Source organism: Pan paniscus, chromosome 10, assembly GCF_029289425.2.
Source record: "Pan paniscus chromosome 10, NHGRI_mPanPan1-v2.0_pri, whole genome shotgun sequence".
NCBI lineage: Eukaryota > Metazoa > Chordata > Mammalia > Primates > Hominidae > Pan > Pan paniscus.
In genome coordinates, this window is record NC_073259.2 from 120,018,310 (window position 1) to 120,507,500 (window position 489,191).

Genomic DNA, 489,191 nt, shown 5'->3' on the forward strand with positions numbered 1-489,191 from the left:
ACTACAGACCGTATCTTTTATGAACACAGATGAAAAAATTGTCAACAAAATATTAGCAAATTGAACCAATGTGTATAAAGAATTATACACCACAACCAAGTGCGATTTATTGCAGGTATACAAGGCTGGTTCATCATTCAAAAATCAATTAAAATAATCCATTATGTCAATGGACTAAAGAAGAAAAATCATATAATAATACCAGTAGATGCAGAAAAAGAATTTGACAAAATCGACACATATTCATAGTAAAACCTCTCAGCAAACTAGGAATAGAGGGGAGCTTGATTTTAAAAAAAAATCAACTTGATAAAAAAATCTACCTACAAAAAACCTATAGCTAACATTATACTTAATGGTGAGAAACTGCATGCATTCCTACTAAGATTGGGAATAAGGTAAGTAAGGATGACCCTTTCAACACTTCTATTCAACTTCGTACTGGAAGTCCTAGCTAACACCATAAAACAATAAAAAGGAAATAAAAGGCAAACAGATTGAGATTGAAGAAACAAAACTGTCTTTGCCTACAGATGACACAATTATCTATGTAGAAAAATCCCAAAGAATAGGCAAAAACAAAAAACGAACCACCCTTCTGGAACTAAGATGTGATTACAGCAAGGTTACAGGTTACAAAGTTAATATAAAAAATCAATCACTTTCCTACATGCTAGCAATAAACAAGTGGAATTTGAAATTGTAACCATAATGCCATTTACATTAGAACCTCCAAAGGGAGAAGTACTTAGATATAAGTCTAATGAAATATGTGCAAGACCTATATGAGGAAAACTGCAAAACCCTGCTGAAAGAAATCAAAGGAGGTCTAAATACATGGAGACATATTTCCTGTTTATGGATAGGAAGACTCAATATTGTTAACATGTTAGTTCTTCCCAACTTGATCTACAGATTCAAGACAATCCCAATCTAAAGCCCAGCAAATTATTTTGCGAATACAAACTGAATCTAAAGTTTACATGGAAATCACAAACCAACACAATACTGAAGAAGCACAAAGTTGAAGGACTGACACAATCTGACTTCAAAATTTACTATAAGGTTATAGTAATTAAGACAGTGTGATCTTGGTGTAAGAGTGGACAAATGGATCAATGAAATAGAATAGAGAATCCAGGAACAGACTCACAAAAATACAGTCAATCAACTGATTGCTGACAAAGGAGCAAAGGAAATTCAATGGAGAAAATATAGCCTTTTCAACAAATGGTGCTGCAACAATTAGACATCCACATTACAAAAAAAAAAAAAAAAAAAAAAAAGGAATCTAGACACAGAACTTACTCCTTACACAAAAATTAACTCGGAATTAATCATATACTAAAATGTAAAACGCAAAGCTGTACAACTTCCAGGCTGTAGTACAGTGGTGCCATTTTGGCTCACTACAACAACCTCTGCCTCCCAGGCTCAAGCGATCCTCCCACCTCAGCCTCCTGAGTAGCTGGGACCACAAGTGCTCACCACCACACCCAGCTAATTTTTTGTATTTTTGGTAGAGATGGGCTTTTGCCATGTTGCCCAGGCTGGTCTTGAACTCCTGAGCGCAAGCAATACACCTGCCTCAGCTTCCCAAAGTGCAGGGATTACAGGCGTGAGCCATGGTGCCCGGCCAATGATGACTTCTTAGAGACAATACCAAAAAAGCATGATCCATGAAAGAAAAAAATGATAAGTTGGACTTCAATAACATTTTAAAAATCTGCTCTGTCAAAGACACTGTTAAGAGAATGAAAGGACAAGCAATAGACTGAGAGAAAATATTTCAAAAATACATATATGATAAAAAGATTTGTACCTAAATATACAAAGAACTCTTAAAACTCAAAAAGAAAACAATCCAATTTAAAAAGGGGCAAAAGATCTGACCAGACACCTTACCAAAGATATACAGATGGCAAATAAGCACATAAAAAGATTCTCAATATCATATGACATTAGGGAATTGCAAAACGAGGCCAGGTGCAGTGGCTCACACCTGTAATCCCAGCACTTTGGGAGGCCGAGGCGGGCAGATCAGGAGGTCATGAGATTGAGATCATCCTGGCTAACATGGCGAAACCACGTCTCTACTAAAAATACAAAAAATTAGCCAGGCATGGTAGCACATGCCTGTAGTCCCAGCTACTCGGGAGGCTGAGGCAGGAGAATCACTTGAACCAGGGAGGCAGAGGTTGCAGTGAGCCAAGATTGTGCACTGCACTCCAGCCTGGGTGACAGAGCGAGACTCTGTCTCAAAAAACAGACGAACAACAACAAAAAAACCCCAATAAAAACACAAAACACTGACAATACCAAAAGCTAGCTAGAATGTGGAGCATCAGGAACTGTAATCCACTGAACAATGGTATAGCCACTTTGGAAGATAGTTTGGCAGTTTCTTACAACGTTACATATGGGCTTACCATATGATCCAGCAATCATGCCCCTAGGTATTTACTCAAACACTTATGTACACACAAAACCTGTATACAAATGCTGATAGCAGCTTTATTCATAATGGCCAAACACAGGAAAATGTCCTTCAATTGGCAAGATTTGCCTTCATAAGTGAGTGAATAAACATACTGTGGTACATCCAGAGTGAAATATAATTCAGTGATGAAAAGAAATGATCTATAAGGTCACAAAAAGACATAGAGGAATCTTACATGGATATTGTAAAGTAAAAGAACAGTCTGAAAAGGTCACATACTGTATGCTAAATATATGTCACTTGGAAAACACAAAACTATAGAGAAAGCAAAAAGATCAGTGGTTGCCAGGGGTTTGGAGAGAAAGAGGGAGAGATAAATAGGTGGAACACAAGGGATTTTTAGGGCAGTGAAACTGTTCTGTACAACATGGCAATGGTGGCTACATGACATTATACATTTGTCAAAACTCATACAACTATATAACACAAAAAATGAGCCCTAATGTAAACTATGGACTTTAGTTTATAATAATGTATCAGTATTGGCTCATCAATTGTAACAAACATACCATACTAATTAAAGATGCTAATGGAGAAATCCTGTGTGGAGGTAGACGAGGTACATGGGAACACTGTAATATCAGCTGGATTTATCTTTTCTTTTTTTTTTTCAAGACAGAGTATCGCTCTGTCTCAAAGAGCAACATGGTGAAACCCCATCTGATGCCCTAGATATGAGTACATCTGAGAGATTTATTCCCTAGACCCTGGAACATTTAAAACAACTTGGCGCTCTAATCTCTTTTTCCTTTCCATGCTACTTATATATTACAGGAAAGGTCTACTCATACTTCCTTCCAGGACTTGCTGGGTTTTTTTTTTTTTTTTCAAGCCGATCCCTGGTGTTTTATACTCAGGATCTCATAGCTGATTCCCCTTATGCTAATGGACATATATCATATCAAATAGGGAAGTGCCCATATCTCAGATACAGAGGGAATTTTAGACCAAGGATCAAAATCAGTCTATTTAAATGAGGTAAATGTCCATGCAGAAGAATCACAATCAAAGAATGCCACACTTGCATTCTTCTCCTTCATCACTATCTTGTCCCCACAATATGGCTTTCCAAAGGAGATTTGGTGCTCAAGTTTATTAAACAGTCAGTCTTCTCTGTGGCTATGCAAAAACTAATGGAATCAGTGGAAGCTTCAGTTGCTGAAGCCCATATCTATAGTAATAAATTTATGCATAATACAAAGGTTCTGGCCATGACACGTGTAGGCCATATAGTCATGTTTCATATCCAAGCTGTGGCCAAGCTCATGAGCTATGAGAGCTGCAAAGTGGGGTATATCTTCATGAAAGAAAGATTCAACACTCATTGTATTCTTAGCTCTACAGATACAACTGAGAAATGCATAGCCCTGGTACTTTCCAGGATTTTGACCAATGGTCCAAATATGAGCAACAACATGTTTCACCTTTCTGAAGGGGTGCCAACTGGTCTCTCCGCAGTTAAAATTTTGAAACGTTTTCTGCAGATTCAGGGGCATTTGCACTAGCCTTCTCTCTGTCCGTATCTCCAACTAGTCCATATATCTAACCAGTAAGTATTATTTAGCTCCTTATTGTATCACTTGGCCAGCGTGTGAACATCTGTTTTTTTTAGTCTCTATTTCTCTTAAATCTTATTGTCCCTGTGACTTCAAAAGTTTAGTCTTAGTATTCTAGAGTGGGGTGATCCCTATTGTTCAAGTCCTAGAACAGAACTGAACATATGAGACTAAGATGTGGTGTGTCTAAAGGTCCCACTGTCACTTTTTTGATAGTAGTTCTCCTTGTTTCTTATGAGTTTCCAAAACTCTTCACAGAATGGAAACCCAGGATTTTCTGTGTTCAACTTTAGAGACAGTAATAGCAATGGCAAGACCTGAGCAAGTTGTTGCATGCCCCCTGCCCCCACTTCCCCTGCAACCATGGAGTAGACAGCTTTGAAATGACACATATAAATAATAATCTAGAATTTATTTTTTCTAGAAGAGACTTAGACAAATCCAATATCCATCAAGGTAACACGAGTCTATCTCTGAGATGGAAAGTGTCTTCCTCTCCCTGAATAGAGACTTTAAGGATCACTAGTGAATCTGGGAATAACTGGAGAGATACTCCCAATTCATCTAGAATGACTACTAACAATGGCACTATATTTCCTTTGAGTTCTGCAGTTTAGGGCATAGTTAGAAAAGATTTAAGATGTCCTTTCCCAACATTCTTTCCAATCCATTAGCGTAGAATAACTCCAGTTCCTGGATGTTCCAGTATTGTAGTTTCAAAAAATGGTAGAAGTACTGGCAGGAAAAGTCAGGGTGGATTCCAGTGAATTTAAGCCCCTGCTATAGAATCTCTTCTGTGAGCATAATAATGGTGTCTGGGTATCTGCATCACGCCGAGCCTCCTGCTTTAGTTGGTGGAATTTGTGCTGCGTCCAGCCATATACTCCACAGTTGAGTAGACCCTGAGATGTTGCCGTTAGAGCCTGGAGGAGATGAAGGGGTGATGCAGCCCATGCTTCAGGTTTTCAGGGATCCAGGGAATAATTCTCACTCCCCTTATTCATAAAGCATTGTTATATTTTCTCAATCTCAAACATGAAGATCTGACATCAGTTTTTTATATTTTTCTAGTTCATCCTGAACTCACTGTCTACACTACACTGTTACGGATGACTGAGAGTTGCTCATACTTCTTAGTATATACATAGGGACAATGAAATAGCTTCAGTGCCCCCCCTTATTGCCTCATTTTCCAGGGTACCCTTGAGAAAACTGTCTCATCAGAATAGTCAGATAGCCCAAAAATCTTCTTAAATCCAATAAAGAAAAAAAAAGAGAGATGATCATTCCATCCCCTCCTCACCATTCACCAAGAATAGCTCATTTGTCCCATTCAGTTTACTCTGGATGGGAGAGAACCATGTCACTATCAATGTTTCATAAGAACATACCTGGCAGATCTTGTTTATTTTTGCTGCCCATTCCTTAAAAACACATCAGTAAAATGAAGTTGACCAGAGATATATACGCTCTGGAATGCATGGAGGTACTTTTACAACATCATCTACCTCGACTTTGAGAAAATTTTCACATTCTTCATAACTGAGTGTAAATAATACATTTTCTCTTTTGCAATGTAGAAGTACCCGGAGGGAAAAAATCATCCTTACCGAGTAAAGGTAGTATAAGAAAATAGGATAAGCGGGTGTAAGAACAGAGAAACTGAATGTTGAAGGTGTTACCTGGAGAACATAAAGGGCCATGTGAAGCTTGGTGTCCTGTGGCTTAGTCAGCTTTATGATCATTAGAATGACAGCTGTGAATACACAAAGTGTAAACCTTCTTGTCAGCCCTGACTGGCTAAAGTATCAGGTTCCTCCACACACGTCTGAGCATTATCAGAATGGAAACAATAGGCATAATAAAATCCATCAGTGACGTTAACTTGTTATGCAAAGCAATGAGTCTTAGGCCTCCAATTTCTAGTCTTTATTGATGAAACTTTGTAGATTATTAGTGTAGTAATGGTAGCAGGATATACTACAGGAAGGTAATAATTTATACTTCCTATCAATTCAGATTTTCCCAAGCTCTTTCATAAAAATTATACAATCTGGGCAGGCGCAGTGGCTCATGCCTACAATCCCAGCACTTTGGGAGGCCAAGGTGGGCAGATCACCTGAGGTCAGGAGGTTGAGACCAGCCTGGCCAACATGGCGAAACCCTGTCTCTATTAAAAATACAAAAATTAGCTGGGCATGGTGGCATGCGCCTGTAATCCCAGCTACTCGGGAGGCTGAGGCAGGAGAATTGCTTGAACCTGGGAGGCAGAGGTTGTAGTGAGCTGAGATTGCACCACTGCACTCCAGCCTGGGCAACAGAGTGAGACTCTGTCTCAAAAAAAAAAAAAAAATTATCTAACCTGATCCTCACTATAACCTTATGTAGTAGGAAGGGCAGGTGTTAATATCTCCAAGTCTGTCACAATGTTTTCTCCTCTTATATCATGGTGCATCTCATGTCTAATTATCTCAATTTCTAAAACATAAGAAGCAAAAGGAGTTAAGGAGGGTAGTAAAAACTGGAAATATGGGTAGGGCCCATACAAATTTTGTAAACTGAATAGGAATTTGCAGCCATCCTTCTTTTTTTTTTTTTTTTTTTGAGATGGAGTCTCGCCCTGTCACCCAGGCTGGAGTGCAGTGGTGCAATCTTGGCTCCCTGCAAGCTCCACCTCCCAGGTTCACACCATTCTCCTGCCTCAGCCTCCCAAGTAGCTGGGACTACAGGCGCCTACCACCACGCCCGGCTAATTTTTTTTTTTTGTATTTTTAGTAGAGACGGGGTTTCACCATGTTAGCCAGGATGGTCTCTATCTCCTGACCTCGTGATCCACCTGCCTCGGCCTCCCAAAGTGCTGGGATTACAGGTGTGAGCCACTGTGCCCGACCTCAGCCATCCTTCTTAGTGAGACCACTTTGCTTGACCAGAACCTAATAACTGCCCTCTTCACTGCCCATCTCTTCTTGTTAAGTACCTACCTGGGCCCCAGCAGCAAAAGAAGGCCACTGGGTAGAAGCGCACCCGTTGGTCCACAATGTGAATCACTGCCCACTGTTCACTCCCCAGAAAGCCAGTTGACTTCACAAACTTCTTATACAATGTCTGGGCTCGGATAAGTAAGACCTAAATATGAGTACAGCAGTGAGCAGTTTGCTTAAAGCTTAGTAAAATGCCCCAGGTCTATCCTCCTATCATTTTAAAAAGATTATTCTCTTAGAATCTCACAACAGGAACGACCCCATTCTCTTGTCTTTACTTTCTGAGATCAGGCTTTTTTTAAGAGAAAATTACCTTCAGAGTGAACTTTTACTAGGCTAGGGAACTGGACAGATAACTAGCCAAACTTGTGTATCACGTTTAACACATGAACCTTACATCAACCTCTGGGCATTTCCCCCCACTGAGGCTAATCACAGTTTACCCAGGAAGTTAAAAGTAAGCTCTAACTAGTTCCTCTTAAAACACTTTATTAGAGATTTTGTTAGAAAGTGTTCTATGCTTAACACTTCAGCACCATGGCTGAGCTTAAATTCTCAACTCTAAGCAACAGAAGTTTTAGAAAGTCACTTTGCACCCGGTGCGGTGGCTCACACCTATAATCCCAACACTTTGGGAGGCTGAGGCAGGCAGATCACAAGGTCAGGAGTTCAAGACAGCCTGACCAGCATGGTGAAACCTGTGTCTACTAAAAATACAAAAATTAGCCAGTCGTGGTGGCATGTGCCTTTAATTCCAGCTACTCAGGAGGCTGAGGCAGGAGAATTGCTTGAACCTGGGAGGCAGAGGTTGTAGTGAGCTGAGATGTGCCATTGCACTCCAGCCTGGGCAACAGACCGAGACACCGTCTCAAAAAAAAAGAAAGAAAAAAAGAAAGAAAGTCACTTCTTGCCTTTAGATGGAAAACAAATTGCTTTTTCCCTACTGTCAGCTGTCTGAATAAGGTTTAGCTCATGAAACAAATATAAATCAGTTCAAAAGTCCAATGTGTTTTTTTGCAAAAATTAAATTAGATAACACTCTTGGTAACAAATCTGAATCTTTTCCCTAATCCAGATCTACTCTCTAAATTAATAACCTCATTACTTAATCAAGTTCAGCCATGTACATAGTCTCTTTTCCCTACATAAGCATCAAAAGGAGACTTGAGTTTGAGAAAACTTAACGTCTAAAAGAATCAGTTCACCATCTGTTGATTTATTTATTTTTTTAGAGATGGAGTCTTGCTCTGTTGCCCGGGCTGGAGTGCAGTGGCACGATCTCAGCTCACTGCAACCTCCACCTCCCGGGTTCAAGCAATTCTCCTGCCTCAGCCTCCCAAGCAGCTGGGACTACAGGTGCATGCCGCCATGCCCAGCTAATTTTTTTTGTATTTTAGTAGAGACGGGGTTTCACTGTGTTGCCCAGGCTGGTCTCAAACTCCTGAGCTCAGGCAATCTGCCTGCCTCGGCCTCCCAAAGTGCTAGGATTACAGGCATGAGCCACCATGCCCGGCCGCCATCTGCTGATTTTTAAAGAATCTAGAATGCTAATTCTGAATATACACTGAAACCTGGGCTATTCTAAAGAAGCAATCAGGAATCCTCAGGGTGCCAGGATTTGGGACCTGTCTCTCTTGTTAGTCAGTTCCAAACGTAAACCATCAAACCCATTTTAATATGAACTAGTTATTGTGTACTCTTTACAACCTGTTGATTTGAACTGAGCCATCTCGTGTGTGTGTGTGTGTGTGTGTGTGTGTGTGTGTGTGTGTGTGTGTGTGTGTTTTGAGACAGAGTATCCTCTGTTGCCCAGGCTGGAGGGGCACGATCTCAGCTTACTGTGACCTCTGTCTCCTGGGTTCAAGCGATTCTCATGCCTCTGCCTCCTGAGTAGCTGGGACTATATGCACATGCCACCATGCCTGGCTAATTTTTGTATTTTTAGTAGAGACGGGGTTTAGCCATGTTGGCCAGACTAGTTTCGAATTCCTGGCCTCAAGTGATCTACCCGCCTTGGCCTCTCAAAGTGCTGGGATTACAGGTATGAGCCATTGCGCCCAGCCAAACCGAGCCATCTCTATAACTTATGTTTGAATTGCCAAAGGAAATTCCCCATAACTGTATCTAGTTCACAGGTGCTAGTGGGACACATTTGATCTACAGGTAGATACCTTGTAATTCTTGAACTGAAATATAAAAAGAGGAGAAAATGATACTGAAAAATAGATATGGGAAATACAAAGGCATATTTGCTCATTTACTGCTTTTGTATGAGGCAGTTATGTAACTTACTATCCCCTGGCTAATTATTCTAATTGTATATCATCCTGATGATATCAAATGAGTATCTGAAAACTTCATGAGCCACTTAGCACTTTAGCCCCAGTTAGACATAGCATAAATGCAAATTTATGGCCAAATGAAGAATTTAAAAAAGAAAATTATTTTATTATTTGGAAAATTAAATCAAAGCATATGTTCTATGTTTCCGAGTGTCATCCTAACTATGTAAAGGATATATTTGGCACATATGAGTTTTCTGGCCATAGGGGATTGATGAAGCCTATACTAGTTGTAGAGTGAGCATAATTTTCACCTAATAAATACAAGCTCTTTTCTCTCTCTTATCATTTGATTTGGGGAAGTGCAAAAGTCTGAGGCAGTAATTATATTGTCAAGATCTCCTAGCTACTTTCTTAGTTCTAGGACCACAAGAAGTGCCTCTCCGCCCCATCTTTCCCAGGTCCTGGGAATACTGGCCCATCCCCTTCATTTCCTCATCTCTCCACAAAGGAAGGTAGGGTGGTACCATACCATAATGGTAAGGAGGCTGAGTACAAAGCTGCCCAGGAAAATGGCGATACCATAAAAATAAAGTGTGCTACAGACAGATGTGTTGGCAGAAGGTGGGAGTTCAGCCACGGCTGATGGTGGTGAGTGCATCAAGATACACCTAGGAAGAAAATCAATAAACAGGAGTACTACTACAGATGTAAGAAAAGAGCTGCTCAACAAGAGTTAATAAGCATGTTATTTTACTTATCATTTTGCTAACTCTTGCTCATAAAACCTTGTCTCTCCCCCACAGACACATTATCTTGTAGTCATTTTGTGTTACACTTTTACTTATATATTTTCAGCCTTTACTACATCTTGTTCCTTAGCCCATTTCTAATATTAGCACTTTGGTCAGAATTATGTGGAAAGTCTTTTTCCAGCTCTATTTATAGAAACAAATAGGTGTAGTCTGCCATGAAAATTATACATTTAGTTCTTACTTACTTGTGGCTCTGACTGAAGTTTTGGAAACATTCACTAGTATTGCCCAGACAGAATACAGGTGTCATCAATAGCAGAGGTATCAGGCTGGGAGGGAAAAAAAGTATCACCCTAATATCCACTCTTTTTCATGCCCTTCCTCCTTTGAAGAATATTATCCTGCTCTTCCCTCAACTCTATCATCCCACCAATCTCCACAAATAACACATTTAATTTCTTCAAGAAAAATACCTCAAATACCTTAGGTATTCCTTCTTTTCCAGTTCCTAGGGAAGTACAATGCAGTAGGGAATTAATTTTATACCTAGGTTAATGAACGCTACCATAGTTTCACAGAGAATCTCTGGGAGCTGTATGGTCAGATAAAAATGCAAGCGGGTCAGAGTGAAAGGAAAATCTACTAAGGAGTTCTGTGTGCAGTCTGTTTTACTTTCTATGGTGACCAGGGATAATCTCATTCTCATCAGCCCCTTCTTGGGAGCTTTTCCAAAGTGTAGCTTTAAATAGCCAGCTATTTATCCTTCTAAATATAGCCAGCTCCCTGTAAGAGGAAAAGATCCAGGAACAAAAGTCACAAAGTCTAAAACCAACTCTGATATGGCCACCACTTTAGGTGAGATCCAAACCCTTTCTGGACTCTGTAATCCTAAGAGTCTTACCCAATGTTATAAAGTAGATGATATCCTGAAGGCCATCTATTACAACTCTTTATGATACAGGAAAAGGAATAAGTGATCCAAAGACTCAAAGAAATTTGTTCAAGGTTAGTTACATAGAGTTGATGGTAGATTTGGAGCTAAAACCCAAATCTATAACATCAAGCTACTTCCCTATTCAATGTGGAAAAATGGAACCAATGAACACATATTTGTTGTTTCTAAGTTAGGCTCTGTGAGGACTTAGGACTGACAATGGAAATAAAGGGCACTGTCCTATTTGTTCCCACCTGAACACCAGAATAATGAGAGTCTACACCTCGCTAAGAAGTAAAGAAAAAATTTTACCTTGAGAAAACAAAGGCCATTTGACCAACTCGACAAGTATAATCTATCACCTATGAAAATAATAAATGTGAGAAATGTCTTAAGACATTGTCAATCATATAATAATAAATACCAGATCATCAGTTAACACTCAATAGAACAAAAAGATTTCCAAAAGCCAGTTTGCTTCTGTCAAGCAATATTTGCTATAAAATTCATCAAATAGATAGTTCCTTATTAGCACTGTATATAATAGAATTTTATCTCTATTACTATATTCTAAAAAGTACAACAACAACAACAACAAAGCCACAAAGAAAGCCTGCAGGAAGTAGCCTAATATGGACTTTGGGTACTCAAACAAATTCTTTTAAAAAGAAAGGCATATATGAAATCATATAGTAACCCTCTATCTTCTAATAACAGTTCAGCTCTTTTCTCTTAGACCCAGAGATGTGTGGACTTCTTCAGACTTTATGAGTGGAATGAAACCCTTCTTATAAGACGACCAGTAAAAAGTGTAATAGTCCAGGATTAGTATAATAGGGCAGGGTCAAATATGCCCTTTGGATATAAGACTGTTAGACACTACACGATAGAACATTTTCAAAATCTTGACTTGTGTTAGACACTGTAAAACAACTTACAGAATAGTTTTTCCTACCCTCTAGGACTTTATGATGTAAGACTTTGAACAGAACATCTTAAAGAAATAATAGAATTAAAAATAAGCTTTTTTCTAATTTAAGATAGAAAACATATTATATTTGGAATGGCATTGTTAGGGATCAATAAGCATTAAGTGAGTAATTAATCAATAATCAGATATTGGTAATTAATTTGCCCCAAACAGTTTGGAGCAGGAATAGGACAGCTAGCGTTGACTTTAGGAAAATAAATAAAATTGTTTTTTGTGACCCCTCCCACTCACTTCCCTTCTTCACTTTTTATTCTTTCCTCTGTCAGGTGGTTATCCAGTGTTTAACTCCTATTTTTACCTGGGTACCAATGAATCTCTGATAAAAAGCTTATTGCTGGCTGGGTGCAGTGGCTCATGCCTGTAATCCTAGCACCATGGGAGGCCGAGACAGGTGGATCACGAGGTCAAGTGATTGAGACCATCTGGGCCAACATAGTGAAACCCTGTCTCTACTAAAAATACAAAAATTAGCTGGGTGTGGTGCCATGCACCTGTAGTCCCAGCTACTCAGGAGGCTGAGGCAAGAGAATTGCTTGAACCCGGGAGGTGGAGGTTGCAGTGACCAGAGATCATGCCACTGCACTCCAGCCTGGTGACAGAATGAGAATCCGTCTCAAAAAAAAAAAAAAAAAAGTTTATGGCAGAAGTCTTGCTAGAGTATTTCAAAGAGAACTCAGGCCTAACACAGTGGCTCACATCTGTAATCCCAGCACTTTGGGAGGCCAAGGCAGAAGGATCACTTGAGCCCAGGAGTTCAAGACTAGCCTAGGCAACATAGTATGACCCCCTACTCCGCCCATCTCTACAAAACTACAATTAAAAAAAAAAAAAGAAAAAATTAGCCAGGCATGGTGGCACACATCTGCGGTCCCAGCAACTTGGGAGGCTGAGATGGGAGGATCACTTGGGCCCAGGAGATTGAGGCAGCAGTGAACTGTGATCATATTACTGCACTCCAGCGTGAGTGACAGAGTGAAACCTTGTATCAAAAAAATAAAAAGAAAAGAAAACCCAAAGAAGAAAAAGTATCTTCAAAGCTCTTTGTGTGTGTGTGTGTGTTTGTGTGTGTGTGTGTATGTAGCTACTACAACAGCAGACTAATAGGTAGTGGAGTTAATATCTTAGGCTATGGTTGGGCATGGTGGCTTATGTCTGTAGTCCCAGCACTTTGGGAAGCTGATGTGGGTGGATCACCTGAGGTCAGGAGTTCAAGACCAGCTTGGCCAACATGGCAAAACCCTGTCTCTACTAAAAATACAAAAATTAGCCGGGTGTGGTGGCATGCACCTGTAGTCCCAGCTCCTCAGGAGGCTGAAGCAGGAGGATCGCTTGAACCTGGGAGGCGGAGGTTGCAGTGAGTCAAGATTGCACCACTGCACTCCAGCCTGGGCAACAGAGTGAGACTCTGTCTCAAAAAATATATATATATATGTATATTTTCCCTTCTTCATATATATATATATACATATAAAATACTTTTTCCTCTTTGGGTTTTCTTTTTATTTTTTTGAGACAGGGTTTCACTCTGTTACTCAGGCTGGAGTGCAGTGGTATGATCACAGCTCATTGTGGCCTCAATCTCCTGCCCCCCACATATATATATATACACACACACACACACACACACAGACACACACATATATACACACATATATATGTGTGTATATATATATATATATATCTCTTCGGCTAAAGCTTTTCTTCTTGAAACCAGTGATAGAGTATGGGTTATAAAGAGAGTACAGGATATGCATTTGTATGCATAGAAAGCAGTAGGATACCATATTTGAGAGCTAATCTTATGTCCTTCCCATTTTTCTTTCAAATATTTTTTTGTTCTGCTGCCAGGAGCTTAAGCCTCAGAAAATTATTGCCCCATGTTTTCTCCATTCTTGGCTTCTGGTCTAATCATGGCAACTTCTTTAGGGAATGACTTATGGCTGAATAAGTCTCACAAGCTACAGTTAGTCTACTGGCTTTTCAGTGAATGAATGAATAAATAAAAACTTGAAATGCTATCCCTGTAAGGCTGCTGGACTTTTTAGACATTCATTTACCTAAAGGGAAAGATACTGAATAATTATTTCTTTACAGTATCTTTCAGTTACAGAATACTAAAGGATATATAGCCACGGGTCCTTACTAACTTGTAGGGAGCTAAGAAACTAAGCGAGTTTAAAATATGGAAGAGTAGGCCGGGCGCGGTGGCTCATGCCTGTAATCCCAGCACTTTGGGGGGCTGAGGAGGGCAAATCACGAGGTCAGAAGATCCAGACCATCCTGGCCAACATGATGAAACCCCATCTCTACTATAAATACAAAAATTAGCTGGGTGTGGTGGCATGTGCCTGTAATCCTAGCTACTTGGGGGGCTGAGACAGGAGAATCACTTGAACCAGGGAGTCGGAGGCTGCAGTGAGCCGAGATTGTGCCACTGCACTTCAGCCTGGTGACAGAGCGAGATTCCATCTCAAAAAAAAAAAAAAAAAAAAGAGTAATTATTAGTATGGAATACCCAGAGGTAAACTAAAGAAAAGGTGCCAGAGTATAATCCTGTGTTGCACAATACAGAAGCTGCACGTGGCTAATTAAATTAAAATTAATTAAAATTAAATAAAATTTAAAATTCAATTCCTCAATCACACTAGCCACATTATAAGTTTTCGGTATCCACATATAGCTAGTAGCTACTGAACTAGACTGTGAATTAAATATTTTTATTACTGAAAAAAGTTGAACAGCTCTTATATAGACAATGATATCTTGTTCAGGATACTGCTTAAGGGCCTCTTCATGTTACTTTTTCAGTTATTTCCTCAGTGTCCTTTCTCCTTAAAGCGAGAAAGAGTAAGAGACAGAAATTTTAAAAGCATTCTCTGCCCCTGCCCTTCTTCAAACATGAACGTCTAGAACAACATAAAAAAGTAAGAAGAGTACCTCCTTAAGAAGTCAATCAGATGAAGAGTTCATAGAATCATAGCATCTTGGGGGTGGAAGGGACATTAAAGATCACATAGACTAACATTTCATTTTATTTTATTTTTATTTTTATTTTTTTAGACAAGAGTTTTGCTCTCGTTGCCCAGGCTGGAGTGCAATGGTGCAATCTTGGCTCACCGCAACCTCTGCCTCCTGGGTTCAAGCAATTCTCCTGCCTCAGCCTCCCAAATAGCTGGGATTACAGGCATGCGCCACCATGCCTGGCTAATTTTGTATTTTTAGTAGAGACGGGGTTTCTCCATATTAGTCAGGCTGGTCTCGAACTCCTGACCTCAGGTGATCCACCCATCTTGGCTTTCCAGAGTGCTAGGATTACAGGTGTGAGCCACCACGCCCGGCTAACACTTCATTTTGTTTGCTTGTTTTTGTTTTTGTTTTGTTTTGTTTTTTTGAGACGGAGTCTCTCTCTGTCGCCCAGGCTGGAGTGCAGTGTGGCATGATCTCGGCTCACTGCAAGCTCCGCCTCCCAGGTTCACGCCATTCTCCTGCCTCAGCCTCCTGAGTAGCTGGGACTACAGGCGCCTGCCACCACGTCTGGCTAATTTTTTGTATTTTTAGTAGAGATGGAGTTTCACCGTGTTAGCCCGAATGGTCTCAATCTCCTGACCTCGTGATCTGCCCGCCTTGGCCTCCCTAAGTGCTGAGATTATAGGCATAAGCCACTGCGCCCGGCCAACACTTCATTTTACAATGAAAAATTGGAGGTGCAAGAAAGGGAGATGATTTGTCTAAGGTCACAACAGGAGATAAATAACAGAACTGGGTCTCCCAGGGTTGGCATGGAGTCAAGAAGAATTTCCCTTGCTGAGTCAAACCAGGCAGGAATGCCAGCACTGTAAATAATACTCCTATAATCAAACCTGTATGTGTGTGTGTGTGTGTGTGTGTGGGTGTGGGTGTGTGTATGTGTGTGTGAGAGAGAGAAGGGAGAAGAGGAAGTGATGTCAAAAGAATGGAAACAGTGGGAACACGTTTTTTCTTCAATTAACCTCCATAAATGCACCTAGCTAGTGCTAAATGCTTACACCGTTTATCAGGGATATACAGGGATTGTTTTTACACACTTTTTTTTTTTTTTTTGAGACAGGGTCTGTCTCTGTCACCCAGGCTGGGGTACAGTGGCTCAAGTGATCCTCCTGCTTCAGCCCCCGGAGTAGCTAGGACTCCAGGCATGTGCTACAATGCCCGGCTAATTTTTTTGGTATTTTTTGTAGAGATGGGCTTTCACCACTTGCCCAGACTGGCCTCGAATTCCTGGGCATAAGCAATCTGCCCCCCTCAGCCTCCCTAACTGCTGGGATTACAGGTAGGAGTCACCACACCCGGCCTAGCATACTATTATTAACTATCAGCCCTGAATAAAACTTACCAGTGGAGATGTGCTCTGTCCACTCTGGGTGTGTTTCATCCTCAGCGCTGTGTACAAATACCAGATGTAATTGACGGTGTAGAGAAATGAGGAAATGTAGAATATCTAGGTTAAAATCAAAACAACCCATCATAACTATCTCACTCTGACACGGTGAAGTTCTTTGAACATACTTCATTATTTTCTATTATGAGAATCCTACCTACTAGTCTATTAGTAATGTACCATCTAGTGTCCATACCAGGCAAAACCATACCAAGTCTGAAATTCTTTTTTGTGTGTGTATGTGACAGAGTTTTCGCTATTGTTGCCTAAGCTGGAGTGCAATGGCACAATCTCGGCTCACTGCAACCTCTGCCTCCCAGGTTCAAGCGATTCTCCTGCCTCAGCCTCCCGAATAGCTGGGATTACAGGCACGTGCCACTACGCCCCGCTAATTTTATTGTATTTTTGGTAGAGATCGGGTTTCACCATGTTGGCCAGGCTGGTCTCGAACTCCTGACCTCAGGTGATCCACCTGCCTTGGCCTCCCTAAGTGCTGGGATTACAGGTGTGAGCAATCGCACCTGGCCCCAAGTCTGAAACTCTAACAGGCCTACCTAAAACATGCCCTGCTTCCTTATTTTATCCTTTGGACTGTTCAAAAGAACCACAGCATTATCCACCTCTACCTGCCCCATAGTCCCACTTTTACGAAGATATCATATAATCTTTTTCTATTTTATTTTTTAATTGAAAAGGCAATAAGGATTTCTACTTCTAGTAATGACAGGCTAAGCTATTTGAATCAACTTTCCATTCAAAAGAACTAAACATGCTGAATAAGATATTTTTTTAAAAATCCTTAGAAGAACCTAAGAACTGAGATGATATCAAGGAACTAGTAGGATAAAATCTAAGAGAAGGAATTTCTACTTCCAGCTTTGATGAGATAACAGGAATAGAATTTACCCTCCAGCCTTAAACAACTAAAAATTGAATAAAATATATGAAAATATCCAGTTTTCAAACAGTAGGCAACAAGCGGAAGAGAACAGCAATCCCTGAAAAAAGAAAAGCAAGGCGAGTCCATCAAGTACCCCAGCTCACCAGCTGGTAAGAGTGAGTATAGGAGGGCTGGGCACAGTGGCTCACCCTGTAATCTCAGCACTTTGTGAGGCCGTGGTGGGCAGATCATGAGGTCGAGATCGAGATCATCCTGGCCAACATGGTGAAACCCCATCTCTACTATAAATACAAAAATTAGAGTGAGTACAGGAGGGGGAATCCAAACAGACCACTGTCTTGGTGAGCTGAGCGACAGAATTCAGTTTGGGAGGCCAAGGCAGCTAAAATTTGTGAAGTACAGTATCGGAGCAGAGGAAGCTATATGGTAAGACAATGCTCAGGAGAGCTGCAGAGGTCACCCCAAGTCTTTGGTTAAGTATTAATCAGTGTATATGGAAGAGAAAACCATGAAAACCAGAGAAAGAATCCTCAGAAAAGAGTAGGTGGGACAATCCCTAAAGCTCACACAGGGCCAGGAATAGTTTGTTTGCTTTCTCATCAATCAGAGTGGAAGAATACACAGGGCATAATCATAAGAAGAGTATTGCTTCTGTAATGGGACCAAATTAGCTGTACATAAAAGGCTGCCCTCACAAGGCTTAAAAGCAAGCCTAATTAGTGGGGGTGGTGGTGTATGCCTGTAATCCCAGCTACCCTGGAGCCTGAGGCAGGCAAATCACTTGAGCCCTGGAGATGGAGGTTGCACTGAGACAAGATCGCGCCACTGCACTCCAGCCTGGACGACAGAGTGAGACTCCATCTAAAAAAAAAAAAAGCAAGCCTTTAAAAAACAGGCAAACCTTGAAAAGGTCAGGAGTTCGAGACCAGCCTGGCCAATATGGTGAAACCCCCATCTCTACTAAAAATACAAAAATTAGCCAGGCATGGTGGTGTGTGCCTGTAGTCCCAGCTACTCGGGAGGCTGAGGCAGGAGAATCGCTTGAACCCAGGAGGTGAAGGTTGCAGTAAGCCAAGATCGAGCCATTGCACTCCAGCCTGGGCAACAGAGCTAGACTCCATCTCAAAAAAAAAAAAAAGAAAAAGAAGAAATAGGTAATTTCATTTACGCCCAGTAGAGGGAACCGGGATGTCATTGTATCTGTTAGATTTTTTTTCAGCCCTCATAGCAGATACATAAGCATTCTAAATTTGACCCTTCTTGAAGTTTTCAGGTTTAAAATTTTGTAACACCTTAAGTGATATTGTTAAAAACCTCAAGAACTGTAATTAATGTTAACATTCTTCAATAGCAAAGATAAATGATTATTAATTTATCATCTTAACTACTTTGTATTATTTTGAGAGACTCAGGACTCATCTTTATTTTGTTAAACTCCCAGAGACACAAATATTCATTGAATGACTACCTTGCATAAAGAAGAATCTATGATAGGGAAGACAAATGAGAATCTTCTGCTTAATCTCATACAGATAGTCCCTAACTTTATAATTGTACAACTTATAATTTTTCAACTTTATTATGGTATAAAAGAGATATGCATTCAGTAGAAACTGTACTTCTTTATGTACCCATACACCCATTCTGTTTTTCACTTTCAGGACAGTATTCAATAAATTACATGAGATATTCAACACTTTATTATAAAATAGGCTTTGTGTTTTGCCCAACTGTAGGCTAATGTAAGTGTTCTGAGCATGTTTAAGTTAGGCTAGGCAAAGCTATGATGTTTTAATTCCACAATCTGTTTCTTTAAATTTTCAACCATCTCCTAAACTGAAGCTTTATGTTTAGAACAATGTTTTCCTCTAGTATAACTTGATTCTGTACTCCTGGATTTTCTTGATTTGTCAAAATTGTTCCATGTAACCAGACAATTTCACATGCTTTTACTTTTTCTAAAATCCATACATTCCCCTTGCCAAGACCAGCTTGGTCATGGAGACCCTAACCCAGTGGTGCTAGAGGAATTAAAGACACACACACAGAAATATAGTGTGGAGCGGGATCAGGGGGCTGACAGCCTTCAGAGCTGAGAGCCCTGAACAGAGTTTGACTCACATATTTATTGACAGCAAGCCAGTAATAAGCATTAGTTCTATAGATTATAGATTAACTAAAAGTATTCCTTACAGGAAACAAACGGATGGGCCGAAACAAAGAGATGGGCTCTGGCTAGTTATCTGCAGCAGGAACATGTCCTTAAGGCGCAGATCACTCAGGATATTATTGTTTGTGGTTTAGGAACATCTTTAAGTGGTTTTCCACCCTGGGTGGGCCAGGTGTTCCTTGCCCTCATTCCAGTAAACCCACAACCTTCAGCTTGGGCGTCATGGCCATCACAAACATGTCACAGTGCTGCAGAGATTTTGTTTATGGCCAGTTTGGGATTTGGGGGCCTGTTCCCAACACCCCTGCTTAAGATACTAGTTTTCTTGTTTACTTCTCCTATAAAACTGTGTACACTCTCATAATCTTGAACACATACTCTTCCAGTATCTGATTAAAACCCATTTATGCCTAGTGTTCCATTATTGGAATGCTAAGCATGTAGAAGTTACATCCTACTGCTCAAGGTCATCCCCAAGGTCTGATTTTTCACACGTCTGCAATTCAAAAAAGCTGCAACCTCCAGCATAAATGGGTTAAAGTCAAGTACCTTTTCATCAGATTTGACTCCCAGGTCATCTAAATGAACTTTCCATAAAAAGAAAAAAAAATCATATTACAGGTTTTTCTCTAAATTCTTGATAACTGGCCTAAAAAAACCAAAGATTTTACATTTAATCAAAATAATTTCCTGTGTTTCATACTGTTATATTGGGTTTTTAATTAAAGTGTTAAAAAATTTATATCTACATAAATTTCTGTACTTGCTTTTAAAGACTTTTTTTTTTTTTTTTTTTTGCTTTTAAAGACTTTTGATGGTCACTGTGGTTAAATAAATGATTATTATTTCATAGTGACATGTGATCCTGTTTTGAGCAAGTGTTTTAAACCTTTTAACATCTTTGACAGGCTTCCCCAGAATCAGACTCTAAATTAAGTCTTTTCTGACTTCAAACTAACTTTGGGTTATTCCATTTGGCCTCAGAACTTCTCAAAAGTTTATAAAAGAGAAATATTAAACAAAATCAGGCTTACTTGAGATGTCAAATTATATGGAAAACATTGTGAAAAGGTAAGTGATGTTAGATCTACTTTCAGTTACTTTTATGGGCATGTTATTGATATAGATGTTCCAAAATTGTACAAAACTCTTAAAATCTAATATGGTATCAGTCATAATTCTGATTACTATTTTATACCACAAAAATAACCACATTTAATTGTGAATGTCTGGTTATGGTAAACTTTCACCAGATTTTACATGGTTATTCAAAGGTTGTATCATCCTCAGCTATTGTTTTCATTCTTCCCTACAGGTATCTGCAATCAGATTCATGAAAAAGACTCTAACAAGTACTCTTAAATACAAATTTCTAATAACTTCAATATTAATGGACTAAATACAAATTTTCCAAAACTCCAATGCAAAAATTAATAAATCTGCAAAACTGCTAATCAAGATAAAACCAACAAATTAGTTACATGAGATTAAATAACATAAAAGTAATGTTTTTATGACTTTTATTTAAAAGTTTATTTGGAATTAAAGTATTTGGCTGGTAAAACAAATACATTTTTTAAAACCTTGTTGTTTTTTGTTTCCTGTTGGGACTCAGGAAAAAGAAAAAACACTGTTGGTTCTTTACTTAAATGTTTTGTTTTCCAAATTTTAAAAACTGGTCGGGCCAAGGATCACTCATCTGATTTGGGAGATCCAGCCTAGCAGGTACAAGGTAAAAAACATCCTTTTCTCAGAGGTTAATTTACATATAAGTACTGAGTTCAGCTAGAAGCCTTGAAACTTATATTCCTCCCTGCTCAGCCACCTTGCTGCTCCTGTTGAGGGAGGGCTACCGTGCCCATCCAGGAAAGAAATAGTTCAAGTCTTCTGAGAAACGTAGGAGTTCAGAGTAAGGTGAGATGAGAAGACAGACTCACAGATAGAATTTGAATAGGTTGGGGGAAGAGGGTTGGGCATTCTAAACAAAGGGCTAGAATAGGAAAAGGGGCAGAGACAGGAATAAGGATGTCTAGTTTCCCACAGGAACTTAGTGCTTCATACAGTGCCAATCAATAGTAGGTCCTCAGTAAATATTTTGATCAATAGTAGGTAGTCAGTAAATATTTTGTTGGATGGCTAAAAGATATTCAGGCCACCTGCATACCTAGAGCATCTCAAACTTGGTACATAAAACAAGTGGCAGTATCTTGGGGAATAATCAAAGCACCAAAACAAAAATGGCAACAATTTTACCAGATTTACTAGTAAGTAAACTAAAACTTTTAAAAATTTAAAACAAATATACTCATGCATATATTTATTTTAATTTTATACATCATATGTGATTATATGGCAGGGGGGCTTTGTAAATTGCAAAGTTCCAATAAATTCTTTTTAAAAAATGGCTGGGCATGGTAGCTCACATCTGTGATTCCAATACTTTGGTAGTCCTAGCCAAGAGGATCACTTGAGGCTAGGAGTTTGAGACCAGCCTGGACAACATAGCAAGACCTCATCTCTACAAAAAATAAAATAAAATAAAATTAGCTGGGCATGGTGGTGCACACCTGCAGTCCCAGCTACTCAGAGCTACTCAGGAGGCTGAGGTGGTGGGGTGGCGGGGGTGGCGGGGGTTGCTTGAGCTTAGGAGTTAGAGGTTGCAGTGAACTATGATTGCGCCACTGTGCTCCAACCTGGGCAATAGGGCAAGGCCCTCTCCCCCGACCTCCACCCCCAAAAAAGAAAGAAAACAAAAACAAAAACAAAATCTTTTCCTCTTAAGCTATCTACAGTTTACACTAATTTGATAAAATATGCTTTTATAAAGAAAAGTAAAATCATTTACTTTTTCTCCCTACTTGATCCCTTCAAAACTAAAAAACTACCCATAAGTATTCTTATTCTTATAACAATATAGTTGATTCCACAAGTTCAATAAAAATATGCTATTTTTATAATGGAATACAATTTAAAACATTGCTTATATATATTAGCAAGGTTTTGACTAGAATGTCATATTTAAATTGTTCATAGATACTATGGACAAAGTCTAAAGTCTGCCTTCATTTGGCTTCCTAGACTTAAGAACTTTTTAAATCTGAAATTACAGTGTGGTCAGTTGCTATTCCTGCTGCACTTATATTAATGATCAGGTAATATTTGATAAAACTAAACTATTTTACAAACAATTTAGTCTTACTCTATTATCTTTGGTAAAAATCGCAATTATGGTAAAGAAAAAACTTATGTTTCTAAGAAAATCTGTAATACACCTGTTATTAGACTGTGGCCCTGAGGATTGTTTTCAAGTTTTTATTATGTACCTATAGAATGGACTAGATCCTAAAATCTTCTAGGTACCTCCAATCCAACCTTCTTCCATAAAATTACTAAAACCAGGAAATGCTGTTCCTAAAACCCTGTAAACTAAAACCAAATAGGTCAGGGTGATGGCTCATGCCTGTAATCCCAGCACTTTGGAAGACCGAGGCGGGTGGATCACCTGAGGTCAGGAGTTCAAGATCAGCCTGGTCAACATGGTGAAACCCTGTCTCTACTAAAAGTATAAAAATTAGCTGGGCGTGGTAGTGCACACCTGTAGTCCCTGCTACTCAAGAGGCTGAGGCAGGAGAATCACTTGAACCTGGAAGGCAGAGGTTTCAGTGAGCCAAGATCGCACCACTGCACTCCAGCCTGGGTGACAACAGTGAGACTCCCTCTCAAAAACAAAACAAAACAAAAAAACCCCCAAAAAACCTAAAACTAAAGAAATTTTAAGAGATGGGTCTTGTGCCCGGGGTATGGGCAACACAGAAAGTTCACTGGACTGCCCAATGCCATAACCAGAGACATTAAAAACTACAAACCAAGATGAGAAATTGATGCCTTTATGCTGTGGACATCTTTCCCCAGAAACATTGGAATAAGACTCCCCATCATAATGAGACTCTTGCCTCTTAATTTTTCCTTGCTTATGCCTACCTCTTTCACTTGGCAGAACATTGGTGTAATTAAAATTTCACAATCAGTAGCCACTGCAGATCACTTGACAAGACCTGATCTTAAAAAAAAAAAAAAAAATCCTTTAGAACAGGATAGAGAGCCCAGAAATAAGGCTGCACATCTACAACTATCTGATCTTCGACGAAGCTGACAAAAACAAGCAATGGGGAAAGGACTCCCTATTCAGTAAATGGTGCTGGGATAACTGGCTAGCCGTATGCAGAAGATTGAAACTGTACCCTTTCCTTACACCATATATAAAAATTAACTCAAGATGGATTAAAGACTTAAATGTAAAACCCAAAACTATAAAAATCCTGGAAGACAACCTAAGTAATACCATTCTGAACATGGAAACAGACAAAGATTTCATGACAAAGACGTCAAAAGCAATTGCAAAAAATGCAAAAATTGCCAAATGGGATCTAATTAAACTAAAGAGCTTCTGCACAGCAAGAGAAATTACCAACAGAGTAAACAGACAACCTACAGAAAGAAAGAAAATTCTTGCAAACTATGCATCTGACAAAGGTCTAATATCTAGCATCTATAAGGAACTTAAAAATCAACTTATAAGAAAAAAGCCTCATTAAAAAGTGCACAAAGGACATGAACAGATACTTTTCAAAAGAAGACATACATGCAGCCAACAAGCATATGAAAAAAAGCTCAACATCACTGATCACTAGACAAACGCAAATCAAAATCACAATAAGATATTATCTCACACCAGTCAGAATGGTGTGGTTACACCACAGATGCTGGTGAGGTTGTAGAGAAAAGGAAATGCTTATACACTGTTGGTAGGAGTGTAAATTAGTTCAACCATTGTGGAAAACAGTGTGGTGATTCCTCAAAGATCTAAAGACAGAAATACCATTCGACTCAGCAATCCCATTACTGGGTATGTGCCCAAAGGAATATAAATCATTTTATCATAAAGACACATGCACACATACGTTTGCTGCAGCACTATTCACAATAGCAAAGACACAGAATCAACCTAAATGTCCATCAGTGGTAGACTGGATAAAGTAAATGTGGTACATATATACCATGGAATACCATACAGTCATAAAAAAGGACAAGATCATGTCCTTTTCAGGAACATTGATGGAGCTAGTGGCCATGATCCTTAGCAAATTAACATAGAAACAGGAAACCAAATACCACATGTTCTCATAAGTGGGAGCTAAATGATGGGAATACATGGACACATAGAGGGAAACAACACACACTGGGGCTTATCAGAGAATGGAGGGTGGAAGGAGGGAGAGGATCAGGAAAAATAACTAATGGATACTAGGCTTAAAACCTGGGTGATGAATGAATCTGTACAACAAACCCCCATGACACAAGTTTACCTATATAACAAACCTGCCCATGTACCCCTGAACTTAAAATAAGAGTTAAAAAAAAAGGAAAAAAAAATCCTTTAGCCTACCTAGTAGGTGATGTTAGCAACATCCCAATACAACTTTTTGTTCAGCTTGCACTAAGTTTTCAAACTGACTTAGTGGCTGGGCACGGTGGCTTGGCCAGGTGCGGTGGCTCATGCCTGTAATCCCAGCACTTTTGAGAGGCTGAGGTGGGTGGACCATGAGGTCAGGAGATCGAGACCATGTTGGCCAACATGGTGAAACCCCATTTCTACTAAAAATACAAAAATTAGCTGGGTGTGGTGGCATGCGCCTGTAATCCCAGCTACTTGGGACGCTGAGGCAGGAGAATCACTTGAACCTGGAAGATGGAGATTGCAGTGAGCCAAGATTGAGCCACTGCACTCCAGCCTGGTGACAGAGCGAGATTCCATCTCAAAACAAAACAAAACAAAAAACACACACACACAACTGACTTGCTGACTTGGCTCTCTCTGCTTCAAATCAACCCAGTCATAAAATGCTAAGTAATAAGATTGCTATCTACTAGCTGAACAACAACAATAACAAAAAGTCTAAGATATTACTAATACTACATGGTGTGGATAGATAAATTCCTCTGGAAAAGCTGAGACCCATATACACATAATTTAAAAGCAGGCCACATAAATACAAGAGGTCTGTGATGGTTAATACTGAGTGTCAACTTGATTGGATTGAATGATGCAAAGTATTGTTCCTGGGTGTGTCTGTGAGGGTGTTGCCAAAGGAGATTAACATTTGAGTCAGTGGACTGTGAAAGGCACACCCACCCTTAATCTGGGTGGGCACAATCTAATCAGCTGCCAGTGCGGCCAGAATGAAAAACAGGCAGAAGAACCTGAAAAGACTAGCCTGGCTTAGCCTCCCAGCCTACATCTTTCTCCCGTACTGGATGCTTCCTCTTCTTGAATGTCAGACTCCAAGTTCTTCAGCTTTGGGACTCAGACTGGCTTCCTTGCTCCTCAGCTTGCAGACAGCCTATTGTGGGACTTTGTGATCATGTGAGTTAATACTCCTTAATAAACTCCCCTTTATATATACATCTATCCTATTAGTTCTGTCCCTCTAGAGAACCCTAATACAAGGTCTCACCTAATTCCCCATGGTCATTTGATTTATTCAACTGGTTGCCTTTAATCCTAGGTTCATGGCTCAAAACTATTATGTGAAATGAGATTATCATATTACTATGAACTTTACTTTGTATTTTTTTAACTGTGTACCTATTACTTCCCAAATTTCTACAAGAGTACAACTCCTAACAAAATAATGCTGGCCCAACACTTTGTGATGATAACAACACTTACAAAATAGCAAAATTAAACTTAACAATAGACTCCACCTGGTAGACTTACCCTGTGAGCCACTCCCTCCAAACTTCCCTTGTTGCTCAAATGTGACTAAAAGAGTTTGACACTAACTCCTAGTCACCAATGACTCCCTTCGACATGGGACCAGACCAACAACCTGAGACAAATCCATCCTGACACCAAGAAACAATCAAACATAATTTTCAATCAAACAACCAGGATGACTGATCAGCAATGCTTTCAGAAAAAGATCTTGATCAAAGGGGAGAAATGCGAAAATTGTCAGAATCAAAATGGAGTCACTCGGGTCAAATCCCTGACAAATGGAGCCAGGGAAGGCCAAGAACAGAGGTTCTCATGCACGTATGCCTGATAATAAGAACCATCACAAAAGATCCTGCAAAAATCACAACATTGCACATAGGCCACTTCAACCTTACACACACAAAAAGTACTTATGCAAGGATATCTGCCTAACAACTGCCTGTCTAACCTTGGACTGATGCCACGCTTGTTAATCCTTGTATCCAAAGATAACAATTACGTAATCCTCCTTATTTTTCCTTTAAAAACCCTTGTTTTCCTTTACCTCCCTGAATATGCCCATCATATTCCCATTGCAGTGCTTACTTCTGAATAAATTCTATTTCTTTTAGAGTCTCTCTCTCTGTTATTTAGGCTGACAACCTCAATAGCTTACTTAGTTCACTCTTCTACAAGAACACATTTAAAACTATCACAAACATGTGGTTGTCTAATTCTCTGTAAAATGATCTTGACTAGATGGCAGCTCAAGATTATCATAGAAAATAGTTTCCAATAAAGCATAAAAATACTATCATATTTTCATTTAATTACACATCAGTATTAACCCTAGTTTAATGTTTAAAAAACCAAAAATAAAAAATAATTACATGCCAATAAAGCTGAAAAAATCTATTTTTTGCTATTGATTAGCAAAAATTTAATCTCCTTTGATATCTGAACCATTAGAAGATCCTAAAAAATCACAATAATAATGTTACATAAACCCATAGCCACTGTAAAATTTAGGCCTTAGAGTTAGGCAAACTAAGTCCAAAAGGTCAGTGAGGGAGTGAGACTACATTAACAAGCAAAGATCATAAAATTTAATTCTATATGGGAGAATATGTTTTCTATTGCCAGGCAGATGCAGACCCTGTTTTCTATTGCCAGGCAGATGCAGAAAGTAATCGATCAGTAAGGATGTGCAGGAATGAGAGGATTGCAAGTGAATCCTCTGTTTGAGGAAGTAGGGAGAGATTCTATATTACCTTGAAAAATAAACAGAACAATAATAGTTTATACTAATCAAGGGCACTTTACATTTGTTATCTAATTTCTTCTTCACAACAACTCTTAAGAACCTTGTCATTATTCTTATTTTACAAGATAAAACTAAGACTTAGAGAAGTTCACTTGCTTAAAAAGTCACAGAGCTAACAGCTGTGAAAGCTGTTGGCAGCTGTTGAACCCAGGTCCGATCGACTGCAAACTACAGCTTTAATTCTAAGCCTTAAACTTCATGTCATTTGCAACCCAAACTGGTGTCTCTAACATATCTGACTAGCACATTCTTCCAGGAAATAAAACGGTTCACTAAGAAAATATAGCTGATGGCACTTCAACTTGTATCAAAGTATACAGAAGAATAGCCAAGATTAAATGGAAAGGCTGACTGGGACAGTGTCTGGCATTGTTTTTTCTGTATCTTGTTTTTCCATAGCAGTTTTCCTGGTAAACGTAGATCAGTCAGGGTGGTGGGAAAAATTGTAGAAAGATGCAAACCTTCTTGGAAGGCCAGAAGGTTTTACAAAAGCTTTGGAAAAAGATTTGGCTGAAGGTAGCCAGATTCTCTTATCCAGTGCCTGAAAGATTAGGTTAGATAACAAGGAGATGTAAAGAAACTGATCTAGATAAGTTAGTTTACATAGGCCTCGGAACCTGGCTTTTAATCATCTGCCCACAAATGTGTTGACTCAAGGCCTTTGTCATTAAATCTACACTGAATAAATGCCCGCAGCACTGGCTTGTCAGGGCTGCAGCTGCTGACTCTTTACAGTACCCTCCTTGGTGTCTGTGGGTGGCCCGGTCCCGTAGCCCACTCTTTCACTAGATCCCTGTGTCTGAGTGCATTTGTTCATCCACTGTTCAGCCAGGGTCTGCGGGTTGGACCTGGCAGGTAAACAGAAATCTTAGTGCAACAACCCTCTCAGATGCTTTTGGAGAAAGCATGGAATTTGCTCCTGATCCAAAAATTCTACAGGACAATCATATATATCCAAATTAATCCTCTCAGTGCAGAGCTAGTCATCTAAGGGAATAAAAAAATCTGAGGTTTGACCATGGATCAGATTCCATCTTTCAGAGGCAGATGCTGTAGTGCAGACAAAGCCTTCTGATCCAAATGTTATCCTGCATTGCAACATCTTTTTACTGGTTGGCTGAGTTCACAAAAGAAATAGTACTTGGAAAACAGCACATCTCAGCCTATTAATCAAAAACTGAAATTACAGTCATGCACTGCATAACAACATTTCGGTCAACAGCAGACCGCATATAAGACAGTGGCCACATAAGATTATAATACTGTATTTTTTACCACACCTTTTCTATGTTTAGATATGCAAATGCTTACCATTGTGTTACAATGGCCTATAGTATTCAGTACAGTAACATGTTGTTTAGGTTTATAGCCTAGGAGCTGTAGGCTATACCATATAGCTTAGGTGTATAGTAGGCTATATCATCTAGGTTTGTGTAAATGCACTCTATGATGTTCACACAATGATGAAATTGCCTAATGATGCATTTTCAGAATGTATTGCTGTTGTTAAACGATGCATGACTGTATTTCTGATGGCTTAGTTCAAAAATTCACTTTGCTTCTCAGGTAAGTTCCAGAATTAAAAACTAGCTATGGGCAAATGATTGATTTCTTCTGTTCCAGTTCAGTGAAGTGGCATAAGCGTGCTCCAGCTGTACTGATCCAGTTTGCTCTGATCAGCTATGGGTTTCCTATAAAACTCTTTTCATTATGTGAATCAAACAGGAACTCAATAACTGCAGCCACATAATAAGGTTATAATATAAGAAGTGAACAAATCTCATTCTAATTTGTATCCCATGTGTACCCCAGTGGAAGATGGAAAGCTCAAAACAAAAATATTCATGTGTCCTGAAGATTTAGCATCCTAAACCTGGAAAGCACATTAAAAAGCCATTTAGTGTAATAATTTCCAAATGCCAGTTCAGAAATTAATGCTGATCCCTGACATTGCTCTAAGAACTAACAAACAGAAGAATAGCATCAACATCAAAAAATAGGACCCCTCCCTCTCCCCCTCCCCCTCCCCCTCCATCTCCCCCTCCCCCTCCCTCTCCCCTTTGCATGGTCCTCCTCTCCCCTTTGCACGGTCTCCCTCTGATGCCGAGCCGAGGCTGGACTATACTGCCGCCATCTCGGCTCACTGCAGCCTCCCTGCCTGATTCTCCTGCCTCAGCCTGCCGAGTGCCTGGGATTACAGGTGCGCGCCGCCACACCTGACTGGTTTTCGTATTTTTTGGTGGAGACGGGGTTTCGCCGTGTTGGCTGGGCTGGTCTCCAGCTCCTGACCGCGAGTGGTCTGCCAGCCTCGGCCTCCTGAAGTGCTGGGATTGCAGATGGAGTCTCGCTCACTCAGTGCTCAATGATGCCCAGGCTGGAGTGCAGTGGCGTGATCTCGGATCGCTACAACCTCCACCTCCCAGCCACCTGCCTTGGCCTCCCAAAGTCCCAAGATTGCAGCCTCTGCCCAGCTGCCACCCCGTATAGGAAGTGAGGAGCGTCTCTGCCTGGCTGCCCATCGTCTGGGATGTGAGGAGCCCCTCTGCCTGGCCGCCCAGTCCGGGAAGTGAGGAGCGCCTCTTCCCGGCCACCACCCCGTCTAGGAAGTGAGGAGCGTCTCTGCCTGGCCACCCATTGTCTGGGATGTGAGGAGCCCCTCTGCCCGGCCGCCCAGTCTGGGAAGTGAGGAGTGCCTCTTCCTGGCCGTCATCCCATCTAGGAAGTGAGGAGCATCTCTGCCTGGCTGCCCATCATCTGGGATGTGGGGAGCGCCTCTGCCCCGCCGCCCCGTCCGAGATGTGAAGAGTGCCTCTGCCCGGCCACGATCCCGTCTGGGAACTGAGGAGTGTCTCTGCCCTGCCACCACCCCGTCTGGGAGGTGAGGAGCATCTCTGACTGGCCGCCCTGTCTGAGAAGTGAGGAGCCCCTCCGCCCGGCAGCCGCCCCATCTGGGAAGTGGGGAGCCCCTCCGCCCGGCAGCCGCCCCGTCTGGGAAGTGAGGAGCGTCTCCGCCCGGCAGCCGCCCCGTCCAGGAGGTGGGGGGCAGCGCCCCCCTGGCCAGCCGCCCCGTCCGAGAGGTGGGGGGCAGCCCCCGCCCAGCCAGCCGCCCCGTCTGGGAAGTGAGGAGCCCCTCTGCCTGGCCGCCGCCCCGTCCGGGAGGTGGGGGGGCCCCTCTGCCCGGCAGCCCCGTCTGGGAAGTGAGGAGCCCCTCTGCCCGGCCACCACCCCGTCTGGGAGGTGTACCCAACAGCTCATTGAGAACGGGCCATGATGACAATGGCGGTTTTGTTGAATAGAAAAGGGGGAAATGTGGGGAAAAGAAAGAGAGATCAGATTGTTATTGTGTCTGTGTAGAAAGAAGTAGACATAGGAGACTCCATTTTGTTCTGTACTAGGAAAAATTCTTCTGCCTTGGGATGCTGTTAATCTATAACCTTACCCCCAACCCCGTGCTCTCTGAAACATGTGCTGTGTCCACTAAGGGTTAAATGGATTAAGGGCGGTGCAAGATGTGCTTTGTTTAACAGATGCTTGAAGGCAGCATGCTGGTTAAGAGTCATCATCACTCCCTAATCTCAACTACCCAGGGACACAAACACTGCGGAAGGCGGCAGGGCCCTCTGCCTAGGAAAACCAGAGACCTTTGTTCACATGTTTATCTGCTGACCTTCCCTCCACTATTGTCCTATGACCCTGCCAAATCCCCCTCTCTGAGAAACACCCAAGAATGATCAATAAATACTAAAAAAAAAAAAAAAAAAAAAAAAAATAGGAGGCCCACTCAGAGACCCCATCCGAAGGTCACCAACATCAAAGACCAAAGGTAGATAAATTCCACAAAGATGGGAAGAAACCAGCACAAAAAGGCTGAAAATTCCAAAAACCAAAACACCTCTTCTCCTCCAAAGGATCACAACTCCTTGCCAGCAAGGGAACAAAACTGGATGGAGAATGAGTTTGATGAATTGACAGAAGTAGGCTTCAGAAGGTGGGTAATAACAAACTCCTCTGAGTTAAAGAAGCACATTCTAACCCAATGCAAGGAAGCTAAGAACCTTGAAAAAAGGTTAGACAAATTGCTAACTAGAATAACCAGTTTAGAGAAGAACATAAATGACCTGATAGAGCTGAAAAACACAGCACAAGAACTTCGTGAAACATACACAAGTATCAATAGCTGAATCAATCAAGTGGAAGAAAGGATATCAGAGATTGAAGATCAACTGAATGAAATAAAGTGAGAAGACAAGATTGGAGAAAAAAGAATGAAAAAGAATGAACAAAGCCTCCAAGAAATATGGGACTATGTGAAAAGACCAAATCTACGTTTGATTGGTGTACCTGAAAGTGATGGGGAAAATGGAACCAAGATGGAAAATACTCTTCAGGATATTATCCAGGAGAACTTCCCCAACCTAGCAAGACAGGCCAACATTCAAATTCAGGAAATACAGAGACCACCACAAAGATACTCCTCGAGAAGAGCAACCCCAAGACACAAAATCATCAGATTCACCAAGGTTGAAATGAAAGAAAAAATGTTAAGGGCAGCCAGAGAGAAAGGTCAGGTTACCCACAAAGGGAAGCCCATCAGACTAACAGTAGATCTCTCTGCAGAAACCCTACAAGCTAGAAGAGAGTGGAGGCCAATATTCAACATTCTTAAAGAAAAGAATTTTCAACCCAGAATTTCATATCCAGCCAAATTAAGCTTCATAAACAAAGGATAAATAAAATCCTTTACAGACAAGCAAATCCTGAGAGATTTTGTCACCACCAGGCCTGCCTTACAAGAGCTCTTGAAGGAAGCACTAAACATGGAAAGGAACAACTGGTACCAGCCACTGCAAAAACGTACCAAATTGTAGACCATCGACACTACGAAGAAACTGCATCAACTAATGGGTAAAATAACCAGCTAGCGTCATAATGACAGGATCAAATTCACACATGATAATATTAACCTTAAATGCAAATGGGCTAAATGCCCCAATTAAAAGACACAGACCGGCAAATTGGATAAAGAGTCAAGACCCATTGGTGTACTGTATTCAGGAGACCCATCTCACGTGCAAAGACACACATAGGCTCAAAATAAAGGGATGGAGGAATATTTACCAAGCAAATGCAAAGCCAAAAAAAATAAAGCAGGGGTTGCAATCCTAGTCTCTGATAAAACAGACTTTAAACCAAACCAACAAAGATCAAAAGAGATAAAGAAGGGCATTACATAATGGTAAAGGGATCAATGCAACAAGAAGAGCTAACTATCCTAAATATATATGCACCCAATACAGGAGCACCCAGACTCATAAAGCAAGTTCTTAGAGACCTACAAAGAGATTTAGACTGCCACACAATAATGTGAGACTTTAATACCCCACTGTCAATATTAGATCAACGAGACAGAAAATTAACAAGGATATTCAGGACTTGAACTCAGCTCTAGAACAAGCGGACCTAATAGACATCCACAGAACTCTCTGCCCTAAATCAACAGAATATACATTCTTCTCAGCACCACATTGCATTTATTCTAAAATTGACCATATAATTGGAAATAAAACACTCCTCCACAAATGCAAAAGAACGGAAATCGTAACAAATAGTCTCTCAGACAACAGTGCAATCAAATTAGAACTCAGGATTAAGAAACTCACTCAGAATCGGCCGGGCACAGTGGCTCATGCCTGTAATCCCAACACTTTGGGAGGCTGAGGCGGGCAGATCACAAGGTCAGGAGATCGAGACCACCCTGGCTGACATGGTGAAACTCCATCTCTACTAAAAATACAAAAAAAATTAGCTGGGGGTGGTGGCGGGCCCCTGTAGTACCAGCTACTCGGAAGGCTGAGGCAGGAGAATGACGTGAACCCGGGAGGCAGAGCTTGCAGTGAGCCGAGATTGCACCACTGTACTCCAGCCTGGGCGACAGAGCAAGACTCCGTCTCAAAAAAAAAAAAAGAAACTCTCTCAAACCACACAACTACATGGAAACTGAACAACCTGCTCCTGAATGACTACTGGGTAAATAACGAAATTAAGGAAGCAATACGTAAGTTCTTTGAAACCAATGAGAACAAAGACACAACGTACCAGAATCTTTGGGACACAGCCAAAGCAGTGTTTAGAGGGAAATTTATAGCACTAAATGCCCACAGGAGGAAGCAGGAAAAATTTAAATCAACACCCTAATATCACAATGAAAAGAACTAGAGAAGCAAGAGCAAACAAATTCAAAAGCTAGCAGAACACAAGAAATAACTAAGATCAGAGCAAAACTGACGGAGATAGAGACAGGAAAAACCCTTCAAAAAAATCAATGAATACAGGACCTGGTTTTTTGAAAAGATTAATAAAATAGATAGACCACTAGCCAGACTAACAAAGAAGAAGAGAAGAATCAAATAGACACAGTAAAAAATGATAAAGGGGATATCACCACTGATCCCACAGAAATACAAACTACCATCAGAGAATACTATAAACACCTCTACGCAAATAAACTAGAAAACCTAGAAGAAATGGATAAATTCTTGGACACATACACCCTCCCAAGACTAAACCAGGAAGAAGCTGAATCCCTGAATAGACCAATAACAAGTTCTGAAATTGAGGCAGTAATTAATAGCCTACCAACCAGAAAAAGTCCAGGACCAGACAGATTCACAGACAAATTCTACCAGAGGTACAAAGGGGAGCTGGTACCATTTCTTCTGAAACTATTTCAAACAACAGAAAAAGAGAGAATCCTCCCTAACTCATTTTATGAGGCCAGCATCATCCTGATACCAAAAACCTGGCAGAGACACAACAAAAAAAGAAAAATTCAGGACAATATCCCTGATGAACATCGATGCGAAAATCCTCAACAAAATATGTCAAACTGAATCCAGCAGCACATTAAAAAGATTATCCACCATGATCAAGTTGGCTTCATCCCTGGGATGCAAGGCTGGATCAACAAATGCAAATCAATAAACGTAACCCATCACATAAACAGAACCAATGGCAAACACCACATGATTAATAGATGCAGAAAAGGACTTTGACAAAATTCTACACCCCTTCATGCTAAAAACTCTCAATAAACTAGGTATTGATGGAACATATCTCAAAATAATAAGAGCTATTTATGACAAACCCACAGCCAATATCATACTGAATGGGCAAAAACTGGAAGCATTCCCTTTGAAAACTGGCACAAGACAAGGATGCCCTCTCTCACCACTCCTATTCAACATAGTATTGGAAGTTCTGGTCAGGGCAATCAGGCAAGAGAAAGAAATAAAGCATATTCAAATAGGAAAAGAGGAGGTCTAATTGTCTCTGTTTGCAGATGACATGATTGTATATTTAGAAAACCCCATTGTCTCAGCCCAAAATCTCCTTAAGCTGATAAGCAACTTAAGCAAAGTCTCAGGATACAAAATCAATGTGCAAAAATCACAAGCATTCCTATACACCAATAGCAGACAGAGAGCCAAAGCATGAGTGAACTCCCATTCACAATTGCTACAAAAGGAATTAAATACCTAGGAATACAACTTCCAAGGGATGTGAAGGACCTCTTCAAGAAGAACTACAAACTGCTGCTGAAGGAAATAAGAGAGGACACAAATAAATGGAAAAACATTCCATGTTCATGGATAGGAAGAATCAATATCATGAAAATGGCCATACTGACCAAAGTAATTATAGACTCAATGCTATCCCCATCAAGCTACCACTGACTTTCTTCACAAAATTAGAAAAAACTACTTTAAATTTCATATGGAACCAAAAAAGGCCCACATAGCCAAGACAATCCTAAGCAAAAAGAACAAAGCTGGAGGCATCATGCCACCTGACTTCAAACTATACTACAAAGCTACAGTAACAAAAACAGCATGGTACTGGTACCAAAACAGATATATAGATCAATGGAACAGAACAGAGGCCTCAGAAATAACACCACACATCTACAACCATCTGATCTTTGACAAACCTGACAAAAACAAGCAATGGGGAAAGGATTGCCTATTTAATAAATGGCGTTGGAAAAACTGGCTAGCCATGTGCAGAAAACTGAAACTGGACCCCTTCCTTACACCTTATACAAAAATTAACTCAAGATGGATTAAAGACTTAAACATAAGACTTAAAACCATAAAAACCCTAGAAGAAAACCTAGGCAATACCATTCAGGACATAGGCATGGGCAAAGACATCATGACTAAAACACCAAAATCAATGGCAACAAAAGCCAAAATTGACAAATGGGATCTAATTAAACTAAAGAGCTTCTGCACAGCAAAAGAAACTATCATCAGAGTGAACAGGCAGCCTATAGAATGGGAGAAAATTTTTGCAATCTATCCATCTGACAAAGGGCTAATAGCCACGATCTACAAAGAACTTAAACAAATTTATAAGAACAAAATAACTCCATCAAAAAGTGGGCAAAGGATATGAACAGACACTTCTCAAAAGAAGACATTATGCAGCCAACAAACATATGAAAAAAAGCTCATCATCACTGGTCATTAGAGAAATGCAAATCAAAACCACAATGAGATACCATCTCACCCCAGTTAGAATGGGGATCATTAAAAAGTCAGGAAACAACAGATACTGGAGAGGATGTGGAGAAATAGGAACAGAAATAGAAATGCTTTTACACTGTTGGTGGGAGTGTAAATTAGTTCAACCATTGTGGAAGACGGTGTGGCAATTCCTCAAGGACCTAGAACCAGAAATACCATTTGACCCAGCAATCCCATTACTGGGTATATACCCAAAGGATTAGAAATCATTCTACTATAAAGACATATGCCCATGTATGTTTATTGTGGCACTATTCACAATAGCAAAGGCTTGGAACCAACCCAAATGCCCATCAATGATAGACTGGATAAAGAAAATGTGGCTCATATACACTATGGAATACTATGCAGCTATAAAAAGGGATGAGTTTATGTCCTTTGCAGGGACATGGATGAAGCTGGAAACCATCATTCCCAGCAACTAACACAAGAACAGAAAACCAAACACCACATGTTCTCACTCATAAGTGGGACAATGAGAACACATGGACACAGGGAGGGGAACATCACACACCAGGGCCTGTCAGGGGGTTGGGGGCTAGGGGAGGGATAGCATTAGGAGAAATACCTAATGGAGATGATGGGTAGATGGGTGCAGCAAACCACCATGGCACATGTATACCTATGTAACAAACCTGCACGTCCTGCACACATATGCCAGAACTTAAAGTATTTTTTTTAAAAAAAGAAATGCTGTGGAAAATAGAGGCAATGAAATTAGTTTTTCATATGATTAAATTTACTAATTTAAAGAACCACCAATTCTTCTGATATTATTTTTTTGCCAAGTTTTTTGTCTCAAATGTTATTTCTTTTATGAAAGTAGATGGTAGTTATGGTAGTTGTTTTTAAATGTTCTTCAGTTAGCAAAATATAAACTCGGCAACATTAAAACAACTCCCGTTTTTTTTTTCTTTTTAGTTTTTCTCATTTCTAAAATTCTGAAGTCTGGGACCCACTGAACTACTTCTCTACTATATCACCTGAATTTCAGGTTAAAAAAAAAAAAAAAAGTAAAGGCTGGGTGCGGTGGCTCATGCCTGTAATCCCCGCACTTTGGGAGGCTGAGGTGGGCGGATCACAAGGTCAAGAGATCAAGACCATCCTGGCCAACATGGTGAAACCCCATCTCTACTAAAAATACAAAAATTAGCTGGGCTTGGTAGTGGCGCATGCCTGTAGTCCCAGCTACTTGGGAGGCTGAGGCAGGAGAATCACTTGAACCCGGGAGATGGAGGTTGCAGTGAGCTGAGATCACACCAATGCACTCCAGCCTGGCAACAGACAGAGACTCCATCTCAAAAAAAAAAAAAAGTAAATCAGTTTCACACAGATGACATTATGAACATTTGTGATAAGGAAACACCAAAGTGACTCTAAGAATTTATTCTCATCAACAATCCTCAAGGTTTCTACACGAACCAAATTTTTTTTCCTGCTACTTCTTAAGCCCATTCTCTTAATTCTGCTCCAGTGAAAATGATTAATTAATAACTGCTAACCGTATTCCAAAGTGTGGCAACAGTTTACAATAAGGACAAAGATTTATTTTCTTTTCTTTTGAGGCAGGGTCTTGCTATGTTACCCAGGCTGAAGTGTAGTAGTGTGATCGCAACTCACTGCAGCCGCGACCTCCTAGGTGCAAGCGATCCTCTCACTTCAGCCTCCTGAGTAGCTGGGACCACAGGTGCGCACCACCATGCCCAGCTAATTAAAAAAATTTTTTTTGTAGAGACAGGGCTCTCAATATGTCACCCAGGCTGGTCTCGAACTCCTGGACTCAAGCGATCCTCCCACCTCAGCCTCTCAAAGTGCTGAGATTACAGGCATGAAGCCACCATGCCCAGGTAAAGAGCAAAGAGTTTTTCTAAAAGGTTTTTTCTGTTCAAAGACTAGAACTAGAAATCTAGATTCAGAAACCTGAATATATTGTTTGTTTAAATCAGGTGACTGGTTTTCTTTCTTTACTGTGACTCTCCAAAAGTCTAGGACCTCTTCATCTGCTTGTATAAATAAGGGAAGGCCCCAGCTCCTCCTACCCCCATTTTTTTTTCCTCAAGAGCCAGCTAGAGAGTAATTTTGAAAAGCAGAGATATTTTATCTAAACTGATCAAATTATAGAAGTAGGAGAAAGGAAAGAAAGGTGAACTTTTACTTTTCAGTTGTATATCCCTCTTTGATATTTTAACTTACATAGTGAACAACACACCAAATTTTTTAATACAGAAAAAATAAAAATCATCCATTTATAAGGAGAGTACATATTTCTGTCTTGGTCTCCAGATCTTTAAAGAGTATTAAACTAGCTACCAGAATGCTCCATTAACATGGAAAGAGAGGAAAGAGTCAGGTTTGGGTTTTTCATTGGAATAACAAATAAGCAATTACAACATCTAATTCCCAGCCCTAAAGTGGAAGGAAATAGGAAGTATTTTTAAACAGTTCTTACTAACTGGGTGCAAAGGTGAAAATTAGGCCATAAAGATACATTTAAGGAGGCCAGGTGCAGTGGCTCACACCTGTAATCCCATCACTTTGGAAGGCCCAAGCAGTGAATCACTTGAGGTCAGGCGTTCAGGACCAGCCTGGCAAACATGGCGAAACCCCGTCTCCCCTAAAAAAAAAAATACAAAAATTAGCCTTAGCCAGGCATGGTGGCGTATGCCTGTAGTCCCAGGTACTCTGGAGGCTGAGGCAGGAAACTCACTTGAACTTGGGAGGCGGAGGTTGCAATGAGCTGAGATCATGCCACTGCACTCCAGCCTGGGTGAAGGAGTGAGACTTTGTCTCAATAAATAAATAAATAAACAACAACAAAAAATTAAGATAAAGATCCATTTAAAACATTCTCATCCTCATTTGTCTAAGAAGAAATTTGAGGCCAGGCACGGTGGCTCATGCCTGTAATCCCAGCACTTTGGGAAGCTGAGGCGGGCTGATCACCTGAGGTCAGGAGTTTGAGACCAGTCTGGCCAACGTGGCGAAACCCTGTCTCCACTAAAAGTACAAAAATTAGCCGGGTGTGATGGTGTGCACCTGCAATCCCAGCTACTTGGGAGGCTGAGGCAGAAGAATTGCTTGAACCTAGAAGGCAGAGGTTGCAGTGAGCAGAGATTGCACCACTGCACTCCAGCCTGGGCAACAGAGCAAGACTCCATCTCAAAAAAAAAAACAAAGAAGAAATTTAGCTGTGGTACCAGACTTAAGGTGATCTCGTCAACTACTTAAAAACTACTATAGGAAATTCTGATTCTGTAAAACTGATGCCTGAGTGTACTGTCAACTTAGATAGGTCAATAGTAATAGGAAAATCAGAAAATTAATACAGTCTAGACAAGAAAATGTTTTCCTAAGGTTTGTGGAAAATTATATTTAAGCCAAACTTGGAATAGTTTCAGGATTTGGAACTACTCAGTTTTTAAAAGAGAATTGCCAGTTTCTTAACATCATAACTCGTAAAAGAGGTGTTAGACCACATAAAATGGGGCTATGGTTTGGTACTGACCCAGATCTCCTGACCTGTTGTTCAGGGCACTTCTTACTATTTCTCTTCTGATGGCTTATACAGTTGGAGTATATTTTCTCTTCTCATAGCCTCTCTTGGGCTTGCAAACTAAGAGTGCTCCAGCTGTACTGAGCCATTTCTCCTCCATGACCAGCTCTAAGTTTCCTACATCTAGTCAAAAGATCTAGGACATTTCCAAACCAATTTTGGGAGAAAGAGGCTCTAATGCCTTAACAGACCAGCTTGGTCAGCCTATCTTGTCAGACAGAAGCTTATTCCTAATCAAACAGATCTCTCCATAGGAAACTGTCTGAAGCCTTTCCAAACTATGCAATAAACTGGATCCACTTTCAAGCCTAGGAAGAAACAATCACTATTGGTATAGTACTTAGTTTAATGATCTTGATTCCCTTGCTCAGAGAAATCCATAAAAACACCATACACTCATAGAGAACCTTTAATTTTACAAAACATGTGTGCAGACATCTTATTTAACACTTTAAATCTGATGTAGATTAGAATGGCAATGATTTTCATTTTTAGAAAAAAACTAGATAAATATAAAAACAACTTCCTCGAAGTCATACAGATTCTTAATAACAAAACTAAAATGAGAATCTAGGTCTCCTAAGTCTAGCTGTAGTACTTTCTTTACCATTGCTCTCCTAAAGTTGAATAAATGGACAAGCTGCACTATTTCATTTGAATTGTGGACCTCAATTTAAAGAAGGGAGCCAAGTAAAATAGTGTATTTTTTTCCTCCAACCTGGCAGGCTTATCAGAAGAAAAGACAATAAGGAATACTGAAACTTTTACTTAAGTCTGGAAGCACCTGGATTTTTTTTTCTAAAGAATAATTTAGATATATATTATAAGTTGTTTAAATAATATGATATCTGAGGCCTCTCAATTTCCCTGAATATCCAAAAGTTGAAATATTTTTAGCATATTATCTGTCCCTGAGTTTTAGTATAAAATTTGCACCTAACAACTATAATAATAAACACTTGATATCACAGTAATGACACAATGATACAAGCCCTAATGATCCCTACATAGGTGGGGAAAAAAATACACTTTACAAAAACAAACTGGGACTTCCACTTCTGGCCAAGATGGAGTGACAGAACTGTATTTACTCTCCTAGCAAGCAAACAAAAATTAGATAAAACATCTGAAACAATGGTTTTCAAGACACCAGACATCAGACAACAAAGGGCAATAATCTCAGGGAGAAGAGAAATGAATAAAGTGAACTCTTTAACTGCCCTATCTTACCTCCTAGAAAAAGTTTTTATGCCACAGCACAGGAAATGGAAACTGAGGGAGGCCTTGTGAACTCCCTGCATTGAGGAGACAGAACTGAGAGTCCAAGGAGACCAAGGTAGCTAGAATTCATTGGAAAGGGTGCTGAAGAAAAACAAACAAACAAACAAAAGGCTTCACAGAGAACCTCATAGATTTGCAGAGGATTTGCAAGATCTACTGACTGGCGCATGTGTCTAAATAAACGTCTCAAAGCTGAAGAAAGAACCATTGAAAAGATTAGATAGAACAGTATCTAGAGTCCACATGGTGCCAACAATAGTGCCTGTTCTCACCACCAAGACTAGAAAAACTGATAATTCAACAAGGTATATAGGGTAGAGTACTCAGGAAGGTCTTGCCTCATTAGTGAGAAATAATTATCCTGAGAATGAGCATCATTCCATACCCACCTAACAAATTATAAAAGCAAGACCTGAATGATTCAAACTATTTCCAAGTAATTTAACTGCATCCAAGAATACAATTCAAGAATAGTTATGGTAATACAGAAATATCTAGCACCCAAGAAGATAAAATTTGAAATGTCTGGCATTCAGTAGAAGATTATCAGTCATACAAAGAAAAAGGAAAACATGACCTATACTAAGGAGAATACTAAATCAACTGAAACCTACCCAGGACTGAAACAGATATTAGAACTAGAAGTAAAGGACAATAAAATAGTCATCATAACTACATTCTATCTTTTCAGTAAGTTGAGACATTGGAGAAATATTTTTTAAAAACATCTATATTAGGCCAAGTGCAGTGGCTCATGCCTGTAATCCCAGCTTTGGGAGGCTGAGGCAGGTGGATCACCTGAGGTCAGGAGTTCTAGACTAGCCTGACCAATATGGTGAAACCCCGTCTCTACTAAAAATTCAAAAATTAGCCGGGGGTGGTGGCGGGCACCTGTAATCGCAGCTACTCAGGAGGCTGAGACAGGAGAATCGCTTCAACTCGGGAGGCGGAGGTTGCAGTGAGCCCACGTCGTGCCACTGCACTCCAACCTGGGCAACAGAGCGAGACTCTATCTCAAAAAAAAAAAAAAAAAAAGAAAGAAAAGAAAAGAAAAAAAAGAAAATGGCCAGGCGCGGTGGCTCACGCCTGTAATCCCAGCACTTTGGGAGGCCACGGCAGGTGGATCACCTGGGGTCGGGAGCTCAAGACCAGCCTGACCAACATGGAGAAATCCCGTCTCTACTAAAAATATAAAATTAGCCGGGCATGGTGGTGCATGCCTGTAATCCCAGCTAATCGGGAGGCTGAGGCAGGAGAATCGTTTGAACCTGGGAGGTGGAGGTTGTGGTGAGCTAAGATTGCACCATTGCACTCCAGGCTGGGCAACAAGAGCGACGCTCCATCTCAAAAAAAAAAAAAAAAAAAAAATCTACATTAAACTGCTAGAGGCAAAAACTACAGTGCAACTATAATGGATGAGTTTTTTTGTTTTTGTTTTTGTTTTTGAGACACACTCTGTTGCCCAGGCTGGAGCGCAGTGGAGCGATCTCGGCTCACAACAATCTCCGTCTCCTGGGTTCCAGTGATTCTCCTGCCTCAGCCTCCCGAATAGGTGGGACTACCTGGGCACACCACAGGTGTGCACCATCATACCCGGCTAATTTTTCTGTTGTTTTTTTTTTGAGATGGAGTCTCGCTCTTTCGCCCAGGCGGGACTGCAATGGTGCTATCTTGGCTCACTGCAAGCTCCGCCTCCCGGGTTCACGCCATTCTCCTGCCTCAGCCTCCCGAGTAGCTGGGACTACAAGTGCCCGCCACTGTGCCTGGCTAAATTTTTTTGTATTTTAGTAGAGACGGGGTTTCTCCATGTTGGCTAGGCTGGTCTCAAACTGCTGACCTCAAGTGATCCACCCACCTCAGCCTCCCAAAGTGCGGGGATTACAGGCGTGAGCCACTGCGCCTGGCCTGAGATTTTTTTTTAATCTCTAAATGAGATTAAGGACAGATAAGACATTGCAGAAGAAAAATTAATGAACTTCAAAGTGTAGCAATAGAAAATATCCAAATGGTAGGCTGGATGTGGTGGCTCATGCCTGTAATCCTAGCACTTTGGGAGGCCAGGGCAGGCAGATCACTTGAGGTCAGGAGTTCAAGACCAGCCTGTCCAACATGGTGAAACCCCATCTCTATAAAAATAGAAAAATTAGCTGGGCTTGTAATCCTAGATACTTGGGAGGTGCCTGTAATTCTAGATACTTGGGAGGCTGAGGCATAAGAATCACTTGAACCTGGGAGGCAGAGGTTGCAGTAAGCCAAGATCATGCCATGCCACTACCCTACACCCTGGGTGACAGAGCATGACTCCATCTCCAAAAAAAAAAAGAAAAGAAAAGAAAAGAAAATCTCCAAAATGGAAAACATGGGGGGAAAAAAGCATGCAAAACTGCAAAGACTATTGGTGAACTGTGAGAAATCCTAATACCTGGGTAATAAAAGGCCTGAAAGCAGTTTAGGTGGTAGGAATGAGAAAAATATTTCTTCAAATATTTGAAGAAATAGTGGCCCCAAGCTTTCCAAATCTTATGAAGACAATAAACCAATAGATTCAAAAACCCAATGAATCAAAAGAACAAGAAATATAAAGAAAATAGCATTAAGGCACTTCATAATCAAATGGGTTTTTGTTTTTGTTTTTTTTTTTTTGAGACGGAGTCTTGCTCTGTCACCCAGGCTGGAGTGCAATGGTGTGATCTCAGCTCACTGCAACCTCTGCCTTCTGGGTTTACACCATTCTCCTGCCTCAGCCTCCTGAGTAGCTGGGACTACAGGCACCTGCCACCATGCCCAGCTAATTTTTTTTGTATTTTTTAGTGGAGATGGGGTTTCACCGTGTTAGCCAGGATGGTCTCAATCTGCTGACCTCGTGATCCGCCCGCCCACCTCGGCCTCCCAAAGTGCTGGGATTACAGGCGTGAGCCACCACGCCCAGCCCAAATGGTTCATTTTTTAAGAAAAAAACATAAAAGCAACCAGAGAAAAAAACGACATGTTACGTACAGAGGAATAACGATAAGAATAATATCAGATTTCTTGTTGAAAACAATGCAAGCAAAAAGTGTAGTAACATGTTTAGAATACTGAACTTCTGTCAACCTCGAATTCTATACCTAGCAAATATACTTTCAAAAACAAAGGTGCAGTAAAAACATTTTCAGACACATGAAACCAGACTCACCCTACAAGAAATGTTAAAGGGTGACCTTTAGGCAGATGAAATATAATATTGATTGGAAATCAGGGATCTACACAAAAAAATGAAGAGCACCAGAAATGGTAAATATAAAGTATGTTTTTTTCTTACTACTTAAATACCATTAATAATAAACTATTTAGGCAAAAATAATAACAATGGATTGTGGGTTTTAAAACATGGAAAAGAAAAATGCATGACAACAATAGCATAAAGATTGGGAGAAGAGAAATGAAAGTACACTATTGTAAGATTCTTATCCTATATGTGAAGTGGCATAATATCACTTAAAGTTTAACTGCAATGTTAAAATGTACGCTGTAAACCCTGTAACACAACCAGTAACTTAAAAAAAAAACTAAAAAATTTTAGTTAATAAGCCAACAAAAAAGACAATATGTAATAACAAAATGTAGTAGATTAATCTAAAAAAGGCAGAATTGAAGGAAAAGGGAACAAAAAACAGATGTAACAAATAGAAAACAAACAGCAAAATGTTAGATTCAAGTGTAATTATATAATCAAATTAAATGTAAGGTATTAAAGATTGTCAGACTGGAATAGTAAGACCTAACTAAATATTTACCACAAGAAGTGTACTTTATATATAAAACACAAACAAATTAAAATTAAAAAAATAGGTGGGCTCAGTGGCTCATGCCTGTAATCCCAGCACTTTGAAAGGCTCACTTGTGTAAGGATTGCTTGAGGCCAGGAATCTGAGACAAGCTTGGGCAACACAGTGAAACCCCATCTCTACAAAAAAAATATTTTAATTAGCCAGGTATGGTGGTTTTTGTAGTCCTACCAACTTAAGGAAGCTGAGGTTGGAGGATTGCTTGAGCCCAGGAGTTTGAGGTCATGTGAGCTATTATCATGCCACTACACTCCAGCCTAGGTGACAGAGTGACACCCTATCTGTGAAAAAAAAAAAAACCCACCAAAAACAAAAAAACAAAACCCAACTCTTCCTCTGAAGCAGGCTAGAGAAAAAATAAAGATATTAAAATATATACCATGGCAACAGTAATCAAAAGAAAGCTGAAATGGCTATATAAGTAACAGAAAATGTAGACTTCAAAATGAAGAAGGCCATTTCATAATAATGGTGTCACTTAATCAAGAGGTCATAAAAATACTAACTGTTCATGTACCTAATAAAAGAGATTCAAAATACATGAAGCAAAATAGAACTACAAAGAGAAATATACAAATCCACAATTATAGTCAGAGATATCAATACTCCTCACTCACTAATGAATAAAATAAATAGGAAATTAGCAAAGATTTAGTAAACTTAAACAATACTATCAACCAACTTGACAGAATTGATATTTATAGAATATTCCAGCCAACAACAGCAGAATGTAATTTTTTTTCCAAATGCATACAGAACATCTACCAAGATGGAACATATTCTAGACCATAAAATAAGTCTTGCCGGGTGTGGTGGCTCATGCCTATAATCCCAGCACTTTGGGAAGCCAAGACGGGCAAATCACTTGAGATCAGGAGTTCAAGACCACCCTGGCCAAAATGGTGAAACCCCGTCTCTACTAAAAATACAAAAATTAGCCAGGTGTGGTGGCGTGTGCCTGTAATCCCAGCTACTCGGGAGGCTGAGGCAGAATTGCTGCAACCCAGGAGGAGGAGGTTGCAGTGAGCTGAGATCGCTCCATTGCACTGTAGCCTGGGTGACAAGAGCAAGACTCTGTCTCAAAAAGAAACAAAACAAAAAAAACACGCCAAGGCAGATGGATCACGAAGTCAGGAGATCGAGTTCATCCTGGCCAACATGGTGAAACCCCATCTCTACTAAAAATACAAAAATTAGCCAGGTGTGGTGGCACGCTCCTGTAGTCCCAGCTACTCAGGAGGCTGAGGCAGGAGAATTGCTTGAACCCAGGAGGTGGAGGCTGCAGTGAGCTGAGATTGCACCACTGCACTCCAGTCTGGCCGACAGGGTGGGACTCTGTCTCAAAAAAATAAAAAATAAATTAAAAAACAAGTCAATAATTTCAAAAGCACTCAAATCACACAATGAAATTAAATTACATTATCAATAACAGCATGATCCACAGAAAATCCCCAAATATTTGGAAACTAAATTATACACTTCTAAATAACTAAACAATTCATGGATTAAAGATCAAAAGAACAATTAGAAAGTATTTTAACTAAAGAAAAATTTTAAAACAACATATTAGAATTTACAGGATATACCAGCTACCATGGCACATGCCCATATTCCAGCTACTCAGGAGGTTCACTTGAGTCCAGGAGTGTGAGTCCAGCCTAGGCAACATAAACAAGACTCCATCTCTAAAAATATACGTAAGTAAAGAGAATTTACGAGATGCTACTAAAGCAGTAATTAGGTAGCAATTTGTAGCATTAAATGCTTATATTAGAAATATCTCAAATCAATGACATCAACTTCCATTTTAAGAAAGAGCAAATTAAACCCATAGTAAAAATACAGGAAATAATGAAGATCAAAGTGGAAATCAAGGCCAGAAGTGGTGGCTCCCACCTGTAATCCCAGCACTTTGGGAGGCCGAGGCTGGAGATCACTTGAGTCCAGGAGTTTGAGACCAGCCTGGCCAACATATAAAATTAGCCGGGTGTGGTGGCACACACCTGCAATCCCAGCTACTTGGGTGGCTGAGGCAGGAGAATCACTTGAACCCAGGAGGTGGAGGTTGCAGATCGTGGCCTGCACTCCAAGCTGGGCAACAAAAGCGAGACTTTGTCAAAAAAAACCAAAAAACCAAAAAAACAAAAAATCCTACAGTATATAAAAATAATACATCACAACTAAGTGGGGTTTATCTCAGGCCTACAGAGTTGTTTCAACATTCAAAAGTAAATCAATTTAAATCATCGTATTAAAATACTAAAAAAATAAAAACCAGTGATCATCTAAATAGGTACAGAAAATAGCATTTGGAAAAATACAACATCCATTCTCAATTTTAAAAACAGAGAAAAAAAAAAAAACTCTCACCAAACTAGAAAAATTTCCTCAACTTGATTAAGGATATTTATGAAAAATCTATGGCTAGCATTATACTTAAGGTGAAAGATGGAATGCTTTCCTTCTAAAATCAGGAAAAAGACAAGACTGTCCACTTTCACCACTTTTATTCAACATTGTACTGGAGGTTCTAGTCACTGCAATCAGGCAGGGGAAAGAAAGAAATAGGCCAGGAGCAGTGGCTCATGCCTGTAATTCTAACACTTTGGGAGGCCGGGGTGGGCGGATCATTTGAGGTTTGAGGTCAGGAGTTCGAGACCAGCCTGGCCAACATGGTAAAATCCTGTCTCTACTAAAAATACAAAAAAACAAAAATTAGCTGGGCGTGGTGGTGCACGCCTATAATCCCACCTACTAGGGAGGCTGAGGTGGGAGAATCACTTGAACCCAGAAGAAGGTTGCAGTGAGCCGAGATCGCACCACTGCACTCCAGCCTAGGCGACAGAGTGAGACTCTGTCTCAAAAAAAAAAAAAAAAAGAAAAGAAATAAAAGGCATCCAGAACTGGAAAGGAAAAAGTAACATTTTTATTTGTAGACAACATGATCATCCATGTAGAAAAGCCAATGATGTCTACAAAAGAGCTATTCAAACTAATGAACGACTTTAGCAAGGTTGCAGGATACAAGACCAATATATAAAAAAGTATTTTATTTCTATATACTAATAATAAACAATTGGAATTTTAAATTTAAAAAATGTTATTTCAATAGCATAAAAAATATCAAATTCTTAGAGATAAATATGACAAAGGATGTGATAGACCTATATACTTGAAAACTACAAAATATTGCAGAGAGATACTGAAGAAGACCTAAGCAATTTGCCAAACATACCTTGTTCATGGGTCAGAAGACTAAATATTGTAAAGATGTCACATCTCTCCAAACTGATATACAGATTCAATACAATCCCAATTAAAATCTCAGCAGACATTTCTGTAGGAACTGACAAGCGATATCTGTTTTTTTGAGACAGAGTCTTGCTCTCCTACCCAGGCTGGAGTGCAGTGGCACGATCAGGGTTCACTGTAGCCTCAACCTCCCGGGCTTATGCAATCCTCCCACCTCAGTCAGCCTCTTGAGTAGCTGGGACCACAGGCATGTGCCTGCAAGCCCAGCTTATATATACAAACATTTTTTTTTTGTAGAGACAGGGTCTCCCTAGGTTATTCAGTCTGATCTTGAACTCGTGGGCTCAAGCAGTCCTCCTGCCTCAGCCTCCCAAAGTACTGGGATTACAGGCATGAGCCACAGCCCCTGGCTAACAAGCATATTCTAGAATTCATATGAAAAAGGTAAAGAACATAGAAGAGCCAAATCAACTCTGATAAGAAGAACACAATTGGAGAGCTAATACTGCCTAATTTCAAGAAACGGTTTACAGCTAAAATAATCAAAATACCATGTTAGGGACTTCTGGTTTCAGTTCCAATGAGCAAAGAGCTTAGAAGTCACCACTCCTATCCTTATAGCAAGAAAAAAGCCAAATAGACTTGCCTTCCAGAGAAACTACTTCATCAGAGACTTATCTGACATGGGGGAAGGACAATTAGTCAACTTCGGCTCCTCTAGCCTTCTTGTCTGATGTAAAGGGATACTTTAAAAAAAAAAACACTGAGAAAAAGTTCTGAAGGTCACAGCCCAAGAGCTCAGGCCCACAAAAATAAATGCTTAAGATTTAATTATAAGATTATAGAATGCTTCCCCTCTCCAACACCTTACCATCACGTCAAAGGGGCTTCAGTGTAATTATAACTGAGAGAGGTTCAAACCATCAACTCCATTTAAGAAGTTTTTTTGTTTTGTTTTGTTTTTGTTTTTGTTTTTGAGATGGAGTCTTGCTCTGTCACCTAGGCTGGAGTGCTGGAGTGCAGTGGTGCGATCTTGGCTCACTGCAACCTCTGCCTCCTGGGTTCAAGGGATTCTCCTGTCTCAGCCTCCTGAGTAGCTGGGATTACAGGCGCACGCCACAACGCCCAGCTAATTTTGTACTTTTAGTAGAGATAGGGTTTCACCATGTTGGTCAGGATGGTCTCGAACTCCTGACCTTGTAATCTACCCGAGAAACCCACAGACAATGGGGTAAGGGAGGGAACCCAGTAAATTGTAGGAAACTGAGGCCTCTGGCACCAAAAGCTATGGCATACATTAAATACAGCCCAGCTCCTGGTCATATAAACATAAAACCTGAGGCAGGAGAATCGCTTGAAACCGGAAGGCGGAGGTTGCAGTGAGCTGAGATTGCGCCACTGCACTCTAGCCTGGGCAACAAGAGCAAAATTGTCTTAAACAAAACAAAGCAAAACAAAACAAAACATAAAACCTTACATTAAAAATCTAATTACCTCAGTTCCTATTACCTAATACCTCACAACTTTCAACAAAAAATTACAGGGCACATAAAGGCAAGAAAAACAAACACAGTCTGACAAGACAAGCATTAGACCAGTTTCAGCTATGAATCAGATTTTGAAATTATTAGATAAGGAATCTAAAACAATAACAATTAATATGTGAAGGGCTCTGATGGAAAAAACAGACAACGTGTAAGAACAGATAGTTAATGTAAAAATGGAAACTCTTAAAAAGAATCAAAAGGAAACATTAAACGTCAAAAATACTGTAATAGACATAAAGAAAGGGCACATCAATTAACTGAATATAGCCATGAATGTAATCATCAGTAAGCTTTATAATATGTAAATAGAAACTTCCCAAAATAAAATGCAAAGAAAAAAAGAATTAGGAACAGAATGTCAAAAGGAACAGAATAACAGTGGAACAGTTATAAAAGGTGTAACATAGGTATAATGGAATTACCAGAGGGAGAAGAAAGAGCAAAAGAAACATAAGAAATATCTGAAGTAATAATGACTCAGGATTTTTCAAAATTAACGACAGACACCAAATCACATATGCAGGAAGCTTACAGAACATCAAGCAAGATAAAAACCAAAAAATCTGCACCTAGAAATATCATATTCAAACTGCAGAAAACCAAAGACAAAGAGAAAAATCTAGAAAGAAACCAGTTTTAAAACCACTTTTTTTTAGAGAAACAAGGATAAGAATTATACTGTACTTCTTGTCAAACTACATAAACAAGAAGAAAGTACAGTGAAATATTTAAACTATTGAAAGAAAGAACCACTAACCTAGAATTCTGTTTCCAGTATCCAGTAAAATTATTCTATAAAAATGAAGGAGAGACGGTTGCACATTGTTAATGTGCTAAATGCCACTGAATTGTACACTTTAAAACGGTTAGTTTTATGTTATGTGAATTTCACCCTAATAAAATAAGTGAAGGAGAAATTCAGACAAACAAAAACTATCACCAAGTAGACCTATTTTCCTAGAAAAGTTAAAGAAGTTCTTCAGAAAGAATGAAAATTGTGTATGTCAGTAAATTCGGATCTACATAAAGAAAAAAAATCAGAGAAGGAATAAATAAAGCTCAAATAAAATATTTCATTTTTCTTAGCTGATATAATAGTAATAGAAAAAATGTATTGAGTGATTATATCATAAGGGTAAGTAAAATAAACAACAGCAATATTATAAGAGACAGGAAAGAACAATTAGGAATACTCTGTTACAAGGTACCTGCACTACCCATGAAACAATATAGTATTATTTGAAAGTAAACTTAGATTAGTAAATGTGTAAGACAAACTCTTGGGGAGTAACTAAAAACTATACTTAAAAATTAAGTATAATTGATATGCTAAGAAAAGAGAGAAGACAGAATAATTTTTAAAATGCTCAAAACCAGAAAAAGAAAAAAAGAGGAAGATAAAGAACAGATACAACAAATAGGAAACAGATATTAATCCAACTATATCAATAATTGCTTTCAATATGATCTAAACAAACCCATAAAAACATAGTGACTGTTAGAGTAGATTAAAAAAAAAAAAAGGCCCAGCTGGCGCGGTGGCTCACGCCTGTAATCCCAGCACTTTGGGAGGCCGAGGCAGGCAGATCACGAGGTCAGGAGTTCGAGACCAGCCTGACCAACATGGTAAAACCCTGTCTCTACTAAAAATACAAAAAGTTAGCCAGGCATGGTGGTGCATGCCTGTAATCCCAGCTACTCAGGAGGCTGAGGCAGGAGAATCGCTTGAACCCGGGAGGTGGAGGTTGCAGTGAGCCAAGATCACAGCACTGCACTTCTGGGCGACAGAGTGAGACTTCATTTCAAAAAAAAGAAAAAAAAAAGGCCCATCTATATGTTGTCTACAAAAAACTCACTTTAATATAAAGTAACAGATAAAGAGGATGTACAGAGATATACCACGTGTTATGGACTGAATGTTTGTGTCCCTCAAAATTCATATGTTGAAATCCTAACCCCAAAGGTGAGGCATTTAGAAGGTGGGGCCTTTGGGAGGCAATTAGCTCCTAAGGGTGGAGGCTTCACAAATGAGATTAGTGCCCTTATAAAAAGACATGAGAGGGCTTGCTCTCTGTCTCTTGTCTCCACTATGTTTGGATACAACAAGAAAATAGCCATCTGCAAACCAGGAAGTGGGCTCTTACCAGACACCAGATCTGCTGATTATCTTAATCTTGGACCTTCCAGCCTCCAGAACTGTGAGAAATAAATGTCTGTTGTTTAAGTCACACATTGTATGGTTATAGCTGCCTGAACTAAGACACCATGCAGACACTAATATAGTCAACTCATCTTTGATAAAGGATCAAAAGCAATTCACTGGAAAAAGTGTAGTCTTTTCACCAAATAGTGTTAGACTTGTAGACATCCATATGCAAAAATAAGACCTTATACCTGTCACAAAACTTAACTCAAAATGGATCACAGATCTAAATGTAAAACACAAAAGTTCTATAAAATGTCTAGAAGATAACATAGGAGAAAATCTAGATGACCTTGGGTCACCTAGATCCATGATCCATGAAAGAAAAAATGGATGAGTGGAACTTCATTGGAAAATAGGTATTCAAATGAATACATGTACACATGTTCATAGAAGCACTATTTACACTAGCCAAAAGGTGAAAACAACCCTCACGTTTATGAATGGATGAATAAATTGTGTATACATATTATATATATATATATACACAATAGAATATTATTTATACAAGGGAATGAAGTACTGATATATCCTACAATGTGGATGAAACTTCAAAACATTGTGCTAAGTGAAAGAAGCCAGACACAAAATGTTACACATATCGTATGATTCCATTTATAGTAAATACCTAGAATATAGAAACAGAAGGAAAACAGAAAGCAGACTGGTGGGGGATGAAGAGTAATCTCTTAATGGGTACAGGGTTTCCTTTTAGTGTATTGAAAATGTTTTGGAACTACATAAAGCTGGTGGTTGAACAACACTGTGAATATGCTAAATGCTGCTCAATTGTTCACTTAAAAAGCTGTTACATAAATTTTGCCTCATTCAAAAAAATTTTGAAATCTGTTCTGCAGAAGACTCTGTTAAAAGAATGAAGAGACAAGCCACAGACTGGAAGAAAACATTTCCAAAATACATTGACTGAGGAACTGTATCCACAATACACAAATAACTCATAAACTCAACAATAAGAAAACAAAATATTTGGATATGTCACCAAAGAAGACAGGTAGCAAATGAGCATATAAAAAAATGTTCAACATTATATGTCATTAGAGAGCTGAAAATTACAACAAGACACCAATACATACCTACTAGAATGGCAAAAATCCAAAACACTGAAACCAAGTGCTGTTGAGGATGCCAAGCAGTAGAAACTCTCATTTATTGCTGGTGGGAATGAAAGCGGGTACAGCCACTTTGGAAGACAGTCTGGCAATTTCTTACAAAGCCAAACATAGGCTTACTATATAATCCAGCAATCATCCTCCTAGTTATTTCCTCAGTTGAACTGAAAACTTATGTCCACACAAAAACCTGCATACTAATGTTTATAGAAGCATTATTTATAATTGCCCCAAACTAGAAGCAACCAAGATGTCCTATAATGGTGAAAGAATTTTTAAAAACTGTGATAAACCCATACAACAAATAAAAAGAAATGAGCTATTAAGACACTAAAAGACCTGGAAGAACCTTAAATACATATTGCTAAGTGAAAAGAAGTCAATCTGACAAGATTATATACTGTATGATTCCAATTATATGACATTCTAAAAAGGCAAAACTATAGAAACCATAAAAATATCAATGAGTTGCCAAGGAAAGGAAGAGTGTGCGAAAGATGAATATATGAATAAAAAATTTTAGGACCGTGAAACTATTCTGGATGATACTATAATGGTGGACACATGACAGTATGAATTTATCAAAAGCCACGGAACTGCACAACACAAAGACTGAAACTTAGAGTAAACTACTGACTTTAGTGAATAATAATGTACCAATATGGGTTCATTAATTGTAATAAATGTACCACACTAAGGCAAAATGATTATAGGGGAAACTTTGGGAACTAGGGAGGGTATGGTAGGTACCAGGGAACTCTGTAGTATTTGCCCGATTTTTCTGTAAATCTAAAACTGTTCTAAAAATAAAGTCTATTTTTAAAACCAGCACGATATTTACATAGAGATAAAAAATATATCAGCCTGGCGCAGTGGCTCATGCCTGTAATCTCAGCACTTTGGAAGGCTGAGGTGGGCAGATTGCATGAGCTCAGGGGTTTGAGACCAGCCTGGGCAACATGGTGAAACCTCCTCTCCACAAAAAATACAAAAATTAACTGGGCGTGGTAGTGTGTGCCTGTAGTTCCAGCTACTCTGGAGGCTGCAGTGGTAGGATCACTTGAGCCCAGCAGGTTGAGGCTGCAGTGAGCAGTGGTTGTGCCACTGCTGGGTAACAGAGCGAGACACTGTCTCAAAAAAAAAAAAAAAAAAAAAAGAAACTTATCAAATTGTATACTTTAAATGTTTGCTATTATACCTCAATTAAGCTGTTTAAAAAATAAACAAATAGAGTAACATCACAGAAAATGATGGAGTACAGAACTCCAAAAATCTATCCTTCCACTAACGCAACAATTAAGCTGGATAAAAACCAGTCAAAACCAACTTTTTTTGAGCTCTAGAATCTAATCAAAAATTTACAAAACCCAGGGGAATGCTTAGTGAAGGAAGGCATGGTAAATTTTGGTAAGAGAGTGTTATGGCATTTTAATTTACCTGCCTTACCACCCCCAACTCCCTAATTCGATGACAACTTTGGGGACAGCAGTCTGCATTCCTGTTGCAGGTTGTTAGTGCCACAGGGATCAATATGGACCTTATTCTCAAATAATTGCAGCTACATGTTTTGGTGTGTCTGGTCCTTCCCTGCAGGATCAACATAGGGGCTTGCTTTTATTTCATCCACTTGGAATTTTCTCAGAGCAGGAGTGGCCTCAAAGACAGCATATGTCAAAAGTACTTAGAGGCAAATACATTAGCCACAGCCTTCTGGGGCAAGGGACAACAGAAAGGTCAAACAGCAGAGAGAACCAAAAGCCTGGGAAAGAGGCTGGGGAAGGAAATACATGGGGAAATAAGAACTCTGAAAGAAATCCTGTATTCAGTATTCATAATAGCCAAGATATGCAATCAACCTAAGTGTCCATCAATAGATGAATGGATAAAGAAAATATGTTATATATACATAATGGAATACTATTCAGCCTTTAAAAGGAAGAAAATCTTGTCATTTGTAACTACAGGATAAACTTGGAGTATATTATCCTAACTGAAATAAGCCAGGCACAGAAAGACAAATACTGCATAATTTCACTTATGTGTGAAATTATAAAAAGTTGAATTCATAAAAGTAGATAGTACAATGGTGATTACCAAGAACTAGGAGGTGGGGAGGAGGCATACTGGGGATACATTGGTCAAAGTATATAAAATTTCAGTTAGATAGGAGAAAAAAGTTCAGGACATCTATTGTACAACATGGTGACTACAGTTAATAATATTATATACTTGAAAATTGCCAACAGAGTAGATTTTAGATGTTCTCACCACAAAAAAAATGTTAAGTATGTGAGGTAATGGATATGTTGACTAGCATGATTTAGCCATTCCAAAATATATACATATATTAAAACATTATGTTTTACATCATAAATGCATACCTTTTTTTTTTTTGAGACGGAGTCTTGCTCTGTTGCCCAGACTGGAGTGCAGTGGTGTGATCTCGGCTCACTGAAACCTCTGCCTCCCGGGTTCAAGCAATTCTCCTGCCTCAGCCTCCTGAGTAGCTGAAACTACAGGCGCATGCCACTACGCCCAGCTAATTTTTTGTATTTTAGTAGAGACGGGGTTTTACCGTGTTGTCCAGGCTGGTTGCGGACTCCTGAGCTCAGGCAATCTGCCCTCGTTGGCCTCCCAAAGTGCTGGGATTACAGGTATGAGCCACCGTGCCTGGCCAATGCATACAATTTTTATTTGTCAATATAGAAAATCAATCAATCAATCAATCAGAAAAGTACATGCAGATACTGGGGAATCTAGAAGGCCACATGGATGTCCAGAGCAGGACACATACTCAGAAAAAAATCTACATTTGCAACTCCTATGGACATTCAGGCTTCATGCAAGTAGGAAGCAAAGGCTAAGAAAGAGGTGTAAATGACATAGCTAAGCACTGAAACAATGCTCCAATACAGAACCAATCTGCAAAGACCATGAAAGGTTTTTCTTTGTTTGTTTTTGTATGAGGAATCTAAGGAAATTTCTGGCCAATCACAAGCTCACCACTAAGGTAATGGAAAGATACTTCAGTGACTACATTAGGCAAAGAATACAGTCTTTAAAAATAATAGTTTAGGCTGGGCACAGTGACTCATGCCTGTAATCCCACTTTGGGATTACACTTTGGGAGGCTGAGGTGGGAAGACCACTTGAGCACAGGAGTTCAAGACTAGCCTGGGCAACATAGCGAGACCTTGTCTATCTCTCTAAAAAAAAAAATTAGCTGGGGCCAGGCACGGTGGCTCATGCCTGTAATCCCAGCACTGAGAGGCTAAGGCAGGCAGATCACCTGGGGTCAGGAGTCTGAGACCAGCCTGACCAATATGGTGAAACCCCATCTCTACTAAAAATACAAAAATTAGCTGGGCATGGTGGCGTATGCCTGTAATCCCAGCCACTTGGGAGGCTGAGGCAGGAGAATCGCTTGAGCCTGGGAGGCGGAGGTTGCAGTGAGCTGAGATCATGCCACTGCACTCCAGCCTGGGCAACAGAGCAAGACTCTATCTAAAAAAAAAAACACAAAAAAATTAGCTGGGCATGGTGGCATGCACTACGTGGGGGTCTGAGGTGGGAGGATTGCTTGAGCCCAGGATGTCGAAGCTGCAATGAGCTGTGACTGAACCACTGCACTCCAGCCTGGGAGACAGAGCAAGACCCTGTCTCAAACAATAATAATAGTAATAATAATAATAGTTTAGAAATAGAAAATTGGAACAGACCTATAACTAGTAAGGAGATTTAATCAGTAATCAAAAAATTTCCCCAAACACAAAGCCTAGAACCAAATGGCTTTACTGGTAAATTCTATCAAACACTTAGAGAATAACTACCACCAAAACCTGTCAAGTTATTCCAAAAAGTCGAATAGGATGCAATGCTTCCCAACTCATTCTATGAGGCCAGCAAAACCCTGATACCAAAGCCAGACAATGACACTACAAGAAAAGAACAGACCAATATCCCTGATGAATACTGTTGCAAAAATCCTCAACAAAATAGTAGCAAACAAAATTCAACCGCACATTAAAATGATTATACACCATGATGAAATAGGAGCTGTTCCTGGAATGCAACGATGGTTCAACATACAAAAATCAATTAATATTATCACATTAATAGAATTAAGGAAAAAACTATATGACTATTTCAATTAATGCAGAAAAGCATTTGACAAAATTCAATACCTTTTCATGATTAAAAAAAAGCCCACCCAAAAAAACTCCCAAACTAGGAACAGAAGAAAACTATCTCAGCAAAATAAAGGCCAGTACATATACACACTGGAGTACTATTCAGCCATAAAAAAAATGAGATCTGTCATTTGCAACAACATAGATGGAACTGGAGATCATTATATTAAGTGAAAGAAGCCAGGCACAGAAAGGCAACCATCGTATATTTGCAGTTATTTGTGGAATCTAAAAATCAAAACAATTGAACTCATGGACATAAAGAGTAGGAGGATGGTACCAGAAGCTGGGAGAGGTGGTGGAAAAGTAGGAAGGAGGTGGAGATGGTCAATGGGTACAAAAAATATATATAGTTAGAAAGAATAAATAAGACCTACTATTTGATAGCACAAGGTGACTATAGTCAACAATAACTTAATTGTACATTTTAAAAGAACTAAAACAGTATAACTATTGCTTATAACACAAAGGAAAAAGGGTGACTATAGTGAACAATAACTTAATTGTACATTTTAAAAGAATTAAAACAGTATAACTGTATTGCTTATAGCACAAAGGAAAAATGGTTGAAGGGATGGATAATCCCATTCTCCATGATGTGATTATTTTACATTGCATGCCTGTATCAAAACATTTCATGTACCCCCATAAATATATATACCTACTATGTACCCACAAAATTAAAAAAAAATTTTTTAATGTTACCAATTTATAGTCTTCCTCCACCAAAGGTATATAACAATTCCCATTTTATTATACATTTACCAATATTAAATCATTTCATAAACGAAAAAGCAAAAACAAAATCAAAAAACATAATAAAGTCCATATATGAAAAGCCCAGAGATAACATCATACTCAATGATGAAAGACAAAGCTTTTCTTCTAAGTTCAGAACAAGGTGAGGATGCCTGCTTTTACCACTTCTATTCAACATAGTTTTGGAAGTCCTAGCTAGAGCAATTAAGCAAGAAGAAATAAAAGATAATGAAATCGAAAAGGAAGATATAAAATCATTTTTGTTTGCAGATAACACGATCTTATATGTAGAAAACTCTAAAGATTACACACACACACACACACACACGCAACTGTTCAAACAAATAATAGAATTCAGCCAAGTAGCCAGATACAAAATCAACATGCAAAAATCAGCTGCACTTCTATGTATTAACAATGAACAATCCAAAAAAGAAATTATGAAAATAATTCCATTTACAATATCATTAAACACAATAAAATACTTAGGAATAAACTTAACCAAGGACGGAAAAGACTTGTATACTAAAAAGTATAAAACATTGCTAAAAGAAATTAGAGAAGACACAAATAAATGGAAAGATACCCATGTTCATGGATTGGAAGACTTACTATTATAGTTTTTTGTTTTTTTGAGACAAGGTCTCGCTCTGTCACCCAGGCTGGTGTCGTGGCGGAATCATGGCTCACGGCAGCCTCAACCTCCTGGGCTCAAGCAATTCTCCCATCCCAGCCTCCAGAGCCTCCAGAGTAGCTGGAATTATAGGCGCACACCACCACACCCAGCTAATTTTTGTATTTTTTGTAGAGACGAGGTTTCGCCATGTTGCCCAGGCTGGTCTCAAACTCCTGGGCTCATGCGATCTGCCTGCTTCAGCTTCCCAAAGCGCTGGGATTGTAGGCATGAGCCACCACACCTGGCTGAAACACTTACTGTTGTTAAGATGTTCAATACTACCCTAAGTGACCTACAGATTCAATGCAATCCCTATCAAAATCCCAACAACTTTTTTTTTTTGCAGAAATAAAATATACCATACTAAAATTCATATGGAATCTCAAGGGACCCTGAATAGCTAAAACAATCTTGAAAAAGAAGAGGTCAGGCATGATGGCTCACGCCTGTATTCCCAGCACTTTGGGAGGTTGAGGTAGGAGGATCACTTGAGCCCAGAGGTTTGAGACCAGCCTGAGCAACACGGCAAGATCCTCTCTCTACAAAAAAAAATTTAAAAATTAGCCAGCTGTGGTGATGTGCACCTGTGGTCCTAGCTACTCAGAAGGCTGAGACAGGAGTATTACTTAAGCCCAGAAGGTTGAGGCTGCAGTGAGCCATGATCATGCCACTGCACTTCAGACTGGGCGACAGAGCAAGACCCTGTCTCAAAAAGAAAAAAGAATAAAAAGTTGGAAGACTCACACTTTCCAGTTTCATATAGACTGAATGGATCAGAATTAAAAGCCCAGAAATAAATCCTACATATATAATCAAATGATTTTTACAAGGGTGCCAAGATCATTTAATGGGGAAAGGACATTCTTTTCAACAAATGGGGCCAGGCATGGTGGCTCACGCCTATAATCCCAGCACTATGGAAGTCTAAGGCGGGAGGACTGCTTGAGCCCAGGAGTTCAAGACTAGTGTGAGCAACATAGGAGACCCCATCTCTACCAAAAATACAAAAATTATCCAGGTGTGGTGGCATGCACCTGTAGTCCCAACTACTTGGGAGGCTGAGGTGGGAGGATTAATTGAGCCCAGAAGGTCGAGGCTACAGTGAGCCATGATCATGTCACTGCACTCCAGCCTGGGTAACAGAGCAAGACTCTGTCTCAAATAAATAAATAAATGGTACCAGGAAAACTGAACATCCACAAGCACAAGAATGAAGTTGGACCCTTACTTTACACCACATATGAAAATCTACAAATAGATCAAAGACTTAAATGTAAGACTAAAACTATAAAACTCTTAAAAGAAAATATAGTGTAAAAGCTTCATAATGTTGGATTTGAAAATGATTTCTTGGGTAAGACATCAAAAACACAAGCAACAAAAGAAAAAATGAATTGTAACAAAATTTATAGAACTTATGTGCATCAGAGGACACAATTAACAGAATAAAAAGGCAGCCTACAGAATGGGAGACAATATTTGCACATTGTATGTCTGACAGGGGGTTAAATATAAAGAACTCTTACAGCTCAGTAACAAAAAAGCAAGCAATCTGATTAAAAAATGGGGAAGGGGCTGGGCATGGCGGCTCACACCTGTAATCCCAGCACTTTGGTAGGCTGAGGCAGGCGGATTGCTTGAAGTCAGGAGTTCAAGACCAGCCTGGCCAACATGGTGAAACCTCATCTCTACTAAAACTACAAAAATTAGCCAGGTATGGTGGCGCACACCTGTAATCCCAAATACTCAGGAGTCTGAGGCAGGAGAATCACTAGAACCCGGGAGGTGGAGGTTGCAGTGAGCCGAGATAGCACCACTGCACTCCAGCCTGGGTGAGAAAGTGAGACTTTGTGCCCCCTCAAAAAAAAAAGGGGGGGAAAGGACTTGAAGAGACATTTCTTCAGAAGATATATAAATGGCCAATAAGCACATGAAAAGCTGCCCAACATTACTAATGATTAGAGAAATGTAAATCAAAAGCACAATGAGATACCACTTTATACCCATTAGGATGGCTATTACTTAAAAAACAAAAAAACAGCAACAAATGTTGGCATGAATGTGGAAACCAGGGCACTGTGCACTGTGCACTGCTGTTATGGAAAACATGGTGTTTCCTCAAAAAATCAAACACAGAATTTCCATCTGATCCAGTAATTCTACTCCTGAGTATATGTACAAAAGAACTGAAAGTAGGGGATCAAACGTATTTGTACATCAATGTTAATAGTAGCGTTATTCACAACATCTAAAAGGTGGAAGCAACCCAAGTGTCCATTGACAGATAAATGGATAAACCAAATGTGGTCTATCCATACAATACAATGGAATATTACTCAGCCTTAAAAACGAAGGAAATTCTGACACATGCTACAACAAGATAAACCTTAAAGACATGCTAAGTGAAATAAGCCGGACACAAAAGGACAAATATTATATGATTCCGCTGATACGAGGTACCTAGAGTAGTTGAATTCATAGAGACAGAAAGTAGAACAGTGGTTACCAGGAGCTGGTACTAGGGAGAAATGGGCAGTTATTGTTTAATGGTACACAGCTTGAGATGATGAAAAAGTTCTGGAGATGGACTGTGGTTATAGTTGTATAACAAGGTGAATGTTTAATATCACTGAAGTGTATACTTAAAAGAAGTAAGATTGTAAATTTTATGTTACATTTTTATCATACTTAAAAATTTTTTAATAGTAAATTTTACGTTATGTATAGTTTACCACAATCTTAAAAAACAAAACAAACAAGGCTGGGCACGGTGGCTCACACCTGAAATCCCAGCACTTTGGGAGGGTGAGGCGGGTGGATCACGAGGTCAGGAGATTGAGACTATCCTGGCTAACATGGTGAAACCCCATCTCCAGTAAAATACAAAAAAAAAAAAAAATTAGCCGGGCATAGTGGCGCATGCCTGTAGTCCCAGCTACTCAGGAGGCTGAGGCAGGGGAATCGCTTGAACCTGGGAGGCAGAGGTTGCAGCGAGCCGAGACTGTGCCACTGCACTCCAGCCTGGTGACAGAGTGAGACTCCATCTCAAAAAACGAACAGGCCGGGCGCGGTGGCTCACGCCTGAAATCCCAGCACTTTGGGAGGCCGAGGTGGGTGGATCACAGGGTCAGGAGTTCAAGACCAGCCTGGCCAACATAGTGAAACCCCGTCTCTACTAAAAAATACAAAAAATAAGCCAGGTGTGGTGGCGGGCGCCTGTAATCCCAGCTACTCGGGAGGCTGAGGCAGGAGAATCACTTGAACCTGGGAGGTGGAGGTTGCAGTGAGCCAAGATTATGCCATTGCACTCCAGCCTGGGCAATAGTGTGAGACTCTGTCTCAAAAACAAAAACAAAACAAAAACAAAAACAAAAACAAAAAACAAACTAGTGTGTTTAAGCCCTCTCCAGCTCATCCCTGATTACAAGTAAGAATCCTAGGAAAAATATAAAAAACAACCACTTGAAGACTCTGAAAAGTAAACAAAAACTGGTAGATTGTGGAAAGAAGTCAAACTTGGAGAAGTAAAGCAAACAGAAGAAGTGAGTTTCCCAAACTTTTTCCTCTCTTTTCTCTTAGTTTTGCTCAAGCATGTACCTCAGTCATGATGCTGCTCAATGAAGGCACCTACTCTAATAGAAATCTATTTTAGGCAACAGAGATCAGAAAAGGGCCCCCTTTAGGCAGGAAAGTATGGAGGGAATTCTAGAAGAAAGGCAGCCAGGAAAAGGGATGCTTTAATTCTGTGTATTAATCCAAACAAGTCTCAGCCTAACCTGTCTACTATGCGTGTGCATGACAGTCTCAAACCAGCGTAGCCAAGGCTTATAGAACTAAATTGAGATTTGAACCATTGTCCACAGATGATGAGACCAAATTTACATTCTAAACCTAATCAGGGTGCCTGCTAGATAAAATATTAACAATCTCTAGAGAGTTACAAAAGGACCCAGAGTCTATGCAACATAGTATTCATGACATCTAAGTTGCAATCCTAAATTACCTGACATACAAAGAACAGGAAAATGTGACCCATTCTCATGGGAAAAGATAATCAACAGACACCAGCCTAGAAATGAGCCAGACATTGGAAATATCCAACAAAGATTTTTAAAAGCAGCTATTATACTACATAGCTCAAAGAGGTAAAGGAAAACATATCTGAAATGATTTGGAGGGTGATGGAAACAGGAATGCTTGTTATCTTGATTGTAGTGATGATTTCACAGGGGAATACATATGTAAAAACTGATCAAGCTGTACACCATAAATATGTATAGTTTACTATAGATACAGCTCAATAAAGTTGTAAAAAAATAAAGTAACAGGCCGGGTGCAGTGGTTCACGCCTGTAATCCCAGCACTTTGGGAGGCCAAGACGGGCAGATCACGAGGTCAGGAGATCGAGACCATCCTGGTTAACATGGTGAAACCCCGTCTCTACTAAAAATACAAAAAATTAGCCAGGCGTGGTGGCAGGCGCCTGTAGTCCCAGCTACTTGAGAGGCTGAGGCAGGAGAACGGTGTGAACCCGGGAGGTGGAGCTTGCAGTGAGCCGAGATCATGCCACTGCACTCCAGCATCGGCGACAGAGCGAGACTCCGCCTCAAAAAAAAAAAAAAAGTAACATTAACCACATCTGTACCAAGCACAAAGTAAATATTATTAATGAACATTTTACAGATTAGGAGATTGAAGTTCAGAAAGATTAGGTACTGGCGAAACATTACAAAGTTAATCAGGTCCAGGATTCTAATACAGACTTTTCTGATCAAAGACTATAATTACCTGAATAAACAATACAGCCTTAATTCTATTTAATTCATGAGGTTATTAGCAGGACTGAGCAAAGTATGACTCTAAAACATTTTAAACTCATATGAGATCGGTAACATTAGTGCACAGATTTTATACCACCAATTACATATTATTAATTTCTTACTAAATTGAAAGAAATTTCCCCTCTAGTAACAAATTCCAAAGGAAATATCTAGCAGTGAGCATAGGCTGCATTTAAACCTTTACTTTTTTCACACTGCGTGTCTCAGAAATATAGAAGCAGTATTACATACTGATGGCACTATGTGGATTAATCCATTGGTAAAATTCATAAAAGATATACAATCCATATATGATTATCTGTAGTATTTTCAAAATCCAGTGTTTATTTCACTCCTGTAACACAAAACCATCCAATCATTTCAAATGATGTTATAGAAAAGTATTTAATTACCTGGAAATACGGTCACAATATGATAAATAATAAAAACAGGTTATAAAAAGTATTCATTGGCTGGGCACGGTGGCTCACACCTGTAATCCCAGCACTTTGGGAGGCTGAGACTGGCAGATCATGAGGTCAAGAGATCGAGACCATCCTGGCCAACATGGTGAAACCCCGTCTCTACTAAAAGTACAAAAATTAGCTGGGCCTGGTGGCACGCGCCTGTAGTCCCAGCTACTCAGGAGGCTGAGGCAGGAGAATTGCTTGAACCTAGGAGGCGGAGGTTGCAGTAAGCCAAGATCGCGCCACTGCACTCCAGTCTGGCGAGAGAGCGAGACTCTGTCTCAAAAACAAAAAAACAAAAAAACAATGGCTGGGTGCGGTGGCTCATGCCTGTAATCCTAGCACTTTGAGAGGCCGAGGCGGGTGGATCATGAGGTCAGGAGATCGAGGCCATCCTGGCTAACACGGTGAAACCCCATCTCTACTAAAAATACAAAAAAAATTAGTCGGGCGCGGTGGTGGGCGCCTGTAGTCCCAGCTACTCGGGAGGCTGAGGCAGGAGAATGGCATGAACCTGGGAGGCAGAGCTTGCAGTGAGCCGAGATCGCACCACTGTACTCCAGCCTGGTGACAGACCAAGTCTCTGTCTCAGAAAAAAAAAAAAAAAAAAAAAATTAAAGAGTAAAGATAACATTATTTTTTTGCTTCTCTGAATTTTCAAAATATTCTATAATAGTGTTTTTAATATGAAAAAAGATAAAAGCTATTGTTTCAAAATGTAACAACAAACAAATAGGTCTCCACTTCCCAAGGTGAATCATCTTTGTTTCTATCTAGATCTGAGTGTGCCTTTCTTGCAAGGTGCAGTGACAGTCTTGTAGCACTCACCTGTCCAACTGCTTGTAGGTTATAGCAGATGATGTCCTTATTTGCTACTGAAGCTCCATAGAGAAGTGTCTCCGTGAGCCAGCAAAGTCCCAGGAGCAGGTCACAGAAGCTCAGATAAAAAAGTGGTCTTATCTGTCAAAGTAATAAAATCCTCATTTCATATGTGATGTAGCTAGGAGAATGTTAACAATGTAACAGTTCTTACATTTTATGTTTCTAGTAGGAAACTGACATCATTTTTCTGGGGCCTCTGCCATTGGTTGATTGCGGGGAAAGTAAGGGAAGACTACAGATAGGAAGGAATCTATAACCACTATAACCACAGTTATCCCAACTGTTCTGGAATCAGAGTACTCATGGATAGATTAGTACTGAACCTTCTTACTCACAGGGACACTCCTTTCTTAGGTATAGGGTTAAAAAAAGAGTGGAAAGATGAGAAATTTTGTGGTGGAGATGTACCACAAGGAGACAATTGAGAGTGCTTTAGTGGCACAGGCAACATCTTCTACTTTTTTTTTTTTTTTTTGAGACAGAGTTTCGCTCTGTCGCCCAGGCTAGAGTGCAGTGGCACGATCTCGGCTCACTGCAAGCTCTGCCTCCCGGGTTCACACCATTCTCCTGCCTCAGCCTCTCAAGTAGCTGGGACTACAGGCGCCCAGCACCACGCCTGGCTAATTTTTTGTATTTTTAGTAGAGATGGGGTTTCACCATGTTAGCCAGGATGGTCTCGATCTCCTGACCTTGTGATCCACCCGCCTCGGCCTCCCAAAGTGCTGGGATTACAGACATGAGCCAAACATCTTCTAAATATAAGAAATGAGGTATTCTGCTAAGTGTTTAGGGATGTGGCTGAGGACTTAAAGAAAATGAAAACATGTTTACAGTAATAAAAAGTCAGGGTAAAAAGTCAGTAATACTGAAAAATGTCAGAATGAACTGTATGTGTTGCCTTTCAGTTTCTGACCACACTGGTGAAATTTGTCTCTTCTTATTCTTCTCCTTTTGGCATCCCCATTCCCACTTATCTAAAAATAGTTTTGGTCCTATGGAGAAAATTATAAACCATTTATTGAGGGACTCCTAAAGATTAAATGCAATCTCAATGAAATCTCAACCTATTTTCCTGTGGAACTTGACAAGCTGACTCTGAATCTGACGTAGAAGTACAAAATATCACCCTGTGAGCCACAATCCAAGGGAGTAACGGTGGGGTGTTTGCCATCTTAGGGAGAAGCTCTCATCCATGGCACACCTGGCATGGGTGAACTCCTTCAATGTGCCACACCTGCAGCTGGTGGACGATGGCCTCACGGACCTCCACAGCAGTCCCACAAGACCCGCAAGGCCCCCCCACTGCTCTCTTAACCTGGCAGCTGCTGCCTTATAAAAGTACAGTTGTGAATTTGACTCCACGAAGTATTATGCACTGTGTGGCTCTCGTGGGGTCTCAGGTTGTGGTCTGACACACACTGCGGTCATTCCCCTGGGTTTAGTGAAATGCTGTATGCAGGTGGACCCCCAAAAGTAGAAGGGCATATTTAATGGATTCTCAGTTACACTTAAGGAGGATGGTGTTCATTGTTTGGCTAAAGGACAGGCTCTGACTTTCATTGGCCACTCCATGCAGGTGTTCTGCAAGTTTGGCTTTTATGAAGTCTTTAAAGTCTTGTATAGCAACATACTCCCAGAGCATGTTATCTCTGGTGCACATCACCGTATTTGGCTGCCTCTGCCAGTGCTGAATTCTTTGCTGTAATTGCCCTATGGAAGCTGCTAAGGTTCAAATTCAAACCCAACCAGGTTAGACCAAGACTTTGAGGGATGCAGCTCCCAAGATGTATAAGGAAGAAGGCCTAAAAACATTCTACAAAGGGGTTGCTCCTCTCTGGATGAGACAGATAGCATATGCCATGATGAAGTTTGCCTGCTTTTAAGGTACTGTTGAAGCATTGTACAAATTCGTGGTTCGGAAGCCCTGTGGTGAATGTTCAAAGACAGAGGAGCTGGTTGTAACATTTGTAGCAGGTTACATACCTGGAGTGTTTTGTGCAATTGTTTCTCACCCTGATGATTCTGTGGTATCTGTGTTGAATAAAGAAAAAGGTAGCAGTGCTTCTCAAGTCCTCCAGAGACTTGGATTTAAAGGTGTATGGAAGGGAATGTTTGTCTGTATCATTATGACTGGTACTCTGACTGCACTACAGTAGTTTATCTACGATTCTGTGAAGGTCTACTTCAGCCTCCCTTGCCCTCCCCCAAGATGCCAGAATCTCTGAAGAAGCAGCTTGGGTTAACTCAGCGACAGATCAAAGCAAATGTGGACTGAAACTGCTTGTTGATCAGTGTTGAAGAACGTACAAAAGGAACTTTCATATATTTGACAGTGTAGGAAATTGTCTATTCCTGATATAATTACTAGAGTACTTTCGCTTAAGTCAAGAGTTTCAAATTTACTATCGAAATAAACCCAACTCTTCAGGAAAAAAAGAAAGAAATATAAAATATTAAGATAACCAAGACACTCTTGAAAAAAAAAGAAGAACTTGCCCCACCTCGTCTTAAGACGAGGGATCTGGCCAGCAGCCCGCAATGCAACGGGGCTCTTTCTTTGTTCCCAGGCGGATCGGCAGGTCGAGAAATAAAAGACACACACAAAATAGTGAAAGCTGGGTCCAGGGTGTCACCACCTTCTGGTCCTGTGATGCCGCCAATGCACTGGATATACCAGCATTTATTATTAAGTTTAGTGAGGGCGGGGGTAGGTTAGTGAGGGATTTAGGGGGTCATTTGATTATGAGGTGAGATGATCACATGGGGATGAAGTAATTCTTTAACGTAACATCGGTATGCATAAGTACAGTATACAGAGATAAGAATTTACAATATAGTGTGTGTGTCAGCAATTTCTAACAGAGCCTTAAAACAGAAACACAGTCTATCCATAACCTATGTTTAGTAAGATACTAATCAGCAGTAATATTTGCAGCAAAAGCTGGTTGCAAACAATCAACAGAAACAGGACGTGAAACAACCGGTTAGACCACAAATTCTCAGAAGGGAGTATGCCTTAACCCTAAAGAGACCCAGAAAAGCCGTGGCAAGATAAGGGCGTTTATAACCCTATCTTACCCATATGAACAGGCGCCCCTCATGTGTCTATTTATAGGCTCTCCACAAGGGTTGCATTCCATTCCCAGAGCTATGAACATCTGCTTTTCTGGGATAGTAATCTTGGTGATGTGAAACCTCCCTGACTGCACGTCCGTTTATAGGCTCTCTGCAGGGAGAAGCACATCACGCACTGTTGGCTCATTCTGGCAGCCCAACCTTGCATTGTCTTTACAAAATCCTGCATGCAATTTTGTATTTACAATAATCAGGAGCATTTCATCTTTTATTCCATAGCAATAGTTTCAGGAGGTCTCCCTACAAAAACTAACATAGACCTAGAGTGAAGATACTGTGGTACTAGTACAGGGATGGACAAATAGGTGAATAAAATGAAAATAGCCCAAATTAAACCCAGCAATATATATATAGATCTCTGATGTATGACATAAGTGGCTTTTTCAATCAGTGGAAAAGAGACAGTCTTTTCAAAATATGAAGCTAGAACAATTGGGTATCCATACAGGAAAAAAAAATGAAATTAGGCCCCTACTTTGTATCTCACACTACACTCAAAAAATCAGTTCTAGGACGGGCATGGTGGCTCACGTCTGTAATCTCTGCACTTTGGGAGGTGGGCAGATCACCTGAGGTCAGGAGCTCAAAACCAGCCTGGCCAACATGGTGAAACCCCATCTCTACTAAAAATACAAAAATTAGCTGGGCATGGTGGCGGGCGCCTGTAATTCCAGCTACTCAGGAGGCTGAGGCAGGAGAATCATTTGAACCCAGGAGGCGGAGGTTGCAGTGAGCCGAGATCACGCCACTGCACTCCAGCCTGAGCGACAGAGTGAGACTCCATCTAATCAGTTCTAGGCCAGGCTCAGTGACTATATGACTATAATCCTAACATTTTGGGAGGCCGAGGCAGGAGGACTGCTTAAGCCCAGGAGTTCAAGACCAGACTGGGAAACATGGTGAGACTCCATCTCTACAAATAAAATAAAAAATAAAAAAATTAGCTGGGCATGGTGACACACACTTGTGGTCTCAGCTACTTGGGAGTCTGAGGCAGGAGGATCACTTGAGCCCAGGAGGTCAAGGCTGCAGTGAGCCGTGATTGCATCACTGCACTTCAGCCAGGGAAACAGAACAAGACCCTGTCTCAAAAAAAAAAAAAAAAAAAAAAAATCTATTCCAAGTAGTTTAAAGACCTAAATGTGAAAGGGCAAAAACTGTAAACCTTTTTTTTACATTCTATAGGAGAATGTCTTCAATTTTTGTTTAGGGAAAATTGTCCTAAACAAAACACAAAAAGTTCTAAAAGAAATAATGAAAAAAATCAACCACATTAAAATGAAAAATTGAGTCTGTGTCAAGACACCATAAAGAAAGTAAAAAGACATACCACAAAATAGAAGATATTTGTAACACATATAACTGACAAACTGTGTTTTAAAAAAATTAAGTAGTAAGAAAAACTCAACAGAAAAACAGGCAAAAATATTTAACAAAAGAGGAAATCCAAATGGCCATAAACATATGCAAATATGCCCTACTTTATTAGTAATAAAGGAAATGAAAAATTAAAACCACAATAAGAAAATAATTACACACCCATGGCAAAAATTTTAAGTCTGATAACAGCAAGTATTAACGGGAACAAAAAGCAACAGGACCCTTTATACACTGCTGGCACAACCAGTTGGAAAAGAGTTTGACATTAATTTAGGGGCAGTGGAAATCCTATGACAATTCTGATATTGGGCAAATATACTAGATAAGCTTATGCATTTGCGCACCAGAAAACATGTACAAGAATGCTTATAGCAGCATAATGTACAAGAATGCTTATACAATAATGCTTATGTACAAGAAAACATGTACAAGAATGCTTATAGCAGCATAAGCAGGTAAATAAATTTTAGTATATTCATACTACAGAATACCAGACATCAATGAAAATGAAATGAACTCATGCTCTATACAACGTGGATACATCTCACAAATAATATTGAGGGATAAAAGCAATTCATAAAACAATATGTACAAAAATACATATAGCATTATTCCAATTATATCAAGTTCAAAAACAAGCAAAACCAAATTGTTTAAACATACATACATTTCTGGTAAACCGTACATAAGAGTAAAAAAATGCTTATCACAAAAATCTGGATACTGATTATCTCTAGAGGTGAGAGGGAGAGCTGTGATTGGGAAGAACCTCAATAGGTATATGTCTGGAGGTACAGGTAATGTTCCATTTCTTGTCACTAGTGTTTGTTTATAATCATTCTTTAAACAGTACATACATGTTTCATGCATTCTAGTTCATGTCTGATATATCTCACAATAAAAAAATACATTTACAAATTTTAAAGTCCTGGCCAAGCATTGTGGCTCAAGTCTGTAATCCCAGCACTTTGTGAGGCTGAGGCGGGAAGACTGAATGAAGCCAGGAGTTCCAGGCCAGCCTTGGCAACATAACGAGACCCCTGTCTCTACAAAATTAAAAATTAAAAAAAATAGCTGGCTATAGTGGCGTGCACCTGTAGTCCCAGCTATTCAGGAAGCTGAGGTGGCAGGATTGCTTGGGCCTAGCAGTTTGAGGCTACAGTAGGCTATGATCCTGTACTATGGCCTGAGTGGCACAGCAAAATACTGTTATCTAAAAAAAAAAAAAAAAAAAAAAAAACAGAACAGATATTACCTAATATGAGAACTAATCTCCCCACATGTACAAAACAGAATTTTTCTCATCTCTTTCTCCCAAGCCCACCTATACAAGAGGATTTTTCTCATATATTTCTCCCAAACCAGAAAAAGAGGTAAGATGCTAATTAATATCTTGTTAATAGGGTTAGATGGTCAAGTTGCCTTGGCTAACAGAAACATAAAAAAGTGAAATAATATGTAATAAAACATTTAAAAGTATAAAGTATTTAATAAATATCAGCTATTATGTTAATCACATATGGCCTTTTCTCTGGGTAAGCTTGCTAAAATTCCAGCTGGATGGCACAGTCATAGATTCTACTGGCTTATGACCTATCATAAGTTTATAACTGTTAAGAGATTTAAAAATGTGAAATGGTGAAGTCAAGAAATATATAAAGACAAATCTCTAAATTTAAAATGTTTTATTTGGGAAGCAAGAATTGCATTTCAGGGCATACACACAGACTGTGTGGTCTTGGACATGTCTGAAGAACAAAGAGATGACTAGGAGTTTTATTAGAAAGGGAAATAGTACATGTTGTTTTGAAAGCAAGCTCACTGGCACCAAAGAAAGTTTTGGGAGTCGGCAAACTCTGATTAGTGAGTGACCGTGGTATGTAAAACTAGTCCTAAGAGTCAGGGCAAGTCATTTTGGCAACTACAAGATCAAACTGGTCTCAGGGTTACATTGGACTATTTTAGTAGCTGGGCTTGTGAAAATATTAATTATTGGAGCAGGTGCTATGTGCTCTGAGAGCTTGTTCCCCTTGGCTTCTCGACTCCAATTTAGTTGGGTATGACAAGAATGATCCAATATGTATAATCAACTTTCACATAAATAATCCCTGGAGAAGAAAAGCAGCCATGCAGCTTTTGTGAGCAATAACATTCTGATCATTAATTCAAGAAATAGCCCTATGAGGCTGGGCGCAGTGGCTCATGCCTGTAATCCCCAGCACTTTGGGAGGCCGAGGCGAGCAGATCACCTGAGGTCAGGAGTTTGAGACCAGCCTGACCAATATGGTGAAACCCTGTCTCTACTAAAAATACAAAAAAATTAGCCAGGCATGGTGGCATATGCCTGTAGTCCCAGCTACTTGGGAGGCTGAGGCAGGAGAATCACTTGAATCCAGGAGATGGAGGTTGCAGTGAGCTGAGATCACACCACTGCACTCCAGCCTGAATGACAAAGCGAGACTCTCAGGAAAGGCAAAGGGGGAAAGGGGGAAAGGAAAGGAAAGGACCCTATGTATAGGGAGATGTTAAAACATATCAGAAGTCTTTGGCAGGGCAAAGGAGGACAAAACGAGGTGAGGTTTGCTTGCACTCAATTCTAATAACAGGAGATAAAGTTCAATCAATTATACAACAAAAATTAACTGAGTACCTATTATTGAAATCAAGAAAGATTCTACCCCTCCTATGTATAACAAGGCATTATTTTGAAGGAAATACAAAGAAATGTATAATATAGGTCATGCTCTTAAGAAAAATACAACCAGCCTAGTGCCTGGTAATAAAGAAAACCCAAAAAAGCATAAGATATGATCCTAAACATGAAAGCAAAAACTCTTAAAAAAAAAAAAAAACCACATATATATACATTTGTATTTGTCCTTTTTTTTTACTTAGAAATTCAACTTTATTTACAAATGTTCTTCTATTTACAAAGAGGCCATTCTAGCTCTTTAAAAATATTGTAACTTGGCCGGGCGCGGTGCCTCACGCCTGTAATCCCAGCACTTTGGGAGGCCAAGGCGGGTGGATCACGAGGTCAGGAGTTCAACACCAGCTTGACCAACATGGTGAAACCCCATTTCTACTAAAAATACAAAAATTAGCTGGGCATGCTGGCGCATGCCTGTAATCCCAGCTACTCGGGAGGCTGAGCCAGAATTGCTTGAACCGAGACCCTGGTGACAGAGGTTGCAGTGAGCTGAGACTGCACCACTGCACTCCAGCTTGGGCTACAGAGCGAGACTCCATCTCAAAAATAAAATAAAATAAATTATATATACATATATATATACACATGTATATAGTAACTAATAATTTTCACAAAAACCATTTACATTGTTTCAAACTTTCTGCTTAAAACTGTATTATGAGATGAGCAAACAATCCCACAAGATAATTTGAGACATAAAAAAATAAATAAAAGACAACCTAACCAGCATGAATGTCCTATTGACAAACACAATGAAGAATTAAGAATCACAACCCACAGTGTGCCACTTCACCAAGAAATGGAACTGTAAAGATTTTGGGGGAGGTAAATGCTTCACAACAGTCTTCTTGTGTAGTATAGTTTAATTGTGACTGTTTAGGACTGCTCTTGCAGGCTAATATTTATGCTGCTTTTTTTTTGTTTAAAGTCATCACTGTAGAAAGGGTAGACTTTTGTAGATTTTTCTAACAATGAAAATATGTAGACACTGGTCTGGTCTCATCATTTAGTCCAATTAATAAAATAATAAATGCATTAAAAAAGTAAAACAAAATCATCATGTGACTAACACAATTCTTCTTGATATATCAGAGAGTATTACTCCTCAATAGTGTCTATAAATTTGAATTATTCATAGATGAAACAATATACAAACAAAATAATTAACCAAGGAGTTCAAAATAAAATTACTCAAATTACCTATTTATCATTTTACGTGTAGCAATTACTTTTTTAAAATCCTTTAAATTTTATCTAGAGATAAGCATTCACATCATGGCTAAGTCCCAAAGAACTTCAAGACTTTTTAAAAAAATTCATCCCTCAGAAATGAGAGATAGAAAACTATCTTTAAAAACAGAAACAACAGTCTTATGCACTCTTTTAACAATCTCAGCACAGAGCAAGCTACTATTAACAGTAAGCAAATATTCCAGTCCTGGAGAGTTACTGCCTCTCATGATCTGATTTTTTTTTCTTTTTTGAAATAGGGTCTCACTTTGTCACCCAGGCTGGAGTGCAGTGGCCCGATCTTGGCTTACTGCAGTCTTACTTACTTACTTCCTGAGCCTCCCAGGCTCAAGTGATCCTCCCATCTCAGCCTTTATTCCAATAATGACCTAAATAATAACTTCTGCTAGCATCTCTTCTGAGTCTCCATTTCCTCTCCTGATATTCATCCAAATAATAAAAGTAACACAATTGCAATTGAGTTTACTATTATCAATGGCATTCTCATCACAGTTGTTACAGATTGAATACAGTTCATTAGCTGAGATTTAATTTCTGGCTCCTCCCCGAATCCACCAATTCTCTGGTCTATTCTCCAGCCAATGTTCTTGAGGAATCTCTCTTTGTGCAGCATGGCGATGGCACTGACACAGAGCAGGGCTGCCTGCAGCAGTGAGTACAAGGTAAAGGCCATGACCATCCAAGCTCCCGTGAGGTCCAACTGATTCCTCTCTGCTGCCACAAGGGACTTGGCGCCACCACGGCTGGTGCTTTCCTCTCTATCTGTCTTTAATTTAAACCACGGGCAGAATAACCAAGAGCTCTCCCTACTCAAGAGCATCTCTATTTTGTTTTAATTATAATTAGTAAGAAAAAAGAGTCACGTCCTAGGCCAAATTAGACCTTAACACCTTATATCTTTATAAAGTCCCAACCTACTGTTATGCCAGAAAGTCACCTTGGACAGTAGTTTTCAAACAAGAACAATTTTGCCCCAATCCCACCCTCACAGGGACATTCAGCAATTTTTTTATTTTTAAGAGATGGGGTCCTGCTCTGTCACCCAGGCTGGAGTGCAGTGATATGATCATAGCTCACTGCAGCCTTGAACTCCTGTGCTCAAGCAATCCCCACCTCAGCCTCCTGGGTAGCTAGAACTATAGGCACCTGCCACTACACCTGGACCATTTGGCATTGTTTGAAGAAATTTTTGGTTGTCACAACTGAAGAACAGAGGGTTTACTACTAGTATCCAGCTGGTAAAGGCTGCCAAACGTCCTAATGTACAGGACTACAAATAATTATCTAGCCCCAAATTTCAATAAAGCTGAGGTTGAGAAACCCTGCTTTCAGAGATAAAGCTTAGCTCTCTCTGTGTGTAAGTCATACTTTATTAACTTAATCACATCTGAACTCAAATTCCAGCAAAGGAAATAAACATTAGGAAAATCTGAATCACAAGATGTTTGACTTAAAATTACTTTGGCAGGCAATGACAATACAGTAGCAAGACTTTTACTTTCCAGTTTGACTTACACAGTCACAATCTACCACTGAAACTTCAAAATCCATTTTCATTGGACATTATATTTTGGTGGTTTAAAAGTGTATGGGGGAGAGGCTCTGGAACAAGACAAGGCTGCATTCAAATTCCAGCTCCAACACTTACTAGCTGTAAGAACTTAGGAAAGTCCCCTAACCTTACCAGGATTCAGTTTCCTTGTCTGCAATATCAGACTAATAATATCCATCTCAAAGTTTTTTAAGGATTAAATGAAAAATACACTGAAAGCACTGAGCAAATCTATCTAGAATAAATACTAAAAATTTTGTTTAGTTTGGAGAGCAATTATAGTTAAGAGTATTGACTTTAAAAAATCCTTGCTCTTGGCCAGGCATGGTGGCTCACACCTATAATCCCAGCACTTTGGGAGGTCCAGGCAGGTGGATCGGGAGATCAGGAGTTCAAGATCAACCAGGCCAAGATGGTGAAACCCTGGCTGAGGCAGGAGAATTGCTTGAACCCAGGAGGCAAAGGTTGCAGTGAGCCGAGATTGCACCATCACACTCCAGCCTGGGCAACAAGAGTGAAACTCTGTCTCAAAAAAAAAAAAAAAAAAAAAAATTAGCTGGATGCGGTGGCAGTCACCTGTAATCCCAGCTACTTGGGAGGCTGAGGCAGGAGAATCACTTGAACCTGGGCGGCAGACATTGTAGTGAGCCAAGATCGTGCCACTGCACTCCAGCCTCGGCGACACAGTGAGACTCCATCTCAAAAAAAAAAAAAAAGAAAAAAAGAAAAAAGAAAAAAACCCCTGCTCTTCTATTTACTGTGTAACTTGAACAAATTATTTCCTGACTTTGAACCACAATTTCCTCTTTTGTGAAATGGGCCTAATACTATCCCTCTTATAGATTGATGAGGACCAATGAGATAAAGTATGTAAAGCACTCAGCATAGTTAGAAAATAGTAAGTGTTCAACATACAGAAGTTATTGTTATTATTAAAGTGGGCCCAATAAAACCCAATGGCATTTTCCACATATAAAAGCTCTCCCATACATGTCCTGACCTATGCTTTGTCTAATTGTGTGCTATTTGGTCTGGTTAGAGAATAGTTGTTATATTTCTCTTAAAATCTGTTTACTAAGCTAGAAAATACATCACTCTCCCTAGTACTCTGTTAATCAGGAAGGTTTTTAATTTGATCTTTTTGGTATGAATAGTTTAAATGTATTTTTACTCTGTTTTCACCATAAAATTGCAATTGCCTAGAAGGCCAGAGAAGCAAAATAAGTATGTTTCGTATAGCAAAGTTTTTAAACTATCTCCTAGTCCCAGTAGCAATTTTACTAAAGTATCAAAATCAGAGAACTCACCTCTAGGCAAGCTCCTGCTATGCTTAGAGTGAATATTGGATTCAGACAACATTCTGTTTCCTTAGCCTTAGCAATTAATGCATACCAAAGAAATCCACATTTAATAGTTAATCTCGGGGCTCGGCGCAGTGGCTCACGCCTGTAATCCCAGCACTTTGGGAGGCCAAGGCAGGCGGATCATGAGATCAGGAGATCGAGACTATCCTGGCTAACACGGTGAAACCCTGTCTCTACCAAAAATACAAAAAATTAGCCGGACGTGGTGGCGGGTGCCTGTAGTCCCAGCTACTCGGGAGGCTGAGGCAGGAGAATGGCGTGAACTCGGGAGGTGGAGCTTGCAGTGAGCCGAGATCGCACCACTGCACTCCAGCCTGGGTGACAGAGCAAGACTCCGTCTCAAAAAATATATATATATATATTTAATCTCTCAGAATTCAAAGTTATAGCTAAAATAACTACCTAGAAGAAAAGGGAGCCCTATTGACCATGCCAAAAATATCTCGTTGTATCATCATGACAAATTTAAAAGTAATTCATAGAATTATTTCACCACTTACAGGTAACATCTGTTATTTGTTTCAGAGACTAGGTCAATAAAAAGTTCAAATCCAACACAAAGAGAAATCACTCACCTCTGGAGATTTCTGTATATTCTGGAATACAGCATAGGCAATAAGTGAACTTGAACCTATAATACTGAGAGATTTAGAAGATGATTGATCATTTAAGCAGGACAATGGAGTGCCATCATTTTTGTTATTAATTTTGGGGTTTTTTTAACAGTTTTATTGGCATAATTGATATAAAATAAACTGCATTAAAAAAATTTTTAGACACAGGGTCTTGCTATGTCAGCCAGGCTGGAGTGCAGTGGTGTCATTATAGCTCAACGTAACCTTGAACTCCTGGGCCCTGGTGATCCTCCTGTCTCAGCCTCCTGAGTAGTTAGGACTATAGGTGTGCATCACCACAACTGGCTAATTATTTTATTTTTTGTAGTGATAGGGTCTTGCTATGTTGCCCAGGCTAGTCTCAAACTCCTGGCCTCATGTGATCTTCCCACTTTGGCCTCTCAAGCACTGAGATTACAGGTGTGAGCCACCATGCCCAGCCCTGCACATATTTTTTTTTTTTTTAGAGGCAGGGTCTCCTTCCATCACCCAGGCTAGAGTACAGTCGTACAATCACAGCTCACTGCAGCCTCCAACTCCTGGGCTAAAGTGATCCTCCCACCTTAGCCTCCTGAGTAGCTGGAACTACGGGCATCTGCTACCATGCCCAGCTAATGTTTTAAAATTTTTTGTAGAGACAGGGTCTCGCTATGTTGCCCAGGCTGGTCTCAAACTCCTGGGCTCAGGCCATCCTCCTGCCTTGGCCTCCCAAAATGCTGGGATTACAGGCATGGGCCACCATATCCAGCCAATATTTTTAAACAAATATAGAATGCTTCACAAATTTGCACGTTCTCCTTATCCAGAGGCCATGCCAATCTTTTTTTTTTTTAATTTTTTTTGAGATAGGGTCTTGCTCTGTCAACCAGGCTGGAATGCAGTGGCACAATCACAGCTCCTCCTGAGTAGCTGGAACTACAGACACATACCACCATGTCCAGCTATTTTTATGGGGTTTTTTTGTTTGTTTTGTTTTGTTTTATTTTGCTTTTTTGTAGGGACAGGGTTTCACCATGTTGCCCAGGATGGTCTCAAACTCCTGAGCTCAAGCGATCTGCCCACCTCAGCCTCCCAAAGTGTTGGGATTACAGTTATGAGCTCAGCCCTGCCAATTTTCTCTATGTCATTCCAATTTTTAGTATAGGTGCTGCTTAAGTAAGCACTTTGCTATTGATTTTGCAACTGATCCTGCTGACCAGGTTGTCCACTGATGTTCAGATGTTATCCTTTAATCAATTTTTTGTTGTTATTGTTGTTAATGTTGTCATTTTATTAGTAAGAAAATATCAACATGATAAAGAATATCATTTCTCTTTAACTAAAGAGTAAAAGCAAATCCCCAAGGGGGAAATGTGGAAAACTACAGAATTGACGAATTTTGCTTATACTAGTTTAGTTATATGAGATTAAATAAACATACCTCAGAGTAGCCATGACAAATTGTATCCACTGTATTGCAGGAAGAACCTAAGCAAAATAAGGAAAAAGGAATAAAATTAAACCTTTTACATTGAATATTCAACCTAAGTTCATTATTAACTATCTGTACAGCATGAATTTTTCTTCAAAGCCTAATCTCAAAACATACTATAAGCTTGAGAATGAGTTAAAAGGCTGAACAGGCCCCTGGAAAGACAAGGTGCTCCTTTTTTCCTCTCTTGTTTCTATTTCACTGGGAAATAGTATGATTTTTTAAAAATAGAGATGTGGATTGAAAAATGACTAAATGAAAAAGGGAAACTAGCCAGGCACTGAGGCTCATACCTGTAATCCCGACACTTTGAGAGGCTGAGGTAAGAGGATCACTTGAGGCCAGGAGTTTAAGAAAAAAGAAATCTGGGAGAGAAAACTAATAAAAGGAAGAACAAAATGTAGAGTGGGTAGAAAAAGTTAAATGTTGAGAGAGAATACAGAGATGTGTGGAAAGAATAGGTAACAGAAGAGACAAATACTAGAGTTCACTGATAGGTAGAAAGAGGAAAGATAGACTAGTAAAACAGAGAAACTGAAGAAAAGTTAGTAGTATGAAAAGAGATTGTGAGTGAAAAATGCAGAACAGGAAAGAAGAAAGGGAGAACACAAAGGAAGACAGGGAGAGCTTCTGACCTTACCAAGTCCCAACTGTCCTCCAGAATGCTAGCGTCTAGTGGAAAGGTCATAGGGACTTCAGTCCCAGCTACCCTTGAGCAGCCGATCCTTCCTAGTCAGGTTCTGAATCCTGAAGCAGTGAACAGGTGGCTCCACCCCTACCCCAGCTGGGCTCCTCCTATACTGAATCCTGCTCTGTACCTTGAGGGCAAGGAGAGAGGTAGTGACAAGTGGAGGAGAAAGCCAAGCAGAAAGAACAAAAACAGAAAGACCAGGTAACAGGGAAACAAAGTGGTAAGTGGCATTAGGAATTAAAAGGAGCAAGAGGCAGGAGTAATAAAAAGCAGACAGATACAGAAGGGGCAGGATTGAGAAAAAAAGATGAGTCATAGTGAAAAGATAAATAGAGCTGCAATAGAGAAATGGAACTAAAAAAAGGGGTGGGTGGAGAAATAAATGGGATAGAAAGGAGGTCTCCCTAAAATTTGCCCTTGTTTAGAGACAGAAGCCTGTGATGGAAAAGAGAGATTGCATATTCACTCAGTTAATAAAGTTTTAGTAATACTAGTGAAAAGCTGAGGTGGTTATTAATGTTTGTCATAAATTACATTATTCATTAATACACTGATGCTTAAATATCAACTTTGTGCAAAGCAGTGTGTTATGGAAGATATAAAAAGAAATAAGATATAGACCCAGCCTTCTGACAGCTTATAATATAGTAGGAAAAATGGCCTGAATACCAAAAATTCAAATGATCTGCGCACAGCAAGAATATACCTACACAGAGTAGCATTCAAAGAGGATTTGGAAGAACTGATAAAATTTGGACAGACTGGAGGAAAAAAGAGAGCAGAAGAAAGACCATTCATTTATGTAATTTATCTTTCATCTAGCCATAATTTCATATAGTCTACAAATCCTTATTGATAACAAATTAAATCACTTGCATTGCTAGAGTAATTTAAATACATGACTAATTTATTCATATCAGGTTAAAATTACAGTCCAAAACAAAACAAAACAAAAAACAGCCAGATGCAATGTCATGCACCTGTGGTCCTGGCTACTTGGGAGGTGGAGGCAGAAGGGTCTCTTGAGGCCAGGAGTTTGAGGCTGCAGTGTGCTATGACTGTTCCTGTGAATAGCCATTGCACTCCAACCTGGGCAGCATAGCAAAACACCATTTCTAAAACAAAATAAAACACGGCCAGTGTGCTGGCCCACGCCTGTAATCCCAGCACTTTGGGAGGCCAAGTCAGGTGGATCACTTGAGGTCAGGAATTTGAGACCACCCTGGCCAACATGGCAAAATCTTTCTCTACTAAAAATACAAATATAAGCTAGGCGGGGTGGCATGCGCCTGTAATCCCAGCTACTCCGGAGGCTGATGCATGAGAATCACTTGAACCCAGGATGCGGAGGTTGCAATGAGCCGAGATCATGACACTGCACTCCAGCCTGGATGACAGAGCGAGACTCCATCTCAAAATAAATAAATAAATAAAAATAAAACAAAACAGAAACCAAACCAACCAAACAAAAAGATTATAGTCTATAGCGGAAGACCAGACATTGTTAAATAGAGGTTAAGTTCTGATCACTTTGCTTAAATTGTTAGGTAAATAAATAAAAATACCAGGAAATTTCTAGATCAGAAATCCCCAGCATAACGTCTTAGGAAGCATTTTAAGGCCTCTACTCATACATCTTACCTAATAAAGGTGAGGAGACTACTGACAGTTTCACCAAGTAATAAGAAAATGCTTTTAGACAAAGGACTGTTGTTTCAGTCAAGAACAAATCTCATGTTGCTCAGAGAACAGCCATGCCAAATTAGTCTGCTGCTCTTGTTAGGATAATCAATGATGAATAACTTTTCTCTTTGGCGTTCTCTTCTAAAACATCTATACCATCTACCAACATTTGGGAATTTACTTTTCAGTTTTTCTATCAAAATTAATCCCCTGCTTGCTGTATATTCAGCACTTTGTCCCTTTGAAGTATCTTTGGAAACATAATCTTGCCATCTTCCTTTTCTAAAAGGGCTAGTCCAAGCTCAAATGATGAAGTAGGTGATATTTATTTTCAGTTTTCCTTTATCTCTTTTTAGCAAAAAGCTCCTTGCATGCCTGTGGTCCCAGCTACTCAGCAGGCTGCGGCAGGAGGATCTCTTGAGGCTGAGGTCCAGGCTGCAGTGAGCTGTGTTTGCATCACTGCACTCACGCTCCAGCCTGAGCGACAGAGTGAAACCCTGTGTTAAAAAGAAAAAAAGGGCTGGGCGCGGTGGCTCACACCTGTAATCCCAACACTTTCGGAGGCCTAGGCGTGTGGATCACAAGGTCAGGAGTTGGAGACCAGCCTGGCCAAGATGGTGAAACCCCGCCTCTACTAAAAATACAAAAATTAGCTGGGTATGGTGGCAGGCGCCTGTAATCCCAGCTACTCGGGAGGCTGAGACAGAGAATTGCTTGAACACGGGAGGCGGAAGTTGTAGTGAGCCAAGATCATGCCACCGCACTCCAGCCTGGATGACAGAGCAAGACTCCACCTCAAAAAAAAAAAAAAAAAAAAAAAAACAAAAAAAAACCTCCTTAGCAAGTTCAAACCTATCCCAGTTCTTAACTTATTGGGCTACTATATATTACATATCAATTCAAGTTAACACATATTCATAAAATTGCTATCATGAGCAAGTTACTCAAAGTCAAGAAAGACACTTGCCTTTGTAAAATATTTTTATTTAACCAAAAAGTTTTCTAAAAATAACATTTAAAGATTTCTAGGGCCAGGCACAGTGGAGTATGCCTGTAATCCCAGCACTTTGGGAGGCCAAGGTGGGTGGATCACCTGAGGTCAGGAATTTGAGACCAGCCTGACCAACATGGTGAAATCCTCTCTCTACTAAATACAAATAAATACATAGCCAGGCATGGTGGTGGGTGCCTGTAATGCCAGCTATTCAGGAGGCTGAGGCAGGAGAATTGCTTGAACCCAGGAGGCGGAGGTTGCAGTGAGCCAAGATCGCACCATTGCACTCCAGCCTGGGCAACAAGAGTGAAACTCCATCTCAAAAAAAAAAAAAAAAAAGATTTCTAGTAATAACAGTTACCAATTATGAAGTGCTTTTGAATTGTATCTTAGTAAAATTACTGCCAATAAAATGAAGTTTGGAACAAAAGCAAGGAAGGAAATGCCCAGTGCTAGAATTCATGGTGTAATGATTAATGGATGTTTCTGTCTGACTAAAAAGGATAATACTCACAATATAAAGTATAAAACAAACATTGTAAGAAGGAACTGAAGATAAAGATTGTAAGAGAGCACCTGACTACTCTAAATAAATCCACCACTCCTGGCCTGAACAAATTACACTCCAGAATTTTGATAAAACTTGCCAGTTAACCCAATAAACCATTTGAGAAAAATTTGAGAGTTCATGTAAAAATGGGAAACTTGCTAGAAACCTGGTAATAACTAAATTAAAGGCAAAAAGATGTGAAATCTGCAAACCAAACCATATGTCAAGGATCTTAGTATTGATCCCAAATAAGATTCTAGAATGAATTGTCCAAAAGATGTGTTTGCAAACAATTAGAAAAAAAAAAGTAACTGCTAAATCAGCATGGGTTTACTTAAAAAAAAAAAAAGGCTGGGTGCAGTGGGTCACGCCGGTAATCCCAGCACTTTGGGAGGCCAAGGCAGGTGGATCATTTGAGGTCAGGAGTTCAAGATGAGCCTGGCCAAGATGGTGAAACCCCATCTCTACTAAAAATACAAAAAAAAAAAAAAAAAAAAAAAATTAGCCAGGTGTGGTGGCAGACGTCTGTAATCCCAGCTACTCAGGAGGCTGAGGTAGGAAAATCACTTGAACGCAGGAGGTGGAGGTTGCAGTGAGCTGAGATCAGGCCTCTGAACTCCAGCCTGAGTGACCAAGTGACTCTGTCTCAAAAAAAAAAAAAAAAAAAAAAAAACCTACTTCTAAACTAACCATGACTAGAAAGTCACTGCTGATCAATTCTACTAACTAGGTATAACCGAAGTTATTTATACTGAGAAGTGAATAATTTTAGAAGTTTAAATGTTTTATAAAGAAATTTTAAAACTCTTAATAGCTCCATATAGACTACAGAACAGAAAATTCTTAGTTTGACTTCAAGACTCCCTCCTATCTGGGCTTAAAACTGTTTTACTATCTCCTGTTTGGAGAACTCCCTCCAACCAAGCCAGTCATTCTCCCAAAGCATCATGTTCATTCCCGTATCTGCTCCTTTTCCACTTGTTCTCTATCTAAAATGTTCCTCCTTCCAAGGCTTAACTCTATTTCCACCAATTACATAAAGCCTTGTTTCACCACCTCAGTTCATAGTTTTCCCTTCTTCTAATTTCTATCACTTGTCTTGTAGCTCATAGTGTTACGAGGTCTTTGGGGTGTCCATTTTCTGGCCGGAAACCTCTGTGGCCACAGTGCCTTTGCCCAAGTTCTTGTCCTGCATCCAGGAAAAGAATGAGGTACGTGGACAACGAAGGGTGAACAAGACAAAGATGAGCTTTATTGAGTGTTACAACAGCTCAGAGGAGACCTCCAGTGGGTAGTTCCTCTCTGTAGGCAGGTCGTCCATCAGGTATTCAGTTCTCAGTAGAGAGGAGGCCCTGGAGACGATGGCTCCTCTCTGCAACTGATCGTCCTGATGTCTGCAGCTCTCAGAAGAGAGGAGGCCCTGGAGAGGGTGGCTCTTCTCTGCCCGCAGGTTGTCTCTGCAGCTGTCAGCAGGGAGGGTAGGTCCTTTCTGCAACTGGCTGTTCCATCATCTCCAACTATCAGCAGAGAGGGTAGCTCCTCTCTTAGGCTTGTTGACCCATAGGTCTCTGCCCTCTTGGTCCTCTGGCAGTCCTCTGCCCTACTCTGGCTGAGCTCAGGGTTTTTATGGACCTCCGAGGGGAGGAAGTACATGCCGATTGGTCCATGGGCAGGCCAGAAGATGCACCACGAGTCCCTACTCCAGTCTGCAGGACTGGCAGCCTGGACCCCTGTCTTCAGGCCCTCCCTGACCTGAAGGTGGGGTCTTACTGGGGACTCACCCACTTCTACCCTGGAATCAATCTGCCTCCCATTGCCATGCTTGGCCCCAAGCCCGCTCTGAGATTGGAGCAGGCCCCGGGAGTAGAGAGAGTCCAGGCGGTGGGAGCAGACACTCCTGAGCCTGCAGGGATTGCAGTAGGGTGTCTTGCTGGTCCCCCAAGGGTGCAGGTTGCAGAGATGCCCAGGTCCTGCACCTGGGAGGGCAGCCACAATGGCACCAGGGGCTCCTGCCTCAACTCAGAAGGGGCGGGGCTCCCACAGGCTCCATGGAGTGTGCAGCCCCAGTCACGCCTCCCTGCTGCAGCTGGCTGCCATCAATAGGGCAAACTCAAAATTTTTCTTAACTTCCCCAGACACATTCACACATACACACACACAAACACACACACACTTTCTTTCAAAATTTATATCCAATCAAACTGGTTGTCCATGATTGGATCCTGTTATCACTGTTGACTATTTATACACATACATTTTGGATACATACAATGGTTAATTACAGCAGTTAAGTCCCTTACAATGCATTGTATATGTTCTCTTACATGCATTTGTTCATCAAATCTTGTGAATTCTACCCTTTAAAAGTTTGTCAATTCCATCCATACTTCTTCAGCCCTATTATGTCCTACTGCATGACCTTAACCTCTTCCAACTAGACTATTGCCATACCCCATTAATTGGCTTTAGTCCCGTCTTCTCAATTCCAATCCATTTCCTTCATTCCTGAGTAATGTTGTTTTTGTTTTGAGACAGTCTTCTCTGTTGCCCAGACTGGAGTGCAGTGGCAGCAATCAGGGCTGACTGCAGCCTCGACCCCTCAGGTCCAAGTGATCCTGCTGCCTCAGCCTCCCAAGTACCTGGGACCACAGGCATGCACTACCACACATGGCTAATTTTTCTACTTATTGTAGAGACGAGGTTTCATTACGTTGCCCAGGCTGACCTGGGTGCTGTTTCTACACACAAATCTAACCTCACTCTCCTAGTTAAAACTTCTGGTGACTCCAAACCCTTTAGCTTGGTGAGACCCTTTCGAATCCGCCCCATGGAAGCTCAGTAATAATCAATCAAAATAAAAAAGAGCGGCAGCAGCTGCTGCGCCAGTTCGCCTTTACACAGATTCATCTCAACCAGTTCCCCAACATGCCTGTGCATAATTTTCCCATTGTTAGAAATGCCCTGTTTCTCTTTGCCTCATGCACGCCCCCTCTTATTTCAAGGTCCCGCTCAAAAGTCACCTCCTGTCTACAACTTCCTCTGATGCTCCTGAGCAGGGATGGCTGAATCTCTGTCTCTTTACAATAAGAAAATACGGTCTTTTTTTTTCTTTTTTGAGACTGAGTCTCGCTCTGTCACCTAGGCTGAAGTGCAATGGCGAAATCTCGGCTCACCCCAACTTCCGCCTCCTGGGTTCATGCAATTCTCCTGCCTCAGCCTCTTGAGTAGCTGGGATTACAGGCACGGGCCACCACACTCGCCTGATTTTTGTATTTTTAGTAGAGACGGGGTTTCACCATGTTGGCCAGGCTGGTCTCGAACTCCTGACCTCAGGTAATCCACCTGCCTCGGCCTCCCAAAGTGCTGGGATTACAGACGTGAGTCAACGCGCCCAGCCGGAATAATATTTTACAGCAATTACACTGCACTGTTTAGATCATTATTCCTATGCCGCCTCCTGCCCCAACAAAGTGCGTGCCTTCAGCACAGAACGGTCTTGTTTCTGCTTATTCCGTAGCCCCGCAGGCGAAGCCAGAGTCTGGCACAAGCCAGGGACCGAGTGACTACCTACGGAACAGAATGATTAGAATTGCGTCTGGGGTTCCTGGAGGGTGGGCCTTGGCTGGGCGGATCCCAGGAGCCTGGCGTCTCCCAGGGGAGGCGCTCACCTCAGATCGGGCCTAAGAGGGCCCTGCCTGCCACACTGACCGCCAAGCCTGGCCAAGAAGCTCAGGGAAGCCGCGGAGCCACTGCCCGCCTGGGTCAGGGCGGTGACGGAGCCTGACTGAGAATAACGGCTGAACTTGACTAATAGACTGACCGAGGGTTGGAGCGGGTCCCAACCAACTGCCTGACGGCCCAAAGGCAGGAAGAAACGATGGTAGGCCTTGTCATCTTCGAAGGAGAGGAAGGACAGGAAACGAATTGCTATAGCGTCCCCATGCGCACTTGGCGCTTCTCCTCAAGCGGAGCAGGAACGGAACTGGGCGGACCCGCCGGGAGACTCGGCGAGTGCGCGCGCGCAGGAGCCCATTTTCCCGCCCGCAACGTGGCCCCGCCCTTTTACCCAGGCCCTACGCGAGCTTCGCCGAGTACGCGTGCGCAGCAGCTTCCCCGCCCTCGCCCCGCCCCTCACGTGGCCCCACCCTCTCACCCTAGACAGATGGGAGCCTCCTGGGGTGTCCACGTGAGCGCGCGTGAGTCCGCCCCCCCCAGTCACGTGACCGCTGACTCGGGGCGTTCTCCACTACCGCTTACCTACCTCCCTCTGCCGGAACCCGGCGATATGGCTGCCGCTGTGCCCCGCGCCGCGTCTCTCTCCCCGCTGCTTCCCCTTCTCCTGGGCTTCCTGCTCCTCTCCGCTCCGCATGGCGGCAGCGGCCTGCACACCAAGGGCGCCCTTCCCCTGGATACGGTCACTTTCTACAAGGTAACCGGGGCGGGGGACGTCGCGCGCAGGTGCCGCCGGGGCGCCCGGAAGAGCGCGCGCCCGTGGGGAGACGCTGGATTCCGGGAGCTGACGGGAGGTGGTCTGTAGCAACGGTCCCAGAGCTTCCCGGCGTCCTACAGGCCTAGTGGACTCTGAGCGGAGGAATGTTATGACCACCGGGCATGCACGCTTCAGGGCCCCGGCTCACCCTTACTTTTGCAGCATTTATACTTGCATCCTCCCTTGCAAAGATGCAGCGGAGGGAACTGGGTGCCCCTTCCCTTCACCTGTGGGGAGAGGGCGGTGCCTGGCGAGATCCAACCCTCGAGTCCCAAGTGGGAGAACCGGAGGGCGGTGCGAGGTCGACGCCACCGGGCTCCCGGCTGTGGAAGCTGGGAGGGGTTGGCGGGGGGAAATGCAGGCGCGTTAGCCTGCGTGTCCGCGCCCCTCTTCCCAGGGTTGGATTGCAGCCTGCTTTGCAGTGTGCAAACAATGATCAGATATCATACATCTTGAATAGTGCAAGCGTGAAGAATAAGCTTCAGTTCAGCCACCCTGTAAAGCAGGGGTCCCCAACCACCAGGCCCGTCGGTGGCCTGTTAGAAACCGGGCCGCACAGCAGGAGGTGAGCGGCAGGCGAGCGAGCACTACAGCCTGAGCTCCGCCTCCTGTTACATCAGCTGCGGCATTACATTCTCATAGGAGCACGACCTTTATTGTGAACTACGCATGTGAGGGATCCAGGTTGTGTGCTTCTTATCAGAATCTAATGCCTGATGATCTGAGGCGAAACAGGTTCATGTCGAAACCACCCAGCCCCCCCCCACTCCCCACCCCCGTGGAAAAGTTGTCTTCCATGAAACCAGTCCTTGGTGCCAAAAAGGTTGGGGATAGCTGTTGTAGGAAACATCTTGGGGTTGGCAACAAAATCAGTAAAATTGGGTCAAGGCATGGAAGAATTTGCCACTACCTCCGCCTTTCCCCCCTTCCATTTTTGCAGAATTAGGGATCCTGGCCTGGGTAAATGGACGGTTGGAAATGGTGGCTGAATGCAACACCGCAGTCCCAGTCCCCTCCTCTTGCACCTGTCTTCACCCACGAGCAGCTTTTAACTTCCTCTAGGAGATGGGCAAGCTTAGTGTTGCGAGAGAGCCAGTCATTTCATTTTCAGGTTTTGTACTCATTGTGGGGAAGTGAAACCAAGAAGTAGTTGTCTCCAGTGGTTGAAGTCTCCTATTTTCAAGCGTTCCCTGTCGTGGATTTGGCACTTGCAGCTCATTCAAGGCAAAGTTTCAAGAATTTTAAAGTGTAGGCCGGGCTTAGTGGCTCACGCCTGTAATCCCAGCACTTTGGGAGGCCGAGGCGGGTAGATCACCTGAGGTCAGGAGTTTGAGACCAGCCTGACCAACAAGGTGAAACCCCGTCCCTACTAAAAATACAAAAATTAGCTGGGCGTGGTGGCGGACACCTGTAGTCCCTGCTCCTCAGGAGGCTTAGACAGGAGAATTGCTTGAACCCAGGAGGCGGAGGTTGCGGTGAGCCAAGATCACGCCACTGCACTCCAGCCTGGGTGACAGAGCAAATACTCCGTCTCAAAAAAAAAAAAAAAAAAAAAAAAGTGTGGGCTGGGTGCGGTGGCTCATGCTTGTAATCCCGGCACTTTGGGAGGCTGAGGCAGGTAGATCACCTGAGGTCAGGAGTTGGAGACCAGCCTGGCCAACATGGTGAAACCCTGTCTCTACTAAAAATACAAAAATTAGCTGGGCGTGGTGGCGGGTGCCTGTAATCCCAGCTACTCGGGAGGCTGAGGCAGGAGAATTGCTTGAACCTGGGAGGTGGAGGTTGCAGTAAGCCGTCATCATGCCATGACACTCCAGCCTGGGCAACAAGAGCAAAACTCTGTCTCAAAAAAAAAAAAAAAAAAAAATGGTGTAGGTGTGGCTGATTGGTTGTCAGGCATGCTCAGACACACCCTACAGCACCCTATGCTTTGGGGGCCTTTACTGGCAAAATGACACCCCTACCCCACCCTGCTCCATGGGAATCAGATAATATCACAGAACAAGTGTGACCCAAAGGGAAACTTTGCGCCATAAAGCTAACAGTGTTTTCTACTATTACCACCCTAGTCTAGGTCAACATTACAATAGCCTCTTCTCTGGTCTCCCTGCTTCCACTCTTGAGACTCCACACAGTAGCCTAAGTTCTATATGACCTGACTCCTGGCTTCCCTCTCATCTCCCAACCATTCTCCTCCTGTCTTTTGAATATTCCTTGCTCTTTACTGCCTTAGGATATGTTGCACTAGTTGTTCCTTGTGACTGAAATATTCTCTGCCCAAACTTTGAAAGGCTAGTTAGTTACTTCTCATCATTCGGGCTTAGGTTAACTGTTTCCTCCTTAAAGTTCTTCCCTGATTTATCTTCCCCCCAGTCTAAAGTGCCAGTCACATTAATCTGTTTTATTTCTCCATACAGCACTCATCACTGATTTTTTAAAAATCTATTTTGCCATCTTTCTCTCTCACTGGAATATTATGTGCTCATGAAGAAGCTCCTTGTCTATTTTGTTCCTGATCGTCTGCGCTGCATAACAGATTACCTGTCTCATAGAAGGTGCACAATAACTATTTTGTTGTGTGAATGAACAAACGTTTTCTCCAGTCTCTTCAAATCTTCTCTTCCATCACCACTGAACCAAAAGGAAATGTACTGGTGTTCTGTCTGGCAGCCTTGTTCCATGCTTTGCCTTTCAGTGATTTCCAGTATCTTTTTTGTTGTTGTTTCTTTCCCTTCACCATCACTAGAATGTTAGCTTCATGAGCTAAGAGATGCCATTTTGTTCCCTGCTGTGTTCACTTAGTATGGTGCCTGGCACATGATAGGCCTTTAGTAACTTTTTACTCAATGAACGAATGAATGAATAATGAACTTATCTATACTTTAAAGAAGTGAGTTGCCTGATTATAGGTAATGGTAGAGCTGATTCCCACTAGCCCATTGGACACCAAGGGCTGGTAGGAAGTAGATGAGGAAAATAGACTTCTAAAGCTATCATTAAGAGATAACAGACCACTTCGGGAGGCCGAGGCGGGTGGATCACAAGTTCAGGAGATCGAGGTCATCCTGGCTAACACGGTGAAACCCTGTCTCTACTAAAAATACAAAAAAATTAGCCGGACATGGTGGCGGGCACCTGTAGTCCCAGCTACTTGGGAGGCTGAGGCAGGAGAATGGCGTGAACACGGGAGGCGGAGCTGCAGAGAGCTGAGATGGCACCACTGCACTCCAGCCCGGGCAACAGAGGGAGACTCTGCCTAAAAAAAATAAAATAAAATAACAGACTAAGATAACAAGAGAAAATTCTTTATGCAAATGTTTGCCATTCAAAACCATTCTGCCTTACCCTTGAAACTAAGAATGGTGAAAGTAGAAGGTGGAGATCTCTGAATTCTATTTTAATGTTAGACCACTGTATAATTATTAATATTATTCCATAATACAAGTGCAGGCCCTTGAAAGTAGGTATCCCGTGTTTTGCTTTTTAAACATTCTCCCCTTCCCCAACATGTAGCATCTGCTACAAAGCCTGTCAGAGTATTGTTCATTCATCAGATATTTTCAGAACATCTGCCACATTCCAGGCACTGTTGGGCACTAGGGATACAGCAGAAAACAGGTCAGACAAGGTCCTTATTCTCATAAATGTATTCTAGTGGAAAGGATGGAAAACAAGCAAATAAGGATTTCAGAGAGTGAGTAATGCACTGAAGAAAATACAGCAGGGTAATGATAGCAGGGTATGATGAAAATGAAGCCATATTAGATGGTCTGATTGGAGGAGTCCCCAGTAGCAGGGGACATTTGAACTGAGCCTTGAATGATAAAGAGATAACCATGAAAAGAACTGGGGAAAGGACATTCCAGCCAGCAGAGAGCAAATGAAAAAGCTCTTGAGTGGGAATAAGTTTCATGTGCTGAAGTGAAATAAGGCCAGTTGGGCCAGAGGGATGTGATCTCATTTGTATTTTAAGTCTTTCCTGCTTTTAGGCCCCCAGAGCTCAGGCTTTTTGGCATTTAAAGATGACTTGTTCTGTTGTCTTCTCCTCCCTCCTTTGTGTCCCTAAACAGTGTTAAATATTTTTAAAAAGCAAGAGGACATCAGTACACTGTAAAGGACAAAGACTAACAAGAACATTGTATCTTTTTTTTTTCTTTTTTTTTTTTTTTTTTGAGATGGAGTTTCATTCTTTTCGCCCAGGCTGGAGTGCAGTGGCGCGATCTCGGCTCACTGCAACCTCCGCCTCCCAGGTTCAAGCAATTCTCCTGCCTCAGCCTCCCGAGTAGATGGGATTACAGGCGCCCACCACAACGCCCAGCTAATTTTTGTATTTTTAGTAGAGATAGGGTTTCACCACGTTGGCCAGGCTGGTCTTCAACTCCTGACCTCAGGTGATCCACCCATCTCAGCCTCCCAGAGTGCTGGGATTACAGGCATGAACCACTGTGCCCAGCCCAGAACATTGTATCTTTGCCTTCAGCCAGAATTATGTCAGCTTGACATAATTTTTTTTTCTTTTTAGAGAGAGAGAGAGAGAGATGGGGTCTCACTCTGTTACACAGGTTGGATTGCAGTGGTGCAATCATAGCTCACTGTAACCTCTAACTCCTAGGCACAAGTGATTTTCCACCTCAGCCTTCTGAGTAGTTTAGCTGGGAATACAGGTGTGTGCCACCATGACTGGCTAATTTTTTTTTTTTTAAGCCAGCTATGTTGCCCAGGCTGGTCTTGAACTTCTAGCCTCACGTGATCCTCCCACTTCAGCCCCGCAAAGTGTTGAGATTACAGGTGTGAGCCACCATGCTCAGCCTTGACATGATTATTTACAGTGATTGCCTGTGATGAAAAAACTTGATAGGGATCACTTAGATTAGGAAAACAAAAAGTTGATGGAAGTGAGGAAGGCAGTGTTACCCTAAGGTGGCTTGTTAGATAAAACTTGTGCATTGGGAGAAACCATCAAAAGAAGTCCTTGGCTTCTTCAGTAAGTTAAATGTAGACTTAGCATATGACCGCCACAGTTCCACTTGTATATATACCCAAAAGAGTGGAATACAGGTGTTCAAACAAAACGTGTTATGTGAATGTTCATAGCAGCACTATTGACAGTAGCCAAAAGGTGGAAACAACCCAAACATTCAGCTGATGAGTGAATAAACAAAAATGTGATCTATCGTACAGTGTAATATTTATTTGGCCATAAAAAGTAACAGTGTACCAATACATGGTACAACATGGACAAACCTTGAAAACATGCTAAGTGAAAAAAGCCAGACACAAAAGGGCACATATTGTACATTTCCATCAGAATAGACAAATCTATAGAGACAGAAAATAGATTAGTGGTTGCTGGGGCTGGGAGGAGGAAGACTGGGGAGTGACTGCGTAATGAGTATAGGGTTTCCTTTTGGGATGATGAAAATGTTCTGGCACTAGATAGTAACCTCTATGGTTGCACATTCTTAATGCACTGAATCATGCAGAATGTACACTTTTAAATGGTTACAATGGCAAATATTATGTGAATTTTACTGCAATTAAAAGTCTTGGCCCTGACAGTTTAAAACCCAGAGATCTAGCCAGAGGGAAGTGTAGTCTAGGGAGAACACATTGTCCCAAGCCTGGCCTCTCACTAGCTTATCTGCCCTGAAATTGCTGGGTTCAAACTCTGGCCTATCTAGCCAAAGCGTCCTCCATGATGCCAACTCCTTTGTAGGTAGTTTTGTTTATTTTTGTCAGATTTCTTGTTCAGGGTTTACTGAGAAAGGCCTCCTGGGATGATGAGCATGACAGGGGCTGATGTAGTATGCAGAGGGTCTCCTTCACCTAACTGAAAGGAACCCTGAAGGAGAAGGCCTTAGTATGTCTGCAGCCTTCTTTATTCTGGACAGGGTTGTGTATATCTTTGATTAGTGTGAACAGGTACTAATGGGGTGCCATGCATGTTGCTGGCACTCACTAAATTGTTAAATGAGTCAGTGGGTGAATGAATAAATATTAGTTTGTGAGAGCTTGCCTCCCTTGTGGGCTTGTTTCCACTCTATTTCTTAAACAGGGGCCCCTTGGGAAGGGGAGTTAGCCCCAAAAGTCCCTGGAACACCCACTTGCTCAGCTCTATACGCCCTCAGGTCATTCCCAAAAGCAAGTTCGTCTTGGTGAAGTTCGACACCCAGTACCCCTACGGTGAGAAGCAGGATGAGTTCAAGCGTCTTGCTGAAAACTCGGCTTCCAGCGATGATCTCTTGGTGGCAGAGGTGGGGATCTCAGGTATGGACAAGTCCAGGACGGCTGGGGGGGCAGAGAGGGAGGAAGCTAGAAATCGTTTCCCTACTTGGAACAGGAATACCCAGCATCTTTCCTTCTGAGCCACTCTCAAGGATTGTAAGTAAACAGGTTCATGGCCTCTAAAGGAATCTGCTGCCCACAGTAGGCTTAACCTGAGCAGATTCTGGGACCATGGAATCTCAGCTCAGCTGTACAGGTGCCTGAAGGGAAGGGAACCCCTCTTCCTTCACATTCCACCCCTCTCTGACATTAAACTGTGAGAACTTTGAGCTCTCCTTGCAGGGAACACTGGGCAGAGGGGGTGCTATGTCCCCTAGGGGACAGCATAGTCAGTTCTTCTGTCTTCATTTCAGTTTCTGTACCAAAACTGTTGGGTTTTGGCGTTAGCTCAAATGCACTGATGCCACCACTAATCCAAGGGCACCTCTCAACCACAGCGACAGCTTTAATAGTCACCAGCATTTAGTGGCTGACAGGGTAAAGATCTGCACCCCCATTGCATTTTAAATCTTCACTTGAACTCTGCCTGAGAAGCAATATGTATTATCTCCATGTTATACTTCAGGAAAAAAAAAACTGAAGCTCAAAGATTAAAGGACTGTGGGTGATAGAGTGGCTCATCCAGAGCTCCACCTAAGTGTTTAGTCCCAGGCAGGGGCTTACTTATTTCACTTCCCTCCCAGCTTGGATGCCTCCATTCCATAGTAAGCTGGGAACTTAGTAGAGCGTCTGGTCCTGGGTAGAGATAGCTGGCACACCTCTCCAGGACAGTCAGTCAGATTTGACTCAACTTCAGGTAACTCCCTTGGTGCTTTTATTAGAATAATAATAATAGTTAACATTTATCAGATGTTTACTGTGTGCCAGGCCACTGTGCTGAGTGTTTTACATGTGTTTCATCTTTGCAAGAGCTCTGTGAAGGAAGTCCCATGTGGTACTATTACCTCCACTTTTTCAAATGAAGAAATGGATGCTTAGAGTAACTTGCTCAAGATTGTGGAATTGTTAAGTGGCAGAACTAGGTTTGGAACCCTAGGCATCCAGTACTACCACTACTAGTAGTTGGTCTTAACCGTTTCTCGGTAAAGTGTAAGAAACCAGTTGTCACAGCATCAGTCCTTGGGGCTGCTACTGCTCGTTAGGAAGGATGTTGCAGATACTAACAGCAGCTACCACATATTAAGCATATAACCCTGCCAAGTATCACGCACATATTCCCTCATCCAGTCCTCCCAACAGCCCCCATGTGGCAGGGACTGTGTTCCTTCCCTACCACATGCTCCCCTTTCTCACCCAGCTCCAGCCAGACTGGTCTTTGTAATCCTGAAATTTCCTGAGCTTAGCCCTGCCTCAGAGCTTTTGCACTTGCAGTCCTTTCTGCCTGAGACACTCTTCCCAAATCTTCACGTAGCTTGCTCCAGGACATTCAGGTCCTTTAGCTGATGTCACCTTCACAGGGAGGCCTGCCATGACCACCTGAAGTGGGCTTTCTTACCCACTTTGTCACATCGCGCTGTTTTGTTTTCCCTGTGGCATTCATCACCTGTGTTTATGTGTTTGTTATGTCTCTTCTCTCCCTTAGAAGAATATGAGCTTAATAGTCTTTTTTTTTTTTTTTTTTTTTTTTTTTGAGACAAAGTCTCACTCTGTTGCCCAAGCTGGAATGCGGTGGTGGGATCTCGGATCACTGCAACCTCCACCTCCTGGGTTCAAGCGATTCTTCTGCCTCAGCCTCTCGAGTAGCTGGGACTACAGGCACGCGCCACCATGCCCTGCTAATTTTTTTGTATTTTTAGCGGAGACGGCGGTTTCACTATGTTGGCCAGGCTGGTCTTGAACTCCTGACCTCGTGATCTGCCCGCCTCGGCCTCCCAAAGTGCTGGGATTACAGGCATGAGCCACCGCACCCGGCCGAGCTTAATACTCTTAATCACAGCCAGACCCCCAGCACCTAGAACAGCATCTGACACATAGTGGGCATATAATAAATATTCAGAAGAATCTCCATTTTTTCAGATGAAGAACAGTTCAGAGAGTTTAAATGATTTGCCTAGTGCTGCATGGCTAGGAAGTGGCAGAGGAGGAATTCAAACACAGGTCTGTATGGTTGCTCCTCACTTTGAACCATGACACGGCCAAGAAAATTCTTCTTTCCCTCAGTTCAGCTAGGTCCCATAGCAATTTTCTGCCCTGAGTTCCTTATGGTCTTGCTTTTTGTGTCTGGTTTCTGCTCACAGATTATGGTGACAAGCTGAACATGGAGCTGAGTGAGAAATACAAGCTGGACAAAGAGAGCTACCCAGTCTTCTACCTCTTCCGGGATGGGGACTTTGAGAACCCAGTCCCATACACTGGGGCAGTTAAGGTTGGAGCCATCCAGCGCTGGCTGAAGGGGCAAGGGGTCTACCTAGGTATGCCTGGTTGCCTGCCTGTATACGACGCCCTGGCCGGGGAGTTCATCAGGGCCTCTGGTGTGGAGGCCCGCCAGGCCCTCTTGAAGCAGGGGCAAGATAACCTCTCAAGTGTGAAGGAGACTCAGAAGAAGTGGGCCGAGCAATACCTGAAGATCATGGGGAAGATCTTAGACCAAGGGGAGGACTTCCCAGCATCAGAGATGACACGGATCGCCAGGCTGATTGAGAAGAACAAGATGAGTGACGGGAAGAAGGAGGAGCTCCAGAAGAGCTTAAACATCCTGACTGCCTTCCAGAAGAAGGGGGCCGAGAAAGAGGAGCTGTAAAAAGGCTGTCTGTGATTTTCCAGGGTTTGGTGGGGGTAGGGAGGGGAGAGTTAACCTGCTGGCTGTGAGTCCCTTGTGGAATATAAGGGGGTAGTGGGAAAAGTGGTACTAACCCACGATTCTGAGCCGTGAGTATGCCTGGACATTGATGCTGACATGACCATGCTTGGGATGTCTCTAGCTGGTCTGGGGATAGCTGGAGCACTCACTCAGGTGGCTGGTGAAATGACACCTCAGAAGGAATGAGTGCTATAGAGAGGAGAGAGGAGTGTACGGCCCAGGTCTTTGACAGGTGTAATTCTCATTCAATTAAAGTTTCAGTGTTTTGGTTAAGTGGACCTGAAGCCATTCTGTTGTCTTTTCAAATTATACTTTCATCTATGACCTGCTTTCCTCTTTGAATCTAAGCTGGTATAGACTCCACTTTCCCAGGGTAACAAACTATCCTCATAACACTGTGGAAACTGGCATACCTTTGTTATTTTCCAGTGATATTCAGACTGACATGGATTGACTGTCAATGGTAAAGTTTGTCTATTTTCCAGTCCTTAAAACTCAATAGCAGTATTGATGAATATATTGAACCAACATTGATGGACCATGGTGTAATTATTTTCCATGCTTTGTGAGGTACACATAGCAAATTCTTAGTTTTACTGATATATTCTGTGACTTGGATTTACACAGCTAAATGATATAGTCCGATTTGAAAATTAAAAAATATTTTCCATCTAAATCACTATCACTAAATAAATACTAACTTCTAGAAAGCAGAATAAAGAGCACTTGTGCCAACATTCACATCTTTTCTTCAGACTCAGAAGCAGTTATCTGCAAAAGTGAGCTTCATGACAGCTCTACTTTCATATTTAACCATTTGAAAATGTCATGAGACCACAGCTCCTGAAATATATCTAATTGCACCCACACAAAGAATGGAGTTGGCAAATAAGACCTTGAATTATTTTCCTCCATTTTATCCAGGTTGGTATATATTTAGGTCCTGGAAACAAAAAATAGAGGAAATTCCATATGTTGAATTGGATGGGACAAAAAATTGTGGTAGCTTAGGCTAACAATTCAAACCAAGTAGGTAAAAAGTGTTTAAACCTAAACATCCACCTGCTGACAGCTTATGTACTCTACATATAATGAAAGAATATAATAATATTTACTATAATAATTTCTACATTTTTACTTCAGTTCTCACTGAAACTTCTGGAAGATCTTTTTGGATACTTCTAACTGGTAAATTTGCTTTGGCTGTTCTAGTGTGTTCCGTGTAAACGGGATCACTTCCAAAGAGCAAAGTATTCACTGTTTTATGGAAATTAGAATGAGACAACAAATGGCAGGTAGGGAAAGGACTCTAATATTAAATGCATCCAGAGTCCCTGAATGAAGACTAATCTTGATTTTCAATTGTAAGAAGCAGGAAGGTGACAGTACCTCCATGGGCACGGCACTGGATGGGTTCTGGCTGGATATGGTTATTTACAACCCCAGGGCCTTGAGTTGAAGAAACCTGAGCTATTGGGCGGAACTACATTATCATATGTCAGAGGCCCTTTGTTACCCAATAGTTGTTTTCATTAAAGGTGAGCCCTCTTTCTAGAGTCTTAAGTGATTTGCATATATCACATAAAATACAGTCTTCCCTGACCCAAGTCAAATGGATTCCTTTACCTCTTAGAATTTACTAATATTGTGGCTCAAGTGCTGCTATTCAGATTCTAATGAAGACTATGGACTGGATTCCCAGAATCAATCAAATATTTATAGTTATTTTTTTAAGAGATGGGCATCTTGCTTTGTTGCGCAGGCTAGACTTGAATTCCTGGGCTAAAGCGATCCTCCCGCCTCAGCCTCCTGAGTAGCTGGGGAGTACAGGTGCATGCCGCTGCACCTTGTTAAGTATTTCAATTTTAAGGGAATTTCCTGATAACCTGAAGCAAAGCAGACACTGGATCCAACATGAATTGTGTTTAAGGAACTTGCAAGTTATCTCAAATGGTGCGAAGGGTAATTTACAAATAGTTCTTGGTAATTGGCACCACAAAAAATGTTGGAGTTGGAATATATTAGCAGAGATTATACATAGGGAACTAATCTGGGAATATGAACACGGCCAACAAGACTTAAGAAGGTGAGGGAGATGGTGAGGGGGATCTGGATTTTAGCTCATTTCCTCAATGCTTAAGGGAGTTTGAATCGTTTGCAGGAGAGTTCGATAATTTTAATATTAAACAGTAGTCTTACCTGCAACAACTACTTTTCTCATTTGTAAAATAGTCCAGTATCTGGGCGGGTGCGGTGGCTCATGCCTGTGATCCCACACTTTGGGAGGCCAAGGCGGGCATATCACTTGAGGTCAGGAGTTTGAGACCAGCCTGGCCAACATGGTGAAACCCCGTCTCTACTAAAAATACAAAAATTAGCCGGCCGTGGTGGCAGATGCCTGTAATCCCAGCTACTCAGGAGGCTGAGGCAGGAGAATCGCTGGAACTCGGGAGGCGGAGGTTGCAGTGAGCCAGGATCGCGCCATTGCACTCCAGCCTGGGGGACAAGAGTGAGACTGTCTCAAAAAAAAAAAAAAAAAAAAAAAAGTATCTGAGGCCTAAATTAACTGGGCTATATGGAAGCTGGAGGTTGCAGAAAAGCTCTGCACTCCTGAAGCATAAACTGCCTTAGGAACCCCACAAATAATTTGTATAAGCATTTGGTTCATGGTAGCTTACCCTCCAGTCATACTGTAAAATACATGTCTGCACCAAGACAGGAACAGCATCTAAAAAAACAGGGCACATAAAAAAGCATAAACCTGAGCCCATCTCTCGAGAAAATTAAGAATGGCAGTGAGGTATATCCAAGTACCTATCTTTTGCTAAAGAAAAACCTTGGGAGGCCGAGGTGGGCAGATCACGAGGTCAGGAGTTCGAGACCATCCTGGCCAACATGGTGAAACCCCGTCTCTACTAAAAATACAAAAATTAGCTGGGTGTGGTGCCACACGCCTGTAATCCCAGCTACTCGGGAGGCTGAGGCAGGAGAATAAGTTGAACCCAGGAGGCGGAGACTGGTGAACCAAGATCGTGCCACTGCACTCCAGCCTGGCGACAGAGCGAGACTCCGTCTCAAAAAAATAAAAGAAAAACCTTGGGATGGAGTTAATTCATAACTGAAGAAACAGGCAAAAACTGACTCTTTGGGGCTCATACAAGACAATATCACAGGACAGAAAGTAAAAAAGAGAAAAAGTTCCTACTTCCACTGTGTTGTCAATGTACCTGAATAAGTTCCGAATCCCAGCTTGTGGGTTCGAGTACCCTTGGATAAATCATGTCATCAGCCTGCCTGAAATCCTCTGGTAACTTCCCACTAAATTTAGAATAAAATCTCATTCCTTCCCCGGACTACGAAGTCCTGATGGCTCTCATCCCTACTCAACTTTCTATCTCAATCCTACCCCTTTCATTAAGTCCCAGCCACTTGAACATTTTTTCACTTCCTGGAACCGGCTCAGCAGTTTCCTGCCTTGGGGCATTTGCATGTGTGTTACTTTTTTCCTGACAGTTCATCATTCAGATCAGAGGTCACCACTTAGGAGGTCCTCCTGTGACCCATTCTGAAGTGACCCTCTAGACACACTCAATTCACATACTGTGATTTACATTATTAAGCAGGATGTAATTACAAACTAATATTTTTATTGCCTTTTCCCCACCTCACAGCCACTAACTAGGATATATGTTACTCACTTACTAACTAGGACACAGGGTCTCACCAGAGCCTAAACTGGAATCTGCTATATGCTAATTTAAGTGTTCAATACATATATGTTGAATTAATAACTGCAAGTATAGAAGGTACTAACTTTTGAGTCAAAAGGACTAGCTGACTTCAAATAAAAATTCTAAATTCTCAAATATTAAAAATATGTTGGGATATAGCCCTAAATTCACAACTGAGATGAATTACACCATTCAGAAGGTTGTGGCTTCTAAGAATCTGAACAAAAAGGAACCAGGCAGAAATGCCAACTTAAAATGAAAATGTTTATGTAAATTAACCCATCCAGTTTAAAGTAGATTTGCTATGCTTCACTTACTTAAGGAAGAATATATACTTCCCATATTAATAAATCACATCAAATAAGTAGGAAGTTTCAATAACAAGCCTGTAGATACATTGAAACCCCTTTTTATATTAAAAGTTAAAATGAAAGACAAATCCAGATTGAACATAGTGATTGCAAAATATAATGCAATTTTCAACAATTAAAATTATGAAAATATACAAAATTGATGGGCAACACAACTAGGCATTTGTACATTTTCCATTATGTGGAGAACACTACAAGTTTCTCTACCTTTTATCTACATCAGATAAATGATTTAAACCAAATGTTTGCTTTGGAGAGTCTTAACTTAGGATCTCAGTAGTATAAAAAGCAATAATTTTTCAGTCTGTAAACAGTAGTCGTGATTTTTCTCCTTTCCTTTTTTAAATATCAGTTTACCACACAAAAACAAACAAAACAAAAAAACCCATACAAATCAAAAACAGCAGCAGCAGCAATGGGTTATTTGGGAATTCTCTTCAAATACCAATGGCATACGATTGCTGGGAGAGGGTGCTTTTTACTCATGTAAGAATATATATATATATATATATTTTTTTAACTGTACACAATTTATAGTGCATGAGGGTTTCCAAAAGAACAGATTGATAAGAGATATTGGCCATTTCTGCATAATTTCATTCTTTATACAATTATCTCAAAATGTGAAAGCTGGATCTAATTGAAATGCTACATTTAGTAGGAAAATCAGCAAATAACAAAGGAAGCATAACCTCAACATAACATTATTTGTCATTAAAGCCAGTAGAGGTCCCAGATATCTTTAGGCAAGAGACTGGTTAGGAAGACCACTAGAGTCACACACTGTCCCTGAGGACCAAGGCCAGCCCACTGAACATACATATGCTAGATTGATCATGGTCAGTCGATAGACTTTTTCAAAGAGCATTTCTACAGTACAGTACTTTTTTGGATATTCAGAGAGACATCATTTCAAGAACACACGCCATACACATGTACCCCACCCTCCCCAGCAGACACACGCAAAGTTCCATCTTAAACAGGCCATAGTTTTATGAAAGAATATGTTGTCATTACATGAAATTCAGAATTAACCACAATTTTCCATTCATCTTGTTCAAGACAGTTCTTCCTTTTGGGATAGGGTATATGACCAGCTGTTGCTACTCATATCAAAAATAAATTTTTGAAATTAGTTGATGGACTAGGATTTCCAACAAGCCTTATTTTGAACAGGTAATGTAGTAATTGTTTAAAATTTCCTTGGAAGTTTAAGCACTGTATCAAATTGTGAATCTAAGAAAGTCAAAATGAAGGGACAAAATGCAATTACTTTGCGTACACAGATATTCCCAGCTCTCTTGGTTGCTTTTAAAAGAAAAAAGTACCACATTTCACTGGAGCAGTGCAGGTTGGAAAGCACCTTTAAGGTCTTCAAGACCAATCCTCCATTGGATGCTTAATTTCCTCATCAAATTCATTTCTTTGCTCTTACAGAATTAAACTTGAACTATATTTAGGTAACAGACCAAAAACAGAAGCAGGGATTTAAACAGAAAAATATTATCAAAGAAACTGCATAAATTGTAGGACATTTTCAAGAGCAATTTTTACCTCTTCTATCAGACCAACCACTGATAGAAGAAGCTAGAGTCTTGGGGACATCCAGGTGAACAAAGTAAACACCATCCTGTTATAATTCTCTAAGTTTGAAGAAAGTAGTCCAAACCTCAAACCCACTGAATAACATTTCTTTTGCCAGCCTAAAACTTAAAGCCTAAGGCTAAATCCATAATATTACATTCCTTCCTTCCCAAACCCCCCACTTAAAACATTAAAGTATTAAATCTTAATTTTCAAGTCATATATATGTGTGTGTGTATATATATATATATATATACGACTCACAAAACCAATGCAATAAGTATCATACTTGCCTGCATAAATTATGTGCACCTCTCTTCTTTGAAACAGTCATTTCTATCTTTCCCAAATGTATGAAAGACAGAAAGCTAGTCCTCAGCGGGCTTAATAAGTGGTCTGCACTGCTTTCCCCTCTAAACAGCTATAAATTAACAGAGCCTTCCTTGCCTTCTTACCTGAGATTTTTAACTCTCACAGAAGCTAGGATGGGGATGTCTTAACTATCAGACAAAAACTAGCCAAAAACTAAGTGCCTGTGGTCATCCAAGTGGTGCCCTTCTATTACGGGTGCATATGCCAGATCTCATCTAAGGTCCTTTGTGTACCTGCCTTGGGTTCTGTGGGAGCCAAGTAGCTGAGAAAGCCTCAAAACAAACTTACTGCTGTGAAAAGGGGGTCTGTTCCCAGGCATGGTCTCCCCTCCACTTCTTGTGGCTCAAGGACCAGACCAAAAACTCTCAATGTTATTTATAATGGAAGGGCTATTCAGTTGCTATGAGGTTGATGCTTTATGCTTAATTTCTATTGCTGTTTTTATAGACCCCCCACTCCCCTGAAAAGATGTTTCTGGTGATGGGAAGAAGAAAAGTAGGGTTCTCTTGTTGCTGCCATATGCATATGAACATGTATAAAAAGTGGTCAAACCCAGATGAGGGTCCCGCTTCTGGTTTATATACAATAATTTAATCAGTTGTATATATTTAACACATAAAAAAATTCACGATCAAAGTCCTTCATGCATTTTATGAGGAAGTTCTGGATTAAAATCATGGTCAACCAGATGTTGCTTTTGCCTGGGAAGATGGTGTCATATTCTGTTGCAGAGTCATCAGTGCCCGTGATAGATACTTCCTTAAATTTTTAGTTTCTTTGTGGTCTCGAGTCTTTTTTTCAGCAGCTCCCCCATTTCCAGAAGTGAGTGCAGATAACTGCTCTGCACCTTCCCTTGCACAGTCTTTGAAAATTTTCTCTCTTCCTATAAAGGAGGAGACAAGAATAATTAGTCTTGTTTAAAAACCATCCCCCCAGATTCTAGTTCTCAGATAAAAGTTAAAGCTGCCATTACCTTTGGTCTCATTGCAAGCTCCCTCAGAACACAGTGGGTCATTTTCAATTGCATAAAATGCAAAGAAGGCAAAAGGTCATCACGAATGGGTATTTTTCCATGTGATTCTTCATGGAAACCCTATTGCTTTAGCATCATTACTCTTTCAAGTACCCTTTGTTGTAAGTTATATAAGGTAGAAAAACTGGGCCAGGCACGGTGGCTCACGCCTGTAATTCCAACACTTTGGGATGCCCAGGCAGGTGGATCACTTGAGCCCAGGAGTTTGAAACCAGCCTGGTCAACATGGTGAAACCCCATCTCTACTAAAAATACAAAACTTAGCCAGGCATGGTGTCACACACCTGTAATCCCAGCTACTTGGGAAGCTGAGGCACGAGAATTGCTTGAACTCGAGAGGTAGAGGTAGTAGTGAGCTGAGATCGTGCCACCACACACCAGCCTGGGCGACAGAGTAAAGCTGTCTCAAAAAAAAAAAAAAAAAAAGAAGAAGAAGAAAAACTGAGATTTCTGATCACTACTTTTTAATCAATAAAAACAGAAAATTATGACTAGTTTGGACATAAAATCCCTACTATTTTGTTATAACCTGTGCAAAGTGGAAATTTTGAGATTTCTGATTGTTTTCATCAGAAAAAAGTAGAAATTTATTACTAATTTGTACATCATCATAGCCACTTTTAATAATGGCCTCAACTTTACCAACTCCATCATTTCCAGTTACAATATTAACAAGTCTCCTCCATATTGACAAAGCCCCTGAGTTCAAGAGACCAACTATATATTCTTCAATATGAGTTATTATTTGCTGGCAAATGTTTGCTGTAGTAGAGATCACAAAAAACAAAAGGGAAGGGGTGAGTTCTCACAGAGAAAGGAGGTTGGCTGAAGACTGATTAGGTTTACATGAAGTTGAGTGCTGCAGAGCCCAGAACTGTAGAAGAAACAGGGAACATACTTTCTGACCCAACAATACTAGTACTTCAGACCTAATTTTCCTTAGAAATACAAATGTGCATAGAAAGGTGTGCACAAATACATTTCACTTGGTAACATATGTAAAAGCAAATATAAAGAAACAACCTAAAATGTCCAACAGCAGTGGTGCATTTATATTCTGCAGCTGTTTAATGAACAAGATTGATCCACAGGCATTAGCTTGAACAGATCTCTTGAATATAAAACTGAATTTAAAAAAATTTTTTTTTTTTTTTTTTTTTTTTTTTAAAAGAGGCAGGACTCACTAAGTTACCCAGGCTGGTCTTGAACTCCTGAGCTCAAATAATCCTCCAGCCTTGGGCCTCCCAAAGTGCTGAGATTACAGCCATGAGCCACTACACCTGGCCGAATTTACATTTTTTAAAGTACAAAATAATACAATAATACTGGATATTTTCTCTATGAATATAAATACACACAAAAAGGTCCTAACACACAGCCAGTTTCACTGGGATACCCCATAGGAAGGAAGAAAGGGAATCAGGACTAGAGGTCACAGTCCAGAGGCCTTATTCACAGTGTTTCAAATTTAGAAAGGGAGGAAAGAAAGCAGAGGAGCCTAATGGAAACTGAATTGAAGAGATTTTTACCTTTAAAAGACAATTAGCCAAAACTATATGCATCAGGTATTTGGTACTGCTCAGTAACTATATGAAACATGACTTTAACAATATAAGGCCGATTATTGCTTTGTTTAATCATTGCCATAATCCTATGAAGTAGGCATTATTATCATTTCCATTTACAGATAAAGAGATTGAAGCCTAGAGAGGTTAGGTAACTTTCCCAAGGTCAAAAGACAAGAACAGAAGCTAGGGCTTAAAAAATCCAGAGAGTATGGCCAAGTTAAGGATAACCTCTAGAACTCTGAAAACAAGAACTCTTGCTCATCATTCCAGGATGCAGACAGATCTTTTAACATAAACAACCACTTGATAGTCACAACAGGGCTATTGTGCCTATCACCTTCATATCTAACAGTACTTCCCGTATACCATAAGCTCTGGCCCTGCCAACTGTGTCACACTGCGCCACAGAATTCACTTTCCTGCCCCTGTGCTTTTATCTGTGCCTCCTTCTGCTTGGGATCCTTTTCCTACATTTCTTTCTACCTGGTGAAAACCAATTAATCTTCCTCAAATGTCCCCACTCTTCATTAAAGAAAGCAGACATGTTCATTTTGAAAGGAGGTACTTTTTCACTCACTGGGTTCAATATGAACATGTCTGCTTTTTTTTTTCTTGCTTTTTTTTTTTTTTTTTGAGACGGAGTCTCATTCTGTCACCCAGGCTGGAGTGCAGTGGCGCGATCTCGGCTCACTGCAAGCTCTGCCTCTGGGGTTCACAACATTCCCCTGCCTCAGCCTCCCGAGTAGCTGGGACTAGAGGCGCCCACTACCACGCCCGGCTAATTTTTTTGTATTTTTTTAGTAGAGACAGGGTTTCACCGTGTTAGCCAGGATGGTCTCCATCTCCTGACTTCGTGATCTGCCTGCCTCCGCCTCCCAAAGTGCTGGGATTACAGGCGTGAGCCACTGTGCCCAGCCCATGTCTGCTTTTTTTAATCAATCTTTGGTAATGTGAACTGCTCTGAGCCCTTTCCCACAGTAAGCACTCTGTTCAAAGTCTAACGTTTTTAAGCTTTACAAAAGAGGGGCTTACAATCTCTTAAGGCTGGTGTGCTAAGGAAAATTCTATTCATTCCCTTCCCTATGAAGGTCTGGGGCTATGATGATGGCTGCCCTCAGGTTACTGGATAAATTCCCTCATCAGCAGTTTAGCTCAGCAGTTTAGCTCAGACAAACTCCCGGAGGGAAGCATTTTCTTAAGATCAGTTTCATCACTGGAGCAACAGGCTAGAAACAGACGACTCCACCACTGTCCTTCTGGCCCCTACCAAAATCCTAAACCTACTCCAGGCCGGTGAATTAACATTTACAAAAAAGAATCGTCATTTTAAGGGCAAAGGCTTTATAAGGATTTTGCTAACTAATAGAATTTGAAAAGACCTAAAATAATATCAGAAGACATTTGATGGTGGTACCTTTGATTCCATACTTGGTTTCATTCCCTTTTTGGTTGGCTTGCTCTAGCCTAATTATTACTGACATAATTACTTCTCATGTCCAGCATTTCTCCTTTCTCAGGTGATAACTGGGTGGCAAGGAAGACAGCTAACTCAGCAGCAGGTAAATTCTATTCAAGAAGATTGTCCCTGGATTTCAAAATATGGCTGGTTCCATGTTGCTCAAAATGCTGGCATTAGTTTTCATAGTAAAAGAACAACCCCAAAAATGTATAGAAAGGAGGACGTATGGGGAGAAATGAAGAGGGGAAAAAACCTACCACCAACAACACAACAAGAAACTACTGCCAAGCACCTTCTAGTCACAAGTTTTATAAAGAGGAAATGACAAATTGAACTTTAACTTGTCCTTGTGATAAAGATGAGAGAGAGAGACAGAGTGTTTGTGTGTGTGTAGAAAACATTGCCGATTGCCTACAATCTCTTACCGGTGAGAGAGAAGTGTCTTCTAAAATAAGTTCTTCAAGTTTAAGTGCAATTAGATGTGTTTCAAGCCCTTTAATATGATCCACAACATTGGAAATTAAAGTCTGAAGCCCAGTAACATAGTCTTGGAAACTGGTAAAGACAGGTGGCTGGGAAAAAGATTAAAAAAGAGTTGAAACATTATCAAACATATTACCCATATCTACATCACAAAAGCTACTGAAAGATGTGAGGGAATTTAAATAGTGGCATTTCAAACCAGTGGTTTCAAGTGAATGAATGGTACTAAAATAACCAGCTAGACATTTGGAGATACAAAATAACACAGTAATATTAAAATAAATTTCGGATAAATACTTAAATTAAAAAAAATCCATCAAAGCACTGGAAGAAAATTAGGTAACAACTTCTGCAATCATGACACTGACAGCTGAAAAACCCTTTCTAAACACCACACAAAGCTAAAAACCATTAAAGATTATCCTTGTTTTTAAAAATATTACTACATTGACAAAAAAAAAATCACTCAACTTAAAAGACAAATAACAAACTGAAAAAAAAAAACTGCATCACCTATGACAGGGGATTAGTAACATTATTATGTTAAGAACCCAGTAGCTCAACACATATAAATAGGAAAAATATTACTACCACAATAAGAAACTTGGACAAAGAATAGAAGATATATCAAAGAAATCCAAGAAACATGTGATACAACTAAAAAACCTAGCCAATCAATTAATAAAGCTAGCTTTTCACTCAAGAAGTATTCTTGGACAGTTCAATATCAATAAAATTTTAAAAATCAGTATTAGAAAAAGGAGATACCAATATTCACCTACCAGATGGTTAAAGATACATACTCAACACTGTTGGGGATGAGTACAAATGTATATATGCATATACATTTATTAACTGTATAAATGTATATATACAGTTAATTTCAGATCTAAGAGCTATCCTAAAGAAACTATATTATAGGCCAGGTGTGGTGGCTCACGCCTGTAATGCCAGCACTTTGGGAGGCTGAGGCGGGTGGATCACTTGAGGTCAGGAGTTCAAGACCAGACTGGCCAACATGGTAAAACCCCATCTCTACTAAAAATACGGCCAGGTGCAGTGGCTCACGCCTGTAATCCCAGCACTTTGGGAGGCTGAGGCAGGCGGATCACTTGAGGTCAGGAGTTCAAGACCAGCCTGGCCAACATGGTGAAATCCCATCTCTACTAAAAATACAAAAATTAGCCGTGCATGGTGGCAGGCGCCTGTAATCCCAGCTACTCCGGAGGCTGAGGCAGGAGAATTGTTTGAACCTGGGAGGCGTAAGTTGCAGTGAGCCGATACCGCGCCACTGGACTCCAGCCTGGGTAACAGAGCGAGACTCCGTCTCAAAAACAACAACAACAACAACAACAACAACAACAACAAAATTAGCTGGGCATGGTGGCACACGCCTGTAGTCCCAGCTACTCGGAAGCCTGAGGGAGAAGAATCGCTTGAACTCAGGAGGCGGCGGCTGCAGTGAGCTGAGATCCGCCACCACTGCACTCCAGCCTGGGCGACAGTGAGACTCTGTCTCAAAAAAAAAAAAAAAAAGAAAAGAAAAGAAATTATATTATAAATGTATCTTTGTGAATCTGTCTGTATCAATAGCAGCATATTTATAATATTCAAAAATTAGAACCAACAATTCATCAATATAATTATAGCATATTAATATAACAGTATAATATATAACCATTAAAAGTAATGAGATATATCTATATTTACTGACATGAAAAAATGTCCAAGATACCCTGTTATATGAAAACAAAAAGGCAAGTTACAGAACCTTCTGGATAGCAGGTTTGTTTACCATGAAAATTTTCCCAGTGGTTACTACTGACTGGTAAGTATATGAATGATCTTCACTTTATTCACACCTTTATGGGTTACTCTGATATCAGAAAAACCATTCTCATTTTTAGAAACCAGAAAGACAACAAAAAACACTACAAAAGACAATTCCCAAAAAGCTATCTGACATGTTCTAGGGCTGAAAGCTTTCATTAGAAGGAGAGCAACAAAGCCAATCTGACCTATACTTTCAAACTTTGCCCTCCTTTTTTTTTTCCTTTTTGTTCTTTTCCTTTTTGTCTTGCTATGTTGCCCAGCCTGGTCTTGAACTCCTGGGCTCAAGCTGTTCTCTCACCTCTGCCTCCTTAAGTGCTGGGATTACAAGCATGAACGACCAGTGCCCAGCCTCGAACTTTGTACTCTTGATCAGTTAAATCATCTTTGTCTCTGTTCTTGTTCTTGTTTAATTCTCCTGAATTGAGTGAAGGAGAGAAGCACCCTCATTCATATCTAAATACCCTTTGTTTGTGAATGAATAGTAACACTCAGCAGAGCATCCAATCTAAAGAACTCCTGTATTTAACTGAATTGTTCAGAAAGTCAATTTACAACTGAAACATCAACTTTCTTTTTTTTTTTTTTTTTGAGACAGGGTCTTGCTTTGTCATCCAGCCTTGTACAGTGGTGCGATCACCCCTCATAGCAGCCTCAATTTCCCAGGCTCTGGTGATCCTCCTGCTTCAGCCTCCTGAGTAGCTAAGACTGACTACGGGCATGTGCCACCATGCCCAACTAATTTTAAAAAATTTTTTTGTTAAGACAGGGTCTCATTATGCTGCCCAGATTGGTCTCAAAACTCCCGGGCTCAAGCAATCTCCCCACCTTGGCCTCCCCAAATGCTGGGATTATAGGTGTGAACCGCAGCACCCAGCCAACATTTTCAAATGATAATGATTATTATAATGCTATAGCGAACAAAAGACCCCCATTGATAGTAACAGCATAAACTCAAACCTTAATAAAACAGCACATCATGAGCTGTAATGAGCACTAAATTATTTTCCTGTGAAATGGAAAAAAATTATGTTACTGTTTTTCACATTCAAAAATTAAATCAATAAAGATGGGGAGAGCCCTAAAACTGAATACAAATGGAAATAAACTTTATATGATATTAATAAAAAGTAATCTCAGTTTTTAATTCCAGTTTACAGAGTATCTTAACTGTCTATACTCACTGGAACGTATTCTAAGGACAAAAAGAATTGCAAAACATTTGAACTTTAATGAGTTTGTTATTGGAACTAGTAGTGGAACTGACGTATGAATCCCCAAAACTATTTAGTATTTACTGTGAAACAACAAATAAATATATTGATGATATTTGGATGCAGGGTTCTCACTCTGAGAAAAGGAAGCTACAAAAAGGGAATGAGGGAAAGAGTGGAAAGAACTCTTGAAACTGAGAGTATCACTAAAATGCTGGCTTGAAAGTATCACTAAAAATTCTTTATGTAGGCCAGGCATGGTGACTCATGCCTGTAATCCCAGCACTTTGAGAGGCCGAGGCAGGTGGATCACCTGAGGTCAGGAGTTAGAGACCAGCCTGGGCAACATGGCAAAACCTCATCTCTACTAAAAATACAAAAATTAACTGGGAGAGCGGCATCTGCCTGTAATCCCACCTACTCAGGAGGCCGAGGGAGGAGAATCGCTTGAAACTGGAAAGTGGAGGTTGTAGTGATTGCGCCACTGCACTCCAGCCTGGGCAACAGAGCAAGACTCCATCTCAAAAAAAAAAAAAAAGTACGTAAAACCATGTGTGTGCGTGTGTGTGTGTGTGCGCGCGCGCGTGTGCATAAAAACGCTGTCTAGGTCTCGTCATAGAAATAAACTAGAAGCAGTGAACCCCAATAGCAATGAGCACACTAACACCTAGATCTTGGTTTTGAAATTCATTCCCCAGAAAGGAACCAGTGCTCTTGAAAAAATGTCTGATTTCAGTTCAGTGAAAAAATACCAAGTATGTGGAGCATTTACGCTGTTCCAGAAAGCGCCCTAAAACTGATGAGGACATGTTAAAGGACAGAAACCAGCTTAAAGGAGCTAGCCAAATTTGGCATAATTTGGGCTTCCAAATGAAAATCATGATAATGGCTTATAATAAAGTGAACTTTTTAAAAAAGAGTCCATGGTGATACTCAGATAGTGACATTTTAAAAAATACATATATATATATATATATATTCAAATTGGAATATATTCAAATATGTATGAATGGGTTGGGACATCTCTTATTTTACAAAATAATAGCAGCTGATAAATGATAAAAGACAGAATTTTTAAAAATCATCATTTGGGACACGTCAATGTAATAACTAATTCAGGCGCTGAACTAACAATGAATGCTAAAACCAGTGGGTGAAGGGCCATTGGGAAATAGGATATTCATAGACTCAAGCATTATCCTATAGCTTACTTATTACGAGGGAAAAAGGCACCTTTATAAAGAAATCTGGTAGATATGTCCTTAATCATATATGAAATCTGAAATCACCAATAATGGGACACAACAACATTAATCACATTAGTGTCCCATTATTGGTGATTTCAGATTTCATTATTTAATAATGGGACACAACAACATTAGTGACTCCTGATTTAACTCACTAAAAAGGACAACATGTCTATATTTAACTTCAATATAAGCAATCAGCTTACATTTAGCAATCAGCTAAATCCAGATTGTGGGACATTCTACCAAAAAGCAAGCTAGTGTCTTCAACAATAAAAACAAAGTAAAAGGTTAAGGAAGCGTTCTAGATTAAAGAAGGGTAAACACACATGACAACTAAAGGTCATGTCAGATCCCTGATGGCATTCTAGTATTTTGAAAAAGGTATAAAAGACATAATTGAGATAAGTGGAAAACTTTGAATACTGATTTTTTTTTCCTGAGACGGAGTCTTGCTCTGTCATCCAGACTGGAGTGCAGTGGTGCTATCTTGGCTCACTGCAACCTCTGCCTCTCGGGTTCAAGCAATTCTCATACCTCAGTCTCCCAAGTAGCTGGGATTACAGGTGCTCACCACCATGCCCGACTAATTTTTGTATTTTTAGTAGAGATGGGGTTTCACCATGTTGGTCAGGCTGATCTTGAACTCCTGACCTCAAGTGATCTGCCCGTCTTGGCCTCCCAAAGTGCTGGGATTACAGGTGTGAGCCACCACATCCGGCCTGAATATGGACTTTATTAGATAATATCATTGTATCAATGCTAAATTTCTTGAGTTTGAAATTTTCTTGAGTATTATGGTTTTGCAGAGACCTGTCCTTGTTCTATCCTGATGTGTTACATGTCACAAGTCTGTACTTTCCTTTTACATGGTTCAACAAATGAGAGATAAAACAAATGAGATAAATGGTTAAAAATTGATAATCCAGGTAAAGATCTTTATGGGTGTCATATTAATCTTTCAATTTTTCTGTAGGTGTATAATTTAATTTTTTTTTAAGTTAGGGGAGAAAAACAATGCATATGCAGGGATGTCCAATCTTCTGGCTTCCCTGGGCCACACTGGAAGAAGAATTGTCTTGGGCCACACATAAAATACACTAATGTTGGCCAGGCGCAGTGGCTCACGCCTGTAATCTCAGCACTTTGGGAGGCCGAGGTGGGCAGATCACTTAAGGTCAGGAGTTTGAGACCAGCCTGGCCAACAGGGAGAAACCCCGTCTGTACTAAAATACAAAAATTAGCCGGGTGTGGTGGCAGGCGCCTGTAATCCCAGCTACTCGGGAAGCTGAGGCAGGAGAATCACTCAAACCCAGGGGGCAGAGGTTGCAGTGAGCCAAGATAGTGCCACTGAACTCCAGCCTGGGCTATAGAGCGAGATTCCATCTCAAACAAAAACAAAACAAAACAAAAAAAAACACTAACAATAGCTGATGAGCTTAAAAAAAAAACTCAAAAAATCTCATAACGTTTTAAGAAAGTTTACGGGTTTGCGACGCATTCAAAGTCATCGTGGGCCATGGGTTGGAGAAGCTTGGCATATAGGATCCTAAGGACTCAACATGGAGGAAAACAGTGAAAAGAAAAAGTAGCATGTGGTCAGATTGTTCCTTGTATATCACTTGTGTTACTGTTATTACCATGATGATGCTGGTTTCTTTTTTCTTCTTTTTCTTTTTCTGTAAATTTAGTTTGTATGGTCGTAGGACACTCTCACAGTAACTGGATACCCAAAGGATAACAGAAATAGTCTGAAAGGAAAAATTGCAAATTCACCAATAAGGATTACACTAAAAATATCTATCAGGAAATTAGAGGCAATGGATTCAATAAATTCTAACGCAGTTCTTCTATGTAAATCCCTTCAATTTCTCATGTGAATCTCCACTCTACTTTCTGCAATCACTCTACTGATCCAGGCCTTCATCATCTCCTGCTCAGAATACTACAATGGCCTAACTCTTCAGCATTTCTTCTGGCTCTCCTAGCTCAAAATCCATCCTCCACTTCACTCCAATTTTCTGTCACTTCCCTGAAGAAGTGGGGACTGATTAACATCCTTTTCACTCAGAGAAGAGTCCAAATTCCTAGGCATGGAATCCAAAGGTTCTTTACAATATGCCTCTCCCCTCACATCTCTCCAAGCAGGTAAGATACCACCTTACCTGCAAATCTTAACTTACATATGTATGGCAAAATCTACCCAGTTGATCAGTACATATCCTGCACTGTATCAAATTAGCTGTTTATATGTCTTCTCCTATACTACAGTGTGTGCATGTACATATATGTCCGCTTATTACTCATTCACTTAATAAAAATCTCTTAGGCACTTACAGTTTGCCAATCACCAGAACAGTGTACACTCCCCACACAGAGTAGTAAGGGGAGAACAGTCAACAAATATGTGACAGAAATAAAAGAAAAGATAATAGATTATGAGTGTTTGCAATCTTCCTTCTCTTCTCTCTGGCAAAAAAAGAGGAGGGAGTTTTGCTGTATCAGTTGCTGGACACTATCACAATGCATAATATCTTAGCAATTAATAAATGACAACAAATAAAAGAAGCTGGAGGAATTAAACTACATAATAAAGAGTGAGTCAGAAAGGAGAATGAAAACAGCTAGATTTGAGGTGAATCTGGGGAAGTTTAGAGATGAGCACAGCAAATTTCAAGAAGTTTTACCTAAGTATTATGAATGAAATCATCTTAGAATTCTTGGAAGAAATTGGTTTAGAAAATGATTTAAATTGCTTTTCAATTAACAAAAACAGGGATGGAGGGTTAAGTTGCAGGTATAAGGTGCCTATTACCTGTTCACTGTTGAAAAATGAATCCTGTAGACCATTAAGAACAACAATGTCTTTTAGGAAGAGAACAAAAACTTACCTCAACAAAGAAAACTAGATTTTCTAAAAGAGTAGGATGTGTTTTCAAGTTACCGTCTTTAACTTCTAAGAGGTCACCTTTACATTTACTGAAGACATCTGAAAACAAAAAACATTTTAGTTTTATTCAGCTTTTGTTTCAATGCTATTTTAAGGAACACAACACACAAAGAATAAGCAAATAAAAATTTAATTTAGAAAGCTATTTGTTTTTCATTTTCCATAATGAACCAAACTCCAAAGGACAGACTATCCATTTTAAGTTCTTTAAAAAGCCATGCTGTTGCTCTATAGTCTTCAAAATATAAAAGGTAGCCTTAAAAATTATACATTCTAGGGTCTAAACACCAGCGAAGCCTTTTCAGATAGGCCATCAGCACAATAAGACTAAGACTCTAAGTGAATGATTCAGAGGACTTATGCCATTATGGACTGAAAGACCAAAAAAGTACATTGTAGAAATGCATCTTCATAACAGATAATAAATTTTATTATCATAATCTTAATCATTTTCAGACATTCTTCACCTGGACAATAAAATATAAGACCGAGCCAGGTTTGGTGGTGCACGCCAGTAGTCCCAGCTACTCAGGAGGCTGAGGTAGAAGGATTGCTTCAGCCAAGGAGTTAGAGTCCATCCTGAGCAACATAACAAGACCTCATTTCTTGGGGGGGGAAAAAAAAAATCATTTAGGGTCCTAAAAAGACACTTTTTTTTTTTTTTTTGAGATGGAGTCTTGCTCTGTCGCCCAGGCTGAAGTGTAGTGGCGCTATCTCAGCTCACTGCAAGCTCCAACTCCCAGGTTCATGCCATTCTCCTGCCTCAGCCTCCCGAGTAGCTGGGACTACAGGAGCCCGCCACCACACCCGGCTAATTTTTTTGTATTTTTAGTACAGACAGGGTTTCACCGTGTTAGCCAGTATGGTCTCGATCTCCTGACCTCGTGATCTGCCCGCCTCAGCCTCCGAAAGTGCTGGGATTACAGGCCGTGAGTCACCATGCCCGGCCAGAAAGACTCTTATAGATACAAGATGCATATATGTGCCCTTTAACAATTCTATTAAATTATTGGGAATTTAACAATTTAATAATTCTATTAAATTCTTGGGAATTTAATCCCAAGGAAGGACTCAAATAATACCCTAACAATTTGTCCCAAGATATTCATTTCAGCATCAGTAGAAGAAATAACTCATATACATAATATGTCACCAATTGCGAGAACATAAAAAATGTTAATACAATACTATAGAATATTATGCAGTCTTGAAAATAAATGGGGTATATATAACTGACATGGAAAGGTATCCAAAATAACAAAAAAATTAAAGTCAAAAAAGCATGGATTACACCATTTCCTATGTTTAAAGATTACTTTTTATCTGTATTTTCATTCACACACATATGTGTTTAGGTGGCATCTAGGAGTATTGACTCCAAAGTGTTAAAACTACTTACTTATCTCTGGGTGATTGGGCTTGGGAATAGGGGAAAGAACTTCCAAGCTATTGCCATACAACCAGATACAAATAGAGGAATCTACAGTAGGAAAACTTACCTTTTAACTGGTCTAGTAAAGACTTAAAACTATTTTCTATTCGTTCCTGAATCTCCATTGTATCCTCTAAAATTGAAAAACAAAAAATGAAAAACTTTCAATTCTATTTTTAGTAAGATAAAGAAGCAAGATAAATACCTGCAAGAAGTTCATGGGCAAGGACATTTTCTTTTCTCTACAGACCCTTATGCATTTTTCATTATTTTGAGACAAAAAGAAAATGATAATGAAAGGAAAAGGAAGAATAAAAAGAAAGGCACTAATTACCTTTTTGCCAAAGGTACTACCTAAAATTCCTTAAGAGAGCTTAAAATCTATGTGCTTCAAACACTCTAAATGGTAGGATCTACTAACCTTATGATTTAAAAAATAAATAAATAAAAGGAAAAGGTCTATGGAGTATTTGTGATTTTCACTGAGAGCTTACAAAAAAAATCTCTTCTCTACAAAGTTTAGTGCTTCTTTTTTTTTTTTTTTTTTTCTTTTTTTGAGACAAAGTCTCGCTCTATCATCCAGGCTGGAGTGCAGTGGTGCCATCTCGGCTCACTGCAACCTCTGCTTCCCTGGTTCAAGCGATTCTCCTGCCTCAACCTCTGGAGTAGATAAGACTACAGGCGCCCGCCACCTTGCCTCGCTAATTTCTGTATTTTTAGTAGACACGGGCTTTTGCCATGTTGGCCAGGCTGGTCTCGAATTCCTGACCTCAGGTGATCCGCCTGCCTTGGCCACCCAAAGTGCTGGGATTACAGGCGTGAGCCACTGCGCCCAGCCTACTGCTTCATTTTTAAAATCCAACAGCCTTTCAACAAATGAAGAATTTCTTCAACTTTTGAACCTAACAAGTGATTTTAAATATGGAATGGACTTAAGCTTCTAAAACATTACTTTGTAACCTACGACTGTACCCTCTCATACACTACACACCACACATTTGCAGAACAGCTTCCAGCTTCCATGTACTCTAAAATTTTCCAGATGTGAGGTTATAGACATTTTATTACGTGTACTACATTTTCTATGACAAAGACCCTATAAACACACAGTGTACACTTACCTAAACCACTGGTATCCAGCTCATAAATATCATTGACAAGATAAAAACAGCTTATCTGGCACTGAGAACAGCCAGAATTAAAGAATCCACCCATTCTGGTAGGTACAGGACCAAGGAAAGGATACTGGAAAAAAGGGAGAAAAACAATGCTCTTTTAAATCCATCTAAATGCATACAAAATAAGAAAATCAGGTAACTAGTAGATAAAAACCTGTCTCAGCGGTTCAGCTAAAAGCCACTAATCAGCAAACTAATAAATGAATCATTACAGTAAAAACAGAACATTTATATTAATTTGTTGCTAGCTATTAAAAACTTAACACCACAAAAAGTTATTTTGCTTTCTCCCTCACTAGTCTGGATATTGAGGAAGCCTCTGCAATTCCCTCTGAGTCTAAAATATTCCTCTTTCTCCTGCAGAAGCCATAAACTGGGACAAAACAATTCCTTACTACTCACCCACCCCAAACTCCTGTTTATAAAACAGTCATAAATATAATTATTGCAACTTTGATGGTAAATACGTATTGATGGTACCTGAATATCCTTCTCAATAAATCGCTTTCCTGTCTCCAGGGTTGCCTCCAGCTGTTGAAGGAGCAAACGAAGAATATCAATCCGGGAGGATACCCCATTCTCGGCAGTCTTCTCCGAGTTCTTTGGCTCCACAGGGTGGTTGAGACTTGGAAGTCCACTTATCAGCCTCAATGTTAAGGATCGGATTCTTAACCACAAGGTCTCCTCCTCTAAGGAAAGTTTCTTATGTTCTTCAGAAACGTCCCTTAAACAGAAACATCCCCAAATTATCTAACTTATTCAATATTCAATCCATTGCTTTCAATTTTTTTTTTTTTTTTTTTTTTGAGACAGAGTCTTGCTCTGTCGTCTAGGCTGGAGTGCAGTGGCACTATCTCTGCTCACTGCAAGCTCTGCCTCCCGGGTTCATGCCATTCTCCTGCCTCAGCCTCCCAAGTAGCTGGGACTACAGGCGCCTGCCACCACGCCCGGCTAATTTTTTTTTTGTATTTTTAGTAGAGACGGGGTTTCACCGTGTTAGCCAGGATGGTCTTGATCTCCTGACCTCGTGATCTGCCTGCCTTGGCCTCCCAAAATGCTGGGATTACAGGCGTCAGCTACCGCGCCTGGCCTCAAATCATTTAAAGTTAACTTTCACCAGTTAAGATGGCTTTGAATGATTCCAGCTTTCATTTACTAGCTGAATGACCTAAGACAAGCCAAAATGTTCTCAAACCCCATTTCACTATCAATAAAATGGGAATGATAACCTATTTAACAGGTCATTTTTAGCTGGGCACGGTGCCTCACGCCTGTTATCCCAGCACTTTGGAAGGCCGAGGTGGGCAGATCACGAGGTCAGGAGATCGAGATCATCCTGACTAATACGGTGAAACCCCGTCTCTACTAAAAATACAAAAAATTAGCCAGGCGTGGTGGTGGGCGCCTGTAGTCCCAGCTACTCGGGAGGCTGAGACAGGAGAATGGCATGAACCAGGGAGGCGGAGCTTGCAGTGAGCCAAGATTGCACCACTGCACTCCAGCCTGGGCGACAGAGCAAGACTCCATCTCAAAACAAAACAAAACAAAACAAAAAAAACAGGTCATTTTCCTTATAAGTGACACTTTGTTCTCTGATTATAAAAATAAAACATGAGGACAGGTGTGGTGGCTCACACCTGTAATCCCAGCACTTTGGGAAGCTGAGGTGAGAGACTGCTTGAGGCCAGGAGTTGGAGAACAGCCTGGTAAACATAGCAAGACCCAGTCTCTAAAAAAAAACAAAAAATACAAAAAATTGGCTAGACGTGGTGGCACACACCTGTAGTCCCAGCTACTAGGGAGGCTGAGATTGGAGGATTGCTTGAGCCCAGGAGTTCAAGGCTGCAGTGAGATATGGTCACGCCACTGTACTCCAGCCTGGGTAAGATCCTGTCTCTAATAAAAATAATACACAACATAAAAAATTCAAATGATAGAAAAATGTAAAACGTAGAAAAGGTGCCCTGACAACCAATACCCACAGTATTATCAAGTTTGGTATAGATCTTTTTAGACTTTTGTAATGTGGATGTATAAAAGTCTAACTAAAAATAGTGGCTGTGGCCGGGTGCAGTGGCTAACGCCTGTAATCCCAGCACTTCGGGAGGCCGAGGCAGGCAGATCATGAGGTCAGGAGATCGAGACCATCCTGGCTAACACAGTAAAATCCCATCTCTATTAAAAATACAAAAAAAATTAGCCGGCCGTGGTGGCACACGCTTGCAGTCCCAGCTGAGGCTAAGGCAGGAGAATTGCTTGAACCCGGGAGGCGGAGGTTGCAGTGAGCCGAGATTGCGCCACCGCACTCCAGCCTGGACGACAGAGTGAGACTCCATCACAAAAAAAAAAAAAAAATAGGGGCTGGTTGCGATAGCTCACACCTATAATCACAGCACTTTGAGTGGCCCAGATGGGGGGATCGACTGAGGTCATGAGTTTGAGATCAGCCTGGCCAACATGGCAAAACCCCGTCTCTACTAAAAATACAAAAATTAGCCGGGCGTGGTGGCAGGGGCCTGTAATCCCAGCTACTTGGGAGGCTGAGGCAGGAGAATCCCTTGAACCCAGGAGGTGGGGGTTGCAGTGAGCCGAGATCATGGGACTGCACTCTAGCCTGGGCGACAGAGACAGACTAGGTCTCAAAAATAAAAAGTAACTAAAAATAATACTTACACAACTTAACAATTTTAAACAAATTGGTTACAGTATGCAACAGAGGCTCCATCTAAAAAAAAAAGTAACTAAAAATAGTATGTATGCAACTTAAGTTTAAACAAATTGGTTACAGTAATTACATTATTTTGCAAACTTCATCTTTTTATGACAGTATGTGTAGAAAAGAGTTAACATAGCAGGCCTGCAGCTATTATCGTTAGAAAGGCCTACTTGCAAGGTTGGCCCTTGGCTGATGTCTGGGAACTTTGCACTCCAACTGTTCCCTAAAATGGTAAGAGTGGCTCGCTGTGCCTAGATTGTTTATATAAACCATGTTGTTTATGGTGAATACCTGCTTTCTTTCCACTCAGGATAGACAGAGTGTACCCACATAACAATGAAACCTTAAGCACCAAGTCTCTACTGGGTTTCCCTGGGCAGGAACATTCCACCTGTGTTACTGCATTTTTCCCTGCTGGAGAAAGGAGCATACTCAGTGTTTCCCCTCAGAGGAGGGAGAAAGCACCGGAAGTCTGAGTTCTCCAGACTGTGCCTGTTCCTTTTTCCCTTCCGGATTCTGTCATGTGTCCTTTCACTGTAATAAACCTTAGCCGTTGAGTGCAACTATATGCTCAGCCCTGTGAATCCTTCTGGGACTCAACAATCCTAAATCACTGAATGTGGCCTTGGCAACCCACAAATCACAGAATTTTCAGAACTACCTCATATACACTTCTTAGCATGTTTCTGCATTTATTTCCTTAGGTTCTACTTTCCTAGAAGCAGATCTGCCAAATTAAATGGTATGTGGCATTTTAAATCTTGATACATATCACTACAACTCCCTATAGGAAGATTGAATAAAATTTATCCCTGTGTAAATGCATAAGTATTTACCACACAGCCTTGCTGACGACAAGTATTCATCTTTTTTGCTAGAAACAAAATCTTTATTGCTGTAAGATGTGTTTCTTTGCCCAATTTCTTATTTTCTTATTGACTTATTAAGAGTTCTCTCTATATATGAAGGATACTTGTATGAAGAAATTTACTACAAACCTTTAGAACTTAACAAATTTATCATTTCTATTTACAGAAGTTAAATCCTTTATGTTTCCAGATTTGGTATAATACTAGGAAAGGCTTTCCTCACCTATTTAAAAATATTTTCTATATTTTCTTCTAGAATTTCTAAGGAATCTAGAATTTAGCATACAGTCTTCAATCGATCTGGAATTCTCATACATGCTGTGAAGTAGATCTAACTTTTAGATTAACCAGCAGTCCCAGCATAGGGGTGAGCTACACTTTCTTCATTTGGCTTACCTATATTTTCTGATCCCTACAACAAACACATGTTATTTTATATTTGTGTAAAGTGAAGTTTGTTTTTTTAAATTTTAGATTCATCCTAATTCTTTTTTTTTTTTTTTTTTGAGATGGAGTTTTGCTCTTGTTGCCCAGGCTGGAGTGTAATGGTGCGATCTCAGCTCACTGCAACCTCCGCTCCCTGGGTTCAAACAATTCTCCTGCCTCAGCTTCCCGAATAGCTGGGATTACAGGCACATGCCACCACGCCCAGGTAATTTTTGTATTTTTAGTAGAGATAGGGTTTCACCATGTTGGCCAGGATGGTCTCGAACTCCAGACCTCAAGTGATCCACCGGCCTCGGCCTCCCAAAGTGCTGCAATTACAGGCCTGAGCCACCATGCCCAGCCTAACCTAATTCTTTAAAAATAAATTGCTTCACCCAGGAGTTCGAAGCTGCAGTGAGCTATGATCTTGGTCTCTTTAAAAAAACAAAAAACAAACAAAAACTTTAAAAATTGCTTGGGGTTAAATTCCAGTTACCTGTCTTTTGGATCCCAGCTGAAAAAAACATTTAAGTCTCTGTTGTCTCGCAAATCTTCCCATGGAATGTCATCTTCTTCTGGCCTAAGGTTCATTGACTTTATACTTTCTGCTAAACTGGTTGATCTGTGATAAAGAAAAATCCACATATTATTTTAATAGTAAAATAGCCAGAAAATATTATTAATCAGGACTTCCTGTTTTACTAGACAGGAAGGGAAAGAGGAAGGAAGGGCTCATAATAAGGTGAAATAGAACCAAGCGCAGATCAAACTGGCTTGCTACATGGCAAGAAAAAGGCTTCTGGAAGCCCACACAAAACAAAGGGGATCAGCATTAATTCCTGAAATCTCTTGATTTGTAGGGGAGGCGGAACCTTCGTAAGCACAATATGGACCAGGTATTGATGACCATGACCTAAATGGCTTCTGTAATGGTCTCAAGATGTTGCTGGCAGTACTCTATCATTCCCCATGACATGTACCAAGTTCTGTTTCCCCACTGTCTCTCTCCCTTTTTTCCCCCTATTTTACCTTAAGCCTGCTAATAACACCCATGAGCCCATTCCTTTATAGCTCTCATGCAATACTTACATATTTGCTTCAAGTAGAAGGTCTAACAGCATCCGTTCAGTACGGACTTGTGCAAAATGAAGAGAATTATTCAGCCTGTTCCTAAAAGCGATAAACTCTGGGATCTTCTCAAATGCACCATATTTGTAAGCTTGAATAATATATTCTGAGGTCTGAGAAGGAAAGACATCACCTTGGTATAAATAGTTCACAAGTCAGGCAATGTAAGCAAACCTTGCCAGCCAAAACAAAACACTCAAACTAAAATTAAGTTTTAAATCTAATCTTTAAAGGTCTTGGTCACCAAGTAGAATATTAGCTTTTTAAAATGTTTTTCTTCCTTCTTATACTTTAGACAAATGTCTCCTTTACTAATATTACTAATTGTAATAACCAGCTTCTGCCACCATCACATAAGCCTTCTCTTGGCAGTCATGTCTTTCAATTCAATAGGAACTGAGGTTTTGTTTTGCCACATCAGTCAAAAATTTGGTTAGTGCCATTCTGGAAGGGATGTTACTCCATGTTTTTCTGCATCTAAGATAAACTGTGTTTCATACAAAGGTTCCAAAAGCACCAGAATAATAGAACCACCTGCCCCCCCAACCCAAATAAAAACCACTCTCCTTCAGAAAAAGACAGGCTGCTCCTTGGTTTTGCTTATTTCTGAATACTGTATTAGAAACACAGGGCATATGAGCATTACGTCAGGATAGAAGTAAGACACCAAACAAAAGACCTATCAAAATTCATGTCATAATCTATTCTGAGGACAAAGACTTCAAGAACCAAGTTTCTTGTCCATCTACATTACGTAAGACCTCTGCTGGAAATTTCCTTAAACAAGTATGTGAAGGGAACATTCACCACATGTGCTTTAATTGTAGCTTAATACATATACAGAGATCAAACATTACAGAACAGAGGCAAGATAAAGAATTCTAAGCAGAAATTCTGGCACAATAGAAGAAAATCTCAGGGAAGAACATTTCATGGGTGTGGGTCTATGCCATCAGGATCAGAAGACAGGAGATTTCCCCTTTGGGCCAAGGAAACTATCATGCTCAAAGCTGATGTCTGCCCCCAAAAAAGATCCTTTCTAGAAAAAACAGTCTTTTTACACAGCCTCAGTTAATCAGCTCTGCCCCCATCTCCATTACATCTGAATAATTTGCCCAGTAGGAAAATAGGCCAATAGTCAACAACATACCCTCTGATATACAGCCTTGCAGGGTTCATTTCAGGCCGCGGGATTGCGCCACGGGCGCTAATTCAACTGCATTCGATGCGGCTTTTAAACCCCCATGGGACACCTCGGCGAGCTGTTTGCCTGCAGTATCTGGAGAAATTAAAGACGGACGGACACAAGAAAATTAAAAAGATTACTTGTGATCCTGCAGGTTTCAAGAAGGACTACCTGAAAAAGCTCGAGTATACCTTCTAGCTTGATTAAAGGACAGTGATACACCCTATCAAGAGGAGGCCAGGATACTCTAAACACATATGCCTATCCTATGGCCCCTTGGCTTAGAAAACACAGCAAGGTTTACTACTATTAGCCCTTGTAATAGGAACTTACAGCTGGGGAAAAAAAAACAGCTGGTTAGGAACACATGATTCAGCAATTAATCAAAAAGAAAATATGACTTTAGTAATTCCAATCAAAGTTATAATTACAGTTCCAAAGTATGCTATGATTTAAGGAGGGAACCCAGCCTTACCAAGTGTAGAGGCAGCTTTAATTTCTAAGTGGTCCGTGGAACACCACTTTATTTAAAAAAAAAAAAAAAAAAAAAAAAAGGCAATAGCTTTTCAAAGAGAAAAATAAGGGGCAACAAAGAGAGTATAGTCTTTAACAAACTAAGAAGGTAGTCACAGTTCTCTGGCTTATCTTTTTTAGATAGTCCTTCTGTAACACTGCAGTAAAGTACCACTGCAGAGCTAGACAAGGGCCTGGGATGCAACCACTAGGACCAAGGCTGTGGAAGTAGTACTACGTGAAGAAACAACCCCCTACTGGAACTGCAGGCAAAACTGAAAGCCACAGGCACTTTAAAGACTTTTGAATATCAAAGTATGTTGTCCGTACCTATTTTCTACTCATTTATGCACCAATGAGGCTATTTAGATCCCGAATGGATTCCTGAAATGAACCCTGGTCACTGTAAAAATTAGTGAAATATATGGACATAAAACCCCTGAATAATGACCTTTGTGAATACCTAGAGATTTTATTTTCTTTTATTTACTTTTTTTTTTTTTGAGACAGAGTCTCACTCTATCATCCAAGAGTGACAGCTGGAGTGCAGTGGTATGATCTCAGCTCACTGCAACCTCCACCTCCCAGATTCAAGCAAGTCTCCTGACTCAGCCTCCCAAGTAGCTGGAATTACAGGCGCTCGCCAACACACCCAGATAATTTTTGTATAAAATAGAGATTTTAAAGGGAAATTTTAAAGAAGTAAAAACACGTAAGTGACTTTTAAAGATATGAAAATCTAGTGCTTATTTTCATATTTTTAAAAATCTATTCCAAAGTAAGATGACAACAGAAAATAACCTTTCTAGAAAGAAAATCCCTATGCAGACCTTCCAAATACAACTTTCAATCCCATAGCACAAAACATTACTAAGCAAAACACTAGATTTTCCATTTAAGTAAAAGTGTCCTGTCAAAGAGCTAGGTGGGAATTGAAATGCATCAGTCACCCAAGGAAAAAGCATCCGGGGATCCCAAAAACTACCAAGAATAAAAGATGCATAGTATAGAGCTCTGGATTTGAAGAGAGATATTTCTGATACTCTAAGCACAAGGTTGAACACACACAGTAAGACACTACAATCATAATCTTTCTTAGCCTTAGATTTCTTTAGGAAACAGTTCACACCACAGTCTCTATCTGGCACTCAACATTAAGGTCAAGCTACATGTTCCTAGCTGTACCATATTTTTCTTTTTTGGTGGGGGGACAGAGTCTCTCTCGTCACCCAGGCTGGAGTATAATGGTACAATCAGCTCACTGCAACCTCCACCTCCCGGGTCAAGCAATTCTCCTGCCTCAGCCTGCCGAGTAGCTGGGATTACAGGCACCTACCACCATGCCCGGCTAATTTTTGTATTTTTAGTAGAGATGGGGTTTCACCGCGTTGGCCAGGCTGGTCTGGAACTCCTGACCTCAGGTGATCCACCCACCTCGGCCTCCCAGTGCTTGGATTACAAGCGTGAGCCACTGTGCCCAGCCTGTACTGTATTTTTCTTTTGCCTCTAGGACTCTTCAAGATTATCTCCTGTCAGCAGATTTAATAAGCTCTATCTTCTTAGCGGTAATCAAAATATATTTCAAGTGTCCTAGTCTCTGATCAATAAAATGCTATAATTTTATCAGGTTCAACATCACATACATTCAGATGAATTAGTCACTTTTGCCACACACAACCATCAGCAAAACATCAAACAAAGATACAAAAAAAACTCTGAGGATGACACATCCCCTCAAATTGCTCCTAGGGGTCTCCTTTGCCTATATTGCAACACTTTTGTAATTTTATTTTTAGATTTTCTTTCAAAACAACTCTTCAGACACAATATTTCTGGGAAAAAATTAAAGCCTAATTCTGATGTATATAAAGTAATGTGTCTTTATTGACCACATCTTCATGAGTAATACAGTTCTTCTAGAATGCTGGATGATTGAAAGCTAGAGGAAAACCAGCCACCGGGCTGGAATTAATCCCTGATTTACTCCCACTACCTCAAAGCTATTTGAGAAACAAACCTTTGAAAAGGAATCTTCAGTAAATCAAATGTTTCTTTCATCTCTCTTATAAATACAGAAATGAGGCCATAAATAATGAGATGAGGAAACCAATCCTTTTGATTTTTTTTTTTGAGTTAGTGAAACCTCTTGAAAACAGGAGGGCAAGTACAGATACTTGAACACACAATGAAAATTCATAGGTTTATAGCTCATCCATGCTAGATTTTAGAAACCCAACATCCTAGAGATGACCTTCTGACCTCTAAGCCAGGCCAGCACACCTTCTGAGTAACATGCTCAGATGCTGATACTCATTTTCCTCTCTCCCTGATCAGATGCTGTGCCACAAAATGAGGTCTGAACGGAGATACCAATCACTGCAGAGGTAAGGGGGCCACTTTGGGGAGGGGATACAGGACTAAGAACCAACTAATGGTACACAGCTCATTATCTAAGCACAAGAGGCTGCTTTCCACCTGCTTAGAGCTGTCCTTTGCTACTCCAGCCCTCTAGGCCATTCCCTAAAACTTGTCAGAATGTAATTATCATAAACTGAGAACAAACCTATATCCCATGTTCAGAAATGCTTCTATTTAATACAATACACCCTTAAAGAATTAGATGGAAGATAGATTAGTCATCCTGTTACAGTAAAACAAAAGGGTTTAAAAAAAATCCTCACGAGTGTTTGCCAAGAAGAACCCCAGAAACTAGCTTCCTTGCTAGTTCCTTAATTGCTGGTAGACCATGAGAATGGAAAGCTATGGGCAGATAGCTGGCACAGCCAACTTCAGGCGATGAGGCTTAGAAGTCTGTGAAAACCAAGTAGGCAGTGACCACCCTGGAGACATTCCTTTTCTTCACATTCATTGTTGGGCAGTTTTTTATAATTGGTCAACTGAGTACAGACCGTATGGTTTTCCTACAAAAACTTCTGCTTAACCAACAAGTAGAGCCCAAGTCTGCTTGCAGTGAAAAATATGGTGCAAATCCCATCCTTTCATTATGGCACAGAGAAGCTCTATTTATTGCTACTTTAAAAAACATATTATTCACCTAGGTTTCTCGGAATGCCTTTTAATTTTCTAAGAAAATACAAGTACATTCACCTTTGGCAAAGAGCACAATGGACATACATTTCAGAGTTAAATAAAAGTAACAGAGAGCAGCTGCTATTGCAGGATGTTACACGGCATCCCAGGCTATGAACGCTTATGGACTGTTTCTTATACCCTTGGAAAAGTCTCTTAGAGATTAAAAGCCAGGTCTAAGAGGACTAACACTTCCTAGTCAGTAAATACCAGTTTTTAAATGCAACTTTCCAAGGATTCTATTAAACACGCCCATTCTAACAAACACAAATAACTCTCTACCTCTCCCTACCAGCCTTGGACAGTAAGCTTTGGTCTAAGGGCACTTGCTAGTTCAGCATGGTGCACCTTAACATGGGTACTTGTGACATGAGGTGACGTGCTCCTCAATAGTGTGCAGTCAGCAGGCAAGATCACAGTTAAAAAATAGTTTTTCACTTACATCTTTCTGGTTGGAGTGAAAAAACCTGAGTGCGAAGTTACAGGATTGGGACGCAGCAGCATACTGACCTAGAGATTCAGCATATCGGGTCAAAAGATAACTAGATCAGAAGGAAAGAAGGAAAAAAAAAGACATGTTATACTTACTTACCTAGCTCAAGTAACAAATATTATGCTTCAAATTACTTGGCAAAAAAATAGCTAGGCATAAGAAAACACTAAAACATACTCCCACAGAAATGATCTAATTCACCAGTTAAAATTAAAAAAAAAAAAAAAAAGCCAAAAGTTAACTCAGTTTTGTGGGAGACCTAAAGTTCTGTACTAGGCTTTCTTACACTCTGATGATTAATGACACATAAAAGTTCTAACAGAACATAATGCTGTCTTCCTAAAACAGCACCACAGACAACAGAGAAAATGCCATTAAGTGATACTAGCATAATAATAAAGAGTAGTCTAAATACAAGTTCAAAATACAAATTCAAACTTTGTTGAGGTCAATAAATAAATTACATGTGTCAACTTCAACTGCAAAGCGGAAATGAACACTTCAAAATAATGTGTGCTAAGAATAAGGGTTCAAAGTATATAGGTGTTTGCTATCTCTGGGGAAAACTCTCTTACATTTCTAAATTGTGCAAATTTTCAAATTACCACAAAATGCTGGGAGATATAAAAATCTTTCTGGTTTGCAATGGATCATAACAGGTTATTATTTAATCAGAAAGGCTTAATGTCACAATCAACTTTAAAATCTAAGTTAGAGTCCTGTGTACCCCACACTGGTATAGCTGGCTGCTCATTATTCAGAGTATATACTACCAACCCAATGGTATCATGCTGGATATGCTTAGCATCGAGGCTGGAGTAAAGATCCACCACTGGTTCAAATGCACCCAGCGTACAGTAGATTCGAACAAGCAGCAATTTGAACTGAGCATTGGAAGGGCTATGGGTTAATCCCTCTTCCAGCAAAGTCAGGGCCTGCCACACAGCGGTCTCATCACCTAGAACCAAAATACAGCATTATCCACTGATCTTGACAGCAAATGAAAGCTTCCCAAAAACAAAAAACAAAACCTTATTGACATCATCACCCCCCCCCATAAATGAAGTTAAATGACAGAGAACAAATTTTAGATATACACCTGTAACCAAAACAGAGAATTTCGCCTCAACAGAGAGTCCTTCAATAGTTAAGTCTATTCTTAAACATGCCCACAGCAAAAACGATGCAGATTTTAAGTGGCCAGGTCTTGTGGGGGGAAGTTATAGAATCTCACAGAATCTCAGATTCTGGGAAGAGATGGACTTTGAAGGAAAACTGGAGCTCAGCACCTTGCCCCTGCAGGATTTCCTCTATAAAACCCCAGACAGATGTTATCTATAGACATCATTTTTCTTCCATATGTAACTCTACTAACAGAATGGCAAATAGGATGTTTGAAAATATTTACTCATTAATAATCAAACTAAAATGATACTTTTTTTGGGTCTACGAAATTTCAAAAGGTACATGTATCTCTAGTCTTCAAGATTAAGTTACTTATTCTTTAGGATCCATCTAAAGAAAATACTATGAAATACAGATAAAGGTTTATATACAAAAATAGTTATAGTACTATCTAGTGATGTAATGATGGGAGGATGAGTAGGTAAACTATGGTAACTTCGACACATGGAAATGTCATATAACTACTTGACATTAATGAAGAGTTTTTAATTACAAAGGAAAATGTTTGTGCAATAATGTTCAGTAAAACACACACACAGAAAATTCAAGTTAGTACAAAGAGTTGATCTCAACTCTTAAAATATGCACAAAGAGAGAGAGAAGAAGAAAACAAACAAAAATGTTAGCTGGACATGGTGGCTCATGCCTATACTCCCAGCACTTTGGGAAGCTGAGGTGGGAGGATCACTTGAGCCCACAAGTTTGAGACCAGCCTGAACAACATAGCTAGACCTCGTCTCTACTAAAAACATTTTTGAAAAAATTAGCCAGATGTGGTGGTGCACACTGCCAATGGTTCCAGCTACTCAGGAGGGCTGAGGTTGGGAGGATTGCTTCAGCCTAGGAGGTTGAGGCTGCAGTGAGCTGTGATCATGCCACTGCACTCCAACCTTGGCAGCAGAGTGCAACTTTGTCTCAAGAATAGAAAAGGAAAAAAAAAAAGAAAAAAAAAATGCAAAAGTGATAAGAGTGCTTTTGAGGTCCAAAAAAGTGAGATTTTAAGTAAACTGCTTTCCAAAATTTATACAAGCTACTTTTACAGTCAGTAACAACAGCAAAAATGAAAGCACCATGCAGTAAGATTTTAAGGTAATATTCTATATGCTGTTTTCCAAAAGAAAAGAAAGATAGGCCGGGCATAGTAGTTCATGCCTGTAATCCCAGCAGTTTGGGAGGACAAGGCAGGGAGATGGCTTGAGCCCAGGACTTTGAAACCAGCCTGGGAAACATGGCAAAACCCCAACTATACAAAAAATACAAAAACTGGTGGGCACAGTGGCTCACACCTGTAATCCCAGCACTCTGGGAGGCCAGGGAAGCGGATCACCTCAGGTCAGGAATTCGAGACCAGCCTGGCCAACATGGTAAAACCTCTTCTCTACTAAAAATACAAAAATTAGCCGGGCGTGGTGGCGGGTGCCTATAATTCCAGCTACTCAGGAGGCTGAGGCAGAAGAATTGCTTGAACCCAGGAGACAGAGGTTGCAGTGAGCCGAGATTGCACCACTGCACTCCAGCCTGGGACGGAGTTAAGATTCCATCTCAAAATAAAAATAAAATTTAATAATAAACAAAAAATAAATTTAAAAAAATTTAAAATTAACTAAATAAATAATACAAAAACTAGCCAGGCATGGTGGCATGTGCCTATACTCCCAGTTACCCAGGAGGCTGAAGTGGGAGGATCCCTTGAGCCCAGGAGGTTGAGGCTACAGAGAGCTACTATGGTGCCACTGCACTCTAGCCTGGATGACAGTGTGAAACCCTGTCTCAAAATAAAAAAATAGCCTTTCAGAAAAAATATTTGAGAGCACCAACTTCCTAAAACACTCAATCCTTTTGAATTCAAATCAATCTCTTTAAATGCCCTCATCAACTTTCTATTGATTTCTAAGTTCTGCCAGGTGCACCTTGAACAATGATTATGACTGTGACTGGAGTACTTCAACATCCCTTTCGCTGACTTCAAGAAGCCCTGCATCTTCACAAGATCTACAATTTCATTTTGCAAATGATTCCCATGTATTTGTCTGCACTGCAGGATTTTCGACAATTTACCTTTTTTCTCTCTGCCCTCCATTTCTCTCACCTATAAAACTGTGACAATAACTGTATTGTTAAAATGTTTAAATCGGCTGGGTGTGGTGGCTCACGCCTGAAATCCCAGCACTTTGGGAGGCTGAGGCGGGCGGATCACGAGGTCAGGAGTTCAAGACCAACCTGACCAACATGGTAAAACCCCGTCTCTACTAAAAATACAAAAATTAGCCAGGCGTGGTGGTGCGCGCCTGTAATCCCAGCTAGTCAGGAGGCTGAGGCAGGAGAATCGCTTGAACTTGGGACGCAGAGGTTGCAGTGAGCCAAGATCGCACCAATGCACTCCAGCCCTGGCAACAGAGCGAGACTCCATCTCAAAAAAGTAAAATAAGATAAAATAAAATAAAATAAAATAAAATAGTTTAATTTGTGTAAAGTACTTTCACATGCCTAATAATCAACTGTCAGTTGTTACTATTATCATATGGCCACATATCTTGCTCAAAATATTAATATAAGAGACTAGCAAAGCCATAGTCACTATTGGTGAGAACAGATGTTAGGCATCAGTAAGAAAGGCTATCTGTGTGGGGATCAAATTACTACATGATCAGTTCATTAATGTTTTCATGTTAAAATGACTTTTGCTGCCCTATGCAGCCTCATGAATCTAGGGGCTCAAATAACAAGTTCTCTGATGACAAGGATTTCACTCTCATCCCTGGTACAATATAGTGTCAGAAGTATTACTGGCCAGGTGCAGTAGCTCATGCCTGTAATCCCAGCATTTTGGGAGGCCAAGGCAGACAGATCACCTGAGGTCAGGAGTTTGAGACCAGCCTGACTAACATGGTGAAACCCCATCCCTACTAAAAATACAAAAATTAGGCCGGGCGCAGTGGCTCACGCCTATAATCCCAGCACTTTGGGAGGCCGAGGTGGGTGGATCACGAGGTCAAGAGATCGAGACCATCCTGGCCAACATGGTGAAACCCTGTCTCTCCTAAAAATACAAAAAATTAGCCGGGTGTGGTGGTGGGCACCTGTAGTCCCAGCTACCTGGGAGGCTGAGGCAGGAGAATCACTTGAACCTGGGAGGCGGAGGTTGCAGTGAGCCAAGATTGTGCCATTGCACTCCAGTCTGGCGACAGAGCGAGACTTTGTCTCAAAAAAAAACCACAAAAATTAGCTAGGCATAGTGGCACGTGCCTGTAATCACAGCTACTCGGGCAGCTGAGACAGGAGAATCGCTTGAACCTGGAAGGAGGATGTTGCAGTGAGCCACGATTGTGCCATTACACTCCAGCCTGGGCAATAGAGCGAGACTCCATCTCAAAACAAACTAAAAAAAAAAAAACACTACCATATGGTTACATACAATGTCCTACAGAAGTTCAGAGGAGCATAAAATCCCCAGTGGGGAAGGAGTTAAAATCAAGACAGGCTTTGTTAAAGGCACCATTTGAGTAAAACTTAGATGAGGGAGGTAAGAAAGTTATTTCAAAGAGAGGCAACATGATGTTAAGTGATAGTAGCAAAAAAATTTTAAAGTAGATTCAAGACCATAAATACCTAAGAATCTGGAGATGTGGGCACAGGCCAGATTATAAACAGCATTATAAACTATCCCAAAACACTTGACTTTTATCCTCAGGAAAACAGGGTACCTCTGAAGGATTTTTTTTCTTTTTAAATTTTTTAGAGACAGAGTCCTGCTCTGTCACCCAGGCTGGAGTGTAATGGTGTGATCATAGCTCACTGCAGCCTTGAACTACTGGGCTCAAGCCTTGGCTTCCTGAGGTCTGAAGGATTTTAAGAATGGCATGATAAGGCTGGGTGCAGTGGCTCACGCCTGAATCCCAGCACTTTGGGAGGCCGCAGCGGGTGGATCACCTGAGGTCAGGAGTTCGAGACCAGCCTGGCCAACAAGGCAAAACCTTGTCTCTACTAAAAACACAAAAACTGGTCAGGCGCAGTGGCTCACACCTGTAATCCTAGCACTTTGGGAGGCCGAGGCGGGCAGATCACGAGGTCAGGTAATCGAGACCATCCTGGCTAACACGGTGAAACCCCATCTCTACTAAAAATACAAAAAATTAGCCAGGCATGGTGGCGGGCACCTGTAGTCCCAGCTACTCGTAGTCCCAGCTACTCGGGAGGCTGAGGCAGGAGAATGGCGTGAACCTGGGAGGAGGAGCTTGCAGTGAGCTGAGATTGCACCACTGTACTCCAGTCTGGGCGACAGAGCGAGACTCCATCTCACAAAAAAAAAAAAAAAACTAGCTGGGCTTGGTGGCATGTGCCTGTAAACCCATCTACTCTGAGGCTAAGGCATGAGAATCGCTTGAACCCAGGAGGCGGAGGTTGCAGTGAGCTGAGATCACGCCACTGCACTCGAGCCTGGGCAACAAGAACAAGACTCCATCTCAAAAAAAAACAAAACTGAGTGCTCTGTGAAATGATCCATGAGGGCAGGGGTTGTGCTTATCTTGCTTACCACTGTCTCTTCAGCCCTTTGTTTCTTCTATAGTTCAATTCTCATGAATAATATGCCATAAGCACCTAAAGTTATTTATTCTCCAAAACTGCTAATAAGAGAAAATGTCTATTAGGGGGTGGGACCTAAAGAAAAGGCAATCCCAATACCATTTGCTGAATCATCCTTCTCTTCCTCAATCACTCATGATGCTTCCTTTACCATGTCTTACATTTTTATCTTAAATGAGACAAACTATATTCCAGAAAGAATGCATTTTTCTGTATATAAAAATTTTTGAAGTGAATAAAAGATATTCTGTTCCATAGGCCTGTGCATGTATTTTTTAGTCAGTTTCACTGTATTTTAATTTTTGTAGCTTTGTCATAGTATTTTTTAAATAGTCATTACTTATTATTCACAAACACTTAAAAACAGAACAGATATCCATTCATTTAACATTATCCTGGTTACAAGGGGATAAACTGGAGACAGGTTTTTTTTTTTTTTTTGAGACGGAGTCTTGCTCTGTTGCCCAGGCTGAAGTGCAGTGGCATGATCTCAGCTCACTGCAACCTCCGCCTCCCAAGCTCAAGCAATTCTCCTGCCTCAGCCTCCCAAGTAGCTGGGACTACAGGCATGCGCCCAAATGCCCAGCTAATTTTTATATTTTTAGTAGAGATGAAGTTTTTTGCATTTTGGCCAGGCTAATCTCGAACTCCTGACCTCAGGTGATCCACCCGCCTCAGCCTCCCAAAGTGCTAGGATTACAGGCATGAGCCATCGCACCTGGCCAAGACAGGTTTTTCTGGAAGCACCCTAGAAATATCAAGAAAAGCAGAACCTAAAAGCATAAATAAAATTTGTGGATTGTAAAATTAGTCTAATGAAAGAATGCAGTACTAATAATCAATAAAAGCAAAAAGTAAAGTTGAACTGAAATCACTGCTACTTACCTGTTTCCCTCCATACATCAATAAGCGCATGGACAGCAAGGAGACAGTAATAGTCAGAAAATTGCAATTCTGTTTTCAAACAGGTTTTCCCTATGGGGGAAAAAAATCATATCTATTTTAACATTTGTTCAACTATTACTGACCCCAAAGGAGTTTTTAAAAGCAGGAAAGTGACAGGAGGGAGAGGAGGAAAAGTAAAAGAAAATTAAGAATAAGATAAGTACCAGGAGAAAAATATAAGCCACGATTCAAAGGGTTCAAAAGAAGGTGAGACCACACTCAGCTGGAACAGAAGGTAGGGTTCCAGAGCAGAGGTGGTATCCATGATGGTCCCAAAGGGAGAGAAGGAAGATTTGAAGGAGGTTGAGGTGAAGAAAAGAACATAAGCCAAGTGCCATGTATAACTAAATTCACAATATGCTCCTGACTTCATCTAATTCTTTAGACTACAGATAAATACTGACATCTTATAGTCAGACAATTATATGTCTATCACATATATCTAGCAAAGGCCACACCTATCTGAAGATCATCTATTTCTAAACTAAATATTTATCTTACAATTTACAATATTCTTTTTGTTCACTTACAGTCTATATATTAAGAATATTTAGGCCTACAAGCAGAAAATGTGATAATTATCATAAACTATGCAATCTATATGAGCCCCAATCTAATAAAAAGTTAGCTCATCAGATCAAGAAGAATACAGACAACTGAAAGCCAATCAGAATTATTTAAAACTCCAGGCTTAAGAAAGGCTTTACATCATATTACTTAGATGGTCTTCCCAGACAAAATAGTCTCCTTACAAAACTCATTAAAACAGGGTGCTACAGGTGCTTAAAAAACTGCCTTCTAAGTCTTAGTGTAGATCAGGGAACTACTGCACATTTTGAATGGTTGCTCACCAAATTCCAGTCCATGCTGGTACCTTAACATCAATTCTCTGACCACACTCAATTTCTGATTTTTATCCATGGTGTGGTACAAGCCAAGTAACCTCGTCAGCTGCACCACACACAAATGTTGCTGCAGAGCTCTGATGTCAGCAGGCAGTGCCAGCTTATCCTCTGTTGGTGTCGACAAAGGAACAACTCCAAGTAACTGATTAATAAACTGCAAAGTGGGGAAAAAAGGAGCAAAGGTCTCAAAACACAACTAGTCTTCAGTAGGCCATAATTAACAGAAATTGAATGGTCTAGAAAAAGACATCAAGAAAAAAAAAAACTAAAATTCCTTTCATAAACCATTTTCTATCTACCAAAATAGCTAAAACAAAAAAAATTTGTGACAGCACACAACACTGGTGAAGCTCCAATGAAATTGGCACACTCATTCATTACTGGCCAAAAGTATTTGTCAATACCACGTACTACAGGCAGTGAAAGATTTTTATACTTCTGAAAATGTTCCATAACTTACAGCATATTAACATAATATATATTACAGCAATGAAAACATTAGGAAGACTATAGAAAAGAGCAGATTACCAAAAAATTTAAAAAAATTTAATCTGTAATTATGCTGATAAATTCTGAAAGGAAAGGTTATACATGGAAAGATACTGTTTACCTTATGTCAGTGACCCTACATTTTTCTTAATTGAACTTATAATTATAGATTCATACTCAGCTATGAGAAATGAGATCCCATGTACCATTCATCCAGTTTTCTCCGAATGGTTACATCTTGCCTTAAAATGTTTTTCATCCTTTAAATTTGGATAAAAATTTAAAAATAAAACCCACATACCAGTTCTAGTTATGTATTTATTAAATACACGCTTATTTCCTCTCACTTCTAAAATCCTATTAAGATGCCAGTAAGGAATAAAAAAAGAAGAGGCTGGGCGCAGTGGCTCAGGCCTGTAATCCTAGCACTTTGGAAGTCCAAGGTGGGCACATCACTTCAGGCCAGGAGTTCAAGACCAGCTGGGCCAACATGCTGAAACCCCATCTCTACTAAAAATACACAAAAAAATTAGCCAGGCATGGTGGCGCGCACCTGTAATCCCCGCTACTCAGGATGCTGAGGCAGGAGAATCGCTTGAACCTGGGAGGCAGAGGTTGCTGTGAGCCAAGACTGTTCTACTGCACTCCAGCCTGGGCAACAGAGTGAGACTCCATCTCAAAAAAAAAAAAAAAAAAGTTATAAAAGAAAAAATAGGCCGAGTGCAGTGTGCGGTGGCTCACGCCTATAATCCCAGCACTTTGGGAGGCCAAGGAGGGTGGATTGCCTGAGGTCAGGGGTTCGAGACCTCCCTGGCCAACACAGTGAAACCCTGTCTCTACTAAAAATACAAAAAATTAGCTGGGTGTGGTGGTGGGTGCCTGTAATCCCAACTACTCAGGAGGGTGAGGCAGGAGAATCGCTTGAACCCAGGAGGCGGTGGTTGCAGTGAGCCGAGATCGCACCACTGTACTCCAGCCTGGGCAACAAGAGTGAAACTCCGTATTAAAAAAAAAAAAGAATAAATCCACACAGATCAAGAATATGTGAAGAGGCCGGGAGCAGTGGCTCACACCTATATTCCCAACAGAGATGGGAGAATCACTTGTGCTCAAGAGTTCAAGATCAGCCTAGGCACATAGTGAGACCTCATCTCTACTCAAAAAACAAACAAACAAACAAACAAAACACATAGCCAGGCATGGTAGTGCACGCCTGTAGTCCCAGCTACTCAAGAGGCTGAGGCGGGAGGATGACTTGAGCCCAGGAGTTTGAGCCTGCAGTGAGCCGTCATCGCGCCATTACACTCCAGCCTGGGTGACACAGCCAGACCCTGTCTCAAAAAAAAAGAAGAAAAGAATAATACATGAAGAAATGAGAGATGACAGCAAATAAAAATCATGAAGATTTCAAAAGATACAAGAACAGGTGGTTAAGTAGTAACTTACGTTGCCAAGAACACTGAAATCTAACAGTACGCAATGAGGCAGACCCCAATAAGCAGGAAGCGCACTCTAGTCACAGAATCTTGGAAGACTCAGAGACTAAGGGCACCAGGTGTCCCTAAAGGCTAAGTGCTGATGGGACTAAAATAGAATATATTAATTTCTAAGAAGTTAGGCTCCTCCAAAAGTTCACAGATGGAATTTCTAAGTGTGAGTAGAACAGCCTGGGTTTTACAGCCATAAGGCACTGAACCAGAGACACAGAGTCAGAGACAGCAGTCATAGCTGAAAACAGGGGAATAAAGTAAAATTTGCTTATTCAGTGATAATTTCAGGCTCCCACCCTATACTCCCAACCATATCACAGAATGCTATCCGACAAATATGTAAGTTCCTAAACAGATAGTAGCAAACAGGCATTTTGGAATGGAAAGCATTTCTTACATTGGTGAAGAGAAGGGTAGAGAGAACAAAATCTCATGTTTTATCCTAAGTGTATTGGGGGAAATTGATTTGTTATAAACAACTAATCACCTTACACAGAAGGGCACCAATAGGTTAAGACTATAACTATAAAAATAAATTATTAAATAAGAAAATAATTTAGAAATATGGAGGAAAATAACAAAAAATTTAGTTGAAAGTGATTTGCATCTGTTGAGCTGGAACAAAAGGAGTGACTACTGCCTCTCAATATAAGCCTTGCGATACTATTTGACTTTTTCAATTTTATACAGTACATGTATTTCTTCTTCCTTTTTTGGGAGGGGGTCTCACTATGTTGTCCAGGCTGGACTCGAATTCCTGGGCTCAAGCAATCCTCCTGCTTCAGCCTCCTGAGTAGCTGTGACTATAGGTGTGTGCCACTGCACCCAGCTTCAGTATATGTAATTTTTTGATACAAATAAAAAAAAATTAAAACAAAATCCTACTCATCCTGCAGTTTAACATCTGTAATGAATTTGCTTCAATTTACCTATAATTCTATTAATTTTAATCATTATGATCAGATATATATATTTCATAATTTTAACAAACTGCAGCACTGATTTTCATGTTTTTGTTGTTGTTGTTTTTGAGACGGAGTCTCACTCTGTTGCCCAGGCTGGAGTGCTGTAGTACAATCTCGGCTCACTGCAACCTCTGCCTCCCGGGTTCAAGCAATTCTCTTGCTTCAGCCATTCGAGTAGCTGGGACTACAGTACAGGCATGCACCACCACACCTGGCTAATTTTTGTATTTTTAGTAGACACGGGGTTTTGCCATGTTGGCCAGGCTGGTCTCGAACTCCTGAACTCAAGTTGCCCTTCTCATCCTCCCCAAAGTGCTGGGATTGCAGACATAAGCCACCATGCCCAGCCATTATTTTCATGTTTTTGATTAAATGCTTCTATAGTTTCTACTGCCAGTTCTTCTATTCTTGCAAGCCATTTTATATATTAGTTAGGTTTATTGTGGCCTTCTTTAGTGAATTCTAAAGAAAAATCTTCCTGACAAGGTTTTGTTACAAAATAATCTGCTCATTATTTTAGTCTGTACAGTTTTACTGCTGTGCAAAAAATTTCTTTAAAAACTAGAATCGTTGAGGCTGGGTGCAGTGGCTTCCGCCTGTAATCCCAGCACTTTGGGAGGCCGAGGCTGGTGGATCACTTGAGGTCGGGAGTTCGAGACCAGCCTCACCAACATGGAGAAACTCAGTCTCTACTAAAAATACAGAATTAGCTGGGCATGGTGGTGCATGCCTGTAATCCCAGCTACTTGGGCAGCTTAGGCAGGAGAATTGCTTGAACCCAGGAGGCAGAGGTTGCAGTGAGCCGAAATCACGCCATTGCACTCTAGCCTGGGCAAGAAGAGCGAAACTCGTCTCAAAAAATAAAATAAAATAAAAAAATAAAAACTAGAATCAGCCAGGCATGGTGGCTCACGGCTCACACCTGTAATCCCAGCAATTTGGGAGGCCAAGGCAGGTGGATCACCTGAGGCCAAGAGTTCAAGACCAGCCTGGCCAACATGGTGAAACCCCATCACTACTAAAAATACAAAAATTAGGCTGGGCACAGTGGCTCAGGCCTGTAATCCCAGCACTTTGGGAGGCCAAGGCGGGCATATCACTTGAGGCCAGGAGTTCAAGGCCAGCCTGGCCAAAATGGTGAAACCCCATCTCTACTAAAAATACAAAAAAAATTAGCCAGGCATGGTGGCGGGCACCTGTAATCCCAGTTAGTCAGGAGGCTGAGGCAGGTTCTCTCTTGAACCCGAGAGGCAGAGGTTACAGTGAGTGGAGATTGCGCCACTGCACTCCAGCCTGGGCAACAAGAACGAAACTGTCTCAAAAAAAAAAAAAAAAAAAAAAAAATTAGCCAGGGGTGGTGATGGACGTCTGTAATCCCAGCTACTGGGGAGGCTGAGGCAGGAGAATCACTTGAGCCCGGGAGGTGGAGGTTGCAGTGAGCCAAGATTGTGCCATTGCACTCCAGCCAGGGCGACAGAGCAAGACTCTATCTCAAAAAAAAAAAAAAAAAAAAAAAAAAAAACTAGAATCATTTTATTGTTTAGCTAAAACCCCAAAGCAAACGAAACAAAAGATTAGAACATCACCCAGGGCGAGCCACTTCAGGATAACTGAACTCACTGGCTCACTCTTAGGGGCTAGTCAGACTTTAGAAAGATTTGGTTCATAATTCATTAGGACAATTCTCAGATTGACTTGGACAGTTCGTAATCCTCTGACAAACATACTTGCTGACTGGCAGGATATTTAGCTACTGAAGTTATCCTACAGTCAAAAAGTGGCAGCAAAATTACCTCTCTCAAGTAAAATTTACATAGACTAGGACTATAAACTCAATGTAATAGCTTTAAATCCTTATTCTCACAGAACAGTGACTAGAGCTTATCACTGCTAGCATTCCAGTAAGGGTCATCTGAATAGACGATTCTTACTATGTGGGATCACATGAGATGACCTAAGATTCTCAAACATACCAATGAAGTAGAGCTGTACAGAAAAGGTTACTGGTACTAGATTCATGGTAGCAAACCTTCATAAATCTCATCTAAAAGTAGCAAAGTGTTCCTCTAATGCACCCCCACCATTTGATGCTTCAACTAGCAAGACAATAAGCACTGTAAGACAAGATCAGTTATTCCTTATCTTAGGGCTTAGCACACAATATGCTCGACACTTACTGAATGAATCCCTCCCACGTGGTTTATCTACATTCTACTTCAATCCCTCCAGTAACATGAAGCTCGCACACAGTATTTGAGAGAATTCTCACTACTAAGAAAGATCTTTTTCTCAGTGAGCCAAATTCTGAGCTCCCTGTAGAACTTGCTGGTCCCTGTTTTCCTCCCTCTTCTAAAGACAGCTTTTCAAATAAGTGAACGGCAATATCACTCTGACCTTGACAGACCAAACCTCTCCTCCACTCAACCATTTTTCCCTCTTATATGCTTTTAAATCCTCCTATAACCCATAACTCTCCTTTCTGGATGTGTTACAATTTATCCAGAAACTTCTAGGCTTGGCCTGAGCCCTATAACCACAGCAACTCAAACAGAGCTTTACTAAACCAACGTGAATGGCAGCAGTCATTTCAGAACCCCAGAGACCACTGGTTACTTATCAGTTGGGGAATGCACTGCTCTATCTGCCCAAATGTGTAACCCCAAGTCTGCCAAAGTACTGAACCTTCATGGACTACAAATGTGGTCACTAAAAAAATACTCTAATTATATCCACTGTGCTCCCAGTGCACTTCATTCATTCCACATTGGGACAATAGAAGGCTTTCTGGGAGAACGGATGATGGCAGCCCCGTTATAGAAAGACTTCCAATCTTCCCAGCCTGACCAACATGGTAAAACCCCATCTCTACTAAAAATACAAAAATCATCCAGGCATAGTAGCACACCAGTAATCCCAGCTACTTGGGAGGCTGAGGCAGGAGAATCCCTTGAACCAGGAGGCAGAGGTTGCAGAGAGCAGAGATCGCACCAACACACTCCAGCCTGGGCGACAGAGCGAGAGCAAGACTCCGTCTCAAAAAAAAAGAAACAAAGAAACAAGACATTAAAAGGAGAGCCCACTAGACTTTAAAATGTAAACTTTGTGCTGCAGAATTTCATGAAAAAGATGAAAGAGCAAACTACAGACTGGGAGAATACATTTGAAACCACATATCTGACAAAGAACTTGTATCTAAGATATATAAAAAACTCTGCAAACTCAACAGTAGGGAACACTTGTTCTATTTTATAGAATAAAGCCACGCACAGTGGCTCACACCTGTACTACCAGCAATTTGAAAGGCTGAGGCGGGTGGATCACTTGAGGTCGGGAGTTTGAGACCAGCCTGGCAAACATGGCAAAACCCTGTCTCTAACTAAAAATACAAAAATTAGCCAGGCCTGGTGGCATGTGCCTGTAGTCCCATCTACTCAGGAGGCTGAGGCACGAGGATCACTGGAACCCAGGAGGTGGAGGTTGCAATGAGCCTGGGCCACAGAGCGAGACCCTGTCTCAAAAAAAAGAAAAAGAAAAAAAATTAAATAAACGGAATCATACTATGTGTAACTTCTGAGATTGGCTTATTTCACTCCGCATAAATTCCTGGAGAGTCAATCATGTGGTTGCTGTGATCTCAGATCACTGCAACCTCCGCCTTCTGGGATCAAGCAATTCTCCTGCCTCAGCCTCCCAAGTAGCTGGGTCTACACGTGCTCACCACCACACCCAGCTAATTTTTTGTATTTTTAGTAGAGACAAGGTTTCACCATTATTGGCCAGGCTGGTCTTAAACTCCTGACCTCAGGTGATCCACCCGCCTCAGCCTCCCAAAGTGCTGGGATTACAGGTGTAAGCCACCACACCCAGCCTCTTTTTTTCTTTTTTTAAGAGACAGAGTCTCACTCTGTCGCTCAGGCTGGAGTGCAGCAGCATGATTACAGCTCACTGCAGCCTCGAACTCCTGGGCTCAAGCGATCCTGCCGCCTCAGTCTCCCAAGTAGCTGGGGACTACAGGCACGTGCCACCGTACCTGGCTGTACTTCACATTCAAAAAATGACAAAATTATAAAGATGGAAAACATAATAGCTGCCCATAGATAGAGATGGGAGAGGGGGACGTGGCTATTGTTATTAAAGGGTAGCATGTGGGATTCTGGTGGTGGTGGGACTGTTCTGTATCTTGACTACGGTAATAGTCACACACACCCATATGTGCCACCTACTGCACTAAATCCATACACAACACCCAAACACACAAAAATCAGTGCATGCAAAACTGGCAAAAACTGAGTAAGTTCAACAGATGAGAGCAGTGTCAATTTCCTAATTATATTACACTATAATTGTGCAAGATGTTGCCATTGGGACAAACAGATAAAGGATATATGAGATGTGTTATTTCTTCCAATTACATGTAAATCGAGATGTGTTATTTCTTCCAATTACATGTAAATCCATAATTATCTCAAAATAAGACAGTCAAAAAAAGGAGAATCCACCATCTGTTAGGGCTTTACTCCCATTGTGACTTAACCAGAAATTATGCCTTCAATGTTGTAACACATAGAGTACTTAGCTTGACAGGGCAGTTATCATTGTATCTCATGATTATCAATTCTGTACATTTTAGAAAAGAAACCCAAACATTTAACCTCTGTGTTTCAACAAATAGAGGCACCCAACAAACTTCTAAACTGTATAGTACTTACTTTTGTACACTGTGTAGCAGGTAAGAGGTCAACAAACACCTTAAGGTCTGTAAAACAACAAGGTTTATCGCCAAACTTTTTAAAATACTGGAACATTAATTCTTCTGGATCACCTGGGGGACGGGGAACAAAATCACTTTATTACTCATGAACAGAAGCAATTTCTATTTAAGTGAGAATTAATTTGAAAACATTCATTTCAATTAAAACAAAATTTTGCTTGCGACTGGTCCCAAGATAGTGGGTTATCTCAATTACTTGTTCAGTTACAGACTGAACTCATTGTTCTACTCTTTCCCCCTTTTCACCACTGCACCTGACTAGTCTTTAAAAGATAAAAAAATAGGCTGGATGCAGTAGCTCACACCTGTAATCCCACACTTTGGAAGACTAAGGCAGGCAATCCCTTGAAGTCAGGAGTTCAAGACCAGCCTGGCAACATGGTGAAACCCCATCTCTACTAAAAGTACAAAAATTAGCTGGGCGTGGCAGCACATGCTTGTAATCCCCAACTGCTTGAGAGGATAAGGCAAAGGATCGCTTGAACCGAGAAGGTGGACGTTGCAGTGAGCCAAGATCATGCCACTGCACTCCATCCTGAGCAACAGAGCAAGACTCCATTCAAAAATTAAATTAAATTAAGTTAAAGATTATAAAATAGGCTGGGTGCCGTGGCTCATGCCTGTAATCGCAGCACTTTGGGAGGCCAAGGCAGGAGGATCACCTGAGGTCAAGAGTTCGAGACCAGCCTGGCCAACATGGAGAAACTCGTCTTGACTCAAAAATACAAAATTAGCTGGACGGGGTGGTGTGCACCTGTAATCCCAGCTACTTGGGAGGCTGAGGCAGGAGAACTGCTTGAACCTGGGAGGCGGAAGTTGCAGTGAGCCGAGACTGCGCCACTGCACTCCAGCCTGGGCGACAGAGAGAGACTCCATCTCAAAAAACAAAACAAAACTGTAAGCTAGGCCGGGTGCAGTGGCTCATGTCTGTAATCCCAGCACTTCGGGAGGCCAAGGTAGGGAGATCACTTGAGTCCAGGAGTTTGAGACCAGCCTGGGCAACATGGCAAAACCCCATCTCTACTGAAAATACAAAAATTAGCCAGGTGTGGTGGCGCTCGCCTGTAATCCCAGCTACCTGGGAGGCTGAGGCAGGAGAATCACTTGAACCCAGGAGGCAGAGGTTGCAGTGAGTGGAGACTACACCACTATACTCCAGCATGGGCAACAGAGGGAGACACTGTCTCAAAAATAATAATAATAAAATAAAAATCTGTAAGCAAATTCTTAGTATGAGCAAAGAATTACTGCTTTCTTTTAGGGAGGTGGTAGTTTTTCCAGCAAAATTGTGAACTAGTACAATGACGATATCCTTTACTTATTGAGCAATAAGATCATAAAGAATCATTTTATAAAAAGATCTAAGGGCTTCATCAAATTTCCTGAAGGATTCTCTCAATGCTTTACTATCCACATCATTCTTTTCTGCTATCTTGTCATTATCCTAGTAAATTTTCTCTTCAGTTATAAATTGCTAATTCCACCAAATATTCTTTTGTCAATAGTTTTGTGAGTGCTTCAAGCAGATTTTCAAGAAACCTTTCATCCACTTCATGAAACTTTTCCCAAACTGGCAATTTTACTTTGAAGTTGATTTTGACTTTATTGTTTTTGACCGTTTTTAATTTTTTTTAATTTTTTGTTGTTTTGAGACAGAGTCTCGCTGTGTCGCCCAGGCTGAAGCTGGAGTGCAGTGGCGCGATCTTGGCTAACTGCAACCTCCATCTCTTGGTTCAAGCGATTCTTGTGTCTCAGCCTGCCGAGTAGCTGAGACACAGGTGCACGACACCACACTCAGATAATTTTTTGTTTTTGTTTGTTTTTGAGACAGAGTCTCACTCTGTCACCCAGGCTAGAGTGCAGCGGCATGATCTCAGCTCATCACAACCTGTACCTCCCAGGTTCAAGCAATTCTCCTGCCTCAGCCTCCCAAGTAGCTGTAACTACAGGCGTGCGCCACCATGCCTGGCTAATTTTTGTATTTTTAGTAGAGACGGTGTTTCACCATGTTGGCCAGGCTGGTCTTGAACACCTGACCTCAGGTGATCCGCCCGCCTCGGCCTCCCAAAGTGCTGGGATTATAGGCATGAGCCACCACATCCACCCAATTTTTTGTATTTTTAGCAGAAACGGGGTTACGGCCATGTTGGCCAGGCTGGTCTTGAACACCTGACCTCAGGTGATCCGCCCGCCTCGGCCTCCCAAAGTGCTGGGATTATAGGCATGAGCCACCACATCCACCCAATTTTTTGTATTTTTAGCAGAAACGGGGTTACGGCCATGTTGGCCAGGCTGGTCTTGAACTCCTGAGCTCAAGTGTTCCGCCCACCTCAGCCTCCCAAAGTGCTAGGATTACAGGTGTGAGCCAATGCGCCCAGCCAGGTTTTTTTATTTTTTTAAATTAAATTTTTGAGACAGGTTCTGGCTGTGTCGCTCAGGCTGGAGTGAAGGCACGATCTCAGATCACTATAACCTCTGCCTCCTGGACTCAAGAGACTCTCCTGCCTCAGCCTCCTAAGTAGCTGGGACTACAGATGTGCGTCATTATGCCCAGCTAATTTTTTTGTATTTTTTGTAGATGGGGTTTCACCATGTTGCCCCAGCTGATCTCCAACTCCTGAGCTCAAGCAATCCACCCACAACAGCCTCCCAAAGTGCTGGGATTACAGGCGTGAGACACCGCAACCAGCTGATTTTGACTTTATTGTTGGGTCAGCAACAGAATGCCTGACAAAGACTCTGACGGAACAGGGAGATAAGTTAATGTTAAGCCAAGGTGAATATATGATAAAGGACTAATTTTATAAGTGATCCATTCATTAGCAAATATTTTCAGGCTATGAAGACATCTGCTTCCCAAACATGACTCTGTCCAGTGTAGATCTCAACTAATGAATATAGCACTTGGGTATTAAGGGCATTCTCCAGGCTTCCCAGATATCATGGTTTCTTACCCAGTTTGTACTCATCGTTACAACCTTGACTTCGTAAACGCCTAATCAGCTCCAATTTAGCTAGATGTGGTCCTCGGAGATGGCGAGAACTTTTAGATTCTTCCATTATCCGATCTTCTATAAACTTCACAGCTTCTTCTGCAGAATAATGTACTTCTCCTTCTAAAGAGCTGAGGAAAAGCACATGAAAAAGGAATTTTATTGCCTCTATTGTCCTTCCCGAAGCTTAAAGTCAAGCCAAACTCATTTAAAAAGAGAAAAACGACTTTGATAATATAAAATAATAGAAAAAGGAATAAAAGAGAACTATGAACATATTCTAACAGATAACATGTTATAAGATTACTCTCAATTTTGGCATTTGATTACTGCAGCATAACTTACCTTTTTAAAAAAAGAATGCATAATTTTGTATATATGAAATACTGCCTGGCTGGGCGTGGTGGCTCACGCCTGTAATCCCAGCACTTTGGAAGCCTGAGGTGGTCGGATCACTTGAGGTCAGGAGTTCGAGACCAGCCTGGCCAACATGGTGAAACCCCGTCTCTACTAAAAGTATAAAAAACTAGTCGGGCGTGGTGGCATGCACCTGTAGTCCCAGCTACTCAGGAGGCTGAGGCAGGAGAATCACTTGAACCCAGGAGGGAGAGGTTGCAGTGAGCTGAGATCATGCCACTGCACTCCAGCCTAGGTGACAGAGAGAGACTCCATCTCAAAAAAAAAAAAAAAAAAAAGAAAAGAAAAAAAAATTGCCTAATAAAAATATAAGGCTGGGTGTGGTGGCTCACACCTAAAATCCCAGCACTTTGGGATGCTGAGGTGGGAGGACTGCTTGGGCCCATGAGTTTGAGACCAGCCTAGGCAATGCATGGAGACCCCATCTCTACAAAAAATTTAAAGCAGCCAATTGTGGTGGCACACACCTGTAGTCTCAGCTACTTGGGAGGCTGATGTGGGATGATCACTTGAGCCTGAGAGGCAGAGATTACAGTGGGAGGCAAGATTACACCACTGCACTCCAGACTGGGTGACAGAGCAAGACCCCATCTCAAAAAAAAAAAAAAGGCCAGGCACGGTGGCTCACACCTGTAATCCTAGCATTTTGGGAGGCCAAGGCGGGTGGATCACTTGAGCTCACGAGTTCAAGATCAGCCTGGGCAACATGGTAAAACCCCATCTCTACAAAAAATACAAAAATTAGCCAGGCGTGGTGGCTCATGCCTGTAGTCCCAAGCTGCTTTTGGGGCTGAGGCAAAAGGATCACTTGAGCCTAGGAGGCAGAGGTTGCAGTGAGCCAAGATCACATAACTGCACTCCAGCCTAGGTGACAGAGTGAGACCCTGTCTCAAAAAAAACAAAAATTAAAAATTAAATACACACACACACACACACACACACATATATTTTTGAGATGGGGTCTTGTACATTTTATTGCTTTAAGAATGAAAGCTGAGAAAAATTAGGTAACCTAGTTAATATTACGAAGCAAGCATCAGCTCATAACTGTCATCTTGAATTTTACTTCTGTATTAATTTTTTAAAAGATCCCATTTATTCACTTTTTTTTTGAGAGGGAGTCTTGCTCTGTCGCCCAGGCTGGAGTGCAGTGGCACGATCTCGGCTCACTGCAAGCTCCGCCTCCCGGGTTCACGCCATTCTCCCTCCTCAGCCTCCAGAGTAGCTGGGACTACAGGCGCCCGCCACCACGCCCAGCTAATTTTTTGTATTTTTAGTAGAGATGGGGTTTCACCATTCACAGGATGGTCTTGATCTCCTGACCTTGTGATCCGCCCACCTCCGCCTCCCGAAGTGCTGGGGTAACAGGCGTGAGCCACTGTGCCCGGCCCCATTTATTCATTTAACTCTAGATGCCTATAAAAAGGAAAAAAAATTTATTGTAGTACTGCCTACAATAGCCAATAACAAAAGGACAAAGGAAAAAAAAAAGAGATCTTCAAAAATCCAAGTATCATCAATAGGGAAAATGCTAAATGAATTATGGTACATCTGGAGTACTCTTAAGCCACTGGGGGGAAAAAAAATGAAAGAGATCTACATGTACCAGAAATGAAAGATGTTCAAGATATATTTCAAGGCTGAAAATAACAGGTTGCAAATCGTGTCTAATACAATCCCATTTTTATGTTAAATATAAGAATAATTAAGCCGGGCACAATGGCTCACACCTGTAATCCCAGCACTTTGGGAGGCTGAGATGCTGAGGTGGGTGGATCACCTGAGGTCAGGAGTTCGAGACCAGCCTGGCCAACACGGTGAAACCCCGTCTCTACCAAAAATACAAAAAGTAGCTGAGCATGGCGGTGGGCACCTATAGTCCCAGCTATTCGGGAAGCTGAAGCAGGAGAATCGCTTGATTCTGGGAGGCAGAGGTTGCAGTGAGCCAAGATCGTGCCATTGCACTCCAGCCTGGGTGACAAGAGCCAAATTCCATCTCAAAAAAAAAAAAGGAGAAAAAGAAAAAGAATAATTATCTTAGCATAAAGATGGAAATAAATCTCACGGAAAGGCACCAAACTATTAACAAGAGTTATTTTTGGAATGGTAGGATAAGTGGAAATTAGCACACCACATATTTTGGCACTAACATGATTTTTAGAATGAACTTGTGTATTTTATACTTTAAAAAATATGAAAAAATGTCTTACTTTGAAAGGAATACTTTATTGAGACAGAAAAAGAGAATTCAATTGGCTTATAATGAAATCCTTTCACTACACTATATTAAAAAGTGCTGTTATAATTCAGGAAAGAAGACAACTTACTGTTCACCTTCAGCAGGAGGAGTCCAGGCCTCTTCGATCAGTCGAAAGACAGAATCGAAATAAGTCAGATAGAACTGCCAGTCATCTGAGCTAAAATCAGATTGAATGATGCACACAGGATTAAACCCAAGTTGTGACAGATCTTCCTTAGGAACCATGATATTCAATTTATTTTGTAAGTTATATTTTAGTATGTAGTAGGTTGGCTTACCCCCACCCACTCCATGTTTCCTTTGCAAATCTAAAAGGGCATTTTCCAGAGGCATTTTCAAAGTAATACTACTTTGTATTTGTAAAGAGTAGTAAACTACTCTTTCCTTCAATAAAATGACCAGGTCTAGAAAACTAATATTCATAACAGAAAAGTCCCCACATAAGCACTTCCGAAATAGAGGGAAGGGGAGAGAAGTGTTGTAGCAAAGAATGAAGCCTCTCTCTTTTAGGGGAATACTGAATTTGAGAAATTAATGATTTTCAGTGTTCATTCTTAAGCCCTAACTAGAATTCAGCACCATGGTGGCACAAGTATCTTTTTTTTTTTTTTGAGATGGAGTCTCACTGTTGTCACCCAGGCTGGAGTGCAGTGGCACGATCTCAGCTCAATGCAACCTCTGCCTCCCAGGTTCAAGCGATTCTTGTGCCTCAGCTTCCCGAGGGGCTGGGACTACAGGCATGCACCACCACAACTAGCTAATTTTTGTATTTTCAGTAAAGACAGGGTTTCGTCATGTTGGCCAGGCTGGTCTCAAACTCCTGACCTCAAGTGATCTGCCCACCTTGGCCTCTCAAAGTGCTGGGATCATAGGCATGAGCCACCATGCCCAGCCTACAAGTACCATTATAATACTCTACTGAAAGATGAAGCCTCCTTAAAAACTTTTAGAAACATGCAGGACACAACTACTAGAAGAAGACTTTATGCCCAGAAACTTCAAAACACAGACACCAAGAAAATCAATAGTGAGGTCTTAAAGCCTCACTACAGTCAAATGGTACAAAAGAAAGCTTTTACTCACTTTTTTAGTAAGAGGCGCCGGGAAAGGGCATTGCACTCTGGCCACCTGCTCAGCTTCTTGTACATAGCCATGCATTTATTTTCCCGACTCTGAATCTCACTTGTCAACTTCTCTAAAATCAAAAGTTATAAAAGTTGGTAAGCTGGTTTCATTTCTGCTCAATAACCAGAATAGAGTCCAACCTTACCAGAAGGAAAATGTCACATTTTCTTTTCTTTTTTTTTGAGATGGAGTTTCACTCTTGTCACCCAGGCTGGAGTGCAATGGCACGATCTTGGCTCACTGCAACCTCCACCTCCTGGATTCAAGCGATTCTCCTGTCTCAGCCTCCCAAGTAGCTGGGATTACAGGCATCTGCCACCACGCCTGGCTAATTTTTGTATTTTTAGTAGAGACAGGATTTCACCATGTTGGCCAAGCTGGTCTTAAACTCCTGACCTCAGGTGATCCACCCATCCCAGCCTCCCAGAGTGCTGGGATTACAGCTGTGAGCTACCGGGCCCGGCCTAAATGTCACATTTTCTTATTCACTCTCTTAGAAAATGGGACCACTATTACATACAAACTACTACTATCTTATTAAAGATTATTTTACTTCAAAGAAAAAAGTACATTACTGACAGTAAATTTTTATAATCATTTTCTTTGTAAAAGGATAGGTTTCACAATGTATTGGGTTGAACATCTATTAATAGTACATGGGATATACTTATAAAATCCCAACAACATCTAGGGACTAGTAAATTTAGTCCATAGACAAGCTGCCCATCCATACAGTTCCAAAACATCAAAGAGGACTGAGCTGACATGAGCTAAGAAAGATGAGATGTTGGAAGAAGACAAAAAAGAGTGGAGAGGAATCAAATCTTTCCAAACAACTGAAAACAAAAAAACTAGGATGATAGTTCTGACCAAATTAGATTTGCCCAACTGTTTAGCAGATTAAGGATACCAAAAATTACATTATGAATTTCCTGTTGAGAATCTAACTTTTTACTATCCATAGAGCTATAATGTAGTTTTAAAAAAAAAAAAAGGCCAGGCCTGACAGGTCACACCTGTAGTAATCCCAGCACTTTGGGAGGCTGAAGCAGGCAGATCGCTTGAGACCAGGAGTTCGAGACCAGCCTGGGCAACATAGTGAGACCCCACCTCTAGAAAAAATATAAAAATTAGCCAGGTTTGATGGCATACGCCTGGAGTCCTAACTATTTAGGAGGCTGTGGTGAGAGGATAACTTAAACCCAGGAGATCAAGGCTGCAGTGAGCTGTGATGATGCCACTGCATTCTAGCCTGGCTAACAGAGCAAGGCCCTGTCCCAAAAACAACAACAACAACAACAACAAAAAAGAAGTTTCTTGTGAGTAGCCTAAATATCCATCAAAAACTGGTTAAGTAAATTTCTACATTCACACTGTGGAACACTGGACAGTTATTAAAGGAGTGAGGTAGTGAACTTTATCTCTAGGAAATACTATTTAGTTAAAATAATAATAATAATAATAATAATAATAATAATAATAATAAAATAATGGAGGCCAGGCGTGGTGGCTCACACCTGTAATCCCAGCACTTTGGGAGGCAGAGGCAGGCAGATCACTTGAGGTTAGGAGTTTGAGACCAGCCTGGCCAACATGGTGAAACCCCGTCTCTACTAAAAATACAAAAATTAGCTGGGCGTGGTGGTGTGTGCCTGTAGTCCCAGCTACTCAGGAGGCTGAGGCAGGAGAATCACTTGAACCCAGGAGGCGGAGGTTGCAGTGAGCCGAGATCGCACCACTGCACTCTAGCCTGGCCACAGAGTGAGACTCTGTCTCCAAAAAAAAAAAAAAAAAGAAAGAAAGAAATAATGGAGCCCAGTGTGGTGGTGTGTGCCCGTCATCCTAGCTACTTGGGAGGCTGAGATGGGAGAATCACTTGAGCCCAGGAGTTCAAGTCCAGCCTGGGCAAAACAGTGAGACCTCATCTCTTTAAAATAAATAAATAAATAATAAAAATAAATTATGGGTATAAGAGTATGCACAGCAGAGGTCACAAACTCAAATGCCTTCATAAGACAGACATACAAATAAGGAAGGAATGTTTGTGGTATCTACAGAGTACAAATCCTGACTAGAGGGGCATTAATTAATTTAAAATTTTTAAAGAAAAAATTTTTTTAAATAAAAACATTGTGCTAACTGAATAAGATTATTCTATGAGCCAGGTATATTATGTTTTCATTCGTGTTTAAAAAAAAAAAAGTGGGGAAGATGAATCTTTACAAGAATATAAAGTGTAACTGGAGGAAAACCTAGGGGAAGATGGCTAGAGATCTGGAGTATAACCTTTCACACTCCTTGAAGTTTCTGAATCTGTTATTTTCAAGTAAAAACATTTTTAAAAATAAATTTACAACATACAGAAAAGTCTGGAAGAATATAACAAAATGATCAAAAGTGTTTATGTCTTTATATCCTTATGTGGAAATTTTCTACAATAAACATTTTTCATGTTTAAATAGGAAAAAAAAAAAGCTTTAAGAAAATGTTTAAAAATTACCTCCTAATTTCCCTCTGATGACATCCAAGGCCTCCTGGTACTTTCCCAAACGTTCCAGGATCATATAATAAAGTTCAACCTTACAGAAAAAAAACAAGAAGTGCAACCTCTGAAACTTTTCAATAATAAAAAGACAGTCATTTATAGGTTTTTAAAAAGTTATTTAATAGAGCATGTCTTCAAATGAGATGAAACTGACAGTACGAAGTAGGTAACAGGATCTTCTCCATCTATATCTCTCCCGTCTATACACATCTCAGCCTAGAGTACTTGCTGGAAACAGGTCAGTGATTAGACCTACGCTGAGGGCTTCAGATTTACCCAAAGGCCAAAAGTGAGGACCCAGCTATCAAACTGGAACAAAACAACAGTTCATAGTATTATAACATAATATTGTAGCACTAGCAAAAAAATGAAAACACAAAAGTAAGGCTTAAAATACTCACTTCAGCCTCAGCTTCTATCTTGTCCTCTTTCACCATTTTTTCAACCATTCTCTCAGCAAGGGGCAGAAACATTGTTTTTGAGAGGTTTTCATCCTGTGCCGATATAGACTGAAAGAAGAAAAATAATGTTTCATTCTAATTCTCCCCTGCTTGCACTATTGATATTAACATTACTGTTAATTGGGCACATAATTATCAATCCACCATGTCAAATATCAGACCTAATATGAATTCCCTGCCAAGGAGGTACATTACGGAGCGGTTTGTTTTACAAAAGATTTCTTTGCTAAAGATTCATTATCCTATGTGTTCTTGAAATACTGAGCTTCCACAATACAACCTAGCATTTAAGTCGGTTATTTATACATTTTTCTAGAAGAATGTAAAGAGGGAGCATGCCTATGCTGTTTATTATTTATGAGTATTATCAGGTATTTGAAGAGGAAAGCCTTCCAGGTATCTTTGAGATGTTCACATACTAGAAGAGAAATGCCAATTCCTTTCATTACACAGTTTACTAGTAGCTAGTTACCTTAAATTGGTAACAACAATTAACACATGAAATTAATAAAGTTAATAACACCAGATTCTGCTCACAGCTCACTTAACCCTTGTAAACAACCTTTCAAGGTAGATATTATGCTTATTTTACAAAGAAACTAAGGTTAGGCCAGGCGTGGTGGCTCATGACTGTAAACTTAACACTCCAGGAGGCTGGGGCAGGTGGATCCCTTGAGGCCAGAAATTTTGAGACCAGCCTGGCCAACATGGCGAAACCCCCGTCTCTACTGAAAAATAATTTAAAAAATTAGCTAGGTGTGTGTGGTGGTGCATGCTTGTAATCCTAGCTACTTGGGAGGCTGAGACATGAGAATCGCTTGAACCTAGGAGGTGCAGTAAGCTGAGGTCATGCCACTGCACTCCAGCTTGGACAACAGAAAAAAAAAAAAACTAAGGTTAATAAATTCCCCAGACAGCTTTACCAGACATGTGGTAAAGCTAATGTATGAAGGCAGACCTGTCTGACCCCATAACATCTGTTCTTAAACACTACTTTTAAATCCTTCCTCCCCATCCTCTCCTATACAGAATCTCACTTTGATCCCTGGGAGAAAAGTGTCTCCTTTCTGCAAAAGAGCAAACTGAGGCTCAGAAAGGAGAAGTGATAAAAGAAGGCCACCCAGTTCAATGAGCCATTAACTAACCAGCAATATTGTCTTAAAAGCAAACCTCAAGTTGTAATATCAAACATTTCAAGGCTCATGCTTGATCAAGCAACCCAGCAATAGATTAGAGATTCAGGGGAAATACAGTCCATGCTACCCACAAATAAACTGATATACCAACTCATAAAGAATACTCAAGGGCCGGGCGCGGTGGCTCATGCCTGTAATCTCAGCACATTGGGAGGCCGAGGTGGGCAGATCACGAGGTCAGGAGATCGAGACCATCCTGGCTAACATGGTGAAACCCCATCTCTACTAAAAATACAAAAAATTAGCCGGGCATGGTAGCAGATGCTTGTAGTCCCAGCTACTCAGGAGGCTGAGGCAGGAGAATGGCGTAAACCTGGGAGGTGGGGCTTGCAGTGAGCTGCGATCGGGTCACTGCACTCCAGCCTGGGTTAGAGCGAGACTCTGTCTCAAAAAAAAAAAAAAAAACCCAAAAAACTCAAAACCCCTAACTTAAGTCAATTGACAACACAAAGTCCCTGTTTGACATGCTGCAACACATTACACAAAATGTTCACAGTCAGATACAGAGGCTCATGCCTGTAATCCCAGCACTTTGGGAGGCTGAGGCAGAAGGATTGCTTGAGGCCAGGAGTTCAAGACCAGCCTGGTCAAAAGAGTGAGACCCTGTCTCTACAACATTTTTTTGAGACAGAGTCTCACTCTATCACCAGGCTAGAGTGCAGTGACATGATCTCGGCTCACTGAAACCTCCGCCTCCCGGGTTCAAGCGACCCTCCTGCCTCAGCCTCCAGAGTAGCTGGGATTACAGGCACATGCCACCATGCCCAGCTAATTTTTATATTTTTAGTAGAGATGGGGTTTCACCATGTTGGTCAGGATGGTCTCGATTTCCTGACCTCGTGATCCACCCACCTCGGCCTCCCAAAGTGCTGGGATTACAGGCGTGAGCCACCACACCTGACCAAAAAATAAATTTTTTAAAATTAGCCAGGCAAGGTGGTATGCACCTGTAGTCCCAGCTACTTGGGAGGTTGAGGTAGAGGGATTGCTTGAGCCTAGGAGGTCAAGGCAGCAGTGAGCTATGATTGCACCACTGCACTCCTGCCTGGGTGACAGCGTGACCCTGTCTCAAACAAAAAAAACCAGTTCAGAAGACACACTGAGGACAATAACTATATAAAAAATAAAACCAAACCTCAATCCCATTCTGAATGCCATACTCACTTGCATAATTAAGCTCATCACAGACCAAAAGTAGTAGGGATTTTTGGGGACAATCTTATATAGAGCCATGCCAGCCTAAAAGAGAACCATAAATATTTTATTTAGAAAACACCATACAGAAGGGGATTAATGATCTAGATACACGACAAAAAGTTTCTTGGGAGAACAGCAATATATTACACATATATCCCAGTTAGTGTAAATTCCTAGTGACTTGATGGCTTTAGCAACAGCAGTAATCACAAAGGTCAATTTTCATGTTATGAGTGATACTTTACTTTTTGAACCAGAATTTACTAAAATTAAAGTCCAACATTTCCAGAATACGCTGCAATCCAATATAGTTCTAGGAGACTACAAAGCAAACACAAAATTTGGCTTGTAAGTGTACATCAATAAACTTTACTTAAGATACCATACTAACCAGTTATTAGCAAAAACAAATAAACATGCCCAGAGAATATACTTAAACTTCAATATCAGAAAAGATTACCATGCCATAATTCAAAAATTCTTCTTAGCTTAGGAAAATAATATGGTTCCTTGAAGATTCCAATAATTAGAACTGAAATCTTTCATTATGAAATGTATAATATGCAAATACTTAAAAGGAAGAACATGCTTTTAAAAAAGAATAGACCTATTCAAGCATAATTGAGACTCTATCCATAATTAGCCACCTAGTAATTGATGCTAAAAACTCCATCAGGTAATTTTCATATGTTTTTTCATCTTTTGCCTACTGCCAATCTAATTCAAAAATTACATGGAGGTCCTATGAAGCAGAAGAAACTATCTATTCCTGACAAAGATTCAAAGATCGTGTCCCTGTCCCAAAGGCATTTAAAAGCGGGGGAGAAAACAAATACATAAATGACTGAAATGTATTTAGCAATAAAAATAAATGTCCTGGGCCAGGTGCAATGGCTCATGCCTGTAATCCCATCACTTTGGGAGGCCGAGGCTGGCAGATCATCTGAGGTCAGGAGTTCGAGACTAGCTGAGCCAACATGGAGAAACCTCACCTCTACTAAAAATACAAAAATTAGCTAGGCGTGCCAGCAGGGACCTGTAATCCAAGCTACTTGGGAGGCTAAGACAGAATCGCTTGAACCCGGGAGGCAGAGGTTGCAGTGAGCAGAGATCGTGCCACTGCACTCTAGCCTGGGCAACAGAGTAAGACTTTGTCTCCAAAAAATAAATAAATAAAAATAAAAAATAAATGTCCTAGGCCAGACATGATGATTCATGACTGTAATCCCAACACTTTGGGAGGTTGAGACAGGAGGATCATTTGAGCCCAAGGAGATTGAGACCAGCCTGGGCAACATTGTAAAACCTTACACACACACACATATATGTATGTTAACCAGGGTGGTGGCAAGCACCTGTGGTCCCAGCTACTGGCGAGAGGCTGAGGTGGGAAGATCACCTAAGCCCAGGGAGGTCAAGGCTACAGTGAGCTATGATCACACTACTGCACTCCAGCCTGGGCAACAAATTAAAATCAAATCTGTCTCAAAATCAAAATAATAAAACTAAATATAAAAATAAATGTCCTATATAAAACACCATCCTAGGGTATTTCCAAGGAAGGCAAAAATTGTTCATTTTCTTACCTCTTCTTTCTTTAAGGGAAAGTAGAGAGGAGAACATTATCATTAAAGCCCCTCCAAAGTAGCCATCTTTCAGATGACTTTGAAGGTCAAACATAACATGGTGGCAGGGGGCGGGGGGTGGGGGGTGCGGGGTGTGGTAACGATACATATAAAACTACAAATATTTGAGGTGAATGGGTAAATGAATCAATGCGAAGTAGGAGAAAAATGAGTCTGAACAAAATACATTCAAGAAAGTAAAGGGATGTATGCTGATAGAACAAGTAGGATGTCTGGCTAAAACAATTAAGAGTAGCAGGAAAAGCGTTGAAAGGTAGACCAAGGTACTTTTGTTGTAAGGTATTAAAAAAGGAGCCTATACAGAATAGAGAAGTGATATTTATAAATCTATACTCTTCTAGGAATAGTATCTCAGCAGTACTGTGAAGAGACAAAATAGGAAGAAAGAAAAGGTGAGGTGATGAGGCACAAAACCAGGATGGGGTAGATCAAATAGAAAAGAAACCTGGAAAGATACAGCAGAGGCTGGGCACCGTGGCTCACGCCTGTAATCCCAACACTTTGAGAGGCCAAGGCAGGAAGATCACCTGAGGTCAGGAGTTCGAGACCAACTTGGCCAATAAAGTTAAGGTAAAAGATAAAAGTAATGGTGAAACCCCATCTCTACTAAAAATATGAAAATTAACTGGGCGTGGTGGTGGGTGCCTGTAATCTCAGCTGCTCAGGGAGCTGAGGCAGGAGAATCGCTTGAACCCAGGAGGTGGAGGTTGCAGTGGGCTGGAATTGCACCACTGCAATTCAGCTGGTGCTGAATTGCAGTCCAGCCTGGGCGACAAGAGTGAAACCCCATCTCAAAGAAAAAAAAAAGATACAGCAGCGGCAGAATAAACATGATCTAGAGACGACAAGGACATACAGGATAGGAGAGTCTAAGATGGCTTGAGGCATCTGCTTCTAACACTGGGGTATATATACTCCACAGGTATAAAATGAAAAATGTTAGGAAATTCCATTGATCCCTGGGAAGGCTTTACAATCAAAAGAAAAAATAATAATTTTGTCTTTGAGTTAGAAAACCGACTGGGTACAGTGGCTCATGCCTGTAATCCCTGCACTTTGGGAAGCCAAGGCAGGAGGACTGCTTGAGCCCAGCAATTCAAGACCAGCCTGGGAAACATAGCGAAATCCCAACTCTACAAAAAATGAATAAATGCTTAAAAATAAATAAAAGTTAGGAAATTCATTTTACTTGAGAATATGGGAAAACATTTTTACAATGACATACAGAGATAAAAATATGTAACATTAGAATATGAATTAATATAAAATGCAAGGCAAAAATTTCATGTCCATACCCTATGATCTTGCAGGCTCTGATAATCTGCTGAAACAAAATTTTTGATGACAGACAAGTTTAAAAACATGGATCTAAGTTGGTGATTCAGAATGAGAATGTCATTTACAGGAAAAGAAAAGCCTTATCACCATATGAATAACTAGCTACTCTTCATTTATGGTGGTTTCAAAATCACCAGCCAGAGATGTTATTTGGGGCAGCAGAAGCTCTTAAGTTTCCCTCCCTCCTACCTCCACGAGTTTATACAAATCATTTATTTGCTTAACAAATTATTGTGCAGATGCTATTCTAGGCAATGGAAAATCAACAATGAACAAATCAAACAAAAACCTTCATCCATATGAAACATGACATTAAATTTGTGAAATACCTATTACCTCAGACTGACATTCCACACTCAAAATAAACATACTTAAGCTAAGAAATTGTAACTTCCTTAAGCAGCAACAATGACAGTATAAAAATTAGCCAGGCGCGGGCGGGGCACAGTGGCTCACGCCTGTAATCCCAGCACTTTGGGAGGCCGAGGTGGGCAGATCATGAGGTCAAGAGATCGAGACCAGCCTGGCCAGCATGGTGAAACCCCATCTCTACTATAAATACAAAAAATTAGCTAGGCTTAGTGGCGCGTGCCTGTAGTCCCAGCTACTCGGGAGGCTGAGACAGGAGGATCTCCTCTTGAACCTGGGAGGTGGAGGTTGCAGTGAGCCAAGATCACACCACTGCACTCCAGCCTGGAGACAGAGCGAGACTGCATATCAAATAAATAAATAAATAAATAAAAATTAGCCAGGTGCAGTGGCTCACGCCTGTAATCCCAATATTTTGGGAGGCTGAGGCGGGTAGATCACTTGAGGTCAGGAGTTCGAGACCAGCCCGGCCAACATGGTGAAACCCCATCTCTATTAAAAATACAAAAATTAGGTGGGTGCAGTGGCTCACGCCTGTAATCCCAGCACTTTGGGAGGCTGAGGCAGGTGGGTCAAGAGGTGAGGAGTTCGAGACCAGCCTGACCAACATGGTGAAACCCCATCTCTACTAAAAATATAAAAATTAGCTAGGCATGGTGGTGTGCACCTGTAATCCCAGCTATTCAGGAGGCTGAGGCAGGAGAATCGCTTGAACCCAGGAGGCGGAGGTTGCAGTGAGCCAAGATCACACCACTGCACTCCAGCCTGGGCGACAGAGCAAGACTACATCATAAAAAAAAAAAAAAATTAGCCAAGTGTGGTGGCAGGCACCTGCAATCCCAGCTACTCGGGAGGCAGAGGCAGGAGAATCTCTTGAACCTGGGAGGCAGAGTTTGCAGTAAGCTGAGATCACGCCACAGCACTCCAGCCTGGGTGACAGAGAGAGTCTGTCTATCTCAAAAAAAGAAAAAGAAAAAAGAAAGAAAAGAAGTATATCTTTTTTGAGGACAACATGAGAAGAATGGGAAGAGAAGGTCATTTTACAACCTGCTTGTCTCAATTAACATATACTAGAAACATCTTTATATGTCAACCATATAAAGACACCCAGTATTATTTGGAGAGATGTGGGAATGTATTTTATGTACCATAGGGATGAACTATAACTTCTTTTACTCTATCCTTATGAATGAATATTTAATATATTTTGCTTAAAACATAATCTTACAAATAAAAATGATATTAAGGATTTATATGTATATATGTTAGCATTGCCAATTTAAAAAAATATACCCATTTTATGGCTGGGCACAGTGGCTCACGCCTGTAATCCCAGCATTTTGGGAGGCAGAGGCGAGCGGATCATGAGGTCAGGAGTTCGAGACCAGCCTGGCCAACATGGTGAAACCCATCTCTACTAAAAATACAAAAATTAGCTGGGTGTGGTGACATGTGCCTGTAGTCCCAGTACTCGAGAGGCTGAGGCAGAAGAATCGCTTGAACCCGGGAGGTGGAGGTTGCAGTGAGACGAGATCATACCACTGGATTCCACCCTGGGTGACAGAGTGAGACTGTCTCAAAAAAAAAAAAAAAAAAAAAAAAAAAATATATATATATATATATATATATACACACACACACACACCCCCATAACCATTTTACATTTTTAAAAATTATAATGTCTAAATACCTTTCAGTAAATAAATTAATAAAATGTTATTAAATAATTACATTGGGACCCCTCAAAAAATTTCTCCAGCTGGGCGCACTGGCTCACATCTGTAATCCCAGCATTTTGGGAGCCCAAGGTGGGTGGATCACTTGAGGTGAGGAATTCGAGACCAGCCTGGCCAACATGGTAAAACCTCGCCTCTACTAAAAACACAAAAATTAGCCAGGTGTGGTGGTGTGTACCTGTAATCCCAGCTACTCGGGAGGCTGAGGCAGGAGAATCGCTTCAACCTGGGAGGCCAGGTTGCAGTGAGCCGAGATCGTGCCACTGCACTCCAGCCTGGGCGACAGAGCAAGACTCCATCACAAAAAAGAAAAAAGAAGAAAAAAACTTCTCCTATGTTAAAACTTGCATAAACTTAAAATATAGAGACTGATTTTAAGAAAGAGTTTATATTAATATAGTATCTGCCACCCTGCCCAAATTATCTATTGTTATAACTTGATATTTAATGTAAAGAATAAGATAAAAATCCAAAAAATTTTGCCTTCAGAAGATATTATACCCACAAAGAAAGCATTTCTAAAAAAGTACTAGCTTGGGCTGGGTGTGGTGGCTCATGCCTGTAATCCCACCACTTTGAGAGGCCGAGGAGGGCAGATCACCTGAGGTCGGGAGTTTGAGACCAGCCTGACCAACATGGAGAAACTCTGTCTCTATTAAAAATAAAAAATTAGCCAGGAGTGGTGGCGCAAGCATGTAATCCCAACTACTCAGGAGGCTGAGGCAGGAGAATAGCTTGAACCCAGGAGGCAGAGGTTGCAGTGAGCCAAGATCGCACCATTGCACTCCAGCCTGGGCAACAACAGCAAAACTCCATCTCCAAAAAAAAAAAAAAAAATACTAGCTTAACATCAGAGCCATTTATGGAATTAATAATGCTGATTACATTTCTCTGAGATGTTAGCTTTACCCGCAACCTAATTCAAATGTGTTCAAATGAGGCTCCTTCAGATGTATGTAAAGAATATCTACAATATGGTAGCTGCCAAATAAGCTGCCTCAAACCAAAAAACAAAAAACAAAAAATAAATTTAAAAAGAAACATCCCAGGCAACAAGGATTTTCCCCCTGGTGGATTTAAAAATCTTAGCAGGCTATCAACAGTTTAAATTTACAAATTAGATGTAAACTTTAAAGTTACTCTTTCCATAGTTGTTCATTTTTTGCTCTGGTATATCTGCTCATTTTCTGAAAATTTAACAGCAATCTGATGCAGTAGGACAATCTGAAGCTGAATTACCAAAACCAAACAAAACATAACATCAGGCCACAAAAGAACAATCAACTTATTCCCAAATAAAACATTTAAAGATCTTGAATAATAGTTCAACTTTAAACACATAAGGAAAACAACTGACTGACCTCCACACAGAAAAATCCATAAATTCAATTCTACACACACACATACCCAGTGCAGTTAAATCACAAGAAAGAGACTTTTGCCTCTAATAGTAAATCCCATAGCCCAGTAGGTTTGGGGATCAAATTACCTGTTGCATTTTCTTGTATTCACCCACTCTGGCATAGGCCATGAAGAGGTGAGAGTGATACTCCTCACTATTGGGAACTTTCTTCACAGCTGCCTCATAAAGTTTTGTAACTAACTCCGCTAAGATAAAGAGAAATAAGATTTAAGTTATACTTCAAGAACATTCTAATGGCATTTAATGTTCTTCCTATTTGGCAGAAATAGATGTCTCCTATCATTATAGAAGAAGTATCTGCTTTGCCTCATCCAATCATCATTCATCTCTTGGTTAGGTGGTGTTTAAATGAAGCATGGAACAGGTCAAGCCTTCTCATAGCATTTACAACATATAAGACCTTATAGGATCTGGCCTCTGTCTCCTCTTTCCCTCAGCACTTTATCATGTAGCCACAAACTATTTGTAGTTCCACCAGATTCTCTGGGATGTATCATACATACCTCTATGCCTCTAAACTCTTCGCTCTGCCTGAATTCTCCTTTCCTCTCTTTTATCTTAGTGAACATCAGCCAAGACCCAATTCAAATGTAAGCTGAACTGTAAGACTTTCTCTGAACGCCATCTCTGCTTCTCCACTGCAATTTGACCACTGCCTCCCTCTGCCATCTTGGAATCTTATATAAGTAAGTATATTGTAGTTTTTTTTTTTTTTTTTGGAGATAGGTTCTCACTCTGTCGCCCAGGCTGGAGTGCAATGGCACAATCACGGCTCACTGCAGCCTCGACCTTTCAAGCTCAGGTAATTCTCTGACCTCAGCCTCCCAAGTAGCTGTTCTGCAGGCACACACCACCACAACTGGCTTATTTTTTATATAGACAGTGTTTCGCCATGTTGCCCAGGCTGTACTATAGCATTTATTAACACATAATGTAGTATACTGTCTAGTGATCTATTTCCCCTTATAGACAATGAGTGACATGACAACAGAAAGTGCTTTTTTTTTTTTTTTGGAGACAGAGTTTTGCTCATTACCCAGGCTGGAGTGCAATGGTGCGATCTCGGCTCACTGAAACCTCTGCCTCCTGGGTTCGAGTGATTCTCCTGCCTCAGCCTCCCAAGTAACTGGGATTACAGGCATGCATCACCACACCCGGCTAATTTTGCATTTTTAGTAGAGACGGGGTTTCTCCATGTTGGTCAGGCTAGTCTCGAACTCCCGACCTCAGGTGATCCGCCCACCTCAGCCTCCCAAAGTGCTGGGATTACAGGCGTGAGCCACTGCGCCCGGCTGCAAGTGCATTTTTTATCTTTGACTCTGATAGAATACCAGTCATAGAGAAACATGCCACCAATATTTGTGGAGTAAATGATTTTTTTTAAAACACTGGAGAAGAATCCATATCCCTAAATCAACACAATCTGTAAATACTCAGATATAATACCTCAACTCTTAGGTTTTATCTTTTGTAAAAATTAAAAACAAAATTGAAGCTGAGCACAGTGCCTCGTGCCTATAATCCCAGCACTTTGGGAGGCTGAGGCAGGCGGATTGCTTGAGCCTAAGAGTTCAAAACTAGCCTGGACAACACAGCAAAATCCTGTCTCAAAAGAAATTGGCAAAAATGATTAAGGTTACAAATACCAAATGTTACAATCTGAGCTATTTGAATGAATGAAGAGAGAAAGAATACCAAGTGTTGACAAGCATGTAAGCAATCAGAACTCAAAAACTGCTATTCTATTTATAAAAGAAGTTGACATTATCTTGCTTTAAGCTAAACATACACTTACCCCATGACTTGAAAATTCTACTCCTAGATATTGTAATGTAACCCAGTGAAATATTTTGTGGTAGTGAAAATGGATTAACTATAGCCACTTGGCTATTAGATGAACAATGCAAGTCATAGAATATACATAGTACAGATGCACTAACAAAAGTTTAAAATTAAGCAAAACTAATAATGTATTACTAAGAGAAATAAATGTAATAAACATTTAAAGAGAAGCAAGAGAATAAAAAATATTCAGGATAGCGAGTAACTCTTGGTAGGTAAAAGGAGAATTAAGATTGATTGAGGAGGCCAGGCGCACTTGGCTCACGGCTGTAATCCCAGCTCTTTGGGAGGCCAAGGCAAGTGGATCACTTGAGGTAAGGAGTTTGAGACCAGCCCGGCCAACATGGTGAAACCCGTCTCTACTAAAAATACAAAAATTAGCTGGGGATGGTGGTGCATGCCTGTAATCCCAGCTACCTGGGAAGCCGAGGCAGGAGAGGATGCATGAACTCAGAAGGTGGAAGTTTCGATTCTCCTGCCTCAGCTTCCCAAGTAGCTGGGATTACAGGCGTGCACCACCACACCCAGTTAATTTTTGTATTTTTAGTAGAGACAAGGTTTCCCTATGTCGGCCGGGCTGGTCTCTAACTCCTGACCTCAAATGATCTGCCAGCCTCGGCCATCCAAAGTGCTGGGATTACAAGTTTTAGCCACTACGCCTGGCAACGCTCCATTTCTTAAATTAGGTGGTAGGTTCATGAGTTTTCATTATTACACATCAAATTTACTTATATGTTACATAAACAAGATTATTGTATAATATGTACTATGAAAAATATGTATGATTTCACAATAAAACATTTAAGAAATTAACAATAAAAACCTTTATTTCAGAAGAAACAATGGACTACTTAGGATATGCTCTGAAGTAATCTGCCAGGGGAAAGGGTAAAAATAAAATAAAATGGGCCATGTGTTAATTGCTGAAGGTGGATAATGAGAACAATGGGGTTTATTATTCTATTCTATTTTTGTCTGCTTGAAATTTTCCATATTAAAAAGTGAAAATAAGGGTGAAGCCTCCATTTAGCAAATCAAAATATCACAAATGAAGTCACTTTAATCCTCATTCCAATTCAAGGATCCTAATGCATGTAAACTATCCTTTCTATCTACAGTTCTCGCAAACCCTGGCTAATGCGTTATTCTACCTACTGTATCCATTCAAATCATGAGTGAGGAATCAGACAAGGGCAAACAGACAGTCAGAAATATCCAAAATTTTCAGCTCAAGTTTAAAAACAATGAAAAGAAAGAAACATACGTCGGTGCATCTCCCGGTAAAGGATAGTCAGTGCCTGCAGTGAGTTGTCATCTGTGGGTTCAAGGGCTGCTACCTCCTGTGCAAGAGTAAAGGCTTCCTCTTGCTTTCCAGTTCTCTGTAAACCAATTGCCTTTAAAACCTGATAGCAACAAAAGAAAAATCAGTTTTTAAAAAGACAGAAAAGGAAATATGAACCAAAGAAAGCCAATCTGAAAGAACAAGTATTAAGTTATGCCTAGGTTGCTGATATACTAGTTTCAGGCTGGGTGCGGCGGCTCACATCTGTAATCCCGGCACTTTGGGAGGCCAAGACAGGCACATCACTTGAGCCCAGGAGTTCAAGACCAGCCTGGGCAACGTGGTGAGACTCCATCTCTACAAAAAATAATAAAAAATTAGCTGGGTATGGTGGTGTGCACCCAGCTACTTGACAGGTTGAGATGGGAGGACTCCTCGAGCCCGGGAGGTTGATCACGTCACAGCACTCCAGCGTGGGTGACAGAAGGAGATCCTGTCTCGAAAAAAAAAAAAAAAGTGAACAATAGGACTGGCATGGTGCACTCATGCGTATAACACTTTCGGAGACTAAGGCAGGAGGATCACTTGAGCCCAGAACTTTGAGACCAGCCTAGGCAACACAGTGAGACCTCATCTCTAGAAAAAATTTGAAGGAAAAAAATAGGCCAGGTGCAATGGCTCACGAATGTAACCCCAGCACTTTGGAAGGCCGAGGCGGGAGGATTGCTTGAGCCCACAAATTCAAGACTAGCCTAGGTAGGCAACGTGGTGAGATCCCATTTTTACAAAAAGTTTAAATATTAGCCAGGTGTGGTGGTGCACATCTGTGGTCCCAGCTACTCGAGAGGCTGAGGTAGGAGGATCGCTTGAGCCCGGGGGGTCAAAGCTGCAGTGAGCTGTGATCATGCCACTGCAGTCCAGCCTAGGCAACAGGGTGAGAGAGACCTTATCTCCAAAAAAAAAAAAAAAGCCAGGCATGGTGGTACACCCTGTAGTCCCAGCTATGCAGGAGGCTGAGATGAGAGGATCATTTGAGCCTAGAAGGCCAAGGCTGCAGTGAGTCATGATTGTGCTATTGCACTCCAGGCTGGGTGATAGAGACCTTGTCTCAAAAAAAGAAGTGCACAATATTGCTTAAAAGGATTCTGTGAAAATAAATTAGGTAAGTAATATGCAAAGAAATAAACAGCTAGCTTTTACTGAAATATCACTGCCAGGCACAGTGGCTCACGCCTATAATCCTAGCACTTTGGGAGGCCGAGGCAGGCGGATCAGGAGGTCAGGAGATTGAGACCATCCTGGCTAACATGGTGAAACCCCGTCTCTACTAAAAATACAAAAAAATTAGCCGGGCGTGGTAGGACGCGCCTGTAGTCCCAGCTACTCAGGAGGCTGAGGCAGGAGAATCGCTTGAACCCAGGAGGCAGAGGTTGCAGTGAGCCAATATCGTGCCACTGCACTCTAGCCTGGGCAACACAGCAAGACTCCATCTCAAAAAAAACGAAAAAAGAAATACCACTTGTGGCATGTAAGTGACTATGGAAATAACTGACCTATAAAGTACCGAGAAAAAAACACAAATAGTCAGTTGGGCGCAGTGGCTCATGCCTGTAACCCCAGCACTCTGGGAGGCTGAGGTAGGAGGATCACCTGAGGTCGGGAGTTTGAGACCAGCCTGACCAACATGGGGAAACCCCATCTCTACTAAAAAATATACAAAATTAGCTGGGTGTGGTGGCGCATGCCTGTAATCTCAACTACGCAGGAGGCTAAAGCAGGAGAATCACTTGAATCTGGGAGGCAGAGGTTGCGGTACCTGAGATCAAGCCACTGCACTCCAGCCTGGGCAACAAGAGTGAAACTCCATCTCAAAAACAAAAGACACTAATAGTCACTAAAGAGATTTAACATCCTTTCTCCCCCCCCTTTTTTTTTTTTTTTGAGACGGAGTCTCACTCTGTCACCTGGGCTAGAGTGCAATGGGTGCGATCTCCGCTCACTGCAACCTCCACCTCCTGGGTTCAAGTGATTCTGCGGCCTCAGCCTACTAAGTAGCTGGGATTACAGGCGCATGCCACCACGCCAGGCTAATTTTTGTATTTTTAGTAGAGACAGGGTTTCACCATGTTGGTCAGGCTGGTCTCGAACTCCTGACATCGTGATCCGCTTGCCTTCGGCCTCCCAAAGTACTGGGATTACAGGCTTGAGCCACCATGCCCGGCCCTCCTTTCTCTTTAAGGTAAGGAATTACAAATATAACCCACCACAGGTAAGTAACTGAAGGGCAAATGAAGTTACCTTAGCACAATGAAGATCCTTATGTTTCTTCAACAGTTTATCTGCTTGCTGAATTGCCATTTTATTATTACCATTGTCAAGATAATCTATGAAAAAACAAATTATGTGACAGTTATTATATTCCTTCAATAACAAATATAAAAAATGCACCAACTGGTATGAGATGTTTTGGAAAATATCTTAATTTGCTATATAAAACATCATGGAGGCCGGGCGTGGTGGCTTACGCCTGTAATCCCAGCACTCTGGGAGCCCGAGGCAGGTGGATCACTTGAGGCCAGGAGTTCGAGACCAGCCTGGGCAACATGGATAAACCCCAACTCTACTAAAACTACAAAAATTAGCCAGGCAGTGGTGATGCACACCTGTAGCCCCAGGTACTCGGGAGGCTGAGGCACGAGAATCACTTGAACCTGGGAGGCAGAGGTTGCAGTGACCTGAGATCATGCCACTGCACTCCAGCCTGGGCAAAACAGTGACACCCTGTCTCAGAAAAAAGTAATAACACAAAATAATAATAATAAAACAAAATAATAAAAACATCATGGGCACAGTCCAGTGGCTCACACCTGTAATCCCAGTACTTTGGGAGGCCAAGGTGGGTGAATCACTTGAGCCCAGGAATTCGAGACCAGCTCTGACAACTTAGTGAGACCCTGTCTCTAGAAGAAATATAAAAATTAGCCAGGCATGTTGCCATGCACCTGTAATCCCAGCTACTCAGGAGGCTGAGGTGGGGTGATCATTTGAGCCTGGGAAGTTGAGGCTACAGTGTGAGCCACGGTCGTGCCACTGCACTCCAGTTTGGGCAACTGAGGGAGACCCTGATTCAAAAAAACTTTTTTTTTAATTTAAAATTTTTTTTCAACAAATAAAAACATTATGGATCTAATTTTAACTATAAATGGCTAGGACGGTCAAGAATACAAACTTATCCCAGCACTTTGGGAGGCTGAGGTGGGTGGATCACGAAGTCAGGAGATCGAGACCATCCTGGCTAACATGGTGGAAACCCTGTCTCTACTAAAAAATACAAAAAATTAGCCAGGCGTGGTGGCGGGCTCCTGCAGTCCCAGCTACTCGGGAGGCTGAGACAGGAGAATGGCGTGAACCCAGGAGGCGGAGCTTACAGTGAGCCAAGATGGCGCCACTGCACTCCAGCCTAGGTGACAGAGGGAGACTCTGTCTCAAAAAAAAAAAAAAAAAAAAGAATACAAACTTACGTCCCTATAGTCATCTCTCATCTACAAGTAATATAATCACACTATGTAGTCCTTAGTGAAGATTCAAGACTATACATATTTAGATGAGATAACATTAATATTTTTATCCATGGATAAGTACTGAGTTTAGTCACCAAAATCTTAAAATCTTTTAAAAATTAAAATAAAAACCAAAAAAGAAACCTTTCTAGTATTCAGGCCTCAAATCTACCAAGTGGACTATGTTCCTTCAATGAAATATATTTAATGAGTACTGACTTTGCCACAGAGTTAAGTCTAATTTGCTGAAGAAAAAAATAAGAGAAAGTTTTACCCATAAGATTGGGAGGTAGGGAATGAATTTCAATAATAGCAGGAGTAGGCAAGGATGTAGGGAAAATAGTACTTTTTTGTGTGTGTGTGAGACAGGGTCTTGCTCAGTCGCCCAAGCTGGAGTGCAATGGCACAATCTTGACTCACTGCAACCTCTGCCTCTTGAGTTCAAGCAATTCTCCTGCCTCAGCCTCCCGAGTAGCTGGGATTACAGGTGTGCACCACCATGCCCAGCTAAATTTGGTATTTTTACTAGAGACGAGGTTTCACTATGTTGGCCAGGCTAGTCTCGAACTCCTGACCTCAAGTGATCTGCCCGCCTCAGCCTCCCAAAGTGAAGGGAGTACATGTGTGAAAGGAGTGTGCCACCATGCCCAGCTGATACATTTCAAATTTTAAGGAATATGGAGACCCACCATAAAATTGTGTTAGGCTGAGTGTGGTGGCTCATGCCTGCAATCCCAGCACTTACGAAGGCTGAAGCGGGAGGATAACTTGAGGCCAGAAGTACGAGACCAGCCCAGGCAACACAGCAAGACACCATCTCTAGAAAAAATTTAAAAATTTGGCCAGGCGCGGTGGTTCACACCTGTAATCCCAGCACTTTGGGAGGCCGAGGCGGGCGGATCACGAGGTCAGGAGATCGAGACCATCCTGGCTAACGCGGTGAAACCCCATCTCTACTAAAAATACAAAAAATTAGCCGGGCATGGTGGCGGGTGCCTGTAGTCCCAGCTACTTGTGAGGCTGAGGCAGGAGAATGGCGTGAACCCAGGAGGTGGAGCTTGCAGTGAGCTGAGATCGCGCCACTGCACTCCAGCCTAAGTGACAGAGTGAGACTCCGTCTAAAAAAAAAAAAGAATTAAAAAAATTTGTCAGGTACGGTGGCGCATGCCTATAGTCCCAGCTACTTGGGAGGTCTGCTTGAGCTTGGGAGGTAGAGGTGCAGTGAGCTATGATTGCACTACTGCACTCCAGCCTGGGTGGCAGAGCAAGACCTTGTCTCAAAACAAAAACAAAAACAAACAAACAAACAAAAAAAAAACAAGAAATGAACTATCAAGCACAAAAGACAGAGAGAAAGAAAAAAAAAGACATGGAGGAAGCCTTATATTCATATTGCTAAGGGAAAAAAACCCAATCTGAAAAGGCTATATACTATATATCTCCTACATGGCATTCTGGAAAAGGTGAAAAACTATACAGATAGTAAAATCATCAGTGGTTGACAGAGGATGGAGGTTGGGATGGATAGGTGGAGCACAGGGGATTTTTAGGGCACTGAAACATTCTATATAATACTGTAATGGTGGATATAGGTCTTCATACATTTGTCAAACCCAGAGAATACACAACACAAAGAATGAAGCCTAAACTATTTACGGATTTTAATTAACAATTATGTATCATGTTGGCTCAGCAATGGTAACAAACGTATATGAATCCAAGTTGTTAATAATAAGGGAAACCATGGGGATGGGGAGAGGGAGTATTTGGGAACTCTGTACTTTCTACTCATTTTTCTGTAAACCATAAAGCAGTTTTATGCTCTAAAAACAGTCTATTAATTCTTTTAAAAAGTCTAACAAAAGCAAAGATTCATTTCTAGAGAAGAAAAATGAGAAGTGTTATAAATGGGAAACAGTACAGTAGCTGTCAATTCTAAATATACAATGATGACTGAACACAGGCCAGTTCACAATCCTCTACCACTACCAGGTTCCTCTTTGCTCATCAAGGTTCCATATCAGCAAAGGCACAGACAACTTAAAATAATCTATGACCCTGGTGGCTCGGAGTGTCCCACAGAACAGAAATAAACTGTCATTTTACTATACTAAATTTTTCTGCAATTAACACTTAACTAAAACTTAGTCTCATGAATGCATGAGTTCAATGCACTTAATGCACTTAATATTGATGAGCACCAATAATGCTAGGTAAAAAGATAAGAAGCCTTACTCTGTAGGAAATCACAATTTAGAGAGGAAGGCCAAAGACCTAATATTCTGGAGAGGCATTGGAGAATCACAGATATCTAAAAGCACATAATCTTGGCCTAAATACCTAAACATCTAATACCAGTTTTCTTAAATCCTTAGCTGAGCTGACAGGCCATCATTTGTCCTTATAAACTATCTGACAAAGATAAACCAGCTCAATAAACGACACCCTCTCTTCCTCATAACTTGATGCTGATCTCATTCTGAGTCAGTTCTAAGTCATTGCTGACTCAGTGGTCCTGCAAGGTTCCAGGTTCATAGAACCTATCTTGAAGCCTTCTCAAAGGGTAAACATCTTTGATAAGACCCATCTCTGAAGGTCTGCCCATAAATGGATCAGACCAGAGGTTAGGACTATAAGGGTATTTTTCCCTTCCCCTCTGTAGTTGACGAGGTTCTAATATAATGTACCTACTTGCCCATGCCCTCTTGTCTGGAAATGGTTTCCAGTGCCCCTGCTGAAGGGGTAGGACTAGATGACCATGTCTAGACCATGTAACTGCAGCCCACCCCAGGTTGGACATTTGATCCAAGCTGGGTAAATCAGGTTTCTTCCTGGTACTCTCTAACTATAAAACTGAAAGCCAGAGTCAGTAAGTTACAAGGAACCTCAGGTGGAAAATCTTAAAAATTTTAAGTCTGAGTTTACCAGTGGCAGCTCCAGAATTTCTATTTTGAAGGCACTTTCGGGGATGCAAGTTGATTGATGTGCAGCAAAGAAAAAGAGTTGTCTCGGCCGGGCGTGGTGGCTCACGGCTGTAATCCCAGCACTTTGGGAAGCTGAGGCGGGTGGATCACGAGGTCAGGAGATCGAGACCATCCTGGCTAACACGGTGAAACCCCATCTCTACTAAAAATACAAAAAATTAGCCGGGCGTGGTGGCGGGCGCCTGTAGTCCCAGCTACTCGGGAGGCTGAGGTAGGAGAATGGCGTGAACCCTGGAGGCGGAGGTTTCAGTGAGCCAAGATTGCGCCACTGCACTCCAGCCTGGGCGACAGAGCGAGACTCCGTCTCAAAAAAAAAAAAAAAAAAAAAGAGTTGTCTCTTGACTCTTTATTCACACAGCATTTATATAAAAATGAAAAATGTCAATTACCTTTATTGGAAAATCTAGAGAAATTAAGCTTACGGGGTGAGGCTAATGAACCCTCCCTTCTCCAGCCACAGCTTGGTGTGGCTACAAAAGTCAACATGTTGGGTTCTGGGTAAGTTGATGAGTAAGCAGGAAAAAACATTATGAAGAACCAAGCAGGCCCGGCGGCTCACGCCTGTAATTCCAGCACTTTGGGAGGCAGAGGCGGACAGATCTCTTGAGGTCAGGAGTTCAAGACCAACCTGGCCAACACGGTGAAACCCCGTCTCTACCAAAAAAAGTACAAAAATTAGCTGGGCTTGGTGGCACACGCCTGTAATCCCAGCTACTTGGGAGGCTGAGGCCTAAGAATCACTTGAACCCGGGAGGTGGAGGTTGCAATGAGCTGAGATTGTGCCACTGCACTCCAGCCTGGCGACAGAGCAAGACTCCATCTCAAAAAAAAAAAAAAAAAAAAAAAAACCAAGCAGAGAAATGAATAGACACAGAGAAAAGCAGAGATGAGCAACTGAAAAAGAAGCTTCAGGTCCTGACAACTTTCTCATTTCCATCAGGTCCTGGGGCACTACACTCTTGCCTTGGCTCCCACAAGGATTTACAGTAACCGTCTTTACTTGCGCTGGTATCAAAGAGATTGTTTCTTCACCTGAAAGAGTTTAAAACACTTTACCACATTCAGCCAGGTATCAGGCTCCCATTTCCTGGACCTAGGAGAGTGTGATTAATTAGCTGCTAAGTCTCTTGGGAAAGTTTATTTTCATTTTACATTACTAAATCTGTAATATAAGTTAAGTAGTCCTTGGAGAAAACAAGCCAATAAAAACGATATCCTAAATCTGTCTTCTTAGTAAGTCTTTTTAAAAAGCTACTCAAGGGGAATTGTAGTTTGGCCATGAGGAATGGTGCTGTTCCCTTAATAACAGGAGTCAGCCAAAATCAGCCATCCACAGATCAGGCAATGGAAACAATAAGATGTATTGGTTAAAGCAGTATTTTCCAAAGCACGGGTGAGTGCCATTCCAAATGAAATGTTTTTAGTCCTTGCAGACAGCCCTAGATAATACTCACAGTGAAAAAGTCAATCTCTTTCTTTCTTTTTTTTGAGACTCGCTCTGTTGCCCAGGCTAGAGTGCAGTTGCGCGTTCCCAGCTCACTGCAACCTCCGCCTCCAAGGTTCAACTGGGATTGTGCTAAGATTACAGGCGTGAGCCACCACGCCTGGCCCTAATCTCTTTTCTAATACTTCCTTTACATTAAGGAGAAAGTGTCAGTTTGGTGCTAGCCTACTATTTCTCTAAAAATTGCTAGTATCTTTTTTTTTTTTTTTGGAGACAGAGTCTCACTCTGTCGCCAGGCTGGAGTGCAGTGGCATGATCTCAATTCACTGCAACCTCCACCTCCTAGATTAAAGCAATTCTCCTGCCTCAGCCTCCTGAGTAGCTGGGACTACAGGCGCGCACCACCACACCCAGCTAATTTTTTTTGTACTTTTAGTAGAGACGGGGTTTCACCATGTTGGCCAGGATGGTCTCAATCTCTTGACCTCGTGATCCGTCCGCCTCGGCCTCCCAAAGTGCTGGGATTATAGGCATGAGCTGTCGCCCTCGGCCTTTTTTTTTTTTTCCAGAAGGAAGGAATAGGTCCTGAAGTTTCACAAGTATCAGAATCTGGTTAATAACATTGTTTAGTTTTCATTGTACTTTACTTTTACAGTTTTATTTTCCTAGAGCAAGTGATACAAGTTTTCCACTCATAGCAATAATATAATTATAAAATAAATTTAATTTTAAAAGTCACCTTGGAGAAAAATATTAAGTGATAGCACAGATAATACTATAATGCAGCTAAAATAATGAGATTAGGTAAAAGAACGATAGAAATTTGGGAAGAACTGGGATAAATCATTGGCAAGACACTATCAAAATTTGTTGAATGAACGCACAAGCTGCACTCCTGAGGTAACACTTCCCAAAGAAGCTACTAGTCCTTGGAGATGCAGGCAGCAGCAGGCCTGGACACATGCAGGCCTGCTGTCCACATGCCCTGGAGAAGAGGTCCTGGGATTTGTTCATCCAATCTTACTGAGGGATGGATACTGACAGTAGGAAAAGTATCGATTTTGCAAATAAAAAGGAAAGTTTTTCATCTGCATGTTCTTGCAGCTGCCATGAATGGTCTCCTTAGCAGCTGAAATAGTATGCTCAGTTTCCACTTCCTACAAGAATTTCAGAGACTATTAAAGATATTGCCCCAACTTATAAAAACGCTAAATACAAGAGAGCTCCATCTTTAAACACAATATCCTTTACTTAAAAATTCTAAAAGTTGGAGAATAGGAGCCTTGCTTTTACCATGAATACAAATTACAGAAGACACATTCCTTCACTCAGCAAGCCTTTGTTAAATACCTACCATGTGCAAGATTGCAAGGGACAAGGATGAACCTAAAAATGAATAATGCCTCCTAACTGACCGACCCATTCTACATTTGCCTCCTATTTATTTATGACAGAGTCTTGCTCTGTCACCAGGCTGGAGTGCAGTGGCACGATCTCGGCTCACTGCAACCTCTGCCTCCCAGGTTCAAGTGATTCTCCTGCCTCAGCCTCCTGAGTAGCTGGGACTACAGGCGCGTACCACCAGGCCTGGCTAATTTTTTTGTATTTTAGTAGAGACAGGGTTTCACCATGTTGGCCAGGATGGTCTCGATCTCCTGACCTCGTGATCCTCCTGCCTCAGCCTCCCAAAGTGCTGCGATTACAGGCGTGAGCCACCACACCTGGCCTTGCTTCCCTTTTAGTTTAAAGGTTTATTTCCCACACAGTATTCAGAGCTATCTTTTTTACATGCACACCTTATCACTCTACTCCTCTGGTTAAATCCTTTTAATGTCATCCACTGTCCTTTTCTTTCTTTTCACAGGTATTGATTCCATTGTCTTTTTTTTTGAGATGGAGTCTTGCTCTGTCGCCCAGGCTGGAGTGCAGTGGCTCGATCTTGGCTCGCTGCATGCTCCGCCTCCCGGGCTCACGCCATTCTCCTACCTCAGCCTCTGGAGTAGCTGGGACTACAGGCGCCCGCCATCACGCCCGGAGAATTTTTTGTATTTTTAGTGGAGACAGGGTTTCACCGTGTTACCAGGATAGTCTCGATCTCCTGACCTCGTCATCCACCTGCCTTGGCCTCCCAAAGTGCTGGGATTACAGGCGTGAGCCACCGCACCCGGCCTGATTCCACTGTCTTTAAAACAAATTTCAATATCCTTAAAATGGATTACAAAGCTGAGTCGCTGCCCACCCCAGCCTCATCTCACTTCCTCACTCATTTCTTCATTCCAACTGCACAAGCCTTTGCTTACATCCTCAAATGGACCAAGCTCCTTTTCTCAGGGTCTTCACCACCCTCTCCCCATCTCTTTGCCTAACCCTGGTTCTCTTTTCATGTCCAAAGTAAAACATCATTTCCACAGGAAACCTTTTCTTGACCTGAACCCAACAGTCCAAATGCCCCTATTGTATGCTCTCATGGCAAACTGTCCTATTCCTTCAAATCCCTTAACATAACTGTAATGGTGATGTGTACTGTCATTTCAAGGAGATAAGCTCCTTGAAAGCAGAAACTATGTCTGTGCTGTTTAGTACTCATTTCCTGCATCTATATTGTGCCTAACACATATCAGGCCCTCAATAAATGTTGAATGAAGGAATGCATAAATGAACAAATTGTATGGGGGAAAAAAGGGCAGTCTGCTAGAAAAATGAAAGATATATATATAAGATAATACAGGCCGGGTGCGGTGGCTCATGCCTGTAATCCCAACAGTTTGGGAGGCCGAGGAAGGTGGATTGCTTGAGGTCAGGAGTTCAAGACCTGCCTGATCAACATGGTGAAATCCCATCTCTACTAACAATACAAAAATTAGCCAGGTGTGGTGGCAGGTGCTTGTAATCCCAGCTACTTGGGAGGCTGAGGCAGGAGAATCACTTGAATCCAGGAGGCGGAGGTTGCAGCGAGTGGAGATCGCGCCATTGCACTCCAGCCCAGGTGACAGAGTGAGACTGCATCTTAAAAAATCTATCAAAAAAAAAAAGATAATACAAAGTGATCACAACAGGAAGTTCAAAGAACCAGTGATTAGTGATGGCTACCAGCTATTAAATTTTTTCCAAATCTTTCCAACTTTTTTTTTTTTTTTTGAGACAGAGTCTAGCTTTGTCACCCAGGCTGCAGTACAGTGGTGCAATCCCGGCTCACTGCATCCTCCACCTCCTGGGTTCAAGCTATTCTCCTGCCTCAGCCTCCCGAGTAGCTAGGATTACAGGCGTGCATCACCATGCCCAGCTAATTTTTTTGTATTTTTAGTAGAGATGGGTTTTCACCACGTTGGCCAGGCTGGTCTGAAACTCCTGGACTCAAGTGATCCACCCAGGAGGCGGAGGTTGCAGCAAGCTGAGATCGCACCATTGCACTCCAGCCTGGGTGACAAGAGTGAAACTCCATCTCAAAAAAATAAAATAAAATAAAAATTTAAAAAACTAGCCAGGCATGGTGGCATGTGCCTGCAGTGCCAGCTACTCCAGAGGCTGAGGCGGGAGGATCACTTGAGCTCAGGAGGTCGAAGCTGCAGTGAGCCATGTTCACATCACTGCACTGCAGCCTGGACAACACAGCAAGACCTTGTCTCCAAAAACAGAAAAAAAAAGAAATGTACTAATCTCTTCGTCTTGCCCTATGTTTCAACAACTACCCTCTAATCTATGTATTCATCTAAGAATATTTTTGTGCACTAAAACCTTCATTTTCAGTTTAAAAGTCTAGGTCAGGGTTTTTTGTTGTTGTTGTTTGTTTGAATTATTCAGCTAAGACAGCAGAAGAGTTTTTTGTTTATTTGTTTTGACATAGAATCTTGCTCTGTTGCCCAGGCTGGAGTACAGTGGCACAATCTCAGCTCACTGCAGCTTGAAGTTCCTGGGTTCAAGCATGCACCATCACACTAGCTGCCCCTCCGCCCCCCGCAATGGAGTCTCGCACTGGAGCCCAGGCTGGAGTGCAATAGCGCGATCTCGGCTCACTGCAACCTCCGCCTCCTGGGTTCACGCGATTCTCTTGCCTCAGCCTTCCGAGTAGCTGGGATTACAGATGCACACTACCACACCCGGCTAATTTTTCGTATATTTTTAGTAGAGACGGAGTTTCACTATGTCGGTGAGACTCGTCTCAAACTCTTGACCTCATGATCTGCCGGCCTCGGCTTCCCAAAGTGTTAGGATTACAGGCGTGAGCCACTGCACTCAGCCCTATTTTTTATTTTTTTGAGATGAAGTCTCGCTCTGTCCCCCAGGCTGGAGTACAGTAGCACAATCTCAGCTCACTGCAGCCTCCGCCTCCCGGGTTCAAGTGATTCTTCTGCCTCAGCCTCCTGAGTAGCTGGGGTTACAGGCGCCTGCCACCACACCTGGCTAATTTTTGTATTTTTAGTAGAGATGGGGTTTTGCCATTTTGGCCAGGCTAGTCTCGAACTCCTGGCCTCAAGCAACCCACCCACCTCGGCCTCCCAAAATGCTGGGATTACAAGCATGAGCCACCTCACCCAGCCAAACCACTGTGCCCAGCTTTGTATGCTTGTTAACACTTGGCCAAAACTGAACACAAAAATAGTCCAGAATGTCACAGGTCCAGGGCAAAAGACCAACAGGGACTGTTTTGGTTATGAGCAAGGTTTTGGTATGGCAGAGGTGGTCTCAGCCATCCAATGGTGATGGAAGTTCTAGATTCATTGAGAGAAGTTCTAGTAAGTCCGGGCTTTTTAAATGGTCATATTTTCAGAATGGAAAAAAATAGGTTGTGCCAAGTGACTTTTCTACAGAAAGGCAAGATAGTCTTCACTCACCAAGGTACCCTGTCACTTCTGAGGCAAAATAGGACCAGACTCACAAAGCTACCACACTGTCCAAGGGGAGGTCAGAATAAATACCACTTTTGATTGAGGACCTGCAAGTTTTCATTTATGAACTAGAGCAGTGGTCCCCAACCTTTTTGGCACTAGGGACCGATTTCATGAAAGACAATTTTTCCACAGATGGCAGGGAGGGATGGTTTCGGGATAAAACTATTCCACCTCAGATATGAGGCATTAGTTAGAGTCTCATAAGGAGCGCCAACCTCGATTCCTCACATGCACAGTTCACAACAGGGTTTGTGTTCCTACTCCTAAGAGCTGATCTGACAGGAGGCGGGGCTCAGGCAGTAATGCTCTCCCCCACAACACCCTGCTGCTCACCTCCTGCTGTGCGGCCCATTTCCTAACAGGCCACAGACCAGTATCATACACCATCCTGGGGTCAGGAACTCCTAAACTATGAACTATAGTGGAATAATTACCTGAGCCAGGCACCCAAGAGAAATGTCCTAACTCAGCAAAGAAGTGACTGTCACCCGGGAGACACACTGGAAAATATCTTACACCTGATCCAGGCTAATCCAAGACTGCAGGTCAGTACGACATATTAAAACAAGGGATCTCATGCCTGTGTATGTGTGTATATTCTAAAGACTATGCACACATTTTTTTCTACTTTGAACTTTCTCTATTTCTATTATGCAATTTGCTGATCTAGCAATTCCCATATTCTATACAAATTTATTAAGTGCCATACCTGACCATCAATTCCACTTCCAATTATCTAAAAATATGAGCGTGAAATTAAAAACAAAAAAGAAAAAAAAGAAAGAAAAATAAATAAATAAAAGTATGGGGTAGAGGAGGCTGCATAACAAAACAGAGTCAAATATTTATTATCTCCCTCCATCCCTTCCCTTCCCTAATCCATAACCACTGAAAATGTTTTAAAATTAAGAATAATGGGGCCAGGCGCAGTGGCTCACACCTGTAATCCCAGCACTTTGGGAGGCTGAGGCAAGTGGACCACATGATCAGAAGTTCAAGACCAACCTGGCCAATGTGGTGAAATCCTGTCTCTACTAAAAATACAAAAAATTAACCTGGCGTGGTGGCGGGCGCCTGTATTCCCAGCTACTCTGGAGGCTGAGGCAGGAGAATGGCGTGAACCCGGAAGGTGGAGCTTGCAGTGAGCGGAGATCACGCCACTGCACCCCAGCCTGCGGGACAGAGTGAGACTCCATCTCAAAAAAAAAAAAAACAACAACAACAAAAATTAGCCGGGCATGATGGTGCATGCCTGTAACCCAGCTACTCAGGAGGCTGAGGCAGAGAACTGTTTGAATCCAGGAGGCGGAGGTTGCGGTGAGCCAAGATCGCGCCACTGCATTCCAGCCTGGGTGACAGAGCAAGACTCCTTCTTAAAAAAAAAATAATAATAATGGGCAGGGCGCAGTGGCTCACGCCTGTAACCCCAGCACTTTGGGAGGCCAAGGCAGGCAGATTGCTTGAGCTCAGGAGTTCGAGACCAGCCTGAACAACATGGTGAAATGCTGTCTCTACAAAAAATACAAAAATTAGCCAGGCGTGGTGGTGCCCGCCTGCAGTCCCAGTACTCAGGAGGCTGAGGTGGATGGATGACTTGAGCCTGGGAAGTGGAGGTTACAGTGAGCCAAGACACTCCAGCCTGGGTGACAGAGCCAGATCCTGTCTCAAAAAAATAATGAAAGAAGGCACTGGGGCTTACCAAGTCACACAAGAGTACAAAATCTGCTGGGAACTACGTAGCAAAAGAGAATAATTTTAGCAAAAGGAGACCAAATAATCAAGTATGGGTTCCAGTAAGGTCATGGGTGGAGGTTTTCAAAAACGAAAAATGCAATACCCAAACTTATTAGTAATGTGAGATGCACTGGAAAGATGTTTCAAATCTATGCACACAGAAAAGCTATTCCAACCCTAGACACCACCAGTAAAATTTCAACCCACCACAATTTATCACCACATAGCCCTGTCCACATATACCCTCAATGAATTCCAGCAAGAGCTGAGGCCCCAAGCAAGGTTTCCAACACAATTGTAAAATAAATCCTGAAACCTTGGCAGTACAAATACTGTTGTACAAAGACAGTGATGCTACTGAATCTGAACTTGGTGAACAGCTGAGATCTCAGTGAGAATGTCTATGTTCAAATCCCAGCTCTACAACTTGGTAGCTACAACCTTGAGCAAGTTAATCTCTAGGCTTCAGTTTGATCACAATAATCTTACCTACCTAATAGGGCAGTCAGCCCACCAGTAAACACTAATTAATGCTGATAGTTGTTGAATTTTTGGCTGGTGGGCAAGTACCACCACAGATGAGTTTGTTCATTTGTCAGAATGTCTGAATTCAAGGAACCATGGTTGTTTGGGGGTACTAATGTATTTAAACAACAAAAGTGGGGAGTTCAAAAGTCAAATGTGCTTAAGTGCTGAATTCACGGACAGTCTGTACCGTTCTTTTCCTAGTCCTGCCAGTTTATACTAATCGCCTTAGAATTACTGAAGAAAGCCTCTTCTAATCCTCTTCCCATGTACATGTTACAAAAGCTACATAATTCTGACTTCAGTTTTGAGAATATAACTTGTTAATATATCCTGATGTTTAGTGATGTGAAATGGACATGGTGTTTCCCATTGGACAGTCAAAACACTATTAATTCTAAATAACTATGGGACCAAAGAAATTCTCTTTGGTCCTCAAGAACAATTTTAAAAATCAAATTATTCTCGAAAGTATTGAGTCTTTTTAGTTTAAAAAAAAAAAGTCTGCAGGCAGCTGCTGCACAAAGCTGTAATGAGTCACAAACTATGAACCCTGGATTCAGTTCTCACCTTCCATCACCCACCTTGTATATGTATCTCTGCCCTCTGAAAATATACACTGGAGGGCAAGGGCATGAGAATATGCAGCCCCGGGGAAATAGGAAATCAGAGTCCTTTCTCTGCCACTTACCATCTGTGTGACCTCAGGCAAATCAGTGTCTTCAGCTCAAAGTGAGGTAGTTTCTAGCACAGTGGTTAAGAAGGTGAGCCTGGGCCAGGCACAGTGGCTCACACCTGTAATCCCAGCACTCTGGGAGGCTGAGGCAGGACTGCTTGAGCTCAGGAGTTTTAGACTAGACTGGGCAACATGACGAAACCCATTCTCTACAATATATACAAAAATTAGCCGGCATGGTGGTGGGCACCTGTAATCCCAGCTACTCAGGAGACTGAGGCAGGAGAATCACTTGAACCCAGGAGGCGGAGGCTGGTTGCAGTGCACTGTGATTGTGCAACTGCACTCTAGCCTGGATGACAGAACGAGACTGTCTCCAAAAAAAAAAAAAAAAAAAGGTGAGCCTGGAGCCAGGCATGGTGGCTCACACCTATAATCCCAGCACTTTGGGAGGCTGAGTAGGTCAAGAGTTCCAGTCCAGCCTGGCCAACATGGTAAACTCCTGTCTCTACTAAAAACATGGAAGTTGGCTGGGCCTGGTGGCGTGCAACTGTAATCTCAGCTACTCAGGAGGCTGAGGCAGGAGAATCGCTTGAACCTGGGAGGCAGAGGGTGCAGTGAACTGAGATTGTGCCACTGTACTCCAACCTGGACGACAGAGTGAGACTCATCTCAAAAGAAAAAAAGGTGAGCCTGAAACAGTCCACAGGGGTTCAAATTCTAGCTCCAAGAAATACTGAGTGGCCTCAGACAAATTACACAACATCAATAAAGCCTCAGTTTCCTCATCTGTTTTTTGTTGTTGTTGTTGTTAAAGGGTTCAGGGGCAGGAAAAAACAGTAGCCACCTTTTGAGAATGGGTGAAGATTATATGAGATAACCCATATAAAAGGCCAAGGCCAGTGACTGTCATAATGAGTCATCTATAAACCTTAGCTATAGGATTGTTGCTAAAATCAAATGAGATGTGAGAGTAAAAAAAAAAAATCACACAAATTATGAAATAAAAGCCGGACTAACTGTGGCCAGAAACAAAGTTAACCACCGCCCCCCGCTCCCAAAACGATTCCCGCCTTGGAGAGAAGCCTCCAATTTAGTAACATCCACATGAGGTCTATAAATACGATGTCTACTTTTGTAAAAACCACTGACCTTGAAGCTTCCTCACCATTAAGTGAGATAGACCAAGACCATAAAACCATCTAAGAGGAAAGGAAATGCAAAAAGGACCAATCCAATTACACATTTCGGTTACTGGAAAAGGGTTTCTCCCAAACTCAAATCTGTGATTTTTCACTACCAGGGTAAATGGACGAGATGACATCAAGGTCTTCAAGTCTGCGGGTTGAGGTAAGAGTTGTGGAGAGGGATCTGCTTAGCACAGGGAAGGAAAGCTGCAGAGAAAACCACAGAGAAGCTGCAGAAAGGAGAAGCCCTCCAGTAGCTCTGCATGCCCCTCTGACACGAGCTATCACAATCTCTTCACCGCTATTTTAGGCCCAAGACCCCCTCCCCCCGCCTCCCACGTGTGACCAGAGCAGCTGCTTCTCCACCCAACAGCTCTGGATTGGGAGCCTGGAATCTCGGGCCTGCTTCTGACTCGATCTGGGTGACCTTGCGTCAGCCCCTTCCCCACTCCGGACCTCAGTTTCTCCTATGCACCGAAGCCCACCTAGTCAGACAACCCTCTAGGCCCAATTCCCGTAAATAAAAAAAAATCTCTGGTAGGGAATCTTCCCTCAGGCAGGGCGTCCCACCCTCGTGCCGGAGCCGGCTTCCACCTTCGGGGAGATCTCCGGTCTCCCTAGGGGCGGCGGTAACGATGCAGCCTGCGGGTAGCGCAGGTGTCTGCAGAACCACGCGTCCCACGGGGCCTGCCAAGCAGGCCAGCTCTGCCGACCAGCTGCTGCCCAGACCGCGCCACTACCACCCCAAGGCTGAGGAAGGTTGGGCCGGCGCCTACGCGAGGCCCGCGGCTGCGGCCTAGTGGCCCGCGCGGCCCGCCCCCTGCGCCTGCCCGGCCCGCGCGCCGGCCCTCAGCACCCCTCCTGGGCTTTCGCCCCAGCCTCGGCAGCCCTCGGCGCGTCGGGCTGGCGAGCGGGCTGGTCCAAGACACTCACCGTAAATGGGCCGGAGGCGCCTGTCGTTAGGGTCCTGCACATGGCCCCGCGTCGCCATGATGACAAGCGCAGAACCACAGTGCGCACGCGCGGGGCAGGACCCCGGGAAAGGGCTATTAAAGGGCCAGCGTCGATCTCGCTTGTCTATCACGATAGTCGCGGTGCTGCGACTGAACGCGCCTGCGCGGAAAGGGAAGCATCCACCCTTGCCGATTGCCACCTCTTTAAACGCTGTTCCTTCACTTAGCAGGTGGGATCAAGCTGGCAAGAGGAGGCAGCTGTTGCTGTTAAAATCTTCCGAGTCACTGACTGGGAAGTTAGGAGAGGAGGGGAGAAAGCGCTCAAAGTTAGGGTTCGGCTGCTCCTGTTTATCCTATTTATTCTCCGTCCTGAAGAACCAGCTAGACTTGGCTGTGATTAATCGCAGAGGAACCAGAAACTCCCGGGGGAGAGAGACCCAGGGGAAAGTTGGGGAAGCGGGGCTGATCAACAGCAAAAATCTGCCAAAAAAGTTCGAGAGAGCCGGGCGCTGTGGCTCAGCCTGTAATCCCAGCACTTTGGGAGGCCGAGGCGGGCGGATCACAAGGTCAGGAGATCGAGACCATCCTGGCTAACACGGTGAAACCCCATCTCTACTAAAAATACAAAAAAAGTTAGCGGGGCGTAGTGGCGGGCGCCTGTAGTCCCAGCTACTCGTGAGGCTGAGGCAGGAGAATGGCGTGAACCTAGGAGGCGGAGCTTGCAGTAAGCCGAGATCGCGCCACTGCACCCCAGCCTGGGCGACAGAGCGAGACTCCATCTCAAAAAAAAAAGTTCGAGAGCCCTCCACCACCTGTTCCTGGACCAAACTGAGCGTCAGGCTGCTGTTTCTCCTGGTTCAGTAAGGAGGTGCAGATGAACTGGAGAGGAAGCGAGTTTTTATTTCTGCAACCAGTTACAGGGAGAAGGCCTGGAAATTATCACCAGACCAACTTAAAATTACAAAGCTTTCCAGAGCTTATATACCTTCTAAGCTATATGTCTACGTGTAAATGTGCATTCATCTAAAGACATAAGTGATTAACTCGCCGGGCGCGGTGGCTCATGCCTGTAATCCCAGCACTTTGGGAGGCCAAGGCAGGCGGATCACGAGGTCAGGAGATCGAGACCACGGTGAAACCCCATCTCTACTAAAAATACAAAAAATTAGCTGGGCGCAGTGGCAGGCGCCTGTAGTCCCAGCTACTAGGGAGGCTGAGGCAGGAGAATGGCGTGAACCCGGAAGGCGGAGCTTGCAGTGAGCCGAGATCCCGCCACTGCACTCCAGCCTGGGCGAGGGAGGCTCCGTCTCAAAAAAAAAATAAATAATAATAATAATAATAATAATAATTGATTAACTCACTTTAGTCTATAACTAAGGTTTGAATCCTGAAGACCTTCCTTTGAAGCCTCAGTAAATTTACTTAATCTAAATGGCAATAGGTGCTGAGGTGATTATCCTTATCTTGCCTCCTACTAAATCACGGAGGTTTGGGGAGTTACTTCAGACCCCCAATAAAATTTGTTTAATCCTAAATGGGTCCTGTTAGGAATTCTTTCGTTATTTTGTCATGCTTTAAGGCCAAGGAAAGGCCTAGGCAAAACTCTTGGTGGGCTTTTGTTACATTCCATCCTTTGTATAAAGGTACTGGCTTTTTTTTTTAGCTTTTAATATGTAACTGAACCACTCAGTTAGTACTGAAACAGTTGTTATGGAGGCCTGTGTTAGTGAGACCTGGCCTGCCACACACCCTTCTCCCAGGACTCAGCCAACAAAGAAGCATCCTAGATGAATACTTACTCGGTATCTGCCTAGAGTATTTAAATGCAAGGTCTTTACATTTATTCTCTCATTTAATTTTCATAACTGTCATCGTATTTCCCTGGGAGGTAGATCTTATTATTACCTCTCTTTTTACAGATAGATTTATTCATACAACACTGAGTTATTGAGTGCCTATTATTTGACATACTCTTGTTTTAGGCACAGAGGATACATCAATAAATAAAATAGACAGAGACTTAATGGAGTTTTTATTGGTAGTGAGGGAGACAGACAATAAATAAGTAGATAGCCTATTACATGGTGATAAATGCTACTGAGAAAAATAAAGCAGGAAAGGGGGGCAGTGAGAGAGGGAGGTAATTTTAAATAGTGTGGTAAGGCTGGCTTGGTGGCTCACCCCGGTAATCCCACCACTTTGGCAGGCCAAAGTGGGTGGATCACATGAGGTCAGGAGTTCAAGACAAGCCTGGCCAACATGATAAAACCCCTGCTCTGCTAAAAATACAAATATTAGCTGGGTGTGGTAGTGTGAGCCTGTAACCCCGGCTACTCAGGAGGCTGAGGCAGGAGAATCACTTGAACCCGGTAGGCAAAGGTTGCAGTGAGCCAAGATCGTGCCATTGCACTCCAGCATGGGCAACAGAGCAAGACTCTTGCATAAATAAATAAATAGGCCGGGTGCAGTGGGTCGTGCCTGTAATCTCAGCACTTTGTGAGGCCGAGGCGGGTGGATCACCTGAGGTCAGGAGTTTGAGACCAGCCTGGGCAACGTGGCGAAACCCCATCTCCACTAAAAATACAAAAAATTAGTCAGGCGTGGTGGCACGTGCCTGTAATCCCAGCTACTCCCGAGGCTGAGGCTTGAACCCGGGAGGTGGAGGTTGCAGTGAGCCAAGATCATGTTGTTGCACTCTAGCCTGGGCAACAGAGCAAGACTCCGTCTCAAAAAAAAAAAAAAAAAAAAAAGGAAGGCATTTAAATACTCCAGAGGTCGGGAATGGTGACTCACGCCTGTAATCCTAGCACTTAGGAGGTCTAGGCGAGCGGATCACTTGAGGACATGAGTTCGAGACCAGCCTGGGCAACATGGCAAAACCCCATCTCTACTAAAAATACAAAAATTAGCTGAGCGGCCGGGCGCAGTGGCTCACGCCTGTAATCCCAGCACTTTGGGAGGCTAAGGTGGGCGGATCACGAGGTCAGGAGATCGAGACCATCCTGGCTAACACGGTGAAACCCTGTCTTTACTAAAAATACAAAAAAATAGCCAGACGTGGTGGCGGGCACTTGTAGTCCCAGCTACTCGGGAGGCTGAGGCAGGAGAATGGCGTGAACCCAGGAGACGGAGCTTGCAGTGAGCCGAGATTGTGCCACTGCACTCCAGCCTGCAACAGAGTGAGACTCCATCTCCAAAAAAAAAAAAAAAAAAATTAGCTGAGCAGGGTGGTGCGCACCTGTAATCCCAGCTACTCAGGGGGCTGAGGCACAAGAATCGCTTGAGCCCAGGAGGTGGAAGTTGCAGAGCCGAGATTGCAACACTGCACTCCAGCCTGGGCAACAGAGGGAGACTCTGTCTCAAAAAAATATATAAATAAATAAATACTCCCTGGATAAGGATCATTTGAGCCCAGGAGTTTGAGGCTGTAGTGAGCTATGATTGCACTACTGCACTCCGGCCTGGGTGACAGAGCGAGACCCTGACTCTCCAAAAACAAACAAACAGACTCCCGGGATGAAGTTATCAGGCAAAGTACAACAAAATATTTGAGACATACATACATATATTCACTGTTTATCTTAAATTCAAATTTAACTGGGTGTCCTGTATTTTTATTTGCTAAATCGGGCAACCCTGCGCTAGGGGAAACTCCATGCCCCCCAAATCATGCTAAGCAGCAACAATGAAGGGCAGATGTCTCAGGCAAGCTGACCCTAGGATCACTCAGAGATGGCGTGTGACCCTGCTGAGGTTGGGCTTGGACAGGGAAAAGGAGGGAGGAGAGCTGGGGTTCACCTTTGGTGCAAGTGAAAGAGATGATGAGTCACCTGAGATTTAAGAATTTCCCAGGAATGGAAAAATACAGCACCTTTAAGGGGAGCACATATGAGGCTACTAACCAAGGCTCGGGTTACTCAGCCATGTTCTTACGCTACCTTTGTTGGCCTGGCCCCAGAGGAATGCTGATAGACTTGGCACCCAGCTCCCTGAACTTGGCAAGACCAGGGCGTCATATGTACCTACCTAGCAGAGGCTTCTAGAGTCTTAGGTCACCATCCTTAGTGGGATATATTTCCCTCCACTCTGAAAGACTGTTTAGCATCCAACTAGGATTAATTGGTTGTTCTCTTTTCCCATTCCTACTGCTTGTCCTCAGAACCTAAGAATGAAGCAGTGACTCGCTAGGCTCTGGGCCTGTCCTTACCTGCCGCTGGGAGGCAGCTTGCACACCCTTTGGCAGGCCTGAATCTTTTCAGGTAACAAGATGACCTCTGAGGAACCCAAAAGCCCATCCTTGCTGTACAGTTCAGAACTTGGAGCTCTTAGCGATGACATTATGGAAAAGTGCTTGGTATACAGCAGGTGCTCATTAAGTAGTGGTTTCCATTTTCTCAACTTAGAGGAGGGTCATACACTCTTCATTTGGTAACATTTTCTCTGGTGAGAAACATTCTCCCTGGCCGGGTGTGGTGGCTCATACCTGTAATCTCAGCGCTTTGGGAGGCTGAGGCAGGTGGATCACTTGATGTCTGGAGTTTGAGACCAGCCTGGCCAACGTGGCAAAAACCCATCTCTACTAAAAAATACAAAAATTGGCCAGGTGTGGTGGCCCACACCTCTAATCCCAGCTACTTGGGAGGCTGAGGCAGGAGAATCGCTTGAACCCAGGAGGCAGAGGTTGCAGTGAGCCGAGATAACGCCACTGCACTCCAGCCTGGGCCACAGAGCAAGACTCTGTCCCCCTACCGCCAAAAAAAAAGAAGAAGAAGAAGAAGAAGCAGAAGGAGAAGGAGGAGAAGGAAAAGGAGAAGAGAAGGAGGAGGAGGAGGAGGAGGAGAGGAAGAGGAAGAGGAAGAAGAAATGTTTTCCCTAAAGGGCAGTGAGACACCTGGGTGCTTTGTGCCTGAATAGCTAAGGACACCAGGGAGGGGGACTGCATTACTTGAATATGGTGATGTGGGTGTCTCCACCCAATGATTCTTCTAGTTTTTCTCTTTTTTTTGCCAGGGGGGACGGAGTCTCACTCTTTCGCCCGGGGCCGGACTGCAGTGGCGCTATCTCGTCTCACTGCAAGCTCCGCCTCCCAGGTTCTCGAGTAGCTGAGACTACAGGCGCCCGCCACCACGCCCAGCTAATTTTTTGTATTTTTAGTAGAGACGGGGTTTCACAGTGTTAGCCAGGATGGTCTGGATCCTCCTGACCTCATGATCCGCCTGCCTCGGCCTCCCAAAGTGCTGGGATTACAGGCGTGAGCCACCGCGCCCAGCCTATGGTTTTATTTTTAACACGTAAATATTTGATCCATTTGGTATTTATTTCCATATGAATAATAAGGTAGTCTTTCGGCCAGGCGTGGTAGTTCACACTAATCCCAATACTTTGGGAGGCCAAGATGGGCAGATCACTTGAGGTCAGGAGTTCGGGACCAGCCTGGCCAACATGGTGAAACCCAGTCTGTACTGAAGATACAAAAATTAGCCGAGCGAGGTGGTACGTGCCTGTATTCCCAGCTACTCAGGAGGCTGAGGCAGGAGAATCACTTGAATCTAGGAGGAGGAAGTTGCAGTGAGCTGAGATCTCACCATTGCACTCCAGCCTGGGCGACAGAGCAAGACTCCCTCTCAAAATAAATTAAATAAATAAATAAATAAATAAATAAATAAATAAATAAATAAATAAATGTCAGGTGCAGTAGCTCATGCCTGTAATCCCAGCACTTTGGGAGGCCGAGGTGGGCAGATTGCCTGAGCTCAGGAGATCACAACTAGCCTGGGCAACCTGGTGAAACCCCATCTCTACTAAAAATACAAAAAATTAGCTGAGCGTGGTGGCATGCGCCTGTAGTCCCAGCTACTTGGGAGGCTGAGGCAGGAGAATTGCTTGAACCCAGGAGGCGGAGGTTGCAGTGAGCTGAGATCTCGCCACTGCACTCCAGCCTGAGCAACAGAGTGATACTCTGTCTCAAAACGAATAAATAAATAAGGTGAGATTTCAGTTTTATCTTTTTCAGTTGTATCTATCTATCTATAGTGGTCATATAAATATATATAGTAGCTGTATAAATATATAAAGGGAATATATATATATACATATATATACACATATATATATATTTTTGTTTTGTTTTGTTTTGTTTTTGCCGGGTGCGGTGGCTCGCAGGCTGGGCGCAGTGGGTCACACCTGTAATCCCAACAATTTGGGAGGCCAGGGTGGGCGGATCACTTGAGGTCAGGAGTTCAAGACCAGTCTGGCTAACATGCTGAAACTCCATCTGTACTAAAACCACAAAAATTAGCCGGGCATGGTGGCAGGCGCCTGTAATCCCAGATTACAAGAGAGGCAGGAGAATCACTTGAACCTTGGAAATGGAGGTTGCAGTGAGCTGAGATCGCGCCACTGACTCCAGCCTGCATGACAGAGTGAGACTCCATCTCAAAAAAATATATATATATAAAAAATGTATTTTATATATATATATATATATATTTTTTTTTTGGTAGAGACAGGGTCTTGAACACCTGGCTTCAAGCAATCCTCCCACCTCGGCCACTCAAAGCCAAGGGAGCCACCATGCCTGACCTCAACCCCTATTTATTGAATAGTCCATCTTTTTCACAAAGCACCCAATGCCATCATTATCATATATTAAATTTCCATATGCATTTCTGGCTAGTCATGGAACAGTCTCTAGTCTCTATTCAAGGGCAGGTCAACACCGGAGTCTGCAGAGTTGGCTGGATTATCTGATCTGAGTCTGGGCTTGCTCTGTACAGCCTCTGAACTACTCAACTCTTGGGAGAACATTGTCAGCTGCATTTGGGCTACTGGATGCTAAGAATGAGGCCCTTGATTTGGAATGAAGTCACCCTGAGAGGGTAGTGCTGCTTTGTGGCCAGTTCCCTGAGAAAGCGTATGAGATAAGGAATTAAAACCACCCAGGAAATTTTTTAAATAATTCTAAAATTTATATGAAAATAGTAATGACCTAGAATAGCCAAAATGGCAAGGCCAGTTGCAATGGCTCACATCTGTAATCCCAGTACTTTGGGAGGCCAAGGTAGGACGATTGCTTGAGTTCAAGACCAGCCTGGGCAACATAGCAAGACCCCCATCTCTACAAAACTAAAAAAATTAGCTGGAAGTAGTGGTGCACCCTTGTGGTCCCAGCTACTCTGGAGTGTGAGGTGGGAGGATTGCTTAATCCAGCCAGGAGTTTGAGGCTGCAGTGGGCTATGACCCTTTCTCAAAATAAATAAATAAATAAAGCCACATTCGTTAAGACTGTGGAGAAATAGCATAAGGATAAACAGGTAGATGTGTAGAACAGAGAGCCCAGAAATAGATTCTATACATATGGTCACTTGATTTATGACAAAGGCCCAAGTGAAATTCAGTGGAGAAAAGATTTTTTCTCCCAGTAAATGGAACCATAGGTTATGTTTTTATTTATTTATTTGGTCTGTTTGTGAGGCAAGGTCTCACTCTGTCACCCAGGAGGGAGTGCAGTCACACAATCACAGCTCACTGCAGCCTTGAACTCCTGGGCTAAAGCGATCCTCCTCCCTCAGTCTCCCGAGTAGCTGGGACTACAAACACACATCAGAATGCACAGCTAATTTTTTCACTTTTTTGTAGAGGCAGGGGTCTTGCTATGTTACTCAGGCTAGTCTTAAACTCCTGGGCTCAAGCAATCCTCCCACCTTTGCCTTCCAAAGTGCTGGGATTACATATATGTGTGAGCCACTGTGCCCGGCCTCACACCTTAGGCAGTGTTGGGGGAGAGAACTGAGTGAGGGCTTTTCCTGGGAAATCAGACTAAAACAAAGTGATCCTAACTCTCCTCCTCTAGACACTAGGAGGGTCTCTGCAGGTGTCTGTGGGTTGAAGCTGCCCGGGGAAGGCAGCGGTGGCCCCTGGGAACTCTGCCTGGCAACCAGGCAGCCTGGAAAATGTCCCAGCATGCTCTGAGGCCTCTGGTCCAATCCCAGTCCTCCTCATGAATATGTATGAGTCCCCAGTTATCAGCTGCGGCTCTGAGCCTCTTCCTCCCCGCTCAACCCCCCACCGCTCTCTTCCCCACACAAACATCCCTCACCCTTCCTCTTCTCCTTGATAACTGTCAACATCTCTTGCTCCTTGCTTCAGAACTGATGAAATAATGTGAACATTTCAGGGCCTGAGGACCTATCTAGAGTGTTTCAGGGCCTGGCACCTTGATTAGGAAACTGGCTTTTAGCAGTGGTTTCACAAATAATTCTCCAGTTAGAGATGAATATACTTGTGACTATGTGCCAATAATAATAATAATAATAAAATCAGATGAATGTCTAAAGCCCGCCTTGGAAGACCTAACTCCATCTAGAAAATAAAAGTGCGTGATGTCCTTCTGTGGCAGGCACTGTCCTTTGCTCTTGCTTCCCTAATAGCTCCCTCCCTGGTTACTCCCCTGTTATTCCCTGGTTACTTCCCCTCCCAGTGTGTCAATTATCTAAGCCTCTTTGAGTAATCAGATGGCCAGCTAATGAGTGAGTGCCTGAGTCACCCTGGGGCCACTGAAAAATAAAAAAAGATGGAATTCCAAAACTTGTAGGTAGAAATTAAAAGACTGCATTGTTTTGGTTTTTAAGCCAGAGCCAGTACAGTGGCTTACACCTGTAATCCCAGCACTTTAAGAGGCTGTGGTGTGAGGATCATTTGAGACCAGGAGGTCAAGGCTGCCGTGAGCTGTGATTGTATCACTGTATTCCAGCCTGGGTGAGACCTTGCCTCAAAAAAAATTTTTTTAATTAAAAAAAAAAAAAAGCCAGGGGCCAGGTGCGGTGGCTCATGCCTGTAATCCCAGCACTTTGGGAGGCCGAGGTGGGCAGACCGCGAGGTCAAGAGATCAAGACCATCCTGGCCAACATGGTGAAACCCCGTCTCTACTAAAAATACAAAAATTAGCTGGGCGTGGTGGCATGCGCCTGTAGTCCCAGCTATTCGGGAGGCTGAGGCAGGAGAATCACTTGAACCTGGAAGGAGGAGGTTGCCATGAGCCAAGATCACACCACTGCATTCCAGCCTGGTGACAGAGCAAGACTCCGTCTCAAAAAAAAAAGAAGCCAGGGCTAAATAAATATTAATGAATCATGAGAGCTAGAGATATTTATGTACACACGGATGACTGGAACTTTTAATAACCAAAAGCCAAATAAAGGCAAACTCTATAGCCCATTCCGGTAATTCTACTCCTGGGTGTATACCTAACAGAAATTAACATCATATCTAACCAAGAACAAGAATATTCATACTTGGCTGAAACTAGAAACAAGCCAAATGTTCATTAACTGTAGAATGGGCTAATAAATTGTGAAGTTGTGAAGATATTCACAATTTATTAAGAATACTACATGACAATGAAAAGGAATGAACTAAGGTTATATGCAATGACATGGGTGAATATAACATTCAAGATATTGCCTGAAAGAAGTCCGACACAAAATAGTATATATTGCATCATTCTATCTGTTCCTACGGAATAGAACAGGCAAAACTATTCTTTTTTTTTTTTTTTTGAGATGGAGTCTCGCTCTGTTGCCCAAACTGGGGTGCAGTGGTACAATCTCGGCTCACTGCAACCTCTGCCTTGCGGGTTCAAGCGATTCTTTGGCCTCAAAGTCACAAGTAGCTGAGACTACAGGCATGAGCCACCATGCCCGGCCAATTTTTGTATTTTCAGTACAGACGGGGTTTCAGCATGTTGGCTAGGCTGGTTTCGAACTCCTGACCTCGTGAGCTGCTGGCCTTGGCCTCCCAAAGTGCTGGGATAATAGGCATGAGCCACCGTGCCTGGCCGGGCATTTTCTATTTCTTGATCTGAGTGATGGTAACAGGGGTATATACAAATACAAAACTCCACTCCTAGGTGAAATTTCTCCTAGAGAAATGAAAACATACATCCATGCAGGGCTGGGTGCGGTGGCTCACGCCTGTAATCCCAGCACTTTGGGAGGCCGAGATGGGCGGATCACGAGGTCAGGAGATCGAGACCATCCTGACTAACACAGTAAAACCCTGTCTCTACTAAAAATACAAAAAAATTAGCCAGGCATGGTGGCAGGCGCCTGTAGTCGCAGCTACTCAGGAGACTGAGGCTGGAGAATGGTGTGAACCTGGGAGGCGGAGGTTGCAGTGAGCTGAGATTGCGCCACTGCACTCCAGCCTGGGTGACAGAGCGAGACTCTGTCTCAAGAAAAAAAAAAGGAAAACATACATCCATGCAAAATTTGTATACGGTTGTGTAGAACAGCATTCTTGGCTGGGCAAGGTGGCTGAAGCCTGTAATCCCAGCATTTTGGGAGGCCAAGGCAGGCAGATTGCTTGAGTCCAAGAGTTCGAGACCAGCCTGGGCAGCATGAGGAAACCCCATCTCTACAAAAGATACAAAAATTAGCTGGGTGTGCTGGCATGCACCTGTAGTTCCAGCTACTCAGGTGGCTGAGGTGGGAGAATTCCTTGATCCCAGGAAGCAGAGGTTTCAGTGAGCCGAGATTGTGCCGTCACTGCACTCCAGGCTGGATGATCAAGGCAGACCCTGTCTCAGGAAAAAAAAAAAAAAAATTGAAAGAAAAGGAAAGAAATGAAGTACTGATGAATGCTATAATATGGATGAACCTTGAAAACATCATGCTAAGTGAAATAAACCATCACAAAAGTCTCCATATTGTATGATTCCATTCATATGGAATGTCCCAAATAGGCAAATCTATGAAGAAAGAAAACTGATGGGTGATTGTCAGTCCGGGCATGGAGATGAGGGAAGTAACTGTTAATGGGCACAGTTTCTTTTGGGGATGATAAAAATGTCCAGGATCACCGGGCACAGTGGCTCACATAATCCTGGTACTTTGGGAGACCAAGGTGGGCGGATCACTTGAGGTCAGGAGTTTGAGACCAGCCTAGCCAATATGATGAAACCCTGTCTCTACTAAAAATACAAAAATTAGCTGGGCGTGGTGGCAGGTGCCTGTAGTCCCAGCTACTCGGGAGGCTAAGGCAGAAGAATCGCTTGAACCTGGGAGGCAGAGGTTGCAGTGAGCCGAGATTGCGCCACTGCACTCCAGCCTGGGCGACAGAATGAGACTCCATCTCAAAAAAAAAAAAAAAAAAAATTGTCCAGGAACTAGATTGCAGTGATAGTTGCACAAATCTGTGACTATACTAAAAAATCATTGTGAAGTCTACTTTTTTTCTTTTCTTTCTTTTTTTTGTTTTTTGTTTTTTGAGACAGAGTCTCAAACTCTGGGAGGCAAACTCTGCCTCCCAGGTTCAAGCGATTCTCCTGCCTCTGCCTCCCAAATAGCTGAGATTACAGGTGCCTGCCACCACACCTGGCTAATTTTTCTTTTGAGACGGAGTCTCGCTCTGTCACCCAGGCTGGAGTACAGTGGCGCAATCTCTGCTCACTGCAACCTCTACCTCCCGGGCTCAAGCGTTTCTGCTAATTCAGCCTCCCAAATCCCTGTATCTGGGATTACAGGCATACGCCACAATGCCCAGCTAATTTTTGTATTTCTAGTAGAGGCGGGGTTTCACCACGTTGGCCAGGCTGGTCTCGAACTCCTGACCTCAAGCGATTCACCTGCCTTGGCCTCCCAAAGTGCTGGGATTACAGGCATGAGCCATCGCGCCTGGCCAAAAACAATTTTTTTTTTTGGAGGTAAAAGTTTCTCTCTCTTATCCAGGCTGGAGTGCAGTGGTGTGACCATAGCTCACTGCAGCCTTAAGCTCCTGGGCTCCATTAATCTTCTCACCTCAGCCTTCCAAGCACCTGGGACTACAGGTGCGCACACTAACGCCCAGCTAATTTTTATTACTTTTAGTAGAGACGAGGTCTCCCTGTGTTGCCCAAGCTGATCTTGAACTCCTGGGCTCAAGGGATCCTCCTGCCTCAGCCTCCCAAAGTGCTGGGATTACAGGTGTGAGCTACCATGCCAGGTCCACTTTAAATGGATGAATTGTCTGATATGTGAATTATACCTTTGATAAAACTGTTACTGTTATTTAAAAAGTCCTTACACAATATACTTAAGATGTATGCACTTTATGGCGTGTACTTCTACCCCAGTCAAATTGAAAACAAAACAAAACAAAACAATAGTAGTTTCCTACCAGAGGTGTCTGAGAAGATGGGCAGAGAGGGAGAAGATATTTGGGATCGGGTGCTTGTTGGGATGCCAGGGAGCAAGGAACTAACTGCCAGAGTCGCCTCTTGGTGCACCCAAAAAAGTACCAGGAAGATGAACAGGAAGGGGCCTCAAAAGACAGAGGGAGCTGGCGAAGGGCTGAGAGAAGTGCAAAGGATGGAATGCTACAGGGTAGAAAGGAACCCAGTTTCATGAAAACCCAGTTTGATGAAAACAGATTTGGTTTTGGCCAAAAACAAAACAAAAAAACCACCTTTAAATGTTTACTGTAGGCTGGGCAAGATGGCTCACACCTGTAATCCCAGCACTTTGGGAGGCTGAGGTGGAACACCTGAGATCAGGAGTTCGAGACCAGCCTGACCAACATGGTGAAACCCCATCTGTACTAAAAATACAAAAATTAGCCGGGCATAGTGGTACATGCCTGTAATCCCAGCTACTTGGGAGGCTGAGGTGGGAAAATTGCTTGAACCCAGGAGGTGGAGGTTGCAGTGAGCCGAGATCATACCACTGCACTCCAGGTTGGGTGACAGAGCGAGATTCTGTTTCTTTTATTCCTTCTTTTTTTTTTTGAGACGGAGTTTCACTCTTGTTGCCTAGGCTGGAGTACAATGGCTTGATCTCGGCTCACCGCAAACACCGCCTCCCGGGTTTAAGTGATTCTCCCTCCTCAGCATCCCAAGTAGCTGGGATTACAGGCATGCACCACCACACCCGGCTTATTTTGTATTTTTAGTAGAGATGGGGTTTCTCCATGTTGGTCAGGCTGGTCTCGAACTCCCGACCTCAGGTGATCCACCAGCCTCAGCTTCCCAAAGTGCTGGGATTACAGGCATGAGCCACCACGCCCAGCCAAGATTCTGTTTCAAAAAAAAAAAAAAAAAAAAAAAAGAATTTATTGTAAAGCAGCACCTTGAGGTAATTCTGCAAGTAGAAACTGAGTGCCTTCCATGTGTCCGGGCTAGGCATGGGGCCAGGAATCTGTGACTCTAAGCAGCTGCTTGCTGGGAAGTAAAAGTGGGAGGAAGGGAACACGTTGGCAACTAGAACCACAAGGAAAAGCTGCATTCTGTCAGGGAAGATCCCTAGCCCTTGAGCGGGGCTGAGGCTGCGGGAGGCAGAAGACAGTTCAGAAAAGGGATGGGGGCGTGTTGGGGAATGGAGGAGTCATGTTGGCTTCTCAGACTGGGTAGTGACAGCTTTGGCTAGAGGAGAGGAATTTCCCTCCCCCAGCCTGGCAGGGCTCTGAGTAGGGCTGAGCTGGGAAGGGTAGGGCAACACCTCTCCCTTTGGGCTTTATCAAAATTCCACTGCAGTGAATGCTAAATCTGCCAGAGCCCAGAAGTGCCGTTTAGGCCATGACACCAGAAATCCAGATTCAGTTAATTTAGTGAGTTTTTAGGGATGAGGTTGAGGTACTAGGGAATTGGGATAGTGAGGAGGTTGACCTTGAGCAGACATTCAAATTTCTAACAAGCCGGCTGGGCGCAGCGGCTCATGCCTGTAATCCTAGCACTTTGGGAGGCCAAGGTGGGAGGATCATTTGAGATCAGGAGTTCAAGACCAGCCTGACCAACATGGCGAAACCCTGTCTCTACTAAAAATACAAAAAAATAGCCAGGCATGGTGGTGGGCACCTACAGTCCCAGCTACTCGGGAGCCTGAGGCAGGAGAATCGCTTGAACCCGGCAGGCGGAGGTTGCAGTGAGCCGAGATCGTGCCACTGCACTCCAGCCTGGGCGAGAGAGTGAGACTTTGTCTCAGAAAAATAAAAAATAAGTAAATAAATAAATAAAAATAAGTTTCTAACAAACCCTTTAAAGATTCTGGTACAAGGAGGTTGGGGGGAACTCCATCTAATCCTCTCATACAGGTGACTCCTGGTAAACCAAGAAGCAGCTCTTCCTCTAACCTAATCTAAATCCTTTCTGCTGCCACTGTAATCACCCCGCCTTGCCTGCCTTTTTTGGTCAGGAATAAAATACCCCTAAACTTTTTTTATTTCTGCTGTTGGATTTAGGCCAGTGAAAATAAGGCACCCCAGGGGTTAAGTGAAATTTGAGCTTATCATTATTTCAGTTCATTCCTTGCTACCCTGGACCTTGTTGTCTCCTCCCACTGTGAACTATGAATTTAGAGGAGCTTCTGGGTCACTCAGGCAACAGAAGACAGGACTGCCATTCTCCTGTTTATTTATTCAAAATGTGTTTATACCAAGTGGATGACTATACGGAGCAACTGAAACTCTCCTACACTACTGTTGGGAACGTTTAGTTGTGCAATCACTTCGGAAAACAGTTTGGTAGTTTCTTGTAAAGTTAAAACATAGACTTACCATATGATCCAGCAATCCCACTTCCAAGTATTTATCTGAGAGAAATAAAAACATATATCCCCAAAGACTTGCACAAGAATGGTTACTACTGCTTAAACTAGAATCAATTTTTTTTTTTTGAGGCGGAGTCTCGCTCTGTCACCCAGGCTGGAGTGCAGTGGTGACATATCAGCTGGCTGAAACCTCTGCCTCCCAGGCTCAAGCAATCTTCTCACCTTAGCCTCCCAAGTAGCTGGGACTACACGCATGAGCCACCATGCCTGGCTAAATTTTTGTATTTTTTGTAGAGACAGGGTTTTGTTACGTTGCCCAGGCTGGTCTGGAACTCCTGAGCTCAGGCGATCCACCCACCTTGACCTGCCGAAGTGCTGGGATTGTAGGCGTGAGCCACCATGCCTGGCCAAAAACTAGAACCAGCTCTAATGTTTGTCAGTATAAATTGTGGCATATCAAGGAATAGACTTGATATTATCAACAGCATGGATAAACCTCAAAAATATTACGCTGAGTTAAAACACCTTATTCATAAAAGAACACACTATATGGTTATCTTTTTTCTTTATATATACTTAATACATTAATATACTTAATTCATATTAATACACATTTTTTCTGATTGCTTTTTAACTGTTAATGATTGTGCTTTCTTTTGAACTCCAGTAAGTTTTGTTATTAAAATGTAACATACAATGTAAAGTGCTTAAGATATAGGTGTGTAGCTTAATAACTATTTACTAATTAATCCATCTGTGTTAATCACTTTGCTGATCAAGATATAAACATTTCTAGAAAATCTTTCTCATATCTCCTTACAGGCTATATACCCTCTGAATGGAACCAGTTACTTACTTCTCTCACTTTAGGTTAATTTTCCCTGGTTTTAAACTTTATATGTTTGGAATCACACAAATTATATTGCATATTTAAGCTAAATATTTTATCTTGTTATAAATATTGCTTTGAGACGGAGTTTTGATTTTGTTGCCCAGGCTGGAGTGCAGTGGCTCAATCTCGGCTCACTGCAACCTTCACCTCCTGGGTTCAAGCGATTCTCCTGTCTCAGCCTCCCAAGTAGCTGGGATCATAGGCGCCTGCCACCACGGCCAGCTAATTTTTGTATTTTTAGTAGAAACGGTGTTTCACCATGTTGGCCAGGCTGGTCTTGAACTCCTGACCTGAGGTGATCCACCAGCCTCTGCCTCCCAAAGTGTTGGCATTACAGGCGTGAGCCACCGCGCCCAGCCTGTTAGATGCTTTTCTTGCTTAGTACTATCTCATTAACATTTTGCAATTATATTATATTATATTATATTATATTATATTATATTATATTATATTATATCATATTATTTTTGAGACGGGGTCTTGCTCTGTCCCCCAGGCTGGAGTGCGGTAGCATGATCAGGGCTCACTCCAGCCCTGCCTCCTGGGCTCGAGGGATCCTTCCACCTCAGCCTCCCAAGGAGGTGGAACTACAGGTGCGTGCCACCACGCCTGGCTAATTTTTGTATTTTTTTTGTAGAGATATGGTTTCATTATATTGCCCAGGCTGGTCTCTAATTCCTGAGCTCAAGAGATCCACCCGCCTTGGCCTCCATATTTTGCAATTATAATCTGCAATGGAATCATAATTTTAAATTGCTGTATTGTTTGTAATATGTGCTTGGTTATACTTATATAATTATAAGTTGGTTTGTAATATGTGCTTGGTTATACTTATATAATTATTCTCTCCTTTATTATACATGAGGTAAGAGAAGCTCAGGGAATCCATTCAGGCAGCAAGTGGAGAAACTAGCTCTCAAACCTGCATCTCAGGCTCTCATTCTTCCACTGCAAAAAAGCAAAGTGCTCAAAAAATATGGTCACAGATCTGCAGAAGTCTTGCACAAGGGCATTATCATAGCAATAAGAATGACTAATAAGTATTAATGGCCCATGAGAAAAGAACAAATACCATTAATTATCTCAATATATTAGGCATATTAGTAATGTTTGTGCAGAATTATTCATGCAAATATTATTAGCCTGTGTCGGGGACAGTTGTTAAACTCAGCAACAGGCTCACGGCTCAGCTTCGTGCCTCTGGTTCCAGATGTGCAGGGGCCAGGGCTTCCAGGGACACGCCCCCGTGGGCCTCCAGGGAGCCAATCGACGCGCAGAAGGCGGGGCCCTGGGAGCGACAACGGTGTTATCCAATGGGCCGACAGCTGGAGCCGCCCCTGGCCAATGGGCGCGCTCCTCCGCGATGGGCGGAAGTGGTGAGGCAGCTCTGAGGGCCGTTGTTCAGTGCGGGGTCTGACAGAGGAGGCTCCGTGTCTGCAGCTAGTGTGTCAACTCAGCGTTTCTCCTCTCGTCCCTGGTGAGGTGTAGCGGCGGCACGCGGCTGGAGATCCCCTGTGGCCTCCAGTTTAGGAAGGGTCCAGCATCCCAAGGGAGGGGTGTGTGGGCGAGGGGTCTCTGGGCCCGGGGTCGCGGCTGTGAGGAGAGGATGCCCGCGCGGCGGCATCTCAGGCACCTGGAGGAGGCCGCGCTTTCTCCTCAGGGAACCGGCGCCTTGGCAGCCCCCGGCGACGCCGCCCCCTTCGCGGCCTAGGTTGGTCTGGTGAGCCGGGAAGCGGGCGTCGTTCGCAGCGCCGCTGTGACCACCGCGTCCCGGGCGGAGCTGGGCTCAGTGCCGGCCTGGGCCTAGAGTCCGAGCCTCGAGCTGCCGGCGTGGGGGGTCGCGAGTGGCCTAATGCGGCCTCGAGGCCGAAGGACCCGAGTCCGAGCTCGCACTCCGACCCGCTGGTGCTGTGGAAAACTCAGGTGGCCTTCCGCTTTCGTAGCCTCTAAAGTGGGGACCAAGACTTTCACCTCTTAGGATTGTAGTCGGGATTAAAAGATTTTCCCGGTAAGCGTTTGGCAACTGCTATTATTTGAGAAGCCGCTTACTTCTTCACTCCCCATCACCGACCTTCCTGGGGAAGGGGGCGATTGGAAACTGCCTTGGGGTATCTGGACCCGGCAGGGGAAGCTCCGCCGCCTCGGGCAGAGGGACGGTCCCCTCTGCGGACTAGAGAGATCTAGCTGACCCCCAACAGGCTCCTTATAAGCTTGAAGACTTTTCTGTGCCTCAACTCTTCCGTGCATTCGCCCGTTTCCTTGACCCTTTGAAGTATTGTCAGTCCTCTGCCTGAAGAATCTGAGGCCCAGAGAGGTTAAATCTGGCAGAACCAGCCAGACCTTGACCCCCAGAGGGGGACCCTGCAGGCTACCCCCAGTCTCCTTGCATCTAGAAAAGCAAGCACCTGCTACATCTGAGCTCTGGCCTTAGAGTTGGCCAGAGTGGGCTGGAATAGAGCACACCTGAAATCAGTCGGACAGCCTTCCTTAGTTGCCATTTCATATCAGAGTGAATACCTTTTTTTTTTTTTGAGATGGAGTCACCTTCTGTTGTTCAGGTTGGAGTGCAGTGGCGAGATCTCAGCTCACTGCAGCCTCCGCCTCCTGGGTTTAAGTGATTCTCTTGCCTCAGCCTCCTGAGTAGCTGGGATACAAGCGCCCGTCACCACGCCCAACTAATTTTTGTATTTTTAGTAGAGACTTGGTTTTGCCATGTTGGCCAGGCTGGTTTCGAACCCCAGACCTCCAGTGATCTGCCCACCTCGCCCTCCCAAAGTGCTGGGATTACAGGCGTGAGCTGCTGCGCCCACCCCAGAATGGGTGTCTTGAATTATGTCATTCCCTAGTTTAAAGCCCTTCAGTGGTTTACCATTGAGCTTGGAATCGAATCCAATATTCTTTCTGTCTGATATGACAAGACCTTCTTGAGTCATTCCCCGTTTTTATTATGCTCTTCCAGATCTGCCTTTACTTTCTCTTTCATTGCTTTTAGGCCTTTTGCCCTTCCCACTGCCTGGATGGATTTCCCCGCATTCCCATCCTCTATCTTTGTCTTTTCGTGGTTGGCTCTTGTACTTCAGTTCTTAATTTAAATGTCGTCTCCCCAGAAAGTTCTTCCCTGACCACTCTTATCTACCTAAAGTAGATTTGCCTCTATTCCGCCCCCATTTATTTGTCAGTATACTTTTCCATCACAATACTCAAGTTATATGTATTTTTTTGCTTATTGTTTTTCTCTACCACTAAATCGCTTTATCAGAGACTATATTTCCTTATTTTGTAAAGTATTTTTAGTGCCAGGGCACAGTGGCACACAGTATGGTCTTCTTTTTCTTTGAGACAGGGTCTCACTCTGTCACCCAGGCTGGAGTGCAGTGGTGTGATCACAACTCACTGTAGCCTCGACCTCCTGGGCTCAAGCCTCCCAAGTAGCTGGGACTACCTCAGCCTCCCACCCCAGCCTCCCAAGTAGCTGAGATTACAGGCATGTGCCACCATACCCACCTAATTTTTTGCTTTTTTTTTTTGTTTTTTTTGAGAGGGAGTCTCGCTCTGTCGCCCAGGCTGGAGTGCAGTGGCGTGATCTCGGCTCACTGCAAGCTCTTTTTAGTAGAGACTGGGTTTCACCATGTTAGGCAGGATGGTCTCAATCTCCTGACCTTGTGATCCACCTGTCTCGGCCTCCCAAAGTGCTGGGATTACAGGCATGAGCCACCGCACCCGGCTGCTTATTTTTTATAAAGGCAGGGTCTTACTATGTTTCCTGGCTGGCCTTGAACTCCTGAGCTCAAGTGATCCACCCACCCCAGCCTTCCAGAGTGCTGGGATTACAGGTGTGAGACACTGCACCTGGCCCACAGTATTGTCCTTTTTTTTTTTTAATTTTTATTTTTTGAGACAGAGGCTCACTCTGTTGCCCAGGCTGGGGTGCAGTGGTGTGATCCTGGCTTACTGCAACCTCCACCTCCCGGGTTCAAGCAATTCTGCTTCAGCCTCCCTAGTAGCTGGGACTACAGGCACCCGGCTAATTTTTTTATTTTTAGTAGAGAGGTGTTTCGCCATGCTGGCCAGGCTGGTCTTGAACTCCTGACCTCAAGTGATCCGCCCACCTCAGCCTCCCAAAGTGCTGGGATTACAGGCATGAGCCACTGGACCCAGCCCCAAAGTATTGTCTTAATTAAGCATGTTGAACAAATGACTAAATACATGTTTTGAAAAGTGGCAACTCGCTTGATAATGCCAAAACCTTTAAAGAACCCTACTGGGGGCAGGATTTAAGACCATTTTTGTATCATGGAAAGGAATAATCTAAACTAAACAATGGTAGTAAAGTTGCCAGTGCTTTGCTTTCTGCATTGACATCTTGTTTAAAAAGCAGGAGAAACTTTATAGTGAAGAAATTTGGCAGACACCATATCAACTATGTGATCATGGTTTACATCAATAGTAAAATAAGACTGTTGACATCATGTACCTTCTGATATAAGGCACTGAGATGAGCACAACATGATTTCTATGGTGTTCTTGCCAAAAATATATAACCTGAATTTAATCATGAGAAAATATCAGACAAACCCAAATTGAAGGACATTATATAAAATAACTAGCTGGCTGGGCACGGTGACTCATGCCTGTAATCCCAGCACTTTGGGAGGCCGAGGCTGGCTGGTGGATCATATGAGGTCAGGAGTTTGAGACCACCCTGGTCAACATGGTGAAACCCCATCTCTACTGAAAATACAAAAATTAGCTGGGCATGGTGGCGCACACCTGTGGTCCCAGCTACTCAGGAGGCTGAGGTCGAGGTTGCAGTGAGCCGAGATCGCACCACTGCACTCCAGCCTAGACAGCAGAGTGAGACTCTGTTTAAAAAAAAAAAAAAAAAAAAAGCCAGTATGCTTAACAAGGTCATGAAAGAGAAGGAAAGACTGAAGAACTCTCCCAAATCAAAGGAGATTAACTACAAGTAATAGCCAAATGCAGTGTGTGATCCTAGATTGAATGCTGAACCAGAAAAAGGGTGGGATGGTGATTTTTTTTTTTTTTTTTTTTTTTTTTTTGAGACAGGATCTCACTCTGTCACCCAGGCTAGGGTGCAGTGGTACAATCACTGCTCACTGCAGCTTTGACCTCCTGGGCTTAAGTGATCTTCCCATCTCAGCCTTCTGAGTAGTTGGGACCACAGGTGTGTGCCACCACGTCTGGCTAATTTTTAAATTGTTTGTAGAGAAGGGTTTCACCATGTTGCCCAGGCTGATCTTAAACTCCTGGGTTCAAGCGATCCTCTTCAGCTCAGCCTCCCAAAGTTCTGGGAGTACAGGCATGAGCCCCTGTGCCTGACTTGTTGGTGAAATTTGAATAAATTCTATAGATTAGTTACTAGTATTGTATTAGTGTTAATTTCCTCTATTTGATAATTTTACTATTGTTATGATGCTTTTAGGGTAATTGGATGAAGTCTGTAAGGGATGTTATTTTATTTTATTTTTATTTATTTATTTATTTTTGAGACGGAGTCTTACTCTGTCGCCAGGGTGGAGTGCAGTGGCACGATCTTGGCTCACTGCAACTTCTGACTCCCTGGTTGAAGCGATTCTCCTGCCTCAGCCTCGCGAGTAGCTGGGATTACAGGCATGTGCCACCACACCCAGCTAATTTTTGTATTTTTAGTAGAGATGGGGGTTTCACCATGTTGGCTAGGATGGTCTCGATCTCCTGACCTTGTGATCTGCCTGCCTCGGCCTCCCTAAGTCCTGGGATTACAGGTGTGAGCCACCACGCCTGGCCAGGATGTTGTTATTATTATTATTTTTGAGACAGGGTCTCACTCTGTCACCCAGGCTGGAGTGCAGTGGCATGATCATGGCTCTCTGCAGCCTTAAACTCCTAGGCTCAAGCATTCCTCTTGCACATTCCTCCTGCCTCGGCCTCTCGAGTAGCTGGGACTACAGGCACACATCACCATGCCTGGGTAATTTTTTTTTTTTGTATTTTTTGTAGACATGACGTTTCCCCATGTTGTGGCCAGGTTGGTCTTAAACTCCTGGGCTCAAGTGATCCGCCTGCCTCGGCCTCCCAAAGTACTGAGATTACAGGCATGAGCCACTGTACCCAGCCTAGTAAAAGTATTTTATTTTATTATTTTTATTTTTTAAAACTCCCTTATCCAATAAAATTATTTTAAATTGAAAATTTTAAAATAAGAAAATCCCAAGGGACTGGATATTGAATAAAATGCTTTAACATGCAGGTTTGGGTGACAGTTTCTGTATACTAGTTTTTTATTTTGTTTTTTTGCATGTCATCTTTAAAGCAGAAATGAAAGAGAAAGTTCATGTCTTCCTTTGTGGTTTTCAGGAAGAGCTAAAGATGGCTGAATTTCTAGATGACCAGGAAACTCGACTGTGTGACAACTGGTAAGACATTAAATCTAAGAAATGTTAGTGGAATGAGGACAGTCAAGCTTAATCACTATCATTTCCTGCTTTAAAAACTGTTAGTGAAGACTGGCACAGTCTTGAGTTAAGCTTTCTATTTTGGTGTTTATAACCCACATGAATTACAAGAAAGAGCATCTCTTTCCTGATGAAATGAAACCGGTCGTAAAGTTAATAATCAGCTGGTTCCTGTTGGGGTTTTCCTAAGAACTTATCTTGGTATCTTGGTGCTATACAAGTGCTGTTACTGTAAGCTGACAAAAAAAGCAAAGCAGAACTGTCTGCTATGTTTATTACTTTATTTTCCTTCACTGGGTACTTCTTTCACAATATGCTATGTTTACCTTAGCAAACTGTGGTAGAAAGAGATGTGGAATAAGGAAAATAGTTTGACTCATTGGTGGAATATTTGAGCCAAATAACATTTTTGTCATCATCATTGTCTTTTTCTTTCTTCTCAGCCTAACTTTGGCAGAATTAGAATATAATTAGAGCAACAGCTGGTTACAATATTCTTTACCTGCTTGGAATTAAGATTTCATCTCATTGTAGGTGTCTTGCCATATTGTAGAGTATTTCTGCTATGCCACTATCACTTTCTACCATTTCATAAACTATTTTAGTTTTGTTTGGGTTTTATATGTATAGCTACTGAAACAGAGTAATCAGTGAAACAAATAATCAAAAGAAAACATGATTTTGTAAGAAAACAGACACATTGGTTTTTAGCATTAGTTAAGATACACCTATTTTATCAGTCCACTCCAATTAGGAGGAATCTCAAGCCTAGGACAAAATATAAATAACTATGCTAAGAGAGTTAAAGGGTGAGTTAATGGAAAGCTAGTGAAAAACAATGCTATTCAAAGCCAAAGAAATTAAAGAAAAAAGCAGATTAGCATAGAAGGCTGACTAAACCTGTAAATAATTAATTTCTGGCTGTTTGTGTTTAGTGTTTGGAAAGTTCTTGGGAATTTTTCTGGAAGCTTTGGTTTGCCTTTCAGCTATTTCTATCTAAATGAAATTTCACCTCTAATTTGCTAGCCCTTCCTTGAGACTTTTAGCAGTTTTATCTGGATACGGAATTGTGTGCTCATTTATCTCACTTAAAACATCTTCATTTTATCCGAAGGTAGGAAGTAAGCATATTAGTATTTCGTCTGGTTGGAATGTTTGGTAGGAATATGTTGGCAGTTAAATTTTAAAAGAAAAAAACCCAGCAGGCAACTGTTTTATATAATTGTTGCAAATATCTTTTTTATTTCAGCATTTCCTAAGAGGTGAATATGTGCAATAGTAAATGCTTTGTGGTCTTACTTGACAGCTGCTTTTGATTCTTGTTGCTTCATATTATGATGGTGTGGTCCTTAATATTTTTTGTTTTAATTCTAAAGTTTTAGGGGCCTTGTGTATGTAGTATGTCAACAAGTTATCCTGAACAGCCTTGTAAAGTAAATGCTAGACATTTAGTGTCTCCATATTTACCATTAAAATAAAAATTATTGTCAATATTATGAAAAAGGAACCCAGGTTTTCTACACCCTAAGCAGTAATTACTGGCTTTAATTTTCATGGCATTTGTACATACATGATTTACAATCACAATATAACATTTCTTCTTTCACTTTGTTGGTATACTATATGTAACTTAGCTATTCCTTTCTTGCTTAGGTATTTTTAATGACTTTCATTTTTTACCATTCTATGATACTGTAATGAAAATATTCATACATAATCCCAAGAGTAGGATTATTGTGTTACAGAGTATATAATTTTATGGTCCTAGAAATGAATTTTCAGACTGTTTTTAGGCAGTTTATGTACCTAAACTGGTACCAGTTTAATACCAGTAATGTATTAAAGTATTCATTTCACAACATCTTTAAAAAGTTGGGATGTATTATTTTAACTAAATTAATTCAAAATGAGTAGTTTCCTTAGAAAGCTAAAAATTTGAGAGAAATATGGGAAGTTAAATCTGTCAGTAATTTTCCTCTTTATCCATTTGAGTTTTCTTCCCATCTCTCACAGTTGATTGTTCTGTCACCTTCCAGTGCTGCTTTGAGAGCTGCCTTGGGGTCCCTAGCTTGATAATTCCACCACTGGATGAAAATGAATTTGCACTTCCTTGGTGTCTTGGTCTTTCAGTTTGGAAGAATGACTATAGCTGGAGGCACATCATTTATCCTACTTCAAAATGTTTCTTAGACAATGTCTGAATATTAAAGGTTATTAAAAGAGAAATAAGCTATTTATAATTTAGTATGGGAGAGAGTTCTTCTAGTATTCAGCTTCAGAGGCAAAATATGGTATTAAATAATGTGTTTTATGACTATCTGTATTGATCCTGTTCAGTATTTTATTTTTCTGAATTATTGTTATACGTACCTTCTTTAATGTAGTTTTTAGCTGGTGAAATTGGAATTTTACAATGGTCCTATCCAAATAAGTAAAAGTAAGGCCTTTGAATAGAATGTACCTTTAGTTCGAGTACATGTATAATCTTTTCATGTTTAAATGGTCTTACTCTTTCATGTAACATTATCACTTTACCTCCTTAATTTGTATAGCTTAGATATGATCTTTGAACCACTAAACTAAGTGAGAAAGGCAAAAATGAAGTGGAGAGACCAGACTGGTGGAGGAAAGGGTTCAGGATTTCATTTTTGTACAGCTTTACAGTGAAGTTTCTACCAACCCAGCCAGAAAGCATGTTCCTGTAGTCAGGAAGCATCCAGCCTGCTTTGAAAGGCATGTGAGGCATACAGGAGACAATTTCCCCTTCCCCTTTGACTATCCGAAAGCTGGAGTCTTCTCTTTTTGGTTTGACTTTTCATGGAATAAAATCCAATGAAATTAAACTACTTAAAAGTGAGGGAAAATCAGTGGTAGGGTGTTTTTTCACTTGTTTTTGTTGTTGTTTTGGTTTGTTTTCTGTTTTAAAATAATCCTGGAGCGTATCACTCTGCTTTGGGACATGGATGGTTTTGGAATAGCCTAGCTCCACTCTTTTTGGCATCTGACTTCATGTTGTGATCAGCTCTGACTTTGAGAAAGTAAGGCTGAGCTTTTAGATGTAGTAGTGCATAGCACCGGTAACTCAGAATGTTGCACAGAAGAGCCTTCAGGATTTAGTTTTTTTTTTTTTTGATACGGAATCTTGCTGTCCCCGAGGCTGGAGTGCAATGGCATGATCTCAGCTTTCTGCAACCTCCGCCTCCCGGGTTCAAGTGATTCTCCTGCCTCAGCCTCCCGAGTAATTGGGATTACAGGTACCCGCCACCACACCTGGTTAATTTTTTATATTTTTGGTAGAAGCGGGGTTTCACCATGTTGGCTAGGCTGGTCTTGAACTCCTAACTTCAAGTGATCTGTTTGCCTCAGCCTCCCAATGTGCTGGCATTACTGCACCTGGAAAGGATTTAATTTTTTTTTTTTTTTTTTTTTGAGACAGAGTTTTGCTCTTGTTGCCCAGGCTGGAGTGCAATGGCACGATCTAGGCTCACTGCATCTTCCGCCTCCCGGGTTCAAGCAATTCTCCTGCCTCAGCCTCCTGAGTAGCTGAGATTACAGGCATGTGCCGCCACACCTGGCTAATTTTGTATTTTTAGTAGAGACGAGGTTTCACCATGTTGGCCAGGCTGATCTCGAACTCCTGACCTCAGGTGATCTGCCCGCCTCAGCCTCTCAAAGTGCTGGGATTACAGGCGTGAGCCACGGCGCCCGGCCAGTTTTTTTTTTTTTTTTTTTTTATAGCAACCTCTGCCTCCTGGGTTCAAGCGATTCTCCTGCCTCAGCCTCCCGAGTAGCTGGGATTACAGGTGCCCGCCATCATGCCTGGCTAATTTTTATATTTTTAGTACAGATGGGGTTTCACCATGTTGGCCAGGTTGGTCTCGAACGCCTGACCTCAGGTGATCCGCCTGCCTCGGCTTCCCAAAGTGCTGAGATTACAGGCATGAGCCACTGTGCCCGGCCAGGATTTAGTTCTTGAAAAGCAGGAATGGTAATAGTCATGAGTTTGTAGGGTAGGTATTCACTAAAGATAAATAATGGAGACTAAAGATTGGACAGGACAGATTTCCATGTGATGCCACTGTGCAAGAAAAGGCATAGATTAGTCAGTAATGCTTGCCTTTTTCTTTGGTCTATTTCCGTAGCAAAAAAGAAATTCCTGTGTTTAACTTTACCATCCATGAGATCCACTGTCAAAGGAACATTGGTATGTGTCCTACCTGTAAGGAACCATTTCCCAAATCTGACATGGAGACTCACATGGCTGCAGAACACTGTCAGGTGAGCCACCAAGTACTCAAATGTTTATACATGTGTTATACTTGCTGTTGTTCGTAAATGTATTCTGTTTGCTATTGTGCAATAGCAAATGAGCATATTGTCCCAAAGCTAATTTATTGATTCTCACTTCTTACTCTAGGTGACCTGCAAATGTAACAAGAAGTTGGAGAAGAGGCTGTTAAAGAAGCATGAGGTTAGTCCATAGAGTGAGTTACCGTGGGCCCAGTCCTGCTGAGATTACAGACCCACATGCAGAGCAGGAAGCCAGTCTGGTTGAGTGTTAGTTCTCCACGAGCTCACATGCATACTGTTTCTCAAAGCCTGTTTGAGGCCTTGACTATGTAACTGCTGCCAGATTCGGCTACCTGGCTGTTGGAACTCCCTTGTGTATGTTGAGACTCGCGAAGTATCTCCCTTTGGAACTGAGTCTATTATTTCTGCTGGGGTTTGGTTATTGGCAGCCTCACTGAATATGAAGCCAGCCCTAGAGTTGCCAGTATGGGATAACCTCTTTAGCACACAGCCTGCCTTACAAGCTGTCATTTCATTTAAAATTCTTTTTTGTTTGTTTGTTTTTTGAGACGGAATCTTGTTCTGTTGCCCAGGCTGGAGTGCAGTGGTGTGATCTCGGCTTACTGCAACCTCTGCCTCCCAGGTTCAAGCAATTCTCCTGCCTCGGCCTCCTGAGTAGCTGGGATTACAGGCGCCCACCACCACTCCCAGCTAATTATTAGTAGAGATGGGATTTCACCATGTTGGCCTGACCTTGTGATCTGCCTGTCTTCAGCCTCCCAAAGTGCTGGGATTACAGGTGTGAACCACATCTGGCTTCATTTTAAAATCTTGAACACCTGGATAACATGCTATTTAACCTAAGAAATTCCTCAGCATTTGGTGAGAGAGAATAGAGTATCATTTGCTCGCTAGTTGAGATAAAACTGGCCGAAGGTTTTTGTTTTTGTTTTTTTAATACAGAGAGGGTCGGCTGGGCATGGTGGCTCATGCCTGTAATCCCAGCACTTTGAGAGGCAGAGGTGCGCAGATCACTTGAGGTCAGAGTTTGAGACCAGCCTGGCCAACATGGTGAAACCCTGTCTCTGTTAAAAATACAACAATTAGCTGGGCGTGGAGGTGTGTGCTACTTGGGAGGCTGAGGCACGAGAATCGCTTGAATCTGGAAGGCAGAGGTTGCAGTGAGCCGAGGTCGCGCCACTGCACTCCAGCCTGGACGACAGGGTGAGACTACATCTCAAAAAAAAAAACCCAAAAAATAGAGACAGGTGTTGTCTCTATTGCTGTGTTGCACAGGTTGGTCTTGAACTCCTGGGCTCAAGTGGTCCTCCTGCCTCAGCCTCCCAAAGTGCTAGGATTACAGGCATGAGCCACTGTACTCAGCCCAAAGTTTTTTTTTTTTTTTGAGATGGAGTCTTGTTCCCGTCTTGCAGGCTGGAGTGCGGTGGTGCAATCTTGGCTCACTGCAACCTCCACCTCCCAGGTTCAAGCGATTCTCCTTCCTCAGCCTCCTGAGTAGCTGGGATTATAGGCGTGCTCTACCATGCCTGGCTAATTTTTTTTGTATTTTTAGTAGAGACAGGATTTTGCCATGTTGGCCAGGGTGATCTGGAACTCCTGACCTCAGGTGATCCACCCGCCTTGGCCCCTCAAGGTGCTAGGATTAAAGGCGTGAGCCACCATGCCCGGTCATTTTTCTTTTTTTTAATTAAAAACCTTTTTTAAGAGACACAGTCTCACTCTGTCACCCAGGCTAGCATGCAATGGCATGATCATAACTCACTGCAGCCTCGAATTCTCGGGCTCAAATGATCTACCTGCATAGGTGGTACTACAGGTATAGGCCTCTATGCCTGACTAATTTTATTTATTTTTGTTTTTCATAGAGTTGGGGTCTTGTTATGTTGCCCAGGCTAGTCTCGAACTCTTGGCCTCAAGTGATCCTCCCTTCTTGGCTTTCCCAAATGTCGAGATTACAGGCGTGAGCTATGGCACCTGGCCAAAACTGGCCAACGTTGAATGAGTATGTTAATTCACCAATTTAAAAATCCAGCCGGGCGCGATGGCTGATGCCTGTAATCCCAGCACTTTGGGAGGCTGAGGCGGGTGGATCACAGGGTCAGGAGTTCGAGACCAGCCTGGCCAATATGGTGAAACCCCGTCTCTACTAAAAATACAAAAATTAGCTGGGCATGGATATGCACATCTGAAATCCCAGCTACTCGGAAGGCTGAGGCAGGAGAATTGCTTGAACCTGGGAGGTGGAGGTTGCAGTGAGCCGAGATCGTGCCATTGCACTCCAGCCTGGGTGACAGGGTGAGACTCCATCTAAAACAAACAAAAAAAAACTGGCTCACCTTGTTTTGAAGTGTTGACATAAACAGTCAAAAGCACCACTCTATCTTTTATAATGCAAGTGAAATCAGTGCTGTGCCCCTTCAAGAAGCCACGTGACAGTTTGTTCAGTTGAGCACAAGTTCCTTGCAGGAACAGTTGCTGGCAGAAGGGCTGTGTCTACAGCCCATGTGGAACCAAGGACAGTTTTCCCATTCAGTAGGGAGCATCCCTCAGCCTTGATCTTCATTTCTTGGCCGGGCGCAGTGGCTCACGCCTGTAATCCCAGCACTTTGGGAGGCTGAGGCGGGCGGATCACGAGGTCAGAAGATTTGAGACCATCCTGGCTAATACGGTGAAACCCCGTCTCTACTAAAAATACATAAAATTAGCTGGGCGTGGTGGCGGGCGCCTATAGTCCCAGCTACTTGGGAGGCTGAGGCAGGAGAATGGCGTGAACCCGGGAGGCGGAGCTTGCAGTAAGCCGAGGTTGCGCTACTGCACTTCAGTCAGGGCGACGGAGCGAGACTCCGTCTAAAAAAATAAATAAATAAAAATCCAAACAGCTGTTTATATGGTAGTTATAGAAGAGTGGATATACATATGTAAAAATTCACCAAGGTATATACTTAAAGATTTGTGCATTTCATTCTGTGTGCCTCAAACTGTAACAACTTGATTTTATTAATTTATAATTAAATTACCCTTAAAGGTAATTCACAGCGGGCTACAGTGACTCATGCCTGTATCCTAGGACTTTGGGAGGCCAAGGCGAGAGGATTGCTTAAACCAAGGAGTTCAAGACCAGTCTAGGCAATATCGTGAGACCCCTATCTCTACAAAAAACTAAAAAATTAGCTGGGAATGGTGGTCCGTTCCTGTAGTCCCAGTTGCTCGAGGGGCGGAGGTACGATATTGTTTGAGCCTGGAGGTTGAGGCTGCAGTGAGCCCTGTTTGTGCCACTGCATTCCAGCCTAGGCGACAAAGTAAGACCCTGTTTCAAAAAAATAAAAATAAAAATAAAAAGGTAGGCCAGGCGCAGTGACTCAGCCTGTAATCCCAGCACTTTCGGAGGCGGAGGAGGGTGGGTCACTTGAGGTCAGAAGTTCAAGACCAGCCTGGTCAACATGGTGAAACCCCATCTCTACTAAAAATACAGAAATTAGCCAGGCATGGTGCCGCATGCCTGTAATTCCAGCTACTCGGGAGGCTGAGGCAGGATAATTGCTTGAACCTGTGAGGCAGAGGTTGCAGTGAGCCAAGATCACGCCACTGCACTCCAGCCTGGGCAACAGAGTGAGACTGTCTCAAAAAAAAACAAAAACAAAAACAAAAAATGCTGGGCGTGGTGGCTCACGCCTGTAATCCCAGCACTTCGGGAGGCTGAGGCAGGCAGATCACATGAGGTCAAGAGTTCAAGACCAGACTGGCCAAAGTGGTGAAACCCCATCTCTACTAAAAATACAAAAATTAGCCAGGTGTGGTGGTAGGCTTCTGTAATCCCAGCTACTTGGGAGGCTGAGGCAGGAGAATTGCTTGAACCCAGGAGGCAGAGGTTGCACTGAGTCGAAATCATGCCATTGTACTCCAGCCTGGGCAACAGAAGCGAACTCCGTCTCAAAAAAAAAAAAAAAAATTAAACTAAAGTTCTATTCTAAATGCTACTCCAACATTTTCAGCACTGTTTGTATATACATGAACTACCTCTTGCAGGAAACACAATAAATTGATAAAAAGGCCTTAGGTAGCTGAGGAACAGGGGAGAAGAGACATGATTTTTACATATATCCTTTTTGGGCTTTAAAATTGTATACCAGCTGTGCACAGTGGCTCACGCCTGTAATCCCAGCACTTTGGAAGGCCAAGGTAGGAGGACTGCTTGAGCCTAGGAGTTTTGAGATCAACCTGGTCAACATAAGGAGACCCTTGTCTCTACAAAATAAAAAATAAAACAAAAAACCTAGCTAGGCATGATGGCGTATACCTGTGGTCCCAGCTACTTGGGAGGCTGGGGTGGGAGGATCGCTTGAACCCAGGAGGTCAAGGCTGCAGTAAGCCATGATCGTACCACTACACTCCAGCCTGGGTGACACTGAGATCCTGTCTCAAAAAAAAGAAAAGAAAAATTAAAATTAAAAAATAAAATTTGATACCATGTAGATATAATGCCAATTCAGAAAGTTTTTTTTCAAAAGCTTTTTTTTTTGTTTTCCACTCTGTCACCTAGGCTGGAGTGCAGTGGTGTGATCCCAGCTCACTGCAACCTCCGCCTCCCGGGTTCAAGCAATTCTCCTGCCTCAGCCTCCCGAGTAGCTGGGAGTACAGGTGAATGCCACCACACCCTGCTAATTTTTGTATTTTTGGTAGAGTGGGGTTTCACCATGTTGGTCAGGCTGGTCTTGAACTCCTAACTTCAGGTGATCTGCCTGCCTTGGCCTCCCAAAGTGCTGGGATTACAGGCGTGGGCCACTGCCCGGGTCCCAAAGTTCTTTTATTAGATAAATAACATGGATTTGCTAGGAGTAGTGGCTCATACCATTTGAGGCTGGGAGTTTGAGACCAACTTGGCTAACGTGGTGAAACCCCTTCGGTGCTAAAAATACAAAAAAATTAGCTGGGTGTGGTGGCACGCACCTGTGGTCCCAAGCAACTCAGGAAGCTGAGGCACAAGAATTGCTTGAACCCGAGAGGTGAAGGTTGTAGTGAGCCGAGATTGCACCATGCACTCCATGCACACCACTCTGTCGCTGGGCGACAGCAAGACTTTCTCAAAAAATAATAATAATAAATGAAAAAGCCTGTGCTAAATACAAATATGAAGGTTAGAGAAACCTGTGTCTTTCTAAAGTGCAGTTTCTTTTCCTCATTATTAGGTACTTAAGACTGAATTGGAGGCCGGGCGCGGTGGCTCAAGCCTGTAATCCCAGCACTTTGGGAGGCCGAGGCGGGCGGATCACGAGGTCAGAAGTTCAAGACCAGCCTGGCCAACATAGTGAAACCCCGTCTCTACTAAAAATACAAAAAATTAAGCGGGTGTGGTGGTGTGTTCCTGAAATCCCAGCTACTCAGGAGGCTGAGGCAGGAGAATCGTGTGAACCTGGGAGGCAGAGGTTGCAATGAGCCGAGATTGCGCCATTGCACTCCAGCCTGGGCGACAGTGCGAGACACTGTCTCAAAAAAAAAAAAAAAAAGACTGAATTGGAATAGTTGGTAGGGGACAGGGACATTGGAGCTTTGACAAACATCTGACTTGCTATGATTCTTGTTATTTGCTCCTGGGCTTCTCTGGCTGGTTTTAGATTACTAAGTAATGTGTGCACAAAACAATATGACAGGGTGGCTGAGTAGTGGGCTCCCTCTAATATTTTATTTTCCTTTATAGAACATTGTGGCAGGAACAAAAGGGGAAGCTGTGACTCTTAAATAATTAAATACATTAAAAAAGGGTAGGAGAATCAAGGGTTGGAAGAGAAGATTGCAGTAGATACTCTTGGCTTTCCTTGCCCTATACTAAAACACACCTCTCCTAGATATGCATATTAACTGCCTCATTCCTCTGTTTTGTAGGAGACTGAGTGCCCTTTGCGGCTTGCTGTCTGCCAGCACTGTGATTTAGAACTTTCCATTCTCAAACTGAAGGAACATGAAGATTATTGTGGTGCCCGGACGGAACTATGTGGCAACTGTGGTCGCAATGTCCTTGTGAAAGATCTGAAGACTCACCCTGAAGTTTGTGGGAGAGAGGGGGAGGAAAAGAGAAATGAGGTTGCCATACCTCCTAATGCATATGATGAATCTTGGGGTCAGGATGGAATCTGGATTGCATCCCAACTCCTCAGACAAATTGAGGCTCTGGACCCACCCATGAGGCTGCCGCGAAGGCCCCTGAGAGCCTTTGAATCAGATGTTTTCCACAATAGAACTACCAACCAAAGGAACATTACGGCCCAGGTTTCAATTCAGAATAATCTGTGTGAGTTGTGCTTGGGATTAGGGAACTAGAATGGTATCAAAATCCCAAGGCAAATGGGAACAGGGCTTTGGGGCCACATAGATCTTGATTATAGAAACCTGACTGTAGCTGAGTAACACTGGGAAGAATACCTCACTTTCCTATAAAATGGAAATAACCTCCATTGGATTATAGTTAGGGTTCATAATGGTGAGTATGATGACAGTGTTGTAAATAGCCAACACTTATACAGATTGAGTATCCCTTATCCAAAATACTTGGGGCCAGAAGTGGTTTGGCTTTTGAAGTATTTGCATTATATATACTGGATGAGCATCTCAAATCTGAGAATCTGAAATCCAAAATGTTCCAGTGAGCATTTTCTTTGAGAGCCATATTGATGCCCAAAAAGTTTCAAATTTTGGATTTTTGGATTGGTATGCTCAACCTGTATCTTATTTCCCTTAGGCATTTGCAAAGTGCTTTATATGTATTAACTCATTTAATTCTCTCATTATTTGAAGGTAGGTAAATTTGAAGGTAGAACTGAGATTTGAATTCAGATAATCTGACCTCGTGCTTTAAACCATTCTACTGTAATTCAGAAAATAAGTATAAAATGTTTAGCACAGTGCCTGTCTCATAATTATGGCTCAGTAATATTGCTTAATAATACAGTTAGAATAATAATGGAGCCTTTTCACATGGCAGACTTTAATGTTCAAAGCTAGGAGACCCAGAGGGTGAAGAGAGCTAGTTGAACATGGTCATTTTTTTCCTACCCGGATGCCTGTAAACCTTGACTATTTGCTAGGCATGGACTTGAGTTGAGGGTGGTAACATTTCTAATGTATCCTGAATGTTGGTTGGTTTTTTTTTTTTTTTTTTTCAGTTGAAGAACAAGAGAGGCAGGAAAGGAATAGAGGCCAACAGCCCCCCAAAGAGGGTGGTGAAGAGAGTGCAAACTTGGACTTCATGTTGGCCCTAAGTCTGCAAAATGAAGGCCAAGCCTCCAGTGTGGCAGAGCAGGACTTCTGGAGGGCCGTATGTGAGGCCGACCAGTCTCATGGCGGTCCCAGGTCTCTGAGTGACATAAAGGGTAGGCTTGCTTATTCTGCACTAGCCTCTTTCTCTACAGTTTTTGTAAGTCTTAGGTTATACAATTCTTATACAATTGAAAGATTTTAATGAAATAGAATTTGCCTTACTCTTTTTTGTTTCTTTTTTCTTTTCTTTTTTGGGACAGTCTCGCCCTGTCACCCAGGCTGGAGTGCAATGTAATGATCTCAGCTCACTGCAACCTCTGCCTTCTGGGTTCAAGTGATTCTCATGCCTCTGCCTCCCAAGTAGCTGGGATTACAGGTGAATGCTTGAACCCAGGAGACAGAGGTTGCAGTCAGCTAAGATTGTGCCACTGCACTCCAGCCTGGTGACAGAGTGACACCTTGTCTCAAAAAAAAAGGCTCTAAAGGACATTATTGTACAAGTAGAGAACTTACATTAAAGTTGCTGAGAGTGACATCCATATTGTTTACATAGGAGAAAGCAGTGCCCTTGTTCTTCAAAGGCACATGATGAAGTACTTAGGAATAAAATGTTATGTGTTCAAACTTATTCTCAAATAGTTCGGGGGAAAAATACATAAAAGTAATGTGAGGAAATATTAAGCTTTGTGAATATAGATGAGGAGTATATGGGCATTTGCTGTACTATTCTGAACTTTTTTTTTTTTTTTTTTTTTGGAGATGGAGTTTTGCTCTTGTTGCCCAGGTTGGAGTGCAATGGCACGATCTCGGCTCACTGCAACCTCTGCCTCCTGGGCTCAAGTGATTCTCCTGCCTCAACCTCCTGTAAGCTGGGATTACAGGCATGTGCCATCACGCCTGGCTAATTTTTTTTTTTTTTGAGACAGAGTCTTCCTCTGTCGCCCAGGCTGGAGTGCAGTGGCACGATCTCGGCTCACTGCAAGCTCCGCCTCCCGGGTTCACGCCATTCACCTACCTCAGTCTCCCGAGTAGCTGGGACTATAGGCGCCCACCACTACACCCGGCCAATTTTTTGTATTTTTAGTAAAGACGGGGTTTCACTGTATTAGCCAGGATTGTCTCGATCTCCTGACCTCGTGATCCGCCCGCCTCGGCCTCCCAAAGTGCTGGGATTACAGGCATTAGCCACTGCGCCCAGCATAGTTCCCTCTTTAACATGTCTTTAAACATGTTAAATATACTTATTTTTCTTTTGTGTCCAAAAATAGCAAAAACTGTTTCTTTGCTATGTTGTTTCTGCGTCTCCTGTTCATGGAGGCTTGCTACGTGTGTGTGTGAACACCAAGTTTTCTAGCATGTTCCTCTGAGAATTTATAAATGCTTCTGGCAGGCACATAGAGATACTACCATTAGGGGTAACTTTAAGCTTTTGGCCTGGACTTTTTTTTTTTTTTTCTTGAGACAGAGTCTCCCTCTGTTGCCCAGGCTGGAGTGCCATGGCGCGATCTTGGCTCATTGCAACCTCCGCCTCTGGGGTTCAAGTGATTTCTCCTGCCTCAGCCTCCAGGGTAGCTGGGATTACAGGCTTGTACCACCATGCCCACCTAATTTTTGTATTTTTAGTAGAGACAGGGTTTTACCATGTCGCTCAGGTTGGTCTGGAACTCCTGACCTCAGGTAATCCACCCACCTTGGCCTCCCAAAGTGCTGGGATTATAGGCATGAGACACCATGCCCGGCTGGCTTGGACTTTTAAAAAGCATAAACATAGCTGAGCATCATGTCTCATTCCTGTAATCCCAACACTTTGGGAGGCTGAGACGGGAGGTTCATTTGAGCCAAGGAGTTCAAGACCATCCTGGGCAACAGAGTCAGACTTCATTTCTACACAATATAAACAAAAACTAGCTAGGCATGGTGGCACACACCTGTAGTCTCAGCTACTGGGTAGGCTGAGGTGGGAGGATCTCTTGAGCCTGGGAGATCAAGGCTGCAGTGAACCAAGATTGCACAACTGCACTCCAATCTAGGCAACAGAAAAAAAATCACAAATGCGAATTTATGTAAAAATAGAAACATAAAAAACAGAAGCACAGACTGTGACCCCAAACCTATGTAAGGGGCCAAGCTCTAGTTACTCTACTTGGTAGAGACTTTTCTTTTACCCAGAACTAAAATCTAGATGGGTAGAAGGGTAAATTTCCCTACATCCCGCCATTGTTCACCCTCCCATTTGTTTAGCAGTTTTCCTGAGGATGTTGTGTCTGGGAATCTTGGGTTTAAAATGTATCGATTTGTTCACTTCAGTTACTTTTAGGCAGCATTTTTTGGTACTGGGAGGAGTATTTAGGATATTGTTTGCCAGTTTATCCGTAAAATAAGGATAATGTAGGATCTACTTCGTAAGTTTTTTCTGAGGATTGAAATAGTGTGTGGAAAACACTTAAGATTATTGCCTATGGTTATTACACATTTAAATCGCTTCCTTAGAGTAGTGAGTAGCAGGTAAACTACTGCTATACTGCTACTCAGGAAATTGGGGTCAAGTACATTTCTTGTTTTGTCATGGAAGTTTTGGCCTAGAGTTTATCTCTTGGATGGGTTCCCTCTGAGAATATACAGCCCCACAAATTGCTATCTATAAGAAACATTAAAGAAAGCCAAACTTCTATATAAGACCCCATAAAGAGGATAAAAAGTTAAATTCAAGTTTGTTTTTGTTCATCCTGAGTCTCATTGTGTGGCCTAATACCTAGGTGCAGCTGACGAGATCATGTTGCCTTGTGAATTTTGTGAGGAGCTCTACCCAGAGGAACTGCTGATTGACCATCAGGTGTGTTATGAATTACTTGAGGACTTTTAGTAGGATTGTATGCAGGCCATAATTGGTGTTACAGGCCACATGAGGCCTTGAACAAATCATTTTAATACAATGCCCATGGTAGGAATAGCAAGTGTTCTTTTCCATGATGTGAGTGGCATACAGATATGAAAACTTAGCCTTGTTCCTTCTTAGAAAAAGTGACGGCATCCTTTGTAGGGACATGGATGAAATTGGAAATCATCATTCTCAGTAAACTATCGCAAGGACAAAAAACCAAACACTGCATGTTCTCACTCATAGATGGCAACTGAACAATGAGAACACATGGACACAGGAAGGGAACATCACACTCTGGGGACTGTTGTGGGGTTGGAGGAGCGGGGAGGGATAGCATTAGGAGATATACCTAATGCTAAATGACAAGTTAATGGGTGCAGCACACCAGCATGGCACATGTATACATATGTAACTAACTTGCACATTGTGCACATGTACCCTAAAACTTAAAGTATAATAACAATAAAAAGAAGAAGAAGAAGAAGAAAAAAACGATAGTGAAATAACAGCAAAAAAAAAAAAAAAGTGATGGCAGTGATGTATGCCTGTAGTCCCAGCTACTCAGGAGGCTGAGGTGGGAGGATTGCTTGAGCCCATGAGTTTAAGGCCAGCCTGGGCAACATAGTGAGACTCCAGCTCTACCAAAAAAAAAGGGGGGGGCAGGGAATGATGCTCATTTCAGCAGACCTGGAAATCTCATGCTAGCAGCCCTTTCACATGGTAGTGACTGGTGCACATATATCTCCACTACCCGTTTTGTGATCTGGTCTCATCTCATGCCACATTTTGATTTATTGGAGCTGTATTGAAGTCCTTGCATTTTTCTAGAAAGGTCAAGGGTGTTTTCTGCACATTACTTTATCTACCTGAAAGGTGTCTGGCCTTCTGCCCCTGTCTCCTTAACACATCCAACAACACAGACCCCTTACTTGTAGAGTTGGTTCAGATGTGACTTTATGGAAGCCATCCTGATAGGTACTATGAAGGCTAGGTCAGGAACCACACCTGTGTGCTTCTAAAAGTCTGTGCCCACCTCTCTTATAGTTTGTCACTTTATGATGTGGTCTTCTGATCTCCTGTTGGTCTGCACCACTAGGCTGAGTTCCCTGAGGGCAGGTTCTGGGTTTTCCCAGTTTCGGAATCTCTAAATACTTGGTATCTGAAAAGGTGTCAGTTATTTGAATGATTGACTATTCTTGAGCCATTTAGGAATGATGAGCAAATAGCTTTATGTGTTTGAGGATTACCTGATGGAGGGAACTTCTGTTTTTTTTGTTTTTTTTTTTTTTGAGATGGAGTCTCACTCTGTCGCCTAGGCTGGAGCGCAGTGACGCGATCGGGGCTCACTGCAACCTCTGCCTCCGGGGTTCCGGCTGTTCTCCTGCCTTAGCCTCCAGGGTAGCTGGGACTACAGGCACACACCACCATGCCTGGCTAATTTTGTATTTTTCGTAGAGACAGGGTTTCACCATGTTGGCTAGGCTGGTCTCAAACTCCTAACCTCGTGACCTGCCCACTTCAGCCTCCCAAAGTGCTGAGATTACAGGCGTGAGCCACCACGTCTGGCCTGGAGGGAACTTCTTGTTCCCTCAATACTCTGATTTGGTTTGGCCTAGTCTGGCATTTCCACAACTACCAAATAGTGCCTGTGCTCTGGATGGTGGAACATACTTTCCCCCATAAATGAAATAATATATTATTTGAATACATGTAGTTTTTGTTTTGGGAGTACCATAGAAAATCCATTAACAAAGATAATAAAGAATATTTGTGCCTCTCTTTTACTGTATGGGTGTGGTGGGAAGAACCTTGAATCTTTTCAAATTAATTTAAAAAGAATGAACACACTTAAAAAAAAACATAAAAATATTTAAAAGTAAAATGAGTGTTCTATGTGTATTCCTCTTTTTTGTTCCTCTTTCCAATATTAAGCATTTAAAAAAAATTTTTTTTTTTTTTTTTTGAGACGGAGTCTCGCTCTGTGACCCAGGCTGGAGTGCAGTGGTGCGATCTCGGCTCACTGCAACCTCTGCCTCTCAGGTTCAAGCAATTCTCTGCCTCAGCCTCCCAGGTAGCTGGGATTATAGCCAAGTGCCACCACGCCCGGCTAATTTTTGTATTTTTAGTAGAGATGGGGTTTCACTGTCTTGGCCAGGCTGGTCTTGAACTGCTGACCTCGTGATCCACCTGCCTCGGCCTCCCAAAGTGCTGGGATTACAGGCGTGAGCCACCGCGCCCGGCCAAGCATTGTTAAAATTATATGACTTATTCTAGAAAATATTTTAGGAATGTAGTTTTTTTCTTAACCTCTGATTCTTGTTTTTAACCTATATTTTTTGAATGACAGACAAGCTGTAACCCTTCACGTGCCTTACCTTCACTCAATACTGGCAGCTCTTCCCCCAGAGGGGTGGAGGAACCTGATGTCATCTTCCAGAACTTCTTGCAACAGGCTGCAAGTAACCAGTTAGACTCTTTGATGGGCCTGAGCAATTCACACCCTGTGGAGGAGAGCATCATTATCCCATGTGAATTCTGTGGGGTACAGCTGGAAGAGGAGGTGCTGTTCCATCACCAGGTAAGGGTCCCTGGAGTCCCTGTCCATGTGGCTCTGTGCGTGAACCTGAGGCTTCCAGAGCTGAGAACACTTCCTTAGCCTTTAAGTTGCATTCCATCCTGACAAGGAATGCACACACTTGGCTTCTGGCCATGTCATCTTTGTGAGCTGTCTGTGGTAACCAATACCGCAGGCTTTCAGACCTTCCCTCCCTTCGGGCAACTGAAGCCATCTTGTTACTAGCTGAGGACCAAAGAGCCAGGACTCTATTTGAGCAGGTGTGGAAGGAAGCCTTGTCAGAGAGTTTAGATGACAGTCTCCCTGCTTTTCACCAGGTGGGTTCTTCCCATTGTGGTGGCATTTGAGACTTGCATTCTAGGAGACCTGAGGGTCTACTTCTGGTTTTGTCCTGTGGATGACCCTCACTGGGGCCATCTGTAAGTGAGGGAGTTGGACTAGACAATATGAAGTCATTTTTCAGCATTTACAGTATAGGATTCCAATCTATTAGTGGAAAATATGTTTTCTGCCCAATTGTATATGTTACAGGGAGTGAGAGTCAACACTGCAGCTACCATTTCTGTAGTTGATGCCATGTAGCTGTTACTAGAACATTGTACATTTCATTTCTGTAATAAAGACTCCTGCTTTTCAGAGGCCAGGCATGGTGGCTTATGCCTGTGATCCCAGCACTTTGGGAGGCTGAGGCGGTCAGATCACTTGAGGTCAAAAGTTTGAGACTAGCCTGGCCAACATGGTGAAACCCCATCTCTACTAAAGATACAAAAATTAGCTGGATGTGGTGGCGGGCACCTGTAATCCCAGCTACTCGGGAGGCTGAGGCATGAGAATCACTTGAATCTGGGAGGCGGAGGTTGCAGTGAGCCGAGATCACACCACTGCACTCCAGCCTGGGTGACAGAGCGAGACTCTGTCTCAAAAAAAAAGAGAAAGAAAATAAAAAAAAGACTTTTGCTTTGGGATCAAACAGTAGATAAGTGACTGCTTACCCTCTAGGGCAGACTGAAATAAGCAACCACACAAATAAATACTCTGGTGAGAGTATAGAAATGCTTTTCAGCTGCTCTGAAGGTAGTGAGTTATCTCAGTTGATTGTTCACAGTCAGTTACAGATCGAACTCCTTGTTCTACTCTTTTCCCCGTTCTCACTATTGGACTTGAATAGTCTTAAAAAACAGAAAAAAAAAGAAAGAAATGTTTTTCTGGGCTCCAAGATCAGCCCTTCCTGCATCCCTGCACAAATCAGAAAGTGTTTCTGTCAGTGCCTCATGTGCCGATGGGATTGAATGCAACCATTCCAGATGTGTGGTTTCTGAAAGTTCCCAGAACTTTCAGAGGTTGTCAAAGTCCCCCTCCAGATGAGGAATACACTGCTGTTCCTCCCATCGCATGCTCTTTTCTGGGAATGACTCAATTCAGAGGTACTAATTCTGGTTTTTCTTGTTTAGGACCAGTGTGACCAACGCCCAGCCACTGCAACCAACAGTGTGACAGAGGGGATTCCTAGAGTGGATTCCCAGCCTCAAGAGACCTCACCAGAGCTGCCCAGGAGGCGTGTCAGACACCAGGGTATTTATTAGCCAGGACTCAGCCAAGGCCGCAGGTCTACTGCTGGCTCTGGCCTGTTTACCACTTCTCATCCACTGCTCTAATGTGGGGATTACCTGCATCTCAAATTTCCAAACACACTAGGGTCTCATAGGGGACTCCTCTGCAGGTAGTTGTGGTCCCACATTAGACTGAGCTCTCTCAAGTGTGTGATTTTTAGGGTAATGGCTTTGCGGACATCCATGAGATACACGTAGTAGTAAGTGCTTGTAATAAGTTTCTGGTTTCCTGTCTGTGCACTTAGTGGATTATTTGTAGATAATTTGCAGACCTTATGGTAGCTACCCTGGGCCCCCATTTCAAGTTGAAATACACTTAGGGTACTCAAACCTATTATTATTATTTAATTTTTTTGTAGAGACAGAGTCTTGCTCTGTCACCCAGGCTGGAGTGCAGTGGCACAATCATAGCTTACCGCAGCCTCAAACTCCTGGGCTCAAGTGATCCTCTCTCCTCAGCCTCCCAAGTAGCTGGGACTACAGGCACACTCTACTACACCCAACTAATTTTTTTGTTTTTGTAGAGATAGGGTCTTGCTATGTTGCCCAGGGTGATTTCGAACTCTTGGCCTCAAGTAGTCCTCCTGCCTTGGACTCCCAAAGCATTGGGGTTACATGCGTAGGCCACTGTGACTGACCTCAAACTTATGTATTTTATTTATTTTTTTTAGACAGGGTCTCTTTGTCATCCAGGCTGGAGTGCAGTGGCGTGATCACTGCAGTCTCAACCTCTTGAACTCAAGTGATTCTCCCACTCTTAGCCTCCTGAGTAGCTGGGACTATGGGTAGGCTAGGTGCCCACCAACACACCCAGCTAATTTTTAATTTTTTTTTGTAGAGTTGGGGTTTCGCCACATTGTCCAGGCTGATCTTGAACTCCTGGGCTCAAGTGTTCCTCCCAGCTCGGCCTCCCAAAGTGTTGGGATTACAGGTGTGAGCCATCACACCCAGCCTCAAACTTATTATTATTACTTAAGACCATTATGTTTAGGCAAGTAAACTGTTTTTGAAACCTCACCACTACAAAGCCAATTAGAAATTATTTTTCGGCTGGGCATGGTGACTCACGCCTGTAATCCCAGCACTTTGGGAGGCTGAGGTGGGCGGATCACAAGGTTGGGAGTTCAAGACCAGCCTGGCTGACATCATGAAACCCCGTCTCTACTAAAAATACAAAAATTAGCTGGGCGTGGTGGCGGGCGCCAGTAGTCCCAGCTACTTGGGAGGCTGAGGCAGGAGAATCACTTGAATCCAGGAGGCAGAGGCTGCAGTGATCCAAAATCATGCCATTGCACTCCAGTCTGGGCGACAGAGCAAGACTCCATCTCAAAAAAAAAATTATTTTTCAAGGTTTGCTTGCACACTATTGTTGAATAGTTAGGAGGCTGTCTTTGAGGACTCAGATAATATGTGCAGAATTGATAAAATATCCCCATCTCTGCCCTGGAGATGTGGGTTCCAGCAGCCTTTTGGGGTGAGCAGTTGTCTTTTTTTTTTTTTGAGACACAGTCTTGCTCTGTCTTGTCCAGGCTGGAGTGCAGTGGCATGATCTTGGCTCACTGCAGCCTTCACCTCCTGGGTTTAAGTGATTCTCCTGGTCTCAGCCTCCTGAGTAGCTGAGACTATAGCTGTGTGCCACCTCACCTGGCTAATTTTGTATTTTTTTTTTAGTAGAGATGGAATTTTACCATGTTGGCCAGGCTGGTCTCTAACTCTTGACCTCAGGTGATCCCCCTACCTCGGCCTCCCAAAGTGCTGGGTTTACAGGCATGAGCCACCACGCCTGGCTGAGCAGTTGTCTTCTATCTGGAATCTTTTTGTTCCTGCCCTAAACCTGGCACTATAGCCAGAGCAGGCTTTTTCCTAAAGCTGTTACCATTTTCTCTTCTCAGGAGACCTGTCTTCTGGTTACCTGGATGATATTAAGCAGGAAACAGCTAATGGGCCCACCTCCTGTCTGCCTCCCAGCCGACCCATTAACAATATGACAGCTACCTATAACCAGCTATCGAGATCAACATCAGGCCCCAGACCTGGGTGCCAGCCCAGCCCTCCTCGTGTGCTGAAGCTCAGCAACTCAGACAGCCAGGACATCCAGGGGCGGAATCGAAACAGCCAGAATGGGGCCATAGCCCCTGGGCACGTTTCAGTGATTCGCCCTCCTCAAAATCTCTACCCAGAAAACATTGTGCCCTCTTTCTCCCCTGGGCCTGCAGGGAGATACGGAGCTAGGTAAGAATCAGTAGCCCAGGAATGGAGCTTGGGAGTAGCTGAAGCAAACATGGGCAAAGGCCTGGTTACCCTTGCCAGGCCTGGGGTAAGACTGAGGTCCTTGCATGGTAAGGGGAGGAGTATGGATTTTCCCTGTATTGTCACCTGACTCCAAAAAAATTATTTTGTGGCCCATGGGTTTTTTGGGGTTTGTCTGCTAGCATAGGGCTGCTTCCTGTTCCCTCTGAGTTTGTTGACCTTTGCTCAGGGACACTTCAGGAGCTAGTTTCTAATTGTTTTCTTTCAGTGGTAGGAGTGAAGGTGGCAGGAATTCCCGGGTCACCCCTGCAGCTGCCAACTACCGCAGCAGAACTGCAAAGGTAAGGTGGGCTCCAGCCCATGATGCTCAGGGGGGACTCAGACATGGTGGGGCTTGTGTGGCTCCTGAAGTTGTAGAAGTTGTTGGGACCAGGCTGGTTGTGGTTCAAAGATTGTTCCTTTGGCTTTTGAGAAGGAGGTTTCTAAGGAAGCGGGACGTTTTCGGGGATCCAGGGGAGGAGTAATGCTTTTTCACTTTTTATGTAAAGCTTCGTTTGTGTTGTGTTGTTCACCAGGCAAAGCCTTCCAAGCAACAGGGAGCTGGGGATGCAGAAGAGGAAGAGGAGGAGTAATGGTGTCTCCAGAGACTTTACATCGGTTCCTGTCTTCTGTGCACAGCAGCACTTGCCGCTGTGCAGGCCCACCTCTTTGGCTCTTTGGGTGGGAGAGTTTTTCCAGATTTTAGATTTTTCTAGGTTATGGCCATTTTGTATCTTTTGAGGTTGTGCTGTGGGGGTTTGGGTTTGAGGGAAGGGAGCAGGGTGGCGGTTGAGGAACGCTTCAGCCTTAGCTGCTACCTTTCAGCAGCAGTGAAATACAAGCTGCAGCCTCGGCTGCCAGGGCTCCCTTTTGACTTACTGTCGCCACTGCCCCTTGGTGCTGTGTGGTCCCGGTGGAAGGAGGGGAAGATTTTGGAAACCTGGTAGCCACCGGTAAAGTGATTCTCTGCCCTGTTGGGGCCTAAATTTGGGGGCTTTTGGGCAACCTCTCCGTGTACTGCGTCTGTCCACACTCGATTGGGCCCCAGGTGTGTATGAGGCGCTCTGGTAAGGTGCTCAGGCCAGTTGCAATGTCTGTCAGTAACGAGGCTTTTGATGTGTTGAGCTGGAGGTGAGTGGACTGGGGGCTGTGTTTTAAGCTGCTTCCTTGGCATTTGGCATCACTGCCTTCTGTTCCCGGGGGAGCATGGATCTTTTGTCCTCACTGCTTTCTAATGGGGAGGGCTGAGGGCTCCCTGTCCCCACAGCAGGTATGTTGGGTTCTGCCCCAGCCCCACACTTGCTCTGAAAACCAAGTGTCAGAGCCCCTTCCCCTTGTTTTTATTTTACTGTTATAATAATTATTAACTTCCTTGTAATAGAAATAAAGTTTGTACTTGGAGTTCAGCTCAGTCTTGTGGTTCCTTCTCCTGTGTGCTTTAGAGACTGCAGGGAGGGCAGGGTAGGCTGGAGTCAGCCCTGGGGTTGGAGGAGGTGAGCAGGGCTGGGCTTTCTCCGGCACTCCAGTAACCCTCACAGCTCCACCATGAGTCCCTTCTTGGAGTACACAGACATTGAACGTGTAGTGTTTTAAATTGGACTTCTGAGAAAACTGACAGGCTTGCTGCAGCTCCGGTGATGACTGGGGCTAGAAGGGGTGCGTCTGACTGAATAGAGAAAAGCAGATTCTTCAAAAGCCTTCATCCTGAGAGGAGTTGAGCCCTAGCAGGATTAGCTGTTACCCCTCAGTGCCTCCGTCTGCATAGGACCACTGAGCACCGTAGGTCATTTTGAGTTCCTTTGTTCTTCCAACAACCTGTTGGGGTGGGAAAGGTGGGAGGAACTGCCCTATTTCATAGATGGAACACTAGACACGGGAACCATGCGGCCAGTTCTTTGCAGAGGCAGGTCTCTGAAAAGAATTATCCTGAGAGAAAAAAGCTGCGTGTGCATGCACTCGCGCACACACACAAACGATACATAGTAGGGTTAGATCTTTTAGTGTATGTCAGTTATATCTCAGTAAAACAAAATCATCTTAGCTCAGTGAGACTTTCATGTGTTGTTGCGTGAAAGAAACTGGAGGCACTCAGACTTGCATGGCTTCTGCTGTCATTGAAATCTCCCTGGAACTTCAAAAAGTTGGGAGGAAGGATCCAGGGCAGCTCTAAGTCCTCTCCCCAGCTGGGCCAGAGAACAGTCATGTTGCCCTTAACTGTCTGTTGGAGTGTGGGGATAGACCTGCCAGAAAGTCAAACTCTCCCCACTCTGCCTTTGGTTGGATTAGACATTGAGTAAAATAGTAGGAGGTTGGTTGGTTTTACAGTGTTTTTTGAGACAGAGTCTTGCTCTGCTGCCTGGGCGGGAGTGCAGCAGTGCGATCTTGGCTCACTGCAACCTCCGCCTCCCAGGTTCAAGTGATTCTCCTGCCTCAGCCTCCTGTGTAGCTGGGATTACAGGTGTGCGTCACCATGCCCAGCTAATTTTTGTATTTTTAGTAGAGACCGGGATTCACCATGTTGGTCGGCTGGTCTCAAACTGCTGACCTCGTGATCTGCCCACCTCGGCCTCCCACAGTGCTGGGATTACAGGCGTGAGCCACTGCGACCGGCCAACAATGGGGTTTTCTAAATATACAATTATGTCATCTGCAAACAGAGACAATATGATTTCCTCTCTTCCTACTTGAATACCCTTTATTTATCTTGCCTGACTGCCCTGACCAGAACTTCCAACACTATGTTGAATAGGAGTGGTGAGAGAGGGCATCCTTGTCTTGTGCCGGTTTTCAAAGGGAATGCTTCCAGTTTTTGCCCATTCAGTATGATACTGGCTGTGGGTTTGTCATAAATAACTCTTATTATTTTGAGATGAGTTCCATCAATACCTAATTTATTGAGAGTTTTTAGCATGAAGGGGTGCTGAATTTTATCAAAGGCCTTTTCTGCATCTATTGAGATAATCATGTGTTTTTTGTCATTGGTCTATTTATATGATGGATTACATTTATTGATTTGAGTATGTTGAACCAGCCTTGCATCCCTGGGATGAAGCCGACTGGTGGATAAGCTTTTTGATGTGCTGCTGGATTCAGTTTGCCAGTTTTTTTTTTTTTTTTTTTTTTTTTTTGAGACAGAGTCTTGCTCTGTTGCCCAGGCTGGAGTGCAGTGGCGTGATCTCAGCTCACTGCAAGCTCTGCCTCCCGGGTTCATGCCATTCTCCTGCCTCAGCCTCCCGAGTAGTTGGGACTACAGGCGCATGCCCGGCTAATTTTTTTGTATTTTTAGTAAAGCCAGGGTTTCACCGTGTTAGCCAGTATGGTCTCGATCTCCTGACCTTGTGATCCACCCACCTTGGCCTCCCAAAGTGCTGGGATTACAGGCGTGAGCCACCGTGCCCAGCCAGTTTACCAGTATTTTATTGAGGATTTTCACATCGATGTTCATCAGGGGTATTGGCCTGAAATGTTCTTTTTTTGTTGTGTCTTTGTCAGGTTTTGGTATTAGAATGATGCTGGCCTCATAAAATGAGTTAGGGAGGAGTCCCTCTTTTTCTATTATTTGGAATAGTTTCAGAAGGAATGGTACCAGCTCCTCTTTCTACCTTTAGTAGAATTTGACTCTGAATCCATCTGGTCCTGGGTTTTTTTCGGTTGGTAGGCTATTAATTACTGCCTCAATTTCAGAACTTGTTATTGGTCTATTCAAGGATTCGACTTCTTCCTGGTTTAGTCTTGGAAGGGTGTTATGTGTCCAGGAATTTATCAATTTCTTCTAGATTTTCTAGTTTATTTGCATAGAGATGTTTATAGTATTCTCTGATGGTAGTTTGTATTTCTGTGGGATCAGTGGTAATATCCCCTTTATCATTTTTTATTGTGTCTATTTGATTTTTCTTTCTTCTTTATTAGTCTGGCTAGTGGTGTATTTTGTTAATCTTTTCACAAAATGAAGTCCTGGATTCATTGATTTTTTGAAGGGGTTTTCCTGTCTCTATCTCCTTCAGTTTTGCCTGATCTTAGTTCTTTCTTGTCTTCTGCTAGCTTTTGAATTTGTTTGCTTTTGCTTCTCTAGTTCTTTTCGTGATGTTAGGGTGTTGATTTTAGATCTTTCCTGCTTTCTCCTGTGGGCATGTAGTGTTATAAATTTCCCTCTCAACACTGCTTTAGCTGTGTCCCAGAGATTCTAGTACGTTGTGTCTTTGTTCTCATTGGTTTCAAAGAACTTATGTATTTCTGCCTTAATTTCATTATTTACCCAGTAGTCATTCAAGTGCAGGTTGTTCAGTTTCCATGTAGTTGTGCAGTTTTTGAGTGAGTTTCTTAAACCTGAGTTCTAATTTGATTGCACTGTGGTCTGAGAGACTACTTGTTATAATTTCCATTCTTTTGCATTTGCAGAGGAGTGTTTTACTTCCAATTATGTGGTCAATTTTAGAATAAATGTGATGTGGTGCTGAGAAGAAATCTGTTGATTTGGGGTGGAGAGTTCTGTAGATGTCTATTAGGTCCACATGGTCCAGAGCTGAGTTCAAGTCCTGAATATCCTTGCTAATTTTCTGTCTCATTGATCTAACATGGACAGTGGGATGTTAAAGTCTCCCACTATTATTGTGTGGGAGTCTAAGCCTCTTTGTAGGCCTCTAAGAACTTACTTTATGAGTCTGGGTGCTCCTGTATTGGGTGCATATATATTTAGGATAGTGAGCTCTTCTTGTTGCATTGATCCCTTTACTATTATGTAATGCTCTTGTCTTTTTTGATCTTTGCTGGTTTAAAGTCTGTTGTATCAGAGACTAGGATTGCAACCCCTGCTTTTTTTTGCATTCCATTTGCTTCATAAACATTCTTCTCTTTATTTTGAGCCTATGTGTGTCTTTGCACGTGAGGTGTGTCTTTGCATGTGAGATGGGTCTCCTGAATACAGCACACTGATAGGTCTTGACTCTATCCAATTTGCCAGTCTGTGTCTTTTAATTTGGGCATTTAGCCCATTTACTTTTAAGGTTAATATTGTTATGTGTGAATTTGATCCTGTCATCATGATGCTAGCTGGTTGTTTTGCCTGTTAGTTGATGCAGTTTTTTCCTAGTGTCGATGGTCTTTACAATTTGGTATGTTTTTGCAGTGGCTGGTCCTGGTTTTTCCTTTCCATATTTAGTGCCTCCTTTAGGAGATCTTGTAAGGCAGGCCTGGTGGTGACAACATCTCTCAGCATTTGCTTGTGTGTAAAGGATTTTATTTCTCCTTTGCTTATGAAGCTTAGTTTGGCTGGATATGGAATTCTGGGTTGAAAATTATTTTCTTTAAGAATGTTGAATATTGGCCTCCACTGTCTTCTGGCTTGTAGGGTTTCTGCAGAGAGATCTGCTGTTAGTCTGATGGGCTTCCCTTTGTGGGTAACCCGCCCTTTCTGTCTGGCTGCCCTTAACATTTTTTCCTTCATTTCAACCTTGGTGAATGTGATGATTATGTGTCTTGGCGTTCCTCTTCTTGAGGAGTATCTTTGTGGTGGTCTCTGTATTTCCTGAATTTGAACGTTGGCCTGTCTTGCTAGGTTGGGGAAGTTCTCCTGGATAATATCCTGAAGAGTGTTTTCCAACTTGATTCCATTCTCCCTGTCACTTTCAGGTACACCAGTCAAATGTAGGTTTGGTCTTTTCACATAGTCCCATATTTCTTGGAGGCTTTGTTCATTCCTTTTCATTCTTTTTTCTCTAATCTTGTCTTCTCACTTTATTTCATTAAGTTGATCTTCAATCTCTGATATCCTTTCTTCCGCTTGATCGATTCAGCTGTTGATAGTTGTGTATGGTTCACGAAGTTCTCATGCTGTGTTTTTCATCTCCATCAGGACATTTATGTTCTTCTCTAAACTGGTTATTCTAGTTAGCAATTCCTCTAACCTTTCAAGGTTCTTAGCGTCTTTGCCCTGGGTTAGAACATGCTCCTTTAGCTTGGAGGGGTTTGTTATTACCCACCTTCTGAAGCCTACTTCTGTCAATTCATCAAACTCATTCTCCATCCAGTTTTGTTCTCTTGCTGGGGAGGAGCTGTGATCCTTTGGAGGAGAAGTGTTTTGGTTTTTGGAATTTTCAGCCTTTTGGCGCTGGTTTTTCCTTATCTTCGGTGATTTATCTACCTTTGGTCCTTGATGTTGGTGACCTTTGGATGGTGTTTCTGTGTGGATGTTGTTTTTGTTGATGTTGATGCTATTCCTTTCTGTTTGTTAAGTTTTTCTTCTAACAGGCCCCTCTGCTGCAGGTCTGCTGGGGTTTGCTGGAGGTCCGCTCCAGACCAGTATTACCAGCAGAGGCTGCAGAACAGCAAAGATTGCTGCCTGTTCCTTCCTCTGGAAGTTTTGTCCCAGAGGGGCACCCACGCAATGCCAGCCAGAGTTCGCCTGTATAAGGTGTCTGTCGGTCCCTGCTGGGAGGTGTTTCCCAGTCAGGAGGCGTGGGGTTCAGGGACCCACTTGAGGAGGCAGTCTGTCCATTAGCAGAGCTCAAGTGCTGTGCTGGGAGATCTGCTGCTCTCTTCAGAGCCGGCAGGCAGGGAGTTTAAGTCTGCTGAAGCTGTGCCCACAGCTGCCCCTTCCCGCAGGTGCTCTGTCCCAGGGAGATAGGAATTTTATCTATCAGCCCTTGACAGGGCTGGTGCCTTTCTTTCAGAGATGCCCTGCCCAGAGAGGAGTCTAAATAGGCAGTCTGGCTACAGCGACTTTGCCGAGCTGTGGTGGGCTCCACCCAGTTCGAACTTCCTGGCAGCTTTGTTTACACTGTGAGGGGAAAACCCACCTACTGAAGCCTCAGTAATGGCAGGCGCCTCTCCCCACACCAAGCTCGAACATCCCAGGTTGACTTCAGACTGCTGTGCTGGCAGTGAGAATTTCAAGCCAGTGGATCTTAGCTTGCTGGGCTCCATGGCGGTGGGATCTGCTGAACTAGACCACTTGGCTCCCTGGCTTCAGCCCACTTTCCTGGGGAGTGAACTGTTCTGTCTTGCTGGCATTCCAGGTGCCACTGGGGTATGAAAAAACTCCTGCAGCTAGGTCGGTGTCTGCCCATACGGCCACCCAGTTTTGTGCTTGAAACTCAGAGCCCTGGTGGCGTAGGCACTGGAGGAAATCTCTTGGTCTGCAGGTTGTGAAGACTGTGGGAAAAGCATAGTATCTGGGCCGGAGTGCACCGTTCTTCCCGGCACAGTCCCTCATGGCTTCCCTTGGCTAGGGGAGGGAGTTTGCTGACCCCTTGTGCTTCCTGGGTGAGGCGATGCCCCACCCTGCTTCAGATCACCCTCTGTAGGCTACACCCACTGTCTAACCAGTCCCATTGAGATGAGCCAGATACCTCAGTTAGAAATGCAGAAATCACCTGCCTTCTGTGTTGGTCTCGCTGGGAGCTGCAGACCAGAGCTGTTCCTATTCGGCCATCTTGCCACCCTTCCAAAGTTAGTGTTTATGAAGTACAAGAAAGGTGGAGTTGAGAGCATGAGAATAAAGCGGCTCTGGGTGAGGACTACCATGGAACAGTAGGAGGGGACAAGCAGGTCACAGAGAACTGAGATTATCCGGAGTATAGCCAACCTGGGCTCCCTGGCCAGGGAGGCAGCTGTGCAAGGACCTGAGTGTTGATCATGGACAGCAAGACTCAGCAAGTCCTCACCTCTTTCCTGTATGTCCCTTCTGCACAAGGTAGGTCTACATCCACTGCCTGCTCCTGAAGGAGGAGCTGTGTCTAAGAGGGGCCCAGACTCTGCCACGATAACAATCCGCTTGAGGAAAATGCCCACACCAGGCCCAAGCGCATAGACTAGCTGCCAGGACAAAAAGTGGGCAGGGGATGTAGGGTTAGGTTTAACTTTGATTTTGGATTCCCCTGCCTTCGTAATTTCTACATGGAATGCACAGACTGAAGAGTCAGGTTTGGGGAAGGGTAGTTTAAAAGCCTCACGGGGTAAGAATCACGTCAAATGCCAAGAGACCATAATAATTAGAAACACTTTAATTCCTAGCCACTTGGCAGCACTTAAATATCAGAGCCATCCAAGCATGCCAGCCTTTGAACTTGCTCAGCAAGAGTAGATGATCACACAACTCTTAAGGTAAATCAAAATTAGATGAAGGTTATTTATTGGTGTGACTTTTTTCCTTTAGTGAGCTTCCTTTACACAGCATGGTGTAAATAGCATCAGATTGAATGAAAAGTTTGTTAAATGCAACCATAAATAATTATAATAAATATACATCAAGTAACTTTACAGCACACATTTTTTAGGGCCAAGGTTTGGATCTGTCTGGACCTCAATGTGCTCTCGGAGAAGCAGCCACGTTAGCAGCAGATACCTTACAGCTTGTCATCTACTCAAGTGATGGCCAACAGAAGCTTCTGAACTCCTCCTGGGGAGGTAGCTGACAAGTCCATTCAAGGGATGAGGACTAAAGAGAACCAAGAATTTAAAGATGTAGGGAGGAAAAACCACTTCTAATAAATCGAAAGGCTCTTTCATTATGCAGAAATGAAAATAAAAGGATCCTTATTGTCAGGAATACGTCCTGGATGTGACCCCCCACACTCAAAGGAGCTGTGGCCGCTGGGGAGGCAGCGGGCTGACCATCTTCTTTCAAAGCAGGGGAACTGCTTGCGGGCACTCACCTCCAGAGTTGACTTGCATCCAATACAACTGATGCAGCTGTCATGATTAACCCTAGGTCGATTTCATCCTTAGGTCAGGGGATCCTTTCTATAATGGTCCTTGATGCATTTCCTAAGAGTTACAGGGAGGAGATGGATGCTAACGGCTCTATCTCTAGAATTCACAATCTTTCCAGCAGGCCAGGGCACATCTTCTTTCTTGGACCAGCATCCACACTCCAAAACCTTCTAGACAGCACTCACTCAAAACTTCCAATATTCACAATATTATACAATAAATACAGCGATGTGATTCTGTGAGACCTGGCAAGGCCCATAGTGACAGTGTCCAACAAGATGGCCTGTGCTGCTCATGAACAAAGTACCACTGGACAAAGACCTATTTGGGGCAAAGATGCACTGGGGCAGTGGGTGAGCCTGGAGGCAGCTCAGCCCTGGCATACACACTTACATGGGGTGATGGGGAGTGCTGGGTGGGGCTGGTCAGAGGGGCAGAAGGACCCCCCTGGAGTCTCCATCTGGACTTGAGTGTCTGGGTCACTAAAGCAGACCCCAAATTGAGCAGAGCACCTCAGTCCACTCTTTTGAAAACGGGTGTGGCCCTTTCCCTTGTCCTACGTCACTGCAGGGAGGAAGGGCCATTTCTGAGCATTTTGTGCTCCTTTTTTGTGGGGTAGGCTTGAATCATGTGCTTTCCTCTTCAACCAGAGTCTCGGAGGAGGCCCCCACCTGAGCACTGTCCCCCATCTCTGGGTGTCTTCTCACCCCCTGCGGCTGGGATGCACCCAGCTAGGCTCTGTGAACTAAGGTCGGGATGAACCCTTAAGTCTCCTGCTCCCGAAGAGGCCTCAGATGAAAACTGTCAGACCAGGGCCCAAAGAGACAGACGGCAGATAGGGAGGTATGGGAGGGGCAGGGGAACCACTGTGGGCTTTTCCTCAGAAAAACCAAGACCGGGAGCAAGTTCTAAAGCAGGAAGATGAACACATAAAGCTCCCTGTGTGTCTCACGTGTTTGGGCAATTGGCCCAGCCACCTCTATGTGGAGGGAGGCCTGCTGGGGCTGCCTCTGGAGCAACTCCAGCTCGAGGCTGGAGGGCAGGGCTGGCCACAGGCTTGTCTGTGGAGGCGCTCTGCTGAAAGCACGAGCGCTCTGTGTGGCCGAGGTCATTGTACCCCCGGCTTCCTGCTGGGTGGTTCTGTGATGGGGAACCAGCTGGGGCCTTATGGCATTAGAATCTGGTGGCCACGAGGGACAATGTCCAAGAAGATCAAATTAGACACAAACTGTCTGGGAACTAAACTATCCTACAAATAGACCACAAACAGGCAGCAAAAGAACCAACCCATCACGAAACGTACAAAGACAAAAGGTTAAGTCTTCCAGGAGGCCCTGGAATGTGGACGAAAGTTTGGAAAAGCAAAATGTTGCCAACTCCTCACGCAGGGCCCTGGAGGGACGGGCCGCAGTGGTGGCTTCCCAAGCCAGCAGAGTGGGTGCCTCAGTGACAGCCTAATTCTGGGGCTCCCTCCCATCAGCCACTGAGGGGGTCTTCACGGTAGTGAATGGCACAACGAAGTTTCTCCAGCATGATTTCCAGAGAGGAGTACTGGGGAAGCTTGATCATGAACATGCAGGTCTCCACGCGGATGTAGCGAGAGTCTGGGGAACCTACAAGAAACCGAGCCAGCATCAGAGGGTTGGGCCCACATCTGTGAGGCTCCCAGGGAAGCTTGGCTGACCTCTGCTTCCAGGTTTGCCTCCTTGGGTAGCCCCAAGCCAATCCTGGGGCCCAGGAGGAGGGGGATGAGGGCCTGGGAACCTGCGAGATGTTCTTGGAGGGAAAAGGGGAGAGAGCTGCTGGACAGCGCATGTGCCAAACTGCTGATGGGTTTGTCTGCCCAGCAAATTGTTTCTTTTTTTTTTTTTTTTTTAACCATTTTTCTGCATTTAAAAGTTAGAAGATTTGAAGCATTGTGGATTTTCAGCTTCTTTTAAGATATGAGAAAGTATCTAACAGCAGGCCTGTATGGCTGGTTCCTGCCGGGCCCTAATCCTCAATGATGTCTGAGTTTTGGCACGTGGGGCTCCTGTTCATTGTTCTCCCTTCACATGGGGCCCCTGTTCATTGTTCTCCCTTCACATGGGGCCTGGCAGCCCCAGTTCCAAATAGAGAAAGGCTAGTGTGTCCCTACTTGGGACATGGCCAGGGGAGGGCGGTACCTGCTGTGCCATCTGGGGGGGCGATCTTCATGGGGTACGGGGGCACATGGGCGGTGTCGGGACCCCCATCTTTGCAGGGGCAGGTGAACGGGATGCGCTCCTGGTTGCAGGCAAACTTGATGAACTTGCACAGCTCCTCCTGGGTGAACATCTCCAGGGCCCCCCAGAAGAACTCGATGTGCTGGTCCGTCTCCATCAGCCCCACTTGGTACATGGTGTGGGCCTGGGGAGGAGAAGTCCAGGTGTCAGGAGCCCTGGAGCCCCACCTACCCAGTGCCTCCCCAGCCCTGGGGTCTGCAGGCCAGGCCCAATCCTGGGGCAGGGTGCAACGTGTGGGCTGTGAGCACAGGGAGATGACAATGATGACAATGATACAGGTCTGTGGCAAGGACAGAGCTGAAACAGGCCACTGCCAATGCCTGCTGCTGGAGTTGAGGGTGACAGGGAGGCACACCTGGGGCTCACCACCTCCCCGCCCAGCCTGGCCCTGGGATGTCTACCTTGAGGAACTCGAGGTTGATGTAGGGGAGGCCGCAGGTGCGCAGCTCCATCTCCAGTGGGCTGAGCGTGGTCAGCAGCTGCAGGGGGATGATGGAGCCCAGGCCGGCCCGCACGGCCGTCACGCACTCCACATTCTGCAGCTCCCGCAGCCGCAGGCTCCGGATGGCTGCTGCGTAGATGTCCTTGTTCTCCCACCTGCCCGGGTGAGGAGCACAGGTGAGGGAGAACACCGCCGAAGAGGCTGGGTCTGGGGGTCACACCCACTCAGCTGGAGGTCCCGGATCCTCTCTTGGGAGAGGCCTGGGGCCCAGCCGCCCTGGTCATCCCAGTCCTTTCCTGCCTCTGGTGCCGCCACCTCAGAGCTGCTGTTTTCTTAGTAAACCCCTTCTGCTGAGGACCCTCTTTCTTGGCACCCACCATCCTGCCTCATCTCCCTCTCCTGGTGAAATCCACCTGTCACCTGACCTAGGTCCTCGTGTCATTGCCCAGGAACAGATGCTGCTGTCATACCCTGGCTGGCTGGCCGGGCCAGCCCCTGCCAGCCCCTGACACGCGCACACACTCACGCCACAAGGATGTGCCGGCCCCGGCTGCACAGCTCCACCTCCTCGCCCGTCATGGTCAGGTAGGTGAACCTGCAGCAGGGCTTGTTGGGGCTGTCAGGGCTCTCGGTGGCCAGGTGCTGGGAGGCGATCTCAGCGCACAGGGCCTCCAGCTCGGTCTCATCATTGATCTGGAGGGTGGAGGCAGAGCGAGGCTCATTATGAGGCCATGGGAGGTGGAACCCTGATCCCCAGGTGGCTGGGTAAACCCCAAGCGCAGCTGGTGGGGTCTACCCTCGGCCGTGTAGATGAGCATGTGACACAGCTGTCGCCAATCAGAACCTGCCATCAGTTCAGGGCCGGGCGTGTGACCCAGGCCAGGCTAAAGAGACCCACATTCCAGGCCTCTTCCCACGTCTGTTTGGAGGCAGCGATCCTCTCTCACTGGCATGGACCGACTATGATGGGAAACCCTTTACCGCTGGAGGCCACCTCTGCCCGTGTGCTGGGAGAGACTGCTTGAGGCTAATTATGCTTGCTTTTTTTTTTTTGAGACGGAGTTTTGCTCTTGTTGCCCAGGCTGGAGTGCAATGGCGCAATCTTGGCTCGCTGCAACCTCGCCTCCTGGGTGCAAGCAATTATCCTGCCTCAGCCTCCCGAGTAGCTGGGATTACAGGTGCCCACCACCATGCCTGGTCAATTTTTGTATTTTTAGTAGAGACTGGGTTTCACTATGTTGGCCAGGCTGGTCTCTAACTCCTGACCTCAGGTGATCTACCTGCCTCAGCCTTCCAAAGCGCTGGGATTACAGGTGTGAGCCACTGCACCCAGACCGCTTTTTCTTTTTTTTTTTTTTTGAGACAGATTCTCGCTCTGTCAGCTGGAGTGCAGTGGCGCAATCTCAGCTCACTGCAACCTCTGCCTCCTGGGTTCAAGCAATTCTCTGCCTCAGGCTCCCGAGTAGCTGGGATTACAGGCACCCGCCACCATGCCTGGCTAATTTTTGTATTTTTAGTAGAGACGAGGTTTCACCACCTTGACCAGGCTGGTCTTGAACTCCTGACCTTGTGATCCACCTGCCTCAGCCTCCCAAAGTGCTGGGATTACAGGCGTGAGCCACCGCGCCTGTCCTCTTTCTTTTTTTTTTTTTAAAGCAATCTGGATCAGAGGCCTGAGACCAATACCAGATGATACTGTTTGAACACCTGGATTTGGCCCTGCCTGAAGTCAAACCCATCATGCTTTTTGTTTTAAGAGCAACTAATTTTTTTTTTTTTTTTGAGATGAAGTCTTGCTCTGTCGCCCAGGCTGGAGTGCAGTGGCGCAATATCAGCTCACTGCAAGCTCCGCCTCTCGAGTTCATGCCATTCTCCTGCCTCAGCCTCCCAAGTAGCTGGGACTACAGGCGCCCGCCACCATGCCCGGCTAATTTTTTGTATTTTTAGTACAGACGGGGTTTCACTGTGTTAGCCAGGATGGTCTCAATCTCCTGACCTTGTGATCTGCCCACCTTGGCCTCCCGAAGTGCTGGGATTACAGGCGTGAGCCACCGCGCCCGGCCTAAGAGCAACTCATTTTAAACAATTTTTTTCTAAAGCTTGTTGGAGTTGGGATTTCTGTCCCTTGCCACCAGACAGCCCTGACTTAGTCCTGTCTGTGGAGGTGTACAGGCTATCGCCTCCCCACATATGGCGACCAGGATCAGGGTCCAGGGGAAACTGATTCGCACTGTGCCTGCTGGGCTACCAGGGAGACGACAGGGTCAGACCCAAAGGAGACTGACTGCAGCTTGGGGACAGTGACAGGTGGATGGACATTCGGGTCTAAGCCTGGAGTCTCCTTAGTAGCAACCTCCCTACCCCTTCACTGCAGACACTCCACTGATACAAGTCGAGAGCACTTCTTCCTAGTACGCACCCCACAACACCATGTGGTTCTGCATCCCATACCCTCTGGGGCCCTGGCCATCCCTGTAGCCAGAAGCCTCAGCTGGCCTGTCTACCGGGACCCCGCCTCACATCCCCTGCTGCCCCAGCCTGTGCTGCACCCAGAGCCCCAGGAGGACTCCTCGGAGGAGTGCAGGAGACGCATAAACCCCCAGCCCACTGTGGGTGTTCTTCCACCCTTTAGACAATGCCTTGTCATCCCTGTTTCTACCGAGAAGCCACTGGCATCCGGGACTCTGGCTCTGCTATTGTCTTGCAATGGCTGCCCTGAGTGACCCAGGGGGACAATGGCAGAGACCAGAGACCTGGCCAGGCAGTGCCTCAGTTGGCCATGGAGTATTCTGCCGGCATAGGCAGAAGCAGCTGGCACCTCCTTCACCTGAGGCCCAGGAGAGAGCAGCTTCTGCCGGGCCTCAGGCACGACGTCCACTCTCGTGGCCTTGAGGGGCGCTGGGTGGGACGTTGCCCTCCACACTCAGCCAGGATGGCTCTCTCAGCTGCAGGGCATGTGGTGCTGGAGAGCCCGGAAGTCAGAGCAGTCAGCCCTGGGCTCCTGGTGGCTCTGCTCCCTGCCAGCTGTGAGGGCCCAGGCAAGTCACCCCCCTTTGGTGAGCCTCACTTTCCTCCTGGCCTTGTGATGATGGAATAAAGCCCTCCGCCCTCCAACACGAAGGAGACGAGCCTGGACACTCCCTGAGGACAGGGCGAGTGCCCAGAGCCTGGTTGGCCCGTGACTGGGCCTCAGTGACGGCCACTGAGTGAACGGAGGGACTGTGGACCCCATCTCCCTCCAGGGGGGCACTGGGCAACAGCACCATGCTGTCAACATCTGTGCGTGGCGTACGCATGCCCTGGACAGGCAGGAAGGGCTCCATCCTGACGCCTCCCCCTTGGTGGACCTCAGGTGGTCCCAGGGCTGACTCCTGTGCTCTGAGTCCCTGAAAAAACTCTTAGCCTTCACCCCTACAGCTGTTCTCCCAGTGCCTGTTCACTCAACTCCAGGAGCCCTTGCCCATGGCCAGGCAACGAGCACCAATGTGGGAGGGGAGGGCCAGCAGGGCTGGTCATGTCACCTCCAATCTCTGCTGCCAGCAGGGAGGGAGGCCAGAGGCCTCTGTCCCCATGAAACAAGCCTTCCTGGCACATGGCTCACACCCCTAAGGTCCTCTGTGGGATCCCAACCCAGCCTCAGCAGGGAGCTCGGGTCTGCATGGAGGCCTAAGCAAGGTGGCGGGGAGGCCCCGGGTTCTGCAGCCCCCCAGAACTGTGCCTTGCACTCACGCTCTCAAACTTCTTGACGTAATTGTAGGTGAGGATATCCGCTTCCTGCAGGTCTTGCTCAGGGTCCAAGGGCTCGCCCACCAGCGTCTTCCAGAAGGAGGGCAGGAGGTCCAGGGGCAGCGGGACATCTGCCCGAATTGCAATCCCCAGCAGCTGCCCCAGGAAGTGCAGCAGCTGCTCCTCCCCGTAGGTGATGGGGCTCGGGGTCAGGATATACTTGCCCTGGAAGCGGAGGTGGGCATGAGGTGACCTGGGCGTGGGCCTCTGTGCCCGCCAGGGAACATGTGTTTCAAGCCACCATACCCTGTGGCAGGCAGGAGAGAAGTCACTGCAAGCTCCCAGAGCTTGCCCATCCAGTGAGGCAAGGACCTGTCCCCACAGATTGGGAGGGTTTCTGAAACGGTTTGGCTTTGATGAGACACACACTGCCCGCCACCCCAGCCACTGGGCAGGACATGAGCTTGGGGGCGTGGAGCCTCCTCCCTGCCTCTGCCTACCTTGTTCTTATTGACAGCTGAGCTGGGGCACAGCAGCAGCAGCGACAGCGAGGAACTCTGCAGCTCCTTACACACCTGCCACAGGAAGTGGCGGAAAGAGCCGCCTGTAGGACAGACGAGACACATGGGCACCTGGGGTGTCCCGGCGGGAGGCGACACCGTTCCCTCCCTCTCACCTGCTGGCTGGAGCGGCTACTCCTTCCACGGCCTACCTGCCGCTGTGGCGGGGTAGAAAGAAGCCACCCCAGGCCTGGGAGGCCTCAGGTCCAATCCTGCTCTCCACTCACTAGTGGGGCCACCCAGGGATACCACGGAGGGCAAGATGTCCCTGAGGCTCAGTCACCTGTCTGTCAAATGGGAGAGTGACCGTACCTACCCCGAAGGCCATTCGAAGATTCAGTGAGGTCACCGCAGGTCCCCACACAGGCAACCTCTCACAGCTGCAAGCCTGCCTGAGTTGTGGACTTGTTTGGTCCATGTCTGTCCCTCTGGGCCAGGCTGAGGGCAGGACCACCTGTTTCACTCAGCACTGCCTCCCCCAGTGCCCGGGCTCGTGTTTGTCCGATGAATGCGTAAGTGAATGGACAAATGTGTGAATGTGCAAAGGGCAACGGTAACTGCTCATCCTCTCCCGCCGCCATTCAAGATGGGCCTTTGGTTTTGTTGTAAATCTCCTCTGGCCTTCCCTGTGTTCCCTATCGGTACCCTGAGGTCAGGGAGCTCTGAGCACAGCTGTGCCCACACCCTGCTTGGTAAGAGCCACGTGGAAACCCAGTGTGGGGGCCCAGTGCAGGGGCAGATGGTGGGCCTGGCCCTCACCTCTGCTTCAAGGAGAAGCAGGAGCATCCTGACTGCTGACGCCTGGAAGGCCAGGGGCCTGGACCCTGGAACCCCAGCTGGCTGCATGACCTTGGGAAGTGACTTGGCTTTGTAGAGTCCCAGTTTCCCTATGTGTAGGATGGGCCAGGGCTGGCACTCTGGGCAGGTTCGCTGCTGTGGGAAGGACAAGGTGTTGAGCGTGAGTCTGGGCTGTCAGTGAACCAGAGCTGTTCTCAGAGAGGCCTAGGAGGCCTGCCCATAGGATGCCAGGGTCCCCCGTCTGGGAGGCAGCTGCGTTCCCGTGGGGGCAGATCAGAGGAAAGGGGAGAAGGAGCTGGGTGGGGGCTCCCTCCTGCCCGGACAGCCTTTCCTTCCAGTGTGCCCGGCTGTGGAGAAACTAGCTTTCTTCTCCATCTGCAGTGGACACGTTTCCTGAATTCCTGGGGCTAAGCATAAGAGGTCACAAGGGAGCACTTGCTCAGCTGCCAGTCCTCATCCCTGCAGAGTGCTATGGTGCCATCTTAACCAAGGACTCCCCAACACCCTGCCTCTCATGGGGCACACACAAGCCTTTAGGCCCACCAACTCCTCAGCCAGGGCCCTTCCCGGGGAGGGGGCCAATCAGCACCGAGGAGGGCCCTGAGTAGAGGTGCCGTCCCCAAGCCCAGGAGGGACTGGCCAAGGCTTCCACAGGGGGCTGGTCTGGAGGACACAGGCGTGAGGCCACTCTGGGTGCAGACCTGGCTTCTGCAGCACAAGTGCTGAGGATGTGGCTTTTACTCTTGGAAATGGAGGTCTTGGGCAGCTGGGGCTAAGGCTGGACACTAAACACAGCTCCTCCAGCGGGGAGCCTGGCGGGCCACCACTTACTGGTGCCATGGACCTCCTCGCCAGTGAAGCGGATGTTGAAGGCATATGTGGGGTCACCGCCACTGGCCAGCTTGACGCAGAGCTGAGACGACGGCACTGAGGCCAGCTGCCTGGCAGCCTGACAGAAGTAGGAGTTTTCAGAAGCTCTGATTTCCCCTGGAAAGTGAGATGAGCTGATCAAAGCACCCCGCCGTGGCTGCCCTCTCCCCTCCCCTTGAGGACAGACCCTGGGCCTAGCAGGCCTATGCCTGTCCCTGGACCCCTGCTCCCTCGCTCGGCCCCCTGTGCCTTCTCTGCCCTCAGAACACCTTAGAGCCTTCTGTGCCTTAGCACTCATGGCTCCCACTTTTGGAACCTGCCCTCCTGGGCCCCCAGTGCTTGGCCCCTTCTCATCTTCTAGAGGCTTCCCTCTGCCTCTCGGGGAGGTCCTCGCCCCCCAACTCCTCTCTCGTTTCCTCTGCGCATATCCCTTCTGTCTATACGCTGTGGCAGAGACTCTGGGGAGCCTCCCCAGTGACCTTCTCTCCCTTTCCTTTGATGCTGGAATCCCCATTTTTGGCAGGCACATGGCTGATCAGAGCAAAGCCTGCCCCACCTGACCCCATGCAGCTGGGCGGGCCCCCGGGAGCCAAGCTCCTTCTGCTATGCCCCTTCCCTGAGCTCCTGAGGGGACCTTCCAGCAGGAAGCCACACACCAGGGCGTTCCAGCAGAACGACAGGAGGAACCGCTGCACCAGCCCTGGACCCCCTTCTTTTATGTTCCAGAAATCCGCTAGTGTGTTTAGGCACTGCCATTTTGCATTTTTTGCTCTCCGCAGCCAACCCCACCTCCCACAATTTCCAGTGGGTCCAAGGTGATCTCAGGGGCCGCGTGGTCCGCTGTCCTCTGCACAGTGGCATTCAGCACTCGATTCATCACGGTCACCTTCGTGTCATAGAAGATCAGCCCTAAGGAGAGGAACGTGGGAGAGGCTTGGGTGGGGCTTTGTCCCTTCCTTCCCAGTCCCCCCAAGACTCTCTTTCGGTCCCTGGGTGTGGCACTCTCAGGCCCCCTGGTGGCAGTAGAGCCGGGCCCTGACTGTGGAGGGTGGTGTGTCAGCATCCACCCAGCATATACCCTTTGTCATTCCCAGGAGACATCCAATTTCTAGAAACAATGCAAACAAACTAGAGTTGCAAAATGGAATGTAGAAAATGATACCTATTTTTAATTTAAAAAAAGACAAAAAGCTGCGTGTGTGCACACATGTGTCTGTTTATATGTGAAGAGAAAAGTCTGGAAGGAGAGAGACTCATCTGTTAACAATGTCACTTCTGGGATGTAGGGATGTGGAGGCCAGATAGTAAACAGACCTTCATATATGATTTCTAATTAATTTGAAAACCTTAAAAATAATTTTATTTTTCAGAGCATATGTTACTTTTATAATTAAAGTAACTTCCCTTGGGTGGGCCTGTTGCTCCAGAGGAGCCCTGCCTGCTACATGAAAGGTTGAGGTGGGGAGGCATCTTCCTGGCGGGGCTGCCCAAGGACTCTGCCCGTGGATTCTGGCCCTGGCGTCTTGCAGGTCACCTCTCTCTTCCTGCAGGGCCAGGGCAGGCGCAGGCACTGACCTTTGGCCTCCTTCAGCAGGGCGGCGATGCTGTGGGTATACATGGGTGTCTGGCGCAGCTCCACCAGGGGCAGGAAGAAGGTCTCCAGTGTGGTGTTGAGGGACTGCAGCAAGGCGAAGCGCAGGCGCAGGCTCTCGATGGGCACGTCTGAGGGCGCAGGAGCAGTCAGGCTGAGATCTCGGCCAGGTGGCTGAGATGCCTGACTCACAGGCAACACAGGCAACCCTATCACTGCGAACAGGATTGGTGGATTTTTTACCTGGGACCCTGGAGATGCTGTCAGTGAGTGAGCGGCCCCCAATGTGCCTGTGCCTATGCCAAGCAGACACAAAGGGCGAGGGCCTGGCTGGCCAGATGGAGGTGCTGGCTCTTAAGGAGTCCAAGGCCCCTCATCTACCTTCAGGGCCATGCCAGGGCTGTGCACTATGTTATTTTTTGACTTACTATTTTGAAATAATAATATAGGAGGTTGCAAAAATGGCACAAAGAGTCCCGTGTACATTTCTCCCAGTGTCCCCCAATGGTGATGTCATATCAAAACCAGGAAACTGTGCCACTGGCACACTGCCCTTCAGTCCTTCACCCTTCTCACTGTAACAGAAGGAAGTCAGGACAACCTCTTGTCCACCTTTACCTCCTTGGCACCCAGGAAAGAGCCAGGGCTCTGTGTCTGTTGCTGATGAGGCAAGCGGCTGAGCACAGCCCCTGGGACGAGTGTAATGAGCTGCTCGCCAATACCTTGTAAACGGGGGGCGTCTGGGAATTAACAATTTATTTTTTGTGTGCAATCCTAGTTTTTTTTTGGAGACGGAGTTTTGCTCTTGTTGCCCAGGCTGGAGTGCAATGGCGTGACCTTGGTTCACCACAACCTCCACCTCCCGGGTTCAAGCGATTCTCCTGCCTCAGCCTCCCAAGTAGCTGGGATTACAGGCATGCGCCACCACGCCCGGCTAATTTTGTACTTTTAGTAGAGATGGGGTTTCTCCATGTTGGTCAGGCTAGTCTCAAACTCCCGACCTCAAGTGATCCGCCCGCCTTGGCCTCTCAAAGTGCTAGGATTACAGGCATGAGCTAGCGCGCCTGGCCCAGAGAACGGCTTTCTCTCTTTGGAAACACAGGGGCACGTGAATGGGCCTTCCTGCAATCCTAGCTTTTAACAAAAACATGGTGTTCCCCATTATGAAGGCTAATGCCTCTACTGCAAGTTATCAGACTATAAATGCTTCTCACTCCCCATGGCAGCCTGGCCTCAGTGGGGCCTCCAGGCAGCGGCCTGGGCATTCCCCGCGCCGTGCATTTCTGTATCTGCTCCCTGGCTTTGTTGTCACTGGCATTAAAAAAGGCCCCAGACTAATTAGGCCACAGTCCTGGCTCCCTGCCTTGCCCTCCCTGTTTCATCAGCCCACTCTTCCTTGCACACCTGGCGCATAGCAGGTGTTCATAAGTGTTCGTTCGATGGACGTCTAAATGAATCTAGCCCTTGTAAATGCCCCTTGTCATGGGGCATGCCCGCATCAGGCAGCAGGGGAGGGGATAGGCCCAGGGCCACATACTCAGGAGACAGGCCACTCTGGGGTCAGCAGCATCCGCGGGGTCCAGGTACACCTCATGGGGATGGAGCCGTGCGGGTGTGATGGCGAGGTGGCGGCATAGCTGGTTGATGTACTGCACGAGTGCCACGTCCATCTCCAGGGTCCACTTTCTTGAGGCCTTCTGTGCATGTCGGACATCGATGCATGCGCACCTTGGGGTGGGGACAGGGGGAGAGGGGCAAAGTGAGGCAGGGCACACTGGGATGACTGTTGCATTTCTCTTACAGAGCCCTGTCCTCAGCTCCTGGAGCACATTCAGAAGACGGCCTCGCCTTCCAGGTTATTTCTTGGTGCCTGGACAGCTCCTCATGGGGAAAGCTCTTTCAAAAGAAGCAAGCCAAGCATGCCGGTGGGAGTGGGAATGCTGTATCCTTCTGGGAGGTGGCACCATGCACCCACCCATGCCTCACTCCTGTGTGTCGGCAGCAGCACGTGAGGGTGAAGGAGGAGCTCCTAATAGCATCAGCCTGCAGTGTGTCACACAACTTTTTTCTCCTTAGAGACAAAATCTTGCTCTGTTGCCTGGGCTGGAGTGCAGTGGGGCAATCATAGCTCACTGCAGCCTTGAACTCCTGGACTCAAGCGATCCTCCCACCTCAGCCTCCCCAGTAGCTGGGACCACAAGTGCGAGCCACTTTGCTCGCCTAATTTTAAACTTTTAATTTTTTAATTTTTTAATTTTTATTTATTTATTTTTTGAGATGGAGTCTCGCTCTATCGCCCAGGCTGGAGTGCAGTGGTGCGATCTCAGCTCACTGCAAGCTCTGCCTCCTGGGTTCACGTCATTCTTCTGCCTCAGCCTCCTGACTAGCTAGGACTACAGGCGCCTGTCACCACACCCGGCTAATTTTTTTTTTTGTTATTTTTAGTAGAGACGAGGTTTCACCGTGTTAGCCAGGATGGTCTCAATCTCCTGACCTTGCGATCCGCCCGCCTCAGCCTCCCAAAGTGCTGCGATTACAGGCGTGAGCCAATGCGCCCGGCCAATTTTTAATTTTTTTTTGTAGCGATGGGGTCTCGTTGTGTTGCCCAGGCTGTTCTTGAAATCCTGGGCTCAAGCCATCCTCCCACCTCAGCTCCCAAAGTGCTAGGGTTTCTAAAACAAGTTCAGAAAACTTGTCCCTGCCACCATAATGCAAGATCCATTCAGGGATTGACTCTGAGCCTTCAACGATGGTACAAAAGGCTGGCACCAAGCAGTAAAGCATTTCTCAATTCTGAAAATGGATTTTTTAAAAAAGCATGTTTTGGTAGCCATTTTCTTTCCTTTTCTTTTTTTTTTTGAGTTGGAGTTTCACTCTTGTTGCCCAGGCTACAGTGCAATGGCGCAATCTCAGCTCGCCACAACCCCCGCCTCCCAGGTTCAAGTGATTCTCCTGCCTCAGCCTCCCAAGTAGCTGGGATTACAGGCGTGCGCCACCACGCTCGGCTAATTTTTGTAGAGACGGGGTTTCACCATGTTGGTCAGGTTGGTCTTGAACTCCTGACCTCAGTTGATCTGCCCGCCTTGGCCTCCCAAAGTGCTGGGATTACAGGTGTGAGCCACCTCGTCTGACTTTTTTTTTTTTTTTAAGACAGAGTGTGGCACTTGTTGGCCAGGCTGGAGTGCCATGGTGCAGTCTTGGCTCACTGCAACCCTTTGCCTCCTGGGTTCAAGCGATTCTCCTGCCTCAGCCTCCTGAGTAGCTGGGATTACAAGCACCTACCACCACACCTGGCTGGTAGTAGAGACGGGGTTTCACCACGTTGATCAGGTTGGTCTTGAACTCCTGACCTCAGGTGATCCACCCGCCTCAGCCTCCCAAAGTGCTGGGATTACAGGCGTGAGCAACCATGCTCAGCCTTGGTAGCCATTTTCTTTTTCTTTTTTTTGAGATGGAGTCTCGCTCTGTCGCCCAGGCTGGAGTGCAGTGACACAATCTCGGCTCACTGCAACCTCTGCCTCCTGGGTTCAAGCGATTGTCCTGCCTCAGCCTCCTGAGTAGCTGGGATTATAGGCATGTGCCCCATGCCCGGCTAATTTTTGTATTTTTAGTAGAGACGGGGTTTCACCATATTGGCCAGGCTGGTCTCAAGCTCCTGACCTCATGCCTCCCAAAGTGCTGGGATTACAGGTGTGAGGCACTGCGCCTGGCCTGGTAGCCATTTTCATTGATTGATGCCGGGTGCACTTGCTGTGGACAAGGCTGAGTAGGGGCGTGTGTGTGTGTATGTGCACACGTGCGTGAGCCAGAGGGAGGGCAGGGCAGGGTGATTTCTGGAGTGCCTGGGATTCACTTATAGCTAGAAAGGGGAAACCATATTTAGCCCTGGAGCCCTGGCAAGCTGTGGCCTAGCTGTGCCCCTGCCTGGGAAGGAGTGAGGGCAATGTGGACTCGAGGCAAAGTGTGACTCTGAGGATAAGGTTCTTTGGGGTAAGAAACTGTTATGGGACTGAACTGTGTCCTCCCAGTCCCCGAACAGATACGTATGTTGAAGCCCTAATCCCCAGTGTGACTACATTTGGAGACAGGGCCTTTAAAGAGGTGATTCAGGTTAAAAGAGGTCATCAGCGTGGGCTCCTAATCCAACAGGACTGGTATCCTTGTAAGAACAGGAGATTAGGACACAGGTAGGTACTGAGGGAAGACCCCATGTGAGGACCTTGAGAAGTTGGCAGTCTGGGAGCCAAGGAGAGCAGCCCCAGGAGAAACCAGCACTGCTGACACCTTGATCTGGGCCTTCCAGCCTCCAGAACTGAGAGAGAATACATTTCTGTTGTTTAAGCTCAGTGTGTGGTGTCCTGTCACGGCAGCCCAAGCTGACCAGCACAGTCTCCAAGTCAGGAGTGTGGAGAAAAAGAACAGGTTTGTTTACAAATGGGTTAGAAAACCCATTTAGCACTTAGGAAAAAACTCAGAAATTATGAAATAACTCAGAAAGCATTATCAACAGGGGAGATGGATCAGCTCCTCAGAAATTATGCTCTTGGCTAAAAACAATTTCTATGCAAGGTGCCAACTGAGTCGAGGGGTAACCCTCTTACCTCTCAAAGTGAAGATCATAACCACAGGACAAGATCGCCCTCCAGACGCTACGGATATCTTGCTTGGCTCGGTCAATAACAAATTTGTGAAATCCTTCCAGCGTCAGGTATTTTTCCTCAGGGACTGGTGGAAAGGGTTCAGTGTGAGGAATCTGGTGAGACCTGCGCACATCGCGCGCCTCCAACGTGCTCTGCTCTCACCACAGCCTCTCCCCTACGGCCCAACCCATCTGATTCCCCTCTCCCTCCCGTAACTCTGGGAATTGTCATTTGCCATTGTGACCCACTGCGCACAGGATACTCATGAGCCCTCATGTGCCCAGGCCCCCGAGGGCTCTGTCTCCCTCAACAGGCTGCAGTTTCCCACATCCCCTCTTTCTATGAATCTCTAAAACATCCCCGACTGACAAAGCAATTTTCCAGACAACAAGAATAGCTTTCTCCAATGCTGCCTGGGCCTTTCTGGAGGCTTGCATTCTATTGCCCCAGCACAGGCCGCTAGCTTAGGCCAGTGCCTTCTAGAAGAAAGCGTCCATGCAGATTTCCCAAGCTTCACTTTTCGGTCACAACCATCTGTTCTTTATCCTGGGCATGCGGTGTTTCTGGAACTGCTATTTTACTTCCTCAAGTTCATGGTCATCAAAGATGGCATCGAGGGGTGATCCCTGGCCAGGAATATTTCCCAGAATCTCTGGAAATGCTGCCCTGCCTGATAACCCAGGGAACCCAGAGCCCAGAGCAGAGGCCATCCCAGTAGGAGTGGCCAGTCGGGAAAAGCAGAGGCCTGCTCCTCGGGGGGTGCCTAGTCTCCAGGATGGAAGTAGGTCCCAGCCCACTCCAGGCCCCGTCTGCTCATTCACCTTCTTGTTTTTTGGTAGGTGACTTTTCTGGGTCCTTTTCATCTGGTTTGCTCTTTTCTGGTGATTTTGGCTTCACAGTTGGCTTCTTCTCACTTAAGGCAGTCCTGCTGTAGACCAAAGCACTGGAATTAGACTAATGCACGTTCACACCTCCTCCCGATAGGAAATACACAGCCTCATAGTCATTCATTCCTGCTCCCTCCTCCAACTTAGGGCTTAGGGCTCAGATAGGGCGGGGGCGTTCAAGACCGCCTTTGTTCTGAGTGAGAAAAGTTCACTGAGCAAATTACAAGGACATATCCGTGCCTTAAAACATGAAAAATCTTGTAGAGACTCTTTTCAAACACTCTTTCTACATATTTTAGAGCTACACTGTTCAATAAGGTAGCTGCTAGCCAGATGTAGCTACCTAGGGTTAATTAAAATGAAATATAATCACAAATTCAGTTCCTGTTCACCCTTGCCACACTGCAAATGCCCCATAGCCAGTTGTGGTTAGGGGCTGCTGTACCCACCAGCACGGATATAGATACAGCACTGATTTCCACCAGCACAGAAAAGTACTATGGGACAGTGCTGATTGAGAAACACCATTTCTATATAATGAATTAACTTTTAAAAACCTTTATTTTTCTGGTTAAACAATTCCTCTAGAGATTCTTGCTGGGTAATATTTTGCTATCAAGGTTTCATCTCTGTGTACTCGAGAGTCACAGACCTGTATATAAATAATATTCTATTAAATTTATATGCATATCCATACATGGAATGTTATGAGGCTATTTTTTTTTTTTTTTTTGAGACAGAGTCTTGCTCTGTCGCCAAGGCTGGAGTGCAGTGGCGTGACCTCGGCTCACTGCAAGCTCCGCCTCCCGGGTTCACGCCATTCTCCTGTCTCAGCCTCCCAAGTAGCTGGGACTACAGGCACTCGCCACCACGCCCGGCTAATTTTTTTGTATTTTTGGTAGAGACGAGGTTTCACCGTGTTAGCCAGGATGGTCTCGATCTCCTGACCTTGTGAACCGCCCATCTCGGCCTCCCAAAGTGCTGGGATTATAGGCGTGAGCCACCGCGCCTGGCCTATGAGGCTATTTTTTAAAAAAGGAATGGGGAATTCTTTTTGTACTGGTCTGAAATGATTTCCAAAATTAGTATTAAATAAAAATGGCAAGGTATGGACATTGTGTATGGTACCCAACACTGGGCATATGTATAGAATTGCTTCTGTATTTATAGAAAGGGTTCTTCCCAAAAGCTACAGAAGTAACCTTGCAGGCTCAGGGAGGGGAGCTTCAAGGCTTAAGAATGGTCCGGAGGAAGAGTGGCTTTTCACTGCATCTGCTTTTGAATCTTGTACTATTTTGGTCATTCAAAACTTAAGAAAATAATATATAGGCATAAATCAAAGGTCATGTACTTAAAAGTAGTTGCTATGCAAGGGGCAATTTAATTTTTTCCAATAGGCACTATGCATTTTCTTTTTCTTTTTTTTGAAATAGGGTCTCGTTCTGTCACCAGTGCAGTGGTGTGATCATGGCTCACTGCAGCCTCGACCTCTGGGGCTCAAGCCATCCTCCTGCCTCAGCTTCTTGAGTAGCTTCTTGAGTAGCTGGGACCACAGGTGCATGCCACCACAGTCAGCTAATTTTTATATTGTTTTGTAGAGATGGTGTTTTGCCATGTTGCCCAGGCTGGTCTTGAACTCCCGGGCTTAAGGCGTTATGCATTTTCTAATCTTTCTACAATAACTATGCATTATTTGTGTGACTAAAAGAAGCAGGATTAAAGAAAATGTTGTCTTCATTTAGATGGGTCGGCTTTCCAGCCTTCATGGTCAGAATCTGACCACACTTGTGGATAAAATGAAACTCTGATGTTCACCTGATGGAGCTGAGGACTGAGAAAGGAGCTCAGCAGAAAGGGCCCAGACACCCACCGGGCGCAGTGGCTCCCGCCTGTAACCTCGGCACTGTGGGAGGCCAGTGCAGGCTGATCGCTTGAGCCTAGGAGTTCAAGACCAGCCTGGCCAACATGGTGAAACCCCATCTCTACAGAAAATTTAAAAAAATTAGTCAGGTGAGGTGTCATGTGCCTGTAGTCCCAGATACTCAGGAGGCTGAGGTGGGAGGATCGCTTGAGCCTGGCTGCAGTGAGCTGTGATCGGGTCGCTGCACTCCAGCCTGGGCGACAAAGCATGACAAAAAAGGCCTGACACCAGGCTCCTCTAGAGGAGCTGCCGCCCCTCAGGCTCCTGCTCGGAGGCCTCCCCCACATCTGCCCACAGGCCGGGCTGCCCAGGCTCCTTGGGGCACGCACCTGACGCTGTTGAGCACAGCCTTGTCCTTGGCAGGCGGCTTGGTGATAGGCCGCTTGGTGCTCACCACCTTCACGGGGTGCTGCTCCTTCCCGGCCTTGCTGTACTTGCTCTTGTCAAACTTGGGCTTTGGCACGCCATACTTCCTCAGGATCTGTGGAGCACAGAGGCAGCGGGGAGGCTCTCAGGTTCGCCCTGCAGGGCACCCAAGGCCCGGCCTGGGTATGGTGGGGACGGGCAGCTACCTGGGTGAGCTGATCCTCCAGCACCTTTTTTGGAGGCCGGACATTGGTGAAGAAGAGGTGGAGGAGGTTGCCTGGGGTCTGGGAGTTGATCTGCTCTTTGCTAAGATAAATGTCAGAGACTCTGATGGGCTTCGCTGGTGTCAGGCTCAGCGTCTGCTCTGAATGGGCACAACTCTTAAATATCTCCGTCAGAACCTCTCTGGCTCCGGGCACCAGCTTCTCCCCTGTTGGATGGAGAGGGGGCAAAACAATTCTGCCATGAACATGCATCGGGACAAGCCCTGCGAGCATTCTGTTTCCAAACACTGTTTGAAAGGGGCAGTGGATGGACATTAGTGGAAGGAAGAGCTGCCCACCAAAGCCTGGCTCCCTCTCTGGGCACAGCCCAGCACATGCCCAGCCTTCCTTGCCGTAAGGTGCGGCCCTGCAACCGTGGTCACTGTGGGATGTGAGCCACATGGGGGCCAGGCTGCTGTCCTCTGCACTTGGCCCCTACCTGGTTGCTCGGGGACGACAGGCCCCTCCCCGAGGGTGGGCACACCTCAGTGCTCACCCTCACTCTTATATCTGCAGGGAATTAACTTCCACTGGACTTGAGCCATTGTCCTCCTGGGGCTATTTATCATAGCAGTTTAGTCTAGAATAATCCCAGAGGATAGATAGCCAGCAAGTATTTTTAGTGGGAAGTACAACTTGTTAAACAGGTGATCTCATTCATAGGAAATATTCTTCAAAACTGGCGCAATGAGCAGGTGAAAAAGAAAGTTTTCTGAGATACAAAAAAACTGTCTATAAGCACCAGAAAAAATATTTTTTTGTCCCCAAACAAGCACTCCAGAAGGTGCTCTCACCTTTCCTAAGGGCCAGTCATGAACCCATCTGCATGCTCTCAGGAATCACTCCCTTCTCCCGGCAGCCCAGGCCCCTCATTCCCTCTGGACTGCTCCCTCTCCTGGGGAGTCTGGCCTGGGCCAGGCCCAGCTGTGGCAACTCCAGCATATCTGGGCTGAGGGTGGGAGAGGCAGGTGTGTGGAAGAGAGAGGCTGAGACCTCAGCTGACTCAGCAGAGTCACAAGTTAAAAACCTTCACATGAGGCCAGGTGCAGTAGCTCACACCTGTAATCCCAGCACTTTGGAAGGCTGAGGCAGGTGGGTCACATGAGGTAAGGAGTTCAAGACCAGCCTGGGCAATATGGTGAAGCAAAATACAAAAATTAGCCAGGTGTGGTGGCGTGTGCCTGTCTTCTCAGCTACTCAGGAGGCTAAGGCATGAGAATCACTTGAAACCAGGAGGTGGAGGTTGCAGTGAGCCGATATGGTACCACTGCATTCCAGCCTGGGTGACAGAGTGAGACTGTTTCAAAAACAACAACAACAACAACAAAAAGGAAACAAACAACCCTCACATGAGGAGTGTACCTGGCACCATGAGGCAGATCCATGCACTACCAAAAGACCAGGTACCATATGTGGAAAGTTTGACTGTAAAAGAACCAGGAACTAGAACTAAAATTCAGTATCTAAGTATGAGAAGACTGGGAAAGATAATCATGGCAGAAAGACCTCAGGCTTCCTGTTAAGCAGACCTGATATCGACTTTGGGGGCAGCTGAGAGCTGAGGGGGCAAAACGCATGCCAATGTGGGACAAGGCTGGGACCAGGGTGAGCCCACCGAGGTCTTTGCTCAATGCCAGGCAAGATTTAAGAAAACACCAAAAACCTCAGTCATCAAGATAAACAATACTTTACTGCAGTATTTTAATCAGTCAAAATTATTTAGTAGCACTCATCAGCTAAAAAAAAAAAAAAAAAATTGGGCACAGTGGCTCACGCTTGTAGTCCCAGCACTTTGGGAGGCTGAGGCAGGCCTCCGCAGGATTACCTGAGGTCAGGAGTTCGAGTCCAGCCTGGCCAACATGGTGAAAACCCCTTTCTACTAAAAATACAAAAATTTGCCAGCATGGTGGTGAGTGCCTGTAGTCCCAGCTACTCAGGAGGCTGAGGTAGAAGAACTGCTTGAACCCGGGAGGTGGAGGTTGCAGTGAGCTGAGATCACACCACTGCACTCCAGCCTGGGTGACAGAGTGAGACTCCATCTCAAAAAAAAAAAAAAAATTAACGTAAAAAAACCTCCATGATGAACAAAATATTTACAGTGCTGTGCTGACCCATATCAGAGCCTGAGGAAGAGAAAAAGATCAGTAATGCTGATCCTACCTTTATTTAAAATTTTAACACTTTGCTGATCATGGATACTTTAATTTTGACTTTAAAAAAACTATACTACAATATTATTTCTCTTACTGACTGAGTTTTTTGGAGCCCCATTAAATTGTGTACCCAAGATCTCACTTACCTCACCCTGATCCTACCTCTGAGGGAACATTTCCAGATTTCATGATTGGGGTAACCATGTTTTTTTTTTAAAGATGGGGTCACCCAGGTTGGAGTGCAGTGGCATGATCTCAGCTCACTGCAGCCTTTGACTCCTGGGCTCAAGTGATCTTCCCACCTTAGCCTCCTGAGTAGCTGGGACTACAGGCATACGCCACCACGCCCAGCTTATTTTATTTTTTGTAGAGACGAGGTCTCACTATGCTGACCAGGCTGGTCTCAAACTCCTGGGCTCAAGCAATCCATCTGCCTCGGCTTTCCAAAGTGCTGGGATTACAGGCATGAGCCACCGTGCCCGGCCTGGGGTAATAATTTAAAACAACAAAACCTCTACTCAATATTACATGTTTTGGCTGGGCGCAGTGGTTCACACCTGTAATCCCAGCACTTTGGGAGACCAAGGCGGGCAAATCACCTGAGGTCAGGAGTTCAAGACCAGCCTGGCCAACATGGTGAAACCCCGTCTCTACTAAAAATACAAAAATTAGCTGGGTATGGCGGCGTACACCTGTAATCCCAGCTACTGGGGAGGCTGAGGCAGGGAGAATTGCTTGAACCCAGGAGGTGGAAGTTGCAGTGAGCTGAGATTGTACCACTGCACTCCAGCCCGGGTGACAGAGCGAGACTCTGTCTTAAAAAAAAAAAAGATTACAATTTTATACTTCAAAAACATAGAACAACATAGCAACTCTAAGATGAAATTTCAAACATTAAAGAATTAGATTAAGGCCAGTGTGATGACTCACGCCTATAGTCCTAACACTTTGGGAGGCCGAGGCTGGAGAACTGCTTGAGCCTAGGAGTTTGAGACCAGCCTGGGCAACATAGGAAGACCCTCTCTGTACAAATAATAAATAAAATAATTTTTTTTAAAGAAAAGAATTTTAAAAAGAAAAAATGAATTAAAAAAGGAAAAAAAGAGGAATTAAAAAAGGAAAAAAAGAGGAATTAAAAAAAAAAAAAAGAAATTAGTGGGGAAGCAGAATTTGCTCCACAAAAGAGCCACCAGAATGGCAAAAGGGCTGGCAAATGGGACTTCGGAGAAAAAAGGGACGGAACTGTTTCTTTCCCAGGAGTCAGTTTACAAGGGGGACGCATGAGCTGTCCTCAAGCATATGATGAAATAATTACCAGCAATGTTCTAGCTGCACAGGACAGAACAAAATAAATACACTGCACTTGAACCAGGGGAAGCCTGGCTAGACAAAAAGGAAAAAATGACTTGAATACAAGCCCACATTCAAGCCTGTTGCAGGCGGCGCAAAGCCACCCCTGGTAGCCTCTCCAGCTGGAACGCGGCAGGCCTGTGGCAGGGGCTGCCCCCACGGCCTTCAGCGCCCTGACAGCTGGGAGAAGGGGGAACATTTCTTTTCACATCATACAAAGATGCACATAACCAGCCCCCACTGACAAACAATGGAGCCTCTTGTGCCATCTCACCAACACTCTCTGAATTGTTTTCAAAATCTGCAACCCAGGAGTAGCTGCCAAATTTCTCTTTAATGCAAGATGTTAAAAATAGGGGACACTGGGGAGGGGAGGAGATTTTAATGCAGATTTTTTTCTGTGAGCCTAAAATTGCTCCACAAAAAGTCTACAGATTAAAAACAAATCCAGAACCCACCTTTAATTGACTTATCATTGAAATAATCTTCTAACCCTGGGCTCCCTTGAGTATCAAAGAGACTCTGATTTACTACAGACACGGTTAGAATCTCTTCTGTTGACATTTCCATCAATTCATCTTCACCATCCAAACTTGACAAACCAATCAAGTCATTATTGTTAAATAAACTTGCTCGAATTTTCTCAATTTTGGCTCGGGATCTTATCTGTGTGAACAGAGAACAGGGTCAGGATTTGAGTAGCTTGACCAGTCATTCAGTGTGAGTGAATTTCTCCCTCCCACCTTTTCCTGGAAACCCTCTATTCATCTGGAGAGATGTGACAGCTGCCCTACTCTGGTGAGCTGGACCTCCTGGGAAACTTTCTCCCACAGGCCAACAACAGTGACTTTTAGCAAATGACTCAACCTGAAATCTCTGTCACTAATCCCCGGCCAGGTCTGTGGCTTTACTCTGATTCCCAGGGAGGAAAAATTCATGCCTAACTCTGAGGAAGTCCCCATGAAGGAGGATGATGGATTCAAAGAAGTGATTCTAGGAAAGAAACCAGCTGCTTGATCCTTCAACCCTCCTTGCAAAGCCTGCTGGGAGAGTAATGCATGTCAGTTCCCTACCTTACTGTTATGCAAAAGCACAGAAAGGCTCTGATGCAGGATTTCTAAACAGCGAGGCCTAAGAAATACATGGGATCCTGAAGTGGAACTATGACTCACTAGCATGCAGGTCATCTGAAACTCAGAATCACCTGGGACAGAATGGCAGGAGTCTATTCTCATGCTGCTCAGTGACCATCCCTCCTGCCAATGGCAACACCAAAAAGAACAAAAAGAACCCAAGGCCATTCAAGATGCGATGGGGCTGAGTCAGAATGCACTGATGGCGCCCACCCACCGCGGAAGGCCAGGCCCTGAGCCCTCTGGCTCCCCTTTACTTCGTGATATGGGACTTGGTGTCACTCAGAGACGTTACCCCAAGCAGCCTCACTGTGCTCATTCCAAGGGCTGCCCCAGGGAGCCCCCAACGGCTCCACCATTACCTACTAGGAAATAACTTTGGAAGATTTAAAGAGGCTTGGGGGATTGAAATGGGTCATGATTTAGTGGTTGTAGAGGCTTGAAAGCTGTTACCTCCACGACTGCGAAGCCTTTGATGGGGCGGGCGGCGAGGGGCTGGTTGTCCAGGGAAGTGACTGTGTACATGGAGCCCATGTCCGACACCGAGGCCGTCTCTGCATTGTCCAGGGGCTCCCCCAGGCTGCCCAGGCTGCCCAGGCTGCCGGTGCTGCACAGGGAAATGTCCAGGCTTTCCTGGCTGGACACCGCGTGGGGCTCCAACAGGCCCGGAGGGATGGGCAGCTCGAGGCCGGCAGGCAGCGGATCCACAGAGAGGTCGCTGACGGTTTGGGAGATGCCCTGCGAGCTGCAGATGGAGGCCTGGCTGGTGGAGGCGGAGGCGCTGATGCTCATGGCGGGGGTCAGGCTGCTGGACGTGCTGACCTCCATGCTGTCTGTGCCGGGGAAGGCCAGTGTCTTCTCGGGCTCAACTTTCCCGTCCCCGCCCTCGGCCTTGTCTTTCGGCTTCTTGGTGTCTTCTTCCTGCAGCGGGATGTAGATCTCGTCTTTGAAGACCCCGCCGTGGGCGTTGCAGGCCTTGCGGATGGCGCCTCTGACTACGCCCTCGTCCAGGTGGGTGGGGATCCCGGAGATCACCAGCAAGCGGCTGTGGGCGGTGGGGCCCACCAGGGCCTGGCAGGCATCGGCGATGGCGTCACTCGTCACGCCCAGCCCCTGTGGGTCCTTCCTGGTGAGGTGGCGGAGGATGATGAGCAGGGTGAGTGCCCGGTGGAACCACAGCATGTCCTCGGGCTTGCTGCCTCCGATGCTGAGCACGGTGGGGTCCGAGTCCACGGTGCGGGAAGACTGGCGCTTGCCCGACGAGGAGGCCTTTTCCCGCTTCATCTTGACTTTCTTCCTCTTGGAGAGGAGGCTGGGACTCTGTGGGGTCTGTCCTGGGGAGGACGAGGAGGAGGAGGACGAGTCACTGAGATTTGGGGCGGTCGCTGAGGTCACCCCACTGGCTGTGACACTCATGTTAGTAGGCAGGGTCACTTCGGCCACAGCCAGGCACCCTTCCATGAGTGCATGAAAATACGTAGAGAACCTGCCCTGGTCGCCGGCCGCCGCCCCCCCGGAGCCCCCGCAGGCGCCGCCTGAGACCCAGTTCTGCGTCTCCTCGTCGTACAGCTTGTGGAGCTCCGACTGCAAGGCCATCAGCATGGCCAGGCAGGGGTTCAGCTGGAGGGCGATTGAGGAGGACAGGCCAGCGGGGTGCCGCCTCTGCTCCAGGGTGTGCACCGTGCGCAGGAGCTCTGCCAGGAGATGGAAAACAAGCTCCTTCACACAGGCTGCCATGTCCGTGGTCCACAAGAAGTTTCCTGAGGCAAATGAAAATAGTAACAGTAATTACTATGCAGCACTGGCTATGTTCCAGGTGCAGTTCTGAGCCTGGAATCAACCCTCATAACAACCCTGTGAACAGTGACTGCGCAATTCAGTCCCTTCTTACAGATGGAGAAACAGAGGTTGGGAGGTGGAGGCCTGGCTGGAAGGCACACAGCTACCAGACAAGAGAGCTGAGATTCAGAGCTGACAGGTCGGCTCCAGAGGTGACGGCTTTGACCCTTGTGCCCAATGGCAGGGTGCCAGCAAAACACCATCATATTTTGTCTCAAAAGGTTATGCAGCATGTTGGTGATAAGTCCCTAGAATAATGTTTCCCAAAGTACTGGATGCTTACTATGGGGCACACAAGCCAATTTTACCAAACGGCACTGAAACACACACTGAAACACTGTTCCTTTTAAACTCCTCTTTTAGTCCTGATTTTTGCCAACAAGAAAGCCTTACTTCGAGGGTGGCATTATTTATTTTATTTTTCTTTTTTGAGACAGGGTCTTGCTCTGTCACCCAGGCTGAAGTGCAGTGGCACAATCATAGCTCACTGTTGCTCCTAGGCTCAAGTGATACCTCAGCCTCCTGAGTAGCTGGGATTACAGGAGTGTGAGACCATGCCCAGCTAATTTTTGTATTATTATTTTTCCTTTGCAGAGACAGTTTTCATGGTTTTGCCATGTTGCCCAGGCTGGTCTAGAACTCCTGGGCTCAAGCAATCCTCCCACCTCAGCCTCCTAAAGTGCTGGGTTTACAGGTGTGTGCCATTGTGCCTGGCCGTGAGGCTGGCATATTCTTTTTTTTTTTTTAATTTAAATTATTTTTTAAATAATTTTTTCTTTTTGAGAGTGAGTCTTACTCTGGTACCCAGGCTGGAGTGCAGTGGCGTGATCTCAGCTCACTGCAACCTCTGACTCCTGGGTTCAAGCAATTCTCTGCCTCAGTCTCCCGCATAGCTGGGATTACAGGCTCCTACCAGCATGCCCAGTTAATTTTTGTATTTTTAGTAGAGATGGGGTTTCACCATCTTGGCCAGGCTGGTCTTGAACTCCTGACCTACCTCGTGATCCACCCGCCTCAGTCTCCCAAAGTACTGGGATTACAGGCATGAGCCACTGTGCCCGACCTTCTTTAATAATTTTTTAAGCTGCTTTTTTTTTTTTTTTTTTAAATTGAGACAGAGTCTGTCTCTTATCACCCAGGCTGGAGTGCAGTGGCGCGATCTCAGCTCACTGCAACCTCCGCCTCCCAGGTTCAAGCAATTCTCATGCTTCAGTGTCCAGAATAACTTGAATTACAGGCGTGTGCCACCACACCCAGCTAATTTTTATATTTTTAGCAGAGATGGGGTATCGTCATGTTGGCCAGGCTGGTCTTGAACTTCTGGCCTCAAGTGGTCCGTGTGCCTCAGCCTCCCAAAGTGCTGGGATTACAGATGTGAGCCACTGCACCTGGCCAAGGCTGGCATATTCTTTTTTGTTTTTTTGAGACGGAGTTTCGCTCTTGTTGCCCAGGCTGGAGTGCAATGGCGCGATCTTGGCTCACCGCAACCTCCGCCTCCCAGGTTCAAGCAATTCTCCTGCCTCAGCCTCCCGAGTAGCTTGGATTACAGGCATGCACCATCACACCTGGCTAATTTTGTATTTTTTGTAGAGACAGGGTTCCTCCGTGTTGGTCAGGCAGGTCTCGAACTCCCGACCTCAGGTGATCTGCCCACAGCCTCCCAAAGTGCTGGGATTATAGGTGTGAGCCACTGCGCCTGGCCGGCTGGCATAGCCTTAAGAGAAAGTGGGCCAGAGTCCCAGAGCCTTTGACAGAGAACAGCATTCAGCTAGATTTTTGTGACGGCAACTATTTTCTTCAAATGTATGTATGTATGAATGGATGGATAGATGGACTGATTGATTGATTGAGACAGGGTCTCATTGTGTTGTCCTGGCTGGTCTTGAACTCCTGGGCTCAAGCCATCCTTTTGCCTCAGCCTCCCAAAGTGCTGGGATTACAGGCGTGAGACATCAGGCCCGGCCTGTATTTATTTTTATGGGTACCTGTTAGTTATGCCAATGGATACTAATTTTGTATTTAGAGAAGTGATGTAAAGGTTTCCTTTCCTTTTTTTTTTTTTTTTTTTGAGACGGAGTCCCAGTCTGTCGCCCAGGCTGGAGTGCCGTGGTGCCATCTCGGCTCACTGTAAGCTCCGCCTCCTGGGTTCACACCATTCTCTTGCCTCAGCCTCCCAAGTAGCTGGGACCACAGGCGCCCGCTATCACACCCGGCTAATTTTTTGTATTTTTAGTAGAGACACGGTTTCACTGTGTTAGCCAGGATGGTCTTGATCTCCTGACCTCGTGATCCGCCCGCCTTGGCCTCCCAAAGTGCTGGGATTACAGGCATGAGCCACCGTGCCCAGCCAAGGTTTCCTTAAAACTAAATTTAAGTTTTAAAAAAGGAGGAGTTGATTGCAATAAAAACTGTTAAATATATGCATGCTGGCTGGGCTCAGTGGTTCATGCCTGTAATCCCAGTACTATGGGAGGCCAAGGCAGGTGGGTCACCTGAGGTCAGGAGACTGAGACCAGCCTGGCTAACATGGTGAAATCCTGTTTCTACTAAAAATACAAAAAAATTAGCTGGGCATGGTAGTGGGCACCTGTATTCCCAACTACTCAGGAGGCTGGGGCAGGAGAATCACTTGAACCCAGGAGGTGGAGGTTGCAGTGAGCTGAGATCGCACCACTGCGCTCCAGCCTGGGTGACAGAGTGAGACTCCATTTCAAAAAAATAAAATAAGTAAGTAAATAAATGCTGACAGGCACAATTTGTGGACATGGAAACAATCATATAACGGTGGCATGATAATGACTGAAGTTTGGGAAACACTGTCTAGAACCACAAGATGGAACACACGTTTGTGCCAAGGTCTCCTTCATACCAGACGCATATCTTACATTCACATAATCATGTACCCTGGATCTGAGTGGAAAGAGAGAAAGCTCATGTACGTGAGACACGATTAGGGATCATGAACATCTAAAGCCTGTGTCCCACTGAGCCAGCTGAGCCCTTACCCTGCAAAAGAGTGAACTGCAGTTTGCTACATCCAGATGGCTCTTGTACAGGATAAAAGATTACTGGCCGGGGGAATCCCAAGGGCCTGCTGAAGCTGACTTACTAAGTCCAGCACCTACCAAAGAGGGGATCAAGCTTCCTGCTCTCTCAGGACTGACACTGCTTGCAAATTCTGGTTGGAAACAAGTTTGTGACTGTCCTGGAACATGGGCTCTCATAGAACCTCCACAGAGGACAGGTGTCCTTGCTCCCCTCTCTGCTGGGGCACAGGGCTAGGCCCTCAGATGCCAGAACTATTCATGTCACCTCCGTTGTCCTTGCTCTACCATTTAGCATTAATGTAAGATGACCTTGGAGAGAATTCTTCACCAAAATTGCACATGACGGCCTATGAGCTGAAACTCATTCTCAGACAGTGTTCTCTGCTTACGTCCCCCCTATCCACTCCCTGGGTGTTTTTTATTTTTTGCAGAGAAAGGGTCTGGCTATGTTGCTCCATATCCTGAACTCAAGTGATCCTCTTGCCTCAGCCTCTCAAAGTGCTGGATCACAGGTGTGAACCACTGCGCTTGGCCCTCCTAGGGTGTATGAAAGCATTTGACTTGGTTGCCAACATTTAAAAATTGAGAAATTCACATCAACATTTGGATTCCTGGATTTTCTTGAAATAAGAAATTATGGTTCCAGGCCGGGCGCAGTGGCTGATGTCTGTAATCCCAGTACTTTGGGAGGCTGAGGCGGGTGGATCACGAGGTCAGGAGATCGAGACTATCCTGGCTAACATGGTGAAACCCTGTCTCTACTAAAAATACAAAAAATTGGCCGGGCGTGGTGGTGGGCGCCTGTGGTCCTAGCTACTCTGGAGGCTGAGGCAGGAGAATGGCATGAACCCGGGAGGCGGAGCTTGCAGTGAGCTAAGACGGCGCTACTGCACTCCAGACTGGGCGACAGAGCGAGACTCCGTCTCAAAAAAAAAAAAAAAAAAAAAAGAAAGAAATTACGGTTCTGGCAGAAGCAGGGCCATGTTCTCCTGCAGCAGTGGATGACAGGGCACGTGTCCTCTGTGCCTCCAGCTCACCAAAGTCCCCCTGCCAACTTTCCTCTTTATTTCCCTCATTTAGCTGATCTGTTTGAACCCTGAAGGCACTGAAGGCATCCAAGTGTGCAGTGTTTTCTGTTTTTTTGAGATGGAGTTTCGCTCTTGTTGCCCAGGCTGGAGTGCAATGGCACAATCTTGGCTCACTGCAACCTCCGCCTCCCAGGTTCAAGCGATCCTCCTGCCTCAGCCTCCTGAGTAGCTGGGACTACAGGCATGCACCACCATGCCCGGCCAATTTTTTGTATTTAGTAGAGACAGGGTTTCATCATGTTGGTCAGGCTGGTCTCCATACTCCTGACCTCAGGTGATCAACCCGCCTTGGCCTCCCAAAGTGCTGGGATTACAGGCGTGAGCCACTGCGTCTGGCCCGAGTGTGCAATGTTTTCTTCCCTGCAACATTATGGAAAAATTCAAAAATATAGAAAGCCTGAAGAAATTATACAGTAAACACCTGTGCACTTACCAGCTAGATTCCACCATAAACATGTTGCTGTATTTCCTCTACTACATATCTGTCTACCCCTCTATTCATCCACAAACCCATCTTAGTTTTTGATTATTTCAAAATAAGTTGTAGACATCAGTATGCTTCATCCCTAAACACTTAAGGAGGCATATCATTAAAGTTTAATATTTATTTAGAATTTGTTTAGGTAAATTTGCATATGGTAAAATGCACAACTTTTACATTTATCATTCCATGAGTTTTGCAACCTTTTTGACCCTTTGAGGAACTATGCAGTTATAACCTTTGATTTTGCAACATTGTTCATTTCCACACCACCCTTCACCCCTAAAGTTACAATAATGGCATATACTTCTGTTTTAAAGTAAAGTGGATAAAGTTAATCTTATTTTCCTGGTTAGTTTCCAATCCTCAAAATAATGAAAATACCTGGCAAATCATGGATTTGGGAGTCTAGGTTGTACCTTAAGATCTATTCCCCAAGCCCACTTCAAATGACAGCAATCTGAAGGAGGCTGCAGCTGCCTGGGCTACCTGTGGCCACTCCGTACACCACCTGGCAAGCTCCTTCCTCAGGCACCATGCCAGCTCCACCCCCACCCTAGATTCCGATCCCCAGGGAAGGCAGCCTCACCTAGCAGCTCCACCACCTGCAGGAGGACAGATGTCGGAATGGTGTCAGGCTCATCTTCGGACTTCCCTTCACTGTCCTCTGATTTCCAGGACAGCAGCTGCTCTGCGAAGGCCATAGCCAGTGAGAACTCCAGGGGCAGGGAATGTAACACCAGGACTGCTCCAGGAGGTGGAGACACCCCTGCAAGAAGCACCCAGGAAGAAAGCAGATGATTGGCAGCACCTGACCCAAATAAGCCTCACAAAAGGTCCTGCCAGGTGTGCACGTAGAAACAGGGCTGGAGAGCCCACCCACTCATCTGCTCCAGCAGGAGGACACATAACTCCTGACACTCTGGACAGTGGGCTGCAGGGACACGAGGAGATGGAGGCCATCCCTCCAGGGAGTCCGCTTACTGGGGTGGATTTGGCAAATGGGACAAAGAACGGAGATGAGAACAGAGGACACACACTTGTCATTCAGTTAGATACCAACCAGAATGGGGAAAGTAAGTAACACTTTAAAAGATGACTCACTGGGATATTCCCAGCTTGGTAAAGAAATAATCAGTCCTTTGGTATGGCTGCAATCCCACTAAGACCATTATGCTTATTACAGTGGACCAGCAAGGGGTCCCCAAGACTTAAGACTACTGGCACCTTGGGTTTTGATTATCTTATCACCTTTTGTCACTGCCATGGCCTACGTGTGACCAAAGCTGTCTACAGTGAGAGGAAGAAGGTCCAAGGCTTGATCCCCCTCACATCCTGCACTGCCCCTGAAGCCTCTCTATAAACACCAGTCAGACAGAAGCCAGGGCATCAGAGGGCTTTGGACAAGTCAGAAGCAAACCACATTGGCTTGTATACTCTGGGGTGAATGTTTACATAGTGATAATTGTGGAATGACAGAGATCCTCTGTTTTAAATGTAAAGTTTAAAAAACAGCTAGTATAGGAAAAATACTATGAAAAACAGACTCTAATAAAAAAGACCATAAAGTTGTTTAGCAATGACCAAATCACTGAAGAAATGTTCTTTCATTTCATTCCCTAAGATGCATTGTCTCAAGGACTGGGGTGTGGAGAAGCCCAGGCCTGTTATTTTGGCTAAAAGTTCACATGTTTTCTGTCTCTGGCAAACACGCGTCAGTCTTTTCCTGTCAAGCATGCCGAGGAGGAGCAGTGGAGGCCTGTGATGAGGATTTCCTTTCTTTTCTGTGCATACTCAGACACAGAGCCAGCAGGCCCTGGTGCATACAGAGGACAGGCAGTGACAGCTTCAGGGCATGTGGAGGCAGAGCCCTCATCTAACTCTAAAACGATGGAGGCTTCAAAAAAATGCCCAGGAGATGAGAGCAATCGAGCTTCCAGTTAGTTGAGGAGCAGACTCTCACAGTGGCCAGTGCCCTGGGGAGCCATGTTGAGAATTTGGTTAATGAGAATTCAAGGAATGGCAACTGGGATTATCATAGCCTGAGCCAGCTGTAAGGATGTGATTGCTCTGGTTGTATCATTCTAAACAGACACATCTCAGCACATACTTGTGAAAAGAAAGGAAATCTCCACTGTAGTCTGGACAGCATCTGTCAGGCCTTCCCTAGGTAGGAAAGATAAGTCTTTTAATTTACTGCCTCTAAAAGAAGCAGCAGTTTCTTCCAGAAGTCCCCAGAAGTCCTATTCTTTATCAATAGGAACTGGAACATGCAAGGTACAAAATTCATTATAGCTTCAAAAAGAAGGCAAGAGGAGAATGACTCCAGCTGTTCTCGTCATGACAAGCTGCTGGAGACTCACCCAGTTTGATGTGGACCCTGTCTGTGGAGAGGACCACAGAGGGGTACTGGTCAGCGGTGGGGGGAGGTGCAAGCCCAGTGTTGGCTGGGGACGCGTCCCGCGGGTAACAGGCGGCCTCGATGAGGTTCAGCTGGCCATTTCGCTTCACTTTGTGGCCGAGGCCATATACGAGCACCCGTGCCCACGGTGCCTTGTACAGAGAGGAGCTGAGAAGGAGGGATGGGTGGGTGTTAATACAGGGTCTAGCCATGCACATGGGGACAGGCAGCTTTGCCTTCTCACCAGGGGACGTTAGATGAGAACTGGGCCCAAGTCATTTCCACCACACTTTGGAAGGTCATTCTTTATAGACTAATTCCCCAAACATAGAAATATGGAGAGAATTGTAAGTCATTTGCATTAAAGAATCAGTGATTTGAATTTTTTTCCTTGGCCAGTTTCACCAGAATTCATTTAGCTTTCCTCTCCCCATCATCATCTTCTTGAGAACAGGCAACTTACTCTTTGCGGAATCCAGATTGACTTTCTTTACAAGACACAACAACAAAAGCTGCCCCAGGGAAATTCACGTCCATGTTGACTTTGGATTCGGAAATTGGGAACTCTTCGGAGGGGAACTGCTCTGGTGCTGTCTGCAAAGAGACACTGAATAAGGAAAGCCACGGGCTAAACACAGGGACAGCATTTCATCTTCTCATCTCACATGGCCCAGGAAATCAGCCAAACGACTAAATAGCCCTCTGGAAGGAAGCAAGCTACAGATGAGATAAAGCAGAAGAGCTTCTAGGAAAAGGAAATCGAGAGGAATAGGGACTTGGAAGGGAAAGGGAAGTCATTTTCAGCAAGCCAGTGAGACTCCCAGTTAAAAATGGTAACCACACTGCAGGAACATGAGCTTTAGACTTCTACCTGCAGGAAAGAGCAGATCTGTTTCGTCAGCTCTAAAAGGCTCTCCTCGCCCTGGTGCAGGGTCCGGGTGATGGCCACGTTGAGCCACTCTCTCACTGTCTGGGAGTTGCCCTGGTAAAAGAGGTCCGTGGCGGAGCAGTTCTGGGAATGGATGCAATGCTGTAAAGACTGCGCCAGGAGGATCGAGCTGGAGCTGATGGTGCCGTCTGGGGACGGAAAGGAAACAGAAGTTGACAAGAATCAAAGCAGCCAGTAGCTGTGAGAGTCTAAGTAACAGACAATGAATAACCCATCCAGAAACCCCAGATGGGAGGGTTATCCTGGATATGATGTCCTGGATAACAGATGCCGGCAATCAGATCCTCTGCACCAGGATGGTGGAGGGGGACCCAGGAGATCAATGGGCTTCATACTTTTGCTTTCTTTTCAGCTGTGAAACTGTTTCCTAAAATAAAATCTACACAGAGGCCCAGGTCTATGAAATATATCAAATGGGGCTGCTTGGATCCAGGGGTTCCCAGAGCCTGACCTGTCTGACTACCCTGGCCCACCCCCCCAGGGTACCTCAGGGCACAGCCTGTAGAGAAACTTGTTAGATCATCAGGGCAAAGCTTCTGCCACCACATTTGATGCTTTCCAGGTATGTTTCAGGGCATCTAAGTTCTTGGGATGGGCTGTGGACCCCAGGCGCTCATATGGACCAGTAGCGATGTAGTGCACACATGCCCTGGCTGGGTGGGACCCCACAGTTGTGAGCTGGAGGGCAGCTACCCAGGATGCTGACTGAGCCTAGATTGCTATCTGCAAGTGAGCTTTGAGGGGTGCCCCCTGCCTGCCTCACCTCTTGTTCCCATCTTAGTTGCTGGGAGATCAAGGGGGCAGGCTGGAGGCTGAGATGCCAGGGGAAGACAGAAAGGGCCCCTGAGTCCTGGATAGTGCTGAGGGCAGACTCATCACCTGGCATTCACTGGGGATCAGACACAGCCCTCATGCCAAGGGCACACAGGCTGGCCTTTGGAACAGCCTCAGCAGAACTTATGATGAACCAAATAGGTCTGCTTTGGAGGACGCTGATGACAGGAACATCTCCTTTCTTTCTAATGTCAAATAGAATGTCTGTGGCAACAATACAGTGACTTGGTTTCATAAGTAATACTTAATTTTCCTTGATCCACAATTACGTTGGGAAACTTGATGAATGCTTAACAGAGTAATGACTCAAGTGAGTAATCCATTACATTTTTCGAAGAGTGAGAAAGCCCTGCCAGGAGAATCCCAGTTCCTGCGTGCAATTTCTCACGTGAGCCTATGCGCACCATGAGGCATTTCTCGCCCTCATGCGGGGAATGACTACACTGTGCACAGCGCCCGCCTGATGCTAAGTTCCAGAGTGACAGCAGCAAAGCCAAGTTTTACCTGGGAGAGGAGGTGCGAGGAGCTGATTGGACAGCAGTTGCAGGTGCTCCAGGGTAATGTCCCGGATGGCAGGGATGTGGAAGAGGCGAGTGAACAAGTGAGGCAACTTGGGGGCGAAGATATTGAGCAGGGCCATGCGGCAGTACAGCCTGGCCAGCGCAGCCTCGCAGCGCAGCAGCTCCCTGCAAGGGAAAAGGTGGGTGAGATACTCAAAGCCCTGATGCTCCGGCCCCCATACCGGGACCAGGTCGCAGGTTCTGAAGGAAAAGGATCCCGCCTCAGGCTTCTCTTCCAGCCTGATGTTCCAAACCCTAAAGGAGTCACTTGAGTTTTAAACAAAAGTCACATTAAGTTATATTGTTACGTTTGATTTTCCCAGCTCAAAAAAGCACTGTAGGGAAAAAAATAAAAATACATGTCCGCACAAAAATTTGTACATGTATGTTCATAGTAGCATTATTCCTAATAGCCAAATAGTGATAAGAACTCAAGTGTCCATTAACTCAATGGTTATTGAGTTAAGAACTCAAGTGTCCATTAACTCAAGTCTATACAATGGGGTATTTTTCAGCCATCAAACAGATCAAAGACTGACATACGCCACAATGGGAATAAACCTTGAAACGTCATGTTCTCAGTGAAAGACACCAGATACAAAGGGCCACATATTGGATTCCATTTCTGTAAATTGTCCAGAGGAAAATGCATAGAAACAGAAAATAGATTGGTGGTTGTCAGGAGTTGGTGGGAAAGGAGGATGGGAAGTAACTGCTATGGATATGGGGTTTCTTTTGGGGTGATGAAAATGTTCTAAAATTGATTGTGGTAATGGTTGGACAACTTTGTGAATATAATAAAAACCACTGACTTGTGTACTTTAAATGGGTGAATTGCATGGTATGTAAATTATATCTCAATACAGCTATTATAAAAATACCATCGTGGGCATTTTTTTATGTGATGAATTTGTAAAGTGATCGGCATTCAACTTGAATAATAGCTCATTAGTGCCTAAGCACGTCTTATGGGCCAGGCGCAATGGCTTACACCTGTAATTCTAGCACTTTGGGAGGCCAAAGCAGGAGGATTACTTGAGGTCAGGAGTTTGAGACCAGCCTGGGGAACATAGTGAGAATCCCTCTCTACAAAAAATAGAAATCGCCCTGTAGTCTCAGCTACTTGGGAGGCTGAGGTGGGAGGACTGCTGAGCCCAGTAGTTGGAGGCCACAGTGGGCTATGACTGTGCCACTGCACTCCAGCCTGGGTGACAGAGCAAGACTCTGTTTCTAAAACACAAAAACCTAGGCCCCAAACTCACTCTGAACCCACAGGGGTCATTTGATATTCCTACTGACCCTAATTAAATTTAATGCTGGTGTATCATAATTCAAATTTAGGTGTAATGGCAATTAAAGAAACAACCCCATATGGAACACTTGATGAGTGTATGTGTGAAGTGAAGATAAACAAAAAGAAGACAGCTAAGAAACTACATCGTAGGTGGTTTCTTCCTTATCAACACCAGTCTGTGTGGTTCTCATGCCAGGATGAACAATAAACACACTTCTCCTGTCTCCTCCCTCCTTGGAAGCCCATGTGTTCACTGCATTAACAAAGCACATGAGGACCACGGCAACAAAATTGGTAAGGACTGAATGGGCAAGCTGAGAACCCCACGGTTCTCCCCTTGGCTTTCACCTCAGAGTTTATAGGCCAAAGTTACCAGGGACGGAACTGTTTGTTTTGTTTTCTTGGGCTTTTTTGAGACAGGCCCTGTTGCCCAAACTGAAGTGCAGTGGCGTGATCATAGCTCACTGCAGCCTTGACCTCCCGGGCTCAAGCAATCTTCCAGCTTTAGCCTCTTGAGTAGCTGGGACTACAGACATGCGCCACTGCTCCTAGCTAATTTTTTCTTATTTTTGTAGAGACACGGTCTCTCTCTCTCTCTTTTTTTTGTTTTTTGAGAGGGAGTCTTGCTTTGTCACTCAGGCTGGAGTGCAGTGGTGTGATCTCGGCTCACTGCAACCTCCGCCTCCCAGGTTCAAGCGATTCTCCTGCCTTGGCCTCCCAAGTAGCGGGGATTACAGGCGTGTGCCACCATGCCTGGCTGATTTTTGTATTTTTAGTAGAGACGGGGCCTTACCATGTTGGCTAGGCTGGTCTTGAACTCCTCACCTCAAGTGATCTGTCCACCTCGGCCTCCCAAAGTGCTGGGATTATAGGCGTGACCCACTGTGCCCAGCCAAGACAGGGTCTCTCTATGTTGCCCAGACTAGTCTTGAACTCCTGGGCTCAAATGATCTTCCTTCCTTGGCCTCCCAAAGTGCTAAGATTACAGGCGTGAGCCACCGCGCCTGGCTATGAGCTTGTTTTGGGTCTGACCTGCAGCCCCGGTTTGGACACTGTACACTGCTAATGCCTCTGAAGCCACTGCTGCTCTAGCCTCTGTTTTCCAAAATCCTCTTTATTTATTAAAAAAAAATTTGAGACAAGGTCTTGCTCTGTTGCCCAGGTTGGAGGACACTGGTAATCATGGCTCACTGCAGCCTTGAACTCCCGGGCTCAAGCAATGCTCTCACCTCAGCCTCCCACTTAAATAGCCAGGACTACAGGTATGCACCACCAAGCCCAGCTAACCAAAGTCTTCTTTAAAACCACTGTGAGTGCTTTAGCACAGAATACAATCTTGATGAAAATCTGTGCCAGGACCAGAAATCCAACCATTGAATGATCACACAGATCTGCATGGCATGTTTCCTATGTCTTCCAATACCAGGACCACCGCATTAACACTGATTAAACATCCTACACTTGTAAGTTGATTGTAACTCTATAAGGACTTTCTTGCCTTCTCTCTCAGTTGCTAGTCAGCAGTCAACAGGTTTCATCTATCAAAGTTGTTTGCTAAAAAAAATGACCAAAAGACTTATTAAATAAAGCTTTAAAAGCTTTTAATAATACCATGTTGATATTCAAGCATGTATGTTTGGGGACCCTTTTCAGCATCTATTTTGAGTCTATAATGTGTGTCAGGGCCTAGCTTAGGCACTGGGGACTCCAGCAACCTCTGCCTCCTGGGATCAAGTGATTCTCATGCTTCAGCCTCCCGAGTAGCTGGGACCATAGGCACATGCCACCAGACCCGGCTAATTTTTGTATTTTTAGTAGAGATGGGGTTTCACCTGTTGGCCAGGCTGGTTTTGAACTCCTGGCCTCAAGTGAACCGCCCACCTCGGCCTCCCAAAGTGCTGGGATTACAGGTGCAAGCCGCCGCACCCAGCCCACAAGAACAAATTTTAACAAACAAGCAAAATAACAGCAGTAAAAACATCAGGTCCTGGGAGAGCATTAAAATACTGTAGTTTCCTGACAAAAAGCGCATGGACAGTCACCTTAGATGGTGAGGGCAGAGCTTTTTGAAGAGGTGAGTATTCACTGAGATCTGAATTACAGAACGAGACGGCCAGGGGGAGCTCTGGGCCATCCCTAAGGAAGCAACACTAGCTGTGTGAGCACCACAGAGGAGGGGCTGCCAAGCTCAGAGGCTCCTGTGGGGTTCTGTGAAGCAGGTTAGGTTTGAATGTACTCCATGGGAAGGTCTGCATTAGAGGAGGGAGAGCTGATTTCTGTGTCTAAAAGATCGCTCCAGCTGTTGTGGAGAGGAGAGCCGAGGCCTGGGCTGTCGTGGTGGAGGTAGGAATGGAGACGTGTGCAGATGGGGACATATTTTGGAACAGTCAATGGCACTTGCTGATAGCTCTCTTGAGGAAAAAGGATGGTTTGTGGTGCCCCTTCCAGATATGGGGAGGCCAGAGGCAGAGGAGATTTCAGGGAAAAATTCAGATTCCACCTCACACGAGAAACTTTAGGGGCTTATGAGATTATTTGTGAGTTAAAGGTCAACAAAACCCTATCCTTGTCTACCTCAGAACTGCCCTTGGTTAAGGTGTTTTAAAGTCAGTTCTTCTGAAAACCTGACAAAGAATGTCGGCAACATCACAAGGCACTGCTTATGATACCAGTGACCCCTCACAGGCAAGCTGTGTCTAAATGGGGAGGACTGTGAAGAAGAACATTCTTGGTGGGAAGCCACAGCTTCAAGGCTTCTGGAGCATGGTGATGCTTGTAACTGGGCATGCCTCTTGCTGGAATCCCTGGAAGCCATGCCTGTGGAGTGTTCACAAGAGATGTCAGCTTGGATTAGGACACGGGGCTGTTGAGCCGCCGGCCGCAGGAGCCCTGCTGTGGGACATTTCTCCTTCACACCTGAGTTGACACTTGGGTAGGTATGTAGGTGGGGTCAGTAGGTAGGGTCAGGGAATAGCCCCTGAACTTCTATGTGGACGACTGTGAGGACCCCTGTTGAAGAAACATTTGTGATATTGCCCTGTGGTATGCCTACTTCCTGTCCTGTATCTCGCTAAGTAAAGCTAAGAAAGTCATATGTGACCTATTTTGGTCTTGTGAATTTGACTGACTCATTGAACTTAAGATCACCCAAACGCTGCAATGCAATCTCAAGTGGAGATGGTCTATCTCAAGAGGTCTTGCCGTCTAGATAGATAAGCATATCTGGAGTTCCAGTGAGAGATGAGAGCTGGAGATACACTCAACTTGATTCAAAATTGTCAACATCATGAGAAATTGTGATGGCTAACGGATGAACAGCATGAAAAATAGTTTCTGGAAATTTTTATTAGAGAATTCCATTTATTATTATATTTTCCTCTGAATTATTACAAGACATTTTAAGATGGAAAGGAATAATTCTCAGGGGAATTGGCAATGGTGAACATGAGGGAGCTTTGCCAGATCTTTAGGTTTCAGCCCACTGAGGGCAGGCACATGCCTTGAACACCTTCTCTTCTGGAAGCCTGCACAGTGCTAGCCACATAGAAAGCACTCAAGCAATACCTGATTGGCTTCACAGTGAAAGGAGCTTACACTGTACCTGGACATCTTCTTACCTTTTCTTGACTTGCTTTACTCTCCGTAACTTTCTCCACGCTCTTCCAATCCATGGAATGTGATGGCTATTCATCCATTAGCTATCACGATTTCTTGTGATGTTGACAATTTTGAATCAAGTTGAGTGTATCTCCAGCTCTCATCTCTCACTAGAACTCCAGATACGCTTATCTGTCTAGACGGCAAGACCTCTTGCTGTCTCCGGTTGAGATTGCATTGCAGCATTTGGGTGGTCTTAAGTTCAATGAGTCAGTCAATCTTTAGCTACCCATCAGTCCTCCCAAATCACAGTAGGGTGCATGTTGCATAAGTCAGATGATTCTAGATCCCCCAACTTTTTTTTTTTTTTTTTTTTTTGAGACGGAGTCTCCCTTTGTCACCCAGGTTGGAGTGCAGTGGCACAATCTTGGCTCACTGCAACCTCCGTCTCTCGGGTTCAATAGATTCTCCTGCCTTAGCCTCCAGAGTAGCTGGTATTACAGGTGCCCATCACCAAGATCGGCTAATTTTTGTATTTTTAGTAGAGATGCGAGTTCACCAGGTTGGCTGGGCTGGTCTCGAACTTGTGACCTCAAGTGATCTGCCCACCTGGGCCTCCCAAACTGCTGGGATTACAGGCGTGAGCTACCGTGCCTGGCCCCTAGATCCCCCGACTTTTCTTCACACCTCCTGCAATTTTGCTGTTATCTTTATTAGCTGCCTTCTCTAAGTGTTAGCTTTGAAGGAAAAACTTTCTTGCCGAGGATAAATGGTACATGGTACATGTGGTAGAGCGAAGTTGGTGGATTTCTGTGACCCCGTAGAAAGAAGGGCCCAATTGTACCTGTGAATTTGAAGGTTGGTATTGTCCAGTGTGACCAGCCCATTGGTGGCAGTCCTTCGGTAGCCTGCTGGGGGCCTTTCCAACATGTCAATAGGATACCAGTATCGCACCAGCACACCTTCACTGCGGAGGTACGTTTCTACCTGCACCAGTTCATTCACCTACAATAGGAAAAGAAAATGTCTGTTTGTGCTGTTTGCTTTTGTTTTCCATGTGTGCGTGCGTGTGTGTGTGTGTGTGTGTGTGTGTGTATTTTCAGTCCAGGCTTTTAGGTATTATAATTTGTAACTAATTGCTATTTCATAGACAAAACAAATGAAAGAGAATTCACAATACATTTTGGAAACACATATTATAAGTAATCTTATTACTATATAAACTTGCTATGTGCTTTTCTAAGAAAATAACAAAATAACAAACATCAGAAATGGGAGAGATCTTATTTTATTTTTTTTGAGATGGAGTCTCACCGTGTCATCCAAGCTGGAGTGCAGTGGTGTCATCTCGGCACACTGCAGTCTCTGCCTCCCAGGTTCAAGAGATTCTCCTGTCTCAGCCTCCCAAGTAGCTGGGACTAGGCACCCACCACTATGCCCAGCTAATTTTTGTATTTTTAGTGGAGGTGGGGTTTCACCATGTTGGCCAGGCTGGTCTTAAACTCCTCACCTCAAGTGATCCGCCTGCCTTGGCCTCCCAAAGTGTTGGGATTACAGGCGTGAGCCGCCATGCCCAGCCAGGAATCAGAGAGATTTTAAATGAATTCTTAAATATAAATGTGAATTAATGACATACTAGAAAGGCCAAAAGCCAATTATTGAAAAAAAAATTTCAATCAAAATAAAAAAAGAACAGGATAATATATACATAAACACACAAACAACCAGACTAATATATATATATTTATACATATATAACCAGATTATAGCAATAAATGCTAGTTTCATGCCATTGATTTAGTCTAAGTTCAAAGACATCTGCTTAGTACTGAGTGTTTTAGTTTTTCCATACCAGATGGAAAATTTTAATTGATACAATAAAGATTTTCAATGTAATCATAAGTTAGCAATTTAAAGAGAATAGTGCTATATTTCCAGCGCACACTGTTGCTAGGTAAAATTTATGTTCATTGTTTTTATGTTAATAATATCTTAAAAGCAGGGAATCTGTCTGATAGCTGTATTTTATTTCTAGGAAAATAAAAAGTAAGCTCATACATATGTATTTTGGATGCAAATACCAATGCAATTTTCATTTAGGGATTATTAAACTGGAGAGAAATTACCTTAGAAATAACAGAATGATTATAATAAGGACAATTCTATTTTTCTAATTTTTATTTTCACACATTTCTATTGCTCAAAAATATCATCCTAATGTATTTTCTTACAATCAGAGTCAGAAGTTTGCATCAGAAGGCAGTGGGAGATTAACAGTATTATTGATGGAATTTTCCATTTGAAAGTTCACCTCAGTGACCACCAGTCAATAGCCCCTCTAAAAAAATCTAATGAGTTAAATTACATTCTGACAAAATAGAGTCAGATGATGTAATTTTTTTTTTTTTTTTTGAGACAGTGTCTTGCTCTGTTGCCCAGGTTGGAGTGCCATGGCATGATCTCGGCTCACTGCAACCTCTGCCTCTGGGGTTCAAGCAATTCTCCTGCCTCGGCCTCCCAAGTAGCTAGGACTACAGGTTTGTGCCACCATGCCCAGCTAATTTTTGCATTTTTAGTAGAGATGGGGTTTCATTATGTTGGCTAGGCTAGTCTCAAGCTCCTGACCTCAAGTGATCCACCTGCCTCGGCCTCCCAAAGTGCTGGGATTACAGGCATGAGCCACCGCATCTGGCCTAAAGATGTAAAATTTTTCAAGGTAAATTTCAAAGCATTAATGGAACCTAGTATCATCTGTATCTCTCTCTAGACAGATACCAAAGTTTATATCTATACAGTGATTGATGATATTAATATTTTATCAGAGACTCTCAGGCTTGATCTGTATATTATTTCACCAGTTTTTCCTGCATAGGAAGCTTCTCAAATACAAGGATGGGCATGCAACCTCAGAATCACATAGTCATGGCTTTCAAACAGGAGTCTCTTTTCAAAAGAAAGCTTTGGCCTTGTCCTCTCTCACTCTGCCCCCTTCCTGAAAAGTCCTAGCTGTGTCCTAGGAGAGAGCTTTGCAAAATGGAGGAGGAAACCACTGATCCAGTTTAATACACTCATTTTACAGATAGGGAAATTGAGGCTGAATCAGTGAGATGACGTGATCAAAATGACAAAACTTTTTTCTTTTTTTTTTCCTTTGGAGACAGGGACTCACTCTGTTGCCCAGGCTGGAGAACACTGACGCCATCACAGCTCACTGCAGCCTTGACCTCCCAGGCTGAAACGATCCTCCCACCTTAGCCTCCCACACAGCTGGGACTACAGATATGCCCACCATGACTAGCTAATTTTTTGTAGAGACAGGGTCTCGCCATGTTGCCCAGGCTGGTCTCGAACTCCTGGGCTCAGGTAATCCTCCTTCCTCGGCCTCCCAAAGTGCTGGGATTACAGGTGTGAGCCCCACGCCCAGCCTATTTCTTTGATTTGTGTCTGTATGACCATCATGGCAATGACAGATCATCCATTCATCAAGGACAATGGGGACTTTTCCCTGGGAACTTGGGTAGATATAATGCAGGAACAGTTTGAACATGTCGGACAGAAAATAATGGTAGAGGTGGTGTGGTCTGAAGGCGGCCACAGCTTTGAGACTGGAGAGCCTACCATCTACTGCCAGCCCTGATCTGAGTCCCTGAGGAAAGCTCAGGCAAGTCAATTGGCATTAGAGCATTTTTGCTTTGTGTCTTCATCCCTGATTTGAAGAGAAACTCATCTGTATAATCACTTTTTAAGGTACCTGGGAATCTGGGCATGACAGCCTCAGTATATATAAAATAGCTTATTAATCAGAATGGCTGTTCACTCACTGAATCAACATCTAAGACGACTCCATGAAGCCCAAAGGTTTTCAGCATCCCTCGGATGGCAAATTTTGGCAGAGCAGTTCCAACAGCACTGCTGGCTACATTATTGCTGTCTGGAGAGCGGGTTACTACTGTGAGACCTGAGGAGTGTAGAGGGAGAAGTTTTTCAGGAAAAAGTACCACTGCATCTGGGTTCTTACATTTAGCATCTAAAATAGCTCTCCAGATAAAAATAAAATAATAAAATAAAATAAAATAAAATAGCTCTACGGGCTTTAACAGAACCCTCAGTTTTGTTATAACCAAGCAAGAACACAACTCAGTCTGGAAGGTAATATAATAGAACGTTGTAAAAGCTCTTACAATTGAAGAATAAAAAGACAAATAAGCCAGTTTAAAATGGGCAAAGAATTTTTTGTTTGTTTTTTGAGACAGAGCCTTGCTCTGTGGCCCAGGCTGGAGTGCAGTGGTGTGATCTCGGCTCACTGCAACCTCTGCCTCCCAGGTTCAAGTGATTCTCCTGCCTCAGCCTCTAGAGTAGCTGGGATTACAGGCGTGCGCCACCAGGCCCAGCTATTTTCTATGTTTTTAGTAGAGACGGAGCCCAGGCCCTACCTCTTTTCTTGTGCAGCTGCCTGCCCCACTCAGCTCATGCTACTGAGTTCTGGGAAGTGGGAAGGGCCCCACCAGGGTTGCTCTAGGGCTTCACATGGGGCGGTGTGGAAGAGGTTAGCCCAGTCGGAGTAAGGAGAGTCACCCTAGGAGAACCACCAGCTGCTTGTGCACATTAAGGAAAATTCAACCTCTCATTTCATAGGAAATTTCATAGGTGGAGTAAGGAGGAAAGCAAAACCTTTTCGAACTTTATCAATTGTGAACTTGTTTGCTTCGTCTTTAATGTCTTCAATGGTGGGAAGATAAAGGTCTCTTGGGATGCCACCATTCTCTTCGTAGAGAAATTCAACCGTCTGTCGGGCAATATCCACCATACCTAAAAAATATAACAGCACAGGGTAACTCCCCAAAGAGTACACACAGATCAACCATGACACTGACTTACATGTAGAGTGAAATGATAAGGGAATCTTTCAAACATTGTTTATGAAAGTACATAACCCTTTGGCGAAGGAAATTGTGCAGTATCTACCATGTTTGGAATACTAAATGTACTACTTTTAGGAATGTCTCAAATCTCTTCCACAGAAATATAAGCACTAAGGCCAGGCACAGTGGCTCACACCTGTAATCCCAGCACGTTGGGAGGCTGAGGCAGGTAGATTACTTGAGGCCAGGAGTTCAAGACCAGCCTGACCAACATGGTGAAATCCCGTCTCTACTAAAAATACAAAAATTAGCCAGGCATGGTGGCAGGCGCCTGTAAACCCAGCTACTCGGGAGGTTGAGGCAGGAGACTTGCTTGAACCCAGGAGACAGAGGTTGCAGTGAGCCAAGCTGGCGCCACTCCAGCCTCAATGACAGGGAAAGACTCCATCTCAAAAAAAAAAAAAAAGGGCCAGGTGTAGTGGCTCACGCCTATAATCCCAACACTTTGGGAGGCCGAGGAGGGTGGATCACCTGAGGTCAGGAGTTTGAGACCAGCCTGGCCAACATGGCAAAACCCCGTCTCTATTAAAAATACAAATTAGCTGGGCGTGGTGGCAGGTGCCTGTAATCCCAGCCACTCGGGAGGCTAAGGCAGGAGAACTGTTTGAACCCGGGAGGTGGAGGTTGCAGTGAGCTGAGATTGCACCATTGCACTCTAGCCTGGGAGACAGAGCAAGTAGCACTGTTGGTAGATAGCAAAAAAGTGGAAAAAACCGAAGTGTTCATCAGTATAAAATGACTAAAAATGGTCCATTATTTTGCAGTTATTTCATTTTCGTTAACTCAAAATAACAAATTACAGGACAAATGGAGAGGAAGAAGAAAGTGAGGGTAATGTTTCTTTTTCTTTTTCTTTTTTTTTTGAGACAGAGTCTTGCTCTGCCGCCCAGGCTGGAGTGCAGTGGTGCAATCTTGGCTCACTGCAACTTCCATCTCCCAGGCTCAAGTGATTCTCATGCTTCAGCCTCTCAAGTAGTTGGGATTACAGGCGCGCACTACCACATTCGGCTAATATTTTTGTATTTTTAGTAGAGATGGGGGTTCACCATGTTGCCTAGGCTGGTCTCAAAACTCCTGACCTCAAGAGATCCGCCTGCCTTGGCCTTCCAAAGTGCTGAGATTACAGGTGTGAGCCACCGTGCCTGGCCATGTTTATTTCTCTCTATATTTTTGTACTGTTTGATTTTTACTGCAATAAACACATGTTGCTTGTTTAAGAAAGAGAGAAGGCTATATGAGCTTCTTCTATCCACTTATTGAGATTGCTCTTTCTTCCCAGAGAAAGAACATACGATTATGTTTGATAGCAACAGCTACTATTAATTAATAAACCAAGTAATTAAATGTCCAAAGACCTGGGAGGAAAAGCATTATGGGAGGAAAGCAAAATGGGCACAATTCCTCCATATCCTGTTGTTGCCTTAGGCCCCACAGTGCCCAGGACGTTGTGGGTGAAAGGGCAGGTGTTGGTCAGGGGCAGTGGCTCACACCTGTAATCCCAGCACCTTGGAGGCCCAGGTGGGAAGACTGTTTGAAGCCAGGAGTTCAAGACCACCCTGAGGGACATAGCAACACCCTGTCACTACAAAAAATAAAAAAATTAGCCGGGCTTGGTAGTGAGTGCCTGTAGTCCCAGGTACTCGGGAAGCTGAAGCAGGAGGATCTCTTGAGCCCAAGAGTTTGAGGCTGCAATGAGCTATGATTGCACCACTGTACTCCAGCCCAGTTAATATAGAGTGAGACTCTCTCAAAAAAATAATAAAAAAAGTGGGTGTTGATAGAATCTGCTTTTTTTTTTTTTTTTTTTTTTTGAGACGGAGTCTGACTCTGTTGCCCAGGCTGGAGTGCAGTGGCGTGATCTCTGATCACTGCAAGCTCTGCCTCCCGGGTTCCTGCCATTCTCCTGCCTCAGCCTTCCGAGTAACTGGGACTACAGGTGCCTGCCACCATGCCTGGCTAATTTTTTGTATTTTTCGTAGAGACGGGGTTTCACCGTGTTAGCCAGGATGGTCTCAATCTCTTGACCTCATGATCCGCCTGCCTCGGCCTCCCAAAGTCCTGGGATTACAGGCGTGAGCCACTATGCCTGGCCTAGAATCTGCTTTTTTTACACAAGGCCTAACTCCATCCCACCTATCTACCATTCTTTTATTCACTGGTCTTACTGTAAGGAAAAAGCATGGCAATTTTCTGAGCAGAGTTTAAAAGGGGGCTGTGATTAGAGACAGACACTTTTGGAATTAAGTGTTAGAATAAACAAGAAATTGTGGCCTAAGATTAGAAGATTAGGGAACAATAATCTTTGCAATGTTTTCAAAAGGAACAGTGGGTATGAGAAAGAAATACTGTTTGTTTATGTATGTGTGTGTGTGTGTATGTATGTATGTATGTATGTATGTATTTGAGACAGACTCTTGTTCTATCTTGCCCAGGCTGGAGTGCAGTGGCACAATCTCGGCTCACTGCCGCTTCTGCCTCCTGGGTTCAAGCGATTCTCCCGTCTCAGCCACCGGAGTAGCTTGGACTACAGGCGTGTGCCACCACACCCAGCTAATTTTGCATTTTTAGTAGAGATGGGGTTTCGCCATGTTGGCCAGGCTGCTCTCGAACTCCTGACCTCAGGTGATCCACCCACCTCAGCCTCCTAAAGTGCTGGGATTACAGGCGTGAGCCACCATGGCCGGCCAAAAATACTGTTTAATAAGCAGGAATCAGGGAACAGTGAGAGACTGCCAAATCAACCTTGCAGAGCACATATTCCATTTTAAAGATGGGGAAAGCCCAGAGATGTTAAGTAATTTTCTCAAGTCCACACAGCTGGTAAACAGTGTGACTTCAGATGTGAACTGTTAACCACCAGACCACAGAGTTTCCCATTATAACCACTCCAGCTTCACTGCAGCAGCCCATCAACCCAAAATATTCAGCTAAACTGACAAGCAAATCAAAGTCCAGCAATGAAAACAAAAGATCAGAGTTCACTAAAGGTAAGGTCAAAGACACTGTTAAGTCTGGTGCAACATTAGATGAGTCTCTCCTGATTTACATTCTGATTTTCATCCAGCTCCTCACTTCAAGTCATGAAGTAACCTCCTTAGCAGAACAAAAAGTACCAGACCTAGTTGTAAGGCCCCCTTTATCTGGTCCAGGCCCGATTTCCGCTCTGCTTCATTGCGGAAGCGTCTTCGGATGGTAGGAAAAACCTTGGTCTCCCATGCTTTCACCAGCAGGGCGTAGTGGTCCTCCTGGAAGCAGAAGGAACCTCATGAACGGAGAAGGAATATCTGGTGCAGGCATCACTGTTTCCCTAACTTACAGCCCTCACCCTGAGGTCTTCACCCCACTTAAATGCCAGTAATAGAAAGATCAGACATAGACCCCTGTACTAGATACATCCCCAGATGCCAGGGCAGGGAACAGCAACACTAGGGCAAGCTCTTCGTTTCCCTCTAAAGAAGCCATAGAAGCACTTTCACAGGATTCTGAACTATTGCAAAGCACTTCACTTCTCCAGTTTCTGGATCTTCACCGGGCAAAATGGCCCAACGGATATCGCTATTGATAGGGGTTTAGAAAAATTAACACTCTAAGGTCACTGTTCAAGCACAATGATGTCACTGAGAGTAACAAAACCAGCTTTGCACTGTCACATCAAAATCACTCCTCCAGGCTTGTCCTAGTCACTAGGGAGCTAAGCAAATGCTGCTGAGTCCTGATCTAAGCCTGTGGGTCTCTTACCTGAGGGATGTCATCATCGTCATCATCATCGCTTTCATCATCTGCAATGGGAGGCGGGTGAGGGTCTGGGCCAGAGGTGATGAAATTCTCATAGCTGAGCTCGACTTTATAATGACAGGAGGTGTCACTATCATATTCTGTAACAGAGCACAAGGACAGCGAATTCTAAACAAGAGCAGGCTAGAAAAATCCTTAACTTCTCACCCTTAGACAAACCAGATTATCTTAATTTGCATGATAGGAAGACTCCTAGTACACTGAGGAATTTTAAATCACAGAGTCTAGGAATAACTAATTATCTATAATTACCCTGAATCCTAAAATAGTTTTTATGAGTATAATTCATTCAATTCAGAGAAGACTTTAGAAAGTCCTTCAGTATAGATAGAAATAAACAGGCTTTTTTTTTTTTTTTTTTTTGAGACAGAAGCTCACTCTGTTGCCTAGGCTGGCAAGCAGTGGTGCAAAGATAGGTCACTGCAGCTAAACCTCCTGGGCTCCAGTGATCCTCCCACCTCAACCTCCTGAGTGGCTGGGACTACAGGTGTGTGCCACCACACCTGGCGATTTTTAAAATTTTTTTGTAGAGACAGGGTCTCACTGTGCTGCCTAGGTTGGTCTCAAACTCCTGGGCTCAAGCTATCCTCCTTCCTTGACTTCCCAGTGTTGGGATTATAGATGTGAGCCACAGTGTCTGGCCCTAAACAGAATCTTAAAACAGTTTGCAAACTAGTATCCAATGGGCCAAATATGGCCTGCAGACATCCTTACTTTGGTGAGCTGTTTTATTTAATTTTATGAAAAAATTGTTACAAGTAATCATAAAAGTTTTTTTTTTTTTTTTTTTTTTTTTGAGATGGAGTTTCGCTCTTATTGCCCAGGCTGGAGTGCAATGGCACGATCTCAGCTCACTGCAACCTCCACCTCCCGGTTCAAGCAATTCTTCTGCCTCAGCCTCCTGAGTAGCTGGGGATTACAGGCACACGCCACCACCCCCAGCTAATTTTGTATTTTTAGTAGAGACAGGGTTTCTCCATGCTGGTCAGGCTGGTCTCGAACTCCCAACCTTAGGTGATCTGCCCACCTCGGCCTCCCAAAGTGCTGGCATTACAGGCATGAGCCACCTCACCTGACCATCATAAAAGTTTTTAGTGCACGCCTATATATCTATTGCCTAGCATTTTATTATTCTGTGATTACCTTGGTTTTAGGACAATTTTTGAAAATGAGTAACACTGTGACATGAGGAGACTTCATACAAAGTCCTGGGGCTCTAGTGGTCTTGCACTGGCTGCCCTAAGGCATAGCAGGCTTCCTGGAAATGGGGATGAACTTTCTGGTCTGCTGTGCTTCATCCTGCTCCCCACCTTCTTTCACCAGGCCTGTGACCCCATTACCAATGGGCACGTGAGTTTGCAACTCCTGACTTTAATGAGGATGCTCAAGTGCAATGGGTTTATGGAATTCATAACATTCATGGTCTCAGGAAGCCATGGAGGCAGTAAGTTCCAGGAGGTGACTTACGTTGCTGAGCGGTGGCCACGGCAGCAATCCGGCATGGTGGCCCATGAGTGCCTGGGTCTGATGCAATACTGGTGCCAGCATCATTGTCACTGTCAGATGCCATGGCGAAAGGCAGGGCCTCAAAGTTAGCGCTGATCTCTTCTGCTAGGTCAGTGCACAGGTCAGCAGCGTTGCGGTGGGCCTGCCCTTCCGCGTAGGCAAACGGCCGGGAGCCAAAGTTAGCTCGGGTTTTGGTGTTCTGGAAAGGAGACCAAATGAAGGATTTGGAAAGACTTACGTTTATTTTTATTTCTGCAAGAGCCCAAGGCGCAGCTCACTAAACGTCACCTTGGAAGAACAGCCCGAGGTGTGTGCTGGCATGAGAAACCAGGTGGGGGCTGGAGGGACTGAGCACACCCGTGCTCAGAGCCCTGTATAGCCAGCCCTGCCTCCCTGTCCCTCACCTCACACTCTCATGTACTTTGCTGCTCAAACACATTGACCTCTCTTGTTTCCAACACTGCTCCTCTCTACCTGACACTGCTCCTCTCTACCTGACACCAGCACCCATGCTGTTCCTTCCACCTGGAATATTCTTTTGACCAACTTTGCCTAGTTAAGACCAGCTAATATTCCAGACCTGGCTCAAGCAGCACTTCTTCAGATTAAGAGATACAAGATCAGATGTGCCTGCCACTTGCTTCTAGGAAGTCTGTGATTCTCATTCACAGCATTTACTAGTCTGTGATTACATACATACACATGCATATTTATGTGATTATTTGACTACTGTCTGATTGATTCCTCCAACTGATCATAACCCAATGAAGACAGAGATCATATCTGTTTTGCTCACTGCTATATATCCAGAGCTTAGCATAGTGCTTGACATAGAGTAAGTATTCAATAAATATTTGTTGAATGCATGAATGGAACAGGCTGAGAAATGCTGCTTTAAATTATTGGCATCATTAATTCACTCAACAAATACAGAGATAAAAGATGGTATCAGACACATGGTACAGGGCCAGATCCTATAGGACCTTATAGGTTATTTTTTTAAAAGATGGAGTCTTGGCCGGATGCAGTAGCTCTTGCCTGTAATCCCAGCACTTTGGGAGGCCGAGGTGGGCGGATCATGAGGTCAGGAGTTCGAGACCAGCCTAGCCAACATGGTGAAACCCCATTTCTACTAAAAATACAAAAATTAGCCCAGTGTGGTGGTACACATCTGGAGTCTCACTATGTTGCCTAGGCTGGAGTACAACTGACTATTCATAGGTGCAATCATAACGCATTGCAGCCTGGAACTCCTGGGCTCAAGTGATACTCCCAACTCAGCCTCCAGAGCAGCGGGGACTACTCTGGCACCACCACACCTGGCATCTTGTAAGTCATTATAAAGACTTGGGCCTTTAAAATGCATGACACGAGAAGCCACTGACTGGATAGTGACATTCCAACTAACATCTTGAAAAGATCACTGTGATTGCTGGGTTGAAAAGACATGTATTACCTTAGAGATGTCCTGAAGGGGGAAAAAAAAAAAAGATAAGACATGTGAACGGGCAAGAATGGGGGCTGGGAGAGGAGTTAGAACACTGTAATGAGCTATCCAAGGGAAGATGGCGGCAGGGCCGGGTTGTTGATGGAAGAATGGGAGAAGGGGTCAGATTCTAGATACATTTTGAAGGTTAAAACCAAGATCTGCTGACAGGTTGGATGTGGAGCAGGAGAAAAAAGAGGAGTCAAGGAGAATATCAAGGTTTTTGGCCTTAGCAACTACAAGCATGGAGCTGCCATTTCCTGAGATGAAGAAGACTGGGGAAGTGGCAGCTTTGGGTTTGGGGGAGAGTTAGGCTAAGTCTTGGTCACGTTAACCTTGACATGCCAATAAGGCATCTCTTTAGAGATGCTGCCCAGGCTGCTGGGTATGTGAGCATGGAGTTTAGGGAAAGGTCTGGGATAGAGATATGGATTTGGGAGCTACCAGCATGTAGTAAGTAATAATGTTCCAGAACATTGGATATTAATAGATGCCCCTTAAGAAACAAGAGTTCCATCATTAAATATGTATGAGGATGCTGGTTAACTAAGTTGAACTTACAAATCTTTACCGAAGGTTCTCTCCAAGTTTCTGACATACTGAGCAACCAAAGAGAATCACTTTCAAAATTTACTTAATCACATAATCATTTTACTGACATTTGAAAGAACTCTAGTGTTCCTTGCATTGTTGTCTGGGAAAGGTTGCTAAAAAGATGTCAAGGCAATGAAGCACTAAGTTCCTGATATAGCATTGTTCAAGCTAAGACTGTGGGGTCAACACAAAGGAAGACACACACTTGCTCAAGCTGGCTCTGCCCTTCCTCTGCCATTGTGTACCAATATTATGTACAATGAGGGCCTGTTTGCTCCCTTTCATTTTTCCATGTCTAACAGGAACAGGTGATGAAGGAGAATTTGTTTTCCTTTCCCAACAAGGTAACCTGCCTTTTTCTGAATGTGAACCACTGGCCACATGCCACCAGAGACGTCTTCAAGATATGGTGAGAGGCGCTGCCCGCAGTACGTGAAGTACACCCGGCCCTTGGCTGGCTGTCCCGGAGGAGGTGGAGTCCCCTCGGTTCTCTCCCAGCCAATTCCTGCCACGTCACCTATAGCAGAGAACGGGAAGGAAAACATATTTTCTCCCTTTTATTAAGTAAATTTTAAATTTGCAACCAGAGTGTCACCCTACACATCACAGACTATTTATGCTCTCATTTACTTCTGAAATGGACATGAAGTTATTGTTATTTATTTATTTATTTATTTATTTATTTATTGAGACGGAGTCTCACTCTGTTGCCCAGGCTGGAGTACAGTGGTGCCATCTCGGCTCACTGCAACCTCTGCCTCCCAGGTTCAAGCAATTCTCCTGCCTCAGCCTCCAGAGTAGCTGGGATTACAGGCGCCTACAAGCACGCCCAGTTAATTTTTGTATTTTTAGTAGAGACAGGGTTTTGCCATGTTGGCCAGACTGGTCTCGAACTCTTGACCTCAGGCAATCCACCTGCCTCGGCCTCTCAAAGTGCTGGAATTACAGTCGTGAGCCACCGCACCCAGCCTAAGTTTTTGTATTTAGATATAAAGTAACATAACAGAAACAACCCATTTAAAGAAGCTGTCAGAATTTTTAGAAGGAAAATGCCTAGTGTCTGTGTTAAATTAGCTACCGCAATTACATATTAAATTTAGCCTTTATTTTCCTGGCAGGCAAGAAAAAAATGAAAAACACTAGGTACTATTTTTAAAATAGAAAAATGAAGTTTTTCTCTTTTGACACATGGAGGATCACTTATGACGAATAAGTAAAAAGGTATTAGTAATATCATCTCCGGTGAATATTCAGAAATGGCCTTAAAATATATAATTTAGGCCGGGCGCAGTGGCTCAAGCCTGTAATCCCAGCACTTTGGGAGGCCGAGGTGGGTGGATCACAAGGTCAGGAGATCGAGTCCATCCTGGCTAACACGGTGAAACCCTGTCTCTACTAAAAATACAAAAATTTCGCCGGGCTAGGTGGCAGGCACCTGTAGTCCCAGCTACTCGGGAGGCTGAGGCAGAAGAATGGCGTGAACCCGGGAGGCGGAGGTTGCAGTGAGCCAAGATTGTGCCACTGCACTTCAGCCTGGGCGACAGAGCAAGACTCCGTCTCAAAAAAATATATACATATATATATATATATATAAAAAAAATATATATATATAATTTAAGGCCAGACATGATGGTTCATGCCTGTAATCCCAGCATTTTGGGAGGCCAAGGTGGGAAGATTGCTTGAGCCCAGGAGTTCAAGACCAGCCTAGGCAACACAGTGAGACCTCGTCTCTACAAAAAATACAGAAATTAGTCAGGCATGGTAGTGTGTGCCTATGGTCCCAGTTACTCAGGAGGCTGAGGTGGGAGGGTCACTTGAGCTCAGGGGGTCAAGGCTGCAGTGAGCTGTGATTGCACCACTGCACTCTAGCCTGGGTGACAGAGTGAGACCCAGTCTCAAAAAAAATAAAAAAGAAAAAAAATACATATATAATTTTAAACTTCACCTACAATGTAAGCTAAAGATAGACCACTAAATTCCATTATGTTTCCTACTTATAAGCATTTAAGGCATTTTGCAAAAAGTGAAGATAACCAACAGAATCCAGGCTGTTATCTGATAAGATGACTGGACACTGGGGTAGGACTTACAGAACCAAGAGGAGCCTGTCAATCGCATTGGCACTCTTACATCAGCTGCCTCAAGCAAGCTGCTAGCACGTGTGGCCTTATAATTTATCTTTTGTAAACTCTCCAGTAAGTGCATGAAGTTCTAAGGTTCTGTTTTGATCACAGAGTCTCCTATGGCTTAGGTACCACAGGAATGGGAGCTTCCCAGTGGCTGGGGACTTGTCATTGTTCGCCACGGCATCCCCAGGAGCCAGAAGAGGGTCTAGCAGGTAGGAGATGCTCAGCAAGTATCTGTTGATGAATGGAAGCCCACGTATTGGTAGAGGGGTTGAGATTATGTTAGACAGATTGGGTTCTAATTCCTATTCCTTTGCAGACACATTTCTCTAGAAAGAGGGTAGTCTGTGTGCCCATAGTCCAGTCCTAAATGTTCTCAAAAACCACAACTGATAAAACAACAAATACAGCAACAAGGAAATAAAAACACTGAAAACGCTCCCCCAGCCTACCACCCACCCCCTGACACACACCCTTTTGTGCTGAAAGCACTTAGGTAAGTACTCTGCTGAGATGTCTGAGTTCTGCTTTGTGAAGTAAGAGAAAAATTTTTACTTTGCCCTGAAATGATTTCCAAGTCATAATATGACTTGGCTTGAGTAAAAACACTATGCTGCCAGGGGCCGGGTGTGGTGGCTCACACCTGAGAGCCCAGCACTTTGGGAGGCTTAGGCAGGGAGATTACTTGAGATCAGAAGTTTGAGACCAGCCTGGCCAACATGGTGAAACCTCATCTCTACTAAAATACAAAAATTAGCTGGGCATGGTGGCAGGCACCTGTAATCCCAGCTATTTGGGAGGCTATGGCAAGAGAATTGCTTGAGCCCAGGAGGCGGAGGTTGCAGTGAGTTGAGATTGCACCACTGCACTCCAGCCTGAGTGACAGAGCAAGACTCCATTTCAAAAGAACAAACAAACAAACAAACAAACAAAAAACACAAAAAAACCGCACTGTGCTCCCAGGAAAAGTGTAATTTAACAAGCAGCCCCCTTAAGGACAAGTGATGGCAAAAGTAACCTCCAGGCAGCTACAAGAGGCTACCTATTGGAGTGACTTCATATTCCCCATCTCATCATCGCAGATTGTTTACTATGTATCTCAATTTAAGTTCTATTATAGATGAAGCCTAAGATGCATTGTCTAAAAATAAGTAACCAACATATTCGGCTGCTTCGAATGTCAGCAGGACAGTTCTGTTTTTTTGCTATAGCTGGAGTACGTAGGGCCAATCCTAATTCAACTACTATACAGATCTAGTTATTTACATGGAGACTAAAAAGAAGGAGGAAAGGGTTCTTTATTGAGTTGACTGTCTATGTGACTGAAACATAGAGGCAGAATATTTGTCAAAGCTTGACCAGATGTTTATAGGCTGTATCTACCAATAAGGCATTTCTCTCTCTCTCTGTTTTTTGAGATAGGGTCTCACTCTGTCACCCAGGCTGGAGTGTAGTGGTATGATCACAACTCACTGCAGCCTCAACCTTCTGGGTTCAAGTGATTTTCCTGCCTCAGCCTCTCGAGTAGCTGGGACCACAGGCATGCGCCACCACTAATTTTTGTATTTTTTGTAGTGATGGGGTTTCGCCATGTTGCCCAGGGTGGTCTTGAACTCCTGGGCTCAAGTGATCCTCTTGCCTCAGCCTCCCCAAATGCTGGAATTATAGGCGTGAGCCACTGTGCCTGGCCCAATAAGGCACTTCTCCAGTGCCTCACAGCTAGAGGTGGAGTTCTCTTTTTTTGAAGCTATTTATCTGCTCATTAATGAAAGACTAAACTTCAGATAGAAGCAAAATCTCTGAATTATCTAATGACGAAGGCACAAAAGTACACGTAACTCTGGAGTTACCAAATGGAGGCTCTAATGGCGAGGGCTCATAAAGTGAGGGGTTTGGTGTAAACTAGGGGGCAGCAAGGACGTGTTTGGTTTTTGCTAAATGACAAACTGCCCATTTCCAATTGCTAAATTTATTCAACTTTAACCTGTTTAGACCCAAACCTGAGACCAACAGAATCACACAGGGTGGAAAAGCTCCCACTGCACTCACCGGGGGAGAGAGTCACGTCTAAGCGAACGCTCTTCCACTGTAACAAACTGGAGCCATTATAGTGCACGGCTCGGCCGTTGCTATGAAAAATACAAAGAAGGGAGGTCAAAGACAAGAAAGATAAGCCTCACTGGCCAACATACAAACAGGGAAGTGGTGAAGTGGAGGGGGGGTGGTCAGCATTGTGAGATTATTATAATATCACTTTAGTATTAAAATACCCACACCAATATTTCCCAAACTGTATTCCTAGAATAAAGGGTTATAGAATTTGCAAAATAAACAGATTTTTAAAAAATTACAGGTCAACTAGGAAGGAATCTTACTAATGTGCACTGGAAATCTCCAGAAAGGAAAAATAATGCTCTCCTTTCCCCAAACTCACTTGAAGACAGAACTCTGTTTTGACTTCCTGAACACCTATACACACCTTGTGGGAGGCTACTGCTCTCTGTCACACTGAGCTACTTCTTTTACTTACTTATGGAAAAGACAAGTGCCCACTGGATTAGTCCAAGCCCCATCTCGCTTCTCTGCTTCTGTAGTGAAGCCAAAGGAAACTATGGGTCCGGTGTCATCATCGGTGTCTCCATAGGAAACGATTTCAATTTCCCAGTAAAAAGACGGGGCCTGAAGAGACACCAGAAGAGAGCAGCAATCAGAGGGCTAAACCTGGGCCTGAGACCTGCTTTTTCTTTCAAATCTGAAGATGCAAAAGACAGTGTGTCATGTGATGTCTCACCTGAACTGGCAGTGGTGAAGTGGCATAGATAAAAGTGCCCCGGGGCAGGCCTCCCCCAGCGCTGGGGTCAGCCAGGAAGGTGACTGAGGTAAGGTGAGATGAGAACATGCAGGCTCGAACAGGCGGAAACACTCGCGAGGGGCTCCAAGTAATCTCTTTGGGCTGCATCAGGGAGAAAAACCCATATTCAGTAGAACTGCAAACACAATCCCTTTACTCTCTCAAAGAAGAAAAAAATTTTATCTGATGGTATTAAAATATAGGCATACACACACACACACACACATACACACACACACACACACACACATTTATTTATTTAGAGACAGAGTCTCACTCCTATCACCCACACTGGAGTGCAGTGGTGCAATCATAGCTCGCTGCAGCCTCAAGCTCCTGGGCTCAAGTGGTCCTCTTGCTTCAGCCTCCCCAGTAGCTGGGACTACAGGTGTGCATCACCACACCCAGCTAATTTTTGTAAAGATGGGATCTTGCTATGTTGCCCAGGCTGATCTCAAACTCCTGGGCTCAAGCTATCTGTCTGTCTTGGCCTTCCAAAGTGCTAGGATTATAGGCGTGAGCCGCCATGCCCAGCCAGGCACATATATTTTTTAAAAAGTGTATCTTTTTTCCAAATAAAATTTTTACTATCCCTTTAAGACACTATTTATCTTCCATTATCATCAATTCCAAGGTCTGGTCCCCATCCTCTTATAGCCCCCATGTAGTTACTGAACAAATTTTAGTACAATTTATAAACGCATGACTTAATATTCAGCTCAAGGCTAAGCAGGGGAACCATGGTGACACTTCCTTTTTCTTTTTTTAAAGGTTAGTTGTCTTGCTTTCTCAGTTTTATTTTTAATCATTCTAATCATAAAAATCTCAAGCTTCTCTATCAGATAAAAGCAACTTTTAAAAAATTTATTATTATTATTATTTTTTTTTGAGACAGTCTCATTCTGTCATCCAGGCTGCAGAATCCCAGCTACTCAGGAGGCTGAGGTAGGAGAATCAGTTGAACCCGGGAGGTGGAGGTTGCAGTGAGCTAAGATTAGGCCACTGCACTCCAGCCTGGGTGACAGAGCGAGACTCCATTTCAAAAAAAAAAAAAAAAAAAAATTCATATAACACACAATTCACCCATTTGAAGTGTATAAGTCAATGTTTTGTTTTGATTTTTAATATTTATGGGTACATGGTAGGTGTATATATTTATGGGGTAAGTCAATGGTTTTTAATATATTCACAGAGTTGTGCAACCATTATCGTGATCTAATTTTAGAACATTTTTGTCCCTACTGAAGGAAATTCCATACCCTTTAGTAGTCAATCCCTGTTCCTCTCTTCCCTTAACTCTCCTTTGCCCCCACAGCTCCTGGCAATCACTAATCTATTTTCTATGTCTATGGAATTACCTGCACTAGACATTTCATATAAATGGAATTTATATAAGATGTGGTCTTTTGTGTCTGGCTTCTTTCACTTACTGTAATTTCAAGTTCATTCATGTTGTAGCATATATCAATACCTCATTCCTTTTTATGAACAAATGATATTCCATTACATGGCTATTGCATATTTTATTTATTCATCAGTTGATGTACATTTGCAGTTTCCACTTTTTGGCTATTGTGAATAATGCTGCTAAGAACATTAATAGATGTACCAATTTTTAACATTTTGCCCCTCTTTTTTTTTTGGACAGAGTCTTGCTCTGTCACCCAGGCTGGAGTGCAGTGGCACAATCTCAGCTTACTGCAACCTCTACCTCCCAGGTTGAAGTGATTCTCCTGCCTCAGCCTCCCAAGTAGCTGGGATTACTGATGTGCACCACCATGCCCAGCTAATTTTAGTATTTTTAGTAGAGATGGGTTCCAACATGTTGGCCAGGCTGGTCTCAAACTTCCGGCCTCATGTGATCTGCCCAGCTTGGCCTCTCAAAATGTTGGGATTACAGGCGTGAGCCACCATGCCCAGCCCACTTTTGTTTTTTAATTACTCACTTATGTTCTCTGTTATGAAACTGATTGTATCTCTAAACTTTAAAAAAAAAGCTTTCTTTTTGTTATTGACAGCACAAAGAAGCTATTTATAAATTACGAAGTTTCGCTCCCCTGCTATAATTTTCCAATATTCAGAATGTCAGCTCAATTTGCTCTGACATTCAAAGATGAGAGCATGGCACCGCAAAGAGGGCATGTCACTGCAAAAGAATGCACCTCCAAACGGCTTTGCAAACACTTATTCTAAATGTCCTTAACTTGCTGCTGGCCTTACTCAGTGATGTGTGTGGCGGCTGCAGGAGGTGCGAAGCACCGCAGAGGGCTCACCTGTCTTCGGTCAGCCTGCAAAGGAGGCGGTGGGGGCCGAGCACAGTCCCGGTAGAGCATCCTCAGCCGTTCACACTGTACCTCCACAACTGCAAGTCGCTCTCCTGTAGAGGGCACATGTTGAATCTGTGAAAACAACTCCCGCAACTCCCAAGTGGGTGCTGACTCTTTTGGAGCAGCATCAAAACAATAAAATGCACTTATAGAGCTCATTGAATTTTTTTTTTTTTTTTGAGACAGAGTTTCGTTCTGTTGCCCAGGCTGGAGTGCAGTGGCGCGGTCCTGGCTTACTGCAACCTCTGCCTCCCGGGTTCAAGAGATTCTCCTGCCTTAGCCTCCCGAGTAGCTGGGATTACAGGCACATGCCACCGCGCCCGGTTAATTTTTGTATTTTTAGTAGAGACAGGGTTTCACCATGTTGGCCAGGCTGGTCTCGAACTCCTGACCTCAGGTGATCCGCCTGCCTCGGCCTCCCAAAGTGCTGGGATTACAGGCTTGAGCCACCGCGCCCAGCCTGAAATTCTTATAAAACAACAAATACCCCGAGACATCTTTGTCTTCCATACGTAGCCCAGCATCACAACAATGAGGGCAAGTGCTTAGCCTCTGGTGCAGTCCAACTTCTGGATTCAGAATCTGGCCCCAGTACTCAGTATTTATCATCTCACTTGCAATACTGGGTAACAACAGCACCTGTGTCTCACAGGGCTGTTGTGAAGATGTGATGAAATAACTTAAGTAAAGCCCTTGGCTAGGTCCCTAGCACAGGCATTCAATAAATGTGTTGTTATTCTCATCATCTAATAAATGAAGACTATTATTCTTATCACCTAAATTAATTTTTAAAAATCTAATATCTATGGAGCACCTGCTATGAGCAAGGCACACTGCGAAGTGTTGGAGAACACAAAGATATATGAGCCAAAGCCCCTACTATGGAGGGAAAATAAGATGCACACACACGCAGACCACACACAGGCACACACACACAGTAAAGAGCACAGTGCTGGGCTGCAGTATGTGATTATGTAATACAAGGTACAAGCAGAGGCACAGGTGAATGAGCAGTGACTTCATTCGAGCATCCAGAAAGGCTTAATGAAAATATCATTAAGTTAGATCTTAAGAAAGCCAGGTGCGGTGGCTCATGCCTGTAATCCCAGCACTTTGGGAGGCTGAGGCAGACAGATCACTTGAGGCCAGAAGTTCAAAACCAGCCTGGCCAACACAGCAAACCACCATGTCTACAAAAAATACAAAAATTAGCCAGGCATGGTGGCACATGCTTGTAATCCCAGCTACTCGGGAGGGTGAGGCATGATAATCGCTTGAACCCAGGAGGCAGAGGTTGCAGTGAGCTGAGATCATGCCACTGCATTCCAGCCTGGGTGACAGAGTGAGACTCTGTCTCTAAATAAATAAACAAGAGATAAGAAGCACCTGCCTTGGCCCTGCATGGTGGTGCATGCCTGTAATTCCAGCACTTCGGGAGGCTGAGGCAGGAGGACTGCTTAAGCCCAGGAGTTTGAGACCAGCCTGGGAGACATAGTGAGACCCCGTCTCTACAAATTTTTATTTTTTTGAGACAAGGTCTCTCGCTCTGTTGCCCAGGCTGGAGTGCAATGGCGCAATCTCAGCTCACTGCAACCTTTGCTTCCCAGGCTCAAGTGATCCTCCCACCTCAGCCTCCCAAGCAGGTGGGACCACAGGCGTGAGCCACCACACTTGGCTAATTTTTTGTATTTTTTGTAGAGACAGGGTCTTGCTATGTTGCCCAGGATATAAAAATTACAATTAAAAAAAAGCACCTGTTTTAAAGTGTTGGTAGTGAAAACGGGCAGGAAAGGGATAAATTTCAGGAGCATTTTATTTTATTTTATTGAGACAGGGTCTCACTCTGTCTCTCAGGCTGGAGGGCAGTGGTGCAATCACAGCTCACTGCAGCCCTGACTTCCTGGACTCAGGTGATCTTCCCACCTCAGCCTCCCGAGTAGCTGGGACTACAAGTATCTACCACCATGCCTGGCTTTTTTGTAGATAGGGAGTTTCCTCCATTTTGCCCAGGCTGGTCTCAAACTTTTGGGCTCAAGCATTCCGCCTGCCTTGGCCTCTCAAAGTGCTGGGATTACAGATGTGAGCCACTGTGCCTAGCCTCAGGAGCATTTTAAAGGAAGAACTGGATATGGCAAGTGATTGGATGTGAAGGGACAAAGAAGAGGCATTTTACTTGACTCAGTATCTGGGCATCAAAACTAACCTGGAGCGGTTTCTCATGCCTGTAATCCTAGCACTTTGGGAGGCTAAGGAGGGAAGATCACTTGAGCCCAGAGGCAACATAGGGAGACGCTGTCTCTTGTTTTTCTTTTTCTTTTCTTTTTTTTTTTTTTTTGAGATGGAGTCTCGCTCTGTCGACCAGGCTGGAGTGCAACAGCATGATCTCGGCTCACTACAACCTCCGCCTCCTGGGTTCAAGCGATTCTCCTGCCTCAGCCTCCTGAGTAGCTGGGATTACAGGCACTCGCCCCCATGCTCGGCTGATTTTTCTTTTTTTTTTTTTTTTTTGAGACGGAGTCTCACTGTGTCACCCAGGCTGGAGTGCAGTGGTGTGATCTCGGCTCACTGCAACCTCTGCCTCCTGGGTTCAAGTGATTCTTCTGCCTCAGCCACCTGAGTAGCTGGGACTACAGGTGCGTGCCACCACACCCGGCTAATTTTTGTATTTTTAGTAGAGACGGGGTTTCACTATCTTGGCCAGGCAGTCTTGAACTCCTGACCTCATGATCCGCCTGCCTTGGCCTCCCAAAGTGCTGAGATTACAGGCGTGAGCCATTGCACCTGGCCTAATTTTTGTATTTTAAGTAGAGATGGGGTTTCACCATGTTGGACAGGCTGGTCTGGAACCCCTGACCTCAGGTAATCCACCCACCTCAGCCTCTCAAAGTGCTGAAATTACAGGCGTGAGCCACAGCACCTGGCCCTCATTTTTCTAATAATTAAAAAAATTACACTGGGTGTGGTGGCTCATACCTGTAATCCCAGCACTTTGGGAGGTTGAAGTGGGCGGATCACTTGAGGTCAGGAGTTTGAGAACAGCCTGTCCAACATGGTAAAACCCTGTCTCTACTAAAAATGCAAAAATTATCCACGTGTGGTGGCAGGCACCTGTATTCCTAGCTAGTCGGTAGGCTGAGGCAGGAGAATCATCTGAACCTGGGAGGCAGAGATTGTAGTGAGCTAAGATCGTGCCACTGCACTCCAGCCTGGGCAACAGAGTGAGACTCTGTCTTTTAAAAACAAACAAAAAATTAGCCGGGCATGGTGATGTGCACCTGTGGTCCCAGCTACTCAGGAGGCTAAAGCAAGAGGATTGCCTGAGCCCAGAAGGTTGTGGCTGCAGTGAGCCTTGATCGCAACACTGCACTCCAGCCTGGGTGACAGAGCGAAACCCTGTCTCAAAAAACAAAAACAAAAGCAAAAACAAAATTAGTCTGAATATTAAGTAAAACAGGGAACTCGGGAAGGAGAGCTGATTCCAGAGTAAGGAATGACTTTGGTTATCAATTTGGTGCATTCATGAAGCTGGGGAGTGGGATATTTTTAAAGAAGTAGCTGCTAAGCCTGGATCTCAGCTGAGGGATTGCTCAGTGTAGAAGCCAGGAAAGCTCAGGAGAAGGGTAGGTAAAAGTAAGGAGGGTCAGGGTGAATCTTGGAGCCCTGTTTCTTCCAGTGAGGTCTGATGGTTCCGGTAGCCTGCTGTCTGGGACCACCCTCTACTTACAATTCTGACTTTGTAATCATGCTTCCCAGGAGTTCTGAGGAACTTCCAAAGTTGGAGAATATCTGGCTCAGGGAGTAAGTATATTAGGAAGCTGGGAGAAGAGGAAACAGCTGAAACTGGGAGATTCTAGCTTCTGCAAGGGGGTAAAATAATGTTGAGAACTTTTTTGGTTTCTATGTGCCTTTTCTTCAGGTTCAAAAATCTGCTTCCTCTGCTGTTTCAACCAAGGGATCCAGTTAACGTCTCAGGAATATTTCTTTTTTTCTTTCTTTCTTCTTTTTAGACAGAGTCTTGCTCTGTCGCCCAGGCTGGAGTGCAGTGGCACGATCTCAGCTCATGGCAACCTCCACCTCCTGGGTTCAACTGATTCTTATGCCTCAGCCTCCCAAGTAGCTGGGATTACAGGCACACCCCACCATATCTGGCTAATTTTTGTATTCTGAGTAGAGACAGGGCTTCACCATGTTGGCCAGGCTGTTCTCAAACTGCTAACCTCAAGTGATCTGCCCACCTTGGCCTCCCAAAGTGCTGGGATTACAGGCGTGAGCCACCACGTCCGGCCTTCAGGAATATTTTTTCAAGGAAAAAAGTTTTGTAGTGCTATCTCCCTAGATCAAATGGAATCTGGTACTGTCTTCTTTAGATAGAGACGCTATAAAATTTGGCTATCAGTGAGTAAATATTAGAATGGCCAAGTTTGCCACTTAATTCATCCCAGAAGAGGAAAAATAATAGAAGTTGATTAAATATTTTAAAATTTAAAAATTTTTAAAAATTTGAGTATCAATACATTATTGCTTATAAATTTCATGACATTTTCATATATAAAGTAAAAAATTTTAATACCTTAAAAAATGAAAATCAAATAACTCTGTCTTTTCTACCTACTCCTCACCTTGAATCTTATTTATTAAACAGCTTTTCTCCTGAGTATAGTCTATGCCTCCCTTGTAGGCCTAAGAATCTACCACTGTTCTGCAAAGTAACCCGGAATGTAGGTTTTTCCCTTTGGTTTTTATCACTAACTGACACAGGAGTCAGTAAACTTTGCCATTTACTTCAAATGTCAGAACCATTTCTGGTAACCTAATAAGTGAGTTATTAAGGATTCTTTTTTTTTTTTTTGAGATGGAGTCTCGCTCTGTTGCCCAGGCTGGAGTGCAGTGGCATGATCTCGGCTCACTGCAAGCTCCACCTCCCGGGTTCACGCCATTCTCCTGCCTCAGCCTCCAGAGTAGCTGAGACTACAGGCGCCCGCCACCACGCCTGGCTAATTTTTTGTATTTTTAGTGGAGACGGGGTTTCACCGTGTTAGCCAGGATGGTCTCCATCTCCTGACCTCATGATCTGCCTGCCTCGGCCTCCCAAAGTGCTAGGATTACAGGCATGAGCCACCGCGCCCGGCCCAAGGATTCTTAAACTTTACAGAGGATACTATTTAGAATACAAATCAATACGCATAAGCTCATAGTCTTCTCTTTTGTAGTAATTAACAAGCACTTCCCATACATTTCTTTGCAACTCTTTGTTACCACAAAGTGGTTTTCCACTAGGAAAAATAGGTTAGGTGGACTATGATCAAAACCATGTGAGACCACTGCTCTAAATTATTACAAATCCTACCTTATGCATTAAGTATCAATGTAAATTTCACAATTAAGACCTCTTTATTCTATAAAATATATAAGAGGATACCCAGAAACAGTCCCATAGAAAAGCAAGTGATTAATTCAGCATGTTATATGCTGCTATAATCAGTCAAAATATGTCTTCGAATGCAATCTAAGCCAACAATATAAAAAAAGTCAGAGGCAGTGAACTAAGGACCTACTAAGAGTACAAAACGAAGTCACAAGTAATTTCACCCTTGAAGCCTAGCACACCCCTTGCTTCTGTTCTTGTTCTCTATTCTTAGGATCTCTCTGAGGTTTATTAATGGTTCCTGGATCTCCCAGCTGGAGCTTCTGCTGAATCCAAGGCACTACCCTTATCAAAAGAAAGAGATGTGAGAAGTAAAACGGATACAGACAAATTTAAAAATAAAAAGAAAACAACAGAAATGAGCACAATGTGAAAGAGTAACAAAAACTACAAACAGAAAAGGTATTAGAGAGTTACTGACAAAATAAACGGCATGAGAAAAAGTAATACAGATTTTTTAAAAGACCAAAAAAAAAAAAAAAAAAAAAAAGAGGATGAACCTACAAGCACTAAGGGATTTAAAGCTGTCCATTTCTAACATGTAGTTTGTGAAAATGTTAGCATTGGAGGAATGTTAATTGAATTGTGAACAATTTCACTTAGGGTCCAGTTATATCCTTGGGGACAAAAGATAAATTTTCATTTAACCAGGCCAACTACCAATTTACAGGAAACAAAACGGCAAATGAACATGGTAAATGACACCACAGGGATACAGTCATCAAAATCCAGACTGGGAAACCTTCCACAAACAAATTGTAAGGCAAAAAAAAAAAAAAAAGACTAAGAGGAATCTATATTTTAAAATAGATTAAAAAGACACAGCAACAAAGTAACAATTTGTAAACTTTATTTGGATCCTCATTCAAATAAATAAATGTAAAAACAAGGATGATCTTTATGGGAAAATTAGGAAGTTAAACACTGACTAGATATGTATATACACATATTTTTAGAGACAGGGTCTCACTATGTTGCCCAGGCTGCACTCAAACGCCTGGGCTCAAGCGATCCTCCTGCCTCAGCTTCCCAAGTAGCTGGGATTACAGGCACATGCTGCCATGCCCAGCTTAGATACTTAATAATATTTAAAAATTACTGTTAATAATTTAGACAGGTGATAATGGTGTTGTAGTTATTTAAGATTCTTTATTTTTCAGAGACGTAAACTAAAATACTTATGAATAAAATAATATCTAGGATTAAAAATAATTCCAGGGGTTGCAGCACAGATAAAACAGGATCAGTTATGAGTTGACAACTGTTGAAACTGGATAATGGAACCCTGAAGGTTCATTATACTAGTCTCTCAATTTTGGTATTTGTTTGGACTTTTCCATACACACACACACACACACACACTCACACACACACTCACACACACACTCACACACACACATGCAAGGATGGATGTTAGTGCAAACTCTTGACTGTGAATTCAAATGTAGCCAATGACAACAGTCAAAATGTACATGCCAGCCCTAAGGACAGCTCCTAAATATTATAGTTCTAATAGGTAAATAAAGGCAACAAATCAATAGGAATGAAGAAAAGAAAACACTCTGACATGGTCCTAAAGTTAATTGAAAAATGCTGATTTCCTAACTGGTGTAGATTAAAAGCTTTTTATTTACATTTCTAGGTCTGTGATGCACGTGAGTTGTGACAGGTGTTGTCCTTACAGCTCGGCTGTTTTGATGTGTGTGTATGAAAACACTTAACATACCATTATCAAATTGCAAATGTGCTGAGAAAATTCAATAAAACAGGGTGGTAAGGCAAGTTCAGGTACTCACCAGCACTACATTCCTGGGCTACTAGGTTAAGAACTTCAACAGCTGCTGGACATTGTTGTATGAATTCTTCACAAAATAAGCTGTCTTCTAAAAGCTGGGCCATGACCAGGCATGCTCTTAATGTTAAAAGATTTACAATATTTCAAAGTCATCAGTGTTCATTGTCTAAAAAAGTCAACTGTGAAAAACATTTCAATCAATTTTGCCCCCCAGTTTACAACAAGGTTCAAACACCCCACTCATCTTGCTTTTTTTTCTGAGCTGGACTGTCTTGGAAATATATAAATAACTTCTCTTTTGCCACACAGTAACTGCTGACACTGCATGAAGAATTGGAAAAGAGAAAAATGGTTGCCATCGCCACTAAATGGAGATACAAAGTGCCGGGTGAGAAATCAGCACTGTCTCTTAAAAGCTTTTCCTAACTTTGCCCTAGGGAAGCAAGAGGGATTCAAAAAGTGGGAAAATCTGTATGGCGATCACTCTCACCTGATTCAAAATACACACTAGACGTTTCTAAGAAGTGTCATTGTTGGCCGGGCATGGTGGCTCACGCCTGTAATCCCAGCAATTTGGGAGACCAACGCAGGTGGATCACCAGAGGTCAGGAGTTTCAGACCAGCCTGGCCAACATGGCGAGACCCCGTCTCTACTAAAAATATAAAAATTAGCCAGGAGTGGTGGTATGCGCCTGTAATCCCAGCTACTCAGGAGGCTGAGGCAGGAGAATCGCTTGAACTAGGGAGGCAGAGGTTGCAGTGAGCTGAGATCACGCCACTGCACTCCAGCCTGGGTGACACAGCAAGACTCTGTGTCCAAAAAAAAAGAAGTTTCATTGTCAAAAAGAGACACCTGTTACTGCTGTTTAACGCTAAATAAATGTATTTGCAGGAAAAGACCAACACCAACCCCTGTGTGCATGTCCTAGTTTTCCCATCATCAGTTTGGAAAGTGATAGGCCAGATATGTATCAATGTGGCCTGAACCATTTTATTTATTTAATTATTTATTTGAGATGGAGTTTCGCTCTTGTTGCCCAGGCTGGAGTGTAGTGGCACCATCTCGGCTCACTGCAACCTCCGCCTCCCGAGTTCAAGCGATTCTCCTGCCTCAAGGTAGTAGAGTTATTCCTGTGATGGAACAGAGTTCTTTTAACAAAGCAAATCAGTGGAGCCTTATATATGTGTTTCATACATCACATTTCATTTGTATGCTAAACTTTATTTTGAAGTGTAGACATTGGGGAATGCAACAAAAATTGAAGAAATTAAGGAATGCAACGAACTATGGTAAAAACTGTAAAAGAATGGTTACTGTTGCTCAGTTTAGTGTGAGCTTCAAGCTGTGGACTCACTAAGTTGGGAGTGGAGGGGCCCACCAAGGATCCCTTCTTCTGTCAGCTTGCACCATGTCAGCACATAAGGCAATGTGGGGAGGGTACTCACCTTGTCCTTATTTCAGCAAGGAGCCGAACGACTGCCATCACAGGAGCTGACCCATCTCCTGTTGCAGGAAGTGAGGTGTGAATAGAGAGACTTCCCTCCTGAGGAAGCAACATGGACTGGACTGCCTGTACTACCTTCTCAGTAATGGACAGTTTATGAAGAGGCAATGCCTGATGGTGGTGGGGGGGCATGGCAAAAAGTTAAATTCAAGTAGTTAGTTTATAAGAAATGAGGGTGTTATTATTATCTGGAGTTAATTCTTAAATTTTCCGTTAAAAAAATAAAATCACCATACAGAAAACTACAAACCACATCAAAACAATTAAAAATACATTGTAGAAGAGCCCTAACCAACAAAGAAATGAATTTGGTCATCTAGATGAAAATTTTCACATAAGCATTACTATTAAATAACTATAACCAATACATAAATATACATCACAAGTACAATTTAAGATAATCAAGCATTTGTGCTTCTGCACTGAGCATGTGCATAGACTCATTACAGTACAGTTACCATTGGCAGACATTTTACAAAGCATTTAAAAATCACCTTACCTCTGATCTTGGAACACAAAGTCTAGACAATGGAATAGTCAATGTGTCTGACGCTTGCGAAGTCTTTCTACAGTCTATGGGTGGGAATCTGACTGTAGCTATACCTTCCTGTTCATTGATAGAAGCCACTACTCCAATGCTTCCTGAAATTCCTCTACCTAAAACCTGGAGACAGAGATAGATTAGCACTACCAACCAGCTCTGACGTGTGGGCAGCTGTCTTATGAGACAAGAGGAAAAAGTAAATTTATAGTTGTCATTGTTGGCGTTACAGTAATAGTTTATACTACTAGGGTAGCAGATACCAAGCCCTAGACATGACTTATAATAGGCCCTAAAACCTAACTGCAAGGTGATCACAACATGCTGTCATCTCAAATAGAAACTCGTTACTGCTAGGCCAGGTGTGGTGGCTCATGCCTGTAATCACAGCATTTTGGGAGGTTGAGGCAGGTGGATCACTTGAGGTCAGGAGTTCGAGACCAGCCTGGCCAGCCTGATGAAATCCCATCTCTATTAAAAATACAAAAACTAGCCAGGCAAGGTGGTGGGCGCCTGTAATCCCAGCTACTTGGGAGGCTGAGGCAGGAGAATCATTTGAACCCGGGAGACAGAGGTTGCAGTGAGCTGAGATTGCACCATTGCACTTCAGCCTGGGGAACAGAGCAAGACTCTGTCTCAAAACAAACAAACAAACAAACAAACTTGTTACTGCTGTTTAATGGTAAATAAATATTTGCAGGAAAACACTGTTTTCCTTCCATTCTAATTCCATCATCAATTCTAAGACTGATACTGATCACACTACAGGACACAAGTATTGTAGTTAACCTAAGACAGTATTGCATTAATATCTGAATAATGTGTGGCACAGTGTGGATTTGAATTCAAGAATTTCTCAGATTCCTTATTTAGCTTGAAGAAACAGGTTTTTTTGTACAGCTGGTTGGATAATACTTGTCTTACAGATGATCAATTAATTAATGGATGCTTATATATATGGGGGAAGCAATGATTTGGGGAACATGGTGGTTGGTACCTGAACCTCGGATCCTATCTTGATTGTCTCTTTGAAGCCTCCAAGTGCACACAGTGCGGCAACGGCCTGGCGTGCAATTCTCTGAAGTTTGGCAAGTTTCCTGCCACTGCTGCTGCCATTTTCCAGAATGCTTTCTGCGTATTTCCCCAATTGTGGAATGTACATCAGTGCTCGAGACAGAACCTAAATATAGAAGCAGCCCGTGCACTAGGAGTTAAAGCTTTGGTTGTTTTGATGCCAAGGGTGATAAAGTGTCTACAACAGTGCCTGGGTCCCATGTATTGAAGGAACTCTGGACATGTGAGGGACCAAAAAACTATCAGGTATGGCCAATGACATCTGCCCATATTTGTCTATGTAACTGGACAAAATTGGAAATACACAACTGGGAGAATCAAACATCATGTCACTAAAACCTCTAAAATGAAACAATCATTCATCTGAAGGAAAACTATCCCAGCATACTGTCCACTTGGCAACACTCAGTTACCTTCAGGACATGTCATAAGGGGTTCATTTGAAGAGTGGCTGTGGAAAGGGGGAATTGCTTACAGATCTGTAGTTTCAGGCAACTGGACTACTGTTTGTAATGATGAATCACTTACTGACAGGGCACTCAGGCAGTGTAAATCATGCAGAGGCCTCCTTGGACTTAGTGAGTACACTTAAATCCAATAAACCAACACTGCATGATCTCCTAATGTCAGTACCAATCTAACATAAGCAAGAAGAAGAGAAACAAGGCCTGTCACTCTTTCCCTGAGAATACTGTCCTATCGTCTGCAAAATGAGAACCGGGAGTGACAGGTGATATAGGTTAACAGAGTTGAAACTACTACAGCAAAGCAAATTCCAGGGGAAAGTCAGTTAACAGGTATCTGACGAATTTGGAAAATTTCTCTTTACTAAAATGCCCCTTGCTGGGTATGATTCTAATTCTAATTAGCTTACTTCTTATTTTCTCAGTTGAGTAGCAACACTGCGCTAACCTTCTCTGCTGTTGTGGTCCATATTTGAGCAGCATTTGATTCAGGTGCCATGAGCAAGCTATGTAGCAAGGCGATCACTTCTGCAGCCATGCTGTTTGCCACGTGCCCACTGATGAAGGGACGCACGGGATCAGTCCTGCAAGTGTCAACAGGAAAAAGTGTCAGTGCCCAGTGATGGTTAAGACTGCAGGGAAGTGGCTTTCAGGGTTAGCATCAGAGGAAAACCTTTTCTATTTATACAAGAAAAAGTGGATTCCATTGACCGAGAAAACAAGAAGCTACATTATCATTAGGAAGAAATCACTGTGTCATATTCTTTGTGGTATCTGAAGAACTGCCTCAAACAGTGGACCTCAAACTTTATTTATAAGCCATGAGGATCAGTGAAAGACACTGCATTGCAACTATTCCTGGCTTTCAAGCACAAATCACCTCGAACCAACTTCACAGAGGCAACACTTAACTGCTGCTTCTGCTCCTAGAAAGAAGTTTGTGTTCAGTTGGGGCAGTGGAGATGTACCATTTGCAAGAAATAAAGGTAGCAAGACCAGAGTTTATTAATACTACTCAAAAGAATCCTCTGGCTATAAATGTCCCCTCAGCCAGGAGCATCCCTCTATTCTTTCATGACAACCTCAGATCTACCTGGATGGTCATTACTCCCCGACGTACTCCAGGCTGTACCTTGAGTGCAACTACTACAGCAGATGGCGGCCTCATTTCCAAGAGGTCAAGGGGATGGTAGAAAATTAAAAAGCTAAAAACAAACCCATTATAAAGTAAACCTGAGATGAGTGTGGACAGCTCCTACCTGTGGAAGGTTTACCTTGCAAGCTCCGAGTTCCTCTCTCGGCAAATGGAAGTTTGGGCGGTTTTCTTTTTGTCGCCTGTGGATAGTCCACTCACAGTCTCTGGGTTGATAGACTCTACAGGTGGCCCAATGCTGACGATGAGGCCCGACTGTGCCCACTTGGTGGCTTTCCGCAGGGCGGCTGCAGCCTCTTCTGTAATCACTTCGCAACAGCCACCCTGGGGTGAGGTTGAAGACGCTGAGAAGATTCATTTCACTCTTCCCAGCACTATATTTTTCAAGTCTATTTCCCCTCAATTACCAAAGCAATCCACACTCATTTTTTTTTAATTCAAACATAAAATATTATATGTAGAGTAAAATTTCCATAGACATCCCAGGCCTCATCCAGGCTGAGATAATGGTTAGTCATCTAGATAACTTCTGTGCAAATTCTGGCATACATATCACAGGGCCCCGACACAGGCTGCATTTCATTTTGCTTTTATCAGTTATCAGTGTATCGCGGAGACTCTTCCACATCAATACACAGAGATCTACCTCATTGTTTTTCATAGTTGCACAGCATTTCATTATATGACTGTAATAATTTCTTTAACCAATCCCCTCTTTATGAGTATGTGGATCCTATTTTCTGTTTTTGTTTTGTTCGAGATTGAGTCTTGCTCTGTTGCCCAGACTAGAGTGCAGTGGTGCGATCTCGGCTCACTGCAACCTCCGCCTCCCAGGTTCAAGCGATTCTCCTGCCTCAGCCTCCCAAGTAGCTGGGATTACAGGAGCCTGCCACCACGCCTGACTAATTTTTGTATTTTTTAGTAGACAGGATTTTGCCATGTTGGCCAGGCTAGTCTCAAACTCCTGACCTCAGGTGATCCACCTGCCTTGGTGTCTCAAAGTGCTGGGATTACAGGCGTGAGCCACAGTGCCTGGCCTATTTTGTTTGTTTTTTCAAACAAAACTGTGAAGAACACCCTGTGTGTTTCTCCCTGGACACTTGAGACTTTATTTACCCTCACCTTGACAATAAAGGGTATTACTAATCTTTCTTGACTTGTCTGACAGATGAAAAATGATATATTACTATTGTTTTTATTCCTTTCCTTTAATTATTTGTGAGCCTGGGTATATTTTTATATTTTTAATAAGGTATTTGTAATTCTTATTATCTGTTATTTTCTTAGCAACCTTTCACATATTTTCAACTATCTCACCTATCTCAAACTATTTTTAGGCTATTAAACTATTTTCAACTTCAAACTATTAAACTTTCTTAAAAGAGCTAAGAAAAAATTTCTAGGTCAAAACTAAAAGTTTTGATTTTGACAAACTGATTTTAACTAGTTCTCTTTAAAATGGCCTCAGTTAAGGCACTGACTTCAATTTCTCACCTTGCCTCTTCGTTGGAACTTGAACTAATTTTTTGTTTTCTTAATTTGTTCTGAAAATCTAAAGCATGACAAATACTCTACAATTTCGGGTTTCATCGTTTTAACCTCATGAGGTTACCTTGGTCATGTCTCGATCCATCTTCACAACTTTCTCCATGTTGGCGCCAGTACCAAGTCGGAAGGGCCGTCCTTCTGAACTACTGAAAAAAGGCAGGCAGAGAACACAGCACACCTTACAGGCACTGCCAAAAGTGGGCTGCATGCCATGGGGTCACCCAGTCATGGTGAGGCCCTATTATACACTAACATTAGCTTTTTTTTTTTTTTTTTTTTTGAGACAGGGTGTTGCTCTTTCACCCAGGCTGGAGTGCAGTGGCGTGATCACAGCTCACTGCAGCCTCGATCTCCCTAGGTTCAGGTGATTCTCCCACCTCAGCCTCCCAAATAGCTGGGACCACAGGTTCATGCCACTATGCTTGCCTAATTTTTGTATTTTTTGAAGAGATGGGATCTCACTATGTTGCCCAGGCTGGTCTCAAACTCCTGGGCTCAAGCCATCCTCCTGCCTTGGACTCCTAAAGCACTGGGATTACAGGCATGAGCCACCATGCCTGGACCTCTAACACTAGCTTTTAAAATCCACAATTTAAGACTCAATTTTTCAAAAAGGAAATAATTTATTACTGCTTAATTATAGCACTTCAGGGCCCAAAACAACAGCATTTTTAGAGTTGTAAGGGTATCTAGAAATCCAGATGAAAATAATGCACAAAATGAAAAACTGACATGAACCCAGAACAAAAGCAGGGCCTGAGGACATCATCTAAACCCCAAGGAGAGGGAACTTTAACGACACCATAGATGTGATCCCTTGGCGAATGACATCTATTAGAAAGGAAGATTACAGGCGTGAGCCACAGCGCCTGGCCTATTTTGTTTGTTTTTTCAAACAAAACTGTGAAGAACACCCTGTGTGTTTCTCCCTGGACACTTGAGACTTTATTTACCCTCACCTTGACAATAAAGGGTATTACTAATCTTTCTTGATTTTACTTGTCTGACAGATGAAAAATGATATATTACTATTGTTTTTATTCCTTTCCTTTAATTATTTGTGAGCCTGGGTATATTTTTATATTTTTAATAAGGTATTTGTAATTCTTATTATCTGTTATTTTCTTAGCAACCTTTCACCTATTTTCAACTATCTCACCTATCTCAAACTATTTTTAGGCTATTAAACTATTTTCAACTTCAAACTATTAAACTTTCTTAAAAGAGCTAAGAAAAAATTTATTAGAGTTCCTTTCTAATAGTTCTTCTTCCCCTGCCTCCTGAACTTGGTTCTCCAAAAAAAATCTTTCATCAAATTTGTACTATGATGCATTGCAATGTCCAGGAATGTTTCTTGGAGATTTCCTCATATAAGCCCTGACCTGCCATAATCCCGCTTAGTTTACACCATGGTCCCATTAGTGTTTTCGGTTGCCATAATGGCAGACAGGGGATTCAATTATGAGGATGACAACATCGTCAGATCATTTAAGTAAAGAGAGGCCTATTCAATCTGAGACATAAATACCTGCTCTGAATTCCCTTGTGCTATGTGGCAAGCCTTCCTGTTGCCCTGGATCCCACTAACAAAGCCCTGCAGGTTTGTAATATTTGGGCAGTGACTATATTTTTACTTTCTTCTTGAGTAATCACACCATTTCATACTTCAACTAATTAAAGGTTTAAAAAAGTGTCTCTTGTTTCTCCAACTCACAGTCAATGAGTTGGAGTTTACCTAAATTTACCAACAGCTGAAGGATGCCAACAACTAAAAATCAAATGGCATTATTCCTTCTCAAAGCCCAAGTCACACTGGAGGCTTCCCATAGACAATAATACATCGTCCACATGGCTTTAGCTCTCAGTTGCGCTTAGAGAGACAGTACCAAGTTGTGGTTCAGAGCTTGGGTTCTATGGTCAGAGAAGACTACATCTGCATTTCAGCTCTGCCTCAGTTTCTTTCTGTGTCACCACAGGAATCACAGTGACAGTGTCTACCTGAAAGGGGTGTAAAGAGGGCCGAGGCAGTCGATACATGTACAGGGCTTATTTAGCACAGTGCCTGTGACATGGGTGGTGCTTGAGGATGTGTAGCTATCACAATCATTACGGTCACCTTAGCAATGGCTGGAGGACTTCATGGGATGACTGGTCTTCCCGCTTGTGGATAAATATCGAGAGCTTGCCATCCACAGCCTCACTCTCTTCTCCAGGATCTTTATCTCCTTTCAAGGAATTCTTGGGACTGGTTTTTGTCAATGTGGTGTCAGGTTCAGAAGCGGTTGGAGAAAGAACTGTCTGACATCCTTTAAGCAAAAAACAAAGCTCATTCAGGAAAACTGCAGTGTTGTTTTGGCGGCTCTGCTAAAATGAAAAATAATGGTTTGGGATTTGGAATCTTTCTTCCCCCTTCTCTATTCCTGTCCCCGCTCCCTTCTCTGTCACTCACTCTTTCATCACAGGAAGCACAGATGCAAGGGGGACCTGACTGGGCACAGGAATGCTGCACTGCCATGCTACTCTCCTGTTGAGGAGCTTCTCACCTGGAACCACATAATCTGCCAGCTTTGCTAAGAGCAGGGAGGCGATCTTGGAAGCTGGGTCGCTGGGATCCTCCTGCTCACTGTTTAAGGAGGGGACAGAGTAGCTCCAGGGTGGGAGCTCCACGTTTCCACAGTCTTCTACGCTCATCAGGGGCAGCGCCGCCCGGCACAGCTGGAGAATAATAAGGACTAGCTTTGGAGACGGGCGTTGGTCAAGCAGCAGGGAGAGGAGTTTGGACACACAAGCTGGCTGGCTCAGGATGGCTTTACCTATGTGGCTCCTGGGAAAAAAGGAAGAAAAGGTACACAGTGCTAGAAATGTTGATCTATAGACATTCAGAAGCAAGAGTTCTCTGAATGAAACAAACCAATGAAATCTGATTTCACGAGGAATCATGAATGTGGCACTATGCTTCTGTGAAGAATTAAGAATTTTGGAAACATTTGATGAAACCAAACAACACTAATACTTAAAAGGAAAGATTTTTGAATATTTTCTGATCTCTGATGTTTACTTGAGATCCTAAATTCAGAGTGATTCATGGATCACTGAGACTTAGAAACTCAAACTAAGAGCTTTTCAGTTTGTCATTTATTCTTTCATTTTTTTAACGGGAAAAAAGACATACAAATTTATTTAACATGTATACACAGGAGCCTTCAGAGTGAAGACTCAATTTCCCATGAGTTACAGAAGCTTATCTACCATCTTGAGGTTACAGAAAGAATGGGGGCTTGGATCCTGGTAAACCAGGTTAAGGGAGAGGGGAGAAGCATTCTATAATAAATGATTGCTAGGGAGAATGACTGGATCTGGGAACAGAGATTAACTTGTAAATAGTTCTCTTTGGAATTTACGTTATTTATCCTTTCTTAATGAGTACCTCAAGACCAAAGCTATCATACAGTGTTTCATAGGCTTCAATGTTCTAGGATCTGCCACAGCTAAAACTGTTATATTCCAAGAAAGCTAAATAACATGCAGTCAGTCATATGTGGATATTTTATGGGCCTCGTGGCTCACACAGGGAGTATATAACCAGCACAGAATATCTTCTTTTAAAGACACAGCATGAGAAAGTGAGTTAATTACAGGCCCTGACTCATTCCTCTTTAATCTTGCTACAATGAGGGTAAGATTTTTGGTTAATGAATACAACTGCATCTATGGGAAAGGTTAGCAGCTGCTGTCAGTAAGGTATTAAAGCAAATGATGATATATTATTTTATGATTTAGCTATTCACCTAAATAATCCTTATATTTTGGAACTAAATACTATGTTTCAATGACTTTATCCTCCATTATTTTTTTGAGGCAAGAGTGTGTCAAAATGGCCTAGTAATTTAGCTATTTCGAAAAGACAACCACCACCAAAAGAAACCCCAATCGTTCAAGAGGAAAGCCAGCTTCTCCCAGAGCTCCAGGCTGGACCTTGCATACCTTGAGAGATCATTGAGAAGACTAAGTACATCCTGGAGCGCGTCATTCCCAGCAGCCTGGTTGCCACAGCACTCTGTGGCTCGGGCAAGATGGTTAGTGAGAAGGCTGGACACCTGCCGGGCCAGACCTGAGTGCACAGCCTCTGTGGAGCCACCTTCACAGTTAAAGAAAGAAAAAAAGAGATTGGTGAAAACCTAAGGGTGCCATGGTGAGCCTGAGGGGGCGGCGAGCCCTGTCCATTTATCTTGCTTAATGTTTCATGAACCATCTAATAGTGTCTCCTCATTAGATAATATCTATACATAAAAAGGATAATAGTTATTTTAAAAATAACTCAATGTGGGGGGTAGACATTACTATTAATGAAAATTGAATATGATTAATCCATACATAACCAAAGAACATACTTTGATTGATAGGGAAGAATCATTACTTCACCGGTGATGAAAACATCTTGATTTCTTAACTCATACTTTCCCAAACACAATAAAAGACCTTTTTGGATTCTTCCATGTTTACCATAGTTCCAGAACCTCCCAAGCATGTAAAAGTTATGAAAAAGTATTTGTTGTTTCCTGAACTTTCCATGCTCTTTTAGATCCCTGAGTCTACACACGCTGTTTGTTCCGCTCGAAAGTCTTCTCCTTCCTTCAAGAGTAACTCCCGTGTCACCTTCTCTGGGAAGCTTTGCTGGATCCCTAGCACAGCTGGTCTCTGGAACCTCTACACTCCCACTGCACATCCTATCTACCTCAGTTGTGGCACTGATTACACTATAAGTATTTGCTTATTGGTCTATTTCCCTGTCAGACCTTTTTTTTTTTTTTGAGATGGAGTTTTGCTCTTGTTGCCCAGGCTGGAGTGCAATGGCACAATCTTGGTTCCCCGTAACCTCCGCCTCCCGGGTTCAAGCGATTCTCCTGCCTCACCCTCCCTAGTAGCTGGGATTACAGGCATGTGCCACCATGCCCGGCTAATCTTGTATTTTTAGTAGAGATGGGGTTTCTCCATGTTGGTCAGGCTGGTCTCGAACTCCTGACCTCTGGTGATCCGCCCTCCTCAGCCTCCCAAAGTGCTGGGATTACAGGCGTGAGCCACTGCACCCAGCCTATGACAGACCATATTTTTAAAGGGAGGAATAATGCCTTATTTATCTTTTGCCTGGCATATAATAGACTCTCAAGACATTAAAATGCATCGTGAACAAATAAACAGATAAATAAACAAGTTATACACACAGGCCTGGAATCTTATTGGGAAATTTATCCTTCAAGTTTACTTTTTTTTTTTGAAATAGGGTCTCGCTCTGTTGCCCAGGGTGTGTAGAGGCACGATCACAGCTCACTGCAGCCTCGACCTCCCTGGCTCAAGCAATCTTCCCACTTCAGCCTTCTGAGTGGCTGGGACTATAGGCACGTGTCACTGCACCCAGCCCAGGTTTACTTTTTATTTGGATTGGTCACTAAAAATAAAATTTGGAAACATCACCTTGAAAATGCAACTGAAAAGCCACTTCAAAAAATATTTGTTTTTTTGAACGCCAAGGCGTGAGGACTGCTTGAGGCCAGGAGTTTGAGACCAACCTGGGCAACATAGTAAGATCCTGTCTCTAAAAACAAACAACAACAACAACAAAAAACCTTAGCTGGGCATGGTGAGTGCGCGTATAGTCCTACTTGGGAGGCTGTGGTCGGGGGATCTCTTATCATTTGAGCCAGGGAGGTTGAGGTTACAGTGAGCTATGATTGCACCACTGTACCCTAGCCTGGGTGACAGACCTTGTGTCTAATAATTTTTTTTTAATTAAAAAAATATATTTGGAAACTACTAGCAGTATTGACAAGGAGAGAATAAAAAATATCTTCTCAATTTCCTGGGATTACTGTACTCCTTCAGGGTACAGGGATATCATTCAGTCTCATCGTAATGCTGTAAGTTTTTATAAAACCACACTGAGGAAAAGTTTCTCATGAAATCATCGACTGATTTAACCCATCTGATCATGTCATTTAATAGAGCCTTTCTCTCTTTCATTTAGCATAAAAAAACCAATAAACTAACACACCAATAGAAGAAATCAGTGAGCTCTAGGAAGGAGTCTGGCATCTCACCTTCCTCTTTTTCCCACTCAACACAGCGGTTGGCAAGCACCTGGAAGGCAGCCCAGGCCATGGTGGCCACCTTCTGCTTCTTGGTCTGTTTCTCACTGGAGCTGGACTCGGTCTGATTGCTCAAGCTACACAGTCGATCCATGAGCTGCACAAGGCCACTGCGTACCAGGCACTTCTCTTCGCTCCTGACAAAGGGTCATGGATTACACTAGATAAACGTAACTGACCGACACTCAGGAAACTCTCATGTGAGGTTCAAAGGGGCATAAAACATGCTGGTGCAGCTCTTTCCCTACAACTTAGGATACTGCCATGTGCAATCAAACACAAAATGATTTTCTTATAATGATGATTCCCTTCATTAACAAGGAACTTAAAATTCTGGTTTGTTTATATACAACATCAAGCAAAAATCGATGGAATCAACTCAGTGTTGCCATGATGGAAAAAAATCATGTATTTTGTCCTAAGGGGATTCAATGAATGCTTGACATCTTCAAATTAGTAACTAAGTGACCCAAGAGAGGAAATAAATGTATATATGCAAAATATTTCTGCCAAATATGTAAGTAATTTCCTAGGGACCTTTTATTTTTCTTTGAACCTCTGTATCTTCACAATGTAATATAATCCTAATGGCTGCATTTAGTCATGTAGGAACTCAATAATAAGAAATTTACATAGGAACCTTAAGTGTCCTTCAGGAGAAAAATTTTGTATAGCTAGTTCTGGATAATGAAAGCAAAAAATCCAATTTTTAAAATTAAAAATACTTTCACTTAATCGACTATACTGCAGGGCAACTTACATACAACAAAAGGCCTTTCCGTACTTACCTGGTGTAAGGTATGGTACATAAGAGTCCAATGCTATTTGCGCAAGCGATAGGATAACGAGCACACAAAGACACAACAGAGGTCATGGTCTCGCCAAAGGCTTCCTGGACCTGCTCGACCATCCCACCACATGTGAGTTCTTCAATTCTGTGAAAGAGAAACCAAAGCTCAGGCTTCCTGAACCATGTCAAGAACAGTGGCTGAGCAGGAGAGGCCTCTTGAGAAACTCTAGAGTATCTGGATGAATCCAGAACTGAAGGGATCTTGGAGAACATCCAGCTCAGTGTTTCCCAGACTATGCAAGACTGCTGGACAGAAGTTTTAGGTGTGCCTCCAAAACAGCGGTCCACACTCCAGAAAAGTCTAGGAAATCCTGGGTTAGGGAAATTAAAACAGACTACTGTAGGACTTTTCAGAGCCTTCAGTAAGGGTAAAGCGAATGGCCGCTCTACAAGCAGGGGACATTCAACATTTTCCAAACTTATTTGATCATGAAACCAGTTATTTCAGACATGTCTACAATAATCTAAGTAGCACTGAATACTGTAAGTGCTTTTTCTTTTCTTTTCTTTTCTTTTTTTTTTTTTTTTTTTAGAGACAGGGTCTTGGTCTGTTACCCAGGCTGGAGTGCAGTGGTACGATCACAGCTCACTGCAGCCTTGATCTCTTGGGCTCAGGTGATCCTCCCACCTCTGCCTCCCAAGTAGCTGGGACCACAGATGCACACCACCACATCCAGCTAATTTTTTTGACTTTTAGTAGAGATGATGTTTCGCTATGTTGCCCAGGCTGGTTTCAATCTCCTGAGCTCAAGTAATCCTCCCACCTCGGCCTCCCAAAGTGCTGGGATTACAGGCCTGAGCCACTGTGCCTAGCCAAGGCAGTTTTATTAATGAGACAACTAAGGCTCAAATGGATTAGCTAAGTGTCTGTTTTTGAGTTCACACTTCAGTTATTAGCAGAAGATGAAAGCCTAGTTGATATAAAATAAAACTTTCCCAATGCAAAACACAACATAGGGCCGATTCTATACCAATTAATATTAGTTTAGAACTGAAACTATCAGGATTTATCTACAAAGACATGCAACATAGTATTGTTTATAAAAGCAAAAACAAGAAAAACTAACCTAATGTTCAAAAATAGAGAATTTGTTAAAGTTTCAAGCATATAATGCAGTGCTACAGAACCACTAAGAACACTACAGGAGACATCTACAGTTAGAACACAGACACTAAAGTGTTAACAGAATGTTATCTTAAGAGGGTGTACTTGTAGGTGATTTTCATTGTATTTTTTGGCATTTTCTACATTTTTTTTCAAGTTTCTGACAAATGACAATAATCGAGGGAAAAGGAATAGTGCTGCCAGTTTTATGGAGAAATTAAATTCTGGAAATAGGCTGTGGTAATCATTAGGGCTTTTCCCTATTTCTTTCTGGGCACCCTGTGGTTGGCTGGGCAGTGACAAGTCTGGTCAATGAGCCAGAGTTCTGACAAGGAGCCTGGCAGCTCTTGAGGTGATGGTTTCCTCCTCTGTGATTACCATGAGCCAGCATGAACCCATCATGAACAGAAGCAAGACCTAAAATTTTGTCTTCTTCATTTTTTGTGACAAGGTTTTGCTCTGTTGCCCAGGCTGAAGTGCAGGGTGGTGCGATCACAGCTTACTGCAGCCTCAAGCTCCTGGCCTCAAGTGATCTTCCTGCCTCAGCTTCTCCAGTAGCTGGGACCACAGGCATGCCCCACCACTACGGCTAATTTTTTCTTTTTTGTAGAGACAGGGTCTCACTATATTGCCCAGGCTGGTCTTGAACTCCTAGCCTCAAGTGATCCTCCTGCTTTGGCCTCCTTAAGTGCTGGGATTATAGGTGTGAGACACTGGGCCCAACAAAATTTTGTCTTTTAAGCCACTTAAATTTTGGACTTGTTTCCAAATAATAGTCTGACCTCTCCTGTACTCCCAGCTACTTGGAAGGCTGAGGTGGGAAGATCTCAAGATTTCTCAAGATACTCACTTCAGCTCTTAATTAACCCATTTTCCTCCAGCCACTGAACCCTCTCTGCCTGTTGGCCAGAATTCCTCAAAGAACTGCCAGGAAGCACAGCAGCCTCCAGCAGCTCCAGTCCAGGGCTTGCAGAGAAATGCATTTTCTATTTCTATTTGAAGATTTTTGAAGCCCAATAGGAAACTCATATAGAACAACTCACAAATGAGTTATAAAATCATCTTCAGAGTTAGTATCTATGATTACATTTTTAGAAATTGGTTCAGTAATAACAGTTATGGAAATGTATAAAAATATAGGCAGAAGGAGGTTGTTAATGCAAAAACAAAACAAAGCAAAAACAAAAGCAATAAAGACAAATGAACCTATGTGTCCATCAGCAGAGGATGTGTTAATTTTTTTAGAAAAGGTCATCTATATAATGTATATCTATGAGCTCTTAAAAATCTTAAAGCAGCCAGGTGTGGTGGCTCATGCCTTTAATCCCAGCAGTCTGGGAGACTGAGACAGGAGGATCCCTTGAGCCCAGAAATTTGAGACCAGCCTGGGCAACATGGCAAGACCCCATCTCTACAAAAAATAAATACATTGGCTGGGCATGGTGGTATGCGCCTATAGTCCCAGCTACTTGGGAGGCTGAGGTGGGAAGATCGCTTGAGCCTGGGGAGGTCAAGGCTGCAGTGAGCCATGATCACGTCATTGCATGCCAGCCTGGGTGACAGAACGAGAATCTGCTTAAAAAAAAAAAAAAAAAAAGGCTGGGCACGGTGGCTCATGCCTGTAATCACAGCACTTTGGGGGGCCGAGGCAGGCAGATCACCTGAGGTCGGGAGTTTGAGACCAGCCTGGCCAACATGGTGAAACCCCATCTCTACTAAAAATATAAAAATTAGCCAGGTGTGGTGGCATGTGCCTGTAATCCCAGCTACTTGGGAGGTTGAGACACGAGAATCACTTGAACCCGGGAGGCAGAGGCTGCCATGAGCCAAGATCGTGCTGCTGCACTCCAGCCTTGGTGACAGAGTGAGACTCTGTGTCAAATAAAAAAAAGATAAAGCAGACCAGACCTATATGTGCTGATATGAAAACACAGATATCTGAGATATCTAAGACATACTGAGCAAAAGAACCATGGTTATAGAAAGGCATGGATAATATAATCTGAATTAAGTTGAAAAAAATTTACACACAAACACAGTTATGTGTACAAAAAGAATTATACAGCTGCTTATGCACGTATGGTTGCTGTAATGAGCTCTTAATGGACAGAGTGGAATTCAGGAGAAGAAGGTGAATACTGAGAGTTTTACGTTCTATTAATATGTTGAGTTTTTTGCAAGATCATGTACCACTTTTATATAAATATTTTATAGGAAAACATTAGCAAATACTACCGCCTATGTTTGGGTCCCAAGAATAATCTTTTGAATGGCTCTGACCATTCTAGAAAGGACAGTATAAACTAACAGAAACAACTAACCTGGGTCCTCCCTGAAGGACCATCGTCACTGGACCCACAAGATGCGTCACTCCCCCGACTCGTACGGCAGCTGTCAGCAATTCCCGCATGTGCACCAGTGCCTGCTTGCGAGTGTTTCCCCGCCGCCACCTTGTCTGTGCAGCCAAAAGGAAACTGCTGCTGGACACCTGAAACGCACAAGAAGGAGGGACACCTGACTCCTGCTAACTGCCGCAAGACCCTGCATGCTGTTAGGTGCTATTCATCTGGAGCCCGCAAAATGTGACATACAGCTTGGTCAGGGTTGGTGCCGATGAAAGCAAACAGCTGCCCTAGCAGGACACTGTAGGTGGGCTTGTCCCTGCTGTCCTCAATGGCCAGCGACTGCAGGAGTGTAAAGGAGCTGCTGCGGTGGCTGGTCACGTGGCGACGCCTACGGGGAACACAGAACAGACTGGCAAGACGAGAAACACACTCAGGGAGCTTGTTTTGATGAATGCATTCAGCTGCATGTGGGAACCCAACCCCGGCCATTAGCCATGTACCTCTGATTTGCTCTAGTAAATTCCAAATCTTCATTACCAATCATTTCCAGGTCAGAAGGAGCTGACATGCTGCGAAGAAAAACAGGCTGCCTGACAGCGTGAGATATCACTTTTGTTTCAGAAGCTGATTTACAAGCTAGAAAAAAAAGGAATAAAAAGGCTGACATTTCTGCTATCTGTACAATAGCCAAATGCAACACAGAACTACCCAACAGTCTAAGTGTATCTTTGCTTTCTATCACAGTTCAGCCACCAATCTAGCTAGCACAGCATACTGATGGTTTTTACATCAATTTTTTAACCTAAGTATTAGGTTAAAAATTATTTTAACTTAAAAAAATTAAAATCTTTTTATTAAATTGGTTTTCCAAAGAAAAGCTGAAAAATTCATTGAATTTCATAGCTATCCATGTTCACTTTAATGTAAGCATTCTAAAAAGCAATGGAGGACATAGAAAGTATTGCCGAAAATCACAAATTTCTTTTTTTTAGTTTTTCAATTTCTTATTTTTTTAAGATGGGTCTCGCTCTGTCACCCAGGATGCAGTGCAGTGGTGTGATCTCGGCTTTCTGCAACCTTCATCTCCCAGGTTCAAGCGATTCTCCTACCTCAGCCTCCCAAGTAGCTGCGATTACAGGCGTGCACCACCACGCCCAGGTAACCTCTGTATTTTTTTAGTAGAGACGGGGTTTCGCCATGTTGGCCAGGCTGGTCTCGAACTCCTGACTTCAAGTGATCTGCCCACCTTGGCCTCCCAAAGTGCCAGGATTACAGGTGTGAGCTACCACACCTGGCCCAAATTTCTTAATTCAAATACATCCAAATCCATTTTTTTCAGAGATGGCCTTTTCCCCTGCTTTAACCCCAGATATATTTAACTGATTTATTGTCATTTAATGATACCTCTGCTTTGATCATAGTTGGTAGGAATAAATATTACACTTGAGTTGGAATCTGAACTGGTCTTTCTATAAGATATACTCCTTAACCCTATCCAGGGAAATAGATGTTTTATAAAACAATCCTTAAATGGAAGAAGATAAAACTATATGTCAAGAGTAGCTAAGAAAAAAAGATGTTGAGAAAGTGCAGGAAAAAAAACATTTTGTTTTATTTTTCTAAAATTTTCACTTATTTATTTATTTAGAGACAGGGTCTTGCTCTGTTGCCCAGGCTGAAGAGCAGTGCTGCAATCATGGCTTACTGCAGCCTTGAACTCCTGGACTCAAGCAATCCTCCCAACTCAGCCTCCCAAGTAGCTGGGATTACAGGTGCATGCCACCATGCCTGGCTAATTTTTATATTTTTTTGTAGAGACCAGGTCCTGCTATGTGGCAAAGCCTGGTCTTGAACTCCTGGTGTAAGCGATCCTCCTGCCTTGGCCTCCCAAAGTTCTGGAATTACAGGCATGAGCCACTGTGCCCAGCTGAGAAAACCATTTTGTATCTGTCTTAAGAGTGGTTAGACAGCTTAAATCTTAAGAGTGGTTAGACAGCTTAAATATAAAAAAATTATAATTTTTGAAGATACTGTTATCTCTGAGGTCAAGAGCCTCTGGGACAGTACTAACAGCCTTACCAAGTGGTCAGGTCTATATACAGGACCTTTAACAAGGGCTTATGTGTATAGCAGACCATCCTGGCATGTGATTGTACCACACACTCTCTCCCAAACCTGTGTCTTCCCCTGAAGTTCTCAGGGAGAACCTGTATTAGAGAGCGAGACCCTGGGAGTCCTCCTAGACTTCAAATCCCAAGTAAGAAGAGCCTTAGATGACCAGCTGGGATGAAAACAAGTTTGCCTGCTCTCTACTGCCCACTGGGCAATGGGGCTACGTAACATGGACTCTTTCATTTAAGAACATGTTTATTTAACTTTATCTCTCAGGTTAAGAATGAATGCTTGTGGGCTGTGCCATGTTACAGATCCTGTCTTAAGTAAGAAGACTCAATGATTTTCCTGAGAGATGCATTTTTAGGCTAACAATTAAAATGTGACCTAGGCCGGGCGTGGTGGCTCACGCCTGTAATCCCAGCACTTTGGGAGGCTGAGGTGGGCAGATCACCTGAGGTCAGGGGTTCAAGACCAGCCTGGCCAACATAGCAAAACCCTGTCTCTACTAAAAATACAAAAATTAGCTGGGCATGGTGGTGAGCGCCTGTAATCCCACCTACCTGGGAAGCTGAGGCAGGAGAATCACTTGAACCCAGGAGACAGAGACTGCAGTGAGCAGAGATTGTGCCACCGCACTCCAGCCTGGACAACAGAGTGAGACTCCGTCTCAAAAAAATAAAAAATAAAATAAAATAAAATAAAATAAAATGTGACCTAGAAAAAGTTAATTTCCAGGAAGTCATATCACAAGGTTCCACATAATTATTAAAGATGAAATGCAAACTCAGCTTCAAGTAAAGAGGAAAAAATGTTACAAGATTTATGATGTTGACTAATTGTATATGTTACTATGAAATATAATTATATATGTTAGTATGAAAACAAAAACGGGCGCAGTGGCTCACACCTGTAATCCTAGCATGTTAGGACGCCAAGGTGGGCGGATCACCTGAGGTCAGGAGTTCGAGACCAACCTAGCCAACATAGTGAAACCCCATCTCTACCAAAAATACAAAAATTAGCCAGGCATGGTGGCATGCGCCTGTAATCCCAGCTACTCGGGAGGCTGAAGCAGAAGAATTGCTTGAACCTGGGAGGCGGAGGTTTCGGTGAGCCAAGATTGCGCCACTGCACTCTAGTCTGGGCGACAGAGTGAGACTCAGTCTCAAAAAATAAAATAAAATAAAGAAAACAAGAAGTTGACCACAGGAATTTAATGACATACAAGTATTTCTTTGTTTTTCTTTTGTCACTCAAGTGCTTTGCAGAGAAAGTATAAGGCAAAATTAAATATGTTAAAATTTCCTTTTGTTTTCCTTTCTCAGAGTACCCAAGAGTGAATTTTTCAAGATATAGCTGTGTGTCTTGTATGAACAGAGTATATTCTCTGTTCATATAACAGAAGCCGATTAGGGGCTATCTTTGAGCAGTACCTGGTGTTTCAGCAGGGGTCCCAGAGATGCTTCTCGTGAGGCCCGACTGGGCTGCGATGGTGACATGCAGCAACAGCTCGGCTCGGTTCATTAAACTCTTCACTAACGTCTTTGTTTTAGCCAGTGGGTGTGAGGGTTTCTGAATAAGAGAATTCACTTCTTGTAGGAACTTCTCCCTATAAAGAAAGACTGATGTGCATTGAGTCGTTCTCTAGCTTATCAAAAACAACTATTAAAAAAAATGTTTACAAAGAATAAGAGAAGACACAGGGGAAACTAAGCAAAAGTAACCTAATCAACATTGCTTACTTCCCTGTTTCCTCATCCAAGTAACAGTGTTAGAAACTCTGGCCATTTCTGGCTCCTTTTTCTGTTTCAAATGCCTATGCTAACTTTGGAAGGCTAAAACCAAAATTTCCAATTTACCAAATGAGTTCCAACTCTAAAATATTTAGTAAATTCACAACATTTAAAAATATATCTATTAAGAGACTAGACCTTTACAGTGTGTTTTGAGCATCAAGGTGATAATAGCCTTAATAGTTATTAATACGACTAACCTCAGTGATAGGACCATGTTTTCAAGATCATTCCCATCAAAGGAGACTTCCTTCATTGAACATAAAAGTTCTAGTTCTTTCATTTTGTTCTAAAGAAAAAAAAGATGGTATGCAGGATCTGCAAGAACCAAGTTTTACTATACATATATTAAAATGAACAGAAAATTTCAGAGAAAAACCACCACCTTTGGTCTACATTTCTATGCTTGAAACTCATTTGTAAGTTATTATTTGATATTTTAATGATTAAAAATGGCATTGACTACTTTCTGGGAATTCTTTCAGGGCTTATAATTTTGCCTATTTTTTGTTTTTTAAGGCTTGAAAGCAAAATTTGACCATGATGACAACTTCTTTATATATCTTTATAAAACTATTAATCAGTTAAAAAACCAACCTAATGAGTAATTATTTGTATACTGCATGTTGATCTAATCAATTTTCATTTAACCTCTTTTAAAGAATAGGTACATTTTTGGAGTGTGCAACATTTTAGGAAATGACATTATTTTACCTCTACACACACACACACACACACACACACACACACACACACACACACAGTATATACCTTTGCTCTCTAAATGGCAATACCCCAGTGACAAATCATACAATTTGCTCACCTCATTAAAATGGTAATCATAAAAGAAAGGTATGTTGTTCTCCAGTTTCCCCTGCATGGCATCATCAACTTCACTTTGCCATTTTTGTTCCAGTTCTGCAACACTCTAATAAATACATTAAAATAGATGCAAAATAAAAACAAGTACGATTCAAAATTTTAGTCACAATAGTAATTTTAAAAATTAGATCACATTCTAAATTTCTTTAAATTTCCATAAAAGAAATTGTTTCCAACAGTTATCAGACATTTACCTGCAGCTGTCTCTCCATGGCATTGAGTTTCTTAAAGGTCTCTCCCATAATTTTACATAATAAATCATATTCTTCAGCATGTTCTTCTTGATATTGGAAATTTATTAGAGACTGCAGTGCATCAACCAAGTTCAAGTGCTTAATAACACAAGATACCACCATTTCCTCCATCACGTCTGGCTGAATCACTTCTCTGTGATCACAATGGAAATCAGTCAGGTATATGCCATGCTCTCAGCTTCTCAATACTGTATTTTATTTTTATTTTTTATTTCTTTAGAGACAAGGTCTCCCTCTGTCACCTAGGCTGCAGTTCAGTGGAGCAATCATGGCTCACTGCAGCCTGCAGCCTCAAACTCCTGGGCTCAAGGGATCCTCCTGCCTCAGCCTCCCAGGTAGCTGAGACTACAGGTGCATGCTGCCATGCTCAGCTAATTTAAGAAAAAAAATTTTAGGGTGGCGGTTTCTCACTATGTTGCTCAGGCTGGTCTTGAACTCCTGGGATCAAGCGATTCTCCTGACTTGGCCTCCCAAAGTATTGGGATTACAGGCATGAGCCACCATGCCCCAGGCCCAAGAGAGTATTTTACAGGTTGGAGAACTTAGGCTTTGATCTAAAGATATTAAACATTCACCACACCTCCTTTATTACAATAGAGTAAGAGGTATGAATAGTATAATGGCATTGTCGGAGTCTTATGTTGGCAAATAATTTAGTATATTGACTGATAAAACTGACATTGGCTGATAAAGCTGAAAATCAAGAGTAAAGAGACTTCAGCCTGTAATCCTAGCACTTTGGGAGGCTGAGGCTGGTGAATCACTTGAGGTCAGGAGTTTGAGACCAGCCTGGCCAACGTGGAGAAACCCCGTCTCTACTAAAAACACAAAATTAGCCGGGTGTGGTGGTGTGTGCCTGTAATCCCAGTTACTAGGGAGGCTGAGGCAGGAGAATCTCTTGAAACTAGGAGACAGAGGTTGCAGTGAGCCAAGATCACATCACTGCACTCCAGCCTGTGTGACAGAGCGAGACTCCCTCTCAAAAAAAAAAAAAAAAGAGACTTCATTTTCTATGATTGCTACATTTTGAGTTAGAGACATATTAGAGCTGGAAGAGGGCTAAGGCTAAGAAAAGATCTTCAGCAGCATCTATCCACTAATTAATTTTATGCAGTATTATGGCCTGCAGTGTTCAGTACATATGGATGTTGGGCTAAAAACGATAGTGTTTTCTGTATTTTTTTCATTTTAAATTTCATATATTCTCTAAAGTTTTCTCTCTGAAATCCTGCCTCAGGAGGCAGAGCAGAGGCCTGCAAAACAGACTTGACTTTAAGCAAGAATACCACAGACATTTGTAACTGTATGTACATTCTACATTAGAGAACTCCTCACCATTTCTCTAGGCATCAAAAATAAACACATGTCTCTAGACTCTGGAAAGTAAAGTAGAGGCTGACTGCTAGTAGAAGGTCAAAATACTAGAGATAAACCTAGCACTTGTCATACTTTAGCATGCATCAGTCAAATGGGAAACTTGTTAAGCTGCGCCCCATCCTCAGACCTTCTGATTCAATAGGTGCAAAATGGGGTCCAAGAACCAACAAGTTCCCAAGTGATGCCAATGCTGCTGACTGGTGGGCCAAATTTTGAGAGCCCCTAGTCTGGAATACTGCCTGGTGGGCCCTCTAGACTCAGTTAATTTTAACATTCATGGAGTAAACATAAAATTAAAGTTTCATTTACTAGACCACAAAAGAAATATACCCATTTCAATTGTTTAAACTTTTTTTTCCCATTGGGAAAAGTAAAACACTACACAGCAACATACTTTATACTTGGTCTAAATTGAGGTCTAGCACGCCCAGAAATTTCCCTGAGCTTTATCATGATTCCTGGAGGCAGTCTGATCCGAGGCAGATCAAAGTAGTTTCCAACAGGAGGCACGAGGACATCAGAGGGGTAGGTGAATTCTCTGTCTTCCTCTATGGTCAGAGGCAGTGGAGAGGGGCTCGGAGTAAGGGCAGGGGAGATCACGCCATTGGCCTCCACCTGCCACTGGCACCTGAGCAGACAGAAAAGAGGCTCTTCACTTCCTCTCTCAACAAGAGTATTGGAAAGCTATTGGATGTTTGCAGATACATCAAACATATGAAGGATCATATTCTGTGTTAAGTAATTACTCATCAAACCTTCTCCAGAAGCTAAAGACAAGTGAGCATTGTATGAAAGCCCATCTTTGGGGATCTAGCTCCCCCCAATATTTAATCATTAAAACTTTTAAATGTACAGAAAAGCTGAAAGAATGACATGGTTAATATCCACAGACACTTGTCTAGATTGTACAATAAACATTTGCTGTGTTTGCTTTATCACACATCCACACATCCTCTTGGGATCATTCAATTTAATTAGACAATAATTGTGTTGGAGAAAAGCTTATGCAGTTCAAAGATGTAATTTTAAATTTAGTAAAGTAAGGGCCAGAAAGCACTATGGTGTAATTTTCATCTTATTTTTCTTAGACACAATGACACCCATGAGATTGCCAGGCAGTAGGCACAATCACCTGGGAAATGTACCAAAAGGATTTTTCCACATAAAGTCCTTTTTCCTTTGCAGGCAACACTAGCTCAATTTCAACCTTTTTGTTACCTTTGTAAAAGTTTGGACCGCAATAGCTCCTGACAGGCTTCTTCTTCTTTGGTAATTTCTGGTCCATTGTACAGGATTCTTAACATGGAACAAGCTAACACAGAAAGACCTAAAGCCAGGTCTACCAGAAAGGGCAAGCCTCCTGAGACATCCTCCGAAGACTCCTACAATGCAGACAGGGGTAAACCACACTGGTCAGTGTACACTGGCAGAGGCTGCTACCTGTGCTGCCCCACACTGCACTGTCCCCAACCACAGGGTTCTACAGAGCAGCATCGAGTATCACTGCTAGGGGACACAGGTACAGCACCCAAATCATGACTAGATGGTGGCACTGGAATGACCAGAGTGAAGTCTCAACACATTTCTGGAGAGAAAATAGTTGATCAGACCCCATATATAATAGTACAAATCAAATAAATAGTACAAATGAAATAAAGAAGCCTGATTCTTTGATAGCTTCCTCTCTGTTGTGCCCACCTAAGTATAAATCACTATTTTGTTTTTTCACTTCCACCCTGTGCTCAAACTGTGATGTTGTCAATGACTGCAGTGAATTCATTCAAGAAATATTTACTGGGTGTCCTCTGTGTGCCAGCCATTGTTCTAGGTGCCTGAGATACATCGGAGAATGAAATGAAGATCCCTGCTCTCACGGAGCTTACATTCTAGCAGTTAATGCCACTCTGGAGAGTCTTAGCTTGGTTAAGCTTAAGAAACCTCAAAGTCTAAAATACGTTTTTGGAATCAGGCAACTGGAGGGGTAAGTAGGATGCTTAAGTACTCTGTTTTTTGTTTGTTTGTTTGTTTTTTAATTTTTGAGACGGAGTCTCACTCTATCACCCAGGCTGGAGTACAGTGGCATGATCTCAGCTCACTGCAATCTCTGCTTCCCGGTTCAAGCGATTCTCCTCCCTCAGCCTCTCGAATAGCTAGGACTACAGGTGCCCACCACCACATCTGGCTAATTTTTGTATTTTTAGTAGAGACGGGGTTTCACCAAGTTGGCCAGGCTGATCTCGAACTCCTGACCTCAGCTGATTCACCCGCCTCAGCCTCCCAAAGTGCTGGGATTACAGGTGTGAGCCACCACGCCCAGCCAGATGCTTAACTACTCTTAAAACCCAGGATCTAAGTGCTTATTTCTATTAAGTTCTATTGAGTCCTCTTTGCCCTGTGGAAAGATGCTGGGGTCAGGTCACCTCCCAAGCTTTGAAGAGGGAGCTCCAATCAATAGATTTATTTCTGTGCTGCTGAGTTGATTTTAGGTCATGGCTAGTTTTATTCTGTAAAAGTACTACTAACTGCTAGTAGTTGACTAGTGCCAACTAGAAGAGAAAGATGAAAGAGTGACTCATATTCTGCCCTGTTTCCAAGGCAAATATGCTGTATGTAATCAAGGCACATAGCAGATAGTACATTTTGTCCACGGCAGTGGTTAGATTCAAGTACCTGAGCGCGAACTGTGCAAGCAAAGCCCCACATGGCTTTATCAGGAGTGTTGTGTTCACGGCCACTTCTCATTTCAAAGGAGAAGGTGACTGTATCTCCTTCCACCTTAAAATTTAAGCAAGGGGGGAAATGCACTTTAAAAACAAGATACACAATTTCAAAAGAGCAATGAATTTCAGAGGTTTACTTTCAAAAAGGACCACAGCAATATTTCACTCCTTTTCTCATTTGCTTTTTGATTCAAATTCTATTCCCTCTCATTTAGACAACCAGTCCTTTAAGTGTCTCTCCTGATGAGGTCGCCTTTGGGATGAGGCATCTGTGAAATGGGCCACAGTTGCCCATTAGCAAGATCAAGGTAAAGGTTAATCAAATCTTGAAAATAATTTTTTTTTTTTTTTTTTTTGAGACAAGGTCTTACTCTGTCACCCGGGCTGGAGTGCAGTGGCACAATCATGGCTCACTGCAGTCTCAATCTCCCGGGCTCAAGCAATCCTCCCACTTCAGCCTCCTGAATAGCTGGAACTACAAGTGTGCAGAACCATGCCCAGCTAATTTTTTTATTTTTTTTTTTTGTAGAGACAAGGTCTCACTATGTTGCCCACGCTGGTCTCAAATTCTTGGGCTCAAGCAGTCTGTCCACCTCAGCCTCCCAAAGTGCTGGGATTACAGGCGTGAGCCACCTTGCTCGGCCTTGAGCATAATTTCTCTCTTTTTTTTTTTTTGTAATGGAGTTTCGTTCTGTCACCCAGACTGCAGTGCAATGGCGCAATCTTGACTCACTGCAACCTCCACCTCCTGAGTTTAAGCGATTCTCCTGTCTCAGCCTCCTGAGTAGCTGGCATGACAGACACACACCACCACGCCCGGCTAAGTTTTGTATTTTTAGTAGAGACAGGGTTTCATCATGTTTGCCAGGCTGGTCTCAAACTCCTGACCTCAGGTGATCTGCCCGCCGCAGCCTCCCAAAGTGCTGGGACTATAGGCGTGAGCAGCTGCACCTGGCCATAATTTCTAACAAATGGCTTGCCATCTATGGCTGAATTAAAGAGAGTCCATAACATATATGAAATAAAGGCCCCGGGAACAGACTTTGGAGACATTTTTGGGTTTTAACAGACATTTCAGTCTTATATTCATATTCCAGGCAGATACACAGTTAAGTAGTTTGAGGGCCAAATTACAAAGCATGGCACTAATTTCATCAGTTTGAGAATGGATAATTGTTTTTGCTCCAAAGGCCCAAATTCATCTGAACACATTAACTCAATACTTTTACACTGCAATGGCCTTGTGGTTCTAGGGTACTTGTCAACAGGGAGTGTAGAGGAGAACTAAGCTGGAAGATCTAGCAACCCTTTTAATCAACAAGGAAGAAAATGCTGTGACAACTTCTATGCATGGAGTAACTTGTGAAAGGGAGTGAACAGGGGTCTGATGTCCTACAAGTGAAAGGAGGGTCATTCTGAATAGAAGGAGTGAGCTGACAGGACTGGTAAGGTGGCTCCACCTCAACAAAAGCCCCCAGGGCAAATGTTTTTCTGGGATTACAGTTAGTACTTGGACCTGTGAGGACTGCAAGTTCATTTTCTTTTCTAGGAAGCGATTATGACTGGATACCATACCTTCACCAAGTCTTTCGGCCAACCAGTTCCTAAGACACTACGGCTGCCATATCCCAGTGTGTTGCCTCCATATTCAGCAACCTTCCTACTGTTTGTGTTAGGCCCCGCATATATCACCAACTTCAAAACAGAAAATATACTGTTAGACTGTAAAAGAAAAACAAAAACAACATCTACAAATAAAAAGGCTGCAAAAACATTTGTTTAAAATACAATTATAACCAGGCATTGGTGTCATTATAGTATAACTAGTATTTCCTGATTTTTTTAGGTATAACTGATACTAGTTTGGATGCAATCAGTCATTGGTATTTACAGGGAAGCCACAGAGTAATAACAATTCTTAATAAAAAGAAGTATACTTTTTATATTACCACACTTTAATTGGCTTGGGGACCTCACATTAAATAGTTATACTCAGTTATTGTACATCAATATTTTTGAAATAGCTATTTTAATGCTAATTAATAACAAATAACTCTTTAATAACAGTTTGGCCCCTTAAGTCCTCCCCAAAATTAATAAAGTGAGCAAATACAGATGGAAATATGGTTATATCTAACACAACAACAAAATAAAAGCACCAAAAAAAAAAATCAATGAATAAATAAGAATTTTTAAAAATGCAACAAATTGAAAATAAGCCATATATTCTTAGGGTGTTGCTTAATGGTATAAAAAGAAAATGATACAAATTTGGGCCAGAAAGGGGGCTGCTGCTTCTTGGGTCAGTTTTCATGTATCAATATTTCTCTAATTCATTTATAACCAGCTGGCTGACTTTCTAATCGGCAGAAGAAACATTTATAGCTCATTTGGCATTCAAAGACTTCCATAGGAAAAATAAAGCTCTGGCTTCTGTAAATACCAAACCCTGTCTTCTAATGTGCGCTCTGACTGCTTCTCACTGCATCTAAGTTCAGATTTAGTAGCTCTATCTTCAGCCCTGAATGCTTATTATTTCGTGATTTCTTACCCTTTGGGGCCTTTTGCTGACACCAGCCAGGGACCACTGGAAAAGTAAATGTACTTTTATCCATGTAGTAAGCCTCTTTGTGCTTCACCATTTAACACTAATGTCTACTGCAGGCATAAGTTAGCGCATATTGGAAATGCAAAATACAGTTTTTAAAGGAGAAACAAAATGACACCAACTAAAATGGCAGCCTCTCCCATTTCTATATTAAAAGTCACTTCACCTGAACCTGGGAAATGGGGGTAGCCAATGCCAGGAGCTATGAATTACGGTGGACTGATGCTAGGAGAGATACGTTTCTGAAAGGCCTACTAAAGATCATCTCATATATTTTCTTGCTTCCAGCTAAGGTGAGTTTTGAAGACAAGGCTTTGGGGACACCTGGGAATCTTCACTATCCTAAAAGATAATGGGGAAGAGGATTCTATAACTTGCCCAGAAATGTGTTTCACCATCTCATAGTATATACAGTTAAGAAGTCCTTTATTTTTAACCTAAAAACCTCCCCGGATAGAATTTTTTTAAAAGTCAGCCTCAGAAGTCAGAATCCCCTGCTAGGATTTAAGCCCATTTGCCCTCACACAGTTCACAGGGGAGAGAGAAAACAGATCACTAAGAAGCTACATAAAAATAGTATGCACGAAGCTGTTAGATAATCCTCCAACTGTTCTTTCATACGTTACATATTTCATTAGCCTTTCCCCCTAAGACCACATGACGGGTTACAATTCAACAATTCTAAGTAGAAGAAAATGCTTCAACCCCTAAGATGCTTCCTTTCGTTCATAACTGTTAAGCCACCAGGTTGGAAAACTACTCTTCCTCAAAAAAAGAACAAACGTTTAAATAAATATAAACCAGATCCTAGCACCTCTGAAACCCTTCTAAAAAGCCACCTTTTCCCAAAAGATACATGAGAAGCCCCAAGAATTGGGCAGTGAGACCTTTCTAGATGAATGGACATCACACATCTGGGGTAACTTCAAGCACAGAGGGAGGGCAGGGGGTAAGCAGAATGAAAAGGAACATTTCCTTCCTCTCATATCTAAGCACCTGAAAGCTTACAAAGTACACTTTCAACATATCATTAAAACATTGTTCTTAGACTGCAGAGGTGGTGTTTCTTTAACTCCCTCAATCACTACCCTTCAAAGATAAGAACTTTATCTTAGGAAAGTTCTCCTTAGAGATATCTGCAGACAGAAATCAGTCAAGAATGGTGACCAGCAGCAAAGAAAAATAAGAAGCATCTAAGAATCAGCTTACTCGAGGTGGAACCAATAGTAACCCAGTTCTTACTTACTTTGTCATAGTCATATTGCGAAGAGCATCTGCTATCAAATCTAAGGTACAGGCAGCGAGCTCCTGGGATATGGACCGTTTCTTTAAATTTATAGTTGTCTCTGACGGGGTGGACTGTTTCCACAGTCTTTCCAGCAGCCCATGGGGCAGGAATCTTTAAACCAGTGAGAAATCCTGGCTCTTCCTTCTCTTCTAACATTCTAAACAGAAAAAGAGAAAGTGATTTAGCTTAGCAGCCAAGGAAAGGAAAAACAATGTAAACATTAAATTGCTCTTTAATTTTCCACAGCATGCAGTATGATAACACTGAGGCTTTTAAATGCTTGATATCAGTGGCAATCAGAAACATTTTAAAAATTCCTACATTTAAGGGTTTTTTCTTTCCTTGTTGTCAGATATTATACTTGCTTTTTTTTTTCTTTTTTGCCTTTTTCCAGGACAAGAAGCAGAGATATATTTTCATTTTTCCCTCTTTTTTTCAAGGGCAAAGCCCAGTTGATATCCAAGAGAAGACCTGATCAATTCTCATTTAAAGGTACTCAGAAAAAAAAAAAAGATACTGTAAAGGATCTTTAAGATTGGCCACTTTGCAAATCCCACAGGGTTAGCATCCTGTAAACATTTCCTTTTGTTGATATCTACACGACAATTGTTGAAAACTCCAGGAGTCTACATAGCTACTTTTCACCATAATTTTTACTAAAGAAAGGTAACTTCAAAGGTTCTCTTACCTACTGTAATTGAACTCTCAAGGACGACATGGAGCCTGAGGTTGTGGAATACAAACTCCTAAGACTTAAACTTAGTTACCATGGAATTCTCTTATTCTTTCAACTCCGAAGCTTGAGCTGCAAAGCCTTACTGTCCAATATGGTAGCTACTAGTCACATGTGGCCATTTCAATTAAATTGAATTTAAATGAAATAAAATTTAAAATTCAGCTCCTCAGTCACATTAGCTATATTGCAGGTGCTAAATAACTACCTGTGGCTATGGAACTAGACAGCACAGATAGAAGTTTTCATCACTGCGAAAAGCTCAATTCCATAGCCTGCTGCTCTAGAGAAACCCAGGAAATCTTTTTTAAAGACAGCTTTAATGCAACATAATTGACATAATAAATTGCACATATTTAAAACATACAACTTGATAAGTTTGGACATTTGTTATACCATTAAGTTTCCTTCTTCCTCTTTGTAACCACTCCATTTCTCTGCCAGGTGATCACTTATTTGCTGTCTGTCACTAGAGATTAGTTTGCATTTTCTAGAGTTTTATAGTATGTGGCTTCTTTCACTCAGGGTTAAGTATTTTGAGATTATATAAACATTGTTGTATATAACAAAAGTTCATTCCTTTTTATTGCTGATTAGAGTCCATTGTATGACTATATCACAATTTGCTTATCCATTCACTTACTGATGGACGTTTATGTTGTTTCCAGTTTTGGGCTCTTCTAACCAAAACTGTTACGAACCTTAATGTCAAAGCTTTGTAAGAACCTATGCTTTCTTTTCTTGTGTGAATACCTAAAAGTGAAATAGTTGGGTCATACAATAGGTGTATGTTTAACTTTTTAAGAAACAGCCGGCAGGGTGTGGTGGCTCACGCCTGTAATCCCAGCACTTTGGGAGGCCGAGGTGGGCGGATCATGAGGTCAGGAGTTCAAAACCAGCCTGGCCAACACAGTGAGACCTCGTCTCTACTAAAAAATACAAAAATTAGCTGGGTGTGGTGGCGTACGCCTGTAATCCTAGCTACTCATGAGGCTGAGACAGGAGAATTGCTTGAACCCAGGAGGTGGAGGTTGCAGTGAGCTGAGATTGCGCCACTGCACTCCAGCCTGGGTGACAGAGCAAGGCTCCGTCTCAGAAAAAAAAAAAAAAGAAACAGCCAAACTGCCTGCCAAAGTCATAATATTTTACATCCCCACTATTAGCATATGAGAATTTCAGATCAATTTTGAACTAATCTCTTGATCCATGGGGAAATTTATTCTAACCAGTTGCTATAAATCTACAAAGCAATGCTACAGTTATCTAAAATTTTCATTCTGAAGTCTTTTTCTTTTCACAGCTAGATAATCCTTGCTAAAAATCATTTTCATAAAAGGAGTACTACGCTTTCACCCAAAGAAAACAAGAAAAGGGTTCCTGCAAGGAAGCAGCATTCATTACCTCTCATCAGGGAACAGCCTGCACTTCTGGTCTGGTGCACCACACGGGGAACAGCCCACCTCAGCAAAAACCGGACACTGGGTTTTAAGCAGCAACGCCGTCTGAAACACAAAACCATCATTATGTCTTCCAGGGCTACTGTCAGTTATCTGAATGGTATGACAGCCAAACTTACAGGTCTCTCTTAAATCATCTTTTTACAATCCTAGTCTGCTCTCCTTCATTAAGAAATGCTGTGCTACTTAGACCACTTAACATTATTTTACTTAATGCTGTAATGGAATGCATCATTTATATTAGCTACTATTAGCTGGCAAGGACTCAGGAGACAAACTATAATGGTAGGTTTTTAGTAGCATTGTATATTAGCATTTTTATAGCTGATCAGCCATGAACACTTGCTAAAAGGTTGCAGTTAGTAATTTAGTCAAACAAATAAAATGTTTTCCCTTATTATTTATTTTTATGACATGATATTTTTCTTCATTCCATCATTATTTCCCTTGGTTTCTGAAAGGCAGGATTATGTTTATTCTGTCTTCAGTGAAAGCAAACAGCCACCCTGTGAAGCAGGTTGGCCAAAAAGCAGTTCACTTTGGCACACCAAGGATCATACCTGGCTGGTATAGAGTACCAGCTGCACTAGCTGAGGCATCAGGGCATCCGCCATGATCAGAGTCTGTAAATTTGGATGCATCAAGGAGGTCAGTAACACTGGAAGAAGGTGACCAAGCATAGTAGCCTTAGTAACTTGTTCCAAGCCTTTTAACCTACAAAAAGTTCAAGAAAAACACACAGCCTAAGCAATGCCCAAACATGTGAAGAAGCACTAATGTCATCTTTATCTGACAATTTCTCCTAAACTGCACCTCCTTAAACTACTTAAGCACTTTCAGCGATAGCAATTCAGTCCACAAATTTTCCACCTTCTGCCACTGAGGGAGAGGGGAAGAACAGAAATAAAGCTATTAATAGATTTCACCTTCAGTCTCTGATTTTTGCCAAAAAATTTATAAGCTGCCTTTTTTTTTTTTTTTTTTTTTTTGACAGGCTCTCACTCTTGTTACCCAGGCTGGAGTGCAGTGGTACAATCACAGCTCACTGCAGCCTTGATCTTCTGGGTACAAGTGATCCTCCCACCTCGGTCTCCCAAATTGTTGGGATTACAGGTATGAACTACTTAGGTTCTAGGTTCTAGGTTGCTACATGGTGCATTTCATAGCACCTTTGAAGCACTTTACAAATGGATTCTAAAATGCCAATGGCTACTACCTGTAAAGTTCTCTTGCCTCTGGGGCTGCTGGTCACTATGCTACACAGTGGCTCTAAACAGGAGGAAGTGAATGGCTACAACATTGATTCACCTGCCCAGAGCTGTGACATCCATTACTGGTCTAGAGAAATTGAGGCTTGTCTGGGGCATGCAGAAGGAGGCAGATTTCTTCCCCCAATTTTTTTTTTTTTATTATGGTAAAATAAACATAGCACAAAATTTACCATCTTAACCATTTTAAGTGTACATTTCAGTGTTATTAAATAATGTTGTGCAACCATCACCACCATCCATCTCCACAACTCTTTTTGTGTTATAAAACCCAAACTCTATGCGCATTAAACAATAACTCCTCATTTTCCCCTTGCCCCCAGCCCCCGGCAACCACCATTCTACTTTCTGTCTCTATGATTTTGACTCATCTAAGTAGGCAAATTTTTAATTTATCTTTAAAATCACATTCTTATATCCCTGTCCTCTGCTAGAAGAATTAAGGAATGTAGAAAGAAATGGATTATGTAAATTCCTTAAGGCTACTTAGGATATTGGTAGTGGAACCAGAAACCCAGGCTCTCCCATTAGACAGAACTACGTATTACTAAGCCTCAATGCAATGCCTATCTGGGTTATATTGTTCTCAATCCCAACCTCCTATCTACTCTCTGGGAGTGGCTAAGAACCAAGTCCATAGGAACAGACAGGGTTACGGAAGCAAAAATTACACTGTAGGATTCTTTTAGATCTACAGCTCCAACATGCAAATTGTCAAAAAACACAGTATTCAATGCATCTCTAAATACAAACCAGAGCAGAATTTTTTTTTTTTTTTTTTGAGACAGAGTCTCGCTCTGTCGCCCAGGCTGGAGTGCAGTGGCACGATCTCGGCTCACTGCAAGCTCCGCCTCCCAGGTTCAGGCCATTCTCCTGCCTTAGCCTCCTGAGTAGCTGGGACTACAGGTGCCTGCCACCATGCCTGGCTAATTTTTTTTTTTTTTTTGTATTTTTAGTAGAGATGGGGTTACAGCAGAAATTTTAATGTGAAAGGCTGAGAAAGGGCTTTATTACTGTGAAAGGGAAGTCTGCCCTCTATATAGGTCAGCCATGTATTTGGAGAAGTAAAATTACAGTAAAATCTTGAGGTACCACATCAGTGTCATCCTTTGTGTAGCAGTTGGTAAGTCACTTCTTCCTCCCAAAAGTCTTTATCATGAGGAAACTAAGTGTGCATGGTGCTGACCTTGATAATTAAAGGAAAGGCCATTTTGGGAGTGATGGCAGTAGAAGTCTCAAGTGGCAGAGATTAGGCTGTGCCCTCCACAACCTCGCTACCCTTAGATCATGGCTGTTGGCCCAATCTCACCTGAAAGCACATGAAAGAGTGTGACTGCACTTGGCTTTCAAACACTTGCCCTTTTAGCCTATTCTCACAAAAATCTCTATATATAAAATTGATCCTTCTGTATTCTAAAAAGATTTAATTTCAATAAACAAACTTTTCTTCCCACAGGGCAGCTGGTCACAGCCCACAATCCATTCCTCACCTCTGCTCACGGTCTGCTATGTCACTATTTATGAGGGCAGTTGTGACCTGCTGTAGCATTTCCAACACTTCATCACATCCAGTCAGGATTTGGGTGGCAAGAGCCAAAATACTGACTTTTAGCTCCTAGGCAGAAAATATCATCATATTATTTTTAAGCTTTGTGATGAACATACGTTCACAATGACAACATGAAATGATGTATTTAATGATGTATTTCCAAATGAAATAATGAGGTGGACAGAATAAGCCCAAAGCAGTAAATTCTGCTAGAAATAATGAGGTGGCCAGAATAAGCCCAAAGCAGTAAATGGCAAGTAGCAATTTGGGAGGCCAAGGTCTGGAGAGCTGACAGAAATACGCAGTATTTCAGAGGGATCACACTGAGTCCCTAGGAGAAAAGGCTCCCATCCCAGCCAGCACAAGAAATATCTCCCATCCCATCCAGCACAAGAGAGCTCCTGGTGGCCAGCCCAGAAACTGTCCAGGTGGAAGACTGCCTTGGGTGGTATGAGGATAGCTAAAGAGAAAAACAGAACAGTAAAAGGCACATGTAGAGGCGGTGAATAAAATGAGACAAAAACACAACATTCTAAAACAGTACAAGTGACCTTTTACTCAATGTCCTAAACAAATCACAGTTAAAAACAGGCAGTTAAAAAAATTCAATTAAAGTAGCAAGCAGTTACAGGCTATTAAACATTAAAATAACTATTAGAGAGTTCGTGGGAGTACAAATACTAAATAATGTGTTAAGAAAGACTAGCTAACATCATAGAAATGTTTAGTTTACAATTATTTTCAGTTAAAAAAATACAAACTCTTTGGGGGACATGTTTCCCCAGAAACCTAGACAACTGAGCCTATTCAGCCTTTCCTAAGAGTCTTTACATTTCTATGTTTAATTAAGAATTTACTAAGGCTAGGCCGGTCACGGTGGCTCATGCCTGTAATCCCAGCACTTTGGGAGGCCAAGGCAGGTGGATCACTTGAGGTCAGGGGTTCAAGACCAGTCTGGACAACACGGTGAAACTCCGTCTCTACTAAAATTTCAAAAATTAGCTGGACATGGTGGCGCACATCTGTAATCCCAGCTACTCGGGAGGCTGAGGCAGGAGAATCGCTTGAACTCAGAAGATGGAGGTTGCAGTGAGCCGAGATTGCACCACGGCTCTCCAGCCTGGGCGACAAAGAGAGACTCCATCTCAAAAAAAAAAAAAAAAAGAATCTACTAAGGCTAAAATTTAGCCTTCAAATAGAAAAAAACTTTCTCATTGTTGGAATTTTCTGGGGTCTTTATTATTATTATTATTTTATTTTTTGAAACACAGTCTCACTCTGTCACCCAGGCTGGAGTGCAGTGGCATGATCAGGGCTCCCTGCAACCTCCACCTCCTGGGTTCAAGCAATTCTCACGCCTCAGCCTCCCCAGCAGCTGGAATTACAGGGGAGTGCCATCACGCCCGGCTAATTTTTGTATTTTTCAGTAGAGATGGGGTTTCACCATGTTGGCCAGGCTGGTCTCTAACTCTTGGCCTCAAGTGATCCACCTGCCTCAGCCTCCCAAAGTGCTGGGATTACAGGTGTCAGCCACCACACCCAGCTGTTTTTAGTATTATTGAGATATTTTTTAATCTTTAAGAGAGTAGGAACTCTGAACTAATGATGAGCCAAATCATGTTTTAAGTCACACTAATGACATTCATGATCATCTACTGACTCCATACCACATGGCAGCAAAGTGCCAGGTATTTACAGGGCTTGTTGTTAATACAGCAACTTTACAAAGAAGATGTTATTGTCCCTTTTTACTGATGAGAAAACTAAGGCAAGAGAAGTTAAATAAATATTATCAACAACTTAAATTAAAAGTGCATGTATGTCTGCCTATTTAAAAATGGATTATACAATGAGGTAAACTCATAAGTACAAACTATCAGATGTATTATTTAAATAGTATATATGCATAAAGGAGTAAGAAAGGGGCAAACTGCATTGGCTTTTATCTTTAACTGTGGCTTCCTTGGTTGATTTTTCAGTGTGTTTAACATTTTAAGAAAGAATAAAGTTCTTGTTGATTTCTCTGATTCTCCCACAAAGATGAAATTCTGAAGAACAATGCAAACAACAGCCTTGAGCATCTGTCAAAATTATAACAACCATGGCTATAAAAAAATCTTTGGACTGCTATAAATTGTCATGTGGGAACAAGTTAGTGAGTTTACACAGAAGCTAATTTAAAAATAATCACAGAAAATGAAATTGACTATAGGTTTAGAAATTAGATTATTCCATACAAAGAATGAAAAAATTATCACCTTTTAAAAGTTATTTTAATCAAGAGAATATAATAAACCATCTAAAATTTTGAAATTATTTAATGCTCCCAAGATTTTTATATATATATACACACACACACACACACACACACACACACACATACACATATATATGTCTATGTAGCTATAACTTATAACTCTCAGGTACACATGAGATCACTTGTAAGTGCCATATTTTATAGTTCTTAAAAGAAGATGGAAGTAAACAAAGGCACAAAAAGGTTGACAGGAGCACACGGATGACACATTATGAGTGTCACAAGTAGGTGACTACTGTGCAATGACATAAAAAATCTATGGAATGAGTGGCCTAATGTTACCTCTCACAAGAATATAAGCCACAAGGTGAATTCTGACATCATAAAACACAGAAATTTAGCCAATTAAGCTGCTTTTCACACTGGGTAGAACGCATCGTTAAAATAAAGCTTGGTGTTTACCTGTACCTTCAATGTCTCTCCCTGCAAGGAGCTGTCACTGTCATCATTCTCATCAGGTTTAATCAAAATAGTGTTACTGAGAAGGTGATTCTGAACTGCCATCAGATAGCGCAGGCAGGAGGATGCAGCCTTTAATACAAATAAGGGCATTTAAATGATCTAAATCCTACTGAAAGAGCGATCATGTAATCCTCATGTTTTTAAAAGATTTTGACAAAGAAAACAAAAAGAGAAATAAAAAAAACAGACCAAGTTAGTTTTTCAGGTGCCTTATTTCCACATGGCTTTCCACACATACTTTGACACACTTACTATAACTTTCTGCCTTTTGGTACACAATCCTCACTAATTAGAATACTTACTTGAATTTTTGCCTCTTAATAATTATTCTTCCCCCTCCCTCTCACACACATCTCCATTATAGAAGAATACTCAAACCCTTAAAAGAATCTTTTGATTCCTATTGGTCTCTATAAAACACTCATGGTTTAGAAAACAATGTAAAATTAAAAATTAATAGGGAAAAAACACTCTCACTAGATAAAACAAAAACTCCCAAATCTGATCAATTTATTGCATCAAGCAATTTAAGCAGGGGGAATAGTCTTTGGAAAGTTTTTCAAGTGGATTTGTCTAGTTCTACATTTCTAGGGTAAGTAGTAATCCACGGACTTTCATAAATTATTATTATTATTATTTGAGACGGAGTCTTGCTCTGTCACCCAGGCTGGAGTGCGGTGGCGCGATCTCAGCTCACTGCAAACTCCACCTCCTGGGTTCACGTGATTCTCCTGCCTCAGCCTCCTGAGTAGCTGGGATTACCGATTTGTACCACCACACCCTGCTAATTTTTGTATTTTTAGTAGAGACGGGGTTTCACCATGTTGGTCAGACTGGTCTTGAACTCCTGACCTCAGGTGATCCACCCACCTTGGCCTCCCAAAGTGCTGGGATTACAGGCGTGAGCCACTGCGCCCGGCCTTTCATAAATTATTGTAAGTCTGTATGTATACACACACCTGTCAATACAATAAAATGAAAACAGGGATGCTTGATATAATTTTGCTTTCATTAAACACATTTTTACTTACAGGCACAGTTGAAAGGAGCTTTTGAAAATCATCTTTAGAGACAGTTTGGCACTTGGTGATTAAGATACAGGATTCTCGTACAACAATCTTCAGAATGTAGTGTAAAAGTTCATCATTTAGTCTTTAAAATGCAGGAAAAATGTAACAATAAAATATTGATGGTTTATTCATAAAAGGATAAATTTTATATAATTAGTATAAGATGACAAATAAAAGATACATAATTGATTCTTAAGCAAATCACCTTAGTAATAATGCTAACAATTAGGTATATTATTTAAATCAAACTTATAGAAATCAAATGGCACCCAACTACAAAGTCAAAGTATTTTATAAATAACATAGAAAAACAACACCTTCGTCCCCTTCACCAGCTCTAACACACATACTCAGCCTTTCTCATAAACCAGCAATTTGGATGGTACTCTGAACCAAGATCTCCTAAGTAAGTTCCATCTGTTATTTTTGCTAAAGACCCTTTCCCCAGGCCCAACTTACTTTACTGATAAAACTGAAATGTGCAATTATCAGTTCTGAGGGGAACTGTGGAATCTATTATCTTTCAACTGGTCCATGCTTTAGGTTTAACATGCTAACGATCGTATTAGTTATAACAGGAGACTAAAGTTGATCAAACACATTTAAATGTAAACTAAGGACTGAGAACACAAAGGCTAGAAGTGAATAATATAACTGGTGTCACCTGTAATGATCATCCTCATCACTGCCAAATCGGTTGTTTTGGAGCTGTTCAGCCAGGTTGGTTAGGATCACATCCCGTAGCTGGGAGAGTCCACTGTTTCTCTCTCCTAACACAGAAGAAAGCTCCATCAACTACCCTGGTAATGACTCCTAGAATACTGATGCTATTTTTAAAAAGTTTTTAAACAAATAGATTGTCGGCAAGCTAGGGGCACCAGACATACGGACTTATACAAATAAGAGTGGCAAAAATGACATCACAACGAATCCGACTTTTTAACCAGCATCCCGATTAAAGTGTAATTACCCTCTTGATAGATCATGAAGTGTGATTTTTTATTCCTTAATGTTGCTTTTAAATGCCAACTGTCTTTAACATAGTACCTTTTGTTGTGTTGTTTAGTCTAACTTAAAATGTTAGGCTCTAATGTGTGAAGATAACTGGCTTAGAAATCACCAATAAGTGATTATTTTATTTATTAAACATCTATAGTCAGATACATTATGCTAAGCAGTGGAGACAGAAAGTTTATAAAGCTTGCAGATATATAAAACATGGTTTTTGCTTTCAATCTGGTTGAAGTGTAAGCATATATGCAGATACATTCTTTCTTTTTTTTTTGAGACAGGGTCTCGTTCTGTTGCCCAGGCTAGAGTGCAGTTGTGTCATAACAGCTCACTGCATCCTCAACCTCTTGGGCTGAAGCAATCCTCCTGCCTCAGACTCCTGAGTAGCTTGGATGACAAGGTATGGGCCACCATGCCCAGCTAATTGTTTTTATTTTTTGTAGAGTCAGGGTCTTGCTATGCTGGCCAGGCTGGTCTCGAGCTCCTGGGTCAAGTCATCCTCCTGCCTTGGCCTACCAAAGTGCTGGGATTACAGGTGTGAGCCACCATGCCTGGCCTGCAGATACATTTCTTAAATATGCTGACTAACATACATGAAGAAGTGTAAATATTATCTGAATATGCAGTTGTTTCCTTGGGGACAAAAAAAGGACGGCTGTTCAAAGATAATTAAAGGATAATTCTTACCTTCTGTTAAGACCAGTTTAAGTAAGTTATTGATTTCAGTTTCACCTGGGTACAAAATATTTAAACCAGAGCTGAAATGACAAAAAAGTCAAAAACATTTAAGCAAATGTTCTAGAAAATCAACTGTAAATATTTAAATTCATATTTTTATTAAAGATGTCAATTGGATGTGAGGGCGATCTGGCTGCGACATCTGTCACCCCATTGATCGCTAGGGTTGATTCGGCTGATCTGGCTGGCTAGGCGGGTGTCCCCTTCCTCCCTCACCGCTCCATGTGCGTCCCTCCCGAAGCTGCGCGCTCGGTCGAAGAGGACGACCATCCCCAATAGAGGAGGACCGGTCTTCGGTCAAGGGTATACGAGTAGCTGCGCTCCCCTGCTAGAACCTCCAAACAAGATGTCAATTGATTACATAAAACTGTGAAATAACTTTTATCACTAAAAAGGCATTAAAAAAAATTGAGACAGGGTCTCAATATGTTGCCCAGGTTAGTCTTAAACTCCTGAGCTCAAGCGATTCACCTGCCTTGGCCTCCCAAAGTGCTGGGATTGCAGGTGTGAGCTACTGCACCTGGCCTAAAAAGGCATTTGAACCTAAATTCACTGTCACGATCCAGTCCAATCACTTCCCTGATAAGTGGCATCCCTCTCCTCCTCTTCCTGTGAATTACCAAAATGATAAGTACTTGGGGCTAGATGCAGAACTGGTTAGAGAGAATTGGTAAGCTATGAAAAGTCAATGTAGTCAAGCCTACATATAACTATTGTGCCTCCCCAAAAAAACACTTGAGAAAGTAAATTTCTGATTCTCAGCTTTTCCGAAGAGAAGGGAAGAACAATATTGCAAATGGCATCAGAATCTTTTTTCTTTTCATTAATTTATTTGTGTGTGTGCTTATATGCATGCATGTGTGTGTTTTAGACAGGATCTCACTGTCACCCAGGCTGGAGTGCATGGAGTGCAGTGGTGTGATCTCAGCTCACTGCAGCCTTGACCTCCCAGGCTCAAGTGATCCTCCCACCTCAGTCTCCCAAATAGCTGGGACTACAGGTTCTTGCCAGGGCATCGGGCTAATTTTGTTTTTACTTTTTTTGTAGAGACAAGGTCTTACTATGTTGCCCAGACTGGTCTCAAACTTGGCCTCGGCGATCCACCTGCCATGGCCCCTCAAAGTGCTGGGGATTACAGGCATGAGCTACCACACTCAGCCTCTTTTCTTTTTTAATTGAGGTTTAACATTTAATCAAGTGCACATATTTACAGTATACAATCTGATAAGTCTGACATATGTATACACCAATGAAACCATCACCACAATCAAGATAGTGAATATACCCATCCCCTCCAAAAGTTTCCTCAGAGCATCAGATTTCAATCATTGCCTTAATGCTCCACAGAAAGAGATTCGAAGCATAATGTGCTGTGGAAGGAAAACAACTTCCTGTCATCTATGCTCACCCCTGTCATACAGATCTTTCAGACCAACCATTCAGCTCTCTCTTGGACACTAAATTATACTTAATCACTTTAAGGCTGTATTCCTGTATAAAAGTTTGCTGAGGCCAGGCATGGTGGCTCACACCTGTAATCCCAGTACTTTGGGAGGCCAAGGTGGGTGGATCACCTGAGGTCAGGAGTTCAAGACCAGCCTGGCCAACATGGTGAAACCCCATCTCTACTAAACATACAAAAATTAGCCAGGCATGGTGGCACATGCCTGTAATCCCATCTACTTGAGAGGCTGAGGCAGGAGAATCACTTGAAGCCGGGAGGCGGAGATTGCGGTGAGCTGAGATCGCACCACTGCACTCGAGCCTGGGCAACAAGAGTGAAACTCCGTCTCAAACAAGCAAAAAGAAAAAAAGTTCACTGAACTGAAAAAAAAAACCAAAACAAAAAAAAAGACTTACAATAAATAGAAAATGGCCTATAAATTCTGCTCTCTTGTCTGAAAAGGTTTTAAACAGGTTGATAAAGGCTTGCATTGTTGAGCACTTACTTTGCATCAGGCCTTACCTTAGGAAAACCTCACAAACCCATAAAACAGGTGCTATTTTTATGCCCATCTTACAGCTAAGGAAATGCGAACCTTAAACCAAGATCACACTAGTGAGTGGCAAAGTCTAGAACCCAGGTCTGCCTGTTGCCAAAGCCTGCTTCTTAACCACCCTGCCACACTCTGCAAAATGAGATCAGCTTGGAAACAATAAAAATATCCACTTAAAGGGTTGGTTTTGTTTGTTTGTTTGTTTGTTTTAGATCCAAACAGTGAGATAAGGAAATGCAGGTACACAGTTGGCTTTGGTCCTCTGAAGGTGGGGCCACAAACCCCTCTCCAGTGAAATTATCCCCAATCCATGAGGTCCCAACTGTGGGATGGGGTAAGAGGCATTTATACTACCAGCTTTCAGGGAAGATTACAATGCCTTGCAGAAGAATCATTTTGCAGAGAGCACTACAAAAATCATTAGCTGTTTACCTGATGGCAAGGCAGACTTCCTTCTGAATTTCAGGGCAAATTTGATCTTTTGGAGCCATCAACAACTGCCAAAGAAGCAATCCCGACCGTCGAATGATGTCTCGATTCCTTTCAGTTTGTGGGCTGAAGAAAAATTTAAATACCACCTACAGAAACAGAAGGAGTCTATCTAAAAATGCTAATTCTACTGGGGATAAAATTATCTCTACAAAGAAAGTACATGGTAGATATCCTATGAACAAATAACCAGGTGGATTTTGTTTAACCACAATCTCTTCTACTGTGTAAAGGTATAATTATAGTAAATATTTTGCATATATTAATTGTAATAAGCTATGTATAGCAATACTCCATTAAGCACAGTGCAATGAATATGATAATTCTAACTCCAGGATTAGAAGGTGGTAAGATGCAGAACAGGGAAATCATTAAATTTTTCTTCTGGTAAAAATGAACTGGCTGAAGCCAAGGTATGCGTTTCCTTTTCTCTATCATCTTATTTATTTCAAAACAGTGTATTTACCTGAAAGACAACGAGAATGCAGCGTATAATACAGGTATCTCCATTAACCATGGCCTTCTCCATAATGTCACAAATACTGCTAAGATGATGTGCTTCAATTGGATGCTGCTTGCCCAAGACACTTGTGATTGGAAGATTGGGGTTGGTGGCAAGAAGATTGAGTTGGTGTATGCACATCGCACCAACGTGGTGCAATAATTGGTTTATAACCTCATTCGTGGTTACAGCCTCTTCTAGAAGATGAAAAGGAAACTGAGTGAGGAAAGACATCTCTATGGGTGGTCCCCAAAGAATAGACCTCTGACTTACAAAAGGTGCGTGCGCACTAGAAAAGGATATTTTGGCTATAATCTCTTTCACTGCTGCCAGAGAACGCTTCTCCCTGCCACAGGTGCTGGGGTGAAAACACCTGGGGAGTTCATTTGTTTGGAACATAAGTAGCTACCACTTCCTGAGCCCTTTTTATATGCTGAAGAATGGGCTGAATGCTTTACATGGTTCTCAACTTAGACTATTTTAGCCCTGTTTTGTAGAGCAATAAACCAAGAGTCAGAGAAGTTAAGGTACTTGCCCTAGGTCACACAGCTAAGAAGTAGTAGAACTGGGATTTGGATTCAGGCCACCTCATTCCACAGCCCCTACTGGTAACCATTCTAGTAAAACCTCTCCATATCCTATGTCTGCTCCATATTAGAACTCCTGTCTATAAATAGCTCCTCATGTTTTGACATGTTAAGCTGAAAATGCCCGTTAGATAACCAAGTGGAAGTGAATCCACAGTCTGGAGTTCAGGCAAGAGGCTTGGTAGTCAGTAATATAAAGTGGACTTTCTTTTCTACTTTTTGCTTTTTCAAAAAAAAAGCTTTATCAAGATATAATTTACATTCCATAAAACTCGCCCACTCTAAATGCACAACTCACCAAGTTTTAGTAAATTTACACAAATACCAAAATCAAGAATGAAAGCTGAGAAAAAACACTGACCCTACAGATACTAATTACTGTGGTGATTAACATTTGTCTACATGAACTGGCTTTGGTCCTCTGAAGGACCAAGTCTACAAGTTCTCTGATATGCTTCTTCTAGGAGGTGGAGCTTAATTCCCCTTCCCTTCAGTGTGGTCGAGACTAACAGAGTGTGGAAAGGGAGAAGTGGAATCTTAATAGTGGAGAAATCTGGCAGACATCATTTAAACAAAGTGATCAGTTTTTAATATCACTAGTAATAAGTCATGTCAATATCATGTACCTTGGAATAGAAGTAATGTGAAGGGGATACCGTTTCTGTGGTATTCTTCCCCCAATCCGTAACTTCAGTCTAACCATGAGAAAGCATCAGATGAACCCACAGGGAAGGACATTCTATTCTGCAAATGTGTGACCAGTACTCCCCAAGTGTCCTGTTCTGCTCTTCAGACAGAACAGCTCTACTAATCTATGGCCCAGGTTTGCTGCTTTCTTCTCCCAGCAGCTCAGATCTGCTGTTGAGCCACTCTACTAAATTTTTCTTTTCAAATCTGGAATTTCCATTTTTTGTTGTTGTTGTTGTTTTGTTTTGTTTTTTAAAATAATCTCTTTACTGAAATTCTCAATTTGCTTAATCATAGTCATCATACTTGCCTTTAATTTTTTAAAACTTGGATTCCTTCAGTTCTTTAAATGTATTTATAATGGCTGCTTTAAGTCTTCATCTGACTTTAAAGTCATCAGTCCAACATCTGCATTTCTCCTGCATTGCGTGGTTACTGATTTCTCTGCTCAGTTTATTTTTTCAAATACTTGTTTCTTTCTTGCATTTATTTTTTTTAATTTTATCTTATTTTATTTTTTTGAGACAGAGTTTCAAAAAAGTTAAGTTGTTGCCCAGGCTGGGGTGCAATGGCATGATCTCAGCTCACTGTAACCTCAGCCTCCCAGTTCAAGTGATTCTCCTGCCCTAGCCTCCCAAGTAGCTGAGACTACAGGCGCCTGCCACCACACCCAGCTAACTTTTTTGTATTTTTAGTAGAGATGGGGTTTCCCCATGTTGGCCAGGCTGGTCTCGAACTCCTGACCTCAGGTGATCTGCCTGCCTCAGCCTCCCAAAGTGCTGGGATTACAGGTGTGGGCCACAGCGCCTAGCCTCATTTATTTTTAATTATTCTTGTTTTTCTTTTTCAGCCTGGCTTCCTAGGGGTCACCCCTATCTGTATTCCTTAGTGGTTGTCAACCAATGATTGTGGTCAAACACCTTGAGCCAGTAATACTTTCACCCTGGATGGATCTGTGTATTTCAGGAGAAGTGCAGCAAAGTTCAAGCGGTTTTAAACTCTGCTCTGGTTTTTACTTCCTGTTGGGCCCTCTCACATCTTTGCATGTGTATGCAGACTCATGTTTAGCCAGAATTGTGTGAGTAGCTTAGGCTGTCTTAGGCCTCTTCTGTGTAGATGTGTGGTCCCCCACAGCTTTCTCACTATCCAGATCTCCCTAGTAAACTTCTAGCTAGTCAGCTGGGCCACTGCTTGCCCTAACTGGGATCAAGATCTAAGACCTGCTGAGCCACTGGTCTCTGTTTGTTTGCCACCAAGATGACTACTGTTACTGACAATGCTACTGGACATGAGGTTTTTCCACGCTCTGCTCCCTATCAAGTCAGCCCCCTCTGGCAGCAAAGCTGCTGCTTTTCACAATCTTCTCCACCCTGAGAGAATTACTGTGCTGACCAAGCTTGAGGTGGTCAGCATAGTAATTCTCTCAATGCAGACTGAGGTGGAGGATAGGAGCAGTTCTAGCGAAGAACACCATGGACTTCCACTGTTCTTACCCAAAGTTCAAGGTTTTTTAAAATGAATAACAACTCTCAATTTAGTGTATGCCTTGGCAATTTCCAGGGCCTGGAAATAGTTGTTTTTGATAATTGCCTGTTTTAGTGTTGCTTTATGGGTAGGGGACTTGCTGAGTGATTAATTCCTCCATATTAGCATAGTTGACTTTAAAGCCAAAAGATTTTAATATTAACTTAGTATTAAGAATGTTCATATTAATATTGAAAAATACAAAGGTCCTTCACTGGTAATTCTATCTAAGTTTGTGTATAATTAAGTCATTACCAATGCAAAACATTACAACAGCAAATAATCCCATGCCAAATACAAATAATCAATTTTTGCAACAAAGTTCCAACAATTTCAGGAAGGACATAACAATTTTCCTTTAAAAAAGTCTATGGACCACCTCAAAAGCTCTATTTATTTACATACTTATTTACTTAATCATAACTCATCTTTCATGGTTACAGATAACAAAGGACTTTAGGTTTCAAAAGTTCAAAGAGGGAAAACTGGTGACACATTCTGGGGTTGGGCTATGTTTTCACCTACTAATGCTGTGGTATTCTCTCATATTTCAGAGGAAAATCTTTTCCTGCAAGACCCTGAGTGCACCTCACCTTTGGGCTCCGTGATAATGTGACTGACTCCAAGTCTCTGGCAGACATAATGGAAGGCTTGATTCCCAGGGTTACACCACTGATCGATATAGTCATTTGAGCATGTCCATAGCATGTTGTTCACTGTGTCATAACACGCTCCTGCAAAAAGAGCATACTGTATTCAGTCACCATGCCACCAGCTACCTGTATACATATTTCTCACAAGCACTGCTACAAAGTGGAAGGGCAAGGATGCTCTCTAATGTTGACAACCCACAACCCTAGTCCCACAGATTTATTTGGCAAGGCACTAGGTTGGGACTCGGCAAAAGCCAGCATTTAATTTTTAATTTTGCTTAACTCCTGTGTGAGGAGTAAATCTCACAAAATAGATAGCTCTTAGTAACTGATTTATCTGTGACCTACTTCCAAAGAGGATTTAAGTGGCTTACATTAAAAACACAGGTATAATAGGACCAATTAACATTAATACACAATAAAAAGCCCTAATAACTGAGCCCAAAACTTAGAAATAAGCTTCCTACCACCCAGGGCAAAGAGAAAATCCAGTATATTACTTAATGTTCATTTTCTAACAATAACAGGTATACCAATTCCTCACAGGAAATAAACTTTTTGTGGCATAAACCTGAGAATTTCTTATAGGCATCATCACACAACCTAATCAACAGTATCTTCAATTGCAGTTTATTCAGAGGAATTTTACATATGGCAATGTCTTATACTCATTCCCCAAATTAAAATTTAATATAAAAAAATTCTTTCTGGCTGGACACAATGGCTCATGCCTGTAATCCCAGCACTTCGGGAGGCCAAGGCAGGAAGATTGCTTGAGCCTAGGAGTTTGAGACCAGCCTGGGTGACATAGTGAGACCTTGGCTCTACAAAAAATAAACAAAATTAGCTGGGCATGGTGGTGTGCTCCTGTAGTCCCAGTTACTCAGGAGGCTGAGATGGGAGGACTGCTTGAGCCCAGGAGGTAGAGGCTGCAGTGAGCCAAGATCGTAACACTTCACTCCAGCCTAGGTGACAGAAGAGACCCTGTCTCAAACAAAACAAAACAAAACAAAAAACGTCTTTCTTTTCAAGAAAACTAGAATGCCACAGGGAACTGGCAAGACAGTTCAAGAGAAATTTGCTAAAACTTGAAATTTTCCAAAGAAATGTGCAAGTTTATTTCTTACCCAATCCTGGTACGAGAGCACCACGCCCCAGTGAGCTTCCAGCAGCATCTATGAGATCTGCACGACTTGTAAACTGACCATCCGAAATATTATACACCAAGCTGGAGGCTAGGACTTTGGAAACAAACATTAAGCTGTTTAATGAGCCTGAAGATTATTTTTAAAGTTTAAATTTTAGGCTTTTAACAAGACTTTTATAAAAATCACACCCTTTTCTTGTTGTTGTGTATTGGTGGTAATTGGTGGTAAAGAGATGGAGAATACATGCATAAGACCACAGAAAGAAAACTGTCACCACCAGAAATTTTCCTAAATTTAATACTGAACCATAGTTTTCAAAGTGTTTTTAAAATGGCAACTTTTGCATGACGGTTCTTTCCGATATACATTATCAAAAGGGTAACTGCAAGAGGGGTTATGATCACTAATATCACAAGATGCAAATGTTTACAAGAAACACTTTGCAGTTAGTCAGTGTTCAATAAAGCTTGGTGTATACTCAAACACAGCTCAGCTGCAATCTTTCCTAATACTGGCTCTACAACTTGGACACACCCTGGCTTTTTCCCTTAACACAGGATAGTGCAGTATTAAAGAGCATGGACTTTGGGCTTCAGAGTTTGAATCCCAGCTCTAAAACTTTTGGGTGGCCCTGGGAAAGTCATTGAACATTTCAGTTTCCTCATTTCTAGAGTGGAAATAATAAAAGTCCTACCTTATATAGTTATTTTAAAGAATAAATGAGTTAAAATATGTCAAGGATCCACACCAGCATATATATATATATGTATTAATTGCTATCATTGATTTTATTTTCTTCCCCATTTTCAAACAAAACTTTAGCACTGTGTCTCTTGAGTTTTCTTCTTTTTCATATTTTAATCACCCTAGTAGCCCAGATCCGCATCGTGCCTAACTTAAGTTATAACATAAATGATACTCTTTTTTCTATTTTCTACTGTTTCATTAAACAAAATGGGACAGTGGAAAACAGACCTCCAAATCTCTTTTTTCATGGTACTTACCATATATATGCTTTCTCCCCACTTGGCCACTTATATGAATAATATCCGTCCTTTATGGCTTAAACTCAAAACCTCATGAAGTCTCTCCTTTCTACCCCACTCCACAATGAGCCTTCCTTTCTCAGATTGTGCAGCTCACAAATCTGCTCCACATGGATCCTTCCAGCAGGGATGCAGCATTGTCTATCATTTTCTCATTGTCTCACATATCTACGTCATCTCTCCTAACTAGACTAAGAGCTGTTAAAGGCAAGCACCAATTCTTCCACTTTCTGAGCAGCCCCCACAGTAGCCGAAGAGGAACAGGATACAGAAGGAATTTAAGCATTTACTGATTTGTTGCACTAAAGCAGAATCACTGTGTAAGCTATATCCTCATGAAAGAATGGTACCATGAAGACCCACTTTAATTAAATGGGGTCAATTTCAACTGAGCAAAAAAGCCATGCCAAGGAGACTAAACACAATTTAATAAGACTAATGGTCATAATATGTGGTAATAGGAGGAAAAAAGAGGGGGAAAAAAAGAAAAGACTGATAGTCAATAACATAAAAACCCAATTTTTATTTTTGTTTTATTTATTTATTTATTTATTTAGAGACAGAATCTCGCTCTGTCGCCAGGCTGGAGTGCAGTGGCACGATCTAGGCTCACTGCAACCTCCAGCTCCCAGGTTCAAGCAATTCTCCTGCCTCAGCCTCCTGTGTAGCTGGGACTACAGGCACGCGCCACCACGCCCAGCTAATTTTTGTATTTTAGTAGAGATGGGGTTTCACCACGTTGGCCACGATGGTCTCGATCTCTTGACCTCATGATCTGCCCACCACAGCCTCCCAAGTGCTGGGATTACAGGCGTGAGCCACTGCGCCTGGCCAAAAAACCCAATCTTTAAATGGATAAAAGACTTTGGAGGAATAGATATTCCTCCAAAGAAGGTATACAAATGGCCAATAAGCACATGAAAAGATGCTAAGCACCATTAGTCATTAAGGAAATGCATAAAATCACAATGAGGTACAACTTCATATCCACAAAGATGGCTATAATCAGAAAAATGGAAAATAACAAATGTTGGTGAGGATGTAGAGAAAATAGAACCATTATACTTTGGAGATGAGAACGTAAAATGGTATGGCCACTTTGGGAAACAGTTTAGCAGTCCCTCCAAGGGGAAACATACAGTTACCATATGACCCAGCGATTCCACTCCTACGTATGTGCCCAAGAGTATGAAAAACATCCACACAAAACTTACATACTAATGTTCATAACAGCATTATTCAAAATAGCCAAAAAGTAGAAACAACTCAAATGTCCATCAACTTATGAATGGATAAACAAAATGGGATATTATCCACACAATGAAATATAATTCAACCATAAAAAGTAATGAAGTACTGATTCATGCTGTAATATGGATGAACCTCGAAAACATTATGTTAAGTTTAAAAAGCAGTCACAGACTCACTCCATCCTGCCACCCTGTGAAGACGCCTGCTTCTCCTTTGCCTTCCGCCATGATTGTAAGTTTCCTAAGGCCTCTCCAGCAATGCGTAACTGATGGATAAAACAACTTGGAACCAATAAAAAAGAGCTGGGTCTGGTGTCAAGAGACTTGGACCACATCACTTCACCTGTCTGAGCCTCAGTAACCACGTAGTGATCCCATGGCTAAAGACTGAGAAAGATCTAGGATCACTGGTGTCCAATAATAAATGCACATTTGCAAGCACTAAGGAGAAAACCTCACTCCATGTACTTTCTTCCTGGAGACCAAGCCCACTACAGCAAGGAGTATCTTCAAGCGAGGGTGGAATTGTGCATGAGTAGAGAACACTCTCCATCTCTTCTCACATCACACAGCTCTCCAGTTGATACAATATTCAACTATAGTTACATCGAGGGAAAAATGATTCTATATTTATATATAACTCTCCATAATGTGTCAAGTGTCCTCACACTATCCTATGTGGTAGGTATAATCATCTGCACATTTTTTTTAATGGGAAAGTTGAGGCTTTGAATGATTAATTTCCCCAAGATAACAGTTACTAAAAGAAACAAGATTTTTACATGTCTGTCTGCATCTACTTTTATAGCTCCTGATTTTATTCGTAGCTCAGCCACCATAATATGCACAGAATGAGACAAAACAATAAGTGGTATTTTGCTACTATCGAGTAAAACCAAAAATTAAAAATCAAGCAAATAAACAAACAAACGAAAAAGCAGTCATAAAAGGCCATATGTTGTATAATTCCATTTACATGAAAAGTAGAGTATAGGTAACTCCACAGAGACAGAAAGTAGATTGGTAGATGCCAGGGGTCAGGGAGTAGGAGAGCAACTGTTGATGAGTATGAGGTTTCTTTTTGGGGTGATGGATAGATTAGTGGTAATGACTGCACAACTCTGTGAACATATTAAAAACCACTGAATTGTATATTTTAAAGGGGTGAAATTTACGGTGTGTGAGTTATATTTCAATAAAGCCACCGCCCCCAGCCTGAGGAACATTTAATTCTATACTTTATCCCATTTAACTATGTGTGCACTCTGAAGCCAAAATTACACTGCTTTCATTACTATAGTGTGCCTCCTTATAATAATATATGGATATTTTAAAATACTAACACATTTTTACACATTTGCTTTTCTATGTCTTATGCTTAGTATTTTGTATATGTGTCCTAAAATGGAGGTGTTTTACATATGTATTTTAATAGCTTTGAAATTCTATTGGCAGGGCGTGGTGGCTCATGCCTGTAATCCCAGCACTTTGGGAGGCCAAGGTGGGTGGATCACCTGAGGCCAGGAATTCCAGAACAGCCTGGCTAACATGGCGAAATGCCATCTCTACTAAAAATAAAAAAATTAGCCGGGCATGGTGGCATGTGCCTGTAATCTCAGCTACTAGGGAGGCTGAGGCAGGAGAATCACTTCAACCCGGGAGGCAGAAGTTGCAGTAGGCTGAGATCATGCCACTGCACTCCAGCCTGGGCGACAGAGCAAGACTCCGTCTAAAAAAAAAGAAATTCTATCATAGTGAGTAGAGCTCTTGCTGTATCGTCAGTAAATAATGTGACAAAATATTATTTTATTTCCTAAAACTTTGTTGAACTGATTATTTCTATTAATTTTATAGGACAATAGTTTTCAAAACTATACTAATATGTCATCCACAAAAAATTATATTGTTAAATCTTCCTAGCCTATTTGATAATTGGTATTTTTTGTTATCAGAGAGCTATTGCAAACAACTATTTAACAAAGTAAGTTTTAAATAATTAATAGGAAAGCTTTAAATTTCAGAGTTTGAGATAAATCGAGGAAAGTGCCACAAGTAAAATTCACTTACTTTTTAAAGATGACAAACCACTTGTTCCACCAAAAAGAGATCGGGTGGCAGAGCTGCCTGATCCCCCTGGAGGAGGCACCAGCATCACCAAGTAGGTGCCACAGGTATATATGGGTGTCTTCCGCAGCATTTTTAGAGGCAGCCCACAGCTAGTATTTGCTGGAGAAAGGAATGAAAATGCTAAGTCAAAATATTTGACACAAAAGTTAATTTGATTACCAACACAGATTAGGATATAATGAGGGAGACCCAAACTCAAACAAAGATTTGGAAAACAGATTTCCAGATTAAGAAAACAGAATAAGAAGTAATAGCTAAGGAAAAAAATAATTATCTTCTGGCTCCACAGCCTGACCCTGAGCCTCCTATTTATATGGTCTGAACATTTCTTGACAGTGCTCCCAATCCTCAATATGCCATCATGCCTCTACAAATTATTCCAAAAAAATAAATCCTCACATGGACTAAATCTCAAAATAAGAGAAGAATCCTAGTATTTGTTTGTGTTTCCCCTAGAAAACTGATATAGGTTGAGTACATTTATCTGAAATGCCTGGGACCAGAAGTGTTTTGGATTTCAGATTTTTTCAGAATTTGAAATATTTGGATTATACTTAAGAGTTGAGCATTCCTAATTGAAAAATCCAAAATCCAAAATATTCCAGTGAACATTTCCTTTGTTTTCATTTATGTTTACTCATTACATCTGAGATTAGTGAGAACATTTCCTTTGAGCATCATGTAGGCACTCAAAAAGTTTCAGATTTGGGAGCATTTTAGATTTTTAGATTTGGGATGAACAACCTATATTCCAATCAAGATCTTGGTTTTTCTTTCCCATTTTATATAGAACAAATTCTTGACAGGCTTGTGATATTAAACTCATAACAAACAGCTTTCAACATGAAATCGGCCAAAATTTCAACCTAATGAAAGCTTTCACAATATCTATCACAAAACAATTTTATAGCTGTGTAACTTATTATAACCCCTTATATACATTTTTCTTTTTTTTAAGGGTCAATGACATAAACTGTCATTAGGAAAATAATTATTGTTTCTAATCAAGAGGTGTAAAATGTACTTTAATCTCCCTTACTGGCATATCTAGAAAGTGGAGTGAATTTACGGATTTTCTATATACAAGCCTAGCGAGGATTGATTATGTCAACAGAGAATCAACTGGAGTGCTTTACTTAGAAAGCTGTCAGGCTATAAAATATAACTTATTATCTATAGCCTGGATAGATGAAAATCATTTTTAGATGGTTTAGATTAGAAGAGTGAGTAAAGTGAAACCTAATCTATCTGATATTTGTTTTGAATGCTTGTGCTTCTAAAAAGCTTTTTTTTTTTTAAGCTGCAAGCCCCCACCAAGTATATTCTTCATTAAGGACATAAATTCAAGAAGATAAATTTCCACTGGTAAGAAACCTAAAGACAGCAATAATTGGAAAATTAGCAACTTTGTGAGTATAACATTTTCACCAAGATGTTTTCAATAGACATATGCTTATTAAGATGGCAATAGGTATTAGTTTTTAATGGAATAAAAACTTTTTTTTTTTTTTTTTGAGACTGAGTCTCACTGTTGTCTGCCTGGGCTGCAGTACAATGGCGCCATCTTGGCTCACTGCAACCTCCACTTCCTGTGTCAGCAATTCTCCTGCCTCAGCCCCTCCCGAGTAGCTGAGACTACAGGAGCCGGCCATCACACCCGGCTAATTTTTGTATTTTCAGTAGAGATGGGGTTTCACCATGTTGGCCAGGCTGGTCTTGAACTCCTGACCTCAGGTGATCCACCCACCTCAGCCTCCCAAAATGCTGGGATTATAGGCATAAGCCACTGCCCCTGGCCAAAACCTTATAGACACCTTGAATGTTCGCTTACTTTTGAAAAGTTTCTTAGTTTATAACTGGTGAATTTTTAATTTAATGTAGCAACATCACGTTAAAGAATCCACATAAAAGTATGATGATTGCTTAAGCCCAGGAGTTTGAGACCAGCCTGGACAACATAACAAGACCTCATGTTTTTTAAAAAAAAAAAAAAGTACAATGAGACCACATGTTTAGAATACAGATACCCGTTTCTACCAAATTCTAGTATATGTGCTGCCAAAGCATGCACATTTCTACCAAATTCTAAATATGTCCTTGCCTTCTGAGGTCTTTCTTTGATATTATACATATTTTCAACAAGCATTCTTTTAGTATTTCCATTGTTTAGGGTAAGATTTCATTTTCTCCCAAGGGACAAACCCAGATCAGGCCTTCAGCTTGTCATGAAAATGTTTATTTAGGTAACAACAAAAACAAAAACAAAAAAAACTGTCCTCTAGAAAGTATCTTCTACAGTTGGAATTATCCACTTACCCAAATCATAAAAACTATTAACAATTTTGCCACTTATCTTTGATACAAAAGAAGCCTGTGAAAATAAAATACTGTCCTTAAATTCTAATATGGACTAATAAGTATTTAATTTGGTAGTCTCATAATAAATTAACTATAAATATTTTCTCTTCCTAGCATTTCCAACTATAAAAATAAAGCATAAGATTACACTGAATTCATTAAATGCATATTAATTCAGATGCAGTTTTCTACATATGGCATCTTTTTCTAGCTTTATCTTTTACTGCAGTTCATAGTTTGCTATAAATCCAAATATTTGGTATGTAATCTGTAAACTCTATGGAATAATGGTTCTTAATGTTTTTGGGGGTCATAGATGACTCTGAAAATCTGATGAAAGTTATGACAGATACATATAAAATGATATCTAAAACTTTGAGGGAGTATGTTTAATAACATACTCCCTTAAAGGTGTATCCTGGTTAAGAACTCCTACTTTAAAAGTGCAGAACAGCCAGGCGCGGTGGCTCACGCCTGTAATCCCAGCACTTTGGGAGGCCAAGGTGGGCGGATCACGAGGTCAGGAGATCGAGACCATCCTGGCTAACATGGTGAAACCCCGTCTCTACTAAAAATACAAAAAATTAGCCAGGCGTGGTAGCGGGCGCCTGTAGTCCCAGCTACTTGGGAGGCTGAGGCAGGAGAATGGCGTGAACCTGGGAGGCGGAGCTTGCAGTGAGCTGAGATCGCGCCACTGGACTCCAGCCTGGAAGACAGAGCAAGACTCCATCTCAAAAAACAAAAACAAAAACAAAAAACAACAACAACGAAAAAAAAGTGCAGAACAATGTATATAGTATACTACCTTCTATTAAGAAAAGGCAGAAATTATGAACATATAAATTTATCTTTAATTATATTTGCATAAATAAACACTGGAAGGATAAATGAAAACTAATAAATATAGTTACCTGTGGTGGGGTAGGGTGGGGTCACAATATAAAATTTACCAACATGGTAAGAATAAGACTTCTCTGCATATACCTTTTTACATTGTTTTGACTTTCAAATTCTGTACGTGTATTATCTATTTTAAAACATTAAATTAAAAAACTAAATGATAAATTCTAAAAAACAAAATATCTACTGTAGAAGGCTTTTCTGTTATTTGCTTGGTCAAGACTGTATTTAGGGAAGATGATGCTAAGTATCAGGTTTTCTCATTCACAAAGCATACGCAAAATATGAAATCAACTAATTTCTATGAATGGTGATGATGATAAGGTGTTTACAATTTAACATGGGGCTATTTTGCATTCTTACAGGTTCATATGAATTTGTGTCCATAGCCTACAACATGTATTGGCTTGGAATAAAAAGCTGGACAATGACTGGAAGACCAAATAAAGTCAACTATGCAAAGGAAAGGGCTTTGTACAGCACGGACGAAGTGCTCAATAAGACGTAGCTGAACAGAGCTATACAAGGAAACAGATCTGGGAAGCACAGAGTAACATACCTGCTTGATCCTCTTTCAGTGTGTTGGAGATGGTGGAACCAGTCAGGGCAGCAAGCGTTGCTGACGGGGAGGCTCTATACCGAGAAAGTCTACTTAGAAGCATCTCATTAATGCTTTTGGCAGATTCGCCCTCTTTTCTCATTAGAATTGTACGTTCCTGAAGTGGGTTGGCTACAAATACACCATTTTCAACCTAACATAGAAAAAAAGGAGGTCCTAAAATGATATCTGTTTCCATTTAGTTAGCAAATTTCTACTGAGGATATTATTGTGAGTAAATAAAAAATATTTCAAAAACTGCTCCTGAGTAGATGTATACCTTAAAACTTAAATGTGCTATAGAAACTACTACAAACAAAAGAGACTATGCTAAGTTTGAGATTTTTCACTTTTCATAATAGCTATAATGTTTAATAGGTCTATGAAAAGTTGTTGATTAAAATTCCTTACACTGGATTCCACAGGCAGCGCTTACTAATTACATGCCTCTGACAGGTTGAAGTCAAATGAGAGGAAAACAAATCAATCAGTCTTTGATTTACTGTTAAGGACAACTATGAGGATAATGTCTTCTCGAAATATCTTCAGTGGCTAAAATCCAAACTCTTTATTAACAGCAGTTAACATTAGCACCAGCTGCTCAGGCCCTGGCAGAGCAAGCCTGGACAAAGCCAGACTTTGCTAAAAATACACATCAACTTCAACTGGATCTTTGCTGGTGCTTTCCAGTTCTTTCATTCATCACTTGGTTATTCCCCAGAAAAATCTTTGGAGTGGTGACTCCAAAATTCCTTCACCAATTTTGAGCTTGACTTTCAGCAGACCACCTGGTTTTCTTCTTTCTTCTTTTTTTTTTTTTTTCTTTTTCCACCTGGCTTTCTGTATTGCTAAAAAGATCCAGACCACTTACTATAAGCTTCTCCTACTCACGTCTCTTCCAACTTAAGAATCTTGGGATCCAGCCTCATTTACTATTTCCTTTGTCTTAATTCAGAGGAAGAAGGATTTCACCTCATATTATTGAAGATGAACCCTTCCACTTCTGCCTCAAGTCCTGTGCTCCCCTCTGCCTCTTCATCATTAGTGTCTCCCTCTCTATTGAGTTCCTTCTCTTTGTTTTCAAATATTCACAGGTCTTAAACAAAACCTTGGTGGCCCATTAAAATATCATCCCTTTTGTCAAATCTCTCATGGCCCCTTTCTAGATCCAAGAACTGGGTCCCCACCAGCAAAGACAGGCAGGACTGGCCTGCAGCTGTGGGGTGTGGAGATAAGAGGGAATGGGAGTGCAAAGTGGCAAATCTTCAGAAGCAAAGGGAAAGCAAAAGAGGAGTCCACAGGGAAAGGTTGGTAACACAGAAGGGGCAAGAGAAAGTGAGTAAACTCAGGAGCACAGCCAGGAAAGATTCCCAAAGGTGGGTGTACGTAGTGGGGGAGTCTTTTATGACATATTCACAAATGATAAAGAAAAAGTTTTGTTACAGAGTCCAAAAATGCTGTTTCTATTTCCCCACCCCCTGCTTTTTAACCCTTTGCAGTTCGTAGTCTCTGAATTCAGCACCCTCTAATGAGTCGGCAATCTCAATGGTCCACCAGTGACCTAAAACCAAAACCACTGACCTTTTCCTTGACTTCCTTGCAGGTCGCGCCATCACTGCCATCCTTCTTGGGATTCTGATTCCTTAGTGTTGGTGGCAGAACACAAGCCTGGTTTGTTTCTTTTTGTTTCTTTTTTTTTGAGACAGGGTCTTGCTCTGTCACTCAGGCTAGAGTGTAGTGGTGTGATCACAGCTCACTGAACCCTCAATCTCCCCAGGCTCAGATGATCCTCCCACCCCAGCCTCTCGAGTAGCTGGGACCACAGGAATGCGCCACCACATCTGGCTAATTTTTGTATTAATATTTTTTGTAGAGACAGGGTTTTGCCATGTTGCCCAGGCTGGTCCTGAACTCCTAGGCTCAAGCAATCTGCCTGCCTCAGCCTCTCAAAGTGCTGGAATTACAGGCGTGAGCCACCATGCCCAGCCTGGTTTGTTTCTTTTTAACATGAACGCTTACCTCTGTGTAAAGTGCTCACTGTGCTGGCGAGTGAAGCCAGCACAGTCCCTGCCCTCCTTCCTGTCTCTCTCTTTGCTGGTCAACATCTTCATTTGCTTAAACGGGACCTTTCCCAAGATTAGACCTACCCCTGGTGTCCAAGACCTCCACCTGGAATGCTCTATCCCTAGACCTTCCAGAGACTGGCTCTTTCCTATCATTCAGGTCTTAGTTAAACGTTACCCACTCAAAGAGGTCTGCCCTGGTTGCCAATCTAAAAAAGAATCCGCCCCAGCACCCCAACCCAGAGCACATCATGCTGTTTCATTATCTACACAGCATGTACTACTCTCTGAAATTATTTTACTCATGAAGTCATTTATTCTTTGCCCTTCTACCTTAACACGTCCCAATGAATGCCAACTCCCTGAGAACAGGGATCCACCTGCCTTGTTTGCCATAACATCCCCAGCACTTAGGAGGCATTCAATGAATACTCGATTGCTTGCTGAATAAACAGATCAGGGCCCTCCCCCAAATCCAACTCCGCTTCTCTATGGCGACTCCCACATTTCTATTTACAGACCCATCCTTGCTACTACGATCTAGTTCCACTTTTCTAACTGCCCCTCACCCTCCCCACCGACATTTCTACTTGAACAGCCTCCTGTCACCTAAAATTCAACACATCCACCTCTTACTTCATTGTCTTACCCCAACTCTCCTACTAGATTAACTTTTAGCAAGCATAGCTCTATTTACATTGCACAATTCTAAATATACTCCTTCAAAAGCATCCAAGATAAAAATCAATCACTTTAAGCTTGGCATTCAAAAGCATTACCCAATCTGGCCCTATGAAAAAATCAATAGATACCTTAAAAACAAACAAAACACTATATTATTGTATTTGAGTACTTTGAAAATACTGCAAAGAAAAACTGATAAAACACCTGTGTGATACAAGTAGGGCTGAAGTTTGCTGCAAAATGGTAAATCTGCTGGAAATCCCTACTTTAGCAAAGGCGCTCTTCAGGGTAAGAAGCTGCTGATTTAGGAAGAGAGGAAGAGCTGGGAGGAGTGAGAAGCAGCCCAGGCTTCCTTCCTGGCAACCACTCTGGTCCAAGTCCACATCATCTCAAGAGAGATTATTAGACCAGCCTCCCAACCTGTCTTCCCACTTCCACAGGCACCCCAATGGTTTACTCTCTGCATAGCCAGTGATCATTTAAAAATGTAAATAAAGCCAGGCACAGTGGTTCACACCTGTAATCCCAGCACTTTGGGAGGCCAAGAAGGGAAGATCACTTGAGCCCAAGAGTTCGAGACCAGCCTGGGCAACATAGTTTGAGACCAACCTGTCTCAAACACACACACACACATACACACACACAAAATTATCCAAGGGCAGTGGCACACGCCTGTAGTCCCTGCTACAAGGGAGACTGAGGCGGGAGGATTGAAAGAGCCCAGGAAGGGAAGGCTGCAGTGAACCATGATTGCACCACTGCACTCCAGCCTGGACAACAGAGGAAGATCCTGTCCCACCCCATCCCACCAAAAAAAAAGGTAAAACCATGTCTTCCCTCATTTAAAACCCTGTAGTGGTTTTCCAACACACTTATGATAAAATCCAAATTACTGACAGGGCCTCACAAGGGCCAATGTCTGCTGACCTCCTCAGCATCATCTGCCTCAACTCAACCCTCTCTCACTACATTTTTAGCTACACTCGCCTTCTGTCACACCTCCAAAATACCATGCTTCCTCCTAATGCTGGGCCTTGGTACTTGCTATTCCCTCTTGTGCTACCCATCCGTTGCAGTTTGCCTGGAACTGCAGGTTTTAGCACCGAAAGTTCCATGTCATGAGCAATCCCTCAGTCTCAAGCAAACTGGGATAGTTGGTCACCCTGTCTGTCAGGATGGATGGCTTCTTATCATTCAGGTCTCAGCTCAAATGTCTTTCCTTAGAAAGGCCTTATGTGCCCCGCAAGCTAAAGGAGCTCCCCATCTCCACCCCATGCACTCCCTCTCACATTATCCTGTTTAATTTTCTCCCCAGCATTTATCACTAGCTGAAATTATTTTGTTCTTATTGTTTACTTCCGTATTGTCCCACTTCCCATACTCTAATATAAGCTCCACGAAAACAAAAGCTTATTTACTGGGCTACCCAGATATGGCAATATAGTATAGGCTCTCAATTAATACAGAATGAAGGAAGGGTAGCTTAGTCATCTGGATCATAACTGGAAGGAAACAATAAACCCTTAGGGAGAAGAGGGGAAGACGTTTAGTGTGTCCATTACTACATTGACAATATCTTTAGGAAGTAACATAAGGAGAGAAAAATAGCAATAAAATTGTCACTAATAAAATTTTAAAACTGCAGTTTATATAGAGCACATGGGGGCAGAAGACCTCTCAGAACAAAACAGAAGTGAGGATATTTTTTCAAAAGAGGCTTGAAAAGGTAAAAAAGAGTTATAGGCTGGGTGCAGTGGCTCCCAGCTGGATTACGCCTGTAATCCCAGTAGGTAGAGGCAGAGGCAGGAGAACAGCTTGAGCCCAGGAGTTAGAGACCACAGTGAGACCCCACTCTCTAAAAAAAAGAAAAAAAGAGTTATAGAAGATTCTCAAGCAGGAATGTGTCCAGAGTAGAAGTAGCCAAATCAGGCAGAAAGATTACATGCCTCAGCTATTTTGTAGTCTTAAAGACCAGAATTGTGTTCTAGAGTTTCAGAAGGCCTGTTGCTCCATGTGGGTAGACTGTCACATTGGTGGCCCCTAATGAATGATGTATCCTTGTATTCATGCCCTTGTATAGTCCCCGTCCAAGTCTGGACCTGGTCAGATGACTTTTTTTTTTTTTTTTTCTACATTAGAAAGCAAGTTGCTGGCCAGGCACGGTGGCTCATGCTTGTAATCCCAGCACTTTGGGAGGCTGAAGCAGGTGGATCACTTGAGGCCAGGAGTTCGAGACCAGCCTGGCCAACGTGGTTAAACCCCATCTCTACTAAAAATACAAAATTAGCTAGGTGTGGTGGTATGCACCTGTAATTCCAGTTACTGAGGCAGGAGAACTGCTTGAACCAAGGGAGCAGAGGTTGCAGTGAGCGGAGATCACACCTCTGCACTCCAGCCTAGGTGACAGAGCAAGACTCTGTCTCAAAAAAAAAAAAAAAAAAAAAGATGCAGCAGGGGGCAGTGGCTCATGCCTGTAATCCCAGCACTTTGGGAGGTTGAGGCTAGCAGATTGCTTGAGCCTAAGAGTTCAAGATCAGCCTGGGCAACATGGCAAAACTCAGTCTATTAAAAAAATATAAAAATTAGCCAGGCATGGTGGCATGAGCCTGTAGTCCCAGCTACTCAGGAGGCTGAGGTGGGAGGAATGCTTGAGCCCAGAGTGGGGAGTTTGCAGTGAGTGAGCGGAGATAGTAGCACCACTACACTCCAGCCTGGGCCATAGAGCAACACAATGTCTCAAAAAAAGAAAGCATGATGCAAGCAGAGACTTGATATCCACTTGTCCTCTTGAAAAGCTCCTTCCTGAAAACCAGCTTCCATGATGTCGAGCTTCAGCATACATTACTGAATAATGGATGCCAAGTGGAGAGAGACCCTAGAGGATGACAGGCCGTCTTCAGTGGCACAGCCCAAGCTAAGCTCCCAGTTCAATGAAGCTGCAGATGTGACTTCAGCTTCACCATGCAGAGCAGAAGAACCACCCAGCTGAGCCCCATCAACCTATACATCATTGTTACCTGAAGTTACTTAGCTTGGGGATTGTTCATTGAGTAAAAGTAAATAACTGAAATACCTTAAAAGTCAGAGAAATTCTATGATCCAAATGTTAGAGGTCATTTTATATTAATAATAGTTTGTTAGTTAAGCAGGATAATCTCGACATTCCATTTTGTTACATCATATTCCTAAATATATCTCTTCTCCTCTCTTCTTTTTCTTTTCTTTTTGAGACAGGGTCTTGGTGTATCACCCAAGCTGGAGTGCAGTGGCATGATCATGGCTCACTGCAGCCTTGACCTTCAGGGCTCAAGCGATCCTCCCACCTCATGCTACTTATTAGCTGAGACTACAGGTGTGAACCACCACACCCAGCTAATTAAAAAAAATTTTTTTGTAGAAATGGGGTCTCACTATGTTGCCCAGGCTGGCCTAAATATATTTCTATAGTCTGCCTTTTATAACAATTAGTTATCTAATTCCATGCTTAGTTAACAAGGTATCATTTTGAGAGGTAAGCATGGCTAGTTAGATTCTGCTCTCTGATCTTAGTCGTTTCAATCCATTAGTTTTCCCTGAGTCTTAGGTACCAAGAGATCTATTTGGTATAATCAAGCTGAGCTGACTGTTTTATGAAAAATGACATAATGGAGGAATACAGATGGTGTTCCAAGAATTTTTTTAATGTTTAGGTTTTTTTTTTCTAATGATAAAACTAATATTGGTTACTCTTGGAAATCTGGGGGGAAGAAAGAAAACTATAAATAAGAAAAGCTACCATTATTCTTTGTTTGTTTGTTTGTTTGTTTGAGACAGTCTCACTCTGTCAGCCAGGCTGGAGTGCAGTGGCATGATCTCAGCTCACTGCAACCTCTATCTCCTGGGCTCAAGCAATTCTCCTCCCTCAACCTCCCGAGTATCTGGGATTACAGGTGTGTACCACCACGCCCAGCTAATTTTTGTATTTTTAGTAGAGACAGGGTTTCACCATGTTGGCCAGGCTGGTCTCCAACTCCTGACCTCAGGTAATCCTCCCGCTTCGGCCTCCCAAAGTGCTGGGATTACAGGCATGAGCCACCGCACTCGGCCTATTCTTTCTTTTTAAAGGGATAATCAGTTAATGTTTTAAGTTCTAGCATTTAAAGAAGTCAGGCCAGGCACAGTGGCTCATGTCTTTAATCCCAGCACTTTGAGAGGCCGAGGCTGGTAGATTGCTTGAGCTCAGGAGTTTGAGACCAACCTGGGCAACATGGTGAAACCCCATCTATACAAAACATACCAAAATTAGCCCAGCAAGGTGGTGTGTGCCTGTGGTCCCAGCTACTTGGGAGGCTAGGTGAGAGGATCACTTGAGCCCGGAAGGTTGAGGCTACAGTAAGCCGTGATCATACCACTGCACTCCAGCCTGAGTGATAGAGTGAGAGCTAGTCTCAAAAAAAATAATCAATCAATCAATCAATCATAGGCTCTAGAAAATAATTTTTTAAATTAGCTGGGCATGGTGGCGGGCGCCTGTGGTCCCAGCTGTGAGGGAGGCAGACGTGAGAAGATCGCTTGAGCCTGCAAGGTTCTAGGCTGCAGTGAACTGTGATCACACCATTCCACTCCAGCCTGGGCAAAAGAGCAACACCATCTCAAAAAATAATAATAATAAAAAAAATATAATGAAGAAATCAGGCCGGATGTGGTGGCTCACGCCTGTAAACACAACACTTTGGGAGGCCGAGGAAGGCAGATCACCTGAGGTCGGAAGTTTGAGACCAGCCTGACCAAAATGGAGAAACCCTGTCTCTACTAAAAATACAAAAATTAACTGGGCATGGTGGTGTATGCCTGTAGTCCCAGCTACTCGGGAGGCTGAGGCAGGGGAATCACTTGAACCTGGGAGGAGGAGGTTGCGGTGAGCTGAGATCACACCATTGCACTCCAGCCTGAGCAACAAGAGTGAAACTCCGTCTCAAACAAACAAACAAACAAACAAAAAAAAACAAATCACAGATAGTTTTGGATGCTGCATGATACCACTGGGATCAATAAAAGGATTTGTCACCAATTTTTAAAAGAATATATCCCGATTCTGCTCACTTTTTTACCACCTCCATCATTACTTCACCCTCAGTCTAACACATTATTATCTTTCACCTGGTCTGTGGCAACAGCTTCCTACTAATCCCATTCCTGCCCCCTTCTCACAAGGTGCATTCTTTTAAAAAATGTTTCTTTACAAAATTTTTCTTAATACTAAAATATACACAAAAAGAAACATGTAAAAAATGTTTCTTTACAAAATTTTTCTTAATACTAAAATATACACAAAAAGAACTAGTAATATCCGCTTACTATCACTCTAGATACAAGTTATCAAGATTTTAACATATTTGCTTCATCTCTCCCAGTCATTATGTCATTTCACCCCCACATATTTCAGTGTATATCACTATAAAATATAGATATTCTTTAATAACTACAATGTAATCACACTTATTATTAGCAATAATTCTTGACATCATCTAATATTGAGTCCATAATTCAATTTCCCCAATTTTCTCAAAAATACTTTTTACAGGCCAGGTGCAGTGGCTCAAGTCTATAATCCTAGCACTTTGGGAGGCTGAGGTGGGAGGGTCACTTGAGCCCAGGAGTTCAAGGCCAACCTGGGCAACATAGTGAGACCCCCCCATCTTTAAAAAAAAAGAAAAAAGAGCCAGGCGCAGTGGCTCACATTTGTAATCCCAGCACTTTGGGAGGCCGAGGCGGGCGGATCATGAGGTCAGGAGATCGAGACCATCCTGGCTAACATGGTGAAACCCCGTCTCTACTAAAAATACAAAAAATCAGCCGGGCGTGGTGGTGGGCCCCTCTAGTCCCAGCTACTCGGGAGGCTGAGGCAGGAGAATGGCGTGAACCGGGGAGGCGGAGCTTGCAGTGAGCCAAGATTGCGCCACTGCACTCCAGCCTGGGTGACAGAGTGAGTCTCCATCTCAGAAAAAGAAAAAAAATACTTTTTACAGTTGGCAATTGGTTTGTTTGATTCAGGAACCAAACAAGATGCAACCTACACATTATATACATTTGGTTTGTCTCTTTAAGTCTCTTCTGGCTTTATTCTTTACCCCAAACCTACAATGAACCTTTAAAACACGATCCCATCACTTTCCTGCTCAACAATTTCCAGGAGTCTCCCATCTCACTTAGAATAAAATCCCAATACCTTGCAAGGCCCTATAAGATATGGCCCTGGCTACCTCTCCATCTCCCATTACTCACTCTCATCACTCCACTTGAGACACACAGACTTCTTGTTGTTCTTCCTCAACATGCCAACCTCATGCCTATCTCAGGGGCATCTGCATATGCCATTTCCTGTCTATAATGCTCTCCTGCCAGATCTTTACATGTCTCATTCCTTTATTTTATTCAGGTGTCAATGTAAATACCACCTCCTCAGAGAGGCTCCCCTGATCATTACCTAGAATAGTCCCACACCAAACACACACTAAATCATTTCTCTATTGCTTTACTTCATCTTCCTTTATAATATTTACCAATGCTTGAAACTGTGCTTCTGTCTCCTCCACAAGAATGTAAGCTCCATGAGGACAGAGATTTCACTGTCTTTTCTATACTGTATCACCAGCTCCTAGGATACTACCTGGCATGTAGAAGGCCCTTTGTAATGTAGGAGATGAATGAATATGTGAAGACATAGCTATCTAAACTTGAGGCTACTGCATGAAGTGCCCAGCACTTACATCAGTAAGGCTGGATGAGAAGCTTCCATTTGTATACAGTGGATTAGGATCACAAGCATGCCACAAAATAAAAATACCGGGAAAAAAATCTTTCGGCCAGGTGCGGTGGCTCATGCCTGTAATCCCAGCACTTTGGGAGACCGAGGTGGGCAGATCACAAGGTCAGGAGTTTGAGACCATCCTGGGCAACATAGTGAAACCCTGTCCCTACTAAAAATACAAAAATTTAGCCAGGGGTGGTGGCCGGCACCTGTAATCTCAGCTACTAGGGAGGCTGAGGCAGGAGAATTGCTTGAACCCAGGAGGCGGAGGTTGCAGTGAGCCGAGATCACACCATTGCACTCCAGCCTGGGCAGCAATGAGAGACTCCATGTAAAAAATAAGTAAAAAAATATTTCATGAGGGATGTTATTGAGGGGATTCAAATATCGAATGAGGGCCAGATGCAGTGGCTCACGCCTATAATCTCAGCAGTTTGGGAGGCCGAGGCAGGTGGATCACTTGAGGTCAGGAGTTCGAGACCAGCCTGACCAACATGGTGAAACCCCGTCTCTACTAAAAATACAAAAATTAGCTGGGTGTGGTGGTGGTGCCTGTAATCCCAGCTACTCAGGAGGCTGAGGCAGGAGAATCGCTTGAACCTGGGAGGCGGAGGTTGCGGTGAGCCGAGATCGCACCATTGCACTCCAGCCTGGGCAACAGAGCAAGACTCTGTCTCAAAAAAAAAAAAAAAAAAAAAATTAGCTGGGCATGGTGGTGGTGGCTTGCGCCTGTAATCTCAGCCACTCGGGAGGCTGAGGCAGGAGGATTTATTGAACCTGGGAGACAGAGGTTGCAGTGAGCCGAGATCGTGCCACTGTACTCCAGCCTGGGTGACACAAAAAGATTCCATCTCAAAATCAATCAATCAATCAATCTTGCTTTAAAGTAGAATTTTACTTCAATAATAGAGCAAGGTACAGAAGAATGTGTATAATAAATCACCATTTGTGTACAAAACAGAAAAGGAAAAACAACACAAACACATGCACTTGTTTGTATGTGCTCCGTCCGTGGAAGGATATAGAAGAAAATGCTAACCTCACTTGCCTCTGAGGAGGGAAACTGGGCTAGGAAGCAGGGTAGGTGAGAGACTTTTGTACCTTCTGAGTTGTATAACTATGTGAATATCATGTTAAAAATATTTTTAATTAAAACAACATAGCTATTACTAAGCTTGAAGAGAAAGTTATCAATACTTAGTTTTCTTTCTTTTTTTGTGGGCGGGGAGGCAAGGTCTCACTCTGTCACCCAGGCTGGAGTGCAGTGGCACAATCATAGCTCACTACAGCCTTGACCTTCTGGGCTCAAGCAATCCCCCTGCCTCAGCCCCCTAAGTAGCTGGGACTACAGTCGTGCACCACCACACCTGGCTAATTTTTTTTTATTTTTTGGAGAGATGAGGTCTCACTTTGTTGCTCAGACTGGTCTTCTTTTTTCTTTTCTTACAGGCCATGCTAATTTTTTCTGTATCATTCCAATTTTGATGTCTGTGCTGCTGAAGTGAGCACTTATCAATACTCCTAAGTATCGGAGTGAAGTCATAATTCCCAGCAAATCTAATTCCTTCCAGTAATTATTATTGGCCACATCTATGTGACAAGTATCTACATTATTTAGAAAGCAAGATTAATCATAACTCAGTAGAGAATTTCAGGGCTAGAACTCTATGAATCATTTCATCTAAAGCATTATTTCATAAAGTTTTTTGCCTGGTTTGGCCCAGCAAATCATAGGAGGTCTATGGCTAAGCCCTATCATTTGTGAATTTAGAAACAGGTACTTTTTAAAATCTATTCGATAACTTAAATTTTAAAAAATGAAATTAAAATATTTCCATGTCCCCACAGTCCATTCCATCATCCCCCTCCGATTTCTCTCCTGTTTTCACATCAAACCCCTGGAGAGAAAGATCTATTCTTTTCCATCTTATCCTCCCTACCTTACCCTCAACCAACTCCATCTGGCTGCCACTCCTATTATTCCTCAAAACAGCTCTTGTTAGCGCTGCAACGGCCTCCATATTATACATTCAAAAGGCCTCTTTCAGTCTGACCTTGACTTCTCCAGCAGAATTCAATGCTATTAAACAAGTTCTCCTTTTTATAAAAAAATTCCTTTTTTAAAAGTTAATTTTTCTAAAAAGCCCATTGTTAAACTTTAAGAACATATGAAAAGATCAATGGTGGAAAGTAAGTCTTGCCCCAACCAGTTGCCTTCCCGGGGAAACCAATGCTTCCAGTCTCTTGTGATGTTTAATTAATTAAATCATTCATTCATTTAGCAAATATTTAATAAGCTTCTACTGTGTGCCAGGTACTATTCTAGCACCGGAGGGCGCAGTGGCTCATATCTACAACCACAGCATTTTGGGAAGCCAAGGCAGGCCGGACTACTTGAGTCCAGGAGTTCGAGGCTAGCCGAGGCAACATAGCGAAATCCCGTCTGAAAAAAAAAAAGAGAGAGAGAGAAACAAAAATCCCTTCCCTGCTGGAGCTGACATCCTAAGCAGGGGAGACGGTCAATAAATAAGCAAATAAATGAGCAGTAAGAAGAAAACTAAAGCAGGGCAAAGAAGATAGGGAGGAACAGGATTTTATTTTATACAAAATATTTCATATAGAATGGTCTTTTGTTTTATATAAAATATTTCATATAGAAAAGTCTTTCTGGTAAGGTGATTTTTTTTTTTTTTTAAGAGACAGGGTCTTACTCTGTTACCCAGGCTGGAATGCAGTGGTGCAATCCTAGCTCACTACAGCCTTGGACTCCTGGACTGAAGTGATCCTTCTACCTCAGCAACTGGCTAATATTAATTTTTTTTTTTTTTTTTTAGTAGAGACAGGGCCTCACTTTGTTGCCCAGGCTCATCTTGAACTCCTGGCTTCAAGTGATCCTCCTGCTTCAGCCTCCCAAAGTGCTGGGATTACAGGCATGAGCCACTGTACCTGGCCCTTTTTTTCTTTTTTTGAGACAGGGTCTGTCTCACTCCGCTGCCCAGGCTGCAGTGCAGTGGTGTGATTGTACTTCTCTGCAGCCTTAAACTCCTGGGCTCAAGCAATCCTCCCACCTTAGCCCTCCAAATAGCTGGGACTACGGACATGCACCATTAAATTAAAAAATATATATATATATATGTGTATATATATACACACACACACACACACACATAGTGATGTGGTCTCACTCTGTTGCCCAGGCTGGTCTCAAATCCTTGGCCTTAAGCTATCCTCCCACCTTGGCCTCCCAAAGTGCTGGGATTACAGGTGTGAGCCACTGTGCCTGGCCTGATAAGGTGATATTTGAGCAGAGACATTTAAAAAGTGAGAGAAGCAGCCATGTGGTTATCTACAGTCCAATATTCCAGCACAAGGGACAGAGGGGGAACATACTTGGTGTGTGTGAGTAACATGGAGGAAGCATGGCTAAGTGGCATGAACAAGAAGGTATGGTAGGTGCAGAGGGTGTAGGTGCAGCAGGTGGTAGGTGCACAGGGTGTAGGTGCAGTGGATGTAGGTTCAGTGGATGTAGGTGCAGACAGTGGTAGGTGCAGAGCGTGTAGATGCAGTGGATGTAGGTACAGAGGGTGTAGGTGCAGACAGTGGTAGGTGCAGAGCGTGTAGATGCAGTGGATGTAGGTACAGAGGGTGTAGGTGCAGTGGATGTAGGTGCAGTGGATGTGGGTGCAGAGGGTGTAGGTGCAGTGGATGTGGGTGCAGAGGGTATAGGCGCAGCAAGTGGTAAGTACAGAAGGTGTAGGTGGAGTGGATGTGGGTGCAGAGGATGTAGGTGCAGAGGGTGTAGGTGCAGTGGATGTAGATGCAGATGGTGTAGGTGCAGAGGATGTAGGCACAGAAGGTGTAGGTGCAGTGGATATAGGTGCAGAGGGTGTAGGTGCAGTGGATGTAGGTGCATTGGACGTAGGTGCAAAGGGTGTAAGTACAGTGGATGTAGGTGCAGATGGTGTAGGTGCAGAGGAAGTAGGTGCATTGGATGTAGGTGCAAAGGGTGTGAGTACAGTGGATGTAGGTGCAGAGGGTGTAGGTGCAGCAAGTGGTAACTACAGAGGGTGTAGGTGCAGTGGATCTAGGTGCAGTGGTGTAGGTGCAGAGGGTATAGGTGCAGTGGATGTAGGTGCAGATGGTGTAGGTGCAGAGGGTGTAGGTGCAGTGGATGTAGGTGCAGAAGGTAGAGGTGCAGTGGATGTAGGTGCAGATGGTGTAGCTGCAGAGGGTGTAGGTGCAGAAGGTGGAGGTGCAGTGGATGTAGGTGCAGATGGTGTAGGTGCAGAGGGTGTAGGTACAGTGGATCTAGGTGCAGATTGTGTAGGTGCAGAGGGTATAGGTGCAGTGGATGTAGGTGCAGATGGTGTAGGTGCAGAGGATGTAGGTGCAGAAGGTGTAGGTGCAGTGGATATAGGTGCAGATAGTGTAGGTGTAGATGGTGTAGGTGTACGGATGTAGGTGCAGAGGGTGTAGGTGCTGTGGATGTAGGTGCAGAGGGTGTAGGTACAGTGGATGTAGATGCAGAAGGTGTAGGTGCAGAGGGTGTAGGTGCAGTGAATGTAGGTGCAGAGGGTGTAGATGCAGTGGATGTAGGTGCAGAGGATGTAAGTGCAGCAAGTGGTAAGTGCAGAAGGTGTAGGTGCAGTGAATGTAGGTGCAGAGGGTGTAGGTGCAGTGGATGTAGGTGCAGAGGGTGTAAATGCAGCAAGTGGTAAGTGCAGAAGGTGTAAGTTCAGTGGATGTAGGTGCAGAGGGTATAGGTGCAACAGGTTGTAGGTGCAGTGGATGGCAGTACAGAGGGTGTAGGTGCAGTGGGGACCCAATCATTCAGCACCTCTATAGAAGTAATGGGATGGGATACAGTTTGAAGATAGAGCAGACAGTATTTGCTGACTAGATATGGAATTTGGCAGGGGTAGGGGGAGAAGGCAGAGTCCAGAGTGACATCAAAGGTCTCTGGCCAGCACTGGAAAGACACAGATGCCATTATCTGAAATGGTAAAGATTTTGGAAGAAGCAAATCTGAGCTAACCTCAGGAGTTTAGCTGGGGGCATATTTAGCTTGAGGTGACCATCAGATTTCCAACTGGAGAAGTCTAATATTCTGTGCACATACAAGCAAACAGCCACATCAATATGCACCTAGAGTTTTGGTAACAGGTTTTGGCTGAGAAGAAAATTTGAGCATCATCAACATATACAGGTGTTTGAGGCCACAAAACAAGAGGAGATCAACTAAGAAGTTAAGACAGTTGACAGAAGCAGACAGAGCAGAGAGAAGAGGTCCTACAGATAAGACTCAGCAGGAACAACCAGCAAGTAGAAGTATCATGGGGTGTCCACAGCCAAAGTGATCAACCATGTCAAATAATAGTGGACCACTGAATTCAGCAATGTGGGAGCCACTGGTGAACTTCGGAAGAACTGTTTAGTGGCATGATGAGGATACATCAAGAGCGATGGGTTCAAGAGAAAATGGAAGGAGAGGAGGCAAAGACAATGAAAATAAATGCTGTCAAGAGTTTCACTATAATAGGGAGCCAAAAAAATAGAGTGCCTTGAGGTGGGCACAAATCAGGAGAGTTGGTTTTGTTTTTTCAAGATGGGATATACTCTAACGTATCTGTATGCTGTGGTGGACAATCAACTGAGAGAGGAAAAGTTGTTAACACAGAAGAAAGACAATTGCAGAAAAATTCTGTCCCCTAGCCCCTTTTATTACACAGCAGGTAGTGAATACACACAGTGTTCTGAGCTTAGCTTTCTGTACTAAACATGGAAATTAATCTACTTCATTCTAGGTAGATCTGCCTCGCACTTTTTTAATTTTTAAAAAATTATATTAATTTTTTTTTTTTTTGGTAGAGATAGGGTCTCACTATGTTGCATGTTGCCCAGGCTGGTCTCAAAATTCCAGAGTCAAGCGAACCTCCTGCCTCAAGCCTCCCAAAGTGCTTGGATTGGCCAGGCATGGTGGGTTACTCCTGTAATCCCAGCACTTTGGGAGGTCAAGCCCGGTGGATCACCTGAGGTCAGGAGATCAAGACCAGCCTGGCCAACATGGTGAAACTCTGTCTCTACTAAAAATACAAAAATTAGCCAGTGTGGTGGCGGGCGCCTGTAATCCCAGCTACTCAGGAGGCTGAGGCGGGAGAATCACTTGAACCTGGGAGGTATAGGTTGCAGTCAGCCGAGATCACACCACTGCACTCCAGCCTGGGTGACAGAGTGAGACTCCATCTCAAAAAAAAAAAAAAAAAAACACAAAGTGCTGGGGTTACAGGCATGAGCTACCATGCCCAGCTGCCGTATATATTTCACAGTGTTCCATTCTGTGAAAGTACCATAGGCAGTAAGCCAGATATCTATGTTTAGCTTCCCAAGTTAGCGTTTAAGGAAAGTTGCTAAATTAGTGGCTGAGTGACACTTAAAAAGTTTTTCAATGATGAAAAATTTCAAACATATGCAAAAAAGAGAATAGTACAACGAGCCTCCATGTATCCATGATTCAGATTCAACTATTGCCACACCTGTTTAACCTAGCCTCCTATTTTTTCTTTTTTGCTCAACTATTTTAAGGTGAATCCCAGACATCACGCAATTCCATTTCTGAATATTCTGAATACTTCACTAAGCATCTTTAAAAATATGGACATTTTCTTATGTATTTCACCACCATACTTAAAAATTAGACTAAGTTCAGATGTGGGGACCTCACATCTGTAATCCCAACACTTTGGGAGACTGAGGCAGGAGGATCCAATGAGCCCAGAGTTCAAGACCAGCCTGGACAACATGGAGAAACCTCCCACCCCCGTCTCTACAAAAAATACCAAAATTAGCCAGGCATGGTGGCACGTGCCTGTAGTCCCAGCTACTTGGGAGGCTGAGGTGGGAGGTTCACTTGAGCCCAGGAGTCTGAGGCTGCAGTGAGCCGAGATCTAGCCACTGCACTCCAGGCTGGGTGACAGACAGACTCTGTCTCAAAAAACAAACAAACAAACAAACAAACAAAGTAAACTAAGACTAAGCCCCTTGGTTTCATCTAATATTCCTAATACTTTCATATTCAAATTATCTCCAAAAAGATTTTTTTAATTGGTTTGTTTTATTCAGACTCTGAATATTATTCAGAAGTTGTTCTTTTAATGTAGAGCAGGTTCCTTCCTCCTCAACTTTTTATTTCATGCCACAGGCAGGGACTGTTTTTTAATTGTTCTATTTCCTCCAAGGCAGGTATCAGCTTTTGATTACATAACTATACGTCTAAATATATCTTTATGTTGTCTTCACAGTTGATTGACACTTTGGTTGAATATGTACTTCTAGGTTGAAAAACAATTTCTGGCAGGAGGCAGGGGACACTGAACTATTAAAAACGAAGACCCAAGGCCAGGCACAGTGGCTCACGCCTACAAGTCCAGCACTTTGGGAGGCCAAGGGGGTGGATCACTTGAGGTCAGGAGTTTGAGACGAGGCTGGCCAACATGGTGAAACCCCGTCTCTGCTAAAAATACAAAAATTAGCTGGGCATGATGGCCTGTAGTCCCAGCTACTAGGGAAGCTGAAGCAGGAGAATCGCTTCAGCCTGGGAGGTGGAGGTTGCAGTGAGCGAGATCATGCCACTCCACTCCAGCCTGAGTGACAGAGGAAGATTCCATCTCAAAAAAAAAAAAAGAAAGAAAGAAAAAGAAAGAAACAAAAACAATTTCCCTCAGAATTCTGAAAGTACTGCTCCATTTTCGCATCCAGGAATGCTATTGGATAGCCTGGTGCTTTTCGAATTGCTCAACATTTGTATATTATTTTTTTACATTTCTGGAAGCTTTAGAATCCTCTTTTATCCTTGGTAATCTGAAATTTCATGATGGTGTGGGCATTTTGCATTAACTATGTCAGACACCTTTTAATCCAGATACCAACGTCCTTCAGTCTGAAGTCTTTCCTGTATTGTTTCTTTTTTCTTTCCAAGACAGGTTCTCACTCTGTCACTCACGCTGGAATGCAGTGGTGCAATCACAGCTCACTGCAGTCTTGACCTCCAGGGCTCAAGCAATCCTCCTGCCTCAGCCTCCCGAGTAGCTAAGACTACAGGAGTGTGCCATCATGCCTGCATAATCTAAAAAAAATTTTTGTACAGGTGGCATCCCACTATGTTGCTCAGGCTGGTCTTGAACTTCTTGGCCCTACTAGCATTATAGGCATGAACTACTGCACCCAGCCTGTATTACTTTTCTTTTTTTTTTTTTTTTTTGAGATGGAGCCTTGCTGTGTCGCCCAGGCTAGAGTGCAGTGGCACAATCTCGGCTCACTGCAACCTCCGCCTCCCAGGTTCAAGGAATTCTCCTGCCTCAGCCTCCCGAGTAGCTGGGACTACAGGCGCCTGCCACCACGCCCGGCTAATTTTTTTTTTATTTTTAGTAGAGACGGGGTTTCACCATCTTGGCCAGGCTGGTCTCGAACTCCTGACCTTGTGATCCACCCACCTCGGCCGCCCAAAGTGCTGGGATTACAGGCATGAGCCACCGCACCCGGTCGTACTTCTTTTTTTTGAGATGGAGTCTTGCCCTGTTGCCCAGGCTGGAGTGCAATAGCGCAATCTCAGCTCCGCCTTGGTGGAGCCTACCAGGTTCAAATGATTCTCCTGCCTCAGCCTCCCTAGTAGCTGGGCTTTACAGGTGCCCACCACCATGCCCAGCTAATTTTTGTATTTTTAGTAGGGACAAGGTTTCACCACATTGGCCAGGCTGGTCTCGAACTCCTGACCTCATGATCTGCCCACCTCAGCCTCCCAAAGTGTTGGGATTACAGGTGTGAGCCACTGCACCCAGACCTCCGCCTGTATTATTTCTTGATCATGTCATCCTCTTTATTTTCTGTTCTCTTTTTGGAACTCCTATTAGCAAGATTTTAGATGGATGGCTCCACCACATCTTTTATCTTTTCTCTCATATTTACTGTTCTTTATCTACTTGTCCTTTCTGAAATATTTCTTAACTCTTTTACTAATTTTCAAATTTGGATAATCATAGTTTTAATTTTCTCTTTCCCTGATAATTCCTTTTTGAGGCATCCTGTCCTGTTTTATAATATGAATGCAATATCTTCACATATCTCACAGAGCAGTTGGTGCTTATGTGAAGTTTTACTCTATTTCTTCAGCTAGCTGTTTTTTTTAAGGAAAATTTGTATTATTTTCATTATTTTTATGTACAGAAAACTCAACAGTGTACATTTAACCCAGTTTAGTGGCAAGTTCTTTAGCCTTTGCCTTTTCGAGCTTGGCAATGCAAGCCACAGACTTGGGACCCAAGATATTGCCTCCCCAGTGACAGCAGATCTCATCGTATCTGTCATTGTCATTGGTCCTGATAGCTTCCACCAGCTTAGCCAAAGCGCCTTTGTCTTCCAAGTTCACCTGTGTGAAGGCGACAGTGGTGCAGGTCTTCCTGTGGACTAGACGGCCCAGTCTTGCCTTCCCCTTGATAATGCAGTAAGGGACTCCCATTTTACAACACAGGGCAGGCAAGAAGACAACCAGCTCGATGGAATCCACATCGTGTGCAATCACCACCAGCTGAGCTTTCTTGTTCTCCACCAAGGTGGTGATGGTGTTAACTCCTGCTCGAAGGGCAGGTGGTCTCTTAGTGGGGACGCCCCCTTTGCCAGCAGCTTTCTTCTCAGCCTGGGCCAACAGCCTCTGCTTCTTCTCTTGCTTTGTCTCTGGTCTGTATTTGTGGGCCAGCTTAAGCAGTTGAGTAACTGTTTGGCAGTTCAGAGCCTGGGTGAACTGGTTAATCGCAGGAGGCACTTGCAGCTGCTTATAGAGGATGGCTCTCTGCTGCTGCAACCTGACATAGCGGGTCATTTCACAAAGTAGGTGAGGTGTCTTTTGGGCTGGATGTCCTGTCCAATACCAAAATTCTTACGCCTTTTCTCAAACAGGGAATTCACCACTTTCTTGGCCTCCTGCTTCTTCACAACAGCAGGGGCCGGGGCCACCTTCTTCCCCTTGGCCTTCTTTCCTTTCAGCGTCTTGGGCAGTGGGAGGCCAGTTAGCTGTTTTTTAACTTTTTCTCATTTTTAATCTTCATATTAGAAGCTTTCCTCACTTTTCTAATGATCCTTGGTAGTCTGCTCTTTTTGTTTAATTTTAAAACTTTTTATTAGGGAAAATTTTCAACACACACAAAAGAAAAAAGAATAGAACAATGAGCTTCCTATGTGCTGAACCCCTGGCTTCAATCATTAGCACTATTTTTTTAACCCATTTGCCTCCCCTCCACACACATACCTCTCCAAAGTTTGGAATTTTGTTTGTTTGGGTTTTTATTTTGTCTGCTCTTTTTTTAACAGTTCAGCACTAATCAGGAATTCTGTGGACAGGGTTGAGTCTTGCTTGCTGGAAGACATCACTTGTGGGTGATTCACCAGGGAGGCAAGTCTTTTTCCTAGATGACCCCAACATCAGTATGAGAGGTCTTTTTTCCAGGGTCATTCAGTTTCTTCAGAAAATAACTAAGTCTTGGGCCTGGACAGCCAGTATCTGAATGCAAATGTGTGAACAGGAAGGGGGCCTGCAGGCCCTTATGTAAACTCATGGTCTACCACCTTGTCTCACAATGGCTGTGTACCACATCTGATGTCCCAGTTGCTAACATGCTCTAAGGCTGGTGGGGTGAGTCATCTCTCTTCCTCTGGGTATTCCCCTAAACGTATACTTGGCTTTCTCCACACGGAAGTATGAGAAAGGATACTACACTCTCCATCTTATCTTCTAAAGTAGGGGGATAAGAGATACTGCCTAGAGTTCATAAAGAAGAAATAAAGGTTTAACTGTAAATTACAAAGATAACTAAAAGAAAAACTAAAACAAAGGAAATCAATATGCTAGGCGGAATCAGAAAAGAAAGAGGGAGGCCAGGTGTGGTGGCTCAGGCCTGTTACCCTAGCACTTTGGGAGGCCGAGGCATGCTGATCACTTGAGCTCAGGAGTTCGAAGCCAGCCCAAGCAACATGGTGAAACCCTGTCTCTACAAAAAAACACAAAAATTAGCTGGGTGTGGTCATGCACGCCTAAGTCCCAGCTACTTGGGAGGCTGAGGTGGGAGGATCACCTGAGCCCAGGAGGTTGAGGCCACAATGAGCCATGACTGTGCCACTGCATTCCAGCCTGGGTAACAGAGCAAGACCCTCTCTTTCTCTCTCAAAATAAAAAAAAAAAAGAAAAAAAAAAGGAAGGAAAAAAAGAAAAGAGGGAGAATTGAGACAAACTCTCATCTATCACAGCAAAAAAGAAAGAAAAATCAACTTTGTTTATATCTGGCGTTCATAAATCAAGAAACAGCAATATAAGCGTTTTACTTAGGGATATGAAGGTCACCACCAGAAGAATGTGATTGCCTGAAGAGCATGCTGGGATTGGAGGAGTGGGGCAAGGGTCTCCTGTTTTTCATTATGAGCCTGTATCCAAAAAGAAAAAAGTGTGTGGATTTTTTTGATACAATTTTTTCTTTTAATTAAAAAAAAGCATATCAGAGAATCAGGGAATTCTTCAATGTTCCCATTATTCTTAGGCTAAAGACCTAATTTTTTTTTTTTTTTTTTTTTTTTGAGACAGGGTCTGTCTCTGTCACTCAGGCTGGAGCACACTGGTACAATCAGGGCTCACTGTCACCCCGATCAACCTTCTGGTCGACCTTCCAGGCTGAAGTGATCCTACTGCTCAGCCTCCTTAGTTGCTGGGACTACAGGCACATGCCACAACACCCAGCTAATTTTTGTATTTTTTTGCAGAGACGGGGTCTCGCTATGTTGCCCAGGCTAGTCTCTGACAGAGCAGGAGCACCGTCACCTCAGACAAACACTGCCACTTTAAGTTCCAGCTCCCTTTTTAAAACTCCTGGGCTCAAGAGATCCTCCCATCTCAGCCTTCCAAGCACTGGGATTACAGGCATGAGCCACTGTGCTCAGCCAAGACCTAAATGAAAATTCCTTAAACAGCTGGTAAGTCTCTTTAAAAACCAATTAAAAAAAAAAAAAAGCTTTTCTGACAATTATGAACACATGTTCAATCTGTAGCAGACCAATTCAAAGATTCACTCTGGCAGGGACATTTTATAAGATAATGGTTAGAGGACACTGTGAGATTCAATAGAAAAATAACCTGCACAGTTAAAGGTTATGAGACTCCTGATGGATAGTCTGCTGCTGGGTTGGATGACTGGCTTCCCAGAACATGTTTTAATCCTGTTAAAATTTATTAGAAAATTGCTTCGGTGTTTTTGTTTTTTTTTTTTTACAGGAATGCTAATTTCTTCCCAGAAGGAGACTGTAAATTACCTCATGAAAAAAGGTTTTGTCACAGACCTGGCTTGGGGCAATTTGTTCTTTTATAAGTCTCTACAAATCCTACCTAGAACGGCTCTGTCCAATAGAACATTCTTCATGATGGAAATGTTCTATATCTTTGCTGTTCAACGAAGAAGCCACTAGCCATATGGCTACTGGGCACTTGAACTGTGGCTAGTCAAGCTATGCAACTCCAGTTTTAATTTTATTAAATTTCAAGTGAAATTTAAATAGCAACGTATGGCTAGCAGCCACTGTGCAGGACGGTGTGGATCTAAAGCGCCGTGGCTCCCAGCTGCTTCTTGCCCCAAGCCCTCCTCCTCTCTCTGCATTCCAGCCACTCTGGCCCACTTTTTCTCCCTAAAACGTGCTGCCTCCTGCCACAGACACTTTGCACGTGTGGTATCCTCTTTCTGGAATGTTCTTCCCTCACCTACTCCCCAGCCTCTTCATCTGGTACATGACTACTTTTCCTTCACTAATTACGATTATCTCGTGCACTTATTTGCTCACTTGTTTATGGTTAATCTTTATGCCTCTCCACCATCATCAACCCACCCAACTCTGGAGCCTGAATACACATCACATCTGGGCAAGAACCCTGCCCACCCTGCCCATCTCTGTACTCCCACCACCTAGACAGAACACACTTGGCTCTCAGTGAGCATTTGGCTAATATCTAAAAGGTAAGTGACGTGTCACAATGTTGTTATCTCTCTCAGAGACTCCCAATTTCTATCTGTAGACCCATTCTTGCTACTGTAATGTTGCCCCACATTTCCAACAGACTGTGAGCATTTCTACTTAAATACCCTTCTGTCTACACATTAAATAATGTTATCTCCAGTCATCAGATTAACATTCAGAAAGCTTGGCTCTACTTATTGTCATACAACTCCAAACAAAGAAACCTTCAAAGACATCTAAGAGAAAAATCAATTTTAAGGAAACACTGAACACACTATACACGCTGCAAGGTTCTTAGGCCCTTTGCACACCAATATAAAAAGAAAGCAAACAGAAATGTTTCTGCAAAGACACAAGCGAGAAAGTTCAAACTTACCACAAGTTCAAAAATGTCCATGAAGACAGAATGTCCCTTCGGTGTTTTCTCATTCAGGCTGGCAGGAGACCAGATCCAATAGAAGTAAGTGCCATCTGAAGACAGGTGCACAGTGCTCATGGTGCTGCCAATGGGGAGGTGATTGGCTGGCATTGGCACAACCTGGCACACCTGGGCATGAAAGGGAGGAAATCTCCATTAGAGCCACATATAAATTCTGATTAATCCTATCAGCTCATCATTAATGCCATTATGTCCAAGATGAGAATTCACTAGGCTTTCTGGTCAAAATAAAATGGATATTTATCTCTAATAATAACATACACAAATTACATGGCAAAAATATAAAAGTTCATACAATGGGCAATAGAATAAATATGAACAGCCATGCAACAGATGAAAAGGTTCTTGGGATTAATTCAAATTACTTTTTAATAGGAAAAAGTATTTACTAAACACTTTGAATCTGTTATGCATATGTGTTGTATCTAACACTTATTAAAAACAAAGTTTTAGAGAAGCAACACTTTCTGAAATTTCTTTAGTAAATGAATTTATGATAATTTTATTTAAAGGACAAGAACTGTGTCTTATTCACCTCTATATCTCCAGTACCTAATGGAAAGCCTAACTCAAAGTTATTTAATGAATATGAAAAGAAGGAAAAAAGAGACAGCAAAAGAAAGCCAAGAGGAAAAGCTGAGAAGAGGGAGAAGGAGAAACAAAGTAAAAAATATAAAGGCCCATGACAGATCCTAACTTAGCACATGAGGGCTTACTGAAATTCACCAAGTCCATCAGGAGGAAAAGACAAACACCAATTATGTATATTAAACATGAAGGCATGTGTTTCTAATACTAAACATCCTTCTGTTTCAGCATAATGAATAAGCTTTGCATCATTTCACATTAAATGTGTAGCTACATACTAATTTTTACTGCCAAAGACAGGCACTTAAAATGACTGAACATTAGAACCACAAAAACCTGCTGGCTAGGTTTAAAAAAAAAATCCAGAAATAGAAGAGCTGAGAAACTCAAAATAAAAATAATTAGAGAAAGTCAGATGCCTTCAGAGAACAGTGAGAACAATGTTCAATTCCCCATTACTTTGGGAGGGGGCACTAGTTTTCCCAAGGCAATCTCTGACCCCTCAATTGATTTCACATGAACTTTTTTCCAGACCTGTTTTGTCTAGCTCAAAAGTAAAAACTCTTTTAGTTGATGTAACCATACTTTGAACCTACAGTGCCAGGAAGACTAGAAAGTTGACAGCTACTAATTGGCCTGTGCTATCCCCAAAGTGCTCCATTGCAATGCACATATCTAGTTTGTGACCTACAGCCCTGCTTTCTTGGACAGTGTCAAAGTTTCTGCAACAACACTGAGGAACCTGGCATTACTTCAAATGTAAATCATGTTTTGAGATTTAACATCTGTTTAACTACCAGTCTTATAACTTCTATTTCAAATGAGTATGAGACATTCTCATCTGTCTGCACTTGTGACAAGAAATTAGGTTAATTGGGCATCTATTTGTTAATTTGTTCATTTTATTCATCCAACAATTATTGAGCACCTACTATGTGCTCTGGAGATGACAGTGGTGAACAAGACTCAGTCCCTGTTCTCTAGGACAGGCAGTTGAGTGACAAACAAGAAGAAATGTAACATTACACTTAATTTCTAGATGTGACTACTCTTAGAGCACTCACTCCACAGACGCCAACTCTAATCATTTAATCCAACTTTGTTTGAAAGGCAGAAAGTTGCAGAGTAAAGAGTTCAAAGTACTGGGCAGAGAACCAAAGGTTCAAGTTCTGGTGCCGCTACTATTGGCTGTATGGCCTTAGGCAAGTTACTTAACTTCTCTGAGCTGTATTCTTACACTCAACAATAAACACTTACTGAATGCTTACTAGGTGCCTAGCCTCAGTTTCCTTATCTGTAAGATAAACCTACATAGTAATGCCTCACAGGTAGGAAGAGGAAGTGTATGTTAATTGCCTAGGCCAAGGCCTAGCACATAGGAGATGCTGAGGAATGGTAGTTACCATCATTGTTATTATTATCAGTCAAATGTCTAGCAGTGTGTTACGTTCTAAGGATACACAGATGAGTAGGACAGGGTCTATACCTAAAGGTGTGCATGGTCAGTGAAGTCAGACAGAAAAGCAGGTAACTGCAGTATAATACAGCAAGTGCCATGGCAGAGTGCTTACGAGAGCACTAAAGCCAAGCTCTCAATCCCTAGCACACAATGATTTTACTCTACACTCATTTCAAAGCTCCCTTTCCCACAGAGAGGCTGTTTAGAACAAATTGAATAAGGAAATGATGCCTTCCCAAAATAGATGGGGTTCAAAAAAAGCAAAAAAAAAAAAAAAAAAAAAAAAAACCCAGCTAGTATTTATACCATCTTTGACTGTCTAGAATTTTTTCTTAATTATAAAAAAAAGTTTGTTGCAGGCTGCAGAAACTTAGAGAACACATTCACTCAGTTCATATGGGAAAAGTCTAAGACATTAAATAAAAAACAGAATGCCCAAACTATAACAATTAAAAGGATGCCACTCTGGGAGGAAAATATATCAACTGTATTATTATTACTTCTGATGATATAGGAACTTTCTTTATTGCCTCTAAAATATGTTTTAAAAATGCCTTGGTTTTCTGTTTACCTGAAGGGTGTTCTGGTCAATGACCTGGAAAAGGGAGTGAGGTTTATTATCGAAAGAGACAGGCCGGTGGAGAAGACTGCCGCTGCCAAAAGCCACCCATCCTGGTTCCAACTCCTCGTTCCGGCAGTACACAAAACCTCTGTGGAATGAAATGGAGCACAGGCTGAATCACCTGGCTATGTCAGAAACCCCACACAAGCTACAACAGACACAAACAACATTTTCGACCTAATTTTAAAAAATGAGTAAGTATGTAAAACATCTGAAGGAAAGTGAATGTATTACATTAACCTCAGGACTGCCAAACTATAGCAAATATTGACTTTCCACAATAACTTAGAGGGGAGAAAAATTTGGGGGAAAAGATCTAAATGTATACAAGGCTCTCAAACTGTAGTTTCTTTTGGCAGCAGTTTATAGATCTTATATCCCAACTGAAAATCACTTGCTAATCCAATGTCAAACCCAAGTTCAAAGATACTTAAGTAGAAAAATGTCCACTTATTAACATGGAGAAGTCACTGATATTGTTACAAAAATACGGATCACGGAGGACTTTCTGGCTGGAAACAATGATCTTGGGGCTACCAAACTCTTCTGGGCCAAAACAAGGCTAAAATGCATTAACAGAACAAGATGGGGAAAGGTGGCAATAAGAGAAGATTGGAATTATTTGAATTAGTTCAGACTTGTTATTTAGTTACTCGTCTATGGGGAGCTGGAATCTACCCACAGTGTCTTCTTCAGAGATTTATGTAAGGAGGAAAATGTTCTAGCCTAATCATTCAGGAAGTTCCATGCAACTGACCTGAGAGTACCATGTAATCCAGATCCCAATTTGCTTACTCCTCTTCCAACTGAGTTAGTAGTATACAGGTAAAGACCATCTGCCGTGAGACAGCGTCCCAAGTCAGCATCTGAAATCGTTTTTTCACAGGTAAATTATATATATGTTTTTTCTATTGAAATTATAAACATGCTTTTTCTAATGAAAAAGCCATTAGGAGGTTGAGTGAAAGATTACTTCTCACTTCTAAAATAAGAGCTTCAATGTGACTTTCAGAGAAGATGGCTTAAGCCCCCAAATCAAACATCCAAAATGCATGTGGACCAGAGACCAAGATATGGTCAGACAGTTACCAGCAGGGGAATGTGGTTTAGCCCGCCAAATGTTTTTCTTTCTTTTTTTTTTTTGAAAAGCTTGTACTTAGTCAAGTCATTCCTAATTCTAATTTGAAATGACTAATCATAATTCTAATTTGAAATGACTAAGAATACAGTACACTTTTATTAGTAATTGCATAGTAAGAGAGGCATGAGCTCTTATGAGCTCAGTAAGTGACCCTGAACCTCTTTGAACGTCAGTTTCTTCATCTGTAAGATGAGGATAATAGTATGTACCTCAAGGGTTACAGTGATGGCCAGATGAGATAATAGAGGTAAATACATCTATACTGCTCTCTGATGCAAAGCTAGTATTCCATAAATGGCAAATGAAATTGTGTTAATATACTAATGATATACATTAAACTAAAATCTGCCTCTGTAGATTTTCCATTCAGAGATCCTAATTTTAGTCTCTGGAGGGACAAAGCACAAAAGTTTCATATCTTTTCTATTTTAAAACAGCAATATGTTTCCCCTTAGCTCTGTCTTCCTCAATCTAAAACAGTATCTCTCTATATGATAGTAATTGGTTTAGTAACTCAAATTCCAAAGAATTTGCCTTAAAATAGAGCTTATGGATAAAACTTTCATTGTTTATTTTCATAATCATTCTGCTCACTATGTTTAAGTGGAGTCTTTCCACCTGAAGCATGCCATATTAGCTGGAGGAAATGCAATGTCACACCGTCAAATTAGTACTAAAAATGCTGTTAGCTTAAAAATTCAGTCTACTAATCTGAGACAACTGGGACCTGTACCTATTGGTTCCTCAATGAAAAAATTTGTTAAAGTGGGTAACCATTTTTAAAACATTAATTTCACACCTTAAACATTTTAATTTAAAACTTACAGATTACATTTATTCATCAATTTTTAGATTAAGGCCCAAGGCCTTCTGGGTATGGCTCTGTCGAGGCGCAGAAGTGAAAAGGACAAACAAACAAGATTGGCCAGGAATGGATACTTGTTGAAGCTGAGTGATGAGTACACAGGGCTTATTATAGTATTCTCTCAACTTCAGTCAAATGTGGAATGTTTCAATATTAAAAGTTACACTGTGGCCAGGCACAGTGGCTCATGCCTGTAATCCCAACACTTTGGGAGGCCGAAGCGGGCAGATCAGCTGAGGTCACGAGTTCAAGACCAGCCTGGCCAACATGGCGAAACCCCATCTCTACTAAAAATACAAAAATTAGCCGGGCATGGTGGTGGGCACTTGTAATCCCAGCTACTAGGGAGGCTGAGGCAGGAGAATTGCTTGAACCTGGGAGGCAGAGGTTGCAGTGAGCCAAGATCGCGCCATTGCACTGTAGCCTAGGCGACAAGAGCGAAGCTCCGTCTCAAAAAAAAAAAAGATTACATAAATTAGTCTAAAAACTATTATAAGAAAAACAGGCCAGGCGCCGTGGCTCGCACCTACAATCCTGGCACTTTGGGAGGCTGAGGTGGTGGGAGGATGCCTTGAGCTTAGGAGTTAAAGACCAGCTTGGGCAACAAAGCGAGATCCCCGTCTCTACATAAATAAATAAATAAATAAATAAATAAATAAAGTAATTATCCAGGCATGTTAGTGCATGCCTGTGGTCCCAGCTACTCAGGTGGCTACGGTGGAAGGACTGCTTGAGCCTGGGAGGTCGAGGCTGCAGTTGTGATTGCACCACTGCACTCCAACTTGGGCAACAGAGCGAGACCCCATCTCAAAAAAAAAAAAAAAAAGAAAGAAAGAAAAAAAAGAAAAAGAAAAAAAGAGAGAGAGAAAAAAAGAAAACCATCTTCTCCCTAGATGCAAAACCAAAGGTTCAGGAAAATGAAAGCAAACAGATCAGCTTAATGCCATCCTCCTCAGTGAGAAACTACCCCAAGGGAGATACCAAATGGAGTTTTTTAAAAGGAGAGAATCAAGAAAGAAGTTTTAGTTCTATATTAAGAAGTAAGTTGGAGCCAATAATGTCTGAGAACTTCTTGGGTACTGCAGGCGTTCTCCCTCTCCTGTTGACTCTGGTTGAATTAGTGAAGGAAATAAATCACATTTAAAAGCCTTGCCGCTTCTTCTCCACACACTCTCATGCCTGTTTAGAAGAAATGGTAGACCACGGAAAGGTACAAGCCCTGGGCTGAGAGATGCGAGGGGGCCTGCCGCTTAGATTCTCCAACGTGCTGGTGGGGTTGCCCAGGAAGGCCGCCCCATGGAAAGTGGGAAATGAAAGGGAGGGAGGAACAGACTCTCTGTCCCACACCTGATGAACACCAGTTTCTTAGAGACTCACTTCGTGGAGTTTTTCTAAAACATTCAACTTCTTAATGGCAACTATTTCCTGGGTTTTTTAAAAATTCCTATTTCATCAGTTATGTAAGATTTAATGATAAAATCACCATAATAAGTACCAGTTACAATTAACAAACTGGTTTGGGAGCAAGCCTACCTCTTGGCAAGCCTGCAACTCCGCTGGTGGGAGCAGAGCTGACCAGCCCTGTGGGTTCAGTGGGCCACGGCAGGGCAGCAGCCTAGACATTTTACTGAGTGAATGGAGAGGTCTATCCCATCTGGCAAGTCAGTTAAGAGAGCTTCTGCCATTTTTGTTGAGATAATGTAAGAAACTGACATGTAATACTGTAAAGCTCTGTAAAAACATTTTAACCTAGCTTATTTGTTTAAAGTAGATGTTAACAATTCATGCTCCCTTGAACCTCTTCATTTTTTGCTTTTAGGACAGGAGGGCTCATTAACACACACACAATAAATTACTAAAGGAAATATTATCAAGCAGTAAGACCTGATATTCTATTAGCAGACAAAAAAATTCAACTTAAGGCTATCATACCCAAACTCAAATATCCAGCAGCCAATTTAAGTAATTCATGGCTCCTTGGCAAGAGTGTATGGATGATATCTTTTCCTTGTGATAATAAAACCTATCCATTTTCTTACCTCACCAGTATCAGCTTTTATACGTTTACTGATAAAGCAGACAATGAACATACTGAATAGAAATCTGGAGCTCTTAATTAAAAGGAACATACAGAGTTATAGCCATATCATTTGCTACAGTGATCTAAAACCTCTTTATTTACATCTTACTATTAATCACAGGACAAAAACTTTTACATTACCTTTATTTTCAGAACTGGAGCCAGTGTTGCTATCCGGCGCAGGCAACATGTCTTCATAACCCCATGATACTATGTGTTTGCCCCCAAGCAAACAGGAGGGAGATCCAGGCCCCCCTTCCAAAAGCAACAGCCTATATGGGGGAGAAAGAAAATCACAAAGACACTGAGACAATCCATTTCAGCAAGAAGTATACCTGCTACCCCAAAGAGTAGAAACCAAAATTTTAAAACTAAGATGTATAATATTTTATACAAATATTATTCAAAAAAGACATTTATAGTATTTTTATTTTTATTTATGTTTCTTTTTTTTTGAGACAGAGTCTCGCTCTGTCACCCAGGCTGGAGTGCAGTGGTGCGATCTCAGCTGACTGAAACCTCCGCCTCCTGGGTTCAAGCGATTCTCCTGCCTCAGCCTCCAGAGTAGATGGGACCACAGTCACCTGCCACAATGCCCGGCTAATTTTTTTTTTTTTTTTTTTTTTTTTGAGACAGAGTCTCGCTCTGTCACTCAGGCTGGAGTGCAGTGGCGTGATCTCGGTTCACTGCAAGCTCCACCTCCCAGGTTCATGCCATTCTCCTGCCTCGGCCTCCCAAACAGCTGGGACTACAGGGGCTCACCACCACGCCCGGCTAATTTTTTTGTATTTTTAGTAGAGATGGGGTTTTGCCATGTTGGCAGGCTGGTTTTGAACTCCTGACCTCAAGTGATCCTCCCGCCTTGGCCTCCCAAAGTGCTGTGATTACACGCATGAGCCATCACGCCCGGCTACAATATTTTTAAATTAAAAAATTACGAAGCTATGTTTATAAAAATTATATCTGTGTGTAAAATATACTATTTTATGTGTATTTTTGTGTGTGACAGAGAGACAGAGTGGGTTATGAATTAGGAAGCATATGTACCAAAATGTTAGGAGTAGTTATCTTTGGGTAATGAGATTATGAATGATTTTCACTTTCTTCATTATACCTTAATATATTATCATCTCAAAATTTGCATCAGAATTCATTATAAGCTATTGCATCTTTATTTTTTGAAACAGAGTCTCGCCCTGTCACCTAGGCTGGAGTGCAGTGGTGTGATCTCGACTTACTGTAACCTCTGCTTCCTAGCCTCAAGCAATCCTCCTGCTTCAGCCTCCCTAGTAGCTGGGACCACAGGCACGCACCACCACACTCATGAGTTATTATGCCCCACCAGCTATTGCATTTTTAAAGACATAGAACTAAAAAATAATGAAAAATAACATGCTCTAAAAACTTTCCAAAAAGGAAAGATAAAAAATAAAATTCTTACTTAAGAAGGTAAATATGAGTCTATACTTATTTTAAAATGAATCACTAATTGATAAGAGTTTAGCAATCTACTTAATAAAGGAAGCATTTGGCACAAATCTGCCTAGTTTGGAAGGAGGGTAAGGATACAAAGTGACAACTTACCTATATAGCACATCAGCTACAGGCAGGGACCCTAGATCCGTCTGTTTCTGTAATAGATGGACTGTATGGACGAAAGTTTTCAATGATCCCCTAAAAATAAAAGGAAGGAACAGTAAATCATCAAAATTTAAAATCAAATAATTTAGGTCATTAATGCTAATTTAATTAACCACATGGAAAAGTTCCAAAATGTGTCTCTCTGCTTCTGCTGGTCAGATGATGTGTTGTAAAAAAAATACTTGATTATTAACTATCACCATTGGCTCATACACAAAGATACAACGAAAACAACACCATGCCAATTATGAAGAAGTTCTCCTTGCATTTGGAAAAGTAAACAATTTTCCCCTGACATAAAAGTTCAAAACATAAGCCTCGAGCACAAAGAACTTGTGGCTATTATGCTTGGTTACTATATCACCAAGTCACCCTCTGGAGGATCATAAAGTCTAACAGTATTTCCAGGCTTGATTTTAAAATCTTTGCTAAGTTCATTCATTTGGAAAAACAGCTAACTAAACTCCATCACATTAAATATGACCAAAAAGAATATATTCAAATAAATAATGCTCTGTGCTGAGAGATGCTCCTTCTGTATCCCTCTGACTGCACATAGTTGTAATACTTGCAACAGGGCTCACCGCTACCTGAATTCCTTGTGGTTTCCAAGACTCAAGGCTCTGGGAAGTCTGTCATATGGTCAGCAAGATCTAAAAGAAGGTGCTTTTAAGATGCACAAGACTTACCTGGCCGCATCCCAAGTACAAATCACCACAAGAACACTTCCTGAACTAAATGATCGCCTGTATCTGACGGGCTGACTTCGACTTGCTGCCTTAGTCTCTTAGCCAAGGCTTTAATTGCTGGGTATCATATGCCTAAACGCCAATAGAAATGGAATACCTAACGCAGAACCAAGTAGGCCTAGAGTCTTCCTGTTAATTGCCCCTTTCACTATCTCTAGTTTCAGAGAATAAAAACAAAAGAATAGCATTAATAGAAGGCAAGGAGGCAGCAGATGGAGTATAAAAACAAGTTGGAATCGGGACACATGGGTTCTAAAACCTGGCTCTGCCACTCATCAGCTGCACAATCTCAGTCCTGTCACCTAACTCCTATGGATTTTTGCTTCTTCATCTGCCCAACAGGGACACTTTCCTGGGGAACAGTGAGGTTTAAAATAAAGAAACAAAACCTTTAACATTTAGAAAGTTTAGAACTATTAACCAACTCTAAGGAATTATTACCTGCCAGATTCAATCAGATTTGTTTTTTTAAAAGAGACAGGGTCTGGCTGGGTGCAGTGGCTCACACCTGTAATCCCAGCACTTTGGGAGGCTGAGGCAGGAGGATTGCTTGAACACAGGAGTTCAAGGTTGCAGTGAGCTATGATCACACCACTGCACTCCAGCCTAGGCAATGGAATGAGACCATGTCTTAAAAAAAAAAAAAAAAAAGAGAGAGACAGGGTCTCATTATGTTGCCTAGACTGGTCTCGAACTCCTGGCCTCAAGAGATGCTCCTGCTTTAGCCTCCCAAAGTGCTGAAATTATAGACGTGAGCCACCATACCCAGCCTTCAATCAGATTTTAAGAGTAAAATGTAAAATCCTTCCATGGCTCACAAGCCCCTATGTGATCTGGGCCCTGTCAACCTCATCTCCTGCCCCTCTCCTTCTACCATCACGTTCCAGAAACCCTGCCCACTGTGCTGTCCCCTCAGATACCCCAAGCACAAGAATAATGTCAGTTTTGTCACTCGCCACTCCATTTACGTGGAACTCTCTGCCACTGGCTGCTTCTCATCATCCAGTGCCCAGTTCAAGTGTCATCTCTTCAGTAAGGCCTTCCCTGGCATCTCCAGCTAATGCTGCTCTCCACCTCCACAGTCATTCTCTATCAAAATATCTCTCTGTCTTTTCCTACAGTGAATATTCCTCTCTACAATGATCTTTTACCTATATTTGTTGCTCACTGTCTGCCTCCCTCACTCCTATGTAAGCTCTGCAATTTTAGGCACGGTCTACCTGCTCTCCACTGTATCCCTACCACCAAGAGAATGCCTTCCGTGCAGTAAGTGAGCAATAAGGTTTTGCAGAATGACTCACCCTGAGTCCATTCAACCGTAAGCTCTGTGAGGTAAGAAACCTAGAATCACTATATCCCTAAGACCGGGCAAGATTCCTGTACATCAGAAATGTTCAATAAATGTTAGTTGGTTGAATGAATAATCTTCATAATAATTTTGGGGAAGGGTTACTTTGTCTTTGAGAGCATCAACCCAAAAATTCAATAATATGCCACTAATAACTTTAGTAAGATGATCTAACACTGAAAAGCACATGACTTCTGAAGTCCAGAACATGATATTGGCAATAAAATGTAGGAACCATGTTTAAAAAAAAAAAAAACCCAAGAAGAATAAATAAATAAATACATCCATTTCAACATTTCTGCTGAATGAAATTTAGAATGTCCAGCACAGGAAGTAAGTTCAATAACTATTTTTGGTATAGGCTGAATTTGGGTACACAATAAAAATGTGAGTTTTATGAACCAACAATTAATAACTTAAACTGTTTGAAACTAAAGAGTTGATAATTATTCCTAACATCCTAAATCTGTCTAAAGATAGTACTGTCTAAAAGCACATTTTCTCAAATGGAATTTGCACAGTGATAACAGATCTTGGACTTGAAATTGTCTCTGCATATGCAGAAAATAAATCAATCCAATATAAAGCCTTTACAAGGAAACTTATTTCAGTACCACACAATGACTCTAGAATTAAGCACATGTCAGGATTCACAAACCACAGTTTTAGGGGATCTAAAACTAGGCTATGACAGCTTGCTCAGAGCAAAGAAACTTACAATAAACACTGGTGCCATTTTGCCTTAAAAAAACCCTTGAGATTCAATCATTTGAAGGTCAACTTTGAAACTATACAGAGAAAAACAGGGCAAGAAGACTTATAACTAAGAACTTCATAATTATCCAAGAAGAATTCTCCCACAGATGTTTGGCTAAAAGAAAGAAGATCCCAACCAAGGAAAAAATTCTACGGAAGACAGACAGAATACTGACACTAATCTGTCAGGCTGTGGTCCTAACTGTTCTCTAGGCAGGCAATTAGTCTACTGGAAAACAAAGGCAGTGAAACTTCTTTCTCACAAACAGATGCCAGTGATCATACGGGTCAATGGGTAGAAGAATGTATAAAATTCCTAGAAAAGCAACTCCAGGCCAGGCAGGGTGGCTCATGCCTGTAATCCCAGCACTCTGGGAGGCCAAGGCCGGCAGATTGCTTCAGCTCAGGAGTTTGAGACCAGCCTGGGCAACAAGGGGAAACCCCGTCTCTACCAAAGATACAAAAAATTAGCCAGCCATGGTGGCAGGTGCCTGTAGTCCCAGCTACTCGGGAGGCTGAGGTGGGAGGATCACAGTGAGCTGAGATCATGTCACTGCACTTCAGCCTGGTCTTTGAGAGCAAGACCCCATCTCAAAAAAAAAAAAAAAAAGAGAGGAATAGGCCAGGCACAGTGGCTCATGCCTGTATTCCAGTACTTTTGGAGGCTGAGGTGGGCGGATCACTTGAGGTCAGGAATTTGAGACCAGTCTGGCCAACATGGTGAAACCCCATCTCTACTAAAAATACAAAAAAATTAGTTGGGCACCTGTAATCCCAGCTACTTGGGAGGCTGAGGCAGGAGAATCACTTGAATCCGGGAGGTGGAAGTTGCGGTGAGCCAAGATCATGCCACTGCACTCCAGCCTGGGTGACAGAGTGAGACTCTGTCTCAAAAAAAAAGAGAAAAGAAAAGAGAAAAGAGAGAAAAGCAAAAAGAAAAGCAACTCCAAGCATATTTCCTATTGATAGTGGGTTGATGACTTGCACATGAAGAACAGCATACAATTTTTTTTTTTTTTTTAAAGACAAAGTCTTGGTGTGTCGCCCAGGTTAGGGTGCAGTGGCGCCAACTTGGCTCACTGCAACCACTGCTTCCTGGGTTTAAATGATTGTCCTGCCTAAGCCTCCAGGTAGCTGGGATTACAGGCACCCACCACAACGCCCGGCTAATTTTTGTATTTTTAGTAGAGACAGGGTTTCACCATGTTGGCCAGGGCAGTCTAGAACTCCTGACCTCAAGTGATCTGCCCACCTCAGCCTCCCAAAGTGCTAGGATTACAAGCGTGAGCCACCGCGTCCGGCCATGTGTACTACTATTAAATCTAGATATATACTGAGAAATCTTCCAATTAAATTGATCAAAACAAGTATTAGGTCCAAAAATATAATTTGTGACCAATTTTGTGACTGAGTCCAGGTGAATAATAGCCCACTAGCTTGCTGATGTACTTCTTATAGACAGGTATGAAAAATTAATAGCTCTATAAAGTTTTGACCATCCTCCTAGGAGAAGTAGACATAACATCCTCTGCTAACTACTTGATGTAAAACACTAACCATCTAAGGGACAATTAGATATGTCAAGGGTTGATTCTCCATTTTCTGCTGGTTAAGATGTTATCATGGTATACCAGAAACAGAAAACATGAACTTTGGTTCCAACTCAGGCACCTGGTGCCAAGTTTGGTGAAAGCATCTCATGCACTGTCAAGGCTGTGAAATTCAATACTGAAAGCAAAGAAGGACTTCTGAATGTTAAGACTTCTATCAAATATACTTGGCCTCTTCTTCATTCACCCAACCCAGGTGGCAGTAGTCACAAGGTCACCAAATAATACATTCGATTTTCCTTACCTGGCACAAGCCAAAGCCACCAGGGCAGCAGCAGCATTTTCTTTTTGCTTATGTGGGATGTGTCGGCCTGTGTCAGAAGTCTCCTCTAGCCAAGAGCACAGCAAAGTTTCAATTCCATTGAGACAGTCAGCAGGCTCCTTGGTCAAGCTCAAAGGCTGGCAGTCACGAAGGCAGTTCAATAGCACCTCAGCAGTTATGTTACAGAGAGAGGGGTCTGTTCTACTCTGGGACTGAATAAGGGGGAAGACCAGCAGGAGCCCCATCCTCGATGTGAAGGGCGCTTGCTCAGGTTGCTGCAACAAGCCCTGGCGTTTGAGCAGGGCCAAAGTTTCCTCATCACCTGAACTTTCCCTTTCATGCTGTTCTTCTAAGGCCAGCTGGCGCTGGGCATTCCACAGTCCTCGCAAGGCATTCAGGCGGTATTCCAGCAGCCGGGCATAGGCATTGCTCTGATTCCCACAAACAGAGCGCAAACGTTCTGCTAATTCCGACGGGTTCTTGGTCTCAAAGGTTAAAATCTAAGGAAAAAGACGATGGAGAAGTGGGTAAATATTACTTTCACCAAAGTCATCTAAGGAAGAAAATATGTTTAATGATACCCCAAAATAGTCAATGCCAAAAATTATTTTAATTACAATCAAATGGAAAACGTATACTGTAAAGCCAGCTCTTTGCTGATGGAATTGTTCCCCTTTTGGCTTTTCTGTTAATGCTTCCATGAAAATTGGGATTAGACCTAATTGAAAGAGCCCAAATCATAAAAGAATATAGTTAAGTGTGAAAGTCAGAAATTAACTCCATAATTTATTTTAGAAAATTGAAGTATAAAGCCAGGCGTGGTGGCTCACGCCTGTAATCCCAACACTTTGGGAGGCTGAGGTGGGTGGATAGCTTGAGCCCAGCAGTTGGAAACCAGCCTGGGCAACATGGTGAAACCCTCTCTCTACCAAAAATACAAAAAATAGCCAGGCTTGGTGGTGTGCACCTGTCGTTGTGGCTACTTGGGAGACTGAGGTGGGAGGATTGCTAAAGCCCGGGAAGTAGAGGCTGCAGCGAGCCATGATGGTGCCCTGCACTACAGCCTGAGTGACAGAGCGAGACCCTGTCTCAAAAAATAATACTACAAAAAAAAGGAAAAAAATTGAAGCATAAACCTTTAGTAAATGATCTTGAGTTATAAATGTTGTTTCTAGGACAGGCGCGGTGGCTCACGCCTGTAATCCCAGCACTTTGGAAGGCCGAGGCGGGCAGATCACGAGGTCAGGAGTTCGAGGCCAGCCTGGCCAACATGGTGAAACACCATCTCTACTAAAAATACAAAAAAAATTAGCCAGGCGTGGTGGCCCACGCCTGTAGTCCCAGCTACTCAGGACCCTGAGGCAGAAGAATTGCTCGAACCCGGGAGGTAGAGGTTGCAGTGAGCCGAGATCGCACCACTGCACTCCAGCCTGGGTGACAGAGTGAGACTCTGTCTCAAAAAAAAAAAGTTAAAGTTTCTAACTCCTATTACCAGATAGAGTACTAGTAAAAATGGAACCAAGTTTTATCTCTGTTCTTCAAAACCTAATATATATATGTTTAATAAATGATGGATTATTCATGGTTCTTTGGTTGTGAAGCATACCCCATTCTTTTTTTTTGAGATGGAGTCTTGCTCTCTTGCCCAGGCTGGAGTGCAATGGCCGATCTCAGCTCACTGCAACCTCCACCTCCCAGGTTCAAGCAATTCTGCCTCAGCCTCCCTAGTAGCTGGGATTACAAGGGCATGCCACCATGCCCGGCTAATTTTTGTATTTTTAGTAGAGACGAGGTTTCGCCACATTGGCCAGGCTGGTCTTGAACTCCTGACCTCAGGTGATCTGCCCACCTCGGCCTCCCAAAGTGCTGGGATTACAGGCCTGAGCCACTATGCCTGGCAGCATACCCCATTCTTAATAGTGTTAACCCATTATTTTAATTTGTGACATGGTATAGATTTATCCAATTCACATTAGATTGTTTTCTTGCCAAAACATTCAATTATCAGGAGGCCTCCATTTTCAGCAGCTGGGGATAATAAAACCATTATATCTTCTATCAACTAAGAAAGGAACCAGCTCTCAAGATCAAACTAAATCTCAAGAATCAAACTAAATTTACAATGCAAAGAGTTTATGCACATAAATTTGACTAGATCAAAACCAACAGACTACTGTAATCAACAAAGGAGGGCACTCTAGGAGCAAGCACACTGAAACAGATTATCAGACAATAGAGGTGCCTGGTTCACAGTAGACCAGAAAGTCAGGGTGGGAAGAGGCCTGGGACAAAAGTAAAGAAAATTCTGCCAGGTCTTTGGCACTGACATTAAGAAAGGTCATAGTGCAGTTTATTTCCCTTACAAACTGGAAAAATACTCTTTTATCTCAAATTTTGCCTTTAGAAACTTGTTATTAATATTTTAGCCCAATAAGATAACAAGAATTTCCAAAACAATGCAAACGCTGTAATTGCCTTGCTTAGCTACATATGCAAATCACTGAATTGAACTAAAAAAAAAGTTCACAATTTAAAAACAACAACACAAAACCAAAACAAAAGAAGCAAGAAGCTAAAGAAAAACAAAGATAAGCTGAATCAGAAGCTACTCAATTAGCAAAGGAGAAAGAACTTATAATTAGACAACAAGTATTACTGGCAAAGAAAGAAAAAGACATCCAAAAAAAAAAAAACATTACAAAGAAATGGTAAGCTAGGTGGGTGACATACACCTATACTTCCAGCTACTTGGGAGGCTGAGGCAGGACTGCTTGAACCCAGGAGTTCGAGGCTGTAGCGGCTATGATCGTGCCTGTGAATAGCCACTGCACTCCAGCCTAAGCAACATAGTAAGACCTTGTCTGCTAAAAAAAAAAAAAAAAGAAAGAAAGAAAAAGAAAGAAAGGCAAAAACTTCAAAACTCATCTAAGATCTGGAATCACTTTTCCAACAATGAGGCAGGGTGGGTTAAAATGATGGAAGAAGGCCAGGTGTGGTGGCTCATGCCTGTAATCCTAGAACTTTGGGAGGCCAAGGTGGAAGGACTGCCTGAGGCCAGGAGTTCAAGGCTGCAGTGAGTTAAGATGGCACCAGTGCACTCCAGCCTGGGTGACAGGGGGAGACCCTGTCTCAAAAAAGAAAAAAAAAAAAAAAGAAATGATGCAAGTAGAAAAACTTTGTAATCAGCTTGAACTAGAAAGCTTACAGTAGTTGAATGAAACACATCATCTACAAAAGAAGTAGCAATGGCTGCTCTGGAAAAACAGAAGAAATAAATGAACAAATTACAAAGGAGAAACAGGAAGGTGGGGCTCGTATGTAATAAGCATCTAAGAATGCAGAGAAATAAACTGGCAGAGGTGGAAATGGCAGCAACAACTGGTAAGAAGATGATCTGCAGCTACAAGTTAAAGCTATGAATCTCTTCCCTGCTGGGATGAATTCAAGATGGGAAGTTGGTAAGTTATTGCTAATTACATCAACATACATTCTTCTACTGATGTCAAGACAACCACCAAAGGTGTTACTGGCAAAGCAAAGAGCCTCCAAAAATTGGACCCTCATCAAAAAGATGACAAACAAAAAAGGCTTTTGATAAACTTTAAAAAGAACATTGCCTCAAGCAGACAATGAAACACCTTCAGAATGATTTTACAGTCCATGCACCCACTTCACCCCTTGGAGAACGAACAGAAGCTTTTTGAACAAGCTTTGAAAACATACCCAGTCAACACACCTGAAAGATGAGAGAAAACAGCACAAACTGCCAGTACCTGGCAGGACAAAGAAAGGCTGCATGAAAAGATGCAAGGAACTTGCCAAGATGGTAAAAGCAAAGAAAGCTGCTCAAGAGCAAGTGTTGGCTGGGCGCGGTGGCTCATGCCTGTTATCCCAGCACTTAGGGAGGAGGAGGTGGGAGGATCACTTGAGGCCAGGAGTTCAAGACCAGCCTAGTAGTGAGACCTTGTCTCTAAAAATAAATAAATAAAATAAAATAAATAAAAAGAGCAAGGGTCGAATGCAGATAGAGTTAAGAAATGACTTAATCCTTATTGGGTGTGTACTTTTATAATAAAACTGAAAATACTGTGAAAACAAAACAACAAATTCCAATTCAAAAAATTAACTATAAGTATCTCAGTTAACTAATATGAAAAATATTCATAGTTTTAAAAAAATTCAGTGCCAGCTTATCAGATCTGATGTAATATCAGGATGCCATAAAATTTCAACCCACAACTTAGCAAAGAAAGAAACTATTGATAAACACAACTACTTCAAGGAATCTAATGGCATTTTGTTGAGAGAAGCCAATTTCCAAGGGTTATGTTCTGTATGATTTCATTTCTGTGACATTCTGGGAAAAAAAAAAAACTATGGTAATGGAGAATAGATCAATGGTTACCGGGGTTTAGGGGTAAGGGGAGGTAGGGTCTGACTACACAGGGATAGTATGAGGGAGTTTTTTTGGGGGGGTTGAAGGAATTGTTCCCAGTTGTGGTGGTGGTTACATGAATTAATAACATGTTAAAATTCATAGAACTACACACCTCCCAAAAAAGGCCAGTTTGACTGTATGATAACTTTAAAGATTAAATAAAAGGAAAAAAATTCCAACCAGACTATAGTTGTATTCAACTAGATATCACTGGGTAAAGATATATTGAAAATAATATCATTAAAAATAAAAATTAGAGGTATTTTTTACTGAGGTGCTTCTTTCTTTCTTTCTTTCTTTCTTTCTTTCTTTCTTTCCTCTCTCTCTCTCTTTCTTTCTTTCTCTTTCTTTCTTTCCTCTCTCTCTCTCTCTTTCTTTCTCTTTCTTTCTTTCCTCTCTCTCTCTTTCTTTCTCTTTCTTTCTTTTTTTTATTTTTTTTTTGACGGGGTCTCACTCACCCAGGCTGGAGTACAGTGGTGCAATCTTAGCTCACTGGAGCCTCAAGCTTCCCAGGCTCAGGTGGTCAATCATCCCACCTCAGCCTCCTGAGTAGCTGGGACTAGAGGCATGTGCCACTATGCAGCTAATTTTTTGTATTTTTTGTAGAGATGGGGGTCTCCCTACGTTGCCCAGGCTAGTCTTGAACTCCAGAGCTCAAGCGATCTGCTTGCCTCAGCCTCCCAAAGTGCTAAGAGTATAGGCATGATCCACTGCGCTCAGCTACTTACTTAGTTTTTAATACAACCACATCAAACAAATAATGATTGATTAAATGTCCTTCACCATCAAGTAATATAAAACTGTATTTCCCTACCCTTTTATTTAGATTCACCAAACACACATTACCTTTTTATTTTTCAGATGGCAGCAGATAAAATAACTCAAGTTCCTTAAAAAATGATCACATTTCAAGGGCAACCACCTGCCTTGAAGCTGTTATCAAACTCAAGAAAGTCATACTGCCTATTTTCATTTGTTTTTTAGTGCTATTACCCCCAAAAATCAGTAACCAGCCTCCACTATTACAATCAATAAAGATTACTGAAATATTTTTCAATGATATGAAAAACTGCAAAATTTTAACTTTGATCATCTTCCCAGTCATAAACATCTAAACAAATAATAAAGTTTTTGGCACTTTAAAAAAGCTTTTCAGTATTGTTATTTCTTCCACCCAAAACAACTCTTTTATATAAAATACCTACCTATGTACTCAACATACATTTTTATTTATGGTACACCAATCATCTACTTATGTTATATGAAGCAACTACTAAAAAAATTCAATATAGTCTTTTATTGAACTCAAATGACGAACAACTCAGTAACATAAAACAGGGCTATTTATTTTTATTATTAAACATGAGTACTTCTGAAATATGACATTTCATGGTACATAAAATGATGTGTATGACAAAATCTGTTGCTAACTCCAAATATTAACTTAATATAGCTTAGAAAAATGACATAATATACTCTGCATTTTTCTGACCATTCTATTTTTACAAGTACTCCAGTTATATTTAGCATTCAATTTAAAAGACAAGTGCACTGAAAGAATTTGAGTTATAATATAATTAACCAAATATTATATAACATACACACTTAAATGACTGTTGTGTTTATTGATTTAGCAGTATCTAAAGCACACTATGCTTTCAGAAATCCATTAGGCTACTCAGCGTTATCCATTTCAGGGGCCCCTTATGAAAAGTCAGAACTGTTTGCTATGCCACTGTTTTTTCAGAATTCTAAAGTTTGAAGGTCATGGCCTAAAATCATTTTATAAAAAGACATCATACCTTTGGGTTTTTGTAAGTCAGCTATGGCATATCTATTCTGGTACTTATGAATATTAAATGATTTGTCTCAGATCCTCACATAAAACCACTGCTCTTGACCAAAATGTCATTAGAAATTAATATTTTTCTCTTTAAAAAAGTGGAAAGCTATTTAAGGAAAAGGGAATATCCCTGTCGTCCTTAATCAGAAGTGTTACTAACTGTACTTTGGTGATAATGCTAACGTTACCCTAATTAAGGGAGTGACCGCCAAAGTAACTCACAGCCTTCATGTATTTTTTTTAATCACACATAACATATGTGTTTTGTTGCCGTTTTTTTTTTTTTCTTTTGAGACAGGTTGACTCCAGCAGCCTTGCTCTGTCACCCAGGCTGCTGGAGTGCAGTGGAACGATCATGGCTCACTGCAGCCTGAGCCTCTCAAGTAGCTGGAACCACAGGCCTGCACCACCACACTCGGCTAATTTTTTGTATAGACAGGGTCTCGCTATGTTGCCCAGGCTAGACTCAAACTCCTGGGCTCAAGCAATCCTCCTGCCTTGGCCTCCCAAAGTGATGGGATTGCAGGCATGAGCCACCGCACCTGGCCAACATAAGTGTTTTTAAACTAAGGAAACAGTCATTCTGGAAAGTCTAATTGAATGTGGGTAAAATATTCTTTGCTGGCCAAATCTGGCTTTGAACAAGACTACAATATCTGATAGAAGAACAGAGTGGTCAGGCCAGCTGTGATGGCTCACGCCTGTAATCCCAACACTTTGGGAGGTTCAGGTGATCTTGAGGCCAGGAGTTTGAGACCAGCCTGAGCAACATGGCAAGACAGTCTCTACAAAATAAAAAATAATTAGCTGGGTGTGGTGGCATGCACCTATAGTCCCAGCTACCTAAAAGGCTGAGGCAGGAGGATTGCTTAAGCCCAAGAGTTCAAGGCTGCAGTGAGCTATGATCGCACCACTGCATTCCAACCTGAGTGACAGAGTGAGACCCTGTCTCAAAAACAAAAACAAAAACAAAAAAAACAGATGATCAATCAGATCATTTTAGCCAATTTACTAATTTATTTCCATTTTTTTCTGGGAAAATACTGGACAACAGATACCAGCCAGCCATGATGTGAAATGTGAAATGCCAACCTGCATTTCAAGTAAGTGTAGGAGTGAGGATACGCATATAGACGCTTTTGAAGTTGTAGAGAATATTATATATACATATAAGGACATTAACTAGACTAATCATTAGCATAAACTACTATAATCCTGTAAGGATAAACATCGATTTCCATCTACTTTGCTGTTCAGAATAGCAGAGAGATAATTATTGAAAAGGGTCAAGTAAGAAGCTAAAATCATCTTCTCTATTTGAGCATATTTCTGAAAGAAATAGAAATTATATTTCTAGGAATTTGTCCTAAAGCAATATTCTAGAAGTAAGAAATACACAGAGATATTCATTGCAGTATTGTTTATTATAGTGGGAAAGGTAGAAGCAATCTCAATGTATAAAAGGGAAGTGTTGGGCCAGGCGCGGTGGCTCACGCCTGTAATCCCAGCACTTTGGGAGGCCAAGGTGGGCAGATCATGAGGTCAAGAGTTCGAGACCAGCCTGGTGAAACCCCGTCTCTACTAAGAATACAAAAATTAGCCGGGTGTGGTGGCGCATGCCTGTAATCCCAGCTACTCAGAAGGCTGAGGCAGGAGAACTGCTTGAACCCGGGAGGTGGAGGTTGCAGTAAGCCAAGATCGTGCTACTGCATTCCAGCCTGGGCGACAGAGCAAAACTCCATCTCAGGGAGGAGAAAAAAAGGAAGTGTTTAATTAAATTATAACATCTCAAAATGAAACATTAATGATTTTTTATTTATATTAAATAAAACATTAAATTAAATTAAATCAAATCATTAAATAAAAAATTATTAAAACCACAATAAAAAGCAGTATAAAAATTGCAGATGCCCTCTAATTAGGAGTCTGTAAAACATACTTGTTCAATTTTGAAATTAGTGTTTATGAAAATAGAAACATGGATATTATTTTTTCTCTGTTTCAAAAACAACAGACTAATGACAAGTTACATTGTTCATACAGAAGAAATGCTTAGAACGTCTGAGTTTCCAAAGACAAAAAAAAGAAAAGCAGTCATAACTAGCACTGATAATTTTTCACACGCAAACGCTATCTTTAAATAACTGGTAGTCAAACAAATGGTGACACAAGTACCACAGGAAATGCTTTCCTTACATCAGTTCACTAGTCCCATCTGTTGTACTTTGGCAGCAGTTAATTTCAAATAATGTAGAGCTGATTATGTTCCTGGTTAGGACGGAAGACAGGATGGTAAATGGGAAAGACCCTGCAGATATTGGGAACTATCAATGAACAATAAAACCTTTCAATTTCCAAAAGGAAATGATGTTTAAAACTCAGGGTCACTTGGGCTCTAAGCAGATGAATTATATTCCTATACTCCCCGGTATGGGACATTAACCGATTCAATTCATTATATGAACCTGTCAGCATAAAAGGAATTTATACTTGGATTATTTCAAAGGAGATCGACTGGCTAGACTTGCAACCTCAATGTAAAACTATTTATTTATTTATTTATTTTGAGACAGGGTCTTGCCCTGTCGTCCAGGCTGGAGTGCAGTGGTGCAATCTCAGCTTACTGCAACCTCCACCACCTGGGCTCAAGTGATCCTCCCACCTCAGCCTCCTGGGTAGCTGGGACTACAGGCACTCACCACTATGCCTAGCTAATTTTAAAATTTTTTAGAGGTGGGGTTTCACCATGTTGTCTAGGCTGATCTCAAACTCCTGGGGTTCAAGCGATCCTCCTGCCTCAGCCTCCCAAAGTGCTGGGATTAGAGGCATGAGCCAGTATGCCCTGCCAATACAAAACTTTTAAGTAAAGGCAGAATACTGAAACCCTCTCAAATGTTAGAATAGATGCTTAAACCTTTCTACAGATTTTTTTTCTACCATTTTTCACATAATGAAGACAGCAATCATAGCCAAATTGAATTGCATGTTGCAATCAACAAAGACTTGAAAAGCTCTCATGCGAGCCAAGTAAGTACATCATGATGGGAGGGTGGAATTCTCTCTTACTAAAGCCCAAATCCAGGGTGGATCACTTATCAATTAAATTAGACCCTGAAGCTGCATGACCTTATCCAACTTGGAAATATGTGTTTATTCAAACTCACTTTTCAACATCTCTTATTTGTAAAAAGGGTCTTAAACCTAACTGAGAACGAGGATATTAAATTTCCACACTTTAATTCATGAGTTTTAGCCTCTAACTGGATGCCAAAACTGGAATGGACTCTGACTTCTTGCTAGATTTTTTAGTTTTGGCTAAGCCCTGCAAAACTTTCTCCAGCATATGGTGACTTTCTCAAATCTTCATATAACTGCTGGTGACAGCAGGATTGTCAGAATTGTGAGGACTCCAATACATAAGAAATTACTGTTCAAATTCTTTTACCATGAAAGTTCCATCCTGTTGTGGCCCCTGCCCAGTTTTCATCTTTTGTGCTGTCCCTTTGACCAGGGTTCTATTTTTCCATCTCCCTGCTCTTGTTGCCTGAATGCCTACCTGACTCAGTGTAAATCCTACCTTTCAAAATTCAGCCCTGCTCCATCAAGACCTACTTTGAGAAACTCTGATTTCCTCTCTTTCTCTTCCCCTTTCCAAAACAGTTTCTCTGAGTTTTCACAGTACTGTATACATACTTCTTATCAGAAAGTCAGCTACAAACTATAAGGAAAAGTGTTTTAGCTGTTTTAATAAGAATGTATTGATCTGTTTTGGGTTTTTTGTTTTTTGTTTTTTTTAACAGAGTCTCGCTCTATTGCCCAGGCTGGAGTGCAGTGGTGCAATCTCAGCTCATTGCAACCTCCGTCTCCTGGGTTCAAATGATTCTCGTGCCTCAGCCTCCCGAGTAGCTGGGATTACAGATGTCCACCACAACATTGGGTTAATTTCTGTATTTTTGGTAGAGACAGGGTTTCGCCATGATGGCCAGGCTGGTCTCGAATTCCTGGCCTGAAGAGATCCGCCCACCTCGGCGTCCCAAAGTGCTGGAATTACAGGCATGAGCCACCACACTTGGCCTATTGATTTGTTTTTAATAAATGGTATCTCAGAGGCATCAAATCCATATCTAAAATTTTCTCCATGTTACAAAATCATTTTTTCATCAACATCAAATCTTGACAAAATAAATACAGATCATATACCTATGCTTAGTAATTAACAGAATAGAATTTGGAGGTTGGGTACAGTGGCTCACGTCTGTAATCTCAATACTTGGGAAGGCCTAAGAGGTAGGATCGATTGCTTGAGCCCAGGAGTTTGAGACAAATCTGGGCAACATAGTGAGACTCCATCTCTACTTTTTTTAATAAAAATATTTTTTAAAAATCAAAAATTTGGAGGACTAGCCGGGCGCAGTGGCTCACGCCTATAATACCAGCACTTTGGGAGGCCAAGGCGGGCAGATCACCTGAGGTCAGGAGATCGAGACCAGCCTGACGAACACAGTGAAACCCCATCTCTATTAAAAATAGAAAAATTAGCCGGGCGTGGTGATGGGCGCCTGTAATCCCAGCTACTTGGGACGCTGAGGCAGGAGAATCCCTTGAACCTGGGAGGCGGAGGTTGCAGTGAGCTGAGATCGCACCACTGCACTCCAGCCTGGGCAACAGAGTGATACTTTGTCTCAAAAAAAAAAAAAAAAAGGAAGACATAGGACTAAACTCTTCAAAATGGTTTGAATACTATTGTACATTTTATTATTAGGAGTATTTAGAGAAAGAAGATATTTCCACAAAATTTCTGCAGACTAACTTTATCTGTTGCTTGAATTACATACTTAAAGACTAATATAGTGCAACATATTCACCAAATGCTTGGCATAAATATATTATGGTAAGAAAATCACTATTGACAATTTTTAATACAAAACTATAACAAATTTAAAAAGGAAATTGAACAGCTCTGATATGTGTAACACTTACCACACTCCACTATGATGTTATTTATTTACAGTTTGTCTTCCCTTTCAACTGTGAGCCCCAAAAGGGGGAGACCATGTCATACTCATGTTTGTGTCCCCAGAGCTGAGCACAGTGTCTGGCACATAAATGTTTGATAAATTAATGAATGAGAAGATAAATAAATTCCAAGAATAATCCTCTTAGGGCTTACACCTGGTTTCCACTGTACATCTGAGTAATCCTCTCCCACTTGGACTAATTTTACTTTTGCCTTCTGGAGTGATGGAAAATAATCCTCTCTCTTCCACATAAGAACCTTTTAATTAGATGAAGAAAATACATGTGGTGAGGGGGAGGGGACATCAGAATATGATTTAGGGCAGCTGTTCTCAATCCTGAATATTAGAATTGTTTTGACAGCTTTTAAACAAGAGTAGTGAGTTGGTCCCACCCCGGTCTGGTTACCTCAGAATATGTGAGGATGGGGCCTAGGCATCAGTTTTTTTGTTCTGGTGTGTTTTGGTTTGTTTTGTTTTTTTTGAGATGGAGTCTCGCTGTATCACCCAGGCTGGAGTGCACTGGCATGATCTCGACTCATGCAACTGCCGCCTCCCGGATTCAAGTGATTCTCATGCCTCAATCTCCCTAGTAGCTGGGACTACAGGCACGTGCCACCACGCCCAGCTATTTTTTGCATTTTTAGTAAAGACAGGGTTTCACCATGTTGGCCAGGATGGTCTTGAACTCCTGACCTCAGGTGATCCTCCTGCCTCGGCCTCCCAAAGTGCTGGGATTACAGGCATGAGCCACCACACCTAGTCCAGCATCAGTTTTTAAAGCCCACAGGTGAATCCAATGTGCAGCCAAGATTTCGAACCACTGAGTTGGGGGAACTAGGTTCTATGCCAGCCTCTGCAAATAACTCTCCCTCCCCTTAGGCATTTTATTTCAGGTCTCTCAGTCTGTATTTCCGCATCTATAAAACGAGGGTAGCACCTCCCTTCATTTTACACAGTTGTTAAAATCTAAGGAGATCATGTACAGTCAATGCTCTGAAAAAGTTGAAATTGCTAAATAATTGTTATGACATTAAACATACTCTTTCCATGTTTAGACCAGATCACCAACAAGAAAGGGAATTTTTCCTGATGGTCATACAACAAAGACCTGACTAGATAAAAGCTGGGAGAGTCAGGGGTGGCATAAGCGAGGTTTGAGTTAAACACAAGCTTCACTTGAGCCAACACTGTTTTCAAAAGCTAATGCAATCTTAGAATGCATCAGTAGAATTCCAGTGTCAGGGACAAGGGAGGTAATAATCCCATTTATATTCTGCAATGGTCAAACTATAACTGGAATATCCTGTTCGGTTCCAAGTACCTCATTTTAAGAAGCCATTAAGAGACTAGAGTGTGTCCAGAAGAAGATGATTTGACTAATCTGGAAATCACGTCACATGAGAAATGGTTAAGGAACTGGGGATGCGTGGCCTACAGAAGAGACGGGTGGGAAGGGGGAGCTGTCTTCCTAAGACTGAAGGGCTGTCATGTGGAAGAGGAAGACCTATTCTCTATTATACCAGAAGCAGAAATAGGAAGTTACTGGTATGCACAAAGCATAATAAAGAACTTTGATAATATGTCACTCAAACAGTGTGCATCAAAATCCCTGGATGTGCTCACTTTATATAAAGATTCCTGGGGCAGGGGGCGGTGGCTCACACCTATAATCCCAGCACTCTCAGGGGCTGAGGCAGGTGGATCACCTAAGTCGGGAGTTTGAGACCAGCCTGGCCAACCAACATGGTGAAACCCCATCTCTACTAAAAATACAAAAATTAGCCGGTCCTGGTAGTATGAGCCTGTAATCCCAGCTACTGGGGAAGCTGAGGCAGGATAATCGATCGCTTGAACCCAGGAGGTGGAGGTTGCAGTGAGCCAAGATTGTGCCACTGCACTCCAGCCTGGGTGACAGATTAAGACTCTGTCTCAAAAAAAAAAAAAAAAAAAAAAAAAGATTCCTGGAATCCATTTCTAAAGATTTTTCCAGAGGTCTAGCATATTGCCCTGGAATCTGCATTTAAGCAAGCTCCTTGGGTGACTTTACGGACTCCTTTTAGAAAAAATAATATAATCTTTATTAAAGATTTGTTGTAACATAATTCACGTACCATAAAATTCATCCACCTAAAATATAATTCAATGGCCTTTAGTATAATATATTCACATTTCAGAACATTTTCATCACACACCCCCACCCTACTGCAAAAAAAAAAACAAAAATCCTGAACCCATTAGCAGTCACTCTCCATTTTCCCCAAATCTCCCAGCCCTTGGCAACCACTATTCTATTTTCTATATTTATAGATTTGCCTATTCTTTACATTTCATATAAATGGAATCATATTATGTGAAGTCTTTTGTAATTGGTCTCTTTCTCTTAGTATACTGTTTTCAAGGGTCATCCATATTTTAACATGTGTCAATATTTCATTCCTTTTATTGCTGAATAAAATTCCTTTGTATAGCTAGACCATATTTTATTTATCTATTCATCAGTTGATGGACATTTTAATTGTTTTCATTTTTGGCTATTACGAATAATGCTGCTATGAACATTCATGCACAGGTTATACAGACATGTTTCCATCCCCCTTGTGTAAATACCTAAAAATGGAACAGCCGAGTCACATGTTAACTCTATGTTTACCAGCTAGAGGAAATGCTAGACTGTTTTCCTAGATGGCTGCACCATTTTACATTCCCACTAGCAACACATGAGGATTTTAATTTCTCCACATCTTTGGTGCCACTTGTTATTATGTATTTCTGATTATAGTCATCCTAGTGGGTGTGAAGTGGTATGTTCATGTAGTTTTAACTTGCATTTCTCTAATGGGTAATGATGTTGAGCATCACATCTTTTAATGGGCTTATTGGCCATTTGTATATCTTCTTTAGAAAAAAAATTATCCATTTTGAGAAACAATGATATTGCCAGATTAGTATGGACAATAGAGGCCAGACATGGTGGCTCATGCCTGTAATTCCAGCACTTTGGGAGGCCAAGGAGGGAGGACTGCTTGAGCCCACGAGTTCAAGACCGGGGCAACAGAGCAAAATCCCTGTATCTATTAAAAAAACAAACAAAAAAAGCACAATAATGCAAGGGATAGAAAAACATCAAATGTTTACATCCACAAGTTCATACTCTTACAAAAAGGAAAATTATTACTAGAGGATGTTGGCAAACCAATTCATTATTTTGAAAATTGCTTAATATAAGGAGAAATGCAAACATTTATCCTGATTTCTCATATGTATTCTACACCTAGGTAAGCAAATGGCTGATGAGAGAAAACTTCACTTTAAGTAAGTGGGGCCAGGTGCGGTGGCTCATGTCTGTAATCCCAGCACTTTGGGACCCCAAGGTGGGTGGATCACCTGAGGTCAAGAGTTCAATACCAGCCTGGCCAATATGGTGGAACCCCATCTCTACTAAAAAACACAAAAATTAGCTGGGTGTGGTGGTGCGTGCCTGTAGTCCCAGCCACTTGGGAGGCTGAGGCAGGAGAATCGCTTGAATCCTGGAGGTGGAGGTTGCAGTGGGCCGAGATCATGCCACTGCACTCCAGCCTGGGCGACAGAGCCAGATTCCCTCTTAAATAAATAAATAAATAAATAAATAAATAAATAAATAAATAAATAAATAAAGTGGGAGAAAATCTTCACAATCTATACATCTGACAAAGGACTAATATCCAGAATCTACAGTGAACTCAAACAAATTAGCAAGAAAAAAACAAACAATCCCATCAAAAAGTGGCCTAAGGACATGAATAGACAATTCTCAAAAGAAGATATACAAATGGCCAACAAACATACGAAAAAATGCTCAACATCACTAATGATCAGGGAAATGCAAATCAAAACCACAATGTCATACCACCTTACTCCTGCAAGAATGGCCATAATCGGCCAGGCACGGTGGCTCACGCCTGTAATCCCAGCACTTTGGGAGGCCGAGGCAGGCAGATCACGAGGTCAGGAGTTCGAGACCAGCCTGGTCAACACAGTAACCCCTGTCTCTACTAAAAATACAAAAAAAAAAAAAATAGCCAGCATGGTGTGGTGAGTGCCTGTAATTCCAGCTACTCGAGAGGCTGAGGCAGGAGAATTGCTTGAACCTGGGAGGCAGAGGTTGCAGTGAGGAGAGATCCTGCCATTGCAGTCCAGCCTGGGTGACAAGAGTGAAACTCTATCTCAAAAAAAAAAAAAAAGCCATAATCAAAAAAATTAAAAAGTAATACACGTTGGCATGGATGTGGTGAACAAGGAACACTTCTGCATTGCTGGTGGGAATGTAAACTAGTACAACCACTATGGAAAACAGTGTGGAGATTCCTTAAAGAACTAAAAGTAGAATTACCATTTGATCCACCAATCCCACTACTGCATATCTACCCAGAAGAAACGAAGTCATTATACAAAAAAGATACTTGCACATGCATGTTTACAGCAGCACAATTTGCAATTGCAAAAATGTGCCACCCACCCAAATGCCCATCAACCAACAAGTGGATAAAAAAACTGTGATACACACACACACACACACACACACACACAATGGAATACTACTCAGCCATAAAAAGGAATGAATTAATGGCATTTGCAGCAACCTGGATGGGACTGGAGACTATTACTCTAAGTGAAGTAACTTAGGAATGGAAAACCAAACATCGTATGTTCTCACTTATAAGTGGGAGCTAAGTTATGAGGATGCAAAGGCCTAAGAATGACACAATGGGGTTTGGGGACTCAGGGGGAAAAGGGTGGGAAGTGGGTGAAGGATAAAAGACTATAAATTGCGGCTCATGCCTGTAATCCCAGCACTTTGGGAGGCTGAGGTGGGCAGATCACGAGGTCAGGAGTTCGAGACCAGCCTGGCCAACATGGTGAAACCCTGTCTCTAAAAATATAAAAATTAGCTGGGCACAGTGGTGCGCGCCTGTAGTCCCAGCTACTCGAGAGGCTGAGGCAGGAGAATCGCTTGAACCCAGGAAGCGGAGGTTGCAGTGAGCCAAGATCACACCGCTGCTCTCCAGTCTGGGCGACAGAGTGAGACTCTGTCTCAAAAACAAAAGACTATAAATTGGGTGCAGCGTATACTGCTCAGATGATGGGTGCACCAAAACCTCACAAATCACCACTAATGAACTTACTCATGGAACCAAGCACAACCTGTTCCCCAATAACCTATGGAAATAAAAAATAAAAATAAATAAGTGTTCTAGTTAATAAGTGAAAGACAAACAATCATTGTTTTGCAATCTCTACCGATTTAATAGATTTAGGCAGTGAGCTTTAGCAACTGCAAACATCACAAAAAGAGACAAGCAGACATTATGTGTGCACTGATGAAGTTATATACCATCACCCATGAAGAAGTCTTGGGAAAAAAAAATCAAACCTGAGTGGTACTAAATCATGGTCTAGAGATCCAAATATGAATTTACAGAAAATAGTGAACAAAGAAAAAATATATTAAACTATATCATGAGGATGAAATAAGCAAAATCTAGACTGCAGAAAACAAGACAAATAACCAATTTTCTTCGACAAATAAACTGCAAGGCAGAAAGTTTGTGTGTGGCGGGAAAGAATTATAGTTTAAAAAACATGGCCGGGCGCGGTGGCTCACGCCTGTAATCCCAGCACTTTGGGAGGCCGAGGCAGGTGGATCATGAGGTCGGGAGATCAAGACCATTCTGGCTAACACGGTGAAACCCTGTCTCTACTAAAAATACAAAAAATTAGCTGGGCATGGTGGCAGGCGCCTGTAGTCCCAGCTACTCAGGAGGCTGAGGCAGGAGAATGGCGTGAACCTGGGAGGCGGAGCTTGCAGTGAGCCGAGATCGCACCACTGCACTCCAACCTGGGCAACAGAGCAAGACTCCGTCTCAAAAAAAAAAAAAAAATTCGCACAATTATAAAAATTGGAAATTTGAATACTGCCAATATATTTAATTATATTAAATAATTATTAATTTTAAAAGATATGATTGATTGTGGTTATGTTTTAAAAGGAGTACTCATCTTTTGATATATACTTAAATATTTATAGATAACATGTAATGGATTTACTTCGAAGTAATATGGGAATAACATGGGAAAGAGAAAAGAAGGTAGAAGTACAAATGAAATAAGATTAGCCACGAGCTGATAATTGTCGAACTTGCTGATGGGTACATAAGGGTTTATGATGTGATTCACCTACTCTTACGTATTTTTACAATTTTCCAAATTTGTTATAATAAGTTTTTTAACAAAAGCTTGTCAAAAACGAAATAGGGTATATTGAATGATTATGATCACTGGCTGTGATCAAGAAGAAACTGGTAGCCTTTCATGATAGTTCTTGTAATGTAAATGACACACAAGAATTTTTTCTTCCAATGCTAGGAAGCTATTAAAATCAGCAGCCTTTTAAAACAGGCCTAGTTAAATCACCTCAATTCACCACTTAGTTTTGCAGATAGAAACTTTGAGACTCAAAACTGTTTATAAACAACTAATATTAATTCAGTTTCCTGAGAAGTAAATATATTTGTTTAAAAGACTTACCTCTAAGGCACACAAATTAATCAAATGAGAAAATGCATTTAAAACTTTTAAGTGTCAAATGCAATTCACCTCTAAGGTCCACTTATTGTTAGTATGAGCAATATTTTTATCATCAAATGATATACTTGATGAGACAAGGGGGTAATACATTTTCTGGGATTAACAACTAATATCTGTTCCCTCAAAATATATGCACAAATATACTATCTAATTGAGCAGAAAGGTTAGAGTTATCAGAAAGAGAGAAACAGAAAAAAACTCTTACCAATCTATGTTTAGCCAAAAAAGATTTTGTATGATGGCATAGAGTAAAACTACAAGTAAACAAAACAGAAACAAAAGAGTATGACAATTCACATAATGAGTACCAACAAATCACTGGATTATTTTCTAGAGAGAAGAAAGAATATGTGCAGAAAATATTAACTGGTTGATGGATGAGGCAAATGAAATAATAGTTATAATGCATTATCTACAACATATGCATAAACTTAACCAAATCCCTCAACTTCATTACTATAGTATTCAACACTACAGTATTAACGGTTTTACTTTCTTATTAATGTACTCCATTATTTCTTGTTTTTGCATTCCAAAGTAAATTTTTTAAAATTTGCACTAGTTTTACAGAATTGCTTAGTAAAAATCTCCTGCTGGAAAAATGTTGAAAGAATGTGGAGCAATTCTTTGACACTCCTGGTAGAAATAGAAATTGGTGCAAAAACCTTGGAAATCAATGTGGCATTATCCGATTATGCTGAAAATGCATTATATTAGTTTCCTGTGCCTACTGTAACAAATCACCAGGAATTTTGTGGCTTAAAACAACAGATATTTACTCTCTCACAGTTCTGGAGGCTAGAAGTCTGAAATCGGTATCACTGGGCTGAAATCGAAGTGTCGGCAGGGCTGCACTCCCTCCAGGGGCTCTAGTAAAGAATCGGTTTCTTGCTTCTTCCAGCTTCTGTTGGCCAACAGCATTCCCTGGCTTGTGGCCATATAACTTTAATCTCTTCTTTGTGTAATCTCTCTCTGCCTCTGTCTTATGCAGACACTTATGATTCCATTTAAATACTGATGATTCCACATCTACAAAGACTCTTTCTCCATATGTGTTAGGCCATTCTTGCATTGCTATAAAGAAATACCTGAGGCTGGGCACAGTGGCTCACGCCTGTAATTCTACTTTGTGAGGCTGAAGTGGGCAGATCACTGGAGGCCAGGAATTTGAGACCAGCCTGGCCAACATGGTGAAACCCCATCTCTACTAAAAATACAAAAATTAGCTAGACATGGTGGTGCGTGCCTGTAGTCACAGTTACTCAGGAGGCTGAGGCAGAGAATCGCTTGAACCCAGGAGGCGCAGGTTGGAGTGAGCCAAGATCACACCACTACACTCCAGCCTGGGTGACAGAGTGAGACTCTATCTCAAAAAAAAGAAAGAAAGAAAGAAAGAAAGAAAAAAGACATACCTGAGACTCGGTAATTTATACAGAAAAGAAGTTTAACTGGCTCACAGTTCTGCAGGCTGTACAGAAAGCATGGTGCCAGCATCTGCTTGGCTTCTGGGGAGGCCTTACGGAGCTTTTACTTGTGGAGGAAGGTGAAGCGGGAGCAGGCATCTCTCACATGGCAGAGTGGGAGCAAGAGAGAGTTAGGAGGAGGTGCCACATACTTTTAAAGAAACAGATCTTCTGAGAACTCACTCACCAGTGAGGACAGCACCAAGAATACGCCCCTATGACCCAAACCTCCCATCAGGCCCAACCCCCAACACTGGGGATTATAATTCAACGTGAGATTTGGTAGGGACATATATTCAAACTACATCACCATATAGGATAATATTTACAGGTTGCAGGGACTAGCCTACAATCCATCAATCCACTCCTAGGTAATTCCCTATAGAAATTCTTGCACATGAACACCACATGACACGAACAAGAATATTCGTAGCAACACTGTTTATAATATCAAAAAGTGGAAACAACCCAAATATCCACAAACAGGAGAATGGGTACACTGTGTCATAGTTATATAATCCAAAATTATGCAGCAGTGAAAATAAATGAAGTATAGTGACACATATCAACACACAAGAATCATATAACACATGCAGGGTCCAAGAAAATGCAAGTCACAAAAAAATACACATGACATACTACATTTATATAATAAAGTCTTAAAACACACAAAACTAAAATAAGCCCTATATTGTTTAGGGCTATATGCATAATATGATAAAATAATAAAAGCAAAAGAAAAACAAAATTCAGAAGGGCAGTTTCCTATGTGGAAGAGAGGGAGTGTTGGTCTTGTACAGCTGACCAGGAGCTTTAAAGGTACTAGTAAGGGTCTATATCTTAACTGGATGGTAGGATCACAGGAAAATAAGGGGTGTGTGTGTGTGTGTGTATGTTTGTGTGTGTATTTAAAACGGCTACCCAAAAGATAGAGATACACAAACATGCACATACACACCCACTCAGACCTTTTAAATAGACAGTCCCTGACTTACGATGTGCTTACATCTAGATAAACCTACCATAAGTGGAAAATATAAACTGAAAACACACTTTCAGCCAGGCACAGTGGCTCATGCCTGTAATCCCAGCACTCTGGGAGGCTGAGGCAGGTGGATTACCTAAGGTCAGGAGTTCGAGACCAGCCTGGCCAACATGGTGAAACCCCGCCTCTACAAAATATACAAAAATTAGCCAGTTATGGTGGTACACACCTGTAATCCCAGCTACTCGGGAAGCTGAGGCAGGAGAATCGTTTGAACCCGGGAGGCAATGGTTGCAGTGAGCCAAGATTGCACCACTGCACTCCAGCCTGGGTGACAGAGTGAGACTCAAAAAAAAAAAAAGAAAAGAAAACCCACTTTCATCTTACAGTATTTTCAATTTATGATGGGTTTTTCAGGATGTAATTCATCATAAGTCAAAGAACATCTGTATATGATATAATTAATAATAAAAAATTGTAATTCTTATTGGTTGTTATTCCAGTACTGGAAAGCAGACTAAGATCACCATCCCCACTGCTGATAAGCACGAAATGGTTTCTCTAGAGATGTGGCTCTATCACTGTATAATGAAAGTATTCCCAATGCAAGATGTGATGAGCCCAAGTGCTTCACATTTTTAGAAACAGTGTGAGCTGATGCACAAGCTACACTTGGGATGATGCTGCAATCAGCTCTGCCTCTGGAAGGAGCTATTGCTTGTCTGGGGAAGACTAAAGCCTAGACCAGGGGCTCTCCCATTGAGCTGGGAGGGAGAAACTGTCTTCCAGGTGGCATCTGGCAAGGTCTAGAGATATTTTTGGTTGTCGCAAGTATAGACGAGCTACTGGCATCTAGTGGGTAGAGACCAGGGATGCTGCTTACATCCTACAATGCACAGGACAGCCCCACAGCAAAGAATGATCTGGCTCAAAATGTCAATAGTACTGAGGATGAGAACGCCTGGTCTATAGTGACCCCTTGATAGAGTGTGTGCAGTAAGGCTAACTATTGCCATATGACATTAAGTACAACAATACCATCTCTCATAAAAGATATAGAAAGCCCCTGTTTGCAAAATTTATCAATCCTCAGAATTGTGCATAGGAACGATTCTATTCATGTGCCGAATTTGACAAATTTTATATATAATTATTAGGTACCAGAAGGATGCTGATAGACTGCATGCTCAAGGGTGGGGATTTACATTCATTCATCTTTATACCTTCTGCATTCAAACCTCAATGTGTCTTGAATAGTTTCTCCTGAAATGAGGCACAAAACACAATACCTGGCACAAGGTAAGCACTCAATAACATTTACTAATATTATTTTTAAAAATCTTTTTCGAATTAACTCTAAACTCTTGTCAGTATAGCTTATAGCTTTGTCTGTTTTGCTCACCAATGTATCACAAGTGCCAGAGAACTTGGCACATAATAGATGCTAGACAAATATTTACTGAATGAGCAACAGATTAAAAATGCTACCTGTCAGTACACATACATTAAAAATGCCACCTGCTAGGGAACATACATGCTCCCCCAAACAAGACAAACAAGCTACAGAAGGAGCAACAGACACTATAAGGCACCACTTCCAAATGCACTCCCAGGTCAGCACTTCTATTTGAGACTTCTGACCCTTCACCTTTTTTAAGATCAGAGGCATTAACCTGTGCCTCTAAACCTGTGGTTTGTAACTGTTTGGCTGAATGTGAATATGCACCCAGTGACTACTCAATAAAAATTCCCAATAACTATGGCTGACCACTAAGTCCCTCTAAGAAACATAAGAAATGTTACCTATTTTATGCCACTGAATCTTGCCCTTCCTGTCAATTCCTGCTCACAGCTGTGCCTGACTAATTAAAACTCCCTGGAAACCTCGTCTATCGCTTTACTGGTTATTTCTTCTGCTACATCAAAAGACTCCACTTTAGAATTCAAATCCATCTGTCTCCCTCAGTCTGCAAAGAACAAATGTTCAGAAAAACTAACCGACTAGCTAAAATTAAATGTACCTTTCCCAGCTAAGACTTAATATGTGTTGGGGGCAGGGAGCAAGCAATCTAAGGATAAACCACTAAAAAGAAGATAAAACAAAGCTTAACCATATGAGATAGTACTTAGATAGTCATTCAACTCCCATCTTAGCAGACCAGGGACAAATCCAGAAATTCTTGGTTGAAATGGATTTATATCCAAAGGCAAAATTTTCTGGTGAAGCTAATATATGACAAACATTGCTCACCCAAAATAATATGACTCTAGACCCCAAAGGTTTGCTCATCCATTTTCCTCTCATTTGGACCTCAGAGAGCCTAAATTGGCTCATAACCTATAGATTCACTTTTTGATATATGAAATGATTTATTGTTGAAGGCTAACTATTGCCATCTGACATTAAGTACAATACAATCTCTCACAAAAGGATTTATTGTTGAACTATTGGTCCTATCCCATGATCAGAAAAACACTAAAGGCCGGGCGGGCATGGTGGCTCACACCTGTAATCCTAACACCTTGGGAGGCCAAGGCAAGAGGATTGCTTGAGCCTGGGAGTTCAAAACCAGCCTGATCAACACAGGAAGACCCTGTTTTCAACAAAAAAATTAAAAATTAGCCAGTTGTGATAGTGCATGCCTGTAGTCCTACAGGCTCAGGAGGCTGAGGTGGGAGGATCGCTTGAGCCTAAGAGTTTGAGGCTGCAGTGAGCAATGACCGTACCACTGCACTCCAGCCTGGGTGACAGAGTAAGACCCTGTCTATTTAAAAACAAACAAACAAACAAAAAACAATAAGAAATGTAATCTAGTTTTTATGACCTTTCTTTGGAACCTATAACTTCAAACTTCTAAGAATTGTTTCAATTATTGAAGTAAAATATATAAAATTGCCTGATCTTAATGCTGCTTTTACTATCGCATCTGAGTTATAGTTTTGCCTAGAAGTAATTACAGGATGAATACACGAAAATATTCTAGAACACTGAAAAAAACTCTAGTGCAAAATGGATTTTAAGCAAGAAGTTGCCTCTGTGAGATCTGATTAAATTTTTGCTGCCAAAACCACGTATGCCAAATTATGCCATGTCATACCTATCTTCTGTGATGTCACAAGACATCTAAAGTTCAACTTCTCTTTCCAATATGGTTTTTCACCAAAGAAATCCTTTCCCTAGTAAGCAATGTAACAGTTAAAATGAAGCATAAATCACAACCAAAAAATTTTACATCTTAGAAAGTTCCTTCAAAAACACTGTAATTTATTACACTGATGCACATGTGATTTACAACACTCTGTAACACTCAGAGGTTACTAGTAAAATGAAACAAGTTTCCTTCTTTTATGTTCAAAATCATGTAACTGTACAATTTTAGAATTTCAAAAAACTAAAGCTATAGCAAAATCACCTCCAAAGACATGTCAAATCTTTTTTTATTACACTGGAAATCTGCTGTACCAAATATAACAGAAAATAAATGTACAACCACTTAGGCTTAAACATATTTTTGTTACATAAATATGTTGTAAAAGGTTTAACCTGCATCCTTGATGTCCCAGAGCACATAGGTAGCATTCTTTCAAAACTATCCTTCAAATTATTTGACATTCTATTTCTTTGAACACTATTTCTAAATAAATTAATTAAACAGCAGGTTCCAAATGCAATTCAACAAGCTTTATGTATGACATGGCTTCTGATGTACAAAGCAGTAATATGCACTGCAAGGATTAAAAAACATTTGAAGGTACAAAAATATTGAACACTGTATTAGAGAAAAAACTGAGGCTGTTCATGGTGGCTCAGGTCTGTAATCCCAGCACTTGGGGAGACCAGGGAGGGAGGATCACTTGAGGTGAGGAATTTGAGACTAGCCTGGGCAACACGGCAAGACCCCACCTCTACAAAAAAAAATTGAAATTAGCTGAGCATGATGGTACACGCCTGTAGTCTTAGCTACATGAAAGGCTGAAGTGGGAGGATTTCTTGAGGCCAGGAGTTCAAGGCTCCAGTGAGCTATGATCACGCCACTATACTGCAGCCTGGGCAACAGAGAGAGAGACCCCATCTCTTGGAAAAAAAAAAAAGTGAAATCAACCTAAAATATTTACCAACAGGAGAAGGGCTAAATCACCTGTGAGGAAGTTAAAAAATAAAGAGGCTGAGTGATATACATGTGAATAAAGCTGAGGCCAGATATTGAGTGAAAAAAACAAGTTGCAAAAATATTCATATAACAACATTGACCTTTTTAAAAAGACAATACTGTAAGAATAGCTCCGATGGGTAGCATCTTCAGGTTTTGTGACTGAACAAGCTAAGAGTTGAGATGAACTTGCCTGGAGGACGCCAACTATGGCAGGGAGGAAAATGGAATGGGTTTTGAATAGGGCTTAATGTGAATCCTAAATCTCTCTCCACAAGGCTTCCTAAGGCAAGTCTGCAGATCATTTAACAACTTTTAGTAATAAATTTTGATTTCCACTCATTTAAAACTGTAAGGGACAACTTTTAGAATTTTAACTCCAAGTATTTCCAACCCTTAATGGCTTTAAGGAGAAAAATCAACAACAACTACAGAAATATCCTAGAATGTCCTGTTTTAGCAAAACACTAAAACTGAAAACCAAAAACTGCAGGGGAGTTATAACTGGTCCTCTGGTTTCTGTAACAATTCAGATGAGTGTTATGCATAAAGAACATGACCTGGTAAACCGCCGCACTATAAGAAACTAAACAAGCCATCCAACACTTCTGTTCAAAATACAAACTCCAAAACTAGCTTAACTCAGAGCTCACAAAAAGGTCAACAGGGCAGAGGCACATAAGTATGAATACAGAAGAGGGTAGACTTGGGGGAAGATGGCAGTAGGTCTCTGGACTGTCTTGAGTTTTTCCTATCACATATAAAATGTTTGGATTAAGAAAAAAATCAGGGCCAGATGTGGTAGCTCACACCTGTAATCCCAACACTTTGGGAGCCTGAGGCAGGTGGATCACATGAGGTCAGGAGTTCAAGACCAGCCTGACCAACATGGTGAAACCCCGTCTCTATTAAAAATATAAAATAAGCCAGGCGTGGTGGCGCATGCCTGTAATCCCAGCTATTTGGGAGGCTGAGGCAGGAGGACTGCTTGAACCTGGGAGATACAGGTTGCAGTGAGCTGAGATCACGCCATTGCACTCCAGCCTGGGCAACGAGAATGAAACTCTATCTCAAAAAAAGAAAAGAGAAGAGAAGAGAAGAGGAGAAGAGAAGATAAAAGATAAGATCAGGCTGGGTACAGAGGCGCATGCCTGTCCCAGCACTTTGGGAGGCCAAGGCAAGAGGATCACATGAGCCCAGGAGTTCAAGACCAGCCTGACTAGTATAGTAAGACTCCATCTTTTAAAAATTGCCAAAAATAGTAGGGTGTGATGGCATGTACCTGTGGTCCCAGCTACTCAGGAGGCTGAGGCAGGAGGATCACTTGAGCCTAGGAGGTTGAGGCTGCAGTAAGCCATGATGGCCCTGCTGCACACTCCAACCTGGGTGACAGAGCAAGACCCTATCCCCTACCAAAAAAAGAAAAAAAAAAGTGTGATGGAAGAACAAGGTCAGAAGAAGAAAAAAGAAGAAAAAAACCAGGACAATGAAACGATATGAAAACAATAAACAAGACTCTAACTCCTGTCTACAAAAACAAACAAAACCAACCAACCAAACAAGCAAACCTTAATAGTATAAGAAACACAAAAGTAAATACCAGAATAAGCAATTAGAGGAAAATTAGCTTACAAGAGAAAATTAACTATATATTAATTATATTATGGCATTTGTTACAGAGCCTGGAAGTAAATTCATGAAATAATGAGGTTCGAGTAATTTATATTTTCTTCCTTTTGCTTTTTCAAATTTTGTCAGGTGAGTATGTATGGCTTTTGTAAGATGCTATTTTAGAAAGAACAGGAAGTAGCTGGCCAGGCGCAGTGGCTCACGCCTATAATCCAACACTTGGGAGGCTGAGGTGGGTGGATCACGAGGTCAGGAGATCAAGACCATCCTGGCTAACACAGTGAAACCTCGTCTCTACTAAAAATACAAAAAATTAGCCGGGCATGGTGGCGGGTGCCTGTAGTCCCAGCTACTCGGGAGGCTGAGGCAGGAGAATGGCGTGAACCCGGGAGGCAGAGCTTGCAGTGAGCAGAGATCATGCCACTGCACTCCAGCCTGGGCGATAGAGCGAGACTCCGTCTCAAAAACAAAAAAAAAGAAAGAAAGAAGAGAAAGCAAACATGGATCTTTCCTGAATTTTCTGGAGCTATGGCTCAAGAACTCACAGGAAGTCTGGTAGTTAGGAGCAACATTCACCAAATGTTTATGATGTGCTGGAATAAGAAGCTTCCATTCGCTATAGTCCTTAACCTGGAAAACCACAGCATGAGGTAGCTAAGGAGTGCGACTGTCCCCATTTCACAGGTGAGAAAACTGCGGGTTTAGAAGGTTAACCCATTGGCCAAGGTTACCTCACTTGTAATTGGTGTACTAGAATTAAAAGGCAGTCTCTAAACTCAGAGCCCACTTTGTGAACCACATTACCTGTGTTTCTCACACACACCTGATAAGAATCACCTTGAGCACTGGTGAAAAAATCATATTCCCCCTATGCCTTCTGCCAGAGATCCTGAGAATCTGCATGTTTAACAGGCATCCCAGAAATTATTTTCTCTCTCTCCTTTTGTTTCCTTTTCTTTCCCTCCCCTCAGATCACTTTGGTACATACCAGCAATTCTTACCAGGTGCAGCTTGAGAAACTCTGCCCACCCTCGACTGCCACTCAAACTTTTTATTTAGGATGAAGCCTATTACTACATATAAACTAGCTCTCATTGCAAGATGAGCTATTTAAATGCCACATACTGCACTCCAAGACAAGCACAAACAAAACCTAGACCATCTATAGTTGAAGCTACTCTTGGCTTTCCAGAGAGAGAGAGAAATTGTCACTTTATAACATAAATCAGGAAAGATTTTTGTGTTGAGGCTGCCATAGTTCTTGAATTTCTCCAGCCCCAACAGTTGCTCTGAGAGTCATATTTTCCCCAGCCAGAACTCAGTGGTGGGGAAAGGAGCAGGGCAATATGTTGAGTGACCACTCTATTTGACTGCTCTCCTTTTTTAAAATAAGAGAAAAGGAGACAGAATTTCACATTCCTAAATCAGAGCTTTCCTAGCTCTTAATTATCAATTATTATTATTTGGATTAGTATTTCATATATCCATATATACTGGAAATGTTGGTGCCCAAGGCAAATTGGAGAATTCATGTCCCTCCTAAAGGTATTCAAAGTATTTTTGAAAACCTCTGCACATCAAACAAAATCTGTGGGTTGAATCTGGCCTTCTAACTACAGTTTGCAATTCCTCTGGCCTCGATTTTTCATGTTTCTTTTTTCATAAATATATACATTTATCATATAAAATATATATTTATATATTTCAGGAAGGAGGAGCAAATGTTGAATAAAAAATATCTGATGATAAATGAGTTGGTGTCTGTCAAGCAGGCTCTTTGAAAAAGGAGACTCAGCCAGGCACGGTGGCTCATGTCTGTAATCCCAGGACTTTCGGAGGCCGAGGTGGGTGGATCACTTGAGGCCGGGAGTTCAAGACCAGCCTGGCTAACACGGCAAAAACCCATCTCTACAAAAATACAAAAATTAGCCGGGTGTGATGGAGCACGCTTGTAATCCCAGCTACTTGGGAAGCTGAGGCATAAGAATCGCTTGCAACCCGGGAGGCAGCGGTTGCAGTGAGCCAAGATTGCACCACTGCACTCCAGCCTGGGAGTCAGAGAGAGACCCTGTCTCAAAAATACAAAAAAGAAAGAAAAGAAAACAGAGACTCCCGGATTGGGAAGAACCTAGCAATTGAAATACAAAGCCAGGGAAACTTAAGGAATTTACTTGCACTTCAGTTACCTAATATTAACCATCAATATGCAAATATCATACGTCAGAACCCTAGTGGAGCTATGATTCACAACCTTTCTTCTATTCCAACATAGCTGAGAAAGACATCACACTCTGTGGTTTCCTAAAGCCAAGATGCTCAGGGCAGAAGGAGACGGGGGCCCCACGGCAGGTGGTAAGAACTGCTGATTTAGAACATAAGGACAGTATGTTAGCCCAAGCTGTGTTTGCTCTCATGCCAATTGCTTGCCAGATGAACTGTACACACATTCCATTTATATGGATGACGTGTAACAGGACAATATACAGAATTCCATGCTTGAGCTTTTTCAGGCTGTCACCTCATGGGCTCTGCCTCTATCTTTGCCCCAGTCTTGAGCAGAAATAGTTCGCTTCTGAGTCTGGATAGGCCATAGAGATCTACCATAAAATAGCAGAACACCATGAACTTTTATAATCTGAACATTTTAAAGACCAAGCATTCTAATTGCAGGTGGAAAAACTTAAAAAATTTTTAAATTTAATCAAATCGCTGCAGCACAGAGAAAAGTTATGGTTGATATTAAGAAATAAACTAGATTAACACAAGAGTAGTTCTACAAGGGAATGCATTAGGAGGAGCATATACTTTATCTGGGTAACCCTAGCATCTTTCTATTTTTATAAGCGACCTCTAAAGCAAGAGGTGAGAAACCTATCAATTTTATAGTTGAGAGAAATAAGCCTCACCAAACAGACTCTACTATGCCCTTGAAATAGGTTTTAGAATGCTCCTGAATGTTGTATCAAACAGAACTATGGATGGAAAACTTAAAACTTATATTCACTAAAATATTATGTGGAGCATAATCCTATTTTTATAAAAAATGTGGGCCAGGAGATCATGCCTGTAATCCCAGCACTTTGGAGGTCAAGGCAGATGAATCGCTTGAGGCCAAGAATTTGAGACCAGCCTAGCAACATAGCTAGACCCTGTCTCTATAAAAAAAATTAAAAGATGAGCTGGACACAGTGGTGTGTGCGTATAGTCCCACCTCCTTGGGATTGCTTGAGCACAGGTATTCGAAGTTGCAGTGAGCTATGATCACACCACCGCAGTCTAGCTAGCTTGAGCAACAAAGTGAAACCCCCTATCTTTTGGGGAAAAAAAAGTGTATATTAGCAAGAAATGAAAAAATATATAAATAAATAAAAGTGCATGCATAGGTTTTATATATAAACCTATGTATGTATATATACTAAGCATTTATATATCTAGAGAGAGGAAGAGGAGGAGCAGGTTCAAAATCTTAACGGAGGAATTATGGTTGATTTTCATCTTCTTTTTTTGTTATCTTTATTTTCCAAGTTGTTTACAATAAACACAAATTGCCTTTGAATGAGGAGGAGGGATATGATATCCTGGAAAAATACTTAAAATATAACATTAGGTGAATAAACAGGCTACAAAACAAAAATAAAATATTTTTACTACTTTTAGAAATATTATGCATAAAGAGGCCAGGTGCGGTGGCTCACGCCTGTAATCCCAGCACTTTGGGAGGCCAAGGCGGGTGGATCATGAGGTCAGGAGTTCGAGACCAGCCTGGCCAATATGGTGAAACCCCATCTGTACTAAAAATACAAAAACTTAGCCGGGTGTGGTAACACATGCCTATAGTCCTAGCTACTGGGGAGGCTGAGGCAGAAGAATCGCTTGAACCCAGGAGGCAGAGGTTGAGTGAGCCGAGATCGCACCACTGCACTCCAGCCTGGGCAACAGAGCAAGACTCTTGCTCCAAAAAAAAAAAAAGAAAGAAAAAGAAAAGAAACATTATGCATAAAGAAACCTAGAAGAAAATACGGCCAAATCAACATTTAAAAATTTTGTTGCATGTTATTTCCTTATCAAGTTACTTTCCAGTGAAGAGTCTAATTGGCAAAGATAAGGCATGCTCCTGGGGAAGAAGTCAGATGAAAACATCTAGTTTTGCTTCCCTCTTGTTATATGAATCTCAATCTCATGCTGAGAACAGATGGCAAAAAAAAAAAAAAACAATTGGCACAGAATGCAACTACGGCAGTACAAATATGGTGGTCAGCAGGAAATACATTATTCTTAATTTCAACCTTTTCCTGGAAACAGTGCCTGGAGTGTTATGGAGTAAAAATGGGTGAACAGGTGTAGGAGGATTTTATTTTTGGCAAGGGCTGAAAGCAAAGGAGAAAAATTAGTTTGATTTAAGGAGCCTACTTAATTCTAGAAAAGAAATAAAACAGACTGGGAACACATTGAATAATTTTATATTTCTGTAAATGTTTATATTTTTTGGAAAGGCTATCAATAATATGATATTTTTCTTTTTCTTTTTCTTTTTTTTGAGACAGGGCCTCATTCTGTTGCCCAGGCTGGAGTGCAGTGGCACAAACACAGCTCACTGCAGCCCCAAACTCCTGGACTCAAGTGATTTTCCTGCCTCAGCCTCCCATGTAGCTGGACCCACAGGCGCGCACCACCATGCCTGGCTAATTAATTTATTTTATTGTTGAGACAGGTTCTTGCCATGTTGCCTAGGCTAAACTCCTGGGCTCAAGTCATCTCGTGCCTTGGCCTCCCAAAGTGCTGGAATTACAGGCATGAGCCACCACACCCAGCCATACGATACTTTTTATTTGGATACCAAATGTCTTCTTAGAACTCTAAACTCAAAATAAACATGCCATTCTCATGATATGCTAAAAGGAGGTAATAATCATTTCTGGGGAAACAGCATGTGTTATCAGAAATAATATTATTTTGTATAACTTCTCTTGCTTTGGCTTCATTGATTTTAGAGCAGCATCGTCATGTTCTCATAAGCTTTTAAGTATTCTACCCAAGAATCTGCTTCTGAGAGGTTTAAAGTACCCATGTTGTTTTTCTTTATTAAGGATATGTACTAACGCTACACATGAAGCCAATGAAGTCAAACAGGCCCTCCCCAATCTGTCAGTATATTTTTATCTAACAAGTTTTAGTGTTCTTGGATGAATTCATTTTTCTAATCTTCAAAGAATCAAATATCTTTATAGTGTCCCTCAAGTGAGTAAGACTTTATTTCATCATAAGAAAAAATAATACAATTTTAAAAGCTTAAGGTTGCCAGCAAGACACACCCTCAACGTTCATTCTCCACATACAGCTTGCTCTGATTTATGGTGCCAGTACTTTTGGCCACACAATACACTACACTTTGTTCTCCTGGTTACTGGTGTCAGTGACAGAGCTAGGTCAACCCTTTGGCTAATGTGGCTAGCTCAGTAGATTAGAACCAAATGCAAGTATGGCTCAATTTAAATTAAGAGCCCATTAGTCTCCCTAAGAAAGAGCTTAATTCCATGTCAGAAATCTACCGGAGTGTGAATGGCAGCATACATCATCACCTTCATTCAAAATGTGTGGTCAGCTTGGTCACCGGCCACCTCGTTTCATATTCTACAGAGGAAGACATCAGTTTGGTTTGGGTAAGGGTTTATTTCCCATGTCTTGCAGATCTGAAGATCTGTACCTAGCTTTCTGTGTAGGTATATCAAATAGCCAGTCCCTGCACTCCCCTCCTGACTTGCTTTATTAATGTTTTCAAAGAATTCAAATCTCTTGCTTCCAAATAGAAGCTTACTGTAAGATGAGCAGTCCCTGTGCACAAAGGAGACAAGGAGACCAGCCTCATGATCGCGTCAGAAGTGGTGGTTTGGCACTATCATCTCTAACCAAATGTGCAGGGCAGGGCAGGTTTGCATCTGCCAGGACACAGATAAGGGAGTATGGCTGGCCTTCCTTCTCCTATCTCAAAATATGGCTCATAACAGCATGGAGATCTTCTCTAGGTAACCAATTTAAATAATCTTTTAATAGTAGAAAACCAGGCCAGTGGTTTAGGAAACAAGTCTGTTTAAGCAAGTATTCCAACAAAGACAAATCTATAAATTTCCAGGTCTGTCTATAAACTATTCATAGTGGCTAAATAAATATCATGCTTTAATAAATACAAATTTCTAGGCAAGGGGTAAAAGTGAAAGGTGTTAATTTAGTGCGTTTAGTTGTCTTCTTGCATTAAAGCTACAGATAAATCATGGAAGGTCATAAATGACTATTTTTACTTTTTTTATGCTACACTGACTGACATAAAGATTTTACTACCAAGGATGGCATAAGTACCTACGTAGTAACATAGCCTAATAGATAAAATTACTGTCGGCATGTTTAAAAGGCAAAAATTCTAACCCAAAGTATCTCAGTCATCTCAGTCACTAATCTTTCTGTTATTCAGTTTCTTAATCTTTAAAACAAAGACAGAATGAATATGGCCTACCATTTCCCTTCACTTTCCTATTTTGGTGTTTTCATTCAATTTAACAGATATTCAGCAAAACTACCACACTATGGGTAGTGAGAAGGCTGAGGAGCTCTCATATAAATGCATATGCAGTTATAGGGAAACTAATAACTTTTCCTATTAAGAAGCTTTTGCTTTTTATTTTAATTTTTTAAATTTTTTTGAGACAGGGTCTGCTCTTGCACATAAGAACGTTTCAATTAGATGAAGAAAATACCTATGGTGGCGAGGAGGGGACATTAGAAGAATATGAGTTAGGGTAGCTGTTCTCAACCCTGGCTGAATATTAGAATTGCTTTGAGAGCTTTTAAACAAGACTAATGAGTTGGTCTCATCCCAGTCTAAGTCATTCCCTTAGAATATCTGTGGATGGAGCATCTTTTTTTTTTTTTGAGACAGAGTCTTGCTCTTGTTGCCCAGGCTGGAGTGCTGCAGCACAATCTCGGCTCATTGCAACCTCCGCCTCCTGGGCTCAAGCGATTCTCCTGCCTCAGCCTCCTGGGTAGCTGGGATTACAGGTGCCTGCCACTACGCCCAGCTAATTTTTATATTTTTAGTAGAGACAGGGTTTTACCATGTTGGCCAGGCTGGTCTCGAACTCCTGACCTCAGGTGATCTGCCCACCTCAGCCTCCCAAAGACATCATTTTTTTCCCTTCTTTTTTTTTTTTTTTTTTTTTTTGAGACAAGGTCTTGCTGTGTTGCCCAGGCTGAAGTACGGTGGTGCCATCACAGCTCACTGCAGCCTCAACCTCCTGGGCTCAAGCAATCCTCCCACCTCAGCCTCCCAAGTAGCTAAGACCACATGTATATGCCAAAATGCCCAGCTAGTTTTTTGATTTTTTGTAGAGACAGAGTCTCGCTATGTTGCCAGGGCTGGTCTCGAACTCCAGGGCTCAAGCTATGCTCTTGCCTCGGCCTCCCAAAGTGCTGGGGTTGCAGGCATGAGACACCACAACCAGCCCAACATAAGTGTTTTAAAATAAGACAACCATCATTCTGGCTTGTGATGAGACCTTGTCTGTAATGAAGAAAACTTCAGAATTCCTATAAGTCAGTTGCCAAAAGGCTAGAAGCATCATTGATTTCCTGTTAGCAAACATCCATAAAAAAGACTAAGTCCTTGCTTTACCCCAGACCAAAACAGAACATCAACTCTATGGAAACCAGCAGAAGAATTTCATAAGAACCAAGGAGCTGACTGACAGCCACCTGACTGGCAGCCACCATTACCAGGTTAAGACTATGTCTGATGATGTTTCTTGACAGCTCTGCGTTCCAAGAATGAGCACGTGGCTTCATTACAATCAAGGGGCAACTTAAAGAACAGGTGAGGGATTCTTTCTAAGTATCTTTCTAGGCTAATGGATATTTTATCAAACCTGTCTTATTTCCCTAAATTCTAAACATGCTACTGAGAGAAAAGGCTCTAAAATTATTAACCCATGTACAGACTATTTTGTTTTTGTCATTTCTCTTATAGAAGAACATATATTACTAAAAAAAGTCAGCTTCGTATTGTCTTTTATATTTTGTAAAATGTGGCTCTTTCCTGAGTTTCAACAATGACTGGTTGAATAGAGATGAGTCATTTTAAGAAACTACAGGCGGGGCGTGGTGGCTCATGCCTGTAATCCCAGACTTTGGGAGAACAAGGAGGGTGGATCACAAGGTCAGGAGTTCGATACCAGTCTGGCCAATATGGTAAAACCCCATCTCTACTAAAAATACAAAATTAGCTGGGTGTGGTGGGAAACTACAACCAGATCCTTTCATGCATCAAAGAAAAACCCAAAATAAGTTCTAAACTTCAGCTTTAAAAAGTTAGGCTAGAAGAATCATTTCCTGTCCTCCTAGAATCCACTTGCTTGCTGAAAATATTATAGAAATAGAACTTTATTAATGTGAAGGGTAATTTTAATCTCATCAGTTAACATTTGCCAAAATGGAATATGTGCTCGACAGGATTAATAATAGTGGTTTTTAGCCAGCACAGTGGTGCATGCCTGTTGCCCAGCTACTCAGGAGGCAGACGTAGGACAGTCACTTGAGCCCAGGAGTTCAAAGCCAGTCTGGGTAACACAGCAAGAACCTACCTCTAATAATAATAATAATAATAATAATAATAATAATAATAATAATAATAGATTTTTATTTTTTATTTTGATTTTTTTTTGAGATAGGGTCTCGCTCTGTTGTCTAGGCTGGAGTGCAGTGGCGTGAACACAGCTCACCGCAGCCACGACCTACCAGGCTCAAGCAATCCTCCCACCTCAGCCTCTTGAGTAGGCACGTACCACCGTGACCAGCTAATTTTTTAATTTTTTGTAAAAGCAGGATCTCGCCATGTTGCCAAGACTGGTCTTGACCTCCTAGGCTCAAGCATCCTCCTGCCTAGGGCTCCCAAAGTGCTGGGATTACAGGTGTGACCTATCACCCAATAGTGGCTTTTTTTAATCCATTGGTTTGAAATTCTTCACCCTGCCTCCTAAAAGAGACAGAAAGAGGGAAAAACCTGGGTATGTTATTCATAATGCTTCTATTAAAACCAAGGAGCAGCCAGTATTTTGAGACTAGTCTGAGCAAACATGGTGAAACCTCGTCTCTACAGAAGATATAAAATTAGCTGGGTGTGGTTGTACACACCTGTAGTCCCAGCTGCTTGAGAGGCTGAGGGAGGAAGATTGCATGAGCCCAGGAGGCAGACATTGCAGTGGGCCAAGATTGCGCCATTGCACACCAGCCTGGGCAACAGAGCAGACTGTCTCAAAAAAACAAAACAACAACACACACACACACGCACGCACACACACACATACACACAGCAACACTTCAAATCTCAAATTATTTTGGGTCACCACCACAAAATTATATTCTCAACCATGGTCTATGCTGGTTATTCCAATCCTAGTTCAATTTCAAATCATCATAAATATTAAGAATTTGAGCCTTTGTACAAATAAAAACTAGACTCAAAACGAAGATGAGCGCTGCCCTGCAGGTCAAATATTTATTCTATGCTATATTTAAATAAGCATAAGGTTAAGGGTTTGCCAAATGGGATTTTAATTTTTTTTTTTTGAGATGGAGTCTTGCTGGGTCACCCAGGCTGGAGTGCAGTGGCGCTATCTCGGCTCACTGCAACCTCCGCCTCCCGGGTTCAAGCCATTCTCCTGCCTCAGCCTCCAGAGTAGCTGGGATTCAGGTGCGTGCCACCAGGCCCAGCTAATTTTTGTATTTTTTAGTAGAGACAGGGTTTCGCCATGTTGGCCAGGCTGGTCTCAGAACTCCTGACTTCAGGCCCGCCTTGGCCTCTCAGAGTGCTGGGATAACAGGTGTGAGCCACCGCGCCGGGCGCCAAATGGGATTCAAAAAAAAAAAAAAAACTGTGGGCCAGGCACGGTGGCCGACGCCTGTAATCCCAGCTACTCGGGAGGCTGAGGCAGGAGAATGGCTTGAACCCGGAAGGCGGAGGTTGCAGTAGGCTGATACCGCGCCACTGCACTCCAGCCTGGGCGACCGAGCAAGAGACTCCGTCTCAAAAATAAAAATAAAGGCCAGGCACGGTGGCTCACACCAGTAATCCCAGCACTTTGGGAGGCCGAAGTGGGCAGATCACCTGAGGTCGGGAGTTCGAGACCAGCCTGACCAACATGGAGAAACCCCATGTCTACTAAAAATACAAAAATTAGCTGGGCGTGGTGGCACATGCATGCCTGTGATCCCAGCTGCTTGGGAGGCTGAGGCAGGAGAATCGCTTGAGCCCGGGAGGCAGAGGTTGCAGTGAGCGGAGGTCGCACCACTGCACTCCAGCCTGGGAGACAGCGAGACTCCGTCTCAAAAAAACAATAAAAATAAAAATAAAAATAAAATAAAATGTGCCATTCTATTTCATTATATAAAGATTTATTCAATCACATTGTGTGGATGATATCACAGATGCGAACAGTATTAGGAAGCAAAAAGCAATCCCTTCACCTTTCTTAATACTCAAATAATTTTTTTTTAATTTGCCAAAATGAAATCTAATAAGTCAAAGGAATCTTATTTCTAAGGACTCTTGGATTATAAACAGAATTCCTAATGGGGTGATAACTGGGGAGAGTCACTTGGCTCAGTCACTGACCTTCCTTTATCCTTAAATTGAGAGTGGCAATTTCATGACCCTGAATAGTATAAAAAATATGTCCCTCAAACGTATAAGCACCATATGAAGCTAATAGCCTTTGAAGGTCTATATTTACTGTGTCATAGATAAGCTCAACTACAATTCGATTTGATTAAAAAATCAGTACAGTGCTACTCTAATCCAAAAAATATCAAATGATTGCTAAAAATAAAGGGGATATTGTAAATGGCATAAATTGCATCAAAATGGGAATGAACACTAAATAATTACAGCTATACACGTTCTAAAAACTAATGACAAAAGAAAGCTGAAAAATCCCCAGTAACTTCTCATTAGATCTTTTCCTTCTCACTCTCTTTCTGGTGTGTGTTTTTTGTTTGTTTGTTTGTTTGTTTTTTGTTTTTAGAAAGACAGGGTTGGGCTGTCACCCAGGGTGGAGTGCAGTGGCATGATCTTGGCTCACTGCAACCTCCATTTCCCAGGCTCAAACCATCCATCCACCTCAGCCTCCCAAGTAGCTGGGACTACAGGCGTGCACCACCATGCCCAGCTAATTTTTGTATTTTGGTAGAGACAGGGTTTTGCCATGTTGCCTAGGCTGGTCTCAAACTCCTGGGCTCAAGTGATCCTCCCGCCTCGGCCTCCCAAAGTGCTGGGAGGCATGAGCCACCAGGTCAGGCCCCTTTCCTTTTCTTAACCAAGAAGGTAACATACAAAAACTGCCATGATATATTCAAACACTTATGGATAGGGCTAGCTACCAAAAAGTTTAAGGTTCTTCTGAACTTTTAGGCTTCCTGATTAAAAAGAATTATAAAAAGTTCCTTCAACCTTTCTGAGCTAGGGGTTTAGGCACTAGAAGTCTCTAAATGTTTACTCTCTGTTTTTGTACTTATCTTGTCATTACATTAACAGACAGTTCGTGGTATGTGGACCATACTTTGAGAGGCATTGTTCTGTACGTAACATACTTTATTTTCCAGAGTAATTTAAAAAGCCTCCAAGTTCACAGTAATGACCACAATAGACCAAAGGAACTCAGTGTTTTCTGAAAAAAAGCAGGACTAAATGATTTCAAGATCCTTTTCAGCCCCACAAGTTCTATGATCCTAAAGCTAAAGATGTGATTTGACTGGTAAGTAAAACGCTCATTGCCTAATGATAGGCATTTTTGTCACACCAACAGAGTAGCTAAAAGAGGAAAAGTCATAATAAAAAAAAAGTGGGGGTTGGGGGGAATAAGCTCAGAGAAGAGAAAGAATTTAACTGTGAAGTAGACACGGACAGTGAGGAGATGTAGCTCAGTAAGACAGATAAAACGCCAATAGGCTGAGCAACATGGTGAAACCCCATCTGCCCAGCTACTGGGTGGGGGGCTAAGGTGGGAAGATAGCTTGAGTCTGGGAGGTTGAGGCTGCAGTGAGCTGTGATGATAAGGAGGGAGGGAGGAAGGATAGAGAAAACAAACAAACAAACTACTACAGGAGTTACTTCCACTCAGGGTAGGAGATGCAGTTCTCACAAATTAGCCTCTGAAAATTGGCCATTTTAATAATTAAGCCTAAGTCATGAAAGAAAGGTTAAAATATCTTTAAGAACCTTGTTTACCAAAGCAAAGAAGTATGTAATACATAAAAGACTTATATCACAAAGATTACATAGCATTCAAAAAAGACTCCTAGATTCACTATTTCAGAATCTTTATTATACAGTATTAGTTTTATGTTACTTACAAAATGCTAATGTATGGTATGAATGGCATTAATCCAATTCTAGGCTTCTAGTAGGAGCTCAATAAACTGCTACTACCATGTATTTTATTCTTTAACTGCAGAAGCCTCCATGTTCTCATATCTAAAAGATAATTCTGGCCAGGCCCAGTGGCTCATGCCTGTCATCCCAGCACTTTGGGAAGCCGAGGCAGGCGGATCACTTGAGGTGAGGAGTTTGAGACCAGCCTGGCCAACATGGTGAAACCCTGTCTCTACTAAAAATACAAAAATTAGCTGGACATGGTGGCAGGCACCTGTAATCCCAGCTATTCCAGAGGTTGAGGCACAAGAAATTGCTTGAACCTGGGAGGCGTAGGTTGCAATGAGCCAACATCACGCCACTGCACTTCAGCCTGGTGATAGAGCAAGATTCTGTCTCAAAAAAAATAAAAAATAATTCCTATTGTATCTATCCCACAAGTTTATTTTTAGAGGAATAAAATAATGTGGTCAGTTAAAATATGATTCATCCATAAAATAAAATATTATAACCTACTAAAAAGCATTAAGAGCTGGGTGCAGTGGCACACACCTGCAATCCCAGCTATTCAGGAGCCCGAAGCAGGGGGATCACTTCAGCCCAGGAGTTCAAGACCAGCTTGAACAACATAGCAAAACCTCATTTCAAAAAGAAAAAAAATCAAAAAAAGCATTATGTAAATTTTATGTTATGAATATGAAAAATATCCTTACACATATTGTTTAGTATAAGGTACAAATAGCATATATAGTATGATCTCAATGACAGAATATTATTCGGGGGTAGTAATAAATGTGCCTATCTGTCTATGACCATAGACAGATTATGATCAAAGAAAGGAGGATTAAACTAACATTTCGAATCATAATTGACAACACCAAAAAGATTCATTCAAAACATGTATTAAGAAAATTTAGAGGAGATACTGTTTCTCAGTTGTAAATAATGCCAGAAAAACTCATAAGGCTACAAGAGACAGAGATCCAAAGCTACATTTGCTAAAAAGAAATTTGTGTCACTGTCAACATAGTAAGAAAGATGCTTACTCTCAACAAACACACATTCTAGATCCTGTAGTATAAGAACGGCCGGCCGGGCGCGGTGGCTCACGCCTATAATCCCAGCACTTTGGGAGGCCGAGGCGGGTAGATCACGAGGTCAGGAGATCAAGACCATCCCGGCTAACACGGTGAAACCTCGTCTCTACTAAAAATACAAAAAAATTAGCCAAATGTGGTGGCGGATGCCTGTAGTCCCAGCTACTAGGGAGGCTGAGGCAGGAGAATGGCGTGAACGCGGGAGGCAGAGGCTGCAATGAGTCGAGATGGGCCACTGCACTCCTGCACTCCAGCCTGGGCAACAGAGCAAGACTCTGTCTCAAAAAAAAAATAAAGAACTGCCACTCAGGTGTGGACCTGGGCCCTCAGCATCATCAGCATTACCTGGGACCTAGTTAGAAATGCAGAATCTTCTCTACCATGTGAATCATGCTTTTTTTTTTTTTTAAAGGAATAATATAAACGAACAAAAAAGAAATGCCAAAAAAAAATTGCAAACTCTCAGGACCACCCCCCTCCCCAGCAACCACTACATCAGACTCTATGTCTACATATTACTTTATTATGTATTTTATTTTTGAGATGGAGTCTCACTCTGTCGCCCACACTGGAGTGCAGGGGAGTGATCTCAGCTCATCGCAACCTCTGCCTCCCGGATTCAAATGATTCTTGTGCTTCAGCTTCTGAGTAGCTGGGATTACAGGTGTCAGCCACCATGCCCAGCTACTTTTTATATTTTTAGTAGAGATGGGGTTTCACCATTTTGGCCAGGCTGGTCTTCAACTTCTGGCCTCCAGTAATCCACTCACCTTGGCCTCCCAAAGTGCTGGGATTACAGGCGTGAGCCACCGCACCTGGCCTACATTTTTTTTTTTTTTTTAATAGACAAGATCTCTGTCGTCAGGCTGGAGTGCAGCAGCACGATGATAGCTCACTGCAAACTTGAACTTCTGGGCTCAACTGATCCTCCTGCCTCAGCTTCCCAAAGTGCTGAGACTACAGGCATAAGCTACCACGCCCAGCCTTACTCTACATTTTAACAAAACCTCCAGGTGGTACGCACATTAAAGTTTAAGAAGAGCTGCTACAAAGCCCAAAGAGAATTAAGAGGGAGGAATACGCACAGGTGCAACAATGGACTTTTCCCAATTGATGCAACAGAGATATCTTCTGGTTTGGATGACAATCACATGGACAAGAAGTTACAATGATCTTTCCACCACTGTCTAGAAAGTATTTTTCTTGGTAACTAGAAGAAAGCTAGAGTATTTCTAGAAAGTATCTAGGTATAGGTTTAAACACATAAAAGTAGCAAAAGAGTCAGGGGCAGTAGCATGCACCTATAGTCCCAGCTACTTGGGAGGCTGGGGCAGGAGGATTGCTTGAGGCCAGGAGTCTGGGGCTGCAGTGTGCAATGATTGTACCTGTGAATAGCCACTGCACTCTAGCCTGGGCAACAGAGTGAGACCCTGTCTCTAAGTAAATAAATGAATAAAATGTATAAAGTAGCAAAATACTATTCTTACCATTCACAAATTTTTCCATCATCAAAGAAGTTATATATCAAAAGTGTTTCCATTGGAAGCATCCATCATCCCAAGAATAAAGTTTTCCTTGAGGGGCAGTTCTCAAGAACTAAGTACCTTGATCTTATATCTCTAACAAAGTGAAAAAATAAAACAGAAATATAGGGAAAGGAAAGTATTAAAATACATACCAGAAAATGTATCATTAAGATGCCCTTTTGCAAAAATGTTTTAAATTCAGTCTGGGGAAATAAATTATACCTGATCCCATATATCTCTAGCAAAAATAACCAACAACATTATTTCTGTTAAAGGTAAGATTGGCCGGGGGCGGTGGCTCACGCCTGTAATTCCAGCACTTTGGGAGGCTGAGGCAGGTGGATCACCTGAGGTCAGGAGCTCGAGACCAGCCTGGCCAACATGGTGAAACCCCATCTCTACTAAAAATGTAAAAATTAGCCAGGCATGGTGGCGCATGCCTGTAATCCCAGCTACTTGGGAGGCTGAGGCAGGAGAATCGCTTGAACCCAGGAGGCACAGGTTGCAGTGAGCTGAGATCGCGCCATTGCACTCCAGCCTGGTGAACAAGAGAGAAACTCCATCTCAAAAAAAAAAAAAAAAAGGTAAGATCAAAACAGTATTATTAGTCAACTACATTAATAAAGACAAGGATCTAATTTTTTCCGGCTTTAAAAAACCTGAAAGATAATGTCTGTTCATCCGTGACAATACACGATTTTAGAATGGAACACACCAACAAAAACTTGAGGGACCCAATACTTGAATTATAACAGGTATTTTAACCACAAAGCTCTTCTCCCATCCATATTTTCTTCATTATTATATGTCATATGTCAGTTGCTATTCTGGGTGTGTTACCCCATTTATCTCATTTAGTCTTCTTATTTACCCTTTTTTTTCAGACAGAGTCTCACTCTGTCGCCCAGGCTTGAGTGCAGTGGTGCAATCACAGCCTCAACCTCTAGGCTCAAGCGATCCTCCCACCTCAGCCTCCCAAGTAGCTGGGACTACAGGTGCATGACACCACACCTGGCTAATTTTCTAATTTTATTTTTGTAGAGATAGGGTCTCACTACATTGCCCAGGCTTGCTTTGCATTCCTGGGGTCAAGCAATCCTCCCACCTCAGCCTCCCAAATGCTAAGATTACAGGTGTGAGTCAACATACCCGGCCCTTATTTACCCTTGAAGGGGGGCATTTTATAACCAAGAAATTGAAATTCTGATAGGTGGTAGAGCTGAACTAACAGCTGGCGAGATGTGTCAATGCCAAAGCCTACAGTCTTAACCACTAGGCTCACTCTGTGTTTATAAGGATCCCCTGAAGGACCCTGCATTTTAAAGTCCCAGGTTATTTGTCACTGACTCCATATACCATCCTCCTTTAAATCCCACAGGGCACAATATTCTGTATGGCCCTGAATGTTAACGTGTATTCCAAAAACAACAAAAAACTCTACAATATAGTACTTTACATACATTTAAAAATCAGTCATGTGCAAGATATATACTTATTTTTTGTGTAAGTACCTGCTTAACTCCAGAAGCAGGAAGAAGGACATTGAAGCACCAAATAGAACTACTTGGAGAAAGATGAAATAAACCGGTAGGATCAGAATTTGGGAGCACTCTTCTAGTTAACACTATAGGTTCCCAATTACAATGTATGTAGGAATTGTCAAACAGACTTGCAACCAGAGGGCCTTTGAATTCATTACAAGTCCTCTGTCTCTATTGCTGTGATACTTAAGTATCTATCTGTACTCAATGGGACTGTGCTTATGTACACAACTGTATATATCTGTTTGAAAAGATTTCCGTTTCAGTTGTTTCAAAGCTGTCCCCATTGATCTGCTAACAGAGCTGAAGCTGCCCTGGGTAATATCCTTGCTTTTTGTTTTCTTTTGTTTTTCTAACATGTTAAGTTTCTAAGTACTTCATACTTTAATATTCTCAAAAATACCACCTTTATCACCTGGTGGACTATTGCCTTATGGAAGTCAATATTCTCCAGAGTGAAGAGTAAGGGCCCTGTGGAAGCCAACCTGCAGGCCTCCTCTATGGGAACACAAGGAAGCTATGGAGACTGCAGTGGAGTGATGGGAGCGAGGGAAGCACATCAGGAGACCAGGTCAGAGAGGAATCTGCCTACGCATCACTCATACGTGCACTCACTACCTCTGGGGAGCATCTAAGTAACTACTAATACTGGCTGCTGCTGGGAAGTTGGTGGTGGTGGAGGCAGGTGGGGAGTGTTACGTTAGCAAGGAGACATTTCTCTGTATTCTCTCTTGAACTAATTCTAAAATTTTTTTTTTTTTTGAGATGGGGTCTCATTCTGTCAACCAGGCTGGAGTGCAATGGCAAAATCAGCTCACTGCAGCCTCAAACTTCCAGGCTCAATCAGTCCTCCTGCCTGAGCCTCTAGAGTAGCAGGGACTACAGGCACACATCACCATGCCCGGCTAATTTTTGTATATTTAAAATTACACCATGTTTGCCAGGCTGGTCTCGAATTCCCGACCTCATGTGGTCCAACTGTCTGGGCCTCCCCAAGTGCTGGGATTACAGGCGTGAGCCACTGCGCCCAGCCTCCCTTATGCTTTTTTACATCTTCTAAATTTTCAAAAATTCCTCTAACATTTTAATTTTTTTAAATTTTAAGCATTTTGTAATGTTTTAAATAAATTATAATCAATAGTTTTATTACACTAATCAGTAATTAGATTATATTAAATCTTAAAACTTCTGTAACAGTTCCATTCTTTTTTAATTTTTTAAAATTTATATATAACATGTAATATGTATTCATGTGTATATAAAATTTATATATGTGTGTATACACACAAGCATACACACACTCTCTCTCTCTCTTATATATAGAGATGAGGTCTTGTTGTGTTGCCCAGGCTGGTCTCCTGAGCTCAAGCAATCCTCCCATCTCGGCCTCCCAGAGTGCTGGGATTACAGGCATGAGCCACCTTGTCCGGCCCAGTTTTCAAGGTACTGCTACTCAATAAAAGTGGCTTAATGGACATAGAATAGGTTTACTAAAAACCTAAAAATGTGCAAAATAAATAGAATAGTGCTCAAGTTCACTACTTGATCATAGAACAACTAAGTTAAGCAAAAAATTCATTCAAAGTCATTAATATTTTTAGAACGATGATCAAAGCAACATATTTTCAATTAACTCCATCTAACTAGCTATTTTCAGAAATCTCTCTGGAATTCATTATTCTCTACATAAAATGCACTATGCTCTATACAAAAATCAAAGGTCAGGCCAGGTACAGTGGCTCAGGCCTGTAATCCCAGCACTTTGGGAGGCCGAGGCAGGTGGATCACGAGGTCAGGAGTTCAAGACCAGCCTGGGCAACATGGTGAAACCCCGTCTCTACTAAAAATAAAAAAATTAACCAGGCAGTGGTGGCGTGTGCCTGTAATCCTAGCTACTCAGGAGGCTGAGGCAGGAGAATTGCTTGAACCTGGGAGGTAGAGGTTGCAGTGAGCAGAGGTTGCAGTGAGCAGAGGTTGCAGTGAGCCGAGATCGTACCCCTGCACTCCAGCCTGGATGACAGAGCAAGACTCAATCTCCCAAAAAAAAAAAAAAAAAAAAACAAAGGTCGTGACCCCACATTACTTATCTAGGTTCCAATATTAAAAATATTAATAATATTACAACTGTTGGGAAGTGTTTCCTTCTTATCTAAAATGCAAAATGGGCTGGGCACGGTGGCTCACGCCTGTAATCCCAGCAGTTTGGGAGGCTAAGACAGGTGAATCACCTGAGGTCAGGAGTTCGAGACCAGCCTGGCCAACATATAGTAAAACCCCATCTCTACAAAAAATACAAAAATTAGCTGGACATAGTGCCACACATCTGTAGTCCCAGATACTTGGGAAGCTGAGGCAGGAGAATCACTTGAACCTGGGAGGCGGAGCTTGCAGTGAGCCGAGATTACGCCACTGCACTCCAGCCTGGGTGACAGAGCAAGACTCTCTCTCTCAAAAATAAATAAATAAATAAATAAATAAAAGGCAAAATGTATGCCAGGAGCAGCAGCTCAGGCTTGTAATGCCAGCACCTTGGAAGGCCAAGGCAGATAGATAGCTTGAGCCCAGGAGTTTGAGACCAGCCTGAACAACATGATGAAACCCCATCTCTACAAAAACACAAAAATTAGCCAGCCGTGGTGGCATGGGCCTGTAGCCCCAGCTACTCTAGAGGCTGAGGCACTTGAATCAATTGAGCCCGAGAGGTCCAGACTGCAGTGAGCCGTGACTGCGCGCCACTGCCCTCCAGCCATGGACAACAAAGCGAGACCCTGTCTCAATAAAAAAATAAAAATTTTAAAAATAAAAAGTGTAACTGCAATTAAAATTCCTAGAGTCTCATGTGAACTACTTTAGTTCATCAAAAACAACTACCTATTCTTATTTTATTCTCCATTAGTGAATTTTTCCTGACCTGTGTCCTCAACTTATGATCTTATTTGATCACAGAGCCCTAGAAGGCTTGTGGGGCATAAGATCTTGTCACAACTACTCAATTCTGCTTTGTAGCATGAAGGCAGACAATATGTAAACAAATAGGCTGATTATGTTCCAATAAAACTTTATTTATGAAAACAGCTAGTTGGCTGGATATGACCCTGAAAGCCAGTTTACTGACCTCTATCTAAAAAGCGTTATCTAACAGAAATACATAAAACACATATGTAATTTAATATTTTCCAGAAGCCATGTTAAAAAAGGTAAAAATAAACAGATAAAATTAATTCTAGTATTTTTAATTTAAATATATTTTACTTAACCCATTATATATACAAATCATCATTTCAACATTTAATCAATATGGATTATTAGTAGCCGGGTGTGGTGGCATATGCCTATAGTCCTAGCTGCTGGGGAGGCTGAGCCCAGGAGTTCAAGGTTACAGTGAGCTACGATAGTGCCACTGCACTCTGGCCTAGGTGACAGAGTGAGACCCTGTCTCTAAAAATGTAAATTAAAATTAAAAATAAAATATTACCACTGAGTTCTTTTAAAATTTTTTTTGCATGAAGCCTTCACAAATCTGATGTGTATTATACTTTCAGCACATTTCACTTCTGACCAGCCACATTCAAGTGCTCAATAGCCACATGTGGGTGGTGGCTACCAATTGGACAGTGCAGTTCTGGAGGCTATTTAAGTAAAACTCCTGAACCTTGACAATACTAATGTAAAACAACAATCTGAACAACAAAAGAAACTGCAGGCATATAATTGTACTCTATAAGTGGACAGAAGCAAAAATGCATTTCAGATTTTAAAAACAATGTTTCTCTTGGGATAGCAACTGTTACTGCTGCTTCTTTGTTTTTTTTTTTTTGGTTGTTTTTTTTTTTTTGAGACAGGGTCTCCCTGTGTTGCCCAGGCTGGAGTGCAGTGGAGCGATCTTGGCTGATTCACTGCAACCTCTGCCTTCTGGGCTCAAGTGATCCTCCTACCTCAGCCTCCCGAGTACCTGGGACTTGGGTGTATACCACCACGCCCAGCTAATTTTTTGTATTTTTAGTAGAGACCGGGTTTCACCATGTTGCCCGGGCTGGTCTCAAACCCCTGGGCTTAGGCGATCCACCCACCTCAGCCTCCCAAAGTGCTGGGATTATACGCAACAGTTACCGTTTGAGGTTACCTGTTTAAAATGATTAGCAGTATAAGATACCAATACTAACAAAATTTTATTAAATTTTATTCGCATACTTTCAGCTGACCAACATTCTCCCTCAGACAAGAGGGGAAAAACCCAAAATACCTGGTGAACAGAAAAAAATTGTTCCATTTTGGCCGAGCACAGTGGCTCACATCTAATCCCAGCACTTTGGGAGGCGAAGGTGGGGAGACAACTTGAGCTCAGGAGTTAAAGACAAGCCTGGGCAATGTAGTGAGACCCCCACGTCTACAAAAAAAAATTTTTTTAATAAAAAATTAGTAAGGCATGGTGGTGTGAGCCTATAGTCCCAGCTACTTGGGAAGCTGAGATGGCGGGATTGCTTGAGCTCAGGAAATTGAGGTGGCAGTGAGCTATGATTATGCTGCTGTACTCAGCTCGGACAACAAAGTGAGACCGTGTCTCTTAAAAAGGACATTGTTCTTTTTTGAAAAAATTGCCTGTTGCTGGGCGCACCTGGCCAACATTCTTAATTATTTCAACATTAAAAAAAAGAAGAAGAAGAAAAAGAGTGCCTGTAATTCCAGCACTTTGGGAGCCCAAGGTGGGCAGATCACCTGAGGTCAGGAGTTAAGAGACCAGCCTGGCCAACATGGTGAAACCCCATCTCTACTAAAAATACAAAAATTAGCCAGACATGGTGATGGGCACCTGTAATACCAGCTACTTGGAGGCTAAGGCAGGAGAATCGCTTGAACCCAGGAGGCGGAGGTTGCAGTGAGCCGAGATCGCGCCATTGCACTTCAGCCTGGGCAACAAGAGTGAAACTCTGTCTCAAAAAAAAAAGAAAGAAAGAAAGAAAAAGAAAAAGAAAAAATTGCTTGTTACTATTTTTTTTTTTTGTATCGTACATGTGGGTACACTGCCAATACTACTTGGGTTTGTTGACTGCCTTCAGAGGGAGAAAATGCTAAATTTTGGCTGGGTGTAGTGGCTCACGCATGTAATCCCAGCACTTTGGGAAGCTGAGGCAAGCAGATTACTTGAGGTCAGGAGTACGAGACCCGTCTGGCCAACATGGTGAAACCCCATCTCCACCAAAAATACAAAAATTAGCCAGGTGTGGTGGCGCACACCTGTAATCCCAGTTTCTTGGGAGGCTGAGGCAGAATCACTTGAACCAGGGAGGTAGAGGTTGCAGTGAGCCAAGATTGTGCCACTGCACTCCAGCCTGGGTGACAGAGTAAGACTTGGTCTCAAAAAAAAAAAAAAGAAAGAAAGAAAGAAAGAAAACAAAACAAAATGCTGAATTTCAGCTAAAGGTATGTGAAAATAAAGATATATATTTTCTTTCCCATCCAAGGTCACAGATGCCATGAATTCTATTCATGGATCCCATGCATCTCTGAATCCTATTTAGGTTCAGAACCCCTGAGGGAAAGTTTATTTATAAACTCAACTGAAAAAATGCTTCCGGCAGGGCCCAGTGGCTCATGCCTGTAATTCCAGCACTTTGGGAGGTGGAGGTGGGTGGATCATCTGAGGTCAGGAGTTCAAGACCAGCCTGGCCAACATGGTGAAACCCCATCTCTAATAAAAATACAAAAATTTAGCTGGGTGTGGTGGCATGCACCTGTAATCCCAGTTACTTGGGAGGCTGAGGCAGGAGAATCGCTTGAACCCGGGAGGCAGAGGTTGCAGTGAGCCAAGATCTTGCCATTACACTCCAGCCTGGGCAACAGAGGGAGACTCCATCTCAAAAAAAAAAAAAAAAAAAAAAAGGCTAACACGTCATAGAGATAGAAGGTCCAGATTTTCTACTCTGCCCCATAAATAGCTACATCTATTGTATTAGACTTTACACAGTAGAAATCATAACACAAACTACAGAGCACAAAGCAAATATAGTAAACATTGAAAAGATCCATTACAAATACAAACTGAATGTTAATATTTTGTTAGTATAAAACCACTACTTGAATGCCGAATCTGTAGTTATTAGCATTACTAAACCTACAATTTGCATAAAATACTTTGCAAATTATGCATCTTATTGTTAATCTAAAATTGCTACACACTGTGCTCTGACCTAGTAATTCAGCCAACTGCAGGTTTTAGTAAAAGCGCTAGGGATCCAAATGTGTCCACTCCAAAGTGTCCCATCATGGAACATTAATTATTCACCAAATGTGCTTAATAGCACTTTCTAAACTACAAGCTCCATGCAAATATTCAACATTATTGGGAGAGGATTCATACAGCACTATTAAAATCCCTTGAAATTATAAAGTAGTAACAGTAGTAAGTCACAGAAACACTTTAAAAATCACTACAAATTTATAATTTACCAAACTCTATCAAACAGATAACACTTTAAATACTGAAAATTATTTCGCTTCCTATAAATTGATATTATCTTTAAATAGTAGATTATCTTTAAAATAGCAGATTTAAAGAAACAGCAGAAGACAATTACAGTATATCCACAAATTACTATGCAGACATTAAAAATTATATCTTTAAATCTTATTCAAAATGTTCCCAGTAAGTAATCACAGGATCCAAAACTGCAAATAGCATATAATCCCAATTTTATCTATATAAAAATATGAGCTGAAGAAGCAAATAATAAAAAATTAATTTAATTCTGGTGGAATGGTGTAATCCCAGGGTATTTATTGTCTCTCTTATACTTTTAGATGTTTTCTCTATTTTCAACAACATCTCTGTATTATTTACTTATAATCAAAAAGGTTTTACATAGCATAAAAATACAATCCACTTAATATAGGTATTTTTCACATAGGTAAAAAAAATGTGGAATCACTCATGTTATTAGCATGTAAGAGAGAAAATTTTCAGGGGCTCTAAGTCCAAATAATCTCCCTCACAACTGCTGTGCATTCTGAGCACACTTCGGGAGCCAATGCTTCTCTTCCCGGTATGTGCAGCTCCCTCGCTCTCCTGGTCTCTGGCACTATCCACAAACCATCACGGAGTAAGGAGTCATCGTTTCTCTCCTGCCTATATATAGACATGGTCTCTGTATTAACCGGATTACTGACCAAAATGAGCCTATGCCGGGACAAGAAGGCTATCAAGCCACAAGAGAGGTGCTCTGAAGTGAACTCATAAGAGCTGGATGGCACTGACAGAAAACTCTGGCTTCTTTGGCTGACCAGAGTTCAGCGTGCATTTCTAGGTACCCAATTACATCCATTGGATGCATCTTTTGGAGCGAAAGTTATTGCCTTATTAAGCAAACCTAGGATTTCTTTTTTTTTCTTTTTTTTTTTTGAGACAGAGTCTCGCCCTGTCATCCAGGCTAAAGTGCAGTGGTGTGATCTTGGCTCACTACAACCTCCGCCTCTGAGGTGCAAACAATTCTCCTGCCTCAGCCTCCCAAGTAGCTGGGATTACAGGCACCCACCACCACGCCCAGCTAATTTTTAAAACATTTTTTGTAGAGATGGGGTTTTCCCATGTTGGCCAGGCTGGACTCGAACTCCTGACCTCAAGTGATCCACCTGCCTCAGCCTTCCAAAATGCTGGGATTACAGTGTGAGCCACCTCACCCAGCCAAATTAAGCAAACCTATGAGTTCTAAAATGGCCTCTGAGAGGGTGTGCGGAAAAGAGGTCCTATCAAACACTAATACCGGGACTATAATTGGTAATTACACAGGAGGGCAATTTGGTAGTATCTATTAAAATTAATTTGTCACCAACGACCCAGCAATTCCACTTACCCTAGCGAAGTAATCTCAGGTGTGCATGAGCAGGCATGCAAGAATCTGTACTGAAGGACTGTTTTTAAGAGTGAAAAACTGAAAACAACCAAAATACCCATCGTGCTCAACTGAATAATGGCGTCCACCAAAATGTCCACCTACTAACCCTTGGAACCTGTAAATGTGACCTTAGATGGCAAAAGGGACTTTGCAGATGTGATTAAGTTAAAGATCTTGAGATGGAGGGATTATCCTGTATTATCTGGGTGGGCCCTAAATGTACTCACAAGAGTGCTTATAAAAGGGATGTGGGAAGAGTGGGTCAGAGGAGAAGGCGATGTGATGACAGATGAGAGACTGCAGTAACATACTCTGAAGATGGAGGAAACAGTAACAAGCCAAGAAATACAAGTGGCCACAAGAAGCTGTGGAAAAGGCATGGGAACAGATTCTCCCCTAGAGCCTGCAGAAGGAACCAGACCTACCAATGCTTGACTTTTAGCCCAGTGAGACTCATTTCAAACTTCTGACTTCCAAAAATGTGAGAATAAATCCGTGTTGCCTTAAGCCACGAAATTTGTGATAATCTGTTAACATGGCAACAGGAAACTAAGATACTCATCAATAGGGAATGTCTAAATAAAACTGTGGCATTTCTAGAGTCTTGTGCAGCACTTAAAAATAATGTGGTAGATATATATATGGAGACACAGAATGATCAAAACATATCCTTGAGTTTAAAAAGAAAGGAAGTTACAGAAAGATATGTCTAGTATGACATCTTTATGTAAAAAAGAAAAAAATAGAATGTGTTATATACACACCAAAATTTTAAAATGGTCTTGAAGAATATACACGAAAAAATTGTCACTAATTTAGCCAGGGCAAGAAGGACACAGAGATCCAAATTAGAGATGGTGCTTAAAAGGGACTTCAGTTTTACCTGTTATTTCCGTTTTGTCAAGAATGTATTCATGTACTACTCATAGTTTTTTTTTTAATTAATAGATACATAAGCTGTGCTTAAAATGCAGGATCAAAATAAAAGTTACACAATTTCTGCAATTTCTCTCCTATGCATTTGTCCCATAGTTGATCACCTGCTGTTATTTACATTTGTCTACAACTATTGACTAAACATCTTGTAAAGCAGACTACACTCCTTGTGTTCACCCCACAACCACTGTTGTAAAACAAGAGGGAAAGGTGGGGAGGGGAAAGCATGGGGCACTTTCGGCAATTGACAGTCCTTTCATAATTAACACCACAGTTACCTTCAGACCTAGGAAAGAAGAGATGTATGACCACCCACCCAGCAGCTCGAGCCAACAGGTAGTATTTTATGACAGTAAAGATGGAAGCCAAGAAGACAGATAATAATCAAAGCTGATTTATTTAGCAAGACCTTAGGTATACAATTGGAGAAAAACTGAAACAGAGACTATCTATTATCTCATCTGCCTAGCCACACTGCAAACAAATTGAGAAGGAAGAAAATTCCAGCCAGGCGCGGTGGCTCACACCTGTAATCCCAGCACTCTGGAAGGCCGAGGAGGGTGGAGCACCTGAGGTCAGGAGTTCAAGAGCAGCCTGACCAACATAGTGAAACCCCATCTCTTCTAAAAATACAAAGTTAGCTGGGCATGGTGGCAAATGCCTGTAATCTCAGCTACTTGGGAGGCCGAGGCAGAAGAATAGCTTGAACCCAAGAGGCGGAGGTTTTAGTGAGCCGAGATCACGCCATTGCACTCCAGCCTGGGCAACAAAAGAGAAACTCCATCTCAAAAAGAAAAAAAAAAAGGAAAGAAAATTCCAGCCAGGTACAGTGGCTCGTACCTGTAATCCCAGCACTTTGGGAGGCCGAGGCAAGCGAGTCATCTGAGGTCAGGAGTTCGAGACCAGCCTGACCAACATGGAGAAACCCCGTCTCTACTAAAACTACAAAATGAGCTGGGCGTGGAGGCGGGCACCTGTAATCCCAGCTACTCGGAAGGCTGAGGCAGGAGAATCGCTTAAACCCCGGAGGCGGAGGTTGCGGTAAGCCGAGATCGCGCCGTTGCACTCCAGACTGGGCAACGAGAGTGAAACTCTGTCTCAAAAAAAAAAAAAGAAAAGAAAAAAGAAAATTCCGCAGGGATCACCAAACAAACAAACAAACAAAAAACGATTCCACTACTATAGAAAAAATTATGTTGATGGGATAGTTTTGCTTTCAAATACAATAGGCAGCTGGCTGAATATGCATAAAATAACTTCCAAGCAACATAGCACCTTATAAAGAGAGTCAATACACTTTAAACATAATCACATCTTTTTTTTTTTTTTTTTTTTTTTTTAATATTTTGGTGTCAGGGAATCACTCTGTCATGCAGGCTGGAGTACAGTGGCACAATCATAGCTTACTGCCTCTTCCAGCTCCTGGACTCAAGTGATCCTCCCACCTCAGCCTCCCAAGTAGCCAACCACGCCCCGCTAATTTTTTTTATTTTTTTAAGATGGAGTCCCGCTTTGTCGCCCAGTCTGGAGTGCAGTGGCGCAATCTCGGCTCACTGCAAGCTCCACCTCCTGGGTTCACGCCGTTCTCCTGCCTCAGCCTCCCGAGTAGCTGGGACTACAGGTGCCCGCCACCATGCCCGGCTAATTTTTTGTATTTTTTTAGTAGAGACGGGGTTTCACCGTGTTAGCAAAGATGGTCTCGATCTCCTGACCTTGTGATCCGCCCACCTGAACTCGTGATCCGCCCACCTCTGCCTCCCAAAGTGCTGGGATTACAGGCATGAGCCACTGCACCTGGCCCATGTCTAGCTAATTTTAAAATGTTTTGTAGAGATGGGATCTTGCTATGTTGCCCAGGCTGGTCTTGAACTCCTGGCCTCAAGCAATTCTCCTGCTTTGGCCTCTCAAGTGCTGGAATTACGGGCATGAGCCACCACACTCAGCCCACATCCATCTTATTATTATTATTATTTTTGTTTGGTTTTTTTGAGACAGGGTCTGGCTCTGTCACCCAGGAGTACAGTGACAGTCTTCGCCTACTACAACCTTTGCCTCCTAGGCTCAAGTAATTTTTCAGCCTCAGCCTCCTGAGTAGCTGGGACTACAAGTGCATGCCACCACGCCCAGCTAATTTTATTGTATTTGTTTGTAGGGAGAGAGTTTTGCCATGTTGTCCAGGCTGGTCTTGAACTCCAGTCCACTCTTTGCCCTCCCATAGTGCTGAGATTACAGGCATGAGACACCATATCTGGCCACCTCCATCTTTTTAATTCTGACATTAGCCCTATCATTATCCCACTCTTTTAGATGATGATAGTATAACATAATAGTTCAAGAATATGGACTCAGGGCTGGAATCAGACAGACCTATTTCAGCCTTAGCTTTGCCACTATCTTACCTTTGTCAAGTTACTTAACTTTTGTCTGTGCCAGTTTCCTCATTTATAAAATAAAGATAATCCTTGGCCAGGCACGGTGGCTGACGCCTGAAATTCCAACACTTGGGAGGCCAAGAAGGGTGGATCACTTGAGGTCAGGAGTTAGCCTGGCCAACATGGTGAAACCCCGTCTCTACTAAAAATACAAAAAATAGCCAGGTGTGGTGGCACGGGAGTTACTCGGGAGGCTGAGGCAGAAGAATCACTTGAACCCAGGAGGCGGAGGTTGCAGTGAGCCGAGATCACGCCACTGCACTCCAGCCTGGGCGACAAAGTAAGACTCCATTTCAAAACAAACAAACAAAACAAAACAAAAATAATAAAAGTAAAGATAATCCAGTACCAACCTCATGTTTTTTGTGAGGATCAAATAAAATAATGGATGTGAAGTACTTAGCACAGAACATGCCACTCAATATGCTGGCGCTGTTGTCGTAGGAGTGGTAGAGATAGTGACAATGATGACTAAGAAGATGCACCAGAAGATAACTAGGGGCTGAGCGCGGTGGCTCACACATATAATCCCAGCACTTTGGGAGGCTGAGGCGGGTAGATCACCAGAGGTCAGGAGTTCCAGACCAGCCTGGCCAACATTGTGAAACCCTGTGTCTGCTAAAAATATAAAATTAGCCAGGCATGGTGATGCATGCCTGTAATCCCAACTACTCGGGAGGCTGAGGCAGGAGAACCACTTGAACCTGGGAGGCGAAGGTTGCAGTGAGCTGCGATCATGCTACTGCGCTCCAGCCTGGGTGACAGAACGAGACTCTGTCTCAAAAAAAAAAAAAAAAAAAAAGGAACTAGTGATTTCTGAAGGTATGGAATTTGGCCAGGTGCAGTGGCTCACACCTGTAATCCCAGCACTTTGGGAGACTGAGACAGGAGGATTGCTTGAGGCCAGGAGTTCACAACCAGCCTGAGCAACACAGCATGACTCCATCTCTATAAAACATTAAAAAATTAGTAGCACACCGGTAGTCGCAGCTACTCAGGAGGCTAAGGTGGGAAGACCACTTAAAGCACAGGAGTGTGAGGCTGCAGTGAACTATGATCACACCACTGCTCTCCAGCCAGTGACAGAGTGAGAACCTGTCTCTAGAAAAATATGTTTAAAAAAAGGTATGGAATTTGCCCAAGGTCATACAGCAAGCAAGGAGCAGAGCTAGAATTTCAATCCCAGTTTGACTCTTTAAACCTGACTTTAACTTCAAGGCAATACTGTCTCCCACAGCCCTCAAATACTTCATTCTCATTTTACAGCTCGAGCCAGACAAGCCTGAAAGCCTGTTGGGCCTTTTGCCCAAGCTCACAGAATACTGCACCAAGATTCAGTGACTCCTATTACAGTGCTCATTAATTGCATGGTAATCAACACTACTGGTGAACAAGGGTAGTTTATTCGCTTATTCATTAACTCATCCAAATCTAGAATTCTATAAAAGTACATAAACACTTTCCAAAGGATTTTGCCCAAAGGATATATAGGCTAGCAGTGTCCTCCTAGGAGAATAGACCAACATAAATCTAAATATCATCTCAAAGATTTCACTTCAGTGTATGATAAGTATTTAAAGCCTTGATGATTTCAGCTGATCAACTTCAAACCCAAATGCCCCTTTTCTTATCTGGCAAAGCAAAATAATAAACAAAAACCCTTTGCATCTATTAGGTTCCATTTGTTAATTAACATATAATTGGCGTACAGTAAACTGCACATATTTAAAGTGTGTGATTTAATGAGTTTTGACATACATATAGAAATGTGAAACCATCACCACAATCAAAATAGGGAAAGAGCCATCGCCCCAAAAGTTTCTTCATGCTCCTTTATACTCCGTCCCTCTCATCCTTTCCTGCCTGCCTGCCTCTATCCCCAGGTAACCACTACAGATTAGTCTGCATTTCTAGAATTTCATAGAAATGGAGTCTTACAGTATGTACTCCTGTTTGTCTGGTTTCTTCCATTCTGCATAAATCCATGTTGTGAGTACCAACGGTTCATTTGTTTCTGTTGCTGAGTAATACTCCATTGTATGGATGTACCACATTTGTTTATCCATTCACCTGCTGACGGACATTTGGATTGTTTCCAGCTTTGGGCAATCACAAATAAAGCTGACTTGAACATTCATGTTCAAGTCTTTGTGTGGTGTGGGGCGGGATGGAGAGGGAGTACTTACAAGCAAACACAATGAAATATGAGAAGCACTAACCAAAATGCTTAAATTTAAAATGAACTTCAACTGTGGAGTAAGAAATATCTTAGCCACCTTGGGTAAGTCAATCAGCTTCTCTGTCAATACTCTTATATACGATGCCTGCTTGTTCCCAACCGCAGTTTGTAAAGAAAAATGGAATAGGAAGCAGAATGCTTTTGGAATTCCCACAAGTAAGCTATTCCTTCTTTTCCCCCTCTTAAATTCCCTTTATCTTAAAAAGAATAATGTTCTATGAAATGCAATGCAAAATGCAATAACATTTGAGATGTTATTTTTGAGTTATTGCTTTTTTATTTCTCTTAAATGTATATTTATTTCAACATTTTAAAAAAATTTCCTAAGCCGGTCGTGGTGGCTCACGTCTGTAATCCCAAAACTTTGAGAGGTAGAGGCGGCTGGATCACTTGAGGTCAGCAGTTCAAGACCACCCTGGCCAATATGGCGAAACCGCATCTCTACTAAAAATACAAAAAAAAAAAAAAAAATTAGGTGGGGTGAGGGTCGCCTGTAATCCCAGCTACTTGGCAGGCTGAGGCAGGAGAATCCCTTGATCCTGAGAGGCAGAGGTTGCAGTGAACCGAGATACAGCCATTGCACCCTAGGTTGGGCAACAGAGCAGGACTCCTGTCTAAAAAAAAATAATAGTAAAAATTCCTATATGCCTTTTGCTTTCCACCAGCAACATAAAATTAAAATGAATACAAACGGCTATTTTTTCTTTTTTTTTCTCTTTGCCTTTTTCCACATGTTCTAACAAATGGCTATTTTAAAGAATAAGCAAAAGCCTCACTCTGCATTCTTTTTTTTTGTTTTGTTTTGGAGATGGAGTCTCACTCTGTGGCCCAGGCTGGAGTGCAGTGGCCTGATCTCGGCTCACTGCAAGCTCCGCCTCCTGGGTTCACGCCGTTCTCCTGCCTCAGCCTCCGGAGTAGCTGGGACTACAGGTGCCCGCCACCACGCCTGGCTAATTTTTTGTATTTTTAGTAGAGACGGGGTTTCACCGTGTTAGCCAGGATGGTCTCGATCTCCTGACCTCGTGATCTGCCCGCCTTGGCCTCCCAAAGTGCTGGGATTACAGGCATGAGCCACCACGCCCGGCCACACTCTGCATTCTTAATTCACTCATAGTAAGATCCAAAGCCCTCACCTACAAGGATCTACCTGATCTGTATCCCCTGCTCCCCATCTCTCCTCTCCCCTTTAGCTTACTGGGCTCAGAGCTCCAAATATGCTGAGGACGCTTCCCTCTCAAGGACTTGGCTCTTGCTGTCGTCTCTGTATGGGATGTTCTTTCCCGGGTAGCCATATGGTATACTCCCTCCCTCCCTTCAGGTCTCTGCTCAAAAGCCATCCTGGGCTTTCCTTTCGTGTCCACCCTATATAAAACAGGACAGGCTGGGTGCAGTGGCTGACGCCTGTAATCCCAACTCTTTGGGAGGCGGAGGTGGGCAGATCACCTGAGGTCCGGAGTTCAAGAGCAGCCTGACCAACATGGTGAAACTCGTCTCTACTAAAAATACAAAAATTAGCCAGGCGTGGTGGTGCGTGCCTGTAATCTCAGCTCCTCAGGGGGCTGAGGCTGGAGAATCGCCTCAACCCGGGAGGTGGAGGCTGCAGTGAGCACTACTGCATTCCAGCCTGGGAAACAGAGCAAGAATCTCTTGTCTCGAACATAAATAATTAAAAATAAAATAAAATAAAACAGGACAGTTGGCTGAGTGCAGTGACTCATGCTGAGCACTCTGGGAGTCTCAGGTGGGAAGATCACTTGAGGCCAAGAGGAATTCAAGACCAGCCTGGACAATATAGCAAGGCCCCAACTCTAATAAAAAAAAAATTAAAACAAAAAAACGGAGCCCTCTTTCCAATGCTCTCCATCTCTTTACTGAGCTATACTTTTCTCTTTAGCACTTATCATTTGCCTCTATGTCATGTTACATATTTGTCATTGTCTATATCATCCCACTAAATTATAAGCTTTTTGAGGACAAGGATTTTATTTTATCCACTGCTATATCCCCAACATCCAGGATGGTTGGCCCAGCTCACTCTAAATTCCACCAATACTTGTTGAATGAATTAGTTGATTAAACATTATTTATTGCTTTAAAAAAAAATCTGTTTAGAAATTTACTGGGAAGAGGCCGGGTGCGGTGGCTCACGCCTGTAATCTCGGCACTTTGGGAGGCTAAGGAAAGCAGATCATTTGAGGTCAGGAGTTCGAGACCAGCCTGGCCAACATGGTGAAACCCAGTGTCTACTAAAAATACAAAATTAGCTGGGCATGGTGGCACATGCCTGTAATCCCAGCTAACTGGAAGGCTGAGGTAGAAGAATTGCTTGAACCTGCGAGGTGGAGGTTGCAGTGAGCCGAGATCGCATCACTGCACTCCAGCCTGGGTAACAAGAATAAAACTCGGTCTCAAAAAAGAAAGAAAGAAAGAAAAAGAATTTACTGGGAAGAAAAATTTTAATTCAAATACTCTGGATCTGCTTAAATTAAAATACTAAATTCATGTTGATCTACTTCTTAGGAGGGATTCTTTCTTTAGATTGACTTTGAGCAGCGCTTACAGGGTGAACAGAACACTGGAATCCAAAGGTAGAAAAGCTAGGGTCTAGTCATTGCCCTGCCACAACTAGCTATGCTATAGTGACTAAGTCATAACCTCATCTTCTGATCTCTGAGATCTCCTGATCTCAGAGAACTTCTTTCTAAAATGAGGGACATTATTATCTCTAAAGTCTCTTCTGCTCTAAAATTCTAAGACTCTTTTTTTCTTTTTTTGACGGAGTCTCGCTATGTTGCCCAGGCTGGAGTGCAGTGACGCAATCTCAGCTCACTGCAAGCTTCGCCTCCCGGATTCACACCATTCTCCTGCCTCAGCCTCCCGAGTAGCTGGGACTACAGGCGCCCGCCACCACGCCCGGCTAATTTTTTGTATTTTTTTTTCAGTAGAGATGGGGTTTCACTGTGTTAGCCAGGATGGTCTCAATCTCCTGACCTCGTGATTCGCCCGTCTTGGTCTCCCAAATTGCTGGGATTACAGGCATGAGCCACTGCGCCCGGCGTAAAATTCTAAGACGTCTATTGCACTCTTCTGCAGTAAGGTTGCCAGTCATAAATTAGTCAACTTGAGTCCCGTTCCTCATAATCCGAAAGTGTTAACTGAAGGATTCTATATATTATAAAACTCTGTGGAAAATGGCCATTATTCACCCAGATGTCCACTGGAAGGAGAGGCTTGAAACACTGTATTTCATAGGTGTGGTGGTATTTCGAAAGATAGCTTTTAAAAAATTAATAAACCGGCCAGACGCTGTGGCTCACGCCTGTAATCCCAGAACTTTGGGAGGCCGAGGCGGGAGGATCACAAGGTCAGGAGATTGAGACCATCCTGGCTAACATGGTGAAACCCCGTCTCTACTAAAAATACAAAAATTAGCTGGGTGTGGCGGCATGCGCCTGTAGTCCCAGCTGCTGGGGAGGCTGAGGCAGGAGAATGGCGTGAACCCAGGAGGCGGAGCTTGCAGTGAGCTGAGATTGTGCCACTGCACTCCAGCCTGGGCGACAGAGCAAGACTCCGTCTCAAAAAAAAAAAAAAAAAAAAATTAATAGACCACGAATCTTCCTCAAATATGAAAAAGAAACAGTTACTAAAAGAAAATAGAGATTCTTCCTTCTGTAGCCAGTTATGAAATTTAAAATAATTGCAAATAAAAATACTATACATGCATGGAGGCAATAAAATATTATGATGAGGAGCAGATGTGCAGTGAACAGAACTAGGTTAACGTGCAAGCTCTTCATGTGCTCTTGAGCAAGTCGAATACCTACTCTGCACTTCCTTCATCTGTACAATGAGTGCAATATTTCCAATTGTTAGGCTCTTTTGAGAATTTAATAAAATAATGCCTGACATGTAGGATACATTTAATCAATATTATTAAGTAATTAAATATGTGCTGGGCATGGTGGCTCATGCCTGTAATCCCAGCACTTTGGGAGGCCGAGGCAGGCGGATCACCTGAGGTCAGGAGTTCGAGACTTGCCTGGCCAACATGGCAAAACCTTGTCTCTACTAAAAATACAAAAATTAGCCCGGCATGGTGGTGTATGCCTGTAATCCCAGCTACTTGGGAGGCTGAGGCAGGAAAATTGCCTCAACCCGGGAGGTGGAGGTTGCAGTGAGCTGAGATGGAGCCACTGCACTCTAGCCTGGGCAACAGAGAGAGACCCTGTCTCAAAATAAAAAATAAAAAGATTATATATATATATATATATATATATATATATATATATATATATGAATACACCCAAACACAAATCTAATAGCCACAAAAACATTCTTAGCTATCTATTTCTCCTGATACCATGGAGCCTGTATAACATGGAAAGAAGGAAACAAGTTATTCACTACTACCAGTCATAAATGTTTATCACCCATACACATACTAGTTGCTGAGAAATCAGACCATAAATTTAAAAAGCAATTAAAAAAAAAAATCTAGCAGGCCAGAGAGGTTCTTTCCTTTGAAAACCATTCTTCTGTGGAAATAGCTGACAAATTCACGCAATACATTTATAAACATTTTAGGAAAACCAACAGCACAGATATTTTAACTAATCCTACTCTTTCTAATCCTAAAAATAAATTACATAAATGACATATATGTATAAATTTTGGTTCTGTGAACTTGGATTAGTCTCTAAGAAACAAAGAGCATAGGCACGGCATAGTGGCTCACGCCTGTAATCTCAGCACTTTGGGAAGCCAAGGCAGGCAGATCACTTGAGGTCAGGAGTTCGAGACCAGCCTGGCCAACATGGTGAAACCCTGTCTCTACTAAAAATACAAAAATTAGCCGGGCATGGTGGCGCGTGCCTGTAATCCCAGCGACTCGGGAGGCAGAGGCAGGAGAATCGTTTGAATCCGGGAGGCAGAGGTTGCAGTGGGCTGAGATCGCGCCACTGCACTCCAGCCTGGGCGACAGAGCAAGACTTGGTCTCGGGGGGAAAAAAAGAAAAGAAAGAAACAAAGAGCATCCGCTTTCCACCTTTCACACACAACACAGCCAATTAAATCAAAAGATTCCACTATCATAGCATAATACCCCTCGAGTTTTCAGGCAGATAAGACACTCAGACACACCTTGCTTGTTATAGAACAGGCCCAAATGAGACACAATAAAACGATGATTCCATGTTAGGAATTCCCTACCAACCATATCCTCCTCTTTTTGGTGACTAGATTGTAAAATAAGTCAATTAAGAGTTCACAACGGAAGTGCTGAAGCAACCGCAAATCCAGACACAAAAATACAGTGGAACGTATTCGCATCTCAAGCACGTCCAAATGTCTCGGCCAATGCGATCCGATCACTGCCGTTTCCAGAAACACACAGTAATGGCTTTTAATTCATTTCTATAAATGTTCATTGTGCGTAAAGCCAAACTGCACGCAAAACCGCAAAACACAAAAGATCCCTCGCATGCCGTTTATAGCCAGAAGATAGGCCATCCTCTCTGCGCCCTACCCCAGAAAGCTCTCCTTACGGCAGTAAAAATTTGATGACACCCCATGCTACCTACACATCAAAATGTCATCCCACAAAGTGGAAGGGGAGCAGTGTCAGCATCCGTTGGCCTCCATGAAACGACACTGCCAGTATTCCCACCTCTAGGCAAACACGAACCCAAGTGAAGTCGATGGAAAGTTCCCACCAACCAGGCATATTTGGTTCCCTTCTGCCCCCAAGGCCAAGCAGCTCAACTGATGAGATCTGCTGTTGCACCTGCCACGGCTCTGAACCCGGGATGCTTGGCGACCCCCGGGCACACGAAAAGGCCCTGCGGCCTAACGCGCCAGTGACCCTTCACCGAGAGTGCATGGAGGGCCGCTGGAGCATCCCTCTCGCTGTCCACAGCGCCCGCTTCCCTGACAAAGGCCCCGTGTCAATCCATCCGAGACACAACACAGAGAAGTTGCTGGATTGCCCATCGCGGACCCGCAGCTGCCACTACCCTCTCCCGGAAAAAAACCAAACCAAACCAAACAAAAAAAACAGAACTAGGGAAGAAAAGGATGGGAGGGTACACAGCGTGAAAATCAAAATGTTCCCAAAGCTAAGCAACCTGGGTGTGCCCTGGAAGTGGGTCCTGGGGGCCCGTGGGGGAGGGGAGGGAGGGCCCGGGTGGTGGCGGTGGCTCCTCTGGGGCATGAAGGCCGAGCCAGGCGCTAGCCTAATAAAATGCCGGGTGTCGGAACGCTCAAAAGAAAACCACAAATGAAATCCCCTGTGGGCGCCAGGCCCCGAGGAGGGAGGGAGGGAGAGCGGGGCGGGCGGTCCGCAGACCTGCGGCCGCGGCCCCACCTGCCCGCCCGGCGCCCACACACACCTGCCCCGGCAGCCGCCGGGAGGCGAGGCCGCGGCTGAGGCGAGGAGGGGGCCCGACCCGGGGGTGCCGGGTGAGTGGGCCAGTCCGATGGCGGGGGCCGGGGGCCGCCTCGCTCACCTCCAGGTCGGTGTCCGCGGCCTCTGGGGCCCCGAGGATCTCGCTGGGCAGCTCGGCCAGGTCGGTGACCCGGATCAGCCCGTCGTGCAGGAAGATGGTCTCCTCCTTCACCGAGAGCCACTGCGCCGAGTCAGCGGCCGCCGCCGCCGCCGCCGCCGCGGCCGCCGACGAGCCCATGGCCCCGGCTGAAGGCTTGGCGCTGAGGAGCAGACGCCCGGCCGGGGGAAACGGAGCAGGAGCCGCCGCGATCACCAGTCCATGGCAGCGGCCGCCGCGCCCGCCAGCGGCGCCCCACTTGCTGCCTCGCCCGTGCAACTCCGCCCTAGGCGGTCCGAGTCGCCATACCCCCGACCCCGGCCCAGGAGACCCCGGCCCTGCCGCCGCCGCCGCCGCCGCCGCCCTCAGGAGCAGGATCCGCCTCTGCCGCTCGGCAACCAACTGTCAGTGAGACGCCATGTTGGGGGCGGGGCTCCCGGCATGCCTCGCGGAGCGGACAATACAGGCCCCGCCCACCGCTCCGCCCACCGCTCCGCGGACCAGGCCACCCGGGTGGCCTGGACGTCCGCCTAGCCCTTCGCTGCCGCCTGCCCTCGGCCTGACCTCCGCCGGCCCCTTCTCCCCCTGGCCATTCAGGGTAGCCCTGGCTTTGCAGCGCGCCAGGGAAGAGGACGCCGCTTCCCCCGTCCTGTCCCTGATACTCAGGTGTGCACCCCTTGCTCGGGCCCGCGCCCCCACCCTGGGCAGAGCATAGAGATCACTCCTTGTTTTCACGTTTAAATGAGATGCAAGCAAAAGGCTGGCGCAGAATAGGCGCTGCACACTTGTTCATAAGCACTTGGTAGAATCACATAGTAGATGATTAATATTGACTGAAAAGTCTAGTACCCAGTAAGCACTCAAAACCTGGTGAAAATAAAGCGTCTGTCCACAATGCTTGGTGCTCAATGCCCGACACTTAATATGTGCTCCATGAGTGGCAATTCTAATTATTGCTATGTTCGTTCCATCAGTGTTCCACACTAATTGACATATACCTTAAAAATATGCTCACTAGGCCGGGTGCGGTGGCTCACACCTGTAATCCCAGCACTTTGGGAGGTCAAGGCAGAAGGACTGCTTGAGCCCAGAAGTTTGAGGCCAGCCTGGGCAACATAGGGAGACCCCATCTCTACAAAAAATAAAAATTAGCGGGGCAGGGTGGCAAGCGTCTGTAGTCCAGCTACTCGGGAGGCTGAGGCAAGAGGATCTCTTGAGCTCAGGAGGTGGAGGCTGCAGTGAGCTATTATCTTGCCACTGCACTCCAGCCCGGGCGACAGAGGGAGACCCCATCCCTCCCTCCCCACCAAAAATATATATATGCCCACCAGTGCCATTTTATAAAAGCAAGAAAGGAAAACTATATGTATAAAGAAAAATGCATGAACAAATACACACCAGATGTTTAAGGTGAGTTGCCATGGGAGTGTGGGGCTGGTCTGGAACTACTGAGATGAGATTGTTCTCTATTACTTGTATATTTTTATCACTTAAAAAATAATAAAACAGGCCAGGCACAGTGGCTTACACCTGTAATCCCAGCACTTTGGGAGGCCAAGGTGGGCAGATCACCTGAGGTCAGGAGTTCGAGACCAGCCTGGTCAACATGATGAAACCCTGTCTCTACTAAAAAAAATACACAAATTAGCCAGGAATGGTTGCACATGCCTGTAGTCCCAGATACTCAGGAGGCTGAGGCAGGAGAATAGCTGGAACCCAGGAGGCAGAGGTTGCAGTGAGCCGAGATCATGCCACTGCACTCCAGCCTGGGCAACAGAGCAAGACTCCATCTCAAAAAAAAAAAAAAATAATAATAATAATAACAATAACAGGAGAACATTAAGGTGCATACCCTTTGATCCAGCAATTCAACTTTGAGGAAGTTGTCTGAAGGAAATAATCAGACTCGTAGTCAAGGATGGATATACAGGGTTGTGTAGCTCAATATTGTTTACAAAAGGAAAAACTTATCAATCTAGATGTCCAACAATATGGGGCTGGTTAACTAAAATATGATATATCCATAAGATGGAATATTATGGCCGGGCACAGTGGCTCACATGGGTAATCCCAACACTTTGGGAGGCCAAGGCTGGCAGATCTCTTGAGCCCAGAAGCTCGAGACCCCCTTGGGCAACATGACAAAACCCCGTCACTACAAAAAATACAAAAATTAGCCAGGCGTGGTGGTGCACACCCATAGTCCCAGCTACTCAGGAGGCTGAAGCAGGAAGATCGTTTGAGCCCAGAAGGCAGAAGTTGCAGTGATTCAGCTAAGATTATGCCACTGCACTCCAGCCTGGGCAACAGAGTAAGACCCTGTCTCAAAAAAGAAGAAAAGAAGAGGAAGAGGAGGAAGAAGAGAACAATAAATCCAGCAGTTCAGAGTTGATCAGAACCATGGAAACAATAAAACAGGCAAGTGTAATGGAATGGCCATTTCATCAAATCCTCCCAAATGTCCGAGAGGGGGAGTATTATTATTCCTACTTTCAGCTGGGAAGTCAAGACTCAGTTAGATACTTTGCTCAATGTCACAAAGCCAGTAAACATCAAAGCTCAGATGTAAACCCAGGTCTGTCTGATTTTACAACTTCAGCTTCCTTATTTTGACTGTAAGAAAACTCCTTCATTGCTTTTTTTTTTTTTTTTTTTTTGAGACGGAGTCTTGCTCTGTTGCCCAGGCTGGAGTGCAATGGCATGATCTCGGCTCACTGCAACCTCTTGACTCACTGCAACCTCCGCCTCCTGGTTTCAAGTGATTCTCCTGCTTCAGCCTCCCGAGTAGCTGGGATTACAGGCGTGCACCACCATGCCTGGCTAATTTTTGTATTTTTAGTAGAGACGGGGTTTTACCATGTCGGTCAGGCTGGTCTCGAACTCCTGACCTCGTGATCTACCCGCCTCGGCCTCCCAAAGTGCTGGGATTACAGGTGTGAGCCACCGCGCCCGGCCCTTCATTCCCTTTTCCAAACCTAATGACAACTATCTATCACAATTAAAAATATATATATAGGCTGGATGTGGTGGCTTGCACCTGTAATCCCAGCATTTTGGGAGGCTGAGGCAGGCAGATCACCTGCGGTCAGGAGTTCGAGAGCAGCGTGGCCAACATGGCAAAACCCTTTCTCTACTAAAAAATATATAAAAATTAGCCAGGTGTGGTGGCATGCACCTGTAGTCCCAGCTACTCAGGAGGCTGAGGCAGGAGAATCACTTGAACCCAGGAGGCGGAGGTTGCGGTGAGCCGAGATAGCGCCATTGCACTCCAGCCTGGGCAACAAGAGTGAAACGCTGTCTCTAAATAAATAAATAAATAAATAAACAAGCAAAATTAGGTGAGCATGGTGATGTGCAGCTGTAGTCCTAGCTACTTAGAAGGCTGAGGTGGGAGGATTGCTTGAGCCCAGGAGGTTGAAGCTGCAATGAGCCATGGTTGTGTCATTGCACTCTAGCCTGGGTGACAGAGAGAGACCCTGTCTCTATTATTTATTTTATTTTTTTTTTTTTGAGACAGAGTCTTGCTCTGTCACCCAGGCTGGAGTGCAGTAGTGCAATCTTGGCTCACTGCAACCTCCATCTCCTGGGTTCAAGTGATTCTCCTGCCTTAGCCTCCTGAGTAGCTGGGATTACAGGCATGTACCACCACGCCCGGCCAATTTTGTATTTTTAGTAGAGGCGGGGTTTCACCATGTTGGTCAGGCTGGTCTCAAAGTCCTGACCTCAGGTGATCCACCCACCTCAGCCTCCCAAAGTGCTGGGATTACAGGCATGAGCCACTGCGCCTGGCCCATTTTATTTTATTTATTTATTTTGAGATGGAGTTTCACTCTGTCACCCAGGCTGGAGTGCAATGGCTAGATCTTGGCTCACTGCAACCTCCGCCTCCCAGGTTCAAGTGATTCTCCTGGTTCAGCCTCCCGAGTAGTTGGGATTACAGGCACCCACCACCACACCCGGCTAACTTTCGTATGTTTAGTAGAGATAGGGTTTCACCATGTTGGCCAGGCTGGTATTTTTTCATTTAAAAAAAATTTTTTTTGGAGATGGGCTCTGCCTGTGTTGCCTAGGCTGATCTCCAACTCCTAGCCTCACGTGATATTCACACCTTGGCCTCCCCAAAGCACTGGGATTACAGGCATGAGCCACTATGACCGGCCCATCACAATTTTTAAATGCTTAGATTCAGGACTCTAACCATCTTAAATCGTTCAGATAAAATTTCTTCTATACTTAGTCTTATTTCTTCTACTCTTAATGATGTTTTAAGATCAGGAGTCAAGGTGCCCAGGAACTCTTGTCCTTCAGCCTAAGTGATGAAAACAGCACAGATCTAGGGCTTAAAGTCTTTAGACTGCATAATGAATAGTTAGTTAATATTTTAGCAACAGTAATTAGTCATAGGACTGCATGGCTGCCACTGCACCATGATGAGGCAGCTGATGAATTAATATTTATAGAACCCCCTCCGGAAAGGAGACCATTTAGTAGGGATTTCTAGAACAGATCAGCAAGACAAAGAAAATGCCTGGTCAAAAGAACTTTAGGTTGGAAGCTACGAGGAAGAGAATCTGTATCTAGTCTAGACAACACACACGTACACACACAAGACATTCATTTATAGGAAGGAAAGATTTATGGCTTATGACTTCTTTTCTTTGGAATCGTCATTTCTACTCTTCTATTCAAGAATGGGGGATCAGGATGGGAAAAGGAGCAAGAGAAAGTGTTGGCTGGGCAACCCTAAGTTAGAAGCAAAGAAATATGAGGAAAATAGGAAGAATAGCTATGACTAGGTTGGACCTCAGTTACTCCTGGGAGGCATCTCCCCAAGAGGGAGCAGCAGGCTTGTTGATGGAGATCATCTCCCTCCTGCCCCAGCTGCTGACGTGATACTCGCTAGCCCTGGCTCAAGCTGGGGCCCCTCTGGGATTTTGCAATATCTCTCCCTTCTGCTGGCTTTTCTATACCAGCTGACTGTCTAAAATGACTTTGTAATCCTTCCTGGGTCCAAAAATATGTGAGTGTGGTGTGAAGATAAGTGGTCCTTGATAAACTTTATTAGAGCTTAAAGGTGGTTTTAGATGAGGCAGCCATGTTAATTTTTAAGGCCTTTCAAAACACCAAGGAAAAAATACACACACACACACACACACACACACACACACACACACACACAGAACCTATGGGGGAGATTGATTATTTCCGTCTTACTAATTACAGTCTCAAAGAGGAAACACACACACCTACTCAAAATCTTTTTTCCAAGTGTTCTGGTAGGCCCTGTTCATATTTTTATTTCAAAGAAGATTATTTTGGCTCATGGGTGGATCTATGTGGTAACAGGGAAAAGAAATCAGATGAAAGAGATATTTGAAAACGAGGAGGGGGAAATTCTCCTTGGAGCACCACTGAATTGCTAAAACTAAAGGACGGGTCTCCACATTGATGAAAAGCCAGAAGATGAAGCAGCATTAAATGCCTTTCTCATTTGAAAAGATCATCAGCAGCAGGGAGCTCTGCAAGATGCTATGTCCTCCATCGCCACCTTGTGTGCATCACAGGCCTTGCTGCACTGGGATTTGTAGTTCTGACTTGGAAATTTGCTAACATTCGTCTCCTGCAAAAAAATTAGATTAAGAAAAAGTTGTGGCCGGGCGCGGTGGCTCACGCCTGTAATCCCAGCACTTTGGAAGGCCGAGGCGGGTGGATCACGAGGTCAGGAGATAGAGACCATCCTGGCTAACACGGTGAAACCCCGTCTCTACTAAAAATACTAGCCGTGCGCAGTGGCAGGCGCCTGTAGTCCCAGCTACTCGGGAGGCCGAGGCGGGAGAATGGCGTGAACCCAGGAGGCGGAGCTTGCGGTGAGCCGAGATCGCGCCACTGCACTCCAGTCTGGGCAACAGAGCGAGACTCCGTCTCACAAAAACACAAAAAAACAAAAACAAAAAGTTATGGCTCATGCCTGTAATCCCAGCGCTTTGGGAAGCCGAGGTGGGCGGATCACCTGAAGTCAGGAGTTCGAGACCAGCCTGGCCAACAGGGCAAAACCCCATCTCTACTAAAATTACAAAATTAGCCAGGTGTGGTGGTGCGCGCCTGTAATCCCAGTTACCCAGTTACCAGGAGGCTGAGGCATGAGAATCACTTGAACCCGGGAGATGAATGATGCAGCGAGCCGAGATTACGCCACTGCACTCCAGCCTGGGCAACCTAACGAGTCCATCTCAAAAAATAAAAATAAAAAAGTTGTTAGCACAAAGGAAAAGTGGACAAAAGATATTATTGAAGAGTTTTCACTCAAGGAAAAGCAAACACTATACGTTTTTGTTCCTTCAGTATTCATTAAATGCCTACTCTGTGCCAGGCAGAGTTAGGTTTGAGGATCGAGTTCCCAAGGAGACTGGCAGCTTCCCTTTCTCATGAAAGACAGGGAGGCTGCTTGGAAGGAATCATTCCAACGGGGATGAGAAGTCCGGGCACCTAGTCTGGGGGTGAGGTTCCCGGAAGATGTTGAGTTTAAAGCTGGTAACTGCTACGTATGAGTTAATGAATGTGAGGATGGTGGGGGAAACTTCAATAGTGTTATTCACCAAAAAAAGCACATGCAATGCAGTGTGGTGTTTGAATCATGGACTGCTTGGATTTGGTCCCAGATCTTTTGCGTGTTACCATGAAGAAGTAATTCCACCTACCTGTTTCCCAGTTTTCTGGGATGATAGTGGTGGTATCTACCTTCATAAGTAAGCAAGGTTGGTTCCTTCTGAGGATTTTTTGTTTGTTTCTTTGTTTGTTTGTTTGAGACAGGGTCTCAGTCTGTTTCCTAGGCTGGAGTGCAGTGGTGCGATCTCAACTCACTGCAACTTCTGCCTCCCACGCTCAAGTGATCCTCCCGCCTCAGCCTTCTGAGTAGCTGGGACCATGGGCATGCACCACCATGCCTGGCTAATTTTTGTATTTTTTTGTAGAGACAGGGTTTCGCCATGTTGCTCAGGCTAGTCTCGAACTCCTGAGCTCAAGCAACTGCCCACCTCTGCCTCCCAAAGTGATAGGATTAGAGGTGTGAGCCACCACACCTGGCCCTTCTGAGAGTTTTGAAAGAAGAATCTATTCCAGACCTCTCTCCATGGCTTGTAGATGACCATAGTCTTCCTATGTCTCTGTATATTGTCTTCCCTTGGTGTGTGTCTGTGTCCAAATTTTTTCGTCTCTTTTTTTTTTTTTTTTTTTTTTGAGACAAGGTCTCACTTTGTTGCTGGAGTGCAGTGGCACGATCACGGCTCACTGCAGTCTCAGCCTGCTAGGCTCAAGTGAACCTCCCTCTTCAGCCTCCCTAGTAGCCGGGACTACAGGCATGTGCCACCACACCTGGCTAATTTTTTTTTTAAAGATGGGGTCTTGCTGTGTTGCCCAGGCTTGCCTACAACTGCTGGACTCAAGAAGTCCTCCCGCCTTGACCTCCAAAAGTGCTGGGATTACAAGCATGAGTCACCACACCTGGCCCAAATTTTCTCTTTTTACAAGAACATTAGTCATATTGGATTGGGCCCGCATCTTAAGGACTTCATTTTAACTTGATTCTCTCTCTCTCTGAAGACCCTGTCTCCAAATAACATTACATCCTGAGGTACTGAGGGTTAGGACTTCATCATGTAAATTTTCAAAGGGACACAGTTCAGCCCATAACAGAAATGGAGCTATGATTCCCTGAGATAGGAAGTATTAGGGAAGAAACGTGTGGGGAAGGAGGGCAGAGAACCAAGAATTGGAAAGAAAAACAGTTAAAGTCATGAGACTATTCATTTATAATGATTTACATTTTATGGGATCTAATTAAACTAAAGAGCTTCTGCACAGCAAAAGAAACTACCATCAGAGTGAACAGGCAACCTACAGAATGGGAGAAAATTTTTGCAATCTACTCATCTGACAAAGGGCTAATATCCAGAGTCTACAAAGAACTCAAACAAATTTACAAGAAAAAAACAACCCCATCAACAAGTGGGCGAAGGATATGAACAGACAGTTCTCAAAAGAAGACATTTATGCAGCCAACAGACACATGAAAAAATGCTCATCATCACTGGCCATCAGAGAAACGCAAATCAAAACCACAGTGAGATACCATCTCACACCAGTTAGAATGGCGATCATTAAAAAGTCAGGAAACAACAGGTGCTGGAGAGGATGTGGAGAAATAGGAACACTTTTACACTGTTGGTGGGACTGTAAACTAGTTTGACCATTGTGGAAGACAGTGTGGTGATTCCTCAGGTATCTAGAACTAGAAATACCATTTGACCCAGCCATCCCATTACTGGGTATATACCCAAAGGATTATAAGTCATGCTGCTATAAAGACACATGCACACGTATGTTTGTTGTGGCACTATTCACAATAGCAAAGACTTGGAACCAACCCAAATGCCCATCAATGATAGACTGGATTAAGAAAATGTGGCACATATACACCATGGAATACTATGCAGCCATAAAAAATGATGAGTTCATGTCCTTTGTAGGGACTTGGATGAAGCTGGAAACCATCATTCTCAGCAAACTATTGCAAGGACAAAAAACCAAACACCACATGTTCTCACTCATAGGTGGGAATTGAACAACGAGAACACTTGGACACAGGAAGGGGAACATCACACACCGGGGCCTGTTGTGGAGTGGGGGGAGGGGGGAGTGATAGCATTAGGAGACATACCTAATGTAAATGATGAGTTAATGGGTGCAGCACACCAACATGGCAAATGTATACATATGTAACAAACCTGCACGTTGTGCACATGTACCCTAGAACTTAAAGTATAATAATTAAAAAATATATATATATATATATAAAGATTTACATTTTAAAATAAAATAGGCTGGCTGTGGTGGCTCAAGCCTGTAATCCCAGCAGTTTGGGAGGCTGAGGCGGGCAGATTACTTGAGGTCAGGAGTTGAAGACCAGCCTGGCCAACATGGTGAAACCTCGTTTCTACTAAAAATACAAAAATTAGCTGGGTGTGGTGGTGCACATTTGTAATCCCAGCTACTTGGGAGGCTGAGGCAGGAGAATTGCTTGAACCCAGAAGGTGGAGGTTGCAGTGAGCCAAGATGGTGACTCTGGAGCCCAGCCTGGGTGACAGAGCAAGACTCCGTCTCAGGAAAAAAAAAAAAAAAAAAAAAAAAGCCAGGCACGGTGGCTTACACCTGTAATCCCAGCACGTTGGAAGGCTGAGGTGGGTGGAACATCTGAGGTCAGGAGTTCGAGACCAGCCTGACCAACATGGTGAAACCCCGTCTCTACTAAAAATACAAAAATTAACCAGGTGTGGTGGCAGGCGCCTATAATCCCAGCTACTCAGGAGGCTGAGACAGGAGAACTGCTTGAACCCAGGAGGCAGAGGTTGCAGTGAGCTGAGACTGCGCCACTGCACACTGCACTCTGGCCTGGGTGACAGAGTGAGACTCTGTCTCAAAAAAACCAAAAATATATATATCTATCAGAAAGGATAATTATGTAGCTTTGACAGCAACACAAAAATTTTATGCAGTACAGGTTGAGCACCCCAATCCAAGAATCCAAAATTCAAAATGCTCCAAAATCTAAAACTTCAAAAAATTATTATTTTCTAGAGACGGAATCTCACTCTATTGCGCAGGCTGGAGTGCAGTGGTGTGATCATAGCTCACTGCAACCTTGAACTCCTGGACTCAAGGGATTCTCCTGCCTCAGCCTCTGAGTAGCTGGGACTACAGATATGCACCATCATGCCCAGCCAGATTTCTGTTGTCTTAAGCCACCCAGTTTGTGGTTCCTCTTACCACAGCCTAGGAAACAAATACAATGGCGTTCCCAAACTTCACACCAGAGCAGGTGAGGTATATTTCCCTGCCTCATTGAGGTTGGGCTTGGACATGTGTCATGCTTTGGCCAGTGGAATTGTAGCAGATGTTATGTCAGCAAAGGTTAAATGTGTTTGCCCAGTTTGTCTCTGGGAGCTGCTGGTCCCCGAATGAGACATGTGGGCAGGCAGATCTCAGCCTTGAAGCAGAGCCACCCTGCAGACCTGGAAGGGGCGAAATACATGTTTGTTACTGTCAGCCAGAGATTTTTGTGGTTAATCACTTAGTCCCCGGTGCCTGCCATGGTGCTTGAAACACTGTAGCTGCTTAGTCAAGAATTTTAGTGCTGAATGAGTTCAAACATTAAACCATTATGTTGTTTAACAGTTTGCGGCATTTGGATCTCTCAAGTTGCCAACTTGGCCCTCTTCCAAGTGTAATTTGCTTCCTTTCATTTCAATAAAAACAAAAATGGCAGAGCATGGTGGCTCGCACCTGTAATCCAAGCACTTTGGGAGGCTGAGGTGGGCGGATCACTTAGGCCAGGAGTTTGAGACCAGCCTGGCCAACATGATGAAACCCCGCCTATACTAAAAAAAAAATACAAAAATTAGCCGGACATGGTGGCGGACCCCTGTAATCCCAGCTGCTTAGGAGGCTGAGGCACTAGAATCACTCCAACCCGGGAGGTGGAGGTTGCAGTGAGCAGAGATCGTGCCACTGCACTCCAGCCTGGTCGACAGAATGAGGCTCGGTCTCAAAAAAATAAATAAATCAAACAAAAACAAAACAAAAAATAATTTGCATTGTATACTCCCACTTGTCACCTGCTTCAGGTCATCTCAGGCCCATGCCCATCTTTATATGCATATAAAAACATAGATATATAAAGACATATATATATATATATAAAGACATATATATATAAAGACATATATATATGTATTTTTTCGTATACTTTTTGGACATTTATATATATATATATATATATGGGGTAGAAATGCAATTACATTACATGAGAAGTGGTCAAGTCAGGGCTTTTAGGGTATCTGTCATCCAAATAATATACATTGTACCCATTATGTAATTTCTCATCATCTACCCCCTAACACCCCCTCATCCTTCTGATCTCCAGTATCTATCATTCTACTCTCTATGTCCATGTGTACACCTTTTTTAGCACTCACTTAGGAATGAGAACATGCAATGTCTATTTTTCTTTTTTTTTTTTTTGAGACAAAGTCTCACTCTGTGACCCAGACTGGAGAGCAGTGGCGCAATCTCGGCTCACCGCAATCTCAGTTCAAGCCATTCTTGTGCCTTAGCCTCCCAAGTAGCTGGAACCACAGGGACATGCCACCACGCCTGGCTAATATTTTGTATTTTTAGTAGAGACAGGGTTTCACCATGTTGGCCAGGCTAGTCTCGAACTTTTTTTTTGAGACAGAGGTTCGCTCTGTCGACCAGGCTGGAGTGCAGTGGTGCAATCTTGGCTCACTGAAACATCCATCTCCGGGGTTCAAGCAACTCTCCTGCCTCAGCCTCCCAAGTAGCTGGGATTACAGGTACATGCCACCACACCCAGCTAATTTTTACATTTTTAGTAGAGATAGGGTTTCGCCATGTTGGCCAGGCTGGTCTCAAGCTCCTGACCTCAGGTGATCTGCCCACCTTGGCCTCCCAAAGTGCTGGGATTACAAGTGTGAGCTACTGTGCCTGGCCCACAGATATTTTCTTTCATTGTGTGTGTTGTTGGTTCATTATCTTGATTATTTCTTTTGCTGTACAGAAGCTTTTTGGTTTAAGTCCTGTTTGTCTGTTTTTGTTGTCTGTGCTTCTGAGATCTTAGGCATACAATGCCCATCTTCATCTCAGCAAGCCACCCTGACTGCTTGCAGTTTCTTTAACAATTGTACCATTTTCCTACCTCTAGGCCTTTGCACTTGCTGTTCCCCCTGCCAGAATGCCCTTCGCCACCTGCTTCACTTGGCAAACTCCTACATATTCTCCAGTTATCAGCTTCCTCGTAGAGGACATCTGATTCCCCCAAACACAATAGGTCCTCCTGTTTCTCAGTCATTTTTGCACACTCTTTCTTTTCATAGTAGTACTTATCTTAACTGCAATCAAATGTATATGGTTTGGATGTTTATTCCTTTTATGTCTCATGTTGAAATATGATTCCCGGGGTCGGGCACAGTGGCTCACACCTGTAATCCCAGCACTTTGGGAGGCTGAGGCGGACAGATCACTTAAGGTCAAGAATTCAAGACCAGCCTTGCTAACATGGTGAAACCCTGTCTGTACTAAAAACACAAAAATTAGCTGGGCTTGGTGGCAGGCGCCTGTAATCCCAGCTACTTGGGAGGCTGAGGCACGAGAATCACTTGAACCTGGGAGACAGAGGTTGCAGTGAGCTGAGATCGCGCCACTGCACTCCAGTTTGGGCAACAGAGAGACACTCTATCTCAAAAAAACGATCAAAAAACCTCTGGGTGTGGTGGCTCATGCCTGTAATCTCAGCACTTTGGGAGGCTGAGGCGGGTGGATCACCTGAGGTCAGGAGTTCGAGAACAGCCTGACCAATATGGTGAAACCCTGTCTCTACTAAAAATACAAAAATTAGCCTGACGTGGTGGCATGTGTCTGTAGTTCCAGATACTCGAGAGGCTGAGACAGGAGAATTGCTTGAACCCAGAAGGTGGAGGTTGCAGTGAGCCAAGATCGCGCCACTGCAATTCAGCCTGGGCGACAGAGCAAGACTCCGTCTCAAACAAAACAAAAACAACAACAAAAAGAGATATGAAAAATATGATTTCCAGTGTTGGAGGTGGGGCCTGGTGGGAGGTGATTGGATCACGGGGAAGATGCCTCGTGAATGCTTTAGCACCCTTGATGATAATTAAGTTCTCACTCAGTTTATACTAGATCTGGTTGTTAAAAATTCTAGGACCTCTCCCCACCTCTTACTCTCTCTCTTGCCATTTGATACACGGCTCCCCTTCACCTTCCACCATGATTGTAACCTTCCTGAAGCTTTCGCCAGAAGCTGATGTTAATTCCACGCTTCCTGTACAGCCTGCAGAACTGTGAGCCAAAATAAACACTCTCTCTTTATAAATTACTTAGCCTTGGCCAGGTGTGGTGGCTCACACCTATAGCCCCAGCACTTTTGGGAAACTGAGGCAGGCAGATCACTTGAGCCAAGGAGTTCAAGACCAGCCCAGGCAACATGGTGAAACCTATCTCTACAAAAAGAAAAAAAAAATAGAAATTAGCTGGACTTTGTGGTGCATGCCTATAGTCCCAGCTACTCAGGAGGCTGAAAAGCAGGAGGATCGCTTGAGCCCAGAAAGCTGAGGCTGCAGTGAGCTGTGATGGACCCACTGCACTCCAGCCTGGGTGACAGAGTGAGACGTTATCTCAAAAACAAAATCAAATAAACAAAATTACCCAGCCTCAGGTACTTCTTTCCCATTCATAAATGCCTCCAACTGTGGTAGTATAAAGTGAGTTAAAAGTATATACTTTAGGCTGGGTGTAGTGGCTCATGCCTGTAATCCCAGCACTTTGGGAGGCCAAGACAGGTGGATCACTTGAGGTCAGGAGTTACAGACCAGCCTGGCCAGCATGGTGAAACCCCATCTCTACTAAAAGTACAAAAACATTAGCTGGGCGGATGAGCACGGTGGCTCACGCCTGTAATCCTAGCACTTTGGAAGGCTGAGGCAGGTGGATCACCGGACATCAGGAGTTTGAGACCAGCCTGGCCAACATGGTGAAACCCCATCTCTACTAAAAATACAAAACTTAGCCAGACATGGTGGCAGGGCGCCTATGATCCCAGCTACTCGGGAGGCTGAGGCAGAAGAATCACTTGAACCTGGGAGGCAGAAGTTACAGTACGCCAAGATTGCGTCACTTCACTCCTGCCTGGGCGAAAGCGCAAACTCTGTCTCAAAAGAAAGAAAGAAAGAAAAAAAATTAGCTGGGCATGGTTGGTGTGCACCTGTAATCCCAGCTAGCTACTCAGGAGGCTGAGACACAAGTATCGCTTGAACCTGGGAGGCAGAGGTTGCAGTGAGCTGAGATCACCCTACTGCAGTCCAGCCTGGGTGACAGAGTGAGACTCTGTCTCAGGAAAAAAAAAAAAAAAAAAAGTATTTACTTTAATGTTGAAAGCAGTATGGCAGTTCCTTTAAAAATTAAACATAGAGGCTGGGTGCAGTGGCTCACGCCTGTAATCCCAGCACTTTGGGAGGCTGAGGCGGGTGGATCACCTGAGGTCAGGAGTTCGAGACCAGCCTGGCCATCATGGGGAAATACTATCTCTACTAAAAATACAAAATTAGCAGGGCATGGTGGCACATGCCTGTAATCCTAGCTACTCGGGAGGCTGAGGCAGGAGAATCGCTTGAACCTGGGAGGTGGTGTTTGTGGTGAGCCGAGATTGCACCATTGCACTCCAGCCTGCGCAACAAGAGTGAAACTCTGTCTCAAAAAAAGAAAGAAAGAAAGAAAAGATCAACTTAATGAAATAAAGCGGGAAGACAAGATTAGAGAAAAAATAATAAAAAGGAATGAACAAAGCCTCCAAGAAATATACGACTATGTGAAAAGACCAAACCTGCAATTGATTAGTGTACCTGAAAGTGATGGGGAGAATGGAACCAAGTTAGAAAACATACTTCAGGATATTATCCAGGAGAACTTCCCCAACCTAACAAGACAGGCCAACGTTCAAATTCAGGAAATACAGAGAACACTACTAAGATACTCCTTGATAAGAACAACCCAAAGACACGTAATCATCAGATTCACCAAGGTTGAAATGAAGGAAAAAATGTTAAGTGCAGCCAGAGAGAAAGGTCAGGTTCCCTACAAAGGGAAGCCCATCAGACTAATAGCGGATGTCTCTGCAGAAACCCTATGAGCCAGAAGAGAGTGGGGGCCAATATTCAACATTCTTAATGAAAAGAATTTTCAACCCAGAATTTCATATCCAGCTAAACTAAGCTTCATAGTGAAGGAGAAATAAAATCCTTTACAGACAAGCAAATGCTGAAGGATTTTGTCCCCACCAGGCCTGCCTTACAAGAGCTCCTGAAGGAAGCACTAAATATGGAAAGGAACAACTGGTACCAGCCACAGCAAAAACATACCAAAATATAAAGAACAATGACACTATGAAGAAACTGTATCAACTAATGTGCAAAATAACCAGCTAGCATCATGACAATAGGATCAAATTCACACATAACAATATTAACCTTAAATGTAAATGGGCTAAATGCTCCAATTAAAAGACACTGACTGGGCTAGGTGCCATGGCTCATGCCTGTAATCTCAGCACTTTGGGAGGCTGAGGCAGGCAGATCACGAGGTCGGGAGATCGAGACCATCCTGGCTAACACGGTGAAACCCTGTCTCTACTAGAAATACAAAAAATTAGCCAGGCATGGTGGCAGGCGCCTGTAGTCCCAGCTACTCGGGAGGCTAAGGCAGCAGAATGGCGTGAACATGGGAGGTGGAGCTTGCAGTGAGCCAAGATTGTGCCACTGCACTACAGCCTGAGCGACAGAGTGAGACTCCATCTCAAAAAAAAAAAAAAAAAAGACATAGACTGGGCTGGGCATGGTGGCTTACACCTGTAATCCCAGCACTTTGGGAGGCCGAAGCAGGTGGTTCACAAGGTCAGGAGTTTGAGACAACCCTGGCTGACATGGTGAAACTCCATCTCTACTAAAAATACAAAAAAAATAGCCAGGTGTGGTGGCTCACACCTGTAATCCCAGCTACTCAGGAGGCCGAGGCAGGAGAATTGCTTGAACCTGGGAGGCGGAGGTTGTAGTGAGCCAAGATTGTGCCACTGCACTCCAGCCTGGGGAACAGAGCAAGACTCCATCTCGGGAAAAGAAAAAAAAGACATAGACTGGCAAATTGGATAAAGAGTCAAGACCCATCAGTGTGCTGTATTCAGGAGACCCATCTCACATGCAAAGACACACATAGGCTCAAAATAAAGGGATGGGGGAATATTTACTAAGCAAATGGAAAGCAAAAAAAAAGCAGAGGCTGCAATCCTAGTCTCCAATAGAAATGACTTTAAACCAACCAAGATCAAAAAAGAAAAAGAAGGGCATTACATAATGGTAAAGGGATCAATGCATCAAGAAGAGCTAACTCTCCTAAATATATATGCACCCAATACAGGAGCACACAGATTCATAATGCAAGTTCTTAGAGACCTACAAGGATACTTAGACTCTCACACAATAATAGTGGGAGACTTTAACACCCCATTGTCAATATTAGACAGATCAATGAGAAAGAAAATTAACAAGGATATTCAGGACTTGAACTCAGCTCTGAACCAAGTGGACCTAATAGACATCTACAGAACTTTCCACCCAAAATCAACAGAATATACATTCTTCTCAGCACCACATAGCACTTATTCTAAAATTGACCACATAATTAGAAGTAAAACACTCCTCAGCAAATGAAAAAGAATGGAAATCATAACAGTCTCTCAGAAAACAGTGCAATCAAATTAGAACTCAGGATTAAGAAACTCACTCAAAACCACACAACTACATGGAAACTGAACAACCTGCTCCTGAATGATTACTGGGTAAATAACAAAATTAAGGCAGAAATAAATAAGTTCTTTGAAACCAATGAGAACAAAGACACAATGTACCAGAATCTCTGGGACACAGCTAAAGAAGTGTTTGGAGGGAATTTTTTTTTTTTTTTTTGAGACAGAATCTTGCTCTGTTGCCCAGGCTGGAGTGCAGTGGCGCGATCTCAGCTCACTGCAACCTCTGCCTCCCGGGTTCACGCCATTCTCAAGCCAAAATTGACAAATGGGATCTAATTAAACTAAAGAGCTTCTGCACAGCAAAAGAAACTATCATCAGAGTGAATAGGCAACCTACACAATGGGAGAAAATTTTTGCAATCTGTACATCTGACAAAGTTTTTTTTTTTGAGACGGAGTCTCGCTCTGTCGCCCAGGCTACAGTGCAGTCGCGCGATCTCTGCTCATTGCAAGCTCCGCCCACCGGGTTCACGCCATTCTCCTGCCTCAGCCTCCCGAGTAGCTGGGACTACAGGCCCCTGCCACCACGCCCGGCTAATTTTTTGTACTTTTAGTAGAGATGGGGTTTCACCGTGTTAGCCAGGATGGTCTCGGTCTCCTGACCTCGTGATCCGCCCACATCAGCCTCCCAAACTGCTGGGATTACAGGCATGAGCCACCGTGCCCGGCTGACAAAGCTTTAATGTCCAGAATCTACAAGGAACTTAAACAAATTTACAAGAAAAAAATAATCCCATCAAAAAGTGAGTGAAGGATATGAACAGACAGTTCTCAAAAGAAGACATTTATGCAGCCAACAAACTTATGAAAAAAAGCTCATCATCACTGGTCATTAGAGAAATGCAAATCAAAGCTACAATGAGGTATCATCCCATGCCAGTTAGAATGATGATCATTAAAAAAATCAGGAAACAATAGATGCTGAAGAGGATGTGGAGAAATAGGAATGCTTTTACACTGTTGGTGGGAGTGTAAATTAGTTGAACCATTGTGGAAGACAGTGTGGCGATTCCTCAAGATTCTAGAACCAGAAATACCATTTGACCCAGCAATCCCATTACTGGGTATATACCCAGAGGATTATAAATCATTCTACTATAAAGACACATGCACACGTATGTTTATTGCAGCACTATTCACAATAGCAAGGACTTGGCACCAACCCAGATGCCCTTCAATGATAGACTGGATAAAGAAAATGTGGCACATATACACCATGGAATACTATGCAGCCATAAAAAAGAATGAGTTCATGTCCTTTGTAGGGACATGGATGAAGCTGGAAACCATCATTCTCAGCAAACTAACACAGGAACAGAAAACCAAACACCACATGTTCTCACTCATAAGTGGGAGCTGAACAATGAGAACACATGGACAGGGCCAGGCGCAGTGGCTCACGCCTGTAATCCCAGCACTTTGGAAGGCCGAGGCGGGCAGATCACGAGGTCAGGAGATTGAGACCATCCTGGCTAACACGGTGAAACCCCATCTCTACCACAAATACAAAAAATTAGCCGGGAGTGGTAGCGGGCGCCTATAGTCCCAGCTACTCAGGAGGCTGAGGCAGGAGAATGTCGTGAACCCAGGAGGCGGAGGTTGCAGTGAGCCGAGATTGCGCCACTGCACTCCAGCCTGGGCGACAGAGGGAGACTCGGTCTCAAAAAAAAAAAAAAAAAAAAAAGAACACATGGACACAGGAGGGAGGGGAACATCAAACACTGGGGCCTGTCAGGGAGTTGAGGGCAAGGGGAGGGATAGCATTAGGACAAATAACTAATGCATGTGGGGCTTAAAACCTAGAAGATGGGTTGATGTGTGCAGCAAACCACTATGGCACATGTGTACCTATGTAAGAAACCTGCAAGTTCTGCACATGTATCCCAGAACTTAAAGTATAATAAAAAACAAAAATATAGGCCAGGCGCAGTGGCTCACGCCTGTAATCCCAGCACTTTGGGAGGCCGAGACAGGCGGATCAAAAGGTCAGATCGAGACCATCCTGGCTAACACGGTGAAACCCCGTCTCTACTAAAAATACAAAAAATTAGCCGGGCGTGGTGGCGGGCGCCTGTAGTCCCAGCTACTCGGGAGGCTGAGGCAGGAGAATGGCGTGAACCCGGGAGGCGGAGCTTGCAGTGAGCCAAGATCGCATCACTGCACTCTAGCCTGGGCAACAGAGCAAGACTCCGTCTCAAATAATAATAATAATAGTAATAATAATAATAATAATAAAATAAAAATATATAAAACATAAAAATAAAAAAAGAATACCAAATTGGGTGGGAGATATTGTTGCCATCTTTTGAATAATATGATCTACCTCAAGCCCTAAGAATACCGAATGTAGGCCGGGTGCAGTGGCGCACGCCTGTAATCCCAGCACCTGGGAAGGCCAAGGCAGGCAGGTCACTTGAGGCCAAAAGTTTGAGACCAGCCTGGCCAACATGGAGAAACCCCATCTCTACTAAAAATACAAAAATTAGCCAGGCTTATCACGAGGTCAGGAGTTCAAGACCAGCCTGGCCAACATAGTAAAACCCCGTCTCTACTAAAAATACAAAAATTAGCCAGGCATGGTGGTGCATGCCTGTAGTCCCAGCTACTTGGGAGGCTGAGGCAGGAGAATTGCTTGAACCCAGGAGGCAGAGGCTGTGGTGAGCTGAGATTGCACCACTGCACTCCAGCCTGGGTAACAGAGCGAGACTCTGTCTCAAAAAAAAAAAAAAAAAAAAATTAGCCAGGCTTGGTGGCTGGCGCCTGTGATCCCAGCTACTCGGGAGGCTAAGGCACAAGAATCATTTGAACCCGGGAGGGGGAGGTTGCTGTGAGCTGAGATGGTGCCACTACACTCCAGCCTGGGTAACAGAGTGAGACTCTGTCTCCAAAAGACAAAAAAAAATTAAGAATACCTAAAGTTTAATCTACAGGGTTTTAAAAGTCAGAAGCAAGTCGACTTCTAAAAACTGGGGCAGGCACAGTGGTTCATGCCTATAATTCCAGCACTTTGGGAAGCCGACATGGGAGGATTGCTTGAGCCCAGGAGTTCAAGACCAGCCTGGGTAACATGGTGAGACCCTGTCTCTGCAAAAACAAATAAAAACCCAGAAAGACAAACAAACAGCAACAACAAAAATGAGCTGGGCATGGTGGCAAGCACCTGTAGTCCCAGCTACTCAGGAGGCTAAAGCTGAAGGATCACTTGAGCCAGGGCAGTCCAGGATGCAGTGAGCAGTGGTGATGATGCCACTGCACTCCAGCCTGGGTGACAGAGTGACATCCTGTCCCAAAATAAAAAATAAATAAAAACTGGAAAATTCATTATTTCTGGCACGTCTTGAGTTTAACAGACTGAAACTCATAGTTGCTACTACTCTTCATCTTTTTTTTTTTTTTTTTGAGACAGGGTCTTGCTCTGTTGCCCAGGCTGGAGTGCAGTGGCATGATCATGGCTCACTGCAAACTCTGCCTCCTGGGCTCAAGCGATTCTCCAACCTCAGCCTCCCGAGTAGCTGGGACCACAGGCGCCCAGGTAATTTCTTTTTTTTTTTTTTTGTATAGACAGGATCTCATCATGTTGCCTGGGCTGGTCTTGAACTCCTGGGTTCAAGTGATCTTCCCATCTTGGCCTCCCAAAGGTCTGGGATTACAGGCATAAGCCACTGCACCCAGTCAGTATTAGCTAATATTATTTGATCCTTTAAGACATCATAACAGGCTGGGCGCGGTGGCTCACGCCCGTAATCCTAGCACTTTGGGAGGCCAAGACGGGTGGATCACTTGAGGTCAGGAGTTTGAGACCAGCCTGACCAACATGGTGAAACCCCATCTCTACTAAAAATACAAAAAATTAGCTGGGCATGGTTGCTCATGCCTGTAATCCCATCTACTTGGGAGGCTGCGGCAGGGGAATCGCTTGAACCCAGGAGATGGAGTTGCAGTGAGCTGAGATGGTGCCATGGCACTCCAGCCTGGATGACAGAGCAAGACTCCGTCTCAAAAAAAATAAATGAATAAAGACACCATAACACAAAATGTCACCTGACATTTAAAGGATAGGCAAAGTGGTTGGCGTCTAAGGCCAGACTGCCTGTAACTGCAGCCTGACATGGCGATTCTTGGGCAACTGATTTACCTGGGGAGGTGCTCTTAGAAACTACCTGTAAGAGCTGGTCACAGTGGCTCACGCCTGTAATCCCAGCAATTTGGGGGGCCAAGGCGGGTGGATCACTTGAGGTCAGGAGTTTGAGACCAGCCTGGCCAACATGTTGAAAACCCCTGTCTACTAAATATACAAAAATTAGCCAGGTGTGGTGGTGGTGGTGTGTGCCTGTAGTCTCAGCTACTTGGGACGTAAGGCAGGAGAATCTCTTGAACCTGGGAGGCAGAGGTTGCAGTGAGCTGGGAACACGCCACTGCACTTCAGCCTGGGCAACAGAGTGAGACTTCATCTCAAAACAAAAACAAAAACAAAAACAAAAAAAACGAGAAACAAAAAAAAAACCAGGCCCAGTAGCTCACTCCTGTAATCTCAGCACTTTGGGAGGCTGAGGCAGGCGGATCACGAGGTCAAGAGATTGAGACCATCCTGGCTAACATGGTGAAACTCTGTCTCTACTAAAAATACAAAAAATTAGCCGGGTGTGGTGGCGGGCGCCTGTATTCCCAGCTACTCGGGAGGCTGAGGCAGGAGAATGGCATGAACCTGGGAGGCGGAGCTTGCAGTGAGCCGAGATCACACCACTGCACTCCAGCCTGGGTGACAGAGCGAGACTCCGTCTAAAAAAAAAAAAAAAAAAAAAAAAAAACTTGCATGAGTGTGGTATATTTGTTATAAGTGATGAACCAATATTGATATATTATTAACCAAAGTCTATAGTTTACATTTGGGTTCACTTTTTGTTGTTTTTGTCATGAGCCACCACACCTGGCCAGGGTTCACTCTTTGTGTTGCACATTCTATGGGTTTTGACAAATGGATAATGACATATATCCACCATTCTAGCACCATACAGAATAGATTCCTGGTCCTAGAAATCCTGTGGTCCACCCGTCCATCTCTCCCTCTCCACCCACCACCCATGTGCAACCTTTGATCTCTTTGCTGTCTCCTTAGTTTTGCCTTTTCCACAATGTCAAATACCTGGAATCATAGAGTATATAATATGATACAGTATATGAAAGAAGCCCTTTCCACATGGGCTTCTTTCCCTTAGCAATATGTATTTAAAGTTCCTCCACGTACGTTGTTGCTTGATAGCTCATTTCTTTTTATCACTAAATGATGTCCCATTGTATGGATGTACCACAAGGTTATCCATTCACTCGTTGAAGGACATCTTTATTGCTCCCAAGTTTTGGTAATTATGAATAATGCTGCTATACACAATTATGTACAGGTTTTGTGTAGACATGTTTTCAGTTCATGTGTAAATCGTATTCCTTTTTAACTTTTGTATTTATGCACACATTTATATAGTTGTAAAACTAAGCTTATATATTTTTTTCTTTTCTTTATTCTCCCTGGGAGCATAGATTCAAGTTGCCATGAATATACACTCCCACGTATACTTTTTTAAAAGTGATATTTTACATAATTTTCTGCAATTTGCTTTTTAAGATAACAATAATCTTTTGTTATAAAAGCAGTATATGTGCTTTTAGAAAGTTAGCTCATGTGGGTAAGTAAAAGAAAATAAAGACACATGCCAGGCATGGTGGCTCACGTCTGTAATCCCAGCACTTTGGGAGGCTGAGGCAGGAGGATCACTTGAGGTCAGGAGTTCCAGACCAGCCTGGCCAACATGGTGAAACCCTCTCTCTACTAAAAATACAAAAATACAAAAAAAAAAAAAAAATTAGCTGGGCACAGTGGCAGGCGCCTGTAATCCCAGCTATGCAGGAGGCTGAGGCAGAAGAATCACTTGAACTTGGGAGGCAGAGGTTGCAGTGAGCCGAGATGGCACCACTGCACTCCAGCCTGGGCGACAGAGCAAGACTCTGTCTCAAAAAACAAACAAAAAGCAAAAAACGGTGGCCTAGAACAACTATTTTATGTGCTTATAATTCTGTGGGTCAGCATTTTGGGTTGGGCTCTGCTGGACAGTTCTGCTAGTCCTGCCTGGGGCCATTCATGTGGCTGCAGGCATCTGGAGGTTTGACTGTGGCTGGCTGGCCTCACTCGCATAGCTGGTGGTTGGAGCCGGCTCTTGGCTGTCTTTTTCTCCATATGGCCTCATCTACCCTCAGGGAGGCTAGCCCTGGCTTCTATGCATGGCTGCAGCAATGTCCCAGGAGGGAAAGAAAGGCAGCTGCACAAGGCCTAGGCTTGGATGATCCACATCACTTATGCCACATTCTATTGGTCAAAAGGGGCGGAATCTGTTTGATTCCAAATCTTTGAAACAATGCAGAGGCTAGTGCAATGATTCTCAAAGTAGGATCTAGGGATCTTTAGATGTTCCTGAGATCCTTAAAAAGGGACCTGTGAAGTTAAAACAATTTGTCATACTACTGTTAAGACATTGTCCTTTTAACTCGAGTGTAGAATGGAGTTCTCCTGAGGTGTAATACATAATGTGATACTGCAATAGATTGAATAAAGAAGCAGATATAAGAATCTGTCTCCTATGAAGCCAGACATGAAATACATTTGCAGAAATGTAAAACCATTGTCCTCATAATTTTTTGTTTTGGAAAAATTATTTTTTTAGAGACAGGGTCTTGCTCTGTTGCCCAGGCTGGAGTGCAGTGGTGCAATCACAGCTCACTGAAGACTCGAACTCCCAGGCTCAAGCCATCCTCCCACCTCAGCCTCTCAAGTAGCTGGAACCACAGGTACACGCCACCAGGCTGGGCTTATTTATTTTTTGAGACAGAGTTTTGCTCTTGTTGCCCAGGCTGGAGTGCACACATTACAGGTGTGAGCCACTGTGCCTGGCCCAAGTTTTTTTTAAATAAAAATGTTATTTATATAAACATGACATGTCATTTTAAAATATTCTAGCAACTTTTTTTTTTGAGACAGTCTTGCTCTGTCGCCCAGGCTGGAGTGCAGTGGTGTGATGTCACTTACTGCAACCTCTGCCTCCCGTCGAAATTCTCCTGCCTCAGCCTCCCGAGTAGTTGGGATTATAGATACCTGCCACCATGTCCAGCTAATTTTTTTTTGTATTTTTAGTGGAGATGGGGTTTCATCATGTTCACCAGGCTGGTTTCAAAATCCTGACCTCAGTTGATCAGCCCACTTTGGTCTCCCAAAGGGCTGGGATTACAGGTTGAGCCATGGCACCCAGCCTTTTTTCACCTTTTTTGGACACAGGGTCTGTCATCCAGGATGGTGTGCAGTGGTGAAATCACAGGTCACCACAGCCTGGACCTCCTGGGCTCAAGTGAGCCTCCTGGCCCCACCTCCCAAAATGTGGGGGTTAGAGGTGGAAGCCAGCACACACAGCCCATTTTTCATTTTCCATTGGCAAAAATCCAAGTTTGATAACCTACCTATGAGAAGATGGGTACTCTGTACATTTCCAGAACAAATAAAGTGGTCTAACACTTGGGAGAGTGTTTGGAAGAATCTGCCAAAATTAAAATGCACAAATCTGGCAGGGTGTGGTGGCTTATGCCTATAATCCCAATACCTTGAGGTCTAGGCAGGAGTATAGCTAGAGCCCAGGAGTTGAACTAGCCCAGGCAATAGGAACTGGGGCCATAATATGTGATAAACATGCCCATGAACAGCCACTGCACTAGCCTGGGAAACAAAAGCACGGCCTCATAATTATTGGGGAGGAGTTGAGAATTGAGCATGGGGGGAGAAATGGGAGTTTGTTGTCTGAGTAGTCAGCAGTTATTCTCTTCTCTCATCCATGTACAGTTTAGCACTGACTTCTTCAGGGACGAGTGAGAAAATGCCACCACTTCACATTGGTAGAGGGTGGGTGAAAAAGTTATTAGCCAGGCACCAAGAACCAATCTGAAGCCAAGAACAGCAATACAAAGCCAACAAACTAGCTCTCTTGTAGACACCACTCCCTTCCAATCCCATTCTCTACTAAGGAAAACCCCCAGGTGAGCTGGCATGGTCAAACTACACCTTCAGGTAGGTAAGAATTTTTTTAAAAAACCAAAAATTAAAAAAAGAGACACAAACAAAATGTAGTCAGCTATTTAATTAGGTTCTTAAGACATTTAGAACACCAATTTGTGAGGATAAATTCCATTCGTCAGAGCAAACACAGATCGCAGGTAGCCCTGGAGCTGAGGAATAGCTTTGATTTTTGGTAAAATCTGTGAGTCCACAGCTTTCTGATCAATCTTGCGCTGCTCCGTAATCTCATATTTCTAAATAAAGAGAAAATCAAACATTTTAAAACAGGCACATACCAAATTACTTGTAGGTCAACTAAGGAGTCCTGTCTCACAAGTACTAATCCCCAAGAATATTTAGAAAACATTAAAGACAATTTTGACAATCCTTTCCTTGGAATGCTGTGAAACACAACCCATTTTTTAATGTAATAAAAATAGCTCTTAAGCTTTTGTATACTTTAGGACACATCAAGGATAAGTAAGGGCACATTCCCAATACAATGGTAGCAGTTAATTCCCACACAATTCCACCAAACTTTAGGATTCTAAGTTGAGCTCCCAGACTGCCAAAAGAACTACTCAATTTAGAAGAATCTGGAATACTAAGTATCTCCCAGTATTCCTCATTATTTAACCTTTCATTTTTCTTCTTTTTGTGCAACCTGTTTCTTTTCACTCCCAGGTAGAAGGGCCAGTGCTAACACAGGAGATGACAAGTAGAAACTTACCTCTTTTTCTGTGTCGAAGATCTCACCTTCCTGGTGTCTGGGCTTCCGCAGCTTCTTCTTCTTGAAGTAAGCATCAGTAAGATGTTTTGGGATTTTTACATTGCTGATATCGATTTTGGTTGAGGTGGCAATGACAAATTTCTGGTGTGTTCTTCGTAGAGGAACTCGATTGAGGACCAGAGGTCCTAAGGGGAAAAAATTAATTTAGCAAGGAAAAGGGGGAAGAATCATCATCCTGCAATTTAGGTGACCATTACTTGTTATGTTGCTACACAAAAAAGACCACTTGTCTAACCCACTTGCACGCAAGACAATGAAATGGGCCTCAGACACTTGTGGCATTAAGTGTCTACCATGTAGGCAGTAGCAAACAAACGTGTATACTGCAAGCATTTAAAAATGGAAGTTTCACAGAACATCACAATCCAAGGATTTTCTTACCAGTCACAAGTAATAAGCCACTAGCCAGCTGCTTCAGGAAAACCACCCTCTGTAAGTTAAAAAGAAAATAATTAGTTTTCTGCAATTAAAAACTGACTTCTGAATTCATAAAATCACAGGCATCTAAATTTGGGTAAAAGAAATTTCTACATGTATATGTATACAGCTCGGCAGTTCTGGAAGCAACCACAGCAAGCTGCTAAGGTAGTACTCCAGGCATAAATACGTTTTTGAGTAAATGAACATGTGTAACATAATCAACACCAGGAAATGGCTAATAAATCACCATGGATTACACTTGTTATTTGCAACAACTAAGTTGTATCTTGCAGATCATTTCCCCTTGCCCCAAACATAGGTAAATAAAGGCAAAGTACACCTAGCGTGCAAACGCATTGCCACCAGGCACCCCAGGCAGCTGCAGTGAAGCGCCCCAAGCACAGGTACTCTCACCTTGCCCCTGTGGCGTCCAGTGAGGATGATCAGAATGGTCCCGGGGGTAATGCTGGCTCGCAGTTTTCTCACGTGCTGACTGAAGGGTTTTTTGCCATGGCTCAACAGCTTTCGAGGCACATCTTCAGTAGGATAATATCTAGGCTGTGGAGAGTCCATAGATCCAACTTATTTAAATAAGCCATTCAGATTACTAGAAGTGAGCTATGTCAGCCAAACTTTTGCTATAGCCTTTTTATTTTAAAGTATAATACTGTATTTATACGATTCCATTTTCATTTCTGCTAAGTAGACTTGGAAAAGGTCAATTATGCTTCTGCATCCTGTGTGCAAAAAAGGAGACACCATTTAATGAATGAGATGTGTGCTCAAGCAAAGAAAGCATCAAGCAAGTCACCTTTGCAATCTTGAGCAAAAACTAAACCTCAGAGATTACACGTGTGACATGCCACATTTTGCAGATTAGGGATACATGGCTTGTTTTCCAATTCAAGTAAATTGTGTTCATATCCTAGCCACTTCATCTGATCCTCACAGCAACAAGACTTACTCCCACTTCATCCACAAAGGAAAACAAATTGCATAAAGCCAGACACTAGGACTGGCAGATCATTTATTGCAGAAGTTAGACACCATGCAAGGGCCATTAAAGACATGACTACAAATAACTCACAATAACCTATTTCCAACTATACCATATCATTACTGCAGTCTCACTTTCACCACAAACATGATCACCTAATGGGAAAACGAGTTCACAAAACAACTGTCATCTTCCCTCTCATGCAGTAATCTTCAACTGTGAAACTGTATGGTGTAACTTATTTGGGAATGTTCCCATAATGAAAATTACAGAGCAAATCCTGAGATTTCATTGGGTCTTGTGTGTGGTAAAGGGGGCCAAGAAACACTGCTCTAGTGGGAAATGTTCTATAGAACAGGCTATGTATTATTTCATTTAATCTCCATAATAACTCTTTGAGGTAAACCCTCATTCCCATCTTATCTTTTTTTGAGATGGAGCCTCCCTCTGTCGCCCAGGCTGGAGTGCAGTAGTGCAACCTCTGCCTCCCGGGTTCAAGCGATTCTTCTGCCTCAGCCTCCAGAGCAGCTGGGACTACGGGCACGCAACCAGCTAATTTGTATATTTTTACTAGAGATGTGGTTTCACCATGTTGGCCAGGCTGGTCTTGAACTCCTGACCTCAGGTGATCTGCTCGCCTCAGCCTCCCAAAGTGCTGGGATTACAGGCATTAGCCACCACACTCAGCCTCATTCCCATATTATATGCAAAGGAACAAAGCACAGACGAGTAATTTAAATTACTTTAGATTAACAGTAAATGTTGAAGCCAAGTTACAAACCCAGAGCCCTTTATTTTCTATCAGGAATTCTCCGGTATGCAGAAACTTACAGTATCTAAGTATTCAAAAACATCTTCACAGTATTCAAGCATAAACAGAAAATCCAATTTACAGTCCCCACATCTTACCATTTTGCGAAGTTTAACCACCCGGGTACCGCCGTTCTTGTCACCACCAACTGGTTTTGTAACAGTTGCAAGAACCTTCTCCTTCTTTTTCTTTTCAACCTACAAGGACACAAATGCATCAACAGTAAGAGAATGCCAATTAAGGTTAAGACCTAATGGTCCGTGGTCCCCTCTTCCCTTACCTTGGATTTAGCGGCTGAGTACTTCCTCTTGTACATGGCCTTTCTGGAATACATGGCAGATCGGGAATACCTGCCAATTCCTCTGACAAGGACAGGGTTGCGGCTGCAATGGGGCTTCCCCTTCTTGGGCTTTTTTGCTTTGAGGTTACCCTTTTTCACCTTGCCACCAGCATCAACCTTCTTGGCTTCGGGTTTCTTCTCTTTAGTATCTGGCTTCTCAACTTTTTCACCCGCCATCTAAAAATATTTTTTTGTAGATAAAAAAAGGCATTTCACCAGTCATCTCTCTAACAAGACAATAATGAACCTGTACATGAATGGGCTGGGCTCCCCAGACTACAATCCCTCCCCCGGTAAGATACACGCCTTCCTCTCAAACTCTACCCATTCTACTCCAACCTTCACTATGACTCATTTGGGGGTTGTCTCCCCAATACACTATAAACTTTTTTTTTGAGGATTTGAAACTACCTCACACCTATTAGGTTTTTTGCCAAATACTGAGCGGTCAGAAGTCCGTACAACCATTATTTTTTTATTACTGTTTTGCGAATTAGAAAACTTAGATGCAGAATGTGTCCACAGGTTAGAAGCACCAAGACCAGAACTTGAAATCCCTTACTTTCAGTACCTTTCGTCTTAACCCTTAAGACCAGTGTCTCTTTTCAAGAAACTCGATTTAGGAATTGCGGACACAAACAGAATCAGCCCAAATTGAGCCAAAGAAAAAGATCGCAAAGACCAAGAGGCGACTTCCGGTCGCGGACGCTGGGAGACGCGAAACCTTTTTGGCTTCAGTGCGGAACCCCAACGTGGCTGCAACAGGCTCAGTGTCATCCTCTGGAACCCAGGACTAGGAACACAGTGCACGCGCCGTCTCCCCGCTTCCTCTAACACCCACCAGTCCGCTACGGGTCCCCGAAAGGGCCTCGTTCCCCCAGCCCAAGAGCGTGGCGAAGAACCGGAGGGAGCCACTACGGCATTCTACCTCACCCTCTTTGTGCCCTGCCGCAAACCCAAACAACAAAAATGAAGCGTCTGGAAGGCCTCTCAGTTAGCCTTGGACATGTCCGACCCCTGTAGGTGTCGACTGGATGCCCTCCAGGTTCGGATGGCGAAGGATTGGGAGTCCTGAACTCAAGTCTTGCAGACAGGCCCGCGATTCTTACCTTGCAAGATGGGAAAGAGAACTAAGGTCCCGGCTTCCGGTGTATAAGCAATCATGGGAAGTGCGAGTCTCACTTCCTTCCGGATCTGGGGCATCATGGGGAATGTAGTATTTCCCCGTTAAGAAAAAAGTAGTAAATCCTAGGCCGGGTGCGGTGGCTCACGCCTGTAATCCCAGCCCTTTGGGAGGCCGAGGCAGGAGGATCCTCTGAGGTTGGCAGTTCGAGACCAGCCTGGCCAACATGGTGAAATCCCGTCTCTACTAAAAATACAAAAGGTAGCCAGGCGTGGGTGGTGCGTGTCTGTAATGACAGCCAGTCGAGGCGCGGAGGCAGGAGAATCACTTGAATCTGGAGGTGGAGATTGCAGTGAGCCAAGATCGCGACACTGCGCTCTAGGCAACAGAGCAAGATTCTCAAAAAAGAAAAAAAAAAAAAAAGGCCGGACACGGTGGCTCACGCCTGTAATCCCAGCACTCCAAAGATCGTGCCACTGCGTGCCACTGCACTCCAGCCTGGGAAATAGAGCCAGACTCAGTCTCAAAACAATAACAACAAAAAAAAAAAAAAAGAAAAAAAGAAAAAAAATTAGCCGAGTGTGGTTGTTAGTGCCTGTAGTCCCAGCTATTCGGGAGGCTAAGGCGGGAGGATCACTTGAGTCTTGGAGGTCTGGGCTGCAGTGCAGTGAACTCTAATCTTGTCACTTGAGATTAGGTCAGTGGTCCCCTCTTCCCTTACCTTGGATTTAGCGGCTGACTACTTCCTCTTGTACATGGCCTTTCTCATTCCCGTCCTCCGGCCTGGCCTACAGAATGAGACTCTGTCTTAAAAAAAGTAAAAAAAAATTAAAGTGAGGATAACAATAGTAACTTACTTCATAAGGATGTTGGGAACATTAAATAATATATACAACAGTACTGAGAAGCATATTTGATGGATGGTAAATGCTACATAAGTGTTAGCTCTTTTTTTTTTTTTTTTTTTTTTGAGATGGAGTCTCGCTCTGTCACCCAGGCTGGAGTGTGGTGGGCACGATCTTGGCTCACGGCAACCTCTGCCTCCCGGGTTCAAGTGATTCTCCTGCCTCAGCCTCCCAAGTAGCAGGGATTACAGGCGCACACCACCATGCCCAGCTAATTTTTTGTATTTTTAGTAGAGACAGGGTTTCACCATGATGGCCAAGCTGGTTTTGAACTCCTGACCTCAAGTAATCCACCCGCCTCAGCCTCCCAAAGTGCTAGGATTACAGGCGTGAGCCACCGCACCTGGCGAACTGTTAGCTCTTGTTATTGTCACCATCACCACTACAATCATCTGATCATCAACATCCTAGTTGTTGTCAAGTATTCTGCTAAAGTTTATGCATGGGAGATAATAGGCAATATTGCATACAATGTGCCTTGCTTTATTTCATTTAATTCTCCCAACAACCTGTGAATGATACTATTATGAGGAAACTGAGTCTCAAGGATATTAAGTAACTTGCTCACAGCATAGATCTGATTCCAAAGATTGCACTCTTAACCATTAGGCTGCAAGATTAAAGAGATGATTAATGAAGATGCATGAGAGTTTTGCTCATGTTAGAATTAAAAATAAGAATATTTATTATCTTTTACAAAATACACAACACAGTATATGTGATAGTTCTTTACTGCTTCAAAGCCCTTAAGCCAACATGTATACATTTGTAATACCTTCTAGCTTGCGTTTTCCATTTTCCTCCATTCGCTTCTTTCTGGTTGCTAGAGCTTTTCACCTTGATTTTTTCAGATCGAAACCACCTGCTTCATGGCTGTGTCTCTGGGAATCATTTAGCCTTTTTCTGGTTCTGATTCATTGAGGATACAAATACAATGATCAGATGAACACTGCCCTTTTTTTTGAGAATGGGAATGTCAGCAGCTTTATTTGTTTAGCTTCCTCAGCAAAGCACCTCTTAGAAACTTCAACTGCAGAAAATGTACCACAATGAATGAATGAGATGCACAGTTGCTTACATGGGCCCCTCAAAATTGCTGGCAATCTCAGATAATTTCACCTAGTAAACGCCCCAAAATATGTGTTGAATGACCTGTCATTAAAATAAAAACGTAGATGAACCCCCTCTTGTGTTTTGTTGCGGTATTGCAAAATTTACAATTCATTAGTTGGGCAACATATCATGTTAGTTATAAAGTAAATGTTTTTATTAAGTTTAGTTTTGCCATATATAAAATTCTCTGAAATTTGTGCAGCACTTTAATCACAAAGCACACATTTTTGCAGACACTTAATCTTTTTTTTTTTTTTCTGAGATGGAGTCTTGCTCTGTCGCCCAGGCTGGAGTGCAGTGCCGTGATCTTGGCTCACTGCAACCTCTGCCTCCTGGGTTCAAGCCATTCTCCTGCCTCAGCCTCTTGAGTAGCTGGGATTACAGGCGCCCGCTACCACACCTGGCTAATTTTTTTTTTTGAAACAGAGTCTTGCTCTTTTGCCCAGGCCGGAGCGCAGTGGCATGATCTCGGCTCACTGCAACCTTCACCTCCTGGGTTCACGCCATTCTCCTGCCTCAGCCTCCCGAGTAGCTGGGACTACAGGCACCCGCCACCATGCCTGACTAATTTTTTGTATTTTTAGTAGAGGTGGGGTTTCACTGTGTTAGCCAGGATGGTCTCGATCTCCTGACCTCGTGATCTGCCCGCCTCGACCTCCCAAAGTGCTGGGATTACAGGCCTGAGCCACCTTGCCCGGCCAATTTTTTGTGTTTTTATTGGAGACAGGATTTCACCATGTTGGCCAGGCTGGTTTTGAACTCCTGACCTCAGGTGATCTGCCCACCTCGGCCTCCCAAAGTGCTGGGATTACAGGCATGAGCCACCTCGCCCAGCCTCATTTTTTTTTTTTTTTTGGAGACAGAGTCTCGCTCTGTCGCCCAGGCTGGAATGCAAGGTGAGATCATGGCTCACTGCAGCCTTGACCTCCTGGGTTCAAGCAATCCTCCCACCTCAGCCCCCTGAGTAGCTGGGAGTACAGTGCACACCACCATACCTGGCTAATTGTTTTACATTTTTTGTAGAGACGGGGTCTCACAATGTTGCCTCAGCTGTATTTTTTGTTTGTTTATTAGGCAGTAAATCTTTTAAAGCCTGGCCAACATGGTGAAACCCCATCTCTGCTAAAAATACAAAAATTAGCCAGGCATGGTGGTGCATGCCTTTAATTCCAGCTACTTGGGAGGCTGAGGCACGAGAATCACTTGAACCCGGGAGGCAGAGGTTGCAGTGAGCCGAGATCGTGCCACTGCACTCCAGCCTGGGCCACACAGTGAGACTCTGTCTCAAAAAATAAATAAATAAATAAATAAATAAATAAATAAAATAGAAAAATATCTTTATATGTGTTATGTATGTGTGTGAGCCTGTGTATGGGATGAGTTTGTGTGTTTGTATATGTATAAAGTGTGGAAAGACATACACCAAACCATTAACACTGCTGGGGATTGGGATATGGAGTACGTATGCATCAAGGAACACAGAAAATTACTGTTTGTTATTTAGTTTGTTGCAAGGAACTTGTATTGCTTTTGTAACTGAGAAAGAAATTCAAATAAAGTAATGGCTATTATCTGAATTAATCTCTAAATGAATATATCTTTTTAAAATTAAGATGGAGTTGGCCGGGTGCGGTGGCTCACGCGTGTAATCCCAGCACTTTGGGAGGCCAAGGCAGGTGGATCACGAAGTCAGGAGATCGAGACCATCCTGGCTAACATGGCGAAACCCCGTCTCTACTAAAAAATACAAAAAAATTAGCCGGGCATGGTGGCGGGTGCCTGTAGTCCCAGCTACTCAGGAGGCTGAGGCAGGAGAATGGTGTGAACCCGGAAGGCAGAGTTTGCAGTGAGCCGAGATTGTGCCACTGCACTCCAGCCTGGGTGACAGAGTGAAGACTCCATCTTAAAAAGTAAATAATAATAATAAAAGAATTCAGATTGAGGTTTTTTTTTTGTTTTTTTTTGTTTTGTTTTTGCTATGTTGCCCAGGCTGCCAGTCTGGTCTCAAACTCCTGTCTCAAGAGATCCTCCTGTTAGCTACCATGCCCGGCCATATAAATGAATATGCCAGGCACTACTCCAGGCATATAAAGATGGGAAGACCGGCCGGGCATGGTAGCTCATGCCTGTAATCCTAGCACTTTGGGAGGCGGAGGCAGGATGATTGTTTGAGCCCAGGGGTTTTAGACCAATCTGGGTAACATGGCAAAACCCTGTCTGTATTAAAAAAAAAAAAAAAGGAAGACAATGACTTTGTCTTAAAAGGAGATCATAATCTAAAGAAAGACACAGAACAACAATGACAGAACCCACAATGATGTTGAAATGTGTTAGGTGCTGATAGAGGCATGAAGAGGCAGCCAGGAGCATAGGAAAGGAGTCTCTCTTTTATTCTCAAAAAGTGAAAGAATGTTTTCTGGAGGAGCTGCTTAAGTTGGAGTTTAACCTTGCATGACTGTTTTCCAGGTGGAGAAGGGTTTGAAGAGTATTCCAGGCAGTAGGAACTAAATTTTGGAAGACAGGAATGCAAGAAACAGCTAGAAGCCTTTAGAAACTGCTAGATTATGTGAGGGTGTTGGCACAGGCCATATCTAGAAGGGACTGATGTGCTAAGGGAAGGAGTTCAACTTAATGCTAGAGGGTTTGAACCTCCTTCATACAACAGGGGAGTGACGTGATTAGATTTGTATTTTTAAAAGATTATTCATTCTAGCTGCAGAGTGTGCAGAATATAGGAAACACTAGGAAGGTAGTAGTTCCTGCACTCAAAGAGCTAATAGTTTACTTTGGAAAAGAGACAAATGATAGCCAGCTTTTATCAAGTGCTGACTTTGCCAGACACTGTTCTAAGTATTTCACAAACCTATCCTATGGTAGGATTTTGATTCCTACTTTGCAGAGAAGGAAACAGACACAGAGGAGTCAAATGACTTGCTTATAGACACCCAGGCAGCTAGATCAAGAACTTAATTGGCAGCCAGGCGCCGTGGCTCACGCCTGTAATTCCAGCACTTTGGGAGGCCGAGTCGGGTGGATCACGAGGTCAGGAGATCAAGACCATCCTGGCTAATGCGGTGAAACCCCGTCTCTACTAAAAAAATACAAAAAATTAGCCGGGCGTGGTGGCAGGTACCTGTAGTCCCAGCTACTTGGGAGGCTGAGGCAAGAGAATGGCGTGAACCTGGGAGGCGGTGCTTGCAGTGAGCCGAGATCACGCCACTGCACTCCAGCCTGGGAGACAGAGTGAGGCTGTCTAAAAAAAAAAAAAAAAAACCACAAAACTTAATTGGATGCTTCCTATATGATACGGCTCTTAGATTTATAGTGTAGCATGTTAGGTTCTAAGGATAGGTATCTTGGTGACCATCTGACCTGCACTAGAGAATCGGGTGAGGCTTGTATTCCAGAGGAAGTGGCTCCTAGCCTGAGATCAGAGGCATAGAGTTGATGTGGAGGACAGTCAGGAAGAACCCTCTGGGGAAAGAAAGCAGATTGTTAAAAGGCTCTACGCTGGGAAAGAATATGGCATATTGAGGGGAGCTGAAAGTCATTCAGCATGGCTGGGTCATAGAGAATGAAGTGAGTAGTGGGGAGACAGGGGGTGGTGAAGTGATTGGGGACCAGAGTTAAAAAAACTCTGGTGCATTGGCTCACGCCTGTAAATCCAAGGCCTTGGGAGGTCAAAGTGGGAGGACTGCTTGAGGCCAGGAGTTCAAGGCCAGCCTGGGCAACATAGCAAGACCTTGTGTCTAAAAAAAATTTTTTAAACTTTTTTTTGGGCCGGGCATGGTGGCTCACGCCTGTAATCCTAGCACTTTGGGAGGCTGAGGTGGGTGGATCACTTGAGGTCAGGAGTTGGAGACCAGCCTGGCCAACATGGCGAAACCCTGTCTCTACTAAAGATACAAAAAAAATTAGCTGGGCATGGTTGTGCGTGCCTGTAATCCCAGCT

General features: G+C 42.8%; 8 protein-coding genes and 2 pseudogenes across 25 annotated transcripts; 4 read left to right on the forward strand and 6 right to left on the reverse strand.

The window, feature by feature from the left end:
- Positions 1–4,449: 4,449 nt before the first annotated feature.
- On the reverse strand, positions 4,450–86,171 carry TMEM116 (transmembrane protein 116). 3 transcript variants are annotated; one of them, XM_003832453.6, is made up of 11 exons: positions 85,953–86,171; positions 78,164–78,210; positions 76,705–76,768; positions 64,684–64,815; positions 16,369–16,473; positions 11,321–11,370; positions 10,320–10,403; positions 9,852–9,990; positions 7,038–7,182; positions 5,739–5,812; positions 4,450–4,979 (listed from the first exon to the last, which is right to left on the reverse strand). In XM_003832453.6, the coding sequence occupies exons 2-11, from the start codon at positions 78,175–78,177 to the stop codon at positions 4,773–4,775; spliced, it is 1,014 nt and encodes a 337-aa protein (XP_003832501.1). In that variant the 5' UTR covers positions 78,178–78,210; positions 85,953–86,171; the 3' UTR covers positions 4,450–4,772. The 3 variants fall into 3 exon arrangements, with proteins under 3 accessions (XP_003832501.1, XP_034790432.1, XP_063449763.1); XM_034934541.4 differs by lacking the exon at positions 5,739–5,812 and having other exon boundaries at positions 85,953–86,116; XM_063593693.1 differs by lacking the exons at positions 76,705–76,768; positions 85,953–86,171 and having other exon boundaries at positions 78,164–78,206.
- LOC103784013 (solute carrier family 25 member 3-like) lies at positions 65,503–73,026 on the forward strand (annotated as a pseudogene).
- LOC117975208 (immediate early response 3-interacting protein 1-like) lies at positions 73,030–73,968 on the reverse strand. Its single transcript, XM_034934545.2, has one exon. The coding sequence runs from the start codon at positions 73,890–73,892 to the stop codon at positions 73,638–73,640; it is 255 nt and encodes an 84-aa protein (XP_034790436.1). The 5' UTR covers positions 73,893–73,968; the 3' UTR covers positions 73,030–73,637.
- Positions 86,010–95,984, forward strand: ERP29 (endoplasmic reticulum protein 29). Of its 2 annotated transcripts, XM_003832455.5 has the most exons (3): positions 86,010–86,561; positions 92,750–92,888; positions 95,144–95,984. In XM_003832455.5, exons 1-3 carry the CDS (start codon positions 86,010–86,012, stop codon positions 95,644–95,646), a joined length of 1,194 nt encoding a protein of 397 aa, XP_003832503.3. In that variant the 3' UTR covers positions 95,647–95,984. The 2 variants fall into 2 exon arrangements, with proteins under 2 accessions (XP_003832503.3, XP_008956111.2); XM_008957863.6 differs by lacking the exon at positions 92,750–92,888 and having other exon boundaries at positions 86,290–86,561.
- Positions 95,985–99,680: 3,696 nt separating this feature from the next.
- Positions 99,681–182,498, reverse strand: NAA25 (N-alpha-acetyltransferase 25, NatB auxiliary subunit). 3 transcript variants are annotated; one of them, XM_034934547.3, is made up of 24 exons: positions 181,676–182,469; positions 166,042–166,127; positions 163,726–163,864; positions 160,686–160,804; positions 154,075–154,149; positions 151,655–151,762; positions 151,209–151,287; positions 148,667–148,778; positions 147,651–147,740; positions 144,868–145,037; positions 141,852–141,964; positions 134,145–134,352; positions 133,234–133,323; positions 127,357–127,537; positions 126,529–126,628; positions 121,259–121,410; positions 120,666–120,791; positions 116,639–116,882; positions 116,102–116,225; positions 115,048–115,113; positions 113,490–113,587; positions 112,239–112,349; positions 106,250–106,396; positions 99,681–102,647 (listed from the first exon to the last, which is right to left on the reverse strand). In XM_034934547.3, the coding sequence occupies exons 1-24, from the start codon at positions 181,731–181,733 to the stop codon at positions 102,525–102,527; spliced, it is 2,919 nt and encodes a 972-aa protein (XP_034790438.1). In that variant the 5' UTR covers positions 181,734–182,469; the 3' UTR covers positions 99,681–102,524. The 3 variants fall into 3 exon arrangements, with proteins under 3 accessions (XP_034790438.1, XP_054952155.1, XP_063449761.1); XM_055096180.2 differs by lacking the exons at positions 99,681–102,647; positions 106,250–106,396 and adding an exon at positions 106,406–107,819 and having other exon boundaries at positions 181,676–182,497; XM_063593691.1 differs by lacking the exons at positions 99,681–102,647; positions 106,250–106,396; positions 166,042–166,127 and adding an exon at positions 106,406–107,819 and having other exon boundaries at positions 181,676–182,498.
- Positions 182,499–198,425: 15,927 nt separating this feature from the next.
- On the forward strand, positions 198,426–225,881 carry TRAFD1 (TRAF-type zinc finger domain containing 1). 3 transcript variants are annotated; one of them, XM_003832450.5, is made up of 12 exons: positions 198,426–198,580; positions 203,461–203,519; positions 207,701–207,836; positions 207,976–208,029; positions 213,750–214,155; positions 215,027–215,233; positions 217,877–217,953; positions 220,349–220,579; positions 222,028–222,148; positions 224,079–224,418; positions 224,705–224,777; positions 225,012–225,881. In XM_003832450.5, exons 2-12 carry the CDS (start codon positions 203,473–203,475, stop codon positions 225,066–225,068), a joined length of 1,749 nt encoding a protein of 582 aa, XP_003832498.1. In that variant the 5' UTR covers positions 198,426–198,580; positions 203,461–203,472; the 3' UTR covers positions 225,069–225,881. The 3 variants fall into 3 exon arrangements, with proteins under 3 accessions (XP_003832498.1, XP_014202802.1, XP_034790441.1); XM_014347316.3 differs by having other exon boundaries at positions 198,474–199,111; XM_034934550.3 differs by having other exon boundaries at positions 198,512–198,814.
- Positions 225,882–232,459: 6,578 nt separating this feature from the next.
- Positions 232,460–454,647, reverse strand: HECTD4 (HECT domain E3 ubiquitin protein ligase 4). 7 transcript variants are annotated; one of them, XM_034934555.3, is made up of 76 exons: positions 454,169–454,647; positions 391,425–391,942; positions 386,661–386,750; positions 385,218–385,348; positions 381,748–381,856; positions 380,940–381,078; positions 378,259–378,429; positions 355,266–355,458; positions 351,389–351,547; positions 347,005–347,118; positions 345,818–345,958; positions 342,391–342,623; positions 341,868–342,013; positions 339,388–339,458; positions 338,354–338,459; positions 337,651–337,771; positions 336,566–336,688; positions 333,782–333,906; positions 331,584–331,737; positions 330,968–331,068; positions 328,792–328,990; positions 326,513–326,632; positions 324,888–324,992; positions 323,436–323,599; positions 322,612–322,845; positions 320,781–320,973; positions 320,528–320,632; positions 319,905–319,993; positions 319,345–319,520; positions 316,297–316,432; positions 316,043–316,184; positions 315,773–315,939; positions 312,285–312,431; positions 311,449–311,633; positions 309,338–309,491; positions 307,897–308,177; positions 307,470–307,659; positions 305,418–305,499; positions 303,927–304,129; positions 303,101–303,236; positions 302,112–302,294; positions 301,073–301,237; positions 300,515–300,684; positions 299,070–299,185; positions 291,795–291,898; positions 289,462–289,623; positions 289,201–289,349; positions 288,720–288,799; positions 284,895–285,058; positions 282,423–282,660; positions 280,899–281,035; positions 280,279–280,405; positions 276,910–277,047; positions 276,060–276,196; positions 273,083–273,243; positions 267,292–267,473; positions 265,876–266,081; positions 265,468–265,598; positions 264,967–265,172; positions 263,193–263,372; positions 256,602–257,908; positions 255,474–255,681; positions 251,456–251,679; positions 251,213–251,364; positions 248,897–249,003; positions 248,037–248,160; positions 244,973–245,163; positions 243,420–243,566; positions 242,634–242,753; positions 241,806–241,961; positions 240,117–240,220; positions 239,620–239,841; positions 236,417–236,583; positions 235,850–236,045; positions 235,350–235,572; positions 232,460–234,797 (listed from the first exon to the last, which is right to left on the reverse strand). In XM_034934555.3, exons 1-76 carry the CDS (start codon positions 454,343–454,345, stop codon positions 234,661–234,663), a joined length of 13,251 nt encoding a protein of 4,416 aa, XP_034790446.1. In that variant the 5' UTR covers positions 454,346–454,647; the 3' UTR covers positions 232,460–234,660. The 7 variants fall into 7 exon arrangements, 6 of the variants coding, with proteins under 6 accessions (XP_034790446.1, XP_034790444.1, XP_034790445.1 ...); XM_034934553.3 differs by having other exon boundaries at positions 326,513–326,659; XM_034934554.4 differs by having other exon boundaries at positions 336,560–336,688.
- On the reverse strand, positions 372,205–378,202 carry LOC106635399 (large ribosomal subunit protein eL8). Its single transcript, XM_055096186.2, has one exon. The coding sequence runs from the start codon at positions 374,710–374,712 to the stop codon at positions 374,080–374,082; it is 633 nt and encodes a 210-aa protein (XP_054952161.1). The 5' UTR covers positions 374,713–378,202; the 3' UTR covers positions 372,205–374,079.
- Positions 393,230–398,969, forward strand: LOC117975210 (dnaJ homolog subfamily C member 2-like; annotated as a pseudogene).
- Positions 454,648–478,807: 24,160 nt separating the features above from the next.
- Positions 478,808–483,315, reverse strand: RPL6 (ribosomal protein L6). 5 transcript variants are annotated; one of them, XM_008957851.5, is made up of 7 exons: positions 483,208–483,315; positions 482,039–482,275; positions 481,857–481,955; positions 480,365–480,508; positions 479,912–479,960; positions 479,471–479,655; positions 478,808–478,994 (listed from the first exon to the last, which is right to left on the reverse strand). In XM_008957851.5, exons 2-7 carry the CDS (start codon positions 482,273–482,275, stop codon positions 478,842–478,844), a joined length of 867 nt encoding a protein of 288 aa, XP_008956099.1. In that variant the 5' UTR covers positions 483,208–483,315; the 3' UTR covers positions 478,808–478,841. The 5 variants fall into 5 exon arrangements, with proteins under 5 accessions (XP_008956099.1, XP_003832497.1, XP_008956100.1 ...); XM_003832449.7 differs by having other exon boundaries at positions 483,032–483,236; XM_008957852.7 differs by having other exon boundaries at positions 483,027–483,236.
- Between the last annotated feature and the right edge of the window lie 5,876 nt (positions 483,316–489,191).

What these genes read in the sequence shown, in the direction of transcription:
- NAA25 (XM_055096180.2), bottom strand. Translation starts at nt 181,733, where the DNA reads ATGGCGACGCGGGGCCATGTGCAGGACCCTAACGACAGGCGCCTCCGG. An exon ending in AATACAAGAAAATGCAACAG is followed by an intron (nt 154,150 to 160,685) that starts GTAATTTGATCC and finishes GTTCTCTTTTAG; the next exon opens with GCTGGCATGGCTCTATATAA. An exon ending in TTCACTCCAACCAGAAAGAT is followed by an intron (nt 121,411 to 126,528) that starts GTAAGTGAAAAA and finishes TTTCCTTCTCAG; the next exon opens with ACCTCAGAATATATTATTCA.
- TRAFD1 (XM_003832450.5), top strand. Translation starts at nt 203,473, where the DNA reads ATGGCTGAATTTCTAGATGACCAGGAAACTCGACTGTGTGACAACTG. An exon ending in TTCAATTCAGAATAATCTGT is followed by an intron (nt 214,156 to 215,026) that starts GTGAGTTGTGCT and finishes TTTTTTTTTCAG; the next exon opens with TTGAAGAACAAGAGAGGCAG. An exon ending in GAGGCGTGTCAGACACCAGG is followed by an intron (nt 222,149 to 224,078) that starts GTATTTATTAGC and finishes TTCTCTTCTCAG; the next exon opens with GAGACCTGTCTTCTGGTTAC.
- HECTD4 (XM_034934551.3), bottom strand. Translation starts at nt 454,345, where the DNA reads ATGGGCTCGTCGGCGGCCGCGGCGGCGGCGGCGGCGGCGGCCGCTGAC. An exon ending in GACCCCTGCTGAAACACCAG is followed by an intron (nt 316,433 to 319,344) that starts GTACTGCTCAAA and finishes TTTTTTTTCTAG; the next exon opens with CTTGTAAATCAGCTTCTGAA. An exon ending in GCTGTGCTCAACAGCGTCAG is followed by an intron (nt 249,004 to 251,212) that starts GTGCGTGCCCCA and finishes TTTGGTCTACAG; the next exon opens with CAGGACTGCCTTAAGTGAGA.
- RPL6 (XM_008957851.5), bottom strand. Translation starts at nt 482,275, where the DNA reads ATGGCGGGTGAAAAAGTTGAGAAGCCAGATACTAAAGAGAAGAAACCC. An exon ending in CTGGACGCCACAGGGGCAAG is followed by an intron (nt 479,961 to 480,364) that starts GTGAGAGTACCT and finishes TTTAACTTACAG; the next exon opens with AGGGTGGTTTTCCTGAAGCA. An exon ending in TCTTCGACACAGAAAAAGAG is followed by an intron (nt 478,995 to 479,470) that starts GTAAGTTTCTAC and finishes CTCTTTATTTAG; the next exon opens with AAATATGAGATTACGGAGCA.
- LOC106635399 (XM_055096186.2), bottom strand. Translation starts at nt 374,712, where the DNA reads ATGACCCGCTATGTCAGGTTGCAGCAGCAGAGAGCCATCCTCTATAAG.
- TMEM116 (XM_003832453.6), bottom strand. An exon ending in ATATACAGAAATCTCCAGAG is followed by an intron (nt 64,816 to 76,704) that starts GTGAGTGATTTC and finishes TTACTTTGACAG; the next exon opens with ATAAGACCACTTTTTTATCT. An exon ending in AACTTCAGTCAGAGCCACAA is followed by an intron (nt 9,991 to 10,319) that starts GTAAGTAAGAAC and finishes TTTTCTTCCTAG; the next exon opens with GTGTATCTTGATGCACTCAC.
- ERP29 (XM_003832455.5), top strand. Translation starts at nt 86,010, where the DNA reads ATGGTAGGCCTTGTCATCTTCGAAGGAGAGGAAGGACAGGAAACGAAT. An exon ending in ATACGGTCACTTTCTACAAG is followed by an intron (nt 86,562 to 92,749) that starts GTAACCGGGGCG and finishes ATACGCCCTCAG; the next exon opens with GTCATTCCCAAAAGCAAGTT. An exon ending in GGCAGAGGTGGGGATCTCAG is followed by an intron (nt 92,889 to 95,143) that starts GTATGGACAAGT and finishes TTCTGCTCACAG; the next exon opens with ATTATGGTGACAAGCTGAAC.
- LOC117975208 (XM_034934545.2), bottom strand. Translation starts at nt 73,892, where the DNA reads ATGGTCATGGCCTTTACCTTGTACTCACTGCTGCAGGCAGCCCTGCTC.